A 553683-nucleotide genomic window follows, 5' to 3' on the forward strand; every position below is an offset into this window, starting at 1 on the left:
TTATTTGCATCTTTTAAATATGATGGATCCCCTCAAAAAAAAAAACACTGCACTAACCCACCACTAATAAACATACTAAATATTATACACAATACACACACTGTGCCTGTAATGTTTTACCATTTTGCTATTGTATAGCGAGTACAAAATCAAACCACTGTAACTGGTTTTGTGAAAATGAATACGAAACATTTGTAGTGTATACCTCCTCAGTCAATATGTAATGCAAGTGTACTCGATAGCAATATTAGTTTCAAAGTTAAATATCATAGTTGTACATTATGATGAGACAGTATTTACCATTTCTTCTCAATGAAACAGTTTTATTAGCCAGGATGAGTTGAGAGAAAGTAGAAAAGATACACATTTTCAATAAGTGTCTTGACAGTATACATGGAAGAAGACATGTTGGGCTCTCAACAAACTCACACTTTCTGACTCTTTGACTTTTGACTTCTGCACCTTGAGGATACATCTTGTGCAACATGTGCTTGCTGGCAGGGGCTGAGGATCACAAGGTTGTACCTTCTAAAGACCATACTATTCTTGTATCACTTTGTGGAAGGTTAAAGCGAAATGTATCCCTGAAGATGTTCTTCCCGATGGAAAGCTAAAGCTTAAGCTGAAGGATACCCAATGAGACCAGTGGGAGAGAACCTCGAAGAAAGATTTGTTCACCTCGTTATCTTTATCTCCAACAGGGATGACAAAGAGAGAGTAGAACTTTGAATGCCACATACAGTCTACATAAATGTGTATGGCTATAGTTACCCTAAGGATATTATTGTCAGTGTGAGTGCAGGAGGAGATAGAAGCAGCTAAGGTAATATCTTCCAAAAACAAAATATATTTATTTCTCAAAACAGGTACATGGTGGGAATACTCATATGTAACACGACAAGGAACCCACAAGGATTGACAAGGGGAACACACATATGGGCCGGGTAATCACACATGGACAACAGCTGGGTGATTGGAACAGAGACAGGGGGTGCAGGGAGCCAGAGGAGAGAGAGATAAGACCCGGACCGGAAAACACCCATAGAGACAGACACTAGGGCAGGGAAAACAGGAACTTTGTCTGGGGCTTGGTACAGCCGTTGGTGTCAAGGCACGGCCATAGGCACAATTGTCCTGCCATATGCATGGGTCCATCAGACGCGCGGACATTGAATGAGTAATCCATATGAATATTGCATGTTCAATTACATTACAAAAGTTATTTTGTAATCAATATCTCTCATGTGAATGATAAATGAAATTCAGCTTCAGTCAGTGGGTGTGTATTCATAAAGTATCTACAAGCTTGAAGTAATTATGGCAATTTGATGAACACACTGTGGAGTAATGTTTTTAATTGTTGTGTAAAATCTAATGCAACCATTTATCTTCTGCACGGTTACCAATATGGGGAAATAACCACATCACTGCTGATAAGAAACTGTGTCACTGTAGATCTGTGCTCTGATGACGATGATTCATTTGACTAATTGAGGGAGAACGACAAACGGACATAATTTGCAATTTGCGGCGACCTTCTGAAACTCAACAATACAAATGAAATGGAACACTAATTATCTTTGAAAGACTACACGAGTGCGGCGACAGCTGGCTCCGCAAACATTGTCCTTGCTAACTCTCCATATTTCCCAGGTTAGACCATGACACATTTCTCTCAGTGTGGAGTAAATTTAGTCTGGCAACTCAGGTCAGAGAGATGACATACATTCAAATGGACATTATTAGCTCAATTAGGATGTCACTGCTGTTAGAAACAAAAATCACCTATTGGTTTGATATTGCAGACAGTTTCTTGTTTTAACTGTTCAAAACTGAAACATTTAAATAGTTTGCATAGAAAAGTTGATAATGGTCAGTACACTAACACAAGATATTGGCTTTTATATATGGTGGTGTTGGGTGGCTGTGAGCGGGCTTAGATCTGCAGTCAGGATCTAAGATTCTTTACATAAATACTCCATGGACAACCTTGTTGTAATATGGACTAGACAGGGTTGGATCCAGGCACAGGGACAGGAAGAGGACATTTCACAGGCTAACAGGGCAGTACAGGAATCCAAGTGTTGGTCAAGATACAGGCGCCGGTCGGTATAAACAGGCAGACTAGGAGAGACGAGTGATCCTAAGACAGGAGAGTAAAGACAGACTGAGGATGAGACACAGTTTGGCATTAACTTTAGAGTGGTTGAATAACGCTCTGTGTGAACTTACAAAAGAATGAGCAATGAGTTAAAAACTAAATCAATAAAAAAGACACAGGACCCACCAATTCCCCTAATACTCTGGCGATGCGAAGAGCGGCAGCCAATCAACTGGTGTAGAAGACCTCGGCTTGAAACTTATCAGTATTTGACATTGTCAGGTACTGCAACAAACCTGACGGGTAGTGTCTTTTATATCCAGTGATGATCCAAGCACCTTTGATCAAAAATAACCCAAAATGTACACTTGAATGGAGAAGTTTTATCTGCCATTTGTGATGGTTCATAGCCACATACTTTACAGTATGCACGTTTTGCACCATGCCCTCAAAAAGAATTGCTACCAATAATAGCTATACCATTCCCTTATTTAAACGTTTAATTTTTTGTCTCTTATTTCTGTCTAGCTTACCACCTTCACGAAGTGTACAAAAGTCATAAAATGTAAAATAACCATATCTCAGCTAAGGAGCAGTGAACAAAAATAATGCTACTGTGTACAACATAACTACAACAATGCTTCAATAGTGCAACCCCAGCAACAATATCATCTTCATTACAGCCAACAAGTTGCTGTTATCAACTAGAATGCCAAACTACACATATGATTTGAAGTAAGAACATCCTTTTAAATGCTGATTGTCTTCTTTTTTTGTCTCCAGAGATGCTACTGTATGATACTCCAACAACCGCCTGTGAGTTAATTCACAGTGGGGAACAAGTCTATTACAAATCTAGCAATTACATGATTAATGACCATATCCACCTCCCCTACAAGACAGTTGACAGGAGAGTGTATGTAATCAAATGTGAACTCTATCAAGGCTGACAAATGCATGTCAAAGCCATTAAGCATTGTGATGCATGCTGAGCTCCATAGGAGGGTCCAATGATTTTTTATTGGCTTGGTGTAAAATGTGTTTAATTATTATTATTTATTTTTTACCTTCTATTTTAGACCACCTCAACGCCCAACCCAAACCTTCTAGCATCCAAGCTTAAATAATACAATAATCATCTTACTCCTATCAAACAACACACTTCATTACAGATGTATTTTATGTCATCCTTATTTATACAGTTTATTCTCCTTGACATAAATCTATTTTCAAAGAGACCCTTTCAACCACAGCAGGGGGAACAATTATTTAGACAACACAAATTTACATTCACACAAACTTGAACGAGACAAAACAGCCGCCGTGATGGCAATTACATTCTAGCATAATGTTAACGTTGATCAACTGTTTGAACTTCACAAACGTAACTCTATAATCCAGTAAAAATAATTTCAGAAGAGAATTTCAGGACCATGGAGTTTAGTAATTTAGACTTTTTCTCCCATGAACTGGCATCCCTGGCACAAATGAACACCCAGCCTCTGAAATAACAAGACAAAACCAAAAAGTTGCTTGCAATTATTCCCATCAATACAGTTCAGACACTAAATTCTTTCAGAGGCATTTTTGCATTGCTTATTAAATCAATTGACAAATGAGAATGGAGAAGCAACGTGATTCAATCAGTTGTTATCCAATCAATTGTGATTAGCAAAAATTCATTGCTTACATTATTTACATATTTGTGTTGATAAAAGAGTGGTTTAATTTTTCACATAATGAGAACATCAATAAATCTACATACAAATGTTAAAGTCTTGCAAACAAATTGACCTCAGCCACATTGTGTGCCAGTAAAATGAATTAAAATGAGCAATGTTTTGTTGCTGTGTGCTTCAAGCTTGTTCTTTTTCTGTGAGCACAAACAAAGTCAATATTTACCAGGCTTACAAATTCCAATATTGAGTTGAAGGAAAACAGCTTGAGCACCTTCATAGACACCAGGCATGTACAAAATAACCTACCAGTCTGGGTATCACTGCAGCTAAGGCTTCAATTTCCTCTCCTCTAACTTATAAAAAAACATCCACTACCTTTCATGAACCCTTTCCAGTCCAAGTCTGTTTATGAAGTGAAGAGTACTGTCTGTTTATATCTGATGATAACTGACAGCATACATAAATCCCATCCATCATGATAAGTAAAAACTTGGGCCTCCCACCATCCATTCCATTCAAAAGGACAAACGTAACATAACCTTCAATTGAAACTTTCAACAGCCCAGCTCTTAGACAGTTACAGTTTAGGCCTACTGTACAATTTATTCAAAAACTAAAGCTTTTATCCCCAAAACATTTGGCAGTAAGACTGAACATTGCTGTATTTAAAAGGCGTTACCAATGTTTCGTAAATAGTGGATTTCACATTTCAAAATCAAATGGCTAGTTGTTACATGCTTTAAATACTTAAATAATTGGCCTTGCAGACACTTTCATATTGCATCTTTAAACTATGCTTAAGCTTAAATAAGTATTACTCTCTAGTGGGGGAGTTGGGTTGACATGGTTAGGGTTATGCATCAGAAGGCAATAACACAATAAAAGGGGCTATACGGTTAACGGAATGGAACTCTAAATGTTCAGGTTACAAGCAGTTACATTACTTTAGTCAAGACAATCACGTATTAGATTTGAGCATTTATTGTTACATGACATGGACATGTAGATTTACTTTGGCGGAGTGGATGATCTGAGGAAAGAACTCCCTGCCTCCTCAATGCAACGCATACATACATGACATATGAGGCAGGGAGCATTAGAGATATAATCCCCCTGATGGACAGACATACAGACAGCATGGGGGAGAAGGGGACGGTGGAGGGTGGCAGCAGGACTGATCAAACAACGACCGGGGTGAGTGTGCAAATCCGCGCGTCTTTTAAAGACGCCTTATCGGACGTGGCCCAATGGATATGCGCTGCTAACATGGGTGTGGTAGTGGATGGAGGAAAGGAAGGTGGAGTAAGACGCCTTACGTCCCCGATAAATGAATGACGCGCGCTGCCCAATTGCCCTGCCTAAACTAGCTGCGCTTAGATCTGTCACTCCTACTTTCTCTTCTTTTGAGACATTTCTTGGTCTTGCTACAAGTTCATCACAATTTTTGTAAAAATGACTGTCCACTTACTATTCAAGCAACAGCAAACAGCATGTCACATTTTAACCTTGAATCTATACTTGGCTTGTTTTGCAGTTAATAGTAAACATTTTCTTGTCACAGTATCTAACTTGTGAGTATCATACAATCTTCAAGACTCATGGTATGGTATTTTGACAAGCACAAAGGGTGACTGTGGGTCAAACGAATAAGCACACTGCTGAGTAAGTGAACTGGAGCATTCCATCTGGAAAGGTCATGAGGGCACATGTCCACGCAGTCATCACAATAATGCCTAAGTCAGGGACGTGGACTCTATCAACCCTGGATCAGAATCCTTGAGGGCTCCACGGTACCCATCGAGGGAAATGTGGGTGTGTTGGTCAGCACTAACAATGGGCCACACCATCTGAAGCCGCTTTTGGCTTTTATTCTGGGAGAGGTCTATCAATCTTTGACGAACACTAACAATGCCATTCAATGTAACTGAAAGGCTGTCAGTTGTCTTGGAGACATTGGAAAAATTTGTGAGCATACCATTCTTTTCTTGGACTGGATCCCATTGGCTCGTTGTTTTCCTGGATACGCTGCATGAACATAAATGAGCTACAATGTTGTTCCAGCTCAAACAGATCATAATGAGGAGTATAATGAAGCAAATGGCAAACAATGGAGAGGAATATCAATCAGAGATTCTTCTGACTTTGAACAAGAGGCTTGTGGAGTCTTGGCTACCTTTCCTTCAGATGGAGCTAAACTATAACCTAAAACAATACCGTAACTAAAAACCAAAGAACCACAAAACCTAAAATGTTGAAAATAAACAGAAGGTTCATTTTATATTGAAGCCTTACACAGCTACCCATCCTGTTTTCATGTTTGACCTTTTGTGTCATGTCGATTGTTGTGCTGTTATGTTTTTTTTACATTAATATGTACTGTACTTACTGTACATTATAGGCATGGTTGCTCTTGGTATTCATGCTGTTACTGCTGCTTCACACTCATATTTAAATGAGAATCCATCATTTTGTCTTTAGGGTGAATCAAGAACTTCTGCCTATTTGTAGCCTTTTACACATCATCACTCACAAGATAATGTTTGTAATCATCAGGTGAAATAACACCTCTTTGAAGGTCATTACTCTTATCATGAGACGTCAATGATGATAACAGGATGACTGAACTTTTGTTGGAAAGGAGGTGAGCGATAATTTTATTACGTTAATTAGCAGTCTGATATGTTCCACACTTTGAACTGGATATGGACATTTCTTTTTTTTTACAACAAGCAGCAAAAGAGCTAATGTAAGGAATACATTTTCCTAAAACAGTCTCACACAACATTGCTCACAAAACTTAAATATGTTACTGTTATTACGATGAAGGGTCAGCATATTAAATGTGAAACAGCTGTACGTATTAGAATACCTGGACGATATATTAATGCTGACGTGTACATGTCTTGCTACATTGAATTATTAGCAAACACATTGCATTTGACAGGGTTGTCATGGTACAGCAGTTTAATTTCACGTGTTTAACCACTGTGACAGAATTGTGAAATTGTGACAGGAGAAATGTGATTGAAGGAAGGTATTGCTGATATATTCTAAGCATCGTTAGAAAATGTGTCTTCCAGATTGATACAATGATGCATGTAACACCCAATTACTGTCATAATATACATTTAAGCTTTTGAGAACATTATAATTGAGAGGACTCTATTTCATCCTCGGGTTTCATCCTTCTGTAGATGGAGCCTTCTTCAATAGAACTTGCCGACCATGAAGAAAGGTCTGAGAGAGCAGAGCCTTGCTTTTAGTTATTTGCAACTAAACGTTTTTGCCATTGTTTGGTTTCAACAACCTAATTATCATTCAATGATTTTATTACCTCAATGGTCACTGTCTTGCACAGATACATACACAAGTACACACATAATGTACTGTGATAAACAAAATCTGGTTTTAATTCTTAATATAATAAGAATTTATATCACTGGCCTAGCTTCTTCCTGCATCCAGTGAAACACTTGATATAATACTACTCTATGTTACAAGTTCAATGGCTTTTTATTTTTTATAAAACTTTTTTTAATGTAATATGTATAAAGCATTTGGCAAAGTACTAAGTAAACCCAACAAGGCATGTAACAACAATGATTTAGTCATCTCGGTTTTTTTACCCATGTTATTGAAATTGAGTGTATAAATCATGCCATACACGATCAAACATGTGCATATGTTTAGCTAATAGATAATGAATGGGTTGTAACATCCAAAGTAATGTTTTATATATAATTGCTACTGTCACCACTGTAGCAAGTCATTATGCCTTAAATATTACATTCTCACACTATTACATTATTACAACACATTATTACATCTCTGTGGCAGCCTCTCAACATGCAAGCCACTCAGTAGCTGGTCTTTTCTACTGAGAGAGTACTCAACCCAGCTGCACATCTGGGCCACAGTCCACTCCAGTCTTGTCTACTCTGCCATCCTCCTTGCCGGCCTACTAGAGTGTGCAATAAACCCTCAGCAGATCATCCAGACTACAGCCGCCTGACTAATATTCAAGTGCACCACACTCTCACACACAACTCCCCTGTAGAGGTTGTTCCACTAGCTGCTGATCACCATGAGGACCTGAAAACCCTGACCCTTACTTACGCCGCGACTCACAGGAAATCATTCAGCCATACGCATTTATTCGTGTGCTACATCGGGTCATCTTGTGACCCCACTGCAAAGAAAGTCGGGTCCTTGCACTCTCAGACTGCAGAGCTTCTTCTTCCATGCTCCACCGTTTCAACTACACACCTCTCCGTTTGTACAGTCCCTCCAATGAGGTCTCAAGACGCACCATTTCAAACTTCGCCTCAACTAATTGCTCTTCTCTTGACCTAAGGGCAGCACTTTTTTTATCGCGTCTTTTCTTTTTCGGTTGTATTTGAGATATTTGTATGCCACTGTCTGGCAAGAGACTGAGCAAAGAGAATAGTTTGATGTTGCACTTCGGATATAACATTATGCTGCACTAAGATGTTGTTTTTGCACTGTAGCTGTATATAATATTATCGTTCACAGTGTGACTGTTGAGCTTAAACACACAAACTTGGTTTTGCATGGACACAGTATGTTCATGGAAACAGTATTTGCACAACACTATTCTTTGTGTAGAATGGGGTGAGGGAGAAAAGATTGGACGAGACTTCAGTGTGTCTGTGAAAGGTGTACTGTGCACTGACCTTTTCCAAGAAGGCTTCTCTGTGCCGCTCATCCTGGATGTGCAGTCGTCACCACAGGATACATGTGCCAGTTTTGCCTTCGCTCAAAGAGAAAGGTCAGTGCACCATGGCAAGTTCTTACTGAGACTGATGACCTTGTTCAAGAAATAAATAAACAAGAGAGGGGGCAAGGGGGAAACAGAGAGTTAAACGTTCAACAATCGATTCTTAATGTAAACATGGCTAAGTAAGACCCAAACCAGATCATATTAATACCTAACCCTAACCTTAACGTTTACCTTCCTGAATGGAGTTCAGTAAGTTATTCTTCCATGTGCACAGACACAACAAAACTTTGCTTGAAACTTTTGAAAAAAAGACTTATGTTTCTTTTGAGTATTTCAGAGTTAAGATTTTGTGTAGTGTAGGTAGTTGTTTGATTATTTTTGTATCGTCTTTGAGTGTCAATACAAATGTAGAGATTAAACTCACATGGTTATGGTTCTACAGTTTGTAGCCAGAAAGCATGTCAATTAGCATTGTTGTCTTAATTGTCAAAGTTGAATGTAGGTGAAATAAACATGGCTCCAAGAATCATCCAGAAATTGCCAGCATGCTGCTAGACCATTGTTAGTGATATTAAATGCAGGAAAACATAGATTCTTGGTTGCTTTCTCTGCTTGTCCTACATCTTTTGAAAATTAATAATCCTTGAGTGAAGTATATGTAAGCATGTACAGAGTACGGTAGTACTTTTTTTGTTTCATAAATACACCTTAAATTATTAACTGTCAATGCTACTGTTGGAAAAAATAGAAACAAGCACTACAATATATAGCATTGTGACAATATGAACAACAAGTAAAAGATAGTGAGTGCATTCAATAACACAACAACACAAATTCAAAATATTGTCTAAACAAACCCCTGGAATTAGTCTGTGTACACCATATGTATAATATGCTAAAACCAGATTCTGGTTTTCGACAGCTTAGAGTTTATTGGTTATGGCAAGCAGTTTAACCACATAAAGTACTGAGTAATGGTTTCCATTATCCTACAAAACCGACTGTGTTTCCTTGTGTTTTATTATGCATAATAATGATAACAAATGTAGTGTTAGCCAAGGTCTTTCACTATTCTGTCACATAAACTGAAGCCAATTAATTCAAGTATAAAAACAAATGTGAAGACAAATGACCTGCCATTACTTGCTGGTACACAACTAGCAAATATTTGCCAAGGAATTTGTAGATTGTTTCTCTTGAACCTGATCTACTGGGAAGCTTTTTTTCTTCTTTTTTTATGGACACCGTAGATATGGTTCAAATGTTACTCAAATATTAACTCAGGTTGCATATTGTTGTTTTATGTGAAACACCATGTTTTAAGGGTCTTTCTTATCTGAAACCTGTTTACGTTTTTTCCAAACCGTTTTTATCATGGTCAGTGTTAATTTAAAGCCAGGACTTCTTTTGTATTTTGAACATTGTAATTTCTCTCTTGCTCTCAATAACATGACCTATTAACTTTTGCTGGGATAAAGTAAAATAAGTTTAAAGCATCAGAACTATGGTAGGGCTTGATTTATGTTGTGACATTTGTCTCTCAATATCTTTATCTTTTTGACAGACACTCTCAATGTAAACCACACCTTAGGCAATACAGCATCACCTTGGCAAGCCTAATAAAGGTTTACTGAATCACTTCTGCCCCAAACTAAGAAGAAAAGCAACAGGAACCTTAATCACTGATCTCCACAAACCTACTTAGTAACGTCTATAAAGCATAACCATCTAACTTAGTCAACCAATAAAGGCCAATTCCCAATTGCCCACCCAATGACTCTATAGTGTGCTTTGTAGCGCAAGACATGGCACTAAATGCAGATTTTTATTTTTTTTATTCAACACGCATACCCTGAACAGATAGATGCATGAAAATACAAAGCAACAAATGTCAGAAGGTCTAGTCTGATCTTCTGCCCTGATTCATCAATCATGTATCACTCTTCCGCTGTTCACTCCTTCTGGGAATCTACAAGGTTGAACGGTCGGGAAACCAACTGTTTACACTCTGGAATTGCAAACAAACATCAGGTTCACTCTGTTGTGTTACACTTCATTGGACATGTCTTCATTCATACATTTCTTTGTCTTTGGTGTGAGCCAGCTGGAAACAAACAGAAAAGCATGCTGGCAAATAATGTCCGGACACAATAAATGGCCCATACAGCCCCTTTAGAGGAGCAGCAATTGTGGAAGATTCACTCATTAGGGAAATAATGGTTATGTGACATGAAACTAAGAAAGCACTTCATCTGAGTGTGCTATGTCATTTCTGAGTACGCTCTTTACTCAGTGATGTCTTTCACATCTGTTTCATGAAAGTTCACCTTTCAATTAAAGTTGTTGCTTGTGGCTATCTCAACAAATAACATTGTTTACATTCAAATGGGAGCATTCTCAAAATAATTGTTGGTCTGACTCATTCAATTTGAAATGGTTGAATACATTCCATGACATCAATTCAACTACTAATTTCAGGAACAAGATCAAAAGGTTTTTGATGCATAAAAAGAAACCTGCAGGCATTTTTTTCTACACGAACATACAAAAACATGTACATTATGTACATTACAAGGTTTGATTTCTGTAACTGTGTTTGTTTTATTAAATATACATATGGCGGTAAACCTTTTTACTACTTGCCACACCTAAATGTGGTCAGGCAAGTATAAATTGACAAGACATATCTGGTATGTAACTTTTCTACTAACAATGAAAGTTGATCATTTTTCCGACAAGCCATCCAGAAAGTCTGGGGTGAGAGTTGATGAGGATTGAGGATGCTGATGCTCAAACAGTAGCAGCCTATGTAAAAAAAAAAGAGCCTGTGTCTCTAATTGTAAGGCCTGTCCCCGCCCCTCTCCCGCAACCTTCCCAAAGGACTGGGAAAGGCACCCCCAACACTGGACTTCATGAACGCACAATAATCTCACAGAGTTCATAACCTTAAATATGGGAACCCCTTCAATGCATTGTGTCCCAATAAATGTAAATAAACTGTCAACTAAACGTCTCTTCAAATTGAAGATTAAACCTTGGCATATCGTGATTAGTCACTCTTGTCTTTGGCAAAACACTTACTAGATATTTGTATTGCTTAGAAATAGTGCCATCAAGAGATTATGAAAACCTTCTTTTGCATTAAAACAAAGCTGTTTGTGCCCTGTGGACCAACCACTTGTGCAAGCAGCCAAGACTAATCTTTCAAGTACGTTGGATGCAGAGTGAGGAAGGTGGTGTTGATTAAATCCTCGTCTTTGTGTTGGTGTGAAGCTACATTCGGTGAGAGTTTTGGTGTTGTTGTGTGTCTTTCATCTCTCTGTCAGACATAGAATATGATATCCAGTGGGGCTCAACTTGGTCTTTTCAACAGTGTCTGCTTATGTCGTTACGAGGCGACTTTTTCTCTCTGTTATCTTTTCCCATAGCCAACTGTCATAGGCTGTTTTGGTTTGGGGGGGGGGGGGACCTCAAAAAACATCCAGTCTTTGAAGAATTTGAGACTGCTTATCTTTTTGCCTTTCATCCTTGTCAGTGATCTCCAGCGTAGCTCAAAGGGTCTGGGGATTGGAATATTCAAAAAACAGATGAGTCTGATCATTGTAAACCAGAGGCTAAAGGGCAACTGTACGAGTAATACTCTCATGTTAAATAAATTATGCAAAATATCCAACAAAGGGTTAAAGATATTTTCGTAGATACAGATTCAAATTGATAATTGGATATTTCACTTTTGTTTCACTTTATGCTAATGAAAAAGCCAAAAATCAACCACAGTATTTCTGTTTTTTAGCATTTTTTCTTCTTTTTTGCATTATGATTTGGATAGTATTCCTATTTTAAAATACATTTGAAGTGAATATATTTTACACAAGCTCAAATGGCTTGCCATATCATTTGTGTAGTTGAGTTGTGTTGATATTGCTATTAACTGTGTGTAACTAACAAAAACTAAACTTACTTGGTTTTCTAATTATTTGTTTATCAGAACCTGTACAGAGCTTTACCAAGTTAATGAATGCATGTCAATGCTTGACACAATAAGAAAAAACAACCACAACAAATAATAAAGAGAATAAAATGAGTGGGCTCCACCAAATATCATTGTTCTTGTGTATAGAAACAGAAACAGACTAATGTAAAATACAATTTGGAAGGTGTTCATGGCATATCAGGAACACCATTGTGAGAGCTTGTATTTCTTAGCAAGCTGTCAGATAGCGGCTAGCAGAGGCTGGGCCAGGTGGACTGCTGGCAGCCAGGTGTTTGGCACGAATCTGTGTGTCAGTTGACACATACATACACCTAAAGGAATTCTGGAAAGCTGGCTCTACTTATTCGGCCTGCCACCTGAGACAATGTCCCAAAGATAATGGGAACAGAACCCCCTACAGTACCTGGAACCTGAGACCTATATTTAGCGGCATGCCTGTGCTTGCAGTTTTGTCCCTCTTGGATAATAGCAGAGTCTGTTGCTATCAAATAAGCAAAGGGACCATGTATAAGAGCTAATAATTTAGATTATTTAGCTTAGATTTAATGTATTAAACTACATAACATGTTTTATTGAATTCCTACCACTATATTGTGTACTTCTTGTTTTTGGCTAACCGCAATGCTTTGGGGCAATGTTGTTGTTATTATCAGTGACCTATGCACTTTGTAAAGCTCTCTCTTGGAAGTCGCTTTGGATAAAAACGTCTGCTAAATGAATAAATGTAAATGTATATTACCACTATCAGCAATAACAATACATGAACCCATGTCCAAAGGATGATTAAAAATGAAGCAGACAATAACACATTAAACTAAAATCTTTTATTGACTTTTTATTTAATATATTTAAATTTTTCATGATTCAAATCAAAATATCTTGAATGTAGTTGTCTACTAAAGGAGCTTTCTCTGCATATCACTTTAATGAAATTTGTGTAGGAATGGTTCTGTCTAAATATCCTCTAGTGTTGACAAATTAAGCATTAATGTTGATGATTGATGTTTAAGATTAAACATATAAAGTTATCTACAAATTAAGAAAAGGAAAGTAAAGAAGATTCTAAAGTTATGAGAAAGTATTGCACAGTGCTTTAGGGTCAAACCGTTCCCCTCAAAACGAACTTTGGTACCTCAGTCTCAGTCAAAACCAATCTAACCTAAGATTAAATGGTTCTTGAAGAAGAAGCAGAAGTAGGTGTAGCTTCATGATCACTTGACATCAGGATGGGAAGGATTACCATCCCACTGATTGAAATACTGTTCTCTGATTTGATAGCTCTCTTCCACTGAAGGGCTTCACCCGCTATACAGAAGGGTTCAATCCAGACAGACATACTAAAAAAGTGAATTTCCGCTTGTTTCAGTAGCCTTTATACATAGAGACACTTAGAACTTGTTGGTGATGTGTTGTACACCGTTGCGGAGATAAAGAACACAACTTCTAAGGTGGCTTTGAGGTCTCTCTTTCCCTCTCTTTCTCTTTTTATTTTTCTCTTGCTTTTTCCATCACTACCTCTTAGCAATTGATGATCTAATTTGAAACTCTCAGTATTGATGCTTCTCCCTAGCCTGACGGTGTCATACTCATAATTCTAGTCAGAATTTGAGTCTGATAACTCTCCGTTGGGCTGTGAGTATGGGGCTTTTCAACTGAACTTGTAAAACAAATGCCTCTTTGCTCAATTGGATATACCTACACCAATCAGAGCAACATAATCTGTTGTTTGTTAAAAACAAATTCAACCCGATCACTCTTTGGTGACGTGGTTGATTACGTTACTGTTGATCATCTGTCCATCATTGTATGAAGCCCGTCCTGACAATTTCATTGGTCCGAACAGCTCCTGTTTTGTTTTTCCCCAACCGAGCTACCCCAGACCCAACTTCCCAACCAAATGTTGTTGTGGGCAGGGCAGCCAGGGCAGATTCTCCCCATGTGCCTGACACAACTGTATATAGTCCTAATTGACCCAAAAATGAAAGAATGTGGCTCACTGTTTCACAATGTCTGGAACCTGAGCCAGAAGATGTTCTAACATGGACACCATAGGGAAATTCACATCCTTTGTAATCAACTGTGAGTTTAAATCCAGCAAGGCATGTTTATAAAAGTTTGCTGTGAGATGTCTCTGTATGCAAAACTATTATTTTATGGCAATATGGACTGAAACGCACAAGTTTGGGAAATGGGCAATTCTGCTATTGTTTAAAAGCAGTATTATTGCATTATTGTATAATAGCAGTATGTACTGTTACTGATTCAAATAATTGTTGTAGTGGTTCCACTGCATCTCTGTTTATAATAGCAGTCAGTATTCACATTTAAGATGTTGTTAACATCGTTATTCGGCTTTGTTAGACTATCAAACATGTAGAAAATGTGTTGTGCACTGTGGAGCATTGCATGATTTCTTGTTGTTGTTTTTTTGGGGGGGTATGGGGGTTACAGATTTAATCAATCACACCGTGTGAAAATTTCACAAAGTCTCATAAGATTTCATTAGAGTAAGGATTATTGTCTTCTGATAAACATGTAGGGACAGTAAGGACAACTAGGACGTTAATTGAAACATGGCAGATCACACGCTTTGACTTACAAATGAACTCCAACAGAACCCCCTATCCAAGCCAATGTTCAGTAAACTTAACATATTCAGAGTCACGTTTGCTTAAAATTAAGTATGTCTGTAATGAAACTGCATGGCTGATCCATCTATTATGGGCAGCCTCGGGAGCAGTGATATCTACAATAGTAGAATGCCAGGGTCAAATCTCAAGTTAGAGTGCGCTTTGGCTTCTTAACAGACATGTATTAACCCAGGGAAAACTAGTGTTAGTATGTTTCCCCTGCTCAAAGAGAAAAACCTTTGCTACTACAACTAATTATGTTTATGAAAACACATGGCCAAATGGTTAAGGTTAGAGTGAGGGCGAAGCTTACAAATTAGATTTTTTTTAAGTGATGTCATTTTGCAGAGGCCTCCAAAGGCAAATGCTTGAAATAGTCTACCAGTCCCATCATGCTATACTCCAGTTTCACGATACATTTTCTAAATGTTCAAATAATGCTTTTTCTTTTAAGAGATCATCAATATGTTGGTATTCAACATAGTGGTGTTTTTCCTAACGCTTGAATATTAACATGTCTGATAGACTGGGCTGACATCTGTATTTTTACACAAATATTCAAACATGTTTATCTAGAATCATTCTACATGTTTTCTTTTGTTACAAGTCTGTGAACAAAAAAGTTTGACATAATAAATGACCCACCAAGCCTGCAATTCAGCTCTCACCTCCAGACTTTGTTTTACCCTGTAGGAGTAAAACCTCACTTCCTTGTTGACTAAAACCATAACGAAAAGTTTTCTCAAGGCAATCCAAGATTTGGATGTTCAAGTGTCTTTTTCCCTCCAACTTCTTGTTCTTTTGTTTACATCACCCCTTTCAACCTCCTATCTTACTTTTCCAGCATTCTAGAATAGGATTCCTATATGAGGCTTCCAAGTTTAGCTCAGCCTGATTTAAAAGTCAAATGTTCCCCCTTTGCTTTTTTCCCTACTTCAAGCGGAGCATGGATGCTGAAACACTTAATCAAGCTCTGCCACTGTGTAGCAATCAGAGATAACAGGACAGGAATATGGGTCACCCAATCCTCCATGCCATGCTTAGTAAGTGCCTACCCATCCACACTAATGAGACTTACTGTTAACTTTTGTTGTCACCAAAATGGATTGGTTGAGTTCTTTAATGTTCTAGAGAGGAATAGAAGGTGAGCATATGTGTTAGGGTGTTATGTTGTAAATCAACACCATGCGCATTTCTATACTCAATTTGAAAATTAACTTGTGAACTGAAATCTTTGTAAACATGATGTTTGAGTCCTTTTGATCTATCGCTGTCTAATATATTCCAAAACAAAACATATTATAATGGGAGTTTATAAATAGCCCCCGTTGAGATGTGTCCAAATATTTCCATTGAACCTTTAAAGAAAATCCTCTTTGGTTTTAGAGGTATTTCTTGTGGTTGTTATGCAGGAGGTTGAGCCTTTTCATTCCACATGGGTGTCAGTTGCTCCCTTTTACAAGCTGGCCTCTGTAGTGAGTGAGACGAAAAAGCATGCATTGAGAGAGTTACCATAATTTAAAGACTATGATTGCAAACAAGGAACCCCTAAGGCTCTGGGTTACCAGCCTAGCTCCGGGGAACCAGCTAAGGCAATTATGTTTTGTCTAATTTTATTGCCTTACAATGGAAACTGAAGCAATTGGTATCATGCTCACGCAATAAGGAATGTGGGGGTCAGATGGCTGAGCGGTTAGGGAGTCGGGCTATTAATTAGAAGCTTGTTGGTTCAATTCCCGGCCGTGCAAAATGACGTTGTGTCCTTGGGCAAGGCACTTCACCCTACATGCCTCGGGGAGAATGTCCCTGTACTTACTGTAAGTCGCTCTGGATAAGAGCGTCTGCTAAATGACTAAATGTAAATGTAAATCAATGAGAACGGATCCACCATGTGGGTGGAAACATTGCATAATTGAGTAGGTGGCTCAAATGGGGTTGTGTGAAAATAAGTGATTGCATTGGAGAAAGTCTGAACTGGAGTTTAGTTATCAGGGTAGGATCAAAATATGATGAAGAGACACATGAAAGTCTAAGGGTCTTTTATTGAAACGTGAATACAATTCCACACATAGCTGAGTGTGATGCATTCCCTCGAACAAAAAAGAAATACCTACTTTAAGTCAGTTTCTTAACAAAGGATTGCTATTTTAGAACGGATAATTAAGAGACAGAATAACTGCATGTGTGTCTTGGCACAGCTCTAATGGTGTCATGTTTGAAGCTATTGATTCTCTCTCTCTCTCTCTCTCTCTCTCTCTCTCTATATATATATATATATATATATATATATATATATATATATCTATATCTCTCAAACCCAAGACAGAATGAGTTGCAGCTGAGTACCCACTCATAGTAGGAGATATAGATGATGTAAAAAATAGGCAATACAAACATCCGCGAAACCTTACAACCAATATTTACACTATTAACATCTCCTAAACATGTTATCTAAGTAAGATTTCCTTTGTCTGTCTTTGCAAGAACTTTTCGAGCCTGCACTTTGTTTTGTCCAATTAGGGTTAGGTCAGACACTGCTGGCAGCACAGTCGATAATTGTGGTTTGTGATCACATAATTGCAGTTTAAGCAACAGAGAATGCTGGAAACAGAGCGGCTTGCTGAGACTTTTCTCCTTTATCACCATCATTGTTATCCATGGTTATGTTCTCAAAGATGAACGCAATAATTTGATGTTATCCTTGGTGGGACACAGTTGTATATGAATACAGGTTTGGCAGAATATGTTTGTGGGGTAACTATTCAGTGAGTGTCCAACTTTCACATTGGCGAGGGGGCATTGGCTTTACGGATTTTATTATGTAAAATGATTCATTGGTTGCAGAGAGATGTAACTAGTGTCACAGTTGCCAAAAATCTAAACGTTGTTTCTGGACAGTGCATGTTACATACATTACTTAAAGACTGCAGGCCTCATTTACTTACATTGCCACTGCAGCTTAATCTGCTCCTTTGCCCAGGCGCATAAAGCGCACGGAGTATTTCCGCATTTTGCGTGGTATTTATCAAACCAGATCCTCGTCGGGCAATCAGCGCCTTACTCCTCCCTTTAGTGTTAATTAGCGCGCCATTAAAATACATGAGAAATCGCCTGCATGTTACTGCCACCATGGGTGATTCGAGGAAAAGAAAAAGAAGGTTCAGCAAACAGTGGATAGAAATATTGGTTCACGAAGTTACAGTTAACATTAACATGTTAGGAAGAAATACACCTCCCCTCCCATCTCTTTGCCACTTTCCCTTTTGTCCCTCATGTGCGCTGTCTTTGTAAATACGATTCTATGTCTTTACCCGCTATTTTACGCCTGAAATGGGCGCAATCCTGTTAGTAAATGAGGCCCTGACTAAGAAATAAAGTTAATATTTGATTTAGTAATTATCAGTTAACTTGTAATCTGATCAGAAATTCTACAATGTCAAAACTGTATCATGACTAGATAATGAAAACAATTCTAAGAGACAGAAAGATATGTTGGTCCATGAGCAAACATGATTACCCAGAAGAAAACACAAACACTCTTTGAAATCATGTTCTGCTGCATTGGTCTGATACATTGAGCATACTTTCTGCTACTGTAAAGGTTAACATTTGCATATAAATAGTCCCACTCCTCCCCAGTATGTCTCAAAAGCAACTTCATTTGTCGTCGTGTTGATTAGTTGTTTTCTTCCGCAGACTATGGACTGGCTTCAGCTGACATGGTGTGTGGTATGGACTGGCTTCAGCACACATGGTGTGTGGTATGGACTGGCTTCAGCAAAACCTGGCACAACCACAGGTCAACCACATGCATCCATGGTCATAATGCATAATGCATCCATCATTAGATACAATTGTATTATTCCTTACTTATGTGTCTCTTTATACCTCCTTTCCATTCTCTCTCTCTCTCTCTCTCTCTCTCTCTCTCTCTCTCTCTCTCTCTCTCTCTCTCTCTCTCTCTCTCTCTCTCTCTCTCTCTCTCTCTCTCTCTCTCTCTCTCTCTCTCTCTCTCTCTCTCTCTCTCTCTCTCTCTCTCTCTCTCTGTCTGGAACATGCCAATTACTATTTGTAGGGACTGACAATGTGACATTCAGACGTGCCCACAGCACATTAATTAGATCTGGAAGTGTCTTGGGTTAATGCATACCATGAGCTGAACTGCAAGATTCTAAATGGTAAAGCTGGAATAATTTAAAAGTACTGTAAGTTTGGGATCAGATCTTCAACACTACAACATTACACGCACCAATTTTTGTCTGTCGATAACTCATAAATTTACAAATAAATTCCAGATATGTCTTCTTTCACAAACAATACAAGACATTGTTCAGTTTGAACCTGATGTCAAGTTTGTTTTCTCAGAATAAAGCAGTGTGTATTTCAGGTCACAATGGGTTGTGTCTCCAAATAATTGTTTGAGGTGAACTGTTTGCCACCCCCTGTGTCTGAGTGGTTTCAGAGGAGCAGTGTGGTGGATGCACCATCCGGCATGGGATTTGACAGTGAATCTGTGATACCATCTTTAAAAAATGAGATAGAAATCCACACTCTAATCCTTCTGACTACCCTCGCATTATTTTTTATAATGAGAGTATGTTGCTCTGTCGTCCTTGTTTCTGATTTACAAACTATAGAAGTTTGGAAACAAAACAAAAACATTCAGAAAACAAAAAACTTGTTGACGTTGCACTTCATGTTGAAATTGTCACCCTTAAAATATCTTTCATCAAACAATGAACTATCTGACTGACAGGATTATTTAGGTGCTTTTGAGTCATTCAAATACAAAAGTACTGATTTACTACTGTAGAACTGCAAAAAAATAAATATATTTGTATGTTGAATCATAAAAACATAAAATACAAAGCATTGTATTACATAATCCTATTCATGTTATTGATTTGTTTAACACCCCAGTCGGTCTGACCCCAAAATTGGTCAGAAAATCATTAGGTTATGTTGTGTTGAAGTAAAGGAACCTCATTACAAATGTTGGCCTCTCCGAGGATGATAAAAGTCATTAGGTCACCTGTACTAATTAGAGAGGTTAAAAGGGAATAGACTGCCATCTGTGCTACTTCACAGCATGAGAAAGATCAAGTTAAATGTGACTCTTAACCTTCAACACCTGCTATTAGTGGCCTAGGAATCCACATTGTCATCTTAAGTGATAGTGCTACACTCTAGGCATTTCACAGAGTTTGACTAAAATGAAGTAACCTTTTACTATGAATTACAGAATGACACTTGAAAACATAATTTTGGTTGCCATGCATGTTGGAACGGGTGAAAGAGTGAGTAACATAATTTTTGAGTCTGTCTGATCTAAATCTGTTGCTCTGGTGTGTTTTGTAAAACAAAGAGCATCAAGTTGAAAGGAATGAAGACTTTTAGTTTGTTTTGGTTGCAGTTGTTTGAATTAATAGAGACTGATAACTTCTACTTAAGTATACATCATATTACTGCTTTCTTTGCTGTTTGCTGTTAGGTTGCACATGATGTCACAATAACTTAGCAATGGAAGTAGAGATCAGTCGTGTTTCTTAACCCTGTCATTTAAGCGGTATCAAATATAGTTAAATGGTAAAAAAATAATTTTACACATCATTAGTGTGTATTAACAGTAACAAACTGTATGATTCAGAACATGACATTTCATTCTACTCTCCCACAACTTAGGTGTTCGATGAAACAGATTGCCACACTCTGCACCAACATTTACTTACTGTATTATATCAACCCAAACGTGACCTGAAAAGGGTACATAAGGATGTGCAGATTTACCTTTACCTCCTGCCCTCCCATCCATCTGCCTCACTTTGCCATTAGAGTCAATCTGTATCAGGAGAAAGCACCAGAGAGTTATTCTGCATTCATGACTCATCATGCTCCTTGCTCTTTTCCTTTGGCCACACAAAGAGTAACAAGATAACAAAACGGAGTTGTCTCTGCTCCGGGAACCCTTCTGAAAACAATTACACAACACACTGTCTGTGTAATGGATTATTCATTATTCATATTCAATGTGAACCCCGGCAGCCTTGAATTGAAATTAAAGCCTACGCGACAAGAAAGCGAACAACAGAAAACAAGCACTTTGCAATAACTGTCACAATGTGTCCTGGAAAAAAATCCTGGCCAACCAGAGATAGCTAGCAACATTCAAATAGGGTAAATTAATTATGTTGGACAGTACAGGGAAAATCGGAGAATATCCTAAAATTTAACAAGGGATTCATTAAAGACGTGCCATAATTCATGGGTCCAGGAAGAAAATTATAACACCTTGATATGTTCTTGCTATTGCATTAGTAACCATAATGATCAACAAAAGGACATAACTGAATAAATCATTGATTATATTTAACAGTTTACTTCTTCATAAATGCCCATGAAATTCATACGTACCAATTGTATGTCTAGTGACACACCGAGTAGCTGTATAGTGACTCTTATACTAGTGCTATTAATATGCACCCATTGCAACTCATGAGTGTATATTTGTATCGCTCTGATTAGCATGAAATCGTTAGGTGTGCTTCTCCACAGAGGTAGATCTATAGTAGAATCTTCAATTATAATTTATAATGAGGCAAGCATGCATTTTGAATGGTATGGAAAAGGGACACGAGAGTTGTAGCAGTTGAGAAACAGCTGGAGATGGAGCCACAACCAAAAACTGTCCTTTGTCGGGTTAACTGGAGTGCAGGAGCATAAGCATTCACAAAAATGACCCCCTCTTCCACTCCTTTTCTCTCTCTTTGCCTGTAAGTCTTGTTTTCCTCACACCCTCTGCTGAGCTTCCTGTGCAGAGCAAGCAGCACTCTTGATTGTCAATAAGTTTTAAGTAAAGTGTTCAAGGAGCACAAGATGTGCACAGTGCACTCACAAGTGCCTCTGCACATTTCTGCCCCATTATCAAGGAGACTGGGCTGAGGGAGAGAAATACACAAATGTGACTCGATGTTTTCCACGGCGTGCACTGGCATGTTGATTTGGCTTTTGTCCATTCACCTTATCTGAAGTTTGATTTGCAGGGGCCGTGAACTCAGGTCTGTGTTCCAATTGTTTTTGGAGTGGGGTGGAGACTATGAGATCAAAGTTCTGTTTACATCTCCCTGATATTATTTAGGTCAATGAGGTGTTGATGAGCTGTTAATGAAAATACACTTGATTACACTGCAAAGATAATCAACCTGGGGATGCTCATGACATATATTTCATTTGTACTCTTGCTATGGCTGTGGTTTAGTCTGTTATACTTGTGTTACACCAAGAAAGCATGACCAGAAGCATAAGTGTGGCAGTCAGGATTCCCCATGGATGCCAAATCACGCACCTGCATTCTTTCCTATTTTAAACTCCATTGTCCAATGCCTGAAGCCCAAAACACCTTGTTATGCAAGTTATTATAGTCTAGATAACCTTGTGTGAAATGTTGCTAAGAATCACCTTGTCATGGGTCAAATCACTTTCATATGGCTGTTCATCATGCATTTAATTTGAAATTAATTTCTCTCTTCTTTGCTCCCTTTTAGAATTTCTAATGAGGGGTTTGGTTGTTTGGAACTAATAGATCGATCAACACTCCTGTTTTGAACACCCGTAACATAGGGACAGCCCTATGCCCACAGGGCAGTTTTTGCCCGGTGCCAAAACTCAATGCTAGACTACAGACTTAAGTGTTTTTTTGGATACTGATGTCACTGTTCAGAGTTTTGTCCTTTGTATATATATATATATATATATATATATATATATATATATATATATATATATATATAATATATATTGTCCCATCACTGTTGTTTTCTTTAAGAGATACTGTATATACAGTATCTGTCAAAGAAAACAACAGTGATGGGACAACAAAGTTATTTGATCCAAGCTCTAAACCCTCAGCACACACACGATACAGTTACTCTCCTACAAAACTGCATCATTTGTCACAGAGATGTGTCAAAAGTCTAGGATGTCTAAGGCATGCAACACGGTAGATTGACCTTTTGAAGCAGTGCACCAGCAAAAGTGTAAAAACTCATGTTTTCCAGTAACATCAAAACTGAACCATTAAGAACATGATAGTGCAGAGAGCCGCTGCTCCGTGCACCATCAAGTGCTGTTTGTCAAGTGCTGCATATTTGTTGACCGAGGGACTGGAAAACAGCGCCGATATATAGTTCGAACACAACTTTACTGTTGGATTGATGGTTTACTTATTATTCATGCAGCACAGTGGGACACACATGGAGTGTCATAAAGTGTAGTTATAATTATCACGTGGATAAATTAAACATGCTTTTATACAGGGCAAGTGAATTCAATGGGCTAGTGGTCTCAGGTATACGGAATTTATCATCTTATTTTATAGACAAACAGTTTTATCTGGTGTCTGTGTTGTCTTCACTTTCGGAGTGTCACAACACCCTCACAAGGAGGTGCCATGCATACAGAGCACATAACCTCACCTCACTGAATCACCTTGAAAGGATCAAGCTTTGATCCTGTGATCTTCGCAGACCTTGCTGGCCACCTTACATCCCAACATCCCGGCTAATCTCTCTTTCATCTGAAGTGCTCCTACAAGACCCTGTCACTCTGGCTTTCAACTGATCATCTGAGGAGCAACACGAGACCTAATGCATTTTGATTCACTCAGGCAACCCTTCCAACCCCTCCCCCCATGACCAGACCACAACCTTTCCCAGCTCTAGTCATTACCACCAGCTCTCTGAAATACCTCCAACTCCTTTTTCCATCCATCACCATCAAGAAGAACAAGCGAGTGATAACTCACACAAACCCTCGTGATTAAAGATTGTGATCGAATTAAAGACCCTTTAAGCTCTGATATTACACACCCAATTATACTTTGATCACAGTGTTGTTAGATGGAGATCCTTCTCAAGGGGCGAGTGGTATTTAGTCATGTGAAAATTCCACCTTATCAGGCTTCTCCGTTTTGCAAGCTCTATCAGTTTTCTTGAAAAAGTAAAGCTTATGTGGTTTAGCACCTTTCGTAGAAACAGGTCATTGTCACAGGTATTTCACAAAACATTTAATAAAATAGTTGGAATAATTAAGGCAAAAGTGTGGTTATAGGACACTAACAACCTTGATTGTTACTCTTACTTAAAAAACAGATTGGTGCTCATGCACACATTAGATCAAAATCCCATTCTATGAAAGCTTCTTCTAGCTGTTGGGAACTACGTATTAAAATGTTATGGTTAAAAAAATGGTGGTCATTGGTGGACATAAGTGCTCCTAAGAAATGGTGGCTGCCGGCTCTGTTCGATTCACCTAAAAGCCTGATGGACTGGCAGAGGGGGGACGGGATGGTGGCGAGGGGGGGGGGGGGGGACGAGTGCCAGCTGAAATTGGTCTGGGACTTTAAGCCACGTTCAACATCTTTTGGTCCCTCTGGGATCCCGTCATCATTGCGCCATCATGAACCAATTCCAGAGCCCAGATGAAGTCATTTCAAAACTCCCTTGAGTGAAAGTGCAGGATAAAAATGGAGACGGTTCACAGAAAAATTGTCTCCTTCTCACAACCAAGAAAGGGAAGTCTGTTACATAGGAAGGTATTACATTGATAAATAGACTTTCTTATGTCAACAACATTTGCTTTAGTTGAAGTGCATGTGAATATTGGAGTCCAAAGCTGTCCATGTCACTGACCCCAAGGCCATAATTTACATGGCATCCAACATCCAAATGGTATACTGTACCCTATATACCATAGACTCTATGCATAAATAGAGAGCCAATACAATCTTCCAAAATCAAACACAAATCCCTTTGCTTTGTTTAGAAAGCTTGTCCAAATCCGTTGTTCTTTACACACATCAAGTAATTTGGCTCAGTTGTGTAACAGCATAAGAAAACAATTCTATAGCAAGAAACACAACTTTCCCTTTCAGCATGATCAAAAACTGTTGACTGAGTGGATTTGTAAATAACTGTAAATGTAGTTTTCATTCAATCCCCTATTTTCCATTTAAAAGTTCATGATGGCATTGAATGCAATTACACTTTGCTTTGAATATCCTCACAAGTACCCACATACATAAAGCCTGCATATTGATTACTGCTTAAAAGGAAGCTGATCCACACTTAAAATTGGCAATTAATTGCCTGTTAATTATGTATTGATCAAAAGTTTTTGGATTGTCAACGAGCAGGTATTGAATCGGTATGGATTGTCAGCAAACTTGCGTTGTGCGTCAGTGTGTGTGTGTGAGAGAGAACGTTTCATGCAATTTAGGGATTGGGGTGTATGTGCTTTGTATTTACAGTTTATCTATCTCATATTTATGTTCTGAGATATATACTGATATCTAAGCTTGTCTGAATCAGCAGGGTCTGCTGAAGATGCAACTGAGTTAACTAAGTTGTATGTACAACAAGGAACGTTATAAAACATTGTTAATGGTTTGGAAATACATCTCATATTTGAATTTCTGTTTAATAAAAAAAATGCTGTCAAAAACATTGTGATACGAATCGTATTGTGAACCCAATATAATGATTTGTATTGAATCGTGAATTGAGTGTATCATTACACCCCTGCTAAGCATGAACAGTGATTACATGATTTAATTGTTTCAGTCTAGTAATGGCAACCCAAATGGCCATTTAAAAGTGTCAATTTCAGTCTTTTACTTTTACCACTTTCAGGGCGTCACAAAATTGTGTGAGAATATCTGTGACTTTTTAGGGGAGAACAAGGACAGTGGGCTGAGCTGAATCCTCAGGAGCAATGACTGAAGTGAAGTCCAATAATAATGGACAATATTGATCTGACAGAACACCATCACTGTCCAAAATCCCAAAATATTATCTTAAAGAACTGGCCTCCACAACATGTTCCACAGACAAAATAAATTGAAAAGTATTAAGGATACAATAAAAAATAAATATATACATATATATATATATATATATATATATATATATATATGTATATATATATATATATGTATATATATATATATATATATATATATATATGTATATATATATATATATATATATGTATATATGTATATATATAACATGATAACATTTTAATTTATTTGTAAAAAAAAATTTTTATTTTAATTAGAGGGGTTGGATGGCTGAGCGGTTTTGGAATCGGGCTATTAATCAGAAGGTGGCCGGTTCGATTCCTGGCTGTGAAAATTGACGTTATGTTCTTGGGCAAGGCACTTCACCTTACTTGCCTCGATGCTAATGTTCCTGTACTTACTGTAAGTCGCTCTGGGTAAGAGCGTTTGCAAAATGACTAAATCTAAAAGTAATTTTAAGTTCAAATGTGGCCAGTGCTAAAATCAAACAGTTTGTTTAATTTAAACATGTTTTCCAATGTACCTTATATCATTTGCACTCCTACCAGTGGCCTTTAGTATTATACTCTGTATATATCAAATTTAAAACACTTTCGCCGTCTTATCGGAGAGGCTCATACTGGCAACAATAAAAAATACCCTCTCATCAATTAACTGTTTACTACTCTACAACTCACCCATCAGTGGTTACAAAGTCTTATCGACAACGAAACACAGATGTTCAATGCTCATTACATTTCCTGCATTCCTCAATAACGGCTGTTTGATATCCATGCATATTAAATATTTGTCACCTACGCCCATTGCACAATGTCTATGTCAGCAATGTTTGCCTCCGAACCTGATGAAGCAATTACTGCAGCATGAAGGAAATGAAATTCTTATAAAGTTGACAACATAATCTTGAAAAGCGCCTTCACACCATAGTCTCGTTGGAAATGTGCAAATGTAGACAAAAGAATAACTGACAACTGAAGGATGTATTGTTGAAGGCAGGTATGCAGGTTCTGTGGTAACAACATAACAATAGATTTTAGAAAAATATTTGAGTGCTTCCTGAAGATAACGTATGCCAATTTACAACACATTGTGTTGTAGTTTATGTTTTTGCTTCAATAAGAGAAAATATAAAATTCATGTTTGAATATTGTATATAAAAAATATTGTGACATTGATTGCATTACATGGAAAATGCTTTTTAACCAAAGAATTTACTTTTTTATAACCAATTAAACACAAACCCGTTTATTATCTGGAAATGAGCAGACTTTACAGTCACTGTGCCACAATTGTGAACATGATAAATATAAGGTTGGTCCTTGAAGGACCTTGGTTCATTGGTTGAATGAATTAAACATATACATTTATAGTTTCTATGTTTAATGTTAAAGAAATGTCTGTACAACCCATGCAGGATCTCTCTGAGTGCAGAATATCTCAAGCCCCAGGATATACAGCAGAGTTTTGTCTGTTCGGCAAGTGATGCTAGATGATTCTTGGGGCTCTAAATGCTGATACCACCTCCTGTTTGTGTAGCAACAGGAGGCCCGCTCTTTGCTCAGACAACACGCAGAGATACATGACTTGTATCTTGTAGCATAAAATGTGAAAGGAGTCCTGGTGTATGCCATGTTCAGACTCCAAATAGACGTTGATATTATCCTTAGATTTTCACCTACAGTGACATATTGAGTCCTTAAAATGTCCATATATCAGTTAATCAAAAAGAATATAGCAAATCTATTCCCAGCTCTTCCCATTTGTGTTGATGTAACCTAAAAGAATATCTGTACATTGAACACACAGAAGAACAGACACATTTCACTGGAAATTGTGCACTAAGCAAACAGTGGGTGACAACCTCAATTGATGCAAAGTTGTTTCTTCTTAAGCTGTTAGAAATACACTTTGTCCATCGACTTTGTCACATGAAAGCCGTTCTCTTCATATTGCAATAATCATCCTGCCCTACAACCCCCCTACTCCCTCTCTCTCTCTTTCTGTGTCTTTGTATTGATGAAGAAAGTTTTTTGTCCGTATCTTCATTAATGGAGTGACTAAGTTCAGTTGAGTTCTGGATTTTCAGTATTATTAATCTGCAAATTGGGAGAGAAAACCAGACCTCTAACAAGAAATCACCAGGCTTAGGTCTCAATCATGTCTCTCTCCGCTCTGAAGGCCGGAGGACCATCTTTTATAGGGCACAAGAATGTAAACATAGTGACAGTCAGGCAGAAATGGTCTCACAACACTCACAGAGAAAGAGATTCACAACTCCCAGCCTGTGACCACTCTGGGCAGAGAGAGATCATAGGTGGAGCTCTCCCCGTCGACATCACAAGAGACGTTTACACGGTACTTTCTCCTGAACCCAAACATCTATTAAACCTGACACAGACACAATCTACTCTTACCAATAGCAAACTCACATGAGAACATACTAACTAGTATCCAATGACTAGTTCTATTGATTAGTGAATAATGTAAGTACACAGAAAATCCCAATTTCTTCCACAGTATCTTTGTTTCACTTATGCACATACAAAAACATGCACAGATGCAAACAACGTATGCAGTTGTTTTATTCACAGCTATGAGCGTACTATGTGCAAATAAAGCAGACAAATATAAGTTATATTTACTTACGTAGTGACTATGAGTGCTACTTCTGTCAAACTATTTAGCCCAAATTGTAAGTGTAATACGTTCTTTATCCTCCTTTAAGGCCCTGAAATAATTCCTGTTCACCCCCTTTAAGTCACATCGGCATACTGGAAAACCATTTTTTACCCTGAAGCTTAACTGCTCAGTGGGGGGCAAATAAATCCACTGACATGACAAGACACACATTCTTTACCGATTGTGCTTGATGCTGATTGACTGATTGACCGTCACATGGAACGTGTATACATCATCTGCTGTCAATGGCCAAAATACCAAGGGATAAAAGTTACAAGTATTTGAAGAGCGATGACATAATGGAATTATTCTTAACCATGCTCCATGTTGTAAAAGATCAAGGGAGGCTGAACCTCAATAATAATTTTGGTACAACCAACACCAACCTCATTTCGGTGCTTGTCAAACAGTCAAATTTAACTGAAAGTACTTGGAAAAATTTTATGCTATCTTTCACATCAGATGGACAGTAACTCATCTTAAGAGATAACCGAGAATGATTTGTTCAAATGCACATAAACGTGGGTCATCCCTGAATGTATTTTGGCAGTTCAAATGTCCTGTGTTATTATTTGGTTATGACACTGCCATAGCTGTATATCTACAGGATACACAAGCCTTTTCAAGTGAGATCGTGTTCTGTGACTCACAGTATCCTTGAATCTACTTCATCCATCTAAACATTTGCTTCACTGGTATGGAATCATAAAACACTAACATGTCAGTAATTACTGCAATAAAAGTACAACATTTAATTAAATATTTTCTCAAGTCTTTAGCATGAAATCGCTGGAATTCAATTATAATTTAGCCGTCTCTGTGTTCAATTGGCCTCATGGCCATGCATGCTAATGCTACATTGGAACAAATGATTGTTAATTTGTTGCAATTGGACTGTGCTATTCTACATATACATTTGTCTGTGAAAATCCAGTTGATGGATTCAATATGAAGGCTTGGACCATGAGAACCCAATGTCAAATCAACACCCAAAAAAATGGTGTCCAGTGTAGAGAAAGCAAAACAGTGAAACATTTTGTTACTCTGTAAAACTGACAAGAGGAAAATCTAAGAATGTAATAATTCAACTACAAATAGAGTTGTTCTGCCAGTCACTGACATTGATACGGTTTGACCAGGATGTCACAAAACAGATATAGGTGCAAGATCGATGGTTCCGGAGAGGCAAACGACACCCTAACAACCTTACCTGTGACTGATTGAACACAAAATCACAAACGATTTACACCATATGTCTTCAAGGCACAAGAGTGTCAATAGCACTTTGGGTCACCCTTGAGAAAACCTAGCATAATTGGCCCTGTTGGAAATCTTTACCTGTTCTCTTATAGATTAACTGGGATGGTGGTAACTGGATGACTTTTTCCTTAATGGAATGGATAAAGTGCAAAACAGATCAGCATCCTACATTTTCCCACTTAACTTAACTGTAGTTAATATATTACAATGGTCAACTTCCTGAATAGAAACAGCCAGAATTGTGATGGCTAGACGACTGGGTCAGAGCATCTCCAAAACTGCAGCTCTTGTGGGGTCTTCCCAGTTTGGAAAACCTTGACTGATCCACACAAACCCTTGACTTAAACACCATCAAACACATTTGGGATCAATTCTAACGGCATCTGCAAGCCAGGTGTCCAAACAGCAGTGCCCATACTCCCTAATGCTTTTGTGGCTGAATGGGCACTAAATCCAACAGACCAAAGTCTTGTGGACAGCCTTCCCAGAAGAATGTTGTTATACTCAGCTGTTATAGCAACATGGGGAGGGGCAACTCCATATTATTTTCAGTAGTTTTAGGATGAGACATAAAATAAACTTATATAGGTGTGATGGTTAGGTGTCCCAACAATGTTGTTGATATAGTGTATATATACTGCACAGAGCCTAACTGGTAGAAATTCCAAACAAGCTACCTTCAGAAATGATCTTGTCTGTGCATGATCGGCCTTGAAGATGGTTATCATGTTTCTCATTGGGATATTGTTTGATAGCCCTTCACAAGGATCTTCAGAGTTTATTGTTTTTATGAAACATGAATTCAAATGAGTACTCTATGGAGGTTGTGGAGCTCGACAGACAGGAGGCTAAAAGTCCTTTCTTCCTCTCTTGGTAACCCCAGAATCAGAGCAGGACAGTGTTGTGTGAAATTGAGTTAATATAAGCCACTCCCTACAATGTTGTTAATGTAATTGCACTGTGGCTAAAAGCCTTTTAGAATGTCTTCTATAGCCATGGGGAAAAGGCTGGTGTAAAGGTTTAACAGTGTCTCACCACAGCAATATAATGTATTGCATGTCATACAGTTCACATACACACACATTTTGTAGAAACCTGGCATGTTATGTAAAAGAGAACTTGCTAACAGATGATGGAGGTATCAAAGTGATCATCTTTAAATCTTATTAGGACAATATGTTGCTATTCAACTATACTGTTGATGATTCTAGATTGCCTGACTATTTCTCTGCTGCTTCTTGAATACAAAACCTATATCAACATCCTTAAAATATGAATGTGTATGTATATGAGATGTAGCATGATGCAGACATAGTAATAGCTTACTTTGACTTAACTTGGGTTTCAGTATATACATAGTTTTGGGAAGATCGGTGGTTGCTAGTCAGTGATTGTGATTTTTTTTAAATAATATAATATATCCAGTATTCATAAACTTGATAAAACTGTACAAACACTTATAAACCCTGTTTCTAAACACTTGTTATTGTCACTTCACCCATTGATGAAGTTTCAACATGCATCTTAATGCCCTCTCGTGATAAGACCAAAAGGCATACTGTATGTATCCATACCATAAATAAAAAAACTCTCGACGCTGCTGCTTTTGCAAAGCTACAGTAAACCCCTGGGATGTTTCACAGATTTGCCTTATAAAGGTCCAGTTAAAGTAATTGGAATAATGAGGTGTTTGCTCCCTTGAAAGTTGGTTTAAGTGGATTTTGTTGCGGGATCTAGGAACTAAGATCAATGACACTGTGGGTGAGAGACAAACAGAGGCCTCTTCTCATGTCTCCCACTGTCCACATTGATCATGCACAGGGAAGGAGAGAGAGGGAACCTCTTTGTGAACTCAAACCAAAGATGCAGAGTGAGGACGGGTGCCAATATTACATGTTTTGAACCAAAGTCTTTGTTGTTTTTCATGGAACGTTTCATAGCAATAAAATATAGGAGTCTACAATATGTGTAGCCTACTAATGGTTTGGTGTAATTCCAATTGAGTTGAGAGAGAGGATAGATGAAAAGTTAGTGTCAGGGTTCAAACAGTAATACATGTCAACTCTATATTGCACCAATGCACTTTTCGTTGCTTGTGAATGCTACGTTTTATTGCCAGGATTGAATGTGGATAGGTCTCGTGTGGGTTACGGTACTCTTTTCATTACGGCCTGGGTTAGCGATCTATGCTTCAGGTAGCACGAACCTTTACAAGATAATCCACTTTGTTAAAAGATAATCCTCAATCCGTGCAACCGCTGCAGTGTGAAAACCTCGACAGACTTCACAAACTGGTTTCACGATTAGGCTACTGGCTGTTTACGCCTATATTCGCAAAAATATGCGATTGTGCGTGTGCTATGCTTCTTCTTATATGTATGTGTATCTGTGCTCCACCTATAATGTCCTCGAGAGACATTGTGATAGTTGTGCCATCTAGAGATCTTATTGAGTTAATCGCAGGCGGAGTGTCGAGTGTAAAGAATTTGAGCTACTGTAGGGTATGCTATAAGCTACTGTGCTCCAAACGGTTGGACATCTGCGTCGCTGTACATCCTAGTCGTTATTGTTACATATAACAATTCTCTTTCACCTGCACATTTGACTTCGGATTAGGAAGAGATCGATTCATTTCTCCCAATTATATTTTATTCTTTCTCCCGACTTAAATGTGTCCCGGGCCGAGGAGTCTTGCAGAAACCGCATCGGTTCATTGAATTCAGTGTTGGTGAAAAAAACTTGGGTTCAGGAGTTTGGCTTCAACTAAAATACATTTGGTAGTATCCCGCCTGTCTGAAACAGACTGTGTATCCGCATTTCCAGCTGAGGTCTTTTTTTACAGCGAATTTGACGGAAACTACGAGGTGTGAAGCTTTCATACGGACTTTTTCGGAACAGGTTTACTCTGTAGTAAAAGGAAAACATGCGTACCGTTTGTTCGTTTTGCAGTGTCTCTGCTGGAATAAGAAGGCGATGAGACCGATAAGGGAGTAAACGACATTTCTTCCCAAAGCCTACAATGGATATTCACGTGCTACAATATAGGTAAGTGTTTCGCGTTCGTATTGTTTTCATTTCATTTCATTGTGGTTCTTCAACTCACTAATTAATTTGGTCAGTGGGTAATCAACATTTTCATTAATAGTTTGACATAGGCTACCGTGAGACATTTTCTTACTCTGAGTGAACCATAACCTAAAGATACGATAATTCACAAGCTTGAGCTAACATTACATTTAAAACAGTATTGAAAGGTAGGTTAATTTGGTATAATTGCAGTTTAGTTCCGGATTTTCTTAAGCTTTGCCAATTTTTTTGTGTTTTCAATTAAATGCTATACATTATCATGCGGTATCAACTGTAATAGAGTGATTAAGCAATGAGGACATGATGAAACGTATTCGGAAAATGTGCATAATTGCTATTTGTTATAGCCTGTTGTCCCCGTACCTGAATACCACTGGTTGTGTTATTTTTGTGTGATACTTCATTAGAAAATAGCTGTACTCATCTATGGTCTTATTTAAAGCCTGTTTATGTATAACCTATCCATCATTCGAAAGCTGTGCAGTTACTATACAGTTAAGGCATGTTACTGCAGATAACTTATGAATATTAGGCTACTGTAATCAATCAGAAGTAGAATTGTCAAAATGTTGTGCAGTTTACTGGATGGATTTCGTTTGTTTCATTCAATTGATAGGGTGCTTTCTGTGGACAGCATGTAGACTCCGGAATCTGGAGTCAGGAAAGGTCTGCATGGTCTTTTCTTTTCTTTTTTTACTTGGGTTCAATATAAATCACTCAACATTAAAGAGAAGAGCAAAAGCTTCTGTGTATGTTTGCAAATATTACGCATTCATATTGTAGAAAATAATGTGTGTGAATGTGTGTGTATGTGTGTGTATGTGTGTGTGTGAGAGAGAGAGAGAGAGAGAGAGAGAGAGAGAGAGAGAGAGAGAGAGAGAGAGAGAGAGAGAGAGAGAGAGAGAGAGAGAGAAATTCGTTAATGCAGCCAGAAATGTCTATTAGGGCATAATGACTTTGATTGTGTGGAGGTTGCCTGTTCTTTGAGTCATGCAGTTTTTGAATTAGATACATACAAGTTAAATGACACTGGTTATGCGGATGAGGGGTAAGATTTCTAACGGGATAAAGAGACGTTTAAAAGTGGCATCCATGTATTCGATTTGAAAATAACATTGACATTACCTATTCAAATATATAGCAACTGAGATTCCTGCCAGATATTAGCGCCCCTTGGTTCGTTGTGTCGCGTCGAAATTTCAGTACCATGGAGAGCTCCAATAGCTAACTCGGAATAAGCGTTGACTCGCTTCTCTAGATGCCTAGCACATAACATCCTGAACTATTAAAAATAAAAAAATAAAACCATTAATTAACCAATGCAATGATCATTCATACAACAATACATTTATGTAGCAGACGCTTTTCTCCAAAATTGGTACAGGAGGATAATTGAATCAGGGGCTTGATCTGCATTCAACTGCTCTTCCGTTGAACTTCTTAAGGTTGGTATATGAATGAAAAAAGAGAAAAGCATGATGTAGCCTTATGTTAAAATTTGTTTTATACAGTATTTCACTGCAACAACATTGCATAACTGACACATTCTAATACATTTTAGACATAAAGGCTATCATGCCCATGCACACTCTCCCTCTCTCCCCCCCTTTCTTAATTTACTCCCACTCCCCTCTCTCTTTCACACAAACCCAAGCCCACGTGTTGTATCTTAATGGAGCTGAAGACAAAGGCTCCAGTGTCCATTTAGGATTACCTTGTTAAAAATAACCCTCACAGAATTATCTCATAGACAACAGACATTGATTGTTAAGATCATGCAGAGTTCACTTTCTTCCCCTAGGAAAAGAAAACGATTTACTCCCCATTGTAAATCAAAACATAGCATGTTTACAATTCCATACCAGTATGTGTTTTAAACATTACAGTTAATAAGAAAGTCATCTAATGGTTAATGTAACACTCAGACTGATAGTGTTGATAGGTTTAAAAGGCATGGGTTGACAGACAAGTGTTGAGTAACAGGCAAAAACAATCACCGGGTATGTCAACTGGGAAACTGCTGTACTAAAATATAGGCCAGCGTTACTCCAGGGAACGCCTAGATCCGTGCTGAAGGCTAGACTCTGACAGGATGCTGGAAAGTTTGACTTTATTTCTGGAGGGGGGGATTAAAGAGACACAGAAAGGGAGAAAGTAAAGGAAGAGAGGAAGTTAAGGAGACACAGGAGAGTTTGATTCTGAAACATGATACAGATTGCTCGATACTGCATCCACTTTCATCCTTTATTTAAGTATCTTACTGTAAATAAGTATTTGATCTAGACCTTTTAGACCCTGATATGGTTATTATTAATACAGCATATACTGTGTTAATACTGTCATCAGTTCACTCAGTTTATGTGAACTTTATGTGTAATAAAGTTCACATAAACTGATAGAGTGAATGGATGTTGAGTTCTACATCAAATAAATACTTGTGCTACTCTCCATATAATTGAACCATTATCTGACAACTGGGTTGAAGTAAATCCCAGTACATTTCCTGTGGAGTGGAATGTGCCATGACTTGGCTCCTTTAGAGTATAATTCAATTTCTTGATTGACATAAATGTACTTGGTCCTGATCTTGCTCTCTGTTTTGTGATCTCTACACAAAGCCAATTTAATCTCCGCCTATTAACTTGGGACCAAATATCTCCAGAGGGAGGGTTGAAATGGCATGTGTTTCCAGTGCGTGTGTTTGAGTGTGTTCCTGTGAATTTTTCTCCATGTATTCATGTGCGTGTCTGTGGATAAACTGTATGAGCGTTTGCATGTGTGTCGTGAGGGAGTGTGGGGGATCGAAGGGACATGGACATAGACACGTGACATTTGAAAAGTATTACCTTCAGAAGAATGACCAGGCCGAGGATAAGGGAAACACTGCCAGCGTTCATCTCGTTATCTGCCCCTTGAGGAGGAGCACCTTGCTTCAAGCAAACAGGGATTACAAACAATTACCTAACAAACTTAATCGTTACTCATGTGACCTACTGCAGCCTATTGGTACTTGGTACAGCCATCCAATAGCCCTGCAGCAGAGAGACTTATGAGGATATGCAACTGACTGTGTAGGAATGTTCAAACCTTCTAAATGTGTACGTAGGTATGTTAGTGTTGTTTGAACTCAATTAATTCATGCTGTAGCCTAGTTTAGACTGGATTTAGCACAAATGTGTGCACACGTAAATGCTAACTGTGAGTTAATTACTTTTTCAAATGTCCTGGTGCACTACATTTTGATAAACGGAATCTTGAGATTTTGAGTAGAGCGTACTTTTGTCTTAAATTCCTCCGAAAAGATAACCTTCGTTTCAAACAGTGCGTTTGAAAGCAGGAGAGACCATTGCATGTGGTTACAAAGACTTGCCCATTTTTCTTTTGAAGTTTAAGCTCCCACCCATTTAACCTATCACTAAGCATGTCACTACCTACAATTGTTATCAAACTAGCGGCATTGTATTTGATTCAACAAAATCAATGACACCTCCCAGAGTATGACTTCAAGCAGCCAAGAAGCCCTTTCTGGCACACACACAGTGTCAGCCCTAGAGAAGCGATGGATAAATTATAGTGCAGACTGAAGTCATCATCACTGTCCCCGTTATCAACTCTGTTATGCCAAACCAGTATCTCTGTTAAGTTGTTCTTCACTTCTCTTTTGACGGTTGAGGTATGATGGGGCCCCAAGGTTAGTGGTAGAAACAGTCTCGCTCTAGAGAGCCAAAATGGAGAGCTCCTTGTACCGCTGAGAAGAGATAACACACAGGCTCCGGCGGGGACGCCGCTTCTGTGAAGAAGCTGTAATTTAGAGAGGGTCGAAAAGCTTATCTCCCAGAGACCCCTAAGCAAAAATAAATAAATAAATATAAAATAACTAAAATGAGTCACTTTCACTGGCAAACTGTGCTTAAAACACTGTCCGGATAAACATTTTGAGTCAAACGATGGAGAAGGCATTTGTTATTCATGGACTTTATGTTAGGACCACCAGAACCATACTGGGGACCAAAAGGTCAATTGGCACCACACTTGGGAGGCGTTGCATTTATTTTGTGAAGATGGAAACTGCCTTAAGGTTTTCCTAGTTGGAAATGAGCAAGAGAAACATGAAATGAGATATTCCGCCTGTCTTGACAAAGCTGGTAGACTCTGTATATAGGAAAAGCTGGAACCAGTTTTTGAGTCTGTCCTGCAATATTTGACTCATTTATATAGGTCGTCCTGGATACAACTTACTTCCCAGTAATTCAAGCTACAGAAAAATATTTTAAGGCCTAAATATTAATAGGATGCCAGTCATACTGTTTTCAGGGTACTATGCCTTATTGTACTGTGCCAGTGTAGTATTTGAGTACTGTGCCATAATTTGTTGTTGAAGGCAAAGGTTGAGAGGATAAAAGTGACACAAAAAGGTACATTGCTTATATACCAACTGAACAACCTGCTATAAAAAAAAAAAAAACTTTATAATATGACCCGATCATCTCTGAACACAATCATTTATTATGCTTGGATTAATGTTTGTCATATTGCTAATATGCCTTGTAGATTGAATATTATGGGACTGAGGATTGTGATGTGTCCAAAAAATAATTTAAGTACTCTCTTTATACATTGATAGTGACTCCATACCATATATGGCTTGGTTGGTCCATATATCCCTATAGAAACTGCTGTGCACATCTCTGGCTTCAGTAAATGGCCTTTGATTCTGCTTAGGACAATTAGATTGCTTGCCACTTTTCGCTGACAGGGATTCCGAATAGGCAAACAAAAAGGCATGTCGCTCAGTATTCCACAATCATCTATCATGTGGCTCATTTCAGGGTAGCAATTTTTCGCCTGCATGCTCTATTGTCACCCGTCCACATACTGCGCTGCGCTCGGGGCCACAGGCGCTTCAACCACGCCCCCAAAAGCTTGCAAACAAGCCACCCCGTACGTGAGTGTCACACCAATTCCGGGCTTGTCTAGCGAGAGTCTCATTCAGTGCAGACACTTGTGTCCACAGGCATGAGTCATCGCTCGGCACAAAGTTCTTTTAAGAAAACATGGTGGTGACACTGTTCAAGATTGTTTGAGGTCCATTGCAGCCAGCTACATATTTCCATCCAGTGTGAGATCACTCTTTATCCAGAAGCTGAGAGCTTATTTTCTGGGTCTTGGTCTCAGTTATTCAGTGTGATAAATGGTTGATGTGTTAATGCTGCCCAGAGTTGCCCATGGAAACACAAGTGCCTCAGTAGCCAGGCTTAAAATGTTAGCGGTGCTGCCCTAGCTTTGTTGTATACTGTATGATAAGTAATGGCTATGAGTAACGGTCAATGTTCAGTCATTTTATTGGCAGCCTCCCTTCACTGGCAAGCTTAAGAGCAAAACTGGCTCCCTTAATGCATGTTCCTATTACATTTTATTGTTATGACATCCTTAAATTGAAATGCATCGGAAGGTGTTTTATAGTGGTGCATTTTAAAGCAAGGCAATAGCTAGAGTTTAGTCTTGACCACAGACTTGAACACAGGGGCTTTTTTCATAACACAAGAGTTGAATGAACACTAATACCCCCAGTACTGTGCTTTAATGGCTGTGCAAATGAAAAGCAGACTAATAACCTCTTCAGCTAAACAAGGGAACTGTAAATGGTGCCAAAGAAAAGCAAATCAAAGATTGCCCTAACTACCTAACCAAATACAATCTATAAGAAACACATTGCACCCATTCCTCACCTAATGTTTGTGACTAAGGTACGGCTATGTCATGGAATGTATCCATGCCTATCCCCTTGCCTTTTTGTGAAAAACAAAACCACTAAAACCACATATAGGATGAACTTAAGATGGACAGTAGAATAACAGTAATATAATCAAGCTTTGCCTGAGCCTTGAACAGACTTTCTACAAACATACCGTATAAAGCCCTTATAAAGGAACGTGAAGAAAATAACTTCAAGCCAGCAGCCTGTCTAATTAAACACAGTGGGAGCAGCACACAGGTGTGTTGGTTGTGCTTCAGTGCAAAAGAAAATCAATTTAAACGTTTACTGCATATGGCTATTTACTGTGTAAGGTAATTTCATTAAGTCTCTAATTATTTAGCAGAAGATTGTAATTCAGGCATATTTTCAGTGGGACCCTGTCTCCACTTGCATTTGAATGATGTTAAAGTACAGTGAAAATGTTACCATATTGTAATTCATGACATGTTGGAGAATTAAACCTTAAAGATACTGTAACAATTTGGAGTGGATTGCCGGACATTTTAATGAATCTCTCCAATCTACAGCTTTGTTGAATCGGACCTTTACATGTCAGTCAACCTACTTCCACCTTTTCTGAGGTTGTATTCCAAGGGTGTACGTGAGTGCTGTGTGAAACAGCTTGCTCACTCTGAGGGGAGCGAACATTGATTTTGACTGGGATAACAAGCCTTAACCAACTTTGTGCATGCCCGAGCTTCCTTTCTTGGTCACCAATCCCAATCTCTTGACTTCCACTGAAAATTCTAAAGACCCTTGAGTGGTGTGAGAGAAAGTCAAGTGGGATTCACACTGAATGAGTTGGAAAGTTACACTTAGTAGAATTTATTTCATTTTATTTAGCCTTTATTTAACCAGGCAGAATCATTACGAACAAATTCTTATTTTCAGTGATGGCCTGGCAAAAAGCAGAAGTTTTTTGAGGGAGAGGGGAAGGGGGCTATGAAACTTGTGAGCACTTGTGTCTTATCTTGTATGGAGTATACTGGTCTATGAGTAGACCTTTTGTTTTAAAATGCAGTGTACAGTTCCCCTTTCTTTCAAAGTTTTGAACTGCATCAGCAGACAGAAGACTGAGGCAGTCACAGACTTAAGGACACTGAAGGAGATGCTGGAGGCCAAATGATGTCATTTGGAATGTTATATAGTGTCATTAAGAAGATTGGACAGCAACTGAACTTTGACTACACCAATGTTTATAATGTCACTCTTTCAGATTTGGCTACAAGACGCCTTCAGTTGGATAGACCAGAAGCGGCTTGGTTCATCATAGCTTATCAAGTTCATCACTGTCACTATGGCTTTAGGATTCATCAACAGATCTGATAGGCATGCCTTGATTTGTTTCTTGTGCTATCAAACAATTTAAATACTAATCACAATTTAATGCATGATTGTCAGTAGTTACATTTTACAATGTGCTCAATATATGAAATCAACAAATTTCCTTCTAAAACTTGCCAAAGGATATCCCCTAGACCATTGTCTTCCACAATGATTATTGGCAATCATTATGAAGATTCAGCTGTCTACTTTGTGTTCGGAAGCTTGCTGTTAATTTACTTGTCCAATTGCCTCCTACACACATGTACTGTAAGTGTGTCAAATAATACATTTTAACCTAACTTCTTTAATCTAAACTAAGAGTTAACTTTGACAGCATTGTTTGTTTAATTTCTCTAATTAGTCTGATATCTCCAAAGATAAATAAAAAGTTCCCTATTGTAAGGCGTATTAAGAATGTCCATTGCTACTGTACCTCCTTTTACCATATGATATTATGTGATCCGTTAGGCTTTATGCAGTTATTCCATGCACATTGGGAAGAACAAAAAGTAATAGCATAAAGATGCTTCCAAATGAGGACAAAGAACACCTGAATGCCCTACACAGTGGAGGTGAAGAAAGGGGGTAAGGCCGGGGGAAATTGGCGCTATTATACCTACCTGCTAGTTCCTCCTGTTCAAAGTTAGGAGAGATTGAAAGAAAGTTTAGATATACCTTTCCTGGCCACCTGTTCAGGTGCCAAATCCTGGAGTAAATAAGTCGACGTCTCCCGTTTCCAAGCAGCGGCGAGATCCCAGTGGTTTACTGGTGTTGGTGAGACGCATCCTTTCCCACAACTCAAAGAAAATCCATCTGGCCAAGAAAACGAGCAAGGCATGGGTCACAATTACCTCCAGAGATGTACCTCCAATACTACTGTAGACTTTACTTACAAACACTTCCCAAAGAGCAGAGCAGTCAAAACAAAGTATTTCAAACTTAAGAAGCCTGTCCCAGTATTGCTTTTGTTAAATTTACAGTAACAACCTGCCGTTAAGGCAACAGGCTGTACTCTAGTATCACTGATTTATGAACATTTTTCTCAACGGGCTGCGAGGGATTGTTTGGCACCATCAGGCCAGACTTTTATCTATCCACTTCCCCCGCTTGCTCAGATACCATGCTGGTGTCTACAGGGTTGATGCAACAGTCATAAATAAAACAATGACTTGTGGATTGGGAATACATGTATGAAAAAAACAATAGGACTGCTCCGCACTGTTGGTGATGGCAGCATGGTACAAGCGTCTAGTCATCATACATTAATGGGGCCCTAAGCTCTAAACCTGCTCCCATTCTTTAAAAGTATGTGTTTATTCAACTCTTTCATAAGCATTTGAAACTGTCTCGAGTCTGGTGTATTTTGTGGAAACTTGGACATAAATGGGGGGTCTTTTTAAAGCTACAACCTACAGTACAGCCACTTTCTGACCTGATTCTGAATCAAAACTACTGCACTATATCCATATGAAGTCAAGTTAGGGTGCCGTTTTTGAGGTGCAGTATGCTCCATTTATGTATGAATTATACAGTCCTCAATGCATCTACATAGTGTGTTACAACATCTAACAATGCAGTGCAGTTGTATTGGTACAATCTTACATTGTTAGTCAATGATTGCGTTATAACTGCCCAACAATAGAACAACGTTTTTTAATACACAAATGCACAGAACTTACAGAACAGTAGCTGCTGTAACACTTTCGTGGTTTATCACCAGTCTTTTTAATAGTCTTATTTCCTACTGGCATAGACCCCACCCTGCACCTCATATCATTTTGGAATATTTTCGATCCACAGAGTTTGTTGAAGGACAGAGAGCGCTGTGCAAAACCTAAATATACATTAATGAGATTTCTGTGAGGTAAGTACATTGACATTAAAGCAACCATCAGGAAACTAATTTACAAAACTTTTTGGAAATGTTTCACATCAAATGTCCATCTTCTGTAGCTCAAGATCCAGCAGTTTGTCACATCGTCGCCATTGTCAAGCTCTGTCTGTAATCGGTGACTTATTACACAACTTTGCTACTTGAATCACTTTGTTTTACAGTCAAGTATGGACTAGGGGCATATGACATTAGCATTTTATTGTTTGTGAACTATGGAAGACTGTGTAGGTCATTCAATTGTTAGGGGCTTGTTGTTCTCCTAGCAAGCAGGTGTTGAATTTCATTTACATACATTTTAGATTTATAAATCAAGTCTCAGAGAAACATGCTTTTTGAGAAACTGTGGTGTAAAATTCTTAATTTTTTCTTGTCATTCTGGGAGTACTTGTTAACACATATTATTCAGCAATGGGCTGAGGAACATGATGTTTATGATGTTCATGCTTATTTCTAAAATAGACTTACAATTAAAATATATTGACTGTAAAAGTCCTCACAATCTTTGTAGATCTGTGGAGGCTTTTTTTTCAGAGGATACAATAGTTTGGCGAGAGCAGTCTAACAGACAGATCTAGTGCTGGTATCTACGAGGTGGATGCAACAGTCACAAATCATAAAAATTCTGGCAGATTTGGTTAAAAGCTTGAATGTTTTGTCATTTCATATAAGGCTGTTCCATTCCACCTCTTGTAACCCTTTTCTGTGGATATGTAACCAATGACAAATGGCACTACTTCTTTCCTGCTGCGGTGATTCTCATGAGATTGGACATGTGATTTAGGCCATAACCTCTTTCACGGGATTCAATATCATAGATTGTTAGAGTGCTGGTGCAGTACAGAAGCATTTCATGACTTGTGCCCTTGGGTTTGAGTCCACCCACAATGACACTACTGTGTGCTGAACACTGTTGATGCACTGATGACTTCATTCATATATATATAGCTGCTACTTTGAGAAGTCTGTCCTATCTTTGTCTGTGTGTGGTTTCTAATTTAGGTTGCCACTAGCAATACAAGGCACACTTTTGTGTGCTGTATGTTTTAAGTCGAGTATTGTGCCTCAAGACTTATTGGATGTGGAGTTAACACTAACTTCCAAAAATCGAATCCCCAGTTCAGCTGTCTTAAAACCCCACTGGCAGAATGAAAAATGGCCCAGCATTTCCAATAGACAAAAGTTTGGTTGGTAAATGTCTTCAAGGCAAATACATGTGGACCCAGTGTGATGCAACTTTTTCATGCTGTAGCTATGTGTTTGAAAATACAGTTAGAAATGCTATTTTAAATCAAAAACGTATTCTTGCAGCATGTTTACTAGTGAAGTTCATCTGAGATGACATCACTACTTTTCTCTCAATTACATTTCTTTACAGCCAACTGTAACAAAACTGTGACTTTTGATTTCAATATTTTTGATGAAATATCATAGCAAAAATACACAACAGGGCATCTGGGTCATTTCCCATTACAATAAAAGGGACTTTTATTATCAATCCCTTCTCAGAATTGAGCAACTCTTCATGTGTAGTTCTATCCAAGCACGTATCCACGGCCTTTGCAGTGACAAAGGGTCAATGATGGAGAGGAATAGCCTTCAGACACAATCTCAAAAGAAAGGAGGCTGTCTCGAGTGAATAAAGACAAATATAAGCAACATTCTGAGAAGGCCTGCAGTTTGAATGGGTAAACTTAGGTTGGGGGGGCAAGGGTTAAACAAACCGTAACTTCTGCATGAGTTTACAGATACTGCTATATTTGGAAAATGTTACCTGAATTGATTTAATAATGTATTTGTTGCTTAGTTCTGCCATAATCTTGACCCACATCCATATGTTGAGGGTTTGATTTACAAATATTATTTTTGCAAGGCATCTTGCAAATCTTTCACCAAGAGCATGCCAACTCATCAACATAATACACATAGCCTTCTGTATTTGTGTCCTTTGCGCTTTGCCTAAGACTATGCAAATCTTGCAGATACTGTACACCCTGTAACTGTAGCATAGTGACATACTTTCTATAACAGAATCGGTCCCATGTTCCTAGGGTTGGTACAGAAAGAGCATCAGCAACACTCCAGTTCGAAAACTCAAACTGCCAACTTTCCTTGCCTCTTGCTTTTGATGCTCTATGTAACATAATAAATAGTTCCAATGTGAGAAACAGTACCCCCAATTCTAGTCTCCGGGTCTTGTTTGAATGTAGTGGGATGTCAAAAGACGTCTACATCCAAATTTGTACAATTTAATACATCAAAATATATATTGTCAGACAGAGAAGACTAATTGTCAGATGACTGACACAGGCAAAAATAACTTTTATAAAATTAATTAATTACATGTATCATGTGCAAAATTCATCTGCTGAATGAATCAACATTGTTTCCTTATAGGCTATATCTTTGGAAATAGATAATACCATGCAAATTAAACACAAACAACTGTGCCTGAGGAATTATGAGTGCAGTAGCCTTGACAGGGTTCTTAATGTTTTACGGTATTCATGCTTCACCCCATAAAGGCACTTGAGTGCAGACCCAGAGTGGAGAAGATCAACAACCATTATGACTTTTAGTAATCCACTCTCCTTGGCTTAGCAGTTGTAGTGGAAGTCACCTGAGCTTCTTAGACAGAGTGTAGTAGCCTAGTCAGACGACTGATGGAAGGTTGATAACAAAGGACAAAACCTGTGTTTGAGTGTTTGTGAGTGCGTGAGCGAGTGAGAGTTTGTGCAAGTCTGTTAAGACAGAGAAGTCTACAGGGTGAAACCTTAGCCAATAAACGTACACATTGGCAAGTTAGTGTTGAGAACAAATTGGCTCCCAGTGATACGGACAGATATGGTCATTTTTCAAAACCCGACAAATCATATTTGTCACAACTTGTAGCACTTCTTTACTCGTAAAGTCACACAAATGGAAAATGTAACTTTGATACAATACAGTCAATACAACAAAGTCTGACTATTGAAGCACTTTTTTTACAAAGACTTGTCTGCATAGTCTACTTGTTAAACTTGTTATCACCGCAAAGCACGGTGGCTTTGTCACACTCAAATGGAGTTCCGTAAGCGCTTTATTTGCTGCATATGGTTGCAGCACCGTAGTTCTTAACCGTGGAAGGGAATATCAGATTGCAATTGACTGCGTCTAGGCGGCTCAAAATCCCACTGTCAGTATAAGAGGCTTTACGACAGACTAGGGGTGGGCGATAGGGATAATTTAATGAAACATTATAAGAGCACTCTACAGTCATTTAACAAATTGTTTCTCCTGCTGACTGGTATGGCTCTTTCGTGTCTTTGGGAGGCTGCTGTAGGGTAGCCTACAGACGAAAATCTGCACAAAAAAAGAACATTGTTACTCCCTCACTGCCTGGAAACAAATGTGTAGAAACAGAGGTGAGACTGCAGTGTAGTGGGTTTTGGCTTGATCCGTTTGTGAATGGAGGAGTTTTAGTGTGTATCCCACAGGAACAGAAAGTGAATAGACCGGATTGGCAGATGATTGACTTGCGAACGAGTAGCTGGCAGCATTCAGCAATAGACTACGTAGGTTGGGTGGGTGTTTCCGAGGGAGGCACCAGAAGGTCAGTGATGGTGGGATTGAGTAGGACAACATTTGTGTGGCATCACGAAGCAGATTTTCCCTCCATTACCTTTCTTCCTACGCACTGTGCAGAGCTCTTATTGCCTGGGATTAGTGGCAGGGTAGAGTAAAGCCTAAGGAGTTTAATTAGCACGCTCTGTCTCTCCCTCTCTCTGCCGATCTCTCTCTCTCTGTCTCTTTCTCTCTCTCTCTTTCTCTCTCTCTCTCTCTCTCTCTCTCTCTCTCTGTCTCTCTCACATACACACACACACTAATATAAAGCTTATAAATATATTTTTTACAGTATACTGTTTGGTTACCACTACATCACAGTGTTACTTTTTTCTCTTTATATGTTACCACTCGGCGACATAATCAGAGAACATAACATAGATTTCCATAGCTATGCGGATGACACACAATTATATATATCCACTGAACCCAACGATGCAACGGCCATGAATTCCATTACCAACTGCCTGTTGGCAACAAACAAATAGATGAATGATAACTTTCTTAAATTAAATGAAGACAAAACCAAAGTCCTATTATGTGGCCCCAAATCCAAAAGAGAGATGCTTACTAAGAATCTAGGAGGCTTAACCCCCTGTCTTAAACTAGAGGTGACGAGTCTCGATGTAATCCTGGACTCAGATTTGAATTTCAACTCTCACATAGGTAAAGTGCATAGAAGATTGGTCATTCGGCCTTTGCTAATTACGCCCCAAAACTATGGAACAAATTACCCATAAATATTAGGGAAGCAAACAAGATAGACATTTTTAAAAGACAGCTTAAAACCTACCTTTTTACCGAAGCATTTAAGTAATTTTATCTCAGAAGGGTCATACTCCTTTTATTAATTAGATTATTGTTGCTATTTTAATTATTACTTTTATCACTTGTATCATTGTTTTTATTGATTTTATGTAAAGCACCTTGAGCTACAATTCTTTTATGAAATGTGCTATATAAATAAAGTCTTACTTATTTACTTACTTAAGTGTGACAAAATGAGTCGGTGAGTGTGTATCAGTGGTTGCCTGTGTGTGCATGTGGGAATAGGGGTTCTAGTTGCTCTGTTAGACCCTCAGGAGTGGAGGACAGGGAAGGGATAGCCGGCCTCCTGTTTATGGGCAAACACATTAACACAACATTGTGGGGCTCCTCACTACAGTTCTAGTGACTTCTACTAATAGAAAGGCCTAATTAATGTCACATGTACTGTATCAATGTTCTTTTCTGGCAGTTATAACAGCCTGGCTTAGTACTTGAAAGCGACATATATGTTAATAGTATAATACAGCACATTAATGGACCTGGTATTCTGTTGTATATTGTAAACTGAGTGTATGAGTTTTTACAAATTGTGTGTACTGCAAGTTGTTTGATGTTAGCGAGTCATTAGCTGGCACGTTGTCAAGCGAATTAAGGTATATAGGTAAAGGTGTTTAGGTATGTCTGTTCTATACAATTTAATCTCAACAAAAGTTATTCTGTTCATGTGTGAGCCATTTCATGCCAACTCCATCCATAGAGTAGATTTTTTTTATTGCATACAACGAGTTATAATTTCAATCAAGATCAATTAGATTTCCATTACACTTGAAGTAATAAATAATCAAGAGAGCCATGAATCAATGGCCTTGGATTTGTATGTGCCACTGCGCCAACAAGTATTTCACGTGCACAAGCCTGTGCTCCAGGTGCACCAGCATCGTTGGCATGAGTTATTCCGGAACCTTTGACCTTCCCCGTGAATCGGAGAGGCGAAATATTGCTTGTTGTTTACATCTCTGCCCCATTCAGTATGCCTCCGCCGTGCAGTTGTATGCCTCGCTCTGTGTTTTTCTGCTCTGGGGCGTGACACGGAGGTGACGGGGGAGGTGATATTGTCTCGGCTCTGACAGTTCGTCACATTGTGCGAATGACTGGTAGTGCACCAGCTTGTCATCTCCTAGTCACAGCCGCGACGCCCGCTGTGTTATTCATGCGGCTGATGGAAATGTTAAATTCAATAGTGGGGTGCTGAAGGCCCTGACGATGGTGTCTTTGTGGAAGAGGAGAGAGTGAACACTATACAGGATGCGTTTAGAATGAATATGCTGTCGAAATACAGCTGTGTGTTACAAATATTATACAATTCATATATCAAGACCATGTCAAATGGATTAGGGTATTCTGACGTAAGGAATGGAACAGAATATATAATCAGGCCCTGTAGTTGTGCTAATAACAGAATTCTAGTGGACAGGGAAGTTAAATAAACATGCTTCTGGGCCCATTGTAGCTGATAAACAATTCATGATATAGTATTAAGTGTGTTTCTTGCACATGCTGTCCTTTGATCTAATTAGATTTTTACCATTCCTCAGCACACACACAATCACATACACACACCCATACACTCTTGGACATGCACACGCACACACAGACCTACACATGATCTCAGTCTGTTGCATGCTTGAAATCATCTAAATCTGTGGATAGGCAATGAGTACTATTACTGACAAGCATAGAACAAACATCACATTAATCTCTGTATCATCGGCAAGGTCCTTAACCAAGTGCAGAGGGGTGTGGACATGTGCCTGAAGATGAGAGAGCATTATAGTTCCCTAGCATTCAAACACTGCATCTTTAGTACGTTGCACCTTTGAGCTGGAGCAGGTCTGATGGGGAGGTAAGCAGCATTAACGCATAAGCGGGTGTATACATTACCCATAATCCCTTTTGAGACAAGCAGTCTCAGTCTGAGCATTGGCGCCAGGCCTGTTCATGTGACGTAATCTGACGGGTTGTGACGTGTGGGACCGATCCAGCATTGCCTTCACTCACCTGGACAGGGTTAGGGTTAGGGTTAGTCTTCATGTGTTGGTTGGTAGGGGTGCTATAGATAGTTGAGGATTTTGGTGAATGTTCTGGCACTCTCACTCACACACACACACACACTTTTTTGAAGTTTAATCTTTGTCAGTTTTGCTTCTTCTGTTTGGCAGTCAGTCTCACTACCTTTCTATGGTCTCCTGTGGATTTAGTCTCATGTGTCGCATTAGCTCATAGAAAAGGTGAGGGGGGGGTATTCTCAACGGCCTCATGACATTAACATACACACAGTTATTCTCAATGTATCCCAGACTATCCCGAGAGACAACGAAAACTCATTTTCTCATCCTTTAGTGTTTACTTTGATTGAACGTTTACATTAGGCAGTCGGCAGTAGCAGTTTTACAATTAGACTACACAGTGTCTCCCCAATGCATCCCTTAGAGTAGCATTGGAGAGAGTATGTGGGGTGCCCTAGGGGATAACTAGCATAGCCCCAACTCGCAGACAGATCTTCGGTCAGTACAGTCATGCTAAATTCACACCGTCCATTGCTAATAGAGGCCATGTTATCACTTTGAATAGGGTAGGGAAAGGCACTCAGGTAAATGAGGCAGTAGTAAGTCACAATGGCCCATAAAACATGCAAGTAAAGATATTGGCATGACTGGATTTTTTCATTTGTTGGTGCGTGTGTACGTTTTGTATATACAGTGTGTGCATGACCAAGGATTATGGAAGGCTGGGTGGACGGGATGCATTTGTAGTCTTAACCACACAAAAGAAGCCAGGGGTTGTCTATGAGTCTGGGGTGTCATTTTCCATGGCATACTCTCAAAGGATGGTTGGGAGAAGAGTCTTCCCATTACCTGGCTGCATTTCAGTGGTTTTGTGCTTTAAAACTCAGGTTTGGCTAGCTGGTTGCACAGAAATGTTCTGTCATGGTGTAAGCAAAAACAGCAGCCCTGTGAAGTAGGTCATTCTGACGGCGCACAGTTGGGGCTGAATTAGTCTTCCATAGACTAAACTTGCTAAACAGGCAAAAAATTCTAAAGTTGGGCTTAGATTTGGAAAGTGTACATGTTAGCATTTCTCCAAATAGCAAAGACGTTTCTTATGTTGATAAAACTCCTTTTTGCAGCAGTCATTTTTCAGTGATGGTTATGGTTAGGCAGTTAACTTATATGGTTATAAATAGGTATTAAACTTGTTAAATTAGGGTTAGGTTTCTCCACAATAAAGCAGTAACACAACACAATGAGCTGTACTGGGAGCAAACTCTGGACCTTAGGGTTACAAGCACAGTGCTATACTAACAAGCAAATGTGTTAACAGCAGGATAATGATCCTTATATGACATATACGATATCATGTATTCTGATCCAAATATTCAACCTGTGTTTTGACCATACACTATGACAACATGCCATGGAACGCTGTTCTATTGCCATTTCATCTCTGCATTAGAACTAACAAGTATACTGCCTAATGGCGGCGCATGCTAGTGCAGTGCCCGTCAATAAATGTCTTTGTCACCAACCGCTCAACTTCACAACCTCAAACTCAGCATTGTACGTCCTTGGGTCTTTAGCAACACACTTGAATTTCCACTTCATACAGTGCCCGTTCTCAAGATAATGGAGCCATAGACAGACGCACACGCACAGCAATTAATGCATTTATTGTTATATTTCCTCTACCACATTCAAACGAGGAACGTTTTTTAGGTGACATAAGAGGGACAATTGCATCTCTCTTTGTATGGTTTGAATACAAAGAGATAAGAATACAATTTTCCACACTCCCTCACAGTGTAAAAAAAACACTATTTGTAAGATTCTTCTTAGTTAAATCCAGATAGTTTCATCAAAGCCTTTCATATGCTTACCCAGTCTTTGAAAAACCAATCTCTAAACATGCACCACACAGTCATTGATTTATTACTTTGTCAATAACTGCTGATTATTATTCTCATTAATAAAACCTAGACACTTCCAACTTTCTTGTTAACCTTTTGTTCAGTAGAAGCTCCAAGGTACTTTGGCGAAACCAAGGGCTCCAGACTTTATCTATCCGATTAGTAGAGTTTCAGGGAATGTTTTTACACGTTCATTTAATGTTCTGATGAAATATAATCAAGTATTATTTATTTTTAATATTTTTAAACAGATCTAAGAGTTTTGCTTTGGAACCAATAATGGTGGTAGAGCTGGTGATGTATTCTTTGATCTTTTATCAAGATTATTGCATACTGTGTGTTCACGTCTCAAAGGATCAATTTTTTATTCAATCTCGATGTTGTGGTTGCCTTTAGACTGCATTTTAAGATGTATTTAGTAGACGCTTTTCTCAGAATCAATAGTAAATAATGCATTTTAAAATTACAGCAGAAGATCAAGGACAAGAATTGTATAGTTCTACAGACGTTTGGTTGTCAGAGTTAAGGAATGGCTTGTATGTACCAGCCACTTTACAAAGTAACCACATCTCAGCTACCAGGCAGGGTGAACAAAAAAGTATACTCCAGTAATACCGTTACATCTAACAAGTTCTTAAATGGAGTGCAACAATAACATCTCGATTACAGAAGCTTTTATGGTACAATACTTAATCTGTGCATGGAGTACAAAAACTGTACTACAGTGCAATGATAACATCTCACCTTGTACTTATTAAGTACAGTAGTGCATAGTACACTGCAGCAAAAACAACATATCTTAATTGCAACATGAAACATCCATGGGTGTGGTCTCTTGCCAGATGGTGTAACAACTCAAACTATGGCTTTATTAATCCTAAGAGCTTCCACATGTGATATAGCAGAGTTAATTACACAAGGGTTACAAGAGATGTCCACAAGCGTCAATACCGACAGATTACAGTCATGTTTTATTGGGTTCAGGACACTCAATGGACTCAAATGGATGCATAGAGAAATCAACCGCTCGCCTCATCTCAAAAACACGCCTCAAAACATATTCAACCATAAATACAAAGAGAGGCAGGAGCCAATAAGAAAGTCTGATATTAAAGCCCTTTCGTTTGATGGATCAGACATCAGACATGGCGATTGTCGCCGCTGCACAATAAAATGGATCATGCTGGCTGTTCAAAAACAAGCATCGAATTGAGAAAGTTTCTGTTTTTACCATAAAGCACCTATAGGCGAACACATCTTGAAAGTGTGAGAATAGAAGACGTGTACCATATTTGAAGAAATCTGACTTTAGGGACTGTGACAGCAGCTGCACCATCACCCCCATACCCTGTCAAATAATAACATTGAGGTCCCAAAAGGAGGATCGCGTAGGAAGTGTCATAATGATAAAATTCCACATGAAGAGATATGGATGGAAGTGTCATGTGATTACTAATGCACCACTTGAGTTGATCACCCGGCTAACTGATATGCACATCAGACACCTGACCTGACAATATGTTGTTGAGATGGCCCAATATTATTGGGAGAAAAAAATGTTAATTGTGAAGTATTTCAATCTACTTTTCATTAGTTGACAATATATTACAAATGTGTGGCTAATTCTAACCCTCAACAGTTATTTTAGAAAACAGACATGTACTGCAAACACATCTACTCTACCATATACAGAAATGTTACGTAAGACAAAACATTTTGAGGCTCACCAATACAATTTCTCCTAAACATTCGTGTCTCTTGCCATCTCGCAGGTGAAAGACTGAATCAATGAGGTGGAATAGTGCTTCTTCACCGCACGGGGAGAGAAGTCACCTTGCAGCACTCATTCGAGGGAGGAGAAAGAGAAACTTCTGATCGTTTGATGCTAGCAGGAAGACAGCAAGGTCAGTACACACCAAACAAAGAAAAAGAAGACTAATCTCTTTGCAATTGTGTGAAGTACATAGATTGCTGGGAAGCTTTGTGATGTGTTATCTGTTTTAAAGGAATATAAGGGCTATCAAAGCTCAATTTTGCCGAGTCAGAATCCAGTAAATGGATTAATGTGATAGATTGTCAAAGTCAGAGGGAATTAGATTTTAGGAGTGAAGCACTTCGAGTTTATTGGACCAGAGATATCGTGCTCTCTGAGAGTGATAAGAACAAGAGCTTGCTGTGATTTAAACCAGAGGGATCATACAACTTTGTGCCTATCTGGTGAAGTGTGCTTGAAAAAGTTGGTGTTCTTTCTGTCCTTCCTTCCTTCCTTCCTTCCTTCCTTCCTTCCTTCCTTCCTTCCTTCCTTCCTTCCTTCCTTCCTTCCTTCCTTCCTTCCTTCCTTCCTTCCTTCCTTCCTTCATTCCTGCCTTCCTTCCCTCCTTCCTTCCTTCCACCCTAACTTTCTTCTTAGCTTGGTTCCTTTCAAAGTTCTTTTCTTTTCTACTACCTTTTTCCCTTGCATTTTTCTACCAAACTTTCCTCATACTGAATGGTCAGACAAAGAGAGCAATACGTCATGTCTCATGAAGGAAAGGATGCCCTCTCAAAGACAGCATGCTCAGAGCACTTTCTGTGTCAACAGTCTTGGCAAATTTGAGTTCACACACAGTGGGAAGTATTTGGAATGTAATTGCTTCCCCACAGATTGTTGCCATACTGAGAAAGTAGGTTAATTGCATAAGAAGAGAAAGCCACTTGTGACCTTGATTGAGCACTTGCCAAACTCCGTTGCTGCAGTCTAGAGTCTGCCGTTAATACTGATTTAGCAGGATATAACCAGAATACTGTTAAATTACTTGGCCAAATGTGTGATTCAGGCTTTTTTTTTTACTTTTACAGCTCTTTGCTGTACAAGGCTATCAGCTTCCATATTGGTGAATGACTCACTATTCATCAATTTCTCATGGGACTTGGGAATGTCATTGCCTGCAGAACTGACTGCATATTCCACATATCTCAGTATCATCAGCCCCCAAGTTACACAGTGGATTTTGAAAGAAATAGATAATGAAATACAATCCAGCATATAGCACAGCTGTCACATATGGTTCAGCCATTGACTTGATAAAATTGCATATGTGGATTTTATTTCATGTTAACATTTTAATGCAGATTATTAACACTGGGTCTACTGGATTAAAACAAATTCAGTATCTTGCATTTTAGACCATCCCCTAAAGTCAGGACCAAAAACGAGTTTTTCTTTTATTTATTTCAAAAACCTTTGTCTCAGACATTTTGTCTCTGGTGGTATCTAGAAATTGTAGCTCACAGAATAAATTATTTCTGGAGATTAGGTCAGAGCCAAGACATTTCCCTCAGGACAGACACATGGCCCAGCCTTTGCACAGAATATTTCATCAAATTATATTATTCGCTGAAGAATAATGACACCTGTTTTAGACTGAAATTCCTGGGGCAAAGGGGGGGGGGGGGACAGGCTGACTGTAAATCATCTCTTCCAAAGCCAAGGAACAGCATGACAGTTTTGGATTGAAATCTTTTACATGTATACATGATAATGTTTGGGGATAAATATTCACATCCAACAAGTTTTTTGGTCTTCATTTGTCAGACAGGAAACAACAGCATGATAAGGCCCTAATGGGTCCCTAGACAGCATTAGAACCAACCTGTATCCAATATAAAGTCTACACCAGCCAGTGGTGGACTCAAACATGAGGCAGATGATAAGAGTGCACATATCATTTTCTATGAAAAGAGAGCCACTCTGCTACAAGCATTATCAATCGACGTCAATTATCTTTTTTTTTTGGTGTATAGTTAAGAAAAAGCAAACAACAAAAGAACATAAAGATATGAAATAAACAAAGTCATATTTTCAATATATTTAGTTTGGAAAACAGCTGCAAGTTTTTTGTTGACACAAACTTACTATATTTTCCAGCAGTGCATTTTTATTTTTATTTTTTTCACTTATGGTCCAGATGTCTGTGTCGTGTTATTTATTGTTGTTATGTTATTTATGGTTGGTTTTACAAACAAGAAGCTTCCATTAATTATCTTGGATATAAGAAAGAGGATTCATTTAATATGCTGGTGTTGGATTTTGTTCAATCATTATAATCCACCAAAACAAACATCCCTCTGTAAAGTACAGCAATGTTTTTAACTTAATTTTGATCAGTGTGTTGCTGACACTTGTTTTAGACCTAAATATACTTGGCAGGTTTACACAAGCAAAGGATGTGTATCAAGTGAGTATTCTAGAGCTGAATCACAACTCCCACATTCTGGCTGTCAAGGAGAAAGCTAATTGGATGTATGATAATATCAATGGAAGCTGTGATACAGCATTGAGGCAAAATGTTCAAAAAGCTTTAGCCTCGTGAATAATAGAGATCTTCATCCTGGCTTGCACATATTTGCTTTATCTTCATGTTCCCAGTGAATAATGTGTCTCCAATATCCCTAAACTAAAGCCATGATTAAAGACATTGTTGTTGGTTAAATTCTGCTACAGCTTTACCGTAAGCATAAACGTACCATAACCAGGAAAGGAAATCCATACCGAGAGTAAAAAATAGGATTCACAAAATTAACAGGGGCATGTTTACATTATGTGGAACCTGAATTAAGGTGAAAACACAGAACAGTAAACAAACTGTGCACCAAACCTCTGCTCCTGAGAACACCTGTGATACCTAAAATTCAGTAAGGTAGATTGAGAGTAACAGTGGCCCCTGGGGAAAGAGGAACAAGAGCGGGATCTTGAACAACTACCAATCCTGCCAAAGGATTCAGTTATTAAGCTACACATGTTCGATGTAAGGTCTCAGACCTCAGTGAAGTTGGCCCCCCACTCAACACAAAACGTCTGCAAAATAGTCTCAATCAGGTGTGCTCCGTTTGTGCTGGTTTCCCCAGGGATCCCCACCTGGCACACTTCGATCACCCATGTGTTTGCAGGAACCACCAAGGGGGTTGTTTCATGTATTTGCATCATTAGAGTTACCGGATCCGCACCAACGCTTTGACAAAGCCTAGGGCCCAAGTTGTGCTACAGTACATGCAGGTGCTTGGTGAGATACAGATTAAGAATCTGACACATCTTTCATGCCAAGGACCAAGATTCTGTATCCCTGTTAATTCAAAAGCTATTTTACTCACAGGCAAGGTTCTTAAAATGTTTAATGAGAAGGTCTTCATTTTGTTCAATTAACAATTTATTATGCAATCTCAATTTTGATTTGCTTCTTGTTCACATTGTGTTCTAGATACAATTCATAGCTTGGTAAATGTGTTACAAAACTGATATTTTTGCACAAGGCTGCTTCTGCTAGTGCTCTGTGGTATCATATTCATGTTCAGATGGTGAGTCTTAGCACTTGGCAGCAATTGGAGCAGATATTAAAGGGTAAGGGGTAGGGTTATGTAAAAACCTAATTTAAACCCAGGCAAAGGGTTTATTTAAATATTCCAGTTAAGTAAGTCATATAACAATCACTTTTACAATTATCAAGGAACTTATGATTTTCTTTCTCCAAAAACCTTTACATAACCTTGTGTAAACTCCCAAAAACCTCACCTGGAAGAAGATCTCCAAGCTATTGTATACAGGGTTAATAAGAGAGGCTAAGTTGTTAGGTGGTGACACCATTTTGATGACAACCAAGTACAAAAATCATTGCCAAAGGCAGCTTATAATTGTAAATTCTCAGAGTTGGTCACAGAGGAAATCATCCGTGCCCTGGAGTGGCTAACTCCTATCATAAGTATGAAAGGAGAGAAAAGCAGGTCCCAGAGGTCAGGGTATTTTACCCAACAATAAAGTTCCAAAGTTCACTCAAAATTAGATATTAAAGTTTTCACTTTTTGGCCTATTCTTTTTCATATCTCAAAATGTCCACTTTAATAACCAAATCAAAAATCCCTAGAAAGCTAAAAATCCATTGTACTGTTCAGTATATAGCTTATAAAGTTAACAGTAAGAAACTCTTAAACCCAGATTTTAGTGTCCGGGCAACATTCAATTCAAATAAACAAGCTGGTGACTGTGTTTTTTTTGTCAGTTGGCAACATCACTGTCATATCATACATATCCAATCCTCCTCACCAAAATAAATACAATGTTTGTTTTCCTTCACCACCCCAGACTCCACCCCAGCCTCCACCCCTTGGTTTACGTGTTCTATTCTGTCAGGGGAATTATTAGTTGTAGCTCTCTGCTACAACTAATACAATGACAAGACCAACTCAGTTGGGTTTCTCATTTTCAGAGTTGGGCAGAGAGCTGTCGCAAATAATAACCACACTGATGATGTAAACACTCAGTACAATCATGTTTAATAAAACTTGTCTGAATGACACTACATGGCTAAAAGGATATGGCTGACATCTGCTCAAAATATGGACAGCTACTTTTTGAAGATTTCTTTCCAAAATCATGGTCATTAATACAGAGTGACAAAAACTGCATCCGATATTCTGGAAAGGCTTCTCAACAGATATTGGAACACTGAGCTGATTTGTTTCATTTCAGCCAAGTGGCCATTTGTACACCACTGGTGTAGGCATGGCTTGTATTCCAAAGGTGTTTGATGAGGTCTCGGATCCGTACCGGCTTGTCAAATCAAATGTATTTGTATAGCCCTTTTTACACGCAAGCATGTCACAGAGGGCTTGTCAAGTTCTTACCTACAATACATGTATGTATGGTTCTAGCTTTGTATTGGGGTACTTCATGGAAATATTGCCTCACATACTTTTGGCCAAACTGATGACTCGAACATGGAAAAACTCATATCTTCCTTACATTTGCTCTAGATTACCAATTTAGCTATTAAAAAAATATATATGTATGAATAGGGTTTCTATTAACCTGCAATCACCTTACAAAACATGTGACTACACAACACACAGGTGCACTAATTTCCACTGCAGTAAAGAGATGGAGTGTCTCAATATAATTTAAGAATAACATTCTCTTGACCTTAGAAATCTATGTAAAAGATGGATCTTTGCTGTGACAGATGTCCACACTACAGATACATTGCATCATGATTGTATTTTCTCTGCCATAATCATGCAAAACTGTAGCTGTAGGTGACTTTTACTTTCCTCTTAGAAATGTGATGAGTCATTTTGTGATTCATTATCATTAAGCAGTTATTTTATAAGAAGATTAGACTGCTTTATTGTAAACACTGAAGCATTAAATAGGGATTGTTTTGCCACCTGTAATTAATATTTACCAGAATCATGTTATGTACATGAGGTCCTTCAATTGTACTGTATAAAAATATGAGGTCAAAGATTGTACAGTCTAATATTGAAATTACAAGTTTATAGACTTGGTAGTTGCTACCAGAAAATTGAAACTTACATCATTTTAGATGGTTAATACATTATCATGGTGTGTAATGTATTACAATATCTGTATTTTCATGTAAATGTTATTTGATATGCATATTGTTGAGTGAGCCATAACTCCTATGACTTAAGAAAAGGTTACCATTCATCTTAGGATTTAGTTGTTAGCTGAACATAACCGTGTTATTAAAACAACTACCTACATACTATGGCAACCCTATCCTTTTGGTAGACATCTGTCATATATGAAAGTGCATGTATTAGTGAAATGCCTTTTTCCTATGAAGGTATCAAAGAAAATAGTCACAGAGATATAGTCATGGTTTATTGATCAAAGGAACTGCCTTTTTCTCTCTAATCAGCCATTGGATTTAGCCTGCCAGACAAAACCTAAAGTATATCACAGGCATGAATAAAGAGCAACTTTTATATATATATAGCCAACCTTGTTTATTGGAGATAGCTCCTGGAATTATTTTATATATTTTTTGCATCTACATGTGTTGTGGTGCTTTGTTATTTGTCCTATGTAGACGGTTCTCTACATGGTTGTCATTGGCGGCATTAAAATCAAATTAAGGGCAGTCAAGTAGAAATAATTACTTGACGAGTCTCATTTCTCATGTGAGTTTTTCTGGGAGTTTTTCCTTGTCTTCCTTGAGGGGTTAGGTTGGTTGAGGGGCAGTTCTATGGGCGTATGTGAAGCCCTCTGTGACATTGCTTATAAAAAGGGCTATACAAATACATTTTGATTTGTCTCTAATTAGCATTTAGTAAATCGGAATCACAATGGTTCACTGGTTCACACAATGTGTGTTTCTGTAACTTATGTGTGCTTAATGCAGTTCCTGTATTGGTTTTATGTGGTTCCTGCATTCCACTTTCCATCAATAGATTGAGTTCAGTCAAGACACTCACGTATTAAATTTGACCATTTAACCATGACATGGAAATAGGTTTGACTTTGGCAGAGTGGATGACATATGGGAAGTGCTCCCTGCCTCCTCGATGCGATATAGATACATGACATATGAGGCAGGCAGCAATAGAGATATAATCCCCATGAACGATAGACATACAGACAGCATGGGGGAGAAGGGGATGGTGGAGGGCGGCAACAGCACTGATCATACAGCAACCGGGAGTGAGTGTGTGCGTATCCGAGCGGCTTTTTAATGCCGTCTTATTGGACGTGGCCCAATGGGCATGTGCTGCTAATACAGGTGTAGTAATGAGCGGATGACGCGTGCTGCCCGAGTGCTCTGCCTGAACTAGCATCGCTCATTAGCCATAAGAGAGCACTGTTATGATCAACTAATGTTCTTCCTGTATAACATAGTGAAAAACATATAGTAATACTTTTTCCATGCAATGGCAGCCAAAACGCACCATGAGCAATATTATGGTCCCAGCTTTCAAATGGGTAACACCTTAGGAATGTTAGAGTAGATTCTGCAGAGTTTTGGTAGAATATCAGGGTGCATTTAAAAGGTATTTCTGATCAGGGAGTAAGACAACAGTCAAGAATCCACTGCTTTCTTTGTGGATCGCTGTGTTCATGCATAATGCATGGCACTTGGATATTCCAAAGGAGACGCTGCTGGGTTAAAGGCAACTTGATGGAAAGCTAGATGAGCAACCAAGGACATTTCAAACACAGCACAGGTAAGTATAGACCATTTAGCCCAAATGTTGTTTGTGAATCCCCTCATCATGTCATTATCAGAAAAGCATGTGGAAAAGTTACGTCAACATATTTATTAGCATAAAACAATAATAAGACAATATTCAAATGAGTGTAATTGCCCTCCTGTGGATGCATGAGAAGAGATTGTGGTGCCACAGGATGGAGGCTCGCAGTCGCAGCTCTGTTTGTGCTGGCTGGACTCAAGAGGCCTCATGCGTGACATGCAGATCTGGGCGTGGCGGTTTGAGTGAATACTAGGGGGGCCGTCCATCCATAGGGGTGCCCCAAATTAGGGAAAAATTAGTTTTAACTGTTACTATTTTTTACTAATATAAATGGTATACTATTATTTCAAAAAAGCCCACAACAACATAACTACACAACTACAACCTAACAACGTTACATCATTCCTGGATTTCTTGCAGCACCCCCACTCCCCCTATCTCTTAGTTAGACTTGGCTGATTGTGGGGGATGACCTCCAACCTCATTTTGAGAAATACGTATTTTTTGTGTACATTGTTGTATGAACCATTCACTGTCTGCCTCAAGAAACCAAGGACACATTTATATTGACATATCTGTCTACTTAGCCAACATTTGCCCTGAAATCAATTGAAAATGCTTTTTCGTTTTTAAATCATTTTTGTAATTACTAGATGGCTTTTGCATTTTCATTGTTCATTAGTAGTATAACAAACAGCATGCATCGTTTGAGAGAAGTGCTCATTGAAGCCTTGCTTTTTGTATGAATGCTAGGTACAATTAGTCTTGATATTTGTGTTTAGAATGTCAACACACCATAACGTGGAGTTGCCATTATTGGCTGGGTGACACCATCAGCAGCTTTTTAATAATACAATGAAATATTCAATTGTCACATTGGATCCTTTTTTCAGATGCACTTTGGAAATATTTGAATCCCTCCGCTCCTAATTCTGGGTAGCCTATCTATACATTCTGCACCTTCGCACCTTCCTGCACAGGTTTATTTCCTATCACATTTGGTGCAATCCCTTATTTATATTGTATTTATATGTTTTATGTCCATCTTAGCCTCATGAATTTAGGTGGTCTTAATCTCTGCAGAGTTACTCCTTTTCACATAATTATTGTACCCACTGGGCATCTGATTGGTTATAGGGACCAGCCAAATTATATAAATGATGCAATCATTCCACTTCCACCAACTTCCAGATTATTTGCATAAAATACCAAATTATTTTAATTGTGCAAGCTTTGGAAAACAGCGTTAGACTACACACCAGAGCGGTTAGCTGGTACCCTGGAGCATTAGCTGGTACCCAGGAGCCTTTGCGGTTCCTTGTTCTCAGCCCATATGTTCAACAGCATCTATACAAAGAGAAGTCTTTGTGTGCCATGCACAGAGCTCAACAAAGACAGCATAATTGCCATGCTGTAGGCAAGGCAATTTAGCAAACCCGCCTCAAAGCTTTAATTGTTTCTCTTCAATTATGTACCTGTCGCTCGCATTCCAGTCTACTGGCTCCGATTCCTGTGAAGGTGTTCCAACCAAAGTGCCAAAGGAATGTGCAGAGGCTTCCCCTTTGAATACGCTCTGACAGGGGCCTTTTTGTGTTGCGTCCATTTTATGCTCCTTGGTACATTTGTATGGTACACAAGCATAGCCATGTTTGCAGGCATGCACAATACATGTTTGTGGGTCTGCAAAAGTTCATATGGTATCACACAGGATGCCCCATGACAAGAGACAAGGATTCATTGGATATTGGTTTATCCAGGCCGGACTTACCAATATATCTACTTTATCTATGTTTTAATGCATAGCTGTTAATGCCATGAGCTTAGCTACAACACATTGTCATTGAAAGCTGCATATAAACTTTGGCAGTCTGTAAAACTTAAAGTGGAATTAATGATGCGAACAGGATTGATGAAAACGTGCATTGTTTAGTATTTATAGAAGAATGTGCCTTTGGAAAGCTCCACAAATCAGAACATTGCAAACTGAGGTAGAAAAGTTGCCAAACTTAATTCGGCACACTGTTTCTGTAGCAGTAGCCAACTTCATCATGACTACATGGGGCACTGCCATAAGGACTTTACCCGGAGAGTCTGCCAACCTAGTGAAGATTGAAATAGGTTTTCTACTCAGCCCAAATCAGCCTACAGAGCCTAGAAATACATGGCTCGGTGGGCTATCAGTTTCTGTCCGGTATCTCACAAGACTTGTATGTGTTCAAACCTTAAGTTAGAGCATGGTTGACTTTGGTGCTTTGGATGTACTGTATGTGAATGTTTGGACATTATTTTTGATGATGGAGAATATGATAAGAATTATATTATTGATTTGGTATGGTTTATTTTTGCAAATCTAAAGAAAAGAAAATGATCTAGTGGGAGATCTACATTATTTGTCTACAGTAAATGTATCTAGAGTATACTAAACAAACCTACAATAGAGGTAGAGGCTATTTTTACTTTCAGGGTTTACGTGAGTTTCATGCAGTTTTAAAAATGAACTATCTGCTCAGAACCTATTTGCTCCCAGCTGTGTATTCTATTCTTTAGTTCTTGTTAGTTGCAAGGCTTTTCTACTTAGACCTGAAACTCGAAGGCACATAACTATTGTAGCTTTACAATGACCAAGCTCATTGAACACTCACACAGAGTGGCCTTTTGAAAATGTCATCCTTTGTTATGTCAAGGACCGACCTTCACGTACAGGTGAACAATGTCATTGGTACAGTCATACCACCTACATGTACTTTTTATTTAACTATGGACCAAGCTAGCACCCTTGATTCTACTCTTGTTTCAGTACTTGTGCATACAGTATGTACAAACACAATTTCATTATGCATTACACACAAAGCTTTTCCTGTAAAATCAAATAAATAAAGTACTGGCTGGTATGTACACAGTTCCTACGTTAATTTCTATACATATATGATCTCTATCTATACAAAGTATAGTTCTTTACTGAGGATTGTTAACCTGTTAATTAGTAGCGTCACACATATGTGATCGTTCGAAAGTGGGCCCCACAGAGTACCGTCACACGTGTGATTCTGAACATTCCAACTAACTATTTTCCGATAGACAAAAATGAAATGACAAACTCTATAGTATGGCTTCAAAATTTACAATTAGGAGGCTAACAAGTAACACTAGCCGGTAGTAACATTGCTACGAGTATTATTCTAGGTTGCCAGGTAACGGAAGCTAACGAAAGCTAGCTAGCTTCCGTTTTGAAAAAATAACTTACTCTGGTGGAAGCGTCAGTAATATTTAGAACTCATTCCTCAATAACATGACTTCCGTTGAATGCATGTCATAATAATCTCTGAAACCTGAGAAGTCCAACATCTGGGCTTTTATTTCAAGGCAGCCTCTTTCTAGTTTGGATTCAGGAATTTGTGACTGTAAAACGGCATTTCTGCCATTACTATTTATTTCTGACAGAGATTGTGTGTTTGGAGAAGGCAGGAAATGAAGGAAAGAAAGAGAGGTGGGGGATGATGCAGTAAAGGACTTGGGCCGGATTTGAACCCAAGTGAGGCCTCAACTAACAGGGTGCACACATTGGTCCAGTGAACCGGTGTTTTAGATATCAGATTATGATCAATTAAATATTAAAGGTTTATAGTGGGCTTTATTTTAGGATAGACACTCCCTACTGTTTCCTCACTATTTACCCTCCCTTGCTATCCTGACTACAGACTAAGATTATTTTAATAATCTACTTTCCTATTTTTCCCATCATTATAATTTCCCCAAAACAAACTAGAGAACAATAAGGTGTGGATTTTTTTCTCTCTACGAGATCCCATTATGGTGCTTCAGTGGGATTAGTGTGAAATGTCGAGACTTTCCACATGCAAATGTGCACATTTGGGACTGCAGGGCTCAGCTTCCACAGTAAATTACATGACTTAATAATATTCTTTGCACGCTAGTGAGTCTATAAATACACTGCCTAATTTCTCATATGTATTATTCTAAGTGTTCAATGTGCTCACTGCACCACTCCTCTATTTCACTGTCTCTCTTTAAGCTTCTCACGTAGGCACATGCTCTTTCTCTAGCAATGTCACGTCACATGGTATTGGACTGCTCTTTATTCCACAAATGTGTGCACTCAGTCACTTTCCCAGTCTCCCAATGTTCACAATGACTGGTGTATCGTACCAGAAAAAAAACATCAGGTTACTCTGTTGTAAAATATGAATAATGTTTCAGTGTCCACTTAACCAATGGAATAGCTTTGAGTACTGGTAAACAGTTCACAGCTAACACCCAACCACAGTGTGACATTTCCTGTGGTCCAATGACTATGCTGTGAAAACAGCCATTCGCACAAAAGTCTCTGGGTACATTGTCATGGTGTGATGGGAAATCAGCACTTTTGCAGATGTGCATATGTGTGTGTATGTTTGTGTGTGAAAGATAAAGAGGGAGAGAGAGAGAGTCTTTGAATTTTGGTTCAATCTGATACTTCTATTATGTAACTTTATCATTGTGCATACATATTTTAAGAAAATGTTGTTATAGTGTAAAATTGTGCAAACTCGGTTAGGTTTAGTATATCATGTTGCCATGAAATAAGGGCAACATGGGGACCACTCCTTCCGGTAATAAGTTAAACAAAAAAACGAAAATAGTTTAGGAGGTTAGTTATCCTTTAATCCTAAAACAGAATCACCCAACGCATAAAATGACCAAACAGAACATCACCAAACTGGGCAAAGTGCAAATTATGCATGGTTGTCCAAGTATTTGTGAGAATGTAGTACTTGTAAAAGAAATCTGATCTACTGAGCGATGCTAATGTTTGTGAATGACATAGTGTTGTACATCCACAAGTTAGGCTTTTTTATATTTTGCTCACACATAACGATCCCAGAAGGGCATTGCTTTCATGCCTCCATACACCATACTGTCTGAGTGAAGCTTTTGCTTAGATCTGTCTCGACACCATAAGGTGACTGATGGGAGTGGGCCCCCTTTGAAGACGTCAGCCATTTGCATTCAAAGGGACGCATTTGGGCCAACCGCCCAGCACTCGGATCAAAACTTCACCAACAGCAGGGCGAAAGGACGTGAGTGGCATCCTCACAATCCATAAGTCTTTGAGAAACCTAATTTGCACCCACGATACCACATGCAAATCCTTGCTGATTTAATGTCATAGGATACTCAGCAACCTGTCGTGTCATTATGGCAGTTGTGTTTGCATAAAGAGAAGGGTCTGTTTGACACTTACCTACACTTTGAGGATTGTCATTCACATAATACATCTTGAGTTGGAACAGTGCAAGGACAGGTGAAAGACAACATCAAGTCAACAAAAACTGACGTCTAGTAACTTACTGATTCCAAGCTTTCCCCAAACATGAAGAGTACAGTAGTGAACCTCAACAAAGTCAGAACAAGGACTTGGACAATCCCCCCACTACGGAAAAAAAACATAACAAATATGGTTAACGGATGTTTTACTGATTCCATGTCTATTGTACATGTAACAGAGTTAAAACCGTGAAAGTAGCTCCTTAGGTATGTAACAGGCCACCCGCGTCAACGAAGAGCTAGCTTTTCTTTGGCGTAGCTGGTAGTGGTCACGCTTGGCAAGTTGGAGGTTGTGTGTTCAAGCCCAGTGAGTGGCGAACAAGCGTTGTCATGACGGAGCGTGGCTACAGCTGTTACATACCCGTCACATTGGTGCTGTGACCCAGATTCACGAGGTTAGCGCAGCTAACCGCCGGAGTGAGTTTCAGAGGGGTGAGTGTAACGGAGTTAGAACTGTGAAACTCGCTCCTCAGGTATGTAACAGGCCACCTGCGTCAACGAAGATCTAGCTTTTCTTTGGCGTAGCTGATAGTGGTCATGTTTGGCAAGTGGGAGGTCGTGCGTTTGAGCCCAGTAAGTGGCGATCGAGCCTTGTTGTGACGGAGCGTGGTTACAGCAATTACATACCCATCACATACATGTATATTCAATTGGGTTGAATACATTTTGGTACGTTCAGCATTTCTTTTCTGTATTCAGTGTACTTTTGCTCAAGTACAGTGATGTTTACTTTAGTTTACTGAGTAGGTGTAGTACCCATTGACACCATGAAAGGTGATCAAATGTAGCGACACATTGCAAGAGGCTAATAAATCTGCACGACAGTTGACACCCACTTGTGTTTCTCATATGCCAAGTGCCATATGTCTATATTGTAAAGTTTGACTTTTTAACCATCTGAATTCTAGTTGAACCTTTTGAGGCATTATTCTTTTTTCCCCCTGGACAATGCCAAGCCCTCAGCAAGGCACCATGCTGTAGTGGGCGTAAACTTAAATGGGTAGAAAGAAAGTGAACACTGCTTGGAGGCCAAGGAATCCCTTTAGCTGTATTATGTACAGATCAAAATAGAGGTGTACTTGGCATTGAATACAGAGACAAACAAAAGTGGTCCAGAAATCTCTGAAGCTTAGGTACACCCAACACTGCCAAAAGAAGATTTTTAGTAGAATGCATAATCATTCTGGTGGCTTTTGAATGATGCCTTGATGATGATTGTTTTGCTCTGTCGTCCGTGCGTTGCTATGTATTCATTTATAACATGTGATTTGACATATAATTAGTATTAAGGCTACATGTAAGACACGTTATTTGATTTTGTTGAGGCATGAAATTAAGTGATTGTACTCAGCATTGCACTTCTTTAACAAATGTGCCAGTTTTTTTGGCTCACAAATGAAATTTGAAAATCATACATTCAAATGTAATCACAATAGCAGCACACATCAGTCCGCCTTACCGCAAGCCCAACATCGGCAACCAGAATCACAATGCTTAATATCCAGTAATGCACTGTCACGTTGATTCAGAGAGTTGTCAATCACTCAAGTCTTTAGCCTCTGTTTCTCAGCCAGTATGGTAGGCTGCCATTTATTTCTCTGCTCTCTGTTCTCTAATAGATTGACCTTCCCTGAATAATACAGACTGTGGTCGACAGAGTGGAGGAATGAAATTCACGTGAACCCGTAAACCTAACTAACCCTGCCCCTTCTGCCTATTCTTTTGACATTGTAATGTTTAATGGGAAACTAAATTATATCTTAAGTCATAAACTCCTATGCAAGCCCAAGCATTTGGTATTGGCCAGTAGTCCAGGATTGATCTTTCCTCCTCATAGTATATATGGTGTGGAGTTAAAGCTAGGCTGGACACACATGAGCTGAGCTAACAATTACTTGATATACTCTTAACACATGAGAGGGTTGCTTAGGTCATCACTCAATGCCAATTTAGTACAGATTAGAAAAGAGAGAAGAAATGACTGTGAAACTCTGGGATTGGTGTCTAAAACCTGTTATATGGAGTAAAAAAATACAGCCGCCCACATGGCAGTACTTTATCACAAACTGTTTGGTGATTGGTGTGGGAATTTTAAATGTCTAGTTTATTCAATCTCATTCAAAGCTGCCTTGAGCAACGGCAGCTTGTACTCTGTCCCAAGCGAACATTTGTTGAATTACTGTAATACTGTAGGTTTTGTCTTGCTACACACCTATTCTTTTGATCCTCCCTGTTTTGTCATTTACAAGATTGAAGGTGCCTTGAGGATGGACAGTAGCTCATTGGTATTTCATCCTTTACATATTCAATGGAGAATATTGCTGCATGGATCAAAAGTTATAATGAGGTCATCTCAAAGATGGAGTTCTTTGGTTTGTTTACAGGATACACAAGATCTTGACCCACGGATGACTCATATCACAATGATTGAATCGGGTGGTTTTAGGATTGATGGACCCTGTTGTTAATAGAGGAGTATGAAACTGGATTCCAGACCTAACCAATGTACCATGTAGCCACACCTGCACATTGTGAGTACAAAAACCCTGAAACACTCACCACAAAATAAATATGTACTCTTCGCATGCAATCGCAATGTACTAAAGCTCATTTGAACTTTAGAGATTTGTGCGTAATACAACATTTAGTTAGACATTTAGATTATTTTGTTGCTATGATATAGCCTGATGATAGTATATCATGATTTTGTCCGATGAGTTCTTAAACTGAAAATCACAAAGGTCATACCTTATCTTGCCTTAGCTTCTTTACCAAATAACATTGGCAGAGGGGGTGGAAACATTGTATTACCAGATGGCATTCTGAAAATTATATTTGTTATAATATATAACTATAAAATTATATTTGTTGAGGTTATATTTGGTTTCATTTCCGTTATTCTATTGTGTCCAATTTCCATTTTTGTTGTGTTGTTGGATGACTGAATGATATCCCATTCAACATGAGGATTAACAGTCAGCGAAATCTGAAGTGTTCTTCCTTTCAAAGTTGGATTAGGACCTAAGATATCAATGCAAACTCTCTCTCTTTCGGTCTCTCTGGTAAAGTCTCTTGCATCCTTTAAAGCTGTAGCAGAAAAGCTCATTGTCCCACCATTATGCTGAGGACAAAGCTGGTGTGACATTGAGGTAATCCGTGTTTGTTTCAATTTAGCTTTCGGGGAGAAAACCGATAAGGAGTTCAGGTGAATGATACGGTGGAGATGCCGTACCCCAGGGGGGAAATTGAATATTGTGATTGTGAGATGTTTATGAGAAAGATAAAACAAATTCAGCAGGCCAGATTGAGTTGATTCAATAAATCATAGCAGTGGGGGAGTTTTTAGATGGCTTGCACCCCCCACACCAGAATGGAGGGCACAGTCTTTTGGGGACATTTTATCCCCAAGTTAAGAGGAAGCAATATAATTGTCTTTGAAATCAAACCTGGGAAGCATATTCTGGTACTGAGAACCAACCCATGTGCAACTTTGCAGCCTTTTGGAATGCTTCATAGATTCACAATGTTTGGTGGAAGAGAAGTCCCTTATTTACTTTGCTGAAACAACAACACATTTAAAGATGTATTGCACTCTGTAAGACGTGTGGCAGACAGAGACAATGTATTTAACAAAATAATTTCCATATGAACAAACAATTTCTTCAAAAAAACGAATTACACCTTGAAAAGTAGTTGCATTTGCACTTAATTTGATCAAAATGTAATAAATCACAATAATGTAATAACTTGACCATTAATTAAATAAAAGGTCCTGACTGATATTGTACATACTGATATTGTAACATTACCAATAATGCTATACCTTATTACATTGTGGGTTGTTTATTACATTTGTTCACTGAGCTACAGTGTAGTACAGGTTTACCAAAAGGAATTTTGTCTTTGCATAAAAGTATCAACATTTTGAACTTTTATTTTAAATAGCATCCCCATGAACTATGATGGTGGAATTATTAGGTGCATAGAAAATTGAAACACAGTCTTTAAACTCACCATCTTTGCTAAACCTCTTTTAAAGAATGTAATTATAACCTGCCAAAGTATTTTATTTTTATTTTATTATATTCACAAAGTGTTCTTGGTCCCATTAGAAGCTCAGTAAAAGACTATCTTCTGATCCAAAAATTGTCTCTCATCGATAGTTTTACTTGCAAAGATGAAACCTCTCTCAATTTATGACTAAATCTTTTCAGACGCTGCACTTCATATTATCGTGTCTTCTTAAGCCAGTGATTCTCTTATATTGAATTTGATTTAAATACATGTTAATCTGTTTCAAGCCACTAAAGGACTAATAAAACAAGGAGATCCAGCATCTAACTTTTTAATAACTTTATTCAATCTTGTCTAGTAACATTTTAATTCATGTAAGCTACATGGTAGCTCCCCATATACGTGATTTAATTCAATCAAATTCTGTTATTAAAACATTCATTTATTTAGGAATTGGAGGAAAGGAATAATAAAGGACCTAGCCCTAAACCTATGGAGGACTATATGTGCCAAAATTAAATACATAAATAAATACTTAAATAAATAAATACTTAAATAAATAAATACTTTTTAATCAAAGTCCCGCCTCTTTTCATTTAAAATGAAATGTGCATTTCTTTTCCTTTGAAAAGAGGCGGGATATAAGCAGTTTTATCAAAGTCTGCCAAGGAGCAGACTGAATATGTCTGCTCCTTGATTGCAGCTCAGGTCTGACAGTTTGCTATCAATCACAGTGTCCAATCATAGTGCTCCAAGAGTAACACATTGCAGTCCAATAAGGACAGCTCTGTGCAACTGGTTATGTCCCACCTGTTTGCAAAGGAAAATAAATGCACATTTATTTTTAATGAAAAGAGGCGGGACATAAGCCATTTGATAGAACTGTCCTCATGGAACTGCAGTGTTTTAGGCTTCATAAAACACAGTTTTTTTCCTGAACATGTTTAAATGGCCCTAAAACGTAACCTGTAATGGTTTATGCCTGGTGTGGAGCTGAAGAACGGTGCTGCCAGCCTGGCACAAGCAAGACGCACACACTTCTCTGACCCTCTACCTGATCATGCGCTTGCTTCAATGAACGTGACTGTGAACAGGCCACATGTCAACAATAACATCACTTAAGAAATGTCTATTTATTTAAGTATTTATTTGTTTAAGTATTTATTTATTTAAGTATTTATTTATTTAAGTATTTATTTATTTAAGTATTTATTTATGTATTTCATTTTGGCACATTTAGTCCTCCATATAAACCGCATAAAACATTTGTTTGTCAACATTCGAGACAGTGGCATGAAACACAATAAAACACCCTCACTAGGATGAGCTCGTATTGTAGTACTCTAACAATGCATCGCACATACATCAAGACCTCCTGTCAGCTTTTACAGTTATTTACTATTCTTGGGAAGACATACAATGTAGTACACACTGGTGTTCCCCAATACTCATATTTCATAACTGTATCTCTCTAATTGTCCTTGGACACAACCACACAGTTGTTCAAGGCAGTGGTTTATATGTGTGTGTGGGTGGACAGGATGGGACACGAACATTTGAATTTGGGGGTCCCTATCTGTTGGTGTTACCCATCCACCTTGGGAACCCCTCAAGATCTATGTCACAGTTAGAAGACTTACCACACCTACAGTATCTTCCCTGTGCATTACTCCCACTTGTAATCAGACCCGTCTATGGTTGTTCATGAGAAGCCCTATCAAACGTTGCTAATCCTCTTCATTAAGCTCTGCCCCAAGGCACTCGTTACTGAACTGCACATCCGTTCCCGTCAGCCCAACTGTACCCGGCTTCTTACCTTTATCTCGCACTCTCAATATTATTGATTCCGGAGTAACACCTGTCAGTATCTTGATGTCTTTGTTCACCAAGGTCAGTCCATACCTATCACTGAGGCACATGTGAGAAATGCACCTAACTCGTATGATTTTAGGACCTGATAAATGACAACTTACACTTAGTTGGCATAAAAATGACAGTTCCAAGAATTGATGAGCTTCAATGTTGGTGGTGGTTGCCATGATATGTAAGAATGTACTGATAGGGGTGTCTTTTTAAAGGGCTCATTCAGTTGTCCAATCGGAATGTAGGACTGTCAAGAGAGAAAAAGGAACAGAGGAGGGAGACAGAAAGAGATGAAAAGGAAAGACCATGAGAAGGAACTAAGTGGAAAGAGACGGTGTGTCCTTTTCTGATATGCAGCATATCTGCAACATGTTATACTTCCTGTCAAGATCTTGGCTTTTACTCACCTGGTCATGAGGTGTAGGACTCTTAAGATTCAGTGCAGTTACTCTCTGAAAAGGACTACAATAGTACAGTATAAGTACAAGTACACAATTGTTGTGAAGTACTGTAGAATCTGTTTTTATTTAAATAATTTAATAAAACATTAATTTATGGTTATTTGTTTTATTTATAACTATCTTCAGTACATCATAGTATCCAACGTTAATACGTAATACCTTTCCATCATTGATAATAGACGCCAGCCATGAGGGTTTCTATCCTAACACAGGTAAACATACCGTGATAGGATGAGCTGAGTTTGAAGGATACAAATGATCCGCTGCCACAGTGAATTACAAAGTTGGCGGCTTAGACTCTGTATCGGAAATATGTTTCAAAAGATGAGATGTACTTTTTATAAGCCGCAGAGATAGGCGTTTTTTGGGGGGGTGTCTTATAGAGATGAACTCTGCAACTATAAAGTCTAATGTAATACCCCTGGCTCCTCAAAGGGAATTTTAAAGCGGACGTCTGACAAGGTATTAGTAAACTGCTAAAGCGGGGGAGGGGGTTTAGGTGATAAACTGCTAAACATATCCTGTCAACATACCCAATCCTCCCTCCTGTTCTCCTCACCGTGTGCAGCACATTCAGACACACAGGGTGATGGATAAGCAAGTTTCAAGCCTTGTAGATTAAATATGGAATCTCTATTTTGGGAGAAAATGGAAAGGAATGAGTGAGGAACAAGGTATGCATAAAGGGAGGGACATGCTGTTTGACTGTTTGCTTTCTGTGTGTGTGTGTGTGTTTGTGTGTGTGTGTGTGTGTGTGTGAGAGAGAGAGAGAGAGAGAGAGAGAGAGAGAGAGTGTGTGACTATGTGTGTAACTATACTGCACATCTGTGTGCATGTGCTTGGAAAGTAGGCCCTTACGTCTAAAAACCCAAAGGAGGCCAAAGTGAAAAAAATGATTTATTGCGCCATAGAGACAGCACTCAAATGTGGTGAATGGTGGTTGTATTGCATGTTATGATAAATGCAACATATTCCCATGTAAATATTTCGATCCAAAGATATTTACAGGGATATTTTGAACCTGCAACCTTGATCTGCTGTCAGTTGCTCTACTGCTGGGTTAGACCCATCCCCATGAGCTATGTCTGTTCACGTATAAGATTATGTTCACTGTAAGTGGGGTTCAGTTGTAATGACTGGTTTGTGTATTAAATTATGGGGAATGTTTTTTGAATGTTTAGGACTCTTAATCGCTTGTGCTGTCTGGGATACACATACAACAGTTTTTGGGACTCTTATATTCAATACTGCAATATACTTCACTAACTGTATCATTAAATTGTAATAATATCAGTGTGTCTGTCATGACACGAGCAGTGGCTTAAGGTTGTGTACATTTATTTGGTTTCCGATGTTTCCGATGATTTGTGTTAATATTCATCCAACTTCTTACCTTTTGTTACTCTCAAATTATACTGCTCATGTGCCATATCGAGAGGCACTTTTGGAGAAAGCAGGTTGTGTGTGACTTTTGGAGAGAGGTGCAATGACACAAGACGCTGAAGCAGATAAGAATAGAATTCAGCAAAGTGACATGAAAATACTATTACTCCATATGGCGGGCAGTCCTAAACCGACATATTCACATCAGATCACCAGACATTTATAACAAAAGAGTCTTGAGATGTATCAAAACACAAAAAAACATTGACAGTCCATAACTGTAACTAATGGAGTGTCACAGTGGTGACTTGTCTCCCATGTTGCTCTATACGACAATGACAAGGGTTTCAGCTAGAGGATCATCTTATTTCAGTGGCTGGAGTTATGTTGTAACGAGTCTCAAGACAGTACTGCCCTTTCCCAGTAGCTTTAACATGACATCACTGCTGTGTTCTTCAAGGAAGGCTTTCTAGTTGTTTCAATGCCTCATATGACTTTCCTGAAAAGTACCAAGTTGAAGTTGAGTTACTGTTGAGTAACATTCGTATTGTTTATGGTCATCCTTGTAGATTATATGTTCCATGTTCTTTTTGATCCATGTGAAGATAGTAGGAGAAGAAGAATGAAGGTTTAAGGGACAGATCTGAACCATAAAGGTGACCATAACATTCCATAGATACTGAATAATTACGCAATTTGTGGGCTGCAGGTAAGGACATGACTATGAGACCAGGAAGTTCAGCTCAAGGACTTATTTACACACAGCTGTGTGGAGGCAATCTGTGAACCTATTGGGGCTGTGTTACAGTGTGAGCATTTTCTTTTCTTCTTACCTGTACTTTCTTCTCACAGTGACATTACATTTAATAATAATCATGGAGCAGGCTCCTGTATCCAAAGTGACATACAAAAAGTGCATAGATAAAGTACAGTTGAAGATCAAGGATCAGAAATGCATAGTTCTACAGTGGTTTGGTGGTCTGAGTGAAGGAACAATCTGTATTTACAAGGCACATTGCAAAGTAGCCATATCTCAGCTCCAAGGCACGAAGAACAGAAAATAGATACGTTAAAGAGATATGTTAATACCAATAAACGTCATTGATTTTGATAGATTGATTGTGACTGTGCACAATAAGAAAAGGTGGTTCTGTGGAGCTCGGTAATGACCCTAGCAGCCAGGTGTTAGACCATGGTAACTGAATGTAACTGCTAGTGGTGAAGAAGAATCTGCAGACATGGATGGTTTTACCTCGAAGTAACATAGTCAGCTTCCATTTTGTATCTTTTGTGTTGAGCCGTTAGTAATACAGAAGAATTGAAGTGCAAATGGTAATATAACCAGTGTAATGAAGCAAGTCAGTGGCAATGGGCTGTTAATTGACTGTTTGGGCAGGTGCAATGATCATCTCAAGAAGCTAAAGATAAAATCTGGTGAAGCTTGTATCTTAGGTCATTAACTCTGTCTGACACCCTCTCTCTTTTTTCACATTTCAGCTTTTGTAAGAAAGTTGAATATTCATGGGAAGAAGTGCTTACCCTCAGGTCTGGTCTCCTGGGTGAGATCTGTCTGCTATGATTGACAGCTTAAGCCTTTGGGTGGTGATTCTATAAATGGAGGCTTAGAACGTTGTTCTGTTGGTCCCTTGATCGATAGGCAAAACAGTATAAGAATGTAAAGTGCCCTAGAATTTATAGCACCCATGGGGAGGTTGTGAACGGCCATGTCCTCGTCAACCAATCAGGGAGGTAAAGACAAGAGGGAAATTGAGGACTCTGGGAGTAAAATCAAGATAGAGACAGGAGATGTGTCAAATTCCAGAGTACCAACAGAAGCTGTGGCTTCATAGATCCAGTACTTACCACATTTCAGTTTACCATACACAACTAGAATCTTTAAATACAAGAAGCAATGCCCCACCAATATTTAGTAACAAACTAGAGGAGAAGGAAACAAAAGGTAAGAAACCATACAAGGGACTGTAGAGCACTCACATTTGGAATCAGGTCAAAGACCTGACCTCCAACATATTCCCAGTGGTGAGATGTAAGACACCGCATGTAATTAGGAATCGGTTTGTTGAATATTACAAGATGAAAGTCGTTTCTGTGAGACTATACTGCAATAAAGAAAGGAAATCTAGAGGACTAACACCTACATGGAGATCTAGGTATAAGCCTGTGTTTCCTCATTAAACTGTGTTCCTTCTAATCTTGGAAACTGCAGATTGAACAGAAGAAAACCAGGTTTATTAACCGCGTTCGAGGCATTCAATGATTGCCAAATACTACATCAAGATTCAGTGAACACAACCTATGTATGTAAACATAATCGGATTTTAGTCAGACCGTGTAATCAGACCATGTAATCAGACCCCTATCAATCTACTGTCTGTTTGACAAGCATCTATTTTTCCTTTCTCTCTCTCTCTTTCTCTCTCTCTCTCTCTCTCTCCCTCCCTCTCTCTCTCTCTCTCTCTCTCTTTCTCTGTCTCTGTCTCTGTCTCTGTCTCTCTCTCACACACACACACACACTCAAAGAAAAAAGCACAGACACACTCCCTCCTCATTAAAGTCATTGCATTTACGTAGTGCGACAACCAACTCTAGGAAAATACTTTAATAAGATGCGGGGTGAAAAATAATGGATTTTCAATCATCTTCGGAGATCATCATGTCATTGGGGAACTGTGGCACTGGGCAAATACCCCTGCTGTGTGCTATTTCAATAATTTTCCACAAACCAAACTAATCTGCCCTTGCTTCTACATTGTTCTCTAAGGGGATTGAAGGGTCTTTGTTTGAATAGCTGATGTTGCCTCATGAATCTTAATCATATGAGGTAGTGTGGTACAGATAGCGCAATGCAAGTACAATGCAAGAACGTCAATCTGTAAAGTCTGTGATATTGCATCTTACTGTATAAAGTAGTCAAGAAATTCAGTCATTCCCATAATTATTATGTACACCTATTCCACCTCAATCCAGTTACATAAGAACCCATTCTTGTCATGCACCTGCACTTGCAGTTTTACAGATTACAATAGTAAAACTGTTTTCAAATTATATTTCATTACAGTAATTTCATATACAACCCAATCCATGTCCAATGAGTTGAGTTGACTGTCACTTCAGGTGCTCTCCGGGTTTTATAAAGGTGTCAAATATATCAATAATATTTGGAAATTACTTTGTTGCTTTGGCTAACTTGGCTATTTTCCTTAATTGTATTACTGTGTTAAATTACATGGTGTATCTTAGGCAAATTGTGTTTAATAGTATTTCCACTTTTGTACTATTTCTTTACAGTAATGCTTGCATCAAACATAGCATATTGGCCTTGTAACAATTCACTGATTGACTAGTACAGAAATTATCCTTTGAATGATCAGGATCTTACAAAAGTAAAAATATGTTGACGGTGTGTTCCTGCAAATGTGACCCCATAGTTATGCTTGCGGGTGGAGGGAAAAATTCTTACAGCTTATGAATCCGAGAGGGTTAGCTCAGTTCAAGAGCTCTGTTGTATCATAAAGTATTTTCTTTTGACGTCTTTGTGAGAACTCCAGGTTGAAGTACGAATGATCTGGGATAATATATAACCCTTTACCAGAAAATCCCAAGATATCTGTGCATTTTTTTTACTTCAACATTGTTAAAGTCTAATGAATGCATTTTTTATTAACTGACATTTCTTGTGCAATTTCCTCTTAAAAATCAGTCTAGTCTGGATTAATTGACACACTTAAATGATTTGCTTTTGAATGACCAACCAGTAAAATATTTCCCCTTGATTTGATGTGATTATCTTTGCTGACCAAATTAACACTATAAATTGTTTCATTTTTTATTGTTACGTTTAATATGATGAAGGTCCTATATATATATATATATATATAATATATATATACTATATACAGTATCTATATAAAACAGGTTATGAAAAAAGGTCCCTGAAACATTGTCCTTATAACACTTAAGCTCAACAGGTGGTAACAAGCAAATGTATCTGGGAAAAGCCATCACGATGGTTGGAATTGGTTTCCCTCTCATCTTTGAATTTACAAGGTTGATATTTTAATCAATGCACCTAAAACACAGACATTAATTTTCTAATTAAGGCAGTCATGTTCTGTTATCTATGCAGTGACAGCAGCATCGTAGCATTGTGTTCACTGAGCTTTCCAGTCTAGTTGGCATATGCTCGAGAAAGAGGAGGTAGCAGGGTGAAGGAGGGTGGGGCTGAAACTGGTTAGGAAATCTAATTTATTTTTCATACGCTTCCAAGATAGAATATCATATCATGCCATATAGCAATTTCAAGCTGGTTCCAGACTCGTGAAAGATGAAAGAATAGTGATCAAAGATACAGGAAGAAGTCAGTTGGCAGTAGTGCAGTCAGATCCACTTCCTCCTCAGAGAACAATATGGACAGTGTTAAAATAGTCATTGTGTTCTTTAACAGTTGTTTTTTTTTGCCGGAGAGGAGTGGCAAATAACTGAAGGAGATGGTGGAACAGCAAACTGTTTTTATTTTTTTTTACAGATCTTCAGCAAACTCTATTGCAAGAAAATATAGGATTCTTTCACAAATTGTGCAGGGAGAAAGTTAATATTTTACTTCTCAAGCAATGAAAAGTAAGTCATGGTTCTCTGAAGATATATTTACTGTGGCACACGGTGCAATCTCAACGTGTGGAGTTTACTTCCACAAGATAGAAAATACATTCAAGTTTAAAGGTGAGGGGGAAGACAGGACACACTGGTTTAGTAGGCCACCTCTTCAACACAAGAAGAACCACAAATATTGAAGCATCAACTTAATCAGTGGATCTTGATCTGAATGGATCTTGAATATTGTAGCTAACTTGCATCCATTGTCATGGAGTGAAACCTTTTTCGATGACGTATTGTGTTGATCTGCTAAAAGCAAAACTAGTACCCCACCCCCACCCGTTCTCTTGTAGGACTGTGGGATGATTGTGGTAAGGCAATGACTACATCGGCAGAAAAGAGCCTGCATTCGCGAAGATAAGGAGACACAATAATCAATAGCTTTCACCTCAGTTACTGTGAAGACATTCGTCTTCATTTCTTTCCCGAGGTGATTTCATTTTTCTAGCCTCATGTCCATTTCCCATTTAAGCCTCATACTTTTTTTTCAGCCCTGCAGTCCAAACATGCCTATTGCTTGTCTTCTTACATACCAAAAGGTCATCCAATTACCTACGTCTGACTTGGAGCAGGTTGTCTTGTCCACAGAAGGTTTAAATTACCACACGGAAGAAATAAGCAATGGCTCATACAACCACACCTTTTTTTCTCTCAGAGAGATGTATTTACAATTTTCTTTAAGTATAGTTAGATCTCAGTACTGCAGAACAATTTTTGTCCATCAGGTCATAACCTGTTAATTAGCAGTGTCACACATGTGATCGTTCGAAAGCGGGCCCTACAGATTACCGTTATCACACGTGATTCTGAACATTCCAACCAACTTTTTTCCGATGGACAAAAACTATAGACAAACGTTATAGTATGGCCTCAAAATGTACAATTAGGAGGTTAACAAGTAACACTAGCAGGTAGTAGCATTGCTACGAGTATTATGCTAGTTTGCTAGGTAACGGATAACTAAAGTTAGCTAGCTTCCGTTTTGAAAAAATAACTCACTCTGGTGGAAGCGTGGGTAATATTTAGAACTCACTCCTAATAGATAAGGAGGATTTACTAGTGAACAAACATCAGTTGGATTCCAACATTTCTATAATTTTCCAGAGTAAATATTTATGATGGATTGATTATGTAGGCTACTTAGCCAACTTATCTTCATGTAGTAATAACTACTTACTAACCGAGAGTGAGGTCATGACGGGAAATATCAAACTGAGGCTGGAACGGATCGACCGAGCGATAGCGAGGTTGATACGGCAAAGCCAAGGTTTGATATTTCCCGGCATGACCGAACGGTCGAGGTTAGTAAGTAGTTTATTATATGGCATTTTTAGCTTCTTTTCATTTTGTAAACAAAAATAAATGGTACCTCTAGGCTAATTGTAGCTAGCTCTCAAGTCTTCTCACGCTGTGTTTCATGTGTTGCCTAGCAACTCATTACTTTTGATAGAAAGCGGACAACATGGTTCTGCTAAAATGGCTTTAATTTCAACACAAAATAATGACACAAGTGATTAAAAGAGTCTAGTCTTCATCCTCACTTTTGATGACAAATAATTTCAGCATCATCTGGATAGTAAAACTCAGCAGCTGACTCGTCGCTCATTTTGAAGATGACGTCAGAGGGCAATACGGAGCCGTATTGACCGCTGAGGAGGGCAATACGCGTCTGGCATGACTACCCATTAGCCAATCAGAAAGCTTGTACCGTTGTTGCCATATCATAATGTACATTATTTACTAAAACATCCCTTAATGCTAAATTACATGTTTTGGCACATATGGCGTTCCAAAGTAATGCGAGTTATGTTAACATAAATGTACTGATCTATGAGGTATCCACTTTAGATTGTCTTGCTGTTGGTAAATTTGCCAGATTTTCATCCATGGATCTGGAACAATGAACATAGATTCAGACATGGAGTTGGCCCTTAGATATAAACATAACAGCATTTAGCTTAACTGCAATACAGTAAACAATTGTGGATCTTGTGAGTGGGCATGCAGCAAGAAAACTGAACTGAACCTACACAGTCCATTGTCAGTGTCAAAACAATTAATACAAACACCATACAATAGATTACCTGCAAGAAAACCCATAACTTGCTCAAAATCCTGAGTTAATCTCTCAAAGATAGACATGTATGTCAATAAACATGTCAGTGTCATCAATGTGGTTCCTTGTGTCATTGTTCACAAACAAGATAGTCAAAATGCTTAACCATTAGGTCAGTAGGCCATAACATAGTACTCTGATGTAAAATATGGTTTTGATGACAACGATGGGGTAAGACTAATCAGCAAAAAATTAAAATGTTTACGATTCTATAACGTTCTTGTCATTGTGTTAGTTCATACATCTTGTATGTCATGTTCAGTTCATGTACTGTTTACGCATCGTTTATACCTTATAGAAATTATTTTATTTGTCATGCCTAATCCACTCAAGTCTCATCAAATCTTATGGTAGGAAATACTGCAAGGTAATTGTGGTAACTTAGCCAAAGACATGGACCACGAAGAATGATATATCGAGTTGGAGCTTTATATGAATTAGCAGAGGTTACACACCTTTGCTTTTTTTAACATTAAAACAGTAATGTTTTAGGAATAAAGACCTTTCTCATTATCTGAACTCAGTTTAGTTACTCATACATTGTTCCAAATAACATTCTTCAATTTCAAGAGGCAATTATTAACTTTTGGAGACAATCTACCTCCTTTAAAAGCAGTTAAACAAGCTTCAAGAAAGAACAAGAAAGTAGGCCACCTCTGATGGGTTTCCGTGTTGCATACAATGCAAAATTGGTTTGGAGAGAGCACATTGATCTTTGCTAAAGCGGCGTAAGTTTTATATCCTCCCCCAATTCAGTGTGACAAAACCACTGGAGCAGAACTAATGCTGTAAAAATACTGCAACCACTTCTGTGTGTTTTCTTGGGGGAGGGGGGCTTTTGTTCACCAAATGAGACATTATACCGGAAAAGCTACAGATACTTGCAAGTACATGTAAAGCCAAAAAGTCAAAAGCCGAAGTTCTCCACCTCACCAAAACAAAGTCCTGCTGTTTTGTATTTGTCCTCCAAATGTATTTTTTTTTCTCCTAAGCCTTGCTTCAGCTTGATACTGTCAACTTTTTACATGTAAACACATTTTTCACATTTCTGTCACTAGATTTATATTTGCTAGAAGTGACGGGTAAACCTGTCACAGGCATGTGTCAGTTGAAATGTCCTAGGACTCATCCATTGCATTTGATTTCATCATTTGAACAGTAGAGCTGTTTTGCCTCTTATGAATGTAACATAATCTGTGTGTTAGAGTACTGTGATTGTTAAACTCTCTGACTCAACCCTTAAGTTGAAAAATACACATTTATTGCAAGCTCTCTCTAAACTCTGTAAAGGTTTCAAAGCCAAGATAGCAATTCAGTCAGTCTCTATGTTATATTTGCACATGTTGTGTTGTGAAATGTTACAATCCTGTGTAACTCCACACTGGTTGTGTGGGAAGTTTCAATCAATGGACACTATTGACCCACCTCACCTGTCATAGAAACTGAACGACCTTACAAAGACTGTCATCTTTTGCCTCGCTCACGTATTACTACGCACGTCTGTCACTACCGTCCTTCTGCCAAGGTCTGAAGATGCATCACTTGAACAAATTACTTATTGCTTGACCCAAGGGCACCCAAAGCAATACTTAGTATTACATTATTTCTCGTCGTAGCTGCTAATCCTTTTCTGCAAGTTGTATTTAAGGTCTTGTAAACAGACTACACCTATAAAATTGAGTATGAGTATGATGCATTCATAAGAATGTTTCTTGTTACACTGTACTGTAATGTAATAACTGTAATGTAATGTGTAATACTGTTGTTAAAAGTTGACTGCTGCATTGTACATGGTAAAATATTGACAATGCATTGGCTCTAACCACCAAAATACTGCTCCGATTCTTGATTATCTACTCTAGTTTGTACAGTCTACGCACTATTAACATGTCACTTTGGATAAATATCTGCTATGACAATAAAATGTTAAAATGTAAATATACAGAAAATATGTTTAAATATTGTATGTTAATATACCTGAAACATAAAAGTTGTACACATTACAAACACTCAAAATAGATCATTGTTGTAGCTGGCAAAACTGGATACAGTATGCCCTACAGTACAACTGTCTTCAGAGGGAGATGGTCAGCTTCAAATTGATTACATTTGCCTGCAGTCCATCAATCACAACTCAGCTTGTGTTTTGATTACTTTTGTCAGTTTCTTTATTCTCATGTTAAATTCCACACGTCATTGTGTGTTACAAAATAGTATTATGGCATGGTGGAAAAGATAGCTACTTTCAAAGTTGAAAATGTGACTGTTGATTCTGAATAATAGCAGACAACATTACATACGGCCCTTACAAACTTAAAATCAATTTTTCATGTGAGTAGAGTAAAAAATATAAGATAATTTAAAGTGTTTGATAAGGCAACACATAGACAGATTGGACATGCCAGGTGGACAACGTTGTAAACTTACTGAGAAAAATAGTTCTCTGAAATGGGGTTAAACGTGGATTGTTGTTGGCAACATCTATTTCCTGTAAGAACGTTACATTACAATTAATATTATTGTTGAGTGGTTTGCCTTGTTGACAAAAAAATACTACCCATTTAACTATGTGCAGCATGGTCATATTAAGACTGTCCTCCTGCTCTCAAATACATGTAATTGTAAATATGTTCAGTCAGCTATCTTGTGAATGTGCACCAGCGTACCCCAAACATATGCAAATCAGCTTGTTCCTCATTCTGGAAGCTTAGGCTTTCAACACCTGCAGTATGAATTATATAACAGTCCTCCACATGGGAAGGTTGAACCATAAAACACGTGTCCGTACAAGTACTCGCAGCTCACAAATGGGTGAAGAACGTCTGCCACTCATACTGTATTCCACAGTCATTGTTTACTGAGCATTGTCTCAATTACTGTGGAGAAGGGAGGGTTTTTGTAGAGCTGCAACTGGGAGCCTGTGCCTTGTTTTCAATCTAGCCCCATTGAAGTGTTGTGCTTCAAGTGTTTTGCTCGTGGTGTTGCGCTTATGCTTCATCAGTGTCTCTTTACTACTGTCACTCCATCTTCTTTCTTCAGCTACCTCTCAGTTTCTCTACTGCTTGCTGTGTCTATGTCTTATTATCTCTGAGTTTTTTTATGTTCTGTATGGCTTTCTGCCACCTCGCCACTGAAATTCTGTCCCCTCATGATGTTTGTGAGGGGGCCACTGGTATTGGTAATCAAGTTTTGTTGGCAGCTTGGAGGCTGAAGTCTAAGCGGCAAGCAGCTGGTAAGGGTTTATGTGGGTGCGCATGTAGACATGCACAAGTATCTTGGTGAACTGGTGGTGACGCATGGCAGATTGAGAGTGAAAGACGAAACTGAATTTTCTGGGTGGCGACATCCGCAGGTTCAGTGACTTGTCAAAATAGAATTTTGGACTAGTATACATGGTATCTTACACAGGTGAAAGGCTCGTAGTCCCTCATGTAAAATAGATGAAGTACACGCCTACAAGAAAGACAGCCTCCAGCCTTTTGCAGTCTTTCTGAGTACTTCTGCCAACAGGCTTGCTGTGTTGTTTTAACAAAGTTGATGGATTGAGCTACCGGTACATCTTAGCTTGTCAACACTCTGGCGAGGAACAGTCAGTGCAATAGTCATACTTAAACCTAACAACTTATTCTCTGTTTTCCCCTCTTGTGCTATAGCCTCATGAGCCTGCAGAAAGAGAATTTGGGCGTTGAGGTGCAGATCCACTTTCGAGGTCTCCTATTGCTCAAGATCAGCCCTCCTCCGCTTAGTGCTCCACTTTTCCCCCCCTAAGAATGTTCTCAGGCTAGGGAGCTCTTCTTTTCTCCTCCTGTTCTCTCTCTCTTTCCATCTTCCTCTCTCCTTCTCTTTTTCTCCCTAGCTACATGTATTTTTCTCTGTCTTTCTCTCTCTCTCTCTCTCTCTCTCTCTCTCTCTCTCTCTCTCTCTCTCTCTCCCTCCCTCCCTCTCTCGATCGCCGATTTAAGATGCCTTCATGTCGAGGTGCACCTTTAGGCTCTGTGTGGGATGGCATGGTGGGCCGGTGTCTGGCAGGCTCAGATAAGAGAGGGAGCCGACACTTCTCCGAGACTGTCGTTTGTGTGAGGGCGTCAGGGACACCGCTGGGCAGTGTTGTTTTTTTTTCCATGTAACAGAAAGACCTTGGTAAGAAACACAGGAAAAAGAAGGTAGCTTCTGACAATAGGCTTTGGCCGGATTGAGACTTTTACAGTATGTCCTCTGGGGGTTGTTGTCATTTGAAGAGAGTGGTCGGTCACACTTTTATAGATTACATGGCTCAGGATGCAGATGGCTCAATGGTGGCCTCCTTTTGTAAAAGGAAATAAAATGCACAGTACCTTATCATAGGACAGTCGTTGGCCATTTGAGCTGTGCAAAAGCATGCTTCAGGCAATGAATGGATGGAAGCTTCTAGATTGAACAAGCCTTATATTGTATTCATCATCATAAAAGAATATATTCCCTATTTGTCTTTAATAAATTGTTAGCTTTCTAACAGAGAACCTCTCAAGACTTCTCTAGGAGTCATGTTGAGCATCCTGACATTAATATGACTTAAACCAGACTAAATGAAAGCACCTACCTAATTCCTAATATTACATTTCTGGAATCCATAAAATGTTTTCCATTACCATTACTCAAACAGCCAACATTTTTGACTCAGGGACCATTACTTATGCAGCACTTAATTCCCAATGTCACTCAGTGTATGGCACCGACACGAAAGCCTGCCAGACGGGCCTAATTACCGGTAATCATGCCCACGTTGGGTGCCACATGGGAGAGGCATCAAGGGTCACATATTGGCCTTTGTGTCACAGCTAGTGAGGGTGATTGAGGGGTAACTGTGCTCAGTGGCCGTGTGATCTTGCACGGGCTGCACTTCACCACCAACTGTGGAGGGGCTCTTGGGGTAATTGTCGGAGGTTTCTCCACCCCTGTCTGTGTCATGTGTGGAGTCACTGGCAGGGATGTTCCTGAATGTCTGTGCTCAAGGGAATGCAGGCTGTTTATAGTATTTGCACTCTATATTTGGGGGTTCTTGCACTTGTCTCCATAGACTTAAAGCAATACCTTTTTAGGGCAACAATTAGGGGGAGGGAGGGAGAGAGGGAGGGAGGGAGGGAGGGAGGGAGGGAGGGAGGGAGGGAGGGAGGGAGGGAGGGAGGGAGGGAGGGAGGGAGGGAGGGAGGGAGGGAGGGAGGGAGGGAGGGAGGGAGGGAGGGAGGGAGGGAGGGAGGGAGGGAGGGAGGGACATCTGTCACTACTGTTATCAAAATCTATATGACGTCCATCTGATTGAATCTAAATATTGTAATATGTGCATAATTTGGGGGACATTTAGATACAAGCAAGCACTGAGTGTGTTCATTCACAATATGACATCCTTCATAAGTTCTCAGGTTTGGGCAGAAAAGCACAGTGACGTGATCCAGCGTTTGCATGCAGGGAGGACAAATGGCAGGGAGGACAAATGGTAATATTTAATTTGTACTTATAACAGGAAGTAGAACATAGCACACATGACTCATCAATATCGCATAGCTCATTACAATAAAGTCACTCTTATTGTTTGCCTTGTTCATAAAAAAATCATATTACTTACTAATTATGTGCAGCATGGTCATGTTAAGAATGTCTCATCTTTCTTTCCCTTGTTCTTAAAATAAATCAGTTAGCCATCTTGTGCAAGTGCACAAACATATCCCGGCTCTAATGCAAATCAGCTTGTCTCTAATTCTAGGGGCTTAGGCTCTCATTATCTGCAATATGAATTGTACAACAGTCCTTAACATGGGCAGGCTTAACCCTAACTCAAATTACCTGCCTGAAATAATTTTGCAATGTAGAAATGAAGATTTAGATATAGGATTTAGAAAGTCGGTTAGATCTCTAGGAAAAGGAGCACTCAATAGGAGCAGGACCAATAATTCAAATTGACATGAACACGTTTGGACATGTCACAAATGGCAAATAAACCTCAAACTTGAACTTCTCACCCAATCTACACATTGACATTCAGACTTGTTAACATAAAAAAGGTGATGTACATGTTTTCATTAAATTCGCTGAATAATATCATGTCAGAAAGTTACTACTAAAACAGAAACTCAAGGTGTGAGGCAGGTGTTGTGGAGGCAGCATGATCCGGTTGGGCTTGGGCATGCCCCTGCATGAAGGCACTTACAGTAAAGCAAGCTCCTCAAGAGCTGGGAGAGCTAAGTTGGGGTACCCACACTGTGTCGAAGTGCACATCAGCGGCATATGCTTCCAGCTTCTCGCCGCTGTAAGGCGTCAAGTCTTACAGCACCTGCAGTGCCTTGTCGTAGCACTGTGCCTACAATAGTACAATATCGCAACGTTGATGGCCGTCTGTTGTGGGGGGTTGAGATTGAAGAGCCTTAAACTCCAGGAAGTGAGAGACGCCTGGATGCTAAGGACCACAGCTTATCTTTTTTGTCTGCGGGGATTCTTCAAAGCTAGGAAAGAAGAAAATAACGATGTGGTTCCATTCATTGCATGTAGTCTGCTGTGTAATAGGTTTGCATCTTACACAGTCTTCCAATAGTTCCATCATTACTAATAATGACTGTAGTTGTGTATTTACAAAAGTACATTTCTGGTGGAGGAGTGGGGGAAAAAGAAAAGAAAATCATAGATTAAACAGCTGGATATTGCGGTATTACTACATACTTCCTCTTAAAAAATGCTTTTAAGTATGGAAAGGCGAAAGTCAGATGGTTGAGCTTTTTCCTCCTTTTTTGCTGACTGACCCACAACTGTTCAGTCTGGTTGTCCAGGATTCAACCATGTGTATGTGCTATATGCAGAGCTCTAGTGTGAAACTATCTACCAGCAGGTGTCCTCGGATAAAATCAACACAAAAGAGTTCAACAAACCTGTAAACAATAAATCTCAATGGTTACTTTGTTGCAGAACATATGAGTTTGATTATAATTTGTTTGCATCGTTATTATTATTATTATTATTATTATTATTATTATTATGTCTTTATGGTAAGTTAGTCAGTCTAGTAATTCCCTCATTGTTATCTCTTATCTGACATCCCTGCCAGATGCAATTGATCCTTGTCAAAGTAAGGTTTGTAGGAATGAAGGGCTGAGAGAGATAGATTGTCTGTTTACTTCTCTTGTAGTTATGCATGTGTATAGGTGTATTATGGGGGCATCTGGTTGTGTGGTTTATCTGCAGAGAAATAATAACCAAATCACCATTTGAATGTGGTATAACAAAACAAATACATTACTCTCAGTGGTAACAAGAACAGGTATTTAATGTATGAACATGATTTGCACTCAACATAATATATTTCGATCCAACTCGAGGGTCTGGTGAGCCAAGGGCTGTAAACTAATGTCCATGAAGTCGGATATCATTAGCATCGCTATCATCTCCTACTTCTCTACATTGGCTAACAAAAAGTAATACAACACAAGTAATGCAGCGGATAAATACTTGCTCTGTCATTTGCTCTGTCATATTTTTTTAATCCTCAATCCTTTTTGAGATTTTTTCTTATCAAGCAATAATCTGTGTAGAAATATGTTTATATTCCTATTGCCAATTTGTCACCTGTCTTCATAGCCCACATATGATACCAGAATGAATAATATTGAAGTCAACTATTGCTCCTTTACCCAACAAGATTGTAAAAAAAGCCAGCAGACAATTAGTATGGGAGAAGATATTTGAAAGAAGAAGGATTAGAAGATGCGGGTGGAACTGCCTTAAATGGCAAATCAGGGTACTGTACTACAGTGGAACTGTGTGTATCTGTGCATTTGACTTTGATTGATTCGGATGTGCCAGGGGAGGGGAGGAACTGTCAGGACAATCTTGCTGTTCACTCCCTCAAGGACTACCTGATATGAAGCTCTGCCTAACAGATGGCAATGCAGCTGCACTCAGATGCTTGTTGAAGGTTACCCTCTCTCTCTCTAAAAAAAACTCCTGTACCTTTGACTGTACCACACCCCCACTCTAATCTCTCTACTCTACCTTTTCATCCTTAAACCTCCTTAAACCTAAGTTTCACAATCTTTTGCTTATTTACTTATTAAAGATACTTCTATTTTATGGTAGCCTACATAATACTACGTATCTTATTGAAAGCGCATATGAAGCTAAAAAACATATATTTAGGTGTAGGATGTTTGGCATAGATTGCAATCATTAGTTTATTGCCTCAAAACATAAATGGTTTGACCTGTACATTAATCCTTCTTTTGTATAACCTCTAACCACTCCACAAACATGAGCTGCTCCTCATAGGTCCATAGGTCAGTCCTCCGCAGACTTGGTCATTCATAAAAGACAGAAGATCAAAAAAGCATATCCCACTCACATTTCAGAGCCTGTTATCTTTTTAAAGATGAGATATGTCTAAGGGGGGAGGGGGGAATAAGAATAAGGAAAAAGGTTGACTTTGTATTCAAGAGTACTTTTCCCTTCACATTGAATTCATCCATTTGCTCAGGTTTCAATCAAGGTTTCATGTCTGGCTCTGTCCCCTGGTCAGTTCCAATAGCCTCTTTGCTCTTAATGCCCATTTAGGGGTTGGTATTGGAAGCCGTGGCTCAGGATGGCTACGGGGTAAATGGATTGAATACCAGGGGCCCCAGCTTCATCCTGGCTCACAATGCTCTATGATTGTACCCCCTCCCTCCCTCCATCCTGAAAGGTCATCTTCTCCCTTTTCTCTTCCTCGTTTTCTCTCCCTCCTGCTGTCTCCTCTTCTCGGCAGATGAAGGACACTTTTGTCAGGTGTCCACTTTTGCACATAGCTAGCCAGAGAGCCCAAACTTTTGCCTTCATCTACACTGGTAAAAAAAATAACTTCACATTTAAATCTCCCTCAAACTTCACATTGACTTCCCCCTTCTGTAATAGATGTTCTTCCTGCAATCATTGGCTTCATCATTAGACTTTAAGTTGTATGCTTGCTGTGGGCTGATTTTCCATCATAGTGAACAGTATTCAGATTGCCCGACAGCAATCAATGGGATAGCAGAAAGTGTCCATCTCTGCTGGTGCTCGACGAAGTGCACAGTCTGCATTTTATTAATACCCTCTGAGTTAGCACCATTGATCGCTTGCTTTTACAGTATAACACTGTAAATTGGCTGTCTGTCTTTTATAACATTTTATTAGGGTATCTGAGGTGTCCTTTTAAACTGCTGCAGCAGACCTGAATATCATTTTATATATATCTTCAGGATCCAGTTGCAGTCCCTGATATTCTAGTTGGGCATGTGTACAATCAGATTGTGTCAAATGTTGCACATTTAGCCCCTAGTACATGCTCATGTCAAAACTTAAAGAAATGTGTTATATTTCTTGAATTGACTTTCAGATCAGAAATGTGCTATATGCAGAGCTCTAGTGTGAAACTATCTACCAGCAAAACGTCGTCAGATCAAATCAACACAAAAGACTTTAACAAACCTGAAATAAATAGATCTCAATGGTTACTTTGTTGCAGAGCATATGAGTTAGATTATCATTTGTTAGCATTTTTATTATTATGTCTTTATGGTAAGTTTGTCAGTCTAGTAATTCCCTCATTTTTTATCTCTTATCTGATATCCCTGCCAGATGCAATTGCTCCTTGTCAAAGTAAGGTTTTTTTTTCACTTTATGCCCCATTTGAGGGGAAGATTGCTTGCATCAAAATGAGTCCTTCTGGAATCTGTGCCCAATATTAAATTTGACAGCCCACACCAGGAAGCCTTGGACAGGTGAACTATAGGTTATTCAGAGGGTCACTGATTTGCAAATAGTAAAGTGGCAGCTATCCCACTACTATTTTTCAGGATGAATTGCAAATTCTGAGAGCCTGAAAAGGGTTCAGGAAATCTGATTGACAGCTATGTGCAGTCACAGTAATAGTGCTGTGCGCTGTCACAGTAGTAGTGCTGTGTGCTGTCACAGTAGTAGTGCTGTGTGCTGTCGCAGTAGTAGTGCTGTCTGCTGTCACAGTAATAGTGCTGTGTGCTGTCACAGTAATAGTGCTGTGTGCTGTCACAGTAATAGTGCTGTGTGCTGTCACAGTAGTAGTGCTGTGTGCTGTCACAGTAATAGTGCTGTGTGCTGTCACAGTAATAGTGCTGTGTGCTGTCACAGTAGTAGCGAGTGCCATCAAGGTACTTGTTCCATTTTTCACAGAACCCCCCCCAACCCCCATCGTATACACATGCACACACAAAAGAAAGAGCTCTTATTGAGACCTTAATGTATTTGTTTTGAAACAGTGGGTTTTGATTACATGGGGCTTCAGATGAAAACACTCTTCCCTGCAATACCTTGCCAGCTTTGCCGCTTTCCTTTGGTTTAGACAAATCATAGACGCTCTCATATCCGTAATCTTTTGCCAATAGAATTAGGACCTGGCAGGGTCTCCGTCTTATGCAATTCCAACTGCCTCCTTTTTTACCATGGTGTCTTCCCCTTGGTAAACTGTGCAGTCCCCATAATTCAAATGCTCATTGCTGCCTGCTGTCTCTCTCCATTATCTCCATGCGACACAAGAGTCCAAAATGCGTCGACATTACACAATGTAATTGCAAACTGTTACTGGCAAGGAGTGGAGGATGTCACAAATGAGATCTCTCATAATTATGAGTTATTAAAAGCACAGTTTACACGTTAAGGGGTATTGCATGAAAGTAGCAGATAAAGAGAGGTTTCGTTGCGAGACGCATCTTCAATGTGGGATACAAAGGATGCTCTCTAAATGTAAAAAATATTCACCTCAGTATAGGATCTCTGGGCTTTGTGGCAATGAATGGTACTGTGAGAAAAGAAAACTGATTAAAATTGATTTTTTTAACTTTCGAGACTATTTGGAATTAATGACATAAATGTACAAGGGAATTAAAAAGCTGTCGACGGAGTGTGGCTATCCATTTCTCTGGGCCAACAGGGAGTCCAGGCTTTTTAGATATTCACACGAGTGTGCAGCCGTCTGCAGCCAAGACATTGCAGGCAGCCACCTGTGGCTTTGGAACATATTTCCTACTGTAGCATCCTCACAGACTGAATGTGTGAAATGGTGAGGTGATATAATGAGAGATGAGAGGCATAAAGGGAGAGGGAAGATTTTTGTGTTTGAATAATTCCTCTTAATGTGTCTTGTTGTTATTATTGTGCAGATCTAGCTTGGGATGACCAGCTTGCATTCCCTTTGTATTACTCCTTATATAAAATAATAAACATTTTGTATTTCTGCATAGTATAATATTTTTCATTTATCTGTAACTACGTAGGATCTGTGCAATTTGCATATTATATATATTTTTAAGAATCTATGATTATATACAACTGGGCATGCATATTACACAAACAACATTTCTAATAATTCTTTATTGCAAGGCCCATAACCAGGACTGTTTTTTAATCGTGCCCATTTTCCTTTTGTTTCTGCCAGGTCCCTACGTATGATTTACCATGGACAAAGTGCTCCTCAGCCTCCTAGTTCTGGGAACAGCGGTAATGATGGTCCATGCATGCCCGAAGTACTGTGTCTGCCAAAACTTGTCTGAATCTCTGGGCACCTTGTGCCCCTCCAAAGGCCTGCTCTTTGTCCCTCTGGACATTGACAGACGTACCGTGGAGCTCCGATTGGGTGGCAACTTCATCCTGAAGATCACTCCACAGGACTTTGCCAACATGACGGGTCTGGTGGACCTAACCTTGTCCCGGAACACCATCAGTGCCATCCAGCCTTTCTCCTTCATCGACTTGGAGACCCTCCGGTCTTTGCACATGGACAGCAACCGTTTGACTGAACTGGGACCAGATGACCTGCGTGGGCTCGTCAACCTTCAGCACCTCATCCTCAACAACAACCAGCTCAGTCACATCTCCAAGTCGGCCTTTGAGGACTTGATGCTGACGCTCGAAGACCTGGACTTGTCCTACAATAACCTGCGAGGCTTGCCTTGGCAGGCGATCCGCAAGATGGTCAACCTCCATCAGATGAGTTTGGATCACAACCTCATCTCTTACATCGCAGAAGGGACTTTCACCGATCTGGATAAATTAGCCCGCTTGGATCTCACGTCCAACAGGCTTCAGAAGCTCCCGCCTGACCCCATCTTTGCCCGTTCCCAGAGCAACATTGTGCTCAGCACTCCATACTCTCCCCAGCTCTCTCTAAGCTTCGGTGGAAATCCTTTACACTGTAATTGTGAGGTGCTCTGGCTCCGAAGGCTAGACCGAGAGGATGACATGGAGACTTGTGCTTCCCCGCCGAGCCTCAAAGGCCGCTACTTCTGGTACGTCCGAGAGGAAGAGTTCCTCTGTGAACCTCCACTGATCACACAACACACCCACAAGCTGTTGGTCCTGGAAGGCCAAACGGCTAGCCTGCGATGCAAGGCGGTGGGCGACCCGATGCCCATCATTCACTGGGTGGCTCCCGATGACCGCTTGATTAGCAATTCGTCACGTGCAATAGTCTATGAGAATGGTACTCTGGATATTACCATCACCACATCAAAAGATTATGGCACCTTCACTTGTATCGCAGCCAATGCCGCTGGGGAATCCACGGCCTCCATTGAACTCTCGATTATTCAACTTCCCCACCTCAGTAATGGCACGAACCGCACTGCACAGCCCAAGTCTCGGCTCTCTGACATCACAAGCTCGACCAAGATCAGCAAGGGGGAGCCTAAGCCTCAGCCAGAGAAGGTGGTTTCCGTATCAGAGGTAACCTCTGTCTCTGCTCTGATCAAGTGGACTGTTAACAAAGCAGCACCCAAGGTGAAAATGTACCAGCTTCAGTACAACTGCTCTGAGGATGAAGTGCTGATTTACAGGTAATGATGACTGCATATGTGTATTCCAATGCCCTGTAGACTTGGCAGTTCTGTTTGGAGTGTGATACAAGACTATACACTAACAAGCCCCTTGGGGGTTTAGGCTTTAAAACTATTTAGATGTTAAAATCTTTTAAATCTGGCTTGTGGCCAATTTGTTCGATATGCGTACCTGACACATGACCTTTTTCCAATCAAGTGCATTTTGTTTTTTGACTATTTTACTTCTTAAAGGCTTAAGCTCTTGGCCATTTTGTTTTTGCTGAAAAGAAGCACGAAACAAATTATTCCAGATTGCACTGACAATGCCTGTAATTAACAATCAGGAACGCTGATACTCACAATTGAAAGTCTACCAGTGAACCTTTTTAATCAGTGTTTAACCAGCCACATAACAAATCTAAACCTTTTTTGTTCATTCATTTGCAATCCGGACAACAACAATTGTTTCACTCATCAGTTTTGTGTGTTTCCAGTCTTTTTCATTGTAAATATATGCACAATGGGCATATGAAGTTCCTTCAAAAACACATAATTGTCATCAAACAATATCTCTAACTCATTTTTACACATTTTCAGGAAAAGGTCAAACTTTTGACTTTTAGTCAAATTTGCATTATGGCAATGATCCTTGTCTCGTAGTCAAGTAATTATTATAGAATGTATTTTTTTTACAAGCACTCTCATCATTCCTGACCTTAAAACTGTGCATTTTACTTTGTCTCATGACACAAAATCATCTGTATGCAGAAACATTTAGTCACCTGCAATATCACTCCCCATATATTTCCCTGCCACCTCTGCTTGATGTGGTTAAATATGCTGATAGATTGCCTTTGAGATTTACTGCCTTAAGTATGTTAATGACAGTATCTGCTCCATCCGAATTTTGTTGGAATAGGGTAAAGAGGCTATGGAACTGTTGTGGAATGCAGTTACAGTAAGTTAGGTGTCAGCCATAAACCTTTCCAAACACTTGAAATTGAATACCAAGGAACCCCCTCAGCAATATTTTACCATTTAATGACCATGGTGCCAGAGCCCTCTGCGATTTACATCACACAGGTCTGGGGTTGGGAGTCATTGAATAAAGAATAGCAAGCTCTCTTGAAAGTCAGCAGTTGGTTATTAATCCACAAAGCTCAGTATTATATTGGAATCGGACACAGTGCTGGTGTAAAATATGACTTTGTGTAACCCACTGAATAGAACTCATCATCCCTAAGAATGCAATAATAAGGTATGTTTATCTGATTTTCTCGCCAGGCACATTCAATGCGAATTTTTTTAAACGGCTGTATCAGACCCAACAGGCAATCTAACAATATCGCTATGTGTAGCTGGGAATTTCTCATTTCCACTTGCAGTTTATTAATGATATGTTATCCATGTGTTTACATCTCTGTATTCAGACCATCATGGCATCATGCAGTTTAGTTCCATATTATTCTACATGTTTTACTTATTAGGCTGGATTCATACAGCGTTATCATGCATATCAGTTGGGCAGCTTACTGCTTATTAATTAGCATCAACTAAAGTAATTACCCAGATATGATAAATGAATAATGTTGTGCATTATTAAGAGCTCCATTTAATGACTTTGTTTTGTTAAAAACTGCCAGCCTGAGACATTCATTAACTGATCAACTCAAAATCAGATGGCTTCATGTTGCAGGGCCCAACTGTCTTTGTGAATAATATTGTTGCTTTTAAAGGTTTACTTTCATGTTTTCCTGTGTTGATTAGGATTATTCAGATTTCATATGTGTGTTCATCGAAAGGCATTTCACGTAAAGAGTTCACCGGTCTCAATATGACTGGGATTGTCTATCAGGGTTTCATCTTTGGGATGTCTGGGTGATATACAGTACAGTACCGTGCTCTCTGTATTACACCATTTCCATAGATCTTCCAGAGACCATCCAAAGTACACCGCTTTCTCGAGGAGGCGCGTGATTAAAAATCAATCAGAGCCATGTGGGAGAGAGGGAGTGCTCGTCAGTCTTCGTATAGATGTCACAAGGCATCACAGCATCTCCCTGGTTATGGAAAAGGCAATTAAGAATGAATAATAGAGGGCATTGCAGTTTTGCTTGGTAAAAAATCCCAGGCTTCAACGCAGGGTGGTATCTGCACTACAGGATTAAAAGATATTTATATATAAGTCAGCAGTGAAGAGGTGTTGAGTCTATGGATTGTTTTTTGAATTCCAATTTTAAATAACCATTCGATTTTAAATAACCATACTTTTAAGAAGGATAGTAGTGCTTTTAGACTAAAAACATAGGCTGATTTCTCAAACAGTAGGCAATAGAGCAAGTTCACTTTTGAGTTTCCATTATTTGACATTTATTTGGTTTAGAATGTAATGATTTGTGGCTCTCCAATAGAAGGAGGACAAAGCCTGAAGACGGATGACGGTTATTATACCATTTGTCACAGTCCATGACACACAAGGTTGCCTGGATTCAACAGTAAGGCAGAATGAACAGTCTATCAAAATGTTTGATGCTGATCGTAATTAGAGAGATTTTGCCATAGACTTACACCATACAAAGCCCACAGTGCTGACAGACTTGGTCTATTAAATGGGTAGCATATGCCCTAAGGCATCATGCCAATTTATACTGAGGCTTTTAAATTGTATTCATTTGTGAGATAACATTTCCACAGGATGCAGTTTTTCCTCACTGAATTAGTGGTGGAAGTGATATTGAATTTGGCCACTGTTGCCAGATCAATAAAACCTTTGCATGTGCTCTCACTGTCCAGTGGAAATACTGTGGTCCAGCTTAGCTTTGTCTGGAAAGCATGTTTCTTGCAATATTTAGGATTTCTGTTCTATTACCACACCAACCCTTATATACTGCAAAGTAATGAGTCAGATGTACTACTCTGCATTGGATTTCTTTGTCCTTCCACCTTTTACTCTTACCTGTGATCACTACACCGATGTTACTCACTTAATGTAAGGGTTTTTACTCTGAGAGGATGTGATGCAATGTGTGATTGTTATAGTTACAAATGCATATAGGGGGCAGTAGATGTGAATTTAGTTTTGAGAATTGGTCAGAACTTAACAATGATATTAGAATTGGTGTTCATTGCCCACTCAAAACATGGCTTACAATAATATACAGAGTTTTTACACTGATTTGCGGTCTGGATACTCGACTTTGAGAGAGTAGACATCAGGACAGTCGCTTATAATTCCTCTTTGTTACTAAAAAATATCTGACAAGGTGACCTGGAGACTATCCCCAACTCCAGAGTCCCCCAAGCTCCCTGGATCCCCAGAGCTGTGCAGCTTTCGCCACTACCGCCGACCTCCAGAGCATCTCTGCTTGTTTTCCCCGCCTCCGGGTTGCCCTTCCGACCTGTCCCGTCCTTCTGCCCTATCTCCCGATCGCCCTGCTTTGTGTCCCTGGTGGGACGTCCGGTACTGTCCCTTGGGGGGGTGGCACGCCCACGGCTGCGCCCCAGCGCAAGTTTATGTTTGCCCCTGCCCTAGTGTTTCCGTGCTTCTAGTAATTCCCTGCAACTGTGTCATTCGCCAGTGTCAGGTTTTCAGTTTGCTCGTTTGTTGTGTAGTTTGGTCCTTGTGTGTGTATATGTGATTCATTTATTGGTTAGTCTTTACAAGTGAGTGTTCCCATGGAAAAAGAAATAAATGATGCTTTTTTATTTTTTGGCGATCCTGCCTCTCTCACTCTCCACCCTCCTGCACTCATCCTGTCAGGAACTAACTGTTGTATAATTGAAAAATGAAATTGTGAAACAATTAATCGCTAGCTGTAATTGTAATATCTTATTAAGCAAGAGCGTTGCATCTCAGATTACCACAGTACACTGTTGCTCTTCGCGCTTGCTTGGCACAACACAAGGTCATATTGAATGAAGAATGCTTTTACTGTCATTACAATCTCTGGATAACCTTTGAGATTTAATTAAGAGGAGGAAATATGTTGAAATTGTCAAGCACATTTGAATATCAGTAAGGCTTATTATATTTTCAACAGAGCTGGCAAATTAAATCTGACTGTGTGATCCCTTGTCAAGGATATGTGTTTGCTGGAATACAGCACTGTGTTGACAAAATACGGCAATCTCCGTTTGATTACACTGTGGATAAAATAAAACAAGCATAGATTTTTGGTGTCAGTCAGTGTATTTCATAAAATGTTTTGGGGGAAGTCATCTAACTCACAAAAACACGTTTGAATTCAGTCTTGTTTTGTGAACTACTTGTTCAAGGTTTTATAAAGCATTGTATTTAAATAAAAAAATGAATAGGAAAAAATAATACAATGAATCAAATGTAATCAAAACATAATCAAACCCACTGTTGCTCACTACACCACACTATTGTTCCATGCATATTAAAATATCTCATTTTATGGCTTAAGAAGTCATTTTTCTAAATTGCTCTGTGCATTTAAATAGCTACTCAGCATGCTTCATTTTGACTCTTACTTTGATCTGCCCTGGTAAAAAGAATGAGTCATTGGTATTTGCCACACAAAAGTGCTTTACTCTCATATCTAACTCTCTATCGGGAAGGACCAATTATTAACACTAGACTGTTCTCTCTTGTCTTTTCACAGAATGATCCCAATGGCCAGCAAAGCCTTCTTAGTCAGCAACCTTGTTCAAGGGATGCAGTACGACTTGTGCGTCTTGGCAATCTGGGATGACACTGCCACCACCCTTACTGCCACCAACATTGTAGGCTGTGTACAGTTCATCACCCGCGATGACTATCCACAGTGCCAGTCAATCCACAGTCAGTTCCTGGGTGGTACAATGATCCTGGTGATTGGAGGCATCATTGTAGCAACCCTGCTGGTCTTCATCATCATTCTCATGGTCAGGTATAAGGTGACCAGTGGCATCCAGTCCAGTAAGCTCCCCACTGTTAGCAACACATACTCACAAACCAATGGTGGTTTGAACAGGCTCAATGGCGCACCGCCCCAAGTCAAACCCACCGTGGTCGTGACGAGGAATGAGGTGGTGGAGTTTAAGTGTGGCTCGCTTCAAAGCAGCCTCTCCTCTTCCTCGTCCTCCTCCGAATCGATGGGCGGGCATGGCGCCCAGGGCGATGGCAATCGCTACAGTCTACGAGATGGCGAGAGCAATACGCTCCCCAGCAGGAAGTGGAGACGGCACGGTGGGGGGAAAGGCATCAAAACCAGGCCCAACTTGGACCATTTACTGGGGGCTTTCACTGCTTTGGAACTGCGAGGTCCAGCGAGGGACCACCAGGGGACCTCGTGCTCCTCCACCACCTCCACTGCCATAGTGGCAGTGGCCATGGCACCGCAGTCCGATAAGGAACCCTTGCTGGGCAGGGCAGAGTCCACTACTATGCTCGGCCGTCTCCTGGGACTCCCCCAGGAGGGGAAGCAGCCCAAGAGGAGCCGCTCGTTCGACGTTGGCCACGTCAGCGCCACACAGTGCCTCAGCTACCCGCGCAGGATCAGCAGCATCTGGACTAAGAGGAGCCTCTCGGTCAACGGGATGCTCCTGCAGTACGACGACAGCGAGGACGGGGAGGGCCAGAAGCCCGTGTTTGAGAGCTCGGAGTGGGTCATGGAGAGCACGGTTTGAGGAAGGCTGTTTCACAAACCAGGTCGGAAAGGGCGGAAGCTTATATTGGCAAATACGTAGACCTGAGGAATCTGGCCACGACTGGGAAGGATACCTCTGCGGGCATCCACACTGCAGTACTGCATGAACTTCATCCATGTGAATACTATTGTCCTTCTGTCCATGTGATTCTACGGAGAGAGAAAAAATACGCACTCAGGTTGCTGGTTGGTAAGATGTGATCCACAATGCCAGGGTTGGCCAAGAGCTCAAAGCAGGTTGATGTATTTGAAACATTAAGGTATAAGAAACCCAAAACCCTATGAATTTTGCAGAAGCAGCCTGTATGGACTATTGCCCAAATCTGCAGGGAAAGTGGGAGTATCTCCGAGAAACGGGAAAATAAAGGCAAGCAATTCAAAGTGGATTTACCCTGTCTTCATATATAGGATTCCATGCCAAGAGGATTTACCCTGACTGTCGCACAGTGGATGTGCATCACAATGCATTTGGACTCTCCGCATGAAATGGGACTACTGCTGCAGTAGCATGAAATGAGAGAGCAGATTTATAAAGTAATTAGTTGTCATTTTTTTATTTTTCATCTGGATTTTGTATGATTTTTACTATTTATTGTTAGGGTATTGCATCAACACTGCTGGTTTCACTTATAGAGACAGAGCTATTGACTATGTTCTTGTTTTTGATGAAAAATATGTGCTTACTCCAGTCCTCTCCTAGATATTATAACTGACACAATTCATATTATCATTAGGAAATTCTAAGAACCAATTTGCAGTACAGTTCAAATTGATTACTTGGTACATTTATTGTAACAATGAAGCTCTTAGAGTCCATACCTTCAAGACAGTCCGCTTTCTCTACCTCAGGTTATAAATTATATATGAGGTGACACATATCAGATCAAATTAGGATATACCACCTCCATAAATACTCATGATTGTTTTAGAAAGCATCCAGTATCAATATCCATATGAAGCACATCCAATAGCCAATCCCTCATAGTAAGAATCCAACTTTCGGAAACATGGTATTCTCTTGATTTTTGTCCTCTCAATGAATATTTTGAAATCATCTGGCTAGGATTGCTTACTCTGTGTGACACACCTAAGGGACCAGATAAGGTACAAAAGCACTTGAAGACTTGTTCTCTTATGAGTGTTTGCTTGAATCTCGAGAGCGAGTTGGGCAAGGTTTACAAACTTAAAGACTATCCCTTGGTATTTTTGCAAATAGCACCTTCAATGAAGTTCATGAAAGGACACATTTACCAATTCCAACCAGTTATGATGAACAATCCACTACTGTATTTTTGGTTTGTATTTGTGCCTACAGTAGTTGACAATATTTTCAGTCTTGGAGGGAAGGACATTTCTCATTAAACAAAAAATGTGCCCATTGAAAGTACACTTACGAAGGAAGTAACAATACATCGTTGTGTACACAGAACCATGTTGGTTTGTTAATTCATTTTGATTTCATTTGGAAACATATTTTTATATTTTTATCCTCACTGTTCAGGAGTAAACCTAATGGGAGTAAAACTTACTGAGGGACAGGAAAAAACATTTGGATTGATAATAAAATGTGGAATGAGCTACGTATTATGATATGTGTTTTAATCCAAATTATTGCCTCTGGTAAACTGAACCCAACTATGCGCCCTCTCACATTGACTTCACATTCTGATGCCTTTGTCAGTGTTATGTTTTAACTTTTGTTACTTCTCTTGATGTACTGTTCCGTATATTGATTTTTTTTTGTACAATAACTGGGTGAGAATATAAGGGGGGAATCTGTGCAGTAGTACTTTAATTTTCTTGCAAAGGTCAGAAGGTGCTTAACTGTGGTGTAACAACATGGCTGGACATAGTTGTCACAATGGGAGGGGACTTGGCAGATTCTTGCAGAATATTTGGTTTTAAATGCAATACCATCAAAAGTCCCTACCCATTTTGATAATGAAGAACTAGTCATATGAGTCTGTACTTGACTTGATATGGTCATGATTCTCATCCAAGGTTGTAGAAAAAAATGAAGAAAATAATATTTCTGTGTGAAAACATTTTCCAACAAAACAAGATAAAATATCAAAGAATTCCTATAAAGACAATGGTGTTTTTTTGTGTTTGGCATTTCAAGAGTTTATACAAAAATAGAAAAGTTCCCTCAGTTTCACGACACAAGATTTTAATTGTAAATGTAAGAATAACTGCTTTATTGTTAAGTCATGTCAGTTTCAATTACATGAAAAAAACCCACAAGGAAGATGATTTTGTGGAATAGCCACAATATCTATTACTGTGGTATGTGTATATTTCACATGGTATATTACTATTATAAAGCACTTTTTAAATACATAAAATAAAATTATGTGGTCCATATAAAAATGCTGTCTGTGGCATGTGAAGTCACCAAAAATGCATAGCTAAATATATGTTTTTTTCCCTAAAAGTATTTATTTTGGACAGCTTTATCTCTGAATTTGCACTACCCACTTCCTCAACGATTTGACAGCCTAGTATTAGTGTAAAGGCAAATGCTTTTCAATGTATGGGCACAGGAGACTTGGGAGAGAGATACATGCTAATCGGTGCCTCACAGCACGCATGCTGACCCAACGTGGGAGCCGGTTCTTTTCCCATCATGCCCTGCTGTGTTTACCCTGGGTTATTAGCTGCAAGGATTTCTCTTGGTGTCCAGCGACTGTAACGGAGTCAAGGTCTATTCACCTCAGCACCACCTCGACATCACTGTCCTTATTTGAAATCTAGGGGACACGCAGCTCCTGGGAAGAGCCTAAAATAAGACTTTGATTCATATAATCTCTCAAGAAAGGTGCTTACGGCAGCATGGTGTAAATATAATCTCTGGAAAGAAAGGAGAACGAGCATCAATAGATAAGACAGGGCCTGTGCCCCTGTTCCTAACCCAAAGGGATATGATCCTATCTGGTTTGGACATTGACCAGACCATACTAGTATAATGGCTCTGAATGATATGGCATCTGGGATACAATCCTTGGAAGCAAACAATACATTCATACTGTGCATCTGGTGCTTTGCATTCTGTCTGCTCTTTACCTGAAAGGGAATATGTGTGTGGCACACTGTACGTGTTGGATAAACTTGCAGTTGGTGGATTTGTAGCATGCAGTGGGCTTTCTGATGAAGAAATTAATCATGGCAAGTTTGGGTTATAATTATACATCTATTCAGCATATTCCAGAATAATAGATGGGTGTTGTGATGAGTGTTTTATATTCAGACACAATTCTTGTAATTAAAATGTTTACCTAATTTCTATTTGTCTAGCATGGAATTGGTTAAAATTATAGTTTAGTAACGAGGTGTGGGTATGTGATCAGGTGGTATTCAATCTTTCTCAGAAGAGTAGCCACTGTGTAAGTGGCCTGGCCTTACAGCACAATCAACATGAACTCATCTTACATCCTAAGTGGTTCTAAGTAGAAGGAGTGTTACGTAAAACTGTTTTGTGTCCTATATAGTCCATTGCCAAGTGTGCAGTATTGCATGTACAAAACTCCTGCTACAGTATGTTATGTGGTAAACCACTTTTAAATTGGTGTAATTTCTTTAAAAAAACAAACATTTGAACATATTTCCAACAGGCAAGTGTCACTATTAAAAACTATAACCTGCAATAATGTGCAGTGGTGGTCAAGTTCCATATACAGGGCTCCCAAACACCAAATGAATATAGCCCAATTTGTTTCTAATAACTGTTTGGTGTAAATATTTCAAGAAACCAAACAGAAGAGGTCAGCTGTGAATGTTAGCATTATCATGACAACTTTATCAAATGTGACATGAAAGCCTGTGTTCAAGATGTGTACTGTAAAACACCCCTGCAGCTCAGGCAACCTCAGGTTACTTGTCATAGAACACATGGTAGTCTCACATGCTGAAACCCACAACCTTGAACCATTTTTTTTCTCCCCAAATATGTTGTTTATTTCAGAACGCCCTACACTGTATATCTATGACATCTGGTTGGCTTGGATGATGAATAGTACTATATTTAGACTGTACATTGCACATAGACTGCACAACGGCAAAGTCACAAATCCCTTGCATGAAAATTGCCACTGTAATTGGAGGGGGAAATATTCTCTTTTACCAACAACTATTATGAATATTTCATGGCACATTTTTAAACAACAAATGGTCCAGGAAATAGGTTCCAACCAGATATTGTATCAAGTGAAATGACATTTTCACAAGCCTGTTTGTCAGGTGGGTCGTCGTCGTCTTTCGGTTTCCCTCATTTTTTATACCTTCACTCAGTGAAATGGAAAAGAGCTGGGCAAGAAGATATGCTTCAGATATCCCTATATTCCTAATAGGCTCTAACCGAGATGGAAATTACTGAAGGTGATGGAAGCAGCTAAACAAAACTAAAGTATGCACTAAAACAGATGTGCACTATGTCAGGGTACCTTTGCATTTGGCTTGTTTGAGTTGACTGTGCCGATCCATACATGTTATCATTTGAACATTAAATTAACATTCAGAATTATTTTGGACCGTATAATAATATACACTTAAATTAAAGTATTCTAACTATTTGTTCGCAACATAATAGCACTGCATTGCATACATTACAATATTTGATTCGGGTGGAGACATTCAATTTGAACAGATAGAGTGATTCCATCTTATGGCATCTCATGTTGTTTTTCATCTCAAAGAAACCCTGGTTTATCTTGAAGTTCTCAGGGCAATAAACAAAGATTCTGTTACACACGAGTGCAAATCAACAAACTATTTGGATTTCATGTCTGCCGTCACATCTGCTTCAATGATAATTTGACGAGAAGCATTCGGACAAATGGTCTTAGTAAGGCCAAAATCATTCTAATTTGATGTGAGAATGTTAACTCTTAATGGTGTAGAACGGTCACATATGGTTATTGCATTGAGTTGTTCTTTACCTCATTACACAACGTTCATTTAGGAATTATCCAGCTATACACAAAACATGGCTAAAATGCATTCAACGCATGCCTTTGAAAGGCGCAGTATTGTTCCACAAATGACTCCACAATATGAGTCCACAATTAGCATCTGATACTGGTATGACGATGTGATGTGGTTGACCAGTCCTTTCCAAATGGACATTAGCTGAGGAGCCAAGACCAGGAGGAATGGAATACTTTATTGCAATAGAAGGATATTATGTGGCCGTCTTTCTTAGCTAATCTCTGAAAAGAAGCAAAAAATGATCAGAATCGGAAATTAGAACTGTTCAAGTAGGGGGGATACTGTATGTCATTCAATTAAACTGCACATATGACAACAATCAAAGTATTAGATTTGTTTTGTTCCTGTACATTAAAGGTGTCTGTACATGCATATATCCAGGCTAATCTTAGTGTTACAGTATGGCACAATTGTAAGTCAGCTCAAAGCAGAGATTTCAGTTACAAAAGACTTTGTCGGACTAGCCACTCTAAATCTCAAACTCAGCAGGATCACTAAGAATAGCCTACCTCAGATTCAATGTAAACATGCCTGTCTTACCATCCACTGCCACATTACAGTACTATACATCCCCACACAAAATCCCCCTGGCAGCCAGCTACTGTATCTGTGGCTTGGCACACGGCCAGGTAGTCAGATGTCTATCGCTCGAGATATGAGCTGGAGGAAGGTGGGGAGGTGGGAAGAGATCTGCCAAAGAACAGGATGTTCGCAGGCTGGAAGGAGATTCTTACGCTAGCTGGCAGAGCATGCTCCTGTCATGGATACTCCTGCCGGGATACATCAGGGAAGAGGGCTGGTTAGGATCCCCCATAGACAGCCTGTTGAGACAAGATAGAAGGGTAAAGTAGAGGTGTTGCACTAGCACAGTGCAGGGCTATTTTGGGCAAAGCATTGCTCTGTCAGTCGGAGGATTGGCCTCTAGGTGTGTATATGAGCTTCAAGGGGCCCTCACTTTACACTACGGCCTGAGATGGAGCTTGGTACATCTTATCACCTCCAATTGCAAAGTGGATATTGGAAAATGCTTGCTAGAGTTAGTTTAACAATTAGTTAGAGATAGTTTGGCTTAAATACTCATGATGAACTCACACTTGATTCATTTGCAATTGATGAAACAACAGAATGTATTACGGAAACAAATCACAATTGCAAGACTATCCCTAGATTTTTTCAACACACCTTGAATAAAACCTTGAATAAAGTGACCTTGTCCAATCCTAAACAGCTGAATTATTGTGTTCATGGTTCACATCGGATTGCGCAGCATCTCACTCTCTTTGCATATGTACTGTAGGACACCCACTGGGTAGTAATAGGGAACACTGAAGAGGACTACATTGGGTTGGAACTGTGGGGAACCTTGTGTACCCCCCAGTGACTTGGCTGAGGCACTGCATAAACCATGCATCATCAAAAAAAGCACGCCCTAAACGACCTCGAGATGACCCAAAAGGATATGATTTTCAGAAATCTCACTATACTAAGACAAGCCAAGTCAACTTAGAATGTATTCAGTGCTATGGATGACAACTATCAATATTGCACTCTATAGTAACTGTCGGCTGATAGGGTCTCAAAAATCAGAATCAAGAGATAAGTGCAACGTGGATGGAAGTTTTTTTATTTATGTTATTGTCAGTTTTTTGCATAGTCCTGAATACGTTGTACCAATTACGTGCTGCTGGTTTCACTGTGGCCTCAGCAATCCAAACCTACCTTACCACCAACCTTACACAGCTCCGTGACATTGGAACATCAATTGGCAATTGCTCATTTAAAAATATTCCAACAATAACTCAACTCAATTGGTACACTACTATATTTTAAATAGATCTTGAACATAGATGTGCAATGTACTTTCAAACTGAAAAGGCTCTCAGATATAGCTGGCTGCACTTTATATAACAAGAACATTGAACGGTAAGCCAACAGTGTGTTCCCTTGTATGCCTGAGAAACTAATGGGAATATGGGATGGAATATTGCTTTTTCCATACAGTGAGATCCCCTGGTGTTTTACTTAACTTGCCACCAAAAGGTCAAATCTCATTGGAACAGGAGTTGCAAGAACTGCAAAGAATGAGGTCTTCCAATATAGGTAGCACAAACAATCATGGGAAAAGAGCTTACCACAGCAAACAACAGCAATGCAGCAAAAATATGGTATTAGAATGAAATCGAATTGACACATTTTATCATATTGCATATGGTACATGAAAACAGTGCATTTTCAACCAGAAATGGTGGTGGTAGAAGGGCAGATAAAATATATTCTAGCATTAATTGCAATAATTCATATACAACATGGAACAAAATTATTATTATTTTAATCTAAATAAATCACACTGTAGTTGATTGTAATTATTGATACATATTAATTGTAAATAAACTTGTTATATTAAAGTTTATAATTGATATGAGCTAATTACATTCTCAGAAACATGTAAATAATGAGTGGTGCATGTAAGGTTTAGTGAGTATTTAGACATTAATCTTTTGTCTCATCATTGGTTTACTCTCCTATTACTAAACATGCTTTTCATGTCGATTTCTTTATAGTACATAAGCCATCATCTTAACCCTAATACAAATTATATGTCATTTGTTCACTATAATCCTATCCAAACATTTTTACATTGTGTTAAAAGCACATTTTGATAATGCCGTGCCTGTAACTACCAATGGCACTAAATAAGAATCAATGGCTTTGTTTCAGTGTTCATCTTTGCTCGTGTCAGTAGAGTTGACAGAGGAGTTTGTTTAGAAAGAAAATGGTCCTGTATGTTTCTGCGTTATGCCTGTGGGTAAGCTTTGCCAAAAAGGTAATTACAAATAAGAATCAATGGCTTTGTTTCAGTGTTCATCTTTCCTCGTGTCAGTAGAGTTGACAGAGGAGTTTGTGATGTTATACCTGTGACACATCTCAAGTTGTACTGAGCCTCACATTAACTCAGGCGAGGCAGGTCACGACTGAGCTCCACTGATGAATCCTCTTGGGGGCAGAAGGGGATGGGGAGGGGAGGATCGAGGAGATAAACCCTCATCTCGCCTTGCTCCTTATGCCACCCTGTTTCCCACCTTGACACCCCCCTGCTCTCATTCAGTGCCAGCCTAACACTTTGATCTCCTCTGACTCTTATTTCACACTTCACAGCTAGTGGTCGTTTCCACGCACACTCTGATCTTCGAGGTCAAGGCGAGGGCAAAGTATTTTCCGATCACAACCCAAACAATGGGACAGAACTTTTTTCCCCGGCTTGCATACCTTCATCCAGACTCTGATCCTCTCTCTGTGCTCCCCCAAGGTCAAGGGGCACTGGGCACTTTGCCCAGGTCAAATATTACAGCACATCATCGCAATGGAAAGACAATGGACCAAAGTCAATCACGAAACGTAGGGTGTATCTGTGCAATGCAATCACAAAACCGTACAAGTTGGTTGTATTGTTGGATGTGCGAAAACCACCTTTTCTCAATCCCCAGCGAAACAGCTGGTGTGTGATAGAGCACAACAAAGTCAAAGTGGGAATACAAGATTATCAGAAAGGGACGTGAACAATAAAGTGTGCAAGCTGCACTGTTATAAACTATATATGAGCCACGGGCATGTGATGAAGCCAGCCCTTACGCAGCATACTGCTCCAGATTATAGCATGCTCTCTCTAACCATTTCCCCAATGGCCAGAACTGACTTCACAGCAACATGGCGCATGTGCTTGCCTCAAGCAGCAGCTTTCATAGGCTTTTCAGATATGTTGCAGGTATTTCATCAACAGCAAAGCATTTCATATTTTACGTTTTCCTTTCTTTCTTTCTTTTCTCTCTATTTTCTCTACCACTCTCATTTTCACAAAGCACTTCTTCTGGCTATCTGTCTTGCAACCCTTCATCTTCCTCCACATTTCTCTTTCTTCCTCCCTTTCTCTCTCCCTTCCTCTCTGTTGCTCTCTTTCTCGCCCCATCAAACTTCTAAGCTCATCGTCTGTGACACCTAATCGATATCCGTGGCTCGGCATTCCAACTCTTATTGACTTTGTTTTCAGGAAGACTCCATAAAGAGTCTTTGGGGAAATTCTGTCACAGCCAGTTCTATCCCTCGGCGTTAAAATCTCTGGCGGTAAAGATAGAGACTTGTGGCCCTGCTCTCTCCTCTCACATCCCAGCTGGAATATCAAGCCTGCGGAATTAGGACAGGGATTTTGTTTCTACTGGACAAAAGACATGGTTCACTGAGTGACACTAAAGAAACAAACAACTAAATGTTTTCAAAGATTGAAGCTTCATCGATAACCTTCTTGATGTGATGCATGGAATACCTTGGAGAAATACGTTCCATACTGTAAAATTACTGAACAAAATGTATTCAAGATGCACAGATGTACATTTACATATTAGTCCTTTAGCAGACGCTCTTATCTAGAGCGACTTACAGTAAGTACAGGGACATTCCCCTGAGGCAAGTAGGGTGAAGTGCCTTGCCCAAGGAAACTACTTCATTTTACGGCCGGGAATCGAATGGGCAACCTTCTGATTAATTGCCCTCTTCCCTAACTGTCAGCCATCTGACCCCCTACTATACTATGCTATACTCAATTCTTGTACATAGGGTGAATAGACACAATATTCTACGTACCCCGTACTAGTGCACATAGTAGGTTACAGTTCAAAGCTATCATAATGATGGAGAATCGACCAGGTGATGCAGCTTTACGGATAAAAGAGGATCATGTTAATTCCCTTTAGCATATGCAGCATCAGTTAGTAAGTGACTTAGTAAGCATGAATCTGCATGTTGAAGAATGATTGAACTCATCAGTAGAGGACTGTTGAATGGCCTTTCAGCTGACCAAGCACCAATGTTTGTGTGATTGGGTTTCAACATCATTGTATTACCTTTTGTGCAATTAAATGTGTGTAAATGCTATTGTATGTACAAAATGTCTTCATTTCTTTTAAAATAAATGAATACATTTGTTTTTCAAATATTAATTTAGCCTGAGAGTCAGTACTGTAAACTAACTGCTAATCACACTGTCAGTGAATGACAACCCCTTAATGGTGATGGGCACCACAGGAGATCAATTTTGACTTAATCAATTAATCATCAATGCAACTTTATTTTGCTTCTCTGAGACTGTTACATCTTAATTTTACCCAAGGCATTTGGGTATGATATTCGTGCTGAATGGGTGTTTTTGTGGGAGAACATTTACCCTTGAGAGCAATACTAAGCCGTTGGATGAATACTTGTTTTAATGAGCAAAAACAACTGCAATTACTAGCATGTGATAGAGCTGTTGCCTTGGCACATGTACCAAATGAAGCATGTTCAAATACTGATACATTACAATACTGAAAGAGAATGCTTTCCATTTAGGAACATTTACAGATGAGATTGTACAGAGGACCTTAAGATTTAACCGTTTTTAGCTAATGCACAGAAACTAATTAGTTGTTAATAAAGTTTTGTTTTCTATTTACTTTCTGTTATATTGAGTTGGCTGCCATTTACATGGATTTAATGCCTGCAAAAAAAAATAGAAAAAAAGCACTGTTAGGTTATTTTATTTGAGGTGGAAACAGGTAGCTCTGTAGACAATTGACTCAGGTCTTCACAGTGAACACCTATGGATACTGTAACATGTTTTACTGCAGATTTTTTTTTTCCAACATTGTAGATAGTTTATCATAGTCCTATTGGTATTGTGTAACACTGTGAATTCCTATCTAGTGGGAGTTAAAGTAACAAGATCCACTAAAACGATGTAAAGAATTTGAAGTTCTTGTAAAAATGTAAGTCAGTTTCTCGCAACTATGTTCATAACTTTGCGATGGCTGAGATATTCGCTATAGGCTTGCAGAGTATTTCAATCTTTCACTCTTTATTAGTGATAAAAGATGTAAAATACTTCAGGTGCTGCAGAAATTCACTTGGATGAACATGAGTAAACCTGGCTTCACTAATAGCGATGAACTACTGGTGGGAGTTGAAGCCTCTACACTCAATAATACCACTGCAAGCTGTGTACAGTAGCTTAGTACTGCAGTTCTCATATGAGTCATTCAGTATCTCAGCCTCAAGGCTTTAGAATGAGACCAATGTAGATAATTAAGTTTTTAGGGACATAACATCCTCCCATAATTTCAACTTTTGCTTCAGCACATCAGAGATGGGGTTTGAGAAGTTGTGAGTATCTTGACAGTGTTCAGGAACGTGCAGAGAACTGGACAGTTTGATGCTGCCCTGATTATTGTTCATCATTTATATTGTAAACAGCGAAGAGGTTGCAAATGTTGCCACTGACAAAAGCCAAACAGGAACAGCATCAATACACAAAACCACTATGTCAACTAAAGTCTAACCACAACATTAATACCCACTCATGGTCCAACAAAATAAATTAGAGTGAAGTTTAATTCTGCTAAACCTCCAGACACACTCATTGCTGTTCTGACTGACTTCTAGCCTAACCCTCTGCTTACCCCCCAACCATCCCCAGGGTTTTGTTATTTTGTCTTTGTCTGGTATCACACACTGAGAAAGAAGGAAGGAGGAAGTTAAAAAGTGTCCAAAAATCCCTCAGGTCTTCTGTCCTACTGTAGGTTACCGAGACAGTTGTCAGTGGACACCTTAAAAAGCAAACCATAAGTGTTCTATCAGGAAAGGGCTTTGTGATTAGAACTGCAAACTTTGAAGTTATCTTGAAAAACCAAATAACAGCTCAACTTAAAAGAATAAACAAAAAAACATTGGGTTGTCGCAAAGTTTAATTTGGTTGTTGTTTGTGCAAATTGGCTCAAAGAGCAATTATGGTGTTTCAGAAAGAGTTCTTCCAAAAACAAACAAATTACATATCCAATGTTGAGTATTATAGATAGAGGAGGTAATGGACAATTTATTTTATTTCAAAAAGTCCCATGAAACACATCTAGTTCCTGTGGTGATAATACAACCTTCCATAAGAAAGCTGTCTTTACGTAAATAACATTTTTTCCATGCAGACCACATTCATATCTGTCTTTCACATGCTTATTATACAATTGCTTGCATGTATGGCTAACCATGTTTTTTTCTGCAGTCACTGCACACTGCACAAATTGTGTTCCCAATAAACTGGTTATGGAGTAGAATTTTGATGATCCTATTTGTGCATAAGCTTAAATATATTTTAAGAAAACTTCTAAATGGCATCCAGAAAATAATAGACTGTATCTTTTGTGTTAAACTAAAAACAAATGAACTTACATACATTCTGGTAGCTTTAATCTTGCTGTCGATCAGGGGTGGCGAACCTGTGGCTCTTTGTCTGCTCCTGTGAGGCTCTTACTGAGCGGCTGGGGGAATACAAGGAATGGGGAGGGGGGGGGGGGGTGCCAGGCCCTGCTTATTGACATACACGTGATGCACAAGCAAGAATCACTTTCAACCTGCACGGAGACACCATTTCTGCAAGACGTGCTGACAAATTCATCCAGCAATTCATTTGAGGACGTTTGTTTCTCCCGGCCGTCCTCCTCGCGCTCTCACAGGGCGTCTCGCACACGGCGTTTGCATGTGAGATTGGAAATAAATACAGCACAGAAATAAATGTGGTGTGGAAATAAATGTGGTGCGTAAAAGTCTCAAAAAATAAATAAATGTGGCATAAGGAAATAGAAGCCCAATTGAATAGATAAATGTTGTCTTTACAAAAACGTCATTTTGAAATAAATAGATATATTTATTTATTGATGTCGGTAAATGGATTCAGCTATATAATTATATAATACTATATTTATAGCCATCTTTTTTTTATTTCAGAGTTTATTTCATAGCCATATTTATTTAGGTATGTATTCATTTATTAATTTTCTATTTATTTAATTTTTACTAACATTGTTATGTTGTAACATAGTTAGCCACCCCTGCTGTAGATGATGTTTTGTTTACAATGGTGAGGGTCAAATGAGAACCTTGCAGTAAAACAATTACAAAAAAAATTTAAACAAGAGAATCATATTTTGACATGAAATACATTGCAGTTAAGTGTGTGTTCTTTTATTTTATGTTTGCACTTAGATTTTGAGTGCGGAAGCACAAACTAAAAGGTTGACAATACAGTGACATAATTTCATCTTTTGAAGCCACATCACTTTATCCCCAGCAATGGCTTAAGCAGGATTGATGATTTCAAAAGCACTTTGAAGAAGCTAGAATAATTGGTTTCCTTACGGGTGATCAATCTCTCTGATCTTACAATGTTAAAGACGCCATTAGTTAACCTTTCAGTCTATAAAAGTCTTTGTCACCAAGAACCTGCTCTTTTCTGTTGCCTCCATCTGTATTTCTCTTTCTCTCTTTCCCCCTCTCTCTTCTTCCCACATCCTCTTTGAGAAAGGGAATCACTTTCTTGGGGGGAAATTAGCTTTCTCCTCTCCTAGCCCATGCAACTTTGGGCAGCGAGAAGAGATACCAAACATGTCAATGGGAATCCAATTTTCACCTTCCTCAACAGCTCTCTGAGTAAGCTACCATGCCCTGAGTTAATCTAAATTTCAGCTAAACTGATACAGTAGAATGTAAAAATAGATGGAATATTTAGCTTCTTAAGGTGATTCCCAAAATTGGAGGTTTACAGTTGTACCTAAAAAGAAGGAAATAGGAAGGAAGAAAGGCTGAAAGTTGAAATAATGGCACTCAGAGTAAGATATGGAGTTAGATTAACTGAAGTTTGGGAGAAAGATGGCGCACCAAGACTCCTCCTTCCCTCCAATCAACTCATATGCATCAGCCCAGTTAAAGCACGGAGGAATGCAACCGAACTCCCCGTTTTCAATTACTAGTTCCGTATAAAGTCTCTTCCGTTCCTCTGGTCCTTGTGATAGCATGTTATTGTCACCTTCCCACCCTTCCCCTTCTTTTCTGTTTCTCCCTGTCGTCTATCCAGGCTTCCCGGGGATCTGCTATAGCTGCTTCTTGGCCGGAACCCACTAAGACTCTCCGCCACACCCCAAGTTCAATGCCTCTGGTAAATATGCAAGCAACCTTCACCGTTCCCGTGCATCCCAGCAGTAATCACTCTCTTGTCCCTTCAAGACTCTAGGCCTGACTCTGCTATCAGTCTCCATCAAACTGCATCAGGCTGGTGTGTTACTGAACTTGTGAAACATTGTTTTGTGTTTGATAGGTGGTGTATATGACTGGTTGTGGTTATCCTCCATTATCAAGCTTTATTATATTAAGTGGTGTACGGTTGGAAGTATTATTCACCTCTATTAGATTTGTGCTTCATGCTTTTGGTGTTGAGCTTGTGGCAAGTTATTTGCAAAAGCAAATCCAGTCAACAGTGGAAGGCTTGCAGTCAGCTACAAAACCGTGATGGATGAATTACATGGAAAGCGAACAACCAGTTGAGATGGAGTATCATGTCAACAAAACAATGTTGTTACTTTGTACAATATTTGAACAAGTGCAGTGCCAGTGGTGTCAGACTCTGGCTGGTTTCTATTTCCTCTAGTTAGACAGTGTGTGCTCTATCTTGTATATTTAATTGTTTCCAATCACATTTTTGGGGGTGCTTGCTGGTGTTTCTGATTGGCTGGTAGGTGGCACTGGCATGTAACTCTGTATAACTTTAGACTGCTGTCAACTTGGCAGAAAATGTCCCTCCGTATGCCTGCACCTCGTCCGTAAATTGTATATAGTTCTACAAGTTATCCCTTCTCAGTGTGAGAAATACAAGGTGTGGGGTGCTGACAAGCTACACTGTGATGTTTGTTTACTAAAATGTTAACCCTGTAAGACCCAAATATAGAAACAATGTGTGAAATATTTTTAGGAAATACTGTAAATGGAAGGAATGAGTAAAACTTGCAGTTACCTACCCAGGTGTAGCAACACAACCTGTGGTTCTAGGACTGTTTTACCCAGAACTTGAGTACCGTCTTTCTTGTAGGTATAGAGTACTTGAAAGATAAAGGAGTTTCCATATTTTCACAGAACTTCGATGGCTCTCATAGCTTGTCAACTGAATTTTCGATTAAAAAACAAGGGAGAGGCCTTCTGTTAAGGACAACAACATGTGTGTTGTTGCTCAAATCAGACATTTTATGCCACAGCCTTTTGTGCACTTCAACAATCCAGGAGTTCTATTTGAAGTGAATGCCTTGGGGATGACTGCAAACCAATTAATTTATCCTGTAATAGACTGTAGGCTTGTGGATTATTGTACTGATTGGAAGGTGTAGGCTCCAACAGTTAATTAGGAATCTCTCGACTCCCTCATTTGGTTTAAGTTAGTAATATAATTATCATACACAGACCCTATTATTGATCGACTGCAGGGTATGTCATGACTAATAGAAAAGGGCTCTCTGTATTCGATTCTGACTTTTTCTATTTGAAAGCATACAAAATGCAGTCTCCTGCCACTACAGCGAAGCATGAAGGTTTCAAGAAGACGGAATCCATATTGTGTGAGGAAGGATAGAGCCAGACATTGAGGGATGCTGATTGGAACTGGCACTTGACTGATTGTGTAACATGATTTGGGTCTGAGACAAGCTACTTTTCAGCATGCATTATTAGATATAAATCTTTGAGTTTTTCTCACTAATTGCATGAATACATGGAAGGATGTTCAGTTTAATAAGCACTGTTTTGGTGTTTTCTGGAATGTTTTAGTAAAAAAAAAGTGGGTATTCATTAATATGTGAACATGATTAACGGCATTATAATATTATAATATATATACAGTATATATGTATACCTCTCTTGAAATATTTTTTCTTAGTTTTAAAGAGACAAAAGTGAGCATATACAGTATTATTTATATATATATATATATATATATATATATATATATATATATATATATATATATATATATATATATATATATATATATAAAATACTGTATATGATTACAAGTCACCTGATAAGATATCTCACTTTTGTCTCTTTAAAACTAAGAAAAAAATATTTCAAGAGAGGTTTTAAAGGGGAGAGCAGAAAAAGGCTATATGTAATCCCTGCAAAGTCATTGTGTGGTAAGGTCCTGTTATTAATTCTCCATCTTTCAACTCATCCGTCTCAATCAAACTGCCGACTACGCTCTATTGGATTCCAAGATAAAAATAGACCTGGACACACATGCACACACACACTTGTATACACACATTAGAAGCTAGAATGGCAAGGAAGGAAGACACCAGCACGTGCATGATGATTAACATAACAGGGGAAGCAGATGAAGAGAGCTAGATTGATTTAGAGCACATTGTATTGTTCATCAGTGACAATTGAAGCGTACAAAAAGCTGTCAAAATGTTTGAAACAGTGACAGCATCTTATCAATCAAGGATGAGAGTGAGCTTTAGCCTGCATAGCTTTAATCAGGACTTTCAGGATTGGGACCAATTGTTCTGCTCTGTGTTTTGTGAGGCTTCCATCTAACACAATTATTGGTTTATTATAAGGTTTTCCATTGAAAACAAAACTTAGTCAATGACGTCAGAATCTTTGAGAACATGATTCGACTGCTGAAATCAACCAATTGTGCAATGCTATCCTTTAGCAGCTCCACAGCAATAGATCAATTACGATTTCTATTTGAAGATATTGCCATTTATTATTGCCTTTATTTTGACCAGTGCTGCTGCTGCACAGTGATCTCAATGCAGTTGTTGAGTAAGATGTCAGTGACACACATTTCTGTTATGATTAGAGATTCCAGGGCATCCAAACAATGTCAACCATGGTACGACCCATCCTTGCGTCCTGAGAAGGAAAATATTGGAAACTATTGGCGGTTTTAGGGACACAAAATTACAACTTGGCACAATGCCTGGTTCTCAAGCTAAGTGTTCCACTGAGCTCCCACTGAATTCCCAGAAGAAAACTTGAACACACACACACAGAGACATAGTAGTGGAGAGGCTGTGTCCCAGGTTGTCTTTCACTCAGTCTTCTTGAACTCTTTGGGGGGACTTGTACAATGCAATGAGAGTGACTGTATAAGCGTTAACGGTGTCTGCAGTTTCCATTTTGATTGCTTAATGCAGCAAAGACTCAAGGGAACCAATTAAAAGTGAGTCTGGTGAAATCTTACAATATCTAATTGCTTCCCATGGGGGATGTCTCTTGTGAACTAAAGAGAAAGAGCAGGGGAATGGCGAATGAGGTATACAATGAGTAAAGGAACCAGGTAAGAGCCTCAAGAAAGTCATCATCTTTCTAGGAAAATATGTATGACCAATATTAACTTCCCCATGTGGACTTGAAAAACCAGACATCAAGTTTTCTGCTAGATAATTGTTGGAGACAGAATGGATGGAAGGACTTATGCAGCTTTAACACTTATCTGAAAAGTCTAAACCCTAACTACAAAAGTATCACACCGAACCCAACTAAATTTCCATGAACATTTAGGCAAAATGTAATTTTGTCAATATGAGTCAGATGGCTGAGCGGTTAGGGAATTGGGCTAGTAATCATAATTTTTCCGGTTTGATTCCCAGCTGTGCTAAATGACGTTGTGTCCTTGGGCAAGGCACTTCACCCTACTTGCCTCGGGGGGAATATCCCTGTACTTATCGTAAGTCTCTGGATAAGAGCGTCTGCTAAATAACTAAATGTAAATATCACACAAAAATGTGGATTACTTTACAGAGAATGTAATGCAGTTACTTCTACCACCAGTACAAGCATTTTAATATTTTCATGTATACCATCCAAATATTATGTTTCAATAATAGTAGGTTGGAGCTACAGGTTTTTGAAAAGCAAAAGAATGTGCTTTGAACTCAAATAAGACACTTTACAAGCATATCACCCTTTATGGTTTCCCTTCCTATACAATCTGTGCACCCCTGTCTAACTAAACTCCTATTATTTTCTGTACACTGGATTTTTGGGGGAATTACCAAAGAGAGGTTTTGCCTAAATGCCTAAAAAGCATGTTTTATTTTACTTTTGTGCATGTTTATGGTGTTTATGAATATCAGTGACACTATTTCAACCCTTCAAAGTAGAACTTTGAACAGGTACATGTCTAGACACATTTCTGAAACAAGATACTATGAAATTGCCAGGTAAAAGCAATGAAGGTCTAGTAAGGTCTCTGCAATTTATATGCAATTCCACTTGCTAGGTACTATGCCTAGGACGAGGATATTTCTTAGAACACGGCAATTTTTACCAGTCATTTTACAGTCTCTGAAGTGCACCCTTGAGGCTGAGGTCTTTGATTAAGTTGGAGGCCCACTTTAAAACTCTGCTTCATTGACCTGTGCTGCACCACTGGAAGAATTCTCTTGACTGCGTTGAACTAAGAAAAGGTTTAAGATATACTGTAGTGAGAGAATTAATGTGTGTATGTGTGTGTGTCTGTGTGTTTGCGCGTGAAGTGCAGTGTCACATGTGAAGGTGTTTGGATGAACAGTTCATGTTTACAAAAGAAAATTGCCCTTTAAATATATAAATGTGTTTTCCAGCATGAGGAGCTGCCTTAAGCAGTGGATCCATGTATCTTGCAGAGCACTAATATATAAAGATACTGTAACACCTTACATCCTGGTACTTGTTATAATCCTTTGTTAATTATGTAAGAAACCCTTAGTAAGTTTGTAAGTCTTATTAAGACACATTCATGTTGATAAGCATCTTATAAGGGCCTTGTTACCTATTAACATACACTTATTGCAAGCACCTGGACCTAAAGTGTTACCCAAAATACTAACAACTGTTACAAGTGTAATAACAATGTCAAGCACTGAACTGTAAGAAGTAAAGTGAAAACCCCTCAAAAAGACCCAAAGCCATTATCACTTGGAAACAAATCATTTAGGCCTTCTATACTAAGCCTTGCAGTCACATGACAAAGGAATGAGAGACTTACTCCCTAAAGGTTTCCACTGATACTACTTAGAGGCGATGGAAAGTTGCTCTGCAATGCCAATTGCGTAGTAACCCATACAGCTGGTGACCAACATTGCTCTGTATGAATGAATGAATACAGCTACCATAATAAAAAGTACTCAAATTGTCCTCCAAGCTCTCAAAAAAATGGGGCAAGCTAGCTCTTGATATGTTAAGTGTGAAATGGATAATCTAGGCTTGTTGTTCGCACAGATACAACACATTTAGCTCGCCAGATGTTTGCTTTGATGACTGAGTATGAACTAAATGTATTTAGGCATCCACTATTTTGCTGAAACTGAGGGTGGGGTAGGATGAGAAGTAGTAGCATTGAATTATTTATTTCTGTCTCGTTTTTATTTTTAATCTTTGGTAGTGTTGTTTACCAAGCCACCTGACATAATAACTGCATGGTTTACATTCCTATGGCGTGTAGTGATAGATCTTTATACAGTTGAAAACAGTATATTATCAATACCTCTTTCAAGGGCCGCTCATTTCCAAATGGAGGGGTATTAATGAAATGTCGAAACCTAATGGCCATGAAAAGCAGTCATTGAATGGATCCCAATATAGGTGTAGCTATTAGCTATTCCACGGGCCAGTGACAATTAACCTGTCTCCTCTGATCAAGTCACACGCTTTTAGTTTCTCCTTCATATTCATCTATTTGAGGGGGAATATGTGGAATGAGGACACCAGTGACTATCATTCTTTATCCTCAGCAGTATCAGGGTGAGGACATGGTCATTTGGGAGTAAAGCATTAGAAGGGGTCTGTTTTAAGATGTCCTCTGATTATTAATAATTTAACAGTATTTTAAACTTTGAAAGCACAGACCAAATGTACCTATATGTATAACGTATAAGTTACACAAATGATTTACTATCTCCGCCTCAAGTGAAGTGTTTCTATTCACTTGAAAAGCAGACACCACAAAAATGAAAAGTAGACCATTAGTGCTGCTAGTCAATTTCCTGTTGAGGCTTTCTAGGACACAATGACAATGATGATGGAGATAAAAAGAGGTTATGGAGGTCATTTCAAGTCAAACTGCTCAAAACATTGTTTTTGATCCAGAAAGCAATTCAAATCGCCAGAGGAAATCCTCTTCTGGGAGACCCCCGTGAGCTACTTTGTGCTTGTCTCCTTCAGTAGGTGGCTCATGGACGACACAGAGGTACAGGGAAAACTGCAGTGCTGACCGCTTGGATACCTGCTGTGCTGGATGTCCACGTTTTCCTCTGTCGCAGAGAGGCATCTCAGTTTGGGGGCTGTGTCTTGGAAACACACCGCTACTGAATGCCAATTAAAAGTCTTGCTCTCAGTGTGACCCCCATATACCTCCTCTTTCCCTCTGAAGGAAATGTTTTCTAAGACACCAAGAGCGGATAAAGGTTATCAGAAGAAGCAGAGAGCTTTCTTACTACACTCAAAGGAAGATTACATCAGTTCCCTTTGCCCCAAAAAATCAATGGACTTCAAGTTGATCATGCCAGTCAATGCACAATATATACAGAATGGCATTGATGGATGGAATTCAAGGAAGTTCAGTCGTCACCGTATTGATATGGTGTTAGATGGGAGGAAGAGAACATTATTGCAATACATAAAAGTGTATGTTAAATGTACTTGCCTCTTACCCACCAGCCAATTTTACTGCCTCAATAGCTGCAGGCAATTACCTTCAAAATGGAACCATGCCAGAGCCCTGGAGGTTCTCAGACAACTACAACTAGTTTTAGCATAACATTAACCACAGCCATGGATCTGGGTAACATACTATCTATTGATTTTGTTATTCATGTTTTTGATGGGGGTATTTATGCGATAATAGATGAAAGAACAATCTCATAGAAATACACATAATGTACTGTAGCCGCGCAAACCATAATTTACTGATACAGAAGCGTCATTGGAAAATGAAATATTAAATGGAGAACAAAACAATAAGTCATGGATTTCTAGTTAAAAAAGTTATAAAAAGGTACACATCTTTTATTATATATAATGTGCTCACCAAAGTCAAGATAACATGCATGGATACAGTTCTCTATAACTACTCATGGTTAATATATCTGCAGATAGTGTGCTGTATCAATAAATAAAAAATATATATCTGATATTGATTTCCTGGTTACTGTTGTTGAAGAAAACTTCAAACATTTCCAATAAAAACATTTACAGACAAACTAGCATAAGTGCATCCTTTCATGAATAATGAACATGACACCAATGAATTTCACTGTTTTGATAAATAATTAAGACTTCAGTCAACATCTAAAACAAGCATTGTCGGTCTTGGTATTTAAATGTTTTCTCTCTCCGAAAATGTGAGTTCAGTTGCCCATTATTTACCACTGGCACAGTTTCCATTCATTACAAAACTTGGTGTGAACTCAACTGTTGCCAAACACACACCTATTCTTTGAAGCATATTGTAGACATTTACACTCTTACTGGAAGGCTTGTAAAGTGTTAAGAAGGCATCTTTTTCCAAATAAAAGTAAATGATTGCTTGACACCTCAAACCCCTTGGCCAATAATCTTAGAAATAAAATATTGAATGGATTTTTCCAGATGGTAAACTGCAAAACAGTTACTGTTCCTAGCTCAATATAACCACCCACCATTTGCCCCTACGCTTAAATACACATTATCATTTAAGGATATAATTAGCAAATACAATGTTTACCTCCATTCTACCCCTCACACAATCATCCTGGATCTGAAATATTGGTTCCTAGGCGGTAAATGAATCATGTAAAGACCAAATGAATACAATGTGAACATTTAATTGATGAACAATAAATACCTGCTTATTTTGAACCTAAAGCCATTGAATCTCCTGAGTAAACATCTGGTTGCAGTTAGTAGTGAGTAGCTATCGATCATTAGACCCAAAACCAAATCACTGCCACAAACGACCTAGAAAACTAGATTGGAGAAAGCAGACTGCTGAAAGAATCTTATTCTGGGATCATTCATTGAAAAATGACAGAATCCCTCCATCTGTCAGACACACACACATTTCCATGTGCAACTGGCACCTACAAAACGTCAGAATCATTGCTTATGGACACACCGAAATACATGGAAACTGAGTACATCGACATTCAGTTGCCATTGTGATCCTGAAACTGCACATCAAGTGCCGGTAACAAATCATCGCCCCCTTCCCTCTTCAACCTGACAAGTCCTCAAAGGAAAAGGCATCATAACAGTGACAGGGGGGTATGGAGTGACTGATCCTGTGGCTTGATTAGGGGCTTAGTGGAGAGATGTTGATCGATAGCAGTGAGAAAAGCTAAGGGAGGAAGCCCATTTTAATGAACGGGCCCATTAAATCAGTGCTGATTGCATCGGCACCACAACTACCCACATCACAAAGGATTTAGTAATCAATAGGTAGCTTCTCAACATGGACAGGCATGAGATTGTAGATTCCAAGCAGCACTAAGTAAAACATCTCATAATTAACTTTAAGCTTGGGTATTCTTGAAAGGAGTTTTTCCAGCGGTAGAAAATATGATCGCTTGTGAGAAGGATGTACTCATGGTGTGAGTTGACCAACTCTCTTTGATTTGCTTTGGGAATCAAACACAGCACATCATTTCTTCTATTGATGATGTTTCCATTCCATTTACTGGACACATCTATTATGCACTACTAGTTGTCAGGGTCTTACATTTAAGTCAACATCAATAACATTGTGTAACATGTGAATGGTGACTTGAATTCAAAAGGGTGGCCTGAAGCCTCAAAAGGCATACCATCCATCTACGTGTAGACTGCAATTTTATGCACTGTTGATCTTGTCCTTGTCCTTGACACCCATGGTCTCTCATTCCCAGCCGATGAATGTTCCCATCTTATGTCTTGTTGCTGCTGAAATGCCCTGACAAGATGTTTTGGGGGCCCAGAGTGATGCTTAGCTAGATGTTGTCAGCGGAAATACAACAACAGAATGGCTAGGTACAAATGATTTCATTCATCACTGGGAAGAGAGCCCAGCTGCTCGGCGTTCCAGCAAATACGTGTTATTATGCGTGTGTGAGTGTCATAGGCACGCATGATTATCTCACAGGAGAATACATGTACACTTTAATGAGGACCATGCAGTACTCAGATCAGAGTAGCATTCATAGATGCTTCTTTTGTGCCTGTTTTCTTTCCTGCACACTGCTCACAAGGTAGATCTGTAAAACGTCTGTCAAACATCATAGAGGTCACGCCATAGATCTAGTTTTCCTGTAAACGTCAAATAACCTACTATTAAACTAAAATTACATTCTCAGACGTTTAATATCAATTCCTAAGAAATCTCAGTCGTGCATTATTTACTAAGCAGGTTTGGGAGGTCATGTTGCAAACAACATAAAGCATTTTGACTCCATAATGTACAGGCTTTAAAGGAGGCCTTGTGCTACATACATTAATTGTAAGGTAAAGTGGTGGAAAAGGATTGGATTTCTCCCATTGGAATTGAGAAATCAATCAATAGCATGCATGCATGTGCCTGTCAAGACTCAGTGCCCCCCATTTCCCCTCTGCTAAATTAATTATTCTGTACATCCACTAGCCTCACCTACCCCCAACTCATCTAGCACATCTATGAATAACTACAATGAAGGACTTCTTTTTGACTTTGGGGTAAATTTACTCAGTTAGGGCACTGAGGTTGCACCTAAATCAAAAGTTAGCATCACCCTTGAAAAATTAAAAAAAAACAGTTCTTGGTTTTTTTTTCCTGGGTCAAACCTGTCAGTCATGGACTTTTCTCTTTTAGAACACTGCGTGTTGTGAAAGAGCAATGTGCGCGCGTGCAAGTTGCAGTGTGACAAAGAAGAATCGAACGCTCTCTTTTGCCTCTCTGCTTTCACACCTCTCTGTGTGCCCGCCTCACTGCTCTCTGTCCTCCCACACCCGTCTCCTTCACTCCCTCCACACACACATTCATGCACACACATCAGCACACACCCCATCATATTACAATGATAATAGGATTTGGTAGGGCATCGTTCTTGATGCTGTCAGCTTCCTCTACTGAACCCGGTGATGGCCCTGTTCACACAACTGTTTTACCTCTAGGGCTAGCTTGTTGACCGCTTGATTCATAGGGTAGCTAGAGAAATCCATTCCAAACACATTTGTTGTGAGGAATTTTTATGTAAAAACAATAGAATTTATTCACACAGGATGAATAGGATTATCTTTAGTGGCTACAGAATCATACTGATTCCCTTGTATTGAGTTAGGTTACAAGCCCGGATTGTTGAGAGTAGGGCAAATAATATTGTAGTCACCTGAATAACACATCATGCAATTCGATATGTGTATGATACTGTAACCTTTGCAGTGTTATAGATATAAATTATTTGACATCCGATGCACAGCATTCTGATTGTGATTAACAACATACTTACACTACAATTAAAGAGAAAACACCTCTTACAAGTTTTTTTATATTAGTATTGTTTATATAATAGTAAGATAACAAAAACAATCCCTCCTGCCACGAAACACCAAGATTATCAATTTTGTGTTTACTGTAATATGGTGTTGCGACATGTGTTCCTATTTCATTATGTCTGCCAGGCGGGGTGATTCTGGGGTTTGAAGGCTTTGAGTTGGCACAAGCCAACTAGGGCCTCCTCGACTCCTTTAGGCGAGCCACAGAGTCTCCGTCCATCAGACTGTACAAGGAGAGCCCAGTGTCCTGTGCATATCCACCATCCAGAAAAGGATCTGGTAAGGCCCAAACCACTTCCAGTCACAGATTCAGATACTTTTGCTGCTATAACAAATACAACAAATAGTGGGCATTTCTGCACACCCTTACTGTACATGCAAGCACACACACTAACACACTTGCTCACAGCTCTTTGCCAGTTTCTTCGGTATCACTGTCAAAGGAGGTTATATTTTCCCCTTCCTTTCAGTACCGAACATAACATTTTGACCTCATCTTATGTCAATATGCACTTACCAAAATGTGAGTCGTGGCTCCTGAGTACTGGTCTGCTTCACCTTCGTAGTCTCGTCCTGTCTTTAATACCCAGACATCTTTATCCAGGGTCAAACCACCTAACAGGACTGAGAGGAAAAATGAAAAAACAAGACCTTTGTTGCAGTGAATTAGCTGTTCTATTGCATATAATAGACCAATTAACAGTGCTTTGACCCGGGGATGTTTTAAAAGGTCACTCTCTGAATGACAAGTTGCGACACTAAACTTACTATCATCTTCTCTTTTTTTTTTTACAATTATTCCGGGGGTATTGTTTCCCTCGGTTAGGTGGAGGCCAATTCTTGTGCATTTTTGATCCTCGTAGCCATGGTAACTAAGTGAGGACTATAATTTTGACAATTTGTTCTAACACCAGGTATGACAGACGATGACATTTCAACTTAATTTGCTCACAATGTGTTACAGAAAAAAATAAAGCACATTCTGATTGGTTTGTCCTTACTTTTCCCTTTCAATAGCATGCATGTATAATTGCACTTTAGTCAGACTTTATTCCGTTTTTGACAGTTTTTCATCATTTATACTCTAGGAACATCCAATACAGTATTATGCATATGGTCTTGCCACAAAGGGACCAAAGCTGACTTTATTTCATAAGGAGGCACAGGTCCTTTGTTTCCTCTAGGTTTAGGACAATGTTTTCTACTGACCATGATGGGCAATGTAGCTCACCTCCACGATCTCAGATCAGGCAGAAAAGCACTTTGAGTCCTTCCTGCCAGATGCCAACTTTTCATGTTACAATACCATACTTCCTGTTTCACCACTCTATTTACTCTATTTATATTATCAAGGAACTGAACACTTTTGTGTAATACTTACTTATTTGCTTACTGTATATCTTCTTTTGTTATTGAAATATCCATTGAATTGGTTTTCATGGCTGCTGTATTGTTGCAATTTCCCATTGGTGGTCAACATTCGATATCAACAGAGAACAAAAAGGCTCCTTTAGCAGTACAGTAACATTGTCTTCCTTACTTGTTTTGTTAATTTTTTTGGCCAGCAGTGAACTCCCAACTCCCCACATTTAAGATGCAAAAACCTGGATCTCTACCGTACTGGGGAGCTTCAGCCTCAACCAAAGTAGGAAAACAACAGCTTTAGGCTTCAAGGGGTTTTAGAGAGCATGTACTTTCCCCTAAGCCCAGAGACATCTGTTTCACACCTGTGTATCTATCAATCTCCTAGCCCCCTCAGTGGCTAACCAGCTGCAGAATCTGTGGAGCTACAGTCCAGAGAGCCCAAGGTATTTACTCCACCTTTTGTTGCTGAGCTAACACCACATCTGTGCTCTGTTCCCTCTGACACAGTGGACAATAGAGAAATGTGTTATATGTGTTGGATGGGGATGGAGAAATAAAGAGAAAAAGAAGTTGAGAGTACCATGCATGTTCAGGAGCATGTGTGTCAACTTGAGAGATACACAGAACAGGCACAGATACACACACGTTGGATGTGTACTGAAGGAATGTGCATCCCTCATATATTGTATTGTACTGGTGTGTGTGTTTGTGTGTGTACGGTATGTTTTTTAGCTCACGTGTATGAGAGGGTGAGAGAGACAGGGACATTCCCTCTGTGAGCCCGGGAGGCTTGCCTCAGTCTCTTCACAGGCTCCATGTAACAGCTGTGTGGAGACAAAGAGTAAATTTGGTGCCCGCCTCATGGTTCCCCTCTGGTGACTTCCTCTCCCAACGACGGTCCCGGGGTCACAGAAGTGTTGGTTAATCCCACTGTCTGGAGGGACGCTAGGAGGAGAAGGGAGGGGTGGGCAACAAGGTTTCAGATGCAGTGTGTGTGTTTGTGTGTGTGATATGTGTCTCATGTGGCACCTGGTCTAATGTATCCTGCTGTATCAACACCTGAGGATGTGAGGACTCAACAGTCCCACCAGAGGTTCAAACTCTTCTTCCCTCACAGTCACATTTAATCTCAATTTATCTATTGTCCCTCGACACCCATGTATGTACCCCTGTCTGTGCCTGTTATGTTTTGAACTTGGGTACATTTAATATATATCAACCTGCCCTGTTTAGGGACTGTACGACTATCTACATACAGTAAGCAAACGTGTTCATGTTTTTTTTTGTTGCCGTTTGACAGCATTGTGTTTGTATGCCATTTGTTAGCTACATTAGCTAGCTAGCTCAGTTGCAACCGTGATGTTCATACTAGATAGCTGTGTGTGTGTGTGGGGGGGGGGAGTTAACCATCTATTGCTCCCACCCATTACCAGCCTGTGGTAAGTGTGCAAAAATAAAAAATAATTTGAGGGGATTATGTCTGCTAGTTGATTTAAGGGGAGCCAATATTCAGATGAACACATCTTCAACAAATCTTCAGATATCAATGTGTAACACGCAAGCTTACAAACTGCACTTTCATGATCTGTATTATTATAAATGTATGACCATGATGTACTTATATCTGCAGCATGAAAGGGCCAACAGTACTTCACGATTGAGAAGGAGAGACTCCCATCATATCGGCTATGTACAAGGTATGGTACTACCTAATGAAGATAATAATAAGTGTGCAGAATAACAATTGTGTTTTTTGCTTTCAGCAAACACTGAAAAACACAATTTTCCACATAGGCCTATTTGTCAAAACAACCTCATGCATATGTGACTAATTCCTACTGACGTACAGTCTAAATGAGCTGGACAAACAAAGAGCAACAAAGAGCTGTGGCAAATCAAATTCCACACCTAAATGAAGCAATTTCCCAAACAATCAAGAGAGCACCACGCAACAACATGTCATTTATACTTTGGCGAAGTGCTATAACAAAATAAATGACGGTCACATCACTGTGCGTTTGGCGCTACAGCAGTTCATCTCACCTCAGCAGTGCCTGCATGGCTGAGTGGGTAAACCTCTCCGCCTGTGGAAAACCTCTGTCCTTGAGTATGGCTTCATTGATTCAGCTCTACCTTGTCATCTTTTGATTTCTTACTTCTGGCTTCTTCCTCTCGCATACGTTTCTCTTGATCAGTATTCTCAACAACTTATTGCAAATGTATTTTTAAAAGAACATTTGGGGAGGTCAGTGGGAGGCCTTTCTCCCAGCCATCCACTTTAATGAGAGTAAACAAGCAGCTTTCTGACTGTCCCTCTGCGGCATCCAGACCACACAGAGGTGGCAGAGGCAGTGCTACAGAGTGTACAGTTCAGTAGAAGTGAACTAATTAAATTCAATTACGTGGAGGGCTTTGGTGGTGTGATATGGTAATAGGTTTGCCTGCTAGTTTTCGAGTCTCCAGGGGAACTGAGGTTCAAATCCAATTTAGGCTGGCGTAATCAAACAAATGAACCTGCCGCTAGGTGATTAGCTTACAGGTGGTTACTGGCTCTATGGGGTCCAGAGGGGAAACTCTCTCTCTCTCTCTCTCTCTCTCTCTCTCTCTCTCTCTCTCTCTCTCTCTCTCTCTCTCTCTCTCTCTCTCTCTCTGTATATATATATATATATATATATATATATATATATATATATATATATATATATATATATATATATATATATATATATATATATATATATATATAGCTTCAACAAAATATCTTATATATATATTTAAATATATGTATATATATATATATATTAGATATTTTGTTGAAGCTTTTGAGTAAACACAATTACCACATACTATTCTGATGTCTACTGTATGCATTTAAACATGTTGTCCTATATAAAAAAAAAACATATCTATGCCCTTCTCCCCTGAATGCATGTATTTTTGGTTCTACCAGTTTATTATATTAGCACAGCTGTTAACACTGCAACTATTGGTCAGACCCTTCGATTCACGTTTACTCACCTGCCTGCCCGGTGTCCTGCCTGTCCGGTTCCTCTACCCACTCCCTCACCCTGCCCTCTCATTAAATACCCCCCTGAACCTCGAGCTGATTGGCTTGGCTCTTGTCGCACACTTGATTCAGAATCCCGTTACTGCCAGTTCTCTGTTGATATTAAGAGTACTTAGTTTGAATCAGCTGGTCTGCTTTAAGTAGCAATATATTAATTGGGAATTTAGAGTAAGTTGATTTTCCGTGCCATGTGTAAAATATGTAAAAGAAACAAAGTCTCTTCATCTACATATGATTCCCACACACGTTCAATTTTAGCTCACACAAGCTGCCTGGCACAAGACAGTCACAGAAGCGACCCGAAGTTTGTGCAAAAGTAGGTCATTATCAGCCCACTTGTCCCAATGACAATAAACGAGCAAGGGAGAGAGACACAAAACATTTCGTGACCATCAAAAAAGAGGAATGTCTTGCCACGGGAGAAGAAGACACATGGCTGTGTTACATGTGTGTGTGTGTGTGGTAGGGGGGTGGGGGAGCGGGGGGGGGGGGGGGGGTGGAGAAATGAAGGGTCTATTTTTAAAATGAAGGGTCTATTTTAAAACCTCCAGCAGCTTCACCACAGCAGGGGCGACAGTCATGAGCAGGGAGACTCGCTGGGAGCGTAAAGAGTTCCAAAGCAGACACTCCAGCATCTTAGGATGAAAGAACAGCTTTTTCTTTTGGACTAAGACATGGATACTTACCGAGAGAAGAACGTTGGCACACTGCAACAGTTGTCACGACAGTGTGTTTTGACATGAAACTTTTTTTTTTATTCGAACAAGCCAACATATTTGAATGGTACTGTGACAGGACTGAAAGATCAGTGAGCCAGCTATTCTTGTAGTCATAATTTGATACATTTGGTTACTTGCCGATGGTTTCTCTGTGTTCCACAGCCAACAAGGAGCAAGGTTTGAAGCCAGTGTAGACTGCATGTCAGTTTCAATTCAAATAACACCCATGTATGACAGCTTATGACAACAAGTTTACACAAGTGGTGAATAAGGATAACCATTGTGGTGCTTTACACTTTTACTGCTATGCAACTGTAGCAGGCAAACTCAAAGAATGCTGTCAAAAGCTGTTCTGGCCTGCAAACAGAACACAAAAACAGTGTGTGTTTCTGTAAAATGTGTTTTGTGGTAACAATATACCTGCACCAATGTACTTGGTCTCTGTTTGTGTGTGTACAAAAGCGTGTACAGGTCTGAATGCACATGCAAAACATGTGCAGCTCTGTACTTTAGGGATTTAAACACAAGCTTTTAGTAGTTAAGCAAAAATGTGCCTCTCAGTAGTTTGAGTGTGTGACTCACAGTGTTCTCAAAAACTGAAGGGAGAAAAACCTTCCTGGTGAAACGGCAACCTTGATCATTTCATTACACATATATTAATTTTATAGCATGTTAATGGGCCTGAAACAAACATTCTCTATATCAATTGTTGAAGGCTTTCTGCATGCTGAAATGACGGGAACCTAAAAGACAGACTTCGAAATCTGGGTGGCAATTAAAGCGATAGACTAACTGACAGTCTGGATTCTCACTTTTATCTGTCATTGCTCTCGGCAGAATATTTTCAAAAGATGGGGGGGGCAGCATCACACACAAACACATGCTACACGACATATACAAACATACACCCAAAGTATAAACCATGAAATCTTATGTTATTTGGGTCTAGGCCTATCTGACAGCTAATGTTGTGCTGCATGAAACTATAAACTGTACCTGTAGTTGGGCCATGGTTCTTCCTGCAGAGATTATACTAGAGGAATATAAGAGACAGGGATATACATTAAAGAATGACAGTCTCATAGACACTCCTTTGTTTGATTTTGCTCATCTGCATACCTGAAGTTCACCTATTGATTTTTGAGTACTTTCATGGGAGATTGCTGAAGATTTCCTGTCACCAAGTCTCATGTCAACATATCCAGTTAATGTTTTTATTGTTTTGACAGAGAGCTTGAGATTAAGTCTAAAACTGACACCATGAAACCTCCTAACCATAAGCACTCAAAAGCACTTTTAAGAGTAACTGGATCATTGCTCCTAAGTTTATTGCTACTTGAGTTCAAATAAGTCTAAGTTAACATAATAGGATGTATATGATAATACTTTTTTTAACAGGTCACTGCGAAGGTTTCTAGTGAGACAGTAAGAAGGAATAATGGTCATTGTAACAACAACTTTGTAACTAACAATTGGATTGAATTGCAACTAAACATTCAGGACATTGTAATGCAATTAATCATTTTTAAGAAACGCTTGGTTTACTGTAAAGAAAACAAATCCCCAATTACCTTTGACATGAAAATGGTAGCAGACAAGTGTCCAGCCCTTCATAAAAGCACTGACATCTCACTGGACAATTATAGTGCTCGAACACATGGCTTGATTGTAGCTCACAGTACAATCCGCACTTGAATGGTACTCTCAGCAGGGTCACATCTCTCTCTGCATACTAAAAACAAGCAACCAAGGGCTGGATGAAAAGTCAGAAGTTGCCACTCAATGGCAGTTGTCAAAAAGCCTGCAAAATGTTGCATTGTGCAATCTGTAAGTTTACATTTTCCTGGGCATTTGGAGAAACTAGACCCATGAATTAATTCATTAATTTGAGGGGGTAAGTATCTTGAAATTGCACACATGCACTGGCCCCCAAGGACAAGTCCACATACAGAAGGACAAGTAAGCCCGCAGCCAGAAAGGGACCCCCATGTCTACTCTCGTGCATGCACACACAGAGATGGACACACACACTTGCACACACACACTTCGATCACAAATTTACTGAGGGCAGCTATTTTTTTTTTAAATCATCAACCTTCCCTTGTTCGCACCTTGTGGGAGTGGACACGTTTTACTTTGAACATTTAATGATTTTTCTTGTCAAAGACATTGTAGAAGGTACCGGTACTCTTCTGCTAAGCAACTTGAAGTGCAATGTTTTTGTATCCCTGTTTTTGAACACTTTTAATCACTTTTACAGAGTGAAAAGGGAAACCAAATATGCGGTACACTGTCTTAATAAAAAGGACACGGCCCTACAGACAAGGATCATGTGACTGTAACACAACACAACTGCTCTTGTTTTATTCCGACAGAGCATGTGCATGTTAAGTCAAATTGTGCTTAGGAACTCTCAACTTTATTGAAGTCTGCATACTGTGCTCCTAGGCATTCGCAAAGACTTGTAAGAAAAGCACTGAAGAGGACAGAGAAGAGTCAGTTCCCCAGACTCCAAGTTGATACAGCAAGGGTAGGGACTAACTGACGTGAATTTATTGTCGAGTGGTCTTGGGAATCGAAGAGGAAATTAACACCTTGATTTTAAATTATAACTCTGGTGACCCATGGTGTCTTGTTATCTAGCTCCTGCTGAGCATCAATCAGAAAATGATTAGAGCTACTGCTTGATTTCGGTTGGAATCCCTCCAAGCTAGAATACCTGAAGAAATAACAAACAGCTGAATTATTAGCAAGGTGAAAACAAGGTGAATAATAGCTTATTATGCCCATGAATTTGTTTAGACTATTGACAAAATGTTATTCACATATTAGTACTATGTTAACGCATTAGAGTGTTGTGTGTCTTCTTGTCAGTGGGATATGTTATTTTGCCTTTTGGTGCAGCTGTAACAGAGCAATTTTCCCAATATTACCCACACCCCAATCTTCTCTATGAGGAATTTCCTGCACACTACAGCAGATGTCGTCGAATTGCTTATCCACAGACTTCCAGCGCGTAAACATATCATGCAGAAACTTCATAACTGGAAATACATCCTGCGCTTTGCTGCCCTTAACAATAATACTTAGTTCTATACTTAAAATACCCAGTACATAATGCAAAACACTAATGTACACATTAATGCAGGATTACACCCACAAACTTAAATGAAATCAACTCCCTGGCATGCCTCTTAATGGCAAACAGAGGGCCCATAGATACAACAGTGTTGTGGCTCTCCCAACAGCTGGGCTTTAATTGAATACCCACGGGGGTATTAAGTCATCTGCTGCAGCTGGAATAATTAGTTCATATTAGCGCTGCATATTTACATAGAGAATGACATGTCTACATCATCCATTTAGTTTCCCTCCAATCTCCAGATTGAGGACAGTTAATGAGGCCATACATGTCAGGGTGTCATGTCAGAATCTACAAAGCTTGTCATGCTCCATTTACTGTCGACTAAAATCACAAGATTCACCTCTTACATTGTCTACTTGCCACTGTAGATCATGTTGCTTCATATCTCATTCACTGCATAAATTCAAATGGGACTACATACCTTTTTCTTGAGTTGTGAAGTGGCACACCAAACTAAACCACTAAAGTGCTCGACAAGCCACTGATGAATTAAACCAGGCACATGAGGAAAGGTTCAGCCTCACTTCAATTTCCGATATGCCTGGGCAATGGAAAGAAGCGTTATAGACAATCACTGGTGAATGTAAGTTGCTACTTAAAGTAGCAAACAGATTTTAAAAAAAGATGATATAACTGTTAATATCAGAACAGTAATTCCAAAACATCCAAAGCCTACTGGAGATTTAAGTCATTGTATGTGCACAGTGTGCATGCAGTGTGCACTTTAGTATGTGCATGTGTATGTGCTACATCTACTGATGCTATCTCTAAAGATAGCCTACAGTGGATCATTACAGATCATTTTTTGTTTCGGGCCTTATTTGTCAGGTACTGATTCACCGGTTTAATTGCACTGGTACAGTAAAACAAATCAAGTGCACTCAAGTATTTTGGCAGCCATTGGCCCATGTCTGACCAGAATTTAATAACCCAGGCAAATATTCAGAGCTGCAAGCAATAAAATGATCGAGAATACGAGAGAGGCCACACAGCTGCGGCTCGACGCTGTTTCTAAGGCTACTACATCAGTGTCATGATAGCGCAGGAGATGTAGCTGTCTTACCCCTAAGCCATTGCAGCAGGTAGGCATGAAAAATGGGGGCAGGTGGGTGAAGGAGAGGAGGAGCAACAAGGGAAAACAGGGGGCGATGAAGAGGCAGCGCTCCTTAACGGCAGCAGACCACCCCCTTCAGCCGGTGGTGTCATCCCACCAGATAAGGTCTCCTGTCACTCACGCTGACCCTTGGGATACCATGACATTCAGGCAGTGGAATGGTGTCACCGTCGCTTACTTGACCTTTAAGCAGAAGTTTGCGCAACACTGTCATCGTCCTCTGAAACTGGTGTCACCGTGGACGCGGTCGTCCAAACAAACCCATACCGTGCTTTTGAGCAAAAGGTAGCTCAGTTGAGCCGTTGAGCGGTTGCCTGTTGCTTTTATGGCATATTGGTCAGCTGTGTTAAGTTCTTGTCAGATTCATTTCTATGACTACAGCCTACTGTAATGTATGGACTCCTTAAGTACACATGTACTGTAGGTCTGTAAGGATGGCACAAAGAAAACGCCTGATGAATATAAGCAGAGGGAGTAGCCTCAGAATGGACACCATTTTGTGAATCATCATTTATTAGGTTTATTATTATTATTTTTAATATTTGTATGTAATTCCAAATGGGCCCTATGAGTTACAGATAAGGATATGCTGATATAGCTGATACCCCCTACGCAAGACAGAAATCACTATGCACCAGAGATGGGGTCATCCTATGGTTCAAAGATTCCTTTGGAAACACAGCCACCTAGTGCAGGCGAGAACCATCACACCCTGTCAGATGAGTTTGGCACAAACTAAAGTTGCATTTTTATCGCACTTCCTCATCTAATGACATCTAAAGCTTCAACCATTTGAATTACACTCAAGGACGTAGAATTTAGTAGGGACCATAGGGACGTTTCTACCAAAGCCATGGAAACATGAATTGTCCATATTAAAAACTTTAGAGCGAAAACTGTAGTTATGTAGTATGATCATTTACGACATCACAACATTTTAGTTTTTGAATTATAAAACTTGCGAAACAGAGCATTAGGCTATATATTTTGGTTGACACAGAGCCATGAAGAGAAATGGGGTATGATGAAGGTTAGTCCCTGGATTTTCTCTATTGCTATGGGTTGACAGCTACATCAAAATCAGCAAGCCATCCGCAATATCCAATCAACAACCTCTAGGCCTATTCTTTCCTCTAGTGTGTTTCAGATGTTCACACTGATGGTAATCTTGACATAATGCTTGGAATGAAGATCTTGAAATCCCTGTATAGTAGGGATTATTGGATGTAAAGATTCAATATTGAGACAAAAGAAAGATTGCTTTCCAACTCCTCCCAAAAATCTCCAGTGATTTCAATACCTGGAGAACCCATTCATGCTCAGAACTAATGGGTTTCTGTAGCCTAGATAAACAAACCATTACTCTTGGAGGACGATGGGGGAGAGGGAGGCTGAGAGACCCATTTGCAATGTCCAACTGTTTATTTAATCAAGAGCGAGACCAAGTTTTTTCAAACTTGCTCAGGATTTAAATAGCAATCTTTTTCAGTCCTGCAGTTGATTAGACCAGATTAGTCTGGATATTGATGTTGCTTTTTGTAACAGATGATATAAAAATATACATAAAGCAGATATAACTAGGTGACCTGTCCGTAAACGGTGGGGAAGAAAAGGTCTGACTCTCTCCTCAGGGATAGTTCAGTTGGCTTCTGGGTTTAGAAGTATTAAGATATCTGCAGATTGAAGAAAGTTTAACAACCGACTCGACATAAGAAGGATCAGTTCAGACAATGGTTCCAGCAAAGTCTGTCTGAGGCCTGAAGGTCATAGGATAGGGTTTATAATGAATAGAGAAACACAAAGAGAACATACAACCATTGGCTATTATTATAGGCAGGATACAACATCATAGACCTGTGACTGTCATCAGGACACAGTAGGTAACAATGGGAGCAAATATAGTAAGCTTGATGATAAATATGCTGAAAAGGTATTAGCTGATCTTCTAATAGTGATGAACATGCACATGGTATATCCCATTTCTTCCACAACGGTGATATCCTCCATCTAATATAGACTCACCTGGTACTCGCAGGTCACATCCATAAGGGCCTATGATAGTATCAGCCTGCTGTCATGTCCAGACTGGTTCTGGGCACACAAAGGTCCTGATAACGCACAGATTGGAGTTTACTTTGTCATATCATCAGTTCCCACATGGACTAAAGAGCTCAGTAGACTACAGTATAACCCAACCTAGGAAAGTGATGTGAGGCATGAGTGGAATACGCACACACAATCCACACATGCTCTGAAGTAGCTATTCTGCAGGATACTTGGACTCTCAATCATAAAGATGTTATTTTGAATATTCAGATGAATCTACGTGCATTCCAGCAGAAGATTTGGACAATGCTCAAACATATATATATATATATATATATATATATATATATATATATATATATATATATATATATATGTATATATAAAACTTTTGGACATTAATTCAAACAAAGTGAAGGATATCCATGTTTGTGTGGCTGTTGGCATTCATGTTTTACAGGCATTAACCTATTGCCCTTCTCTAGCACAAAGTTTGAATGAATTCAACACCTGACACTTATAACATTGAATCTATTACTTTCCACTCAATTGTCTATTTACATACATATGCTTCAATTCATTCTGAAAATATTTTAAAATGGATAGAAAGTCAACAACATTATGTTGTTAATTGTATGTCCTGTTTGCATGAATGTATTGTAAAATATAAAGACAATACCACTTAGCATTGCACTTCAGCAGACAAACAAAATAGCTTTTGTATTGAATTGTTTCGACTGAACAGTTTCATATTTTGTCATTGTTTTCTCTTAATCCAAAATAATTTTTGTCCGGGACTCGAGGAGTGTTTAATTAAGGAAAACAATTAAAGGTGCACGCTGAACAACTGCTTTACTCTGATTGCTGCCAAAACATAAGTTGCATTATTTCAACAGTTGAAACACTTTCTCCCCACTCAAGGGTCAGCCTCTTGTCATACCATTGGAGTTTTTCGCACAACCATATTGGCAAATACAAAATGTCCATAAAACTCGTTTCTCTCAATCATTCAAATCTTGAGCTGTGGGGAGAGATGGATATGGAAGAAGACACCCCTCTAGTGGTCAGAATATCGCCTGCTTCTTTCAGCCTTTGTCAACCAATACCTCCCTGGCTTTCTGTAAAATGTTGTGTTCTAACATTGTCCATGACTAGACAAATGACCAATTTTCTGTGAGCAGCCTTTGGAATGTGGGTCTGCTGAGTGCAGCGTACAATACAAATGATTCACCCCTAGAGGGGAGTGTTGCAACAGACCATACTGAGAGGATCTTCTAGAACAACTTGAGGTGATAATATTATTTGGATTCATGTCAGTATGAGTGAGTGAGTGAGTGCATTAGTCTGTGAATGTGGGTGAGGTGGATGGCCCTTGAGGTGAGGGCTCAACATTTCAAAACATTTCGGTGGAATTAAATTCTTAAGTACACTATTTTTCACATAACAAGGCTTCTCTGTGGTACACTAGGCCAGGTACATTGAATCAGATCAAATGACATTTTTCCAGTAAGTAATCCATTTGTGCTTTCTTTCAGACTCACTTGCTTTGTCATGCTCTGCAAGAGAGAAACTGAGGGGTATAATGAGCATGGAATTAAACAAAGGATGAAAAGACGAGAAGGTAGAAGAAAAAAACATTTAAAAAAGTATGGGTCAGAGTACAACACAGAATGCTCAAAACATGACAGGTCCAAAAGTTGTGATGTTGATCAGGTTGGGTATGATCCGATAATGTTGGCCATTTTATTTGCATTTTCATAGTAAATATGGCAATGTATTGTTCAAAATATCTAGTGCCACAATATTCCCCTCTAAACTGTTATTTATTACTACTGTCATTACTATATATATATATATATATATATATATATATATATATATATATATATATATAAATAAAATCTATTAAGAGATCAAAATAGACACTTTTCATTCCTACTCATTCATTTGGGCACACCAGTTCAGGGCATTACCCCGATGTGTCATTCTAACACATCTATACCAAGCCACTGAGATGGTTATTCAGAAGGTGGGAGTACAGTCTGTCCTTCCAATTATCACATTTCTCATGTGCCTGTGTACCTATTTAGTTACCTATTCTCTCCATGTCCCTCGACGCCTCTCCCTCTGGTCCTTTGTTTGTACTCAGGTGTCACCCGGGAAGTGGACGTTTATTGTTATCCTGCCGGCCTGATCTTAATCATAAACACAGCTTCTCACGCTATTTCCATTACTTCTCATGCTCCTTAACACCCTGTCGAGAAATGGTTGTGCGGTTCTCGTAAGTATTCCTGTCTGGCTCACAGCCCCTTTTAAGGGTGTTTATTTTCTATGGAGATTCAATGGAACACCGTTCATCCTGTTACTGCATCCAAAATAGGGCATAATAGCACAGATGTATTTGAGCTCTCGTGACCAGCGCTTCATGATGTCACTGAGAAGCAAAGTAAATTAGTGCTTCAGTTATAGGCCGCTACATTCTGAATGGCAATCAAGCTTTTGTCACAATAATCTTTGTACCACTGCAAAGTCACTTTGATCACACCGGTGTTTCGTGTTCTATTCCGTTCATGCTCAGCAATGTTTGAAATGATTATTTTAGGGAAATGCCAACAGAAATTTCACAGAAACTTCCAGACCCTGTTTGTTGCAAACCTTCTCATCAAGGGTTCCTTGTAGCCTGGTCCTAACCAGACCCTCGTACATTTCATTTGTACAGAGGGTCTGGGATCTCTCCATTGACAAACGTTAACTTCCTTGAAGGCGGGTCCTCTGTTGAAGTTTAAAACTATTGGATCCGTCCAGAGCCACTCTGATTTGCCATAACCAATCGCAAGCGTTCGCCTTAGCCAACTCCTTCACCACTACTGTAACGGAGCTAGCTGCCGTAGCTGGAAAATCAAAATGGTCTCGAACCCCGTGGGGAGGAGGGCCACAACATCATGGCCACCAACAAAACTCAGCAAGGAATGTTCTTGCTCCGGCTTTAACCTATGGATATTCGGCAGCGATGCCACAACTGCAGAATAGTTTCGCTTGCATCTTTCTCCGCCGCCATTACTGAACTACTCAAACTAGTGCACAACATTGACGTCATCGTTCTCTGCTACTCCCTCTGTTTGCTGATTGAACCTACAAAAAATGTGTTTCTGGAATTTGACTTCAGAGCCGAGCTCCCAGACCTAGTACAGGAGCAAAATCCAAATTGAGCGGAAGTACGTAGGATGGCAGAGCCAGGCTAGGTTCCTTGTACCATGGCAAAACCATGCATTTGTCACCAGGACTCTGGTAGGCAATGCATATACATTAGTGTGCTGAAACTTACTATAGAATAATAAATCTGAATGCTTCTGATATTATAAAGTGTATTTGTATTTTTTTAAACGTGCAAAAAGTAACTTTCTGTCTCTCTCTGACTCACTTTATGCTCTCACCAAGTCACTGGCCCCAGTCAGCTGTTGTGGAAATCCAAACTTTCCCTGTTCTCTGAAAGCTGATTGGTCCGCAAAAGAGAATTTATGACACTGCTCAGAATCTGCAGCATGCTACTCAGACAGGCCCTGAGACCAATGTGCAACGCTAAGTGGTGACAAATTACGGGCCATCTTGGCATATTATAAGACAAACAACTGCAGAAAATGTCACAGCTTTGTCCATTGAGAAACAGGGAAACATGCTAAAGAGTCTTGAGAGAGTACATGGGTTGGACTAAACAAAATTGAAGTGCATGCTAAAATTATAAACAACTTTATTGGGAAACAAAAGTACAAAAAGAGGAAATAGTGTTTTTATACATAATTATACTGTATGTACAAAAAAGTAATTCATACTTTGAGTACACTGCATCATATGTAGCTTGTGAACCTTTTTATAACAGTGAATTTGAAAAACTTATTTTTGTAAAATGCTGTCTCACACAGTTATTTAATGCAGTATTATGATAAAAGGCAAATTGTTTTTCAATGCTTTGTTTTCTAGATAAAAATTTTACAATTTTAAAAAGTCAACAATGTGTGATTAAGTAAACTTGTATTTGTAAACATGTGAACTCTTTGTTGTTATCGATATGTTCTGTATGCACGTAGAAGATCACATTGGAGTAGGTTTGGTTACCATACGCAAAGAAGCTTTCTTGTAAGCACCTTCTCTTTTCCCAGTGGAAAATGGTGTTAAATCCTTTTGGAGGCCTGCTAATCCACAATCCCGCCTAGTCTTCATCGGCCCTGTCATTCACGGTGTAAGGCCTGACCTACAATGCACAGGTCAGGGTTCGAGGCAGAGCGTGTGGTTCCCCTCAGATCTGATTGGCTGTGCCACAGTTCAGAATCTCTGGTTGGCTCATCGTCCAGCCTATGGGAATGAGTGAGAGAGGTGGTTACATTGGATTAGAGAAGTGGGCCAGGTGCACTAGATAGCTACATAAGCAGGTGTGAGTCATAAAGATTGTACAGTTTGTGCATGAGGATTAGAGTTGGCCTTAGCTCATGTTAAGTTTGTCAATGCTGTCCAGATTAGATCAGTAAAAGACAAAAACTGGTGATACATTTAAATAATTTATTCTAATTTAAAGTACTTAGAATATTAGTTTATCATATGTGTGGTGTGACAGTAGTCAGAAAATTTTCAGAACACAATTAATGTTGTTATTATGTTGTGTTCCAAATGTTTTCTGCATGTATGCTGTCATAATTGCAAAACCAAAGCATGTATACATAAAGTAACAATTTAAATTAATTCCAACAATGTTACACACATATTTTTTTTTTAATGTTATTGATGTTATGATGTTTCAAAATCCAAGTACTTTTAATAAATCTAAATAAGAACTATACCAGTTTTAAAACATGGTCCATTGTTCAGTCTCATATGTTTTAATCAGGTATTCACTTTATGGTACTGCCATTATCAAATACAAAGCTTCATTGTTGTATATCTCTTCTACCTCCTAATTTCATTCCCCATTGTCCCTCACCACTTTACTCTCAAGACAACCAATATGAGGTAATTCAGTGCTATTTCAGGAGATGATATTGTTTACATGTCTATTACACCTGCCAAGGCAGGAGTACAGACATCCAATTAGATGTTGCTTGGGATTTGTCCAGCTACACACTGTAGCTTTGTGTTTTCACTGAAGGTGTCAGGTAATCAGTTAGTATTCCATTTTTTCTTCAGTTTTTCTGTCAATTTTAGAGAACACTGACCCTACATGCCAAGGCACTCTAATCTATCACACAATTGTTTGATTGATGGTACTGTTGTTGAATGAACTTTCCTTTTGATGATCCTGTAGTTTATTAAATCTTATAAAACTATTCATTTAAATTAAGCACATGGCTTATTGTTATTTGAATCAGATTTAAAAACAAATATCCAAATCAATTTCTCATAAAAAAATATTAAAACATATTTGTCATGCATTGTATTGCTACATTTAATAGCTAAAATAACATATTGAACAAGAGTTTTCAACACCTTACATACAGGTATTGACGAATTTTGACACGTAAATGTTTTGCAAATGACTAAAGTAATCCTTTTAGACACAGTTTACCAGCATAACAAAATTAATTTGCAATGGTGTCAATTCATGTTACATGACAGTGAAGTCAACTTTAGATTTTACATTGATTGCATAGTATGAACTTTACTGTTAAAAGGAACAAAGAGCTCTATTCCAAGAGACACAACAATCAAAACTCACCCCTGTAAACTTAGAGCCGGTTCGCTTCCACAGGTCTGTGCCACGGATGTGGTTGGTGCCCGGGGTGGCATGCTTAGACTGGGCCTCCGGTCCGAATGGCTTCTTTTCACAAAAGGTTTTGGCCCTCGTGCTGACATGGGAAACCTGCCACGGTCCCCCCAAGCACGTGTAAGAACACTGACTCCTGTGGCTGTCCAAGCTTGGGGGGGCTGTGGCACCGGACAAGAATGGGCCTCAAACAGCGATGGGGACGCAGGGCAGAAAACAGAGCGAGCGTTGCTGATCAGTCTGGAGGCAGAGGACGCGCCTGGGTCCTCACTGCTGTTACCTCGGGAGAATCTGTGGAATCTAGGAGAGGCTGGTGGAGATGGGGCCTTGAAAGGGAATGCAGACACAGAGTGTGAGTTTGGGGTCATCTCACGCCGCACTGCAGGGGGGCTTGGTAGTCTCCTCTGAACAGGTGGTGGGGAGGGGAGGTCGCGGACGACAGGAGGGCTGGTTGATGATGGAGGAGTAGGCTGCCTTTTGAACACAGAGGGACTGGGAAGCCTGCGGTGCAAGCTACCAGTGACTGAAGGGGTAGCGGGCAACACCCGAGCTCTCAACACAGGTGGTGTTGCAGGTGGTCGACTATTGATGACTGTAAATGTAGGCACTATTTCAGATTGGCTGCTGCCATCCGGTCCACCTTCATCCTGTTTGTCTCCTGATTCGGATTGATGGAGAGGTGGCTTTACAGGCAGAGACAGTGACAAAGCTTTCTTTTCAGCAGAGTCAAAGGAGTGACGTAGGTGGATGACTTTTCGGGACTGCTTGTATAGTGAAGCAGCCTCCTCTGTCTCAAGGTCTTCACCTGTCTGTATCCCCTCCATTTGGCCAATATTAGTAGAAATGTGTGGTTTCCGTATAGTTCTGGCAGGGGACATGCTTCTGGACCCTCTGGGCATATTGCCTCTACTTGGCAGCACTGTAGCTGACTGCATGGAGGCCCGTAGCCGCTGCGATACAGTTGCCCTCTTGGCCACAGGTGATCGACCTCTGCTCAAAACACCATCATCTAAGTGATTAACCAAGAGACTTTGGGCACCTTCAAAGGAATTGTCCATTAAAACCTCCAGTGGAGGAGGTGGAAGATTGTCCAAATCCAAGTCTTCATTTTTATCTGAACATTCTACCCGACAGCTGGTAAGTCCAGCACTAAGTGCAGCCTCTACATTTCCCAGGCCAGGCAATATGGGAACCCCACACTTCCGCACCCCTTTCAAAGGCCCCAGCACTTTAGAAGACTCTGGTTTGGGCTCTTCCATGCCTTGGCTGAAGGTATCAATCAGCTTTTTGACAGAATTCCTGCCCCTGTAGAGTCCTGAAGGTGGCCGACTTGGCGGAGGGCTGGGAGGTGGGGTGGCTTTCAAGGGACCCTTAGCTGTTTTCTTGTTCTTTGTCTTGTCTTCGGTGTCCTTGCTGAATTCCTGTTCTCCAGTATTGCATTTCATAAGCCCTGACTTGTTCTGTTTTGGAAGATTGTTGCTGTTTTTCTCCACTGAGGGACGGAGACGATTAGATGTTGGAGACTGTGCAGTATTTCCTTGGTTTTGTTTAGTGAGATTTGTCTTGTTCCCTGCGGTTTTTCCTTTGTTCATCTTCGCAAGCCTTTGATTCAAATCCCTCTGGGTCCTCTCTAGTTCAAGGAAAGTAGGATCTTCTGCTTTGCTTCGGAGGGATTCTTCGGACTGAGATCGACGCTCTTTAGCGACCGGGGTCTTCTTCGGTGCCTTTCGGACAGGGGCTGCAGTCTGCGGTCTTTTGGGGGATCTTCCCTCATCCTCTGTCCACTTACTTCTACTGGTCTTCGGGCTTTCTATAGGCTTAGCTTTGCTCGTGGCATGTTGTGATGGAGCAAAACGTATGCGACCACTCAAAGCATCTTTCATTTTCAAGGTCATCTCTACATTTTGAGGATTCTCAATGCGTTTGGGTGGAAGACGGCAAGGTACATGTTCGGGGTCGGGAGGTGAGGAATTTGATCGTTTCCTGCAACGACCCTCAACGTCATCAGCATCTTCCTCACCTCCAGCTTCCTCTTCATCTTCACCATCATCTAAAGAGGCTGATCCAAGCAGGGATTCTGTGTCTTTCTGGAATTTTTCCTTTACGGAACAGCTAGAATCTATCCCCCCCAGGGCCACTCTGGGGCTTTGGTTGGTAAACGTCCTCCAACGTGCTGCTTGTCCCCTTGTAAGGTTGCTATTGACAACAGTTGGACTACAAGGACAGGTTCTAATGGTCCCAGTGGACTCACAACTTTCTCGTCTGAGCCGTCGCTCAGATCCTGTCAGTGACTCATTTTCAGCCCCTATACCACTGTCCTCACTGAATAGTGCAGAGTCATCTGGCCCAGGCTTACGTATTGAGGCGGCTTCAATGCGAGTCAGCAGCTGCATTAGCCTAGCCTCTATTGCATGCTTGGCTTTCAGTTTCTCTTCCAAAAGCACAGAGACCGACGCAAAGTACTCAGCTGCCTCTTCAAGAGCAGAATCCCCAATTCCGCCAACTGATTGGCCCACATTCTGCATCCTTTGAGTGGTGTACTGGAGAAGCTGCTGCAGGAGATCTGGTGGAGGCTCAGCATTGATGGAGCCAGACGTTGAAAGGTTAGAGGACAGGTTTTTCATTAAACTTGGCCAGGCGAGATGTTCCCCATTCTCCTTCAAAAGCTTCTCCCCTTCCTCTGCCATTTCTCTGAGTCCCTGGTTGATTTCCTCATAGCGCATTGCCATAAAGGCTACCATAGGCTGCACAGAGACCTGTGTTTGGGTTGCCTGGTCAAGAAGGCTCAACAAAATCTCATATTTACTTATGCTCGGGTTCAAAAAGCCATACGCAGCCTGGTGAGCTTTCACTAACGGTTCAGGAAAGTCTACTTTCTGGTCTACAATAGAAGCTTTCTGTTCTTTTTCTTTTTTTTTTATTAGCTTGACGGCTTTGCTATTTTTCTTTGGCTTCCTTCCAGACTTTTTGTCAGCCATGTCCTGCTTGTCTCCATGTTTTGCTTTTCCCTGCAACAGCTTGTTGGTCTCAATTTCTTTAGCACAGAGTTTATCCAAAAGCACACACTCTGGGACCACCTCAGAAAGGGAGGCTGTCTTTTTCTGTAGGGTTGAAGTTGCTTCTTTCTGAGTAGAGTCGGTCTGTCCGACTGTTTTCCATTCACTGCTACTCCTTTCCAACGTTTCACCATCTGTGTCTCCTGTTCCTGAAGAGCCTCCACAACTTCCATCATCAGACTGGGACTCACCTGGGATTTCTTGGTGCCCGGGCAATAAGGTTCTACCCTTCTTAAAGGGGCCTTGAGTACCAAAATTATTTCCTTTTGATGGGGAGCAACCCATTTTGGCTCTTCAAAAGATCTTTGTATCCTCAGTAGCACAAACCTGACCCAACTCTGTTGTTCTAGCAAAGACTTACAGGTAGGAAGTTGTTGCAAAGTATAGCCAAGGTCCTTAGCCACCTGCTGTGCCTGTCATTTTCAGATGGCCGTCGTGGTTGAGTGTGGCAAGCATTTATCCATACAAAAACGTCCTTGTCAAAAATAAAGTCATTTCAAATGCTTCCTTTTTTCTTACCTCTCCATGATAGGTTGAAAAAACAGCTTTCATGTTCCGCTGTCAATTCTCTTGTACCTTTCATGATTAGAGAAACATCCCACTCTACCGTGTAGAGGACAAGAGCTGAAAGGATTACAAAGGCTTTGGGTGAACTCTTCAGTGTGCACATGTCATGTTACAGCAAATAAAACTCACACACGTAAGACCTTAAGCTCATTAAGGTAATGAGGGCTACTTTAAGATGTCTTTTAATAGCATGCACAACAATATTGCTCTGTGAGCCCAGCTGCACACTTCAGTGCCAGACAGGGGAAAACAAATGATAAGAGAAACAATTATTCATAGATTATATTCAAATGCTTTCTCAAAAGTAGATAACATAATCTCAGCATTACAAATCCTGAAAAAAGGATTGTTCCTCAACTATACACAATACTGTAATGAATAAATCAGTTGATATAAAATATGTAGCCTGCAATTCACGTTCAATCTGATGTTCAACAGTAATATTACAAATTTGAGGTTAAAATAAGAATTACAAAATTGAATTATTTTCCAACTTAATTTTTTCAGCAGTGTCTCAAAACAATACACAATCCTAATGTTTGGTGCTTCGGTTGCTGGCGCTCCATCACTCCGCACCTGTCATTTGATCATGTTCATGGCATCTTAGTGCCATCTGTTTTTCTTAGCCTTTAAGTTTGACAGAGGAGGTGGAGCAGGTTATGGGAGCAGTACTCTGAGGCATTGGGAGTGTTCCAACTTTTAGTCAACTACCAAGCTTTTAGTCTAAGGAGAATATTAGAATTTCACACTTTAGTAGCAAAGCATGAGGTTTTTATTACCAGTGAATGTGTATGATTCTTTGCATTAACACAGCTTCATAAAAACAACTAAATTAATGCAACTTCTATAATTAAGGCCAGTGCTGTGATAAGTTACTGTAGTGAGGTTTGCAGTAATATTCTGTATGAATACAAAGCTAAACATATTATATTATGGGATTGTGTAGAGAATAAATAATAATACGTAATTACATTTCAGTATTATGTTAAATTCACGGAACTGTAACTTTCATCTTGTGCATGGGCTATGATAAACATGCATTAGGAAAAAAAGCTTGCTCTTTTAGCAAAATCATGACAGGGCAAGGGAATAGCAAGACTTTTCCCTATTCTTGAAAAACTCCAGTGCTAGGTTCTTGAATAAAACTTTAGTATTGTTCAAAATCTTATTAAGTGTAAGTATACATACTGCAAAATATTGACCAAGCAAACTATCAAGGTCCTGTAGAATGCAAGTATAATATGAAAAGTAAAAGATTTATAAAGTTTGGGTTAGGGTTGCAGTTCATTGTGTCACTGTTGCTCAATCAGTGTTGCTCACACATTACTAGCACTTTCCTTGGATTTGAGGATCTTATGAACATCTATGTAAAAAAAAAAATTACATATTTGAAACTCTCATCAAATTCTGTAAACATATGTAGCAACCAGGCAAAAACATATTATATTTAAAGTATACTCAGTTACACACATGCTTTAGAATATATACAGTATTTTAAAGTTGTCAATAAGTATATGCATGTACATTTAGTAGACACTCTTATCCACAGTGACTTACAGTAAGTACAGGTACATTCCCCTGAGGCAAGTAGGGTGAAGTGCCTTGCCCAAGAACACAACGTCATTTTGCACAACCGGGAATCAAACCTGTAACCTATAACTATTATAATGAAAACGTATCAAACGCTCATTTATTACATTTAAGTGTAGTGTTTTTCCAGTTGAGTATGTCAAGAGTAAACTTCAATACTCAAATATGTATCTCATCCACGTACTATTGAGCCTCCATTGTATTCTTTTTTTTTTTTTTGCTAATGCTTTGAATAACTGTTGCTACAAAATTATGATCATGGCTTTAATATATCCATCCTCTTTTTAGACTCAAGAGAGCTCTAATATTAGTGGGGCCAAATAGAGCACATTATTCTGATGTGTCTCCCGAGTCTTTTTTTAAACCTGATTTGGACAAAGAGCTTAAATTTAAGAGCTTGAAATTGACATATGATACCATAGGTACAACCATGGAAATGGGGCCGAGGCCCTTGAGGTTAGAAATGTGGCAATTTACTGATTTTGGTACATAAAAAAACAAATAAATAGATCAGCATTTTTCAATAGAAATTACATGTATTTGACTGGATTTCGATTTATTTTCCTTTAAAGAAATAACAAAAATTTCAGTCCATGTACAATTTAGTTATTTAGAAGATGATTTTACCCAAAGAGATGTAATGAACTGTACATCCCAGTCATTGTACGTATATACCTCCTTTAAGAAGTAACATTTGCTGTGACATCACAATACACTACATACACACACATATATATATAATATATTTACACACTATATGTATACCCTTTAGCTTATGGTACATGATTGTAAGGCTAAATAGTACACAAACTGTTCTTTTTAAATAGACATTAGGAGAGACTCCTATGACCTCCAACCTGGAGGTTAATTAAAATGTAATAAAGAAATAAATAGCAGGCATCTTTTCTCCTATAGTATAATGTGTTGATTTGTACTATGAAACAACTGATTCATCAGTAGCTGTTTCTGCAAGTGATTTAAAAGATAAAATAGTAAGAGTATATTCATTTAGGGATCCAGAAACTTTCCCCATTGGTGAGCATTTAAAAAAATCCTTTAGCATTCACATCTCTATTTGCAATTGCTGTCCAATATCCTTGCAAACCTAAAGCTTTTTTAAATGTACATATGACGTCAAGGGATTAACTGTATTTACCAACAATGGAATTGCTGTGGTCATCTGTTTTGCTTCTACCAGCACATGTCCTTTCATTTTAAACATGGACTCATTTCACTATTTTGCATGACCAAGAAATCCAGCATGTATGTGAATAGAAAACACTGTAATGAATAAACCCAGGTCATGGCTACAGCTACACAACAAACACCACTAAGATGTTTCATTATGAACTTAACATTCCCTTAGACACACTCATTGTTGAGTTAACAAAACCCTGTGTCATGCCATTAGACCTTGGTCTTGCACGTGTCCTCAAATTATTGTGTGCATATAATAAAATGCAGATCCTGACAAATAAATTAATATTTACACTTGGAGAGAACATTTATTAAATTGATTTTGTCCGTAACCTTCTTTTTATGTTGCAAGGTGAGTCCATCGTCTTTAAATCATCAAATTTTTGGATTGTGGTAATTGTGGAAAACACCTTCTTGACAGAGTTTGCCCCCGTTTCCGTTAAATTGGCGGTGGAATTGCTTAGTCTTGCTACAGGTACTAACTCCATGGAGCCTGCTCCTGAATCCATTGACATATGCTCAAACGTGGAGTCAGTTGAGGTGATGGAGAAGATCCGTACTCGTTCAAGGTAAGAATGTTTGGATATGTCTTCCCTTTTCTTGCAGAGAATCATGTAGCACTTTGGTAGGAAGTGGCAGAATATGATGCCTGAATTGGAGACAATAATGGCGAATGCCTGGATGGCAGAACGTTGTTGGTTTTTAGTGACGTATATTGGGATGAAACAGATCCAGACAAACAAGTAGATGACCATGCTGAAGATTATGTAGCCAGTTTCATTGTAGCGATGCGGCACCTTCTTGCCTTTGAGGGCCAGGATAAAACATATGAAGGCTAGCAAAGAGATGTAGCTTAGCATGATTCCAAAGCCCCAATTGGATCCTTCATTGCACTGTAGCTCAATGTACATGGTCTGATCCGAGATACGTTGAACAACTTTAGGTGAGTCAAAAACGAGCCAAAGGACACATATTAATCCTTGAATGGCTGTTCCACAGATAATGATGATAGGGGGCTTGTAGAGTTTTTTAATCTTATGATGTTGTACCGGGTCAGTAAGAAAAGCAAGAAAGGTACGTAAAGCCTTTACTAAGATACAAGAGACAGACAATGTGAAGCCAAGGCCGTACATTGTCTGACGAGATTTGCAGATGTCATTGGTAGGCCTGCCAACAAACAATACCACAGCTCCAAAGCTAACTGCGAGTCCAGCAATCATGACAAAGCAGAGCTTCCCACCGGCCACTTTGAAAACAGTACTGTGTCGACCAACAACTAGAATAATAAGAACTGAAAAAAGTAGCAAAAAGCCTATCCCTGAAATAGTGAGCAGTGCAACAGCGGAAGGATCATTCCATTTAAAATAGTCTTCAGTCCTATGTTCACAATGGTCCCATCCCTTCATCGACCACGTGTTGTTTGGACATGTCTGGCAGTTGTCCTGGTCTGTAAAGGAAATTTGATACAACATCATGTATTATATACATTTTGAATGAAGATATCATTCTAAAACCTATTTATTTTCACACATTAAAGAGTTAAAGCATAAAATCACACACAAAATGACAAGGCCAGAAATGAGGATGTCTGTGTATACTCACTCGTAATATCAGAATAAGTTCCTGGTTCACAATCTGTGCAGTCATAGCAACAGTGTATCTGAACAATTTTCTTTGCTGTTCCAGGGGGGCACGGCTTTGAACATATGGATTCAGGGGTCTGCAAACAATGATAACTTCCTTTAGGCTTCTGCTAATAAAATATGGCTACCTGATGATACTATGTCCTAAAAAAAATTGAAAACATAAAAGATCTCAACAAACAGATGGTTCATTTAGGAAACATGTTTGATGAAGCAAAAGCAGGTAAACTTTGAAGGTATCTGTCACGGTGTGCAGGGAAGACCCAGGTGCAAGGAGACCAACGATAATCAAATAAAAAGGCTTTTAATGAGGAACGTAGACCCAGCCGGGATAGACAACAGGAAACACGCTACATGAAACCAACAACAAATGACAGGGACTTAATACACCGAACAAGACACAGAGGAGTCAGATGGCTGAGCGGGTTAGGGAATCGGGCTATTAATCAGAAGGTTCGATTCGTGCTGGCCAAGCCAAATTACGTTGTGTCCTTGGGCAAGGCACTTCACCCTACTTGCCTCGGGGGGAATGTCCCTGTACTTATTGTAAGTCGCTGTGGATAAGAGTGTCTGCTAAATGACTAAATATAAATGTAGGTGAACGCAACAACTCTAACAACACCACAAAAGACAATCAACGAGACACAGGTGGAACTAATAAACACAGAACACAGGGAAACACTGGGGCAGACAAACTAAGGCTGGGGCATGGCCGTGGGTGTGACAGGATCAGGTAAGAAAGCTGTTCAAAGGTCCATACAACAGTAGAAAACCTGGGGTACAGTAGCAATCTATTACACAAGAACTTGCATCATGTTCATGAACAATAGAATGATGGTGTCTCCAACTGGTGGCCATAGCCTTATGGCTAAAGCACTGCATCCCAGGCACATAAAGGGGGTTAAAAACTAAAAAGAAAGTATTGTTCCTTGTGCAACAGATATAACCAATTGTCTTTCCCATTTTTTTGTGTTTGAGGTAACTTACCGTCTTATTTGACGCTCCCCAGTCTATAGTGTCTTGTTTGACTTCCACAATTCTTTTAATCACATTGTACCCGCCAACAATTTCTAATTTTCTCCCATGTTCATCTCTCACCCAGTTGATCAAGTCATAGCCATTTTCAAAGTTCCCTGACTTGTCAAAAAAAAAACTACGCCCATCCTTAGTGAAATTAATCCTCTTCAGTTCCTGGAGAAGCTATAAGAAAATTCACTGATGAGGTAACATTGAAAATTAGGTTTTGCACAAGTACACAGTAAGACAAAGGGCTTTGTTGTAATTTTAGCTTTACCTTCCAAGGTGGGAAATGTGTATCTCCTGGACAGTCAGACTGATTGCATTTGAGGAGGGACCGCAAAGCATGAGCGATAGACCATGTGGCCAGTGTTTCACGATAAGTCAAGTTCAAATTAACATGATCTACCAAGAAGTCATCATTGGCCTCTTGTGCGTTGGGTAGTGTGCAAGCCAAATCTGACTTGAACTCTAAGGATTTTGGTATGGGACATGTGGATGGAGGTACTTTAGCCAGACAATCCTTATGCTCTTGAGCCTCAGGAGTACATTTAAACCTTAAATCCTTGTATTCCTCAATTAAGCGGTTGACAACTCCTGGGCCTGTTGTGAGATTTTTCAGGTAGTCCTTGAACCCTGGGGTCGGACTTGATGTGATGAAGCTAAACCCCAAAATGCCCCCTACCTTGTTGATGTCATTTATGTTGGTCAAATGCTGTGACATTGACCAGGCATCACTGGCAATCCAGATGCGAGTGATCCCCCTCCTGATTATCTCTTTAAACAGCTGCCCCACAACTTGTTCTTTGAGGATTAGCAAAACAACTGTGGCTTTGGAAGATTGAATTTTGTCCGCTACTTTGAGAATTCTGCTCTGGATATTGGCATTGTTGAGGTATTGAGGGAGAACTTCCTCAAATTCGAGGCAAATATTTAAGTCATCTGCATCTTTCAGAAAACTTTGCAGAGCGGCTTTGCCATAGTCATCATCCCCTGACACAACACCCACCCAGTTCCAGCTGTAGTGGGCCATGAGCTGGGCCAAGGCCTGGGTCTGGTATGTGTCACTAGGGATTGTACGCAAAAAGGAAGGGAAACGTAGTTTGTCATCCAGAGTTGCTGCAGATGAAGTGGTACTGATCTGTAATGGAAATATACTTTGTTGGAACATAGACTGTAAATATACATGGTACAAAATAGTTAAATTTCAATATATTTTCTACATTTGCCTTTTTCAGTTTTCAATATGTGTGATGTTTATGTATATTTTGAACTATTTCACAAACCTAATTTCAACACAAGGTGCAATATAAAGTTTGTACTCACTTGAGGTATCATGTTTATACTCAAAAGCCTGGCTACTGAGATGGAAACCTCAGAATAGCGTTCCCCGATGATGACCTTTACCAGTGGTTGATTAACAATGTCACATTGGACTGGAAGGGTGTCATTAATAGTTAGCATTTCCTGCACCTTCTTTAAGGCATTACTGGAATATGCACAAGAGTCACAGATAACATAGCCAAGACGAATTCCCGGCAAAAAGCCAGAGTCGTTGATTGTTTCAATGGTGTTGATGATGGCCAAGGTTTCAACAAAGGAGAGCAAATGAAAACTGTATGGAATAATAATATTGTTTTTAGCACAATGTCAGCACATTTTCTAAGCTATACGCCATCAGAATTTCACTTTTCTTTCTTTTTTTTCTTTTCTATTTTTGCTTTGGCATTTTGTGTCCTTTTCTTCTACATGTTGTGTCTAAGGACTTGATAATTACTGAATCCATTTAAGCGAGTTCAGATTACTGGTTATAGATTATAAATGTCCCCTCTTGGCTGATAAGAGACAATGATAATGATGAATGAAACCATTTGAAATATACATGGTGTGGATTGAAACAAATAGTTTTTAAAGATGGTAGGTATTTTACTATGTATCAGAAAAGCAGCCTACTGTAATAAATGAATACATATTAAATTATACATTAATATCATACATTCTACTGTATATTTTTCCCGAAGCCATCAAAAATTTGTCAACAACAACAAAAACTTACTCTGTGCAGTTGTACCTCTGAGGCCCAAATCTTTTTTCCAGGTCCACCACCTTTTCATGACAAGGTTTCAGCACCCCAATAAGAACATCGCCTGGAGCCAGAGCTCCACACTGGAAATCTGAGTAGTCACAGCACCTTACCAGACCCAGGAAAACACATAGTATCAGGGGAATCCATGACATGCAGAGAAACATAATGAGTTTAGCAGGATGTGTGTATTGTTCCTGTAAACACAATAGTGAAAGAAATTCTGAGCTTTCCAGGTACAGTCACAGCTTTTATAGAAACAGCCATGCCCCAAATGGGGAGTTGGCTTGCTTGCAACTTTGATATTTCAAATATGCCAGAGAAGAAATGTCACTTCTGCATGTGTGCTTGTCATTTAAGATACTAGATTTCAAAGCATGTGTATAATGTAATTTTGTTTAATTTAATATAATTCAAAGAAAAAGGGCATCGTAGGAAGAAGAATGGAATTCCTTGGAATTAAAACTGTATCATAGCCATTGATGATAGTCAGGTTCTGAGACTCTTGTACTGTATAAGGTAGACTAAATAACGTTTTCTTTTGGATGTGACTACTGTACCAAGTAAGGAGATACATTTTAAAAAGCATAACTGAAATGGGCTTTTGTTGATTTATCTTTCCATCAATTTATTTTTTGATGATTATGTCCATGTCATTTAAATCATGCACTTAACCACTGCTTGACCAAAGTCTAAAGTGCCTTAATTATTTACACAATGTTATGTAGGTACAACAAAAAACGGTGGAGGAAAGAGACATTATGTGGCGTTGTTTTTTCTGTACGTAAGAAGTACTATTGCATGGCTGTGGTAGTGAAATGCATGCACAAAACTGCGCAATATCTATCCTACCCAATTCGTGGACGTGAAGCCGTGTACGCTTTTACGAGTGACGTAATCTGCGGAACCGGATTGTCCTCGGACGGAGCATTTGTATTTTTCTAATCATGTATCACATAATGATGATACGGGCTAGGATACATTTTCCATAGGCAGAGCAGGTAATTAAGATCACACTCTCCAATAAAGTCGTTAATATTTATTGTAATTTCAGACCAAACGTCAACTAGCTCTGTGATACAACTTGGCCTCATCCTTCGTTCGCAATACTGTCTGTACACAGTACAGACGCAATACTGTCTGTACACAAGTGTCTAGACAATTAGATTTCTGGCTGTTAAATTTCTAGAACAGCTCACTGACACAGTCGAGAAACTATTGATGAGAAAATGTTTTGATTAACAAATGTACACGATAAACATATTTTCCATTCATAGATAATCATAGATAGCTTGGTACAGTAAGCTTTTGCTAGGTCTAGCTCACAGTTTGCATTTCTGACTACATGCATTCCCAAGTCAACATACTTTTGACACCAACATTTAAGTGCTTGATCAGTAACTTGTTATTGGCTTGTCATTTTGGAATTAGTGCCATAGTCTGTATGCCTACAGCATGACGGATCAGATTAACCTACTGACAAACTTGTGTATTTGTTGTTTTCTTTTCCACACAAAATACCATATCGAATGTCTATGAGCTCAGGTTTCGTGTTTGATGCTCAAGTGTAGGCCTAAGGGTTTAATAGATGCAGAATGTAGCCAGCTTTACCGTAGTAGCACCTTGTACTTTAGCTGGACCGATACAGAACACTAAACTACACATAAGCCAACCACCCTCTCTTGAATCGCTTGCAAATGTTTGACCAACTATATTCGTTGACAAACCCTAAGCCTAAGCCTTTCAGCCTTGCTGAAATTGCACTTGCATCAGTGCCACTGTTGCTTTACACACTGAGTATTGCCACTCAATAGCTACATAACATTTCCAAGCTTAATGCTGTATAGTTGCTGGGTGAAAGGGGGCAGTGGCCCCCCAAGGAGATTGACATGCTTGAAATGATACCAGTGCTAGCAGTGGGGTGGAGATGGGGTGGTCAGGAAGGAATTTCATACCAATTATAAATAGCAACAGTTAGAAGATCAACAGGGTGGAAGGGTGGGGTACCATTGACCCGTTTAGCTTGTAAGTCAACACCATAGACTGTGGTCAACACTCAACTGTAGAGACGGTGGACCCAACATTCTCTCCTTCAGCTACCTACTTGTACTTAAAGTTCGTATTTGTATTTTCATGTATTGCAACAAGGAAGATCCGAAGGGCAAAGATGAGAGTAAGTGTTTAATGTAGAGAGTTGTGCAAGTCTGTTTGAGTGTGATGTGTTCAGTCGTTTTATCCTTAAACCTTCCCTCTCAACTTATTTTTATTTTGCCTTCTGTCCTTTACCGTCAGCTTTCAGTCTTTTATACTAAAGAGATCTCTCACATTTGTTTTGCCAACGGCATGTGTATCAATTTGTGTTGTGGTTAAGAGTTTCTGAGATTCTATTTGGCCAATTGCATCTTTAGAATTCAAGTCCATAGCTCGTTGAAACCTTGAGGAGAAGAAACCCAAGTACGAGATTTCATGTGACTTAGGTGGTTTTTAATTAGTTCACCATGTGGTTCCAGAGCAATTAGGAAAAATAAGACTGAAAGGGGAGTTAGTGTGTTGTTTAAAAGGTCAAACTTGAATTTTAAGCAGTTTTTGTGTGGCCCATTTCCTTGTAACTCTTGTCAGGGTTTGAAATAATTTTTCAGTATGTTTGTTTACACAATCTCTCAAAGCTCCAGAGTAAACATATCGAGCTACAGCATCAGACATTTTACTGTGGACTTTACAAGCTTGAGGGGTGGGCAGGGGCGATTGTTGAACTGTTTCCCCCTCTCCTTGAAGTAAGCTTTCACCTAGCAGTTTGCTTTTGTTTAATGTTGTTTCTCATTCTAATTTCACATTGCATTTCTGTTGCCGTGCATTTTTGTTTTGTTCCCCTGTCATGCCTAATAAAGTCCCTAGTATGTTTTGTCTAACTGACATCGTTTTCCTATTCTGTGCAGGCCCTGTCAGGGAGATGACCAAAGAGGATGTCCCAGAGTACTCGGAGGGCCACACACACCTGAGCAGGCTCCATGGGCTCTCGCATGGTGTAGAACATCCTGTCGTCCACCAGGTGGCATCGGCCCCTATGCCCTCCGACTGTGGTAAGGATAAACACATCAAAGGGGGCCGTCTCCACAGTCTTAAGCAGGACTGTAGGTTCTTTTCGCTCCGGCCCTGATTCAGCACACCTGATTGTGATAGCCTGATCAGCTGTTGGATAATCAGAAGCAGGTTAGATAGGGGTTGACGTCAGAGCAGCACCCAGCTTCCTCACATTCTCTCCTGCCGTTAGGGACTCCTAAAAGAAAAAGGGGCAGGTGCGCCATCTCCGAGCCTAAAGTCCAGTTTCTCCCGATCACAGATTGTGTGGCGGTTTGATTCACCCTCTGACAGAATGCGCTGCCCTTTCTATTCTGTCCTTCGTCGCTCTGTGTTTTCCATTTGTTCAGCCACGTTAAATGTTGGCCTGACACAGTTTTCTAGCCTGACGTTGTCATACTCATAATTCCAGTCAGAATATGAGTATGAAACCGCTCCGTTGGGCTGTGAGTATGGGGCGTGTTTGAACCGAACGAGGAAAAAAATGCCTCTTCGCTCAATTGGATAGACCCACAACCAATCAGAGCAACGTAATATGTTGTTTGTTGAAAACAAATTCAACCCAAGTGCTCTTTGGTGACGTGGTTGATTACGTTACTGTTGATCATCTGTCCATCATCGTATGAAGCCCGCCCTGACAATTTGATTGGTCCGTACAGCTCCTGTTCGGCCATACTTTTCCCCAAAACTAGCGATCCCAGACCCAACGTCCACACCAAATGTTTGTGTGGGCGGGGTAAGTTGGGCTGGCAGCCAGGCTAACAGTTTTCATAAGGAACCTTTAAATATGTGTTGAACTTGGGGTGGCTCATGGGGGGGAGCGTGTGCACGGGCGCCACGCAAGGTGTTATGCGTCCCTCGCGTCATTAGATTCGAGGGTCTGCATCTCTGCGGGTAGCTCTGCGGTGGCCCAGCCTGCCTCCATAGTGAATATAGCCTGTCCTGTCGGCTAGTATGAATCGGCCACTATTGTTTCTTTCCGCGGTCCCCACTGGCCTGCTCTCCTCATGTGCAGACCAAAGGACGAGAGTTCCGGCCAACGTGGCCACTGGACGTGTACAACGTACTTATCCACACACACACACAGGAAAGACACACACACACACACACACTGCAATTGTTAGAAAGCACAGATGCCCACCACGTCCTTCCACACATGTTTACAGTAAAGACACACACACACATGCACTGGGTTAGCAGGGCGGCTGATTCACAGAAGCGTAGCAGGGAGGTTCATTCACAGAAGCATATGGGGAATGATAGATCAACACCGCATGGCTCACACGTCATGTCATCCTTCTGCTCTCTCTGTCCCTCACACACGCTCTCAGACTCGATTTGTTTGCGCCTTCATACAGCTCACTAGAACTTCTGTGAAAACGACACTCTTTCCACAAGCTGACCTTAAGTTGTCATTGTAACCCTTGTGAAGAATGGCACTCATCTAAGTCAAGAAAGAAGCCATATGCAAACACAGTGTCCTGTTGTGCTGTAATTGGATAGCTACAAAAAAATGCTCATTAAAGTGAGGTATGGAAGACACACTCTGTTGAAAATTCCGCTCATTTTCTCTGCATCGATTTGTCCTAATCTTAGCTCCAGACACCTTCGTGCTTCAGTTTCGCCTAATTTCCCCCAAAAGTTATGTTGCTGGGCATAAATTGATCTTGATTCAGGTTGATCAGAGCAGGATCGTTCCTTTTTTGGTCAAAAGAAAATTGAGGGTTAGACATGACTACTATTGTAATTAAAATCCCAAATGATACTCCAACAAAGCCCCATGACATGCCACACTTTGAACAGGCAACTACATTGAGTGTTTTCCTGTATTTGTCATGATAAATAAATGTGGATATTAGCAACACGCTGTATTGAAATTGTTTGAGATTCTGCACCACTTAGGTTATATTCCTTGTTTCAGAGTTCTCATTCTTTGACCCCAGCGAACCCCAGTGCAGAGAGGTTCTGCTGGACCCGAGCACCTCTGTGCCGGAGCTGTTTGCTGTGCTCAGGCAGTGGGTGCCTCAGGTCCAGAAAAACATCGACCTCATCGGAAATGAGGTGACCCCTCCATCTCCAATTATGTTTGAGTTGGCTGTCTAGCTCTCGAGTTTAAAACGAACATGTAACATTTTGCCCATTAAAAGCTGTTTGTATGAAACTCACTAAACAGCTGGATGGAACCTTTTGGAACAGACTGTGTTTAAGGCCTACATTCAACACACACGCAAAAACATTTGTGGGGGCTTTTAATCCCAGGTTTTAACTGCTCACATGCTGTCAACACAAAACAACAATTAATGTCATTAGAGACAAATGGGAAATCCCCGAAACTTTGTAAAACAGCTTTAAATTCCTCACAGGAGAACTCAGCAGACAGACTGGTTTAGAACTTCCAAAGAGTATCTGTTAACATATATTTTTGGCATATGCTGTAACATGCACTTCCAGTAATTTTCACTAATACAGTTGTATCACTGAATACAATTGGGCTATTTTCTCATGGAGATTCATTCAATATAATAGCAGATCCCTGTCTGGTCCCCTGCTTGCAATTGATCTTGCTGATTGTCGGGTACTATGTGCTTCATGACTGATAGTTTTGAATTGTTTTGAACTTTGAAAGACTAATTAACAACTAACATACTGTAAATTACAGTTATAACTTACCTCTTGTGAACCTCTCTAACCTAATTGTTCCCCCGTGTAGATTCTGAAGAGAGGGTGTGGCGTGAACGACCGCGATGGCCTGACAGACATGAGCCTGCTGCACTACTGCTGCAAGGCTGGGGCACCCGGGATTGGTGAGTAGAGGTGTGTGTGCGCACAGAGAAAGAGAGAGAGAGAATGTAACACATCGCTTTACACATTTTTGCACGTCTTTTGCTCATTGAAATCATTCCGGTTGCCTCTGATGCAGGTGACGCGCACACGGCGGCCTCCTTCGCTCGCCAGCTGCTGTCCCGGGGGGCGGAGCCCGGGCTGCGGTCGCGCTGGACCAACATGAGCGCCCTGCACTACGCCGCCTACTTTGACGTCCCCCAGCTCATCAGGGTGGTGCTGCAGGCCTCACAACCGGGTGGTGAGGAGAGGGAGTGGGGGAGCCGGAGGGAGGAGAGGGGGGATTCAGGGAGAGCTACAAGCTTTTTTTTTCCAGAAAGAGGAGGAGGGGGGAAGGTGAATAGATGGGGGGGGGGGGGGGGGGAGTAAAGATGGAGAGGGAGCAAGTTGAAGTGATTTGTGTGGGAAGAGAAATGCATTCTGGGGAAGGCAGATATGGGAGCAATGATGGGTAGATAGGACCCCAGAGAAAGTAGTGACATTGGGAGTAGACAAGGACTGAGATAAGGGAACAGAACCCCCCCCCCCCCCCTAATTTTAGCCTGTCACCTGGACTTTAAACCAACTACATATATAATACCCATGGAATTGTCCAACTATCTTTGTCCAACTTTCTCTCTTTTTTTTGGTGTTGCCTGGAATCTTTTCAGAGGTGGATGCAACCTGCAGTGACTTTGACTTTGGCACCGCCCTGCATATCGCCGCGTCCAACCTCTGCGTCTCCGCCGTCAAGTGCCTCCTAGAGTCGGGGGCCAACCCTGCTTTCAGGGTATGTGTCCCCACATGCCTCCAACACCCTCCTCCTACAACCCTCACTCTTCTGCAAAGAAAATCACTCAAACCAGAAACCTTGTGGAAACATGTTGCAGAAGCATTGTCATTGTCAGACCAGAGCCAAGTTATTATCCTCATTGCATATCTAGGCACAAAGAGTGTACCACACAGTAGTAGTATTACACAGCGCAGCTATACCCTGAAATAAATCCTGTTAACTTATTCCCACCGCCCCCCCCCCCCAAGCGTAGAGCCAACCTTTTCCTAGAGGTCTTCACTGTGACGTGTGACATGCGACGTGTCGAGAACCTGTCGTACTTTGATGGGCATGAAGCCGTAAAGCACTCGAGCGTCCCAGAAATGTCCGGAATGTGCCGCCTGTGAGGTGGTCCGTCATCGCCCGGTCGTGCCGAATGACACACCGCGAGGGCAAGGGGAGGAGAAAGCAGGACAGTGACAAAGTAGGCCGGGCAAAGAACGTGCCGCCGCAATCAGATTTATAGTTGCGTCCTGTTGAGCATGCTCAACACAACCCACATGCTCCTCCACTTGATTTACTTCTGCACAGACGCATGCTCGCGCACACACACACAATCAGTTCAATCCTCATATAGGGGTCTACACCCCCCTCCTTTACTTTCTCTCTGTTCATACTTGCAGATGCAAGTATGCGTGACACAATGCGACACTCATGTGTGCACACCCTCCCACCGCCTCTCCCCTCTGAAAGATTTTGCCCCCCCGCAGAGCATGCATCTCACTAGATCTACGCCCTGGGGTTTTGTACAAGTATGATGTAAAGGGACCCTCTGTCAAGCCAAAGCTCGTTCTTCAGCGATGGAGTCACACGCCCCTAACACGACTGCCACGCTTTTGTATTCCCTCTGTCCCATGGACCTCTCTCTCTCTCTCTCCCTCTCCCTCTCTCTCTCTCTCTCTCTCTCTCTCTCTCTCTCTCTCTCAGCAAATGAACCGTGTTCATTTATCTCTCTAAACTCATTTCACACACCCACAGGGCGCACAAAGAAAGAATTGGATGCCTCGAGGTTGTAAAATGAGCAAGCGGGCAGATGGTGCTGAGTACTGGGCTTATTGACGTTGTTAGCCCTCTTAAGTCGGTTGGGTATTGACCACGATGTTGACAGCCGCTTACGTGTTCCAGACTTGTTACGGGCAACCACAATGACTCCTGGATCCTCACAGCTTAGCTATCAAGATTTATCACATCATATCTCAATGAATGTGCTTGATATAGTATAGAATAGGTGCATAGACCTTCACGAATGACTATTCAGCGACACTACATTACGGTTACATTAGCTACCATGTAACCTCAATGCAGTACCTATAGTCAAGAACAACTATGTAGTTGTACACCTTGTAAGAGTTTAGCGATACAAGTTATTACCCAAATGAAACTTGATTTGGAGGAGGTTGGGCTTGAGTGGACGTTAACATTTATCTTGTTTTGGTAACACAACCTACCTCTTACACCCCTCCCCCTTACTGTGCTTTCTTATACTTAAAAAATAACCTTTACCACTAACACTTCATATAGTACCATTTAAGTGTATTGCAGTTTCTATGTACTTAAAATGTTTTTATCTATTTCTTATGAGGTACATAGTAGTAATGTAACCTTCATGTCAAGTGTTGCCCGACTTGTCTCTAGAACACTCTGAGTGAACGTTGATGGTGATCATCATAAGCCTTGGGTTGGCTGAGCAATGTTATGATGCTGCAGTGACTCCATAATGATTGACAGCTGTCCTTGATGTTGGAGGATATCTTGATGTGACAGCCAATAGCCTCTAAGAACTTCAGCAGCACTGTGTAGGAGAGTCAGACATTGTACAACTACTTTCAAGGGGTTAGTGGGTTTTGTAGTTTAAAATATAGATTTTCCCTAAAAGCGAATTAAGAACTGATTCTCAACTGCAGCACACCTAAGGTTACCCAATTTCAGTGGTTTTGTTTTTCCTAGGCGGTTTGAAAAACCTCAGACTAACCCTGTCATGAAGTTCTTTACTTGATCCAGTAACATAAAAAATCGAATGAGGTGACATTACATTGATTTGGCCGAGACCTGTGTGAACAGCAGCACTTGAAACGAAAAGAAATGTAATCGTTCAGGCATTTTAGACTCGTCTGAAGTCTTTTTAGATTCACTTTTTCTCTTTTTTTTTCTCCTGCACATCACATTTCCCATTTGTGTATTTTCCGACTCAGTTGGCACAGAACACCATAAACGGGCATTTGTCTGGAATACCAATAACCCCGACGTGAGTTGAATGGCCTTCCGGTGTCAGCTGTAGTCCTCGCTTCACACTGTGGCCTTGGGAGTTTTCTTCCACCCACATACACATCAGACCCAATGCAAAACCGCTCTCTTATTCATTTTCTTGACTTTTACCTTGAAAATTTGTCATTTTCACTTGGTGAACGTGCCAGAGCTCTTTCTTATACAATATTTGCATCAGTTTAACAATTCCTCTCTCCTCTGTGTAGGTTCTTTAATTAACCAACCACTTGAGGGCAGCATTGCTCTATCACTATATGTACTGAGCAACTGTCACACCTAATCTCCAAGACAACAGAGATGTTATTTTGCTGCCTCTTTCGAGACACCTGTATTCAAGGACCTAGAATCTGACTCTGTAGTAGATGGCCTATCCATCACCAAGGCTGTGATTTGAGACCAAGATTCGGAAAGCACATGCAATGCATGTAAATTATTTTCCTCTTCTTTCTGAGCCAACACTGCTATAATCTTCCTGTTCCAACAGCCTGTGTAGTGTTGTTTTGCAGGGTAATTGCTACAGTTTTGCACTGTCAGTAATCAAGTTGAGAGAACCTTTTTCTCAAAAGATCCCTTTAGGCTCCAACCATAAGCCAGCAACTCAGGAGCGATTGAAGGTTTGGCTGGCTCACAGGATGAGGACCTGTAAGCTAACGTGTGTGTGTGTGTGTGTGTGTGTGTGGGTGGGTGTGTGTGTGTGTGTGTGTGTGCAAATATCAGTTTGCACTTTCCATCAAATGCTCAGCGTTTGAAGGAGGAAAAAAAAGCACGCTATAAAAGAAATGCACACAAATATATTTTTTTCAACGATGCTTCAGGAACGTATCCAACAGGGGGCTTTTGGCAACTCTTTTGACAAAGGGCTGCCGCCTCACCATTTTTACAGTGTTGTTTAGGGACTCTGCGTCAAAGGGCATCCATATCAGCATCCTTGGTCAGCACTTCCCTCTGTCATCGTGGGGCCAGGGCCTTCCATCATCCGGAAGCTTCCGTAGGACGACCGTGGCGTCCCTCTCCGTCCTCCGTCGACATCATCCACGCCGTGAAAAGTGATGAGATCTCTCTCAAGCCCTCTTGACGAGGCTTGCTCCAGAGCAGTTTGCTCCTCTTTCCTCCTGATTCATTTGGCTCCACGGTCTCACTTGTGACTTCAGTGTGTCTTTGCGTTATTTACGGCGTAGGTTTACCCGTTTCGTGTGGGTCGTGATGAGATGGATGAACAGCTTCATGCAGGCGGTCGCTAGTTACTCAGCTCATCATGAGAGAAATGCTTTGATAGGAAAAAGAAAATTGTATTTTCAATCTACATATTTCTTCTATTTTGGGTTCATATGCTTTTCTAAGTTTTCTAAATGTCAACCCATAGGGCATAGATACATGTGCCGGCAAGTCTGCTTAGCAACAGACTGCTTTCTTTTGCACAGGTTCGCTTTAGCAGTGCAATAACATTCAACACTTTTCGAACCAAACTGGAGCAGTTTTTTTGCCACTTCTATTTCCAATCAAGTACAGAAGCTACTGTGGTATTTGCCAAGCAGTCAGTGTTTGAATGAAACAGGGCCAAGTTAGCTCTTAGCATTGTAGGATAGATGGAGACAACATAATTGCAATACCATGACTCATTACTATTTGCTATTGACATGAGGTTGCCTGCCATTGGCAAGTTCCTGCTATGAAAGGTTTGCGTTTGGTCGTGCGATTCGCCGCCCCAGCTAATGCAATCTGCTGCCCACCTACACTGCGGCCTTGAGCCCACTGCAAATCGTATGATGTGAAATCATCTCTGTGCTTTCAAATGGAAGTTCTCCGGCAACTGACTACCTCACCTCCCCTGCCCCTCGACGCAGCTCTTGATCATTCAGCTTGTCAAAGACACTTGCACACTCCGGTCATCGGGCATTCTCTCAGTGTTTGGCGGAGCTTGCTGCTCGCACAGCCGACGCTGCACCTTTGACTGTCCCTCTGCAGGTGGTATAAACATGCTTTAATGAGGTTTCTTGCCCAGTATATGGTGCCTGGCAGTGATCAAGGGCTGTTTATTTGGCTGAAACCAAATCTTGCCTCTCAAGGACAGCTCCAAAAAACACCTGTCGGCTGTGAATAACAGTAATGCAACTAGGTGTCTTGAAGCCTGGGAAAGCGCTAGAACTTTAAAAGTGGTTCCGTGGAAATTTTAAGGGCGATAAATCAACGTTTGGAATAGTTTCCTGGTCACCCAGGTGTTCCTCCTAGAGCCAATAAACGTGGTCTTGGAAAAGGGTTGCTTTCACATAGCTTGGATTGCCACGGCGCTAATACCCCGCTCCTAGAAAGGATCTGTATTAACACACACACTTATGTTCTGTTATCATCTGGAAGGGATCTATCACTGTGAATAGGGATAGCACATGTATTGCTGTTCTATTGACAAATGCTCACACACACACATGCAGTCTCTGAAGCAAAGTCACACTGTCTCCTGTCAGCAGAATGGCAGTGTGTCCATTAGTGCCGCAATACGTGTGCACTAGGGCAGAGCCAGTCTGGCAAGACAGACCCTTTTGACAATTCATCGAGAGCCGCTCGTTCGCCCCCCCTGCAGCCGGGAGTGGGCCCCAATTACTCCCAGCGCCCCTTCTAAACGAGTTCCACTCGTCCATCACGCCTCCGCAGCCATCTCCCCCTCTTGTCTCTCTCTTTCCCTCTCTCACTTCTACTTTCTCTCCTCCTTCTCTCACCTCCTTCTCTCTCTCTCTCTCTCTCTCTCTCTCTCTCTCTCTCTCTCTCTCTCTCTCTCTCTCTCTCTCTCTCTCTCTCTCTCTCTCTCTCTCTCTCTCTCTCTCTCTCTCTCTCTCTCTCTCTCATTCTCTCTCCCCTCCTCCCCTGACACTTCCATCCCTCTGACTGCTCTCGTCTCTCCCAGACAGCATCGACTGTGAGCTACTCCACCACACTCCCAGTGTGCCTTTCACTGATGAAGCTGCTCGGGATAACATTGATGGGGTTTTGTCTCGAGGGGGGCGGATCAGACCAGCTCAGCGGGCCGAGAAACAACGGCCTTCCGCTAAAGCGACAGCAATCAAGTTTCCTTTTTTTTGGCACGGCATATTGTAAAGAGCGGGTGGAGACACTCGGCAGGTTATCTCGACTTCCGAACCATTTTCCCGGTTCTCTTTCCAGAATGAGAGGGGGCAGTGCCCGGCCGACGCCGTCCCCGAGCCCCTCGATATGCCCCTGGAGATGGCCGACGCCGCCGCCCTCGCCAAGGAGCTCCGCACCCTGCTGAGAGAAGCTCTGCCCAGGCCCTGGGCCCCCCTGCCCCTCACCCTGCCGGCGCCAGGCCCCGGCAGTATCTCGGACAAGGCGAAGGCCCAGCTGGCCACGATGGGCCTCTGGCTGGGGGACCGCGTGGTCATCGCCGGCCAGAAGGTACTGTATGTTTTGGGGAAACGGGAACAGCGCGCTTTGCATAGGCAGAATATTTGTTACGGGATTTAACCGGGTGCAGAATACGTGCACTTTGGTTGCATGTCCACAGCAGCCCCCCCCCGGTCTGGTTCAAGTACAGCCTCACAGACACATTTTCAAAAGGTTTATCCTTCCTAGTTTACTCCTCTCTTAACTTCTGTGTTCCATTTTACAAAAGAAATACTGGCTCAGTAGCCTTCCACTCTTTTTCAAGAAAGTAAATACAGTATACCCATAAAGTAATGGTTTTGGAGAGCAGGTTTTAGATTGGGAAATATATTGTCGATACTCACCCCATTACATTATATTGTGAATTAACTCAACTAACTGATCTTTCTTTCGTGGATCTCATACAGGTTGAAGTGCACAGAGTGAGTCAAGTGGAACATGATGCTTCGACATAACCATTCAATTGGGATTCTGTTTTATGAGTGTGTAGACGAAAGGGCAGATATTAAGTTGCAAATAGATCATATCCTAGGAAGCATAATTAGAAGTTGACATTCTTCGAGATATGTCCCCTGAGGATCAAGCCGCACGGCTCTCATAATTGTGAATTTCTGTCCAGTCTCCGGCTGACTAAGATGTCTGGTGCTCAGATATCAGCAAGGGTACACAGTCAGGAACAGATGTGTGAAAATGTGACATTTGTGCTCTGTAAAGCCTCCCAGTTTACCAGTTACCTTCACACATACTAACGTCGATGCAGATACAGACCTAACCCACCCGCTTACATGCGCACACACATGCACGGGGACAGGGGCGGCCAAAATAAGTCTGAAATAAATTCTTGGTCCTCGCTGGGCCTGAAATAACCGAGGTGTGGAACGCCGCAGACAAACAAATCAAAACCCCGATAATCTCCTCCAGGGTTCTGGCTCAGGTCTAAGCCTTAATCTCGTAATTTTCCTTTCAAATATTTTATATTGGTTACTTGCTTCTTCCTTTTTCTCTCGTTTGTGAATTGATTTTAAGATACAGGAAGAGTTTTTGCTCGAGGTTCTGATGGCTGGGTGGGGGGATGGTCTTTGTTGTCGTAGATGGGAAAACACCGCACATGTTATCGCTAATGAAGGCATAATCACTTTGGCAGTGAACGGGGAGATAAGGAAACGATGAGGCGTGCATGTCGAGGGCATACTGTCTCCTTAGGAGAGCCGCAGGACCATGAGTCTATCAGCCTCCAGGCTGCTTTCTACTGTCTTGTTTTGCTTCTGTTTCACTCTCAGGTTTCAGTTTGTGCTGTTGCAACTGAGTTCCCCTGCTAATCAACGACGTGCGTAACAGATTTTGTGTGCATCCCAGGTGGGTACGTTACGGTTCTGCGGCAGCACAGAGTTCTCCGGCGGCCTCTGGGCCGGCGTGGAACTCGACCAGGCAGACGGGAAGAACGATGGCTCCGTCGCAGGAGTCCAGTACTTTACCTGCCGCCTCAAGCATGGTATGTCCCAAAATCACCCCCTCCCTCAAGCATGGTATGTCCCAGAATCACCCCCTCCCTCAAGCATGGTATGTCCCAGAATCCCCCCCTCCCTCAAGCATGGTATGTCCCAGAATCACCCCCTCCCTCAAGCATGGTATGTCCCAGAATCACCCCCCCTCCTCCTCCACCAGCAGAACCACCACCATCCAAAATCAGTCCCACTTAACTTAATTCAATCCAAACACTCCAACCACCACAGACTCGATCCACCCTTCCCCCACCCCGTCTCTCCCATCCACCTTGATTAGGACATTATCGAATAAGGCAAGGTGCTCAGTGGTGTATGACGAGCTGCTGGCAACCTCCGTTCACCTTGCGAGAGTTGTGAGTGGGTTCGACGTTTCTAATGGCGGCCAAATCTAGTGCTTGGCCCTCATTGACCCCTAAGCTCCCCGGCCTTTTGAGCCTAAACGACTGTAAGCACTCTCCTCCTTCTATGGCCCTACATTCTCTATTTTTATCCTTTTTCTTTCTTTTTTTTTCTTTTTGTTTATCTTTCTCTCCCACACTCTAGCGGTCTCTCTCACTTTATTCTGTCTGTTATATCTATCTCCCCTTCTTTGTTGCTAGCTCGCTCCCTCATTTGACCGCCTCAATTCCCTCTCTTTCTCCTCGCACGCGTTGTTTCGCCTCCGCAGGGATTTTCGCTCCCCTGTCCAAGATCAGCAAACCCCTGGAGCGACGCAAAACGAACCCCCCGAAGAACCCCATGCCGGCCCCTCGCCGCATTGACCCGCCGCGTCTCCCCTCCAAGACGAACACAGGTAAGACCTCACCCCCCGCAACAAAAGACCAAACAAATGCGTTGCGGTGGCAATGAGCAAAATGGCTTTGCATTCATTTGCGTGGATGGAGCATTAATATGTATGGCTAGCTTATTGGGATCATGGATTCCCCGCCCAAGGGAACAGAAATGAATGAACCTGTCCCTGTTACATATCTGGTAGGGATGAAAAACGTCCGTCTTTGAGTTCACGAAGTAGACCCTCAGCCCTCGGGGCCTCGTAGGTCGAGGGAGGAAGTGAGTTAGTGCCGAAAAAAAGATGGAGGGCGGCTTTGAGGGAGAGAAGGAACAGGGGGGACCCATTTTCCATGTGTCATAGCTTATTTCATTACGCACACCCCTCTAGGACCTGTTTTCCGGAGACCAGCGCACATTAATGCATTATTAGAGACCACATATCACTTCGGAAGAGTACAACAACAGCATATAAACCCCTCCCCTTCCCCCCAATCCTTGCACAAACACACAGTAGTAATGACATTAGGTTTTGATGCTATGTCTGAAACTCCTTAATGTGCTTCTGCCAGGGGAGACACAGTACCGTTATGTGTTCACTCAGATGTGTCCGGGGGCCATGACTGACGGTATCGTTAATGACGAAGCCCTGCTTCTCCATTTCCCCACTGCTCTAGGCCTGCCAGGGCGGGCGAACCGCAGGTAAGAGGGTACCAGCCGTATTAATACCCCGCCCCGCACGTCTTAAGGCCACTGTGTTCCCCCTGCTGTTTGGACTCCTGAGGGAACTGCCAGGAAATGATTTAACCGTGTGTTATCAAAATGGGAGACGGCGCACATATCCGATTGCTGAAACATGGTTAGTGAGAGCAGCTGATGGTGATGATAGTGACGAGGCTCCACAGAGCGATGACTCTGCTGCAGGTGTCGGCAGCCCCCACTACACACACACACACACACACACACACACGCTGTTGTTCCAATTCCTTTCCGTCAGCCTTAATATCCAAGGGAAAATCACCACACAAGGACTACTTTGAAACTTTTACAGTCCGCCAACTTGTAACATGAGTCATCGACACACTAATGCCAACCCGGACGTGACCTATCGAGTGGTGTTGGTGGTTTGGGTGACTAAGCACAAATCTCACGAGACAAACACAGAGAGGAATTAACACCCCACCTTCTGGGCTCATTGTTTGGTGAAGGAAGTGAAATTAACTTCCCGCTACCAGGGCAAAAGCTTTCCTTTCGAGTCTAGAAGTAGGGCTATCCTTCTGTGCCCTTGGGAGGCCACTTGATTCAGACGTGACAAGAATAGTTGACCCCCGGAATGCCCCGTCGAATTCCGTCAGCCGCCTTGATTGATCGTACAATTAAGCAGGTTTAATAACCGTCCCGTGGACGACCTGCATAGCTCGGCAGCATCCATTCATCACAAAGTGTGTGCATGCGTCTCTACACATGTGGCCTCCGTGCATGTTGCGTGTCTGCTAGGAGCAATTCATTTTGGGCGGGGATGGAACTGAGACGACCATAGACCTCAGCTTTCCAGCGCCGTCTCCTTTGGTCTTCCCTGATTTGGACACAGCCCTACCTCAGGTTCATATGCAAGTTGCACTGTTTTTGTTTTAGTTTTTTCGCTGCTGCAAAAAACCACCTGTCTCTCTAAACCAGGAGAGACGGATTCCAGAGACCGCAAAGGCTGGCCCCTATTAGAGTCATGTCACCCCCAGCTTAAGGCCTCAAAGGGCAGGTGGTCGCAATGAAGGCAGTCACAAAGCGACGGCGCTCGATCCCGAAGGCCGCGGTCTTTACCGGAGCCTGTCACTTTGAGTCCTCGTCAGCTGGTGCAGCAGGTAGATAGGGCCAGGAGGTCCAACACAAAGCGAAAGGTCAGGCAACAAGAAGCAGTTGGCATTCAGGGTTCTCCAAAGCTGCTGTGCTTTTTTTCTTCCGAGTTCAAAAGCAAGGAAAATTATTTACCCCTGAGTCATCTAAAGGGGAAATAAAACGGCAATCAATAATCAACCCAATTTGACTTCAGAATTTTAAATGGGTCAGCTCTTCTTTGGAGTGTTATATGATAATGTTCTTAATGGCATATAAATTAGGCTACTGTAATTTTCTTGCTGCTTGTCTGGCAGATTAGTTTTACTGCTGTTTCGAGTTTATTGTCTGACTGTCTGAGCTTTGGTTAGACACAGTAAGTTCTGCCACATTGCTCATAAAACATATCTTGGTAGAACCCAATGCTGATTAACACTGATATATGTCAAACATTGCAAGTATTAATCTGTTGTCCCTTGAATATTTGAGAAATTCTGGGGGATAGTAAAAAAAACGAATTGGACAGTGTTTTCTTTGTTATTACCTTTTTGTGATAAAAAGTAAATTATATATTTTAAATATTTATGGTAATGTTAATATTGTATAACATTTGAATATCCTTTACAAAAAATTAATGCTGGTAACACTTTAGTTGAAAAGGGTCTTCATAACAAGTTATAAGCACATTATAAACCCTTTGTCCATGACAAAAAGGGTCAGTGCATGTTAAGACATGTGTCAATGGCAGTTGTCATGACATGGTTATGACCAAAATATTTTCTTCCGATTACCTATATATTTTCTGTGTTACAATGTGCCATAATGTAATGACACAGTCATTAACTCAATTTTGGTCTTAAGATTGGGGGTCCTAATGCTTTATGTTCATGTCATAAACTCCAAATGTGTTCAGTCAAATAAAGTGACACAATCATGATTATAAACATTTAAGTTGCCTAAACAAAGTTTAAAATGCAATTAAATAAATGGTGCGTTATTTGTCAAATCTTATCAAGGCCAGTACGTTGTATGATTTAGTCATTTACTTCAAAAGGTATTGATTTAGCGATTGCCTGTGTGCCAGAATAATGACAAAAGTTCTGCATGAATAGTTACCTGGTCACAGAGGCCTCTTTTGCTGTGCAGAGAATTGTGGACCAAGACCGATTAATTTATTTAATCAATTAGTTTTCCAGAAAAACGTACGCTTTTCTGCCTCCCTTTGATTGCTAGGCCTGTGACGCCAGTTGAGACCAGCGAGGCTATGCGGTTTATTTGTTTCTGTGTGTCAGTTAATAACGATCCGCCGCCGCCATCAGCCCTGGGAGGCTCTGGGGTTCCAGCGTGGGAGCAGCCTTTTTGTCCGCACCTTGATTGGACCTCCACAAGGCCATTGTGACTCAGAGCAGACTCGCACTGACAGTCCAGACAGTACACTGCTCTCACTCCCTCCCCACCTCCCCCCAATTGAGCTGCGATGTCACGGCATCCTTTCGTTTGACCTCCTCTCCATCTCTGAATGGTTTTCTCCAACGTCATTCTCCCCTATCGCCTCCCACTTGTTGGCGTTTCTTTCATTTGAGTTTTGGTTTCGGCTTTTCTCTTGTCTGCATTGACCTCCTTTCTTTCAATGTTATATATTTGTTCATTTCCATTCAAAATAATAATTGCTGTGCAGTTTTGGTGGACAACATTTACAACCCCCCTGAGGCCGCGACAGGAACTGCAGTTATGGCTAAACTGTGTTTCAATCCAATTTGAATGCTGACAGTGGTGATGGGATGAGGTGCTCCAGGAACCAACGTCTGGACTAAGCTTGTGTGAGCTACCTGCACCTTATAATGTTGACATGTTCCATTTAAAGGCATGTTTGGACAATGGGATTTGGTGTACTGGTTTACCTATGTTGGTTACCTGTGTTCCTATGTTTTGAGAGGAAAGCTAGCAAAGTAACTTCGTAATGGCATTACTGTAAGTGTCGCCGCAGCTTTCAGTTAGTACTTTAATAAAATCGGATCCATTTCACTTAATTTAGAATCAGAATCAACAGCTGCCACCCAATACACCCAAAACATCTGCTGGTCTCCCATTATAATTATGATACTTATTAAGGGGGAGTCCAGATCCATATAGCTACTGCATGTGTGTTTAACTCAAAACCCTCCACTCATGAAATCATTTTGGCTCGAATTTTAATCAATTACCCTCTCTTAGTCAAGCAATTATGGAACTTCTGGACTTTGAAGGTCTGAAAGTCAAAGCCTAATGAGGTCTCGTCTTCAAATAGACGTCTTCAAATAGACTCTTTAAGATCCAAACCGATAAACCAGCACGCCCCCCCCCCCCCCCCCCAGCAAGTCAGTAAAAAAGGAGAAGGGGTTCAGACGAGCCGCGTTGGGGACAGCAGTGTGCCGTAGCAGTCCACTCCCTCTCCTGAGTGCGCACCAGCCACCATGAGTGTCAGCACGAGTCTGCTGAAGGACTGAGCTCATGGGGGTGTTTGGAAGAGTGTCCCGATGGCGAGCGCATGCTGCAGTCTGCTCCTGTGTCTGGGCCTGAGAGGTCCACTGCTGTGGAAAACAGAAAATGCCCCCCCTCCGTCTCCACTTCCAAAGGTGGCTGCAGTGTGTGATCCATAGTTTGTGTCTGACGGATTTCAGACACAGCCCCTCGAGGTCTTGATCCGTACTTCGAGATTTTATTGAATTTTTTCCCTCCGATTGTGAAGTGATGTATTGGCTGATGTTTTTGACTCCCCCCAACAAAACGTTTTTTTTTTTCCCTCAGGTGCTCTCTCCCGCTCCCTGTCCTCCTCCTCCTCCTCGCTTGACTCGCGGCACGGCCACGGCACGCGACCTTGTCCGGCGCCGCGGCAAAGACCCCCCGCAAGGCAGCGGAGGGAACGGCTCCCACCCAGCTCCAGGGTCACCCCTCCTCCGCCTCCCCTGGCCCCTGGCACCACCTTCCTAGGTACGACGGCTGCGTCCCAATCACTTAGCTGCTTTCAGTCACACGCCTGTTTCATGGTAAGCATGTCAAATTAATCGGCAATCGGCTCATCTATTCCGCTTTCTCTTCTGCCTCCGCTGCACAGCAACTGTCATAATTCAAAGGCAAGACCACCTACGTAGTCTGCAGTTGCTAACAGTGTTGGAAAAGAAAATAATTAACTTCAACAAGCCACATTAAACCGCAGCAATATCGACCAGTGACATTTACATGCTAAACGATACACTGTAGATAATAAGGAACCAGTGTAGGTGGAAAAGGTAATCTGATTGAATGGCACGTTCGGCTCTATAAAAGTTTTATGGAGCTTAAAAGAGTAAAACCCCTGCTTGCCTCTTCCCTGTCCCAGTGTCGCGGAGCCGGACCCCCCCGGCCGGCAGCTCGGTGTGCGAGGGTCCCGAGGTGCGTCTGGGGGAGCGCGTGCTGGTGGTGGGCCAGAGGACCGGCGTGGTTCGATTCTACGGCAAGACCAGCTTCGCTCCAGGTGAGCGAAGCCCCTGGCACAAAGGGACCTAAACAGGAACCCTAACCCTTCTTACGACATGTCCAAAGCCTCATTCATTATAACATGCTGTGTTCAGTGTGTCATTGTTAGTACGTAGTGTAGGGACAGATGGTGCAATGTTACGAAAGGTACAATGTTTCTTTTTATGTGTGTTATGAAGTTATTCTTCACATAGACACAAAATACTAACCATTGTTATCAAGTGTGGTGTATATACGTTCGGCGGGTCAGACTGAGCTTGCACACTCGCATGTATAGTCAAAATCAAACAGTTCACATCTAAACACCAAACACTTCATTGAAGCTAAAGGCTTTACCCAATGATGTTGCACTTAAAAGGTTCACGAGTCACGTTCAATGTGTTTAACTGGACAAAGGTCCAACACAAGTACATTATGGCCCCTTCAGGTTAAGCAAACTTGGCAGCAGGGTTTGAGAGATTAAAGGTTGGACTTGAATGCTCCAGGGTATTGACCCTGAGACATTCGGTTCGATGTGCATGCTCAATATGCTCCTTCATCTGAAGCACAGACCCATGAACGTGTGTATAGTGTTAGTGTTCATAAATGAGCAACCCATTGGGAATCATTCACCACTTTTTTCCCATGCTTCCAATGAGCTTTGTCCCCTTGTTATACTCTGGGCACTATCGATGAGTAATCCCAGTCAAAGCAGGGCTCGAGTGATTTGAGTACTAATGCATTCTGGACTTCTTGTGTGCCCTTTGAGTCGTGTGTGTCTTCCAGTCAGGGGGGAAGGGTATTGCACTTGTGATTAGAGCATTTGGACTGCAGGTCAAGAGGTTGTAGGGTCAAATATTCCCTGTGGTGTATGTCACTTTGGATGGAAGCATCTGCTAAACGAATACATCATTCTTAATATTCAGCGCGTGCACTTTGCTCACCATGGGAGAGAGAGAGCGACACCGTGCATTTCATTTTGTGTCTTTGAGAATATCACATCTTATATTCAGTGGAAGGCATGGATTTCTTTAATTTGTAGGTTTATGTTGTGTATATAACTGGCTGTAGTTGTATAGCAGCCATACAGTTCCATACAGACAGCTGGTAAGATGGTACAAGAAGTGTAACTGAATGGAAATGTTGTATGTGACAGGTCCAAAGCGCTCCAAACCACAAGCACTTATTTTGCTTCAACGTGTTGAAAGTAGTTTTAATTACTTTGTTCGTTGAAAATAACCCAAAGACATTTCTTCATACAAGCTACTTCTCAGTTACAGTTACAACTGTCTACATGGGAGAGACTGGGTTGCATGTGAGCTTTTGAAGTAGGCTGGAGCAGAATGAGGCAGTGTTTACATGTCCTAAAATGCGCTCCGATGACATTATGAATGTTTTCCCTCGCTCTGTTCACACACGCATGCACTTGTAAACCACAATGCTGAAATTAATTGGACGGAGTGAGGCAAACTTGAAATGTATTGAACAGCTTGTTTGATCATTTGACACTTACAATTAAAAACTAGCTTGCATGGGTACATTTCTTTTTTCAATAAAGTCGCTAGGACAACTCATTATCTTGTTCAAACAAAACGTTCAAACCCTCAGTCCAAATGTGAAACATCATCAGAACGACACATTTGAACGACATACAGATCACTTTTGTTTTCGCTCTTCAATATTCAATATGCCCTTCAGGTCTTCCATAGAAATGTAGAAGAGCAACTGAAAACAGATTTTAGCAGATTTGAGGCGACCCATGGCCTCCCATCCACACTGCACTCCCGGCCAGATATATTTATTTTGCACTCCGGCCAGATTTTGACTGTCTGTCCATCCTCCCATCTGTCCATCTCTCCATCCTCCCAACCCTCAGGGTTCTGGCTGGGGGTCGAGCTGGACAAGCCCAGCGGGAAGAATGACGGCTCAGTTGGAGGCGTGAGCTACTTCAGCTGCCCGCCCAAGCACGGCGTCTTCGCTCCTCCCTCACGTGTACAGAGGTGGGTATGGGCTTCCCAAGGGAAGCTAGCAATCATGCAGATTTTTCTTTTGAACTGGCAGTATAAAAAAGAAAAAATCCCAAAACGTGCATAGTATGTCACTTGCCACTGGAGAGAGAATATGCTGACAGGATGGAGCCATGTTTTGAAATGAAGTGCACATGGCGGTTTCCACCACTTTTCCCTGTGTCACGTCTGGGGTAGGAGGGGGAAGGAGTGGCAGATGGAACAGACCACCGGAAAGGCAGCCTTGCAGGGACACAAAATGAAACCAAACCTTTTATTTTGAAAAGCGGAACAAAAAAAAGAAGGTAATTAAGAAAAAAGCTTTCCAGGTCTGAGGGGGTGGTGGTAGAGGGGAGAGATAGGGGAGAGAGACAGACGGAGAGAGGATTAAACATGGTCCGTGTGCTCCAGTACCTCCGTTCCGGAGGCTGGCTTTCTCTGGTTTTCTCTTCAGTGCAGGTTTCCTCCTTTTCAACAACCTCTGCCATCCAATCTTCCTCCTAGCTCCCTCTCCCCAGAAGAATGAGCTGTTGATCCTTATGGGGAGTTCCATTACCTTCTGATGGGCTGTAGCTGGGCAGTGACCATGTGGCAAGGGTCAGCAGGTGGAAATACTCGCTGTTGATTACCTCACCCAGGCTCCTCCTCCACCACCTCCTGCTCTGGGCCCTTCCTCCTACACTGGGGTACCCCAACCCCCACAGACTCATTCTAAACTGTGTTAAACAGTCAGAGAGTTGCAAGGTTACAAGGTTATAAAAATGTGCACCAATTCACGTGTTGCAATATGTCATTTTCCCCGTGTCAGAAAAGGCAGTTGGTTTTGTGGTGCACCTGTGCATCATAAACAGTGTCTTTTAAACTGAAAAGATACAATGGTTGGATGTGCTTCCAGCCTGCCCACGTGCTGTTATTGGTCTATTCTACAAAACACATTTTCTTATTCCGATATATCAGAGGGGTTCATTCCTCATGGCATCACGTGAACAAAGTGTTGACTCGACAGTGGTGCAAAGCTGCGGAAAGGCTTATTAGTAGATAGCTCTTAATCCTTGAGATATGGGAAAGTAGATGGTAGCATTCACATTCACCAGCTAGCGAGGAAGAACAGGAGTCAAGGCGGATGGCGGAGAGAGTTTTGTTGTTGTGATGTTATTCACCATTTACATCAAGCAGAGGCTGGGAGTACTGGGAGTAGCGAGGGTCTATAACACAACCCTCCACCTTAGGAATTTCAAAAGCATGCTTGACTCCTGGTTAAGAGTAAGGCCAGTGACAAGCCAGTAGCATATTTATTTATGATAATGTCGAAACATCCTAGAACAACGTAAGCTCACCAAACTGCCCTGTCCTTCCATCTTTTGTCTCCCCCCCCCCCCCTTTGCTCTGTGATAAGAGGAGACAGATGAAGGACTGGCCTTCATTTTTCTTTCTCCCATCCCTCTTGCTTTTTTCTAATTAACCCAGGGGCCAAGAAGTAGGCTGTGCCAAGCAGTCCTCTCCCTAATGAATGAATGCTCTCTCTCTCTATCTCTCTTTCACACACACGCACACCACTTTCTATGAAGCAGAGAGGCTTTTTCCAGCCATATATTCTCCCTCTTCTCTGCAGTTGTCAACAGCTATCAGGACCCATCAAGTAACAAACAGCTTGGGACATTGTATTATATTTTTCAGTTTGGGGGGTTTTGTCCCTCTGCTGCCTCCTCCAGCACCCACCCACCACTTTTGGTTTTACTCCCCCCAACGCCACCCCCTTCTTGCAAACAAGATATGTTTTTTTTTATCCTCATTTCTCTAAATTCGCCTGCCTCCATCTTAATGGCTTTCGAAGCTCAAACCATTATCACAGGCACACAGCAGCTTAGACAAACATCCATGTTGGACAGGTACTTTAAGCAGGGCCATTGGAGTTTTATTTGACTTCACTCTTTCCCTTTTGTATTTATTAATTAATTTTTATTTAATTAATTGAATACCCTTTTTCACCCACAGAAAGTTCACGGGAAAGGAAGGAGTGCCTTTCAGTTCTGGGTAATACATTGCCAATCAGTCAGTTAATTGGAGGAGAAAATGTCTTCTTAAATGAGACCCTCCTCTCTCTATTTCAAAAGCGACATTTTTATTCATTTGGAATGATGAACAATCTGCAGGTGAAATTGGATTAACCCAAACTTTTGACTCTTGACCATGTCTCTGGGCTTTTCCACGGGCCGTTTTCATATTTTTGTGAGGGAGTGTTGCTGCAGACACCGTGTCATGTCGGCTAAAAGACTTTGATGTGCTGTAACGTTATCTTTTCTCATGTCTCACACACAGAATCCATGGTTCTGTTGACTGCCTGTCTGAGCTTTCTTCTTCTCGGCTCAACAAGCCCTTCACCGGTGAGTTGAAGTAGAAGAAAAAACAACCCATGGGACAGGGTATAAGTCGTCGCCTGAAACCGTGTGAAAGGACTCAGTTCTAGGTGTCTGTTATGTGTTTCTTGCGTTTCAACACCCCTCATTGGTGGGTTTGTTTTGGATTTTACATCAACATTTGTCTTCCTGTCTCTCAGGGATCCGTCGCAGTTTCAGCACGTCGTCAGCAATTGCCACACAGAAGGAGCCGCACAGGAAGAACCCTGTAAACAGGTGCTCACCCCTCCCCTCCTTTCCCTTTTTCCCCCTCATTATTATTCCTCACATTCCTCCTCGCACATCTCCTACCCAATACTTTTCAGCTTTGTCCTAATCCCTAGGCTGGAGGTAAAATCAATACTGATAAGAACCAGTGGTATTAGTCAGCAAAATAATCATTTTGGAGAGTTGCCAACACATGATAGTGGTTATAATGAGGATGAAAGGAGTCCAAGATAGGTACCCCCTTCCCCAAGACCCCCCCCCCACTCTTTTCCTGTGCTTGTTCAGTCTCATTTTCTCTCTCATTCAAAACATTTTCTGCCACCCGTATCTCTCGGTCCTCGCTCTCTCTCGCTTCACAAACCCCACATACATTCTTGTGACTTTTTTTCTTCACGTTTCTCCTGCCCACTGCCATTTTTTTCCACAAATCTAGTCGGCTTCAATTGTACTTTTACGTTCCAGTCTTTGTATCTTGTACACAGATTTTCCTTGTCTCTCTCATTCTCTAGCTCACCGTGTGTTCCCCCCTCCCCCCCTCCCAGGACATTGTCCAAACCCCACCGTCGGCGTTGGAGCACCCTGAGCGGTGGCGGCTGGGGCGCTGTGGGGAGCATCAAGGGCTCCGGCAGTGCCGCCTTCGCCACCACCGGCTCTTCCACAGGCTCCGATAGCGGCGTCCGCCTCCACCTCGGTATGCAGGTCCTGCTGACCAGCGCCAACGAGATGGCACTCATCCGTTACCTGGGCGCAGCCGACTTTGCCCCGGGCCTGTGGCTGGGCCTGGAGCTGCGGAGCTCCAAGGGGAAGAACGACGGCTCGGTGGGAGGGCGACGCTACTTCAGCTGCCGGCCCGGGCACGGGGTCCTGGTGCGGCCCAGCCGGGTGACCTACCGCGGCATCAACGGGGCACGTCTGGTGGACGAGAACAGCTGAGAGCCGCGGCCCTTCAGGCAGATCGGATACAGGGTGGATGGAAAGTTGTTGGAAAGCAGGGTTTTTTTTTGCATTTCTGTAATGTCCTAATAGATACTTTCCCATCTAGAGACTGGATAGACTTGAGAGATGTGACTTGACAATACGATTCAGTTAAGTTGATGTGCTTACAGCCTACACTAACCACACATCAACTCTTTTTCACTCCTTTTTTTCTAGTTTTAACTGTTCTCATTGACGTGTGCACTTAAATGAATTATTTAGGCCTCTAGATTTGGCATCGATCATAGTTTTGAAGCAGAAGAAGCACTTTGATGGTTCGCTGACAATATCTTGTTTTGGCAGGGCAGGAACAAAACTATTTTTATCAAGTCTTTGTAAGACACTAAATAAACTGCACTACTGTACAAAGTGTGCTCTGATTTTGGTCAGATGCACTGTATTTTCCTAGAGATGGAGAAGTGGAGGAGATGATGAAGGCAAACTGATACACATCTGCTATTCTCACAGTTCCCTGAGCTTATTAGGTCTTACTTTCTCACTGAACCAAGATTACTTACCCAGTGAGCACTTTAGTTCAGATGATTGAAGTCGATTTGCTTTTATGAGGCGAGTTCATGGTCACTGATGAAGCACTTTGGTGCCTCAGCAAAAATACATGCTTTGGCTCATCATACTTGTACATTTAGTGACTTCCAAAAATAAATAAATAAACATGCTGGTGCTATACTGTAAAATTGTGCCCTGATGCATGTTTGTCAGAATTCTTTACAGGGGCGTAGGTAGATTGAGTAACGCCTGCTGTGCCATGGTACCCGAGATGTAATACAACATGATAGCGATTAGTTATATCAAGACATCAATTATCGTTTAAATATGCTCGCAATACTGGCTAACCACATTGTCTATTTACTCTCGTTTACAATGGTCTATTAAAAACTTTATGGAAGTGTGTTTAAGAAAGCGCATGGCAGGCCGCCTAAACAGTACAAGTTTTCTTTTAACTTCTGTCTGGGCAAGTCACTGAAAAACAAGGAGTTGATCAAATATGTGTGGGGGGGTATGTGTAACACCCTATTCAACAAAACCTGCATATGCCAGCCAATTAGAGGGGATAGACCACAACAGTCGTCCAGAAACTCAAGCTGAATAGCCAATCCTATGTACCATTGATCAATCATGTTCAGACTGCAATTGAAAGGCAGGTAGCCAGGCCCAAGGTTGTTTGAATTATCCGCCCAGAGGTGTTGATGAAAAACCGAAGGTTCTAAACGTAAAATCGATCACTTTCTGTGGAGCATCTCAGAAACTAATTTCTGTAGCAGTCAGTGCCGTGACAGTGCCGTTATGGTCACTCCTGTGACAGGTATTTCTAAGATGGCCATACATGTGATGTCATCATGAGCAGTCTCCATATTTGATATGATACATATCCAATAGCTGATCTCTTGTGCAGTACAAGTGATCCCAAATTGGACTGGAAAGCAATGGGTAAAGCAACTGGACGGGTAAGACAAGTTGTTTGCCCCTGGTACTATACCTGGGTTCCTGCATCTCACAGGACCACAATGTAACTTTTAAGTTAAAATAAACGATTTAAAATGTGGATTTAAACCTTGGCTGTTGCGGTACTGTCCCAGCATGTCTGAAAGAGCATGCACACTAACCCAGTGAGCAAACAGGGGAGCCCTGCTTTCTTCTGTTTTTTTCACAGGTTTGGCAGTAGACTTGATGATACCCACTGAGCCACAGAGGTTTCCTGCAACGTTACATTCTACAAGACGGTGTAATTTCCCTTATGACTTACTGAAACCAGCAGGAACCCTGAGTACATTTCAGTGTTGAGTTTGGATATGTTCATTTGGAATTGTGTGTAAAATAAGAGGGTGTCAGTATGGAATGCTTGCGCGTAGTTCAAATAGTATTTATAAACTACATAATGAATAAAGAGTCTATTCTAATTTCTTTAATGTTTTTCTCTTTGTTTTTGTGTGCCTCAACCTTGTGTGGGTGTTCAACATCCCTTTACTATTGTTCAGTATCATGGTTGTTTTTGAGTTGATTTCTTAGGGGACAAAAACAAGCCAGTATAGAGTTGTTTGAAATTGTTGCACTTCACTGTTCAAATACAAATGACGCCTTGGGACCAAATTCAATCTAAAGGGTACTAGTATTGTTGAGGAATATTGAGCAATGTTAAGACTACTTATGTCTTATTTTGAACGGAAACTGGAAGCCCAGATTGCAGAGTAAAGTATCAAAATGTCCCGGCCTGTCCAATGCAACACATGTTCATTCTTAAGGAGGGCCATTTGTAGCCCAAATCCTTCCAGTGTGATAAACACGCAAACGTTATTATATAGCAATTTATTCATTTTGGCAAATGTCATCTGAAGGGCAAATTTACAGCTTTTACCAGAGTCATAGTACAATACTTCATAATTACAACATTTTACAGGTGCAGGTATTTCTTTTAAATTGTTTACTCAAGGACAGTGAGCTAAAAAAAAAACACATAATTTGCCAACACAGCGATGCAGGCAAGGACAGTAGCATGTCACTCTCTGGAACCCACAGTTGAAGTGACATCTCACATCAGATCTTAAGAATTAAAATGTTACTTCATAAGTTATGGCCTATTACTGCTTTAGGTTCAAGTTGAGTAGAGAAAATGGACAAATACATTTACTAGAAACACTTTCTTTTTTGTCTGGTCAGTTTTAGGCCATTGTGAACAACTTGTTAAGTTTGCAACTTAATTTACTCAAAACCACATATGCCCTTAAATAAAAGCAGACATTGACCACAGACATGTATAGATGCTGTGCACATAAATGTGTGAAAATGGTTCATGACAGCTGTATTAAGAACCTCACAAAATAGTTCTTAGTTTCATTTGTGGACCACAAGCAATTTGTATTCAAATGTTTCACTCAAGAATACTTAATATTCTACAACAGTCTCTCTCAAATAGAAAAGATAAAATTTTAAAATGTATTAACATTGAGTATTTTAAAATAGCAGTTTGGGGTAAAGACCTATTCACCGATGTCCAATAAAGGAGATGGATCAGGGGGAGGGACATGAAATTGGATTACATTTTTACAAGTAAGGAATTAAGAAAGAGTTACTGAAAAAAGCCCCACAGCCGAAATGCCCAAACTTCTTAAGGTAAAAGAGCGCTTTCAATTGTCTAAGAGTCCATGAAATAATCGTTTCTAAAAAGGGCATTGAATTACAGTATATGTTTGGTTTGCAGTATTCTCCAAATGTGCCTCACAGTAACTCCCCATCTATCCATTCATGAAAAACACACAGTAGCGCCTCCTTCTAACACTACTGGATACTGTACCTCCTGCAGAAGGTGCAGATCTCAACTCCCAAACCCGTAGGCTTCACATTTGTGCAGTTCATTATCATAACGGTTAACAGTGGATGTTTCATGTATCGACACGGCGGTGCTTCTTGACTGAAGTGCAGTGTTACTATATATATTCTTTTTTTTAAGTTTGAGTTATTTTGTCACAATAAAAGGACACAACTTCATTTTGATACGGCCGCGAATCGAACCGGCAACCTTATGATTAATAGCTAAATTCCCTAACCGCTCAACTTAAGCATAAATTATTAAAACAATTTCAGCCATCATGATTACCACCCAGTCTAACCTGTTGTTGATTGTTCATCAAGTTTAATTTAGGTTGACAAGACGGGGGGGAACAGTTTCAGAGACAAAAAATGCTCACATATTTGCAAAATGAACATTTGGTTGGTTTTAAAAGCACATCTATTATTAATTTACAAAGCCTCTTTCAAATAATAAATAAACAAATGAATAAATAAATGAACAAGCAGGCAAGCACACATCAATAAACACTTTTTTTTCCTTGAATCACATTTCCGATTTAAAAGTTTACTTACAAAATTGATTCTGATAGTCCTTTACCAAGGCTTTGATTCACAAAAAAAGAACAGAAGCATTTTGTGATGCAAAATATGTAAACAAAGTCAGTAAAACGTCAGCAAAGCTATAGTCATACTGGTGTCCAAAGAATGTCTGAAAACTGCTGTTTTATGCAAAATGTTCCATACGTGCCTCCGAATGACTGCTTTGACAAGTAAAGCCACACTATAGCTAATCCGCAAATAAACACTGCTGCTACTAAATGGAATGTTTTCAACCAGTCGTTCTGAACTACTTGAAGAAATTCCCAAGCCCCATAATTCAGTCTCTTGGTTACATCGAGCGTAGAAAAAAATACATATTTTCCGTTAAACAACAATTAGCCAGCCAATGTATTATAAACTTTGCTTCCAGTATCCATTAGTAGATTACAGTTTTTTTGCCAAGCTTTTCATTGGGTTCTACAGGACTTACAATATCCCTTTGGCCAGGTAACAAATGGTTTGCTTCAATCTGTGGAAGAAACAATGCAACTTGGTACTCGAGATAGTAGGGGAGTCCAAATGTTTAGAACTCTTCTCACACAGTGTTAACATATTTTTCCTCAAGTGTTTCTCAACACAGTCTCAGAGTGGATACGTGTGGATCCGGAACAGCTAAAGCACAGTGGCGTTGTGCCCTTCCATTCTTGGTAGCCTGGAATCCTGCACTGTTCCCATGGTAACCAGCAGCGGGCGGTTGTCCTCAGAAACAACCGATCGGCTTAAAGAAACAGAGGTGGGCAGCACCCCTCTCTGGGCAGAGCCAAAGGAGGAGGAGGTGGCAGGGGCTGGCGGGGGAGGGGGAGGAGGGGGGTTGGGGCCACTGTGGGAAGGCTCCAGGGGCAGGCCTTGCTCCTGGTATCCATAGCCTATGTTCCCACATGGGAATCGGCGTAGTCTGTAGAGAGGGACCGGTGGTAGGGCGGCTGAATCGAGAACCAGCGGGGAGGGGTCAGTGTTGGAGGCGACTGAAGGGGGCGGGGGTGGAGGTAAGAGCGGACGGCAGAGACCCTGCTGCTGCTGGTGGAGCAACTGCTGCTGAAGCTGATGGTGCTGCTGCTGGAATTGGTGCTGGAACTGCTTGTGCTGGTGCTGGAGCCCCAGGGCCCCCGCTGCCTCTGCCACCGTCCTCCCCACGTACTCCTGCCCCTCTCCGGGAACCCTGCCACCGCTGTGCCCTCCCACCGCTGGTACTCCTCCTCCACCAACCCCACTCTGCCTCTGCTGCTGCTGCTTCCTCTGCTGCTGCTGGAGGAACCAGGAGCCGTAGGTGGGGTTCCACAGGTTGGTGGGCTTCCCGTTGTGGTTCTCCTTCTCTGGGGGTTGACCCTGGGTGCTGAAGGCCAGGTTGACGTGGCCTCCCTCTGGGCCAGGCTGGCTGGGGATCTTTGAAGCTGCCGTGGAGGTTACCGTGGCAGTGGTGGATGTTTGTGGGTGTGGGTGTGGGTGAGAGTAGGACTGGGGTTGGGCCAAGACTGGGGGCTTGGGTTCTGCCAGCTGGCTGGGCTGGAGGACAGGTTCGCCAGGCCTCTGTGTGTCCTCGGAGGGGTAGGAGGGGAGAGGCGTGGGTCCATCCCTATCGGGCATTTGCGCGGACACTAAAAGTGAGGGGGCTGTGGGGTCCTCAGGCCGCATGGGCACACGCTCATCCTCCTCAGGTACAGGGCCATACTCCACAGGCAATGGGACATTTACCACATCAGGATCCTGTTCAGAACATAATATATCTCCAGTCATTTCAACTTGAAATTTCCAAGATAGGCTTAACACTCTATTAAAGTAATTTGGCAAAAGATGCCTTAAATATTAATTTTATTCCTAATATAAATTAATTTATAATATAATAAGAATATGTTCTTCTTGACAGTAGTTTTTATTTCATATTTGACCCATATAGCTAGTATAAATGATGTGTTTCTATATAATGTGTATACTGACAATGGCTATTGCACCCAGTGAGTGAATATAGACACAGAGGGCCTCATGTACTAACGCTTTTGCATCCACTTCAGGCGTATGTGTTTCGCAATTTGAGCGTAAAAGCATGGCGAGGTATATCCAAACATGGCGCACTCTACCTGTAAGCAGTAGTCAATCCTCTCCAAGATGGTGGAGAAGTTGGGCCTGTCTTCAGGTTGATGCTGCCAACTCTGAGTCATTATTCGGTATCTGGGAGACAAACATACAAGGACAAATAATTAAAATATCCCTCCCTTTACCCCTTGCACAAATGCAAACAGGATATTTCTCATAAGGCCTGGCCAGACACAGACCCACTCAAGCACTTCATCAAAAAGCTGTCTACGTCTTTTAATATTTATTCTACATCCATCGGTGACTGATTTAAATGCCACATGAACCGCCAGTTTGAGTGATTACCTTTGAGAGGTTGCTTTGCTATAGTATTAAATCTGGAGACAACCCATTGAGACGTTATCAAATCAAGCTTGTTCTTAATTGCTTGGCTGAATTGTTGGGCTTGTAGCTTTCTGCTTGACTAATACAACACTCCTGTTGCGAAGCTGTTGTTCAGCCTGATGGAACTGCATGGGGGCTGTATTTGTTGTTTTTATTCCTTTCATATGAAAATGTGATCACAAAAGGAAAACTGAACTGGGGGTCGATATTTAAGAATGACCTGGCTGCGTTAGAAGACATAGGGACAAGTAGATTATTAGAGCACAGAGTTAAATGTGTGTGCTATTCATGGGTTGAAGCTAAAGGTTGTAAGTGTGTTTGTGTATGCACCATAGCATCCTATATGCTTCATTATTTTTGTCTGCATAACAACAGCAATGTGTTCTGCATACAAACAACATATTTACCCAATCTATAGGGGAAATGCATGGGCGTTCCTCTTTGACGGAACACATAGCACTGTACAGGGATTTCATTCACAAGCTTAAAAACAGCAGTGGCAATGTCATACCTTGCCAGTCTTTTTTAAGCTAAAAAACAAAGCTTAAAAAAAAGCTTAATAAATTAATAAATTACACACAATTTAATACATTATTAAACAGACAAATGCGCCTGAAGAATGTAGAATATAGAATGCATTATACAGTCTAATGTCTAAACACATTTGGCTAAAAGCAAATGTTATATTTAACTTACACAGGTCCAGGGCAGTTTTTGGGAGGATCCATCCTACCACCATTGGTGACAAACTCCAACACTTCCTGGTTGCTGCGGCTGGGGTAGGGCATATAACCCAGCGAGAAGATCTCCCACAACAGAACACCAAATGACCTGGGAGAAAGAGAGGGACTTTAGTTTCCAGAGATGTATGAGGGAGGGAGAGCTCACTACGCAGCAGACCACTCACCACGTGTCCGTTTTTGATGTGAAGATGCCTTCCATAAAAGCTTCAGGTGGCATCCACTTCACGGGCAGCATGGCACGTCCACCCTTCCTGTAGTAGCTGGCTCTGCAACCACACACACACACCCACACACACACATATTATGTGTTATGTGCTTTTTGGCATTCTTTAAATTCATCAGGTTTGCATAGTGTGTAGACCAAACTCTCTCACCATTGTACAGTATTAGCTCAGTGCAAAGCTCTGAGAGGTGGCAAGTTAACGCTTGAAGACAGTATACTGATATCATGGCAGATTGCAACTGCAGTATATACTCCTTTTTATCAGGCACCGTGAGCGACAGAGAACGGAAGATTAAGAGATACAGCGAGCAGAGACGATGCGATGAGTTGATAAAATGGCAAAGAGAATGAAATGAGGAGAGAGACAGCACAAATAATTGAGGATACCCCCACCTCAAGCCCTCCACACACGCACATACATACAAATATGAATGAATGAAAGGCCGGAGTTCACAGCAGCATTGCCATGGAAACAGCCCTCAAACCCATGGCTCCATCAGTCCCATTCATCAATTTAAACTGCGGGTCAATCTAAAACTGTTATTGGACGATTAGAATGCCGATCCTGTCAAAGTAGACCAAAACATCGGCTTTCTGAAAAAAATATCCTTATCTTGAAGAGAAAAGAAAGGGATTCCTCTCTGGACAGAGTTTGAACTACTGGTTCTTTGACTGGTTTAAACTAGTCATACTCTCATGCTAGGCTTGTAATCTGATGTGCGACGCGCTGTCAGACAGCCTGCTGATAACTGCCTCTGCCTGATTCATCATCTTTCTCCTGGTCAATCCACACCAAGGAGACAACCATGGAGACAGACAACCCTGGATGACCAGGGTGGTACGTGTAATGCTCAAAGCACGGAATGACACTTTTAAGTCTGGCGACAAGGTAGTGGTAGAGCCAACCTGAAGCGTGCCATAAGAGTTACAAAGCGTGTCCATGGTCAGAAAGTGCAGGGCTTCTTCCATGAGCCCACGAACACCAGACAAATGTGGCAGGGTATTCAAGTCATTACAGACTATAAAGCTACCCTGTGATAACAACATCCACTTCCTCAACAAACTAAATAACCACTTTGGAAGGTTTAAAGCACTCAACAACACTCCTGCGAGAACATCTATACCTCGCCCCAATGAGCAGCCACTGTCCGGAGAACCCTGAGGAGAGTGAACGTTCGGAAATCAGCGGGCCCCAACAACATACGAGGACGGTTGCTCAAGGAATGTGCCGACCAACTGTCCGGTTTTCTCATGGACATCTTCAACACCTCGCTGATCCAGGCTGTGGTACCATCATGTTTCAAGACTGCTACAATCATACCAGTGCCTAAAAAAACTCAAATCTCCTCCCTCAATGATTACCGCTCAGTAGCACCCCCATATGATGAAGTGCTTTGAGAGGCTGGTAAAGGACCACATTGTCTCCAGACTCCGCCCCCCCCCCCCCACACACACACACACACATTTGACCTGTACCAGTTTCCTTAGCAGCCTAACCGCTCTTCAGAGGATGCCATAGCCTCAGCACTCCACCTGAGCTTAGAACACCTGGAAGGGATAACTCACATGTGCGTATGTTGTTCCTGGCCACCCTTGGTTTCAGCACCCCACTATGTAACTGGCTGATTGACTTCCTCAACAACAGACCCCAGTCTGTGCGGGTGATGACCACGACAAGGCCTACAAAGAGGAGGTCAGACATCTGGTGGTCTGGTGTGAAACCAACAATCTGGTCCCTGAACGTTGACAAAACTAAAGAGATCATCGTAGACTTCAGGAGGAGCCAGCCCAGTCATACACCACACCTCGTCAACGACACGGCAGTAGAGAGAGTCAGAAGCACCAAGTTCCTGGGAGTACAGATAACAGACACTCTGACCTGGTCCCATCACACCTGAGCTCTTGTAAAGAGAGTTCAGCAGCGCATGCATTTTCTGCGACCAATGAAGAAAGCACTCCTCCCCTCTCCAATTCGCACCATTTTCTACAGAGGTACTATGGAGAGCATACTGCATCTCTGTTTGGTTCGCTGTGCCTCTGACTGGAAGTCCCTGCAGAGGGTGGTGAGGACAGCAGAGAAAATCATCGGGTCCTCACTTCCTCCCATCCAGGATATTGCAAAGAAACGCTGTCTGACCAGGGCTCACAAAATCAACAAGGACACCTCCCATCCGCACCATGGACTCTTCTCACTGCTGAACTCTGGAAAGACATTCCGCAGCCTTCGATGCAGAACAGCCAAGTTCCTCAACAGCTTTATCCCACAAGCCATACGACTGCTGAACTTAAAATAATAATCCCCCCTCACACACCCTTACAGGACTACTTCACTGGACTGTATAATATAAATATAATTACTTATCATTTTGATGATATGATTCATCTTACTGCAAAGTGAAATTGAATGAAAATAAAGGTGACTGAACTGAACTGACCTGATGAGCCCCATGGATCAGCAAGACATGCACATACAATACACACACACACACACACACACACACCCCTCTATGAGCCACTCTGGGGACACAAAAGGTGAGCCTCTGGATTGGCACACACATAATCAGACAATCACACAGCACACATAAACTGTTTAACAGACTGTGATGAGATCTGTCTGAAGACAAAAGGCCTATAAAAAGGACACATTTTACATTACAGCTTTTACTGGCAAGCCCAGAATTTTTACGACAGTTGATTCGACGTGGCTGTGAGATATTCTGAGACACGGCCTTTGGAGACTGCTAATATACTGAAGCATGTGGTAATATTGTCCTAACAGTTCATGTGTTCATAACATAAGAACTCATTTTGTGGTAATGGCAGCTGGCAGGAGCTGTGGTCAGACGGTTACTGATGCCTGTCGCCACGGCAACCCAAGGACCCGCCGGTGGATACTGGCGGTGGAGGAAGCTGTCAAGCTGAAGGAGGCCTTCTGGACTTGGTTGGCCCCGCAGATCTCCGTCAGGCCAGAAGGGTGTAGTGAGGTCAGCAAGACCACACAGATCCAACATCTTGCCACACCCGAAGAGTGACTCAATCACATCAGACAAACCTAATCAGCCCTTGTGACACTCTCAGTATGCTGATTATCCACCAAACGTGGATGCAAAGGAACCATAGAATTGGGGGGTGACCTCCCCAATCTCAGCCCTCCTGCTAGCTTGCAAGCTTCAAAGGGCCTCCTTGAGACAACACGTCTCCAGCAACCATTTGCTATCCGTTTTGGCGGCAGTTGAACAAAGAACATATCTTAATCCGAACTTTTGAGGAAAGTTCTTCAGACTTCACCTTTACCACGAGAGTACAAGGTGGAGAATTATGAGAGGGATATTTGTGTCATGTGTGTTACTTTGTTTTAATGTTGCGTTCACTGAAATCTTGACTCTAGTAACTGCTCCTTTTTCCTGAAAAATACCCTTGTCATTCTTGGTATCTACACAAAGCTCTCATAATAAAACAATCATTCAACTATATTTTGTAACTGTACTAAGATGTCCAGAACAATATTTGAATGATCCTTTGAACCAGCCAGAGACCAGATCACACCTTTGGTAGGTGTGAAGGAAGGAGGGGGGAGTTGACAACCCAGCTTCCCCCAATCAATGTCTGACCCCAGACAGGTCCTTTCTCGAACTCTGAACTGTATAAATATCTGAGATGACCATCAATCTCAGACTCCAGCGAAAGCAACCATGGCATGAACGCCATCGGGATTGGCGTTCCAAACGATGTCCCCAAGCTTCTCCTGAGATTCAACTTTATAGTGATCGCGACACTATCTGCACGTTTATCGAAGAACCAAAACGCAATTATCATTGCGACTTGACTGAGGTCCCGCAGACTCAGCCACATGACCCGGCAGCGCAGCCGCGCTTTCACTTCCAATTCTTCAAATGGACCTTTGGCGCAAACCGCCCTCAACCTCATTGATCAACTCATGATCCAATGTAACTATGGCTAACACTCTTTCCTCCCCGACTTGGCATTGGCGGGAGCTCTGTTCATGATTTGTAAGGATGTAATCACTGACTTACCATTTCTGTATTTCTTTAAGTTAGACCATTTCATTCTGTTCATTGAAACCAATAACTCATATCAAACTCATAATCTAAGTTGTTCATAAGGTCTGTTTACCTTACTTGAATAAATTCATTGTAAAGATATTTTGACGTGCGTGTTCAATGATGTTACGATTGGCTCTACACACAAATTCATTCCTAAAGATGAGACTGATTATTACATGTTAAATATAGGTAATGTCCTATTATACCTACATTCCCTAATGTCCTAAACCAATATTAGGGTGGTGCCCCAAACTTTATGATAAATTAAGTATTTCAATTTTAACACGACGAGACCTCGCTACAAGGGCTACAGCGGCAGATTTTATGTACTTGGAGAAGGCTTATGATTGTATCCCACGGACACTGAAGTACCAGGCGCCGTTACTACAGCCATCGTACCATTCGCAAGGTTTTTTAAGGTAATGCACCTTGGTATGCTAACTTGCATAACTTAAGGTGGGTACAGGAATGCCAAATCATTCATTCTGAAGTGTGAAAGTGTGTGGGTGAGACCAAGAGACTGAAGTTGTCCGTTTTAGGGAGTGAGTTAGAGAAGCATGGGTGATGAGGACAGAAAGGAAAGAGATAGGAGGAGGAATAAGACGCCAACAACAGGAGATGGAAATAAAGAGGTCGAAGGTGACGTAAAATAACCTATGAAGACAGAAAGTACGTGAGTCAAGTACTGTGTGTGTGTCATCGCTCACGTATCAATGAAAGTGACCTCCAAGGGTGTCAGGGGCTGTCTTACAGTCAAGAATACACTGCTTGTAAATGCTAAATGGACTGCTTTCATACAGCGTGTTTTCTACTTGAGCGGCACTCAAAGCGCTTTACAATTTTGCCTCTCATTCACCTATTCATACTCACTCTCACACATACTGACGGCAGCGGAGCTGCCATGCAAGGCGCCGGCCTGCCCATCGGGAGCACCTTGGGGTTCAGAGTCTTGCTCAAGGATACTTCGGCACATGGCCTAGGAAGAGTCAGGGATCAAACCGCCAACCTAGCGATTAACAGACGACCCTCTCTACCCTCTTTACCCCCTGAGCCACAGCCGCCCCGGCTTTTGGGCTTGTGTATTAGTGTGTGTCTGAATGACAAGTGTACGTTTATCATAAATACACCTGCTTGTTTTCCAGCTTACGTAATTGCGTGTGTGTGTTGTCCCTTGCTTCTACGGGTAAGATTCAGACACTGAGCTTGTCGTCTCCCTACCTTGTCACTCAACTCCCCAGTGACCAAACTCAAACTGACATCTCCCAGGAAAAAAATTACTGAAATTCCTGCTAGTGCACGTCAGATTACAAGATCCCCCTAATAAACAAATTCTAGGCACCAAGAACACTCAGCGGTGCACCTGATAAATCTTCAGCTGCAATTAAAGCCAGCTATCCTAAAAGTCATCCCTAAGGAGTTGCATGGCAACCAACTTTCCTTTCCTCCCACCAGTGATTATCTTGCCAGGATTAACTGCCACCATGTTAATATGGCTGAAAGTTGTCTGAAACAGTTTTGTTTTTAAACGTTTTAGACGTTTTGCTGTTGGGCCTGTGGGCCAGGAGATGATATAAAAAGGAGTGTGCATCTCAAAACATACAAGAAAGAATATCTGATATTGCATGGCAACCTGACTCGCCAGATGGTTTGTTACACATAACCATCTGGGAAATCGTCCATAGAAACAGTTTGAAAAAGGGCAGGGTCTTTTAAAAGATATTGGGGGTGATTGGATGAACCATCTGTGTATCAAGGTCTAACTTCAACAATGCTTGTAGCTGCCAATAGTTCCTCATTGGGTGCTGATTGGTCCGAAGCACTGTTTCGTGCACTCATGGATAACTTGGAGCTTGGCATGATGGATCCTTGCCACATCCTTAACTGTATGGTGCATACAACTAAAATGGAGGCCCTTCAGAAACTTGGGTTAGGAGACATTTGACTGACTCTAGACTAGTACTGTAAGTACAAGTTATACACTTGTAGATTTTTTGTTGTTGTGGTGAGACCTTACCTGTAAATGTCCCTGGCCATCCCAAAGTCTCCAATCTTGGCCACTCTCCCAGGTCCTTTGCAGGTCAAGAGGCAGTTTCGAGCTGCAATGTCCCTGGAGAAAAGCAGAGCCATTATGTTGTTGATTCAGTAGTAGTAGAGTGGATTATTCACATCCTTGAGCATACAGTAAATGTTTCACATAAACCAAAGATAAATTACACTCTGGCGAGTACTCAATAAATCAGGCCATAGTTTTCTTTATAAAGTTCAGTGTCCTTTAGAAAACAATTTTCCATAGAGTTAACTCCCTATCATTTGTACCAGGAGCATTATTTTAAAGTTGAATTTGTTTATTGTTGATCTATATTGGAAAAAGCTACTAGATTGAATCCACTGTTAGTCTCATAGACTCTATGGCCCAGTTTCCCGGACATGGATTAAGCCTAGTTCTAAGGTAAGAGAACAACTTAATGAAGATCTCCATTGAAAATATTTGTAAAAATAGTAAAATAATTCACCTTTTTGGGAAGTAGCTTCATTTCATGTTCATTTCATGAGAACAATCCTATCTTTAATTTAAGTAAATGCATTATCGCTCATTAAGCATTATTGGCACCCTAACAATTTATTATGAACAGATGACTTTTTCAAAGTTGATCAGTGTTCAGGAACTTTCAAGCAGTAATCCAGAACTTCCTGTTTCACAGGGGTATAAATATGAGGTGACACAGAGGCCATATTCTCTTAATCACACTGTATATCATGATATATGTATGGGTATTGCTATTTTCTGAAAGGTTTAATAATTGTGTGTCAACAAAAAAGCTGCAAAGTCACTAAGTATCTCAACAGAGAAAAACAAACAGCTGATAGCTTCAACATATCCCAGCATGAGTGCATTTGTCCCCCACTTTTACAAAATTGAGCACACCTCTAAGGATTAAAGGCTTACTGTTATAAGCGCAGGCAAACAATAAATGGTCTCTCCAGCGTCTTAATCACTTCTTATGAAAATATAAGAAACCAACAATGCCTCTAGTGGGATGTTCACTGCAGTGTGCCATAAAAATGTGTGCTGTATGCATCCTACACTCCAAAAGAATGTGAGGCTGAGCTAAAAATTGCTTGTTCGGGTGCTGGTCACAGCAATATTATACTTGCTGATCACTGTCAAATACAGTGGAATAACTACATTACTGTAACAGAATGGTGCCCCCCTGAAAATGTCTCAAGTGGTAGTGGGGGACAGGGGGTGACATACAGTAGCAGGAATGTACAGAACACTGGTAAAGGTGGCACAGTGCTTAGCACTGTAACCTCACAGCAAGAAGGTCCAGGGTGGAGTTCTCGTTTGGGGCAGTGTTTGGTGCTCAGGTGGGCTATCTCTCTGGCCTTTCGGTGTGGAGTTGGTATGATCTTCCAGTGCCCACAAGGATTTCCTCCACAATGAACCCCAATATGAAAATATGCAGAAAAGATAGCTCTCCTGCCCCCAAGTTCCTGGCCAGGCATGGGGTGAGTACTTGGACTTGGCCCCCAGCTGCCTTGATAAGGCCGATCACCGCTCCTGGCTTCCCCCAGGAGGGGAGCAACAGGAACCACCCATGACATTTTCCCTCTGCATTTTGAATTCAAATATTTTTGGGAAAAACATATTTTTCAATGTTTTCATTGACCTGTCTGTGAGGTTTGGTGCGGGGTGTGCATGTGTGTGTCTGTGACAGTGCAGGTATATGTGTGTTTTTACTTGAACACAATTAGGAAGATTGATTTTTTTTTTGTTGCAGATGTTGAGTAAATGCTTTAATTGGGCTAGTTTGTCACTGTGCTATTCCCAGGCTGGAGGTTGGGGCAGACATGATTAGGGAGGTATGGACAAACATTCTATCTCAGGTGAAGTGAAGACAGCAAATGCCAAAGTAACTGGCAGAGGATAACAGGTTAGCTGTCGGTTCCATCTGCTCCTTATTTGCTCTCCTTTTTTCAGTCCTCTGGATAAGAGATTTGGACCCCCATCTGTTGATTTAGGATGCTGTCTCTACACATGCCTGTGTGTGTACACAATGTACAATGTACACACAGAGCAGTGTGTGTGTGTGTGTGTGTGGGGGGGGGGGATTACCTGTGTATGAACTGGTTTTCCTCCAGGTACTGGCAGCCCCTAGCTATGTCTCTGGCCACATTAAGAAGGTCCACCATGGAGAGACTGGATGGGTGCTCCTGAGAGAGAGACAGAGAGAGAGAGAGAGAGAGAGAGAGAGAGAGAGAGAGAGAGAGAGAGAGAGAGAGAGAGAGAGAGAGAGAGAGAGAGAGAGAGAGAGAGAGAGAGAGAGAGAGAGAGAGAGAGAGAGAGAGACAGGAAAAAGTGAGTGACCAAGACCAACCAACATGTTAGTGGGCATGCAGTTGCATGGAAGACAGTAACACCCTATTCACACCGGATGTGTTACAGCTGCAACCGCAACGCAACCAGGTTTAGCTGTCTTCACAGCATTTCAGATGAATCTCTCGTCATCCATGATGTGAAATCTTAATATAACCGAAATACAACCGTCAGTCTGCACACAGTGTTTTAACAGAATCAGAATTGAATTGAATCACCGAGTAAGTGTACACAAACAAGGAATTTACTGTGGTGGGCAGGTGCATACACTAAACGCATAATAACCATTCAGAATCTTAGCGTTAGTTTGGAAAGCGCCACGGTGCGTCTGGTGTGCGTCTGGTGTGCACTGCACCATTGACTAAAGGGGCCGCAATCAGCCGCGATCAGCTCCGACATCCGCGTCGTAGCGCACCCTCACAGACGCCCTCCAGTGTGAAGCACAGACTGACTTGGAAGCCAGACGCACAGAAAGGCAGTACTGCAAAAAGACATTCCAAATTGGCCTAACTGTAGGCAGCTCAACTCAATTAGCTTCTAACGACCAAAAGATTCCTCTGACTGCCCACCCCGAGAAAGAGCTTCTTTTGGTGCTTACCAGTCTGGGCCTGGTCTCTCTCAGGAAACTTTTGAGATCTCCTCCAGCCATGAGCTCCAGGAGGATGAAACGAGGCAGGGCCTGCAGACTCACACCTATACAGCATACTATGTTCTGGTGGCTGAACTTACTAGAGAGTGTTAGATGAAGTATGGATGAAGAAAAGAGGACAAAATGGAAAAGAAGAATGAGAAGATGTATATTTTTCATTTCTCTCTAAATGCATGAGCTCGTGCATCATGTGTGTTTGTGTGGAAATGAGTATGTTTCCACTGCCCATGGACGTCTATGTTAGTTTGTGTGGCTCTTACCTAATTATGAGAGCCTCCATTAGGAAGTCTAGTTCATCCTGCTCTGAGCACACTTCAGGAAGAGTCTATAACATGGATAAGCAGGATAGAACATAGGCACATATGAGAGATCCAGAGTACATACACTTCCATCTGATCAGTCTGACAGATGCCTAATCGGCCTGTACAACACAGTATATTTGTCCCATTCACCTTGACGGCTACTTGCATGGGACTGGGCTCTCCAGGAATCCCAACTGCCAACCCTTCGTATACCTCTCCAAATGCCCCATGCCCCAGGCCCCTGTGCAATGTAAGCGCACACACACATTTTTAACACTTTTACACAGCACACAAACAGCATTAAACTACTTTTTGTGGGAATATGACCTCCATTTTTGGAGGTTTCTTCAGTGTTTCTGCTGTAGTTTTGCCTGCAGCATACATCACACCTTTAGTCATCGCCCACCTCTTTTCTCCAACTGTACTCAGGGATTCAACCACCTTTAGGCTTTTGTACCCCAAAACAAACACTACCAAAGCCAGACACCAACGCAGTTTTCCCTTTCAGACACACACACAAACACGCACACACATTTCCCATTACCTGGTGAGAGAGATATTGCGCCGTGGCACCTCCTTCAGGTCATTGACTGAGGCAGTCTTGCCAGCAAAGCAGTAGTTGGGGTTGTAGTCGGTCATGATGGTTGAGGCCCTTAGCTTGCTCAGTTTACAGTCTGGGCTTTGCAGCTCCAGCTGAATAGACTGCAACTCCGTGTGTTTGCGTCTGTACACTGAAAAGACGAGTAGAAAATAGATACCTTTATTTCTTTTTTGTTCAGTAGTTCAGTAGTTGAGAGACGTTCAGTAGTTGCAGAATTGAAACCTTACCTAAGATTGTTTTATCTTTCAAACAAACATGAATAACTCTTACTTAACACCATTTGTTTGCAAACGATATAGGGTAACTGACCGGTGAGAGTATGTTTTCAATTTTTGGATGAAGTTAGATTATGTTCTGTCAGAATGTTCTTATTGTTGGATGCAAGTGTTGTAAACAGCATACAGAACCATTTGCTGCTACTGCCATATTATGTAACCTAATGTGCAGTAATAATGTAAGGCTGGCCCACTGTTGTGTTGCAGAGCTGCTCTGAAGAGTGCTTTGCATTAAAACTGATGGGGCAACAAACACGTACATTTCAAAGCTGTTTTTTATGTTGGTAGGTAACTGACCAAACGCCATGAAAAATCAAAAAGGTTCTAAGCTTCTATTTTAGTTAATGTTTTAGTTAATGATAGTCATAAAAACATATTATACTTGTGCTTGAATTGTTCATAAATCTCTTTATCTAGAGTTAGAAGTCAAGTAGTCATGAGTCCATGTTGGCTTGCAACTTAACTTGGGTCCATGTCTCAGGCTTGTTGCTGTGTCTGTACTGAACATAAGCACACTCTCCATCTCCATGTCTGACACAAACATGATGCACACAAAACGCAAAAAGCACACACGCATGCACATAAGAGAGGCCCTGGCTCATTCTGTACACACACTACTTGAGGAGGGGAGTGTTTATGTGTACAGTGCGTGTTTGCGTATAAGCAGCAATTCATTGCTGAATGTGCCAGCAAATTGATGAGCTCTGTCACCCTAAGCTTAACCAGCAATCCATCATTAGCACTGTTTGGTCATCACGGCGACACTGGTATAGATTCCATCGCTAGTAAATCATGTGATGATGGAGCGTGCGGCTTGATGGCTCAATGAGTGCATCCGTCTGGTGGTGATAGCGTTCAGTCATGCCCTCTCATGCGCACACGCACGCACATCACAAACATCCGCTGGCGAATGGTTTTTTGAGGCTGTGTTGTACAGCATGTGCGCATGCTGATTTTGTATGCCTGGGCATATGCACGGATGTGTGTTGAGGTATGGTAGCCCTTAGTCACACAATCTGTGGTACTTTACACACAAACATTCCACTGATGGAGGCTGCCATCTGTGTTCACATTTGTGTGTGTGTGTGAGTGTGTGTGTGTTAGAAGTGCATGTGTCTGGGCATAATGGCTCTCAGTCCGGCACTGTCTCAAACAGAAGCCACACATCCGCAGGCCAATTGCAATTAAGCATCAGTCTGTCTTTAGCCACAGTATCATCAACCTCCCCAGTGTTTCATTACAGTACACACAGTTGTACTGCTTCATTTTAAGAGTGTTTTTTGAGCTTGTTATGGCTGTGCGTAGACATCCTGTCAGCCTGCGTTTGATGCCTAGGATGGGGATCAAAGTCATTGTATTAAGAGTGTTTGGGTTTGTGTCTGCGTGTGCATTCTGTGTGTCGCAACTCACTAATCATCACCCCGGACACAGCCAGCAGCAGGGCGGCGATGAGGGCTGAGGTACCGACGGACAACCCCAGAGCCAGGTGGGACAGCGAGGGCTGTGGTGACAGGACAGACACCTCTGTAAAAGAGGGGGTTGATTACACAACCTGGCAACCCAGAGTACCAGAAATTCCTTGTGGCAGTGACCTTTGTTTTAATCAATGCGATTGATTTGACACCAGGACAACAACAGAGAGATGGAGACAGCGGTTGCATCTTGATAGACTTCTGCAGGCTTCCTTTTCTGTTACCTTCTCTGACCTGATCTAAAGATGTTGGATGATTGAGACAAACAGTCTCAATAATGTCCCCTATGTGTGACAAAAATGTAGTTGCAGAAAAGGGACAAACAGACCATTTGAATTATTAAGACATGCTCGTATATTATTTGCCCTCAGCTCAGGACACCCATTGTTACCGGTTTTCCTGAAGATGGATCATAATTACACTTCATTAACAATCTCTTTGAAACAAGATAATTCAATATATTACATCGGCTTTACAGCTTAATTACTTGAGAAATAATTAATTACCACTTCATTAACAATTCAAATATATTACAGACACTGGCTAATTCATCCAAATTAATATACATATCTAATGAGCTAAAGCCTATAAACTGAGCTTCCAGTGTGTAAGGTCAAATGCAAACATTGGTGGATAGGTGTGTTTCTGTGCGTGTTACATGTTTGTGCAGTTATTTTCTTTGTCATTGTTTGTGTGTTTCTACGCATGCCTGTCTGTCTCCGTGTGTGAGTATCTGCATCTATCAGCGTGTGTATAAGTGTGAATGGGTGTATGTGTGTATGAGGTTTCTTCTAACCGGTGTGGTTGATACACGACACTCCGTCGGAGTCCAAGACGAGGTCCTCGTCACAGTAGCACACAGTCCCCTCCTGTGTGCGATGACACTCGTTCATCTCACAGTGGCTGCAGTTCTGCACCTGGCTGATGATCACTTCACCATTACCTTCCATACCTGAAATCGACACACGCACATACATGCTCACACAATTAGGAGTGGTTGAGTAAGTGAGTGTGAATGAATGAGTGAAAGATGAGAGAGTAGCAAAGAGGCATCTGCATTATTATTGACGGAATGACGGTCTTCTGTCTCTCTGTGAGGATAGTATCAGAAATCCACAGCACAGACTGAACCACTAATGTAAAGCATTAAAACCATGTGTCTGGGGTAATGCCAGCAAACAGGAACACTCCCTGGCTTTCTCCACTGTGTGGCTCAACTACCTTTGAGGGGATCCATAAACATCTCCCCGTCTGGGCTGATGAAGGACGAGCCGTCCTCCCCATCCTGTTTTGGATTATTGGCTTCACTGGTGTTGCCCCCTGGACATGAGAACCAATAGATTAAACATCATTACGTTGAGAAGATTTTTTGAAAAGCTCCCCTAGAATGATTGATACTGGATACCATTGGCCACATAGTAGAGATACAAATAAGTAGTCTGCAAGACTTCACAATAAGGTCACATTAACCACCATGTAACTACATAGCAATACCCATAGTGACAACATTATACTGTTGTGACATAGGAACTGCCTATGCATAGTGAAACTTGGCTTGGTGGAGGTTGGGCTTTCCAGGAGTAAGTGTATTTTAACGTTGATTTTGTTTTGATTGAAATCCCATACTTAGTATGGGAATGTATTTGTAATTGCTAATAATGCTTAACACTGCACAGTTTGCATATTAATTCCTTTGTACCTACAATGCTTTTTCTAAAGGTATTACAATGCAGATAAATGGTAGTTGTATGTAACATTGATGTAAAGTGTTGCCAAGTCGTCTTATTCTGTATGTCTGAATGGAGATGGAAGAAATACATGGCCTCGTTGACTGCCTTTTAAACATCCACTGCTGGCCATTAGATCAAATCAAGCACACAGACATGCATATTCCGTAAATAAACTCTGCCAGTAGTGTACTATACTGAAATTCTCAGTGACTTTCAATGTGGTACGTCAAATTGGATGACACTTTTTCATCAAGACAGTTTCTACCCTGGTACACAAGTCACCGGTATGTTTGCTTTTGTGCAGGGAAATAGTCTTAAGCGCAACAAAAGCTCAGCATGTAAACACAGTCTGTCCTCAGTTGCAAACACTGAGTTCCAGTGTGCCTCTGAAAGCGAGGTCTGAAAAAGTAAATGCTCTTTAGCAACATGGGTTTCCATGGCCAAGCAGGTGCACCCAAGCCAAGTGTCGGCTGTAGTGCATCACATTGTTAGACTTTGCAGCAGAGAGAACATTTTCTTTTGGAGTGACGATCAGACTGTAAACAAATCTGGGTTTGACTGATGTCAAAGGAACCCTTCCTACCTGACTGAATTGTGCGGATGCCAAAGTTTGGTGGAAGAGTAATTACATGTGCAGGTAGGGTTTACTTTTCCCAATAATATGTAATCTCAAAGGCACAGCCTCTGAAAGCCATTCTGGAAGGTTCCATGCTTCTAACTTTGAGTCAACAGTTTGCAGACGTTTCTTTATTGTTTCACCATGATGATTCCCCCAATGAAGTCCTTACCTACAGACATGGTTTGTGGAAATCAATTTTGAATTATTTCGAGCTTTCGAACTGCTTCAAGCCCTAATCTCATGAATTTGGACACCCACTGTGAGTCTGGCTTAATAGCTTGACATAACAAACGCTCTTGACTGAATCGAAACAAATCTTGAGTGTAACAACATCCTTTCCGGAAGAAAAGTGGAAGACAATAAAGCAGCAAAAGGGCAAAAGAATGACCTGTAAATTAATGCCCCTAATTTTTGAATGAAACATCCTCCAAAACAGTCCACACAGTTTCGGCCATGTATTGAGCATAAATCCACAAATGAGCTAATAAGCTAATTAGCTAATAGTAATTAGTAGTACTTTTACAAATTGTGATAATTATAACTAATTACTTGGTAGTCATGTTATGGATCATAATGAATCCTTGACGCACCTCTGTATCCACCCCCGCCTCCACCAGACATGCAGGCCCCGCCGCCACCTCCAAAACCACCCCTGGTTTGCCAGCTGAACGTCTGACACGGCTGCCCTCCCTGGCCGCCCAGCACCAGGGGCCTCCCGCCTGGGCTCCCAGGGGTGCTGTCGTTCCAGCCTCCACCTCCACCTAAGAGAGACACACACACTTACACTTACTTAGGCTCTTCCCATTCCACATTATGGGCACATGGCAGACATCCTTACGTGGGAGATGGAATATGCTTCACTATACGTGATCCATAATGAATGTAAAGTCTACTGACTGCAATAACAAAACAAGGACCAAAATAACAGATGCAGTCACACACACACGTACAAATCACCAAAGAGGACAAAACGGAGTGAGAAAGTGTTGCGCAACTGCTCCATGCCTCACTGTTTACACCAGTTAAAAAGAGACTCCAAGTTGCACCTTCCTTTCCACTCATGCCCTTTGTTGTCTCCCAAAGCCACCCACCCCAGACACACACAAACAAGTAAATCCACTCTGGTTCCAATCACACCAGACATACTTCATTTTTCATACTTGCCAGGTTCCCCTTTAAGTAAATGTAGGGCACTCTAAAGCTAGCTCATGTTCAGCAGGACTGCATCATCTCCAAACAATTGAATAATAAATGCTGTTCTCTGGCAGAAATAAATAACAACACACCCTACACATCAGACAACTCCTTGTTTAGACAACGGAGTCAAACAGATATCCTGTATGTAGTGCAAATAGTTGTGCATCTGTTCATATTGATACTAAATGATCTTGAGCTGGTAAAAGGAGGATAAACACATGCATAGCGAGCTCTGGCTCTTACTCAAAACTTCAAGGACACATGAAATGTTTACAAGTAAGAAGAGTCGTCTCCCTTGGAACACCAGCTGAATACTAAAAAGCCTGGATTTGCATGGAACTCCATTATTGGGTTTACTTATTAAAAAAATATTATTGGAGCGCCTACTTCCTCAAGATATACATGTACCCTTCTTGACGTACAAAGTTGATGCCATACTTACTGGGTGCAGAGTCAGCACCTTCTACCCCACATACTGTATCTTCACCAAAGTATATTTTGTCCATAGTTATCTCCATCAATGCATATCTAGTCTGTAATTACAAGATGGTTCTGGTTTTTCAACCCTGAGAGGAGTCATTAACTTTCCCGTTGCAGTGATAGCAGAGAGTGGGAGAGCTTGCCCTTTCAGCCAGAAGGATCTTAGGCTTCAACCAGAAAGCACTAGGAACACATGTATTTGTGTGTATGTAGACATGCAATGCCCAAAAGACATATACTCACTCGCACACACTAAACGAATACCCGTTAATGCTAAACATGCTGGTATACAGTATGTATTCATGCAGTATGAAAACCAAACACACCTGATGCACCAGACTTTCCATTCCGCCCTTGCACAGAAGGGTCAGTGTCTATGAGCTCCTCCTGGCTACCCGATTGGCTACTGTACCCGCGGCCCCCACCTCCTGCTGCAATGATCAGAGGGATATGGACTCCCTTCTCCACCTGTAATAATGGTGATGTTTTGTGTTGAGTGAAATGTGCCCTTGAATACATTGTTGGGTCTCACGGGTTGAGGCCGTTTCTTCTCCTCAGAACTGCCCAGTTTTGACTGCCCACGATGACTCTCTTAGCAGGAATAAAAAACATTCTAATATCCTGTTAAAATTGGGATTTAACTTTTTTTCTACCTTTTGGCTAATCACTTGGCTGCATGAAGTCGTTTTAATTAGAGTCCTTTTGAGAATACCAGTGCTACGTCTGCTACTGGAGCCTATTGTTACGCAGAATGGAAGACATACATTGAGATGAACCAATGGTTATTACACAGCTGATAAAGACTGGTACTGATATCTCGTTTAAGGCACATTTTTGTGTGGCGTTGCTTTTCCAGATTGTGTGATAGAAGATCAGAGTGGGGCAAAGAGTCTACCACAGCGTCAAATAACAAAGCTTCCTTTCATGCATCACATCATACATTTCTAATCAACCAACCCTTTTTCTTTCAGTCCAACAAATGAAAACAATCCAAACACGAGCGGTTCACAACGAGAAGACCCAGCCAACCCCTCCCCTTTCTTACCTTGAAGACGTAGGTGGCTCCGCCCCCTCCGCCCCCGCCCCCTTTCACTTGAGTCTTGTTGTCCGTCGGGCCACTCTGCTCCGTGCAGATCTTGTTGAGCATCCCGTTAGACTGCCAACGGAAACAGTGAGAGTCACCGAGTCAAGCTGACCACACCCAAAGACCTGAACCCTTCAGACTGTGCATTTCTGCACCCTCCATATCTGGCGTCGACGGGGCCATTATTGACATTGAGATATTGAAACTAAGAGCCGAGGAAACGACTCGGTGGATGACAGGTAAGCTGTCATGAGTCAAGTCCGCTCCCTCAAGTGTCTCCTCTTTTTAAATCAGTTGGCCCTGCACCCCAGCAACCAGCTGGAAGAGGGGGAGGCACTATGGTAATTTGATTGACAGATGGTGAAGAGAGGGCAGTGGACTTTAACCTTGGCATGAACCCCGGGGGGGATTTGAATTGCCTGAGCTCAATTTCACACAGAATTACGCAGCCTTCACTCCCTCCCTCTCTTTTCCCTGTCATCTCACTGGGGTGCCACTCAGGGGTACACAGTGAAGACAATATGCTACAATGTGTGTGGAAGTGCTGTGGGAGCAGGTTTGGGCCATCGCCACTAGAACAGTGTGACTTTAGATTCTTCGATTTTCTGGGTTTATAAGTATTAGACAACCAGCTGATTGGAAAGAGAGAGATTAGCAAACACCTTGACGTGAAAAGGACCAGTTCAGATACACAGTGGTCTTCACAAAGTCTCAAGGCATGAAGGTCAGAGGATGGTGTATGCAGTGAATACACAAACAAACATAACATACATCCAACAGGTGTTCATTATTATAGGCTGGCAGAGAAGGAGATAATTACAGTAAGAATACAATACATGAATGATTAATAGCATAGCATACATGACCAAATAATATTGCGGTAGCTGATATACTGTTTGTGATTTTGACATAAGCACATAAGCAATCCTTGATTTCTGCTCTAGTCTACACACACATTAGATATACAGGAGATTGTGTAAGTGTGTGGGTGAGTGAGTGAAAGGGAGATTGAATTTCTTTGCGGGTGTGTGTGTCAGTGCGAAAGGGCATGCACTCTCGTGTTTGCCCGCACACATTTAAGAAGCTATTATTTCTCATTACTAAAGAACAGGCGAGAAACACAGCCCCCTCCAGAACAAATCACTTTCCAAGGCTTTGAAGAGTTTGTGGCTCACTATTATCCACGCTGATGTGAAATGAGGTGAGACCCTAAATGACCTCAGTTCCACTTGAAACATGTCGTTCTCCTCTCTCTGCCATCCTTACTGTGTATTCTTGATGGCTCACACTTTCGTTTAGAACAAGATTTCTATCACAGGACGTGATTTGAAATGCTTCCAAGAACAACAAAAACCTTTTGCGTTTAGTCTTCCGGATAATACACCCTCAAGGTCGAATTGTGATTCGACTCCCAAGTCAGTCCGTTCAAGACAGCAAGAATGAGACATTCACACATACATCTTTTGTGAAGAAGATGTGAGCTGAGATAGCTACAGTGTAATGTTTTTGGTCTTCTCAGACTGAATGTTTTGGTGCTCCGATATTTAAAACAAACGTTGTTTTCTCCAGTGCTTTGAATGAGTCAGAGATGCAAATGGAATCCGTGCATGTTCTCAGCATGAACCTGTTACTGTGAATGCCTGCATTGCCATACCATACTGAATGTTAGCTTTGATTTGTGCTAATACCAAAAGAAAAAGAAGTGAAAAAGCAACAGTGCGTCCTGTAGGCTCATAAAGTTATCCAAAAGTAAATATTGCACAATATTCTTGATGGTCTATATGGTCTATTTATTAGATAAAAGGACTCGAAAAGACAAGATTAAATTAGATAAGGCAAAGTGACACGTACAAAAGACTAAGTAGGCTAATTCTATATGTATTCTAGTAATTCTACGCTGAACCACAAGGTAACAAAATGTTATTCAGAGAACTGGGTCAATGACACATCAATTACTTGAATGTATTGAAAAGTATTGGAGGTGTGTTTGATGAGCCAAACAGTTGGCACATTTCGTATTGATCTAGTGTTTTTTTTTTGTTGCAATGGGTGAGATAAATCAAGTGTACCTAAGTATTTGACAGTGTTATCAAATGACCCAGATCTGTACACTTTAAAGGGAAAAGAACCAATAGCCATCAACTCACGTTGGGACATGCGTCTTCCCCGTGTTGGCCGACCAGGATATGAAGCAGCTCACCCTTCTGAAACAGGAAGTCCCCTATGATGTACACACCATGTGACCTGGTCACAGCCATCACACTGCGCCCGCCTGCGGCACCATAGGCTGTGATCCTATTAGTAAATGTAAAAATGCATACAAACACACACAGAAACAAATACTACACATTTAAATACAGAAGTTGACATTTACACACACACACACACCGTGCGGCTAAAGTCATGAGAGCACTCAAGTCAAATGGACGATCCGTTCAATCTGTGTCAAAGGTTTTTAGTTTCAGTAGACTAACATGACGCTAACAGTATTATTCATTTTGTATACCTTCACAATTTACATTTCCAAAAGATTACCCACCTGAAAATGTAATCAATAAAATAAGGTATTATGGTTACAACATTATTACAATATAAGTGAGGCAATTGGATTAGATAATTGGTCACGTTTTTACATTAGCAGTATTAGTCACATTATAGACACCTAAGAAAAATGCTAATTCTATTTTAAATTAAAATAATTTGAACGAATATATTGGATAATAAAATATATTTCCTTGCTTATCTTTGTCAACTTATTCAACTATGTGTCTGGTCAGGATGCATTGGTGCACCTTCGTGTCTGTTTGGATCCATCCATTGACGGACTGCTGGACTGGGGGTTCTGTGCTTTGAAATTACTCACTAACTCACTCACTCACCACTCTATTCACTCACTTACTCAATCGCCATTTCACTAGCTTACGACTCCACACTGTGCATGTGTTCATGTGCATCTGTCCGTGGACTATCTACTGGCAGACTCCTTGTAATTACTGTGTTGCTGTATGAGAGTGTTGTTAGCATCTTTCACTTCAGATGAAGGGATGGTAAGGGAGATGCACATGCACACACAGGATCTAGTCATGTTTATGGACATGTAGTGTACACTGTGTACAATCTGAATATATAATATACAATTAGCAGATGAATATGTATGACTTTCTATCCCCATGCCAAACGAGTCTAAATAAATACATATCAATAATCCTTGATGTGAATCTTGCTAGGCAACACTATTTCCAGCAACGACACATATGGTGTTGTGCAGTTCCATATGAAGATAATTTGCAGATGGCTTGATTAAAGGTCCTATGATTGACAATCCATTTCAACAACACCAAATATGTCAAGGTGCATCTGCATGTGCACCATATTTCAAAGCACTGAGATTCAGACTAAAATTCAAAATGATCAAAGGATGTTGATGTTGCCACAGTCCAGTACCAAATAGATATGATGATTTCACTCCAAGACAACCATCCATCAACACCTGAATTTGACAAGAGTAATATAGTTCTTGATCTTGTGGTTTTTACCTGTATGTGCTTGTTTCTGGTACCCTCCAAACCTGGATGCCTTTGAAAGGCCCCCTGGTTCCCACGCTGACATTGACGTTGCTGTTTCTATATGAGCTATTGCACTGGGTTGGAGTTGGCCCCTCTGGTCCTGCAGCGCCGCAAGTGTGGAATGTCCATTTGGTGGCTGTACCAACAAAGCAAAAAACAAGACAAATTGATAAAGCAAATAACACGCTTATTCCATTCCTATTCATTTCACATACATTGTTATAAAGTTAACTCTATCTAAACGATGAAGATGAAAATATACATGTCGTACATGTTTTCTGTCTCATGAACCACTAAAATACACTCCTCAAAGTATGTTCATTGTTAAGCACAGGGACTCTTTTCTAGAATGTGAGCTAGTTGGCTCGAAACAAGCACCTCCATCAGCAACGGATATCCAGGTGACAAACATGTCTCCTCAATTGACATGTCATCCCATGTGAGTGCTAATACGAGTTATTTGAGGTGTGATTAGCATGATTGGTTGTGTCAGAAGTACTTGGCTGGAATTACATTTACATTTAGTCATTTAGCAGACACTCTTATCAGAGCAACTTACAGTAAGTATAGGGACGTTACCCCAAGGCAAGTAGGGTGAAGTGCTTTGCCCAAGGACACAACGTCATTTTGCACAACCGGAAATCAAACCAGCAACCTTCTGATTACTAGCCCAAATCCCTGACTGCTCAGCCTCTTGTCAACCCGAGGGTCTCTTGATTTCGAGATCCAAGGGGCCCAGAGAGAAGACAAGGTGTCAAATGCCTCCATCCTTCTGTCATTTATAAAACTCTAATCATCGTTGGAATGATTTTCTATTCCCTGGTCGTATTTCGGGTTCCAAACCTGTTTATTTTCTGTGGACCAATCTGACTTAAAGTCAAGTCATGAGTTTTATCCCAACGTAACTATAATGATATACTGTTGGGCCAGACTTGTCGGTGGCAGACCCTGTAAAGGTTGTTGGGAATAAACAGTCAAATGGATCTCTAGAAAGTAGAGCAGGGAAAATAGTATCTGTATTGATCTGTTTGGACTTTTGTTGGACAATGGACAACGACCAACCCTCTCTCTTTCTCTCTCATCTAACTATAAAGGCAGGAATCAGTGTGTGTGTGTGTGTCTGGCACTATTGTCTTGAGTGCATTGAAATGTACCATGTGTATTCCAAGACCCAGGAACGTGCAGTGTTGCCTGTGAAGTTGTTTGCATGCCATTTGCAACAAATACATGTAAAAGTATTCAATGCGTCAACCCTTCTGTTTACCACAATTAGTAAATCTGTTATTGCCTTATTATCTGTTCATGTATTCCATCTTTTTATCCATTTGCATATAGTATGCTTTCCTACTGTGACCTATATCATGTTCTGATGACAGTCACAGGTCTATAATGTAGTATAACTCAACAGTCGCACTGTTCCTGAAGAGACGGACTAAACTTTTGGGCCATGCGATGCTGCTACGATGGAGCTCATGAGCTGCACAAGGGCACTGCAATCGTTTCTATAAAAACACACAACAGTCCACCTTGTTTAATGGGCCTCAACTTTGTTACTGGCAAAAACAGACCAAACAATGTCGGTCCGGCAAGCCACTAGCAATCTTTTTTCTTCTTAAAAAGTGCTTTCCGTGGGTGCAGTTGTGGCGTTATTGGACGGAGCAGACACACAAATCAGCATCCCTTAGTTGAACGTGCACACATAAACACACCTTGAAATACAAAATACATCCCTTTAGAAGTCAATTGAGATACCAAAAACTAATTGAGTTTCCTGACAGAAAAAAAAAGAAGTGAGATTTAATTATACAATTATGTTTGACAGCTAATAAATCCCTAAAGCTTTGAGATGATACTTAAATATCTCTGAAATGTGTCACATTTGAATGAAAACCTATCCCATCAATGCCATTAAGAATACATTATTTAATTATGAACTGTTACTTTGTTATGGCTAAGTAGTTTTGGACATTTCAAAATTCACAACAAAAACACATTTAATTTAAATACAACTTGAGTTGATAGAATTTGTTTACTGAGGGGAGTCTGCATATCTGCCAAGGGATGGCTGTCCCAATTACAATATATTGCCTATGGCAATAAATCAAGGTATAGATTGTTTTTTAATTATTATTTTACATATTTAATAAAAGCTACCACAGTCCAATTACTACAGTAATCAAATGCATATTTCCCCTTCAGTAGATACTGAAAGAGAAATATGCTGGACATCTGTTGTAATGAATAATCTCTCCTCGGAAACATAGACAAACACATGACCAACATGTAAACAGAGATGCATGGGGCTGCATTTGCAAAGAGTGGCTAATTGGTCATAATGACTGAAATCAAATAAACAAATGACAACCGGCAAGGGGGAGGATGTTTGAAATCAATGTCCATCCTTTTTCAATCTGCTACTTTGCTCAAATCCTTCATTACATTTTCATGTGAATCAGTTATGAGTCCATACTTAAGTTCAGACAATTAAAGAAAAAGAGGTAAGATTGTCCTCACTCTGGGTTAGAGTAAAACATGCTGAGAATTGTGTGGCAAGGCAAACAAACTTCCAAGACCGCATGTTTGAGAAATGCTACTAGGAAGTCTAAGCCAAAGAAAGAAAATACAAATCTTGTTCCTCACTACTTCCTACAATGTCCTCTTCCTCAATTCTCCAATAAACTTGGCTGATTTTGAGGTTAGCGATGAGTCCCTTTCCCATTAGGAGAAGTAATGATGGCATGAAAGTGAAGTGGACTTTCAACAAAGTGCCACTGATTCCCTCCTCAAAGAAAAGATGACTTAGCACCAAGAGGAAAAGAATGCCCCCCCACTCCCTCCACCAACCCCATTATTGATGGGCTGTCGAATCTGGGGGAGAAACAGGGGAAAACGATTGGGAAGTAGAGCAAAGAGAAAGAGAGTTGGAAGGACAGAAAAAGAGAGAGGTGGACAAGGTGTGACAGTATCAGGTTGAGAGAGGAAAGTGGACAAAATGGAAGGATGTGATAGAATTAAAAGGTGAGAGACTCGAGTGTGACGGACACTATTCCAGGTGGAAGAGAAGAGAAAGGCGAAAGCTTGAATTGACGGATTCCTGGGCAGTAGAAGGGTAGATTGTGGGGGGCGGTGAGTGTGTGTAGGGAAGGTAGCTCTGTCATTGGGGGGTGAAGACAAGGATAGGGAAAGGGCAAGAGAGTTGATGTTCCGAGAGGCCAACCATTGAGCATGTTGAAAAATAGGAAGACTGGCCTCAGAGTGACAAACCCACTGAACTGAAACCCTTATCCAATCAAACTCTCGGCCCGGCCCTGCAGTCAAACCATCACTTCGGCACAGGAGCCAGGGGTGCAGTGGGGGTGAGGTGGTGATGAGGGTAGTGGTGAAGGTAAGGCTGGTGGTGGGGGTGAAGGTGAGAGTGAGGGTTAGTGGTGAGGGTGGTGGTAGTGTTGGGGTTGGGGGTGAGGGTAGTGGTGAGGGTGGTGGTAGTGTTGGGGTGGTGGTGGTGAGGGTGAAGGTTAGTGGTGAGGGTGGTGGTGGGGTTGGGGGTGAGGGTAGTGGTGGTGGTAGTGTTGGTGGTGAGGGTGAAGGTTAGTGGTGAGGGTGGTGGTGGGGTTGGGGGTGAGGGTAGTGGTGGTGGTAGTGTTGGGGTGAGGGTAGTGGTGGGGGTAGTGTTGGTGGTGAGGGTTAGTGGTGAGGGTGGTGGTGGGGTTGGGGGTGAGGGTAGTGGTGGTGGTAGTGTTGGGGTGAGGGTAGTGGTGGGGGTAGTGTTGGTGGTGAGGGTTAGTGGTGAGGGTGGTGGTAGTGTTGGGGTTGGGGTGGGGGTGGAGGGGATGACGCAGAGCAAATGTCAACTACTGTGGATTTTTTTCTCTCAGAGGGTTCCGTTTAATTTCACTTTGTGTGTAGTGAAGCTTTGTCTATGGAGTAACTGTGGGTTTGAAAAATGGCAGGGGGAGACAAATCGGCACAGAAAAGAGCTAGCTGGGAGAGAAATATCCATAAGGGAACTTCTTTCTCGACCTGTTTTTCATAGCTATAAAAGTGGCTGTTTTTGAAATAAAGAGGGACCCCTTGTGGGTTACACTCTGAGTTGCTTGATCTCGCTTGAGTTGTCATGGTGTTCTGGGAAACTCTGGAATTTCTGGGTTGATCTAAAAATCAAAAATGTGTATTTAAAAATCCTGTCACAGAGACAACTCAGCGTGGGGATGAAAACAACGGTAAGATTATTTCTCAGAATGAAGGAGTTGTGGTTAACCAGTCACAATTGAAAGGCACACCCCACGTCTTTCTAAATAGATTTGCTCTGCCATAATAGAGGACAAGTGTCATAAATGCTGCTGGCTGGCAGGTCAGAGACTAAATAACATACTGATGGAATTACTCAGCAATTCAGAGTGTGGGAACACTGGTTGGATGGTTGAAAAGATGCATCTTGGAAATATATTATTTATCTGCGCATAGCAATTGAAATTTTCAATTGAATTGAATTTGAAGCATTGTTTAGTGTTTGCTTGCGCCTACCTGGTGTGTCCTTTAATGCCTTAAAATCCCTAGTATCGGCACCAAAAATGATGTTTGCACAAAGTAAAGTATATAATCTAACCCTCTTAATGTCCTAGGGTCAAAAGCATCTTAAATTATATTCAAACCTAAGAAAAATGTATAAAACATTATTCTAAGTAAATGGGTTCCTAAAATGCCCAAACCCTCCAAAAAATGTATTTGAGGATGTTCACTATAGCTGTCACAAACACCTATGGTCTTATGACCCGAGATAATGATTGGGGCGAATCAATACATGTGAGGAGAGATTGGACTAAGACCAGCTCCTTTTTGTCAAATTTTCTTTTGAATCAGTCCACCGGTAAGTTTGGATTGTATGGATGTTGGAAAGAGAAGACTTGACACAGATTTGTCTTTGTTGAATAAAATAATAGTATATATTCACACATTTCTATTGGTAGGTGTAGATGTGTTCATGGTAATATTACAGAACCACTACCTCCTTCGTACTTAGTTATCAAATAGGCTCATTGGCATTCATAGGTTTATAGCTTATCTTTGGGGGACGCTCAAGAGTAAAAAAAAAAACTAAACAGATGTTGTTTATGACTATTTGGTTGTTTTCTACACTTATAGCTGTAACATTGTGCCAAATTCACATTTGTATTCAAAGATGTTTTTGAGTTTAGATAAATTTGACCCCGAACTAAAGGTGATGGGTGTTAGCATATAAGGCAAAAAGATAGTTACTTCACACAGGTATGCCAGTTCAGACTAGCATACACAACATGAATAAGAGACACTGTGATTTTATATTTTGACAGTCCAAGCTTGTGATTTGATCACAGAGCACAGACTCAGAGCTATCCTCCTCGGTTTCCACCGCAGCTCTAAGATCAGGGAGCCTAAGGTGGAAAATGTCAACTCTGTGAAACTGGCTTCAGTGACATTCTCTCGAGACAAATTCAAGTGTTTAAGACTTCAAAACTGCCTGTGCTGCTTCATTTACCTCAGAATCAGATCAGCCTTCGGTGGATGGAAATCACCAGTAGGGGGCACACTGACTTTGTTAGTGGAGGCTACACAAGCACGTTTCTCAAAGCATGTGCGGACGAAGTGTGAATCATGAATGTGTCGGTGTACAGTGTGCCTTGGGGTGCATGTGTATGCCTATCAAGTATGGATGGGAGAGCATCCACTGGTGTGAATGTGTATTTTTGTGGGTAAGAGAGGCAGAGACCCGTGTTTGTGTCTGTGGGTATGCTCTGAGTGTACGGTGTGTGTGAGAATATGTAAGAGATAGGTAAGATCGTGTGTGTCCGTGTGTGTGTCCATACTGTGAAAGAGCACGAAAGAAAGATACTCAAGAAGAACACAGACAAAAGTCATTTTTTAGCAAACCAATGGCAATCAATTCATTATTGACACAGACAAGGTTGGATTCAACTTACAGTCGTCTTTTGGGAGATGTGAATTTCTAATGGATGGGGTGGTCGTCTTGATGTTCTGATTGGTTGGTTTGTGTTGTAATGTGGTGCTGCTGGTTACAGTCGGTGGAGATTCACCATTTGCTGAGGGAAGAAAAAGAGAAAACTGAGACATTCAGAGATATTCAGTTTTTACCCTCAGCCCTTTCATGCAGTTGAAGGTTATCTGGGATGAGCTTATTGAAGGTTTGAATCGACCCCTTCTGAGGACGCATTACAGTCGCCCAGTTGGGGGCACTCTTTCCTCAAGTCCAATTGAGTTAGATGACGGAAAATCCACCACCTCCACTACATCCCTAGGTAGGTAAGCACATTGGATCTGGGGCTTTTAGGCCATAGCTGAGCCCAATCACGCCTTTGGACAAATCACCTCACCCTACCCCGAGGTCTAAGATCATAAGCTTGCAAGTCCCTTGATCTTTTCACTATCAACTTCCAACTCCAAATTAAATCTCCCAGGTAAAAGTACGGTTGATTGGGTATTACTGAACTGGATTGTAGGAAGCTTGGCACAGGTTGTGCAATATGATTTAGAAGAGTCTGTGTATGATGATAAGGAACTATAAGACAGTTGTTTAAGAGCCATTTAGAAGCATGTGCAAGCACACATTGATGTATGAAACAAAGTCTGAAGGAACAATACATTAAAGAAGATGAAAAACAAGTAATTAAACACCATCCAACAGCACAATTATTTTCAGAGTATGAGTGAATTGATGGTTTTCACATGCGCTTTATAAAGTAAAATATATTCTGCATACCAAAACATGACCTTCCATCCCCAAAGTGCGTACTACTAATTCAAAGAATTGGTGTCAGTGTTTGTTCGTTTGCATCTTATTTATTATGCCAGTCATCACAACAATTCACATTTGAGGACAAAGTGTAGAACATGGGTTCAACGTATTTGCTGTCCAGGACTGGTTGTCCTTCTTCTTGGTTGAAAAATAAATCACAGCCTTTGATTGGCCAGTGTTAGGCAATCAACAGTGACAAGTCTGGCAAGAGCAACGTTGAAACTGTCATAATCACTACAGCTGATTATGGCTTGTGGAAGAACCTGGAAAGTCACACCAGGAAACCCTGTATTGGAGAAAAATGCTGATTTGGTCTTCAAGACACTGCTTTACTGGTTCCAGGTTTACAAAAACTCAAAAGGCATCAGGAGCTGTATTCACAAAAACGTTTTAAGGCTAATAGTAGATCCTAACTTGCTGATTTAGGAGAAACTTTAAAATAATGGGCATGTCAGTCCTAGTACTCTGAGCATTTCACAAAGTGTTTTAGTGATAAAAAACATGTTTTCTTACCACTTAAGAGTGCTTCCAAAAAGCAGTTAAAGTTCTTAGCTAAGTGTTTTCTCCCAAAGCCAATTCACAAAGCTGCTGAGACCAACTTTTACTAAAGAATGGGGAGAAGCTTAAGCTAAGAGAAAGGTTGACCTTGTTGCTATGTCAAAAAGCTTACTAACTATGCCAACAGTGATTGGTTGTTAGGGCATGAGTCACTGATTCCATCATAGAAATATGGTAGAACAAGGTTGTGTGTTGCCATATTCAAATAAAGCATGTTCAAATAAATATTAAAAATTGTAGGCTAAATGTCACTAATAGTCAGCCTCTCTGCATCACGTAAACGTTTAGCAGATATGCATAAAGGAAGGTGTATGAATTGTCGATGTGATCATGTTCCGTCTAATGTCATCAAAACCTCCAAATGCCACATTGTGTATAATATCAAATTTGCTTACGGAAACAATTTAGCATAGCTCAAAAGGTAACAATTAAAGTTTTTGATTTCACAGTGAACTATAGATTACAAATTATGTTTTGTTTGGAGACATTCTATATATTTGAGAAGGCTAAAGTATAGAGACCAAATGAAAAATCACAGTGTCACTAGATGCATCTAAAGTCTTTTGAAAATACAATACAGAACTATTTCTGAACGTCCATTTCTCCAGATACCTTAACTATTCATTTCGAAGAGCAATGGGGCCTGTTCTCCGGAATTGCGCATCCTAAAATTCAAGTTGTGCGCTGACTACATGTTTCTTAATTATGATGACAGACCACATGAGGACCTGCCTGGTGTCACTTGCCAGCTCGCTGAAGAGACAGATCATCCAGTTCCCCCTCGTGCCTCATTCCAAAGTGATTGTGGGACGCTGAAAAAAGGCTGCCTTTCATCTTCGTCTATTTAATCATCTTCCTAAAAACACACTCTCCTTCCCCCACCCCCAAGGCTGAAGTGTTGCCGTCCATTACAACATGGCAGTGGATTTCTCGGACTATGAACGGTGTAAAGCTTCAAGCTCTTTTAGGCCTGAGAAATGTACCACGGCAAGAATCAAGCCTCGAGTTGTGGCATCCATTTTGTCTGTCTAGCTGACTTACTGCCAGCTTAACAGTGCAAAGATCACTTTTGAAAGTGTTCTCAATGCCTTTTGGGAAAGGTCTCGTAAAAAGCAATTGCTGGAGCATGATTTAGACCCTGAGTCAAGAAAGAATGAGTTATTGTTCTACTTAAAATGTGGGCATGCATGAGTGGGCAAGAGTAAACTTTTTGGGGGACAAAATCTTTTTTTTTTTTTTACCTATTGTACCTTTAAAAAAAAAGTTTTAACTATGAAGTGAGGCAAAGGTCAGGCCACAGAATACATCGGCATTAGAGTTTGTATGTCTAAACGTTGATGGAAACTAAAATCTATAGATCATCCTCTAGCCTAAAACTCTTCCCAAAAATATGATAAACCTCCCCACAACTTGAGATCCTTGATATATTGTCTCCGCCAAAATGAAGATTTACAGAAGGCAGTTTGTATTCATTGATATATATTTTTTTGAAGGTGCTTTTATATGTAATGTATGAAAAGGGTGTCAAATGAATAATTGATTTGAAGGTACTGCATGAATCAGTACCTAAAAATAATACCTGTTGAATAGCAGCGGAGCTACCGCAGGGGCAAACTGCCCCAGGCCCCACGCTAAGCAGGGGCCCGCCGAGCAACTTTAAATAATTTATGCGAAATACTCAGACTATTATGATGACTCCGGACCGTTGTGGTGAAGAGGGAGCAGAGCCGAAAGACGAAGCTTTCGATTACCAGTCGATCTACGATACCGCCCTCCCCTATGGTCAAGAGCTTCTGGGACTAACCGAAAGAGCGAGGTTGTGGATACAAGCAGCCGAAATGAGATTCCTCCGTAGGTTGGCTGGGTTCAGGCCTAGAGACAGGGTGAGGAGCTCAGACATGTGGAGGGAGCTCGGAGGAGAGTCTCTGCTCCTCTGCATCGAAAGGAGCGAGTTGAGGTGGTTCAGGCATCTGACAAGGATGCCTCTAGGGCGCCTTCCTCCGGGAAGTTTTATGGGAAGTTTTACTCATCTGGCCTTACTGTGGAGAGGGAAGGTCTGGAATACCCTGCTTAGCCTGCCGAAGTTGATGGATGGATCGATGGATGAATTGTATCTACATGTTAATTAATCCAAGTATTTACTGACAATTCTTGTGTAGGCCTATGCACAATTAAACGTTTTGTATTTTAGAATGACCTGACCAGAAGAGCCCATTGAGGATGCCCCCTGTGTGGTGAGAGTCTAGCTTTGCCCCTGATGTTGAACCATCATATCGTAGATTTGTACAGCTCGATGGATATATACCTTATATATTTTATAATACATAACATACAATGTAAAAATTGTAATATAATAGTATTTGCATAATAATAACAATATCATATAGTATTATATTCACTTGGCCCACCAGCACATCCAGTTCTATGCAGTTATTGCCAATCAGGGCAACATTCACAGAAAAAAAAAAAAGTACTGACTTTCAAAAACACAAACAAACTCACTCATGAGCTACTGAATCCCTGCACAGGGGCATTAGAAAAGGTGAACTTGGACAGAGACATTGGTATTCCACAGCAGCAAGTGAGGATCTCAGTTGGCTTACTCTGGAGTAGAGGGAGCAGCAGTCTAGGACAATGGCCAGCTCTGTTGTTAGTGTTAGTTAGAGGCCGGTCGACCTGGATCAAACCCACCAGAGGCTGCTTGGGCTTTGGCTTGTTTCCCAACACTCTGAGTCCCTATCATAACCCTCTTGGCCTAACAACCCCTCACTCATCATGCAAACACGTGTGTGTACAAAACTCTGAAGAATGTTATTACATCACATCAAGTGTTTTATTTAATATACTGATTCTTCCAAATGTTTGACCAGTTTGGATTTTAGAGCACACATTTATCTAATAATCGGAATATTCAAACTGGCTACCATTGTTTAATATTGTTACAACGCAGCCAAATACCAAAGTGCAGGTAAAAGGAAAATATATCATTTAAATCATTACAGCAGACCAACGTACAGTACCGTAACATACCGTACTTCAATGTAACAAAAGGTACCGTGCTGCAAATGGCCCGCAATTTCAATGTGAAAAATCTGTCTGCATTCAAACAGTTGTAAGTCCCAATCTAGTCCTTTTTTGTATCTGGAAGCTTGAATGTGTACAGGTTAGGTACACAAAGATTCCGTTGTGTCGAGTTAAACTCTATTGCATGACAAGATGCCGGTCATGCTGTGAGTAAGCTAACATCCAGTCATGAATACTTTGACACAGTAATGCACCAGGGAGGGCTTAGTCTCAAGGGACTTGTTCAAACTCAATTCATTCAGGCTGAAAATAAAGGTCAAACTATTAAACTTTTGATGACCCACCTCCTGTCTGTATAACATACAGACACAGTGGATTTTACAGAGGTGAAAGGGTGGCATGTATCAAAACAAATGCAAATAAACACCTTTGGTTGTGCTCTTTGGAGCAATCAGTTTTTTATATTGCCTTTCAGCCTGCCGAATCCAATTATTCCCCTCCAAATGGCATCTTTGGCACTAGCTATCCTTCCGAGAGACATTGCACCGATGATCAAGTCATGTTATCCAGTGGCTACAGTGGAGCCATGATCTGAGTGTTTTATCTACAGAGGCCTGTGGCAGCTGGTACTGTACTGCCATAAAACTTGGCTGTTCGAGGCATCATTCGCATCGCAGTTCCCTGAATAGGCTGGACAGGAAGAGAAAACGCTCACTAAGATCTTATAAAGTCACCCACATGATTTCATGCTCTCACAACACTGGCCGAGAGTAAAAGGAAGGACAAATACACAGCCAGTCATCTCCAAGAACACAGCTCCAGTAGAAGGACAATATGAGTGTCATGGACCCAGTACAAAAAGACCAGCCCCTCGTTGAACAGTACAACAAGCAGAATGGAGATGCAGTTGGACAAGGGGAAAGACATTTACGATGATAAAGCAGGGTGGGGGGGGGGGCATGATACGCTATGTAATGTGCTTGGGGCAGGCTATGTTGGCCCGCTTATGGGTCGCATCATAATGTTGAGGGATCCATCATGCTAATCACACATGCTGATCACTCTTAAAAGTGTTACCAAGTCCTAAAATTAGCATTCCCCTGCTAACCCTCTGCCTGATTGATATCCAGTAACATGTGAATGCATCAACTGTAGGTTTTGTAACGAATAGCTAGACAGATTAAAAAGACATGCTATCTGGAGGGAATGTCCAGGATTTACTGCACCACACTGCTATATTGATGCAGAACTCCGGGGTACATTATATACAAATTGGAGGACAAATATTTCCTCGAAAATTACATAAATTGAAAAAACGATAGCTGTGTTGCCACAGGATGATTGCAACGGTGTCAGAGCCTGTATGCACAGCTTTTATTAATTTTGTAGTTGGCTAGAACCATGTTATAGCGATTTACGGTGAGAGAAAATTGTGAGTGGGGTCATTTCTACCACTGACATTATAGAAGGTGCATTACTTGAAACATCCCAGCATGCATCTTAAGCTGTGAGTGTACATTTTAATAAAGGCATGTTAATATACTCAATTGTGAGTTGGAAATGAACTGTAGGTCTGCATTAAAACAAAAGTAATAATCCTACACCATCAAATGATCATCCAAGTCTGATCTCTGATGCTACATCAGAGACCAGTTTAATATTTCACCCACCGCTAATCTCACAGAGTGCTGAATCAAATGAGGGAAGTCAATGGGGAAAGAAAATCAGTCGTACTTGAGGACGAGACTTGGCTTTCAAAGAGCATTTTGATTCCACCAGTAAAAGGTTTGAATCTGCTCAATCCCAGCAATTTGCTTTAATGACTAAAACTCCTGTCCATCCTTAAGAAACAATGGTTACAGGCCTCTCGAGGCCTCGCCATTCCAATCCCACAGACCATGCTGCTCCATCAGAGAGGGAGCAATACAGCACCTCTGCCATTACAGATGTTAGACCACCATTTATCATTTACCATGACGGAAAATTAATGTCATGTCAAAGGTCATGTTTTACAACAAGAAACTGTACAGTAAATTATGGAAGCGTAAACGAACAATTTGACCAAATCACATGCTGTATATGGAGATATTCTTCTCAGGGCTGACAAGGAGATATTCCGTATTTACTTTGAATCAGAGCCGTGTTTGTGGGGAAGACACGTACATATCATTATAACAGAAAACTCCGATAATGATATAGTCTTTCCTTGCATAAAACCATTTTGTTTGGTTTGATATTCAATACCATAGGAACAAATCCATGTTGAACTGAAAAATACACACAAAGCCTACAAGGAAAAATAAAGCGAGGTCAAGTGCATTGCTGGTGGGAGTGTTGATGCAATACTTACAGGCTAGAAAACAGTCCATACTGAAAGAGATGTTGTCCACAGAGATAGATGATCCTTGACCTGGCCCATCAATGCTGAACTGGAGCCAGAACCTGTGGATGGACAGAACATAATGTCCATGACCAATCTCCATCTGACTATGGATCAGTATGTTATCACACAAACTGTAAATGAAGAGATATTCTGTACATGATATATAACAGTAGCTGTAGTAAGGCCGTCTGTGTCAAGACCTAGATGACACACTTGTTACAATAAAAAAAAAAGACTGTATTCATATTTCTCAACCGTTCAAGACCCGCGCTTTCCAGGGTGGACAACAGGGTGTACATGGCTCCTCCTAGTTCAAATCTCAACAATTCAGTACAGTGAATGAGGACAAGTGAGAAGAAGCAACATCCTTTAACGGAATGTACCTCTGGGTTCCCTCTTTATCCACGAAGCTCACTTCCCCTCTGACTTGGCCTACATTTCCGAGGCCTGACAAAGGTTAGACTTTGAGGTTAGACTTTTCATTACAAGTCAATCATAGGCATAAAGGAAGTGGCTTTTTAATTAGCGTGAGGAGAAGGACCGACTCCATAAACCTCGGAATAAAAATGGAATCGCACTCAGGGGAGCCTGATTATCAAGGCTTCAACAATAAAGCAGGCAGCTCAATCAGGCAAACAGAGATGAAACAAGATATCCTTTTACATTTTTTCTTTACTTTTTGAGCTTCATCTGGCAACACAGAAAAATCAACTGCCATGACTAATTGCTAGGAAAAGCAGGAGTGGATTGATTTTCTACCCTTCCTCAAGAAACAAGAAAAGGCCATTTTATATATTTTTTCACTATAGAACATGGCCTAAACCCCTACGGGATTCATTAAGAGTGCAGCGTAGAATGCTCTGAGTTAGTTTGCAATGGAATATACAGCATACTTGAAAGGTTTATATCTGGACAACAAGTTGGGAACAAAAAAGTTGTCTGTCCATAACCTGTGGACCTGAGTATTCAAGTGTTTTTCTGAAGGAGCACATTTAAATTCAAATGAGCTCGCTCAATTTTATTTTGCTGTGAAGCAGCCTCCAAAAAAAGAAAAGTGGCCTTAAGCATCAGCCTGCCATTGTTACAGGATCAGAACAAGGTCAAGATTGGGTGTAATTGACAGCCTGTCAGTTGGTAAACATGGGATTTGGCTTGTCATTTACCAGTCTGCAAGTCCATAGAGAGGGACAGTGACGAGTCTCCAGCCTCTTTCCATTTTGGGCTCGCTGAACAACGGCCACAGCCTGCACTGCTCCTCGGGACCTGTGCTGTTCTTTACAAGCCAAAGAGACAGCGCCCCTTTTGGGGGCCCTCCAAAACACACTGAGAACTGCACCTGTTGGGGATATCACACAGTTTTACAGTATTTTTGAAATGATAAAACTTGATTTCAACTTGATTTGAATTGATCAAGCAAATAGATTATTACCATAAGTACAGTATGGTAAGCAATACACACCCAATGGCAGATGCATCTTGTTTTTACTTACATGAACAAAACCGTGAAACTTCAAATCATGAACTGACTTTAAATATGTTCACACTATGGCATATTGCAGGGCTACAATGTTCCACAGTGAATGCTAAGAATAACATCCAACAGAGCAGGACCTGCTGCTAACACCCAAGTTGATTCTGTCCTCGGGCAGATTAGCTTGATTGGACAACTCAGGGTTGCTGTTAGGAGAAGTGCTAATCTGGAATTATGGTTAATCTTTGGACCCATGCCAGAACACTGCCAGGTCTAGACTTCTGGACTACAGCGGTGCCCAGAGCAATACTTTTCAAGTTGCAGTTTAAACCTAAAAGGGGTCTCTGCTCAGACTATTTCAGCTTGTCAAGCAGTGACAGTGGTCCTCACCTTTCCCCCCTCTCCTTGTCTCTCTCTTTTTTTCCAACACTTTTTCTCTCACTCCCCACCTCTGGCTAAGACCTGCTTTTTTCTTTCAGAAGTTCAAGTTGAACAGGTTGGTTGGAGGGCACAGTGTCAAGTGATACGTAGAGGCAACACTGTCAAACTTGCCCTTTGGCCATAGCTTACAAATCAAGTGATTGCTGTTAATATTCTAGTTTTTACTCAATTCACACGAACCCCACATACATAGATCCCCGACTAGAGAACCGTGAATAATTAATATGTCAGCCATATTGTCAATATTGGTTTGACAGATGCCAGCCTCTTGCTTCAGGAGATATCGTCTGTGAGAACAGGAGTTGAAAACTTGGAGCTTTGCTCCAGTTGGAGTTAAACCAGAGTGAGACATTAACCAATTCTTGCAAGGTTAAAGGCAGTTTTTGAAGTCATTTGGTCTGCGTGCCTGCGTGTGTTTTAAATGCTCTCACCTTACATGGGGAGTTCCTGAGGGGAGGGGGGAAAAGAGGGCTTCGCAGCAACGCCACCCCCTGCTGCCCTCCATCAACACTAAACGTAGCACCTGTTTCAAGGACAAGCCCACATACCACTGTTCAGTTACAGACTTATATTCTATGATGTCCCTTCTTAGATTTACACGAAATATTGTTTCAATATGTCTGAAAATGCTTTCCATGGCCATGCTAGTTTGTCCGGATGGAGTCTCATCAATCCTTAATAGAGCAAATAGTCAAGGGGTACTACCCTTTTTCTCTACTGTATATCGATTACGTTTACATCCTATGATGGTAAAATGGATTTATCACAAAAAAGTCCCGGAAAATTCCCAATCTACCGAGCACTGAATGGGTTACCTGACGATGTACAGCTGGGCCTGGCTGCCTTGGGCAGGTTTCGGAGCCGTCTCCAGTGGGGACCTTTGGCTGTCACCGCCTGCCAGCCACACTCGCCGTCTTCGAAAGAGCAGTGGGTGCCATTGAGAAATTGACCTGAGAATTGGCAGAGAAAAAATACAAGTTGGAGACAAAGATTTATGCCAACGTACAAGCATGCAAGCAAGTATGCATTTGGTGTAAGAGAAGAGGTGAAAAACAGACAGAACCTTAACAGGTGACAGCCTAAAAGGAAGAGAGGAACAGTGAGTGAGGGAGGGAGGGAGGGAGGGAGGGAGGGAGGGAGGGAGGGAGGGAGGGAGGGAGGGAGGGAGGGAGGGAGGGAGGGAGGGAGGGAGGGAGGGAGGGAGGGAGGGAGGGAGGGAGGGAGGGAGGGAGGGAGGGAGGGAGGGAGGGAGGGAGGGAGGGAGGGAGGGAGGGAGGGAGGGAGGGTAGTGGACGGGGGACCTGAATACAGAGGGGGACCATGAAAGAAGATGACATGATGAGCAGAGAGTCATAGCAAAAGAACGGTCAGATGACGGGAGGAAAAAGCAAACTATTTAATGGTCGGCGGAAAATGGAGAGAAATGCTTTATCCAATAGGATACAGGTGAATGAAGAAAGGAAGGGAGCGGAGAGGAAGAGCAAGAGATGGAAGCAGCTGTGTTTTTGTCTGGCTTCATTCTTCGAGAGATGAAGAAAAAGGGAAAACCTTTGGCCTGAAATGACAGAGAAAAAGACAAGAGACTAAAGAGCAAGAAAGAGGGAACATGAGACGAGAAATGGAGAGAAGAGGGAGGTACAGCTGTGGATAAGGGGCTCTAACTGAGTTAAAGCTGCATCATACCTATACAGCTTGACCAAGACATCTTTCTGTGTCCACTGCAACCCAAACAGGGCGCTAAGAAAGCTCACAACAACACTGGGGGCACATTATTGTGGCCTTGTGCTGCTGCATGACTGTGTGCAGCTCGGAGAACGATGCATATTTTCGTGTTCTCTCTCCCTGACAATTAGTGGTCAATGGTCTCAAATGGTATTTGATGTTTACCTTGGCTTTCTATTGATCCATGTGGCCTTTCCAGACTTTAAATTGGTACCATAGAGCACTGCACTGTGTGTGATTGCATGTGGCTGCATGTGTGTACTATATGTTTGTGTGTGGTAGAGATTAAAAGGGGGGGTAATCCTGACAATCATTAGCCCTGCTGTAAGGAGTGTAAAAGGAATGTCATAAGGAAACTCAGAGGCTCTACACTAATACACTCAACATGGGGGTATTGAGGGTGATGGAAAATGAGGAATCGAGGGATGTGGAAAACCCATCGACCCCACTTACTGTCAGACTTTTGATTGACACACGCTGAACTAGATTCTTGTTTATTCAGTTGTTTAGTTCATAGTGTTCCTTTATGCTTAACAATGCTGATACGGTACCTGAATAGATTTGAGAGACAGATGAATCATGTTGGGATCATACAGCATGGGGTCGTACCGAGAGTAAGCAATGTGCTTTGGGAGGAAGGGGGTCTGAACACGCCCCAGGGTAGGGATGGCTGGGACACTATCGAACGAACACAACAAGCATGGGTTGTAGCGACTTGAAAAGTAACAGTGGGATGAGGTGAAGAAGGAGAGAAGGAAAGAGAGAGGTAGGAAAAGAGAGTCTGGAGGAATGTTAAGAACATGGATTAATGGTACGTGTGATTGAAAGGGATAAAGGTAATCCATTTGTGCTAAAACTAAGATTACAGATTGAGGAGGAGCCCCTCATCATCATCCAATCGATGATGAAATGAATGTTCAGTAGAAGAACGGGACATCGCATGTTTTAATGTTTCCCTCAGAAGCGTCATGAAAATACAAGTAATGTGACAGATATAAGTGAAAGAGTTGAATCCAACCCGACAATATTTAACAGAGGTAATAATCCAAAATGTTTTGATGTTTATGAAGTGGATGGAAAACAAGTTTTTAAAATACAAACCTCAAGTATATTGATGTGATAGTGTATCACAGACCAATCAGATGACAGAGTCTATCTTTATTGGGGGTAAAAAGCTTTACAGGGAATTTTTTGGGGGAATTACTTTCTTATCCTATGCTTTAGATCAACTTTAAAACTTTAATTACAGTTACAGATTGCACAGTATGTGCAACAAAAGACAAAGCAACCCCAGGTGATCCTGTATATACTTGTGTTCTATCATGTTGAAGTGGTTATAAATCCTGATCCAGAATTACTGCCATGACATTGTTTCTCTCTTAGGTACCTGCGCATTTACATCTAGCATTCCACCGGCGGATATTCTCCTGGGTTACAGGGGGGGGGGGGCAATTAGCATTGATACCTTTTCCCGCAAAAAGTAATTGTGCTGGGATTTTCACCCTCTTGTTAGCTACTCGCTTGAACCCTGTGGTTAACAAACCGACAGTAGAAACACAATAGAGAAGCCATAATTTTAGTAAGTGGCCTACAGTAGGAAAAACTGAATAACAGGTATAACATTGTCCTCTTTTGTTGTCATTGTTCTCTGCTTTACATGCACACATGGATGAATGTCACAGTCGTGTCTGGAATTAATTTAAATAGTATTGTGAGCTGGCAGACAGAAATCTCAGAAGGACAGACAGGCAGGCACACATACAGGCACACAGACAGACAGACAGGCACACAGACAGGCACACAGACAGGCACATAGACAGACAGACAGACAGACAGACAGACAGACAGACAGACAGACAGACAGACAGACAGACAGACAGGCACACAGACACACAGACAGACAGACAGACAGACAGACAGACAGACACACAGACACACAGACAGACAGACAGGAACACAGAAAGACAGGCAGGAACACAGACAGACAGCCACAGACAGACAGGCACACAGACAGGCACACAGAAAGGCACACAGACTTAAGGGTTGCAAAATAAGATGTGTAATACACTTCATATTTGGTTCCTGCAGCCTCTACAAAATATATGTGCACTGACACAGAGAGAGAGAGAAACACAGAAAGCAGTGCAATAGAGAGAAAAATAACAACCACAGGAGTTTGTCAAGGGTGAGAAATGTTAGCCGAGCATTGTGGCGTGGAATGTGGGATGTGCTCCGTGGTGCTTCCAGAGTGGCTCTGTAAAGAAAGTTCAGGCAGCATGATGTCACGCACGACTGGGCGACGGTACAACTGCTTCATTAAGGAAGAACTACGGTTGACATATTTGATGTTTGCCTGCTGTCTGAGGCCCTACACTCTGTCTGTCTGTCTGTCTGTCTGTCTGTCTGAGGCCCTACACTCGGGACTCCAGCCCAAAGCTTGAGTTTGGAATCTAGTGGGGAGGTGTACTCACGACACACGTCCCCCTCATCATCGCCATGTGGGCAGTCCGTCCTGAAGTCGCACAGTCGGCCCAGGGGGATCTCCTGTCCCTGATGACATCGGTACTGGCCCTGCAGCGCGATGGTTGTATTTGGGGAGGAATCTGCAGAGAGGGAGAGGGTGAGAGAGATGGAGAAAAAAAGAGAGATAAAAAGAAAGAGAGATCGACACTTAGAGGACTGCGGTGACTGAAATCACAAATCCCATGGTGGTCCGTTCACCTAAAGAAAACAATTAATTTTGATCACGAGCCTATAACCTAATCCAAAACTATGGCCTGTCATCACAAATTTGAGACACGACTATTGATATTAATCAGAGCCACCAAATCATCACATTTCGTTAAACATATGATAACCAAATGCTTACCACAAGAGAGCACCAAATATGATGTCCAAGCACAGTATATAAATAGACAGTAGCACATTGGTGTGTTAATATAAATAGTAGGAGTTGTCCATTTTTCAAAACAGCCCCTGACAAAGGATAACACAAGAATAATCTCTAATCGTGTCCCGCCTACTCCAACTCATCATAAATCAACTGAGCCACAACGACATAATTGGCCTGGTTTTGCATATGGCACATAACACGATAGTTGTACAAGGAACATGAGGTGGCGAACAATGGCCTAGATTCAGGTGGCACAGTGGAATCAGATTGGTGATAAAACTCATGATGTCACCCGATATCATTGGCTCGGAGGAGCATTGAGATCTACCAAGGGAAATGTGAATATCTATGCAAATCACAGAAGACCGGGAATGTTGAAAAAAAAATATGAATTACACTTGCTGCAAGTTTGTTATTCAAAATGATTGTGATAAAGAGAAAAAAACCCAGTTCAACAGATGGAGATCATATTCTTCCTATTTCCTAAAACAAGAGGAGCGAAAAAGTTGATGCTACCACTGAGAAGTACGTGTCCTGTTGTTTGCACTTGATTTGTATTAGGCGGCTTGTCTGTTGAGTTATTGGTTTTGGGAGTTTGATTCTGTGGTGTTTTGAGCTTGTTAGATAGAAGACTTTCTGTGTACAAAATGCCCCCTTGTGGAAACCAAATACCCGCCCATCCGATTCCTTCTGGAGTCTAGCCTGAGTAGAATCACTGTCTCAACAAAATATGTATCGCATTGCTCAATAAAAAAATATTTAATAAAGAACTACCTTCTGCCTGACTGAATTAATGTTGAGCAACAACAGCATCCATATTGGTTTCATTTTATTTAAGATATATTATTTTGGCCTTTCTTTATTTGACAAAGATAGTGAGAGTAACAAGAATGGCAGAGAGAGAGAGAGAGAGAGAGAGAGAGAGAGAGAGAGAGAGGGAGAGAGAGAGAGAGAGAGAGAGAGAGAGAGAGAGAGAGAGAGAGACAGAGAGAGACAGAGAGAGACAGAGAGAGACAGAGAGAGAGAGAGATGCAGTAAAAGGCCCAGGCCAGAATTGAATCAGGTCACCCCCAGCCACAATGTTTCATGAAGCCTATAATGTATACATCATTGTATCCTTGTATCTATTATAGCCTAAACAACAAAGTATAAATACATGTACAGTACACTCCAAGGGTTTAAACATGTAGCTTGTTTTTGCACATCGTGGGAGTGTAGGATGCAAATAACTATTGGACTTTAGCTTGGACTGCTAAGCATTAGCTAATTTGCTAGAGGAAAGTATGGTAGATTATAGCCATTGCATTCAAAACTACCCAGCTGATGAACATTTTACCGTGAATGGAAATGTATAGCAAATTGATAGCTCTCATTAGATGGGATGTATTCAGGAAATATGGTGGGCTACATGTGCACTGCAAAGTTCCATATGCAGTTTAAATAGGAAATAGGCCCCATACTTCTCACTAGAAATGCTAATGCTAAAGGGAGTTTAATTTTCACACCAACAAGTAGGCCAAGGCCTATTGTATACCATTTATCAGCACAATACAACTACATATGAGTGACTTGTGCCAGAAGCATTTATGATGTAATGTTTTTATATTTGTATATTCATAGTTGGCCTGCACATTTTGCCACCACACTTTACATATTATAGTGAAAAATGTAAACAAGGGACTCTTCGCATGTTGAGGACTAACATCATTATTTCATCAATCTTTTGTAGATGCATTCATTTTTCATACATTCACAGTCACCAGACCCATGCAATGACTGACAGGATTAGAACGTGCTTCCATAGAGTAAAACGCATTAGATCAAGAAATCATCACCATGGTGATCAATGCTCCCCATTTCCCAGCCTTGTTAGATAGAGTAGAGTAAAAATACATCTCTAACAAATTTGCGTGACAGGTCATGCTAAGTGCTCCTTCTTTGTACAGTTTTGCAGAGATTAAGACTGGTTATTGTGTAGAAAACAAAAGTGTTAATGGATGGAGTCAGAGTTTGTTATCCACTGTGGCCAGGCAAAATTTGGTTTAACAGGGATTGATGTATATTACGTCAGGAGAAAGAGGATGGACAAGGTCCACAGTGCTGTGGCTGAGAGGCCTTCCTGAAAAATGGTCAAATGGCCACCCCTGGCAAGTATACTTGTTACTAATTCTGCCTAAATTACTGTAATACCTACAATGGCCTCCAGGAAAGGCCAACATAATTGTAAGGGATTGTTGTGATGGATGATAGAGGGGAGGGTAAGAGGTTGTTGTAGCATTGATTTAACCTCATGGTGCATTTGAGTGTGTGTAAATGTATTGGTTATGCAGCATTTATTTATTATTGCTATACAAAACACTTTAAATTAAGGGTTAATACTCAACGAGGTTTCCATTATCATAAAATAATGGACGATGCAGGGGTGTGAACCGTCCGACACGCAGCAGAGGCAGTTAGTATTGTGTTAGTGTGAGCACACAGCAGTTATTGTTCTTTGGGATGAGTCAAAATACAACATAGTGGTAATTCAAGCCAATTGTGATTCCTGTTTCCGCTCTGACATTTTTTCCCTTTCAGACTAAACACAAATCCCTTTTCCCCAAAAACATAAGCCTAAAAGCTTGCTACTGGAATCATTATAGTATGCTTACCAATGCATCAAACAAAATATGGTTTTATACAAATACAGCGCTAGAACAACAATGAGTGTGTTCATTTTGACAGAGATGCTCAGATTACTTGATGTACTAGTTGTGGGAACACAATGTGCTTCGACCCCAATGATCTGGAACCTTTTCCTCTTGTCTTATTTAGTTTTCCTTTCGGAGATTCCATTATTGCTTCTCCACACTACACAATAATACCAAAAAACAATGTTTATAACAGAACTAGCAACCCATTGATTAAACATCATGAAATTAATTGACATACAACTGTACTTCCTACTCATTGATTTGAATACAGAGCAACAGATCGCTCTTTGTTGCAGTTTAGGTTGACACTGCAAACAGTCTGAGGCCATAGACATCTTGTTGTCTAGCTAGCACAACAGTCACCTGAGTGTCATGAGACTGTAACAGTTGAAGTCTAAGGCAATCAATGGATTTGTGTTTATTGTACATAAATAATATTCCAAAACTGTATATAAATGTATCAACTTCCGTCAACCTTCTTCCAGACAAACTGAGCCTGAATCCTCTGTAAATGTAACTGATGAAGTATTTGCTGATAGATTCCCCAATCACTCTAATTCTCTTTTATCTTTCCAGAATTTACCTAAGAATAAGGGACCCGCCAGTGAGATATCTATCACCTATCCTATTCAAGCAAATATATTTTCTGAAATAACCATCATTCTTTATTATGACTGTAATAATATTGAAAGATCACTTATACAGAGATGTATGTAGATTATATATTGTACACGTACTGTATGTAGATTTGTTTACACTGAACCATTCATCCATACATCCGTCTTATTGCAGATGCAAAATCTTTGTGTTACCCACAGCATGTGTCTCCATTCTGATTGCTTGCACCTGGTTTGTCTTCAGCTTCCATCATACGGGACAGGACTATTCCACATAGAGAATGTGGGGGTGGTGGAAAGGGGTCATCTCACAGAGTCACAAGGGTGTGAGGCGCTATCTGGCAAGCAAGGCTGCGGCCGAATGGGGAGATATGCACAGAGATTTACTGACAGCAAGATCCCTGAAATGGATGCTGCCTTGGTTCCCTCAGGACACTCAACAGGACAGGAGGCGTTCGCTCAAGAATTCAATTAACTGTGCTGAGCCACGCTCGATTGGTCAGAGTGGTGCCCAATCACTATCAGTCTCTGTCAGGCTCTTCCGTTGGAGAGGGCGGTGCAGGCGCAAGATTGGTGTGTTATGGAAAAAAATATATATATTTTCTGCAACACTGTTATACATTGCATGAAATGATGCGTTGCTGATTGTTATAACAATTAATTGTGTGAAAAAAAAGTAAAGAAGGCTAATTTACACCATTGAATAACAGTGCAAATTGATCACGTAGTATGCACAAAAACTTCTGTTATCTCAGTTTTGCCCACACTTTTTCAATCTCATTGTGTCCACCATATGTCCTGTTTATAAAATAAACATAATGCTCACATGCATAATGCATGTCTGGATTCATACACTGGTCAGTGTACACGTTGAGAGAAATATAAAGCACATCTAACGATATGGGACCATACCAAGGGCAGTGGCGCTGTGAACAACCACTTTTCTCACTTTAGAAAGTGTTATTGCCCAAAACATCCTGCTGTAGCTGACGACTGCCTTTTGGGCAGCAAATATTTCAAACTTCCTTCATAATGTGTGTGTGTGTGTGTGTGTGTGTGTGTGTAAGTGTGTGTGTGCATATACAGACTTGAGAGGCTGAACACAATCCTTGTTCTGTAATGTTGAGTGTGTATGACAGTAGTAAGAGGATGAAGTTGGGAGATGGTAGCTACCAAATTGTTCGAAATGGCTCAACATCAAAGTGGTCCCAGAGTGGTGGAAGTGTGAAGGGTGGGCTGTGTGTCTTTGTAAAATCCTTTGCGCTACAAAGAGTTGCTTTGATTCCTCCGCCCAACCCACTTCCTTGATGTAGCATCTTCTTTGGTTGGGTTGCGGAGGAGCTGTGTTTCAAATGAAATCATCAGACTGCAAGATTCTGCAAGATTTCCCGCAAAAAAATGGGTTGTTATCAAAATAAATAAAAATCATGTGCTGGAGGTGATGGAAGCACATGCCAAAACGGTTACATTTGGAAAGTAATGGATTTCTATTTTAATTTAAGATAACTTTGACATGATGTGCTCGTATCCTTGTGTCTGACTGTAATAAAACATTATGACAAATTTGGTAAGAAAAGGACTCACTAGGAGCAGTTACACTATTTTAAGTGGAATGGGAATATACTAAATTCTTGATTTAGAATTTAGAGCATATTGTGATTAATATAAAATATTAACTATAAATAAATAAAAGCATAGACACCATGACATTTTCAAACCATACCATGTGTACATAAAAACCAGGGGCGCCGTATAGGGGGGAAAAGTTAAAACAATTTTAAGGGCCCCTGAGTGACAGGGGCCCCCAAAAATTTAAAAACTAATAGGAATTATCAACTTTTTTTTTCATGGGGCCCAAAATTCCTGGCAGCACCCCTGTTATAAACTAAACATGCAAGACTTACATCATTTTTGCTATTACCGTAATGTGTCCAATTAGTCTAAGTGGTGATGAATAAGAAAAGCCAAAAATATTAGAACGTAGATGCAAAGAAACAGTTTCAGATGTAGTACCTCAGTACCTGTAGTACTTCATTGAAAAAACACTGAGCTCAAGGTTAAGGCTTGGAGTCAGTTTTCCTTCTATCGACGCTCCAGTTAGTTCATAAATCACACCTCTCCCCAACACTGTGTTAAACTACACATCTGCTCTATTTGGCTTCGCCGTCTGGTATGAATGCTCACTCTCCCCATCTCTGCCCAAGGCCATTTAAGATTTCCTCAGTATCATCAAATAAAATGACTGCTTGCATCCCTTCAAATGGGTAACTTGTTTGTACTGGTAAAAGAAGGCAACTGTTTCATTGGGCTATTTGGATGAACCCCTAAGAGCCAAAATCTAAGAGATATTAGAAAACGAAGCTAAGGGAAGTTGAATATACTGCATGAGGGGGGAGTGTTTTATACAGTTACAATTGTTGTGCTTACTATAGTCAGGGCTGGTTTGTGCTTCCAGTTTTTCTCTCTCAAACTAGTCCTTGGACTAAACAGAAAGAACATAACACTTTAGACGTGAGACCAATAAAGAATGTTGTAAAGCGGCAGAATTTTGTAGATGTTTAAAAACATTACCCAGTGAAGCAGTGTGATCAGTATCTCTATTTTACTGATTTGTGTTATGTGATTCATTTATTTATGTATGTTTTAAGTGTGGGGGTATAGCCAATGGACCTACAGTAGCATTCAGAGGGCCCATGACAGAGAATAGTGATACATTCCTGACCATAAATCATAGTTAGATCTTTTATTGGTCACTAGATTCTACAAATGCCATGCCTGTCACCCCTAGTTACAATTTTATACTTCACTTGATCTCAAAGTGTCGCAATCCATTATTTGGCAGATGAACACTCTTAGACAGTCAATTTCTGCTTGTGAAATAATAAACAAAGACAAATTGTGTGTGTGTGTGTGTGTGTGTACTCACTGTTCATGGCAGTGTAGTAAATAATTATGTTTACCATCAAAATAACAATGTACCATGACAAAATCAACATTTACATGTGTAGACAGAGGTCTGTGAGTGTAGAACGAGGTCTGTGAGTGTCCATTCTAATCCAGCGGCTGATGTATTGTACCTCCTACAATTTTAGCCAATGCAGACCAACATACAGTCGGCAACAAAGTTTGGCAAATCACACCTTCATGGCCAAACATATGCCCCATAGCCCCTACCTGTGTCAACAATGCACTGTATGTCAGGATTTCTTAACCGCAGTCGCTTCCACCCATCCCCATATAACTGCTTCCCTGTCCACTCCACCAACCCTCTCTCCAAACTCATTTCACATCCAGGCACTCTGGAGTGTGGCATGATTGATGGGCCCAGCGACACCCTCACGCCACTGTGTACCTAATCACTGACTATAGACTTGCAGTTACGCCCCATTAGGGACTCATGCTAGCATGGCGTAATGGTTAGGGAAATGGGCCAGGGAACCGAAAGTCATGGAATAAATTCCCACCAGAGGCCTCTCCTGCTTCCTCGTCAGTGTTGAGGCCTGCTGCTAAAAGTACAGAGCAACATGAGGAAAACTCGAAGGACTCACAATACAACTCCAAGGAAGTTATAAATTTGAGCATACCAACAGTGGAAAAGCTGTCTCTATTTTTTCTGTGTTAAAGGCGTAGGAATACTCTGCTCCTACCCATTATAGTCTAAACATTTTATATACAATCAATTTCCCCTTGAGATTGTGACTGATTTGTCACCAAGCTCATTCGAGTTGGGTACTATGCAACAGGGTGGTAATAAAGTGGGAAAATGTTTGAAGATATTAAGCAATACTGTGTCTTGGTCTGCACATTCCAGTGATGTTTTTCTACAGTAGTGTTTGAGTTAGATAATTGAGATTTGATGCTCTTGTTACAGTAGTATGTGAACACTTTTTGGGGCACATTTTGGCAAAAGGACCTGATTTTGGTGATTAGAAAGATGAAAACCACAACATTCAAAGTTGTCAAAGAGACATTGATTTGAAGGCAGATACACTGCCCTGCAACTTTTTTGGGGAATTAATAAGATTGCTTGTTGGCCCCTTGACAGATAAGTAAATTAGTGGAAAAGTATAGTCAAATGTATAAAATGCAGGGGCATTCTCCTCGATTTGTTCCAACCAGCAGTCACCGAGTTGGACCATATGCCTCTCCATTCAACTCACTGACTTAAGTAATAAGTGTTCTGGAAAGCAAGGAAGCACCACAACAACAAAAAACAGAAAGACCTTTGCACGCAAAGTATTGACTGTGTCAAACTTAAACAGGCCCAGCAGATTGCCAGCGGGGAACATCTTTTTTTTTTCATTTTGAGTATAGTTGATCAGGAATGAATTTCGCCGGAGGCCCTCAAAACGTTTGGATCGAATAAAGATAAAATATGATCACTTTCCCATTGGCGTGTTAACATGCCGGAAGAGCTTCAAAAATCATTAAGTTATACTCAACACAGCAGGTTATTTGGCTAAAACCTAAAAGACTATTGGGTGGATAAGATCAGATGAGAAATGTTCTTCCTCTTGTTTTCTCTCATTATAGTGGATATGTTCCCTAATAATTCCCTACAATACAAGCAACAGGCAAAATACTTATAATACGTAACAAATGTCACATGCATACATCGTTGAAGTTCTAAAATCAGGGGCGTAGGTTTATTTTCAAATGTGAGTGGGGCAGATTTCTTAAAATAACTGAGGATCTGGTCTTTAAAGATCGTAATTTCTTCATAAAAATGTGTGTGTGTGTCTGGGAGACGGGGGGACGGGATATATTTGTCGTTTTCAAAAAGTGGATGGGACATGTCCCACCTATGTATAATGAAATCTACGTGCCTGCCTAAAACATCAATATTTCATCAAGTCAATAAACGTAATGTGAGGGGTATCTTTGTGATGTAACCAATGAAATAAAAAATACATTGGACCCAAATCAAACACATATACAACGATGAGCTGAAACCTCTCTTAGTTTGGAAATAAGGATTATTAATGCCACTAATTAACTCATTACCAGAGCAGAGACTGGAACAAATAAGGCAAACAAACAATCTCTCTGAGTGATTGAGTTTGAGAGTCCATTGCCTTATCGAACAACACAGCTTTGCTGCAGGTAACGTGAGCCCCTCCTTGTGACAGGTGCTCTAGGGACAGAAGTGTGTGTGTGTGTGTATCTTTATATGCATGTCTGAAGGAAAGACACTGTGAACCATTGCCTTTTCTGAAAATCTGCATGTGCAAGGAGAATGTTTGTAGAGACAGGTTGGCATTAAATCTGTGTGTTTGTCTGAGGTTGGGTACTCAGTGTACTAGATGGTGCTTCAGAATAGAACAGTACATGTGTGTCCGTTTCCTCAACCAACAAGTGATTGGTTGGCCTTGGGGGCAGGAACATCTAGTCAGATGACATTAGAACAATTCAAGTCTGTCTCATCCTGTATTTGCATGAGCAACAGCAGTCAGGTCTGTTCTTAGCCTTATAATAGGTACTGTTATATAAAGTCGTTGGGGTGGGTATTTGTGTGTGCGTGTGTTTATAAAAAGTGCAGGGGGTGAGTGTGAGTGGTATAACTTTAGTCTCAATTTGTCAGCACATCAGTATTAGAGTGTGTTTGTGTCCATGCGTGTATATTGTATATATGTGAGAGAGTGAGAGAAACAGAGAGATAGGGACCAAGAGGTGGTTTATATTTCTGGTGTATGCAGTTGTGTCTGTGATTGAAGTTGCATGTCTGTACTGTTAGGTCGAAGGCACTCTACCATTGCAGTTGAATTCTGTGACCCATAATAAAGAAATGAAACAGAAGATACCGCTCTGACTTTCCCTCACATCAGTGACTGTGTTTACATGTTTGCATGCCTGATCATTCAATTATGCTAACCCAATGAATTCAGTTAGGTGTAGTTGATTGCAAGGCACTTTGACCATTCTCTGATCTGAACCCAAATCAAAACAAGAAACACCTCTGGTATCCAATTGAATAATCAGAGCCTCAAGATTTTTGTTTTCAGAGGCAAAGGGTGTTCCTTGTTAACCTGAACTGAACGTTGTACTTGAACATTCTGCTGCTGTAAAAGCAGCGTGTGTCTGTGTGTGGTGGGGGGAGGGGTTCTCAATAATGTACTTTACTGTGCTATCTTCCTTTCTTTTGCTTCAAAAAGAAACCTTCAGGAGCAATTACATTCTTTGGAAAGGGAGACATTTCATATTGAGCAACAAAACAACAAAGTGAAACCAGATAAAAGGTGATGGTATTCATCTATGACTTATAAAAGCAAAGAGTCTCCATGGCAACGTTGTCTCTCTATCTGTATGACACTCAAACTACTTTGTCTTTTTTTGTCCTCTGGCATTTTGTAGTTTCTTTGGGGATATTGATGGTACTGGGTTCAGTGTATAGAAGAAATAATTGTACCTACAATAACTTCTCAGTAAATATCTCAATCTTTCACCATGTTAGGGTGATAAACAGCAGCTCAGTACTTTAGCCTTTGTTTATCATCCTAACATTTGATATTTGTATGATTTCCGCATCCAAAAGAGCAGCTGCTGCTCTTTATTATTAAATAAAAACTACTCTTGCTTTAAAAAAATATTGTTTGTTTATTGAGTTGCTTGTAACAAACATTTTGACATAGACTGAACTGAAGTCTAGTCATGGCTCCAAATTTAGACATTGGTTTAATGTAGGATATTTGGTTTCATTGTTCTTAAAGTTGAAAACTTATTATGGAAACTAATGTATAATAAATAAGTGAATGTACATTTTCCAATCAGTGGTACAACAATATTCTCAAGATAACTATAATGGATCTCATGCTTCTGCACAAAATATTATTCTGATCTGACTATCGAGTAATGATCACACCTCTGGGTCTATCACTTCATGAAATAAGTTTGATCTACGTTCTTTTTTATGTCCTCAACATGTCTTGGAAATGATTCCCTACAGTTCTACCACCACAAATCAGACGAAATTGAATCAGAGGTATTAATTCAATTTCTGCTCGGATCTTGAGCTTCAGACGGATACTATCTTGGTGGCACGCAATCCAAGTATTTCATTTCAACAGACGGTTTCAAGTTTAAATCGTAAAATGCTGTTGTACATTTTTCAGTTTAGTAACATTTCTGCGTACAAAATCCTCTGAACCTTTTAATAGAGTTTTTCCACAATTGCTACCAACTTTCCTCAGATTTTTCATGTGTGAAGTAGGAAAACAACCTACTTGACCCAATGATACTGTTAGACATTCAAAAACGTACGGTTTGTTCCACTATCAAATGTTGGAAAAATATATAGTTCTTTCTCCAAAATCAGCCTTTTAGATGTGACTCAACTGAAAACGTGTACAAAAATGAAATAAATTCCTTTCCATGAATTCAACACAGTTGGCGAAGTCACATGAAATTCACAACAATCCCAACTTCAAACCCTCACTCTCTCTTTCTCTCACACACACCCACACACACAGACAAACAACACAAGAGTCACCATCAGATTGAGTGCTCACTTACCCACAGTGCAGTTTGTGGTGAAGCTTGGTTCGATGGTAGCGGTCCTAGTGGCATCTGCATTCTGGTCATTGTGCTGGTCGTAGCTGGCCGAGATTCGGAACGGCGTTCCGCCGTGGATCCCCAGGGTCAGGTGGACCACTGCCCAGCTGCCAAGGAGACACAGGAGCAGCATGATCAGAGCTAGAATGAGACGCCCAGAGTGGCACAGTCCCTCACTGTACGGATAGGGGGTCAGAGCCGGAAGGCCTTCTTCCTCCTCTTGGTGCTCCATCCTTTGTGAAGCAGAGGCAAGCGGAGGTCCCTCAGTGCTCTCATGGGGACCTCTGTCCAACTCCTCTTCCTGCATTTTACATTGGTTCCCTACTGCTTGCTTTGTCTCGTGCTGCATTCCCGCTCCTTGTATTTGCTCTTCCCTTGATCGTGATAGGGTCTCGCAGGCCGTGTCTCTCTAGAATTAGCCGACAGGTGGTGTGGACTGTACTCTAAGCTTAGCGTGAGAGGTGCAAATTGAGCCAGCAGTGTACGTGTGTGTGTGTGTGTGGTCAAGGAAGGTGTGAGCACCCCCTCTACACATCAGGTCCAGCTCCTATGTGGAAGTGACTGACTAAGGACTGGCTGGCTAGTCCGTAGACGAATGCCTTCCCCTTGACGACCTCCTGCCTTTGTGGACCATAATCCCTAATTTTATTAAGCAAATCATGCTGATTTCAGTTTGGCTCCGGGCAACCGACCAATGGATGCTCTCTCTCACTCTTTCTCACTCTCTCTCTCTCTCTCTTGCTCACTGTCTCGCTCCCTTTCACTTCCTCCTCCTCCCTTGCCCTCCAGGCCCCACCCATTTATCCCATCCACTCATGTAAGTCTGAATGTTGTGTATTTATATGTTTACTTCATTATATAATACATTTGTGGTCTTTTCTCAACCTAGTATATCAGATAGGAACAACAAGCTACTTTAATGTTTGCCCAATATTCTACTAGATGCATCCCATTAAGCCAACACAGCTATTTCTCAGTATAACCATCTGCTGTTGCGCAACAAACACTTGTTTTAAAATACCATACTGTCGTTTGCATAAAACATGATTACTCTTTTTCAACAAATTAACTTCTTGGAATTCAAACACATTTGAACCCCTCCTATGAATAGTCATACCAAATTATTGAAATGCTAATCAAACCAAGCCAAACAGCAGTGCTTTTGCTTATTTGTACCACCTGTATAATCAAATAAATGATATGGATATACTAATACTGATTTTGAAGTGCATCTCTCATGTGACTTGTATTTAATCCCAGTTTTTTTTATCGAAAGAAGTTGTTTACAACAAATGTACTTTTGAAGTTGAACCAACTGAAGTCTAGCCTTACGCAGTAGCACCATTATAATTTAGGAAGAGAGTTTTAGTTAGTCTAATAATTTTACTGAACCAATCCACATACATCATATCATGTCCTTGTAATATTGTAAGAAGTGTGAGAAATTGTTGAGAAAAATTGAATATGAGTGCATTGATTTAAACCTAAATAAACTTAGCCAAGCTGTTTCCATAGCAATACAAATTGAAGAAAAAATCCCAACATCCCCAGCTCTATATTATATCCATTAAATACATAATGACAAAATAATGATTCCTTGAAATACCATGAAAAGAATATATTTGTATATATTCTAATAACATCCTATGGATTGTTTTTAGTTCTCACAAATGCTATAAATGCATATTTCTTTATGTTTGTGTGTGTGTGCGTGCATGCACTGTCATGCATGCATGTGTGCACGCGGATGGAAACACAGCCGACGTGATCCATTTCAGTTTCACATGCTGATTTGTATCGAGTTTGAAGGAACATCTGATGTAAATCAGATAGGGGGAAAAGGTGAGTGGGGTCTTTTGAAGAGGCCGTCACGGATATTATTGCACCCTCTGCAGTGCTGATGAACCATTAAAAGATCAGGAAGAGGAAACAGAAAGGAGCTGTGGCTTCAAGATGGTTATCTGGTTACCCCAAGATAAAGTCAAAAGTAACTCCTTGGTAAAAAAAAAAAAAGAAAAGAAAAAAGAGACAAATGCACACATGCCAATATCTGCTGCATCCACATAGGTACTACACTGTACCGTGTGGATGAAGTCCTGGTAGGCTCCATATACACACACCATTCCTCCCCCTCTACACCTGCGCAGGACACGCCCCTTTTCCTTCTGACAGGCACACACAACCAGAAAAGTCTGATGGTTATATTTTTGATTCATTCCAGTCTTCACTGTATCTCCACTGTCCTCCTCTTCTCTAACCAGCGCTACTGCAGCTTAGGAAGGCTTATTTGTACAGACCAACAAACTTTCAAGAGCACATTTTTACACAGTACTTGTATTGACACATAAACAAATATAATTCTGCCATTCATTGGTATTCTTAACCAATACAGTGAGTGCCGGAAATTGAGAGCACATTTTTCTTCTCCTTGTTGTTCTTCTCTGATCACTAATTCACCCTCCAAACTCCAAAATGTGATTTGTTTTTGAAGCCACAGACAACCAAATGGCACATTGTAATGAATGTAGTGTGTGACAGTGAGTAATGTACAGTACCATACAATTGCATATATCTTGCACAATATCTCATTGGATGTGAGGAAAGTCTGACAAGGTCAAAATAAATGTGTAAAATGTTCACTATCAAAAGTATTGTGTGGCCTTTCACAGGCACAAGTTCATTGAATAGTACATAAATGTAATCCTTTGCAATTAACACAATCAATATACAATTCCATTAAAAGAACATTGTCCATTCACAAACTACATCTTCATCTAGCAACATAGGATTTATTTAATGATTTGAATGTCCTCTTTAAACTAATGCCAACAGAACAGCAGGAGTAGATGAATCAAACTAAATCTGATAATCATTGTGTCATGCAAGGCCCTTGATATAAATTAATAAACCACAAGGAAATACAAATAAGCAAGTGAAATGAACTTTTTTATACATTAAAAAAATTAGATCACAGATGATATTTCTTGTTAAAACTTCTCCTATAAGCCCTATAATTGTCAATGGGTTGTTGGTTGGCTGTTAATGTATAGTTAATCAATTGAGCCACAATGTAGTCTTTTTCTTAAGCATCGCATTATTTGACAAACAAAACAACAACAGGAAGCAACAACAAGAGAGCACTGGATCCAGTTAAAATAGTTCAGTATATTCAGATAATTAAATAATAAATAATAAAAGACATCACAGTTTATAAATGTCAAAAAAAAAAGATATGATTGTACCTTTCAAACACTGACCAGCACAAAAACATTGTACTGTGTACTGTACACTCACCGCTACAAAACACAAACTGACAGCAGGCCTGAAACTAATGTCACTGTCAATTAATCACAAGTTTTTCATTATTCTATTAATTGATGCTTATGTGTGCTGTGTCTCGGCTAATGCAGGCCCATTCCTGGTCATTATTTGGTTGTTGGGGTCATAACCATACTGGGATTATTTGTTTTGCAGGCTCTGGTTTCCATTATCCAATGACCCATCCCTTGGATGGTTAAAGGCTTAAATAACTAGATTATGCTGTTTTTGTGTAATTAAAATGTTTCCAAATACTGGGTCTTCATCATTCTATGAGGTTTGTACACCACTTACATCTATGGTCTATCTATTAATGGTATTAATCATTCATATTATTATTCCTTATTATTGTAATTTAGGAGCCTCCACGACTTAGATGCACGTAGTTCTAGATACTGAGGGCATGACCATGCAAGAAAATGTGTGCACACAGAATGGTTGCACAGACATTTACTCGTATTCACAGATAAACATCTACACATTCACCCAAACACACAATTACACAGCATGATGGTGTAGCATGACAGACTGAGCCTGTGGAGCCCTCTTGGCGACTGCCTACTAAGATAGTCATGTTTCATTCGTCAACAAACCATAATGATGGACCTGTCATCGAGCACTCTTCCTCTATGTTTCCACTCAGTTTGTATGCTTGTGTGCTTGTGCTTATGGAGTGTGTGTGTGTTTACATGTATGGGAGTGAATGACACTTTTCCCTGGTTTGTCCCCTCGCAGTCATACGCCACTGTTAATAAGTGAACTTTGTCCTCTGTGAGAAACGTATTCCCTCGGCTAAATTAAGTGACAGCAAGATTTATTTATTTACAAACAATTGCTCCCCATCCAAGTCGTATCAGCATTTGCAAGAAAATAATGAACAGTTTCGCAAACCTTTTCTTAATGTGTCTTGTTAGGGTTATCTGAACCAAATATGAACAACTAATGTATAATTGTAGCTGTATCTGTACTGGCTAAGACATGAGATGAGATAAAATGTAACTGTCATATCTAGTTGGTGACAATACGTTTAATCACACATCAGGAGAATAAAATACATACAAACGTATTTGTTTATCTTAAGGCATACTTAACTTCAATAAGTCAATAAGCCTTTCTACCACTTAATACCATTCCCGTCTGAATGGACTGCAGGTAGCTTTATATTTGTATTTGAGTCCAGATCATGTTTAAAATCCCATGGCTGTAACAAAACCACAGCAAACTTCTCACTCAACAACATCAACTTAAGGGTAGGCTTTACAAGCAAACCAGGAGTTCACCACATGAGTAGAATTGAACATCAATAAAGCAGAAGATAGGGAAGGGAACCAACGGGTATAGAGAAACAGTTTTACATGGTAATGGCATTTTTTGCCCTTAGAGAAGTCAAGCGGGCTTCGATCATAGGAACTTGGTAGGTGGTTAACATCGAAGGGACTTTTTTTTATACGGGGGAGATGAAATTGATTGAAAATGAGGCTGTGGGGATGATAGTGGTATGTGTGTTTGGTGAGAGAGAGATTGTGGCTTTGGAGATTGCAGGATCAGGGTATCTATTTAAGCCACATTGATTTTGACAGTCAAATTGCGCACTGCACAACAAGTGGGGCCCGATATGCGAAGAAATCGGTTGATAAGATCAACTGATGTGACATGAACAGCCGAATGAAAACTACTTCCTCAAAACGAAGTGGGGCACATTTGAATGTTATATGTTGGAGGTGGGGGAGGTCTGTTGTTCTACACCTCATCGCTGTTTTTTAAACACACTCAGGGATATGTGTTTGTTTGGATTATGTTAGGGTCAAAGTTAGGGCACGGTTGTACATCTTAGATCTTGATGAGACAACTACATTTAACATTTTCATAACTGTACACCCACAAAATCTGGACTTTGGCAAATAAATAAGAGTTACAAAATACAGTTTGGTTAAAACCAAATTTAGTATGTTAAAACTGATAGTTATTTTGTACAATGGTTTTTCCTTTTGGTTTATTAAGATATCGACATTGGCTGATTTCAAAATCTTTTTCTAAAGAAAAATTGTGAATAGTGAAGGAAGTGTGTTGAACAAAAGTTTAGGATAATTATGGGGAGAAGGGAGGAAACCAAACTAAACATAACCCCACAGATATCTCATTGTGTAATTTGGCAGAAATGAAAGGGAGCCACAAAGAACCATCAAACTAACTGAAAGAAAGAGTGGAAATGAGGGAAAGAAAGAAGAAATAAACAGAGAGAAAAGAAAGAGCAAAGCAGGACATGTGTGCAATTTTAATTTTCTTCACAAGTCTACGCTACCAGTAAATCTCAGTTGGTGAGACAATTTTAGATGTCCTTAAAACATTAAAAGCTACCCCTACAACTTCACTTCCACCGCAGTGTTAGAAAGAAACACGCTCCCATGTGCTTGTCCCTCTCAAACCTTGAGCACCTGCTTTTCAATTTCAATCACGGCGGTGAAGCTTTGTCACAAAACTGTGGCTCAAAATGAAAGCGAGAGTTAAGTCCTGGTGAGATAAGGGGTCTCAAACCTTTTACAAACTTAACACTTCATGCGCAGCCTCTCAAACTAAAAAACAAAACCTCAAAAATGAGGTTAGCTATGACACACAATTCACACTCATATGTTAGTTCTGTGGATAGAGAAAGCGGATGAAAAAGGGGTAAGGTCTCCCAGCATGCGCAACCCGCCCTCTTCAGAGGATCCAGAATGCAGCGGCCCTTCTGGTCTACAATCTACCCAGACGCTCCCATGTTACCCTGCTCCTCATCTCCCTCCACTGGCGTCCCATCATGGCCCGCATCAGATTCAAGACCCTGGTACTGACCTTCCGAGCAGTGAACGGTTCTGCACCCGACCACATCAAGTCTCTCTTGCAGCCTTACACCCCCACCCGCCACCTACGGTCTTCTTCAGACAACCGCCTGGTGGTCCCTCTTCTCCTGTCTGGCCCCCCAGTGGTGGAATCAACTCCCCTCAGAGACACTGACTGTCTCTCTACCTTCAAGAAAAGGCTCAAAATGCACTTGTTCCGGGAGTACAACGGTACTTATGAATGGTTTGCTGGACCCAATGCTAGTTTCCTCAAGGATCACAATGCCTCTTGCTTAGAGACTTGTTGCTCTGATTGGTAGTCGTAACTGATTTAAACTGTTGTACTCGCTGCAAAATATTTTATTTTATCTTATTTTTTACTGTTGCTTGCTTTTCTACAGGTACACTTGCACTTATAGCGATTCATTTTGTCTAATTGTAACTTGCTTAACTGCATGCTCTTATGGTTCTTCCCTTTGGCACTTATTTTTGGTTGTTCACAATATGTGCTTCATGTTTTGGCTACCCACAATGTTTTGGGGCTATCTTGTTGTTATCATCAGTGACCTATGCACTTTGTAAAGCTCTCTCTTGGAAGTCGATTTGGATAAAAGCATCTGCTAAATGAAAGCATCTACTAAATAAATAAATGTAAATGTAAGGTGCACTGTGCATGCAAATATCAGATCACCAAAATCTGAACAACCGATTAACAGAAAATCATGTGACTCTTTTACTGTTGATGTGTTGAACATCAATGCATGGCTTAGTTCCTTCTGATTTATGCATTAACTTTTATTATTCATGCATTAGTACTATTTTGACATAGGTCACCTGTCTGTGTATGTTAACACAACGGTGGTGATTGTGGTGTATGTGTACAATTATCTTTCGAACCAACAGTTCTCAATGCGTCTGCCTAGAATTCCAAATTGAGCGATGTCTAAGTTGATAAATATAAGATGCAAAAAGTTTTCACAAATTGAATCTATGGCTGCAAACAACGGAGCCGTCGGATGTGAAAAACTAAAACACTGGTGACACTAATAAACTGTCAGCTGTCATGAACTGAATGTGTCTCCCAAGGAGAGATGTCTCTCTGCAGAGGAAGATAAGTAAAGGCTGGGCTCTAGAGTGCGGGCGTCGTCATTGCGCCTTTATCTGTGTGTCCTTGCATGTGTGCCTGTCTTATTCAGTTGGGCTTCCTAAGTGAGTACAATTCATCAGCTCCTTGTGCAGGCTATCTGCGGCCACCTGCCAAATGTTAAGGAAAGTGAAAGCTGACAGGGTACAGTGGTGACGCTCCGGGCTGCCTTGCTGAAACAAAGGTGGTGATATCTTGAGTCTGCGACTCTGGGCTAATTGGCCAGCATTACAATGGCAAGTGCTAATAACGTTAGAGCTGTAATTACTTTGCAGTTTGACAGTTCAGTAACCCCAATGTCGAACAGCCAGTCTGTGATGGGATGTGGGGTGAAGAGGGAACCCTGGTTGTTTATAGGGTCTCGGGATTTCCATGGACATCCTTCAGATATGCATGTCCACAGGGTGTAGAACACATTAGGTCACACCATTAAAAATACACAATGAACACATACTCACACTTGATATGCAAAGGATTACAAACACACACCATTTGTTTGAATCAGGTACACAATTTGTCTACAACGCTTCCCAGATTTATTTGATTTTATACTGTACACACAAAATAACTAGCCAGCAGATCAATCATCCAAACAGTTCATATCATTGGGTGTAGAAACCTGGTCACTGTCAGTGCACTGACCCAGTGCATGGAAGTAACAATGACAAAGGTCCACCAGATCTTAAGCATCAGAATAGTGTAACCTGGCAGTACTGGCTACATGCCTTTCGGCAACCTGGGTTTCGATCTGGAGTGATCAGACCAGTTGAACAGCATCCAATCACTAAACATCAACTAAATCACATACATAATAATTCTAATGTGTAAATAAACATATACAATATGAGTGTATGAGCGTGTTGTGGAAACATATAGCAGGACTGAAAGGGAAAGCTGTAACCTGTCCAACTATTTTTACTGCCATCCAGGGTCTTAACAGAGGGCACAGATAGACAGGAACAATTGTCAATTTGTTACCGGATGTCTATTTCCTCTCCTCGATCATTTGCCATCCTATTCCACAATAAATGTTGTGATCAGAGCCAAAATTGAACCAATTTTCAGGTTGGGTGTGCTTACCATGCTCTTTTCCATTCATTGGTGTTTACAGTGCACTGAAATACTTTTTTGTTCTTTCAATCAGGCTTTCTCTTTGCTTTGTGATGCACACAATTATTTGGCAGCTGTTGACCAAACACTCTTACTACATTCCGAAAGCCAAACTCCCCTGACTTGTCTACTGGATAAAATCAAATGACTTTCATTATGTAACATCTGATCAACAGATATGCTGTGACATAGCTGGTTTAAAGTGTACTTTGGATGTCAGTAACACTTTTCAGATGTAAATCCCCTAAATTGGAATATACTAGGGGTTAGTAAGCTCGCTAATCTGATTCGAGGAGCAACACTATCATTCCTCGTAAGTACTGGCCAATTTAGCACTTTGGAAAATGTTCGTATTTTAACACTTTCTGCTAACCCTACACTTCCATAGAAATGCACCTTTTTTTCTAATTGTTCATTTCAGTGCCAGGGAAACCTATTCATTTGGCTGGTAAGTTTACAGTCATGGGCTCTACAGTACTGGTATTGTTACAGTTTGACATTTCACATGTGTTGTTGAGGCAAGTTTTAGTATTATGTGTAGAACAACAAAAAGGATTGCAATTTGCTAAGATCTCATCAACGTAGGATATTTACATTACAAGCACATCACTTTTACACCCTTCCCCTATCCCCCAAATTGTCTCTTTTGAAGCACAAGCACATTCCCAATTGAAATGTCAGCAAACCGTTATGTAACAAAACACATTACATAATGATGTGCTAAGTTAAAGCCTGACAGCATTGCGCAGCCTTTTCTCAACCCAAAAACGTAGGGACATTGAAAAGCAGAATTGACAAGGAGGAAACTCATGGCTCCACAAAAAAATCAATAGTCTTAAAAGATATATCATTTTCCAGATGGCTGAGTGGTTAGGGAGTCGGCCTATTAATCAGAAGGTTGCCGATTCGATTCCCGGCCGTGACAAATGACGTTGTGTCCTTGGGCAAGGCACTTCACCCTTTTGCCTCGGGGAGAATGTCCCTGTACTTACTTACTGTAAGTCGCTCTGGATAATAGCGTCTGCTAAATGACTAAAATGTCAAACATTTTAAAATATTATTGCACATAGTTCAGACCAGAAACACCAGTGCTTTGACAAATAAAGGGTTTGTATGACAAAAGTTAGTGAAACTGTGGTGATGTAAAGGCTGAATTGAAAGGCAGTGCAATACTTGAGATAATCACTGTGCTAACGGTTCCTGTAACCTACATTGTCTGTCCATGGCTATGACTCAATCCTTCCCCTAATACATCACTCCATCTCCACACTCATTTCTGTGTTGCTCTCTCATCCACCCTTTTCGGTCAGTCATCCCCCCACCCCCGTTATCTCTAGCTACCCTTTCATTTTTTCACTCCCTCCTCCCCTCTTACCCTTAGTCTTTATATCTCCCTCTATTTCAGTCTGGATCGCTTCTTTTCTCGTGAGTTCTCCACAGGTTCTCTTCATTTCTCACTCACTGTTTTCTCCATCACTGTTCCCCTTCATGTTATCCCTTGACGGGGTTTGATCTCATTTCCCCCCCTCCATGCTTACGTGCGGCCCTTTGTATTATTCAGTGATTAGCATTCTGCAATCAGACTCTTTTAATCCAATAATGGTTTCGTGAGGATGAAAAACCACTTTAATCACAATGGGAAATGGCATAAACCATGCATGTGATGTGGCCTGTAGAAATCTGAATATGTGTGTGTGTGTCTGCAAGGAGGAAATCAAATAGGCAGTCTTTTCTTTTGAAAACAAACTGTGACTTGGGTCGATGCGTTAATACAGTTTTTCGTAATAGCTGCTTTGCTTCCCAAATTGTATTCTTGTGGGTGAAATTTGACAAAACGACCAACAGGGGGATCTTGGAGCAGATACTGTTGCTTACAATTACAGTGAGTCTGATTCACTGAGTCAGAACAGGGAGTACTGATGCTATTGTCTACAATTATACCGTGGTTTTACACAAAACTGCTGAACCTGTGTATTAACGTGGAATCTCCAGTCTCCTGTCCCATTAAGTCATTATTCCCATGCCAAGGTACTGATGACTTGAATATGAGCTAGAGTGAGATAGATCCTCAGTTTATAGTTTTGACTTGACTTTATCCAAGTTTCCTAAATATGTTTTCTTTCATAAATTTGTAAAATGATTCACGAGCCCCAAAAAAGAGGATTGGACTATGATAGACTCGGTCAGTTTATTCCTCTATTTCCCTGCTGACATTCTGTCTTGTGTTGTAGCAACAATTCCATTATGTTTTTTTGAATTATCTTTACGGAAATCCCAAAGGCCAAACCAAAAAAGACAAATAAAACATTTAATACGTCTGAACAAGATTCTCGTCCAAAGTACTTAATTGATTTACTGAAGATCACCAGGGAAATTCACCACTGCCAGCTAGCTTTGTAATTGCCTTGCTGAAATATAGATACATGCATTTTGACGCTAACATTTGAAAGTAAGCTTGGATGTCTGAATTGAAATTAGGTTGAGGGTAGAGGGTTAGAGGGTTAGGGTTGCAATATCATGCAGTCATGATACAATTGAGATTACACCAATAAACCTTTTAATATCCTTTCCAAAAACTTTGAGAAAGAACATTTTGAGTTAGGAGCAGAAAGGTTCAATGAGGCCACTGCAAGTTGAACCCTTACTCAAAACATTCCTTATTTAATTATTTGGAAAGGAAAGAAAAAGGTGCAGTGGGATGTTATTTTTTTCCCAGAGCTGAAATATATGTGTAAACTTACAAAAACATTTTACAAATACAAAATGGCACAACTAGCTGGTGGAAGGATAGATGAAGGCCTCCCGTAACATTTATTTGATAGAGGAAGAATTTCAGTTGCTCTTCTTTATATTTATGTTAAGCCTATTTTCGCCAAATAAATCATTCCACTGGTTTGCGTTCCATCTCATTAACTGTGTGCGGTTCACCCTGGTACACTCAGTGCTTATCACAACATACACAGAGTTATGCATCCAGAGTTCAAATGCCTTCCGACCATGAACCATCCTTCATTGTGTTCTCCTCTCACAATGGCAATTTTTATTGCAAAGACAAATTAAACAAGGCTTTTGATTTATTTTACATGGCATATGATGAAAATATGATACTTAGAACCTCTGATGTCTCATTTCAGTGATGAAAACCTTGTTACTGTGTCCTAGAGTGCAATGAAATTACAAAGATGAAAGGCAAAGGGGATGGGGTGGAAGTTGTGGGGGGGGGGGGGGGCTGTTCACATGACAACTGCTTGCACTTTTTAAAACTTGAATTACCCTTCAAATTCAATTACTTTGCAACCTCATGCTTGAGACCGCCAAAAGGAAATTGTTCAGCCAAATGACAGCTTTAGTGATTAGTGGGAGTTGAGGTTGACTGTTGCAATAACACTCCATCCTCTCCAAGATATGCTTTATTTTTTATCTGAAGCCAGAAATATGTTTGCATTTCCCCATTTATTAATTTATATGTATATTTTATCCTAATTATTAAGGAAATAGTTATAAAGTATTTATTTGGAGAGCTCATGAAAGAAATTATTTTTGCATGTGTAAATAGTAACACTTAAACACAAGGGAGCTGGATGTCTGGTAGAAAAGTTTGAATTGAATAATACATGATGGCACAGAATGGTGATACCTGAATGTGAAGCTGTGAAGCTCAATAGGGTTTACGGCTAAGATGTACAACATTGCTATCTGATGATATAGTCACACAGTGGTTGATGTTGGTTGAGGTACTGGAAGCTACCTGGACCAATGCACAAGGTGAATGCCGTTCAGAGGTCTTCAACCCTGGTCCTCAGGGACCCCCCTGTCCTGCACGTTTTACACACCTAATTCAAATGAATGGGTCCTTATCTAGTTATGCAGAAGCCTGTTAACAACCATTCATTTGAATCAGGTGTGTTGGAGCAGGGAAACGTCTAAAACGTGCAGGACAGGGGGGTCCCTGAGGACCAGGGTTGAAGACCTCTACTGTAGCTAGTACTGTGTTAGAGTATGTGCCACTTACAAGCTGCAGTGCTCTTGACCATATATTTGCATTATGTCAGAAGGTCAAAGGCAACCTTGGACTTTTCTGAACTTTCCAGGGGCATATTGAAGTTCCCTGTGTGTACTATATTCACACATTTGTAAAACAGCCAAAAGACTGCCTTGGGTTTTATCATATTATCATCCTCCACATGGATTTTAATCTCTCCTTTTCCTCACACAAGTGTGGCTGTAATGTCCCCAGAAGACACATTTGGTATTTACAAAAAACCTTGCCCAAAAGCAATTCTTAATTAGTCTCACTCAGACTTCCCATATTTGACTATGAGAGGGAATTGATAGATTCTATGTTTTTAAGCATACATTTTTTTATATTACCAACTTGCCCTTCATACACAAAACCTAGTAGGCTGTGTGTGTGTGTGTTTGCATGTGATTTAACTAGAGTATGTTTATATTTTGGTAGCACTTGAGAGTCATCTTCAGTAGGAGTTAAGACCTTTATGAAACCATTAATAACAATTCATCGTGCGTTGGAGGCGATTTAGGAATCTCCTTCTTGGTACTAAAGGCAGGATAGGTAATGTAAATTGAGACACATTTTTGTCATATTTTCTGACAAACTTCACATCCTGATAATAAAACAATAAATATAATTGTTTGACAGTAGAATGAAATAAATCCGATAGCTTTGTGTGTCACAGGACCATAATAAACACGACTAATCATTAAGTTCAGACCAACCTTAACGATCGGACAGCATTCAAACCAAATTAAATAATTGGACGGGCTGCTTGTCTAAATAGTTAAAGGCATATGTTTTAGTACATAATGGTTTTTTGCATTAATAATCGAAGAATATAAAACAAACTAAAGGAAGGCATAATCATAACTCCAAGATTCTGAGTGTGGGGGCGGGGTACAAACAAAAAGTACACAAGCCTAGACTAGATTAAGGAGCACAGTTCCAGCCATGTCTGACATGAAATGCTTCCAAAATAGCCAAACATGTATAACTCCTCAACTGGATACATCAAGCACCGTGCCTTTCTGCCTTTATCGCTCTTTGAAATGTAATGACAGCAGTTTCATTCTAACTCAATAAAACTGGGCCAGAGTGACTGACACGTCTGACATGTAGTGTAGCACTGCAGAGAAACGTGGCCTCAATCTGAGTGTTAACAAGCAGTAGGAATCTTTTGCAGACCAAAACCTGTTGTTCCACAACCAGAAAAAGATGAGTCAATTGATTCAATGCTTCCTTATGTTTTGTAGAAAAGGTTATTGTATATGAGATAATTTGTTTTGTAGCATAACGTCCCTTTATGGTTACTTTTTAATTAATTACAAGACAATACATAGAGTAAGTTTTAGTTACATATGAAATGCTGTAGTTATACTTCAGAATTGTAAAGCGGTTAAGGCATTACACATATTAAACATGATATGGGGAGGATGGTCTTTCCAGGGGTAAGTAGTTAATAGTAAGTTAATATTTACATTTACACTTTAATTATTAAGCATTCAATTATAGCAATCCTGTGTACCTGTATAGTTTTAGCTGTCCAAATTCCTGTGTAGTTAAACGGTAGTTGACATCACCTTCATGTAAAGTGTTTTTTCTCCTTTTTTTCATTTAATTCATTCAGCAGACTCTTTTATCCAAAGCAACATACAAATAGTGCATATAGAAAGTACAGCAGCAACATTTTTTTTGCAGAAATACAGTTCTTACAGTGTTTGGGTTTTCAGAATCAAGGAATTGTCTGTATTACCATACATACTGCAATATAACCATATCATACGGCACAGTGCACACAGACATTAACATTCACGCGGCTGTGGGTCTCTGACTCCCAGGCACTCGTATGCAGGTCACATGTCACGATACTATTTTTTGTGTGTGTGCCGCAGTATACTATATGTGCAAGACAGTTCATCATGATACTGAGTGGACGTATTGATCGAAACTGCATACAATAGTGTGCAACACAGGCAGTCCCCTTACTTAGCAAGGTCCCCACTGGGAAAGAGTGCATCCCTCATTCCCCTTTTCACATGTTGCTCTCCACTCCAACCCTTAAAGGTTATTTATTGTACATTCTGTTTCCACCTTAACCTTAAAACTTTCTCACCTGTTCAACTGCCTTTCTCTGGCCAGCTTCCAACTGCATTATTGTTCTAAATCCCCCTTTGTGATCCTGTGATGCAGTCAGTCCAGGCCTTAAGATGTGCAGCGTGTACTACTGAACGTTCTGTGTTGTAAGATCAGACAACTGCAAGGTCCTGCAACCATCTCCTCCTTGGGAAGTTGCAGAAAGTTTCAGCACAGGTTTGTTTCGTAAAATGACTCAAGACAACCAATATTGGCCAAGGGATTTTAAGAGGACAAACAATGAATCTTCAGGTATGTTACAGTATGGAGTGTATGCAGGGTTTACCATCGGCATTGGTCATGGTGTCAACACGGGTGCCCTGTCTTAGCTCATTCTCCCTTCCGAGGCTTAAAAATAAAATGATCAAGTTAGGAGATGCACACAAAAGCCTCCATGTATTTTCCTTAGAGACTATGGCCGTGCATCTTGAGTACCATGCTTTCATTGTATCTGGTTTTACTATCCAATCAAACAAGTAGGAGCAGAGCAGGAGCCACCCAGGCATATTTTTGGTGTCCAACTGAAACCTATAAAACACTCTTGGCCCCAGAGAAGATTTATAATGGGCTCTTTCTACTCTGCTGTAGGCTCTAGATTACATGTCAAAAGTGGACCAGTGAGCAGATATTTCAGCGAGTTAGACTGGGGGTTGGTATGGTGGGAGCCAGCATGCACCTGTCTGTGTGAATGCATGTATGTGCCAACCTTTGTGTGTGCACGCATAGTTCTGTAAACACAGTGTGTGCACTTCCATGTGCACGTGTGTCTGCACTAGATATTGGCCCAGCCAATAAGAAAGGCTCTTGTCACAGTTGATCCTACTGTTCAAGTGAATGATGTATCCCCTCAACATCATAAACCAGATTATCTCCAGTTATTTAGAAGCTAGTCTATATTATTTGCTAAATGTATTCATTGCCATATGGCATATACTTGAGGTCAATGTTTTTCAAGTATTAAATACATTATTTCTGACAGTAATTTGTTTAAAAGAAGACAATAATGTTGTTTTTTTTTCCTTTCTGAAGAAAATAATCAAATTGTACATTGTTATTATCCCAATCGGATTAACATTAGGTCTGGCTCACTAATGTAAAAAAACTACACTGACATACATTTTCCCACAATTATAAGATATCAATCAACCCAGGTTTAACGTACACAGAACACACAAAACGCATCCAACCATGTTCAAAAAGTAATTCAATCTTCATTTTGGACAGGAACTTGATGAAAATAACCCCCAGTCTAGTCATATTACAATCAAAACATATCCTTTTCTTTCTTATTTGTTGTGTGAAATTTACCTCAGCAATAATTCTGTACTGTCTGGTAACACAAAGCTTAGTCCAGCCACATGTTCAAGTAAATGAACAGGTTTTTGGGAAAGATCTTTTTCTATGAAATAATTTTCATGTAACATCACATCATGATGCGTGAAATTACCTACAGCACCCTCCTTTTTTAATTACTAGCCAATAGCTTGTGAAAGGTTAGCACCCAAAGCTAAATCATCAATTCTACTTAATGATATAAGACATAGCGTAAGATGCCAGGAACATTGCTTGAAGGTCCAAACACTCTTCCAATAATGCCTGTAAACATCAACCAACAATCTTCAAGTATGGATTACTATTGAAGCCAAAAAATAATCTGTACAAAACGTAATCTTTTTGGGGTCTAAATCCATTCCCTGGCAAGGGACCAAATTGTCCCACTCAATAGTAACTCTGTCTTTCCATGTGTGATACATATTTGAGTCACTACAAATATAATACCTTGGTGAGATTCATTTAAAGGGATTAATATCATGAAATTTGTGGAAATGTGTACTAATCTCAATATTTATTTACAGCATGTGGAATTTTAGGAGTAAGAATGATGATAAATAAAGCCTTAACCAAAAATGAACATTTATGATGTCATGACCGTCATGAAATTTAACACCTAACAACAACTACCTTATCGAAGTTAAATGTAAATGTTAGCACTTTTGTCCAAATGGGACTAGGGACATTCCTCACCTCCCGAATTCTCCACATACTTATGGTTTTGTATGACTCTACATTTACTCTTCCACTAAACAGTGCTGTAAGCCACTGCAATCATGCCTATCATGTTCTCCACTCAGTGTAAAACAGTCCACCTCTGAGTTTCTTCTGTGAACCCCAGAACACGCACACACCCGTTCTACGTCCTTTATCTGATGCTCGCATCACCCCTCTTACTCCCCTCTCCCCTCCCTCTACATCTCTCTCTGGCTGTTATTACGTTCGCCAAGATTCAATGCGGTGGCAGCAGTAGTTGTAATCCAGTCGCCAGCTACATCAGCCTTGCAATCAATCAACACCCACAACTTCCACTCCCCTTCCTCATTCCCCCTATCCCCCATGACAATCCTCCCTCTCTAGGGCCAAGATTGGTAAGAGAGCCTGTCACCCCGCTGGCAGCCCCTTCTTGCCACACGTCACTCGGGGTCTTGAGAGGTGCACAGGCTAGGGTTGGTGAGTCAACAACGGAGTTGATCTCACCAAACGTTACTCGTCCACATAGAGGACATTTGAGCTTGAAAGGTGATGCGGCGGGTGAAGCTATATCACCCGCCTGCACTTCAACTGGCATATCAGAAAGAGGCTTTAGGCAGAGGGTACCTGGAACATCAAGATGAGCTTGAATGTTATGAATGGCAATTGGTATAATCTCAGCAAATGGCGGGCAGGTCTCACTACAGACGGAGGTAGGTAAACCGACATGAATCGATGTTTAAATTCCAAAATGGCAGCCTGACATTTACTGCATCTCGAATACCTCCAGGTTTGCCCAATTACTATGGAAAGTGAACCCCTGTGCCATATAATATAGGGTCTGACAGGTTAATGAACAATTGTCAGATAGCTGAATAAACCAAAGTTCTTATTTCTGAATTCCGTTACAGCATTATTGATCGGTCGCAAACCGTGATCCCATCCTCAGACATGTAGAAAGACAGCTGCCTCCATCAAAGTCAAACCACTGCATCCTGCAATCCACATTTTATAGGGCAACACAGGATGTCTGGATTTTCCATTTCTAATGAATGCCAACTTCATCTTTGCAAATTTGAAAAGACTACAGATGTGTTGCTGATCATTCATTAGACAATTGTATACAACAATGGTTAAATTGAGGCCTAGCATTTCACAAAGTAGTTTTTCCCCCAAAAATCAACGTTTGGGTGCAAGTGTAAGTACAGTATGATAGCTTTAGTACATTTTGTCTCTTAATCCTTTTCAGATGATGACGTTCCTGGTATTTTCTCAATTCACACAAATTTCACGATGATAAAAGCAGCAAATTAAATCCCTTAGATGACACCACACTTTACAAAAAGCTCATAACTGTTGTGTAATAATTTTGGGACCACTGACCTGCCTTTTAGTGTGTGTCATAGTGGCAACTATTAAATGGACTGGAAATTGTGGGAAAACAAGCAAATGTGATAAAAGTATCTAAAAAAGATCTCAAAGGGAACAAGACGAAACCCTCAACTAAAGTTGAATGGAATTTAGTAACAGGTTAAATATAAAAATGGCATCTTCATTTGGGGTGATAATCCTCTCCATTGATTGGGTCACTCATTTTTGCCAGACCATGTTTGAAATCCCTTACTGTTGTTGGATGAGGGCCAAACATAAGTTATCAAACGGAAGACAGTGTCATCTGCATTTTGCAATGCCTAAGCTCTTAGCTTCCCAATTGTGTTAATTGCTTTCTCAAGAGCTGCGTTCTAGCCTCTCTTTGAGCCTTTTAATGGTCTAGTCATTTCAATAGAGATGGGCTGCAGCATGTTAAATCACAAAGAAAAACATCATCAAGGAAGAACAAAAGTATCTTTTAAGAATGCCTGTCAAAGTAGAGATCCACCTGATATTGGTTTCCTAGGTTTATCTAGGGAATATAGCTTTTTACCTCATTCTGCCACAGAGCTGTTTTCATTCATAAGTAAGAAACTCCACGAATAAGTAAATAAATAAGTAGACAGTAATGATTTAGATGGAAAGGACAGAATGGACAGAAAATTCAATATATACTCTAGGAATGATACTAATAAAATAATGTATGAAATAATGTTTTAAAACACTATTATTCTTCCCTATTGTGAAATATCTAATATTACCAATGTGCAGTGTGCTGAAGTAACTGGATTTAAATATAACATGTAGACAGCCATTACATACTGCAATGAATCCATTGCTGATGGTGGAGATGTTTGTGGAGAGTTGTACTGTTTATGAACAAAGCAGATTTCAAACAAACCAGGTTTGATTTAGGTTTTGTACTTACAGAGTAGCGACCGGCTCAGGAAGCTGCACGGCATGACCAAATTCAAGAACTAAAAAGTAAATTCAGGAAGATTTGGAACCAACTCTGGGATAAGCTAATTAGTGTGTCTATGACAACGAGCTAGAATTTGAATTTGACGGTCGGAAGTTAATTGTGTTTTGTGGACGGTGGCTAAATATTGTTTTTTCATCGTCCTTTACATTACTAAACCTCCAACTGTGATGGGGGACTGGATATTTACCTAATTAGCGGTATAATTAAAGTATGCTTCTAAGACAGCTTAGAACCCAGATGGTAGGGAGTGACGAGAGACCAGATCCTCACCTCACCCCCATCGTGGCTTGGATTACATGGACCCAATACCACCTTAATGTGCAGAAAATTAAAGGTAATCCCTGGAACTTCAATTCCACATCGTTCACACTGTCTGCCATAATATTTTACGGTCAAAACACGTCTACAAGCGAAGAGCCCAATCTGGCTGGTAGGTGTAGGAAAACATGACCAGCATAGAAATTACCAGAAAGAGGGTTGAGGACAAGAAAGTCAATAAGTCAACAGATCAAAGTCTCCCTTGAAAGTATAATTTCCACGCGTACTTGTTCTTGCTCCTACCCACATGTTTAAAGGAGGCAAACTCCTCCAAAAAGACTAAGCTGCTCGGGAAACAATGTCTGACTATCCAAACTCAGACAGCCCTTCAGTTGCATCTAACTTACATTCTCTTTTCACCAAAAAAAAAAAGTACAGAACATGAAGTGTGTGTACAGAACTTGGAAAACTACAGTAGATACTACAGTCGTGGCCATAAGATTTGGCAGTGACAAATGTTGTGTAAGTTTTCTGGTTCAGCATTTGAGGAAAATGTTTTCATGTGTCTATAGAATACTGGAATACAATAAGGAACATTTCATATTTTTTATAGCTTTTTGGGGGCAACATTTTTCAATTATGCAAATGGTCCCTTATTTTACAGCAGTCAATCTGCTCTTAAAATCCAATCAGAATGATAGAGTGATTTCACCTGGCTATAACTAGTTCACACTTTCCCCTGTGCTGATGATATGACTTACTGAAATTATGTTAGCAGTCATTTTATGCCAAGGCCCAGCAAGCTTTGCAAACACAAAATGTATCTCGCTTCCAATACTTTTTGGCCACAGCTGTACTGAAGTGGAAGAATGTGTACTAAGTTTTTTGGTCACTTTCTCAAAGTTTGAAACAGCACTGGAACTTCAGCAGTGTTTGATGCCAAGTGTTTTTTAGAATCCAAGGCAACAAACGTGAGCAGATCCTGGGATCAGACTAAAATATTTTCCGGACATTCCTCTTCTATATCAAAACCTTATCACTTCTGTAATTTTTCTATTGGTAAAATATTGTTTGTCACAGATGCATTATGCATTTCCCACACTATGCATAGAAGATTCTTCTATTTTTTTTTAGACCTGCTCCGACCTTGACGGCCAGCCGCATTAGGTTCCTGGGCATCGGGCCGTACATATGCCTCATTACAGCTGGGCCTTGTAGTTTTCTATGGAAGGAGCCTACACACATAGCCTTCTCTTGCACCCAGCCCCTAATTACCCAGATTTGCACTTTGGGTTTAATATCTTCTACATATTAGCGGCAATACTAATCAGTTAACAGCTTTGCATCTGATTTTCAGTAGTATAACATATAAAAGTAAAAAAGGAGATTCAAAGGTTCATTTTCAATCATTAAATCCATAATCATTACCCATCCTCATAATTACAACCGTGTGTTTTTCCACAACAGTACATATGTACATGCGTGTTTGAAGGTGGAAAACATCAAAGTCAGTTTAATGCCATCACCATTAAAATACAAATTTTTGTCAGGCTTTTTCCTAACTTTATTCTAATACTGTATGGATTTGTGTTTCCAAGGATTTGAATACATGCTTTACATATTGACATACCAATTATGGGTTATTTTTGGTAGGAACTGGCATGAGTAAGGCCAGAAACTCTGCAATTAACTGTCAAATTCTGCAACAGAGATCAGATGAAGAGATAGGATACACAAACGTTGAAGCAACAGATAAATGGCAAATGAGGATGAGTCCTTGCTTTGGTATACGGACTACATTATGACCTAGTTTATGAAATATCTCGTTTAGACGCATGTCTTGTTTTTCTGAAACAGGAGCCAAAGATAAAATGCAACCCCTATGATAAAAAAAACAAAAAAAACTGTAAAACACCACGAAAAATGTTCACACTCACTAAGTTGGGAGGTAATTACAAAAACATTTATGGACAAGAAGAGGAGTGCTCTGATCACTTATGAATATGCATATTGGATATTCGGAAGGGTCAATTGAATCAGACGTAGTACTGACTCACAGCTGACAGATTGGGGATCTTAAGTCCGATTTGCACTAGACTATGCTTATAACCTGTATGTTTACATGACAGTTAGGGATGAGTGCCAGTGGGCACATACACACACGTTCCAACCTGCTGCGGAATGTGTAAAACGCAATCAATGAGAGGATCTGAGGGATTGGGGCATAAGATGGGCAAACAGACAGCTCTGTTTAGGTTTGCACCGGGGGACTGGAGCCCCAAAGCTTTCAATTGCCTCCATGAAGAGGGGCAGCAGGCACTTCCTGATTATCACTCTAAAATAGCTGTGTCGAAAGTCATAGGAGTTTAGTCATTCATCAACTTGGTCCTGGAATGTGCCTTGGAGGTTTCTACTGAAAGTGTCCTCCTTTTTGTACCCCATGAACAGATAGTGCTTGACTGAACTGATAAGAGAAGCCATGCGGGAAGTAAGGGTTGGTTTGAAGGTATTTAGTAAGTGTAACAGTTTCTGGCAGAGTGACCTTTTTGATTTTGACTTTTTGAAGTCTTGAACTGCCTTCACCTCGGGGGAACCCATCAAGGCTGAGTCGCCTGAATGCTGAGTGAGCCTCACAAAAGTGTTTGACGAGTGCCCCATACCAGTCGCCAAGGGAACCCTCCAGATGCTCGGTGTCGTGCTGAGGACAGGCGCAGCTGGTTGGTGGTACCACTGAATAAACACACAGGGCAAAGACAAAGAGAAGGGGCAGGGGAAGAAAACACATGAAGCCCTCCAGGGCATCTCTGGGTAGCGGGGGAGGATAGAAGGCAACAACTCCTGTAAACCCAGCCTGTACGTCCTAAGACTAGAGAACAACAGACAGGAAAGGAGAGGTCAGAGTTGATTTCAGGATGGCTGGAACGTGTGGGCCTGGATGGTCCTCGCAGGCAGGCAGGTTGGGGAACGGTCGTTAGGATCTCACCCATCAATGGCTTCCAATGTGGTCATTTCATCAGGCCTGACATAAGACTTAAGGGTCTCGGTAGCGTAGACATGCGAGTGTTGCTAGATGATGAGAGGAGGAAGCGCGCACAGACGCAGGATGAGTCAAGACAGCAGAGTCCCGGGATGCTGGAGGAGCTTGTGATTGGATTACAAGAGGTAAGGGAATGATTCACCCACAAAGGATCCCAGGGCTCTAGCTGATGAGGGGAAACAGACACGACATCTGGACGAGCTAAACAAGTGGCAAAAGGTAACTCAGTTCATCGGGTTGGTGCTAAAAAGGGATGTTGGAGGACAAGAGGAGGGGGTTAGTCCTTGTGCCAGAAGCTTTGGTTGAGGCGTTTGCGTATTGGCTTCTGCCAACTCCTAATGAGGAGAAAGGTGCCAGGTGTGTTGGCAGATTGCTGATGATGGGGCCCCTTCTCTAGAAAAAGGTCTCAGTCAGAGGAATTACACAGGCCAGCTAATCTAATCTGGCCTGCCAAAAAAGATAGGCTTGACAAAAAACAGCATTTACGGCAATAGTCATCTCACGTCAGATGCTCCCGAAAGGTTAATTTATTTTATGTGAGAGCCGGCACCTTTCTGTGATTTGTAAACTCCTGCTGCTTTCAATCAACATAATCCTGTCCAGACCCCATGGTCGAAACAAAGCCGTATTTTCAGATCTGTTTATTCCAGTGTGCCAGACAGAAAGCGAAAGGAGCACGCCATGAACGGCCCAGACAGACTATATTGATTTATACCCGGATGGTGTTAACAGAACAGGGGTTATGTACTTGTTATGAAACTCTCTCTTTTGAAGAATATATGCTGTTTGCCAAAGGAGCTGGCTCAGCACTAAACACCAAACCCACACAGCGCTCTGTTGAACCAAATTTGCTGAAGCGCAATGAGTGGAGTTGTGATAAATAATTGTCACATTATTTATACCATCACAACAGTGATAAAGTAGAAAGCGCTTGAAATTAAGTTGGAATTCTAAATGAGACCTATACATTGTTTCATTATTTGCATGGCCTAGCCTACTTCATTAGCAATCCATCCATTTTACATTTACAAAACAACATATTCAGAATATTTGGTTCTTTTGGTTCCAGTTTGACCAATTTAGCATTTAAAGTCAGGCATACTTGGTTACAGAATCACATTATGAGACCAAAGCATTGCTGGAGTGTATCTTATTTCACTTTTGAGGTTCTGAATCAGAAAGATTACAACCTCTTATGCTCTCACTTCAACTTGAGTCCAGTAATATAGCCATCCATTGATCTTTCAACAGTAGGCCTATATAAAACCTTTCAAACTCTCTCTCACTAATTTCTTAAGGCCTTTCACTCTTATTCTATAAAAAAAAAACTGTTACTGATAAAATAAACTTCAATATTGTCATCTATGATTGTGTCAATAAACCTAACTTTCTGAGTTTCCAGTAATCTGCTGTACTTCTCTGTATCACCGTCAATGTAACAGTGCCCGCACAAACCAAGCACACGCACACACAGAACACGTACAGACGCCATCATTATTCTCACCTTCTAGCATCTTTTTAGGCTCTACTGTCCACTGTAGGGGGTGACTCATCATATAGGATTGTTACATTTACAGGACTAAAATATGTACGTCATACACGCAAGCGTGTATCATTATTCTGCACCTTCCTTTTCATACGTATGAAAGGCTTAATTTACTTTCATCAAAATGTCCCTCCACTTTTTTTTCTTTTTTTACTGCAGCCCCTTTCTTTTATTCATAAATTCCTTATGTTTCATCTCCCCTTACATAATGCGATTCATCTAATTTGGCAGAGCTGGTAAAAGCAGATGTTTCCCAGAAAGAAAAAAAAAGATTAAGCGAGAATGACAAAGTAATGTAAACATCAAAAAGAGCTGAACTGTGTTGCACAGGATGTAATGAGAGTGGGTTGGATGAAGCAGAAGGAATATAGAATAAAGAATAGAAATGAGACGAAAGACGCAGAGAAATATAGATGTGGTGGAGGGGCGGCAGGGTGTTTGAGAGGAGATGTTAGTAGGATTTGGAGGGGAACAGAGAACCAAAGGAATAAGGGACACATGATTCCACCTCACTACTCATATTATCATGGGCGGGAACAATTTTGCAGAGAAGGAACGCACGCAGAGAATATAAAAAGGTACAAATGCAAATCTGAATGTCCTTTTAGTTGCTCTGTTCCCTTTGTGAAAGGAAAAAAGGCGCTCCACTATTTTCAAAAGCAGAACAAGATATAAGAAGTCAAGTTTGATGATGTTCGCCATTCACTGTGTTACTTACGAGACAGCAGCGTTTGTGGTAATTACAAAGTTAAGTTGGGGAGGACAGCAGTCAGAATATAAAGTTAAATTCATCTGAAGATCAACAATTGAAATATTTTAGATTACAGTCTTGCCGGTTTTAGGTAAAGATAGGTCAAATTGTTCCTCCCAAGGTTTCTTTAATTTTTTATCCTCTAGTGAATTTTTCGGGGAATTTTTGCTTGTCTTCCTTGAGGGTTTAGGTCGGTTGAGGGACAGTTCTAGGGGCATATGTGAAGCCCACTGTGACACCAGAAGATCTTCATAAAAGTATGGCATGAGGCACACATGTCCCTTTGGCAACCCCAAAACATCCTGGAAAAGGTTCACAAAAAACCTGAAACAGGAATTTTAGAAAATCAAAATGGCCACCTAAACAGATGGCAATTTACTCTAAGTTAACTAAAGGACTTCACAAAAGCATGCAATTTGGCACATATGTCCAGTGGTGATCCTAAAACACCCTACAAGGGGAGCCTACATTTCTTTTCTTTTTTTTATCTAAATGGTCACCTAAACAGCTGGCAGTTCACTCGAGAAGTGTCCACTTAAATGTGATTGGCCCTTCCACATGCCTGTGTGTGTTCCCAGTGTCGACACTTCCTGAATGTGTGCCATTTCTGAATGATTTTTCTTCTTCTATGATGCACCCAAGTGGACTCTCTTTGAATCTCAAGGTTTATAATAATTGTCACCAGGTAATAACATTAAAAACTTCTAACATGCCGTATGAGATCCCATTTGAGGGACATAATCTTGTACTGACATAATGGCATAATGGTGTGCAAGGTAACACAGCTTCCTGGCATTAACACTTTTGGTGAAAACTTTTGTCGATGGACAATCCTTTATAAAATTGCTGTGGACATGGAAGATTCCATGTTAAGATTTGCTTGTACTGGACATCAGCAACAAATATAGATTTTGCCATCTGTACATGTCGAGAAGTTGTACACAGCCCATTTGCCCAAATAAGTGAGGGAGTCATTGTTGATCGGAAAGCCTCCATTTATCAGAGTATTATGAGAAATAACCTTCCTCTTTTCATGAATGAAAAGGAAATGAGAGTTTTTGAGGGCACCCATTCTAATACATTCTGAGATCACTCAATGTACGTACCAAATTACATGATGAGGTGCTTCGGTGCCTTGTGTCATTAGAGTGTTGCAGGGAAGATGTATTTTTGTAGGCCAATCCGTGAATTATCATTGCCCTGATTCTCTCGACAAAAAGCCTTTTCGAAGCCAATTTTTTTTTTCCATTGAATTTTGGCTTAATACAGAAAAAAGGCCTGTTGCAAACAAAAATGTATGATACACGTTTTGTTCAGCAGGATAATATTCACAAATGAACACCACTTTTATGATTTTCGAAACGTAAATGTAATCGCCGTAAAAGGCTAACGTCAAGCTATCCTAAACGAACAACACGGCGGTCACATGACTTTGATGTCCCAGTGTTTCCAACTTCTGATTTTGCACTCTTACCTCTTCTACAAGAGTTGGTACTAAGTATAAGGTTACTTTTCTAAAATATACTAATGGCATTGTACTGTATAATGCCATAAGTAGATTTGACTAATTCAACCTCAATCAAATCTCTGTTCTTTCTTTGTGCCGAGCTTTGTAAGACGGCCCAATGCTGCAGAGGGAAGTCAGTACATAGAGCTGGATGATGTCCTGGAAGCATGAGGGGCCGTCCTATTGGCGGCAGGAAAAAAACAAGTGACAGAGCTTTGTGTCTGGTCCTTGTGGCACCCAGCACCCAGTGAAGCGATCTCAGCAGGGTAGTTGTGTGTGAGTCCTTGAATAGCGTGTAGATTAGGTGGGCGGCTGCATTCCAGACAATCTACAGTGGGCGTATGTGTCAGTGGGCCGGCAAGGAGGGAGTTGCAGTGATAAATATGGGAGAGTACTGTGACCTGGACGAGCAGATGGACGTACAGATTACGTACAGAACACCAGTTCTGCAACACGTGAGCAATATGTTTATCGAAATCCAGGTTGTCATCAAGGAGCAGGGCGAGAGGCCCCCCAAAGATGCCGTCAATACCAATGGCCAGACCCTCCCTGTTGTTTTAAATTATTAAATGTATGTTTCCATTACAGAAGAGCTTGATCTTCAGGTTCACCCTGTGGTCCTTCTGATGCAATTCAACGCATGTGTACACAGCTATCTCCTTGATAGCAGACATTCGCTAAAACGAACAATCATACGAGCACCATTTTATTTTTTATATTGAAGCAGTGGAGTCATCAAAGCCCACATGATGTGATGGTATGGCACTAGGTTGCATCATGTCCTTTGGTACTTCCTTTGAACGGCTTCACCCGCCAAATAGACTTGTGTCTCCTCACAACCCCTTTAGTCCATTATCAGCACTGACACCCACACTGGGGCTGGGGGACAGCAGGGTTGTACTGAATGTGTGTGTGACTCGAAAGTGAAATGTTGAATACAGCTTCTCAAGGAATTTCGCTGACAGGTGACAGTTCTGGCGTGTAACGACTGGTATAATGTGATGTCATATATGTCAGGGCTGCACTGAAGTATTTAAAAGTGGAGGCATACCTTCAGCTTGCACTGCTAGTACTGCAGCAGGTGGTCATGAGTTTAGCAATGAAAATAACATATGAAATATATGATATATATATGAAATATATAAAATGTATGTATGTAATGGTACATTAATGTGAGTACAGTGTGTACTGCACTGTTTGTACACAAAGTGTACGTATTCCTGAACATATACAGGTGAGGATTTGTTCATGTGCAACATGATGAAGAAGGAGGGCTGGAGAAAACTGGGCCATGTTTGCTTATGAAACTGCAGATTCAACACAAAATCCAGCTAATTCAAAGACCGCAATGCCAGCGTGACAGCATTTGTAATACTGCATTCCCTCATGCCATCCAATATTATTTGCCCGGGGAATTTCATTGCAAAACAGAATCCACTTGCTGTAATAAGTAACAAACTGAAAAATATGTATCTTTTCGTAGTAATTTCAACCTGTTTCATTTACGCTAATAAAATATTCAAGCATCACATTCTAGCCTACGGTTGTTATAAAAGCATAACATACTTCCTGGAAAGCTTTCAAAACAAGGAGTCCCTATCAATTACCATTTCTAATTAAACACATGTAGTATATCAAGAGAGAATAATTCATTTTAAATTGGACTCCTCGAGTAATTTGTGTCCTATTGCATCCTTCCGGTGATGGCAAACAGTAAAACAAATTAAAGTAAGCATGAGCCACCACCACATTAACAAAAGAGCGACCTTATTTGCCTGTTAAGGTGGCATGGCTGATAGAAACCAGAGAAAAAAGAAAGAGAGGTGGAGAGAGAGAGAGACATAGAGAGAGAGAGGTAGAGAGAGAGAGAGAGGTAGAGAGAGAGGTAGAGAGAGAGGTAGAGAGAGAGAGACATAGAGAGAGAGAGGTAGAGAGAGAGAGGTAGAGAGAGAGAGAGAGAGAGGTAGAGAGAGAGAGACATAGAGAGAGAGAGGTAGAGAGAGAGGTAGAGAGAGAGAGAGAGAGAGAGAGAGGTAGAGAGAGAGGTAGAGAGAGAGAGGTAGAGAGAGAGAGAGGTAGAGAGGTAGAGAGAGAGAGAAAAACAGAAAGTATTATTATTATGTAACATTATTAAGAGTGAAGCAAAATGCTGTATCAAGTATTCAGAAATGCATGCACAAATGCCTGGATGATGACGAGAGGTGGAGAGATAAAAACAAGTGAAGGAAGAAATTGTAGATAATGGCTGTCAGAGAAAGAGAGTGAGGAAAATACATGTGGAGCGATACGTTTCTTTGGGCCTAGTTTTTGAAGGATAGCTTCAATGCTGATACTCTACAGCCATGCAAAGAAGGTCTGCCAGCACTGCAGCATACAGGTTGGAATGCAATCAATATTCCAAGTGTGACTCATAGTCAGAGGCAGGACAAAAGATAGTGAGAGAGAAGCAACTCAAAATACTACAGTATTGACTGTGTATTACAAATGGTGCAATAAATGGATGGTAACAAGACGACCGTTAGTCTACACCTAAAACTTTTAGTTGACCGTGTGAAGATTTTTTTTTTTTTAAGATTTTGTCAAATCAAGATTAATAAATCACAGCGTGTTTCACAAGCTCCACAGCAATGCCATTTTACTTTAGAGCATCTTGTTTCCCCATTTCATGAAAGTTATAATACAACAAAAAGGGATTGTACACGGGCAGGGCATTGTCCAAAAAAATTATACTTCCTTTGATTTTTTTTACCCCATCATCTCTACTGCAGTGTTTTATGATAATAATTCCCTTTGACTTTTCAGCGTGAAACATAAAAGAGGAATGTTTCTGTAAGTAGGACTCAGTAATCTATGTTTTCTAAGGAGCACAGGAGAAGGTCCAAGAGAGCGACAGTGTGCATGTGTGTAACAATCAATGTGCGTATGCATCAGTGAAAGTTTGTGTGCATTTGGGAGCCTTTGTGAGAGTGTATGTATGTGTGCATTGTGTGTGTTCCCGAAGCATCAAGAAAGCAATTGTCAAGACATGTTCAAATAAGAAACCGAAACGGTGCAGAAGACTGCTCAACTACTCAAGTAGACATGAAATATTCGATCTAAGCCATCAGAAACAAGATGCTGAACTTTGAAGGTTCTCTTTAAAGCAGTTCTTAATCAAATAGAATTATTTACTCCAAAAAAGGGGAATGGGGAACAGACTTCTTTTCGTCCTCTGATCTCCCACATAATTTGCATCATTTCCATGAGTTCATCTGTCAGCGGCTGTGGGATTCAAATTTAATAATATTCGCTCACATTCATCTGCACACTCACAGCAGACCGATAGGCCGCCCAGTGCAGTTACATTTAATAAATAAATAAAAAGCACTGTGGTCAAATTGTCTTACTGAATAACTCCCATAACTTCCTTAAAGGATACATAGCTACTGTATGTAAACACTCTGGATAAGAGCGTCTGCTAAATGACTAAATGTATAGTAAAAAGCTTGAGAGACAGTCTCACAAGTTTGTATTTTTGTTTATATAGCGTTTAACGAGTAAACTGGTCACAGAAAGCTTTAATGTCCAGGAATCATGGGTCAATCATGGGTTGGGTCAAAACCAGTCCAAAAACATGTTTCAGATTGTATCTTTAACAAAAGAGACCTCAACTGTAAGGATGTGCCAAACTACTGAAATTGAGCCAGGCACATCATTCCAAGAGGGGTATTCTACAGTGTGATGAATCAATATCAATTTATCTCAAGTCAGGTTTGAGGAAAAAAGTGTATCTGAAAGCAAAATAAATATACAAATACAAAATTGTCAGGCTGAGATGATAATCATTGTCATCATATAAATATTTCCTGGTGGTGGAGGGTTGCTAAAAGTATCTTAATTGATCCATGTTCACTGCTAGTACTTGGAAAGAGATTTGGTTTCAATAAAATAACCCAATCTGAATGGAGTATGGGACATTCAGTACTATTGGCAAGACCATGATGTTTAGTCAGATGTGACTGAGGAGAAACCAGCTGTAGCTGTAATAGTGAATTAGCATTTTTCATGCACAGCAACATTTCAGTTTACAAGTCTGAGCTTTAGTCCTCTACTTCGAAAATACAGATTTTTACGCAACCAAGCCACGCACCACGTGGGCCAGGCACGTCCGATAAAGACGGTCGCTCCCAAAAGGACATGAACCTGTCGCTTTTGATCAGGACTGCAGCTGCCTACAGACCGGCATGGTTCCATTGTCTCGATGCATCTTCTCGATCGGAGATGATGTGAGATCTGATGTAATTTGCCCGGCAAGCCTCTTGAGATGACGGAGCAGTAAAAAACATTGCTTCGTTAAGAAGGAAGCCTGGTGAAAGGGTGGGAGCAAAAGCTTCACTGAAGATAACAACATTTGACAGTTCTCGGCAACTCTCCAACTCTTATCTGAGGCAGAAGACACTGTAACCAAATTAGTTTTAATGCAATCTGCCCCTATTTTTCCTCTCTCTCGCTCAAGTCTTTTCCTGTCTCCTCCTCCTTCTTCTTCTTGCTCAGACAGATAGCGGACCATAATAACCTCAGAGGGATTCCCACACTTCAAGGCTTTGGTTACTGGGGCCTTTTCATTAGTGAGAGTTTTTAGCCTCATGACATACTGGAGGGAGTTCTGTCATGCCCATATGTGCTCTCTTTGTGTGCCTGCGAAGACACTGGCGCAGAAGGGGAGCAGCTAATACAGAGTTGGCTGTCACACCATCCAACAAAAGCAGCTCATCATTTCTGCACCAAACAGTAACATCTGAAGCATCATGGTACAAGGGGTGGAGATACACAGATTTAATGTATTTAACTTTCATCTAACCAGGTAAAATCCAACTGTTATTGCCTATTTTTGAAGGGAGACTTGGGCAAGAAAGGCATTATAAAGTTACATTGACAAACAATGTTTACGACCATACAGACTTTAAAAACATCAGGATCAGTTTGTCCATGAAGCATCTTCCGAGCCACCTACATATACACCCTAACATCTACAGAACGCTCTTGCTGAAAGATGACCATCAGTGCCAGTTCTTTTTGTGAGTTTGAAATGCTGCCCACTACTTATTGAGTTCAGCCTCATTGCTCACAAGTCCATAACATCCAGCACAAAGCCATGACATCTCCATGGACAAATATCATTAGTACCGTAGGTCGCACTGGAGAGCTCAGTGACTTTAAATGTGGAACCGTCATAGGATGCCACCTTTGCCACAAGTCCGTTTGGAAAATTTCTGCCCGACTAGATCTGCCCCAGGCAAATGTAAGTGCTTTATTGTGAAGAAAAAGCAAAAATAGGACAACAGTCCGGTGAATAACTACCACCGAGTTCCAGACTGTGGAAAAATGCTCTTTGGAGTGATGAATACATTTTCTCTATCTGGCTGTCAGATGGACGAATCTGGGTGTGGCAGATCTCCGGAGAGTGCTACCCAATGCATAGGATATCCACCAAACTTATATGGGTGTGATGGTCAGGTTTCCACATACTTCTGGACATAAAGTGTACATGAGAGACTGAACATAAAAAATAAAAAAACACGGCAAACTTTTGAAACTTTTGTATTCATCACCAAAGAAATCCACGTGAACCTCAATAGTCTAAACAACTTTGCACTCAAAGAAAAGTATATTAGTAAGTCAATTCTCAACTGTAAGTCAATTGTTTCTGAAATGGCAGTGATGGAGAGGAAGACACTACCTGAGGCCTGGGGAACATGTGTGAGTGCATCGTGAGTAGCAGATACATATGGAAAAGTAAGCCTTGAAGGAAAAAGTACAACCCGCCATCTGTTTCCCTTCCAGCAAAAAAGTAGACCTAGAGAATAACAATGAAAATGTTGCCAAATCTTTTTTTCTTTCATTTTTTTTTTTTTTACACAAACACAGTTGGCGAACAAGACAGAGCACATTGTATCAATTGATCTCCACAGGGAATCATTAAGGACGCTCTTGGAAGACTGAGGATATGAATACAAACTACAAATGGGCTATTTTTCTAGACTTTATCAAACAAACTTCTGGCATTTATTTAAAAAAAGACTTTGCTGTCTTGGCAGTATATCAGTAAAACTCAGATAAACAAAAATATTGGACAATTTTGCAGTCAAGAAGAGACTTACGCAATCGTGTTCTGGTAATATTTGAACACTAATTAACACATTAATTTGTGAAAGTTTAAGTGCAGTTAAAGTCAGGGTCAGTAGTATCGAGATGTACTTTTAGTAAAGTTTTCTGAAAAACTTTAATTTAAGGTTTGACAGAAGAATTCCGATATATGTGGGCACCGCAGGAGTGTAATAAACAAGACCTACTTGCCTGTATACCTACCTACCTTCCGGTAATAGTCAGACAGCGCAATCAAAAGTTTCCCCTTATTGCAAGGCTCACTAATTAAGGAATATACATTACTTGAGATTAACTATAATTACGAATTATATAGCCAAAAAAAACAAAACAAACTTATTTTGTGATGAAAGGTCATCAGTAGTATTAAAACTATCTGTCTTTTCCCCCTTATTATTAGGCTTGTAATAGTAGAAGTATTAGTTGTAGTAGCAGCAGTAATAGTAGCATTACTGAAGTGCAAACACACACAATAGGAAATTAGCAACAAAAACACTAACATGGATTAACTATTTTCTTAATCTGCTAAATAAGACTCAACCGTAAACCTCCAAGAACCAACAGCGTGATAGAATGTTTAATGAGCACAACTATATTTGCCTGGGCAGACGTCACATAATGTGCGTACATAATGAGCAGTGTGATGACAGGGGTCTGTCCAAAGGATGGGGATTTGCCTGTAGATAACTCATGGTTTGAAGAGTGGCCTCTTGCCTCAGGAAGACCCAGAAGTACGACCCGTAACGACAGCCCTCTGTGGGCCCCAAGTGATCCAGGTGCCATTCCACCAGATGGTAACATTGATTAGAGAGCGGCTGAGAGAAGTTAATTACAGATCTGGAGTACGCCAACAAACATGGGACGAGTAGTCCACCTAGACAGCTGCAAGAAAGAGGTGTTTGCCAAGCAGCAGTGGAGGGAAGGGGGGGGGACCTGGTCAGTCAAACATCCCCTGGAGCCTCTCTCCTCCTCAGCCGAGGAGGACTCTAGGATTGGAGCACCAGACTTGCTTGAAGTGGATTAATGTAATTTGAAAAGTCAAGAGGTATGGGGAATTGGGGCGTGGGGGGTGGGGAGGGAGAGAAAACAGCAGAAATGTCCCCATCCTCGTCACAGGTTGTAGTGTGCAATATGTTTGATCAGGCTGAGGGGCTTACATATTCGCAGGATGGTGCTTAGGACATCTGTGCTGTGGCAACCCGCCAGCAGTGACTATGTGTGTGTGCGTGTGTGTGCGTTTGCACTTGCATGTGTGTGCACTTGGAGACAGTGTGTGAATGGTAGCCTAAATGATCGTGATATTAGGCCAATTGATTCATTGACAATACATCTCAGATGTGTACTTCACGGTAGAGAGTAAAAGTGGACTGAAACCAACAACTCCAACAATTGAGGAGTGGATGCACATTAATGTCTGCACATTATCTGATATGTGAACAAACATCATTTTCTTTTGGCATATTGGCAACTCCTTTACTCAACACTAAGAAGTACTGCGTCTGACTAACCCAGTGTTGTGACAATGAAGCACAACAGAAAACCGCTGAAAAGAAAACTGAATGTAACATTAGAGAGAAGGTTAAAGGTGTTCTGTGTCTTGATTGCTTGCCGCTTGATGCTGTCACACACAAACAAGACATTTGCCAAACATAGCTGACCATGGAAATCTCATCTTAACATCAGATAGGAGGGGGAACGATTGAAAAACTAAAATAGAGATGGTAAGATGAGAGAGATAAGACCTACAAATATATAAGGAAGGGAGGGGGGTGCTTGCATAACAGTGTGGGAACAAGAAGGAAGTCCATCTAGCAGACCTTCTTTATTATTCAGTCTGGCTTAGAGGAAAAAGGCAGACTGTTGTATGCTATGCTGTGAAGTTGCCGAGAGATATGCAGTCAACGAGATAGTTTTTTTTTTTCATGTGTGTGTGTTTGTGTGTATGTGTGTTTGTGTTTTTGAGGCATGGGTCGTGTCTGTTCCTCTCTCTCTCTCGCTTGGTTCCCGGCTCCCCAAACACACCTGCTCCTTGTCTCCAACCAGCTCACCTGCCTTCCATCATCTACCCAACAGCAGAAGAATACGAGTCAGATTGTTGCTTCTACTACAGCAGAATTTACTAACCATAACCAACAATATTGTGTATACTGCGTAAGTGTCTAGTGTTCCATGTACTTTCCAGAATTTCCCTCATGTCTGTTTATTCTTATTGTTGTTTCCTTTGTCTCAGGATTACTATGCCTATCTGCTGGCTTATCTTTCATTGCTCCAGTGTTTAAGGCTTCCTTGCCACACCCTAACCATGTCCTGCCACACCGTAACCATGGCCCTCCTACTCCGTAACCATAGCCCTGCCACACCGTAACCATGGACCTGCCACACCGTAACCATGGCCCTGCCACACCATAACAGTTAGATTATATTCTTTCGGAGGATGGGCCAAGGAACGCACCACAATGAAAAAGAGTTGACTTCGTTTATTAGCTATTGAGCTCGGATCACACCATCAGTCCACAACAGAGTGATAGGCATGAGTGAGAGACATGTTCAGGACCATACAAATATAGTCACCACCAAAACATGTCCTTAAACGGTACACATTCCACAACTTAATGCACAGGAAAAACAACACACAGGTGGTTCAGTCATCACTCATCATTGTAACACTTCTACATTTTACAAATCACCCAGCCAAATACATAAACTGAAAACCCGATAGCTGGTATAGTTGCTTTGATTATTATATATTTTTTATACAAAATATATATTGTGTCCACACAAAATTTCTGCTTCATTGCAAACACACATGTATGATAGAGGCAGATGAGCAGAGAAGAAAGGTATGTCCATGCTGCATTGTGTGATGTAGCCTACCCCGAAAGCAAATGATGGCTGCAGCGTTCGCTATGGGGGATGGTATGTAAATCCAATTTCCATATGAAACAACTAAACAAAATGGGAGCCAGTCTTGGCAGCCGGGGGTAGAGTTGTCATGGCGGTTGGCGATGTAAAACTTCAAACACATTTCACATAATAAATGCAAGAAGCCTGACCAAACCCCCACAATGCAATATTTGTTTGTTTGACAGGGCTGACTCCCGTAAACTGCATACACAGCTTATTTTTGATGAGTTCATCAAATATGGGAATTAAATCTCAAGACTTTTTCAGCTTCCTTGACTCCTTGTCTTCTCCGTTCGCTGGATCAGCAGGTCTGATGGGATGCTATCAGGTTTTTGTGATGGACATGACAACTGACTAAAACCTTAGTTTTTTATAGGCAAAAACAACTTGGCATTAATTCAGTTGTACACTGGCACACTGAGGCCATTTAAATTGCGGCAAACAAGCACTGTCCTCAGAGTAGAATGTGTGGCCAAAGGCAAAGCAAAAGGGATATATCTGAAAGTCTCCTTCGTCCCTTCCAAATATGCCAGGCAAAGAGAGCTGACGGTTCCTGGCCGACATCCCAGATCCTGCCGTCCAGGGCTCCGGACACCGCATCAGTCTCACTTCGTTGGTCCTGGGTTTGAGAGCTGGAGGTCAGCTCTGGCACCGACTAAATGGGGAAACGGAGGATCCTTGTGGGCAGGCCAAGGATGAATGAACTGCTCTGACACTCCTTTGGAGCCGCTAGCTTTCATACAAAGAAAGGGGGACTAGGCTAAGAGGAGTAGCCTTCTGTAGCCTAATGTAGAGGCTATGATTCCACATAAAAAGTCAAATATAATACCTACCGTAAACCACAGCACACGTAACTAAAACCAAATTGAAGGAAATGCAAACTTCCATAAATGTTATCCAACAGTGACATTTTCATTCAGGAGCTGAACTGAAAAGAAAGCTCTGAAAGTGGGACTAAGTACAAGATGCCTCATGAATAACTAGCCAATGTATTCTGTTTGTCTCTCTGTCTAACTTGTCCACATGGGTGTCATGATATCATGACATTAGCATAATAGTGAAACATCGGGATTGTACAATTGCATAGTGGATTTGATCCTATAGTACAACCTTGCTAAAAATGCAGTTACATGAATTAATGTATTCCCAGATGATATAAAACATTATTATTTGAGTACAAAGGAGATAATGGTTACATGTATATGAAGCATCTGCTTAATGTTTATTAATATTTGGTAACACTTTATATTAAGAAGGTACACCCTTTATTCACCCTTCACTAGTTGCTTATTAGCATGCATATTAGTAGCAACTTGACACTTTATTTAGCCTGACGTTGTCATGCACATAATTCTAGTCAGAATATGAGTCTGATAATTCTCCGTTGGGCTGTGACTATGGGGCGCGTTTCAACCGCCCCATCACCACACACACAAAGCCCTATTGCCCGAGACATGTTAGGATATAATAAATTGCGGTCCTACCTTTGACCCTTAAAATTAGTCATTTAGTCCCTCTTGAGACACATAAAATAGGTGTAAAAAGGGAAAGAACAATTGAGAAAAGAGTCATTTTATCAAGCAAGGATGCATTACCTGGGTCATGTCTGGGATTTTTGTTTCCACCATTACAAGGCATAACTCATTCTGTTCAGTCCTGTTGACACACCCTGTGGTGTACTGTGAGATTCCCATTACACACATATACAAAGAATGGTGTACTGTAGTTGGATAACACCCATCCTGGGCACACACACACACACACTTTCCCGTCTATTTAAAACCACTACAATGGTACAATTCCCTCCAGCAGTTAGGTATTGTAAAATCACACACACACACACACACACACACACACACACACACACACACACACACACACACTAACCTTTCCATTACCATTACAGAACCACTGCAGTGCCATCTCCCAGAAGACTTGGTATCCTTGTTTCTCTATGTCTCTTTCAATGTCTTCTCCCTGCTCTTCCCTCCTTTCCCTCTACCTTTCTCAACCCTGACTGTGACTCTTATCATGCCGACATGAACAGTATGACCTGGAGGTGCTTTGAAAGAGAGGACTACCCTAGCCCCTCAATGCCAGCTATCAGCTTGGCACCAAAAACTACCGCCAGAGCATTAGGGTGCTGGAAAAAGATGATTTTGAAAGAAATCTCTCCATATTCCCTAATGTGATGAATGGATTTCCAATAACAGGTCTAGAGATATTATCTCAAGCAGAGTGCGAATTATACAATGACAATCGGGGGGGGGGGGGGGGGGGGGTCAACTTCTTCTCCAGGGCGCAAAATATTATTTACAATTACAGGTAAGCACGATACTAACTACCTACTAACCGAGAGTGAGGTCATGCCAGGAAATATCCAACTGAGGCTGGAACGTATCGACCAAGCGATACTGAATCAACCTAAAATAGCTTTAATTTCAACACAAAATAACGACACAAGTTTTTCAAAGAGTCTAGTCTTCATCCTCACTTTTGATGACAAATCTTTTCAGCATCATCTGGATAGTAAAACTCAGCAGCTGACTAGTCATTATCGCTCATTTTGAAGACGACGTCAGAGGGCAATAAGAATACATCAGACTGCGGTCAATACGTGGCTGGCATGACTACCCATTAGCCAATCACAAAGCTCGTACCGTCGTTGCCATATAATAAATGTATATATTGTGCTTACCTGTAATCGTAAATATTACTTTGACCCCCCCGACCTTATGGGGGGGTCCAAGTGTTTATTAGGGGGTCAAACCTCCATTCATTTGCACACTGATCTCAAGGGCTGATTTATGGGGTGTTTGATTCAAAATATCAGAGAAGAGTAAACTCAATTCAGGCTGTGGAGCTTATATTAAAGTAATACAATATCAGCTCAACCCCATATCAATCAAAAAAGAATAGAAATAGAAGCATACACATACACGTGGCATGATTGCGTGTTGAAGACGCTAGTATATCATAAACCAGTTCTAAAAGATTATCAGCATTTCAGTGTTTGGTTTCGGTATCCCAACAAAAGAAAAGGACACAGGAAAAATAATCAGTTGTCCGTCTGGTTTTGACCATCTGATGTCCACGGGTAGATTACTTTTTTTTCTCCAATATTTTCATGATCAGTTTTACCCAGAGAGAGGAAGACTGGAAATGGCTGGCTTGGTGCTGGCTCAGAGGAGTGATATTGCGTGGGCGGATGGCTACCACGGACTACAAATGAGAGTGTGAATGTGCACTCTAATCCGTCACACATGTTACAGCCTTGTCTCTGGGGTGCATCTGGACACACAAAACAGTAGAGTAGTGAATCTTACACAGCGGCGCAAACACACAGACCTGCATGCCTGCGCACACGCCTGCACGCGCACACAAAGACAGAAAAAATAAGCTGCACAAAGCTTGACATTCACAGGTTGCCAGGGTCTTAGGAGACTGTGCATAAAAGCAAGATGAAACGTGTCTGTATTGTACACAAAGGAATGCTCCTCACTTTATTTATGACCTTGAACACAAGTCTGCGACCTACAGCAAAGATAATGGGTACATATAATACTGTATACCATAATTCAGTTCAAAATTGATGCAGACACAGCAGCGAGACGCATAACATACTCCTAAACAATTGAATAGTCCGCATATTGTATGTCTCTGTCATTAACACGATTATGATGGAATCTGCGTTCAGAGTTAGTTGAAACTCACTATGATCATCACAACGTTTGTCTTTTATCCAGTGATTTCTCTTGATGACAGATTTGGAGTGCTATGAGACCAAGTTTTCCTAGTTTAATCCAAGCGTTAATTGGGTCGTGCAGCAAGACAAGCCCAACCCAACATTTGCCTTAGTTGTCAACAATGCGCAGGAAAGTAAAATGTATTCAGTTTGTTCAGTCAATGTTATGATGTGCCTTCCTGGCCTGCCAGCATACAAGGCTGAACACACACACACACACAGCTTCACCTCAACAATCTGTAGTGATGCATAAAGAAGTAAAGAAGTCAGAAATGTAGCATTCAAGAAAGGTTTGAGTAGCACTGTGTAGCATGTGACAGTCTATATTGACCTTGTTATTTGTCTCGCTGTGCTTTCCCATGTTTATTCCACCTTTCGGGACATCTTGAATTGCATGAGATCATCTTGGTAGCTGTTGTAAAACGCATTCAACTTGACAGGATTGTGTCAACAAGTAGTCACACCATTGCCACACGCAGCTAATGCAGCATCACTTGAGAGCCCAGTAACAGTTCAGAAAAGGAAGATTACTCACCCGGTGATACGTGGAAGGGTATCAGTGGAGAGGAGGGCCAGTGGAGGTTTGTCCCTCTCAATGAGCCACACAGTATAGCGGCCACTCTGACGAGGGTGGAGGAACACAGCCAGGTCCAGGCCACAGGGGCCCCGTCCATCCCCCCACAGCCAGGGACTCAGCACCCAGGGGCCCCCGAACGCAGAGCCATTCACCCACAGGAATTGACCTGTGAGAGCGAGAAAAAAGCAAGGAAGACAATGTGATCCGCTTTCTCGTTTTTTCCATTTTTACTTGGTTAAAACAGAGGTGCATCAATGCATCCGTTTTGGGTGTCTCACGGGGATTAGGCATTGTTCCTGCGCATTGTGCACACTACATTGTGGGTTTGAATCCTGCTTAGCCCAAGGAGGTGGAGTTTCATTCGACCTAACACCTAACTCCTACATAAGTACTACACCCCCTGCATATATTCCTCTCACATATCATAAGCTTTACCTTTTAAGATTCGTCCTCATATCTTACAGAGACCATTGACATTGTTTAAACAGAAAGTTTCCTGTAAACATGGTCAAAGAAAATCTATAAAGACTGTGTTCAATGAGTAAACTTATTTCAATGCACTCCAACAGGCTAAAGAAAGAAAACTGTGAGAGAAAAAAAAGAAGAAAAAAAGCTCCAGGGAAGATATCATCCTGTTGTGGTGTTTTTCATTATTGTGTGAGGATATCCAACAAGGATTTAATATGACATCACTGTTTGTTTATGTGCCGCTGAGGTGACGATGAAGCAAGGTACTTCCTCTGCTCCTGCTTTCATAGATCTGATAAAGCTGTCATGAATTTATGACTTTTTGTTTTTACAAAAAGGGTTGCTTATTCTTTTTCTTTTTTCTTTCCCAGGGAACATTTGAGACTTCTTAAAGATTTCTTGTTCTCATAATGCATCAAACTACTTCTGTAACAAGCAAAACATCACTCCAAAACTATGGTACTGTACTTCACAACCAGCTACCAGACTAGGTTAATGCTAACCTAAAAAAGAGTGGAACAGGGGGTAAAACAAGATTCCAGAGCACCTATGGGAAAAAAATCTATGAATGTAGATGTAACAGGCTTGATCTTTAGACCCACAGACAGACAGACACAAGATATTGCTGGATTTATAGTTTGCAATTAATTTGCCTGAATAAGTAATATACTTTAGATCAAATGAAATGTATTTAATAATAGATAGTAATGTCCCATAGGCTCTACGGTCTCGGCTGGAGTAGTTCAGCCAGCTGGGTTTGACACATGCCATATGTGCCATATACACAGCCTTTGGCCAGCACTAATATCTCCTGTGATGCATCCGGGGAGGAATGAATCTTAAAATCCATTTTAAGATTGTCTTTTAATGCTAAGACATTTTTTTCTCATCATTTGCATAACAGCTATTATGCAAATGACTTCTATTAGCATTCATTTAACGCATTGGAAACAGCATTTTGGCCAAAATGGTTCTCATTTTCCTGTGTTGTGGGTGAAATGACCCAGTCATTTGCCACCACATCATCCAACTGTCCATCACATTGCATACAGTTCTGCAACGTCTCCTTTGTACAAGCCAAGTGGCATTCATTGCTCATGGCAATACAATGCATTCCACAAAAGAAGCACAGGATTATTGATAACTGTATTGTAGTTCTCTGTCCCACCACCCTTCCGTCTAAAGACAGAAAGCTGAGAATTCTATCAAATAAAAGTATCATGTGCTGAGCCCGGGTACATGAGTACAGCAGACATGAGCGACATTTTATCCAAAGCGACTTCCAAGAGAGAGTTGGCGACACTGCCAACAATATGAGCGCTTGCACAATTCTGACCCTTACAATATACATATATGTAATTGTGCTCTATATATGAATATGCTGCATATCTAAATGCTTAATTGATGATTCAAACTACTTGATTGATGATCTTTATTCGAATTGTGGTTTAAGGAAAACAATTGTTGATGAAAAGGCCATTTGGGAAGAAGAGCAGCACTATTCTAATGCACCACTCTCCCATAACCTGTGTGTTCTACTCAGTGGCAGACTGCGGAATCCACGCAAACACACCAGAGGGGGCTCCAAAAAATATGAAATGCCCGGCGTTCTACCCATTAGACGGCTACGTGACCCAAGAATGGCAGCTTGATCACACACCAAGGGTGACAAGCATTTTGACAAGTGCTTTTGCTTAATTCACAAAGTGCTTCGATACAATTAGATCAAGCACACAAAATGTAATTTCTCCAGTCTCTCCGACTTCTCGCCTGACTACTTACTATGAAGAGTCCAACTGAGAACAAAATACGATGTTCCTTCTTAGCTGTAAGCATCAGAGGTAATCGATGAAGAATGGTGTTTTTTCCGTCTCTTCATAAAAGGAGTGACTAAGTTCAGTTGAGTTCTGGATTTTAATAAGTATTTATCAATCTGCAGATTGGGAGAGAAAACCAGACCTCTGATAATAAAATGACAACACAACACCAGGCTTAGGTCTCAATCGTGTCTCTCTCCGCTCTGAAGGCCGGAGGACCATCTTTTATAGGGCACAAGAATGTAAACATATATAGTGACAGTCAGGCAGTAATGACGTTACAACAGTCTCAGAGAAAGAGATTCACAGCTCCCAACACATTACCACTCAGACTAGAGAGATCATAGTTGGCGCTCTCCTTGTAGTCATGACAAAGGACCTTTACCCAGTACTTTCTTCTGATCCCGAACATCTATTAACCCTGACACATAGACACATAGACAATCTACTCTTATTAATAGCAAGCTTACCTAAGAACATACTAACTAGTATCCAATGACTAGTTCTATTGATTAGTGAATAATGTAAGCACACAGGAAATCGCAATTTCTTCCACACATTCAATTATAATCCTCTGCAAATGGAACACACAATCACTTTCCTGCAACTTTTTAAGAAAACTTCCATTAATCTTTCCCCAAGGTGTCTCTAGCTCCCAGAAGGCCACGAGATGACATTGACTTTGGAGGTCTTCTTTGTAGGAACCGCAACATTCCAGTTAAGCCTCGTTTAGGTACTCCTTCCCATCTCATGTGGTCCATAATGCACAGAAACTCCAGACAATTTGGCAAAGAGAGCCTCAAAAGGCTTCCAAAAGGTTTCAAGGCTTTGCTTGCCCACACCCTTTCTCTACAAGTAGAAGGGATTTGATACAAAGCTTTCAAATGAAGCTCCCCAAAAAAGGTCTAAAACCAAAGAGAAAACGTATTATTCGGTGTTCTCCTTTGTGCAGAGCTGCAGAAATACCTGCACTCTACAATTATCGGCAGGTCACAGATTTGACAGTCGAACAACAAAGTCTACACCAGAATTCCGTTAGTGAATTTCTCCCTTGATCCTCGTGGCAAAGAACTTGACATTGGCATACAATCAGCTATTTTGGATAATAGTATTCCACCCCTAAGCCTTACATCAGAAAAGATGTTTCCGTTCATTTCAAACTAACTGCATTGGTTGAACAGATTTGATTGTGCACAGGGAATAAGGACAACTTATGTTCTTAGTGAAAGTATTTTTTTATTAAGTAGTTGGAAAGTATTTCTGTGGCTCAAAAAACTGCTTTCACTCACATGCTTTTGTGTTACTCTAAATGCAGCTTTGTTCCGTAACACACAGTGTACAGATTTGCTTTTAACAGATGTCAGATTCAATCATAGGCAGGGCACAATTATCTTTAAATAGTTAACATCGTTTGTACGCCATCATGTTGAAACGTGTCTTTTCTAGCTGCTATATTTTTCTCAGATAAAGAATGACAGATTTAGTCTCACAACACTTACCTTCAAACATGTACCTTTTAGCTTTAGACTGTATTTCTGAATCTAATCCTTGCTTAACATACAAGCACTTGTAAGTCTATGCGCTGATACATTTAATACAGCAGACTTTGTTGAGAGAAATTTCCCAGTTAGCTCGGAAGCTTAATCAGAGGTAGTTAGCATACTAGTGATAGGGATTCAGCCCCTCCCAAAAAGTGCATTTGTGTTGTCACATTCCAAAAGTATCACAACAAGATACTGTGTAAACATTTCCACAGTTTTCTCAACACAGATTCAACAGATTCAAATCGACTAAAGCTCTCATTGACAGCATACCAAATCAGTCCAACTGTTGGAGTCTATGGCATTATAGAAATGCATAATCCCACTTCAAGGCTCCTGGGGAAGAAGAAACAATCTTGGCCTAAATGTATTCTCCCCAATCCTCTTACAAGAGACAATGCTTTTTCCCAAAGAATGAGCAGGGTTTTATTCATGACTTCAGACATTTCTGAAGTTGCAGATTATTGTATATTATCAGCGTGCAGTAAATCTCTTTACGAGACCTCCAAAAGCTTTATGAACCCTGAAAGCAAAGATGATGACTCCAAATCTCGGTGACATTTTATGGACACGAGGCTGTGACATACAGTAGTTTTCTGGTTTTCTGTTGTGTTAATCGTGTCCTTGCATTGTACATAAGACAATGACAATCCATCTGTAGTATCGAAAAGCTTCAATTTGTTAGTGAGACTGCAGGGCCAGCACCAGAGACAGAGGCCCTGGATATGGATCACTTCTTTTAGTCTGGGAAGCATTATAGAACTTTCCAAAACCATCCCTTATTTTAAAGAATTGCCATGCCTACTGGAAGCTGCTAAGGAATAAACCATCAGTTTACACCAAATGTGGAGGCAAAGCATCGGTAGACCAAGTGAATGTCCCAGGGAGTTTACCTAAATCACGCCATATTAATTTGTCTATCTTTCCTCCTGTAGCTCTCCTAATTTGGCAACGATATTACATTAACTGAAAAGCCCCCTGCCAGTCATGCTAATTTGGCAATGGCGCAGCACATCTTGTTATTCAGAGTCACTCAGCCGAATGAGGAGCACCTGTTTGTTTGATTTGGTCTGTATTTGAGTTTCTTTGACTGACAGCTGGGTGCTTTGATCATCCTCAATCCTTGTGGAGCAAAGACAAAAGCCACGTCTACAACAACAAAGTGCTACAGAGCTGGAGTGAGGGCATCGGGGCTGCGTCGAGGCGAGGGCCCAGCCAAAACAGAAAAGTCATCCCGCCTGACTCTCCATATGTTGGGTCAGATATCTGTAATCATCGCAAGAAGAGGATGGGGATGGGCTGGAAATCTATCTCTGCAGATCGTATTTAATCTGAGCTGGAGTTTGGACTACATTTGCTTTGCACATCTAATGTTTCCCACTTTCTTACCACTTTCTTTTAAGGCATTTACTCCACGGTAGATTTGAAATTTCCTTTTTTTGGAGTGCAAAATAGGGGTTGGATTTCATAACCCTGTAAATTGCTAGGTGGGGCCTCCATTGATCGGACTTGCTTGTCCAGCACATTCCACAGACGCTCGACTGGATAGACATCTGGGGAATTTGGAAAATAAGTCAACACCTTGAACTTGTTGTGTTCCTCAAACCGTTCCTGAGACATTTTTGCTTTGAGGCAGGGCGCATTATCTGGCTTGCTGTCTGCTGCCCTGGGGACCACCAAATGATAGTCTCTTGTCTGTTTTGATTTTCACCACTGAATAAGGCGGGCCAGTCAAACATGTGTACGTGAGATTATACTTTGTTAATATGCAAAAGAGTGATAAGAGAAGTAAGTGTATTGATAAAAAGTGCAGTGCTTGTCATCCAGTAACTGAGCCCCAAAAAACTGGTGAGCCCATTTCCAAGAGGAAATCCTGTTTTAAAGATATCAAAATGTTTAACATTCAGATTCTGAGCCTTTCTTGGAAATGTATGTTTTGGAACAGCTAATTTGTGAATCTCATTGCAATGCTTTCAGGTAATAACCATTGATTCTACTCTAACCCTCTCTTGTAATTCAAGATCCCTTTGTTTATTATTCATCAAGTGGAATGATCTACATTGCCTAGCTTAAGGTTATTTCACAGTTTCAGATTCCTGAGGGAAAAAGTAGGTGATAGAACTTATTCATATACAAATTACAGTCCATGTTTAGCACAGGTAATACTCTGACCTTAAATAGGTCAAATATTTAGTTTTGATCTAAACCTCAGGAGTACAGAACATGTTAACATGTCACAGTACACTGTTTCATAAGCTATGGAAAAAAACATCTACAGGAACACACATTTTTGCGTTACAGTGTTACATTCCTCACAATGACAGCGACTCTTCACAACAACAACAAAATCATGAAAGGAGGCATAAACTTCCAAAGATTCCAATTTGCGAGCCATCATTTTGAAGATGACCTACAAAATGATAAGGTCTCCAAGGATGTTGTTGTTGTTGCATATGGCCTTGCATCTTGCGTTCTTTCTGCTCCTCAGTAGTTTTCCAGTATGTCCATTCACACCAGAGAGAGCGGGCACGGCTGTGTGTGAGTAGTAGGGGTGTGAAAGAAGAGGTCTGTAGGAGGTGAGAGGGACTATTAGCACGTGTACAGCTGCCAAGAAAAGTCAACAGCAAGCCAACCGAGAGAGTCTTTAGCATAGATTTAAAAAAGGTAGGGCGGCAGCAGGGGCATTAGCCTGAGGGCTGGCCAATGTGATTTAGAGACTTACTCTATCGCTCCTGCTGATTGAGATGCTGTTAATGTCTTAAAAGATACCACAGGCCATCGACTGGTTTCAGGCTGCCTCCAACAGGTCAACAAAGTGTGAGTTGGCAGTAGTCAACAAAGATGGTTTAAAGCCCATTTTCTTTTAACTCCGCCGATATTTTCTTTCGCACAGTTGGATTGCCGCAAAAAAACGACATATTGGAACTACTTGGAAGTGCTTTGGAAGTGGTGGGGATTAAAAGTATGGGTCCCAAAAGCAGTTGCTGTTTCATTTGTGCATTTATGCCACATAAGCATAAGTCATTCTAAAGGGGGGGGGGGGGGGGGGGGGGGGTTGAGATGAAGTGAGAAGGCACACTTTAAAGCAGTATGGATTCTTGTATCGTAGAATACAGTAATAGCATAAGACATGTACAACATCCCATAGCAATCATTGGTGAGGGAATCGCGGATGTGTGTGTTAGAGTGGCACCAGCCAGTGGGATTGAGATTCCACACCACCAAGGCAGGGTAGAGGTACACCAGCACCTTTGCAGTTGAGACAAATAAGGGATAAATTCATAAATTACTGGAGCCCAAGAAAGTGTTTTGGCTGTATCAATTTCTATGAATGTTTGTCTTGTGTCACTTGTGTGTATATGTACATTTCTGTGTGCGTGTTTGTGTCAGGACAGGGAGCCATGAGAGATTGTGCAGAGGAAGCCAGCTGTTAGGTAAGGGTTTGATGGATCACTCTCCACTATGGATGTCAGCACAGGTCTCTCCCTGCCAACAGGCAGCCAGAAGGGAGGGTTCACATTGCTGCCTTAAAACCTGTGCCCAAAGGCAAGGTACCAGGGATGGAAGTGTGTGTGTGTGTGTGTGTGTGTGTATGTGTGTAGCCTTCATACAAGAATAACCCTCCTGTTGCTAACCGACACCTTTAACCCAATTCTAAATGTTTATAACGACATTGTTTAGACCAACAGTGGCAACTTCTGGTGTATGCTTTTCAAGAGCTTCTTGAGTTTAAGGCTAATCAGCCTAATTACGCTGATGCTGTGCTTCATTATTTAGATAGACAGAATGTGCGTTCTCTTGTACATTTTCCTATTTCTAATCAATTAACAATTTGCTAAATTTAACTTTGTATTGCACCCTGTAAGTTAACCATAATAAGCTAGCTACATAACACGTTAGTCATGTGGGTAGCTGTGGTGATGAATATCAATCTAACCAATGGTTTTAATTCTGGTGACGGCCTCCTCATTTGACAGTATACCTATCCTCTGGCCCCCATGTTGTCCTCATTTCATGGAAATAAAGTGTGAAGTGACAACGCGTAGCCTGTTTACCTTGATACAGTCTGCTGTCACTGCAAGTCATTGATTAACACGTTTCCTTGTCTTTATAATTCTGCCATTTAGAGCTGGCAAATTAAAACAAGCTAACTAATCAATTTGCCCACTGCATACCCCTCATCCCCAGATCACACGTACACACTAGCACGCAGAAAGACAGTGGGAGACTTTGTAATCTCGAGGTGCGTGCCACCACTGATTAGAAATGATTCCCTGCCACTCAGCCATGCTCAACAGGTTTCTTTGTCCATTATCAGATGGCAGACTTCACTTTCTTCATTGGTTGATAACACCTTGCAAACAATGTCTTCTGCACGGACACAGCTGCGAGCACACTCATGCAAACACAGGCACACACACACACTCTCTTTCTTATGCTCACATGCATGCGTAAGCGCGTGCCCTAACCTGCGCGTAAACAAAGGCTGTGTAAACACTCATCGTTGGCAGGACATGCTGTCACACAGCTGACAGACAGTTGCATTTTTCTCCAATGTCCAATTCCTAGGAGGCTCCGAGGATGACACTGAATGGTTAGATTGTTCGATGTTTCCATCAAAGCAAACAATGGGATTCATTAAGGGATGGAGCTTTGTTGTAAATTTACAAAAGGAAAAAACTAAACACATCCGTGAAATTATGAAATCCAAAATGAATTCTAAACTGAAATTACATACAGTATAAATACCCACACAGACAGCCATGCACACATACACACAAGCGTGTTTGTGTGTGTGGACACCGCTTAAAGATTTGCAGAGTACATAACAGCACACCAGGCAATAGTTTTTAATTATTTACTCCTTTGGCTGGCAAAATATCTTATGGTTCAGAGAATGGGAAACTCATCAGGCATCCTCCACCTAATGGCGGGAATTTATGCACCGTAGATTGTAGTCAAGAATCATTGATTCTCACCATAAGGTTCTGAATCCAATCACATACAGTAATTACCATTGCAGAGAGTCCTCTACCCCAAAAAGTATGATTAGTGGAAGAAAGCTGCTTTCAATAGGAAATAGCAGCTGTTTGACAGCCTGCACATCCGGTAAAATTCAGTCACCTGTTTGGATAGGACGTGAATCTGAGAGACGAGAAAACGTTGTGAAATAGAAAGCTGAAGGAAAGCTTCATCCATCTTATGCTACCAGCATTCTTGTCAGCTTTGGCCTTTTTCCACTACACCCTACTGACAACCCGATTCCTTCTGCCTAATTTAGTTTTCTATCAGCTTATAGGTGCCTACCCAGGACTGTTTTTAGGACTGTTGGAAGCAGCACTGTAGGGGTTCCCAACATTTTGAAAGAGCTAAGATAATTTACAGCAGCAGCTGTCTATAGCGTCCCCAATTTTTGTATTCACTGCCGACAAAAGGGTTCAGTAAAGAGTAGTGTGTGTCGCGTTGAAGACGTCATGGCAAACAAAACACAGCGCATGGAGTTTAGCCAGTACCGGATAGTGGAAATGCAGCTTTTTCAATCCCACAGTAGAAATCCCTTCCCCCGCTGCTTCCCCCCTCCCATGTGATCTATCAAGGTAGAGGACAATTACCCCGTCCACTGTTCCCTGTGATGGTTGTGCTCATGTAGAGCTCCAATCGATTGTTTTCCTCAGTCTGAAGTGTCAACCACTGAGCTTAGTATTGTCAAACTGCAGGGGCTGTCCTACCTACACATTTAAAGAGTGCTTGGGTGTACAGTTTGAACATACAGTCATTCTTCATACATTAGTCTGACAATTTTCACAATCAATGTCTCTGCAACCAAAGGCATTGGTCACTTTACTGGTGAAAAATGTCTGTGAGATGTCAGCTTTCGAGAAAAATGACATGAAGGTAATGAGGACGATACGAATACCAATCAATGTTGCTTTGTTTTCCATGTCCTGACATTGACCCAAAATTATATGGGTCCTATTCCCACTTCAAACTTAAACATTTCAGCCTCATACAGTGTCGTGTAACTATTGAATAACTCACCTCCTTGAAGCAAACCTAGACTGCTAATTAATCACACAGTAGGCCTAGTTTGAACAGTACACAATTGTGTATAGTGTGAAGAATCGTATACAAAAGCAAGTTCTTCAGCACAGTTTTCTTATAGTGAGCTGTTTTCTGAGCTAGTAGTAAATAGCCAATCCACATTGTCTGCTCAGAGGCCAAAACCCTCCAGTAGCCATATATATATATAGATATATTTATATTATATATTAATATATATTTTCCCATATTGCTCCTCACTCTCTCCCTCTATATTCTCCTTCATCTCAAAATGCCTGGTTTGTAAAGAATGCCATCGTCATGGTAACAATGTCCAACTCCCTGACACAAAGGCACAGGGGGCGGAGCCTGCGTGAGGTGCATCAGACACGCGGGCAGTGGAGCACCTAGGTCATGTTGTTTGGGGTCAAAGGTTTGCCAGCAGAAGTGAACTGGCAGACCATCCCTCTATGTTAGCGAGATTCAGCTTTGACCACAGGGCATTTTATTGCAGTGCAAACCATGTCCTTTCATTTCAACCATCAATGATGTATAACAACATAAAAGTCATGGTCTATGCACGGAGCGCAGGAGGTAATGTGCATCGCAGGGAGATTTATTTTTCTATATTTTTTGTTGGTAAAATGCCAGGTGGAAAGAGCAGTTATGAAAAATCCAGACGATAAATATCAGGATATGAAAAAAAAAGTATTTTCTCGTATCGGTGTGAATATCTGGCAGCGTTTGATCAGTGGGCTACTCTCACTGGCAGAGCATCTATAGACCGCGTGGAGGAATTCATCACCCAAGTAGTTTCAGAGCAAATGGGTGAAGATGTTCACTCGTTTTTTTATCACCATCAAAGCAGTAAATAGGAGTCAGATAGCTCACGTTGACGGTATGAGCAGAAACTACACTGGTCCACAGCAGAAGGCAATGTTTCCAGGTATGTAGCACTGAGAGACATCAATTCAGATGAACTCTCACTGGGCCAGATATTGACAATAAACAATAAACAAAACATACCACACGAGCGATTGGAGGGTTTTTTTGGGAGGGGGGTGGTGGGGAGAAAGGGCAGAAAATGTGTTTACTGTAGCAGGAACAGCTCAATACAAGGATGCTATTTTTCCACTTCACACCATTTGTTGACCTACTCACCAAGCATGTCATCAAGTGTAAACATACCTCTGAAGATGACTTCAGCAGTAACCAAACAAACCAATTCTACGCATTGTGAACAGTTTGCCATGTATACTTAAGTCAAACTGGAGAGAGTGTAAGCGTGTACAGAATGCCGTTACCCATTGATCAGGAGGGCAATCCTTAACGTAAATACACTACAGTGTTTTTGTGAAGTAAGCATAAGGTTATGCTTAACCCAAACCCATACCCTAAACGCACCTGCATTGAGCTGTGCAAATTGGGTTTTGGGGTGTAACCGTGTTAAGGGTTCATGCTATAGGTCACCTTTGAGAAACTGAAGTGACAAGAGAAGGCAATGAAGGACCAACTGAGAAGATCTAAAGATTTTGCCTAGATCCCATGGCCACCCCTCATCTCCCCTGCCTGCTCCCTCTCTTTAGTAATGTCACTCTCGTTTGTGAGGAGCAATTACAGCATACCTTGGGCTGATGGCTGCAGTGGAGGTCCCGCTCTGAAGCCATAAAGATGGTGACGGCGGGCTGGGGGCACTGAGGCAAAGGAGCAAATCTTCCCCCTCTGCTCCCTTCACCCCCAAGCCCTTGATATTCCCAAGCAGTCAGTCCTGCCCGCTGGCATTTAGCACAGAGGCTGATAGACACTAATAAGGGCTCTGGGTGCAACCTTATCAGTCCAGAAAAGCCTTGAGTCAGTGGAGATGTGAGTGGACACCACAATGTGGGTGTCCATCTATTTGCCTGACTGAAAGGTCTCATGCAGAATGGTAATGTCAAGGATTTTGTTCTACTTGCTATATTTTTCTAACATCATGACATTGGCAGGTGTAGGTAATGGCTTGCACAACTTCAACGGTGTCAGCCTAAAGCTTGGGTGTTCTCGCTCAGCTGACAGGACTCACATCAGAGACAATCTGGGACGCAGTATTAATGCACCAAAAGTGCATGCTCCTCCATTTTCTGGAACAGCACAGGGCTACACTAACAGCAGTTTTAATACATGTGCTAACTACCTAGCTAGAAGCTAATTAGCGTGCTTTGGCCGGAAAAGAAACAGCATCAGCAAACCCTATTGTGTGTCACAACAAGGCTAAACCTAAGAATTTTGGCGTGAACATGAAATGCTGTATAATTAGGTCCTCGAGGGTTGAGGTACAACATGTAATTCAAATATTGTGGCACGGAAGTTAATTAAAGCATTTGTATTACTATTGGGAATTACGTGATGCAAGTGTTTTACCTCATAGTCTATTATCCCGTCAATGTGCAAACTGATTGTTAAGTTTGGATGTTTGTTAGGGGCTACCATGACTAAAGTATTTATCCACTTTTCCTTCATCGGGAATTGACTACCATCGAGTGCATCTACTGCACCTGGGCAAGCAAATACTAATATCCGTTACAGGACACTCTACTCTCGATCATTCTCTCATATTTTTCCATTTCCCCCTTGTGCTTTGCATCCATCTCTCTTTCTCATATTATCTTTCCATCTCCCCTCTTATCTATTTGTGTCTCACTGTGTCAATGGCAATTTCTCCTCTCTCTCTCTCTCTCTCTCTCTCTCTCTCTCTCTCTCTCTCTCTCTCTCTCTTTCTTCCATTTTCTCTCTCTAAACCCTCCCTATCATTATCCATCCACTGCCATTTGTCATTTGTCCATTTCTGTGCCTCCTCAAAATCTGTGTTGGTGTCTCTGCTTCTCCCCTCTCTTTGTCTCTCTTCCTTCTGCTATCCACTAGTCCTCCCGTTCCCTCCTGTTAACCAACCCAGCATTCAGAGGGCCCTCACTGTGACTCTGCCTTTGAAGGGGCGGAAAAAAGGCAGCCCTCAATGATATCTCAGAGATTTCTTTCTTCTCCCCGTCAAGAGTGGCACCACACGCCGCAGGCACTTCATATATTATTTCAAAGACTAAAGCAACACAATCATAAGCAGCACAAGAAAGTAGTGCAGCAGACATGGGCACATGACCTCTTGCAGAAGGGTGAGATGAAAACATTTGGAGGAAAAAGGAAACGAGGGAGATGGAGAGATAGAGAAGCTCGCAAAGCAACTACAGTTTCTGCTGTTTTGGCACAGCTAACATTAAGACAGTTTGATAAAACTTTCAAACAAGACCTTAACATAGATTTAGGGTGGTTTTCAGTTTGTAAACCGCTACGGTTTGCAGGTTCCCTGTGTATTTTGTAAAAACGGGTTCAATTGTGGCTGTTTTTGCATATACACAAAGTGAATTCCTGTATACAGGAATCTTTTGATGGCCGATTGATTTGTTTAGTATTTGTAAGAATGGAATGAATGAATCATGAATACTGAATGCCATCCATTTTCAGTTTTCTCGGGCTCAGAAGGGTAGCCTTACCTTCAGGTTGGTCTTCTTTGGCTTACAAGGCTATTACATATAATATAATGATAGTCTAGCTCCATGGGCTGGTGGGATACTTAATTGATACAATAAATCAATAACAATATTTTGGGCGCACCCGTGCAATTTCTACTGCGAGACTTCAGGGTGGCAGGGTGAGAAAAGTCTTAGGCACTTTTCATTGCAGTAAAAACATTGGGATAAAGCAGTGCTTGCAAGATTGGTAAAGTATGAGATGGACGTAGGGTACATGCCCCTAGGGTGAACAACAGCGGCCTATTCTTCCTTCTCGAGCATGTACACCTCTCCCAACAGTGTGTGCTGCTCTAACCATGCAACCTTTAAACCATTGACATGACCTTTTACCAGTTTGCATGATACCACCCTCTGAGTGAAACTCACTGGTGTGGCCACAAACTGGCCTCAACCTTTTCAACTCTCCCCATCCGAGTCTAACTCTATCATCATCCTCAAACATTATCCTCCCGACCCCCACCCCCCACCCTCCAGCAGTCTGGTAACATTAAGGTGAGGAGACTTCACCTGCCCTGGATCTAATTAGTGTCAGGGCTCATTTTTTCTTCTCTATGACTGCCAACATCTTCCCACCCACCATCAAAGCTTTTGACTCAATTAAATATGTAAAATGGAGAGAATGAGAAGAGAAGTGGGAGGAAAAAAATCAGAGGGGGAAAGCAATGTGCAAAGCGAAACGCGACAGGAAGGAAGGTTCATGCGGGGACGATGTGTTGGCCTGTAAACAATAATTCCTGGTTTCTCACAGTCCAAGCTCCAAGCACAACCTGTACATCTAGAAAGTAGGGATGACTATGGGGGGAGGCTCCAGAGCACAGTTGTGTACGCTCAGTGGCCGATAGTGTGTCCTCTGGCTACATCCAATGACACTGGGACCTGTGGCAATTTATCAGTCCACTGCAGGCCTGTCTTGTATTTGAGCACTCTCTGCAGATAACATGTAGATACCCACTATGTCATGATTTTATACAGGAACAATACGAGTGTCTCTTGGTATTGTACACTTCTCGTTGTCGCTTTGGGGATGGGAGGGACGATACACAGATGTATTCAAAACAACGCAGGGTTCTACCCTTATTATGCAAATGTATTCTTTGAGCTATGAAATATGAATGGCCTGTTTATTGACCAATCAGACTCAACAGCTCGGGTGTTCTTGTCTGTATATCAGATGACAGCCACTGAACTGAACACCACACAAGTCAACTCCACCTGCTGCTTAACGGTGTCCGTCCTCCCTCCCTCTTTCTCTCAAGCCCTCTCTCACCTCAACGGAAGACTCGGTCGGCCTGTCACCTCTGCCGGCCATGTTTATTTATGTGCACAACACTGAAGAAAAGGGCATTGGTGGAGGAGGGGAGGGAAGAAGGCAAGGAGAGAGAGATAGAGAGAGAGAGAGAGAGAGAGAGAGAGAGAGAGAGAGAGAGAGAGAGAAAGAGAGAGAGAGAGATAGAGAGAGAGAGCCCAGGGGTAGTGACACTTGATCAATGAGGACGACTCAAGTCAAGGCTCTGATTCTGCAGGCCTGTCTGAGAGGCCTGTCATCAGCCGGAGAAGGAAGGAGGGATGGAGTACAAGGGCAAGAAAGGAGGACTGGAAAGAGGAGAAAAAAGTGTGTTCAAACTGTCTCAGAAAGTAAGGTTCACACCACTATCTAGAAAAAACCTCACAGTCCACAGCAAAGCATTCATGCAAACGTATAAGGACCGATGCCTCTGGGAATATATTTCTTAAAGAAAAGAGGAGGAAGAGGCTTGAAAAGATGTAAAGTGGAAGATGTAAACAGCAAAAGCGACAGCAGGATGGGCCAAGATAAAAGGTATCCTGCAATCACCAGGGATTGGCACAGAGGGCAGTGTTTAAGTTTCCACTGGCCCTGGAATTCGAGGTGCCAGCACTCTCAAGTCCCTGGGGAAGTTATTAATTATACCACGTACATAATAGTGACAGCAAGAAGTATAGCATAATTGACTTTTGGGTTTTCCAGGAAATATCAACTTTCTCTTTGTTTACCAATTGGGTCTAAGTGTTTGAGTGTGTTCACACATTATGTGTTTGCCCATGTGTGTAATTGCACATTTGTGTTTGTCATGTTGGAAACGTTTTACTGTGTGAGTGTGTTTTGCCCACCAGTGGGAGAAGCTCCCAGAGAGATTAGTCAGGAGATGGTTTCTGAGAGGACACAAAGCCACACAAAGATACTTTGTAAAGAGGGAGAGAGGCAGGGTGGTTGTATCACAACTGCACAGCCTGCCCTGTACTTCCATCTCTGTCTTTCTCTCATCATTCTATTTTTCCAGCACCCCACCCACACACACACACGCAGGGGGCTTTGTAAAAAGGGAAGGGGGTGGAGGAGACATCATTTGACATCTCCGAACGACATGCCCTTTGCTGTGTTCCCTTCTCTTCTACGCTCTCTACATCACTCCTTCCAGCTAGGCACGACTATCATCCTTTGCATGGTCTCCAATTTCTCTTTATTCTTCAACCATTTTTCACCAATTTCCAGCAGCACCTAGGCTGCTGGTCTTTCTAACATTCAATACTCAATTTAAAAACTTTTTTTAAATCTCACCTCAATTGAACCGTCTTTCATTTGCTGGCCTTTTTGCCTACACAAGATATGCACAAGTGAAATGTGGGTGGCAGTGTATGTGCGTGTGTGTGTGTGTGTGTGTGTGCGTGCGTGTGTGTGTTTGTTGGTGATGGCTGTGATCACAGTACTGGAACTAATGGAATGATATGACCCTGTGAGCTTTCACTGAGGATCTGCAGAGGGACGTATTGAACATGTGGGACTTCAGATATGGCAATGAGGAGGAGAAAAAGTAGAGCAAGAGAAGACTGAAAAGTAATGGAAAAGGATGAGATCAAGTGACAGAATAACAGATAGAGAGTGGAAATTAACGTGACAGAGACGGAGCAGGGAAAAATTGTGGCCTTAACTTTTAAGTAACTTTAACCTGTATTTTTACAAGTATGTACATTTAATTAGAAAGGGTTCACAAAGGACTAAATTGAAATTTTGAATTAAATACTACCAGTAGTTCCACCAATTTCATTGCAGTGTTATTATTTGTTATTTCTGCCTCAATTGTTAGTGTTTTGATAGTGTCTGGCAAAACTATAGACAGCCAAGGCTCTGTAAAAACAGTACACTTTTCATGCCGCTTAATACAAAATGGTAGATTATCCTTGTTAGTGGGGTACGCTATCTACAGACACACAATGCACAAGCCCCGTACGTAGAACAAAGGGAGGAATGGTATTGTAGTTGCAGTGGGTTCAGAAATGGGTGCGAGATGCACAGTTCAAAAAGAGGGTAATTAAAGAGGGAAAATTAGCAACCGTACAGCTCTACTCTCAACTTGACATTAGCAGTTCCCTAGCGTTGTGGTAGCTTACCACAACAAAGGCAAATTCTCTCAGAATCTCTCAGAAAATCGAGACTATTTTTCCATTCCGTGTCGCCGTCAACTTGTCACTCTCGTCTGGGGACCTTGAACTGAGCTTGGACAACACTACTCTCATCCTCTGCAGAGAGGCAGTGAATTATATGTCTGCAAACACAAGTTTGGGAAAGATAGATTTAACATTTGTAGATATATAGATTGAGCAAATGTTTCAAATATGTAAGAAAAAACTTTTATATTTGTATTTTTCAACTAGACTAGGTCAGCTAGACTACTATAAAGCAGGATCAGGCAAGGCAATGTGAATGTAATCAAGCCTGACCAAAACAGCAGCATTTTTTTTTTTTTTTTTTTATCAAATGTTCATGTTACGAAGTGCTAAAGCTGCTAATAGCTTAGAAAGTGAGCTAAATCCCCTAATTGATGCTAATGTGGGGCTTCTGTATAATGAACAAAGAGCTCACTAATTGGCTTTAATGTACAAAAACGCACAAACAGGTAAACTTGCAAACACAACCAAGCTCCTCTTTCCCTCCCATTTTCATCTTACTTCCTCCACTCCCTAACACACAAACACTTCTCTCCTTTACACTGTCCCTCAAACACACACACACACACACACACACACCATCCCCTAGGGGTGCAGCTCGACCCAAGCATTTTGTCAGCCTGTTTGCCAAATTACTGGGAAACAAGCCACCCAGCTGGGATCCTGCACCAACGTCTGAGTTGTACAAATGGCTTCAATTAGAACTCATTTTTACTTTTAATCCAATAATAATAGTTAAAATTAGACACTGGTCTTCTATCCTCCATCACTCACCAGAAGGACATTTGGGTCAGCAAGCCTGCTGCTTTGCTTTCAATGATATGTGGTGCATGTGGACTGCCTCTCTGTGTGACCAAGAGAATGAGGGCAAACAAATCTAAGTCTGTTTAAAAATAAACTGTACCTTTAAAAATCTCTATAAGACAGGGAGCTTCAGGCTAAATACTAACAGATGGTGCCACAACAGGTACAAACAAAAATTAAACCAAGGCCTATGACCTCTGTTAACAGGTTGGCAAAAAGGACATTATTTTTGTTCGGAATGTTGGTAAATGGAAAGGTGTAGATCTTGCAGTCAAAGGGTACGCCAACATTTGAAACCTTCAGGTGATTTTTTTGCACTGCTTAAGAATGTTGCAAAAGCTTGCAGACGTATGTGTTTTCTGTTCTAGGTGTGTGCTGAATGCTTTGCAATAATCCAAGTTAGCCTTGCTGGTGGACAGTGCAAAAAAAAATCTAAATGTTCCAAACTGTAGCATGCTTCTACAAGACCACAGCAAAGCATTTTTACTATAATCCCACATCTGCCGTCTCCTGTGATGTCCCCGCTCTGACGTTCTCCATCTGTGTTAAAATGCCAACTGCTTAAAAAAAAAAAAAGGGCCACATTTTATCAAAATGTAACAGCCAAAGTTTAAATCTGGTAATATTTTCTTTGTGACAAGGCTAGCAGTGCAACAAAAGAATAAAGTATTTTTTCATTCTACATCGTTCAAAACGACCTCAAAGAGTTTAAAGCTCCAAGGATTAAACTAAAGTTGAAGTTTCCTCCATTCTCCCTTTCTCTCTCCCTCCATTACCCATTCCAGTCAATCTCTATGTGGATTCCCCAAGGTCTTCCCACTACCTGGGAATGAGTGATAGGTAGTTTGCACTAATCAACTCAGAGGCAAACCCATCTTTATCATGCCTTCTGACACGGACACTATTAGGGTGAGATGCATAGCAATGCCAGTTCATGAGATTACGTGCACCTGGCCGGGCAGGGTATGAGCTTGCACAGACGCTAGCAGGCCCCATCCAAATTCAGTGGAATCTGATTAGCATGCTGCGCTAGGCGCTGACAGGACTCATCAGTACACATCAGGAGCAGCAGGAAGGGCCTGCTGTGAGACTCACCAGGTTAATGTGTGTGTGTGTATGTGTGTGTGTGTGTGTAGGTGGGGCGGTCTGTCTGTCTGTCTCTGTGAGTTTTCTGATGCACGTCACTGTGCCTTTTTGTCAAAGTTCTTATGCATTGTGCTGTAGTGTAAAGTATTTGTTGTCCTGCGTTTACATATGCAGTGTTCATGTTTCCCTTATTAGGTATTTGTTTATTATTAATGCTGATTGTTGAGGCACAGTTGCTCACACTCCTAGACCAACAGATGGAGGGTGTGTTTGTGTGCCCGTGTGCACGTTTGTGTCAGATGATGTGTTTCTGCATGTGTGTACATACACAAGTGGGTTCACACACACAGACGAGTGTGTAAACAGATAAAAGGGTATCTTTACTCAATCATGGCTCTGGTTTACCATTAATGCCAAACCTGTTCAAAATTCAGCCAAACACTCACAGATTCATGAAAACCAAGTCTACCTTGATTGGCCGGTTGATGGCTACAATCTCACAACGACAAGCGGCCAGAGGGCTCTGTATTACTGATTACAGTCATGGGCATGGATCTCAGTGTGTGATGTTCACATGGATTGTGCTGGCGAGGCCAATAGCAGCAAATCTGGGACTGATGCAGACATGGTGCAACTCTACAACAAATCAGGGGCATACAGCAGTGAATCAAGATAGAGGTGATTGAATTGTGTAACATTGACTGAGCAGCTGCCCCTGCAGACTACACTGACTGCCTCAGTGCACTACTGTGAGTGGGTTGGAGCGACGAAGTTGTCTGCCCAACGGTGATCATGCACATTAAAAAGTAAAATATATATATATATAATAACACAACAAACAGAAAGACAAGCAAACATGGGCAAGTTCCCACAAAATAATTAAGTATGAAAGTCTGAACAAGTTTCCTCACCAATGGATCTATTGTGTTGGATCCGTGTCAAAGCACAAACAAACGTAAACACATTCAAGTGTAGATACTCATAATGCACAGGCATACGCAAACCAACACACACAAATGGGAAAGGGTCAGGTGGCTGAGCGGTTTGGGAGTCGGGCTATTAATCAGAAGGTTGTTGGTTAGATTCCTGACCATGCCAAATGACGTTGTGTCCTTGGGCAAGGCACTTCACCCTACTTGTCTCTGGGAGAATGTCCCACCATGTACTTACTGTAAGTCGCTCTGGATAAGAGCGTCTGCTAAATGACTAAAAAAATTAATAAATGTAAATAAATTGACTTTTGAGAAGGGTGAGCTATTACAAAGGACTGCAAAAAGCTATAAGAAAAGCATGTGTATTCTCCCACCTCACCCCTTGTATCCTTCCTTTTGGATGTCTTCCAGATATAAGAGAAATGCAGAGGCCAAACAGCAAGATAATTTAATCTGACAAACTGGCACTGCTGGCTGCCAGTGCATTTAGATTCATACGTTTGAAATCAGGTGTTTATTAACTCTAAATTATTTCCGCAGGCAGTGCCCATGATGGAAGTCCATTGGATACGCATTTGTCTTGACGGGAGACAAAATGACTTTCTGAAGAGGCAAGTTCAAACAGAGGCCAGGAGTGACTCTTTACTTTACAAACACTCACAAAAGCCTCTTTAACCACCTCCAGTGGCATTTGTCCATGTTGAGGGCTTTGTCATAACTCCTCCTGGACACAGAAGGTCGATGGGATTGTTAACCAGTTGGCCAGGAACCCAGGAGCAATTGAAGATTAGAGATTAGCACGGCCAATGACTGACACTGTGAAATGCGGTTAATGCGTTGTGGACACTGGCAATTAACTGGACAGAGCAATAGTTAAGTCCAGACGTAATGAGTGAGGATATTAATCCATTTAGACCACATTTGATTGATTGGGACAAAATAGGATAAATTATGCTTACATGAGGATAAAGATAAAATCAAGAACTGGAGTGTGGAGGAAGCTAAATTTTTAATCAAGTTTAAGAAAACAGTAGGTTTTGAAGATGAAAGGGAAATGTCTGATAAAACCATCTACTGAAACCAAGGCATTTGCATGTTTTCATTAACATTATAAAGGAATCGTTGTACTGTACACAAGCAAATCTTTCTGTCAGGCTTCTTGAATAGGAGATTATTTAAATAGTAAGAACACTTGCTCAAGGTAAAAGTGAGCGCAGTCTCCTTTGTTTCTGTCAATTAAGAATTTCAGTGTTCAGACTAACAAGTATATAATACATATGTCTGTTCTTGCTACTCAAGCCAAAACATTAGCATTTTCAGAAGGGATTTGTCTTGCAATAATGTAGACAGGGGAACTTGGCCTTTTTGATGCATTCATGTGATTATTTCCCTTATTCAATAATCATCACTAGTATTTCGCTCAACCATCACCAAAGGCTTCCTGGGGCTTCATATATCTTTAAACTACAGCAGACCATCATAAATTCACATCAATTCTAGGTACGGGAAACAAAAAACCATTAAGCATTCCCCGGAAGCTAGCTATAAAAGAACCCAGCATCATCCATCTCCCTCAAAACTAGCCACTGCAACACACAAAAATGTAGGATTATACATTTCCTCTGTATGCAGAATGCTTAGGAATAATATTTTACAGACCAAATAATGAGCTTGCCTCATTGTAGCAATGTAACCTGGTGCTACGGACTTCCTGATTCCGAAAAACAAATTTATTTTCTGTATACAGGATACTTACAGGCTATAGAGTGTGACATGCAGATGGATTTTATAAGCTCGGGTTGTGGGGAGCCTGATGTGAATGATGTTTTGATCCACTTATTTTGGCACACCGGTGTTTTTCTGTGGCTCAAGCGTAGACCACGCCTTGCTAAGCTGGCACAAGGGTCTTGTATCAGACCAGCTGTTAACACCTGTGAGACAGGAAGCGGTTGGTCGATAAGCCATCCTTCCCACTCACACCGTCAAACACTTTATTAAATCACGGCAGACAGAAATGGGACAAATAAAAATCCCAGAGGCAGTTGTTCAGGTTGTCTATCACTGCTGGATCCTCCATCCCTTGCTTTCATCTTTCCATCTTGACTCTATTCCTTCCTGTGTTGTGTGTTATGTCTAACTCTCTTCAGTTCTCAGGCTGATGACTACCTTCACCCCCCCCCCCCCTCCCCCCATTCTACTTCACTGCTTTCTTCTAGACATCTTTATTCCCTCTGCAGTTTCCCTACATGGCATCTCACATGGTATCTTGGTCCCGTACTCAATCCCCTGCCCTTTTCCTTTTTATGCCTCCCATCATGAATACTGAAAAACAACAAGGGGAGGAAGGCGGAATTGATGTGCCAAGTCAGCAATGCTTTTTTTATTGTTTCCTTGGGGTATTGTGAAATTCATAAGAAAACTTGGGATGTACATCCCAGTAGTTCTTTCATGTTCAAAAATGGGTTCTTATAGAGAGAAGGTAAACAATAACATGAGAACTCAAACAGCCCTAATAGTTCCGCAAATGCATCGATGTGTCTGTGCATGTATGTTGACACTTGACAAGTTTGTACTCAAGTAAATTTACACCTTTAATCCTCCCAGATTACCTTGGATTTCCTCAGATCTAAATCAGCACATGTGCAGTGCAGCACCAGTCCATGACCACACAGAAATTCCTTCTTCAAAATCCATTCAAAGCATGGCACTGCCCTAGTTTATGGAATGCAAAGTAAATGTATGTGGACAATAATATTTACGATGCAATCGCGGCAATAGCGAAAGGTTTGTGTCAACTTTGCCCTTGTGCAGTGCATTGAGTTTTGTAGTTTGCTAGAATTACCTATGACCTGAAAATAAAGCAAAGGCCAACCTGTATATTTGAGCGAAGTTGCACTTCTAGGTAGTGACCATATGGTATATATTAAAAGTTTACCTGTATATTCAACAGTACTTAATCTAATCAAAGTACCGGAAATCAAGTAATTGGCAGGACAAAACCATCTCAAATGAATGGAACAGCTGTATAGAATTTTCATCTAGTTTCATTCCTGGAGTTTAGTTAACTTTGCTGCCTGGAATCAAACTTCCTACTGTGCTTTGTAAAAGTGAACATCCTGGTTTATTGATCAGTTTACCTTAAAAAATATGTTTTGCAAATAAACAATCCATGTTTACTCACAGAACAGTTCAACATACTGCAGAACTAAAACAATGCCAGCTCTTTAAGATTCTCTATTTTCAAGGTCATTTGGTATGCATTTGCCAGGAGGCAGCGGAAGCTCAACTATTCAATTAGTACAACCTCCCTGCATTGGGACTAAATAAACATACTCAAACAGAGTAGAGAAAACTATAAACACCAGCTTTCCCTGTGGATGAGTGCTTTACCCTGGTAAGAATTATGATGAAAGTAACAGCCCGGGAGAGAGAAAGAGAGAGGGAAGGAGAGAATTGGAGAAAGGTGGAAAGGAGAAAGGCGGGCATGCCCCAAGTTGTATTTTTTCAGAGGGAAAGGGATCCACTTTTCTTTCTATTCTTAAAGTAAGCATTTATTAAATGCTGATGATTGTTAATGTAATGGAAACTATTCTCAATTGTAAAATAAAGCCCTAGGCAGGGAAATGCATATTAAAGCAACAAAAAATACTTATCTTTATTAAGTTTACTCCCTGCATATTTGAAAACAATAAAAATGACAAATAGTTGTCTCTCAGAATTCCCAATAGCTATAGATAGTACTAACAAATTCTAACTCAACTAACAAAATCTCATGGCATGACTTGGGGTAACTTGTGAGAATATTAAATGATAATGAACTACAAACCTTTGCGGATACAGTGTTGTTTACACTGTCTGAATGACACCTTGACCTGAGGAAAAAATGTTTTGTGTGTCAGAGGCCAAAGCTTCCATAGATAAAGGCTTAAAAACCAGCTGTCCTCATGCCATGCATAACTAATATTGCACTTTGCTGCTCTGAGCTGTCTCTGTGCACCATACTTCTGATGGAACATGAGTTAAACAGGCAGACAAACTAGAATAAACAAGACAAAAACATACTTAAATGTTTAGTTAATTAAAACAAAAGACTGCAAAGGTGGCCAATAGGAAAATAGGATTTTAGATTATTTATGTTTTCATGCAGAAGTTGCTGACAGAGTGAATAACAAACCACCCAAGAGTGACAAATGAGTCGAGTGTTGCATTATGGTGTTGTATGGACACGTGCAAATGTGCAGGCACACATGCACATATGCACACAGACTTTAATAAGATTTAATAGAAACAATTATTATTAAAAAGAAGCATAATTCCTTAGTGGTAACAGTTGGCCACTTGATATTTTATTGCCACAACACCACATAATTCTCTTGAAACTAAGGACTTGGTCTTCCATGACCTTTAAGTTGGTTGTCTGACTACTTAGTCACATAATTGCTGTAACCTCAAACTACTGTACTACCACATAATTACTCCTTTGCCAACTTTGTCAGACGTTACTGCATCGGTTGTAAAATAATTTTCACTGAACTCTTTGTCATTTTGTGAACTCTGAATGAAGCATTTTCAACCCCTTTCTAACCCTGGCAAAAAAACAAAGCCTCATTAGCTTTTATCGGCCGAGACATCAGTAATTGGTTTTCATTTTCAATTTTGTGATACTGATTACCGTCTGTGCCGATGCTGATCATGCCGAATGTCACGCTGGCACGCTAATTAATTGACTTATCTCTGGGTCACTTCAACAATATCAATATTTCTTTTGTCTAACCTTAGCCATTAGATATGATAAAACTGTAACACTGAGCAATAAGTCGCACCATCTCCAGGCCTCGACTTATTTGGTTATCTGGATTTAATCATGCGCTTAATCATTTTATTAGTCGGCTTTGTTATATTTACTACCTATTGTAGGATCGACATTAGTCAAAGCTGCTGCCTCTTTCATTAGAATAGCACTCAATCCCCCAACCTCTTTGCAGTCCATCCCCATCTGAATCCTCTAAATGTGATCTTCAGGTCAGGGTACTGATGACCAACGCACGGTCTTACACATTGATGGTGAGCCAGAGTTTTGGGCAGGTTGGTTTTATATTATTGTCTGGTCTCATCCATTCTCACACCTTGCCTTTCTCTCTCCCACTTGAACCCCTTCTTCTGCCTCTCTTCACCATCAATCTGCACAGCCCTCGATCAATTCCACAGACAAACTTTAAAAACACCCGGCACAGTAAAATAACATAACATATGTAGGCAAACTTACAAGCTGTTTTCAAAGACGCCCCAAAGTAACCTCAAAGTATAAACTTTGACTTCTCAAAAGGTAAGAATAAGGAGGGAAGGAGCAGTGGGAAAACAAATAGAGCTTTTTCCTTTACAAAATGCTTTTCATGTAGTTCTTTGAATAGCAACTTCATTCCCTATGTAAAGGTAGGCTGAACCTGGCAAGTGAGTGGTGGGCTTAAGGGCACGAGTTGGTGCTGAGCTGATGTCTGAATCTTTGATTCAACTGACATGCGAGGAAGAACAAAAAAAAGGGGTGACGTGAGCAAAGGGTGAGAACTCTGAGTAGGTTTAAAAAAATTTTTTTTTTTAAATCCACAATTCTCCTTTGATGAGCGTGGCTTCAAAGCTTAAAAGGAAAGATCCGGCACAAGATGGCGCATTAACAGGCTCTCTGCTCACTTTCATGAAATCCCAGGAGGAGCCACCCCCCCGCCACCCCCCCCGAGTCGGTGATCACAGCACAAGCATCCCACCGCCACACACAGCGGGAAGTACAGGTATCCTTATGTGTGTCAGTGAGAGGATTTTGAGGACCTGTTCTGTTTTTGTGTTTGGTTGTGTGTGTCTGTGCCTGCATGCCTACATGTGGACGTGGGGTCTCTCCACGAGTGTGTTATCCACAAAAGGAGCCCACCATTTAAAACCAAATAAATCAAGTGTGTCGGGGGTGGGGTGGGGGGTTGGAACACTGACATTACCACACAGAGGAATACTGGATATCCGCGCCTTTGAGTTTCAACTCTGCCATCGGCTCTGCATAGACTAGAGATTTACTACAGGGATATTAATGAAGTGAGCACCGGTGCATCATCTAGACATAGATGATGCAATGGATGGATGGTCTCCCAAGTCTTTACCTTGCCATTAAAGGTACACCACCTCATTGGTCGGTGTTTAGGTCAGATCAATACACGGATTGATTTAGGTGAGGATGGATATCTTTCCAGCACAAACTGGACTGAATTGGTATTAGATTAAATATGGGGGACACTGGCCCCTCAAGAAACTGAATCGATCCGAGGCTGGAGATCAATAGGCACCCAGGCCTAAAGGATGACAGGTGGCAAAATTAAGCCACCTAATAACCTTATATATACACACACATGCTTTTTTTCAGTATTGAAAGTCTATGTGTATAGGAACACATCGATTGAATAACTGATTGTGCTGGGCCCAGGTACTAGATGGGGCCTACTGCACACTGAAGACAATCGTGATAGTGCTTAAACAATAGATGTGCTTCAAACAGACATATCTAACATTAATGGGAAAACAAGGGAGGAAGATGATCAAACAGAAGTTCTCAGACTTGTATATTCTTCAAGTGAAATATACAGAAGCATGTCATTAAGCTACCATAAAAGAGCGGTGCCAACTTGTGTAACTAATCATATTCTTGATTGGTTGATATGTATGGTGTATGATTTGAACATCACGGAGGAAGTGACTCTAGGTGGCAGTTGGGGTCACCATGGGTGGACTCTTTGCTGTATGTTTACGTTAAGTGGTGTAACCAATGGAAGAATTCCCATTTCTGAAATGGTAGTGCAGCCTGCTAAACCTCAAAACAACACAATTATAACTGCTTCTAATACACATCCATGTACACACACATCTCTGGAAGACATCACAAATGTGGCATGAGCAAGCTAATTGGACATAACACAGACAGGATTCTAATTACATTCAAAGAAGGAACATTAGGGATAATGAGCTTTTTTCCTAAATATTTTGAAAGATATGTTGTTCTGGTAATGACTTTTCCTTGTTTTGTCTTTCCAACTGTATTTCATTAAGGGGCATGCGTGCGTATGTATGTGTGTGCACAGATGCTGGCTTGTGTGTCCATGCTTTACACAGGTAATTACTCAGGAAAGGGTAAAGGCATGATAAGGAGAGAGCGCCACCATTTGTTGAGATTAAGTACTGCAAAATGTGCGTCTGATTCTCTCAGCCGTCAAACCCTTAGGCATGGGGATCCCCATCACAAACATGGGATCTGGGGACTCATGGATGGCTTTTAAACTTGTACCAGTAAAATGAAATGTTCGACAAGGACAAAAATGTTAATACAATGAGTTCATCTAAGTGCTAGAAGTCAACATGTACTATATGACTTACTGTGAATAACAATAAATGCATTGCCATGCTATACAGTGAACTTGCAGTAGGTAAAACACAAAAATATATTTTTTTTTTCTTCTCAAGACTAAAGGTTTTTATATGTACGGATGAATCTATTTTGGCAGATTAGCAAAGGATTACTTAAACTTCATGTGTCTTGTTATCAATAAGGGGTCTCCGCAGTGAGTACCCCCCGCTTAGAGGACACAGGAGTCGGAGCTAAGGTGTGAAATGAACCTCAAGGTCGCATTGTGGATCAGGATCCTATAGCTTTCACCAAGGGATCTGCTCCTGTGATGCACAAAAGCCTAAGAAATCCCCTATGGTTTCACAAATTGATGAAAAACCAGTGCCAACCTCCAACTAATCCATATTGGCTCATTAGCACCCATTTGCAAAGAAGTTTCTTATAAATTAGGTCCTTAGAATCTCATGGTGGTGCCATAGCAACCATCAAATTAATATTTATCCATAAGAAATCTAAGAAGCCTCTACTCATTCCACGACAATAAAGCTTCACATTTTCTGCAGTGTGTATCGGAACCAAGAGGAAAAGTATTAGTATTAGTATAGTACATTTGAGTTTGTTCTCTTGAAATGCTCTTAACACTGACAGTGGTTGTCCTTTTGTAGTGCTTTGTGATTTTTTCTATATTAAATGATGGATGGCAGATAATTTCTTGCAATACAATGAAAGCAAAAGTGAACATTTTATTGAAGGCAAGGAATTTGATTCAATTTCCTCCAGCGTTTAATCACAAATGAGAAATATTGGGGTTATTTTCGATTTGTTATTAGGTTTCAAATCATTTAGTGATTTCATTTAAGATCTGTTTCCCAATTAAAAAAATGTTTTTCTCTCTGAAAGATTTGTATTCTGCCTCCTCCATGATTAAACACAATTTAATATAACAATAATTATTATTGAATATTGAACCTCATTGCTTAAAGGAATGTTATTAATTTTCTTTATTCACATTTGACATATTATCATCAATCCTCCACCAAATTTCACAGTACATGTGACACAAGCTTCTTAGGCCTCTCCAGGTCTGCATCCAACCATAAAATGTCCAGGTGTTGGGCAGAGCTGAAAATTTGACTGTATTCTGCTTGGACCCCGGTTAAATGCTGCTTGATTTAATTCTAACTGTTGTTTGTCACCTTGTTTCTCATCAAAGCCAAAGACATCTTGGGGTCCTTACATTTTCTCAAACCAAGAAACACTAAGCTTAAGAGTGGTCTGCTTTCAGAGCCCTACTGTACCTGAGTGTGTTGCCATGGAGATTAGAACCAGCAGCAGAGTTCTGCTCTTTGTATTTGTTCAGTTTCTATCTGCTTCAGCAGGCCAGGCTAGAGGCTCTCTAGTGGTCTATTTCCCCCAACTGCCAGAATTTGAAAAGTTGATCTTAAAAGAAAAAAAAAACATACAAACTCATTTCTTGTAATTACTTGCCCACATAGGAAAAGTTCTTGGTAAAAATAAGTGGGTGGGTGGCAGGTCATTCACTGTCAGTGTTGCAGTAGCTTTATTGAACTACCCAGACATGATTTCATAGAAGAAAAAAGAAGCTCTGAATGTGCTCTGAAAAAGCAACTTAATCACAATGTGAAAAACTTGTATTACCGGACTTTGCACATGAAACATACTGTAGAAGTTGCAAAAACAATGTATGCTTTACTCTTTTTGTAGGTTTAATATTATATTTGGTTGCTTTTAAGAATGTTTAGTTCACATATAAGTTAAATGTATTAATTTAGATTAATTATTAAACTGTTGAGAGGAGCAGGACCAAGAATTCCAACATACCTGTACTTCTACTTGTAACAAAAGGCAAATTAACTTAGAAAACACATTTACAGTATGCTATAGAATTTTCTCACCAGTTCCTGAGTGTCCAACAATTTGTGTACATTTGCAATGTGCTGGCAGTTTTGACATTAGTAAACACGTTAATTTATGTAACAAAATTCACTGATCTATACTGAAAGTATATCCACTTGATATTGTCGTTCTGTTTGCTAGCCAGCCCTTTGAAAGCAGCTGATCTTCGGTTGTAAAAGCAAATTTGCTTCTAAATAACTAAACAGAATATCCCTATTTTCCTTACTATGCTTAGTTTTATTTAATTGCGAATGCCTTTGTCATGCGTAATGTGTCGGTCTGATGGACCAAGCATAATTGGGGTTTTAAAACAATACAGCCTTAACACTTTCTGTCAACCAACCCCTATTGTACACCAGGCTGGAGTAGTGGGTGGGAAAATAGTAAATGAACAGGATTGACAAATTCATACATCATAATCTTGGACAGTGAAAGTACTTAAACGAAAGCACGAAAAAAGAACACCAAAGGATTTATTGCCACAAAATACACAATAAAAGGAACAAGTCAGACATGGGTGACAAAAGCACCCGTCTTTCTCCCACTCTACCTAGGCTCTGGTATTTCTATCTCATCCCAGTGATGAGATAGCTAGTGAGTCAGCAAACACCAATGTGCTACTTCACAGGTGGTTGACATAGCAGCTGATGAAGAAGAATTCCCTGCCAGTCACAATGATGAGCCAAGACCCCAAAACAGCAATCCCAGTGCCAGGAGCCACCTACATACAACAATGATTGCTATCTCTTTCTTGCCAGCCATACTGCACTTTTGCTTGCTTGTTAAAAACGTGAAGCTGCTTGTGTGTGAGTGCTTGTGTTGGGGTCATAGCTCCTTGGCAGCGGCATTTGAAATGTTAATACCTGTGTGAGTTTGTAGTTACACATTTTCATTCTCCTTTGTCTTTCTCTCTTAGATCGACGGTGTTCATTATTTCATTTGAATTTAAAAGGTGACCACAGAATAGCTGATTGTCTTTTTGATACAGATTTCCTTGGTCTGCAATTGTACTTGTTAGGTTTGCAATCTTTTTACCATATGTAAAACATACAAGAGCATGAACAAAACAACAAAAGTACGTGTTTTAAAGATAATTACCTCCACATACTTTCTCTTATTCTAAGCTCTGTGAAAAGCTCAGTGTTTTGCCTTTGAAGACATTTGCTTTGCTAAACAATTTCCTATTTCCCTTTGTTTCAAAACCCTTGTCTGCCTACTGCACAACAACTATTCTGTCTAACAGAGGTGGGGAGTGCCCAACATTTGTTTGTGGCCAATGCGGTTGACAACTAAAGTTACTATAAATATAAATCCTAATTCATTCTAATTCAAAATGTCACAATGGTGACATTTTGCAGGGAAGGTGATACAAAACACCTAAGGGATTCAAAAACCCACCTGCTCAGGGTAGCCCACTCTAATGTTTTGTACAGCCCATAAGAGGACAATATATTATTCTGACCAGGGAATTTAATGTATGGACCTAGGCATAGAACCCTATGGTGAGACGTTAACATATACAGGTTTATAATTATGAGTATGTTGGATTTTTTCATGCAAACTGCTCTGCTTTTTAATGCTCATCCAGCCTTTACACATGCCAAAATAATGAGATACTGCCTGAGGACAGTTGTAGGTTTCTATAGACCTGGTTACTAGCCTGAAGTTATGATAGATCCACCACTCAGAGTGCAACATCAGGTTGAGAAAAATATCCATGAGCCGATTCTAAATGGTTTAGCAGAACGTCTATACCTCGTCCTTCTCTCCTCCCTCTCCTTTTGTCCCCTTTGCCAGTGTAAATATTGAGTACCATTTTTTTTTTTTACGGTTTAAATCTCAAAACAAGCCAACAGGCTTTGGAAGTACCACTCCATCTCAAACAAACAAATCAATGGATGTGGCATACCTACCTACCTTCCTACTGGATATCTCTCCCTGCCAGTCCCTGCTAAACTTCCTCCGATGCCTCCGAGCTCAATGGGGTAATCATATTCGCACTAATCCTAAGTGAAGGCAAGGGGGCCAGATATGTGGAATTGAGACAAACCCACTTGAGTGTAGGGTCATCGAAGAACACAAATACAACTTTGTACTTCAGAATAATCTTCTTTTGTGTCCAGACTGTTGTTCAGACAGAGTGTCTTTGAGTCTGAGCAACAGGATCTTGGGAGTGTTCCCAATCAGAGGTGATTAATGTGTAATCAGGTCTGTGTCCACATTCGCCAAAACAGCCCCATAACGGGAATGCAGGAACTACCACTTGATATTTCTTGCGAACTATTGCTATTGTTACTATTTGCCACAGGTTTGCAGACCACTGTGAGAGGACTGTTCCCCCATATCACATTCTGCTTTGGGCCCTATAAAAGCCTTGGGCCGGTCCTGGGAAAACTGACTAAACTCATCAATTCCCATCCCAAACAAGGTCATAGTGACTTTACCGAACAGTTTCCAACACTGTCCCAGACATACATGAACTCAACAAAGCCCAGAACTTGAACACCAAATTTCAGCACAAATTACACCAACACAAACAAGACATAAACATTAGTGGTCCCTTACTGTACAATAGTTTAACTAACAACCAGACTACTATACTAGCCGACTATCATTGTTATATATTATCAATTTGCAGGGGGTCAGAAGTATGAAATGAAAATATATTTAAATTGGTAAATAAAGGTGGATGGTGGTTTTCAAGTGGGGGCTGACTGGTTTCGACCAAGACAAAACAGATATATAGTAAATTCAATTAGTTATCTACTTCACACTATCACAGCGATCTATGACTATTTTGATGTAAGTTGCTATATGTACCCGCATTTGTTTAAAGGCAGCTTTTTTAAATAGTGTACTGCTTTGCATGATTGGTGTCATGTTTCTGCAACAAACCAGAGTCTAAGATTCACCAGTATCTCACCTACAGCAGACACTGAATGAAAAATGTATTTTGTGGCAGCTTCAAGGTTTTACATTAATAAGGTGGGGAAATTATCGGTGGCATTTTCATGCTACATAATCATTGAGCACGTTAGACCTTTTTTTCCATCACATACGAATTGCAAATGCATAAGCAGATTCCTTTAATTATTCAATGCACGTCTATGTGTATGTATGCGGGAAAAAGGATTGGAATGATTATGCACATACATTTCCTTTGAACCGTGCTTCTTTTATGCATTGTTCATTCCTTTTCGCAGAGTTGTGCGCAGTGGCATGACTTTGATTCCTCCTGTATGGGAGAACAACAGAGGGTGTACCCTCACAAAGGGACTGATGTGGTTTTAAAGTAGATCACTTTTGAGAACATCCTGTCCAGTTAACCGTTGTCCTTGAATGTATCAATGTATCAATGTATGCCTCCAATTCTGCAGGCTCATCTGGTCCCATGTTCTACTCTCTCTGAAAATCGATAGGTCAAGATGGGTATGTACAACCTATGAATATTTCAAATTCTGTTAAACTAAGCTTTACCAATAATCATCTTAGAGTTGCCATGAATATTCAATGCTATGTCCAGACAGAAATGTGAATGCTATGACTCAAATTTGGATTCTATAACTGATTAGACACTGAAATCACAGAGCAACTGAAATGACAATGCTATTTCCAGACCCCTACTAGAAACAAAGGAGCAAACACATTGGCCCTTTAAATATGCAGCAGAAACCCTCTTTGATCATTGGACTGCAGTGTTTTGGGCTCTTGTCATTGTAATTATCATTAACTTGCCATTTTCAAAGCTTTTCCTGTGACCTGATGCACACAAGAGTGTTTGTTGAAGTAAAAGAGGGGGTCGTGATTTAAAAAGAGTAGATTTCTCTTTGAAGTGAAATAGTTGTGTCTGTAGAGAATATGATTTTCACAGTTTTAGTTGGAAACTGACTCCCACCACACACACACACACACACACCCCAAACACAAGCAGAACAGCCTCAAAGAACAGCCAGACTTCTGCTCACTCTTTTGTTTTTAAAGTGTTCCCATTTGGTTCAGGCCTTCGGGTAATCTCTACCTTTAAAACAATATTGAAATTCATACGCATAGGAACCGATTAAGTTCCCATGCCGAGTACATAAATTCTTATTACACTTTTTAAAATGTTTTCATATCTTGATCTTAAACCACCTGTTCTTTGGGAGTTATTTTTTATTTTTTCCTCTCCATTTCACCCTTATCTTAGACGATCAGATATACAGGTTGGATACAAAATGAACAAAACTCTGGGAAACGGTTGATTGGGCAGCCCAATCACATATAGTGTACATGTTTCAGACGAGTGGAGCTGCAAATTATTCACAATATTTTACCTGAAATAACCCCTTGATGAAGAGATAGCTCTTCACATTCATCTTGCAGTGCCTATAGAGAGCTGTATCCACAACTCCTGAATTTTAATGATGTTTACTTTAGTAAACATAAATCTGTCAAGTGTAGTGTGTATCGTTTTGTAAAGCATATGCATTAAATATGCATAAATTAAACATGTCTCCAGTATCGTGGGATCACATTGGGCAAGGGGATGAGTTTGCGCTACAATTGTAGAATGTACATCCCCTGCAAAGGAGGGAAGGTGATACCTTCATTCTTACCTTCCTCCCAGCCCTGGGGACTTCCTCCCTTTTCCATTCTCTCACTCCCGTCTTCCCGAGGGTCGTCAGCTGCCACAATGCTCCAAGTGAATCCTGGGTTATCCCCTGGGTTTCTCTCGCATGACTTCGAGTTGCCGAGGCACCGCTCCACTGAAGACAGGAGAGACATTAGAACATTAGTCTGGCACAGACTGACTTCCTTGGGGTCCGAGCAGACCAGTTCCGGTGGATAGATTCCAGTGTGGCAGTAGGAAAACACGTGTTTCGCCTTTTAGTCATTTAACAGTGTTTGGAACTTCACAATCCACAAGCAGACAAATGACACTGCTTTAGTTCATGGATTGGTCAAATCATTTCCAAGATGCATGGCGCCAAGCTTTCTTTATCCTTTTTATTATTACACCATTAATCAAACTGGTTTACTTGTCTTGTGGAGTAAATGCTTGCATCCATCCGATCGCATTAAATCAGCAGAGGACGCTTCCAGATTTGTGTAAACTGTTTCCGAAAAGTTAACCACGTCATCTTTGCTTTGATAGCTCCATCGTAACCTTAATTATGCAGTTAACATGAAGTACAATGATTTGGTTTGTGAAGAGAAACATTGTGTGGGAAGTCTCAGAAATTGAGAATGTTTCTGACCTTGTATAAACTAAACTTGATTAGCTCTAAGACAAGCCCTCATCAGCTTCAAATCATGGTCACAGTGATATACAACGCGGAATCCATAAGCAAACAGTTTGAGAAGTACTCCCAATGTCTGTGGAATTGTAAATCTCATGCTTTTGGTGAAATTGTTGTTTTCAACTGGAGTCATAACCACTGCTTCTGCAGTGATAACAAATCTTTTTTTTTTTAAGTAGCTGAGAGAAATATATATTTTTTTAATCCGTTCAGCCCTCTCATTCTCCATCCCTCCGCCTCCCTCTCGAGGACGACCACCAGCAGAGTTGTCCCAGTGGTTCGGTAACTGGCAATCTATTTGATGGAGCAGCAGGACCGCTCTATCAGTTTTTGATGGCTTATCACACTGTGGCCTGTATGACACTAGCCCACACAGTGCCATGGACTCTACCCATCATTCAGCTCTGCCTCCTCACTCACTAAACTATTTATTCAGTGACATGGTGTACAAGTACCTTTGGCATGACTTCCTACCTACCTGGGTTGGTATTAAGTTGTTTGGTATTTTAGTAAGGGAATTCTGTTAAACTGTAGTTGAAACTTTTTTTTAAATTGATTAGAAAGGAATGAAATGATGGTGGTTACATAAACTTTTTGAAATACAAAGGTTTACTGTTCCAAAACAATCCTGACGTTTGCTCATATTCTTGACCAGTTTTGGTTTAGCAGATTTCACAGTGATTAAAGGGTTACACATGGCAAGCAACGAGACAGACGTAAAAAAAAAACATTGCATCCCTCAGTTCTGAACCAGTAAAGACAAACAAAACAAAACAGTCGACCCAGTTTAAAGTTTAAAGGAGGAATTTACACCCCTGTGATGACTAGAAAACATTAAGTATACAATCAGGCCAGGAAGAATGATATTATTTTGTAGGTTGACCTTTGAAACACAGCTTGCAGCCGTAACTGCTCTCAGTTTGCTCATATTTTGTTTCAGAAATCCAATAGTTCAGTGTATCGTTTGTTTTACAGTGTAGCCTTCGTATGGTTAGCTCAGAAAAACCTCAATATAAAACTAAAATGAACCCATGACCTATTGTGTAACTTAACTCCCATAAAAAAATTGCAATGCCACACAAATGAATCAATTTATTCTGCCTCTGAACCACTGGAACTGAAAGCTAATTAGGGCCCAATACATGTATAAAGCATGCAACACCTCGCCTCAAACAAAATGAATAATGGCTTGATTTCAGTTGGACTTACTGTCCTTTGAAATTCTGCTAGACTTCCAAAATTACAGAAGACTGAAGCTTAATGAGGTGTCAAGGAAGTACTGCTACATTAGGTCCGCTTCAAATTGCAGGGGTACTCAATTAAGCCATTCCTGCTTTTAAATGGTATTAGGAATAATCATTCACCAACCACTTAGTGACAGTAAAGATATTGGTTTTAATGACAAGAATGTGTTGTTTTTAGACACACTGATTACCACAGCCAAGAGCCATTCAGAACCTTAAAGATGAAGCCCACAAAGGGGAACCTTGAGGATTGGTTGTAGAGGAAGCTAATCGCAGAGCATGGTGAGGCAGGTGAAACTGTGGTGTTGTTGGAATTTTGTTTCGTCGGGTTGGTCCTATTTACTTGACATATTGTAGACCCAATATACATGGAAGTCAAATATGAAAATATGTTTTTGTTGACCTTTAGAATAGCAACATTGGATATGCATACTTATTTTAATCAGAAGCATCCAGAAGCTGACACCTTTATATTTTCATAAACTTGTAAATATACACATATTAATTCACTTAATATTTTACCATATAGATATATATACTTGCCTCACAGAGCTTAACCATAAAACATTTCACAGCACACACAAGAACTTAAACTACCTGTCTCTATACATATTTTACATGGAGACAGATGAAAACCAGCAAAACGGCTCTTGGCACACCAGCGCTGACACAATTTGCACTTCCGTGCTTTACCAAATGAGGCTGAGATGTATGACTCAACATGGCTTTTCAACAAGAACCGGATGTGTCATCTGATTTTCCCACCTACTACATGAGAAAAGTGGGTAAGAATTGATGACTTACCAAATGACCAGGGACATAGCTCTTATTGGCCATTCATCCTCATTTGGAGTCCTCATTTATTTTACATCTTAATGTCCCTTGAATACATAATCATATCTTTTTTGACATCGCTCAGTGAGCTGTTCTTATCGTAACTGTTCAGCCAGACTATAATTCTAATTTCTACTGTCAACCCACTAGCAGTACATAATCATTTAAACCTATTTAATTCTTATTACGGTATCTAGGTTTCTGCCAAAAGGGGTATATTTTTGCAAACTTCTATTTAGTAGGCCTGTAAAGACATAATTTCCCTCTGCTTTTTAACCCTTGATGAAGCTAAATGTAATAACTGGCATAATTGATAAAGTTGTTGATGCATGTATAGGATACTTGAGGATAAAAATATGTTCTCAATGTAAAGTAGACTTAAACTTAAACTTAATTTATTTTATACTATATGTCACACAAGGACGTTACATCTGCGAGATTGGAGCAGTTTGTGCTTGGGACTTCTGTAGTCAAATCGAAATTTAAAAAAACACTTGGGAATTAATAGACTTTAACTTTTGTAGCCATACCACTGAGAAAGCTAGCCTATATGTGTTTCAGTTTACTAAGTAAAGTCTTCAGGATGCATTGTCAAAGTGAGTCATGGCCGCAAATCAAAATATGCCACAAATATGTTCTTGCAATTAATGAAATATGCCACCCTTTTATAGTGGAATACGTTTGCAGATGAAACCAACACGGAAATGATTAATGTCCAACTGTTGAACTTGACTGTTGACTGTTGAAGTGAGATTTTCCTAGGTCTGCTTTATGTCTTCTCCATCAGTGATTCTAAGGCACAATATTAGCCTTGGTGATTTAATCAACGTCATCACCATTATGTCTCATATAGTCTTTAAAAGCCTAAACTGAATAACTATGGACTATTCCACCCCATTAAATTACTTCTTCTGAATCTACGTCTTTCCATGGATTTGGTTAGACCTCCGAATAAGCTCTAGGCAGAACAGACACTGTGGTAATTAAACGCTATCTATGAATACTAATGCCCCAGTGACAGCGGAGCTGCTAGGCTCTGTGGCGCTTTGGACATAAGGTTAGGGAGTCATAAAGCACCTAGAGGCCTCGAAACACATGATGCCAATACCATTTAGAAGGCTGTAAAATTGCACGCCTCAAAATAGCCAATTATCAATTTTTTCCTTTTTATGTTGTATCGCAGTAGACCTCAATCCTCAATGCCCATTGGTCTACAGGGCTAACAGAGCAGAGACCCTGTTGTACAAAATCGAAGGCCTAGGCACAGCGTTGGTGGGTGCCGGATCACTAATGAGAGCCCGACATTGTGTGCATGTAGAAGAACTCACAACAAGTTTAGAGCAGACATTTGCGGCTACAATATTATGGGATGTTTAAATGTTACACATCAGTGAGGTCAGTTCGGATCAGATTAGACTTTGTCATTGTGCAATCAAACCATACAACGAAATGTACTTGTGTAGCCTCTAAAACAAAACTCACTTTCATATACATACTCACATAATAAAAAAAAAAATATATATATAAAGAACATTATCAAGGCATCCAATATTGCACCCATTGAGTCCCATTGCATAGATTCCCTATCTAGAAAGTGCAAATACATTGGCTGGGGGGTGGGGGTGGGGCATGATTGTTCATTCTGTAAGTGTATTTGTAATGATCAATAAATTAAGTGCTTGCATTACAGATTGGTTGTTTATGGAAAGTATTCCTGAGTTGCATTCCATGAAGCAAATTGCTACAAATGTAGAGAAAACGTGTTAACACCAAGCTCTACAGTAAATGTAGACATTTGAATACCTAACAAAACCTGCCACACAATTGGATTTAACTGTGTCAACAAGTTTTTCATTAGTTAAGAAGTGTGTCGTGACAGAATGACTTGACCCCTTTCATCAAGGGCAGAGGTTGAATTCCTTGACGCTCTGACAGCATTGAAGACAGCAGTTTATACTCAAACAGACATCAGTTGTCTTGCTATAAAACACAAATGATCTTACTTATTTTTTCAGCCGTAAAGTACAGCAAAATGAAGACTTGCATACTTGCACAAGTGGTTTTGACATTCTGTAAATTAGTCTGAAAAAATGTATGTCTGTATGCAGATAGATTTCAAAGAATGGTTTGACAAATCCCTGGGCATCCCTTTACATAGCTTATGAATACGTTTGTGTCATGAAGGTCCACAAACGTATTTGTGACTTGAGCTTATTTATGCATTTCATTCACTTGTTTTGCGACTCTAGGCATTCTATGGTGACTCCATTCAATCCTTACATGGGATGAAACCACACTGTCAAATGCATACAGCAGACAGACAGACGGATAAATGAGTATTGAGTCAGTTTTGACGGATGAATGAGATGAAAGGCGACATCAATGGGATAAATGATATACGCAGAGATCAGATGATGCAGGCGACACATATTAATGGGCAATCCCCAACCCCTCCTCTTTTCTACTTGATTTTCTTCCCGAACATCCCATTTGAGGGAAATCAATCTTGTTTTATCACTCGACAACCTGAAACTGGGCTTCAGGAGTGGTTGAAGGGGAATGTGGGAGGTGGGGTGGGGTGAGGGGTTGAAGGACAGGAGAGAAGGAAGAAGGGTTGTGTCGCGAAAGGTTGAAAGATCGGAATGAGAAAGGAGGAGGAGGGCGGTTGTTGTGGTGATGGTGGGGGGAAGCATAAAATGTTGTTTATGCAACCGCTGCTTGACAGGTTTCCATAGAAAGGTACGGGAGAAATCCTACCAAAGTGTTTCCAGTTCCTCAAGCGCATAGCCCCTTTCACCTTAAATCCTCTCACCCACTGATATCAACAATTCAGGTAACCTACCTGGTTGAGAGTCAGGGGGTGGCTGGAATTGGCGCAAAGAACTCCCAGTCAAGACCTAACCATATTCTCGCCTTAGGGTGAAAAGACTCTCAAATAAAATAAACATGAACAGGAGATATCCTTATTTAATAATAGTGCCAGTATCCACAGATATAGAACATAGGTCCAGGTCCAGGTCCAGGATGTATCTGTTTTTGAATACAAGAACCAGACAAGAGCTTACTTAGTAGATCAGCACCCTCAGTGTAGAAAACACTTCTCTATTTGGTCTGTATCCTTTTAGTATCTAGCGTCTCAGAGTCAAAACACCGAGAAAATAAATACCTTTTGTTGGAAATTGTGTGTGTAAAGAAATACTTTCCCCTACTACTTGTGCCCAGAAGGAAGACATGTGAGAGCAAAGGAGGGTGAAAGATAGAGGTATAACATTTCCATGGCACTGTTGGTCAGTCGAGAGAGAGAGATGAAGGATGAGATTAGTGTTACCTTGAAGGTGGTGGCGAAGATGAAGAGTTAGATAGGGACATAGACACTCATAAAGTGCATACGGATTTAAGGGATGGAATAATTTCTAAGGGATTTATCCTGAAACAAAAATGAAAACAAGAATGAGTTGGCTGTTCCTCAGTGGCTTCTCAGGTCCTAGATGATTAACCACCCACTGAAGAATGCAGCACGAGCCTACAGCGTACATACACGTAATCTCATGCCCTCCACCACTCACACTAGAAATGCAATAATTTTAAATAGTCTGTGTGCCACATGCGCACTGGCAGGAAGGGAGTGAATTAGTGAATTAGTGATTGAATGACCAAGAGCATGCGTTTTCGTGTGTGTCTGTGCCTGCATGATTGAGGGATGAGGGAGGCATTAGTGGTGGTAGTAAACATTGGTGGTAGGTAGGTAGGTAGGTAGGTAGGTAGGTAGGTAGGTAGCAAAAGACGGGGTGAGAGAAAGAGGGAAGAAGGGTGACTGGCTGGTGGTTGTGGAACATGGAGATGGGCGAGGTAGGCCAGGACAGGACAGGGAGATGAAGAGAGAGGTGTCTGTTGCTGGTGGCAGTAGAGGCTGCCATGGCGAGATGCCAGGCCGCCTTGTGCTGAGGGTAATAAATGCCAGCATGCAGCAGATGCTGTGGGGACAGCTCAGATCTATCACCAGACCCTGCAGGAGTAGCGCGCACCCTAAACCACCGGCTCCTTTCCTCTATCCCTTCACCTCCATTCACCTCCCTATATCTTGAATGGCAGCTGAGGTAATACGGGTCTAAACAAACACTCAAGAGCAAGCAGGTGCACACAAGCATGCCCCCTTTCTCAAAAACACACACATACTCTATGTCACGACCCTCTCCACCTCTGACACCCTCTGTTCCTATCAGTCCTATCAGTGCTGAGCCCTATCCACAGCCAATCAGGCTGCCATTGTTCCATGTCAGCTCCTCCTTTGAGGTATTTGCTTTACACACACGTGGAAGTGCACACGTATAGAAGCACTAAAGCACACACACACACAAAAACATTATCGCATACGAGTTGATCTATGTTTGTTGCTGTTAAGATTTTATTTCCATGGTTCTTGAGGGCTCTCTTGGAGTTTCAGTATTATTTTGAGCAGTCGTGATCATCTGCACTCTAATTGTCCAGATGCGTTTCCTATCACACCAGCCAAGTCGCTTGTTATTTCAGCCCCAGAGGGCAAAGTTGTTGTTAACTGATTTTTTCTCATCTGTTCACACTTCTAAACATTTAGTAGTGTTCATTCCGGAACGCAGTGGTGTAGGCTGAGCTCGGTGACTCAACCCCCCCCATCCCCCCACCCTTTGTGAAAATGGTCAAAACTGTGGATGGAGTATGGATGAGAATCTGATGGTCCCCAAAAATCTAACCCAGGTCTCTAGTTGGATTTTCGCCAAAACGATATGGCCCCAGTACCATTCATTCACCACCCCTCCACTTATCTTCCTTTTTTTATGGACCACAATAAGGGGAGGTGACTTTCCTGTCGGAGTGGAGCAGAGGCGGACGTGGGCATAGCTGTCTGCTTGATGGACCAGCTCACTCTAAATCAGTGCGGGGGTTCCCATCAATGGACTGACACCAATTACCGAGCCTGCGAGGCTGGCTGTCACATGAGGCCAAGCCGTGGTCCCTCGGCGCCGGCCAATGGGAAGTGTTTCATAAACAGTCGGGTGACAGTTTTGTGCCAGTAAGGCTCAGAATTATCCTTTACAGAGCAACCTTTGACCCCTTGGTGGAGAGGCCCCTGGTCTTGAGGGACATCTGGGCTAGTTCCAGAGCTGTCGTTCACAAAAGATCTTGGAGAGGCTGAGGTGAGATGACAATATGGACATGCACACACACTCATGTTCCAGAGCTGTGGGTTGTCTGGACAGGTATACACACACACACACACACACACAAACACATACTCTACAGACACACGTACACAAACATACTGTACACACTCAACCTCATACAGATACACAAACAACAATGAATTACCTCAATCCCATTTCATGGACAGTGGTCTTATGGGTAATTATTGATTGGGTAGTATTTTGGAATTTTCTATAACTGCTATTCCAGTTCACTAGTGGTTATGTCCCCGGGTGCTTTAAAACTACAATATGTCGTGTCAAATAAGCATGTGTGAAGTAGTTGTACACTGATTAAATATGTCTTTGTCAGTCACAGGGGCAATACAAACATGTCTCTCAAAGATTTTCAGATATTAGTCTGGGCCGTCAGGGGGTCGTCAGACCGGCAGGTATTTGTTTTGAACATCCCTTCCAAAATGTGGTCCAATAAACTCAAGCTGTGACATTAGGACCACTGAACAATGGCCATGAGGACACAACAGGCTTCCCTGTTGGGCAACACAAACGGTACCAGAAATACAACTGTTTTCAACAGTTCATGATCAATTCATGATTTGTATTTAATTTGCATCGTTATTGTGTGTTCATCTTTTTAAACCATTTTATAAAGAAACCTAATTAATGTTTCTCGCAAAACAAAACAAGTGTGCTGTGCCTGAATAATACGTCAGAGTTGAAGCAAAAGTTGAAGAAATTAAATGTAGGGAACTTCAAGGAGTTTTAGAACAGTTGGAACTATTTTTCTTTAAGAATTAAGCCAGCAACATCATCAGGATTTCCAGTAGGTTCTGAGGGCACACACAAAAATACACAAAACAAAACACATGGATATCGTAGGACCAACCAGCTGGAGCAGTCTAGGGGTCACATGACTAGCTTTCAGAGACAGACTGATGCAGAGAAACAAGCATGTGACCAGTAACCAGATTTCAGCCCAGATTCTAACCGTGACTCTTACCCTACAACTTCCCTCCTTATCATCGAAGGTTACAATAATCTAAATGTGTTAGCACTATAATCACGTTGCATCTACGACTACGTTTAAAGGAAATATAGACCTATATAATGTACCACACATCTTTATTGAGAAATGAGACAGCGTAAAGTTCTTGTTCCGTTAGATGAGAGTGCAGTTCTCTGTTTGTGTAAAATACGTTTGTCTAGGCCTAAATGTTATGTTGTCCCCCTCAAAATGTACGCTTTTGTTGGCTTAAGTCTTAATTAAATATGCAATCTCTCCTTCTGTCTTTGTTTTACCTTGGAGCTACAGCGGACTGGGAGACTTACGTATTTAGAAATAATGCGAGCCCTCTGAAGATTAGTTTGTTATGCATGGATAATTTGAAATAAGATTTTAAGAACATTTAATGAACTTTCAGTGTTGTGGTATAGCTTTGTAATCTCAATATTAGGCAAGTTTCCATAAAAGAGCAGCTTGGTTCCTTTGCTCAAATGAAAATAATATAATAAAATAAAATATATTCAGCAAATCGTAAGAGCACCAAAAGCACTCAAGGCCCTCTTTAGACTCAATGGCTCAGATGTCGCTTTCATGCTCAGGAAACATTTCCGTTTCCCTTGTTATACCTTTTGAGTTCAATGTTCAGTCAGCTCATTTATCGTTTTGTCTGCCGCCATTCTTTATGCATTCTTTCAGCGCCCTCTGTGCAGCTAACTCTGGTGTTTCCTGAGTTCGACCGAAGCCGATGTGAAAGTTTCATGTATACAACGTGCTGGGGGTGGCGAATAGCCAGCAAAGGACGAACAAGACAGAGACGTTTATGCATTTTGATGGAGACCTGAAGCAACACATCACACCCAATAAAGTATTGTCTGTCTCCGTCCGGAGGTGCTAGAGGCCTGTCTGTTTGGCTGAGGGGCTCTGACAAGCAGGGGCTCACCTGACTTATGTGCCTTGTCCTTGGGGAAGCTCTGCACTTCCTCAGCCAGCCAGGAGAAGTTCCAGTAGCCTCTGGGAACGCCTGCATCTGTCCTTCCAGCCAATGGCTCACCTGTGACAAAGAAAAATACATGTCAAGAGTTTGTCTACAAGGCATCATTAAAAAGCATTGGACGTTAATGTCTATAAACAGCGGAGTTGATCAACGTGTCAAAGTATGGTGGAGGTCAGTGTTGTTGTCAAGTCACCATCCAAACCAAGACCAAGTTATGACCAAGACTACAGCGTATCAAGATCGAGACCAAGACTTTGAGGGGTTGAGACAGTCAAGAATAAGACCAGTTAATTTCTTACAAAACTGAAATAACAATCTTAGAATGTAATCGTTAATAATAAGTCGGAGCGGTGTGTAGATGACTAACGTTTAACTAACGTTGGTTGCACACCCCATCTACTAGCTTTTGTTGATCATCTGCCTAGCATGACACATATGTTCACTCATCTTAATGTCTTTGAATAGTCAAATTAAGAATTGCTTCCTTCATCACCGAATTAAATTGGCACAAACCTCCATCTAATCCCATTATTGTGACGGTTGTGGTGGGTTATTTGCATAGCATACCTGTTGTGTGGTCTCCTCAGACAAAGTTCAAAGCCGCATACCCCCCAGACAAAATCTGACAAAGTCACTACCAAAGGATTTATGATGCAGAGCACGAGAGCAAAGCAAATCCGTTTGTACCCATACAAAGTGGGTATAGGATATCAATAGCTAGGATAATTATCTGGTTTCTCTGATTCTGCTTGTGTTTCTCCTCCTCACCAAATCGAGTCATGGACTAATTAATTTGGCACCTTAGTATGGGCCTCCAGTCTTGTGGACTGAAGATTATGAACTACTTATGACCTGACCTCATCATCACCCAACCACACGTCCATATCCTTCCCCCTCCCAATTTCTCTTTTTCTCTTATTATTACATATTTATAATGTTTCCTTTGTTGTCTTCTGTCCTCAAAGTAATTAGCATGGCACACTATCCGATAAACTGTCTCCTTTGGAGCTGTCTTGGTGAACAACATGAGTAAATCCTTTAATCCTTTCAAATGAGCCCTATAAAGAGATTGATCGTAAACACTGGGACTCCATTCACCTCTCGTGGAGAACTTGATGTCTCCTTCAAGTTCTCCTTCCTTCAATTCATTTGTTTTTGTGTTTTTTCTCTCCCCAAAACAGAATAGTCAAATAAGGCACCATCAATCCATCTGTGTCGAAGAATCAAATATTCTCTGAGAGTATTCTATGCTAGTCCATGTCAGTGTGGATATTTGACTAATGTCTCTGTAGTTACCTTCTTTTCCTCCTCAGGCCATGTCATTCATCTCCATTTTGTATCTGTCTCTCCAAAAAATAACAGCTTTCACATTAACACAAGGTTCTTCTCCATTGTCACCCCATCCATACACCTCACGTCATCCAGTCTTAAGGTTCCCTCCCTCTCTATAATATTTTTCAATATAATTGCTGAAGAAAAGGCCTCAACACACCCCTACACACCACTCTGACAGGATCCCCCCCCCCAACGTTTTTTGTACATTGGTAGAATGATGTCCCATCTCTCTTTAAATCCCCCTATCTGTGCTGTCGTTTCAAAGACCATGCCTACCTATGCTTTTCAGTTTTACAGAAAGGTAGAAGAAGCGTGAATGAATACATGAATGTGAAATGAAGGAGTGAATGAGTCAGCGAAAGGGAGGTGCCTCGCTAGTAGATGGGGAGCTTGAGAGGCGAGCGATGCAAAAGAAGAGACAGGAGTTCATGGTATATTGTATAGAAATATTGCATGTAGGTTATTTGCTACTGACTAGCTTTAGTGATAGCGATAGTGATTGGATTAGCTGATGAATATCAGTTGTGTAGTCGAAGTCGAAGGAGGGAGTTGTGGTGTGGTCTTCCTATCCAGAACCTCCATTTCATCCAACTGAATATATAGATTAGTAAGCCTTACGCCGACATATATAACACCAACATTATACACACAAAAGTCTCACACACAAATCATGATTGGGAAAACTTGGGTTGCCATTAAATGTGGAGGAGAAAGGAAGCACCCTGAAGGTAGATGACGCATTTGGTGCTTGTAGGCCTTTTGTTCACCATGGAGCAGCGGTGCAGAAATGAAGCCAATTACCCACAGACACAGAGTCAGGGGAGAGGTGCACAGAGAGAGTGCCTGTTACCGAACTCCCACAGCAAACCACCAAACTGGGAGACTTAAGTGAGGCGTTTTTGGGGGGATTGCCTGCACACACATTATGAATGGGCGAGAAGGTGTAGGCTTTCTTACAAGCAATATCACAGAGAGCACATATTCCCATATAGCTGCTCCTAAACCAATCTAAAGCCATAAAGAAAGACAAGGGAAATCTTAGGGAAAACCCAAGGAGAAAAATGGAAGAAACCATTACTTCTTTTTCTTCTTGGGAGGAAACCACCACGCATGGCAGAAGCGCTTCCACCTGGCTGAATAGTATTTCATTGAGTTCTAATATTGTCTGTTTGGTTGATTTGACCATATGGCCATAATAAACAGCTTATTACAGTATTATACACTGCATCTCAAGTGTGTCAGTAGAGCTCATGTACACTAAAATACATGCTCTCATATTCTATTTGAACAGAGGTCATTTTCATAAGTAAGCTACCATGTCAGTTCACAACACTGATTGAGACAACAAAAAAACTACGGCGCACTCCGTACAAGAAATGCAGAGTCCCATCTACTGCAAGGACGAGGTACGAGAGGCATCCCACAGCTTATCTGTGTACGTTTTAAAACCGAGAGAATCGAGTCACAATCACCCTTTTTCTAATTAAAGATTTTCCAAGGGATACATACATTACTGCCTTAATAAATTGATTACCTGTCCGGACTCTGACAGGGCATTAAACGCTCATCAAAGTCCAATGGCAAAACGGTCTGACTAGTGGGTTTGGTATGGCACCTCTGTTCCACCATGAAAGAGAGCATCGATTTCAGTCAGGCTGTTCTGACATCCGCTTAGAGCTCTGACTTTTGTTGAAAGAATACCTTTCTCCCAGCTCCACACCAATTCTACACCCGTCTCATGACACACCTGCATGCTTTCAGACTCATTTCTGTCTGCATACCTGCACACACACACACACACAAATACACTGCCTTGTGCATACATTGCATACATTGTCAAGAATACCCTTCACACTCTACACTGATTAATATACGCTGCAGACACATGTAGTTAACATGTCACATTGAGATGAGTTCTTCCATCCAATCAATTTAGTGTCACTTCCAGTACCAAATGATTCATGTGTAGGATGCTGTTACTCAAAGCTAAGGTTAACACAAGAACGTTATTTTTAAATCAAGTTTGTCAGTTATTGTTACAAGTAAATAACAAGTGCAGTACTTAATGCCTGTATAAAAAAGGGGGGTATGGGGGGGGGGCTGTGTTGCCATGAGGATCACTGCATTTATTGAGTCATTAAAACCATGTGCACAAACCCAAGTCTATAATGTATCCTGTAAATGCTTGTTGACAAGACGGTAGTCAGTACAGAACAAAAACACACCTGTCAGACAAGTGCCCATCATGCAGTTTCAGGGCCGTTCGTATTCCTCACAACTGTAGATGAAACCTGCTTTTCACAGAGCACAATGGTTTATAAAGAAAATGTACTGATCGCGGCATAAGCAAAAAAAAATTGGGAGTGACAAACTAAAAAACCTTACTATACTTAAAACAAAGGCTATGCCAAATACCTTTGTTGTTACATTCCAATAATAATAATGTCTCAATTAGCATGTGTGCAGTTTCCAAAATAAAGAAAAGGCTGCAAAATCTCACCTGCCAAATAATCCAAATGAGTTTGTAGGAATATAGGACACCTAAGTCAGCAACCAAACCCCACGCTCAGCCATTCCCAAAAGCATTTACCATCTCTGTGAAGACAACCACCTCTCAAATATTCCCTGTGATGAAATATTTAGCAGTCATTTGTTGCGTGCGCGCCGTACGTCTGGGATTCCCCCTGGACAGCAGTGTGAGTTGACATGTGTTCAAACTTTCAAAGCCACGAGGTGATGTTTACATGCTCGGTGTTACACGCTTTGTTTGCCTTATTCCCCAGTCAAGCAGAGCAGTGGGAATGAAATGCATGTGTGATAGTAACAGAAATGTCAACACTGTGTCTCTTTGGGATGACATTTTTCTTCCAGCTGTTGCTACTTGCTCTTCAAGAAAGCCTCGTATGAATTTGCCATCCAAAACGCAGGTTCTCTGACTGTACCCTAATGGAGGCACGATCCTTTGTATCACAGAGGTACTACGCAGAGGTACACTTCAGGAAACTAAAACACATCAACACATCATATGTAACTGACACATATTTCATTTGTCTGCTAGATTAATAATCACTCCAGATATGCAGTGCAATCTTTCAAACTTCCATTCCATATACCGTGGTACTGTATGTCAGACAAGGGTTTCACGTGTCCTCCCGTTACAGTGTCTCACACTGTATGGGGTACACTACATCAGTTTGTGTCCCGTTGAACAATATCTAAACTAGCATGTTCTTCTGGCTAATCTGTCTGCACAATCATCTGCACAATGAGAGAGAGATGTCAACATTGGATGACATTTCATCACAGTAGACTAGCACATTTGGTTCTGAATTCCATAGACTGACTAAATTGATTTCTCACATATGTATTAATCATTCATCAAAGCACTTGATTCAAAGCATTTCCTGGTACTGTAGGCACACAGGGTGGGGTGAAGCGTAATTAAAGGTGAAAAAATGTATTTCATACTGGCAATACGCATAGCACACAAGATCAGAAGAATGTCTGTGATAGGTGCATAACAGCAGTAGCGCACAACACAGGCTGCTGATTAGAGCAGATATTACTTTCACACTCCAAAGTCCCCTGTTACAGCAAGGCCACATGGAATCTTTGTAGAAAACTATGAGTAAAAAAAATCATGGAAAAAATGCATTCTGCATCCTGGCGATTTTTGCAGAATGCAAGCCTGCGTGCGAGGACCTGCCCTTGCCATATAATTGCTTTTTGTTGGCTGAAGTGCTGGTTAAAGGAAAGGGAAAACTGTGTTTGCTGATTGCAGTGATTATAAGTTAGGAAATGGACCAGGTCAGGAAATATGACAGGTCTGGAACTGGAAAAGTACTGTCAACAAGCTAACTGACACTGTCCATTGTAATAAAAAAAATAAAAAAATAATAATTATATGTATTTAGCCAGACACTGTGAAAAAGATTGAGGTGCTTTTGGGTCAGGGAATGAACCACAATAACATCCGTTTACAGGCACGTGTATAACATGTCATCTAATTTTTAAAAGGTTTTGACTCAAATCAGTCAACTTCCCAACAGAGACAAATAAATAACTTAATGAAGTACTTGAGGCTGTCTATTTCTGTGAGTGGTCTATTTCTATGTGAAGTGTAGGGAGGGTGTAACAGCTGCTTACACAAGCCTGTATGTTTGTAAAAATGGCTGGGAATATGTCCTTCCCTAAAGTCCACCCACTAGCATGAAGAAGATTGATTCTTGCCATTTTGTTTTTTTCTAGAATGTTAATAGGTGAGTTGATAATGAGTTGACGTGGAGGAAGGAACTCAGAACACATTACTGATTTACAATTGCAATTTTAATTACTTGCGAGAGAAAGGCAAGTTCCTTTTTAATCGATTAAGGTAGCATTTATTCCGCATACAAAGTTCAGAGTGAATTGCCATAAACACACAATACCGCTGGTTATTGACAAAACAGTCAGAGCATTTTCGACCTTTGCCTCAGGTGCTCACAAACAGCACATTAGAAACAAAAACCTACTCCAACTCACTTCTCCCTACAATATGTTGTCACACTGGAATAGGATTGTCCTTTAATTTGACATTTAGTGTGTTTGGGGGTGTGTGAGCTTGTGGGTGTGTGTGTGTGTGTGTGTGTGTGTGTGTGTGTGTGTGTGTGTGTGTGTGTTTGCATGCAAATGGCTAAACAATCGAGCAATCACTATTCATCAATAAAGCACAGTGGCGCAGTATGCAAGTGAAAGTGATTTACCATGACGCATCCTGACACATACACACACACATACAGCCCCCACCTCGCCCCGCCCTGTAATTGCAAAGTTAATGTAATGCGAGCATGCTTTTAAAAAGTGAACAGCCACTCCATAAATCTGAGCCCCTGTAGCTTGACCTGCCATCTCTGGTTCTCTCTCTCATTCTCTTTGTCTCACCCACACATATGCACACGTACACAAACTCTTTCTCTCCCTGGCTCACGTACTCACCCTTTGTCTGTTTCCAGCACTCTTCCTTTCCCTCTCTCCGTTCCTCCCTCTCTCCTCTCTCCCTCCAACTCACTCTTTCTCTCCCTTTGCATGGGAAAACCTCAAGCAGACCACTACCTTTGTTGCCGCCTGTCGTGATGTCAACCACTCTAACACAGCCTTCCATAAAGAGGACGCTCCCTATTTCTTAAGCTTTGTCCCACAAGGACGTTTTTTCTAGAGAGGGCTCTCAAAACCTGAACCAAAAAGTGACAGATTTGTGAAAGGTGGACTTTCTGTGTAGGAAGAAAAACAGCACAGAGAGGGGAAGTGGAAGAGGTTTATGCATTCCTGTGGATAAATACGAGGACGGATATATACATGGAAGTTACCTGCATCCAGACACACCAAAACAAAGCCACACAAGGAGGGGGGTGTCTGTGTACCTGATACCTGATACCTGTATGTGTGCTTGCATGAGTGCTCTCCCTTGGTCTCGTTTCCCACAGTGTGCACTCGCTGTGTGTTTGTGTACATGTGCTAAGAGAGTCATTAAACAGAGACAGTGTGTATGTAAAATGGGGCCCTCAAACGAGCACATTTATGGAGTAAAGGTTCTGTGTTTATGTCTATTGCTGGAGTATATGTATGCACGCCTCCCCTCCACTGGCTGACGGAGTGAGTTTGTTTGCACGTCCCTCAACCGTTTATCGATCAGGCCCGGGGAGTTGCCAGGCTGTGCTTTGCCTCTCTGATTAACGCTGACTGAATATGCATCCTAATCGATGGTTTGAAAGCCTGTCGGGCTATCCAGGCCCCCCACCCTCCTCCTCAGAGCGCCCCCCTCTTGGCAGTGAAGCAACACTTTCTGAATATGCGAGGCAATCCAATTGGAATGACGGTGTCATTGTGGGGGCCTGGCGTGGCCAGAGAAGGAACTTAATCCAACAATAATTACAAGACACTTACCAGCTATCATTGTGAAATGACAGTGTGAAATGACAGTGTCTAAATCTTCTAAAGCTGACTTGGGGATTTTGGAGGGTTAGTTTAAACAAGATCTAGAGAAGGATTTACGGATTTGGAGGGCAACAATTGTTAGCAGCAGAGCTGCCAACTGTCACGGTTTGCCGTGTGACACACGCATTTAAAAAAAAATTCACGCTCTCACGCCACACCTTGTGTATCTCACGCTGGAAAGGCAACGCCAAACAAGTAGCCAAGCTAACGTTGTAAACAGTAACGGATGACACGCAGGTTAACGGAGTGAAGCAACATTGACTTGCAAACAGCCGTTTAAACTCGCCTCGGGAGGGGGAGGAGGGGTTGAACCTCGCGAAATCTCGCCTCGGGATTATTTGTCAGTATTACCTCCGCCCGCCTCTGCCGACTCACTAGGTTCAATCTTATGTCCACCGACAAACACACATGCATGACCACTGTCTCAAAACAGCACCTCATATCTTATTTAATGTGTTCATTTAGTAGACGCTTTTATCCAAAGCAACGTACTAATCAAACAGTGTAATACATAACAATGTATTTATCCAATTGGGTCTAATGCCTTGCTTTTAATTCATTTTGTTCACAGCTAAATCAGAAAAGATCTGACAAGCATGTTGTAGTTCAGTCACAAACACAACCCTTATAAAAATCACTTATTCAGGATTGGCTGACCACATTGTCGTTCACGCTCTCCAATTTCAGTAATGAACAAACACAAGCTGTGAAGTTTAAATGACACAATCACACTTTGAGTCACACACGTACACACAGAGACGCACAGACTGAATCAAGCACTCAATCATGCTCGCCACAAAGACCACCGTCCCAGTCTCTCCTGTGGCCTGGTCTCTGGCCAGCTGACGGGCGGCGTGATGTGCTGGAGAGAGCGTTAGGCACGGACGCAAATCACCTTCCCAGCATTTGTATGTGTGCATTCCTGCTGCGGTGCGGCTACACACACACACACACAGACGGACACATACACACATGCATATCACCGTGCCACCTTCCCAGCACACACCCCCCACACCTCCTCCAGAAAACACGCCTGCACAGACTCCCTCCCGATGCTCCCGACAGCCATCATCGTCAAGGCGACCCCAGTGAAAGCAATCCATGACCCCAGGGTCTATTTAAGCAGCTTTGTTAACACCATCAACACAACAGAGCAAATCCCAGCGCCTGAAGGCTAAGGCCTTGTGGGATGATACTGTGGCATTACACACACGTGCTCGTTGCGAGCCGGAGCCTTCTTTGTATGGATTCCTGGAGGGGGTTATTTATCTTTGTCTTCTATCTATTGAACCATATAAACTAATACCTAATAAACAGGTACATTTAGTCATTTAGCAAACGGGTAGGATTAGATGGTTTTGTAAACATAGGCATCATTGGTGGGGTCGAAACAGTGCTGTCAATAAGGGGCCTCGGTCCTGCGATTACAATATACACATTCTGTAAAAGAAGGGTGTCAAGTGCAGCCATTGATTTAGCTATGGTGCTCATGATTAATGTGAGTTTGAGGACTATGAGTTACAGAAAATGATAAATAAAAAAGAGAATTAGAGGTGAAATAGCAGTGAAAGGAAAGGAGGGAATGCGCAAGGGGAGAAAAAGCGAGAGTGAGTGATTGAGTGAGTGAGTGAGAGAGAGAGAGAAAGATACTTCCAGTGTACCTCTTCAGCTTCAGCGATGAGTGGAATCTGATTCAGTGAAATCTAAGATCCTCTCATCCAGGTAAACGCAGCCACTAGTATGTGGTTGTTTGTGTGTCCCTGTGGAGAGGTGGTTTGAAATCACCTTGCCCAAGGGTACAGCACGGCTGATCAATAGCCTGGAGAATTGGTGCCAAAGAGTGGTAAGGGGTCAGACGACTGTATGTCTGCAGTGGCAGAGTTACACCTTCCACAATAATGCGCTAGGAAGTAACAGTGCCCCCTTTTGAAATCCTGGTCAAAAATACTTTCATTTCTATGACGTACTTGGATAAAAAAAAATGCCACCTTAACTGTCTTGATTCAGTGATTGGGGACATGGAGTAACACACAAAGTCAACGTCCTCTCATGCCAAGTGTGCAGAATACAAAAAATGCTGTTTTTTGGGGCTTGTGCTGGTGGCTCTCGACCACAGTGCGGGGCAGTCATGTTATAAGGAAAGTTGCTCTGCAACCTGGTGAGAAGTTGCTGAGTCCGCCCGCAAGTCGTCATCCCACCCCTCCACCCTCACACACTGGCACCCCTATCCCACTCCATCCACACGAGACCCCTCTCACACACACACACATTACCCACCCCTACCAACCCCCACTCCCATATCTGTTAGACATTTATGCTCTCTCTCGGAGTCATAAAACTGCCAGCCTGTCCTTGCACACCTTGGATCCGCTGATGCGTTTGATAGGCACCGCCTTCAGTCTGACATTATTTGGCTCATTTTTCATCTTTCCTGCTTACTTGCCAGGAACACACCGTGTATGTGTGAGTGTCGCTGTGTGTGTCTGTGTGTCCATGTGCTTAGGTGGTAGGGCAGGGAAGACAACATGTGTGTTGTGTGTACATGTAGATGCGTGTGTGTGTGTGTGTGAGTACATGTGGGCTTGTGATAGACTATTGTGTTGTCTTCCCATAACTCTATAGCCCTACACATCATAAGACTTTCTGCTAATTCTCTGAAGAGATGTTCCTATTTTTTCCTGCTACATTTGATTGTGAGACACAAAACAACCTAGCTAGCTGTGCACACCTTAAATATTGTAGGGAAGGTTTGGAAAATAAACTTGGAGCCTTTTTGAATGGAGCTAAACAATAGAGAATGTCTCATGCAATTATCTGTCGCAGGCAAGCCCTTATACCAGGTGGCAATTTCCGCAGGGTCAGACTCACAAAGGGGGAGGTGGACTCCAATCCTTTTTGTGTATGTTTGACTGATAGGCCATAGCAGGCATACCACAAGGGGATGAGGAGAGTGTATTGAAAGCAGGTAATCATGGTCATTGGTAGTTCATTCTGTGCTGTTTAGCTGTCTACTGAGACAAAAACGCAGCAGAAAACAGACGCAGAGAAAATGATCAGTTTTACGCCTGCTTGTGAACTCAAATAGTGATGGACTGGTTTATCTGGTGAAAAGGAGTTGGCAGGAGTGAAATAGGGGGATGATTCAGGGTGATTGGGCCATATTTATAAATTGTTTCTTTCAATTCAACTTCAATCAATATTTGGTCTTTTTGTTAGGTTCCTCCATTCATTCTCTTCTGATCTCTCTTTCTGGGTCTCTATGTCAGTTTATGTCTCTCTTCTCTCACTCTCTCTTTGGTGGTACTCTGAAACCTCTTTTCATCCAATTTGTCTTTTTTCTCTCTTATTGCAGAATAGATATTTCTGCGTGTGCATGTGTGTTATGTTGTTATGCTGTATTGAGTGAGCTTCAATATGTGCTGGGGAGGCCTGTTTGGTTTGTTTCATTTGGGGTCTTAACGGCACAGCAATGGCATTGTGAGTTTTCATGTGTCCGTGAGGCAAAAGTCTCCACCGTCTCACTGGACTCTTGCTCTTTCTCTCACCTCTGCTCTTCACCACTGTGTCGGTTCTTGTCTTGACAATCCCCTCCACTAACACTACATCACCCATGATGCAGCAGGAAGTGCTTGCTCCCCAGTTTATTTGTCATTTCAGCGCAGCAGGAAGAAAAATGCCGCCTGAGTACCGGCACTTCAGTGATTAAGGTGATATTGACGACTAAATTAATTCCTGATTGGTTCTCTGCTGGAGGGTGGGTGTTGGTGGGAGGGGGTTGCCCTGCCTCTCAAACTGAAGCAATTCCCTCACTAAAGATTGTTCAACGATTACTTTCCCTACCCCCACACTATCTTCCATCAATTTTCTACCTTCGCTCTCTGGAATGGGGAGAACATTTGCCTGAAAGCGTGTAATTATTCTCAAACTTCTTAACCTTGAAAGTGGCTGGGTATAATTTTACCTTTATTTTACAGCGAAAGAGAGAGAGAGAAATTGATTAATTAATCCTTCTCCCTCTCTCTCCCCCTCTCTCCCCCTCTGCCCCTCTCCCTCTCTCCCTCTCTCCCTCCAGTGTACAGCCATAGCCAAAAGCAGTGAAAAATCTATATTTTGTAAGGTTTGCTGCTTATTTTTTCTATGGTGTACTGGAAAACAAGCATTTCATAAATTGTAAACCCTTTTAGTGGCAAAAACTATAAATATAACAATGAATTTATGCAAAGAGCACCTCCTTTTATAACTGTGTGCTTTTAAATTCCATGATAGTGATTTCTCCTGACTAGTACTCGAGTACTAGTTCACACTTTCCTATGTGCTGATAATATAAAAATGTGGGGGGTTTTTGGCCAATGAAGCTTTTATCTCAAATGCATCGGATCACTGCACAATAATCCAGTAACAACGTGCATCAACACCACAATGACTGAAGCAGCTAATTTTGCAAAACGCAAATACCTTGGTTATGACTGTATCCGTCTCTACCGCTCTCTATCTCGTTCTCTTCTCTCGTTCTTTCTCTCTCTCGCTCTCGCTCTCTGTCACCAGCATGACATGTCAGCCGGTATCAGTCAACCTCTGTAAGTAAAAAAAGATGCCAAATGCCAGCGTGTTCACTATCGTGTGGCGCTCACCCCTTCACTCTGAGGACTGTGGCTGAGAGGCAGCATACAATCTCTGTAATAATGCCTTTAAGGCACAATGTCAATGCTTTGCACCAAGGGATACAGAGGAGAAAGGTGTCATTGGTGGGGGCTTGTCACTGAGTAGGCGATGACTGCCTAAGCATACGGGGCTGGAACACAAACAACAGGACAGGCACTGAGAGTGTTCGCAAACTGAGATGTGAAAAATACAGTTTGACATCCAGATCATCAGTTTACTACGTAAAAGATGCTGGTAAACACATCTAAATACAGATTTGGCCTATAGAAGTTAGTCTCTCTTTCTCTAATGCCAACTGACAACCCCCCCCCCCCCCCCCCCCGCCTCCATCTTACCCTGTCACACACACTCACAAACAGAGAAGTTGTTCGTAAAATGTGTATTACTCAGAGAGGTTCCTGTCATAACTGAGCTGGTCGCAATTTACTTGACATACAAAACGGTGGCCCGTTGACTTTGTAATTCTGCTTTCATGTTGAGAGTAAAATTGAGAGTTGGTCCTGAAAGGCTTTGTAGATTAATTATTTTAACAGCCTTTTCTTAAATCGGTTTTAAAGCCTACCAAATGTATATTGATCTAAGATACAAGGAACATCCTTAAATAATAAGAAATAGTGAGCATAATTAATCAATGAATTCAAGCACTTGTTTTGTTTACTGTTAAGTTTGTTGGTAGCTTCACACAGATACACTCCACCCCACCTCCATAAAGGTTGCCAAGTCTTGAGTTTTCACTTTGAGTATTTTCATACCCTGTGCAAATATAATATCTAACAAAAAAACTAAGTTGACACTTCTTGCAACTTCAAGTTCAAATATTTTATTTGTAAACCCTTCTCCCCTCAACTTTCTGCTTTCCTTTGCGTCTCTGACTGCAGGGAAATGCCTCAGTCCAAGACTCATCACATGCCAAGCTGGCAAAGTCAGCATGAATGTTGTATATGGAAGAGAGTATTGTATTGCATCTGCAGATTTATAGACTCCACACAGAGCCAAGACAGTCTTTCCCGACTCACCTTCATAAGCATGCAGAGGAGACAGAGGCGAGAACAGGGCATAGGATCTGGAATGTTCTGTTGCAATGTGTTTCAACTACTGCAGCAGCCCAGACATCAGCTGAAACATTTATACTTATTTATGTTCTTTAATTTGCAGTGATCACTGCTCTTAATGATTTTATTTTTTATAATGTGCCAAACCAAGATTTTGGCCAAATAAAATGAATTATATAGTTTGGTCAGGTCATTGATTTGCAGGTTATAAGTGTCTAAGAGTCCTTCTTTCCAGAGCTTTAAATTTAAAGTATGACACCCATGGTCCAAAAGTGCTGATGAGAAAGATTTAGAAATCCAGTCCTAAAATTAAAGAAATTAATCATCCAATGTTCTGAAATGCCGTGAAACTCAAAAGATGTATAGGCTTAGAGAGTTTTTGGGAGGGAATGGTAAATGAATAAGAAATAAATTACACTGAAACTTAAGTGAGGAAAGTTCAAGTTGCATTATTCAAACATTACAAGGTCATCATAATTTGGAATATAAAATGGAGTCATGAAAATGATAAGGACTGTGAACAATATTGCCTAATATGATTTCCAGCTCTGACTAATTTATATCTACCCTTGGCTGCCACTCTGCCCAGGCGTTCTCAGCCTGTAAGTGGACACGCTTCAACCCCTGAGTTACCAGGCTATGTCCCTGACGGACACGGTCCTGCCATCTCAAACTGACTGCCATCTGACCAGTTATTTTGCGCCAAAGAAGTGACAGTTCCCTGGGAAGCGTAGCCCTCTTTGTGAATCGCTGAGGCTAAAGGGGGCCACCGACGCCCCTCTCGCGAGTCTTAACCCTCTGACTTGTTCAACAAATCGCTTGTAGCAGCTGTTCTCAGATCTGCCTGCTGGGCAGAATGACACACAAATCAGAAGCACACAAAGAGACAGACATTCACACACCAATTCACTTCAGTCAGACACCAAGAGCCACACTAAAGCTGAATAACTCAAACCAGAACAGTCATTCTACATTCTATTTTTACATGGAAGGTGAGGACTACTTTGGAGTCACAATATTCCAGCCAAGTTATATATTCATTCATTATTTATACACAGGACCACAAGGAGACTTGAGCTCTGTAATTTCTGAAATGTTACAAATGTCCTTTATTCCTGTCGGGGGTGGGGGGGGGTGGGGGGGGGTGGGGGGGGGTGGGGGGGGGGGGGGGGGGTGGGAGCTGTGTGGGAGCTGATCCAGCACATCCAACTCACCAGGCCCCTCCCCCTTAAGGGAGAGGGCCGCCACATGTGGGTGCCTATGAAGCCAGAGCTGAATTTTTTAACAGTTTTTTTGAATGTGTGTGTGTGCAATGGAGGGGGAAACATAACTAGGATGATCAGACACTGGGGGGGTTGGGGGTTGAGAGACTGGGAATGGTGAGTGATGATGCGTTAAAGATTTCCTGGCAAGGTGATTGACCTGGCAGCGCCCTGATTTGTCAATAGTACACCACCTCTTCCCCTGAAAGAGAGCACTCCTGCTCTCTTTCAGGGGAAGAGGTGGTGTCTGTTGTGGGGCGTCGGGAGTTCATTTGTAGTGTGTTAAGTCAGTTTAGTTCTGAGGAGGCTACTATAACTATAAATTCAACATTAAACTTTTGAGGGATATTGAAATTAACTGCTTTAAAAATTTATTTGGAATAAAAATTGTGATAATTCAACAAAAGCATCGATGGTTAAGGAATGTATGTTACCTGACCTATTGAACAAAGGTCTAGTTCATTTGTCTGTTCAAACCCTATTTATGCAGGTGTTACGGTAGTGGCAACACTATTTATAGAGTTATTGTATATTAGCTGCTGGCAATTTTCGTAATAGTAGCAAACTTTAGGCTGCAATATGTCTTTTGAGATTAATTTAAACTTTCGTTTTTTACGTCTACAACAGTAGAGTTGTAGTGCCAAGCTCAAGGTTATCGAATTGATTTTCATTTCAACAGAAATTGAACCTACAATTTTATGAGCACAGAGGAAGGCTGGTAGAAACAAGTCATTATCACAATCTTCTCTGAGGCGTAAAGAGGTTGGTGTCTACTTTCCACCCATGACCTCTGCTAATTGTGCATAAGCTATTGCAGACTTGCTAACAGGGCTAAAGCACTTACACTTCTGTCCACAGAGGTATGGATCCTACAGCAGGCTTTTTAAATGTCTTTTGTATAAAAAGGTGTTTGAAAAGGTTCTGACAAAGTACCCAAAGTACTGTGCTTTTAAAGAGTTGTTGTTTTTCTCAAAAATAACCTCTCAACAGGATGAAATCAATGGCTACAATCATCCAAAGCCACATTTTTAATTTAATAGCCTTCTATACACTGTAGTGACATGTTGAGACAGCAATCTTATGGGAACATTAGGGCAAACATATTTGTTTTACAAAATCAGTGTCAGTAGCAAGGTTTAGTTATTTTATAAAACAATGGGATCCATACTATACTAAACAAATAAATGGAACTTGGGTATTGGAAAACAATGGGTATTACTGTGTTGAGACTTAGCGGTAGATGTGCAAAAAGCTGTAGAATACATTTGGAGAGCGAAAACTGCCACCCTCAATACTTTCGTCAGTAGATCTACAGTAAATGTTTTTGACAGTCAGCAAGTAGCCCCTGACATGTTTTTGCCTGTTTTCTAGAAGTGAAAAATAGTATTTTTTTTGCTTCCTAACACAGATAGTTGAAATGATGAGAAGTGGCAAGTGTTCACGCCAAGTCGAAACCCATTTAGCCTTTCACGAAAGCAGATCCAGGCCCATTTTTAAGAGGTACTTGTCATTTTATTCAATTCCTTTTCTATTTACTGAAATTCTAGGGTGCAAACTCAATGCGACGCCATTGTCTGCTTGCTATTTTAAAATTATATGTTTGGATTGCTTTTGTTATCCCTCTCTGTATAAAGCAAAACCACAAGTTAGTATTGGAAACTAGAAGGAAGAGGAAAAAGGGATGTGTTCGACAAAGCTGTTTTCAAGGCTAAAGCCCATGTCTTGAATGAGACACAAGTCTGCTTTGAGACATCCCACTGAAAGAGTATTTACATTGTGGAACTATAGCTTGTGGTTCAATGGAGTTAAAGTGGGGTTTCTATTTAGTTCCCTCACTATTGCTGATACTTTATTAAACATTTCCACAGGATGCATTCTCATCCTGCCAACTTTCCAATTGATTTCTAATGTCTGACACTGGTGAGGGTTGAATGTATCCTATCCAACCACAGGCGTTCTTCACAATGATCACATGATTCAGCCCATGTGAGCCCTTGTGTGGCTCTGCTTGTCTAGCAGGACCAAATGTGTTGGTGAAGGGCACAAAGAAAACAGCAAGCTGCACAGTAGAGTACCTCAACAGATTGCTCCCATGCTGTATTGCACATGCTTGGTTAGTCACGGAGGGGGACCACTCCCTGGGACATTCTTGAAGAGAAAATGGTGTGTGCTTTTATGTGTCAGGAACCGAGCAAATGTACTTTGACCTCGCCAAGCTCTGATTGTCACACTTGTACGAAGGCCGTGGCAGGGAGGGGTCACAATAGGTTACCGTAATTTTCAGACTATAAACCGCGCCTTTTGTCGCATTTCTCAACCCTGCAGCTGCATAACGGTACGGCTAATCTATGGATTTTTACAGCTAACGGCTAACGGTTAATACATGGGAGCTTCCTCAAGCAGCCATCTCTTTCCCGACAACTAATTACATATGGTAATTAAACATTAAAACACCTGCGGTTTATAGTCCAGTGCGGCTTATATATGTACACATCATTCAATTTAGCTGCTGCGGCTTATATAACGTTGTGCCTTATAGTCCGAAAATTACGGTAATTACAAAACAGAATGACACTGCTTGTCACCAAGGTCTTTGTTGAGGTTCAGATGCAAAACAACGGTATGTGCTGTGTTCAGAGGTAATTGCGGTGATCTCTGTGGAATGGTGTCCAACACCGACACATCCATATTTAGTTGTAGTCTATAGTATATATTCTTAAGATTGTCATTGTGTATGAATAAGAGTAAACCATGAAAGTGCTTACCAGTACCCATCTTGACTTTTTTTTTTTTCTTAAATGCATTACTTTTACATTCACATTTATTTATTTGTATAGCTTTTATCCAAATTAACATTCAGAGAATATAGAATGCTCAGAAAATAATCAAGGATCAGAGGTACAGTTCTCACAGTATTTTAGTCAAGGAACAGTCAGCATAATAGGCACAGTGCAGCCCCATCTCAGCAACCATTTTTAATAATTTCAGTACGATAATATCATCTCTACTACAATAATACATTGTCCACTGCTGCATGCTGTATAAACGTATTTAAGTGGACACTAATGTCAAATGGTGACAATAGGTAAGTGGTATTCAACAGGCAAAAAGCTGTTAAGCTACGGATTTCATAAACATGGATACTGCAAATTTACAAAGTATTCCATTAGGTCTTTATATAGAATTATGTAAGCTTGTGTAAGCTTGGCACTACACATTACGTTTTGTAAAACATGGTGTAAATCTAGCATTTTGCTAAAAAGTGTATAAACTTTCCTAATGGTGACCCTATGAAAATGCTAATGTTAATGTGGGGACATTCCAGTTTTACACCGCTGCTGCTGTCCGTAAAGAGAAAAAAAACTAACTAATAGTATCTCTCTTTGTATCCAATGACACCTCATATTGCTGATAATACACCAAACCATTTCCTTTACCATCATCTGATAGCTAGCACTAATAAATCGTCTCAGACCATGTGCCCCCACCTCACTCCAACACTCCCCCATCCCTCAGTCTCCATCCTTTCATTTTTCTGGCACTCCATAAGGTTTGTCTGTCCCATCCTCTCTTTCTCTCATCCCTCAATCCTCACATCCTGCCTCCCTTCTTTTCATCCTCCCTGTCCCCATTTTATCTTCTTCCTTCCTTTTAATTCATCTCTTCTCTCTACTTCCATGCCCTCCCTCACACCTCCCACCATTTCTTCAACGCTATGTTCCTCCCTCTCCCATCCTTTCCTATTTTTCTCCCACCCCCCTTTTTTCCTTCCTGCCAAGCATCCTGCATGGCAGACACTGTCTTGGACTGTTCAAAAGATTGCCTTGAGTTTGTTTTGTCAGCAGAGAATTAGCCTACCACTTCCTTTCAGTTCAACAGGACAGGTCCTCCGCCATTTGTCACAGTTCCCTTATCTATGCCCATTCAGTGTTCCTGGGGACCTTACAACATCGCTGATTATCCTGGAGGGTGAAAGCCAACCATTACCTCTCCACACACACACACACACACACCAGCTTGAACTACCACATTTCATACACACACAAACCAACAGACATTCACTCAGAAAAACTTTCTGATAGATTGCAATTTCACGTCACCTGTTTCTTCCAATCTACCCATCTAAATGTGTTTTTCTTCTCTTTTTTTGCAAGTGAACATCGTTAGTGTCTAGCTGACTCTACAAGGTCAAAGAGATATACCTGGGTTGTTTGTCTGAGACGCTTAGCTGCTAGGGGAAGGCTCTTTATCTGATACTTCTGTCTCCACGAGAACCTTCCTTTCCAGACAAAGTACATGCTCGATACTCAATACGTGTAACTAGTGTCAACATGTGATGCATTTCAAGTGTAATCATTATTTGAGAACACAATTCAGCCATCCTGAGGATTACCCTCTTCATCTGAGTTAGTAGGATCGAGCAAGTGCTTGGTTGATATGTTAACCTGCGTTGCAGCACCTGGATTTGCTCTCCAGTGTTTTGTATAGTGAGAAATACATTCAAGAAGTAAATACACTTCCTCTCACTATTATTTTCCCAGTCATTTATAGGCAGGACATCTACAATATGGGGTTTACACATCAAAATATCAATGTAGGGCATTCAGACAAAATGTATTGAAAAGGATTACACTAATGACAAAAAAAAAATGACTAAATGTAATTCAGATAGGAAAGATGGTATTTGCTTTGCTGCCAGTCACCCAGCACTGTCAATGTAACTGCTCAACATGCATGGCCATAAAACATTGCAAAACCCTGCGCAGCCCCAGCTGTTTAAACAGACCTGCACTCCCTCTTCCCCTTCTCTCAATAATTCATGCCCTCTGACTAGGGGCCTGGGTAACATAGAGGCAGGCATTTAAGGTAACCACCTGCAGGGTTGCCACACTATGAAAAGGAGCAAAGCAGAGCGAGACAGAGGGGGGAAACGAGAGAATGGGAGACATGTGGATTCGAAAGTGACAGAGGAAAGGAGAGAGAAGAGACAAGTGAGAGACAGTAGGAGGAAAAGAGAGAAAGACATGCGGAGATGATTTTGGAAGCGCATTCAGAACCATGGACAGCTCCGCTCACAGCAAAGCTAGTTTTGGCAAAGTACCAACTCTTAGAACTACAGAAAGCTTTATTCTTTTCAAGACTACTTTCAGGTGTTGCCTTTGACGTGTGTTGTTGTTTGTGTGTGAATGCGTGCACATCTGCGTTATTCCTATTTATGTAATTTGTCTGTAGGCCCCAGCACGGTAACCAATCATTTGACCTATTTCGACATTTCTAAACTGACTCTCAGACTCCTGAGTGAAACTGTTTAAAGGGCATTGACTTTTGTGCAATGCCCTGGCAATTTCCTGTTTTCACCTGGCTGCTCTCTGATCCACAGAGTGCTAGGGCTGCAGCTTTGAGGGGCACAGCTTTAAGGCTTGAATGCAGTCTATGCAGGTACACACAGACCTGAGAGACCTGGGCACTGCCCATCGATCCAGGGAACAGACACAGCGGCCTGAGAACGTGAGGAATGTGTTGAGCAGCAGGATAAGGGATACAAAAAAAGGTACAATCATGTGGCTGCCTGTTCAAGGGAGTGCACTTGTGTGTGTGTGTGAGTGTGAGTGTGAGTGTGACTGTGAGAGTGAGTGAGAGAGAGAGAGAGAGAGAGAGAGAGAGAGAGAGAGAGAGAGTTAATGTGTCTGTGTGACCTCTGTCCCTAAAGCAGGGCTGCACTTAACTGAAAAAACACTGTACCACGCCCACTATCTCCTCATGTGAACTGTACAACCCTATTTCTGGGATGACGATACATTACCTATAATGACATTTAGTACGTCACGCTTCATAAAAATCAGTAAAATAAACTTCTGCCATACGTTCAGCGGTGCTCAGCACTGCACTTGCAACCACTTAAGGTTTAATCGTAGGTTAACGGCACTAAGAGCTAAGAAAGGGGAAAGAGGGAATAACAACCGCAGAACAAAAGCTGTCTGCAGTGCCCAACTGGGCACACAGACAGTTGAGTCCCAACAAAGGTTCTTTGATTCGTTGTCGTTTTCTTGACTTTTCAGCTTGCCACCGGATGCCGCCTCAAAGGACAACTTTGAGAGGTTAAAGGTCAACTTGGCTATGAAAGGAATAATAGATTGGATTCTTGGCACACAAAGTATGAAACTTTGTTACAACTCAATATGCACCCAGGGTTATTGAGTGGTTATCTGAGATTGTACACTTACCCATTCATGACTTCAAGACCTCTCCTCTGGAAAAGAATAGAGAGGGGTCATGCATTGTTCTGTCATTGTAATGTCGAAAGACAGTATTGCATGAACCAAACACCCTCTATTTAATTGATTTGTCACCTCAACTTAATTTTTATTGACAGATAGGATTGACAGAAATAATTTATTGGATTTAGGTTCACAAAGAAAAATGTATAAATTATATACAATTGCAGCCTGACCAGTGACATAGGCATTGCTACTCCCCTGGGCAAATTGTCCTTTCAATTAAAACTCTCAATGTCAAATACAATGTTTCTGTCTCTTCTTAACATCTGAAAATTGTCTCTCCTTTTTATCTCTATCGATTTCTGCAAGTATTTTTATAATAATTCCTCTGCAAAACCTTATGAGAAACTCAAACTCTTGAATGCTTGACCCTTAAACCATTGGGAAAAGCTTCATCCCATGCCACACTACCAGTTTTACCCCAAACCAACCACCGGCTTGTTTACATCTGTCAAACTGTGTCCTCAGAAAAATAAACCATGCATGCATATTGAGGCCTCATCAGAAGCTGTTTGAAGGATTGACGAGCCATCAGCCATCTAGGGAGAAGACGTCTCTTTGATTGATCTGTTAATTTCTTCCACTGCACGCTCTGAATGTACGCTGACCTACTTTGATTTACTCCTACTATATAGCGAAGGGGATATTTATGCGGAAAGGATGCCCGCCAAAAAGGTGTCCTGTCTTCTGCTGTGAGAATCAAGCTTTGGATTTCATAACAGATCGATGAGGATGCCTAATACTGCCGACACGAAGATATCTCAGAGCGCCAAGGGAACCAGCAGGGGATCACAAGAAGTGTACTTTCAGTGTGTTTTTCCTCGAGCCCCCGGTCTTGGAACCTCAGAGTCAAACTGTTGATGTGGAGGTTATGAAGATTCAGTCACACCTGTATCCAGCAGAAATGCAAGTCATGTGTTTCTTCCCTGTTCTTACACCTATGGGGATTGAGACATACTCCAATCTTTCGTTGTGAGAAGGTAGATTTATGGGTTTTAGAACATGACGTTTCCTCAGAGCAACCTAGCCAATATTCAGAGCAATGCTTTTGAGAGGTCTGTCTTTGGGGTACATATTTGGAATAGTGGATGGCAACGAAAGAAAGGGAAAAAAGGAGTAGGAGAAAAACAGGTATGATCTAGATGGGCCTTTGAGGTAGGCCCATTCCTAGATCAAACACAAATCTTTATTTATTTTGTATACATAGAAAATGCAACAGCTCTGAATTATGTTACTACGCATTGTCGGAGCACGACAGTGACTGACCTGGTGTGCAATAACTCAGAGATACCTGGCTTCAAATGTAATAATGGACATGGACAATTTATTCGTTGTGAGAAGGTAGATTTATGGGTTTTAGAACATGACGTTTCCTCAGAGCAACCTAGCCAATATTCAGAGCAATGCTTTTGAGATGTCTGTCTTTGGGGTACATATTTGGAATAGTGGATGGCAACGAAAGAAAGGGAAAAAAGGAGTAGGAGAAAAACAGGTATGATCTAGATGGGCCTTTGAGGTAGGCCCATTCCTAGATCAAACACAAATCTTTATTTATTTTGTATACATAGAAAATGCAACAGCTCTGAATTATGTTACTACGCATTGTCGGAGCACGACAGTGACTGACCTGGTGTGCAATAACTCAGAGATACCTGGCTTCAAATGTAATAATGGACATGGACAATTTATTCCAACTTGGTCTGCAAAGGCCTAAAATTGTATTTTCCTCCGTAAAAAATAAGCTCTACAAGTTCAATATTTATACTAGATAGAAGAGGGAGCTTTCAACACTTGTTAAAAAAGATTGTCTTCGGCAAAAAGTGACAATTTGCGTGCAAGATCTGATTTCAAAGTCGCATATTTTAGGGTCAACTCTGACAGCTTCAGCCAGAGGTTGCCTGTCGTCCCAAAATATTGGAAAATGGTCTGAAATTATCCCATTAACCACAATACTACTTAGCTTTGGGGGACCTATACAATGATTTTATTGAATCGACAAGCTGACCATAAAAACCACCATTTTCGAAAAGGTCTATAGAGATAAGGCTATTCTAATCATTCATAAGCCTTTTTAGCATCTAGGGAGAGTGCAATGCTGGGTATGTTCTTTTCCTGTGCAAAATAGATTATATATATTTGTTAAATGTATTATTGTATGAAAGGAAAGCCTGTGTATTATGAACCCAGTTTGGTCAGGGTTGACAAGATGGGGAATAAACTTACGGACCAACCTACACTTACTTATGAAAATATATTTGTTTCCATCCATTTGGAAACAATTTTGGTTTTACTTCATAATCAGTATTCAAAAGAGAAATTGGCCTATAGGTGGCACTTTTAAATGGGTCTTTCAATGTGAATGACTGATATAATGGGCAGATAAAATTATTCAGTATATAGTTTTTAGTAAATGGTAAATATCAATCCCTCCTCCTAGAAAGATTTATTTGAGGGTACCAATTTAATAGCTTCCGTTAATTCTGATATTGAAAATAGGCTACACGTGAATTCTGTCTTCATCAGATTAACATAGAAGATTGAGTAGGAAAAGGAAATGATCTATTTTGAATCCGTCACCACTTGGCTGCACAGTATACAAGTCACTCTAATATATTTTTTAAACGTCATTACTTTCAGTGGGGTTATTAGATATTTTGTCAGTGATTACGTCAATTCCTTTAACTGCCTCTTACTTCGGTTTTTAACTGCCATGCCAGGACTTAATTAGCTTTTTATCCCTGTATCTTTGTTTAGACTTTATTAGATTATATATATGTCTCTGCTTGGTATGTATTCAAGTACATTTTATTTGTTTATTTATTTTTTCTAAGTTCTATGAGTGGTTTTCTCTGCTGTTTTCTTAAGCACTTGAATTTGAAACCTAAGTGAGTCGAGTTCAGCACAAAAAGTATTTTTCAATCCTTTTGTGTAGGAGATCATTTGCTCCCTAAATAATGCCTCGCGCTCATCTCTGTTGCTTTTTGCGGATAGCTTGCTGCCAACGGAGCCCTTGAGGATGGTGTCGTCTGTCCTGTCATGTGTTTTTATTTAGAGGTGCTCAATTCTTTTTTGATGTTAATACTTAAGCTGTTGGGGTTTTGGTTTACTACATGTAGTAGTTATCAGTGTCAAACAGGAGAACCTTCTACTGGTGTATCTCTCTTACGTTGCCATAATCAAAGTCACAATTAACATCCTTACCAGACATTTTTCATTTAACTTCTCCCAAGCTGTGTTTACTTATTTTGAAGGACAAATTATTTGGTTTCCATCCTTCCAGTTAGTACTTTTCCCAGTGAGAACTTCCTATTCATCAAGTCTTAACACAGCGAGTTCACGGAAGATACAAAATTTGTCATTAAAACAAGCCTTTTTCAACACTCAAAAATATAACATGCCCAATTGACAAGCGTGCCTCTCATGACATCTAACTGTTAAATAAAACTACTTTTGGCACTAACAAGAGTTTCAAGTGCGCACAAGAATCTTAACTTATTTTTACTATACACTAAGTACACTCATAACTCAAGACATTGTAACCTTAAGATACACCATTCACAGCCAAGAAGCGAAGCCAAAAACAAATGTGGGCACAGTCAGCGCAGACCATAGAAATAGAAAGGTACATTTGTGATTTGACCTGCATCTGCGTGTCTTCTCAACAAAAACCTAATGTAACACGCTTGATTCTGAACCAATTTATGACATTTGTTTTATTATAAATGTGAGAATATTGCTCACGATGATAACGATCATATACAGTCAATCAAACAAGTAACAATATAGTTTCATTATCTCTGCAGAAGTCTGCATCTCTTGATACACATTGTGTGTCTGCTAGCACATATTGACCTCTCCAATACAGACAAGGACAGGCAGACTCGTAGCGGCGACCTACAGCAACAGCCATTGTGGTTATCTACGTATCTATATCCATGACACAGACAGGCCTGTTACATTTGGATCAGTCTCACACTGACTTCATGGTGGAGGTAGCCAGACAGGGTAAAGCACACTAGGAAAAGAAAAAAAGAAAGAAAAGAGAGACAGCCTGAGGTAGAGACCTTGCCCGAGGTGAATACAGACAGTACATCTTACTCCGCACCCATCACGGTGTGAAAGTGCGATAAGCCAAAAGTGCTCATGAGCAATTGCGTAGGCCCTGGTGGAAACATCGCCTCATCCGGTCTGGAGACAAGTCTGTGGCAGCCCCATGTGGCCCTTGTTTCACGGCGCTGTACCAGATAACATCTGTGCTCGTTCCCCAAGCCCAGACAGATGGCAAACGGAGGTTACTGTGGGCAGACGGTGAGAGAGAGAGAGAGAGAGAGAGAGAGAGAGAGAGAGAGATATCTGGGGGACTTGGCTCACAAGGTTGCTGCTGTCTTTCCTTGCCTTCTACACATACCTCCTGATGGTGGTAAGCAAGTATTGAAAATGAGAGTCCTGAACCCATCAAGAGCTTGTTGGATGTCATCATCCTGCAGAGCGAGTCGGTGATGGCTTGATCCGAGAAGAGGTAAACAAGAAATACAACCAAATAAACAATTTAGAAGTAGTCATTATTGTGTGAGGCTTTTTCTTGCATCTTATCTTATGAGGTCACACTCTCCATTGATTTTGAAAGCATAAGACAAAAAAGGATCAGTGAAATATGGAGGCCCCCAATCTTTACATAATTTTCCCTTATAAAACACTTTAGTAACATTTGCGTAGACAAGCGTATTCTGCATTCAGAAGAGGCACATCCTTGACACCAATATGGTACCATGTTGGGCCTTCAGCAGCTAGAAATTTGTGGTCAATGTCTGATAGCTATTCAATTTCAACGTGTTTCTACAGCAAATGGATATTTCTATGTCATATATTTCAAACTTAAGTTTTAATGATCTATTTGTTGTTATCCTTGTTCTGCCAGCCATCTAGCACTGGAAATCATTAGAAAATGCTGAATTTTAGATAGTGGAAAGCTGAGAAATGCATGCAGGATTCAGGTGACACCTATAAACCTTTGACCCTTTTTAAATCATCCATTCAAATCAACTGCACCCTTTAGACCAACCAGTTTCCCTGAATTTTGCTTTACTGCCTCTTCCGTTGTCCTCATCATAACAGATGCCTGTACCGCTATGAGATAATTGTTTGTCTGTGTTTTCCCAAGTCAATTTAGCAAACTCGGAGTTAACTGATTAAGATGTTAGAGTTAACTGATTAAGATGGCACATTTGGTTGACAGATGTCAGTTTGATAGAGCATCCCGTTTTTGTTTGCTTTTGTTTTTTTGTTTCAGGTTTGGAGCCATCAGTTGGCAAAGAGTGTCCACGTGCTCCAATGCCACAGCTTGTCGAGCCAGAGCATTGCCATGCTAATTAGTGACAACTTCCTTTACTCTGAGAGAGAACATGCTTAAGTCACTCTCCATCTCTCTCTTTCACTCCATTGACCCCCTGCTACTGCCATTCTGATGCAGCTGATCAAATGAATGCAAGAGATTTGCGCACATCGCCCTAGTCCTCCTTATACTAGAAATTAGCTATTCCCTGGCCGCATATTTCTCTGTCTTCTACTTAATGTCATGTGTTTCCTAAATTGTTTTTCTTTTTTCTATGTCAATAAGGTGTCACAGGATAAATGTATCCTATATTTTCCCATAGTATCCATATAAGAACGACAAGGTTGTTATTTTCAGGGTTTGCATGACAACCTTGAAGACATCATACCTACTTATACGCAACAATGTTGCATATATATATATATATATATATATATATATATATATATATATATATATATATATATATATATATATATATATATATATATATATATATATATATATATATATATATATATATATATATATATATGGGATGTGCTGTTGTTGATCCATCTCACCACCACTAAGAATGTTCTCTTACCGGTGAGGCATCCTCCTCAATATCACGGTATGAAGCATCTAAGAAAACTTGAGGAAGAACTTGTCACTAATATAGTCAGTTTTTGAGCAGAGCTTAGGCAGAGCTGAGTCTGGCTACGTTTTCACGGTAGAGTGCTTGAGCTAGCGCCTTGCACCCTCTCTAACAAGTGACAAGGTTCAGTGTGAATGATAATGAGAAGGTGCATAGATTGTTTTTCTCCTGTAACTGCCCAGATATAGAGTCAGACAGGTTGCAAAACCCTTTTACTGCACATGCTCTGACACAGCCTGAATGCAGTCTGTGTGTGTGTGGGGGGGGGGGGGAGAGAGAGAGACACGTTTGAGACAGGCATTCATGATACACATTTTTGTATTGTTTATTTTTCTTCTAAATACCAATGCTCTTATATGTGAAATATGAAGACACAAATTGATTCTGACAGGTGAACAGGCATAGGCAAATAGTCTGGATCAGTTTCTCAGTGAAGGTAGGTAATATGTGAAAAAACAACTGTCTGTCTGTACATTTCTCGCTACACTCTGGGTAAACAAATTAAGCGAGCAAAGCAGTCTTGCCATTTATGCATCGCTCAAGAAAGATTAGTTTCTTTCTGTTTCTTGATAAGAATAGCTTCTGGCCGCTGCATTTTCTCTCCAGTTGGCTGTCAAGAAAACCGATTCTGTTTAAAAATGTAATATTTTTAACACCTAAACTACAATTTGTAAAATAGTGCATAGGATCTCAAGCCTCTAAGGGGCTTATAGACCAATACATCTCTGAATGTGAAAGCCTTTTATGAATCATGCGTCTTGTGTTCTTCAGGGAGAGGTAAAGAAATATGTTTAAATGGGTAAAAGCAAGACTTACAATACATCTTAATGCTATTGCTGTATGGTGCAACATTTCAACAAAAAATTTAAAACCCACTTCCATTAAATATTTCATGTTCATGTAATCCTCACATCACATTGCTATAAAAGTATCACATCAGTAGATGACATGGGGCTGCATTACATGAACAGCTAGTTATCTTAGCTCTGTAGGTTTCATTCAGAACAGAATCTTTAATCATGTTGCCTAGCAGCGCACACTCAGCTTGCTCTTGTGTCAGAAGTACATTTTCCACAACTTTATTAGAACATGTTTATGCTCATCGTGCCGCCTTTCCTAGTCCAAGACAAAATCTTGTCCTTAGAATCATCATCTCCTGAAGCTAAAAACGTACCCAAACATGTGATGAGGGTTTGGACTTGGCCTACAGTTGTTGTGCAGTTTAGCCAGTTTTAGGGTCAACACATACTCTTAGTCAAAATACCTAACCAAATACTGGAAGAAGGGTGATTAGGCTAATGTTGTGAAATGGCCCATGCTTCCCTTGGGCCAGTGCAAATCCTGATTTTGACTGACAGTACAACTTCAAAAAATTGGACTTAGTACAGTGCAATAAGGCATACGCTGATGTTATTTACATGCTACTTGCTATACATTTTGGTACAAATAATTTCTGTCAGAATTTCATGATTATTAAGAAATAAATTCAAATACCAGTCATTTGCGACTGTATTCCATGTCTTTCTGTTCTCTCCTATGTATTTTCTGTCCTCCCTACACAACATGTCATAGAATAAAGTGCTGTGTTTACCCCACTTTAATGAATGTGGTTGTCTAGGTAACATTTTTGCTGCTGGTAACCCAAAAGAAAACGGAAAAAAAGAAATACACCTGGCTTTCAGAATGGCATCTAATGATAGCTACACAGCTACAGTGCTCTCAGTGGGAAAATGGCCCCATCTATTTTATATGCATATGGAAATCGACCTGTTAGAGTGCAGATAGTACAGGTTGTTAGCTTGTAATGAGAGGCGGTAAAGCATAAATATTCACCTGGCAACTCCTAAGAGAAGACTTTTTCACTAAGACTTCCTGGCATTATTTTGTCAAGGCAAACAGTCAAAGCCTCCCAGTGCAAACATAATTAGACAGAGATCAAATGTGGCTCCATTGCTGTCTTTAATCAAGAAACGAGTGGAAACCAGAACTATGGCTCTTCAATTACGTTCCAAATGAGATAGCATCCCTTCTGCTAAGTGCTTGGGCATGACGGTCTATAATTAGTTAACTTTTAACTGTGTGTTTGCTAATTAGCGCAACCGTGGCTAATTACAGCATTGCCATCAGCTTGTCCTTAGATCTGTGTAATCTTCGATGGTTTACATTCCCAGCTTGTTTACTTTGTCTTGTGGCATTGGAGATGGAGTCCCAAAAATATGAAGTTTGAGTATAATTATATTTCAATTTAATGTAAAGAATACTCCACAGTCACCATTTAATGGGGCTAGATACATTCCTAACCCCAGATCACATTAAAAGGAGGAATGGGTAAAAAATTACCTGAGAGACTAGAATGGCCAATCAAATACCACAATATAATTTGGAACCTTTTGAAGAGCCCTTCGTGATATCTTGGACCTCCCTGGTCAGGCCTGCATGATGAGCAAACTTTTTCGGACACTGGGGCAGAGAAGCTGGGTTAATCTCTATTGGCTATGGGCAACAGTAGACAGTGTCTGCTTCTGTGCCAGGTTGGAGCTATCTAGGGAAATCATTTAGTCAGGAACTTGAAGGCTTACATGTCTCAGTGACTGCATCTGTTCCCAGCTGATAATGGGTCTTTGTTAGCTTTCCTTTAGTCTCTCTTGCACACACACATCCAGTTTCCATGTCTATGACCCATCCCAATGACCCAATGTGATCTGCTATTTTTTTTATTTTTTTTACAAATACTATAAGCTTGTCACTGTGAAAGAGGGAGGGGGGGTGGGGGAGGATATTTTTCATTAAATCATGCATGGTGACAACCACTCTTGTAAGAATATCTTGTAAAATCTCACTGCTCAACATTTATTTATAATTGTCCTTTTGGCCCTTCATGAACTTTGACCTCTGACCTGAATTTAGTAAGCAGTACTATGCACACGGACACAATAGGTGCGTTCGACATGACCCAACTCCATGCGGCGCTGCAGCCGGCTGCAGGCGGCTGACTTGAAACAGTGAATTCTGGTTAGACTTTTTGTCCGACTTGAGACGGCGCCGAGGATACGTCACTGTGAAGTAAGGTAAGCAAACAACGCTTAATCGGCCGTGACTGACGTCAACGCAGCAAACCACGAGAAGCTGAAATGTCTGACTTCACATAGCCGTTTTCAACTCCTCCCCGACTGCAAGCGGCTACTCTCGCCCATCGTTTCATGCAGCCGCAGTCCATGTCGAACACAACTATTGCAAACTTGAGTAGATGATGAGCTCATCTCAACATAAAAGGTAATCTAAGATATCGGCCCATATGAAGTACAGTAACAGTACCTTGCACTCAATGTTCCTCTGCCAATTTTTCATACATCACATTTGCTGTCTTGTTTCAGTAGCAAACAATGCTGTCATCTATCAGGTACACCAGTCAAAAGGGAAAATGAGTCTAAACGTTTGACTGGTACAGACTGGTACTGTATATAGATAATGTGGTCTGCAGTATGACATCTTAGACAACACAATATCATCCCATTCTCTTTGTAGTTTAATGTACAACATGTATTGACAAATTTGGCTTTGCACAGCACCAAACTAAATCCCATCATTACTTTGTCATTAAGATTGTGATTAAGAAGAGCTTGGAGCTTGATTGAAAATGTAAGATTGACAAGTGTACAATCCGAACCCCTCTCTCATCATCTGTGCAAGCATTGGATGTTAAACTGCGGAGCAACACTTTACAATTCGTTGAACTTGACAGGACAAGTAATGAGCTGCTCGGTATGCAGTGTGTGACGTCTGCTAATAGTACTCTCGGCACAGTCCCCAAAAGACACTAATGATTTCCGCCCGGCAATTAGAATTGCAGAAATAATACAGGGTCGGCAACGCGAGGGAAACAAAAAAGACAGCAACAATTGTGTCCGGTGGTGTGACATTACCCCAAACGCTTTCGCAGAAGAGGCGGTTTTCAATGGCGGCCTCAGCCACAAAGTAGGTGACATTTTCAATGTTCTAACGGCAGTAAGGAGGAGGATGTAGGCTATTGGTTTTGTTTAATGGCCTGATTTCCCAAAGGTGTCAGTGTGGATGGATGCAAACGCAGACACGCAACCAATTAATATGACGTTTAACCTTTGTGCAGTGAGATGGGTTAAATTTATAAGGGTTTGAGGTGGGGAGATAAGTAGGCAATGCATTGTTTCACCATTGGTCCTTCATTCTGCACGAGTTGTCTTAATTCATTGGTGACAGCAACACAAAGAACCACAAGACTTTTGAACATTCCATGTCACCCTTACAAAGTGAATGGATGAAACATGTTACAACGTTGATTGGTTTAGTCCTACCGGTGTGTGTTGCAAAGAGTTAGTTCAGACTGTAAAAACCAGCAAGCATTGGGGGAAGTGATCCGGTGTTGGCTTAGCCGGTGTTGTTGGCATTCCTCAGATGTTCCTGTAACACTGAGTCAATGGGAAAACAATGATTTACCACTGACTTTCTGGCATGATGCCATATTTTACTTTAATAACCTCCATCAGTCCAAAAATGTACGTTTACAGGAAACATACTACATTTTAATCATATGCCAGTTTGTCTAATCGAACGTTTCGGCAGATGCTACATAAAATATGTGTCGATCGAAATTAGCCTACCCCAACAGAATGAAGTAGGCCTAAAGGTCTATAATAAAGGACCTCAACCTATGTATCATTCATGTCAATCATTCTGTGTGTTTTTATTGATGAGGTGGTGGATGAGGGAGCTTTCATACTGACTACACAGCTGCAAGAGAACATACTTTCAGGTCGTGGTCACATGGCCATGAACATTGCTTTTGCAATGGTGGATCGATGTAATAAATGTTCCACCGCTCGGGCTGCTTAAGAATAGCGTGCACTCCCAATGATCTTAATGATTTGAACCAGTCTTGAATAAATCTGATTACATGAACTTGGATTGGCCTATATGGCACTGCTTTAGCCCCGACTGATTTGTTAGGTTCATTCAAGGTTTGGGACTTTAATCCCAGCCTTTTTTTAGTGGGCCCATCACTGTTAGTATTCTGTTTGGAGGTTAACATGATTGAAAGCAGGCCATGATTTATGACTCTCAGACTCATACCACCTACACCACAAACCACCTACATCACATGCATGACTTATCTGTTGTAATTATGAAGCTTTGTCCTCCCTGAACGCAGCACTCGGGATCACTGCAGAGGGTAATACACAGGATGAGTTGGTTCTCTGCTGATATAGTCATGGCAGCTAAGGTTGTACTTTGTAGTCTTTCTAACCTAAGAAAAAAAGTCAAACAGCAAAATAAACAGGAACAAAAAATGGGGGACCCTCCCAGGGAGTTTATTAGAAGGTTTGAATAGGTGTGACTTTTTGGTGTTTTCAACACCAAGAACAATTTTTTTTGGTGTGTTTTCTGATGTTATTTTAAATTGTTTATGATCTGATAATAAGATTTCAGTTCATGATTCAAAAACGTGTCCATTGAGCGAATAATAATCATCACGTCACGGTTCGGTTATTCGAAAAGCTACAAAAGTGCTGACTCAGAAAAGCAGACAGCGCCGGCTTCACTCTGTGCGTTGAGTGCGCCAAGAAACCCAACCTTGTAAGAAGAGTTGAAAACAGGTGTGTGATTATTCCCAGTCACAATGGGGGCACGAGAGTGTCGAACTCCACAGGGCCATGCCTGGCAGCGGTTTTCTTGTCAACCCAAGTGCGGTGCGTGTTTGTGAAGGCTGGTCTAATAGGTTGCTGGTTCTCCTTTTCTTTTTTTCGCTCGATAAAACCAGAAAAACGTGGTCCATGTGTTATTGTCTGTTTTTTGAGCTATGGGGGTAGGGAGGGGGTTGGTGAGTTTGCTCAATTCAAAATTTTTAATGATTAGCGTTCTGAGATAAATAATGAAAAACTTGCTCGCCTTCTTCTCCAGCAGTCCCTCGTCTCCCTCTTCCTCTCTCAATCTCTCTCTCAAATACACACAGGCATGCATGCACCAACACAGTCAACTACAGAGAAGAACGGAGCAAAGGTACATACAGACAAAGCTCTTTCACCAGGGGGTCCATATGCTAAGTGCGGTGGCCATGCGTGGTAAGTAGCTACATGCGGAGCAATATATCTTGATAAAGGGATCAGATGACACAAGGATATGAAAATAAATTATGCCCTCTCAATGGGGCAGTTTGTTTAATTAACATTTAACATTCTGTTCTGTTATTTTTAGATTTATGGACGTCTTTCTGATCAATTCATCTAAGCATGGCTATCCAGAGAAAATATCGGGAGAACTTGGAATGTACTTGAGGTTGCTAATTGGACTTACCACCAATCATGACCTAGGCCAAAGTCTCATGAAAGTGAAACAAGTTTCAGTTGAAGGTTTTTCTTCACTGTTCATAAAACCTTGTTGAATGTAATACATACACACCGCCGAATATTGATTGGAGTTTGAGGTAAATTTAATTTTCATTAAGGTCAGCCAAAGAGGTAAGTAGTCATAGTAATCAAATAGAAAAAATCTTGTTAAATGTACAATGAATGTGTTTTAGGAGAAGTTTACAGTTGGCTAAAAAGCTTGATACAATGTATGTTGATTCAACTCATTTGGTAGAGATGCCACCTGTAGTTTTAGAACACCTAACTAGGAGACGTGAAGTCTAAGAGACGGGAAGTCTGGGTGACCTGAAAGAGTTCTTGTTCTGAAGACAATGTGGATTCAACTGTATTGTTCTTAGGATTTAACCAATGACAGAAGAGATTTGGTCTAGCTGCATGTCTGTAGGATGGACCAACGACTTTTGAGAACTGTCGTATCTATAAAATGGTCTGTTGAAGAATGTTCTGGGGGGTTCAGGGCCATCAGCTGGGTAGTGCTGGTGGGCTGGATTCTCCCGGTTCCATTCTAGAATGCTGGATGGAGCTGTATGGAATTGTCTTTGTGTTATTATCTTATGTTTGTGTGCTGATGATGTTATGTTGGTAACGTTATTATGTTTAAATCTACGTCAAATAAACATTAACTCTATACTTCACCCGACTTCCGCTTAAACGATTGATTCTCTTACCAAATCTGCCATGTTCAACATCTGGATTGATAATTAAAGATGACAACCCAGAAAATCATAATCATAAAAGAGCCTTGACAGATGTCATTTAAATACTGTAAAACCTACAGTACATTACTAATATTCAAATAAATTGGGCCTCATCAGTTTTCTACTAGAATCAAATAATTCTGCCAGCCATTTACTTTCGGGTCATATCCTTGGATATAACCCTGTAAAATGTATCTAACCACAGTCAGCTGAACTAGGAAGGAGCATACAGCAGAAATCTCCATACAACCAATCACTTACATGAGGAGATGACCCAAGTACAAAAACTGAGTAATTGGCATGATGGATTGATAATACTCAAATATTAATGAATCCCTTTCCATGTGTTCTCACTTTCTTTCTCAGTCTCTCTTCTTCAATTTCTTACGTGCCTGATCACCTTTGTGGATGGGCACATGCGCACACACACAAAAACACCCATCTTAAGCCTGTTAATAGCACTGAATCATATTTTGATCCCTATCATGAAGTCACGTTTAAAGGAATAAACACCACACATCTTAAACGTAGTGTTCTGTCGCCAGTCACAGGATATTGTGCATGATGGACAACCCTTCAACCTGGAGAGTCCCATGCCCCCCCCCCCCCCCCAAAAAAAAAGATCCTAACAGGTCCTAACAGGTAATATTCAGTTTATGGCCCACTCGCACATCCTAGGGGCTCACCTTGGTTTGGACAAGATTACTATATGGAAAGGCTTGAGGCAAGGTTTCATTGGCCAGGACTAAAACGAGCTGTGGTTGATTACTGTTCTGCCTGTCCCTTGTGCCAGAGGACAGCAGCAAGACTTACAGCCCCCAACAAACTAATCTCCCTGCCCATCATAGAACAGCCTTTTGAGAGGCTAGTCATGAACATGGCAGGGTCTCTCCCCAAAATGAGCCAAGGCCACAGGTATAGTATATTCTGGTAATCATACACGACACCACCCCTCATCTGGAAGCCCCAACCAGCAACAAGATCTCCGTGACCTTGTGTTGCAGCACGCTGACGCGTTCTCAGACATGGGGCCAAACCAAGGTTGTGCAGTATGATATCAAGACTGAGACCTGAGTAAAGGTACGAGTAAAACACTACCGTGTTCCCAAAGCCAAGAAAGAGGTTACCAGAGCCTAGGTGAGTCAAATTCTCCAACCGCCGGTGATTGCAGAGTCCTAACCTCATCCATTCCAGTGGTACTAGAACCTAAGCTGGACACTCATACAGGTTCTGTAATGACTTCCAGAAATGTGTGACTTGCCCCAGTTTGATGCATATCCCATGCCCAGGGTCAAGGAGCTGATTGACTGCCTGGGGGCATGCACACTTCATTTCAACCCTCAACCTCACCAAAGGGTACTGGCAGGGGCCCCTGACTGCCTGAGCTAATGAGAAGACAGCCTTTGTTACCTTTGACGGCCTCTAACAGTATACTTAACAGTTTCTAAAACTGGTTGTTTCCATCCTTGATTGTGATTGGCTATATCGCGTTCCATGCCGTTGTAAAATCCAGCATAACCTCACAGGTTGTCCTCATAACATTCTTAACATTCCATATTACTGCGCATCGAATATTTCAAATTGAAAAAGACGGCAAATATGTCCATCTGGCTGTTGCGTGGCAACGATTTATGTAGGAACTATACTTTGTAGTAGCGGAAAAATGACGGTTTATTATGAAACTATTTTGTTTCTAATTGTTTTTATTAATGAAACTATATCAACAGTTTTAGAATAGCAATAAGCGAGTCCGTGGTTTACGCTGATTTTAGAACTCCGCTTCGCGTCGTGCCTAACAACTCCCCTTACCTGTTCTAAAATCAGCGTAAACCACGGCCTCTTGGGGCTTATTGCTTAAATATACCACACCAAGTATATGTATGTGTCAACTCGCCATAAAGTGGCTCTTTACAAACTCAGGTAACTGTTGGTGCATTGTTACACCCTAGTGACTGACCGTGACCTCCTAAAATGGATGGCCAAGGCTTAAGACTCTAAACGCCAGGATAACAAGGTGGTTCTTTGGCCCCTTGAAGATTTTAGCTTTTGCTAGCCAGCAAATCTAACGTGTCATGACTCCTGCTGTGCTGTGTCTTGTCAGAGATAGCAGAGCCCGAGCCTGGTGAGACGAAAGTGGACACCTATCGTCGGCCGAGGAGACTTATTTAGCGTTTTTTTCTATTTTTGATAAGACCATTTTTTTAATAATCGTGCAGGCTCAAACTTACCTTTTGCGTGAGACTGTTCAATGCTGTTGTTTCTGTTTTGTTTTCTTAAACAGGAAGGTGGGAAGCAAATATCTTTGCAATGCGGCAGAATGCTGTTGAGGCAGACTGAAGAGGAGCTCAGGTCCCAAATCTACTCTGACAGGTATTCCTCACTGCTTCTCCAAAGTGTCCTGCATATCTATGCAGCACGCGGCTAGCTGTGCTCTCATGCTTCAGTGACACAGTTAATGGGAGCTTTAGCCTCGCTGATGAGAGCTGAAGTACAAGGAGTGCCTGGCCATGCTAATGTGAAAAAGAACCCTCAGTCATTGGTAAACTTGCTGCCATGGATTTCCTTTGCCGATTGATTTCAATATGCGAGTCCTTCAGGAAACAAAACACTCGTCTGGTCACACTCAATGCGTGTCTGCTGTATGTTGCTCTGCAGACTTTCTATCTCATGTTAAAGAGCCTGCAATCCAGTTTGTCAAGGAATTTGGAACAAACCTTGGATTTTTTGTGTTACTCAAAGTCGTTTTTTTGATACACACTTGTTGAGCAACTTCACTATGAGTTAAGTATCAAGACTATATATAAGATCTAGTGGTATCATGACTGTATATAAGATCATCCTGATGCATGATGGCCCACCATACTGTAGCTGGGTGAAAGAGGAGAACATTAGGAGCTAAGGATAGAAAAGAGAAAGAGAAAATGAGATGGCTACAGGCTTTGCAGGGGCCCAGTTTCACGGAACCTCTGGCACTTGTAACTCACTCAGCTTGGAGAATCTCACCTCAAATGAGATCTCCAGGGAGGCGTGAGAAAGAGTCCGCTCTGGAAAAAAAACCTTCCCCATCCCCACTGGGATATGTTTCGAACACCCCTCGCTTCATTCACAGAACTTTCTGGACAGTGCACACTGTAGAGCTCTCATGAGATGTGGAAGAAGAAATATGTGAGACTGAGTGAGAGACTGAAATAGTGTGTGTGAGAGAGAGAGGGTGGAAGCAGAAGAAGAGTGGAGATGTGCAATGTACCATATACTGTATAACGAGCCATCTTTCATTGGAGAAGGTAAAAATAGTTTAAAAAAAATGATTGGCAGATTAAGGGAAAACTTTGTGGCAAATTTACTGTAAACACAAAAAAAAGCTAATAATGTAGTATTTTTCTATAGAATTTATCCGGACTATTTAATCGGGACAGTCCTTTTAACAAGAGCTGGCCAAGCTTTCATAGAAGCAAGACAGCCAGGGAGAGAAAACTGCCAGGAGAGAACTGTAAACAATGTAGCCTATGGAAATCATATTAGAAGACAGAATAAATGCATGAACTGGAGTCAATTTTTGGATGCTTGAGAGAAGAGAGTCGTGTTCGTGAGAGTTTGTGTGCACAAAATGTATGTGCACAAACATTTCAGTATTGTTAGAGTTCGGTGTGTTTACTGTTTGTGCTCCAAGTGTATTTCTGCCCAGAGGCCCTTTAGCCACAGTGAAAAAGCAGGAGCTCACAAATGAGCATCCCTAACAAGACCAACATCCAATCCTGTGTGTGCCGTTAACCTTGATAGAAGCCTCCGCAATAGAGTGGTAGTGTCCGAAATCCTCCCACGGAAAACGTACAAGCATGTTGGCCTTAGCATTATCTAAGTATTCAAAACTTTCTGGCTTTATGCACACAGTACTCCGTTCATTAAAAGCATTAATTTTAGCGAAAGTGAGTGACAGTTGGCCACCCACGAGGCTAAGACCACACCGACAAGTCACTGGAGCATGAGGCAAAGCCCACAAGTGTGGCAGAGTAAATAGATGTACCTGCAGGGTCATTGAGACAATGGCCTGTCTACGACAGACGACGACAGACGACGATAGACAGGAGAGACAGTTGGAGGTTGGAATGATATCTAAGAGAAAACCCTTGGAATCTTTTAATCTGGGCCTCGCTTTAGTGAGCTTTCAGCTTGCCATCCATTTTGAAGGATTCAGTTTCATGATTGATTTGTGCCATGGAGAGTTTACCACTGGTGGGATGTGGCAGTCAGTTCTCCTAATTAGAGCCGCCAGAAGACATTTAAAGGAGATAACATGACACGAGGCTGACTGAGGTGAAGCTGGTTTACTAGACAAAGGTTTGACACTGTCATTCGGGTTGAACTAGCTTGTAGCTCTGGTGGTAACATTGACCTTGAGCTTCACAAACATCGAACCCATTTCACTGCATGCTGCAAAATACCTTTTCATTTCATTCACATCCACAGCAGACATTATTCACAGCCGACAATAGGGGAACTGAATTGTAATTCCCTTTTTATTCTATGTCTATCAACAGTCCTATTATATGCCGGTCTAATACTGCAGAAATGCACAACTGTCAGTATAGTTTTACTGGGATGTTTCCATACTTTTGGCAATCTTTTGGCACAGATCCATGCATCAGAGGTTAATGCAGATAGGATGACATTCTTCAGATTCAAGTTGTGATATCTGCTAAGAAATCGGCCTGTTTTACTGCATCTGGAGTTCTTGAAAAGTCTGTGTTGTTTGTGTCCATCTTTGTAATATGTATGTTAATTGGGTTATTTGACCAAGGCCTGACACCTACTGTATTGAAAGTGTCCTGGTTCTCTCTGGGAAGAACAGCTGACTCGATTATCTATTTTTTTTCACTTCACATTTCTTTTGTCCTGAGCACTGCCAATCAGAGGTTTTTTTATGAGCATATTAACGGGCACTGATTTGAACCCAATTACGTTACCGTCAACTACGTCAATCATTATACCAAAAGCCTGTCAATGTCAAATGATGATCCTCATTGTGTCTGTTTGCTAGCATGAAGGAGAGGGGGAAAGAAAGAAAATAAAAGAATGGGCCATTCAGCATTAAACATATTTATATAGGGCAGATTGTAGTTGGTACATTATTTCTTTTAATGTGTTATTTTCTCATCAAAACAACCCAGTTTATGTGCATGTAGGTTCATCAACTCACTGAATGAACCAGTAGGTTCTTCTTGAGATGAGGATTTGACATGGTCCTTTATCTCATATATTCAGTACTTTATTTTTATTTATTTTTTGTCATTCAGTTCACATTCTTTCATTTCTTCATTTGTCCATTAATTCATTCTTTTATCATTTATCCTTTATCAACTCCACAATGAGCCAAATTGAAAGAGGCTCTTTTATTGTGCGTCCCCCAAGATCTGACCAGTCAAAACACACAAATGTAACCACTAACCACAGACTGGATGTGCAGACATGACTTTATATCGGTGACAGACCTGTGTCAGCATTCGAAGCATCAAAACCTTTCAAACGCCCTAAAGCATTGTGGGTGTATCCATTTCATCCCATGTTATGTTTTGCTACCTTAAGACCTTCAAAGCAGAGAAGCAGAATGAAATAATGCCACTCTCCACAACCCGTGGCATATTAAATCAACAGATACCAACAAGACAAATGCAAGTCCAGAGGCTAGAAATTGCAAGGTGGGAAGAAATGTGAATGTGAGGATGGGGTCGGGGCAGAGAACACAAGAGTCCCCTGGAACCTCATCATTAAAAACATGGTGGGCATCTTTGCAACCTTGTTATGTAAAGCCAGAAACAGAACCGTGCATTGTGAGATGGATTGGAAATGTGGAGAGAGAAGTGAGAGAAAGAGAGGTTGCTATTGCGAAAGGAACAGGGGAAGGCCGGCTCCGTTAGTAATTGGCCCTTTGTTATATCATCACTCCCAGCAGAACTATAATTTATGAGTTTGATATTTTGGAGGTTGCTGGAAACTAACAAGGCTGCCTTATGAAATGTGATCACAAAATACACACAGTTTTCTTGAGTTCTTTGCAATGTAATTTTGATCAAGCATTCAAACGAGTTGTGGTGACATAGACGAAGGGCCAAACACCATTGGATTTATTGATACTTGCACTTCATCCTTGGCCACATTATTGTTGTGTCAACTTGTTCGTTATGATGCACAGTTAAGGAACATAGACCTAACATCACTATAGTAACTACAACACAGCGATAATTCAGCAATTCAGACACAGCTTTAGAGTTTAAAAGGCCATTATTCCATCGTATTCTGATCGCAATCTCAGGATGCATGTATACACGGCACACATGCAGCCAATCAGGGGTCTGTTTTGTCTGTGATGCCACTGCCTGTCATTGTGGGCCAGATTCATATTTATGCATATGCAGATTTTTTTAAATCCAAAGCGACTTCCAAGAGAGAGCTTTACAAAAGAGCATAGGTCACTGATCATAACAAAGAGGTAGTCCCAAACACTGCAAGCAGCCAAAACATGAAGCATACATTGTGAAAAACTAAACAAGTGCCAAAGGGAAGACCCAGAGATTAGTTTAGTCCTGGAAAATCTGTAAAATGTCATTGTTATTATGGGATTTTGGGTGTTGTCCATAGAAATGGGTTATGAAAACATTGTTTTCTGGGGGGGAGTTGGACACCCCTTCATTTGGGGGCTGGCAAGTCCAAAGATGGTATAGGCTGATGCTGCTGCCTATTTAAGGAGTCTTGAAAAGGACATTGGAATGTTGGTACCATAAGGATTCTCTACCCTGATGCTTGTGTCAAGGTGAAGTAGTTACTAGGTTGAGGCTGTGGTAGAGTAGAGTCACTCCTGGGTCTACACTGGGGAAAACCATAGTAACAGAACAACGGGTAAGGTAGCTGTGATTAGGCATGGCAACATACAGTCGTGGCCACAAGTTTTGGCAATGACAAATGTTGTGTTTTGCAAAAATTTGCTGGTTCAGTATTTGAGGAAAATGTTGTCACCTGTTTCTAATAGAATACTGGAATACAATAAGGCACATTTCATATATCTTTAAGCTGTTTGGGGTGAACATCTTTCAATATATGCAAATAGTCCCCTCTTTTACAGCAGTCAATCTGCTCTTAAAATCCAATCAGAATAATAGTGATTTCACCTGGCTAGAATTAGTTCACACTTTCCCCTGTGCTGATTATATTAGTTACTGAAATTAATAAGCAGTCATTTTATGCCAAGGCCCAGCAAGCTTTGCAAACACAAAATATATGTCGCTCCCAACTTTTGGCCACGGCTGTAGATGTCTAGGCAGAGGCAACTGGTGACATGGCAGAGGTCAAAAGCTAGATATTTAGTGTCTGATTATGGTTGAGGATACAGCCAAACCACAGCTAACAAATATAAAAGGTAATATAGCAGAGACACCATCATTTGCATTGATCTAGATAATGAGCGACAGGGGGCAATGTGAAAAGAGGCTGAAATACAAACCAAACCAAATGAGGGGAATCAGATCAACATATGCAAGTTGGCAACTTGCATAATTGAAGAGCCGGAGAGATAAGCCAGGCTGTAGAATATTGATGATATTTGACCTTTTTTTGCCTGTGGTTGAAAAAGCTGACCTTGGATTGGACAGAATGCAAGGTATTGTCTGTCTCAGCTTCCTACACAATTGATACCTCTCCATGTCTCATCTACCTGAATGAAGGTGTGTGTGTGTGTGTGTATACACAATATGTATATCATTTATTTATTCATACAGAAAGCTACCACAAAAAGTAAATAATGGATCCTCACGAAAACAATGATGGTGAAATATTGAAACAATTTCAATGCATCTATTATTTATACCAATGCCCATCCTTTAGAAAATGTATTTGTACAGAACAGGCTAAGCTGGTTCAGGCATGAGACTACCTCTCATTTACAAAATTAAAACAGAATATTCATATTCCAAGTTCATTAGATTGTCTCAAGTACAATAAGTGAATGTGTTACACAATACACATTTCTTTCTTCCTGCCTCTGCCATCTGTCCGAGGTAAATGATGGACGTTGTGGTTCCGTACTGCTATTGTCCAGACTACACCTCAAGTTGGGGTTCTCGGACAGAGTCGTCGTGAAGTAGAGCAACACCGCCAAGGATGAAGCTTTTGTACTTTTTGTACTGAAGCTTTTCCTACACAACTGCAAGTTGTGAGGAATTTACTTTCAGATGGCGCTCTGCTTCAAGTTACTTTTTCCAAGTTTAGATTATGCGAGACACAAAGCCACAAACTGCTTTCTATGATCTGTGGACCTTTCAAAAAGTTTTGACATTTCACTTATTTAACAGTAGTACAAGGAACAACCTTTAGCAAGCAGAAGAAACGGATTGTCTAGAGTTAAAGACACACACATACACTACAGTGGGCATTTTTATACACTGTTGTGGACCCTCTGCTTTTGGTTAGCAGTATAGACTTGCCAATAACTTGCAATGCGACAACACTGCTTTTTACCTGATTATGTCATTAAATGAAAACAAACTGGCACCAAGGGATTTAGACACAATTTGGCGATCTCACTGCTGCGAAAGTAAAGAATCCCACTCATTCATTCAGAGTACGCAAAAGGTTGATTTCACCTGGTATTGTTTCATATATACCCACATACATCCACACACTCACCAGGGCCAGTGTCTTTAAGTACAAACCCACAAACTCAGTGCCATATGCACGCACAGCCACATCATCAAGCGCACACCCTCCAGCTAGGCAGGTAATCCTGCAGGGGTAAGCTTTGATGAAGTGAGAACTGTTGTTCATGCTGTCCCTCCCCCTTTGAAAGAGGCCCTTGATGACGGCCAGAGGGGAAGCTGGGACACGGTGGTGTGCCACCAAGTTAGTCTAGTGTGCTCGCTCTCAGTCACAGCAAAACAGGCCTGTCCTCGGGGCAGCTTACCTCAAGGCCTCTCTCCTACTCATGCATAGCATGCCTCAAGCAAACAGTGCCACATCACCAACAGTGCTTTACTGAAAAAGTAGGGTTTGTCTCCAGGTAGGAATGGCTCAAACTAAAAGTTAACACTACTAAAAGAGGTCAGGGCATAAAGTGGTATGAATCCTTAAATTATACAAAGAAAGTTTGATTCCAAGTCCCCTTAGGTATAGAATACAATTTTACCAGAAGAATTAAGTGTGTGTGTGACATGAACAAGTGAAATCTTCCTATAAAACTGACAAATAATAAAAAGTTTCTTCAGAAACATTTAAACTGTTCTTTGCTTGTTTTTTGATAGATCATATTAGTCTATAGGAGATTCAGTTGTCTACAGTCTCATTCCAGCAGTTACAAGTGGGATTGGATACAATGACAGTGTTAAACTACCATGTAACTGCAGTGTACTAAACAATAGTAGTCAAGTATCACAGTATTTACTCAGGTTGGTTAAAAGTCTGTGTTGAGAAATGTTGGAAAATCACTGTATTTTCTTTGATGTATTCTGTATTTATTCAAATACAATTGTTTCAGATGCAGTGAAAAGGATTATGACATAAGTTTAAAATGTACAGAAACTCAATTTTGAAAGAAATGTTTGAAAACTCCTCAATCTGAGAATCTGTCAAGACAAAGAATATGAATTTTAGACAAATCTTCTAAAACCTAAAAGTTGAACAGACTGTTCGTACGTACATGTTCATCTAAATCGAAACAAATCGAAACGAAGGAAAGCAGGCAAACTGTTAATCTATCGTACTTCAGTCGACCCTGGAAACTCGGTGTACAAACAACTCAGAGGCTCGTTGGAGGCTCGACGCGGTCACCAGTTGAAGCAGAGCTCGCCTGGCCCTGGGAAGTGACGGGGCAGCTACCGTCTGCTCTTGATCGACAATGATCACACAACACCAGCCTCTATCGCCGGCCTGGCGGCCATACGAGAGGAGGGTGGGGAGGGACGAGCAAGGGGGAGAGAGACTCACACTGAGACTTCTGTGTCTGCGGCACCAGCTAAGCGGCTTTGGACTTGGGGCTTTGCACTATTTCAAAGAAAAGCCAGCTCCACGCCCATGGATGCTAAGCCTGGTGCCTCTCAGGCCAGCGGGCAGGCCAGGGATGTTAAGAGGAGGGATGAAGGGAAAGAGAGAGAGAGACAGAGAGAGAAGGAGAAAAAAAGAGAGAGAAAAGATCACAACACCACCTCTATAAGCCAAGGGGCATCCGTGAACCGATGAAATGCACAACATTGAGCCACTTTCACACACACACACACCTCCATTAACACTAACCCCTGTACAAAAAGTTCTGAAAAAGGTGTGCGTAATTTGATTTGAGTATGTGTTCATTTTCACTGTGCATATGGCCAAAGAAAAACAAGTGGCCTTCGCCTCACTGCACTCTCACTGCTCACTCTCTTTTATCCGTTTCGCTCCTGTATGTTTTTTACTCTTTCTCTCTCATATACCTTATCTGTGTTTACTGACTTCAAAGTAAAGACGTGTCCTTTTCTAGCCTGTATATCTGTAGGTTGTCCATCTCGCAGTCTGTCTTTTTCACTCCACCGGAATATAACAAACAACCACTCTCTCCATCTATCATTCACAATTTAATTTAATGTGCTTTATTGTCAGGAATGTCTAAGCTCAACTCTGTTTCCTAGAAGTATGTCTTGTGATATTCGTTTGTTATTCCGTCATTCTCTCTTTCTCTCTGAAAGGTTAGAATGGTGATGGTATTTCTTTTTTTCTCCATCTCTCGCTCTCTCTAAAAGGTTAGAAAGGTTATGGTCAATGGTCAAAGGTGAAAAATTGGTAGGAATAAAAAGTATGACGTCATTTGGACCTTTTTGCTGACTTTTAATGCCATTTCATTTAGTCCTTGACCCCTTTAAAATTTCACTTTTGCCTAATGGAAAAGCAAACGACAGTCAGGCCACATGGCAAGCAGTAAAGAAGCAGCGCTCAGTAAATCGCTGATACGTAACACTTAATTTGTTGGAGGTACCCATATAAAAATCTATTTCAGAGGTAGGGACATTCATGCTGTGGATTCTGCCTCCTTTGATTAAAATTCATTGTTTCAAAATTCATTAAGTGATTATGAAAAGAGATTCAGTCAAATCAAATCAAATCAAATGTATTTGTATAGCCCTTTTTTCACGCAAGCATGTCACAGAGGGCTTCACATACGCCCATAGAACTGCCCTTCAACCAACCTAAACCCTCAAGGAAGACAAGGAAAAACTCCCAGAAAAACTCTCAATGGGAGAAAAAATGGAATAACCTTGGGAGGAGCAATTCAGAGAGGGATCCCCTCCTCCAGAGACGGTTGGTAAGAGAGAGGAGCAGAACACAAGCTAAACATAGTCATACAATGTCAATGGGTTTTGAAACACCAAAAATCCATTGTTCGGCTTTAAGTAACAAACAACTTTATCTGAGAGGAATCCATAACAGGTTGGCTACATTGAAAAGGCCCCTTTAAAACGATAGCTGTCATTCTAAATGCAGTTGGAGAATATTCATTGATTTAATGTCGGTAATTGAAACCTTTCTGAGTTTGCTTGTGATTCAGTAAATCAAACAGCGAGTCAAATGTGTTCTAAAACGGTTTCATGAACTTCAGCTAATGTGGGAACTAACAAACCTTGTCGGCCTTTGAGTCATCTAATATGACAAAGCATTCACAGTCAATGCCAATAATGTTTTTTTTTTCTTCTAACCCTTACTAATACGCCAGAATTCTCATCAATTCCCAGGCTTCCTATAACAAGCCTAATAGTCCTAATTAAGCTTTAGCTGTGGGTCAGAATGAGAGAAGTCAAGTAATTAAAGATACTCAGAACATATTGAGCCTTACAGGAGCTAAAACTCTCCTACCCAAAAATATGTCCTCTGGAATTTGTCAACTACTGCCAACTCCACTTGACTTTCTCATCCCTCTCATTCCCTCTCTCTATATCACTTTGTCTCTCTGTCTGTCTCCTGCAAATTCTCACAGAGAAATTAAGAGACCAAATGCCAGTGCTTGTACAAACTCCCTATGGAATCTCAACAATATTATAATATACAATAAAAATAATAATATAGTTTCAAGGTTCAAGATAAAATGATGTATAGACTATTATTTAGTTGTTGTTCTTTATACATGCTGTATATGTAGGTATAAGGTGAATACAATGAGAATAAGAAGAGGAAAGACATTTCCCAAGATTAGAAAATATTTGTGTGCTCCATAGGCTACTGATCACCTCAGGTACAACACGTGCTCCACCTGAATGTTCACATCCTGTCGTTTTGACACATAACGCTCAATACCATCCGCATCAGCTCTGACTGCTGAAAGATGATGCTGGAATGGAGTCAGTGGGTATTGATTTAAATCTAAGGGTTTGAAACTCTGGAAGAACCCTTCTACCCCACCACCACCTCCTAATCAACTGAGATGCAGAGCTGCAGGAAACATCCGCCCCTGAGAGGTAAACAGGATCTTCGCGAAGCTACCACGTGCTTCGACGCAACGGTACCTACCGACTAAGGCTTGTTGATGTTTTTTACACAGTTGCTTGAACTCTTGAAAGGATAATGTAGATGAAAGGAAGTGTGTGGATGTTAGTGTTAATCCCAGCTCTGCTGAGGTAGCATAATTGCCTAGGCTGTATTCACGGTAAGAAATATGTTCAACCTCACTATGTTCTCTTTCTACACACTGCTCCATTTGATGGAAAATATGGACACACTACATAAAACAAGGAAACTAAGTTCAGTTTGTTGAAAAGTACCACTTCCATTCAAGCATGTCATTTATCTATGATATGTTATGTACTCTGTACCTAATTATTTTAATCGGGTTCTGATTTAAATCATAGAAAATAACAGTGGTGCATCAACAGACATTGGCCAACACTTAAATGATTTGACATTATGCCTCTCATCTTATCCCACTTCAAGGGACAATAAGGCTAGATGTTTTAGATCACCCAAAGAACACATTCTGTTTTCTGATATTTCTTGTCACTGTTGCCTGTTTTATGTTGGGACTTCAAAATATCCATATTAATCTCTCCCACTGTGGGATGAAAAAACTAAGCAGAGTCGCAAGAAGAAAAGAATAATTCAATGTTGAAATTCACAAACGTAAAAATCGACCGCAGAGGGTTTGTTTATGAAGAAAACTGTCAACTTGTTTGGCCATTGCTTGGGACAGGAAATTCATGCAGAAGCTGAAAGCTCTTGTGTTTACCTTAATTCCTTCACAGATGTTGTTTAGCACCTATTAAAATCCTATATAAGACGTTTCATCGAAATACTAAGTCATTGATTTGAATAATTAAGCGTCAATTACTTTTGGCAGGGAACACAGCGGTAGCCGGAACGACATTAATAAAGTCTCCACGCAACACTGGTCAATGACGACACAGCGTCGGCTGTTACGCTTCAAATTAACAGTAGAAGGGATGTTATACATTTCTATATAAATGATATGATACAATACGTTTATATACACGGTTATGTGCACACAGGAGAATGTGAAACAAACTGGAATACAGCAAAGCTACCCATTCAAACACAAAGAAATGCCAAGGCATTTCACTGTTCAAGGATAGGAATCACAACAAAAAAAATGTGTATGATGATTACTTTGAAGGAAATGTCCCAACTCAGTTTTCAGCTGACTCACTTCATATGGTTGGTGGTGTCATTAGTTAATGCACACTTAATAGCGGTTAAAGAATACATTCTTGCTTTTTTACCGATGACTGGAAAAAAGATCAATTCAAAACAATGAGTTTTCTGAACTGAACAACCCAGGGGTGGTAAGCTATTCATTCTAGCCTTTGCTTTAGTAAAATAAGGTCTGTTCTAAAAGGCACATGTGCATCCTGGGTGGTAGGCATATTCTACAAGCTAACCGAGCAGTTTGAACAAAAACACTTAATAATCTGATGACAAATGCAGCAAAAGTGGTTCCTGTACACCTCAGTGCCAAATACAGCTTCATTGTTGAATAGAGTGATGATTCAAGCAAGGCAGTTGTCTGATTTCACACATAAACTTCCTGTCCATATTTACTGTGAGAGTTGGTAGTCTGGTTTCTCATCAGAAGACAACCAGAGACTCTCTATATAGTGTGTGATGCAGTCATTAGGAAAGTGTGCTGTGGCAAAAGTCATCACACACATTTCTTTCTTTCCTTGAACAGTGAAATGGCATTTCTTTGTATTTGAATGGACAGCCTTGGTGTACTCTCCTCTCTCAATTCTATTATTTAACATTCTCATAAATGAATGAGTAATACATATAATACACAAACAGATAATAAGGCAGTAGCTAATCTAGTGATTGTGATTAACACAAACACATCCGAAATCCCAGATTTCTCCCACAACCTCATAACCATTTCCCATAAGTACTGTGCTATATGCTGGGATTGATAGAGAGACAAACATTGAATGGACAAAGATGAAATGATGAACAATGGTCTCTTTCTGTGACTTTCAATCTCTGACTGAAATTTGAACACTCCCAGTCTACATTGTATGTGGGGGTCACAGGAAAGTCAAGTTGAGATCATTAGCGCAAAGAAAGAGGGTTATAATTGTGTGATGATGAACCATAGTTGACTGTAACACAAAATCAGATACAGCACGATTTTTGGAGGCAAGAGTGCTCATGGGAACATAGACACCGCCCCTTTAAACAAAGACAAAGCTCTCATTGTCGGTTTGCCCTCTGGACAGGAAATTAGACTAAGCATCAAAATCTGCATGCTAGTTTGTTAATTGTCTCTTCCAACCCAGAATAAAAACAGATTTGGAGTGGATTAACAACCTTGTTACAGATCACATAGCCAACCTATTATTAAATGAAGATTGGCCACTATGGCAGAGTTCCCAGCACTGTTATATACTGAACCAGACTGCCGGGCACAATGCCAGCTAGATAATATTGTTTGGTGTGAGAACACAGAGAGGCGTATATTACCTGAAACACATTCAATTAAATCTTTGCCCCAGATTTCTATTGTGTTTGTGATGTTTGTGTTGTGCTTGCTTACACCTTTATTGTGGAGATAAGTCAAAACGAGGATGCTTGTTTCCAGATATTCCCTCAAGGTGCACATATCCTTCTTTATTGCGAAGTACAGTCTGTTCCCTATGTGTCGGAAAGTTAGCTGGCAAAGCTACTCAAGGACATATTTAGTTACCGATGAAGTGAACACTGGGGAGATTCCAATGTTTCTTTTAATCTGTGTAATTTCAAAGAAAATATTGGCAGCTGTAAATCTTCATTGACTTAAGTGTGAGAGACAAGCACAAATGTTCCAAACTTGCATATCTTTGCCCAGAACGGTACTGAGGGAAAAAGTATTTTTGAAAGTGCCATGGCTCTTCCTCTAAACCAACATGCGCTTCATGTAGGGAAGGAGGAGGGGAGAGTTGGGGGTTGAATCATTCCCAGAAGGAGTCTTTGGGAGGAAGTGCTTCCCAAAGCTACAAGATGGAGAAATGGAGTGCACAGCATGGGCTGCAACTACCCATGTTACTCAAGAGGGATCTGTAGCAACATCTGAAGTTAAATCAACTTCCCAATGATAACTTGCCAAGTATTAAGTTTGCACCCTAGTTACCAGTAGTTTTAAAATGCTCATAGTGTACGTTTTGTAGAGAATGCATATGTACATTGTATGTATATTATATTTTCATACACAAATAAAGTTTGGGGTCAAATGTTTTCTGTGGAGTCCAAGCCATGCGTTTCATTTGTTGTGTTTCACATGATCCAAAGGAGTAAAGGATTCGTAGGTGTCTTCCACTTTGATGTCCTCCCAATTTGACTGAGTAGCATTTAACATATGGCCCCAGACCACGCATCAGACTGCCATCATAGCTAGCCTCTGCTCAAGCGCCACTACTCAGCAGACATGAAGAATAAAATCCTTTGCTGAGAAGGATATTTTTGCCATGTGTGTTTAAACCACTGGATGACTCTCGCCTTTAAAAAATTGTATTCTAACCAGTCAAATCAATCTAAGATTGCTGTGCCAAAGTGTTGGTTTACAAATGACACAAGCATAAATCTTGCCAACATAACCAGACTGATCGTGATGACTCCCCGATGGACTTGTCTTCCAACGGTCACTCTTAAGCAAGAGAAGGGCCTTCTTTTACAAACCAGTTGAGTTTTGCCACACACCTCTTTTGAAATTACTCTTAATCCACCCTGTTTTACAGAGAATCTGATGGATTTCTTGAATCCACTGGATTACCTCACAAGCCGTGTGGACAAACGGTAACCCAGATACTGAGGTGTACATCAACATGCATTACAAATTTACAAAAGATTCTCTGGACCAGTACGGTGTACCACAAGCTCCTAGCTTGAGGCATCACACTGCTTATTCCCCCTAGCTTCAGTGGCTGTAACTCAAACATTGTTGTCTGGGACTGCACAGAAGTTGGGGCCTTGATTTCTCAGACACCACAAAGAAGCGTACAGTAATATAATGATGTGTCATACAATGCTGTTTAAGCTATCAGGCTATGTTGATGTGTTGTTGACTGACATTGGCACGTATTGATCATTCAACCTGTCTCAAAAGCACAGTCAGTGATTGCTCAGAAATTCCCCCCACTCTCCCACGACACACATAGCTTTCCTAATTTCCTAATTAAGAGGCAGATAAGTGAGCTCCATCAATGCAGCGGTATTCAAGAAGCACCTGCCTATCGCCGCATCTCCAGACGGCCATTTCACAATGGCTGCTTAAATGGTTGTTTAACTCTGCAATCGAAGCACGCCAATAAAAGAAGTCATGTTAGCGTTTGAGACAACTGAAATTGTTTCGTTTGAACGAGCAAGGACAAGGAAGTCAGTGTGAATTACACTTCAGAGGAAAACATTTGAGGATAGTTATCGCATCCAATTTCGTCATAAGGGCAAGATTCCCATCTGCCTTCAGTGGAATGCTTCCCAAATACTAATTTGTCATTAAAAACTAAAAAGGTTTCTTATTTAGATTCTCTTTCTTTCAATGATGGATGTCATAGACAGTTTTGAAGTGTCCGTCGTTGAGGGTTTGGGTAGTAAGAGTTGAGGTCTCTATCAAATCATTTGATTCTGTTTCTGGTAGAGAGGGAGACTAGCTGACTTCTAAGAACACTGATTGGCTGGGTGCTTACTAACCCTTGTAATCACTTGTGACTCATCCACTTTCTGTAAAACACACACGCTCCCAGGTTAGGATTTAAATATCCTTATTCCCTCACTTACTACATGTAGGATCAAGCGGTGCAAATTTACATAATTCACACACACTTAAGAACTCAATCATTTATTTTTATTGGATAATACACTATTGGTCATGTGCATGTGTCATTTAAACACAAATTCGTTTTTTTAATATGGACTTGTGGATTTAGCCACTTAATTTTCAACTGCATTTGCAGCTGTGCAGATACCCTAATACCTTCTTTGATTTGCTTGCTACCGAATTATTCAGTAACAAGTTATTCACTGACACATTAACATATCAAGTTATTGCTTGTTTGCTGATATCTCTGCAAATGCCAGTATGTCACAAATAAACACATAGGTCTCTATGACTTTTTTTTGAAGGCGATGTAACAGAAATTCTGCGTTTCTGTAATATTCCATATGAATGATCTAGCACTTCCTTACAAAACATCAAAATGTACACAACCATTTGCTAAACCAGAAGTCTGGAACACAAGGATGCTCAAATGGAAGGACAAAAACACAGATGGTGTTTGGTGACACAGATACTGCAGGTCACACAAACAAATAGAATACTACTGATTTCTTTCTTACTTCCTTTACCCAGTGAAGGGGATTTAATATCTCTCGCCTCGAGGTCCATTTATCGCAAAGGTTGGGACCGGGATCAGCCCGTGTCCACAGGGGAGGTTATAGGACACATTGATGTTACAAACCCACCCTATCCCACCCTCTGCCTTCACACATAATCCATTTTTCTGTTATCATGAGACATGTACACAAGTGCTCATGCACACACAGACATAGCCAAACCGCACAGTTTGTTATAGCCATAGGGAGTGTTCATGGAGACATTGTGAAGTCATCAAAACTATTTGAGGACAGAAAGTCACTGACTGACCAGTATCCAGTGTCGACAGCAGACAGCTTCCACTATAAAGACATCACCTCAACAGATGTCCTGGATTCTTGATGTGATGATGAGAGCACTGTTTTCAGATAAGCTTCTTAAATTATGACTATGCTTTGGTCTTTTCTTTTGGCAAGTTAAATAAAGATGGGGGGAAAGGTGGTGGTTTTTGCGTGTTTCATTTTTATTTATTTTTTCTGAGCAGTGAGAAAGGATAGAATGTCACTGGGCAGTGAAAGGGCACTAGGTTTAAATGATATTTAATGTGTGGTTTTAGAGCTTCTATGTGAAATTACACATCGTAACGTTGCAGTATCAAGAGTGAAGATTTTGAGTAACGGTGCAAAATGTTGCCAGGGCCTTGATGGTTACTGATCATCAACATGAATCAACCATGGCAGATTCCTGCACCCTCATCGCACAGCGCTGATTCTATGTTTTCATGTTTAGATTTTAATAAATGCAGTTGTTTGATTGACATGACAGCAGTGATCATCAATTGTAAGTGAACACTCTCTTTTTACTATGAGCTGTGCCGATATTTAACCAGTTAGTATTCACATCCTTCACAGGTTTTAAACTCCTCTTAATGTGCAGTGCTGTATACCCTACCATATGGCCTATGTGCTGGCGTCATCATTGACATTTAGGAAAATGTAGCAACATGCAGTGACATTAATACTTCAAAATATGTTGAGTATGCAATTGCAACGCCATTGGTCACTCATGAAATATGGATAATTTTACGGTGTTTTAAGCCCATTTCCAACAACCGCCCCTTCTCTAATTAAATCCAGAGATCTGTTTATCCCTCATCTGCACACATACACACATTCCTCCTGTTCCAGTGTGTTTAGAGTGAGCTGGAATGAAGGCAACAGAGCTAATTGCATTAGCATCAATTTCCTGGTGGCGGCAGACGACAGCACTGCCAGTGATGTATGGCCCAAAACCGTTGAGTGCGAGAGTAAAGCTTGCTTGTGTTTTTGAGTGAGTGTGTATGTGTGTGCTTGTGTTTGCGAGTGAGTGTGTATATGTGTGCTTGCCCTGATATTTCCCAACCTCAGTAGAGGCTGAGAAGTGGCCTCATGACTTAAGAGGCCCTAAAACACATTAAAAACTCCCACTCCCTTGGAGACCTCTTCTTTCTATGGTGTGAGAGATGATGAATCATCCTTGTGGCCTTGTGTCTTGGCTGCCCTGGCATTAAGGACCCCACAGGAGTGGATTCAAATACCAAGGCAGGGCCTTTTACTGTCTTTGATGCACACTGGGCATATGTTTCCAAACCTCCTCAATGTTACGCGAACACAGTGCAGCAAGGACAATTTTCTTTCCCAGAATACATATGCATGCGTGCGTGTGTGTGAGAGAGAGAGAGAGAGAGAGAGCGAGAGAGTATGTTACAGTGTCAACTACTTCAAGTGTGTGCAAATGGATAGGTTGTGTTTGTGTGTGTGTGTGTGTGTGTGTGTGTGTGTGTGTGTGCCATCTGGAAAAGGCCCCTCAAATGTTACATCTCCCAGGGTTCCCAGCAGCATCCCAGAGCATTGAGGGAGAGCGTCAGGCAAATTGTCATGTTCTTGCCCCCAGCCAAGATGCAAACAGGAGGAAAAACAGCTATAGAGTGTTCCCAGTAGACTGATAATAATATGCTGTTACTATACTGGAAGAATTCATAGGAAATATCATATACATAAACTATTTAAAGTACGTAGAGTATCAGTTACCCCAGTAAGAATACATTTATATCATTTTATACCAAAATACTTCTAAGTCTAAACAAATTAAAATGTCAAAACCTACTTACTGTCATCAGTGTGTAAGTGGAGGATGTTTTAAGAATAAAAATGATCTTCTAGATGCACAATGATAATCCTTAAAAGTCTTATCTGTTTTCCACATTGTGCGTGAAAACAAATCTTCTATTAAAACATTGCACATGGCACAGGTATTGTACATGCAGCTTTACATGTGCGCTGATATTTTGGGAATACTTTTCTTATATCCCTTTGCATTTCCCTCCATAGCTCCATTGCTTATATAGTGACTGAGGATAAAGGAGGACCAGCAGAAACAAACGTTTTATTTTTGTTTGTTTCAACCTTAGTGCTACGCCAAACACCGTGCGCCGTGCGCCGTGCGCCGTGCGCCAGTTATACATGTCTCTCTGACGCCATACTTCAGGGGCTCACTTTGTATCTCTCAAGGGGAACTTTCTCTGGGAGTAAAAGTTGGAAGTTCTCCTTGTGCTGTTCACATAACGGGGGTTCTCACACAGCTTGATCCTGAGACCCATATTATGTTCTATTTTTAATGCTCCCTCTTGGCCATGTTGTCAAAAAAAAAAAAAAAATCTCACCCCTTGTTATGCAAATGACACCCAGTTATATTTACCTCTTCCGTACAAGTATCAAACTGATCAAGTGGTCGAGCGAGCTTAACCGAATGTCGAGAAGATGTTCAGCGCTTGAATTCACAAGGTTGTCAATAGTTAAATGGTAAATGAACTGCATTTATAAAAGCGCCTTTAACAGCACCTCATGGCTCACCCAAAGCACTTTACATTTTGCCCATCGTTCACCCATTCACACACCAACGGCGACATGGAAGGTGCTGGCCTGCACATCAGGAGCAACGTGGGGCTTACTGTCTTGCTCAAGGACACCATCAACACACGAGGGACATCGGGGATTTATCCACCAACGTCCGCAGAGTACATAGTTGAATTTCATGAAAAGAATAACTGTCCAGCTTGGGGGGGATCTCTAGAGAGCCGAGATGTAGGTTTTGCCATGGACCTCATAGTCCTCCGGCCTAAACATAATCAGAAATCCATAGATAGACCTAAAAAGAGCCGTGCAAGCAAGATGGCCCAATAATCTCACAGAACTACAAGCCTTTTGCAAGGAAGAAAGGGCAAAAATCCCCCAAACAAGAATAGTTTTACTGACTTAGCTGTCTACAAAAAGCGTTAACAAGCTGTGATACTTGCCAAAGGGGGTGTTACTAAGTACTGACCATGCAGGGTGCCCAGACCTTTTGTTAATTTGACATTTTAATTATTCAAGAAATGTGTCATCTTTAACTTTATGCCTTTTGGAAATCAGGTCGGGGAGTCAGATGGCTGAGCGGATAGGGAATCGGGCTCGTAATCAAAAGGTCACTGGTTTGACGATGTGTCCCTGGGCAAGGCACTTCACCCTACTTGCCTTGGGGGAATGTCCCTGTACTTACTGTAAGTCGCTCTGGATAAGAGCGTCTGCTAAATGACCATATGTAATGTAGTTCATCTTTTACTTGCTTAGTTATTCACAGTAATCACAGTCAGATTTTTACCAGGGGTGGCCAAACTTTTGCCTAAAACTGATGTAGTTCTACATCTCATATGACTAAGAAAAGATACAGGAGCTATATTCTATTAAACAGGGTGATAGAGATCCCCAATCCTATAAGATTGAGTTAATTCAATGTAAATATATTGTCTGTGGCTGAAATCCCACATGTGCACTGGAGACAACGGGTATCAATGCCTCTTTGTCATGCAACATGCACAACTTTACGCTTCTGGGCAGGAAGAGATCTATGAACGTCTAGAGCTTGCATACTGCAGCTTGTTTGACCTTTAGGGCATCTTTAACTACCCTCCAGGCAAGTAGAAACCAACACCGGCCCACATGTACACAAACAAAGCCATGCACACACACACACACACATGCACTCTCTCACGCACACGAGAAAACACCAGATGTGGATGCAAACAAACACCAACACACAGCCTTTTTACTCAGTATGGGTCCAAATCGATACCCACACTTCACACACAGTCTATTTGCATGGCTTTGATGTCCCTCTCAGACCCTCTGGAGGGTAAAATGATTCTCTTTACACCCTAATGCCAGGATTCTGTCCCAAATCCTCTCGCTGTCTCTTTCTCTCTCACATACACACACACACAAGCTGTGTGGAATTGCTGCTGTTGTTCCAGAAAGGGACCTTTCCTCTAAGAGCCACGGCCTCGGATATTTATACTTCAAAATCTGTGCGTTTATATTTTTGTTTCTAATTGTGTGTGTGTGTGTGTGTGTGTGCGCATACTGTCCTCTACCAGAGCATTCTAATTCTAAATATATTTCCCAGTTTTGAGGGCTTTTGTTTGCTGTTAATTAACATTTGACAAGTAGTCAAATTCCAATGACGGCAAATTTGGAATTCATAGTAGCCTTTTTCTCTTTCACACTGTAAATTAAATCATAACAATAGCTCTTGGTGAGTCAATAGACCCCACAGAGACAGTGGTACATGTTTAGATTCCCCACCAGCTCATTGGAACTGCTGAGAGGGTGATTGGCTACAACCTGCGATCCCTCTAGGACCTGCATGCCTCTTGGGCCCTGAGACGGGCAAGTTGTGATTGTTGCTGACCCCTCCCATCCTAGACACAATCTCTTTGAACCACTCTAAGGTCCACTAGAACCGAAACCTCAAGCCACAACAAACAGTTTCTTCCAGACTGCAGCTGACCTCATCAAGAAGGCCTGGGACCCCCACTGATGCGCTTATCTCGCTTATTCGAAGGACACTTTCTCATATCCTCCATTGTTAAATTGTCACTGATGCCACATTATTTGGCACTTTTACACATTTTGTACTTGCCTGTTCATGTCCTCGCACAATACATCACATTTGGATTGTGGAAATTCAAAAAGGGCATTTTCTTGCATCATGGTTTATTGCATCCTAAATGGATGAATGCACATGTTAGCACAAAGGCAGTCTAATGTACACTACTAACATCACATGACCGGAGTTTCTCAAGGAAGAGCAGATGACAGAAAACAGACAAAGGCCTCAGAATGACTGGAATGATATGGTGCCTAATTAATTCAATGTCTTCAGGGAGACTGAGGCATGTTGATGTGGAACACAAGCTTTTGACACCATTCTAATATGCTTGACTGGGGTGTATTGATTTCCCGGTATATTGGTCAGTGATTTTTGGTGTTATTGTGAAAAGACTACGTTATACAGGACAAATGTGTTTTGAAGATCAATGAGGTCGTTGTTTTCTTTGCTAATGTTGAAATGAAATGAAAGGAATCTATGAACAGAGGCTCACTGTTCTCTACCACAGGGTCTGAAGAACCTGAACAAGGGGAAGATAAATTGAACAAGTGGCAAGCTAATCATGTTCATTACTCCACCCACTGTCATTGGCTCCTCCATAATATCTATATCTCCATTGCCTCTTTATTTCATGTCTTAATTACCTTTCTAAAATAATTGTGGATTTTGTACCAAACTAACATGATGACTGTGTTAACAACGTGTCTTTGGATATAAGCTTGTGTGTAGAGTTATTTTCATCTTTCCATTTTGTGTTTTGACTGTTTCCTATCGCTCACTGTCAAGATGTAACTCTTCATTAGACACACCACACTCGCTATTTCTCAAATGCAATTGGACCGCCTGCAGAGTTGAAAGGTCTGTGTGTGTGTGTGTGCGTTTGGAACAGCAAGATCATGCTTTGTAGCAGCATCAAGCAAGCATCTGTCAGATGTTTCTCAGAAACCGTCTCTCCGATCAAATTGAGCAGACTCATGCAATGAAACCTTTATCATTCCACTTGACATGCAGGTGAAACGATCCAACAAACCAGGCAAAGATGCAGTTTCAAGACATGGCATCCAATGTCTTGTCCATTTTCATCATTAATGTTCAAGCAAGTAAATGGTTCTGCTATGAAATTATAGGTCAAATTATAGATTAAATTATGCAAAAAGAGAAATGTATTTGGTTGGATTATTTCTACAAATAAAAAGCTTAAAGAAAGGGGAAATATAACTTCAGAATTTATTGTATATATACAATTTGCCATGTTACTGATAATCACATGCATTTAAGATAAGACATTTAGGATATTCTAGTCATGTTACTGTATAACAAGTACAATTATGAAAGTCTTAAAATGCATTGGTTTACCAGAGCTGGAAAGGTATGACGTAGGACCAGTTTCCCAGACATGGATTAAGCCTAGTCCTAAAGTAAGAGAACAATTCAATGAAGATCTCCATTGAAAAGGTTTTTAGTCCAGGACTAGGCTTTATCCATGTCGGGGAAACTGGGCCTTAAAGTTTAAGAAAGTTTTTGCTATAGGCCTGATAGCTCTTTTCTGAGGTTATTATTACATAGGAACTAAAAATCATGTCCATTGCTGTTTTACGACAAAAAAGACCTGACCATCGATGAAACGGCAGCAGTTTAAACTGTCATCCATTAGTAACCCTGTCAGATGGGAGATAATGCTGGGGAAATGTAAGTCATCATTGAGTTCCCGCAGAGTCAAGATTTGAGGAGGAATGGATTTGTTCTTTTTAAAACTCTGGCATACATCTTTTGCATACATTGAACGTGAGGCAATAACTCACTTTAACAAGTCTGCTAAATGGTTTACTTTTCGACACTGATTCCTAAATAATGGTAGTTACTGTAGCAGTGTTGATTTGACCAAACGCCAATAGTTATTATATTGTTTTCTTGGAATACATAGTGAATTAGAAAAATTATTTGTTTTTTTGTGCGGTTCATAAGCACATTTCTACAAGACATTTCTAGGGAAACAGCTACTACGGTATTTTCTTCTTCTTTTTTGAGGGGTTGGGGGGGGGTTCTCTGATGTGTTGGCACAGCCAGGGAAGATCAGCATGAAGAGTGAGAGGACAGGCTTAACAGCCCCCTTGAGCAAGTTTATGACCTTTTAGTGATAAGAGCCTTGTCTTGGTCTACAGCGAATTTATGGCAAAGTGACAGAGAAAGTGCTCTCTAATGTTACCTGAACTGTATTTTAACTGGCGAAAAAACACTAAAGTCAGACATTGGATAGAGGGCTTCTGTACCTCGCAGAACTTGTCCTCAGTTTTAGGCCAAATCAAACACATAGTATGAAGAAAGATGCTGTGGGGTTCAGAGTCAATGTAAAGCCCTGGAAACATCTCTATAGGCAAACATTTTGTACTAAATAAGGCATTTTATTTCTGGCAGGATATTAAATATATCCGAGACTTGTTATTAGCTGAAATGATTCATGTACAACCCAAGCATGTAGCCTTATTATCCATTCCACCAGTTATGTCGTTCCTGCTCCTTTACTTATAATGGTCCTTTATTGGAATTACACTAAAAAGGTATAAGATAAAACTCTATCCAACTTATTCTCTTTGGCTTCCTCTGATGGACTACGCCACCATATGTTCCTGCCTTTATCGCTAATCTTACACCCCCTAATCTTGACCACTTGCATAACTTTCATTTGTCATTCAGATGGGTTTCTTCGTCCTTCTGCTGTCCCCTGTGGTTCTTGATCCTCGTCTATATTCCCTGTGGAGATGTCTTTGACCCCTTTGATGGGTCTGTACTGCAGTTCAAAATACCACGTCTTTATTCAAATGAGCTCTGCCTTTAGAGGAGCTGGTGCTAGTGCTCGGATCAATGCACAAATCTCCGCAATCTCTCCCAACTTCACATATGTCAAATACCAAGTCCCCAGTGGACGTCACACTTCAACTGTCTTCTGTATTCTCTCTCCAGGGGGTTGACAGGAGGAGCACGTTGGCAAATAAAAGGTTTCCATGGTGAATGGTGACTTCAAGACTTACGTGTGCCAGGTGCCATCTAACCAGGGGGCAAACCTCGGTGGAACTATACAGATGTTGGCTTAGGTTAGGACTATGCACGACTGGATTATGTATAAGATTGCAGTAATATTATCATTATTGCTACAATACTGATTATGATTATAGTTCATATAATTAAAGGTTGCCATTAAATAGTGTTTACTCTTCAGCCACGGTAGGCCTCAGATCCTTGTGAAATGTACATATGGAGACATTTATGTTTCCCGATTTATGAAAACAATGGAAAAAAAGTGTGTTCCTATAGTCATTTGAACAGCAACCCCACAAACGTTCTTTGGGTACAATACCGAAGAACCAACTTGTCTTTGTCACTCAGTGGAGACCATTTCTCGCCACAATCAAAGCCCTCACTCAACTTAAATTGGCACATAGCTACATTTTTGGTAAAGAAAAGAAGGAAATCTCCCCCCTTGTCCACAGCCATGTCTTTCTCCAAGGGGGAACTGCTATATAGCGAATACAATCAATCTCTAATGGCCTCTTCCCCTCTGATGGCCTATGTTTAATCAGAGTAAAAGCCAGGGCTAGCCTCCCGGATGGTCACGGCCATTAATTTGGCCGCTTCTGTTCATTTGTTTGTTTTTTATTGTGGCTCCAGCAGCCGACTGGCATTCATCAGAAGCCTGATAGAGCCCTGCTCAATACTAAAGCAGTAAACGGGAGGAGATGAATGATCCGTAGCAGACCAGCCAATTCATATCCCTGAACCCATGAACGACCCCCTCCAAGCTGTGATGCTAGTACATTGAAATAAGCGCACTCCGACATCGTATGAACATTTTCAGGATTACAGTGATTATGTTCATCGTCGTTCTACGATCACGCCAGTGACAATGGATGTAAAATGTAGACATCTGTGACTTGATATGCGGTGTGAGAGCATTTGTCGACTTGGGGATCCCACAAAAGGTCTGTATCAGATCCGGTGCACCTTCAGTTGAAGATAAGGACCATGTGACTTCTGGATCAGTGAACAGCTTGGGCCAAAGCATTCCAAAGGAAAGTGGTATGAGAAATGATTGGATTTACAGCTGCCTCTCAGACAGAGACACCCCTCCATCCTTTGAGGTCATTAGCTCTAGTTGCTCTTGCCTGCCCACTTTGGAAGGGGCCAGTGCCCCGGCCACAGGGTACTACTCGTTGGTCATGTCACAGCAGTCGCTCCACATAAACTCAGGCTGTGACTACTAAGGTTGAGGGACCAAGGCTATTCTTTTTCAAGCTGTACTGGTGCATGTTCTCAAATGAACCTCCAACAACAGCATAGTAACTTAATATTTCCTGTTTTGGAATCCCCCAAAAGTTACTTAATTGGCCAGGTACACCAAGGCCAAGGGCTCACACTGACTTTAATCACAACCTGCACAATGACACCTTGACACATTGCAATTTGCTCTATTTGCATCTCTTGTACCATTTTTATCTCTTGTACTATTTGTATTGTAAATTATTTGGCTACTTTATATTTTATTTATATTTTTTATTCTAAATCCCCTTAGTATTAGTTAGACTTTGTTCCTTTAGTATAGTTGGACCACATATCTAAGTTTCCTTTATGTTTATTATATGCACCTTCCTGCCAAAGTAAATTCCTTGTCTGAGCAAACTTTCATGGCGAATAAAACCCCTTTCTGATTGCCACTGATATAGGTTGTGAAAATTGTATTTTACTATTATTCTAAGCATACTTTCTTGAGCCAAGAGTGCTTAATTGAGTGTTCCATTAGCTCTGTATTTATAGGAGGGGACCCCTCACTGAACAGCTCCCCTCTAAAGTGTTAAAAAAGGCACATTTTATGGCAGCATGGGTGTGTCATGAAAGTTTTGAAGAGAATCAATCGTTAAGCTGAAGTTGGGTAAAGTATAAACATGTTTATGTTTATTTGAAGTATGACGTATCCATAATAACGTTACCAACGTAACCATCAGACACACAAACACAAGACAATAACACAAAGACAATTCCATCCAGCTCCATCCAGCATTCTAAAATGGAACCGGAGAATCCAGCCCACCAGCACTACCCAGCTGATGGCCCTGGACCCCCAAGAACATCCTTCAACAGACTATTTTATAGCACACAGTTCTCAGCAGTCATTGGTCCATCCACAATCACCATACAGACATGCAGTTGTTCCATGTCTCTTCTGTCATTGGCTCACTCCCTAAGAATACAATTTATCAATATAAACATCACATACTATTAACACATTACATCCCAGTTGATAAGGCACTCAGACCTGACATCTCCAGACTTCACGTGTCCAACTCAGGCAGACATAAAGCTCCAAGAGGCATCTACCCCAAATGGGCAACTGTCCCTTTTGGAAGGGTCCTTCTATTCAAGAGTTAATTCAACCTAAATTGACCACAAACAAACCCCCAAGTCATCAGCAACACCTTACGATCCTTTGAACTCAACTTAACGATCTCCCCTTCCTGTAAAAGCAAGAGCTGTCAAAGCAAATGTGTCTTACCAACGAACATAGAGGTTTACAATTCAAACCTTATTTAAGACACATTTAATTTTACATACATAAGCCCAACATTTCTTTCACAGGTGTCGGAAAATATCTTTTGAAAAACTGAATAGTACGGTCAGATTTAAAAAATACATCACTTAACTATAATGAATTTATATTACTGTAATTTTACCAGAAATCTCCCTATAATTCCATGAACTCTTACTTTTAACATATTTAGTTATTAGAATAGAGTCATACACTTCAAGAAACTGAACACACGGACACCGAGCCATGGTTTCTTCCAGTTTTTCCTAGCCTTCTCAAAGAGCCTAGGTTCAAAGCTAATTTAAAACCTCTCTCATCTCTGTCAGCTTAAACTCTACATATAAGAACAGAAAGTATGTTAGACTTCTTTGACATGCACTGGTTGTGCCTGTTCATTCTGACTACAGCAGATGCTATCACAGCAAGACACATAGACATCCTTTTCGTCATATGGTGGTCAACAAATTGCGTATTGGCAAAAAGCTAAATCCTATCACGGACAACGCTTTTTACTGGATGACTGTTTCTCTGCCCTGTCACTGCCAGAATTCTATTCTCTCTCTCTTTCTCTCTCTCTCTCTTTTTCTTTCTCACTACCCCTCTTTTCCCATTTAGTGCAAGAGGAAAAACAGGCAAGGCTGGGCTATATGGTTGGGAGGGGGGTGGAAGGTTGGAGTGGCTGGGACCAGTACTGGAGCTGATTCCATGGACTTGGTGCAAGCAAGCAAGGTCACCCCCGGAGTCGTCCAGCTGGCAATGGGCAAAACAGCAGTGCTGTTGAGTTTTCCCATGTTGCAGTGCTGATGCGGATGCCAGTTCCAGTTCTCTGGTTCCAGCACGGCCAGTGACAGGAAGTCCAGGTGCTTAAAAGCACCCCAGTGCGCCCTGGTGGACACTGACACAGGGACCTTCTTTATTTCTCAATTAGTCATTTAAATCTGGTGAAATAATTTGATGGAATTTATAGAGTAGTTAAGTCCAGTAATGGGTAACTGGGTTAATAGGTGTGCTGCAGAGGACACAATTGTAGTACACAATTTGGTAGACATATCACTTCATTGATATGGACTACATTGTGTAGCATGCAATGTATTGCTGCACCTGGCAGATACAGACTATTACTTGAGACTGACCACCAAAATACTATAGAAGTGCAGTTCTAATCTTCTATTGTACTTTCTATTTTGAAATATTTGTATATCACTTTGGATAAATGGTTCTGCTAAATTAATAAAATGTCAAATGAGAATTGTAGCTTTACAGGGGAAGGACTAAAAAATCCTCTTCAAACTTCTCAAATGTATTTCTTTAGGGGATAGTAAACAAAGAAATTGCATAAACAACTATCAATCTAAAACTATTTCCCAGGGACCAAATAGTGAAAGACAACAAATAAACAGGAGGAGGCAGTGATTGATGATGCATTGTTTATCCAAACAAGCAAACAATGAATGTCATGCAGACCATCTTCATTTATTTACTTCCGTAATTCTGTAGAAATAATCTGCGCTGTCATGAGTGAGGAGAGAGCCTAATGACTTTGGAATCATGCTTTGCAACAGTAAAGAAAAAAAAAAAAACTGAATACACAGTAAAAGTTAAGACTTCTCCACGCTGAGTACACTCTCTGGCACTCCAACCGAGAAGATAAGCCGACTGTCTAGAGTTCCAAAACAACCGCAGAGTCCCACTGTCTTCAGACCTCACAAGCCCAGCGGAAGGGGTTCCACCTCAACATACTCTGAACCTCACCGCGTCAATGAGCACATGGGGGCATGCACCCCACCGTCCCCTTCTGCTCAGCTTAGCCCAAATAGGGTCCTCCAGTTCCACAACTCGCCTCTTTCGGGCATTCCTATTCTCCGTCTCAAACCCCTTACCCATCCAAAGTTCCCAAAAGACGAGCTGCCTGGTTGAAGAGGTGCCCTCTCGTCGACTCCTTTACCCTTTTCATAATGGACCGGATCCCTGTAAGTGGGTTTTGTCCGGTGATGATGACGCTCCGCTCCCGCTTCTCAACAATCCTATTACAGATCATAAAAGGAGCCGAGGAGGTGGCCTTGAAGCACTCAGGCTCCTTTCTTCAAGTAAGGGCAGATGTATGTGGGTAGAGTAGGGAGTATAAATGGGGGGTACAGTCATTGAACAGCCTTTTTTCTATTCCCTCGTGCTCATGCTTAATGACGGTTATCACAGGCGGTAGTGCTCTTGTACGCTAAAGATGTGAAATACTCAATTACTTAACTTGTATAATTGGATCCCATTATATACTTCTAAATCAGTGTGCACATGTTGGCTTGTATGTGTGAAGTGCTTGTTGTACTGCATCTTACTATTGCAGCAAAGGTGAACTAGACTGTTGCTATATAGGTTAGTTTTCAATCTAATTCACTGACTTCTTTCCTTGCATACCAGGGTTTTTCCTGCGTGGAAAAGGATTAGGTGGGCCACCTAAGCCTTTTCTCACCCCGCCTAAGCCTTCTAGCAGAAATTGCGCACAAAAAAACAAATGTATTGATGCAATTCGGTCATCCAATCAACCAGCGTTGCAGACTATCGTTACATTATGCGTGATATGCGTTTAATGTACGCGACTGTTCATGTTGTTGACAGATCATGGACAAAAGAAAATTGATGATTTTGCATGCCCCTGTACTTTAGAACAGCATAGAAACACTAGGTCTTTGCTTGTGTGATGACATTCCAAATTGACCCCCCACACACACACACACACTCTCTCTCTCTCTCTCTCTCTCTCTCTCTCTCTCTCTCTCTCTCTCTCTCTCTCTCTCTCTCTCTCTCTCTCTCTCTCTCTCTCTCTCAAACCCACATTCTGACACAATATATTCCCCGAGCATCGCAGAAGTGGAGCATCTATGAAAAAAACAGCATTTCCAACTGATATATGCCCCTCTTATAACTACTGTAGCTTTAAGCTAAACTCTGCCACCCCAGCCTCATACGCACATCACCATTAATCAAAAAGCCTTGGAGTTTCACAAACAAGTGACATAAATAACTAAAACATCAGGGAACTGAGGGAAAGGAGACAACGCAGGCCACAAACTCAGTGGAAAAGCTGCAATGTCACCTTGAATGTGGGTATCAAGCAGCAGCGTGTGCATGAAGCACCAATAGGGTGATTTAGCATAATTATGAGTATTAACTGCTGTTTGGATGAAGGTGTTTATCCATTCTCTCTATTTGAGAGGCTTCACAACATTGTATATCCCTGCGAGGTTAGATGTAGGAGTCGATACTGCATGCATTTGCATACTTTTCAAACTAGACTTTCCAATATTTCCTGAGCTGTTGAACCACATCCACTGAATATAAGTAATAAATGGAGAAACTGTAGTGTTGTTTTTTGGATCAAGACCAAAGAGTTTAATGGTTTGGTTTCTCCTCAGTTTTTATCGAGAAAAGTGGTCCATTTAATTGCACAGACAGGGTGGCTGCCTGTTTGAATCACAAACAATTGAGCTAGGATCAAGGGGTATCTCATTAAAATGCATTGATTTCCATCAATCTCAGTCAATGACAAGGCAACCCTGTATATGGCAGATTGTTGTATGTGGGTTAACACTGTAATTGCACCAACTGACTGATTTGTTATGGTTAATTACGTAAGTCATGCAGCAGAGAAGTACCAAGAACACAAAAGCTGTCAAGATGTTGCTACTGCAAGGCGTTTAAGCTAGTGCAAAGTCACTGAGCATACTCAATATCTATAGAAACATGAGTTGGTAGATGTTCTGACTGAGATGTATTTGACCACATTCGAAAGCAAGTAACATACCGCATATTTCTGAAGTGGAGTCCTCAAACATCCATTCAACACTTTCCATAAAACAATTGTCAATCTAAAGAAGGAGGTAGTAGGCTTAGCATGTAATTGGTCACCTTTCAATTAAAGTTTCAAAGTTCTTGGTCCAACCATTAAAATCATAATGTCAACATGGCACCAATTGTCCTTTCAGACATCAACAAGCAAAGGCCAAAAATCTCAATTAAAGGTTTTTCTTGGTTTTGCCTTATGTAAAATATTGATTGGTGACAGTGAACTCCTTGGGGACACCAGTGGGGATATCCTGTCACTTGTCACTGTGTCATTGCTTGACATCGTGGATCCATCGATCAAAGAAATACATAATGAACTGGTGTGTCATTTTGACTCGTCATTGATTTCCATATTAGTTGCTGATTGATACAAGCTTTAAATGTCAAGTAGACATTGATCAGGCCAAGGGGCCAGCAGTGCCCTGGGATACTGTGTGACTCCACATCTATGTGACTTTGCAGGCTTCCATCTTGCTCTGTCCATTCATCTTGAGTGTAGAAAAAAAACACAAAATACCAGCATGTGCCTATGTAGTACAATTCACATTTATTAAGATTTGTCAAGGTCTGCAATTTTCGAAATATTGTTTTAAGGGCCCTCAATTACTGTTGCTGTACATCAGTGAATACTGCCATTCTAATATTACAGGTGTCACATTGTTTTTTATTGTGTCCGAGTATCAAATATCATGTGCTTTATCATGCCAGCCTTTATTATTAGTATGTTATGTGCACAGTATGTGCCTATTAAGACAATTGGGCAAACCCAATTAATATGTTATATTATTTTTTTGTTTGATAAAGGTTTCAAGATAATAAATCAGTGTTTCCTAGTGGAATTGTGCTATGCTGGACCAAGCTGGGAATAATAAACCTAAACTGTAGCTCTGATCAATATAAACTGCTTTGTCATCTTGCACTGTGTGTTGCTATGACTCCATGCATGTCCATATCGCCAAGCATCCATCCATTCTTTCATATTTGTTTCATAAATACTGAAAATTAATTTGAGTTCTTGACTTAAGCTAAATTTAATATAAAATTAAAATCTAGCTAAAAAAACTTACATCTATACCAGAAGAAAATGTGTACATTTTCAAACAGGTCAAGTAACAGGATGAAAACAACAGTTTCACAATCCTCAAACATAATCTTTTGAAATAAAGCATTGTTTGGCTGTGATGTATGTTTAGGATTATGTCTTAATCCTTTCCATCGACTTCTGTCACTTAAATATCAAAACACAATGAACAGAGAACATATGAAGCCATTAATAAAAAACTACTATTGTAAAGACTATTGAGGTTAAATCTCAGCTTCAACTTATACCCATATATCTACCATTTACACTTCCAAAGGCAGATGACACTGTTTAGACTAGGCCAGGGCAGGACTGTTACACCTTGTACTAATAGAACACCAAGAATAAAGAGCTCTACAAGAGCATGTACTCGGAGAGACAAGGTTAATGAGGCAGGATTCAACGTTTTACTAACACCTCCTCCAGACAGTACCACTGAAACTTTATAATAAGTCTCACTTAAATAGGGATGACGGTGCTCAGTGAAAAAAAACATGTAATTAAGTATGGTTGGATTTACTTTCAAGAGTTAAGCACTTGTTAGCTTCAGGCAGGTAGACTTGTAGTAGTTAAGATTTGATAATGATTTTTGGAGTACAGACTTGGTATCTATGGCGCTTTGGTTCTGCTTCACAAAAGTGTTCTGCCTCAGTAGGCCTACACCCAATCTAATGCTACGTTTACCCTATAGCATGAATGTGCTTATGTTTTCAATGCAATCCCTGTAGAAAAGCTCAACTTTTGAGAAAAGCTCAACTTTTGGGTTTGTAAAGTATGTACTTCTGGTGTGTATAACCAACCAGAACACTGATTTTGTAAAACTCAGGCATAGTGGCCTATCAGTAGGCAATGTAGTACAAAAATGTGGAGCACGCCCACGCTTTTCGGACAGATCATTAAATATATAAAGTAATGGCAAACAGGTGTGAGATTGTGGTTGTTCGAGATCCGCTTTGCCTAGCCTTGAATGTAGACGAGAGAAGGCGGTAGCAGGGGGAGAGAAGTGAAAAACTTAAAGTCGGACAGTCAGTAATCAACAAGTCGTTTCCAATCATAAAGTTGGCTTGGGTTGGCGGTGGAGAGCAACTGCAGCGCCTGACTCGGCCGCTCTCGTGAGATTGTTGTGGTTCGCATCACCGTGACAATCGGTGACATCTCAACGCGTCAGACCACATTTCTACCTGGCGTGCAACTAAGCCAAGCGGTGATTGGTGCTACATCCACCTGGCTGATCTCAAACAAGCCTAACGTGTTCCAAATTTCTACAAGCTTCAGAGCAGACCTCACTTAAGAATTAAATGAAACGACCTGCACACGGAAAGTCACGTAACAGCCAACCAACAAAAGACATAATGTAATTTGGATGTTAGGCACTGATCAATCCAATGGCTTCAAATAATTGAGATGTGGTTTTGAATGGTTTCCATAAAAAAGGGCCATTCAATATTCAAGTGAGCAAGCTGAAATTGCGTCGAATAAAACAATGTAGGAGGGTAGTGTGCTATCAGTGTTAGCTGAAGTCAGTTCGCCTTGCTTATCTGACAGGTTTCCATTGCATTTTATAGGCCAACCTCCTTCATCAAAGCGATTAAGCAATTACGCTGATTATGCTGCGCTAAAGAAATGGGGAAGCGCCCTTGAGTATTAAGTACTAAGCATTCTGCGAGATAACAGTTGATTTTGTGCTGGATGAGAATGAAGCTTGTTTTCTTTCATCCCTGACCTATTGGTACAGGTTGTCAATTTAGTTTTCCTTGCGAGCAAAAGGGGGAGTCTAGGTGTTTTGGCAATGACACCGTTTAATTTGGGTCTTTTATCATTTTGATGGGCTATAGGCCTATTGTTTACACTCTTTACTGAGGCATTGCCTTATTAGACACCACTCCACAGAGAATCCAACTTTCAAGATCAGATGCCAGCTTAGTTTTTCTAGGGGGAAGATGAGATAGCCTATGATTTTGTCTTACTAATTAGATGTAAGTCCCATGTAAGTATATGAAGAACTGCAAAGTGAACCTTTATGTCAAAATAATCCCTTGACCTGTGTTCTATCTATTTATATGTCAACTGTTGAATAATCGAATTAAATCGGAATGCCTTGGCGCTGTAGGAATCGCTAAGCTTTTCCTCACCAATCGAAACCCGATACCACAGTGCCACCAATCTGCGCAAATCATGTAGTTACTATTGTGATTTGTTTGAAAAATAAAGACTGTCACGTTTTGTCTAAAATATACCGTGAAACTTTTTATGACAAACAGCAAAGTACGCCTGAATTGGTGCAGTAAGAAGCCAACTTTTTCCAACTGTTAATGACCGTCGAAGATGTCCTTATCCTCAACAAGACGTTTATATGCGCGGGCGTATCTGTCCACCCGTGTGGAGACAGAAGAAAGAACATGATTGTTAGAGGATGAGAGATGAAGGTACTGAAATTTTACCTCGGGAGGATATCTCAAGGAAGAGACGGGGGTCAGCTGCTCGTATTGCGGCGGTGTACTTGTCTTCTGTTCCGGGAACCTGAGCCTTCTTTTCGGGCATGAGTCGGACTCTGAGTCGCCCTCCTTCAGCACCTAACCACCATTCCAAAATACGTGTAAGGTCCATTTCCAAGAAAAATGCAGGGGTTTCCTCGTAGACAGCTAGTCCCCCGCATCCTGTTCTGACTATTTCCTCCCCAATTTCCACGACGACTTGATTCGATTTTCGACTGGCTTTTGTCAAGCCTAAATTCAGAACTTTGGACAGCGGCCGTTTGAAGCGAGAGGGGAGCTGTCCAGCATTAGATGAATTCCCTTTGTTCACCACTGTACTATCGATTTCTGCCAACTTTGGGTCAACAAAAGTTGAAATTGTTTTTTGTAAGGGTATGCAGTGCATTCTTAAGTTAGCACGCACCGTGTAGCAACCGTTAACAGTCAGACATTCACCGTTGAGTGGCCGTTTAATAAACTCTGCCAAGTAATACCTCAAAAGAGAAGGGACAGCAAAATCCACGGCGAGATTTTTCCTCTTAAGTCTCGAGTTGTATGTTTGGTTGGAGTCCTTTTTACCTATAGCATCAGCGCTGCTGTTGAGGAGACCAGCGGTGGAAAGCGCAAGCCCTGCGGTGGTCCTTTGCGAGGCGCACTGCAGCTCAAATAAAAATGCCGCAGACCAAATAAACAAGTAAAATATCCTGGTCGTCATGCTTAAATAAAATAATTTCCCTATTGAGGCTGCTTCTCCGCTTTCTTAGGTTTCACAGACACAGCACAAAATCAAAGACTGAATCGATGATCATGCGGCTTCTGAGGCTCTCGCTTGTGCTCACCCACGGCAAAAGGAGGGGGGACTATTGCCTCACATTGGTGATAGTGTTGGCTGATACTATCCTTCGTGAAATCGGGAAAGTGGCATCCTTTTCCCAAAAATTATGTAATTTGTTAAGGGGTTGTTCCAAACGACTCGCACTTTCGGCCTCTGATTGATATGCCAGTCGGGTCTGCTGCAAAGGTTCTAAAAGCCTCCTTACACAGTTGTGGTGGTACAAGTAGCCGTTTTATCAGCAAAGAGATTTCGTGACGTTTTCTTTTTTCAAGCTCTAACTATCCACTGGCCGGTATACAATTTCTTACTCCTTTGGAAGTGGGCTAGACAATGTGGTCTGTCCACCGCTGAAGCTTTGATTCACATTCGGAGTTTTAAAGATGTCCAGCATAACGTGGAACTTTAAAATGCAACGATAGATTCACTTCGGTTATCGATCATCGTCTTTCCATCATCTGTGCAGGCAGTGAAGTTGTACTGCCATTCCACAATTCAACGTATCCATCCGACAGATGTGGTTTTAGATGGGTTTTTACCGCGCGTTTTTGTGCGTCATCTCGTTCCTTGCAAACTCACTTATAGCGTTGCAGTGACGTCAATAAAGCAGTTATTCCAAAGATACACGTGTGCACGATTAAACGGTGAACGAAGGAGTCTTCTGTCGTTGAACGCCTTATGGGTACACGACAGGGAGCAATAGACCAAACCCTGGGCACACTCGTTGTCGAGCGTAATTGTTATGGCACCTGCGGCTCTGCACAGTGTTCCGGAATTAGTTTCTTAATGAATTTCGATGAATCATCAACCCTTTGCCCGGAAATAATTAGGCCTAAATTACCGTTCTCCAACACCCTAGTTGTTTGTCTTCTAATTGTTGAGTTTGTTAAGCCAAGTGTTTGGGAATATCACCTCAATATGTCGTTATAGTCTAGTAGCCAATGTGATCTCTCAGAAGGATAACTTCTTGTTGCAAAAACTGATGCCAGCTCTACAGTTGCTAGCTCAAGCGTGTATTTTTTCTCTCGCTCTCTATTGCTCTATCTCGCTCTCTCTCGCTTTCCCTCTCCCTCTCTCTCTTTCTCTCTCTCTTACACACACACACACGCACACGCCATCTCTCCCTCTCCAGATTGATTTACCATTTGTCAGTAGTAGCATGTAGCCAAAAATTTTAATCAAATGTAAACTGAATCTGTTGAGTACGCACTATAATTTCAACATGTAAAGCTTTTTTTTAAATAAATTCTGATAAAATGACCATCGAAATTAATCGTTGATCCTCATCCATGAACGCTAGATGGCACTGTTATACACAAAAAAGTATTTACATGATCTGTCTCTATGACCAATTAATTTAAGCTCTTATAGTTTATAGCTTTGAACTTTTTAACCATAAAACATAATCACTCTTACAAAATGAAAACCTATTTGATAACTGTATTAATTTTTGTATTTAATGACAAGTGACAGTCTAGCTAAATGTAAATTAATCTTATTAATTAAGTGACATTGTGGCATCCGGCTTGCGTCTTGATCTCAGCAACATCAGACTTTATCAACAATTAATTTGACAATAGCCAAAGTTACACAGTCAAGAAGCCTTTCGGTATCTCCAGTTATTCAGTAAGTACACACACAGTATTGAAATGCAAAGACTTAAACTCGCCACTGCCAATTTTGTTCCAATACTGTAATATCTATACTTTATTATCTACTTTTAATACAATTACTTTGATGCCAACAGTCAGTACATAGGCAGTATGTGACAGAGGAGCATTTAATGTGGTTAATGACAATCATGAATTCAAGAGATGAAATTATGTAGGTCCTTCGCACACTTCTGAGCCTTAGTAAAGAATTAAGTGATCCCTCCACTACCTTTAATTAGAAAAAATCAATGGCACTATAAATAGAGCATTATATCATTAATCCATTCGAGCTAATATCCAACCAGCATTCTCTTTCATTAGAGTATCTAATTTGTACATTTCCCCCACAACAGGTCATGGAGAAGTTGGTATCCATATGGCTCTTCTGGGTTTGGGATTATCATCCACAAACCCATGCATTACCCAGAGGGGCTTTAGGTGGGATTGTGGGAAATGTATTTGTCTTCCTTTGTAGGCTGTAGGCTACATGGGCTCCACCTCTGTCTTTATCTGACTTTGCTCTACAATCCAATCTTTTTGTACTGGTTTTAAAGGGGAAAGGGCAATGTTGCTCATGTTTGTTTGTGTGTGTGTGTTTGCATGTGCTTGCGTGAGTGTGCGTCTGGCATGCACACACACACAGGCACCCCACACATGAACACACAAACACACATAGAATCCCATCAGAACACATCTGCCTCTTCGGTCTCTGTAGCTGTCTGTACTGTTGCAGATATAAGGAAACAAAATCTGTAGCTCACGTTCACTACAAGCATAGTCTCTTTAGCCCTGCATACACCCCACCAACTCTGAATATTGACTATGACCAGAGTCAAGTTATTTTACTCAGAGACTATGGAATCACAAGGAAGGATGAGGGGGTGTGTGTGTAAGAGTGATGGGGTGGGGGGGCGGGTTGGGGGTGGACATGGATACACTGAACTTCATTTATCATCTATATGTACACCTAGCCACATTCACACCCACAGGAGGACCAGGGGAATGTGTTTCCCCCCTTGAACCCCATTTTAATCTATTGTGCATTAATACCTGGATATCTGATGCCGTATCAACACAACTTAGACTGCTTATCAAGGTATGCCCATGGTAGGCTAAGTAGCATTAACATACCCTTATATAAGCCCTGTAGAATCAGTCATCATCTAGGATTGTTAAGAAGAGATTAAAGTTTAAACCAGAAGTAAATGAAATTGATTTTTAAGTGTTGCTACACCAACTCAGGCATGTAACCACTAAAAACGTCCATTCTTAAATGGAATAATTGTTCTTAAAGGGAACCTTACTTTATGTGCATGTTTGTAATGCAAATTAATGTCTATGAATGCTTCATTGATTGTTGCTGTTTTGTAATGTACCTTGGGGATGTTCTCTTAGGATCTGACCACACTGCCAACAGCTTGGCCTATCAGTACACTTGCTGCTTATGTGTAGGTGCTTTGAAACCTATTCTAGACTGTTTAAAAAATAATGAACACAGGCCGTTTGATTGGACCGTGCCATCTCCTGAGCTCTAAGTCCCCTAGCATCCATTTTCAATAAATAATTTGGTTTCAGAAGAATGGAGTGCATTTCCTGCTATGATTTGGGGTCTGTTCGACTCTCAAGCACCTTTAGAGCTCCTTGCACCTTGTACATGGTTCCAAGAAGGACAAAAGAGATGGATGGAGGAGATGCCGTATGAGGTTGATAAATGAGAGGTGTGTATGTTCTCAGAAACAAATCATCACCCACCCCACCACATCAATGACACGTGGTGAAGCATATAAATCAGCCCTCCACTTCCTCACCATCATCACCAAGAGCAACCCCAACCCACCTCCCCGTGCCAGTCGTACTCTTCCAGTTTCCAAATCTAGTCACTTCTCCAACGTGTCATACCACTAGACCTGGAGGGGAGTGTTTGATTGCAGAAGTTTTCCCCTGAGCGTCAGTCCGCCCCTCTCATCCTCCAGCCCCCTTTTTTACGTGCGACATGTGCAGTGTGTGATTGAGGAGGGGGCATGTGAGTCTTGCAAGCTCACCCCATGCATTTTACATTGGCCAGGGGACCACCCTGCCTCACCTTAGCATTCATGCCTCACACTCTTTTTTCTGTTTGTTCCATGAATCAAATGCCAGCCAACCAAACTCTAATGTGTGTGTGTTTGTCTGTGTGTCTCTGTGCGTGTGTCTGTGTCTATGTCTGTGCCAGTGTGCATGTGTGTGTTCGTGTACATGCATGGGAAAGAAGTACAAAAGATCTCCCATGCAGAGAGAGGGGCGTTCCACTGCTTTCTATTGACAGCTGTAATAAGCATACAGAGCGGTCATTGAATACCATGGGCTCATGTGTAGGGGTGTGAACTAAGATAAGTGCAGATTCCCTGGGTAGGCAACTTGAAAAGTGACAGTCTGTAAATTCACTCCACTGAGTCCTCTGCAAAGCCAATTTAATATAATGCATTGTGTGCCTGGATGGGAATCCAACTTTCTGTGTCCTTGGTCACACTACAAGCAATCTGTGGGGAATGAGTCACACATTAGAACATAATTGTCATCATCGTTAGCGTACTCTTAGGTATCACTGTCAACCATAAACGGGATACCATTTCTAAATCAAATGCTACTGGTTGTGATTGCGTAAAGTAAAAGCTGCAACCTATGTCTACAGTGTGAACATAAATATAGGAAAAGTTGAAATGTCAATGGTTGAACTAGAGAGAGGGAATTTCTCTCAAAGCACCAATGAGTTGCTAATTAGCAATGATGGAAAGGGGGAGGGAGAAGTGCGTGTGGGAGGGGTGTGTGTGTGTGTTGGGGCGGGGGGGGTTGTAGGAACGTGGTCAAAGGAGGAGATGGCAAAGTTTGAGGATTTTGTGACCTATATTTGGGCCTTTCCCCCCTTCCCTTTTGTTTTGTGTTGTTTGTTCATTTGCTGGTTAATTGGCAACAAGGGGAAACTATTGAGGACTGTGAGGAGGCTGGCCGGTAACGGTGACTGCAGACTGGAGTGAGCCAACCTACATTACGCTTGAGGGACTGTAACAAGGTCAAAACAAGTAGGCGCTACCTGTCAGTCAGGATCGTGGTCAGTGGGGCAAACCCTGTGCAAAAGACTGGAAAAACGCCCATTCATTTGTATCTATCTAATAAAGTATTTTGTATAATGACCCTTCCTGGTTTTCTGTGTGGGACGACAAACCTATAGTTATTTATTAGAAACGACAATGTAGTTTCACATCATTACTGTTTAACACGTTTTACAAGTTATCAAACAGAAGAAGCATGGTAAAAGTTGGGCTTTCCACTGGAAGTAGACATCTGAAATCAGATGTGATTACCTTACCTTCACCTTCTGGTTGAATATTTTAAAAGGAATCAATTGTCTCCTGTCGTTTCCCCCTTGTGTTTGGTTTAAATATATATATAATCAAATGGATGAGCTGACCACTTCCTAAGAATTTCATTCCAACTTGAAAATGATATTTTGCAACCCCGACCCACTATCTAAAGAAAAATAATTTGAGGGTTAAATGAGGAAACAGAAACTTGGTACACCTCAGTTCCACACCAAAGTTTTCAAACTCACAAATATCTCCTTGTACGCTCATTGATTAAACACCCCCATCTCGCGTGCTGCTACAAGATGAGGTCTCACCGGTTTCAAAGCTTGTGAACGTAGCTCTCTCTTTCCTGTATATAGACTCAACTCATTGTGGAAAAAGGATGCTCTTCGAAAGCCAGCTCACAATTCCTATATGACTGTTGAGCCGCAGAGTAGTAAGAGTACTAGACATACACTGCGCATGTACTAACCTTTAGGAATCTCCTGCACACATTCTCAACACTTTATAGGTGGGGCTCAGACGGCTGAACAGTTAGGGAGTCGGACTATTAATCAGAAGGTTGTTCGATTCCCGGTCGCCAAAATGACGTTGTGTCCTTGGGCAAGGCACTTCACCCTACTTGCCTCGGAGGGAATGTCCCTGTACTTACTGTAAGTCGCTCTGGATAAGAGCGTCTGCTAAATGTAAATGTAATATTTGGAGGACTGAGCACCCTGCCATATTGTGAAAGCACAATACCTGACTTAAGCTTTGCTGCAATGATACAACTGATATCCTCCTATGTTATGCGCAGATGGTAGCTGGGAATAACAACTAGTTTGTGAACTTGTATTCCTTGTATTACATCAATATCAGATTCAAATATTAATCATCTGGAAACCATTAGTCAGCTCTCTCCATCAAGTTTGTTTTGATTGGACAGAAGGGACAAACTGATATCATCAAATTGGCCCTCAATTAGTTAAGATTCAACCTGCCAGTAAGTAATGGGCCACTGGGTTTAGACGTTTAATGCAACAATTGATGGATTTCCAATCTAGGAGCAGAGCAATTCGGCAGTAAGCAAGCGCCGATTCAATTTACTTCACGGACCAGGCTTCTCCAAGGGAAAGAGAAATGGATGGGCGAGGTAGAACGCAGAGTCATGGGCACAAGATGATTTTTCACAGCTTGGTTGTCAATATGACCCCTTCCTCCAACAGGACACTGGAGTTGTAAATGACACAAGGGGGAGAGTCGGAGATGATACAGAGCAAGACTCACATTTAGTTCTCTGACATACTTCATGAGGTGGGAACCACAGTAAATTTTCTCTGTTTGGTAAATGGTCTACACAGGCCGTGCAGTGCATGAAATGATATATGAACGCACATGGGAGCAATAATTCTAAACATAGAGTTGAAACTTGTATTCTAATTTCAAACCAGATATGTGCTATCAAATAGAAAGGAATTTGAAGTATTGTTTCTACATCCCACAAATGTAATGACAAGCAATAACAACTTGAACAAAAATTTGATATCCAGATAATTACAATTTCTTACTCAAGGTTTCATAAATATTGGCACCCCTTTTAGTACTGTATAATGGTCAATGGTCAATAATGGAGAAAATATGATCAACATAATTTTAACATATCCTAACATCTACTCATTGCAACAAATACAAGCATGGATTTGTTGACTCTTTGACAACATTTTTGTCTCAATAAGTTTAAAATTGAATGCCATTTTAGATGTTCTGGTAGTATCTTACTGAAAACCTAATTTTTAGCAGAACCTAATGAATTAATTTTCACATTTCATAGTGTTTACTGTATTTTTCACCTGGTCTCTCTCTCTCTTTCTGTCTCTTCCTCTTTCTCTCCCTCCCTCCCCTTTTCTCCTCATCTTCCTCACTCTGTCTCTCTCTCTCATTATTTCTGTCATTCTCTCTCCTCTCCATTCTGTCTCTCTTTCTTACAGCAAGTTGCAGTTTGACTATTCAGTTTGTGCAAAGGAATATATATTGCGGTTTATTTTCATTTTCCTATATTCCTTACTACAACAGCAACAACAACAACCGCTGCACAGACATGCAGCACATTGCAAATATAAATCCTAGCGTCTGTCGCACGCAGAAATGAAAAGAAATCCTGAATGAATATGTGAAGCCATGGATAAATGTTTTTTGAATTTGACCTTCATGCCTGTATCTTGTTCTATCCAAATATATGAGACAACCAAACCAGACAAACACACCTTAACAGTTCTTGTAAAACAATCTGTCTGCAGCCATACACTTACGTAACCAAGTCGATTTCTACCTCTGCCCTTCTCTCAGTCTCTGTGTTTGTCCCCCAACTTGATATGTTATGCTTAGAAAAGCCAAAAGTCGGTCCATGTCCATGTTTCATGTTTATTTCCTATGCAACAGTGCATACTATTGTATGGAAGAATTCTAATTAGACAGCACTTGCTTGCAGTCTTGCCCCAACAGACTACCATTCTGACAACAACCTTTTCCCCCAGCTTCGCCCAAAGCTGGCCACCTGGATGATATTTGGCATTGCAGAACCGTCCTGCTTATTATTTGCTACAAACAGACACCATGAGAAACAAACACATGCAAACAGATGTGCATGCACGCACTCCCAACACTTTCATGAAGGGGTTGGATATCTCTCACAGATATTACAGTAACTGTCCATGTTGTCCCTGCCAGAAATTTCCTTCAAAATATATGAATCAAAAAAGAACAATGAGAAATGTATGATATCGTTGGGTTAATTGTTGCCTCCAATGGTTCCTTAAAGAAAAGTTTGTGGCGTATGGGTGGCGTATGTTTGTGTGTCGTGTCTCTGGAATTTAGCATTGTCAGAGAGCCACACCTACTGGTCCAATGCTAATTGCCCTCCCCCTTCCTCCCCCTTCCTCCCCCTTCTCCTGTCCTCGTCAGCAAGCTTTGAAGATATCCCAGGAGGCGGTGGTAGTTTTAACCAGAGCCCCTTGTTAGCATTCGCGATAGCAGACAGCCAGACATCAACAGCAGTGCAGGAGGAAGCTCTGCCTGTATCTCTCCCTGGCTCTTTCTTTGACTCTCTCTCTCTCTCTTTCTTTCTCGCTCTGTGCACTGCGGTTGTGCATGTCAAACAGTCCTAGAGGCCCAAAAAGGGAGGAGCAGGCCAGAGGAATTAAACGACAGGATTAATCCTTGTCCTTTAAAGATCGCTCTGTTAGAAAAAGGAACCACATTTGACTGAGACAACCAAAAAAAAGGAATGTGATGTGTTACAATCTCTTGCTTATTACTGATAGTTTAACTAAGAGAGATAGACAAAAGTAATGTTTTTTCAAAGTGGGCTGGGGTTGTTGGGGAGATGCTGTGAGGACAGTTTCCCAATAGTGTTGAATCATCTTTGAGCAAGTGATAGTTCTCAAAGATATTCATTTGCCTGCAGGGGCAGTTTCATAATCCTATTTCCTTCTGTGCTGGCACCTCATCTTTCTCCCTCTAATGTGAGTCATATGGTTTTATTACTCTCTCTCTCTCCATCTCTCTCCCCATCTCTCAGTTTCTCCATCTCTCAGTTTCTCATACACACACACCATTTCTGGCCCTCACTGCTCTGTCTCTCGACTTTGTGTATTTTCATTGGAGCATACACACAGAGACACACCACACACATACAGAAATGAACACCTGCTGTGTTTCAACCCCATGACTGGCTTTGCACTGATAGGCTTTGTAATTGAATATTCCAAACCTCTGGTACTTACATTTGTCTAATTATTTTTTAACCAAAATTAATTTTACTGAAACGTTTCTCAGTCTGTTTTGTGGCCTTTCTGCCAGGGGCGCTGTAACGGGAGGGAAGATTAGGATGATTTTAAGGGTCACTGGTCAGACAGGGGGCCTGGCAGAACCCCATATTTTCCTAAATAGATTTTGGGGGCTGGAGTACAAATTAGCCAGGGGGCCCTGAACCACTAGCGGCGCCCCTGCTTGCTGCACTGACTTCTTTGGACAGTTTTTTTTTTTCCCAAAGCGGTTGGAAAAAAAGTTTCTGCCAAGAACTGAAAGCAATTTGAAAGTCCATTAACCATTGTTACTTAATTTAATTTAGTTATATCACCCTTTGATCATATTTACATGGTACTTTATGCATTGACAGCCAGCAGTTTGGCAACATCTCTGCCTGTCATTCTTGATGAAAATCTTGGGGATGTGGAAAGATGAAGTTCCAAGTAGTGATGGACCACACTTGTAATATTACAGGGTTCCTCTGTCAAAATGACAAATGTTTAAAATTGGGATATCCAAGCAGAACAAAGAGTGTGATGGCTAAGGGGTTACATGAATGTGATAATAACATGTATTTGGACGTGTATATTAAATCCCAATACATAGTGATTACTTGTTAATTGGAACCTTCTAGTTTTGCTTTTGTAACTGTGATTCAAGCCTTGGTGCCAGAGAGAAAAATTGAGGTAATTCAGCAAACTGTCAGAAAGCCTAAATCTTAAAACACAGAGAAAGTAGGTTTGCCTGAGCCCAGGAGTCATCCTCCTCCCTAGCTAATTTGTCAACACGAAATGCGAGAGTGAATAGACTTAATGAAGCACGATGTACACTCGTTGTACATTAGCCTACCTGTCCCCAAAGGTAGGAGCAATTAAACCATCTGCAAACAAGAAGCTATGAACTCCAGTTGGGACGAGAAGCAGTGAGAATTACGCCTGTCTGTGGGCCGTCCCATCAGCAATTAACCAGTCACCTTCCCAAGGTAGTCATTTGGGGGGTTTTTATGTAGAGAAAGGCAATTTTCTGACAAGCTGTATATTACAAAGTTTGTCGGTTTCATTTGTTGTACTGTGTGTTTGTTTCTGAACATTCTTACTTTTGTGAGTGACATTCTTCTGGTTTTGTCATATTGTGTCAAATTAAATGAGAAAGAAAAGAAAATACAATAAAAGAAAAGTCCACTGTGTAATGTGTACTTTTCTGGTACAAACTTTAATGACAGTGGTAACAGATTGTACAGACATGTTCAAGAGGATATCGATGGTTGTCGTTTGTATTTATTGGGCCATTGTGAAATCACAGATTGAAAAATCTTCTCATCAAAAGTTGTATGTTTTGATGACGGTGGTCAATTGGTGTGGTCAAATTGTGTTTTTGTTTTGCTTGTGATAAAGAAGAAGGCTCTAGGAAATACAAAAAGACAGTCAGACAGACCATTATGTCCTCCAAGAGCCCCTTCACTCCTTTCCATCTTAAAGCTTCATAGTGCATAGCTCCTCTCTACTGTGCAAATGATTCTTGCTTTTGGAGGCCACTTATGTTTTCAAATCAATTATTCGTGTTGGTATAACCTTCAATTCATTTTCTTGAACGTGTCATCCGCCAACCAACAGAAGGTCTATTGTGGTAGGAAACCTATACTCTGACGTTTAAAACCATTGAATGTCAATTGAAGGCTTCAGAAATGCTACATGAGATTCTACTGGGGGATGTGAGGGTTTAACGTTGGCTGGCAGAGGGGCAGGCAGACGCATTTCAGCATGATCCCTGCTTAGCCTTGCTAGCAGCCGAGCCATCGTATCAGTCACATCGCATCTCCCCCCCCAGGAGCAGCAGTAAACATAACTGGGCTTTGGCAGTGCTCAACATTCCCTCTGACAGGGAAGAAGAGAGGAGGCAGCCGGGTTCCTCTCTGTTGGGCTATCACTGGGATGTTCACTGCAAGGGCATGATTTGAGGTTTCTAGACTGTGGTTTTTGGACAAGGATTTGCGAAGGTTTGACGTGTCTTTTTTCAAACATCTTATTTGAAATAGCCCAAGTAAACATTAAAGAGCAGCATTATAAAGCGGTAGTTGGTTTTCTTAGATGTCCAAGTAAATTACGCAAATTTCTGAAAAGACAGGAAGAGATATCAGGACAGAATGAGATAATGGGAATTTTTATCTATTTGTCTATATGTCATTTTCTGAATATATTTATCATTTATTATTTCAATCCATCAGTGATCAACATTTTAGTTTAGTTTTTGCATTAAAAAGATATCGCATTTTACATTTCACAGAAAGCAGTAAAGTTTTTGTCAGTTGAATTGGAAATAAATCAAATTTAAACATTTTCACTACCAAAAATAAAATGATTCAGTCTTAAAATGTTCACATTACAAGCCTCCTGTCAAGCAAGCTGTCTCTGAGTAATGCTGACGTTTTTGCTAAACATGACATTTTGTTACACTGTTGTTTACATTGAATGCCAGTAAAATGGAAACAGTTTTTACACGTATGTACAATAACCATGTAAAATAACAATAGGTAGCAAATCAATGCTGGCCTGGCTTAGTGAAACTATTACAATATTGCACACTGACAATCTCTTCTCCTACATAGATGGTCCTTCCATGAATTATTTTCTGCTGTTTACCCATTAATTGTCAACCATATCGTGGGGCATATTCACGTAACAGCAACTTTTAGTGGTACTCAGTCATACACACAGTCATAGAGCAGCAAGGCATCATGTGTGGATGCAATGTGTTGAAGGTTAATTCAGTCACCTGCTAGATAAATTTGTTTAATGTCAATTGGCAACACCCTTAGTGTTCTATCTAGAACTTTGGAAGGTCCTGAATATTTTTCAAGGCTATGTCTGACCAGTAGCATATTTCAGAATCAACAAATACATAAATGAAAACTAACCCTAAAAACTAAACACTAATACGTTGACAACCTGAGACAGTTATATTTGGTAGTAGACAGCAGCACCACATTCAATAATTACCAGGCACAGAGAAAATCTCATGCTAATTTATACTAATCCAGGCTGGAATTTTTTTTAGATTTTGTTCAGTTAAGCCACTGTATCTCTAGAGCAGTCAGGCTTTACATTCAAAGCTAGTCAAGACAACTTGAGACTGTGGACGAAAAATTAAAAAGCCGTGTAGGCTTTAAAACTTTGTATGTTTTGAATATGTAAAGTGGGAATTAAATTAAGTTAAAACGGATACCCAGTGACCTTAACTGAGAATGGAGGATTTGTTTAATTTTACAGTCGTGTTTAGGCTTAAAGATCATGTAGAGACACTGAGATGTCTTCAATTTGTTAACGCAGGTCAAAGCACAACTCAAGAACTTCTACACGCTAAGCTATCAGAGGTGATCCAAGTTTAGCCCTAACCAATCTGCTCTCTGCACCTATAATTGTTTTTCGCTTCCCACTTTCATGTATTGATTTGGCCATCTTGAAACGGGTGACATGCCCACATACACACCATTCCTGTCCGCATATCACCATCTCTCTGTAGTACATCAGAGGGCATGAAAATTTCATTAGCTCCCTGAACACCTGGACAAACAAAGCCTGGCTACATGACTACTCGAAACCTTACAGAAGAGAGAAAGAGAGAAAGAGAGAGAGAGAGAGAGAGAGAGAGAGAGAGAGAGAGAGAGAGAGAGAGAGAGAGAGAGAGAATGTTAGTCTGACTAACAACATAGATTGGATGAGGAAGGGGGGGAGCACGATCCAGATTAGCAGAGATGTTGGCAGACATAGATTAAAAGCGTAATTATTTTATTAACCTCTAGCCCTTATCATGCCAACATTGAAATCAACTGAGACTGTTAAGGTTGAATGTTGGTGTGAGTTGATGGAAAGAGTAGAGTTGTGGGGATTGGTGTATAGATATTACTCAGTATACCCATTTAAGTTTTCAATCATCTATTATCTTCCATTTGCCAATTACTTGTGTCACTCTTACTAGGAAATTCATGACATCCTGGCTCTTCTGTGACTGATGGATTTGTTTATCTTCATTGCACTTTAGTCAACATCACTGTCATCTAATCCACCAAAATGTTCAAGTACATGACAATGTCCACAATAAAACTTTTCAAGATAGAACTTTTGGCATAGTTCTAATACAAAACAAATGCATTTTAGTGAAAATAAATCACATAAATAATCCACATTACCAGTCCACATACTGACACTGATTCTGTGTACCCTTGCAAATGTATTATTTTAGCTGTTTAGGAAGTTTTTAATATCCAATAAATTGTACAGGGATGACATTCAACCCTGACCCCCAAGAAATAATGTATTCATTTGAAGGACCATCCAAGTGGAGACCTTATTTGAGAGTAACTACAGTGGGGGAGATGTAGTGATTTGTATTGTGGTTTCATATAATTCACATTAAATTCAATTCATATTCATGGGCCATCTATATCAATATAATCTGTAAAGAACTGATGTCCATTCAATAAGTAGTTTAAAAGTGCAAAGTTGTCTATTGAACAAAAGTGGAAGTAGGCCTAACACAGGCAGGTAATCAAACTTTTCACTTTAGCATTAGCGTCAGACTCCCGTATATAGGGTGATCTCATTTCCGGTAACATCACTCGTAAGGTCACATTTACATGTACACATTACATGACATTTTCTATTACATTTTGACTACATTGAACATGTGTTGGTAAAATTGTCATATGGGTTGTTTTGAATTCAGAATGTTTTCAATATCATAAATTACATCAGAATCATCATATATATGTTGAGAAATGTATTCTTATAGCTGTCCAAATAAGAAGGTCTTACTAAAACTAATGAGTACTTTCTACAGTAGGTAAAAGGTTTGACTGACATGTTCCACTGCCATTTTCGAAACCTTTTAATGGTGCACAAATTAAAATATGTGCTTCACATGTACATGTGTACCACAATGGAACGAAAGTACAGTGTAGATTTGAACCAAAGGCATTTTTGTAGTTGGATAGGACATCTGGTTGTTCCACTATTCTTGAAAAGTCTTAATGTTTGATGAGAAGCAGTCCCATTAGGCTTTCATATTTTCAGATATTGAACATCAAATAATATCAAACTGAATTTCACAGAAAAAGGGTGAATGTGTGGGTGTTTGTGTGTAAGTCTGTGTGTCAAAGAGAGGAAGAAAGAACATACAGTACACAGGCATGCATGGTTTGTTTGAAATAATGAATTCTAAACAGCAGCTATTCATCCAACCACACTAGATCAAAGCCCTGCAGTTGAGGCAAAGGTTTTAGGTGCCTAAGAGGAATAATCAGTGCCCCAGTAAAGTCCGAAATGGTACCCAGCACTTCCAATACTCCAAAACTGGTCCAAAATTGTATTAAATTATGAAAAAAAGGTTAGAAGTTTAAAATCAGTCAATATGTTCAACTGATTCCTGTTTATTGCCTTGATACTGCCATGCTCATTTTATAAACAATGTGATTCACTGGAAACACTGGAAATCTCAACAAACAACGTCCTCGCCAATAACAACATACAGTACAGTGCTGTGCAAATCAATACGTATTTTTGTGTGTAAATATTGTTTGTCAATAATGTTGGTCCCTAAAACATATTTTTGGTTTAGCTTTACATTTCTTTATTTCTGAAGGCATTTTTGCTGTACTTTTCTTCTGTAGTTTAGCACAGGACTGTATGTTGGAGTAAGATACTTTCACTTCTCAAAACCTGCAATTTTACTTGGTTAATGTTATTTTAATATAGATACAGTAGCTATATAAAGGTTTATATTGTCTCATTGAAGCATCATAAAAGAAAATCCATTGACATTGCCACTTATGCATCCACCAAAAACTCTGAACCCCCATCTCACACTTTTAGAGATTTAATGTTTCACTCCAGAGCACAAGTTTTATTAACCCGGAGACCTATGAGTGCAACTAAGGACAACAATGAGTCAACAATGAGTCAACAATGAGTCAACAATGAGCCCTGTGATATAGACTTATTTACGTCACCACATAACTATCCATGACTCTTTGAGTCTACTTAATCTCTGAACAATTGTGTTCTCTATACCCACTCCTCTCTGAGCTATCATTACGTAAATTGTTTCCTGTTAATATCTTACCAAGAGTTTCTTTCGACCGGTATTGTCTCATATTTTTGTTTTGTAGTTGCTTGGGACCTATGCGTGTCACATTGAACGTTGAATGCAAATTAAATTGTATATTCTATATTTATTAGCTCCCTCATTGCCCCTATTTTGCCATTCATTTTCTGTTCTTAAAAAACGTTTAAAGCAGGCACTGTGAGGCTGAATTTTTTAGGTCTCGAGAGTGGGTCTGGCAGTGTCGAGGGGGCTCTGACACTGACAGCCCCAGCCAAAGAGAAACTGACGGAAACGAAGAGCTATGTTTCCCCTGTTGTTATATATTGCAATATCTTGGTATCTTTGATGTTCCTTTCGCAGAGAGGCAAGGGGGGAGAGAGAAAATGGAGGGGATAGATTTTCCAACAAGGCAACCAGAGCACTGTCCAATTACCTTTGAGGTACCTGCCTGGGTTATTTATAGTGTGATAGGAAGTGGGAGAAAGAAAACACAGTATCGAAAATTTGTTTTTGTTTTTTTTATGGCACACCGCCGACTCATCACCACAGAAAAGAGAGGGTATGCCTTTCCCCTGGATGCCATGTTCGAGTGAGAGCATTACTGTTCATTACCAGGGACACGAGGAACCCAGAGTTTGCCCCTTCTCAATCCTGAGAGGGCCTTCATACATCTGCCAGTTTGTTCCTACCACCCCCTTTCTCCCCACTCCACACTATTGCCTATCAACCTACTCCGGAGTGATACTTTTTATGAAAGCTAACATGGGGAGCTTAAATTGGTTTAATCATACAGATAATTCAATCAGATCAGTGGGCAGCCTCTGGAAATCACTGCTGTTAGAGCTCTAAGTAAGCTCATTTTAGTAATTAGATAGTATGGACTTATATACCTGTCACCTATTTTGGAGTCCTCACTGGCTGTGAAAGCATAGTAAAAGTATGTAGCTCGCTTGGACAACAATAGTCAATTGCAAGGAGGTGACAATGACAATAACATGATCTGTAGGTAGACTTTGAATTTGACTGTGATTTTGAACTGTAGAGGGTGCATTTGTCATTTGTTTCAATGACGTTTGAAACATGGTCCAAGAGGGAATGTACACCCTCCTTGACTGCAGAAGACAGACAGCCAATGTGAAAGATGGCTGATGAGTATGGGTGTGCATGGTGGCTGCGTGGGTAGTGTAGGGTTGATGAAACGCTCTGTTTATTAGAGAGAACAGGCATTAATCACTCCTAGCGTGGGCCCGGGGGCCAATAACCCAAGGAGGCACCTGAGGTGCTCTGGCTCTGATTAGGTGTGTGTATATGTGGTGTGTGTGTGTATGTGGTGTGTGTATATGTGGTGTGTGTGTCGCTGTGTGATGTTGCCAGGGTAATTAGCATGCCAGCAATTTTTATCAATTCATTTAAAGTATAAACACACGTCGAGTGACATCCTCTTTAGTGACTAACTCTGGTAGGGCTGAAGGTCTAAAAAGAATGTTTTGCAACAGTTGGAACATAAAGGACGCTGTGTCAACGAACCCCAGGAAATCTATTTCCTTAGTGTCAAACTACTCCATATTAACACACTTGAATGATAGTTACCACTGATGGGTCATATTTGGCAGAACGCCCAGAAGTCTAACTTTCTACAATGTTTCAACCATGCTCTCTATTATCTCCTCAAAGATATGACCCTAACTACCCCTACCTTGCCTACCTACCTGAAGTTAGATTTGATTAACTTAAATTAATTAGGGGACAGGTGTAGTAATCCAAACATATTTTAATAAATAAGGAAGTTTGCTTTGTAAACCTACTATTAGACTCTTGTCCCCTGGAGGGTATAGTTCCTTATTCTGACAGCAGCTAAGAAATTTGATCAACACCATGACTGGTGGATATATCATTGTCCTGGAGGCAAGTCGTCATCATGAATAGAGAAAAAAACCAAGTGTCTTGCCAGCATGCCAAGTCTCCTGGCCCGGGAATCAAAAGGTGCTATCTGCCAGAATGTTTGGTGTCAGCAGTTTTTCTGTATAACACCAGTCTCACAGATCACCCCAGATCAAGACATGGCTCTAACTGAAAGGTTTATATCGGATGAAGGCGATTGGGGAGAAAACAGTGGGTGGAGAGTTGCTATCTCAGCACGCCAGACCTCTGTGAAGGTGTGTGTTTCAAAGAAAACAGACACAGTAATGATAGCTTCACTGTTGTTGCTGTTGTTTGTATCCTTTGGTTCAGTCCAGTCCCAAGCCATTGAATTTCACACTTTTCAAGATTTATTTTCAACACATGCAAGTTGACAGTTAGTTGCTGAACAAGGGCTCGCTTTAACAGGCAGGGGGAATAAAATGTGTGAGTTTCTGAGAAAACACTTCAGTCAGAGGGATGGCTGTTGGAACGTACAGCTGTCTGTCAGGGTGCAATGTTTTCAGATTTATATCGATATCCCTATTGCAATCATGATTAGCCTGAATGCTTTATATGACTCAAGTGTTGATAGTGTATTGGTTTGTATGACAGAGTTTTGTGGGTGGCTGGTGTGCGTTGCCAGGAGCGCCGCCAGGAATTTTGGGCCCCATAAAAAAAAAGAAAATTTCTATACGTGTATACGCTTCTATACGTAATTTTTGGGGCCCTTGTCAGTCAGGGGCCCTTGGAATTGTCCTAACTTTTCCCCCCTATACGGCGCCCCTGTGCTTTGCTGTCATGATTTTCAGAGTGTTACATACAAAATAATTTCCAATACAAATTGAAAAAAACTACATTAACAAAAACAAAATGTTGATATTTGGAAGTCAACACAACAGAATTCAATGAAAGATAGAAATGTAAATCATAATAGTGTCTGGAGACATACTGGCAACACAAGGAATTTCATTACTCTTCAGATCACCGCCTCTGACAAAGATAGACCCAGTCCCACAACACACCACTGAAGCAAAATATAGCCACTGTCAAACACAATCAGTCTTGAATTTGCAGTGTTTGATTGTTCTCAATCTCACAAACCTCGGCAATTATGGCACAGATACAAGAAGGGAGGGAAGAGTTCCAGTGTGGAGCTCCCCAGGGAAAACCTTAAACTGTAGCGGTTAATCCTGTCAGAGTCATCCCGGATAAGCACATTATAATTCAGTTAAATCCATGAAAGAGATGCCACACTCCCTTCACATCTTCATATCATTTTCAGCTCCAGTATGAGCTGTGTCGTAATGGCATCTTTGTGGGAGGGTTCCTTTGAGTCAGAGAAGGTGGAAATTATTTGTCAGTATTTTTGGAGTATGATGTGATTACCAGCCGAAGAACAAGTGGTCATAAAGTGCAGCGCTTCCTCCTCATCATCGTCCATTAGTCCCGTTGGCCTTGAGGCTTGAGACTTCCTGGGAAGTCTCAAGTATCTATCAATTCCTCTTTTTCTCTGCTCACACACATTTCAGTCCCCTACTGAAAGCTAGCTTTTATCCTTCTTTGATTTCCTCACCGTACTTCTTTACCTGCCTCCTCTTCATGTCTGCTGCAATGAAACTAACCTAGAAACAAATTTCTGTCATTTTAGGAAACTGAATGCACTTCTGTGTTACATCCTTTAACTCTTAAAATGTTAGATAATGAGTTTGTTCTTCAACTCCCCCAAGACCTACATCTGAGAATCCAGTAGTGATATGTGGTCAAGATTTCTTGCCCACATATGTGGTGTCTCATCAAGTGAAATATTTTAAAATAAATATCGATGTTAATTATCGGATCATTTAGCAATCATTCCATTTAGTTCAATCAGTATGGCAAACCAGTGAAAGATGAACACGAAGAGTGTAGTGTTGTTGTGTGTATTCCATATTCACCTGTTCTTATCATAGGAAATGTCTGACACCTTTTGAGACCATCTTTTTTACAACTATTGTATTTGTTAGTGAACTGGAACACTTCACAGACCTGATGACTTTACACTGCATGAAAGTGAAGGTCTACTCCTTCATTTGACATTGCTCTGTTCGCAATTCCCAAGTTATTTGTTCAAAAGCTTTGAAAAGTTTGTTCTTGAAGTACATTCAATGCTATGAGGACCAGGTCATGTTCTCACTGACAAGGTAAAAGTAACTGATTCAACTAATTCAAAGAAAAACAGAGTCAAATGGATATATATTAATTTCATATGATGCACTTGAACTAGTCTACCCAATGCAACAAAACAAAAGAAACATGTCGTAACATTCAGACATTGACAGCGCAATCACACCTGAAATAATTTCAAGTACTGATCATATTAGTCCCACCCATGTTTGATACACTTTACAAACAAGATAAAATCTTTTGCAAAGGTTTGCCTACAGGTTTAACTTTCGATGGATTGGCAACCCTCACCAGCTCAAATTTCTGTGGAATTCAGACATTTCTGGCAGCAGAGAGCGGACACATCCCTGTGTAGTATCGTCTGAATGAGACCTGTCAAACTTAGTTTGTGTGCAGTGCCGTCTTGCCTACAGCCAAGAATCTGTCCAGGAAAAAGTACTCATGAATGTTTGATATACTCTCTCTATATCACTCTGGGCTGACCATAGTGCGGTTTTGTCTGAATGGGAACTTTTCAATTTTTGGGGGATAGAGTTTTCTTGGAGGAAGGGGTATATATTATAATAATAGCTACAAGTAAGTACGTTTTTGACTGTATTCCTATTTTGTTCCCTGACTAGGTTTCTGTAAGGAAAGTACACTGTCTTCAGTTGATATGCTGAATACAGTTTTCAAAAAGAAATATTTAATTAAAGGGAGGATGAAAGGCAGCAGTAAACATTTAGGTTCTCATGGTCAACTTTAACCCCTGTACTGGTGGCCTGGCTCCATCCCTTTAGTTTTACAGAGTAAAAAAAAAGTTGTAGCCAGTGGTTGTTTTCTAACAAGGCTTATGTAAGAAGCAGCACTGACTGCAATTTTTTTCACTTCCTCTTGAAGTGACGCATGATGTCCGCTATTCTCAAAAGTAATTTTGTTTGAACTAATGAGCAGCCAGAGGAGTGGTTCCACGGTTGGTTTTTAAACAGCTTTGATGAATGACTCCTGTCCCAATGGCTCACGTTGTCATTAGCTTGACATCAGATAGAAGTGAAGTCCTAAAGAAAATGGAAAATTGATTTACCACAATTTTTACCCGGAGCATATAGTTCATCCCTGTAATCCAATGCGACATTGCACAGAGCTAGTAAGAAAATGCCAACTGTGTATTCTGCCTGACAGCCGTGTGGAAAGACACCATTTTAATCAGTGATTATGCTCACATTTCACCATGGCGCATTGGACGTAATAGAATCTGAAAGACATAAACACAGTCTCGAATCTCAATTACATTTTATTGGGATTAGCTGAAAGGCCAATGTTGTTCGGTTCATAAAGAGAATCCCATTCCGCTCCCACATTAACTAATTACAACATTTTGGGTCTTGATGAAGGCTTTATAAATCTTTGATAAGGTTACACACAGATTATTCATAAACCATCAAGTGATGAGTGTCACATACGAGCATCTACTGTCTCCCAGATTATCAGCATCCTTTATAGAAAATCCTATTGTGACACCTATGCAGCCTTTATCAGTAGGCTTTTAATTAATGGTTTATTAAGCCTTTAAAATGGTTGCACCCCCAAAGTGTGTTTTAACACAAAGAGTTACAGCCAAATTTGCACTTAGGCCAAACAATGACAGCCTAATAACTAAATATTCCCCTTTGTTGTTTCACATTTCAGAGGCTACACACTATATCTAGTTTTTGTGAAAGGCATTTTCTGCTTATTCAAAGCTTTAACAACAGTGACATCTTGTGGCATTTCAAAGAAAAGAAAACAAGTTTGCAGGGCACCTACATTAAAAGACAAGCACATCCATAACAAAGGATTACTCATCAAGCAGGCTACTGAGTGAGAGAAGCTGATTCAAGATTCAATGAGCAATCAAAGTCTCCATTCAGCGCGAAGGGCCAATATTCTCAAGTCTAGTCAGATCGCAGTTGAAATTCTTCAAACGCAAAATGTTCACAATGTGAAGTGAACACACACAAGTAGAGAGAATAAAACACATGTAGCACATGCCAAGATCAACATATAAAGTGGTCCCAATATTAAAACCCATTCACATCATTTTAAGCTTTTACTTGTCTTACATATTGTCTTTATATTTTGCATGTTAAAATAAATGGCTTGCACTAAATAGTCTATGTTGTTCTTATTCTCCACTTGGTTTAGTAGAATACAATGTGGAGCAAAACTGGAACAGCCACTATCTTATTTGCATTCATAATATTACCGGCGTCTCCTGGGTCTAGCTGAACCACAATTTTAAATGTCTATCAATCCAGCATTTGCTTCTCTTTGGGGTTCTTGACACTATCCATCTAGTAAGTTCCTCAGTAACACTTTAAATAGTAGTAGCCACCAAAACCATGACCTCCATTTCAATCAACCATCTACTGTAGAATATAGAAGTTAAAATGTTGCTTTTTCACAAATATTCATAAGATGGTCAACATAAAAAGGCTGTAACCCTTTCTGTCAAGTGTGTGTGAAAGAGCTTGCGTGCTATCATAGAAAGTATATCCTTTCAGTGTTACACTGCCAAGAGGTGATCCATTGACAAGTCAAGTGACAGTGTAAGAACACTGAGAATGTTCCTTACTCAGGGTCTATTTAGCAGTATAACCACTTTCAAAAGGTGCCCCTGTCCACTTGTCATTATTTTTAACAGAACTTTTGGAAAGTCACCAACAGGAATGTGCATGGTCACAATGAACTAGGTTAATCAACTATCCTTTGCCTTTAACCATAGGTCTCCTCAGTGAGGCTAGGCCACCTCCAAAGAAGGAAAAGTTCAAAAAGGATGTTGAGTCATGCCTCATACTACTGAAGCAGGATCACATTATTCAGGGTTCTTGACTCCAAAATTAAATGATTGGCTGTTTCAATAGGGTTTAAGTGACTGAAAGTTGTTTAATTAGTTTGCATCTACCAAAACACAAACTCTGGGGTTTTCATTTCATGTAGGACAACTGGGCCTCTTGCATAAGTATCTCCAAATGTCAGTTTATGTTCTAGGTTATATTTCTGTAAAATAATTATAATGGCTTAACCAAAAACCATATCTGGTCCAAGCAGATGTAAATGATCGGAAATCCCAAAAGTAAAATGGTCGAACTACTAAGGATAATTTAAGGAGTCCTTAAAAAAGAGCTTGGCCTATGTTGCCCCAGTATTTATATTGTTAAGACACAGACCATTTGGTACACCCATTTATTGACCTTACTCAGCAAAGTCGGTATTTCGTAAATAGCCCCTTTGGCTATGAGATTGAGGCAGCAGATTGGGTGACGGACCACATAATAATGCATGAGGGAGAGAAGAGGACAATAAAGGAACAGAGGGAGAGGACAAACAATATCCAGGTTCAGGTGGGAGGATAGACTGAATTTCCTTTAATCCAGAGGCTTCTGGGAGATGCCGTATGGGGAAGGGGGAGAAGCTCATACAAACACTGCACTGTACATACAGATTTACATTGCGCATGGACATGATCTACAGTCATGCCAGGCCAGCCCACCTCAAGAACAAGCAGTGAGGGGGATATTCTGTACACTACAGTCAACGGTACAGAAATCAACCCAACCATCCCAATTCTCCAAACCCTTGTTCTAAAGTGTGCACTTGTGAAGTCCTCCCTCATTCACGTTCAAAGCTATGGAGTCAGACTTAGATTCACAATTACTTACACCTGGCTTTCCCACTGGAGTTTAAGAGAAGAGCAGTAGTACACTTTCAGATAAAGGGGTGTAGAAACTGGGAACCAAAACAGATGGAAAAATCAGGAAGAAGTTGCATGGATTTGAGCCCAAGACGCAGCTTTTCAAAATGGCGGGTTCTCTGGATGTTTTGGGTTTGAAGTGTGTCCACCAAGTCAACGGCCATAAAGCCCTGCAACCACAAGTATGCTGTCCTTTGCTTGCGTTTTCCTAAAACAATTTTTTTGTTGTTTGTTCTGATACAATAAAATCAAAAGCATGAAAATAAAATGAAAGTATATATATAATAATCTTTCAGGTCCATTTCTGTCTCCACATTATTTGTGTTTTGATTGGCTTCTTTAAATCTTATTCCTCTTCGCTCTCGTTCTCTGGTTCCATGTCCGAATCACCATTTTCTTTCAATTCCGTCCTTCCGTCTTCGTCCACGTCTTTTCCCGCCTTGTCCTCCTCCATAGCCTCCTCGTCTTCCCAGTTCTGGATGACATGAGAATAATGTTCATAACAACCCAACTATAACATATAGTTTTTTCATGAAGTGGCAGCAAGGCTCTGTAAATTGAGGTTTTTAACTATAAAGCAGAGCATCCAATTACTCAGCAAGTCCATTATTGTCATGAACACGCAGTAGTCTGACTTACATCAGAGTCCTCGTCAGGAAGACCCTCATCACCAGAGGCCTCTTCATCGGATGATTCTATAAAGTGGGAGGAAAAATCTAATTAGTGAGGAGCACCAGACACTTATTCCACCACAAGTTCTACCACAAACCACATACAGGGATAGAAATAAAAAAGGGCAGGACAACGTGAGGAGGAAGCCCCCTCCCACAGAGGTGTGGTCACTGCACCTGATTGATTGACCGGAGTGAGGTGGCTGAGCGGTTAGGGCATGGGGCTAGTAATCTGAAGGTTCCTAGTTCGATTCCCGGCTGGGGCATTGACGTTGTGTCCTTGGGCAAGGCACGTCACCCTACTTGCCTCGGGGAGAATGTCCCTGTACTTACTGCAAGTCGCTCTGGATCAGAGCGTCTACTTAATGACTAAAATGTAAAATAAGTAACAGGCATTAAACCCCAGTGACAGTTACTGCCCTTCATCTGGTGAAAACACAGAGCACGTGTCTGCTGCCTTCCAGCCTCCTCCCCATGCCACTGTGGTCATGTTTGGCAAACTCTACATCAGACACCTTTTGTAGAAAGGTCCTTCCGGGTTGCCAGCCAGCAGGAACCCAACACTCTGGAAGCTCTACAACACCTCTTTTATGAACTACCCTTTATGAACACGCGTCAACAGAACCCTTGGCAAGCCAAGAACCTTTTGGAAATCGCTGCCGAGCCTAACCATTTCATAATGACCAATTTTCTATACAGTTCAATAAAAGCGATTTATAGTGCAGGGTCTTGTTGTTCCCCCAAAAGGGGAGGATACTTAATGACTGAACGCTGCCTGTTCAGTTGCCAAGCAACAGGGAGTCGCGTTTGCGTGAAGTGCATCAGCAAGTCTGACTGTGGGAAATGCAAATTTGCCTATGTATCTATCCAGGTTAACACACATTTAAGAAGGCAGAGATTTGTTTCAACAAATTTAACTTTTCTTTAGATACATATAGGAGGCATTTTGGTAACCTTACAGTTGAATTGTAATGCTCAAACACCACTATCACCCTAACATGAACAGTGAATGTGTATACACACCATCGACAAGTAGGGATGGTCATAATGATCAATAACCGATCGTCGATCAATTAAGAATTTCATCGATGACATTATTTGTTCATCGATAAAACTAATGAGTGTTCCGTTGCGTAGTGTGCAAGTCTTAAAGGAATGCAATGGATTTCGCCATGTGGCAGGATTTAAACATTTTACCAAACAAAGTCAATGTTTGGAGAAAAAAAACGCCACAAGCCTACTCAGTAACCAGCGAGTTTCCATGTATTTCAAAAGTAAACATGAAGAGGTCATGGCAAAGTGTAGCGTGAGACCATTTTGAATTAAAAATTACTTTGTTCACTGCCAACACTACAAAGCTAAGTATAAATACAACTCCTCCACGACTCAAATGATGTACCACTTGAAGAACGTACATCATTGATAAGGTAACGAGGAGAGGGAAAGGTCAATGGCACTTACCCTCCTCATATACCAGCTTGGCAGTGTGGTCCACATCTGTGACTGTGTTGCTACTGTCAGTTGTCGCCACCTGGTGGAGAATCAAGAGAGTTAAGCGGTTGTTCCAAGTGAGCTTTTAAATGATAGATTTTAGTATTCATTTCGAGGATTATTCAAACAGAAGGTAACCTTATGAATGGAAACGGAAAAATGCTTAACAAAATACAACGAAAGATGAATGATGCAAAAACACAAAGTGGTGATGTTTTATTCCCAGTTCTTCACATTTTACCAACTTATAAAAGTATTTAATACAAATTCCCAATCCTCCATTTTTGGAGAAGCCATAGTATATAAGCAGCAGTGAGTCAGCCAACCCTCAACACTGCACTCTTTAAATCCTTCTGAACATTCAGATGACAGCTTGTTTCAACAAAAAGTTGACATTTTGCATGCTTGACTCATTGATCTTTTAACCATATTTTCATGGGTGTGTAAAAAAACAATTGTGACTTGATCATCCCAATGCTTTGGCACTGCATGCTGACAGGGGCAGACATACCTGTGTTGTAAACAAGAACAGTTTGCCGTGTAGCTTGGTCAGCTTGTGGAACATCTTCACTCTGCACTCGATCATGTGGTACAGCACGCCCAACTGGGACACCAAATCTGGCAACTGTTTTAGAAAAACATGGATCAGTAAAATCAAGTATAATAGGAAGCTGCCCAGCTCCACGCCCTTAGTAGGCAGCGGTGCATCATGTCAAAGCCCTGTCTTGAGCTCAACTGTGTGTCGACCGTTCAGCTAGCTGTGTGAATGCCAAATGAAGGTCACTTTAGGATCATTTTCTACCATTGTTGTATGACATGGGAATTTCAAAAACAGTGGGTGGGATAGTTCTTGCATGCATTCTCCCAGCCTTAACATCAATCACATCAAACTAAAAAAGTCCTGGTTTGAATCGGACCATAACCATTTCAATAAAGCTGTCTGATCAGAAGGCCCATCACTTTGACCAGACCCAAAAACTGGTGAGACAGAATATGGCCTTTATTGGAGTGAAAACTAAAAACTGAGGATAAAAAACCACATGGACTGCTGTTCCCACAACTCACCGAGGCCAAGTAGGAGGTGTGGTGTATGAGAACAGCCTTCAGCCACCGTACCATGAGCACTGCCCTGTAAAGCAAGACAAATCAGATGCAAGCATGAGAAATATTTCCAATGTACAGTGGAATTACAGTACAATTCTGTTTCAATTCCAGTATCTGGGGTTTAAGCTTTAGGAGCCAATCATGGCAAAAAAAGTAAACTGCAACTTACATGTATGGATGTCCTTGCAGTCTTTTGGTGATCTTAGGAAGGAATGGACAGAGGAGGTTTAGAAACATTGTAATGATGTCTAGCTGTTTTTTCCAAATTCAAAAGCATAAGTCACCAAAATATGCATTTCTCTGGTTTTCATTGCGTGTCCTCAGAAAACTCACCTCCTCGACCAATGGCAAGACAGCGGGTAGGGGTAACCGAGAAACCGTTTTCTTTATAAACAGCTCCTTCCGAGTCTGGAACACTTTCTGTAGGAGGAGAAGAGACATGCACAACAAACAATTGGTATCTGTGCAGACGTCCTTCCACTTCCGAAATAACCAGGTTAGTTATGTCAAGATAGTGTCCCCATGTCGCACTCACGTTAAGGATTTGAATATCCTTGCTTTCTAGCCCCTGCACGAGCAACACGGCAAAGTTGTCAGTTTGTAGAGAAGAGGTCCCCTTGGTAGTACCGGATACAGACAGGTCGATCTCTCCCAGTCGCTCTTCTATGGACATCTGGGGGAGTTCCAAGTTTGAGAAGGGTTTAGTGCTAGGACTAATGTCTAGTGCCCTCGACTGACATTGAGAACCATAGTAACAGTAAGTATGGTGACAGGTGGCCAGGGCTATGCCTTTGTTTTAACTTGTGTGGATGTGCATGGTTCAATGTAGGGAATAAAATTGCAAAGTCAGCAGGCCACACCGTTTCTGCTGTCACAACTTTGGACAAGCTGAAAAGAGCGTGCACAGTTCATACTGCTCAACTCCTCCCTTTTGATGCAGCAGTTCACCACTGTTACCTCTCTGGTGTCGCTGCCCTTTTTCCTCTTCTCTGATGCCACTGGAGCAACTTTTAAAGGTGCCTTATGACCAGGAAGTCCAGGGACAAGAAGTTTGCTCTTTGCGTTGACAATAGGAGTTTTAACCTGAAAGAGAAGAACTTTAATGGACCAAGCTTTCTTTGAGAACAGGCAGACAAGGACATGCAAGGACATGCTTGTTGCTGGGTGTTACCTTGGATATGCTGGTTTCCACAGAGAGGGATATGGTGGTCTTGACATCTCGAGTCAGGCAGATGTGTCTCTCTTCTGTGTCAATCTCCTACAGGCCAGAGTAAAGAAATAGTCAGGGGCAACATCATTACCATGAAATATGTTTCTTCACTACACACCTAGGGAATTATCAATGCCTAATGGCCGTAATGTAATCAAGACGACCTAAACCGAGAGCAAGACTAGACTGTATGAGACCTAGACTAGCAATTTGATGGGTCCAGTCCAAGGCGAGACAAAGACCAGATCATTTTCTGACTCCCAACACTGAATTAACAATAAGGTAACTTATTGTTAATATTTAGAAAGTCAGGACCGGTATACATAATACAGCTAACATTGATGTAACGTAACAGCATTACCCATCTACTGCATTAACTTTCTTGGGGTGTGGCTAAGGGTGGTCGGTGATAATGACAGGCCTTAAGTTTTAAATTAGAAATAGGTCAATCACTGTTTGCATTTGAAGATTACATTTTTACAACCAATCACAGTTAACAAAAGAATTGGACAATGCAATTTAGTGATATCCCTGCAAGACTGTTGTGGTCTTGAATTAAAATCTAGACCGAGAACGAGTCAGCGGTCAATTCCGAGACCAGACCTTCAAAAAGCAGTCTCAAGACGGGTAGTGTTGCAGTACTCAACCGAAGGCAAAGCAGAGTACTGAACCCAAAGTCAACCAAGACAAGTCTAGAGAACAATACAACGTGAACACCCTGCTTGCGAAAAAACAGGACTCTGACTCGTCTCTCATCTCCCGCCGTTTGGCAGGCAGGCACACACCACGCCGTCTCCTCACCGTCCTCTCCATGACAGGCTGCAGGTGGCTTCCGTAGGCCAGGAGCAGACTCCGAGTGCCTACGCCTAGGGCGGCTGCCAGCAGGGGGACAGGCACCGGGGAGTCCTCCACTCCAGAGATCTGAACCGTGCAGGAGGGAGAAAGGGGCTTCTTGCAGGGTCTGAAAGGAGATGGAAAGAGAATTAGAACAATTTTGAAAACAGTCATTCTATTCATTGAAAACACAGCTTCTATGCTCATAAGCCATTTCAGATCGTCAATATGAGCTTCTTTCTGGGCACAATGACTGCACCTGTGCACCAAGGGCCACTTGTCTGAAGCCACTTTTTTCAACAGACAAAATGTCTGCATTGAAGGCAATGTACAGGACACCTGGTGATGGGAGAAGATTCCAGAAAGTACTCACCCATTAAGAAAGTGCTCGAACAGATGCAGCTGCCCATCTTTACACACCACCGCCAGTCTCACTGCCTGGAAACGGGAAACAAAAGAAACAGGGAGAAGAAGGATGAGAGAAATGTTCTGGTGTTGCTCCTCAGGCTCAGCATTGTCTAGCCAAAGGACATTGCTGCTACTACCAGACTCATACCTCTTCCTTGTTGTTGGAGGTGAAGAGATCAATGTGTTGAGGCTCGTCGGTCAGCGTAAAGGACACCACTGAGTTCTTGTCCTTACCGTCATCGCGGACTTGCCTGGTGGGGGCAGAAACGGACAACTGTGAAAAAGTAGCCATCATCATGTCCACAATCCCCAGATGTCGACTAACAGGACAAACACGTTTGTATTGCTGTCGCTATTCAGACGTTTGACAAGTTCATACTGGCCAAATGTCAGTCAACCTTTTAAAAGAATCTCGAAAAGACTCAAAATAGCTAAACTTTCTGGTCTATTATCTATAATAGGAAATGTTGATCTGATAAAATGGTGTCAAGAATGTAGATTGTAATAGTATTTAGTAAGAAGCATCGTCTTAACATTTGGAACTTTGTACTTGAAATGCTTAACTGTGGCGTAGCCTGCATTGTTTAAGGGGTGCAAAGAATAAAAACACTTATCAAACCACAGGCCTTGAACAAGAAACAGGAGGATGGAGGCCAGATCAACTCAAAACCAACGGGAGAAATTATTCATGCAAAGATTTCTTTGTTACCGTTTTAAAAGTATCGATTTGGCACTGGTATCATAAAAACCCAAACGATACTCAACCCTACACATGGCACAACCACTTTTAGGTTTGTAGTTGATCAATTAAAACTAGAGGTTAGTAATTAAGCATGAGCAAGAATGCACTGAAAGAGCTTTTGAGCCCAATCTATTCCCAATAACATTAGACTTAGGACTGTATTATCTGAGCCAAGATTTGTTTGCTGCCCACACTCACCAAACACTGAGGAGTCTGTCATGGGCCGCTCCAGACAGGAAGTAGAGACTGTTGCTCTCGGGAGGCCTCGTGGTAGCAAAGCGCAGGGTCGTCACAGCGGTGGAGTGACCAGTGAATTTCTGAAGAGGCGCACAGAGGTGGTAACCGGTTAGAGGAAAGAGGACATTGTGGACCCTTGGTATGAACTCATTTCAAGGGCTGCTTGAAATGCCTATATGCCTACACAAAACGATGACAACTTCACTGAAATAATGCATGTTCTTCCGAAATAAAATGCTTGTCCCAGGTTTCTAAAGGACAAAAGACCGTTTCATGACATGCAAGTGCCCGACAAAGGCTTAATGACCATTATCTTGCGTCATACCCTACATTCACTCTTAGTAGGCCCCCCCACTCACCCGGTACAACTCCTTGGTCTCTAGGTCCCACATCTTGATGATGTGTCCAGCTGAGAGCAGCAGCTTGCCATCTGGGCTCACACACAGACTGGTTACCGATGCACGGTCTGCCTTCCACTTACTGTGGACAAACACAGACATGAGCCTCAACAAATAAGCTGTTATCTGGGGTTATAATATCACTTTATAGAAATTACTTTACCATTTTAACATTTGCCTTCCCCTGTCCTTAACAATAAGCAGAGAGTCTCAAAATAACATGCAAATGCTTAAGATATAGGCAAACTTTTTTGATGATTAGTAAGTAACTTAGTGTGCATGTCTACTTGCAGCAAAAAACTGACAGAGGTACGTAGTAGCAAGACCATCTCTGTATAGCCAGACTTCTCATGGATATGCATGTTTATTTAGCTTTCAGGCCTCAATATCTGCCATTTAACCATTAGTGAGTCTGTGCAACATCATTGCTATATTCTTCTACACTTTAAGGCAAACAATGTTCCCCTCACACCACACACAAACTCACCAACGCGTCTTGCCCGTCTGCAGGTCCCACTCTACAATGTGCGTGTCATCTGAGCCGCTGTACAACAGACTACCCTCAGGTTGCCACTGCACACAGTTGACGCCTCCACTGTGACCGCCATCCTTGGGAAGAACAACGTTTTGAACTCAGAATTAATGAAATTACTAGAAGCAATAACTGGACAGCAAAATAACTAGATAATACCAGATAAAAATCATCAATAAAAAAGGCGAGCACAGCGTTTGTTCAATTGTATGGACAGAATGAGCATCTCTTCGTTACAAATCAATTTCACAAGAGATGTAGCTATAGCAGTATGGACTTATGATGTGTCAATCCAATTGTGACATCAATCTTACCAGTGTGCAATGCAGAGCACCTTTCAATGTGCTGTAGATGATAACAGTGCCCGCTGCCGTACCCAGTGCCAACAGGTCTGCTTTTTCTTCCACCTGACCTGCCTCAGATTTCCTCTTCTTTCTCTGAGGTCCCTCCTGCAACATTACAGTTAATATGCCATTGACAAAATGTATACTACATGTTCAGTGAATGCAAACTGTGAAAATAGGATTAAGTTGAATGAATACTCAAGACATGCCAGACTAAATGCATTCATAGCTGTTGTCTTAAGGTGGATGTTGAAGGTCTAATACATGTCCACTAATGAGTAAACTAACGCACCAAGGCCAAATCTGACATTTAATTTTTAGTAGGCTCATGTACAGGGAACCTTAAGTAATCCATAACTAGCAAATGAAGCAAACAAACGTTAAAGTACATAGCAAGCTGCCATGTTGGCCACATTTATCGGCTGTGGTAATTCCTTATCTCCTCTTCGCAATTATTTAAAAATGTATATTAAATATGTTTATTATTTCCGAATATATTAACATGAATCGAGTACTAGAAAACATCTAATAAACTTAGATGTGCTGGTATCATCTGTAACTTAATTTAGTTGCTATTTGCAAAATCAAGTGCACAATGAATTAATAGGAATTTGTGTGTAAGTGAGGTAATGACTAGTAGTACTTTGTAGGTACTTTTAGAGCATTATTCATCTGAAATTCTATTAAACATACGCGTGTGCGTCACTCTCTAGCGTGGCTAACATTAGCTAGCTAGCTGACTGGGCAGCTCGCGAAGTTGTCAATTTACTTTGGAGGTTTGTTTTATTTCCTTATGAATCGATAGGTTCGATACGTTTTTACAGTCACAGTATTAAGAATCACTTAAATGAACACCACGCAATTTGTTTCGTGGCATGCATAGTGAAAGAGTCCTCATGGTGGGGTATTTTCCGACCATGTGCGACAAACATGTGCGTCCAGGAAGATAGATGTCGCTTGCGCTAGGGCCCAGATACGCAGCTATCACATACACAACCAGACACAAAGGACAACTATAGAAGATTTGATAGTGTCAGTGTTATTACTGTATATCTATATCCAAATGTTTTGCACACTTATCGGTGTTATTTTGCAGCATGATTTGTAAGGCCTAAGTAATTCCATTGCTCCACCAACATTACCTTGGCCGTTCGGCATGGTCCCCAAGCTATGCAGGTACAAGTGGCACTCAAATGGGCTGAAGGCACGTATTCTTGGTGAAATGTTTTACTCTCTGTGTTCCAAATACGAAGTCTGCCATCCTGGGCACACAACGCCAAATATTGTCGTGATTTTGGTGAGAAAGCGCAGGGTAGCCCCAAAGACGAACTACCACTATCGGCCGCCATTACTGAAACACTACTTGCCTCTGCGTGATTAGTGAAGAACCACGTGTTATCGTCCACGAAGCAGGCGCGTTGGCACTTCGGCTCCATCTCCTCATTGGCTAGTATCAATAAATGTGGGCGTGATTAGGTGCGTTCATCTGGGTAAAACTGGGCGGAATTGCAAATGAATAGATGTTTTAGTTTGAGGAAAATGACTGAACTTACAATATATCTAATTTGATCAATAAAATAGTATTTGAAATAATATGCAGTTTATCCTACGCGGCATTTTATATTCCCAGCCCATTTGTTGCTTGCTCAATGCGTTCATACCCATGCAACCTGAGGAGGGCAGCATTACGCAGCTGTAACCAGCCTACTGCACATTTTAAAGGAAGAAGATATGTTTGTCGCTCAGAAAAAAACGTCACAGAACATGTGTTTGTTTCTAGCATGGCGACCTTCGTATCCAATGCTGTGGATGTAGCTGAATTGTGTGTCTAGTACCGGGCTGTATTAAGATATGAACTGTACTGCACTCACGGACGTGGTGTAATTCTTTAAGGGATGCATCATTTCTGTCTATGCATTTATCTGTAGATTATCGTAAAGTAGTTTTTTTCCAAGTCAGCTTATGGACTACAGTGTCAGGACTTGTTGTGCAAGGAACCATTGAACAGGCTCATCACCCGTTACCACTTTACGTTGCGTAAACTAGTAAACTACCATTACACCTTGCACTCATGTCTGTAAACGTGCCGATGGGAGCGTCCCTCTTAATGCAAAGAGTGGTGCGGACATGCACAACCAATATAGCCCAGCAGAGATACAGACCACTACATTCCAAAGTCAAACTCTCTAATTGGACGTTGAATACAAGAACATTTGGGACGAGTCCTGTGTGGGCGAATAACAATGGGAGCAACAAAAACACCTCTGATCCGTCTTCGCCAAACCTTATGCAGACTTCCAGACCAGGGTCACAGTTCGGGAGGAGGCGACCTCTATCGCCACTTGAGAGGATAAGCCAGCTGTTGCCCCAAGATGCATTGAGCTCCGAAGTTGCACAGCTAAGAGAGCACAAACAGGATGAAGATGAGAAACCCACTGAAATGTATCCTCAGGAAGATTGTAACATATTGGACGTCTTTGTTACAGATGCCCAGCGGGCACAGGGCGGGGATGGAAGTACAGAGACCCAAATCGAAGACAGATTAGGAATGAAACAGGAACCGCCCACCAAGTACAATGTAGCAGAACCGAGTAGTTTGGAGCTTCCAGAAAATGAGGCGTGTTCAGGTGATTTGGGATTATCAGCATCCACCCTGCCTGGGGAGCGTTCAATGTCTTTTGGTGAGGCGCTTATAGCCGAGTATCGTAAGAAGGGGCGGGTGGAGTTCAGGAAGATGTTCCAGCTTCAGAACGGTGTGCGTCTGCAGAGCAGCTGGGGCACCATTTCCCACAATGAGCTCATGGGTTGCCCCCCCGGATTGTACAAACGCACCACGCTTGGGATACCTATCCTCATACGCCGGCCCAGTCTGGAGGAATTTGTGCTGAACATGCGGAGAGGACCTGCTATTGCCTACCCAAAGGTATGATTTGCTTAATTACAATCTATGAAAGACTAGTCAAATTCACCCAGATCAAGAGTTAGCAGAAAGAGTGTGGTTTAAGAGCCCACCATCAGTTGACCACTGTCACTGCAGGGTTCAAAATGACCTATGACTCATTGGGGTGGGGGGGGGGGGGGGGTTGCTATCTTAATCGTATCTTCTCTCCTTTTTAATGTTATGACCCCCCCCCCCCCCCCCCTCCCAGAACCATTTAGAATCCTGTGTCATTGGATTGGTTTCCTCAACAAGACTGTTTACTGCTAAAGCCCATATACTCTCAATCCTAGTCCCTTCTAGTAATATTGTTTCCAAATACCAGCAATCTTCTTTTTAACTTTTCTTGCACATCTCTCTCCAGGATGCTAGCGAAATGCTGATGATGATGGATGTCACAGAGGGAGACTGTGTGTTGGAGTCAGGCTCTGGGTCTGGGGCCATGTCTCTCTTCCTGTCGAGAGCCGGTATGCACAGCATCCATGTTTCATCATGAATGATAGTTTATGAAAGTGGATTTGTTTGGCAACGTTATATGGCTGATATATCTTTGCAATGTCTCTCCAGCAATGCATTTTCTAGCATTTTCACACAAAAACACATTGTGAAACTTGTAAAAACAGGTCTAAAACACATTATAGGCCTATGCCATTTGGTAAAGGGACAGTCAGGACTTCAGTCTGTGCAATAGGTACGGCCCCATGGATAGCTTATGTGTCTTTCACAGCTGTGTCTCAATGTACCCCTCTCTCTTCAGTGGGGTCCAAGGGTAGTGTGGTGAGTGTTGAGATCAGGGAGGACCACCATAAAAGAGCCGTCCTTAACTACAAGCGCTGGCGAGCGTCCTGGATGCAGAGGAGGGGGGAGGAGTGGCCGGATAACGTCCACTTCTACAACACTGACCTCCAGACGGCCTCTTCTCTTCTTGCTGGACGGGGATTTCACTCTGTAAGGCCGGGTTTTCTTTTTTAAGTCATGTTTCATGTCGTTCAGGAATACATGTCGTGCTGTGTATTTCTGTGCTGTTTTATGTAGCACCATGGCCCTGTAGGAACGTTTTTTCATTCCAGTCATTTGTTTGCACCTGCACACAAGTTTGAAAAACTGCACAGAATAAAATGACCACCATCTTAGCATTTGCCGGGACAAGTTTAAAACTTGCCAGGCTTTAACAGTTGAGTTATTATCTTTCAGATTGCTCTGGATATAATAAGTCCACAAATAGTTTTACCCACTGTGACTCCCCACCTCCATTCTGGGGCTGTGTGCGCTGTGTACCTTGCCAAGTAAGTAACTAAATGTACTCAAATCTTTCTTTCAAAATACAGACTAGCTGTATTTTGAGTCTAAATGATTGTGATTTTTTTTATATTGCATCTTTTTATGTTGGGACTCAGTATAACACAGGTTATCGATTTGCTGGAGGGTGTAAGATGCTCAGCTCTCCCCCTCCTGTGTGAGCGCATCATCGAGGTACAGGTCAGAGATTGGATTTTGGCCCCAGCCATCCAGAAAGACGGACAGTTTTGCACCAGGAAAGCTCCTCCTCCACTTGCAGGACAGGAGATAAAGGGAGAGAGGTCGGATGAAGAAAATGAAGGTGACTCTTCAGTGTCTAATATATTTGATTCTTTGTTTTACATTTGTAAGAGATTTGCCTAATAAACTATTTGGCAAAATGATTATATCTTACCATATGCATGTTTCCTCACCTTTCAGAGATGAGTGATACAAAAAATCCACCATTTGGAAGTATCCCCTACATTGCCCGACCACACCCAGAACAAACTAGCCACACAGGTCAGTGAATGTGTCCAATATCACGTCCTCCATGCACTTATTTACCAGGGGTTAACATTGTTTTACAACAATCTTTTATGCTTTCAGCATTCCTCGTGAAACTCAGGAAGTGTGAGTAGGTGTTCTACCTGTGAGGCCTGTCACTGAAGAATTTTATTGCAAATTAATTGTATGTATACTAGTCTACTAGTAAATTATTTTGACTTTCTATATTAAAATGTATATTTACCGTCTAAAGTGTCATGATGTTTGCTTTGTACTGTATATACTATGTCAATACACAAACACATTACATGGATAATGTAGGAAGATTTTTTATCCAGCCTTTAATAGAACTCTTTACTTACATGAACAAGGATGTAAAAAAACATCAACCCTAGTAGTATGGCATTACTGTTGTAGGGTTACCATTTATGCACAGTTGATTTTCAATCAACAGTTAATTCTTACACAATCTCCAGTGCTTTTTTGGTAAAAAAAAAGGTGCTCAAAACAGTAAATAAATACAAATACAGTATTAAACGTGTACTAAAAACAATGTGCACCTAACATAAGATGTTCCTTTTTCAGAACAATCCATGTGTTTTTAGACAATTCACTATATTAACAGCCAATGAAGGAATGGCTTCATACAGCTTCATGAAGATTTTTTATAGTCGTACTGGTGTTGTAAAAATATGAATGTACACAGAATAAGAGAAAGTAATACAATGCTCCTGAGATTCTTAGGAATTTTCTTTAGAAATAAATTACACACACAAACCTTTTTGAACCTGAGGAGTGTGCTGGTTACATATCAAATCTAACTGTACACACACTTCTGAATATGTACACAATCATGTACTTTAGAACTGACCAGACTGGGAAATTTAGGTTTTACAGCAAATTTGACTTTCTACTCCTCATTGATCCAGTCCATGGAAGCGTCATTTCCAGCCCCACAGTCAGACTCATACCCTGAGGGACAGAGGACTGGTGTTATAGCTGAGGTGACGTGAAACAAACAAGCTCAAGAACATTTTGCTTGAGTCATTAGTCAACTTCACAACTAGTTTTCTGGAATTCTCTTCACATTTACAACTCAAATAGTGGAATAAGAAAGGCAAGTTACATGTTTGACACTAGGTGTCACCAGTGCTTAAACCAATCCAGAGAGCAGATCATTCTGTAGAGCTGTGATTTTTCAGTGTACACATTCACTTGATACATTAAGCATGGTATATATAATGTATTAGAGAAGTTCTGTATATATACTGTATTTCTTAAACAGGAATATTTCAAATTCCAGAAGCACAGAAAAAAAAATAATAATATGAATACCGGACACTAAAAGGCTAAACGTGCTAAAAAAAAGGAGGCCTCTCTGAGCACAGCAACACTTACTCGGGGCTTCCTCAGCACAGCAGCAGGGGCGCTGGGACTGGGTTTTGGTCTTGGGGCCAGCCCTGCAGGAAACAGCCTGGACCCTAGGAGGAGTTGTCTCCAGGGAGAAAGCAAGGGCAAAGGGAAGCGGGGAGGACATGGAGGGGGAAGAGGGTGTCCCTGAGGTAGATGAGGACAGGCCCAGGCTGGAGGTATGGGCACAGAGGGCACAGGGGGCTGGGGAGGCAGAAGGTCCGCGGGGCATGTGGACTGGTGCCCGTTCTCCGTACTGTCTCCTGGCACCACTGTGGTGCTCTGCTCGTTCTCGCTGCCAGATGAAATGAGTGGGTACAATGCCCATGACCTTGAGTGACACACACAAACAGTCATCACAACTCATTTCAGGCAAGTCGCGAATATTCCTCACTTCTTAAAGACCAACTTCCAAAAAAAGACCATCTTTCTTTATACACGTTACCAGGATGCAAACTAGTGATGTACCTATCGTGATGCAGGCTCATGGTGCATCAATGGCGAGCTAGTTTTGGAGGCCTGTGGTACTGTGAGACTGCTGGCAGAGACTTAGTCATAGCCTACCTCCTCACAGCAGCGATGACTGACAGCAGCCCTGTACTCAATGCGTGCCCATAGTTTGTCTCTTTGCTTGAGGAAACGGGGGAAGTGCTTCCTCCAGCTCTTCCCCAGTGCCCAGGGAAAGATCTCGTACTTGCTTTCCTCTTCATCCTCCTCCATGGTGTTCGCGAGGTAACTGGAGAGTAGTCATGACAAGATCTGTTTGGTTAACCCATGTGTTGCAATTATGATGCAGTATGTGTAGGTTACTTAGCAACTTTTAAGACATGAAAAACTTCTTATTGACTTACAGTGCAATAAAAAAGTTCATTCGGTTGTGCTCACTGATGCTGAAGCGAGCTCGTTTAAAGTAGACAAAAGTCATGGCCAGTAGGTACTGAAAAATGTGAGCACCGAAATGTTAAAAGTGAGAAATAATGTAATGTATTGTTAAACAGTGGTGCATTTTACAGAACATATTTAACCCAAGAGATTCACCTTATCCGTGATTTTACAACAGCAGTCCATCCACAGAAAGTCTTGTATCAAATCGTCTTCTGTGTGTTAAAAAGCAAGTAAATGTGTTTTACTTGAGATTAAGGTGTGTGTAATGATGCAAGTGACAACTTAATTTCATTAGCTATTTTGACCAACCAAAAACTCTGAAGAAAGCTGCCATCTCTTCTCGCTGTATCACAAGTGTTGGGCCCCAGGATAGCTTGGTCAAAGAGACCTCTTCTTGTCGCCGACTAGGTTGACTCTTGCCAGGCGGCCCCTGGGCTTCTTCGACGTTGGATCTCTTCAGTCGAAGCCCTCTCTTGATCTGGAGGGTGTGTGCAGTGTTGGCTTTGATTCGGACAGTGACAGAAGGGGGAGTCTGACACCACCTATGTTTGTGTTTCATCATGCTTCTTCAGCTGTGATATCTAGCTGAATTTTCTATAAGTGACAAAAACATACACTGTTATCCATCCTGATGGCTTAAGTTCAAGAGACTAAGAAAGCTGCTTACATACTGTACACCAACTCTGGGTACAATAATAGTCGGTCTAACTAGTTATGCCAGAAAATGTGGACAATCCATACGCCATGCTGCTTGATAATCTACGTACAAAACAGTTATACCAGCTGACCAGTATAATCGAAACAGTTTTCTTACCCAAAATTGCTTGATAGCTGGCTAACTAGCACTGGCTAGCTAGCACTGTGGTAAAAGTTTCCTCACACACAGATCATCAAAATCAATAACGTCGACAGCAGGCACTAACTACCTACTTTGTAATTAGCTAGAGGTACTTTGTAATTAGAACTAGAAGAAGTAATGAAGGAGAAAGTTTCGCTGTTAAAAGCTATCTCAACACATTTTTTAACCATTGGTAAAATGTTAAATCAATGTGTACAAAGCCCTCGTGCCCACACAAGACAAAACACAACCGCTCAGCCTCAGACTGATTAATGAAAGGGAGCGCGCTTCATGACAATGGGTGTAGTTAAGTGCTCGTTTTCTGACGCCTAATGACGATGTCGCTAATTAAAAACAAAAAGTACTTTATATGAGTTATGGTTTGTGAAGAAAAAAAACAAATAAAGGCAATTCTAATACACAACCCTGCACTTTTGCTGGTTTTCTGTGATTATGTGAGTGGACCTTACCTCTCAATAGTGGGATTTGAACAGTTTTGGATATTAATATTGATATGGTAGCCTACAACAATAGGCAGTGAGAGTAAAGCAGGTTCATTTGTCGGTTACGTTGGTGGTCAAGTTACAACTAACTACTTGTCTGTAAGTGCCACTCAACAGTCCATTGCATTTATTGTATGTTGACAATAAGTTTGTAAACAGCATATTTAGCTAATACATTTAGAAGGTGCCTTCGTGATCTTACACAGGCAAGAACAACAACGACTTCAATCGTTTCCAATGAGAGTAGAACCCATCCAACTGCACGTCCTTTCGTGGAACACATGGAACACAACTCATCAGAAGTATTGAACAACTGTGCAAAAATATTGCTTTGAAGAACTATGGATGTGACTGAAAAGTAATAATTTGATCAAATAAACAGCACTTTGTGAAAATATTAACAGAAAATATGTTTGATTATAACAGTTTTCTGATCATTCTGTTTGTTAGCAAACAGTTTCTATAATTGTTTCAATCCATTTATGTACTTACAATTAAATAGATTATGGAATGGTCAGATAGCAAGGTTGTACAATTAGTAATTTCTCAAAATACAAATGTCAGGCATTGACAACTAGTCATGATGGAGCATGGCCATAAGTGCTTGTCTTCAATATTAAATGATTTAGAGGTCAGCTGACCTAGAAGGATACAGCTTATTGGAGCGACTTAATTTTAATGAGGTGTGATGGTGGTGTGCACAGTGCACAATAGCTGGTCAAATTCCAAACTCTGCACCTGTGTCACCAGTTTACATTCTTTAATCATTGACAACACCCAACGACCTGCACACAGTTGTATACTCAGAGATAGCCTATAGGGCCTATATTTTTTCGCCATATATTTTTGCCTTTTAGATTAGGGTTAGTAGTAGTGAACAGTAGTTTTCATACACAGATTGCTTTACTAAAGTGGGTTTGATTTAGAGTGATGTTGGCAGCAACCTAGGCTTTGGACTCCAGTTTGAATGTATAAAGACAACATCCATTTATGTTTCCCAGAGTTCATGTGTTCAGTTGTTTTCAGTTGGCAAAAACTGTCAGGGATGGGTAATATTTTTCTTGTCTTTGGGCAAGAACTTTGATGCCTTTTTCTATGTTTAGAGTTAATAAATGGTTCCAAACATTGAAAGCATCATCCACGGATCTCTGCGGTAACAGAAAAGAAAGTGTCAATTAGGGATTTGTAATCTCAGTTGTAAAGATATCAATTTTCAAATGTGGATGGGACTGATTGTGCGGTCAATGGCCATTCAATTAAAATGTAGGCCTATTAATAACAAAATGGGGGGCAGTTTAGTCGTTTTCATGTAGGTAGGTTATAATGAAACCTACGCCCTGAATGTACATAATAACCCATCACGAAGATAAAACCTGCTGTAATTGTAATGCTTTACTTTGAGGTCAAAGTTCCACACGCGTCTATTAATCGTAACCTACACTAGGCTACTATACTACACTACCCAGACGGCAGCGTTGTCACAGTTGCACACGATTGGCTGACCCACCCACTCCCCTTATGCGTGCTTCCTGAAACATTTAAGGCGTAATGCGTTGCCATTATTCACTGCAAGTGTTTTCAAGTGACACTTCTAGGACAGCAAATACAAAGACAGACTCGGTAAAAGTACGCCATGGTATTTAATCAAAGCAGGTGCTTCCGCCTCATTGAAGGATCTGGAAATGTCGTGGCCTTGTCATCGCAGCTTGGGAAACTATTCGCACAAGGCACAAAAACGAGGATGCAGCGATGGTATTCCAGTGCTACGCAAAAGGAGAACGAACTTGTCTCTCTGACTGATCCAAGCACAGCCAACTTCAGTGTCGCAACAAACAAAAGCGACACAGAGGTAAATCATTTCAAGATTAGTTGAAATTGAGAACATTTAAATAAGCCTACTCAGTCTATGTTTCAAGTTAAGAGAGAATTGTTGACCACTGACGGTCACTGCGAAGCTTAACCCTGAGTCGAGCCAATCGTTTTTGACAAATAGGCTAGCCTAGTAGGCTATAGCCTGAACCTTGCACATGCCTTGTTTTGACAGCAGATCATTGTTGAGACTGCAAGGTTGAGTCCAATGTAAAGATGAAGAGAGTTCGTGCTATAAAAACTCTTGAAATATGAAGTTGTCAGCAAATGTATCGGGGTTTATATGTTTGTTTTTTTTGGCTTTCAGTTTAAAGCCGGGGGGTCTAACCAATTTAGGCTATGACATGTCACCGTAAGATATCCAAGACTTTTAGGGCCATATTTTCCGAGATACGGCAAGGTGGACGGATTCGCGGAATTTGCATAATCATCAACTGTAAAACCTGAAATAGGGTATTGCAGGTCCCATAATTTAACGGAAATTTATGAAAATAATCTAAACTGGGACCAAGTGTAACCTAGCCTAATCGAAATAATTCCGTAGTCTTAATTGTAAAAGTCAGGCTGGTAGCCTAGGCCTAGAGAAAATTATACTGTTTTCAATTGGGGCGATTTGAGAGGGGTCGGTCGTGCGTGGGACCCTTACGTCACCTCACAATAGGCTGCACTTTTTGAAACACTAGTGCAGTGCCCGTGCCATGTACGTGATGTTCGTGTCTGTGTTGCAGCCGTTGATTACAATGTCGGTTTAAATTTAATTGAAGTTTGTGCCCACCGGCAAAATCTTTCCACAGTTCGATTAAATGCATTGACAACTATTTCAGGTTTTGTAGGCTACAACAGCAATAGGCTATCGATGGCGACAGAGGTATTGTTAATGTGTAGTCCTATAAGACCATATAGGCCTACTATATGTGTGTGCGCGCGTGCCTAAGTCTTAAAGGCACAAATGACAATGTTAAAAAGTAAAGCAAAATTCTTTGAGAAATAATTAAATGAAGCCTTCTCGCTTTACTGTTTACATCCAGGACTTGACTATCCGAGGAGGGCGAAGGAGACGCATAAGTGAGGATGTCTTGCCCTTCTCCGCGTTTCTTACCGACAGTTTTGATCGAAGGCACAGCTACCTGCGCATCTCACTGACGGAGAAATGCAACCTTCGCTGTAAGTTCTGATGCTCAGGGGCTGTAAAGGGGAAAATAAAAAAAGCTGTAAAAGGTTTATAGTTAAAGGGAATTAGGCTTAATTAGTGAAAAAATAATTTAGAAGAATCATTTCTAGTGTTTTACCAGATAAAGTCTATCTATTAAGTTAAGTAGAAACCTTCATTTTTGTTATTGTATTTTTGTATTTAACTTGGGATTATAGCACCATCACATTCTTCCAACCCTGAACTGTTTAAACCTCCTATATAGTTTGTCAGTTGAGTCATGATTCCACTACTTCATTGGACAAACTCCACAACTAATTTGTTTGTTAACTGTCTGGATATGTGCCTATTTCCCCTCACTCATTAGGTCAGTACTGCATGCCAGAGGAGGGGGTCAAACTCACCCCACGGGCCAAACTCCTGTCCACCTCGGAGGTGTTGACCTTGGCCCGCCTGTTTGTACGGGAGGGGGTCGAGAAGATTCGCCTCACCGGAGGGGAACCCCTCATCCGACCTGATGTCCTGGACATCATCGGTAAGATGGGGTAAGGAAGTTGGGAATAATGGAGAAAAGGGAGCACATGGTTGGGAGGGTGGGGTGGGGATTTTTGGTCTGTTGGTCAGGTGGTGTGTTAGGGTTACGGTTAGGGTTCCCATAATGAATTACACCATTCCCCAATGTTGTTGAGAAGCACTTTTTATCATATATGCTAGAAGAAGTCCTGATAGCAACCAACAGTAAAACTAAATCAATTGATGTCTGTGGGCATCACAGGATTGTGATAAACACAACCAATCATTAAGGTCTGACCGGCACTAATGATTGGACGGCATTCGGACCGAATGCAATGCAGTGTTTCCTGCAGAAAATGTGTTTGTCAAGGTGGAATGGTGAGATTTACTGATGGACAGGGGGTGGGGGGAATGGTGGTTCTCCTCCAAAAACGAAGTTCTCTGGAGAAGTGAGACTGCCGTTGGAATGAAAGGGAGAAAACTGGCGGAAACACGGCAAATATCGCTAATAAAAAGAAACAACATAGTCAAGGCGGTAGGCGTGGGTTGTTAAGGCGGCCGCCTTAACTGCAAAGTGCTGGGGGAAACCCTGCAATGATTGGTTGGACGGTCTACTTGACTGTACCTCTCGGCAGTAGTCAGGCAGCACGTTCATGTGTTTCGGAGGAGTAACTTTCAAGGGAGGGGCTGGGATATTTTGCTGATTATTTTACAATGAATGGTTTATGAGAAGGTTATGTTGCTGCATGGGTTCCTATGGATTTGTTGGGGGCTAGTTTAAGTCATGTTTTATTTCTTGCTTCCCTAAGTGATGACTTGTGTGGCAGGACAGCTGAATCTGTCTTTTCTTTATACTGTGTTATCATTCTCTGATATATTTTACTCTAGCTGGAATAAATCATTATGTACAGAGCCAAATTCAAACCCTTAGGCTTGTACAAACTCCCCGATAATGGACTCTGACTCCTACCGAGAAATTGAAATGTTATGGAAGCCTAGCATGTTGCATTTTCCGTAGACAAATGATCCATATCACTGTCTCACCCTCCATGCATTCCCCCAATTTGATGTACTTTGTGTGAGGGGTGAATGGATTCTCAATGCTGCAACGGCATGGTTGATCCTGATACACAGTGTTCCGCCATGTCTTTCTCTTTGGCATGTAACTGCACCGATTGAATAGTTAGAGTGGGTAAACATGGGCATGTCATCAGTGGAAAGAGGGAAATGGTTCTTGATGTTACCAGATCCAATCCAAGTCAAGGCACATCATTGGTCATGGCTCAAAAGCATATCCTCTGTGTGTAAAAGCCAATGTTCTGACAGGAAGGAGGTATCTGAGAACAGCCTCGCCACTGGTCATGTGCAGATCACCAGTATCCCTCCCTCCTACCTCACAGTCACAAATACCATTCAAAGTAGATCCTTAAAGTGGTGATTAGTGTGAAGTGGTACTAATAAAGTGTACCACGTTCAGTGTTCTTTTAGTTGTTTCTAGCTTAGAAATAGATTACAAAGTTTCTTGAGGCTCCTACTTCCTCTTAATAAACACAACGGTTTGGAGTCAACACTTACTGAAAACACTGGAGCACGCGTCCTCTTGCACTTTGCTTGTATCTTACGTCTTCCATTCCCTGCTTGTCTCTTCAAATGGTTCAATCATCTGTCTTTGTCTAACTGTACAGCTGAGATGAGGAGGTTGCCTGGTCTGAAGACCATTGCTGTGACCACCAATGGTATGAACTTGGCCAAGCAACTTCCCAAACTGAAGGACGCTGGGCTCGACCTGCTTAACATCAGCCTGGACACTCTGGTGCCAGCGAAGTTTGAGTTTATCGTCAGAAGGAAAGGTAGGCACACTGTTGGATGGGATAGAGACCTGCCAAAGCTGTATTTGGGATGTATTAACACATATTTATCTTTAGGTAAGAGGTTTACAAATGATTTAAAATATAATAGTTTAGGAAGGATAGTGATTGCGCTGTCCCCTATGAGCCGAAATGAATGGCTTGCAGAGGACATTTTGTGTCAAAGGGAAAGGAGGGGGGTTCAGGGAAGCACGTGCATGAGAGTAAAGGACAGATGGACTGAGACGGCTTATAAGGAGAGAAGCCGCAGCAGTGCAGGAAATGGTGTTGGAGCCGGATCTCTTACACTAGGCTTTCACTGTTTGGTTCAGCAATCTTACCGTCAAGAAGGACCTATAGGGTTTATCAAATGGGCCACTTGCTCACAACTATTGATATATCAATAGTAATATTAATTATAATAACTTTATTTTGTAATGGGTTTTAGCAGATGTGATTTTGCATTTTTTACATAGTCACAACATACTCAATCCTTAAATTGACACCTTTCAAACACCGAGGGATCTTTACATAACTGAAAGTGGACACTTTGTATTATCTGCTAAATATTAATGGCTTTAAGTGTTAATAAGTAGATTGGAGCTGTTAAAAATGAATAACATGCATAAAAGCTGTTCAAGATTATTACAGATTAGGCTCTCAAGCTATCTTATGACATAAAAGACTACCTTTACATCAAGTAATCAGAATCAGAAAGGGTTTCATTTGCCATGAAAGTTTGCACAGACAAGGAATTTACTTTGGCAGGAATTTCACACACCACCCATATTAAACACCAGCAACAGTGACTCAGCAGTTTTGAATTACTCTGAGCTCAGTTCAGACCTTTTTTCTCTATTTTAATTTACTTTTATCACTTGCATTGCACATTGTTGCCCCCTGTTCAAGTCTGAACGTTGTCAAGTCATTGTTGGGTTCCTTTCACACGACAGGGTTCCACAAGGTCATGGAGGGCATCGACAAAGCCATTGAGATGGGATACAACCCTGTGAAGGTAACAACCCATTTTTGCAATTATCCTATTTCTGGGATCATTTTATTGGATTGAGGATCAGTGGCTACCTATTTAAAGTCCTGTAGGGAAGGGTGATACAGATGGGAAATAAGCTGTACTCTAATGGTTCACATTTGAAAGCCTTTCAGGAGAGGTGTGTGAATACCCAAGTTATGTTTGGGACCATGCTCCAATGTTCCTTTCTCTATGTTGCAAAACACAATTTGTCTAAACCCTCTTTGGTTGCTGCTTTTCATTGCCCTCTGCAGGTCAACTGTGTTGTAATGCGGGGTCTCAATGATGATGAGCTGCTAGACTTTGTGTCCCTCACAGAGAAAAAACCTCTTGAAGTACGCTTCATTGAGTACATGCCTTTTGATGGTAAGGACACCATCTCTTAAAGCTGCAATAGGTAACACAAATTACCAGTAATTAAAATAAGAAACAGCAAAACTTCCATGCTAGCCTTCCGGGTTTGATTGACGATGGTTTCACAAAATACGACAAGACATGTGTCTGAACAATATTCTCAGGCCTCATATAGTTCTTGAGAGCGTGGACATGCTCTCAGTTCAGAACATGAACATTGAAACGAGGTGGGCGAGCAGTCAGAGATACAATATGTTACAATTATTTCTAATTTGCCTATCACTTCTGCCTTTTCATTTTATGAAGTGTTCTTTATTCCCTGTAAGTGAAAATGCAGCACAGTAGGCCATAAATGGGACAAAACCTTTAATGTAATTCTTCAATTACACTTTAATAGTGGAATCCTTTTTTCAAATGCATGCACACACTGATCTGTGCCTTTTGATAAAGTACACATTAAATGTACTTAAATTAACTATTGATTATGCTCAAACAGGTAACAAATGGAATTTCAAGAAGATGGTGAGCTACCAAGAGATGCTGGACCACATAAGGCAGCAGTGGCCCTCCCTGAAACAGCTTCCCGTTGGACACACAGAAACAGCCAAGGTTAGACCCCCGTTCCCCCACCCCTATCATATATTGTTTCATAGACAATCTGAATTATTAATCCACACGTATCTAATACCTTCATGGCACCCAAATGTAGTATTCTAAATGCATAGTCCTCCCAAGAACCAATTACACTGACAGGCCATGCATTTTGGTGGGCTTACAGTGCTGCCAAGCTAATTGGTTTCCCCCCTTCTTTTCGTTTGATTGACTCTTTATTTCTTTTTCATCTCCATTTTTCTTTTCTCATACAGACATTCAAAGTTCCAGGCTTCCAAGGCCACATAGGCTTCATCACCTCCATGTCGGACCACTTCTGTGGCTCCTGCAATCGGCTACGCATCACTGCTGACGGAAACCTAAAGGTGAATGCAACACAGACAACGTTTATATGCACACTCAAAGATAGGATGCATGTCCTTCATTTGTCGCCAGGGCAAGGTCCAAGGAGTGCAGAAATGAAAGACATTTCTGTAAATGTAACTGTTGTTGCGACAGGTTACATTTTAGACATTCTAATTGTTGGGAGGCATGACAGGTGATGGAGTATAAGCCAAACAGAAGTCAGTCTTAGTCATTTGCAAAAATCACACAAAGTAACTCTGGAAATTGACATTCTTGAGGTAGGCCCAGCTACATATACAAGACTTATCAAAGAGGACACAGATAACAACACCGAACATGTTGTTAACTTGTAACAGAAGCAAACATTACACTTATGTCCCTTTTCCCAACTCCATTCAGTAGGCTGGACAGGCTACCAAGTAAACGAGTAACCCCTCCCAAAGAGCTGGGTTTGCATTTGAAGCGGAGAGTTATTTGAAGACGTAGTAGATAGTACCCAATTGCTGTGAAAGTACCAAGTCAATGAAGTGAATCGCCAAGCACAAGTTCAAGACAAAATGTACGTATTTATTATAGATCTATAAGGTGCAGTTGTCTGATACACTCAAGTTGAGCATCTCAGAAGACTGGACAAAGAATACAGGAACAAAGGGCATTTAAATAGTATCACAATATGGGAGGGGTTTACTCTCATAAGAAACATCAGGGAGATGACAATCAACATAGCCTTTGCAAGCACAGAAAGAGGACGCTGCATGCTAGATAGCCTTTGTTTCGCCTTTAGAATAGGGCTCCTAGAAATGGCCCTGACGTTCCATGTTCTCCTGAGCTAATATAGCAGGGTATAGTTCAAACATTGTTTATTATATTCAGAGCATTCCAAACAGTATAAAGTAATCATTAGTTGTAATCTTCAATTATTGTTAACTGATCAGTGGTTAAGGACAGATCTCTTCATATTTGACTGAAGTCGAGAACAATAGGGACATATTAGCATTTTCCTATTGTAAATAAAGTCATGTCATGATATGAGAATGGAGCTTACCATATTCTACACATAAACGGCCATGTATATGAACAAAACTTGCCTGAAGGTCTGAATGACAGAACTTGTTCAAGGGAGCCCCTGCGACATCTGAGCAATATCACAAATCTTATACCTGCGTGATTTTGAAAATCTGGATACTAATTGATAAAACGCTCCTCTAAGAAAAGTCATGAAAGGTGTCCTGGGATTTCATCAAGTGCAAAGATTTTATTCCATTCTTTTTTTTAACACATTGTATAATTCCGCACATGAAGTTGAAATATGGACTTATAAAAGTTAGATATCACAATATATACCTCTCCTCTTTCGACAGGTATGTTTATTTGGGAACTCTGAGGTGTCTCTGCGGGACTGTCTGCGTTCCGGGGCATCTGAAGACGAACTGCTGGAGATCATTGGTGCTGCTGTGGGCAGGAAGAAGAAGCAACATGCAGGTGCAGCCCCTTGCTTTTTATCATGGCTGGCTATGGAGGCCTACAGAGCTATTAAAATACCACTTGTGCCACCCGACTTTATTATTTATAGTGAAGTAGTACAAATGGTGGGATTCAAAAAAGAATTATTCAAAGGGACCAGGGTCATTTTTATCCATTTGTCCAGCATTCACTTTTCTGTTAAATGTGCTGATTTGATGGACAAAGGAAAAGTTACTACATTGGTTCTATAGCACACTATTTCAGTCAAGATTAATTATTTGCATTTGGTGCTTGTTTACACTGAATATCCAGAATGAACAAAACTGATAATGAAATAAAAATGTAATAAAATGGCAGTACAGTGGCAAAATCCATGAAAGCTTTCCCACTCTGCATCAGTTTGCGTCAAATGCAAAGGTAGTCAGCCGCTACAATGTTTCCTTTAAATAGTTCTCTCTCTTTTACTGTCCGCAGGCATGTTCAGTATCTCCCAGATGAAGAACAGACCCATGATCCTCATCGGTGGGTGATGTGGCTGTACGTAACACATTAACGCCAATCTTTCCCCTTTTTTTTGTGTTGACAATTTCCCAAAACAAATGACAATGTTATTGGATGGAATTCATTAAAATGCCAAACCCCAATTTAGTCTTCTTGCTTGTATATGTTAGTGATCCTTGCAGGCTCCACAAATCTTTGCACTTACCATTTTTATAAATGTTCTTCCCATCTTGCAGGCACATCATGCCAAAAAACCCTGACCCTACCCGTGAGCCAAGAAACCCAGGGGGACACTATCCCCATCTCCTATCTCCGTGATATAGCAGTCCTCACTTCACCCATGGCTGCTGAACTGTCCCAGTCCTTTGGGATGGGTGTTCAACACAGTGGGAACACACTGTGCCTTTCAGACTGTCCTGTTTCAACAGGAGTGCCTGATGTCAGCTGCTCAGGATCCCACAAGAGGTCCTTTGTTGTAAAGAAAAACCTTTTTGAGGAAGTCAAGGAATATACAAGAGCCCCCTTTTGTGAGAACAAGATTGACAACAAACCACACATCCCTTTTTCTCAAATGAAGACCCCTGACCACAACACACACACATATGTATTAAGTCAAAATCACAGTGAGTTCCACAAGTACACACTAGCCAAACGTCCTACCAAAATAAAGAATCGCGTCACAAGAATGGCTGGAATTTTATCCCTTTGCACACTACGGACCAATGCCAAAATAGATACCACTCAGGCCAATAGCATTAGGCTGTGTCACAAGGATGCCTCCATAGATCCCAAAGGCAAAGGAACACAGGAACGCTGGAAGGAGGACAGCCTCCAGACAAACGGTACTTCCACAGCCCAGCTAAGTCATACTGATTCTGAAGGCCGAGCCTCCATGGTAGATGTGGGCATGAAGACTCCCACCCGGCGCATGGCCACAGCCCATGCCACTATCCATCTGGGCCCTACTGCTTTTTGCTTGCTTCGCGACAATCAACTAACCAAAGGCGACGCATTAGCAGTTGCACAGCTAGCCGGCATCATGGGAGCCAAGCAGACCGCAACACTCATCCCGCTCTGTCACTCAGTCCCCTTGGATCACGCCTCTGTCACGTTTAACCTTGATGAGGCGCAGGACAGTGTTGTCATCACAGCAACTTGCCACACCTCGAGCCGCACAGGCATCGAGATGGAGGCGCTCACGGCCGTGTCCGTGGCCGCACTGACCCTCTATGACATGTGCAAAGCAGTGAGTCACAATATAACAATTACAGACATCCAGCTGCTAACCAAGACAGGTGGTAAGAGGGACTTCCACCGGTATCCCCTGAAGTGATGTGTAGTAACTTTTCTCACCAGTAACATTGGGTTCATTTTCAGCCCATGTTGAAGTGAGCTTCTGTTATTCAATTCAGAATAGCTGCATTCATCAATTACTTTAATGACTGCTTCTTGGAATGTTTTGGGCTGTAATGCACTAAAAAAATCCAGCTTGCGGTTTGCTCAAATTCAAAGCCTCATGAATACTTCTCCAATGCAAAAACTTATGCTATGCTGTTTTGGCTTTTTCTAGAACTCTGAATGAACCAACATGCTGCTTGCACAATCTAGTTGATAGTAGGTGGTGCCTTGTACTAAACATTACTCTGCATTACTCATTCATTTACTTTCAAACAAGGATTTTTTAATAAGCTAACATTACACAGTCCTTCGTTTTTCAGTCAGTGTCTACTGTATTGGTTGAGTAGGCAGGCTCCATATATCCTGTATTGTAAGTCCAAGGTGGGAAGGTATACATGTGGATTATGCATTGTTAACCTTTTGATTTCAACCCCTACTGTAAAGTGTGCGACAACAAACTAGATTAATTTCTCTGTGATTGCTTTGACTGATACTCTAAATTCTCATATTGTTCTCCACACATCATCAACCATTTAACTGTGATAATTATAATAGTACTAATAATAGTATTTGTATATATAATTGTAATAGAATATTTTCCTTCATTTATGATTGAAGACAATGAAGAGCAAATTTGCATCTAATTTATATTGAACTAGTTCACCTGGATGCATTTTTTTTATGAAGCAGCACAATCACACAATGGTTACTGTCAATACTTGTGAATTCAAGTCTGTCTGAGAGTGAACGGAATGCGTGTTCGTTTTTTAGATTGACATATTGGCCACTCATCCATCTGACATTGATAGTGATTTCCTCCTTCTGTAAAATGTAATTTTATGCCGCTATATAGGTATGTAGAAATGTAGGCTAATAAACATATTTCCCTACTGCATGTCTTTACTTTATGGCAGACAATTCAAGCGTTCTGATTGGCTAATGGGCAATCATGCCAGCCGCGTATAGACCTTTTTCACAACTTCCGTATTTGTTACCGGAAATACGCAATCGTCGTAATAGCTCTTATTCCTCTGTCCAGGGCAACAGCGGTAAACAAATGGCGTAAGCAACGAGCAAGAGTTATTGTAGCGTACCGGGCTGTTTTTGTTATTCCCCAAAACAGCCATATCTGTCGTTTCATTCCTTCCCTGTTGATGGTGAAGTTCGACGAATATTTATTCAGGCTATCCGGCGGGATGAAGGACCAAACTTTACGATTATAAAGGGGAGCACTTAGCGTAAGGGGTCCCATTATCGTCCACCTACAGTACAGTAGCTCTCGACGCTCGTTAGAAATGTTTCCAAGATGTCGTTTTAATACAAATTAAAAACGTTATGTCACAGCATTGTACTTTAATATGTAGATACCTATATTATAACATTCCAGTTTTGAAATCCAATAAAGATATGCCTAGAAATGTTACTTTAATATTAGCCAGGGGTCCCATTATCGTCCACCCAATCACTTTCAATGGAGAAATGTCAGTTTGACGCTGCGGAAGGCACAGTAGCGGTTAGAACCGAAACTGTACTGTTCTGTAGCTAGTGGTACGTGTCAGTGCCTCCGCAGGCACATGACAGCAGCTAGTGGTAGGTGATAGTGCCTCTACTGACACCTAGTGGTACGTGACAGTAGCTAGTGGTACATGCCAGTGCGTCTCGCTGGCACATGACAGTAGCTAGTGGTACGTGCCAGGGATGCCCACCTTTACGGACAGTACTGCAACTAAATCTGTGGAGGTCTTTCGTAGCCTAAACACAAAGTAGGATGCGGATTTCCTCCGTCAGCTTTTTGTCCACAAAATGAAATGATAGTGTATGTGAAATACGTCTGCGCCTCCTCAGAGTTTGTTAAAATTCGGCTACGTGTGGAAAATGGGAAAGTGTACTTTCAACGAGACATGAGTTGCGTTCGACATGGACTGACTTCATGCAGCGCCGCAGCCGGCTGCAGACGTCTATGTCTAGATCACAGCGATTTCCGCTGTTGGTTACAAGCAGTACCCAGCTCTCCATCATTTCCCCCCAGCCCCCCAGTGGGGAGGTAGCGGGACCCAGCAAGGGGGCCCGACCCCCCCTGGAAGAGATGCTGAGTGAGGAAGATCTGGCCTTCCTCAGAGAAGCCAGCCCCCCGACACACACACTCTCCCTGACAACAGCGGGCCAGAGCACCAGTGGGGGGAGGTTCTGATCCTCCTCCTGATCTCACTCTCCTGACTCCTTCAACTTCTCTTGACTCTCATACTTTTTTAAACCTTTCATGTTCTGATCCTCCTCATCCCCCTCCACCCCTCCCTCCTCCCATCCTCTCCTCCACCCATCCTCTCCTCCTCCCATCCCCTCCTCCTCCACGGTGTGTGAACTGTGCCGTAATGAGGAGGAACAGAACCTGGTGGCGTTTCAGCACCGAGGAGCCACCCTGTACCGCTGCTGCAGACTGCTGGCCTAGGGGGAGGAGCTGCTGGTCTGGTACAGAGAGGAGTATGCCAAAGACCTGGGCATCTCCTTTGACTACCTCTGGGACAACAAGAGCTCCACCAGGGGTACCTCCTCTTAGTGTCCTCCACTCCTTATCTCCTCATTCCTCTTCTGACATATCTCTTATCTTCTTACGTCTCCACCTCTCTCGTCTTCCCCCTCCGCTTCTCTCTCCTCCCTAATTTCTCTCCTTCCTCCTCTTCTCCATTTCCCTCTCTCTATAGGAAGATTGGAGGGACTTGTAACATTGAGCTACCCAAATCACTAATTGGAGATGTTTTTATCTTACAATATTATTGAACTTAACTGCATTTGTGTAGTAGAAGACAGATATACAAGACCATTGATTTTACTGTCAATAGTACATTTGTCTCTCTTCCATTACTACCTCTAACAACAATTAAACCAACAGACCAGGATTGCAACTTGTTAATCCACTCCCTTACCAAAGGTTGTCATTTTGAAACAATGCTTTTTGTATTTAATTGTATTTAATTAATTATTTTGCTCTCTTTTCCAGGAGTCGTCCCAGACTAAGGTGTTCTCCTGCTCCCAGTGTCCTCTCTCATTCACTGCTCAGATCTACCTCCACAAGCACATCAAGAGGTGCCACCATGACCTGTGCGTCTCTGCTGAGGAGTGGAGAGATCAGACCAGAGACTCTGTCCTCCTCTCGACCACGCCCCAACACCACTTCCTCTGTCCTCCCCCTGAGCCCCGCCCAGGGAAGCATGGACACGGAAAAGGCCAAACATCATCAACGTGACCAGGTTGATAAGAGCTTTAGTCATTCAGGAAACTTACAGAGACACCAGCGTGTTCACTCAGGAGAGAAGCCGTACCACTGTGGGAAGAGCTTTAGTCATTCAGGAACCTTAAAGAGACACCAGGGTGTTTACTCAGGAGAGAAGCTGTACCACTGTGACCAGTGTGGGAAGAGCTTCAGTCGTTCAGGAACTTTAGAGAGACACCAGCGTGTTCACTCAGGAGAGAAGCCGTACCAGTGTGGGAAGAGCTTCAGTCGTTCAGGAACCTTAAAGAGACACCAGGTTGTTTACTCAGGAGAGAAGCTGTACCACTGTGACCAGTGTGGGAAGAGCTTCAGTCATTCAGGAACTTTAAAGAAACACCAGTGTGTTCACTCAGGAGAGAAGCCATACCACTGTGACCAGTGTGGGAAGAGCTTCAGTCAGTCAGCACATTTAGAGACACACCAGCGTGTTCACTCAGGAGAGAAGCTGTACCACTGTGACCAGTGTGGGAAGAGCTTCAGTCGCTCGGGAACCTTTGAGAGACACCTGCGTGTTCACTCAGGAGAGAAGCTGTACCACTGTGACCAGTGTGGGAAGAGCTTCAGGAACCTTCAAGAGACACTTTTGTTCTTGGAAGACAAGAGATCCTGAACTCTAGACCTCACTTAATAATTCAATTTATATGAACATAGGAAATGTATGTATTTGTATTCACCATTTAAAGTATAATTGTACATAAGATATTTGATTTATACAGAAAATTAATATTGTATATATATGTAAACATAAAATACAGGCTATGTACAATTGTTTCATTGTTTATTATACAAGTATATAATAATAGTTAATTCTGTATGACTTAATACATATTTCACTTATAAACATAAACTTAAATAACATACAATGTTATGTGATGTAGACAATAATATATAAAATGATTACAAATATTGAATGCTATTGTCTTAAATGTTTCCATATTCATGTTGTGTGTTTATGTGACTGTGTTACATCAGGATGGGAGAAATTATGATCAGAAGCACCAGGTCAATATTCATGTTTTAATTAAAAACTGTTCATTACGTTATGAGAACAATCCCACTTCCCTCCACAATTAAACACAGTAATAATTATTCCTGCTGTCTCTCTGCCACTTCCCACAAATGCTGTTATGCTTGAATACTATAATAATCTAAAGTGTCGTCATTTGAATAAAGTTATTCGTGAATTTTCTTGTGGCGGTTGCATAGGCTCAGTAGAGAAAACAGAAACTATTTGTTCACCACTCGACTGGATCTTTGGTTTGGAGTCTTGCTTTTATTTGTCACGTGACAGTTGCATAAGCTCAGGATAGGAAACTGAAATGATTAATTCACCTCAACTGTGTTCTTGGGTATGATTCTTTCACCCTTTTTTCCATTATCGCCAGGCTTAGCTAAGAATATATGAATGATTCGTTCTCCACTCAACTGCGTCTTTGGCTATGAGTCTTTCGTTACTTTTCATGTGACTGCTACTGTAATCTGACTCGCCAGATTGTTTGTTCCTTATATCAGACAGATAGTTCATCCAATTAACTGCCAAGTATTTTTTTAAGTGAGTGCCCTTTTCCAAACTGTTTTACAAGGACTACTTTCAAGATTGATATTTGGAGCAAACGATTTGGCGAATGAAGTCACATTTTCTTTCATAGTCAGCTGTCTTTACATTATAGTCATTCTCTCATGTTTTGTATTTTTTCTATCACTTGTTTTTGTTTGTTTGTTCCCTCCCTCCAAGTCAACTATTGCAAAGGACTGCACCTCCCCCTTGTGTCATGTGATATCTGTCCACTGCACTTCAGTGTTTATATTTGTCTACTGCACTAAAGGCTCAACAAGTGCTTCGGGTTCAGGTTTCAAAGCTGCTTTGGAACTGGAAGTACTGACTACATATATTATTCTAGAGAGAACAGATTCAACATATTTTTCCACACATATACATCGATATATTTAACCAGAGCAGAGCCCAAAGTTACATTAATATCGCCTTGTCTGCCTGTTCTTCCATTTATTGTTCTGTGTCCAGAACCTTCGCTAAAGAATCACAAGAGAATTGGCATTGGGGTGGTGGAGGAAATATCTGTCATGGGGGTTTGTAGTGATCAGCACACCACATCACTGGAGAAGCAAGAGTGTGTTATCTTTTTTAGTTTATATTTAAGTTGAGAGTGACTAGAGAGTGTATATTCCTCTTACACTAATTAAGAGTACAACAGTGATTTTAGAACATGTTGAGACACTACCAAGGAATGTCAGTTTGGTTGGGAATGTCTTATATCTCACATCTTCTCCTGAACAGTGAACGGGTAATACACTGAGTTCCAACAGCAGAGGGGGAACAATACATTTTTGAGAAACCAATTAAACCCAATTACAAAAATTGCATTCCAATTTGTCTTCAAATATAAGCCTGAGAGACAGGTTGTACACAGTAGCCTATCTACTGTCAACATGATTTCTTTTCTGTAAAAAAAACAGTCTAAGAGAATAGGGGAAACTGAGTACTAATCAATAATTGTTTGTAGACTAGTCCCTTCCTCTCTCTCACTCCGTCACTCTGACTGTTGTATTTTGTGATCTCATTTCTCCTTTCCTTCTTTTCTCCAGAGTGTTGGTGATGCCGGTAAATTCAGACCTAACATGGCCGCTAGCTTTGGCTAATCCATTTAAAGTTGTCTGGCTTGTATAGATTGACTTACTCAGGCTTGTCAAAGTCCATCTCATTCAGTTTGAAGTGGTAATGAATTTTAAACTGAATTATTCATTTATGAAATACTTGAATGTCTTGAAGTAAACTTGCTAGCCATTACTATGTTAATTATAACATGTGTAAATTTTGTGGAATTTTTGCTTGCCCCATGGTCACTTGAACTGACCACTTCACAATGACCTGACCATGATTCCACAGCGCACAATTAGATGTTAGACATTAAAATTGACAATTCTGAAAATAACATTAAACACAGTTGTTTTTCACCAAGTAAAGTTTTTGTACTTTACCTTATACTTTAGCTGACATAAGCACAAACAAGTTAAAACTATATACGTTTGAACTATACAGCAACAACACTCTACAAAAATTAAAACAGACATTCCACCTGCACTGAGCAGTCTTTGTTGCTAAGCAACTTTAAGAGGGCAAACAATTCTTTCTCTACTGAAAAAACATACTTAATGGACATTCAAATCAAATGTCCTAATGATGATCTATATTGCCAATATTGTCTGCAGGTCTTCCAGCTGTGATCTGTTTTCCTGTCTCCAGCCACTAGATGGTAGAATACGTCCAAAAACCGTGGGAGCTCAACCAGGTTCCCCTGTCTCCATCCAGAATGGCAGAACAACCTCTGCAGAGGTTTGGGGAACCAGTATGTAAGAATACCAATTAAGAACCCTAAGAATACATGGCTGTATTCAAAAGTATGTCAAATAATGTCAGGCAGCAAGCTCTCTTCTTATAGAGGAACTCTGTCTAAGTTTGGCAGATGCTTACCTTCTGAAACCTCCACCACCCTTTCAGAGCTAGCAGGTGTTCTTGGTTCCTGTCCATCCAATACATACCTTTATTCATGTTGGTTTATATATACACACACACACACACACACACATTAAAACAAATATTAAGTTCTCTGGATAGTGCTAGATCTTCCATTCAATAGGATGTTTGTCAAATATGTGACCTGCTCGTCTTTGTCTACGTCCATCTTTGTTGCAACATCAGTCGCCTCTGGTGTACTTACGTCAGCATGGTGTTGACTTATCGGAACTGTGTCTGGCTCCTTGCCGGCACACCTGCATGGAACTAGAACTAGACCAGGGCTGTACGGTCGAATAACAGGAGAATTTGACTTGTAAAATAAATTGAAGAATAGTAATCATTTGGAAATTGCTGTAGAATACTGTTGTAATGTGACAATTACACTGTGGAGTTACCCGCTGGTTGAATCTGGACAGCAGTCATTGATGAGTCTGAAACCTGTTGGATGAGGGAGTAGAGAAGGAGGGAAATAATCAAGGAGTAGGGTTTGGAGAATAGAATGATAAGGGTAGTAGTAAAAAAGTCAAGAGGGGAGGAAAAGGGGTGGAATAGAAGAGATGGATTAGGGGGGACGAGGGCAAGGGAGAGACTGAGGAGACGGCAAAGGAAGAAAACAGGAGGTATGGAAGAGAGGGCTAGTGAGGTGAAGAAGTATGGAGCTCAGGTTGGCTCAGAGAGTTAGAGAGTGGAGATGGTAGAAGGAGGGCTCTTACTCACTACTTAAACCCCAACGATAGGGAGGATGACTCACATGGCAATCGCATGACGCATGCAGTGCAAACACACGCATACACATTCACACACACACACAGAGAGAAACTCACAGTCTTATTTTTTCTCTCTTTCGTTCTCCCTCTCTTGCACACACACACACACACACACACATACACACACACACATACACACAAACAGAAAACTGTGTGTGCCCATGCACAACCACACACATGCTCTTTCTCTCATGCTAAACAAAGCTGGCTGGCTGTGATTCACAACCCATGGAAACAGATTTGCTTCAATGTGTTCATTGTCTCCCGAGGGGAGCACACAGGGAGCCAGAGAGCAAGGTTTGAATGGAGCCTCAAAACTCACAGAAATACAAGAATTAGAAGGAACGGCAATGGTTCTGCAAGTGACAGGAGATGTGCAGTGGTGCACAGCTATCTAGTCCTTTCAGATGTGGTTGTAGGGAGAAGGAGGTGTGGTATATAAGAGGGGGGTGGTGGTGGTGGTGGGGGGTTAGTGTCCAGAGGCTGTTATGTTACTGAGCCTTAATGTGCAGCTAGGTGACCTTGGGAAGTGATGACCTCATCAACATCCCTGCCTGCAAAGCTAATCTGTTATATTTTGAAGGATGCTCGTACATATGGAGCCACCCATGAAGGTGACATTTGTCTGCTGGTGAACATACAGACACAGACAGATACAGAAATTCTTGGCTATCCATGCAGAAAACATGAAAATACACACAGCGTCACATCAAGTATATTGGTGTGCCCAAGTTGAATCCACAGATGACATATAACAGATTCTCTGGGATGCAGTGTTTTGCTCGCACTCACATTTTAGCATCCAGTCATTTTACCTGTGCCAGGTGTATTAGCCCTAGCAACTCAAAGAGAGGTTGTGCATCACAAACTCAGGTACATCCACCTCTTGGTCTATGTAGGACCCTTCTCGATGTGTGAAGGTTGTAGGCTCTGTACATGCTTGATGCTAAACTAGCCCTGAGTTGTTTCAACGGATTGATTTATTGGTAAATGAGCAAATGTAAACAACGTCATTCTCACTCTAATTCGCTATATTTACCTCACACACATTCCCTTATCTTCTTCTACATGTTTTATCTATCTCTCTGAAATGCACATGCACACACTAACATACGCGCGCAGAGGTATGAATAACTGTCTAAGATACACTTCCACCTGATCAGGCGCATGAAAGATGGGCGCAACATATCGGCGTACAACTAAATTGTTTTCTTTAGTTCGTGTCTGCTTGTACTATGAAGATGATCCACATTGGATAACTAAACACTACCTTTATCAAACCTATGTTTTTCAATTGTACTCTTCAAAACTTGTGAATTCACAAATAATTCGTAATTTATAATTTATTCTAAAATAATAGAGAATAACAAGGTAAAAATGCACCCCAACATGTTGTGCTGCGAGATAGCCAGTGTGTTCAGTTCGACTCTGTTTCCCTCAAACTCGGAGGAAAGCATGAGTGGACCGTTTCAAGCTCCCCTTTCGCTGAATTGATTCTACTATGGGTCCGCTAGAAACTCGACTGTAGTGCACAGGGGTTGACTAGTATACTTTTCTATATATTTGAGCTCTTTATGTAGAAATATGCTCAAAATACATAACACTTAGGATTTCAAACATTAAGTGTTACCCTTAAAGTTTATTTAAGCAAGTAAATAGGTGAAATGTGTTTGTGTATACGACGCTTCAGTGAAGACTGTAACCCCTGTACCTAAAGATGGTATATTCCACAATTTATTCCAGGGAAAGACTGACAGTTTTTTGGGTCATGAAGCAGCTGTTCAAGTCACCATCTTACCCTCCCTCCGCAAGAATAAGGAATTAGTACATTTCAAATTAGATAACGAAAACGTTGGTGTGGGGAGAGAAAAGTACTGCCAGAACGTTTGACTGCACAAAAAATAAGGGATTGGTATTATCAAGTATTTTTTAAATGAATATTAAATATTTGTTTTTAGTTTTTCTTTACATGAATTGGTCGTTTTGTAAATACTTTTAACCACATGACATACATTAAATATACGTTTAAGATATAGGCCTACTGCAATTCCAAATATTTATTCCAAAATTATCAGTAGGGAATATTCATAGACTAAATCATATTTACAGAATGTAGTGTTAATTATTATGTATACATGTAGATATTCCATATTAAGTAAACACATACATTAAAGATTATTAGTCTGTGTTGGGTATGTTTCATAGTGTTGTAAAGTCATCACCTGCAGAAAGTTAGTGTCCTGCCATTCGACAATGTAGACAAGTGTACTTAAGGCTGTAAGTCTGACCAAGGAAAGGGTCGACTGACTTTGATCTCTTGGTTTTATGCCTGCGGGGGTCATGTGGTCTTCATACTGCTTGATGACATGTCAAACACTGGCATGCAGATTACACGTGTGTGTGTGTGTGTGTTTCGTGTTCACTTGAAGTCTGTCACCAAAGTATTAGCTAAAGGATTATGAGACGATAGCAAAGTCAGTCTCTATTTCTTTGTCTATATCTCTCTCTCACTATCTCTCACTATCTCTCCCTCTCTCCCCCCCCCCCACCCCTCTCTTTATCTCTCTTTCGGTGTGCATGTTTATGTGTGTATATGTGTGACCATCATGTATGCACGGATGTCATAGGATGTGTGTATGCATCCAGTGTGTAGGTGTGTGTCAATGCACTATGCCTACATGTGTGTTCGACGTGTGTGCGCTCGTGTGTATGTGACTGTGTGTACATGTGTGTTCCCCGCGCCTGTGTGTGTGCGTGTGTTTTCACGGCCTGGGTCAAGCCCCTCAGAAACAGCAGCAGAGCCCCCTCTCCTCTTAAGTGGATTAGAGCTACAGTAAAATCCCCTGGGCCAGCAGGCGTGGACCAGAATGGGTGCAGTTTAGATGAGGACTTAGACCTGATTATCTCTCCTGCTGCCTTCATTGTTGTTGTTTATTTTGCTACAGCGTGGGGAAATACTAGATATGAAGGGGGCCTGCTCTGAAAGTTGTTTTATGAAAATTATTACAAATGATTACAAATGATTAACAATTGGAGTGTCATTTAACAGTACAGAGACGTAACATTACTACTTTATTGTAAGAGGCAGAAAAATATGATTGCAGAATGTCTTCACGAGGATTCTTTTTAAAATATATATATGGACCAGTGTTGATAAACATTGACAAATACTGTAGTTTTTTAAATTTATGCAGCCATTTTAAAAAACTTTGACAGGTTTGAAACCAAACAAACTCATGTGATCCTGATCAACTCAATGACGGTTTATAGCAGATATTAGAAGTTCAAGTGAAGTGGCAGTACTGTTGTTGAAGTTACAGTTTTGCTGCGGCTTAAGTTGTTTTTCTCCTTTCATGACCCTTCATAATCTTGATAACCTTCGTGATTGTCTCAGGATTGTACTGTATGGCTCTGAACCAATACACCAGTTTAACTCTTTCATTTTTTCATAGAAATGCAAAGACTGGTCACCATCCATTGAGTTATAGTTGTTGAACTGTTTTGTCTTTCTTCGTCCTCCAGATGTTTGTTAACGTCAAATTGAGAAGAAATTTGGAGAGGAAGAATGTGAATGTTTGCGCTTGCATGTGTGTAATACAGATACAGCGGATCTTTCTAGTCATTTAGACTGGCTCCCCATTAAGATCTATCCCCGTCCATGTATGCATTTACATCCAACGAATGTTCATTCATTCATGTACTTTAATTTGTGTGTGTTTGTGTGTGCATGTGCACGTGTAAGAGAGTGTGTGTGCTGGTCATGCTCCCACCAACCTCTAATGGGGATCATGTGTGGAGTCAGCAGCTCAGAGACACAAAGTGCCCCCCCCCCCCCCGCCACACACACACACACTCTCACACCACACTGCATCACCTTTCACTCAATAGACACAGATACACACCATCAAGCCTTCATACCACCATGCCATGTTGTGAACACAAATACACACACAAACACGTACGCTGCAGTACCAGTTGGCTGGTGTGTGTCCATGTGTGTGTGTTTATACCTCGTCTGAGAAAAGATGGGGAGGGTTGGGGGGTGGGTGGGTGGGGGAAGGTAGACAACGAAAGGGAGAAGAAGGGGGTAGAGGGAGCAAGGGGGAAGATCTGGTGAAGGAAGCAGAAGGAAGGAGGGAGGAGAGGAGAAGGCCGAGGGAAAGGGAGAGGGGCAGGGAGAGTGGTGTGCTGAGAGGGCGGAAGAAAGCTGAGAGTGAAGGAAGGAGAAAGAGGGAAAGAGCAAAAAGAAAGAGGGTGAAGAGAGATCAAGAAGGAGCGTGTGTGTGCGTGTGTTTGAGAGAGAGAGAGAGAGAGAGAGAGAGAGAGAGAGAGAGAGAGAGAGAGAGAGAGAGAGAGAGAGAGAGAGAGAGAGAGAGAGAGAGAGAGAGAAAAAGGTTGAGGGGGCCCAATAAAGGGGGAAAGAGGCCCTGTAGTTCTGGCTGAGGGGCAAGACTCTTAACAACACACACACATCAGAATCCCCTGACAAACTATTGCATCCAGGCCAGAGCAGTGTAGCAGCAGTGGTGTTGTTTGTGGCCCTCACACAGCACTGTGTTCCTGTGCGTGGTCCTCCAGTGGAGCTCCAGTCCTGCCTGTTTACATGCATCAAGTAATGAGATGGATGGACATGAATTGACAAACTAAAATAGGTGCTACCTATCTTCAGTTGTTAATTACTCTTTAAATGATTCTTTGGTTGCTTATTCCGTTATGGAACCCTCTTCTTCTGTGAGAGAACTTTACATCCTAGAATGCCTCAAGTTCTGCAACAGCAAAATACCACTGCTGGGTTCTAGAATCAGAAGTGAGAACACTCTTAAGTGTGGTGACCGGCGATGACATTGATGGGAAATCAAAAAAAGGTTCCAGGGTACAAGGGAACAACATCTGCATGCTGTCTGTGGAGACACATCACACAGTTTGTTTTTTTGAGTGAACACACAATCTGGATTCAATTTGACACCCAGGCAACGTGTTCCTCAGCCTGGCTCACAGGTTAAATGTATATGCAAGACTTTGTATAAAGTTTACAATTATCCATGCACGGTATGTACGAACTTTGTGTTTTACTTACTGATATAGAATCAATATTAGAACTTTAGGTACGGTATGTTACATAGATTAGATTGGCTTTCTGATATATCCCCTTGTGAAGAAACACTCAGTTAAGACAGTCACAAACTAGCACAAACTGAATCAATGACTCTCAAAGAATGTCTGTTTACTTGACTTCAGCAAAGCTTTCACTGAAAATATAACACTTATAGATCAACTACAGATTTACTGTTAATGCTTAGGGTTGTGTACATGTCTGCTTGTGCAATGCTTGGGGTGTTGGTGTGTGTTTTTGTCAGAAAAGCCACCTCCCTTCTGACTCCAGGGCTTGTGGGTTTGATGTGAGGTCCAGAATTCTGTTCTGTCAGAAATAGGCCAGGTTAGGTCAGAGAATGTTTCATAAGCTTAGCCTGACCTCTTTACACATACACACATACACACACGCTCACACAAACACACACAGCGCACACACACATGCACACATTGTCTCTCGCTGTCTCTCTCTCTCTCGCTGTCTCTCTCTCTCGTTCTCTGCCCCTCTACCCTGCCCTCTCCATATCATGCCCCACACACTCTCCCCCAGCTTTCTCTCTCACATTTAATCTTTCAGAATACTGGGACGCCTTTTTCTCTTCCACCCTAAGCTTCCGTCTCCATTGCACCAGGGCCCCCCCCCCCCCCCCCCCATTTCTGTCTCTTTCTGCCGTGAGATTTACTTTTCTCTAATACAATCTGCTCCCTGTACATCTCAGAAAAAGGCACACCTATTTGTTGGCACAGCATCAAGGATTTACAAAGACGTAAAACTTTGTAAACATAGTGGTGGTCTCAGCCATACTGAGGAGTCTGATCTCCTTCCGTTTCTCCACGGAGCAGAGAATCGCACATGCACACAACACAGTATGTTCAGTGTAGGGCGAGGCAGACACAGAAGGAGAGGTGGGTAGAGCGAAGAGGCAGAGAGAGAGGGGAAGAAGAGGAAGCTGAGGGGAGGTGAGGAGGGGGAGAGAGAGAACGGCACAGAGGCAGAGCGAGGCATCAGCATACAGAGGCAGTCTGTGGTCGTCGAGCAGAGAAAATAGGGGCGCGGGAAAACAAGGAGTGCGATGGCTCGAAAGATTACATTCCTGTTGAGATGGGAAGTCGTCTGAGAAGGAGCAGAAAAGGACAGAGATGGGAGAGATGACCGTGGGGGCTGCATAACAGGATCTGAGGTGGATATAGGTCTCAATGAAAGTCCCTCCATGAATAGAGATGGAGTATATAGCATGCTGCGTGTGCTTAACAACATGCAATGTCCATGAGGGTGACTGTTTCAACACGACTGTAGTGATGTAACAGTCATACAATAAGAACGGCCTATGAAATCTTTAAGTGGATTGGTGAATACCATTGGACAGTATGCCTGCTCTCCCCAGGGGTGACCCATATATTGTAGGGGGATTGCCATATGAAAGGGAAGTAAGGAGAGAAACATGGATAGATCTTGGGTATTGGGACAGGTTTCCACACGAACTGCTGTGAATACTGATACAGAAACCCAACAAATACACTGATTGGCATTACAGATGATTCCATTCAATTAGCAATAAAAATGTAAATGGTATGCTTGGGGCACGAGTGATCATGAGTGATGAAAAATACATGTTTGGAATGTTTGAATAAAACCTGTTTTGAGATGTTGTTTATGTGTATATTTGTGTGCGCGTGTGTGTGCACTCTTGTAGGATAGGGGCTCGATCATGTTGTTTGTTTAGGTAATTATAGCTTGGATATGCAAATCAGTCCATCAGAGAAGAGAGACACACCCACTTCCTTTTCACTTCTAATTAACCTAACTCCTCCCCTGAATTTCAGACGTAATCATACCCCCCACCTTAACATACACTGTACACACACTTCAAAAAAAACCCAGATGAGCAAACTTGGATGATGATTGGGCAGTGCATGTCCCTCCCCCTCCAGCCCCTGTAGGTGATATCTGTATGCAAGAGAAGGGCCTTTAGTCTAACTAGATGGTGGAGACTTAGTGAGCAGCATCTATCATCTCTGTGATGCGTGTCTGTCCTAAGAGGCTCTGTAGCACAGCGGACAAAATTACTCATGATATAGAGAGTGTGTGTGTGTGAGAGAGAGAGAGAGAGAGAGAGAGAGAGAGAGAGAGAGAGAGAGAGAGAGAGAGAGAGAGAGAGAGAGAGAGAGAGAGAGAGAGAGAGAGAGAGGAAAGAGGCAAGGAGGAGAAAGGGAGGCTAGTTGGAGAAAGACGTGGATATTGAGAGGAAGGATGGAGGGGGAGGATGAGTGGGATTGAGTTCATAGACACTAGACATGTATATGCAGGCTACCAGCTGTACTGTTCCTTATTTATATTGTTAGGTCCAACAGGTCCAACTGCCTTATCTGCGTTTGATAAGGCAGAAAATCCCACACACGTACGCGCACACAAACCCAGTCAGAGGCTCGTCGATGCGTGTGTATGTGTGATAGTTCTCTGCAGAGGACTAAGCGGTGTGCCTCCGAGGTCTTGGGGTTCAGGGATCAATACTGCTGCTATGATGAGACAATGATAGAGACTGTGGTTCAGAGCTTAATAGATACCTCTCTCTCTCTTTCTTACTCCATCTCTCGCTTTTCTATCCACCCCTCTCTTTCTATCTGTGTGTGTGTGTCAGTGGATATTGTAGGTGAGACCTACACTGCAGAGGCGAAAGGAGGAGGCAGACAGACCTAGCCCTGTGCAATCTCTTTTTTTCTATGTCTGGTAAGTACCCCCCCACACATACACCCCCCTCCTCGGTGTGTGGTTCCTTGGTTTCCTGTCCCCTTCCTTCTTCTCTCGTCCTTCAATATCTCGACATCCTAAAGTCAGTGTATAATGTAGCCATATTTAAAGTCAACTGTGACGGCACACGTGAAAACACACAAACACACACACACTCACAGTCAGCTGTGCCCTTCCCACAGCCGAGCAGCATGAAAACACAACACGCTGCCTTTGCCTCACACACACATACACGCGCGCGCACACACACAAACTCCCTGCCACTGTCCCTGCACACACACACACACCATACTCTTAAAGGAACATGACACACACACACACACAGACTACACTGTTACAGTCATGTAGCAATGACAGTCACGAGGTTACACTGTAATACAACTACACCCAACTCAGTTCAATATCATAAAAAAACAAGCTTGTGAGATTACACTACACCGAAACAGACTACTTACAATACTAGAAACTGTACTGCACTAGAAATCATCCTTGGATTTAGATAAAATATATGATTGCTTAATGTCAAACAATCTTATGTTATACTGTTTGTGGCCATTTGATTATGTCTGAAAACTCACTTAGACTGTGGAGAAAGTAACTAGCAGTCATTCCTGACAAAAAAAACACATACCGGAACCAATGTTAAAACGTTACTTGCAGTCTTTTGGCTACCTGGTGGAATCACATCTCGTAGAATGCTATTTATGAAGTCAATCCTATTTATATGATATTACTTGTCTTAGAGCGTTTAACCACTATTAGTGGCTGTAAGAATGCCAGTGTAGTCTTACTGCATAGATGTTCACATGTGGCTAGGCCTTATTCTGTACTCCGTCATTCACCGTCAACTAATACAGGACTACTGCGCCTTTAAGAAGCCCCCACCATTTCACAACAGGGGGGGCGTGAGCAGAATCCAGGAACAGCGATTGAAAAAAAAAAAGATCCACCAGTGGACCGTTTCAAGTTCCCCCTCGGCTGAAACCCTGCCTGATTTGTGGGCAATGTTGGGGATGTAGAAAAAAGGAAACCGGAGCAAAGAACACTAACTGGGTAGCTATGGAGATAGTAGGTTTTCCTTGTAGCTTTCTTTGACAGGTGTCGGACTGTGGGATAAACAAAAGTAACGAAACAGCCTGCAGTATGTACGCCAAGGGGAAAGGAGCAGTGGTCCCTTCCGATAGCCAAGCAAGGGAGAAGTAAGTAAAATATTGCACTGTCACAACACTAAAGACCAGGTTAGCCAGTTTGCCAAATCTCAATGAGTTAGCTAGCTAGCTATGGAGCTAGCTGACTGGGTAGGCTACATCAACACTTGCTTTTTGCCACAATGTCAAAAGTGTTATGTTATTATATGTGTTCTTATCAATGTTTGATGGTTGTTTTGTAAAGTTGACCTCAGATTCTGTAGCATCCTGCAATAGCGAACAGTTGCTAGGGACGACCACCCCAAGCTACATGGCTAGTTTTACCTAGTAGTTCCTTTTACTACAAGCTTAAACTACCATGAACTACGAATGTAGATAGTTTTTAGTTTTTTAGTCGAAATAATAAATTGTTGCAAAGTCTGTGTTGCAAGGTACCTTTGCACAATGGGCTCCACTTGATATGCTTTGGTGGGGATCAGAATCCCTCATCATACCTATCCGATTGTTAGGAACAATGCATGAGCATAGGCTTATGCCTTGGCCATGTAGCTGAAAACGTGTGACCAATATGCCCAGCAGTCGCAGGTGCTTCAGATATGATACCAAACTTTTGGCGTTGTTACAAAGTATCAAATACCTGTAATGACTTTCCAAAAAACTAATTAATGGAAAATGTTTCGTTACATTGTGTCTTTAGTCGTAAGCGAGCGCCAGCAATGCTAGCCAGCCAGCTAGATAGCCCGCGAGACGCCTGGGAACTTTGGTCCATAGTTTTTGGTACTGTTCGTTCCTGTGTCGGACTATAAGTTATAACACAGATTTATAAGCAGCACGTTTAGACTGAGCTGTTTAGTTTTCCCAACGGTCATGTTTTGGTCGTTTTGCTTTGAAACACACGTAGGCAGTGGTAGCTGTACAGCGGCAGCCCACCTATCCCTTTGTCTACCGAACAGCGACCGATGCCTGTTGTTCAAGTATCTGAGTGATTGTCGCCGCACTTTACTTCTTTTGTTGTCAAACTGCAAATCATAACTAGGATAGTTGTTTCTTCTCGCCTAAACCACTTTCTGTTAAACATTTTACGAAGTATTTCGAGTAAAAGTTTTGGTCACTTTGCTCACATTTTGTTAGAAACACACGTTATGATTAGTCGCCACATACACTGGCAATGCAAAAGCGCTTTAATTTATCGAACTGATTCGGGGCCAGTGTTAGAAGAGACGATTCGAAGTATAACTTTCATTGAAATAGGGGTCCATTGGTCCTCGTCGGTTTTGAATGAAAAACAAACGGAAGGTAGTCAGTGTTCATATGAATGTGTAGGCAATGCTTGGTGAACATGGTCTAAGGTAGACAAATGAAGAACATGTAAGAGGGAGTGATGGACCCTGAACGAAACAGAGAGGTGCTCTGTCTCAACATTTTGACTGAAGTTGCCGATCTAAACATCTGATAGGCTTACTACTGAGGCACCAACTCCTGAACCTTTCAACTACGGCTCACTAGTTCAAACTGAAAAGACTTAGCTGTTCGAGCCCTCATCACTGACTCTTCTTTTTCCTCCACTTTCCTTCCATATCTCTCCGTTCATCTTGTCCTCCCTCCTCCTCCCTTTATCTCCCCTGTCCCTAACCCCATGTCTTCGTTTTCTCTGCTCGCTTGTCTTATCTCCTCATGTCCTTCCCACCTCTTCTCCTCCTCTTTACTCCTGTTCACCATACCCTCCTCTTCTCTTGGTCACCATCCATTGCTTTAGTGTTGAATTATTGAGTCAGACTGAAGCAGTCGCTCTCAGCTCGGTGCAGCTTCTAGCACAGGGTGTGTGTGTGTGTGTGTGTGTGTGTCGGTGGGCCGACTCATCCATGTTTAAAGAGGGGTTTTGTCGGCTGCCTCGGGCGGGCTGTCAGGTGTGCTGGTGCTGTACATCAGGGAGATTCCTCTCATCTCACCTCACCCTGTGGGGTCCGACGGCAGCCCGCAGGTCTGAGGCGTGTGTGTGTGTGTGTGCGCGCGCTGTGTCATTGCAGACGCTGGGTGTGTGTGTGTGTGTGTGTCCTGTCCCATTGCAAGCGTGCCATCGCTGTCCCATTGCCATGTGTAGCGTAAGTGGTGGTTACGTTAAGACTGCAGGAGAAAGGGTGTCCGTGTGAGTTATTTGAAGAGAGTTACAGTGTGTCTTCAGAGAGAGAGAGAGAGAGAGAGAGAGAGAGAGAGAGAGAGACTGGGTCTATCTAGCCTTTTTATATGTTGTCCTGTCAGACTGGAAGAGAACAGGGTACAGAGACAAGTTTAGGCTAGTTGTCTGTTCGTATGCATGTTCCAGTCTTCCCCAGTAACATGGGAACAAGCGGGTGTAACCCTGGCCAGGTTACACTCTGTTGGACACGCAGTGGTAGTTGACTATCCTGTCCGTCCTCCTTTTCCCTCTCCTCCCCCCACCTTCTCCTCCTTCCTCTTCTCTATGAGCCTGAGAGTTTTAATAATGCAGCAGGCCAGGTGCACGCAGCCCCCTCACAACACGCACACCCACACACACAAACACACACACACAAACACACACACACACACGCACATAAAGATAAAAATTTCATCAGTGTCCTTGTGGGGGAAGAGGGGTTGGGGGTAGGGTGGTCGAATCTGCAGTTTGATCCTGCAAACCTCAGACACGACCTGATCTGCAGCCCCCACTCCATTCCTAACTCCTCAGTCTGGACATTCAGTCACTGCAGCCGTCCAGAAGGCCCTTGTGTGGTGCCTGGCATGGAAGGTGTCGACGCAAAGCCCCGTTTGTGTGTCCTCTCGCATACCTATGGAGAGACTGGCCTGTGCTACCACCAGAGGCTAGAGGGAGCTCCGTGACCTCCAAATTGCTGGGCGCCCTGTAAAGTGGTCCAATTGCCCTGGATAGAGTGGTCAAGCAGGAGTCGGCGCGTGTCCCTGACTGACCGACGGGCTGGCGAGGAGTGGAGTGGAGCGGAGCAGCAGTTCTTCCTGCCTTCTTGAGCTGTGGTCGTTTTGGGAGGTTTCTTCTCCTCCAGCCGGTTCCGCTGGCCACAGTTGTAGCTTCCTATTAAGTAGGCTGGTCGTTTTGTTCTGGTCTGTCTTTGTGTCTCTGTGTGTGAGAGAGACACGCTCTGGGCTGCCTGTCTCTGAAATGTAGCTAGGTTGGGTCACGTCTTGTGTTTTTCTGGTCAAAAGTGTTTTGTGTGTGTGTGCGTGTGCTGAAGGGGCGTGTGGATGTATCAGCTCTTATCAGTGATGGACTGCTGGATAAGGGGGAACACCCCTCAACTATTTCTTTCACTCCTTGGTGGGACGACACACTGCCCTGTCACACTCCACACAGTGCAGTCTGCAGCTGGGCAGAGTTTCCACTGCACTGGTGAGGATGTTAGTTGTGTGTGTGTGTGTCTTGAACCAAATCCTCATCAAAGTGCTTCAAACTCTTTTTTTATTCTTGTCCCGTCATTCACCTCTCATCTAGTGACATGCAGTAGCCGATGTATGAGTTTGTGTGTGTGTGTGTACGCATGAAGTGAACCACCTAGCAGGGTTGTCCCAGCCACTTGTTCCATTGATCAGTCTAATTGATGATGACAGGGTGGCACAGAACCAGCGTCCCCAATGTGAAGTGCCGGGGCTTTTCCGAGGACAGTCTTTTATGCACTATCGCTCAGTTCATAGACCATCAGCGGCTATCAGACAGTGCCCGTCAAGGGACGAGGTCTGACCTGTTGACAGCATGATGCATGTTATTTACACGACGATATGTCCACCACGAGAATCGCTACCAGTGTGTGTCCCTACAGTTTAGCGCAAGTCCTTCGTCATGACTGCAGGTCAGCCGATCAGACGGTCACATGACGCGATGGGAGCGAGCTGCGGCTGATGCCTTGTGGTCTTGTGCTCCGTCTCCAGGTTAGCGCTGTACGTCTACGAGTACCTGCTCCACGTGGGAGCGCAGAAGTCTGCACAGACCTTCCTGTCCGAGGTGAGTCACTTTCCCCGGGGAGGAGCAAAACAAAACATGGGACAGAGGAGGAGGGGGAGGAGGAGGGGAGAGGAGGAGGAGGGGGAGGAGGAGGGGAGAGGAGGAGGAGGGGGAGGAGGAGGGGAGAGGAGGAGGAGGAGGAGGGGGAGGAGGAGGGGAGAGGAGGAGGAGGGGGAGGAGGAGGGGAGAGGAGGAGGAGGGGAGAGGAGGAGGAGGAGGAGGGGGAGGGGAGAGGAGGAGGAGGGGAGAGGAGGAGGGGGAGGAAGAGGGGGAGGAGGAGGGGAGAGGAGGAGGAGGAGGAGGGGAGAGGAGGAGGAGGAGGGGGAGGAGGAGGAGGGAGAGGGGAGAGAGGAGGGAGATGGCTAGCAGAGGTCCACGAGATGTGTATCTGTGCCTCAGAGGGCCTGGACAGTAGAGAGAGGGACTGATTATGTGTTCTTAACCTCCGGACCCGCAGACATAATCCTCTCTCTTTCGGCGGGCACTGGAACTCTCCTCTCCAACACTTTAGCTCTTTGCTCTCCTCGTCCTCTCCCCCTCCGTTAGGTATTGAGATGTGGGGGAAAAGCAAGCCCTCCAATTAAAAGGCAGAACAACCGCAGATTTAAAGTATTTGATTTTGGGTGCTTGCAGGATATTAAGTAAAAAAAAATATTGATCAAAAATCAGCTTTTTAATTTAAATTTTTTCCCAATCTTAGATTCGATGGGAGAAGAACATTACATTAGGGGAGCCCCCTGGATTCCTACACTCATGGTGGTGGTAAGTAAATAATTCTTGTTGTCATGTTGTGTCGTTTCCATGTGGGCCTATGTAGAATGTTGGGTCGTCTGTGGCCTCGTTCTGACCAGGGCTTCAGTCAGAACAGTCTGACTGCAGGCACAGAGCCCTGTGTTCCACTGGGTACAGCATCCCTCCCATACCCGCTACTGTGTGACCAAGACTTCGGGGTCGACTAGCCTCGCTCCGAGGGCACGACCCCCCTCCCTCTTCTCCACCCCCCCTTCCCCCCCTTCTCCAGCCCCCAGCCCCTCTCCTCCCCCCCATCATCCCCTCCCCTGAAACAATAGATCCAGATGGTTAGGGAAAGGCCTCTCCCCCATCCCCCCATCCCTCACCCTTTCGTCACCCTTTGTCCTCCCCCCCCTTTCCCCTTTGTTCGTGCGCGAGACTCCTCGCAGATTAACCCGTTGCATTCCAGGTTCCTTTGTGCTCCTACCGCCCCCCTCCCGCCCCCCTCCCCTGCTGCTTTAGACAGTATGGAGATGGAGCCTGCAGGGCCTGCTGCCTCGCTAATCACTGGGCTCCCCGCTCAGCACCCCCACTTCACTTAACCGGGTCTGACCCTCGCGTTTTGGCTTTGACCATCGTGGTTATGATGCCTCAGCCCCAGCTATCGATCACAAGGATCAGCTGTGTGTGTGTGTGTGTGTGTGTGTGTGTGTGTATCAGCGTTTGTCGGGGCCTTTTAAAATGCCTCTGATAGCCGATTAGGCCTCTCGTTAGCTGTGGCCTTATTTCACAGGGCTTTATAGCACTTTCATTAAATCAATACACAAAGACCTTTCGCTGATTCAATTACGGCCTCTCAGACAGGTACCACTGCCCGCCGAGGCAATTAGTAAGTTCTGTCTTTTTGGTGCATGTGCGTGTGTTAAGTTGACGCACTTGTCTGTTAGCACTCGCCATGTGTCTGCCTTACCGTGCCCCCCCCCCCCCCCCCCCCGCCAATAAGTCAATTACATGAAGTCATAGATTGTGTCCAAACATTGCTTCTGTGCCGTCTCTGACTCTGAAGGGTGCGCGAGAGTCTAGTTGGGGATTGTGGCTGACCAGGCCACAATCCTGGCGGAGCAGGAGTGTGTGTGTGCGCGAATGACGTTCAAGTGGCAGACGCTGTTGCTGTGCTGTACGATATCCAACATTGTGGCTACCTCTCTTCTCTTGCAGTGTATTCTGGGATTTGTATTGTGCTGCCCCGGACCGAAGGGAAACCTGCGAGCACTCCAGCGAGGCCAAGGCCTTCCATGATTATGTAAGTAACAGGCCTCGCAGCCAATGGTGCATCTGGATGGTGGGGATGGGTGGGACAGTGTTTTCTTGGCTTCCAATCAGTATTCTATTCACACAAGGATGTGTGTCTGTCTGTGTGTTGTGTTGTTTTGGGATTTTGTGTGTCCATGTCTGCAACTGTGTTTGTGTGAGTCTGTCCATGTGTAGCACTTTTTGGACTCCTGGCCTAAGACTGTGTGTGCGTTGTGTGTAGTGTGGAGAGATAATGGAATAGAGTTCTAATCCGCTAATCCCGGCACTGGGCCGGGGCTAAGCCAGGGATTTTGAGTGGGAGGGGAAGCGGGGGGGTGGGGGGGGGGGGGTGGGGGGGGGGGGGGTGGGGGGGGGCGACGACGTTGCGTGTGTGTGTGTGTTTGTGCGTGCGTGGATTTTGGGGATACCAGTTCTGGCAGTCAGCCCAGAGAGAGGGCCTTTCACACCCTCTGTGCCAGAGCACTAGGTGTGTGTGTGTGTGTGTGTGTGTGTGTGTGTGTGTGTGTGTGTGTGTGTGTGTGTGTGTGTGTGTGTGTGTGTGTGTGTGTGTGTGTGTGTGTGTTATGATGTTTCCTTGCTACCCCCTCATGGTACTGGGATGGTGTGAAGGGTGGAAGCAGCGATAAGGGAGGGGGGGGGGGGGTAGGGGGTTGGGCCGACTGTCCCGTTCTGTGTAGCACTCTAGATCCTACTGGCGTCTGCCAATAAAAAGAACCTGATTTGATGAAAGGGCTAACCCGTCTTTCACGGACTTTGTGGCTGCGTTCGGTCTCTTACAAGGTTGATTAGTCTTTTAGTCGGCCTGATCTTTTAGCCTTTTCTCTCACTTCTTTTACTTCCATTCTTTACCATGCATCACTCGCTTTCCCCTCCTCTGTTCACCACCTCCTCCTCCCCAATTCCCTCAACTTTGTATTTTCCCCGTCCCATGTCTCCTCTCTCCTCCCTGTCTTCTCCCACCTATGCCCCCTGGAGAAGATTGATGGGCCAATGTGGTTCTTTACCCACGGTGCTTTCTGGTAAGGAGTGTGGAGGGAGGGAGCAGTGTGGAGGGAGGGAGCAGAGTGGAGGGAGGGAGGGAGCAGAGTGGAGGGAGGGAGCAGTGTGGAGGGAGCAGAGTGGAGGGAGGGAGCAGTGTGGAGGGAGGGAGGGAGCAGTGTGGAGGGAGGGAGGGAGCAGTGTGGAGGGAGGGAGGGAGCAGTGTGGAGGGAGGGAGGGAGCAGTGTGGAGGGAGGGAGCAGAGTGGAGGGAGGGAGGGAGCAGTGTGGAGGGAGGGAGGGAGCAGTGTGGAGGGAGGGAGGGAGCAGTGTGGAGGGAGGGAGGGAGCAGTGTGGAGGGAGGGAGGGAGCAGAGTGGAGGGAGGGAGAGAGCAGAGTGGAGGGAGGGAGGGAGCAGAGTGGAGGGAGGGAGGGAGCAGTGTGGAGGGAGGGAGCAGTGTGGAGGGAGGGAGCAGTGTGGAGGGAGGGAGCAGTGTGGAGGGAGGGAGGGAGGGAGCAGTGTGGAGGGAGGGAGCAGTGTGGAGGGAGGGAGCAGAGTGGAGGGAGGGAGGGAGGGAGCAGAGTGGAGGGAGGGAGGGAGCAGTGTGGAGGGAGGGAGGGAGGGAGCAGTGTGGAGGGAGGGAGGGAGCAGAGTGGAGGGAGGGAGGGAGCAGAGCAGAGTGGAGGGAGGGAGGGAGCAGAGTGAAGGGAGGGAGGGAGCAGAGTGGAGGGAGGGAGGGAGCAGAGTGAAGGGAGGGAGGGAGCAGAGTGGAGGGAGGGAGCAGTGTGGAGGGAGGGAGCAGTGTGGAGGGAGGAGTGTGGATGGCACGATGGCCCAGGATGGTCACATGTGGGGTATACCCTGTACTAACAAGTGATTTCTCTCTCTTTCTTTGCCTGTTCTTGTCCTCCCTCGTTTGTCCTTTCTTTCCTCTGTAGACTATTGGTTGAAGTATGCGTTCTGTCTGCAGCGTGTTGGTCATGTCCTCGACTGGCAGAGTGTGTGTGTGTGTGTGTGTGTGTGTCTGTCTGGTTCATTGGTCTTGTCTTGGCTGCCGTTCTAGAGGGGAGAGCTAGTCTCAAGTACCAGCTGTGTGTGGATGTGCCTCAAACATGACGACAAGAGAGGCAGTTGCGTCCTGTTGCTCTGGACCCAAACCATGTTGTTGGGGACTTCTCAAGGATCAGAGAATTTCCCCTCCACCATCCTAGTCTCCTTCTGTTTCCATAGTCTCTCTCCCTCCCTCTCTCCTCTTGTTCTGCCTCCTCCGTCTGCAGGTCAAGGAGACAGAGAGGAGGTACACATCACTGAGAAACACAATGGAAAAGAGGACGCTGTCCAACCCAACACACACACTACAACACACACACACAAAATCGCAAAGACTCCTGTCCTCCTCTCTTCCCTGCATCTCTGTCTCTCTCTGTCTTTCTCTGACTCTCTCTGACTCTCTCTGACTCTCTCTGTCCCTCTCTGTCCCTCTCTGTCCCTCTCTGTCCCTCTCTGTCCCTCTCTGACTCTCTCTGTCCCTCTCTGACTCTCTCTGTCCCTCTCTGTCCCTCTCTGTCCCTCTCTGTCCCTCTCTGTCCCTCTCTGACTCTCTCTGACTCTCTCTGACTCTCTCTGTCTCTCTCTGTCCCTCTCTGTCCCTCTCTGTCTCTCTCTGTCTCTGTCTCTCTCTCTGTCTCTCTCTGTCTCTCTCTGTCTCTCTCTGTCTCTCTCTGACTCTCTCTGTCCCTCTCTGTCCCTCTCTGACTCTCTCTGACTCTCTGTCTCTCTCTGTCTCTCTCTGTCTCTCTCTGTCTCTCTCTGTCTCTCTCTGTCTCTCTCTGTCCCTCTCTGTCTCTCTCTGACTCTCTCTGACTCTCTCTGTCCCTCTCTGTCCCTCTCTGTCTCTCTCTGTTTCTCTCTGTCTCACTCTGTCTCACTCTGTCTCTTTCTCTCCTCCGTCCAGTGTTTATGCTCCTGTCTTTTTTCCCTGTGAAGGGTACCAGGCGGAGGTCAATAATGTGTTGAGCACCATTGATCAGCTTGGGCGTCGCGCTGGGGGAGGAGGGAGGGAGCAAAGAGATTGCCGAGGTGTGTCAGAACCAGAGAGAGCGAGCGAGAGAGCAGGCGATCAATGCCATTTAGGCCCGGCCTTTGCGTGGCACCGGCCAATCAACATGTTCACCGGTTGTTTTTCTGCTAAATTATGAATGGCTGTGGATTCTAATGGAGCTGCCAGGTAGTTGGGGAACGCTCATCCCAGTCTGCCGTGTTCCTCAACTGCGACGAGGGGCGCTCTTCATTCCACAACTCTGGAGTGTTACGGAGCTAGCCCTAGATCCCCCACCCCCTCCTTAACACACACACACAGACAGACACACGCTCGTGTGCACACACACGTACGTAGCCGAGGAGATCAGGTGGGTTTGAGGACCATGCGAAGCGTGCTGGAGGATTTTCCTGTTCTGGGCTCGATTCCTCCTGCTCTGGGTTCATCTCCATATTCTCCTCCTTGTCTTTTGCTGCGGTTCTTGAAGACAAACTAACATTCCAAATGGTTCAATCAGCACACTGGCAAATGTGCTTTTTTCAATGGTTGGATGTACATTTTCCCTTTTAATATTATGACAGAACCAGATTTAGCCTGTTGTACACGTCATTCCCTGTGGTGGCATCTTATTGTCTCTTCTGTTTCCGTCCTCTCCTCCATCTCTTTCTCTCAAGTTCTTTAACACTCTGTCTCTGTCTGTCTCTTACTCAGTACAGATCCTAACACACACTCACGCGCACGCTCTCTTATCCCTTCAGCTCTTTTCCTGTTCTCTGTCTCACTCTTGGGTATGATCTAGGCTGAGTTTCTCTCTCGCTTGCTATCCTTCTCGCTCTCCCTTTCCCTCCCTCTCTCCTCCTCCCTCTCGCACTCGCTCTCTCTCTCGCCCTCTCTCTCGCCTCCTCTCTCTCTCTCTCTCTCTCCTGGAGCGGGGGATGCCAGGGGGACAGAGTGCAGATAGGACCTGTCTCCATAGCAACAGCTTCTGCAAGCTGCTGACACCCTACTGGGGGGAGAGAGAGGGATAGGGGGGGGGGGAGGAGGAAGAGGAGGAGGAGGAGGAGGAGAGGGTGAGGAGCAGAAAGTATGAGGGTGGTGGGGGGGGGGGGACCGGGAAGGTGTTTGTGTGTCTGTGTGTGGGGGGAAGGAAAAGGGATTCAGAGACGAGAGAGATGGAACTGAGGGATGGAGAGAGGAGACCAGTAAGAGGGGTTAAGGAGCAGTGTGTGTGGGGAGGGGAGGGGGCGGCGGCGAACGCGAGTATGGAGAGACAGGAGGAGGGAGGGCGAGAGAGAGAGAGAGAGAGAGAGGCAGCCGACCCTGCTTCTTCCCTAGGGACTCAGTGGCCTGCTCATGTTCACTAGAAGAATTTGCATAAAGACTGGGGGAGGTGTGCGCGCGTGTTTTTTAGAGAAAAGGGGGGAAGGGCAGGGATCGTATAGTCAGGGGGGAGGGATGTGTGTGTTAACTGTGTACGTATGTTTTTAGGTGTGGGTGTGTGGGTGTGTGCGCGCGTGCTTGAGGAGGTCGACCTTTGTTTTCCCCTGGGTCCTACACCCCCTCATTCCGGCCTCGTAGCCTGTAGGTCTCTCACTACCTCCACCTTTATCTTGCGCTCTCTCTCTCTTTATGTCGCTCTCTCTTTGTCTCTCTGTGTGTGTGCCTGTTTTGATTTGTAAGGCTACTGTTTTCTCTGAGAGTATGTTTGTTTTTTTTATCTGTGTACTCTCCGCTCCTTTTCGACTCAGCCCCTTTGGGCCGCCCCTTCCAACCCCTCAGATTAGATAGGAGAGACTTGTAGAAGACACATTGAGCAGTGTCTCCCCAAGATACTTGGGATACAGAGATGGGCTCTTGTAGGTGCATTCATTTGCCAACAGCCACCTGTGTACACTCCATGGTCGATGGAATATTTGCACTTCCGGTTAGTGGGTGACATAAATCCAGTGGACCTCAAATATTTGACAGCATCGAACCAAAGTCAAACGTCTCCTTGTGTTTTGTGTGTGCTTTCAGAGTGCCGCTGCGGCGCCCAGCCCAGTGATGGGCAACATGCCTCCCAACGACGGCATGCCTGGTGGCCCCATGCCCCCCGGGTTCTTCCAGGTAAGGACAACCACCTCCCTCAGACCTACCCCCCCCTCTCTTTCTCTCTGTCTCTCTCTCCCTCTCTCTCTCTTTCTCTCTCTGTCTGTCTCTCTCTCTCTCTCTCTCTGTCTCTCTCTGTCTGTCTCTCTCTCCCTCTCTGTCTCTGTCTCTGTCTCTCTCTTTCTCTCTCTCACCAGAGAGCGAGGCAGCTGCAGGTTTCTTTTCTCCGTCTGGAAGGTTCGTCCTCTTTCTCACGACTCCCTTACCCGTCTCGCCCCCTTCCTCACCCCTCCGCTCCTTCCGGATGAGTGACGGCTGCCCCTGCACATTTCGTCTGCAGTCCCCTCGCTTCCTCCTTTTACCTGGCACCCTCCCTCCCTCTCTACCTTCTCTCCGGGCGAGGGCCGTTTCTCGCCGGGCTCTCTCACGCCGTCCGTCATCCCCCCCCCCCGCTCGCTCGCTCTCCCTCCCTCACCCCCTCTCATGTGTTCATCCACCTTTTCCCAACCACCTGCATCCTCCCCTCCTCTGCCCGGGTCGTGTGAGCGAGAGGCAAGGCTTCAGTGTGGGAGGTCATTGTCTGAAGAGTTAGTCTGCAATGGAGAGAGACGTCGGCACACCCACACACGCGCGCACACACACACACGCGCGCCCGCGGTGAGCCAGACGGCGTGAGGCGCAGTTCTGTGATGGACAGCTCTGGCATTTGGCAGGAGAGATGATAAGGTGGAACATGGAGGAGTGGGAGAGAGAGCGAGAGCGAGCGAGGGAGGGAGGGAGGACGAGGAGGAGGAGGTGGGGCAAAGAGAGGGATCAGTGTGGCCGTGATTGTGGCCTGCGTGTGTTTGTTTCTGTGGCTAGCACTGCATTGTTTGCTTGGTTAGAGAGAGAGAGTTGGAGGGAGGGAGGGAGGGAGGGAGTATGGAGTGTGACAGAGATAGTGAGCTATGGGAGAGCGACATAGGAAGCGAGTGAGTGTGACTGTAGGAGAGGGGCGAGAGAGCAGAGAGGGGATGAGGGGAGAGAGAGAGGGAGGGAGGGAGAGAGAGAGAGAGAGAGAGAGGGAGAGAGAGAGGGAGGGAGGGAGGGAGGGAGAGAGGCAAAGCAAGAAAGAAATGGTGAAGGGAGACACACGGAAGTGCTATTTATATCACTGGTGGGGGAGAGAGATTGGGTGGAGGTGTGTGTGTGTGTGTACATGTTTGTTTATTGCTCTACGTTCTCTACAGTTTCCACGTATATTGTTATTGTTCAGCTCCACGTTTTGCGGTTTCCTCCTCATGGCCCGTCTTATCCTTCAGCGTGTTTCTACCATGACAGCGGGGGGGGGCGGGAGAGGTGAGGGTGAACATGCACCATTGACTGAGCCCTGGCAGCAGTGAGGCGTCAGAGAGAGGGACGTGTGCGGATGAGAAAGGGACCTGGGTCTGAGACGACAAACGCAGCCCAACACACTCGACTCCGTGCTCTACACCATGTCTGTAGCAAGAGTCACCAAGAAGCAGTGACGTTCCCAATCTGACATGTAAACACACACACACGGGCACGCGTGCGCGCGCTACACCAAAAAAAGCGTCCGGCCTCAAGTGCTTAGACTAGACTCACCACACGCACATGCACTTCTCTGTGCAGAGACAGGGCACCGCTGTGTCCCGCCCCTCTGCTGGCTAACATGGACTGATGCAGTGTTTGCCAACACTGCCCCCATGTGGTACCATTTAGAACCACATGTCTTTTTGAGCCCCAGAGTTTTTCTCAAAGTTTTTCTCTCAACCCCCCCCCACCCCCTATCGCTACATTGGACCAAACAAATCCATGGTCCCTCCACCTGTGGCCCCCACTTTGTCCTGGTTAGGTCACATATGTTTAGCATGTTTGTGCTCTGGAGGGAAGCTGCAGGCGAACCCTGACCCATCACTCCCCTCAAACCAATCGACCGGTCAGTCGGTCAGTCGGGGTCGACTGCCTCATCAAGCATCGTCTCCTTCTTCCTCTGGCCTCATTGGCTAGTTCCTCTTGTCCCTCCCCCCTTCCTATGTTTCAATTGGCTGCTTCCTCCAGGTGTAACCCCCACCCCCATTGGCCCCTCTCTCTCTGATGTCACTCTTCTCTCCTAAAGGGACCTCCTGGCTCTCAGCAGTCCCCTCACGCACAGCCCCCCCCTCACAACCCCAGCAACCCCATGATGGGACCCCACGGCCAGGTAAGACACCCACACACACACACACACACACACACCTTGTCTCATCCTCCTTCTCATCTGTCCCACTAACTCACTCACTCTCCAGCTCCCCCCCCCTCTCTGTCTCCCTCCGTCTCCCTGTCTCTCACACCCATGCACACACTCACCAACACGCGCCGTAATCCCCGGGCAAGTCTTTGACTCCCAGCCCTGATGACGAGCACCCTCCCCCTTTGATATATCCCTGTCTCCAGACCTGCTCCTTCAGATGTTGCTCGTCTAACCAGAGGGAGCAGGATGTGCTCTAACTCACCGGCCCAGACACGGCTCTCCCTGTGTGGGATAAATAATTCACTCCCTCCCCCCCCTCTCCCCGGGAGCAGCTTCAGGGGGGTTGAAGCTTCGGCCTCCAATCTGCCACTCCTACACACACTCACAACACGCACACACAAACAGTAACACAAACACTCTGCCTCCCCCGCTGTCTACCCCACCAACGCTTCATCAATAAAACAAGGGACTGTGGATGAACAAATGCGATACACACACACACACACACACACGCACACACATTCTCACAAAGCATACACTACTAGAGCAGGCCACATTGCACTGCAGAGAGAAAAGAGTTTGGATAGTGAGCAGCTCTGTAGACGGTAGGAAGACGACGCAAGGCACACCTTTCTCTGTTAAAGCCGTGAAATCCGCACGCGCGCACGCACACACCGGCTCAACACACAGCGGAAGGAAACCCTCCACCTATTAGTCGGGAGAGGCTGCCTCGACATTATCGCGATCTCGGGTTACCCGTCGGGCGCGCGTGTGCGTGTGTGATGGCGAGAGAGGGAGATGGACAGAGAGGAAACGAATGCCACCGGACGGTTTGGAACGCAAGCGCAGCTGGACACGCCTCCTGGTGGCAGGCATCAGGCCGCAGGTAGAGTGTTCTTACACCACAGTGAGAGCAGGCCGGCCAGTCGCATACGCACGCCGTCTGCCCATGTGGGCGGAACAACTAAGTGTGTGTGTGTGTGTGTGTGTGTGTGTGTTAGGATCGGACAGAACGTTTACAGGAGGGTAGAGTAGAGGTTCCCCCCCCTTATCTCGTCCTTCATTTCTCATTCACGCTCATCGCCATCCACGGGTGTTCACCGTTTGTGCTTTGTGAGAATTCAATATAATGATTTAGATTCCTAACTCTCAAATGGAATTAAGGCATTAATGAAGACTCTTTACTTGTCCCCTCACCCTATATTTCTGTGTCTCTCTGTCTCTCGTGCAGCCTTTCATGTCGCCACGGTATCCAGGTGGACCCCGCCCCTCACTCCGAATGCCAAATCAGGTACAGACGGGCGAAGCCCGATGTGCTTCACATCTACAACGTAGTCCTCACGATTCCCGCGTTTCAACCTCTGGAGCTCCCTTTCACTCACAGCCTCTCCCTCCCTGTGTCTCGTTCTGTCTCGCAGCCTCCGGGGGGCATCCCTGGCTCCCAGCCTCTCCTGCCAAACAGTCTGGATCCCACCAGACCCCAAGGTGAGGCATGGGATGCAGAGAGGGTTGGGGGGGGGGGGGGGGGGAACACCTGGGACAGATCAGGGGACTGGGGCTGAGCCAAGGCCTCGGACACAGGGAGATTCATTTAGGTTGATAGGGGGTGGATGAGGAGAGGGGGGGGGGGGGGTGTAGGGGTTCTAGTACAGACTGCAAATGAAAACAGGGAGTTCAGATAATGGGATTACATTAAACTGTTGTCTGTCTCTCGCCCTAAATCCTGACTTTAGTTTGAGACTGGCCATATGCAGATGATAAGACCGTGCGTGTGTGTGTGTGTGTGTGTGTGGTAGCATCAATGCGTGTTCTAATCTCCCTCATGTCAGGACATCCCAACATGGGCGGCCCTATGAGGATGAACCCCCCCAGAGGAATGGCCATGGGACCACAGGTTGGTGACACGCACACGCTCATACCAGCCCACACACACACACACAGAGAAATTACCAGAAAAAAGTATTTCCTCACTGTCTTTCTCTATCTGCAGAACTATGGAGGCATGCGGCCCCCTCCCAACTCCATGGGGGGTCCCATGCCAGGAATGAACATGTAAGTCTGACCCCACTCTCTGTCTGCTGGCCATGCTGCTCTGTGTGGAAGCAGTAGGCTGGCCCTCACACACTATGTGCTATGTCACCTGTTTGAATTGTTCTGGTCTCCGTTTCTTCTCCTTTTCCTCCGTCTCTGTCTTCTTGCTTAGTTTTTTCCCTCCTCTTTGTCTGTGTCTCTCTCTCTATTTCTCTCTCTGTCTCTGTCTCGTGTTAACCCTCCATCCCTATGCTTCTCTCTCTCAGGGGACCTGGAGGAAGAGGGCCGTGGCCAGGACCCAATGCTAACTCAGTAAGTCCCCTTGTTCTGGTCGGTTCCTCAGCGGTAGTTCCACCGTGATCCACCTTTGCTAATCCCCCTTTTTGTCTCTCCATCTCCCCCCTTTAGATAGCATACTCTTCCTCCTCTCCCGGCAATTATGTGGTAAGGAGTCATCTCTAACTCGTCGGTTAACCAAAACCACACATGCTACTCGGAAATGTTGGTGTCCTTAAATGTTGCCTGACCTTTTGTGTGCCTCCATTTCCCAGGGTCCTCCTGGCGGAGGAGGTCCACCAGGAACTCCCATCATGCCCAGCCCAGGTGGTGCGTCACTTATCTATGTCCTCATACATTAACAAAGGCATTTATAGTTCCCCCATTGACTATCAAAGCATGAATCACCTGTTCTTTGTCTCTTAGAATGACTGCATGAGTATTAGTATCCATGAGTATTATTACTAGTCATTCATTCAATGAAACCTCTTTGCAACCACATTGTAGTTCTAGTATGTAGCCAATGAACACAATCTGCTGGCCAGGTGCTATGGGCTGTATTTGGTTTTTAACAGCACCCCTCCCTCCCCTCCAGACTCGACTAACTCCAGTGAAAACATATATACTATGATGAACCCCATCGGACCCGGTGGCAACCGGCCCAACGTGAGTCTCGTTAAACGCCAAACCATATGACATCAGCATTCCTGTTCATGACATCATCACCCCGAGACCGCAAAGTGTTTGTAACCGAGGGTGTTGTGACTTGTTACCACTCCTAGTTCCCTATGGGCCCAGGGCCGGATGGACCAATGGGAGCCATGGGAGCCATGGAGCCACACCACATGAATGGGTCACTAGGTGGGTGGAGTCTCGCGACCTCTGACACACGTTATTGGAGAAAGAATGGCCATTCGTTTAAATCCCACTTAAGGCACTTTATCTCTCTTAACATCTTTTTTTTTTTTTTTTGATCTCTCTCTCTCTGTCTCTCTCCCCCACTCTCCCTCTCACCCCCACTCCTAGGTTCTGGGGATATGGACGGGTTGCCAAAGGTGAATACCAAATGTCATCCCCTGTTCGTGTTGATCAAACTTGACCCCAATCCCTGTTCAAACTGAAAAGGATTTCAACTGACTGACTTTTTGTGGAGCCTGTTATTGATCCGTTAGACTTGAATCACTTAATGATCCCTCTCTTCCCTCCATCTGTCTCTGTCCCTCCCCGTCGCTCCCTCCAGAACTCTCCCAACAACATGGCGGGAATGAACAACCCGCCCGGCACGCCACGAGACGACGGCGAGATGGGCGGTAACTTCCTGAACCCATTCCAAAGTGAAAGTGTAAGTAGAGGTCGCCAACGCTAGCTCTCACCCTCGACAACCTGCCCCCTAACCTCTGGCCTGTGTACAGACGCAGAGTGAAAGAAGAGCTTCTGGCTCCATTCCAAAACCCAGTCTCATAACATTGTGATGATGCCTCCTACTTACCCCTACGGTATTGATTGAGATCTCAGTTGGTGTCCTGAACTGTCTGTGGTTGAGAGGCTAAATTTGGAGTTGGAATTGGGCCAATGTCTCTTTGTTTCCCTTCCTGCAGTCTGGTCACATCCCAGTAGTGTTCCTAACATCTTCCCTCATCTCCTTGACCTCTGATGGGGGTGTCTACAAAACCACTTCCTTCCACTCATCAGTGGTTGTGTGCGGAGAGAATCTCTTTCGGATTTCATATATTCCCTGAGCTTGATTCTATGAGACACGCGCAGACGACTAGGGTTGTGTTGCATTAGTCTCAGGTTTCTACTACTCGCGTTGCTGCACAGGCAGAAAACATCCTTCAGGGAAGAGGAGGGCTGGCATTGAGTACAGTATAACAGCAGGCTTTATCCCAAGCTCTGGAGGGCTGCAGGCTTTACCTCTAACCCAGCCCTAACAGCATGTTTAGCCAAGTGGAGGTTACCTGGGTCAGGTATGCTGGAAGCAGGCTTCTCCATCCCTGGTCCTGAAGCGCTGCCCCTCCTGTAACCAGTTGTAACTAGCCAGGTAAAGAATATCAACGAGCCAGTTATTGAGTGAAGAAGACCTGCTGGACAGCAGCTGTCCACAAGCAAGTTTGGGGAGGCTTCGGGGTGAGGGAGAAGTTTTGACTTGGAGCGGGGCAGCTCAGCATGGCCAGGGTTTGGAACGAAGCTGTTGTGTATGATGTCACTGGCATATCCACTCATCTTTGCCCCCCCCCTTCCCCTCTTTTCCCTTTTCTCTCTTTTCAGTATTCACCCAACATGACGATGAGTGTGTGATTTTTTTTCTTTTTTTTTTTCCTTCTATTTTTCTATTTTCTTTTTTTGGTTTAATTTTCCTTTTATTTTTGAACCCCTTCCACCTGATTTTCCCTCTCCCTCTGCTTCACCTGGGATTGGACTCATTCTGCCCCCTCCCCCTTACCCCCCACTCCCCCGCTCTCACCTTTTGGACCCCCACCACCACCACCTTTGGAACTGGCTCCTCTGCACAGCCTTCTGGGACACCCCTCGAGCATGCTGGGACTCTAGTAAAGGCAGGGCGTCCCGGGACGTACAAGATGGCCACCGCCGTAAACAGGAAACAGTTACAGAGCCATAGGAAGAACCTCCTCTCTGACAACACCTCCTGCCTCCCTGGCTTCCTGTCAGGATCTGGACAATAAGATGACGAGGAAGAGGGAGTGAGACGGGAGGAGACACGCGATAAGTCCCCCTTTCACCCCCTCCCCCCCCTTCCCCCCCAGGACTTGATAGTGGGGGTGGTGGTGGGAGATTGGCAGCAGCTACCTGGAAGCTTCTCAACCATGATGGATTTCGTTTTGCTTTTTCGTTTATGGTTTCATTGTTTTTATTTTATTCCTAAAGGATCCGGTGCTGGGACAGGGGAAACAACCTATCTTGCCCCACGGGTCCTCTCTCTGTGTGTACATTTAAAACAGAGGTCTCGTGATTAATTGATTTATGGAACATTCTTCCTTTTATCTCTGTATGTATTGTATCATTGCTATTTTTATTATTGTGCTATGAGTATTGGTATGATGATCAAGATCGCTTTAAAATTAAGTTTTAATTAGAGTTGTTTTGTTAAAGGGCACATTACCATCGTGTTGCTAGGATAAGCGCACACACAGATACACACACACACACACATACCAACACTATATGTATTCACATGCAGAATGCACAGCACTGCTTCTGTTCTGACCTCTGTAGTCACTATAGAGCACTGCCCAGTCTCTATTTGATTAGCCGCACATCGAACATCTAAAGATTGGACACATCAGATCACATAGAGTACGTATTTCATAGGACTGCGTATATCCTGCCTATGGACATAGTGACCCCTTTAGCCCTATCATGGTACTGTTGACTTAGATGGCCATCCTGGTGTCCTCATGTGTTTGACCTGATTTTAGAGTTTGTGGTGTTTTTTTTAATTCATGGGCTTGTTTGATCATCTGAATGAGAGAAAAAGTCTCCTGGACTTTTTGCTCCGACGCAGTCAACATGCTAACGTTCTATTTATTTGTTTTTGTTTTATTCTTTTTCTTTTTTTTTCTTTTTATCGAATTTAGTTTTCCTCATGAGTTCTTGTCCTTTTACTGTCTGGCATCACTGTTCACCGACTCCAGGGTGTGTAGCAAAATACAAATGTGTACTTATACATACTCTGAAGTACCTCCTCAAGTCTCGTTTGAATACACGCAACAGGTACGCGCCATGGGTGAGAAGTACACGACCTGGAAACCCCCAAAGACATCTGGTTGACCTCGGAGCAGCACGCAGATCCAGGTCGCTGTACACAGGCTCAGCCGCTGTTGGCGTGTAGTAGGAACCAGACTTCAGAATCATCAGGGTCCCGTACAGCTCTGTCACAGCCTGTTCTCACCGGCTGTGTTCTCATTTCCTCCCTCATCTATTTTCTCCTCCTGTGTCTTTTCTTTGAATCGCCACCCGTCCTTGGCGACCTGAGGGGGGGGGTAGGGGAGGTTTAGTAGGGAGTGTGAAGTGTTTCCCAGCTCTGCCGAAGACTAGCACCCGGGTTGTTTCCGGTTTGACGTGGACGTACTCTTGACACTTGAGGTGGACACCTCACCTGCTGAGCAAGCTGCACGCTGGTGGACTGAGTCCAGAATCACCAGGTGGACATGTTGGGGGGGGGGGGGGAATGGCTGTTTGGTTTAACCAAGGGGGCCATGCTCCCTCTTCTTTCTGTCAGGCGCCAAGACTTGTCACCCCTGAGAGGGGGGGGGGGAGACTTTCTCTCTTGTGGCGCTGATCACTATGGTGACTGCAAAGACCTTCCTTCCTGATCCTGAAAACCCCATCTCCGTCCTTATCCATCTCTCCCAATTAGCCCCAGTCTACACAACCACACACTCTCTCTCTCTCTCTCTTGCTCTCTGATTTTATAACTTCTCCATATGTTTTGGGTTGAATTTGATTTGTATTTTTATTTTATTTTTGTAAATACTGTAAAATGCATTTTGATATCATTGACATGTTTTGATATTTCAATCACAACAAACTAACTTGATCAGAGATGTAATGATTCAGGCAACTGCGTTACTGTTCATAGAGACTCACGGTGTCTTCACTGCATTGCTGTTGAACTCGGTCATGACAACAGGAATGGTGAGGAAACCTGTTGTTCACAGCTGCTCAGGTACCCTGGGCCTCACGGCACTAGAGTACAGGAGGCCACACATGTTTTCATAGGTTTGATGAGGATGCTATCTGAAATACCTTCAGCTCACTCCCTGTCCCACACTGAAAGTCACTGCAGACGAAGCGGGTTCCTTTTACGAAGACGAGGGTGTTTTTTCCTTTCTTCGTCCTCGATCTCCCGTTGTCGGAGGTCCAGAGTGAGGGAGAACGACTCCTCCTGTTCTGGAAGAAGAAGCCGTGAGGGGGTGTGGGGTTAACAATCAGCCCCTTTGGTGGTTAGCGGTCGTGCTGCGGCTGCCTTCCAACTGCTCCTCTTGTCCATTGGATCACCAGAACTGTAAGGCAGGCCACACGTGTACACATGCCCACCAGGGACCACCCCCGATGCAGTCTTTACTATGAAGGATTTTTATCTATTTAAAGCGGGGGTATAAAAAAAAAGAAAAGAAAAAAAAAGTTTAAAGGAAGAAAAAAAAAAGTCAAAAAACAAACAAAACAAGAAGTGTAACATTGGCTGTTCTTATTGATAGAGAAGGGCGGAGCTCTGGTTCTCCCGTCCTGTACTTTGACATGCTGTTGTATAGAATACAGTCCTTCCGCTTTGGCGCTCTCTCTTTCTTTCTCTCTATCTCTCTCTCTCTCTCTTCCTGTTCTGTAAGTAAATCTGTCACACCGTTGATCATTTCTGTATTTCTATCGTGCTGATGTATAATACTGTAACATTCAGGGGGATGGCCAGAGAGAGGGTTGAGGGGAGGGGGAAGGGCGGGGTGAGGAAAGATTCTTTCTGTTCTGTTCCTCGTTTTTCCTCTGACGACAAAGCAGTATTGAATATGAGGCAGGCTGTCCTGGGGGGTGCTTTGTATCTCATGTTAGGGTAGTTTCAGATCCTAAATGTCTTGTGTAGTAAAATAAGAGGTTCCTCTTTGTATGTTCCTTTATATTGTAAAGTTTCTTTAGACAGAAAATGTTGCTTATTGAAAAAAGGTGGGGAAAAAATGCATCGATAATAAATGTAATTCTTTTTTTTCTCCATATTTTTTATTTTATTTTTCCCATGAAGTCGTCAGTCGTTTTTGCCTGTGTCCCCCTTGTTGTAGATACATATTAAAAACAAATAAAAATGACTTCACTCCTTTTAGCCACGACATGTTTCTTTTAGTGCCCTAAACGCTGCTTCCCTCCATAAGTATAAATGCAGTGTTACATTTTAAGGCTAACCTTTTGTCATTTGCTGTGCATATTATAAAAAGATACTCCAATGACCAGAATAAAGCTCTAATTTCTCACACAAGAAACATTTTATTCAAAGAAAACAGAAACAGACCCACTCGCGGGGAAAGACCCTGTGCATGTGTAAAGCTTTGTGTGTACAGATGGCCACGTGACGTGGCAGAGGCCTTCTGTTCAGCTCCGGTCCCATGAGGTCCTCTTCCTCCTCCCCTCCCTACTGCTCCAGCTGGACCGAGTGGCGGCAGGGAGACCTCCTGCCTCGTTCACCAGAGAGGGGTAGGGGGGGGCCAAGCATGGGGGGGGTGAGGGGAAGGGGGGGAAGAAAGGATGGTCTTGGAGGTTTTGTACAAGGAGAGGGAGGGTGAGCAGGATGCGTCAGCCCTCTGCATGGGGCCACCGGGGTGGGAATCTGCAGGTGAGAGTCTGAGCCTGAGGTCCATGAGGCCTGGTGGATGAGGGGAGGTAGGTGGAGGGCGGGTGGGATGACCGTCAGCGAGGGGAGGGTGTTCCTTCGGCCGTGGCTGCGAGAGGAGGGGCATGGTGGCAGCTTGTCCACGGAGCTCTTCCAAGTGTGTGCTTTGTCTGAGGTCAAAGCTCCAGGGTTTAACTTCCTCTCGGGGGTCAGTTTGCCCTCCGCTGCCTGGGTTAGGCACTCCTCCGTGGGGGAGAAGAGAGGACGGGAAGCCCCTGAAGAACGGTCCTTGAGGTGCTTATGTCGGTTCTGTCCTCCATCCCTTTCTCCCTCTTTTACGCAACTTTCCCTCCTACCCTCTCGGTGGTGATGAACATATTTCCTCCACTCCTCCTCGATCCCCTTCTCCCCGTCGTCCCCTCCTCCTTCTTGACCTACGTCTCCCTCCTCCAGAACGCTCCTCTCTCTCTGCCCCTCCTCATAAGCCTTGTTCAGGCGGGCCAGATTGTGAATGGCCAGCCAGGGTTCGGACAACATTCTCTGTCTGGGTTGGAGGGCACCGGGCCGTTCCTCTGGACTGGGGTCAGCGCTAAACATACTAGTGCTGGTGCTCCCTCTCTTACCTGGTGAAAAGAAAGATCAGGATGTTTACTTAAACCGCTTGTCTTTGAGGTAACTATTTCAGGGGCTAATTCGCCCCAAAATGTCAAAAGGCCGTCGCCCGCTCTCACAAATACTGTTGGCGGACACAAAGAAGGTGATGACATCCCCCCTAAGCCTGACCTGTTCCTCTGAAGTTGAAGATGTTCTCCGACTCTGCTGAGTTGGGCGACCCCGTCTTGAGGATGATATCCGAGGGAGACATGCAGCTGACGGGGGACGTGTTGGGCGACGTGTTGGGGGACGGGGGGACGTTGAGGTATTGCCGGGTCACGGGCCCGCCGCTCACTCCCATCTCCGTGGCGATGATGATGATGTCACGGCCACTGGCGCGGCAAGAGTCCAACAACACCTTCATGTTTGGAGTGGAGGTCACACAAACCATCAGTCCCCTCCAGGACACAGTCACAGACTCACATACACGCACACACAGACTAACAGACCTTCAGTGTCGCCTGCTTCTGGGCATTGATGGCGTAGACCAGGGCTGAGGCCCCAGAGTAGTCCTCCATGCTGGGGTCAGCCCCGGCTGAGAGGAGGGTGGAGGCTACCTGAGCCCCCGCTCGCTCCATGCAGGCGTACATCAGAGGGGTGCGACCCATGCGGTCCTGTGCGTTAGGGTCCGCCTGAACAGGAGAGCGATCGTCAGTCCATGGATGGATGAAACGGGTTTAGGGAAGGAGGGGTGGATGAGTGGACTGAGGGAGGGAGGGACAAACGCATAGACAAGCCATTCATCTTTCCGCAAACCAGCACCTACTGCCGACATATGAACCCAAAGTAGGACTGAGAAGGAAAAAAAAGATTGAATGGTGGTGGGAGGGGGGGGGGGGGGAGGAAGGCCAGGAGGAGGAGGGCAGGAGGAGGACTCACCTGGTTCTGTAGGAGGTAGCTGAGGAGCTTCACTGTCCCAGGCCCAGTGGGCTCCCCTCTCAACGCCTTACAGACAGCCAGGAGAGGGGTCTCCCCTCTGGGGCTTCGCTCGTTGACCTGGGCCCCCCCCTCCAGAAGCAGGCGGACCAGACGCAGCTTCCCCAGCATGGCTGCGCCGATCAGGGGGCTGCAGTCAGAGAGAGGGTCCCCCATGGTCAGAATGGTTTCAGGATGCCTGTCCTCCAGAGCTAGTATATCTATCCAGCCATTCGCCTAACACGTCCTTAGGTTCTTTTCAAGACCAATGCCAGGTTGTTGGAGAGCTGGCAGTAAAAAACAGGAGAAAAAAAACAGGAAAGATACCACACTCAGGTATTGTCTGAATGGAGAATTTCTGAAATCTGTTGAAGCTCCTCTTTCAACTGCTGCCCACAGCACAGTACATCAATAGTAAATACTGGATTATCTCTGTCTTGTCTCTCTATGTCTCTCTCTCCCTCTCTCTTTATCTGTCTATCCACCAACCCCACTCTCACCTTCACTAGCTATTTCCCACTGCCTGCTGTCTACTGAATCTGATGTCTGGTTAAGGGCAGGCGTGGGATGCGGTGGATGTTCAAAGTTCTGAATGTCGCTGGTCGCAGAGGCCCCTCTACAAAGGACTAGGCTCCGTTTGATAGAAGTCCGCTTTGAACAGGCTTTACTGAACCAAGACCACCACCTGTGTTCAAATACCAATAGAGAGAAAGTGGGTGAGAGTGAGTGTGTGTGAGAGACAGAGGCAGAGATCTTCACTTCAACTTATTGTAAAAAAAATGGTATAGATCTTATCAAATAGTGGTCCACCCTGGTTACCCAGGCTTTTACTCATTACGTTATTGTGTGTGTGCTAGAGAGAGAGCGAGCCAGCGAAATAACGTGTGAGTTATGTGAGTAAGGGGGGGGGGGGGGGGTTAAGACACCTATAATGAAGGCGAATGCATTTATACGTTACTCGACCAATAGAAATGGCTACTCTCGATCAACCCACTGACGTAATGAATTGTGAAACGTTACGGAACAAGATTCTTTCTCTCAATGATCTGACGCTGCTCGTGCCCGCTCTGCCTTTGCTATTTTTTATACAGCATTTTGCTCTCTCTACTTTTGAGACATATTGGTTATTTTCACTGGAAAATGGCGGACACATTGGAGGAAGACCAATGTTATGGCTTGTCATCTCGCAGACTGAACCATGGCGCTAACGTCTCTATTTTTCATGTCAAACTCACTGACAGCGCAGCAAGAGCTTTAGACAACTATGAAGACAACAAGGTAGGTCCAGTTTGAGACTGTCCGTAATGATTTCTGTCCCATGGTGTAGGCTACATCTAATTGTCCTAGTTATGCAAGAAACAGAAAAGACCAACTGTAGGTTACTGGTAGCCTGGTTGTGTTTTTTATGAAGCTTCTAAAAGTTAATATATGATCATATTTCCCCGCGTAAGACAGCACGATCAAGTATCTGAAATTAATTTGCTCTTTGTGTATCTTACATGAATCTGTAGATTTTTGTAGAATGTAACGTTTGTAGTCAATAAAAGAAGCATCAGTAGATCATCAAGTAGCTAAAATATCACCATTGGGATCTGTGTTTACAAACATACCCAGAAGGTTAATAGACAAGCTGGATCCTGTACATTTACCTCGAGGAATGCGAGGTTATATTGAGAGGACGTCGTGTTCTTGTAAAATAATTTTGGCCTTAACTATTGCAGCTTTGGCGATATGCCAAGACCAGGTGGCGCCAGAGTAGGCAACCCTCCCCCACACCTGGCAGAGTTGTCAGTGATATGTTTACTGCCATGAATCATATCTGTTGGCTGTACCCTATGTGTTTGTTCAGACTACTAGAACAGGATAAGAGAAGATGACCAATCGAAATTCATCAACTTTATAAACGCTTGAAAAGCGTCCTGCAGGCAGAGGAAAAGAGAATGAGATCGAGACGTTCAGGAGTAAAATACACAGATGATCAGATGTATATCAAAAACGTAATCATTAGCCTACTTAAGAGATCAACATAAGGACATCGCATAGCAGGAAGTGCAATATGAGCAAAGTCAGCACAAGAAACGACCACTTCCACTTCCTCTACTTAATAATTCCTAGTAATCGAAACAGAAGAAGGTTAGGGCTCAGTTTCTGTCCAGGGCAGCCATGAAAATACACATCCAGTTCACTTCCTGACAAGCAGGACAGCTCACCCTGTTCAGTTTCATATTGTTAAGGGAAGGGAGAGAGATATGAAGTTATGGTTTACACAGAAATACAGAAATACTCACATATGCACACACACACACACACACACGGCTGACTCAACATAAGCTAGCTAGCACATACCTAGTGTCTAAACTTGTCCCACAGAATCCTAATAACAGCTATAAATAGGCAAACACCACCTGACTCCTAGTCACACCCCTACCCTGCTTGAGGGCACAGGCTTCAGTTCCAGCAGGCATCATGAAGGTCAGGGTCAGGGTCAGGGTCAGCTGCTTCCTACTGGTTGCCCAGGTCAGGCCAGCGTAGCTCACTGAAGGTGTCATTCTGTCTTCCGTGTGTCAGCCTGTCCCTCCTTCTGTTTGCCAGTCGTTTGGTTTGCTTGTCCGACTGACTGTTTGTCCGCCTGTCTGTGTGCTGATCTGTCTCAGTCTGTTTCCACCTGACTCTACCTATGCCGAGTCTTCTTCCTCTCTCTTAATGGTTCTTCTCTCTTTATCCTCCAGGGCCTGCCTGTGCAGCCTTCTATCTGTTTCACAGGCAACCAAGGGGTAAGCAGGTTTCACTGAACTCGGTTTATTGAACAATAGCTTGTTAATACAATGTTGTTGTAACCATCAGTTCTGTTTTTCTCTCTCTTGCTATATGTAGAAAATCACCCTCCCTTCTACAGACACAGAGAGCGCCGTTGAACTGAGGACGTTCACCTTCTATCTGACTAACATTGCCCGGGACAATCCACAGTGCAGCTTTGACCTCATCCACAAGCATAGCACATGGTGGGTGGTTGACACACACGCACGCACCCACACACACATGCACACTCAAGAAATTCATGGAATCTCTCCCCTCTCAGCGATGACGAGGCGCAGTTGTCGTGTGTGGGAGTCATCCAGAGGAAGCTGACAGTGAACGCTACGGACGAGTCATACTGCAAAGCACTGCAGAGCCTGGCCCAGGCCGAGGAGGAGACTCGCAGCAAGGGGGCCATCGTCATCAAGCCTGGGGGACGCTACCTGGGTACCACCTCACACACACACACACACACAACTTCAGACATTGAACACAAACACAAACCAGTGACTTAGCATTTTAGGTTGCACCGTTGAACACAAACACAAACCAGTGACTTTGCATTTTTCGGTTGCACCATTGCGCCCGACCGCAAAACCACTTCCTGCTCATGCGACTCAACTCTCCTGGCAGCAACGTACTACACAGCTGTTTTCAAAGCAGGCTGTCAGACAGGGACTCCAGCTAATACACGAAACCAAACCATCCAGTCAGTCCTCTGCCGTCACCACCCTTCCATTTCCCCTCAGCCTCGACTCATCTCTGGCATGTGAGGTGTCAACAGACAGAGATGTAGAAAGTTCCCCATCCACCTACCATTTCTCATAGTAAGCAAAACCAGGAAGTGACACTAAGAATCCTTCTTACTCACGTCAATGTGAGTTGTGGCTAGCTTCCAATGTAGTTCACTCAGAAGTAAGACAGCCGAATGACCGTATATGGTCATTTTCTTCCTGAAATCAGAATGTTATTTCCCCTGCATGGAATAAGTGACTCATTAAGGTTCTGCATGATGTGCTTTATGACTCTCTCAGGAAAGAAGGGGAAGATCCGAGCCCCGCCCTCTGCTTTGACAGACATCGCCACGTCTCGCCTCTCGTCCCGGCCCGTCCTGGTCACCAGCTCCAGGAGGAAGGGTGTGAGCGTGTCCAAACCCAAGAGTTTGTCCGAGGGCACCGGGGGGGTGGTGTCTGTCCAGCGGCCCCTGAGGGAGCGGCTCACACACCTGCTGGGGCTGAGGCCGTACCGGAGACCGGAGCTGCTGCTCAGGCTGCAGAAGGATGGACTGACCGAGAGGGACAAGGACATGCTGGACACACTGCTGCTGCAGGTGGGCAGGCTGGGGGGTTGGTTAATTGATTCATTGATTGGTTGGTTGGTTAATTGATTCATTGATTGGTTGGTTGGTTAATTGATTCATTGATTTGTTGGTTGGTGGGTTAATTGATTGCTTGGTTGGTTGGCTGCACTTCACTGCATTTGAATGGAACATACTGGAAGATAAATGGAATGAAGTCGACAATTGTCTTAAATGAGTTGATGAATGTTTGATTGATTAATGCGTTACATTATTATATAAATGTGTAGGTGGGCCAGCTTAACAGCAGAGACAACACGTACACCCTGAAGGAGGATCTTTATAAGGAGCTCCAGAAAGACTGGGGTGGCTACACCACAGGAGACCAGCAGCTCCTCAAGAGGATCCTGGTCAAGTAAAACAAACAAACACACACACATATATATTGGTAATTGGTTGGACAAACTAAACAAGTTTGAACGATAGTAACTTTACATGTGTATACTTTCATGTCTTTTGCTGTGTCCAGACGGCTATTTCAGCCCCAGCACCTCTTGTCAGTCCCTGAGACCCAGGTCAGCCCCCTCCGGGACACACCCAACTCCTCACCTGCACAGGTAAGGCTGCCCCTCCCCCTTCCTGCCCCCTCATCTCCACAGTAGACAGCTGGATGTACTGCAGCCACCAGGCCTCACAGCCTGACTGAGATGCTTGGCTTGATTCTATGCATGTATTTGGACTTCTTTCTGTTTCCTTGTGTTATCACTGCTCTATTAGGTTGTGATGAGTTTATGATAGACTAACCCACGACATGCGCTGTCCCCCTCAGAAATATTCTATCGCAGAAGAATATACAGATCCCCTGGCCAATAAGAAGCCAAGGATTTCTCACCTGTCCAGTAAGGCAACCAACGGCAAGCAGGGTACAAGCCTGTCCAATCGGAGAGAAGCAGGTCATGGAGTCCAGGTTACTATAGCAACAAAGGTCGCCAGCAGTGTGACCTCGTCTGACTCAAAACTCCCCTTTGACCCACCATCAAGGGTCATGACCCAGGAAGAACAGGCACCCTCCGGGGAGTTGGGTTCAGGAGGCTCCGCCCCCCGGCTGCCTCCACATCGAGGCGGCAGCAGGCCCAGTAGGAAGAGCCGACACAGGGAAGGAGAAGAGAGGCTGGGGGGCCGAGACAAGGGAAGAGGAGGGGTCAAAACACTCAGTCTGAAGCACAAAGGTGGGTACTGAAAGGAGATAAAGGACAGTTCAGATGCTTTGGCAGGCGTGTGCCGTAAAAGAGAACTGTGGATCACAGCAATGTATGTTCACAAGATGACCAGCGTCTGAAACTCGTTTAATTGACCCTCGTTCACCTGCATAGCTCACTGGACACAGGAGGATACATTCACACAGAGTTTAGGTTTGTTTAAAAGGGTAACCAGACTAAAACCATAGAAGAAAAAGTAGATGGTAAAGTAGTAATACTGAAGCAAAGTAATGTTGCAACAGATTTGCAATATAGGCAAGACATGTGAAGTCATAAAAAATATTTTTCTGCCATAGTTTCTACTTGGCTTTGAGTTTACTTCTTGAATCTTTAAAATTGCTATATGTGGTAGATTAATTAATGGTGTGTATTACAGTTTTTCACAATTCCTAAAACGCTAAACCACATTCTCTGAACAAAATGTGTTGAATCAGTCACTCTTTTTGCAAAACTCTAAACACATTCTCACTCACTAAAAACATTTTGCACTGTGATGCACTTGTGTTGCAAAATGGTAAACACAGGCGGCAAACAGTAAACACAACTACAACACAGTTGTCATTTGTAAAACACAATGACTCCAAATTGTTCACACTTGTTTCTAATGCTGGTTTGGGACAATATCAGCTTTCACAGTGGTGTCCGTATACGAGAATGGTTCAACATCAACCAGCCATTTTTACTGTAAATGTTAAACTTCCACATACTGCCTTTTTCTCAAACCAATTGAGTTTTTCTCTGTGTGGCGGTGAAAGGTCTATGACCTAAACCCACATACCAGGGTAAATCTCCTCCAGGCAGTGGAATTGGCCTGTGGAGACATAGGTGTTGAGTGTTTTCATGGCTTGATCCGGCACACCAGAGGGGTTTTACCCCGTTTTTTCTTTGTTGACAGTACTAAGTTGTGATGGTTACTGTAATATCATCTTTATTCCTAAATGCATATACTGTGTATACATAAACACATGTTTCTTTACATGTAACTCCATGCCCTGGATGCTGTGTTCTCCATTTTTTTGTGTTGTGTCTAATGATTGCTCCATTTTGTTATATATTTATTTGCGGTGTTTACGAGCTGACATTGTTTGATTTTGAGCACAGGTTGAATGGTTTATGGGCGAGTGTTTGATTTTTGCCTGAAGAGTCGGAGGTTTCATAAATATAGTTTGGAAGATTTAGTTTGGGGTTTACAGTTTTGAGAAAATGGGTGACAGTTCCAAGAAATGTGTTTTAGCAATTGTGGAAAAACTGTATGCAATAGTGACCTCTAGGGCTCAGACGGTGTACTAATCAACGGCTTCACTCTGTCACTCTCTGTCTTTATAGAGCATAATGGAATGTTCTTCAACCCAAGTGTTCTTCCGGCCAATGACATGACAGACTACTTATTGTAAGAATGCCATCTCTATATTTAGATACACACGCACTCACACTCGGTTATACAATAACAGTCCTGGGTGCACAGGCACATGCTGATGAGAACATTCATGATGTCTCTCTCCCTGTAGGAAGTACACAGCCATATGTAACCAGGACCAGAGACAGAGATACAAGCAGGACTTTAACAAAGAGTACAAAGATTACCTGGATTTACACTCGCGTATCGACTGTGTGACACGGCAGTTTACAGAGCTGGATACACAGCTCAAACAGCTGCGCCACGGAACACACAAATACCAGGTGATACACAGGCACACACGCACATACGTACACACGAGGAGTAGAACTAAATCAACAACAGAAAGTGCCATCATGGTATGGTACATTAATATCATGTTTATTCCTTTTTAGACCCTCCATAACCAGATTTTACAAGAATACCGCAAAATAAAAAAGGTAAACATGACCCACTATTTTCTCTAATATATCCATGTACATACTTCAATTTCAAAACAATATACATGTTGTATTATATATTCCTCCCCATATCCCTGCAGTCAAACCCTAACTACAAACAAGACAGGCGTCGCTGTGAGTACCTACACAACAAGCTGGCTCACATTAAGAGGCTTATCTCAAAACACGACCAAAGACAACTCAAGAACTGATTCTGGACCTGCACGGATGGCGGTCACCAAAGTCAACATCAAAGAGAGTGAGAACAATTGAACTGAAGAGCCACTTACATGTAGACATGATGGGACATCGTCACACCTTGCCTCCTTCATAGTCGTATAAAGGAGATCTCATGAGTTGAACATATACAGTATTGGTTGACATCAGTTTTATTATTCCCCAGGACTGCACTTGCTATGTATCCTATATTTATATCAAGGTATCAGCTAAATCCCTTTAACTAATATTTATCAATTTTTACTGTAAATGAGACTGTTATGTTTTTGAAGTGATGGTATTGAATCTCTGCATGATAGGACTTATCTACTGTACCTTCAGTGTTTTGTCCATAACATTGGCATCTAGCCTTTGGATGTCTCTTAAAAATGTTCGTCAACACAACAATGGTATTAAAATGTTATAAAATACCCCTTGTGTTAGTGTTTGTCCACCTAATTGTCCTACTTATTTTAGGAAACTTTAACTGGAAATTGATTTAAATTAGGTAAATAACTTCTACGGAGAGACTTCAACATTAAATAGTGTGAGCTATATAATAAACGGAGAGCGGCTCAACCGTTATATTAACTATGGGCTCAACTTAACACGATTCCGCAAGAAGGCGGTTCGATTCGCGACCTCAGTACTGATTGGTTAAATAAATGACATCTGATTGGACAGACTCAGAATTACTGACCTCCCATAATGCTTTGCAGTAGTCAAGATGTAAACAATTGACCATAACTTGCTGGAAGTGAAAAGACACGACTAGTACCCTTGAACTTTGTAGAAGATTACTCTCCTTGCAACATTATGATCTGAATAAACAGACTCAGTCCTTACGACGTGGCTTGCTTGGTATGTACTGTAGCTAACCTCGCTAACTTTCAGTTTTGTTTGCATACAGTTACAATTTGTGATCCCAGCTGATATAAATATAGGACCAGATATACCTTGCTAGCTTGATTAGGTAAGCATGTCATGCGAATTTGGTAGCTAAATGTTGTCACGTTAGAAGAAGCCAGGTCTATCAAACTGAAAATCGTTCATGTTTAATTACGACTGAGGTGAGTTTGAGCATTCTGTCTACTATATAGTGACATCTGATGAATGAGTGCAGTTTACCAAAACGGTATTCTAATGTATTAATCCTGATGATTGTGCAAACGTTCAGTTCTGCGATATGTATCCCTGTGTGTATTCGTGTTGGATAAACAGATTAGAAACAACTTGTCACTCTTACCCTTTCTTCACCTCTAGTAATGGCAGGAATCTTCAACAGTCAGGTGGCTGGAAGGACTTTTTTGAGGTGTCTGAGTCCTCACAGCGCTCGGTATTCTGCAGTCACTGGCAGAACTTTAGTCCCAGGCCTCAGCTGTCCAGTCCTCAGACCAAAACACTTAAAGTGCAGTGTCTGGGCCCGTGAGCACCATGCAGGGGCAGACAGAGCCCAGCCTTCCCCCACTGCAGCTCCGGAGAGGCTACCTTTCTCCAAGGTAACTCCAGAGGATGTGGCCTTCTTCAGAGAGATACTACAAGGCAGGACCATCACTGACCCAGACCTCCTGGTTGCCAGCAATATGGACTGGCTGAAGTCAGTGAGAGGTAAATGGAAGAAACTCTCACGCAAGTTCAGGCGTCAATTGGACCCCTTGAAAGTTTTGTTATCCAATTTTGTTTTTGTTTATACAAGTAGGACACAGTTACAGTCATACTCCATTTTAACGTCACCTTAACAATTGTATTGATGGAGTAAGTCCAACCTCTCATCTGCGATTCCCCGCAGGTCACAGTGAGTTGCTGTTAAGACCTCAAACCACAGAAGAAGTGTCCCAAATCCTCAAGTAAAAGACACACACAAATGTACACATGCACACACACTTATGCACATGCACACACATGCGCAGATCAGTCAACGGTAAGGTCCCCCCCCCCTCCCCCCACCCCCATCTTCACTCAATAGGCACTGCACTAACCGTAACCTGGCAGTGAACACCCAGGGGGGAAACACTGGCCTGGTGGGGGGCAGCGTTCCTGTCTACGATGAGATCATTCTCTCCACAGCGCTCATGAACAGCATACAGGACTTTGATGCCGTCTCTGGTAGGTCAGCCTGATCAGACGCCAGGTAACCCATGTACTCTAAGGCATGACAAAGTATGATGACTTCCTTGAGAAATATTGTTAGTTTTGTCATTTTGTGGGATATTTTCGTTCATCAGAAGGGTTTTTGGTCATGGTAGCTTGATGATTTATTCAACAAAGTAGCAGTAGTTACAGGAATACAAAATAATCTAGACTTGGAAGATCGAGCATGTATATGTATGTGTCAACATGAGGACATTCCCCCCTCCCTCCATACAACTATTTCCCAATATGATCCCACAATCTTTCCACGGTTCATTCCCCTTTACATGATTTGTCATGTGTACGAGCTCCTTATCTCTCTCTGAGGCAGCTCGACCTGCTCCCTCTGTTCCCTTTTCTCCTCCACTGGAGGTCACGGACACTGAAAAAAGGAGAACCAGCTCCTTTCCCCGGCTTCTGTTCTGAGGTTTCTCCTTCTAAACTCTGGCCATACCCCTCTTTTCCCCTCCGCTCTGTAACATAGGAATGTGTTGCTTCTTACTTGTGGCTCTACTCGCCGGGTCTGTTTGAGGAAAACCAACAGACTGTCAGACCATGAAGCCCAGAAGTCAATCCATTTTCGCCACAACACATCCAACCCTGTTGAGCCCGACCTCTCTGCGTCTGTCAGGTATTCTGACGTGCCAGGCTGGCTGTGTCCTGGAGAGCCTGTCTCAGTACCTCGAGGAGAGGGACTACATCATGCCTCTGGACCTGGGCGCCAAGGGCAGCTGCCACATCGGGGGCAACGTGGCCACCAACGCTGGGGGCCTTCGCCTGCTCCGCTACGGCTCCCTGAGGGGGACGGTCCTGGGTCTGGAAGTGGTGAGTGGAGGACGGAGGAATGAGGAGAAGAGCGAGGGGGGGGGGGAGAGAGAGAGGAGGGAAGGAAAATAAACGGTGTGCCCATAGGTGCTGGCAGACGGGCGAGTGCTGGACTGCTTGGCCGCTCTGAGGAAGGACAACACGGGGTATGACCTGAAGCAGCTGTTCATCGGCTCAGAGGGCACGCTGGGGGTCATCACCGCCGTGTCCATCCTGTGTCCACGGAAACCCAAAGCCGTTAACGTGGCCTTTCTCGGCAAGTCTCGCCTCTGAACTCACAGCATCACTCAACCAGACAGGTCAAAGTAACAGACACACTGTTTATTTCTATGGAGGGATGTGTGCATGTTGGCTGATTGGAACCGTAGGACATGTTGTTACGGATTTGTAACGTGCCATTTTTTTTTTTTGTCCGTCAGGCTGTGAGAGCTTTGAACAGCTGCTGAAAACGTTCCAGCTGTGCAGAGGCATGCTGGGAGAAATACTGTCTGCCTACGAGTTCCTGGATAGAGACTGCATGAGGCTGCTGAACACTCACCTGAAACTACCCAACCCCATCACAGGTACACACACACACACACATACATAAACGCCTGATGTTGGGTATCAGATCAGGTATTCGTGTCTTGTAGATTGCCCGTTCTACATCGTCATAGAAACTGCAGGGTCTAACCCCACCCATGACGAAGAGAAGCTACATAACTTCCTGGAAGAGGCGATGACATCATCACTGGTCAGCGATGGAACGGTGGCAACCGAGGATGCAAAAATCAAGGTGATTGACAACCGATTCAAAACACTACTATCAATTGCTTTAAATAATACTCTGAAATGGAAAACAAAAGCAGGATTCATGTGGGCATCCTCTGCCTCCACCCCCCCCCCCCCCCCCAAGGCTCTGTGGTCGATGCGTGAGAGGATCACTGAGGCGCTGACTCACGACGGCTTCACGTATAAATACGACATCTCCCTCCCCGTGGAGCGCATCTACCAGCTGGTGGAGGACATGAGGCGGCGGCTGGCGGGCAAGGCCAAGAGCGTGGTGGGCTACGGCCACGTGGGTGAGAGGAGCCGGCCACCAACACCAGAGATCGTCCAGGATGGGCTGCTCATGTGGCTGCTCTGATGGGCTGCTCGTGTGGCTGCTCTGATGGGCTGCTCGTGTGGCTGCTCTGATGGGCTGCTCGTGTGGCTGCTCTGATGGGCTGCTCGTGTGGCTGCTCTGATGGGCTGCTCGTGTGGCTGCTCTGATGGGCTGCTCGTGTGGCTGCTCTGATGGGCTGCTCGTGTGGCTGCTCTGATGGGCTGCTCGTGTGGCTGCTCTGATGGGCTGCTCGTGTGGCTGCTCTGATGATTTATCCCTTGTCTTGTCAGGTGATGGAAACCTTCACCTGAACATCACCTCCCCTTCCAAAGACCCCGCCCTCCTCGCCGCCATCGAGCCTTTTGTCTACGAGTGGACCGCCGGTTGCCATGGCAGCGTCAGTGCCGAGCACGGCCTGGGGCTGAAGAAGAGGAACTACATTTACTACAGTAAGAGCAGCCAGGCTGTGGAGCTCATGGGCAGTATCAAGACCATGCTGGACCCCAAGGGCATTCTCAACCCTTACAAAGTCCTGCCTGATGACCTCCGCTGACCCCAGCTGCTGCTACTGGGGAAATCTTACTTCTGCTCCTGCCCATGAGGGCTGCAGTTGTGTGTGTGTGTGTGTGCGTGCGTAGCCAACAACGTTACTTTCATAACATGGATCGTTTGTAAATACAGCACGGTTTTATATCTGTGGTTTTGTTATGTACATTCAAAGAATAGAAACGTGACAATTGACAACACAGGATACTTTCGGTGACAGTGCACTAAGTGTTTTATTACATGTACAAAAAAAAAAGCAACAATATTTCAAAAACGATCAGCCCACTTGGCAAACAAACAATTGGATCCCTTGAATTAGGTTCTGAAATTCATGAATAAAATAATAAAAGACTTTCCTAATGCATCCTAGTGTCTCCCCTCTTCTTTTAAAGCCACTTGTTAAAGTATCATTAACCTTTAGTGTTCCTATTTTACTGAAAGTATTTATGCATTAAGCACACAAAGTTGTGGAAGTAACTTTCTTTTCTCTATATCAACATACATGTCCTACTAGTCTTACAGGTAAAGAAAATGTACATATCCCTACAATCACACCAGCCTATAACATTGTACTCCAGCAACACACGTCCTTAGTATCATAATTGTTTATATATTATAAATATTTGCTATAAGTTCATTTGATTCTATTGGCTCTTTTCCTCTTGGAGCGTGTGTGTGTGTGTGTGTGTGTGTGTGTTAGAATGGCAAGTTTGTCTTAACAAAGCGCCAGTGGAACACATCTTGATTGTCTGTTAAGTCGAACACATGAACTACAAATGTAACTGGCTACTGACTGAGACCAACAAACAACTTGTGTGGGTACGTGATGGACTGTGTGTTAAACCACAGCAGTCCTTTTGAGGGCTTTGAAGCAGGGTACGGTACAGAATGTAACACAGTTACAGTCCAGCGCGGTGACCATGACGACATCAACAGGTTCCTGTCCAGTAGTAGCAGCAGCAGGAGCAGCGGTCAGGTCCTGGTGGTGGGAAAGGGGGGCGGGGGGCGAGGGGGGAGGCATGTTAACCCCCCCTCCTACTCGCTCTTCAAGACTCCTTGCCCTTCTCCAGGGAGCTGTGGATCTTGTCCAGGGTCTTCTTGATGCGCAGCGCCGTGAGGCGCGCCGACGGGTTTTGGTACCAGCACTCCTTCATCAGCTTCACCAGAGCTGACAGCGTCTAGGGAGGAGGGAGGAGGGAGAGGAGGCAGAAGGGGAGAGAAGGAGGGAATGACAGGGAAGGGGAGCGAAGAGAGAGAGTGTTTGATGAGAGAATCCTGCAGGTCCACCAACGTGAAGGGCCGCTGTGACCTTTCGACCGGCAGAGGGGGGATCCCTCCCATACGTACCGGGTCTGAGAACCAGCGGTTGGGGATGAAAGGCCTCTGCTGCTCCACACACACCACCTTCCTCATGTCCTCAAAGCTGGGGTCGTTCGGCACCTGGTCGTAGAACGGAGGCTTGTACTCCTCCACGATGCCTGGGTGAAGACAGGGGTCAGAGGTCAACCCGTTTGCCAACAAGGAAAGAAACTGCAGCTCGTCAATCCCGTCAATCGCATGGATTGACAGAGCACATTTCAAACAAGCACTAGAAGTGCTTCACAGCAAAAGCCTATCAAGTCCCTCTCTCTTCGTTCACCCTGGATGGGAGCGGAGCTGAAACCAAGTGCTTAAAACGGCTCGACCTCAGACCACCGGGATTTCCCCCGGGGATTCTCTCAAAGTGAATCGAACCGACCCTCACCGTTGCTATACGTGCGCCTGGCGATCTCCCACAGCACCAGGCCAAAGGCCCAGATGTCCACCCTCTTGTAGGCGTCGAAGCAGTCCGTCTGGATGGACTCGTCCAGCACCTCCGGAGCCATGTAGCGCTTGGTGCCCACCTTGGGGTTGTTGCCCACATCCAGCAGGTTGTCTGACTGGGAGTGGGTCACTGCCAGGCCTGGAGAGGAGGGGAGGGGGACAGGGGGAGAGAGGGAGGGAGTCAAGAGTCAATTCAATTCCAAGTATACGGAGGACAAATTGAAAGGATGTGCTGAGGGACAGTTGGCTGGGGAAACACACGACACAATTCAACGGACAGACGGATGAATGGACCCCCCCCCCCAGAGGGAGCCCCCTGTGTGGTCGACGGGAAGACTGACCCAGGTCAGCGATGCAGCAGCGCAGCTCCTTGGTGACCAGGACGTTCTTGCTCTTCAGGTCGCGGTGGGCGATGGCCGGCTTGCCCTCCGTGCCGAAGATCTCCGTGTGCAGGTGCACCAGGCCGCAAGCCACCGACGCCGCCATGGCCAGGCCCTCCGCCGTCTCCACGGCGACGCGCTGCAGGTAGTCGTACAGCGAGCCGTTGTCGTGGTAGTGGGTGATGAGCCACAGCTGAGTGCTGGAGTTGCGGGACGTCATGTCGGACGCCATGAAACCTGAGGAGGAGCGAGGGGGGAAGGGGACAGGGAAAGGAGACGGAAAATAAGTGCAAGAAAAGGAGGGAAATCTACTTTACGGATAGACTGACAGACTCAATTCTCCAACAACCGTTTCCTCCAGTTATTACCGCTGAGTCATAGGCCAGGGTCGCCTCCGGCAGCTCAGTCTGGTAGCCATGTTCTAGATGGACAGAGGAAGAACAGGGAAGTATGTTTCTCACCCAGTATGTTTTCGTGCCGGAGGAGGACGGTGTTATAGATCTCCGTCTCTCTGAACCACGACCTCTCATCTCTGGAGGAGAAGATCTTCACGGCGACGTTCTCTCCCTGCCACTGCCCCCGCCACACCTCTCCGTACCGCCCCTTACCTGGGGAGGAAACAGGAACGGGCAGCGTTACCCACTGCACATCGTTGAGGGTTTAAATCCTGTTTACATTGTTTATCTCCTGTTTGCAATTACAGCTGCTGGTGAAGTCCATCATCCGGCTGATGCTAACAGGCTCTGTTGAAAGCGTTAGCTAACCATGAGCCCTTGCCGATGCCACTCTGAGGCATCAGTGGTCAGGTTTCAAGATGTTGCGTCGCTACATACCCACACACTCCACAAGGCTGATCTGTCTGGCCACGGTTCTCTGGACCAGGAAGGGCAGGCCGGACCCGCTGCCTGACGTACAGGAGTGGTCAAACAGGTCCTGGACAAATAGAGACAGGTCATCACTCCAGACCCCTGCAGGCCCAGGCCCAGGGCCAGGCTTACAAGGCTCAGCAGAATGGGACCTTCTAAATCTTATGACGACAAGCAAAAGTGGTAACCCCTCCACCATCTATCTCCCCACCCAACCCACGCTCCCTCTCCGTATCCCATCGCTCTCTCTCTGTACCGCCAGGGTGCTGTCCCCCACGTTGGAGGTGATGAGGCCGTCGATGGCGCTCTGCTCGGGGTCAAACTCCTGCAGCCTCTGGAGGCGTCCGTGGTGCAGCCTCCTGCAGGCCAGCACGGACAGCACGGACAGCAGGGCCAGGATCACCACGGGGCCCAGCACGAACAGAGCCAGGGTCTCCATACGGTACTGCACTGGCTCGCCCTCAGGGGCTGGGGGGGGGGGTCGGGAGCAGACAAAAAGAGGAGGGGAGAGGTAAGGAAGAAGGTCGGGGAGAGTGAGGGTGGCCGGAGAAAGACAGAGGGGGAAGGAGAACATCTAACCAAATGACATGGATGTTTTCTGTGTTACAAAGGCACCAGAACCCCCCCCCCACACACACACACACCAAAAACAGCAGTTCTTACCGGACAGCAGCAGGGGCAGCAGCGAGTCGGCGGTGGCGTTGCCGTTGCACATGTGCTGGGAGCAGCAGTGCATGGCGTGCCTGAGAGAGGGCGCCGTGGAGCAGATGAGGCGGCTCTGCTCCAGGCCCTGCAGGCAGCCACGGCTGAACACGGCCCCGTCGCTGCTCACCGTCACAGACGAGTAGCACTGGGACCCCCGGCACTGGGGGGTCTGGAGACAGCTCCGGCCCTCACACACACACTCCAGCTGCCCATCTAGGGGTGGAGGGGGGGGGGGAGATATGAGAAGGAGGGCAGAAACCCAAAACAGCCCGACCTAATACCAGACAGTCAGACACAAACACTGCCAGACATAGACCAAAAACACAAACGAGACGAAAGAAACAAACACAAAGACAGACAGACGAACACAGACAGACAAACACAGACAGAGAGTGAGACAAACACAGACAGACAGACCAACAGAGACAGACAGACAAACACAGACAGTCAGTCAGACAAACATACAGTCAGACCAACACAGAGTTGAAAGACAGACAGAGCAGTACCCTCAGCATATCTCTGCGGGATCTGTAGCAGCAGGAGAAGCAGGACATGGACGGCGCAATGACCCATTTGGTTCACTGCACTGTTGAGAGGAGAGGTGGGGCGGGGGGTGTCAGCACTGCAGACAGAGGATGTCACGGTATAATCACATTTCCCCTCATGCACCAGGGACACCAGTTCTATCATCGCGAATAAGTGCAGTCAGTCGGTGTTTTGGAGTGTACATTAAAACCGGGCTCGTCGGGATGACCAAAAGCAAACCAATGTAACAGTAAAACAATGCGCGTCTTACTTGTAGTGATGAGGATGGGTTGGTGCTATGCTTTGCCAGTAGACTCAAACATCGCCCGTCCGATTTCTCTGAATAACCTGAAAGCACAACGAAGGGAATAATAATGTAACTTACTAACTAACGTTACCTCGGAAAATACAAGATCATGCGAACGTGATTAAATATGTAAATGGTTGACAAGGAAGCTAAATAAGCTGGATATAGTTGATCAGTGTAAGCCACTGCAGCATCTTGTTTTGAATGTAAGCTAGCATTGAAAAAAAATAAGATATAGTAATACTAGCTAGCAGTAGAACCCTGTGTTTATAGCTACAGTAGTATGACATGAAAACACGTTGACTAAAAACTACTGTAGATGCCAAATGTAAAATAAAAGGGTTGCAGTGCGCAATTTGCTGTGTCTGTTGATAACTATCTGGCTAGCTAGCAAGCAAGCAGGCCAATAAACGGTTTTATTGCCTATTTACTGCCGCCTCCCAGGCGCCAGGGTCGGACATGTCTGTTCTGTTGAGTCTTGGCAACCTAGTTCTAGCTAGCTAGCTACTGTAGCTAGATAAATAGCAATCAGGAATCGTCCACAAATACTGAATGTCTGACAGCTTCTTACCTGGAAAATACGAATATGAATATCTAACACATGATATGATACAAATGTGTTAGAATGTATTAATTTTTAGAATTAGCAGGTTTGGTTGCTTTGTAGATGAGAGCCAAGAGGACCACAATCCGCCCACAATCACTTCTTCGTGGTGCTATGGGGGAAGAGCATCGGGCAGCAACAACATGACGTCACTAGAGCGTTGTCGATCCAGGAATGCATTGTGGGGCACTGCAAGTCCTCCAACAACCTTCCGCTGTATGCAGGTGTTCGTTGAGCGTCAAATTGTTATCCATTTTCATCAAATTATTTGGTGACCATCACAGAAGTCAGCAGACAATCCATTGCTTAGATATATGAGATGATATGAGGTTATGAGATATATTGTGCCAGTTTCTCAGATTCCTCTCCTCTTTGTGATCATAATATGATTCACAGAGCTTCTTCTCAATGTCTGCTTGGTGATCTTAGCTGAGGGGTCAGAGACAGGGGTATGTTGAAAGGTCCTATTACCCTCCTCACCGAGAGGAGCAAGTCTGTCAGTGTCACCAACAACCCTACTGTCATGTCACAAGAAAAAGATTTGTAAACATAGCTGGACCCAAATTGGTGGTTTATATTTAGTTAAAGCCACCCTTCTGAATAGACAGTAGATGGTACCATGATAGATGGTAGGCCTGTGTGTGTGCGTGCGACAGAGAGAAAGTGTAGAGTAATGTGCATGCATGCCTGTCTGTGTGTGTTTGTGCACACATCCATGCATGCGTGTGTGTACGTGAGAGAGCTAAAGCGGTTACATGATATGATTTCCTTGACTAGGTACCATGCAGGTGAACAAAAGACAGGGCTGTTTGTCCTGCCTGCCTGCCTGCAAGCTTTAATCTGAGCCAGGCCCGGACAGGAGTCTGTGGGTATCCATTCTCACCGAACACAACTCCGACACAGAGACATATTGTTCTGGGCTTTTTAATTAAAAACCTCAGCTCCATGCCACTCTGTTTGCCAGGTGAACCCAGAGGGCTCTGAACCCATGTGTCTCTCTACGGCTATGTCTGTCTGTCTGTCTGTCTGTCTCTCTCTCTCTCTCTCTCTCTCTCTCTCTCTCTCTCTCTCTCTCTCTCTCTCTCTCTCTCTCTCTCTCTGTCTCTCTCTCTCTGTCTCTTTCTCTCTCTGTTTCTCTCTGTCTCTTTCTCTCTCTCTGTTTCTCTCTCTCTCTGTCTCTCTCAATCCATCTCTTTCTCTGACTACCCCCCCCCCCCCCTCCCCTCCCCACCTCCACCACCAACTCACTGCTCTCCTTCTCAGTCTCTGGGGATAATTATGAGAGAAACATCAGACAGCTTTCAGGAGATGGAGAGGATAATCTACTGCTGGCTAAAGTGAGCAGGGTGGGAAGGGTTGAATAATGAAATGTTTTCTTCCTGCCAGACCCCCACCTCTTCACCTTCCCTCTTTCCCTCTCTCCCTCTCTCTCTCCCTCTCTCCCTCTGTTGTCTTGCCAGTACCGGGGTATCTCAGGGTATCAGTCGGGGTTATAAGAGGGGGATTATGTGAAAGAGTGTTTTTTTCTCGACCAGCCTTGGTTCCTACAGCGTGTTGTATAGAGTGCATGTACCAGAGTCAGAGAGATCTCCCTCAGAGTGGACATGGAGCATCCAGGCAGACGGCTGGCTGCGGCTCTTCTCCTCCTCACCCTCGCCCATGTCTCCACACAGAAAAACACGGGTACAAATCTCTGGGAGGTTTTGTGTACTAAGTTGGAGTGCTGACTTGGTTTTACTGCTTTGGAAGTATTGTAGGCACATACAGAACATGTGGATGGATTCTGTTTTCGATTAGGGAACAACTTTTTGGCACTTTCCAGAGTCACTTATTCTTACTTTGACTTCACTTTGACTTATTGTTTCATATAAAAACTGAATTGAATCATGAATTGTTATTTCAAGAATTCCAGGAGGCAGCACTGTAATGGATTTCAGTACACCTTTCCCTACTCACAAATACACTGAGAGACACCTCAACCCGCCATTTTTTCTCCTTACACCCTTTTTTTCTTCCCATCCCCAGTCTCCTGGTGTGTGGTCTCGGATGCCGAGGAGCAGAAGTGTTTGGATTTAGCCGGGAACGCCACAGCGCAGAACATCCGAGGAAAGCTGCTGTGCGTCCGTGCTAACAGCCCCAACGACTGCATGCTGAGAATCAAGGTAAGAGATGGGAGACACGGAGGCCTGGGAGGGAGTGCCGGTATGGGGTAGAAAATAGTGTGAAGATGATGTTGCCATACTTGAAGGAAACCATTCAACTCTTGTCCCCTGTACTGCTGGTTTTTAGTAAACCCCCTGTTGATCAGTTGATTGATTTGGAGTTTTACATGACACAGTGACTAGTGCGCTAGCAGCATCGGGAACATTGACTAGCTCCAGTTATAGATGCAGTAAATGTAAATACACAGTTGTTACTGTACTGCACAAGCTACAGTTGTTATGCTATCTGGCATGTGCAAAACAATATCTTATAAGAAGAACTATGACCATAAGAGTAACGTATTTCCTGTGTTCTCTCAGAACGGCACAGCGGACGCCGCCTCCATGTTTGCCGACGACGTCTACACAGCCGGCTTCTGCCACAGCCTGGAGGTAGCCGCAGGCGAGTCCGATGACGGAGAGGGTGAGTAGGGCCCGGACTGGGATCTCCTCTGTCCCTCCTCTCCCTCTCTTCTCATTCTCCCTGGCCCCCCCCCATCCCCCCATCCCCCCAACCCCCCTATCCCCCCAACCCCCCATCCCCCCAACCCCCCTATCCCCCCATCCCCCCAACCCCCCCCCCCCCCCAGATGGGATCAGTTACTACGTGGTGGCGTTGGCGCGGCGCTCCTCCAGCGACCTGTCCCTGCTGGAGATGCACGAGCGCAGCTCCTGTCACCCGGGGATACGCACCACGGTGGGCTGGACCGTGCCCATCGGCTTCCTGGTCAACACCTCCCAGATCAGCGTGGGGGAGCAGTGCAACTTCCCCAGAGGTGAGCAGGTTGGGTGGCTACGGTGGGGTGGGGGTGAAGTCGGTGGAAGGAGGAGGGGGACATGAATTAAACAGGTGGAATGAGAGAAAGAATCATGGACATCCTTCGACCCACCCACCCCTCTAACCCCCCCCCAACCCCCCCCCCCCCCCCACCCACAGCGGTGGGAGATTTCTTTGGCTACAGCTGTGTGCCGGGGGTGAAGGATCGAGAGCATGACCCGAGGGGCAACAACCCGAAGAACCTGTGTGAGGCCTGCATAGGAGACGAGAACGACCGGCACATCTGTGTCAACAACCACCGGGAGAGACACTACGGAGAGGCTGGAGCACTCAGGTGGGCCGACTCCTTCTCTCTCTTTATCCCTCTTTTCTCTCTCTGTTCTCTCGCCCCTCCTCTCTCGCTCTGTCATGCTCTCTATGTATGTCTCTCTGTGCCTCTCGATCCCTCCATTCTCTTTCTTTCACACAAAAACTCTTCTTTTTTCTCTAATCCCTCTCTCCACTGCTCTTTCTCCCCCTATCTCATGTCTGTCTCTTCCTGACCCCCCCCATCCTCTTTCTTTGTTGTTTTCTCCCTCTTCCAGAAATCATTAACTTTAGGTTTTGATGTTTTTCTCAAAGGTGCGTGGCTGAGAATCTGGGAGATGTGGCCTTTGTGAAAGAGACAACAGTGTTTGACAACATGGATGGTACGTGACTGCTCCCTGCATAACACCTTACAAGATGATGTTGTTCGATTAATCTGATTTATCTTGGTCTTAAAAGCCATGCTGTTGAAATAATCCTCTGAAACCCGCTGGTAACCCCGCTGTTCCTCCTGGAGACACTGGGGGTCAGTAGTGAACTTTCTGTTCAACAATTCCAATAACATCCTTTGGGTGTGGGTGAGCGTGGGTTGGGGGGGGGGGGGGGGGTTGTGGTAGTGCAAGTGTGAGAAGGAGAGCACTTCACAGACCGAATGTCCTAATCCCATTGTTTTGTGCATCTGTTATTTTGCCTCAGGCAACATCCAAAATTAATGGTGATCATTATCAAGGTCACGCTAGAGAAACTGCTGTGCTGCAGTTGAGAGAGAGAGCAGCCTTATTGAGGCAGGAACTCAGAGAGAAAGCAGCAGGCCTGGTTGTGGAGCTCAGAGAGAGAGCAGCAGGCCTGGTTGTGGAGCTCAGAGAGAGAGCAGCAGGCCTGGTTGTGGAGCTCAGAGAGAGAGCAGCAGGCCTGGTTGTGGAGCTCAGAGAGAGAGCAGCAGGCCTGGTTGTGGAGCTCAGAGAGAGAGCAGCAGGCCTGGTTGTGGAGCTCAGAGAGAGAGCAGCAGGCCTGGGGGATGGAGCTGATAGAGCATGAGATCTGGGTCCAGGCCCTACAACCATGCCAGACCACAACAAGATCCAGACCCCAGGCCTCAGATTTGGTCCAATCCTGTAGTCCCCACCAGACCCAAGCAGCTTAATGTAGTTAGATGTATCACAACAGTCTCCTAAACACTAAGAGTCGCATGTGATACAGATTAGACTTAAAGGTCATTATTGTCGTGCTTAAAGAAGCTAAACCCACATGAATCATGATAGTATTTGTTGTGGCCATTTTTTGTGGTAACCCTGGTTTCCTCTTACTACTTGACTTTGTCTCTTTCTTCTTCTACTGTTTTCTATGCAGGTAAAAACCTGGAATCATGGGCCATGGACCTGGAGCTGGAGGACCTGAAGCTGCTGTGTCCAGACGGCGGGGAGGCGGGGCTTCACGAGCACGAGAAATGTCACCTGGCCGCGGTGCCTGGCAACGGTGTTGTGGTCCGCATGGAGGACAAGTGTCGGATCTGGAAGTTTCTGGAGCGCCTACAGGTAGGGGCGATGTGTCTGGGAAAGAGAGAAAACGACGAGCAGGGAGACAGGAAGTGAGGAAGAACGAGTGAGACAGAGGAGAGCGAGAGAAAGAAAGAAAGTGCATCCATATATGGTTGTGTGTGTGTGTTCTTCTGCGAGCGATGCACTCATCCCATCGATCAACGCCGTGCGTCAGTAAAAGGATTGCCGAACACACACATTTCAAGTGAACTACTCCACAATGCCCGAAAAGCTATCGATCTTGCTTAGCGAGGCTCTGACTGACTGTGTGGCATACGTCAGAGTGACTGATGGGTCCCGCTGGCTTCACCTGCACGTGTAATGAACACTCAACACCAATCCCTGGCTCCCGGCAGCACACACACACACACACACGTACACAATATCTCTCTATCTCCCTTGCTCACTCTGTTCTTTCAATCTCCCTTTCTCTTTCCTTCTCCCACTCAATCGTTTTCTTGTTTTCCTCTCTCTCTCTCTCTCTCTCTCTCTCTCTCTCTCTCTCTCTCTCTCTCTCTCTCTCTCTCTCTCTCTCTCTCTCTCTCTCTCTCTCTGTGCCTCCCCCTCTCCCTCTGTATTTGTCTCCATCCTGTAGGATGCATTTGGGAATACCACTGAGGGTTTCAACCTGTTCAGTTCAGTCGGCTACGGCCAATCAGATGTTCTCTTCAGCGATTCCACCAAGCACCTTCTGAGGGTTCTGGGAAGCTACACAACATGGCTGGGCCCCACCTACACCACGGTGCTGCAAGCTTTTGAGTGCGAGGGTAAGTGTGTGTGTATGTGTGTGTGTGTGTGTGTGTGTGTATGTGTGTGTGTCTGCTGGGGTGTTCGTTTTTTGGGGGGGATCCTAATAACACTCTGTTTCATCCAACAGGTTTGTGCTGATCCTACTGGAGGAGTACGAGGAAAGTCCGTCTCTGCCTCTTCCCTCCCAGTCTACCTTCCCTCTCCACTGTCTTCATCCCCCCCTCATCCTTTCGTCCTCTTGATCCCTCTGTCATCCGTCTGTTCTCTTTCTGTAGCTCTCCATCACTTCTTTTATCGTTCTTCTCTCCCTCCTTCTGTCTATGTAATGGTGGCTTGTTGAGTTCATGTCTTTTTCCCCAGGCTAGTTACAGTTGTCTGTGTTTTCTTACATCCCGTGTTATTTCTCATGCCTCTGCCCAATATAGGCCAGACGAGCAGAGTGGCATATTCAGTTTGTTTTGTGTGTGTATGTGTGTGTGTGTGTGTGATAGTTTCTCTGTGTTCTCACGGTTGGTATAGGGCACACTGTGCCAGCCCAAACAGTCACTCCATACAGTAGAGAGGGGGAGTTGGGGAAGGATAAGGTCTGCGGTTCTCCCTTACCACTAACTGGGTACCAGTCTACCATTTTACCCTCCCCCTCTGAAGATAGGATTAAGGAAGGGTAAACCAGACTGGAGCTGATCCAAAATGCACATACTGATCTAAAATGCAAAACTTGTATTTACATTTAAGACATTTTACACCCCCATTTTTAATCCTTGTAAATGTAAAATGTAAAGAGCAGGAGAACCAGGAGTGCTGTTCTCCATGTTGCAGGCGAAGACTGTGACTCTCTAACTATGTTTAAAACATCGATTAAGAAGGTGCTCATTTGGATTACAATATATTTACTTGACGTCTGAAATGTTGTACTATAATGCTTAGTTTCTTATTTCATTTATTTTTTCCCCCAACAATTGTCCAACTTTTGTTGTTCCTGTCCAAAAACAAGAATGTCTGTAAAATGTCAATTTTTCCTTGTGGTAGTGCACTTTGAAGAACAGGGGAATATTCTAGATCCAACTGAAGTCTCAGACATCAGCTGGGATTTCATTCCTCTCAGAGAGGAAGTTGCTGGGCATCAGACAAGCAAAACGATCCGAAACAAAGGATGTATAGCTTTAAAGTCAAAATAATTTTCCATCCATCCGTCAAGCCTATTGTGTAAAAACAATCAATTTATTATGGACTAGAACATGATAGATAGAGGCTATTTCCCCCTCAAATTAAAGCAATTACAACTGTTGTGTTCAGTAATTGCACTCAAACAGTTGGAGAAACAGCAGCATCTATCAAGTTTCTGTCCACCAAATATTGACATACGTGTTTTACAGATATGTTCGTATCGATGGAAAACACATTTTGTTTTATCTTATTACATCAACAACAATCATTGTGACTCAGAGCACAGGCATTATCATGGTCTGAGGAAAGGTTGGGTAATCTGGATCTAAATCTAAAACTAAATTTAATTCAACCTTTCAATCTTAACCTGTAAATCTGAATTGAACTTAATTAAGATGAATTTGAATTTGAATGTGTCTGCTCTGCACATCTTGGGTGGTTTAGTGGTGCCATTGGTGCTTTGGAGGAACTGACTGTTAACAAGGGTGAAATACTGTTCTAAAAGCCTGTGTGTAAATATTCTTCACCTGCTTGAGTTTGTAGTGCCACCTACACTCTTTCCAACCAATTAAACACATGATGATAAAATGCCCAAAGTCTGTTGCATGACTCATAACAGCTGCTAGGTCAGCTTTCCATCACCCAATGGGAAATACTGAAGCATCATCTGGAAGGACATAGAAACCTACTTTCTTTTTTCTCCTTCTCGCCATCGCCCTCTCTCTTGTCATCTCCCTATATTTCTATTTACCTCTCACCCTCTCTCTCTTTCTCTCCCTCTTTCTCTTTTTTTCTCTGTCTCTCTCTTTCTCTCCGTCTCTCCCTCTCCCTGTCTATCTGACACACTGTCTGTCTATCTACACACAGCACCTGCTTCCCCCTACCCGTACATATCAGGTTCCATACACAGTTGTGATGGCATGGTAGAAAGTTGGATGGGAGGAGAAACAGGAGGGATTGAAGTGAGGACAATGGAGGTATAGAGAGGCTGTGTTCATTCAGGTGGGGAGGAGAAGGGGGGATTCCAGGACAGAAAGCTAGGTGGTCCCAGTCATGCTGAAGGGGGAAAGAGAATGTCTGGAGAGGCAGCGAGACAGGCAGCAAGACAGGCAGCGAGACAGGCAGCCAGACAGACAGACAGACAGACACAGATACACACAGACAAGCATTGAGACTGAAGAGGTCTGTCTTTAACCACTGATCAATTAACAACAACTAATGATTACTTTATTACTTGTATACTGTTTGGAATGCTCTGAACATAATAAACAATGTTGGAACTATACCCTGCTATATTAGCTCATTAGAACATGGAACGTCAGGGCCATGCGGCGTCTGTGCTTGCAAAGGCTATGTTGATTGTCATCTCCCTGATGTTTCTTGTGAGAGTAAACCCCTCCCATATTGTGATACTATTTAACTGACCTTCGTTCCTGTATTCTTTGTCCAGTCTTCTGAGATGCTTAACTTGAGTGTATCAGACAACTGCACCTTATAGATCTATAATAAATACGTTGATTTTGTCTTGAACTTGTGCTTGGCGATTCATTTCATTGACTTGGTACTTTCACAGCAATTGGGTACTATCTAATACGTCTTCCAGGGAGACAGAAATATCAGAAGATATACAGACAGACTGACAGGAAAGAGAAAGACAGACAGGAAGACAGAGTCAGACTGACAGGTAGACCTTCTGAAACCGATGCAAACAACAAGCCCTGAACATGGGCCATTTCCATATTGCAACCTTGAGGGGTTTGTGTGTGAGACTGTGTGAGACTGTGTGTGCGTGCCTCCCCAGTTGACTGGCAGTGGTAATGGCTGAATGAGGGACAATTTGACCAGGAGTTGTATAGCACGGAAGAAAGAAAAAGAGGAGGATGACAATGATGGAAGAACAGGGGACAGGGGAGTGACAGGTAATCCATCAGATGCTAAACTGTCATTATTCAATTACCACCCATCCTTAGCACTCCCTGTCACCCTGAAACACACACACGCACACACACACTGTGGTAAGCTGACTTGCCTGATTCTTGAACACAAGGTGGGTTTTCATGGTGCAAATGGGTAGCAAGTCTAGGGTTGGCACTGATGTCCCATACGCTTTTAGTGCAATGGACCCTTAAATCTCTCTCTTTATCCTTCCCCTTATGCTCTCCATCCCTTTTTCCACTCCTTTTCGCCTCAGTGCCCCACCTCTCTCTTGGTCTCTCTCTATCTCAATTTCTCTCTCTCTCTCTCTCTCTCTCTCTCTCTCTCTCTCTCTCTCTCTCTCTCTCTCTCTCTCTCTCTCTCTCTCTCTCTCTCTCTCTCTCTCTCTCTCTCTCTCTCTCTCTCTCTCTCTCTCTCTCTCTCTCTCTCTCTCTCTCTCTCTCTCTCTCTCTCTCTCTCTCTCTCTCTCTCTCTCTCTCTCTCTCTCTTGGTCTCTCTCCCTCTGTCGCTCTCTCTCCTCTGAAGCGTATTCCATTCCCAGGCCCAGAACCTGATAAGGAGCTGATAAGGGACATGAGTATGATTAGACGCCAGTGACACGAGGCTTATCACACACACTCCCTGAGACGCTCCCTGGATCCCTTACACACACACACACACACACACACACACACAAACACACACACACACAAACACACTAGCAAAACCACACAAACCCTCACAATCCCACCAGCTTTACATGCTACATCTAGACTGAAGAGTGAGGGAGTGGTAAATGGCCCCGATAACAGTGTGTTTGGCTAAAGACCATGTGTAGCAGGTTGGATGTGTGGCGTGTAGCGTGTCGTCACTCCAGTACATAACACGTGTGTGTCCTGTTTCCGCAGGCTATTTGCTCATCTCTTTGTGTGTGTTCCTGAACACTAGATGGCACTGTCACGATAAAGCTGAAGCTACCCATACGTTGTGGCATTATCTATAATCGTAAAATAGGATGTAACTATGTACTTGCATTATGAAGACCTGTTGTCACTTACAGTAGCTATACAGATAATGGTCTCTGTTCCTCATCTTTTCTCTCCCATCTCCTCTCTTCTCTTCTCAACTCTCCTCTCAGCAATTAAGTATCTGTACACAAAATCCGACAAATATGTTTACACACCTACACATGACTCCTTTACTTGTCATCCATCTTGCTCCTCCATCACTCTCATCAGAGTAAAACAGAAAGATTGCTGGTGAAGCTTCAATCAGCCACACAGAACACAAGGCCAACATCTATACACAGAGAGGCCCAGGCCCAGGCCCAGGCCCAGGCCCAGGCCCAGGCCCAGGCCCAGGCCCAGGCCCAGGCCCAGGCCCAGGCCCAGGCCCAGGCCCAGGCCCAGGCCCAGGCCCAGGCCCAGGCCCAGGCCCAGGCGGATGAACGGACTCTGTCTGTTCATGTGTGTATGTCTGTGTGCCTGTTTGCATGTCTGTAGGTGTGTGTGTGTCAGTTTTCAGTTTGACCCAATTTAGAGACCTTACTGGAGGGGATCCATTAGACAGGATTGTCACTACTGTAGGCTTGGCATTCATACACACACACACACACACACACACACACACATCTACATATCTACAGTAAAAACACAAAGGAGTTTACCCCAGAACCATTGACAGGGACACCCACCTCTATTCACAGGTACACTCGAAGAAATGTCTGACAGGTTGTTTTCAGAGTCTCTAACTTATGGTGTGCGGGGCGTTCCATGTGTGTGTGTGTGTGTGCGTTCGTGCAAGAGATTTATGCTTTATCTAGTGCCTCTATCTGTCTCTGTGCACAGTAACGAGCAGACAAGTGGACAAGCCAGCAGGCTGCACACTGACTAATGCAGTGCTAATGTGCACAAACTCACGTACGCACGCACACACACACACACTTGGTGATAAATGCATTGTAAACTGCTGCTGTTTATCTCTGCAGCAGACTTTGCTTCGGCAGAGAGACACAGAGTAGAGGTTGCAGCCAGACAGCCAGACAGCCAGACAGCCAGACAGCCAGACAGCCAGACAGCCAGACAGCCAGACAGCCAGCCAGACAGCCAGCCAGCCAGCCAGCCAGACAGACAGCCAGCCAGACAGACTGAAAAGCAAACACGGGGGTACTCTGGGTAGAGTGGTTGGTGATCAAATGGTCCAGTCTATACTCCCTTGGAAGTCACTTTGGAAAGAAGCGTCTGCTAAAATGAATATATGTAAATGTTGACTGTGGTTGAGAACATTGGAGCCACACCATCAGAAAATCTCTCTCTCTCTCTCTCTCTCTCTCTCTCTCTCTCTCTCTCTCTCTCTCTCTATATATATATATATATATATATATATATCTATCTTGTGACAACACAAACATACAGACAAAACCACAAATCAGCATGAATGAGTCATCGATTTTAAAATCTCCCTAGGTTTCACTCCCTGAACTATTACACACACATACTATATACAAGCACACACACACATACAAGCGCTGGCGGATTAATTCTCCATCAATTAGCCATCCTGTCATGACACTGAGCTGGGCTCATTAAAACCTCCTCCGACTCTCTCCAAATCTCCAAGAGATGGACATAACCCGGGTTTACTGCCCTTTTTACTGCAGGAAAAGGAGGAGAGGGGGAGGGTGGCGGGCGATGAGAGAAAGGAAGAGTGCAGGAAAAAACTGTGGGGGAAAAGGAGAAACGAAGCAATTGCACAGCGCCCTTTCTACATTTGCATAACGCTCGACGACTCTCCAATGCTAGCATTATTGTTACTGCCATCCCACGTCATCACTGTTTGCTTTTAATCATCTCCTTGCTGCATTTTTATTAGGAGGGAAATCATTCGAATTCACACTTCATCACCAAGACTATTAGGATTTATGTGCTGTAATCAGCCCCCATATTAACACAATCACTTAGGAGGTGCAGATAATAACTCCTGGTTGTTGTGATTTAGCTTCCTCTCTCACACAGCTGTATCGGTCTCTGTGCACCATCAGGTAGAGAAGAGGAGGAGAGGAGGAGAGGAGGAGAGGAGGAGAGGAGGAGAGGAGGAGAGGAGGAGAGGAGGAGGAGGAGAGGAGGAGAGGAGGAGAGGAGGAGGAGGAGGAGAGGAAGAGGAGGAAGAGAGGAGGAGAGGAGGAGGAGGAGGAGGAGGAGAGGAGGAGAGGAGGAGAGGAGGAGAGGAGGAGGAGGAGAGGAGGAGAGGAGGAGGGGGAAGAGAGGATGAGAGGAGGAGGAGGAGAGAAGGAGGAGAGGAGGAGAGGAGGAGAGGAGGAGGAAGAGAGGAGGAGGAGGAGAGGAGAGGAGAGGAGAGGAGAGGAGAGGAGAGGAGAGGAGGAGAGGAGAAGAGGAGGAGAGGAGGAGGAGGAGAGGAGGAGGAGAGGAGGAGAGGAGGAGGGGAGGAGGAGAGGAGGAGAGGAGGAGAGGAGGAGAGGAGGAGGAGAGGAGGAGAGGAGGAGAGGAGGAGAGGAGGAGAGGAGGAGGAGAGGAGGAGGAGAGGAAGAGGGGGGAGGAGGAGTGGAGTGAACGGGGAGCAAAAGAAAAGATGGAGGACCAAGGGAGGGAGGGTTGGAGAGAGAAGGCGGGGAAACAGTTAAATTGTGACCTTTTCCTGTACTACAGCCGGAAGATCCCAAGCTGCGCAGAACCTCTTTCTGGAGAGCTGCTCTGTCATCCTTATGGTTTCTCTTTCTAAATCAATCCAGCAGATGCACCCTTAAATGATTAGCTTGTTGACAAAACAAAGGATACATGTTACAACTAGGGTTGGAGTGTAAACCCACGGAAGGATAGCTCTCCAGGAGTAGGGCTGGACAGGCCTGATGTAGAGAATTGTTAAATGTCTCGTGCAGTAGGATGGGTTGTTACTGTGTTTATCTGTTACTGTAAACCAGGTCATATTGAATGAGTTAGTTCCACCTTAGATGTTGATCTGCTTCGGTGCTGTGCTTGAAACTCACACTTCCCATGAATATGAATGATATACGGTATGAAAAGGATGTGATGGAGAAATGGGTTGGAATACTCCGATGACAGGACTGATCTTTGTCTGTTTCCGTGAATATGAAATCCCAGCCTGCATTGCTGCTGCGAAGCCTTACACACGCAGCTGCCTCGCAACGAATGGGCTCCTTATGAATTTCAGACACGTCTGAGCAACTTAGCGTTAAAGCTTTGCTGTGTGCCATGTGTCTTCTCTGTGTGTGTGTGTGTGTGTGTGTGTGTACGTGTGTGTGTGTGTGTGTATGTGTGTGTGTGCAGTTCTCCTCTTGGCGTGTCTTGTCATCTGTGGTGGGCTTTAAAAGGACCAGAAGGATATCCGAGTACAGGAGAACAGATGTGCCTGTGTGTGCGCGCGTGGTTGTGTGTGTGTGTGTATATGTGTGTATGTGTGCGTGTGTGACAAAGAGAAAAGGCCATCTTGAGAAACAGGCAAAGGGAAACATTAATGTTGACCGTGTTCGTGCAACCACGTTGAAGCCAGCAGTGCATGTCACGCATGATGTTTGTGTGTTGGAGGTGTGTGGAGAGAACATGCTGGATTGTGTGTTGGAAGGGTGAGTGGCGGTGAGGTTGTTGAAGTGGGAACAAGGAACAACAGTCCTCCCCATAAACCGTGTAGATGGAAACACAACCACACACACACACACACACACTGCTCTTCTGAAACTGAAGATCAATGTCTTGCACTTTAAAATATCCTGTAACTGTGTGTGTGTGTGTGTGGTCTTAATCTCACCCTTCTCTCCTTGTGGCCTCGGAATAAAGGACACTGAGTACTGAATACTACATAACCACAATGGTCACAGCATTGCCTCCGTATTTTAGCATGTAACAACATTAGAAAACGAAACACCCAGTATTCACATTAGAACTGGAACGTTAATATAAACTTGAGCAGCATTGCAATTTGCCCTGCTCACAAATATAATATTTACAAATGAAAGTGTCATGTTGAACATCACAGGGGAGTATTTTATAGAGCACTCCCCTTAGCAATCATGAACCTTTAATCTCTCTCTCTCTCTCTCTCTCTCTCTCTCTCTCTCTCTCTCTCTCTCTCTCTCTCTCTCTCTCTCTCTCTCTCTCTCTCTCTCTCTCCTCTCTCTTTGTCTCTTTCTGTCTTTTTCTAACAGTCTCTCTGTGTTGATGTCCACACAGGAAGGTTAGCCAGTGCCTGAGAGTAGAAGTGACAACGCATTAGGCTTGCCGATCAGACTGAGGGTACATCCCAGCCCTCGGCAGCACTTAATGTGTCAGGTTACATCAATTCCCCGTCTTAATTGACAGAAATTAATCCTTAATTAGTCCTTTGAGACAAATAATGCGTGATGGCTTGGAGGCTGAACCATTTCTGTCAGGTCTGACAAAGCGACGTCTTCGGTCTTTAATGGAACAACGGACTTTCCAGAGAAGAGAGAAGCGTGCCACACGAGCAGTTGACTGCTGGTCTTTGTTCAGTTTCAGAAGAGCACACATCTTGACGGGGCAACGTAGCTGTGAGCTCTGCTATAAAGATGCCATCCGAGAACTGTGTCCTCAGGCGTTGAGGCACACATGCACGCACGCGCACGCACACACACACACACAGACACGCACACTCTTTCACACACACACACACTCACACACACAAAAGTGTGCACAAACTCATAGACAAACACAGTCTCTCCCGTGGTCTTAACAGGTGGACGTCAGTGTGTATTTCCCCCACAGTTGAACATGAGATAACTTTAACAGTATCGACAGAAGGACAGCCCAGAGTAAAGTAGGCTAACACCTCATCAGGCATCGCTGTGTGTGAGTGTGTGTGTGTGAGTGTGTGTGGGTGGGTGTGTGAGTGTGTGTGTGGGTGTGTGAGTGTGTGTGTGTGTGTGCATGAGAGAGGGAGAGGACACTCCACAGAGAGACAGGAAATCTATAAATATAGAATGAAAGATATCGCCATTCAGCGCATACGGTAGTCCATTCTCTGGACGCTCAAACCACCATGTGGAAAGGCACTCTTGTGCACACACACAAAATAAACAGGCACACACACACACACACACACACAAACACACAAACTTTGAAGCTCGATTATTAATATCCCTCTCCTTGTGGTGTTTGAGCCTGACCTTCCCTGTCTGTCCCCAGGTGCCATGGAGGGCTAAACTAGCCAGGGGGCGCTCTTGCTTTCACTCTGGCCTACTGAGACCACATGATGGATGGAGCCTGCACACTTAGACATGAGTGTGTGAGTGTGAAAGAGAGGGAGGGAGAGACAGAGCAGGATGAAGAGTTAGAGAGAGAGAGAGACCCCTAACCTTGACCTCTGCTAAGTAATGGACAAGCTGGCAGAAGATTTTGAAAAGGGCACAAAGATAGGTTGCAGAAACAAGGTTGGACTCAGGCCTCATCCTAACCTTAATTCCTAATCCTCCACCCCCTTACCAGACACAGGCTTTATGACCTCTCTTGATATGATATTTCATCACCATCAATTGAAAGAAGATCAGTGAAATATGTTGCCTTTGCATTTTGCAAATGCACTGCGTCTCTCTGCCTAGAGAGGGCAGTATTGAGTCACATCTCTACCGTGGTAGTCACTCTCTGATCTTTGGCAGGAGAGGGGGTCAACAAGCAATCCTTTACTGACCTAGACCCCACTCCACCCCCATTCACACAACACTCTGTTCCACCAAGGTTCTTAGATGACCACGTCCTTTAAAACATCAACAAAATGACCAAACACGAGCCATACTCTGTTTGGAGCCCGTGGAGAAACACTTCCTCCTTGCTGTCGTGAACCATAAACAATGCTGTACACGAGGTGCACAACTGTGTGCGATATAGGCAGAACCTTGTGTCTGCAGGCCAATCACAGCTTTTGGGGCGAGGGCGGGGGTGGGAGGTGGGGAGGATATTGGGATATTGATGCAATCTATATTCACGTCTCCATAGAACGGAATGACACAATGAAATGACAAATAGGAGGAGGAGAGAAGCCAGGATAATATATCTGGTAGCTTCCGTCTTCAGGAGAGTAATGTGTATAGTACGTGTCAAGCTGCGAGTCTGGCTGCATTTCTTGCCTGTACGCTGACCCTGACAAACCAGACTGTCTAATTATTCAAAATTATGCTGGATTGCGTGTCAGAATAAATGTTTTGCCGGGTGTAATTATATAGAAACGGGCTGTTTGTGCGTGTGTGCCCTAGAAAGAGAGAATGAGAGTGAAAGAAATTGTGTGGGAGAGAGAGAGAAAGGGAGAGAGGGAGAGGGTAAAAGAAATGGAGAGAGTTGGAGAAAGAAGAAGAGAAACAGAGGGAGATAAAGAAAGACAGATAGAGAAAGGGAGAGTGGTAAAGACAGAGCGAAAAATATGTTTCTTTATGAATTATTGATATTTCCATATCAGAGAGCTCTGTTGGGGTAACTGCTCAGACTGTATTACTGTGAAAACAACTTGATCTGACGTAACGTCGTGCTTGACATGACAGCGGACAGTACATACCTCCTCAAGGTCAAAGTTAAAACTGCTCTTTCTCCCTGTGAAAAGGACTTTCTGAGAATGTTAGTTCCAGCTGGACCTAACAATGGGATCCAAGCGATCAGTCCACAGACTGGTCCACAGGCCTAACCCAACCCTGTTGTGTTCATGTCCAGTCCACACCGAGGAAGGACTATCTACAAGGACATTTGAAATGTGTTTCTTAATCACTCACAAAGTCAGCCAGGGTATTCCTATATTTAGAGCGTCTCCCACCAGGATGGATGGTAGGTTCTGGAAAATATACATGAACACACACACACACCTCCATATCAGAGGCCGATTATTTTGTCCTCCCGGCTCCAGAATGTTCTCCCACTAGGAGATAACTGCATCACGCTATCAGACGACAACGTATTTGAGTTGCCTTGGTAACCCCACGGCACTCTGAGAGCGTGTTACAAACCCTGGAGAGTCACATCAAAAAGTTATCCTCCAAAAAATCCCATTTAACCTTTACGATACCTCCCTCTCCCTCCATCTCCTTCCTCCTCGACACCCCTGTCTCTTCCCCACCCATCTCCATCGGTCATCCCCTCTATTTCTCATCTCCATTCTCTCATCACCCCCCAGATTCTTCTTTATGCTCCATCCCTAACGACTTCACTGAATCCCTTCATCCTTTCCTCTCCATGATTCCCTTCCCCCTCCATCATCCTGCGCTCCTTCCCTCAATCCTGCCGTTCCATCTTGCCTTAATCCCCGTCGATCCTCCCTCCGTCTGTGGCACCCCTTCTGTCAGGCCTTGGTTGGGCTGGTGTGCTCATTTCCCCTGTTCTTCCTCACCTCTCTCTGCCTTTCTGTCTCCTTTTCTCTGCATCTCGATTCCTAAAATCGTATCCGCATGTCCTCTGGCGCTTCGTCCCTCCCTCTGTATGGTTCCAGGTCAGGTTGATTAGATATAGTACAGCTGCAGGACCAGTGCCAGGTCAGTAGGTCTGCGGAGGACCCAGAACAGCCCCAACCCAGGACGTAGGAGCTGAGGTTAGGGGTTGTGTGGTCAGAGGGGGGTATCCCGATCACAGTACTATGTCGACTTTATGAACACAGTTAAAGGAGAGATTAATGATTGTGTCTTTGCACTGCAAACAACTTACTAAAGGTTGTTGATGTACAGTGATGTGTGTGTATGTGTGTTATGTTGTTTTTATGAAAAATCGGTCCCAGTGAAAGGCAAGGTAAGGAGTGTCATGCATGACCACGTGTTTTTCCAAACCCATTTGTGTTTGTGTGTGTGTATGTATGTGTGTGTGTGCGTATACTGTATACATGCTAAAAAAGAGAAAGAGAGGACGTGTACTTGGGGGGGTGGGGGGGTGTTCTGTAAAAATATGTGTGTGTGTGTGTGTGTCTGCCTGTGTGTGTGTGTGTGTGTGTCCTCTTCTCTGTAGGTTGTCGGTGATATTGAGTGTGCTGCCTTGCTGAACACATTTATTGCTGTGTTCCCACAATCATTATCTCTCCTGCTGAGGAACACTGTAGGAGGCTATTGGTTTGGACAATGGGTAACGCTGCTAACAGAACCAGGAAGGAGACACGACAAGGGCAGATGAGAAAAACTGAAATGAAGAAGAGAAAGGTTGATGGACGACTGGTGCGAGAGAGAAAAGGTGAGAGAAAATGAGAGAAGGGGAGAAAAAGAGACAAAAAGAGATAGAGAAACTGAAAGAATGAACTACGTTGTGTCGTAGAGAACGAGACGGAGGACAGAAAGATCCCTCTAAAAGTGTGCTGTAGGGAGAGAGAAACTGAGAGATGGAGAAAGAGAGAGGAAGAGAGAGATTATCTACAGGTAAAGGTGGAGGTGTATAAAGAGAGATACTAGTTCCCTTCTTCATTTATTTTGTGTCTTCCTTGAGGTGAAGTTTTAGATGCCATCATGGCAGACATGGGTCAAATGGTCTCCTCTAATTGAGGACATCGTGGATCTGTTCAGATCTGTGTTTGCAGAGAAGAAGGAAAGTCCTTGGTGTCACTCTCCTCTTTTCCACTCCCTCCCTCTCCATTGTTCTCCTGCTCCCTCTCTCTCTCTCTCTCTCTCTCTCTCTCTCTCTCTCTCTCTCTCTCTCTCTCTCTCTCTCTCTCTCTCTCTCTCTCTTTATCTGTCTCTCTCTCTCTCTCTCTCTCTCTCTCTCTCTCTCTCTCTCTCTCTCTCTCTCTTTATCTGTCTCTCTCTCTCTCTCTCTTTATCTGTCTCTTTTTATCTCTCTCTCTCATTCTCCCATTTCCTTACTTGCTCTTGCAGGATAAAGTGGAGTTTGCAATTGCTCAGGGACTACCTGTGCATGGTGTGTTTGTCTGTTTGTGTGTGTGTGTGTGTGTGTGTGTTTGCTTTCTCCAATGCACCGCTATCATATTGATTTTCTTTGACAGTCCAAAAGGCTTAGATTTGAGCTCCCAAATTGCTGTAGATTCCGTCAAATTACTGTCATTACCCAGAGACAACATCATTACCAAAACGTAGTGTGTCCTAACTACACCAACACAAAATAATCTGTACTCTGATGAAAAACAGATTCAAACATTTACCAAAAACAGATTTAGACATTCATTTGAAAACCAATAAACTGCCTAGTTACATATCGGAATAGATCTTCGCCATGATGGCTGTGTTTTATCTCTGTGTTTCTGAGTACCTCAGACTGTATGCTGCTGTTCTCGGCAGTATAGAGTCCTGATCTCTCAGTAGGGCCATCTTTCTGTTTCTCTGTTTTCCGTCTCTCTCTCTCTCTCTCTCTCTCTCTCTCTCTCTCTCTCTCTCTCTCTCTCTCTCTCTCTCTCTCTCTCTCTGTCTCTCTCTCTCGCTCACCTCCTCCTATGGTGGTGTTCTGGTGTGGTGGACACAGGTTCAGAATACCAATGGGACAGGAAACTCCCAAAGGTATGGGGTTATTAGTCCATGGTTGGCGCTCACAAATCAACTCAGACAGGCGAGTGAATATATAGGTGTACACACACGTTCATGCTCACACACACAATAATGCACACACACACTTAAATGCATACACGCTGAAACACACTCTCTCTCTCTCTCTCTCTTTCTCTCTCTCTCTCTCTCTCTCTCCCTTTCTCTCACATAAACACAAATAAATAAACAAACACACACATACATATGGTCCCCACGCCCATTCTCACATTGTCTCTCTCATGCAGCCCCCCCCCCCTCCACACACACACACCACACTAACTAACTGATGTGTGTGCTATACCAACAGCTGTAAAGTTAGGGAGGTGGAGCCGGTCAAAGTGAGTGGCAGGTCACAGAGACACATGCAATGCATGCTGGGACAAGATGAAACCCCCGACACGGCAGCCTTATTAAAAACTCAACAGGTGGCAGGTGTCTGGAGGACCAGTCAGAGCACACACACACACACATTCGAATGCACACACACACACACACACACACACACACTAAAACACACACATACACAGAGCTCGCTACATTACCTTTCCATCAATATTTCTCTGGCATAGCTCACCTAGGAGTGATAACTCACCTTGCCGTCACCTCTACCCCCTCTCCCACCCTCCCCGTTCTCTCTCTTCGATGGACTCATCTGACCGTCCGTCCTCTTTAGCTTCCCTCATCATCTTCTGCTCTCTCTTTTCCTTTCTTCCTGTTAGGAAATTCTCTCTCTCCCTCTTTCCGTTTGCCCTGCTTCGTTCATCTCTTGTCTTCCTCCACTGCGTTTCCTCCTCCTTGCTTTTTTGGAGCCCAACCTCCTGTCCAGTGGTGATTTTAGACCCTTTTTAGGGGTGCTCAAGCACATGCATATATATATATATATATATATAATTGTTTATTATCATTTGATGCTGGGAGTGCATAAAAAAGGGACTAGTGAAATTAAGGATTTATTACAGGCATGCAAACTCCTCACCTTTAGGTGAGACTCACCTAACCAAAATGGGTAACCTATGTGACTCGTGCAGATCCGATGAGATCAGAGGCAGAGTGGGGAGAGGTTTACAGACCCATCTTACATCTAGCCTGGCTCTGCCCTCCTACGTACTTCTGCACAATTTTCATTTTGTTTCTGTACTGCATCTGGGCTTTAGATATATTTGTCAGATGTCTCCGGTAAACTGTTTACTGGTCCAATCAGCAAACAAAGGGAGAGGCTGAGAACGATGACGTTGATGTTGTGCGCTAGTTTGAGTTGTAGTTCTGTAATGACGGAGGAGAAAGATGCGAGCAAAGCCATTCGGTCTGTTGAAGCAACGCTGCCAAATATCCAGAAGTTACAGTTTTTTACAATTGTTAACACACGTTCCTCAAAACAATAATGGCTTTCTAAAAACTGCATACACAAAACTGAAAACCTCACACACAAAATGTTAAACCTGACACTCCCTTTGCAAGATGACTCTTTGCCATCATATCTCTTACTGTAATTACAATTTTGAAAACAGGGCTCCCTTTGTCAAAACACAACACACAATTCACACAACCAGACACACAAGTAGCAGAACACCTCCAATCTTTTGCAAAATGAAACGCTTCATTCAAAACTACACAACCATTTATAAAACCCCAATTCTGTCACTCTGTGCCACACACATGGTTCACCAAATTGCACTCTGTTTGAACCAGTTACACACTGTTGTGCACAATTTAAAACACTTTGTAGTCCTTGAAAATATGTTTGTAAATCCACAAAAGAAAGTTCTTCCTTATAACTCCTTTGTCTGATACTGAGGCCATGTGGCCTTCGTTCCTGACCCCATGCTGGGCCAGAAGCGTTGAAGCTTCTCCTGATAAGGATGGGGAAAAAAACACATTCCTTGTCAGGGGTAGGAGAAAGGTGTGGATGGTACCTTGCTTTGTCCGTTGACTCTCTGTTACAACTTTTACAGTAACTATTATTTTCTAAGGATATGACCTGCAAACAGCCAAATTGCAACAGTAAATCTGCTGAGTTTGGGCTGAACTCTCTGTCCAGCCTCTGTCAATGTTGCCCCATGGTTCACAACATGGTCCAACCATGAACCAATGTTGTTCGAATTTCATTAGCTACTGTAAATTTGGCCCTATTCTTTCACGGCCTCCAGGTCTACCTCTCCCTCTCCCTACCACTCGTCCTCCACAGGCTCCCCCTCCCATCCTCCCTCTCCCTATCCCTCTTCCTGCAATATTGCCTTCCATTTTTGATGAGGACACAGGTACTCTGACCTGTTGCCTTTCTATAGTGCTTACACCTCATTGGTATGTTTACAATCCAGCCCTTGTACACCTGATGTCCGTGTTTGATTCATTCATTCACATGTGAGGCATTTTACAAGGCAGTGTCTTGAAAAGGCAATTACAGTAAGTGAAATATCTTATATTTGTGTTTACTGTAATGTACAAAAGTGTGTTGAGTGATTTGCAAAACACTGTGTGTAGTATTTTGCAAATAGTGTGAGGCTGAGGATGTGCTTATGGTTGTGCAGATCTGGGCTGCTGTTTTGCTCCTTAAGTGTTAGATTTCACTAACTGTGTGTTATTTGACATTTTTGTGTATAAGCAATCGGAAAGAACTGTACGTATTCCAAAGGAATGGCGTGTGTGTGCCATGAACTGTAGCATACAGTAATATATACTATTTTCTACAATATTGTCAGAATGTCTTCTTTTACAGTCACTGTACTGTGCACAGTATGATACAGTAATCCACCAAACTGGGACCAGTCATGCAGTGCACTGCAGTCAATGGATGCATGGGTGCTAAAATATATGTATTTGTACAGTATACCATGTGTTGTGCTGAAACAGCTATCAAGTTTACATTAGAACATGTGTACATTACAGTAGACTGTTACATACCTGATATCATAGAAATAACAGGTATATAACAATCTACTGTAATTGGTATAATTTGAACCTTACAGTAAGTGTAACAGTAAAGGTTCAAATATACCCACCACTGTAAATCGACTCCAGTGAGACTATTTATAGGCCATGATTGGTTGGTGTTGAGTAAAACAATAAGTGTTTGCACATGTGAGGAGTAAGTGCGAGGCACTGATGAATTAGTGTGGCATTTTGATTGGTTGTGTTTGAAAAAGGAAATCAAGATGCTTCTTGTTAGACCTCTCTCCCTCGCCAACCCCTCTCTTCACCTTCGTCTTTCCTCCGTCTCCCTGTCTACTCTTCTCTCCGCTTGGCCCCCACCTCCCTCACCTCCTCGCTCTCCTTTATTCATTCCCTTCTCCCCTCCTACCCTTCTCCTCCGCCCCCCCCTCTCTCTCTCTCTCTCTCTCTCTCTCTCTCTCTCTCTCTCTCTCTCTCTCTCTCTCTCTCTCTCTCTCTCTGTGTTTCAGTAAAGGTCAGGTTTGCTTCATGAATAAGCTGTAGATTTATGATCCTGCCATCTCCCAGGAATCACTTTGACCGGGCCAAACAAAAACAACACCGCCATGGACCGCAGGAGCCCTACACAACAACACAGGGTTATTAATGAGGCCAAGGGCTGCTGCACACAGACACACACACGCACACACACGCACACACACACACGCACATACACATGCATGCATACATACATACATATATACATAAACTCTCTCTCTCTTTCTCTCTCTTTCTCTCTTACAGACACACATGCAAACTATCTCTCTTTCTCTCTCTCTCACGCACTTTCTCTCTGTCTCTCTCTCATGCTCTCTCACCCCCATAATCCCATGCACACAAACGATCTCGCTCTCTCTTTTCTCTCTCACTTTTTCTTTATCTCTCTCTAACACACACACACATATATATCCAGTAACCACTATGTAAATGAACGAGAGTGTGAAAGGAAATGAGTTCAGAGCAGAGCAGACGTACATCATCACGACAGACAAGCTATCAGTACTCGTCAAACCTTTCATTAGCAGCTGTTGGAGCCTCTGAACACATCCCCAATATCTCCCTCGTCACCACTGCTGCTCAAACCCACTAGAAGTGTGTATGTGGGTGTGTGTGTCTGGTACAGTCACCCAGCCTACCAACTGCTGTTGTCGCTGTGTGACTAATGACACTCAAACACTCAAATAGCATCATCGTTCCCAGACCCCTCTCCCAGCTCCGCGCTGTGCCCCCCTCAGACTCTTGACTTTCCCCTCCTCCCTGCCCCCAAGTGGGGATGTTTTTTACTCCCAGACGTGTGGGGTCATGGTTGGGTCAACCTCGAGTCAAATCGTCTGGATTAAAATTTCACGAGAGCCCTAATGCATATTTCATATGACGCTGTCTTCTTGTGACATACTTTCGCTCGCACTCCCCTGCCCTCTTCCCCGTCTCCGGGCCGCCTGTGACGTCTCCTTGACAATATCACCGCCGAAGCCAGCTGATGTTCTGATAACTACAAACCAAACCGTCTGTCTGAAGGTCAAAGTTACTGATGGTCCAAGAGCAGAGCCAAGAGCAATCGAAATTTCGTAAGATGTTTTGACCTGGAAGAGGGATGAAACGATCAAAGCCACAGAGGACAATCTAGTTTCTCCTCAGAGTGGATTGACTGAATCCTAAAGTTCCCACATGCTTTCTCTCTATGTGTCTGCTTGTTGTGTTTCTTTGATTGTTTCTTTTGTAGATGTCGGATGTAGAAAGTTTCTCTCTCTCTAACACAGCGAGAGGGAGAGAGAGAGAGGGAGAGAGAAAGAGAGCGAAAGAGAGCGAAAGAGAGAGGCAGAGAGGGAGAGAGAGAGTCTTGTACCCCAGTGGTCTTGTTTGTCTGAACCACAGCATCTTTACCTAAGCTGTGTTTGTCTGCTGCTTTCCAGCTCGGTCCCTGAACTCTATCTGACCTGGTGGAAACTGGTTTGACCCAGCTACGCCCCCACATCTGCCTGACTCAGCCTCGGAGAAAACCATTCACACACGAGCCCCCCCTCCAACCCCCCCCCCCCCACGCACACACATAGACACACACACAGGCACACACACACACACCTTGAGCTCCCTGTGCTGAGTGCTCCCATCACAGTTGACTGGCAGAGTAAATTGCATCACAGCAGATAGAACGAGTTTTCATCCATTTTTGATCAAAGATGTGAAAATGTGAAAAGAGAGGAAAAGCCACACAGGACACACACACACACACACACACACACACACACATACATACACACATCCACATACATACACACACCATACCAACAAAAGGTTCAGAGGTAGGGTGTCAGCACTCCAATCCATCCCTCTCATCCCCTTTTGTGTTCTGAAGTCAGCTGACTTTCTATAATTAAGGATTGGGTGTGACGAAACACCTGTAGCCCCCACCCCCCCCACCCCAGCCACCTGCAGGAAAGAAACAAAGAACACAAAACACAAGGAAGCACATATGTGAAATTAGTATTAGTTCTAACAGGCCTGAGGGCCATAGTCACTGAAAAGACGCATGCCCGTATGCATGTCCAGGCAAGCATGCAAGTGTGCCTTTGTGTGTGGCTATAAGGCTCCTGGTGGTGGCTTGTGTTGTCAGTGCAATAAGACTGATTATCGCCTTCTAAAGTAAACTGGCCAATTACACACCACGTCCAAACATGTCACAGCCACCAATCACCACGCAGGTCAATTCCCGGCCAACCTCACTTCTCTGTGATTCCCTCAGTTCCTTCTCTGACTGACACTTTTCTTTGTATATGGCTGTTCCACTCCTAATCCCTCCAGTGGTGATGGTATAGGGAGTGGAGGGGAATGCACAGCCTTGTCTACACCCGATTAGAACAAGGCTGCAAAACAGAAATGCAGCAATGATATTTGAAAGCTACTCAAACCGGGGTATTTATTTGAGACGTTCATTTATTAATAACATAAAAATAATAACAATAATAGATCAGATGATAGAAAAGCTCAACCATATGGATGTGTGTGACCAATTCAAACACATATTTTACTCCAGCACTGTAACATCTCAGCATGTAGCACAATCATTTGGAGCACACCCTCCCTCTGCAGACACATTACAGTAACACACGCAACAATGGACATCAGGCAGCCTGCCTACAGTCAAAACTACTCACATCTAACCAGCCTAGCACACAATAAGGGGCGACCCCGGCCTGCTTCAAACTTGTAGACCTATTATTAAGAAAACCAAGCATAACAGATGTTACGTAAAGAAGGCCTTCTGTTAGTTTCTATCATTGCAGAGTACTACGCTCAGTAGAGTGACTCACTGGGCTCTTGGCTTAATGATAGGTTTACGCTTCCCTTGACGTCAATGGGGTGCTAATTTCCTCATTTCTGATTAGTTTAAAACCAATTGATCTTCAGCAAAAAACGTTTCTATGAAAAAAACAATTATTTTGAACCTGGTTTGAGAACAAAAAAAATGATAAGGAAAGAGATTTTGAGATATTTAGACTGAGAGTAGATAAAAAAAGTCTCTCTGCGACTCTTCCCCGTGCCCGGCGCAGTGTGATATGTACAGTGCATGAAGTCAAGTCCCTGACCAATTCAATTAGAAATGGTAAGATGACATTTCATTGTACGATGACATTCATTCTGTTTAACATTTTACTTCAAAACACTGAAACTCAATTTACTGTGGTAAGGTGTCATAGGTCTGATATTCGGAAGTATTTTTATAAGAAAACTGAAATATATTGCTGACTGTATTTCAGAATTTGATCCCCATACATTTATATTTGGTAGAGCCATCATTAGCTGCAAAACATGTTTTGGTGTGTGTACTGTCGTTGCACACAATGTTTACTCTAGATGGTCGGGTTGGTTGGACAATGCTTGTGGTCCCCACATGTTCATATGATGCTACAAACTCTCAATGGGACTGAAATCCGGACTTTGACCAGTCCACTGTAAACCATTAATCTTTCTGGTCTTGAGCCACACCAGCTTTGCTTTGATATTTACCTTGGGATTACTGTTTTTACTGTTATTGTATAGATCCTTCCATGGTTGGTATGTCATTCTTCAAATAAAGAAAAGGGGAGAAGACGATCGACGGGAGAAGACGATCGACGGGAGAAGACGATCGACGGGAGAAGACGATCGACGGGAAGACACAGGAAACATTCCCAGACAGACAAGAAAAGAAACACACACAATGACAGGGGTGTGATATTCCCCAACCACACACTGTACTTCTCAAATGTGTGACTTTTTACGTAGATGTATACTTGATATATATATATATATATATATATATATATATCATAAAAGGTTTCAGTTCTGCTGAACAGGTCTGTTTCTTAGACCTGCTATGTGTATCCCTCAGGATACTTTCTGTTGGGTAATGAGGAGGAACATTTCAGTGTCTGTGTTTATGTTTGTGTATTTCAGTGTGTCCATTATGAGTGTGTTCCTGTGTGTGTGTTCCTGTCTGTGTGTGTTCCTGTCTGTGTGTGTGTGTGTGTTTATGTATGTGTATGTGTTTGTACATATGTTTGGGAAATATTGAATACAATATACTCTATGTATGTGTGTTCATATCTGTGTATGTATATTTGTGTGGGTTGGGGATGAGGGGGGATTGTGTTGTACAGTAGATTGTTGTAGAATGAGTGAAAGCATTACATGGGTGAACGCTCTGCTGGTTCCCTGCAGAGCTCTGAGGCTGTCCAGAGTGCAATCTGCTCAGACACTGTCACACTCTTTCACACTGGGGTGGGTCACAGGGAGGGCAGCAATATGTGTGTGTGTGTGTGAGTGTGTGTGTGTGTGAGTGTGTGTGTATGATTAACAGCATGCCCTTTACTGCCCTTGCGCAGCGGAGGCCAAACATTCAAAGTTCAATCCCCTCTACACACACATACACACACACACACACACACACATACGCACACACAGACACTACAGACAGGAAGTCACACTGGCACGTCATGGTGACATTAAAGAGTCTGCCCTGCACGCTTTGAGGGAGCGCCCCCGTGCTCATCCTTGTCAAGTTGGCGTGAATCAAAGAGCCGTGGTGAGATGTACTCCACTAACAGGCCAAGTGTTGCTTGTAACACTTAAATGAAACACTTTTAAATGAAAATTCTAAACTCCCCTGCAGCCAGTGGAGCGTCTCTCACTGTTGGGTAGACTTCTTGGAACTTAAGGGATTCATGTCCTCATGAGGTCATTCCTTAACTCCACTTGGTCTAGGTTCTTGATTGTAGCTGTATGTCATATTTAATGTAATGTCATAACACGTCATAATTATGATCAAACAAACTATATTGATTCCACGTTCCATGTCTTCCCAATACACTACCCACCCAGCACATTCATAGAGTAAACCTTTCTAAGTTATCCAGCTTAAACATTGATTTAGTTGTATCACAAGAAATCTTAAGTTACAGTTTTTCTCACATTTCTTGAATGTGTACTGTGTTTTCTCCAAACTCTAAACACACATCTTCAAACTTATACTGTTTTGGCCAAACCCTTGACTTTCGACCCAAAATCAAACACTGTAGTCAAAACCATATTATCTGTCGTATAAACCTAACTTTGCATTCAAAATACACACCAAGCCCTCAACTAAATTCAACCTTCAAAATACCCTTTAGACACTGCTGGGAGGAATTGAAAACACAATTATAAAAAGGTTTTAAAGAACCATTGACTATAAGGTGTCCCTGAATTTTAGATATGTTCCACCTCATGAGTTTGACATGATGTAAATCATAAAACTCACAATTACTGCAATTGTCCTTCTTACAGGCTGTTTATTTTCTCTTTACATTATGCAGCCAATGCATTTTGACCTATTGTTACTGTAGTGGTCACAGTATACAAATAGTAGTACTGTTAGTCAACAACACAAATGTATTGCTGTAAATTGTAATTTGGGAAACAAAGGCTAAGAAAACAAGTAAATACAGTAAACAAATAATTTTTACCTGGGTAACAGAGCTTGAGTACGCAACAGCACTGTTCATTGTGGGTCAGCATCCTATCTCTGACCAGGGTCAAGCCAGAGATGTTCCCCAACATCACAGGCAATGTTTTCTCAAGCCAAACAGCAGGGAAAATGCCCTTGAATGCCTGAACCATCCCTGACAAGACTCAAGAGCAATGTCCCCAAAAGCTTCTTCCATGGCTTGGAAAAGGTTTTTCTGTCATCATAGGGATTTCTGTCATAGTGTGGCATGGATCTCATTTGAGATTGTTGTTCTTCTTCCTCTGCCTCTTCCTCTCCCTTGTCCACTTCCTCTCAATTTGACAATTCTGCCTTTTCCTCTGATATTTGCATCCATGATTTCAAAGTACAGATGAGCTTACCTTTGTATTCATTCCAAACCACTGATTGCTTGTTGAGTATATTTGCTTGTTAGTGCTTACACATGGATAACTGGTTGTTAAGGATGTTTGAATTGCGCTGGTTGGGGTTTACTTATCGAATGGCAGTGTTTTTTCTCAATGCCATAATGGTGATAATTGTGTCTTCAAGTGAGAGGTGTGTTTAGACTTTTGCAAAGAAGTGTGAATGAACCTGAGAAATGTGTCAAAAAGGGTAAATTGTGTTTAAAGACTGGGGTACATGGTCTTTCTGCTGGCAAAATGGTTATGTGGGGATGGCTTACGCTTACCATTTTTGTGTGTTAGCAATCGAGAAAAACTGTATTATGATTATTTATCCATTATACCTATACAAGTTTGCATCATTTAATCATTGACACAAAATAAACAGAATTTCAATTTTCCTGGCAAACAGCAGAATAATGATGACAGACACACAAAAAGTGAATTTAATTTGTAAATGTAAAATATATTGGTCCACAATAGGGTTCACAATCTATTGGTTCAAAGTCTTTTTTTTTCAAAATAATGTAAGGATACAAAAATTGTGCTAACCTAAAAATCATTACTCTGACAGAGAGGGAATGATAAGACAAATATATTTATTTAGCAGTTATTTTAAATGGTAACTGAAATATCTATTTATTATTACTGACATGTTTTATTCGTAATATTTTGGCCTCTTTCTCTCTGCCCCATAGCCCTGAACATTCCGGTGACTCCGACTTTTTCCACAAATATAAACAAACACCCAAGAAACATGACAGAGAGAAACAAACTCACAGAGGAAAGTTGATAGTGCAACCAAATATATTATATTTTAAAGTGGAGGTTAGGGAGTATGTTTGTGTATTAGACATACATATTATTAGACGAAAACACCTGTTAAAATATGAATAGCTTGAGAAAATATCAATCATAGAGTCTGATATCTCATGTTTGGGTCTCTGTTTATTTCTCATTGTTTATTCAGCCAAGGCAGATTGAATATTCTCTTGACACTCTTGGCTATGTCAACCACGCTATAAAATATATATTTCTCAATCTAAGGGCAAATAAAGCAGCAGACACAATCTGATTTATAGTGAGAGCACATAACTCTAAACAGCACACAATGTTGTCTCTCATGAGACAACAGTCATTTCTCACTATAGCCAAGCCTGAGTAAAGGATGAAGCAGGCGCCAGCATGCAAACAAACACACTTGTCCATGTTGCCATGGAGATGAATCTGTAAATGGTAGACTTAATTGGATCTCCGAAACTCACTCGACTCTGGACTGTACTAGTTCACAAGTTTCTGACTGGACTTGGGGACATTGAAGTCACTTATAAAAACGAGAGAGAGAGAGAAGTGGGGGAGACCATAAAAAACTGAGATAGTGAGAGGGAGATAAGCGAGAAAAGACAGAGGAAGGAAAAGTTTGGGAAACAAAGAGGAAAAAAGAGTGTGAGCAATTCAGCGTGTGACGGTTATCTGTTTTCATTTGACCCCTTGACCCCTGAATGACTTCCTGTTGGCAGAAGCATTGAGTCAGCTCTGTGTGCGTCTGAGTGTCTGCGCTGACATCAGCAGTTAGAGACCCCTCATTTCACCGCCTCAGCACCCCTCAGCATTGCACCCCATTCCCCCTCCACATCCCCACACCCACCGCCCTCCCCCACCCGGCAACGTCCCCCCCACCTCCCCCCGAATGTGTCAACAGGACGGCAATTCGCTCATCTTTCGAGACTGAAATATTGAACTCTCGCTCAAGCCAGCCCATCTGTCTGGGTGTATCTGAGCGCAATTATGGACCGTAGTGCACACACATGATAGAGAGAACTTCTCTGTATGAGACCATCGATCTCTCGCTTTCTCTCTCTTTTATCACCACTATCACCAGGTCAGTGAGTTTACAGGCTTCTATATTCCAACACAGGTCTATGGGTATTTATGAGCTAACTAACAGCATCGAAACTGCACAATGAGCATCATCAATTACACTGTAGCAGGAGGTACTTCAGGACCAGAAACCATACATCTCCATTCTGGGGAATTAACAAGCTGTCTGCCGTGTGTGTGTTTGTGCATGCCCCGTGTGCATACATGTATCATTCATGTGTACGTGCCTGTGTATGAATACTTTCATTTGTATGCATGTCCAAGTGTGTGTGTGTGTGTGTGTGTGCGTGGGCCCCCTTGCAAGACTGTCCTCACCATCCGGATCCCATGCATCCTGATTGGGGGCGTTATAATTAACGAGCCCACTTCGCACATGCTACTCTGTGACAAATAAGGCGCTTGTCTTCGGTGACCTAACCAAGGTCTGCTGTCTGTTCTAATGCGCTGGGGGAGGAGAGGCTGAAAAATAGCTGTGTAGATGGGTCACCCTAATCTCGTGTGCGGAGGGAGAGAGTCATACTGACCTGTGAGTCAGGCCGACTCTTCCTCTTATACGCCCTGTCTGTAGGGAGGAAGTGTTGGAACTGGTCCAGGGCCAAGGGTCAAGAGTGGGAAATAGTTGGCATTGGTCCAGACTCACAGTGCCTTCCTGTACAAACTGCACACAGGAATGCTTAAGGTTCAGCTTATTCTGATGCATCGTATGTGAGAGAGCAAGAGAATGGCCGGTGAGATTGGTCTGCCACCACTAGCACATCTATCGTAAAAGGCGTTGTTTGATTGAAAACAAACCATCCAGCAAGGCGTCGAAGGTATTTGTCTTCTTCTCCCCTCCGTTCTCGAAACATTCATTTGCGGTAATGGTAATGGTGTTGACGGTGAAATGCAGCCAATGGAGTTGAGGGAGCTGAGAGAGAGATAGAGAGAGAGAGATGGAAGGAAATTACAGAGAAAGCGTAACTGATGGTTACAACAACATGGTATTAACAAGCTATTGTTCAATCAACCAAGTTCAGTGAAACCTGTTTACCCCTTGGAGAGAGAGAGAAAGAAAGAGAGAGAGAGAGAGAGAAAGAGAGAGAGCCGGAGGTGAAGGTGTACAGCTCCAGCTGTGCTCCGCATTGAGACGCATAATAACACTTCTTGTAGCAAGGAATGAAAGGTTATCATTAACATGACTCAATCATTCCTGCTTTACACCCCAAATAACAGCGAAAGGAGGGAAGAGAGGAAGAGAGGATGAGGGGCGTGGTGGAGAAGGAGGACGAGGAGGAGAAGTAGAGCCTAACGAACAGAGGGAGAAGGAAGCGAGGACATTGATAGCGGTTCAATTTGTACTAAATATAGTTTGCCTTGCACTCGCTCCGTGCAATTCTTGAATGGACGTGGTAATTTGGCCAACATCATTTATTTCAAAAGAATTGGTACAATTTGAAAGATGATAACTTATATTATTCACTTTTATTCAAAGCGAGTGTATGCGGGGGAGGATGGTTGGGTGCAGTGACTAATTATACCAGTATAACAATGTAGATATAGACCTGTCTTCAAGGAGCTCAAGAACAAATTGAAACAATCACAAGTGATTGGCTCTCCTACAGAGCCAGAGGCGGCCACATGCCAACTCAGTCACAGGCTCTGAAACGGACATGGCTTAATGTTCCTGACAGGAAGGACTGAAAGAAGGAGGGTGAGGTGGGGGTTGGGTGGTGCGGCGGGGAGGGCATTTTGGTCTGAAGCTATTTTACACCCCCCGCCCTCCCCCACATCACCGCCGTCAACCCTACGCATGTCATTCTCTATTACGCTGAACATGTTACACACGCGCACCGTCCTTTGATCAAAAAAGGCACTATATTTATCTCCAGAGGATGAACTTGGACAAAACTGCTCCACGTGACAAGACTGGAGGCTGAAGACATGACTTCCTCACGTCTCCAGTCACTCTGCATCCCACCATGGAGAGAGATGTGAGGAGGTGCAACACACAACGCCTCACCGTGATCTGGCCTTCTTTCCGTTTATGTAACCCTTAGCAACAAGATTAGGGGTGGGAGGGGAAGGAGGGGGGGCAAGGAAGGAAACTTCAGGAAGGGAGAATAGTACGATGTGGTTTATGGAACTGGATCTTACTTCAGTCATTGACCCAGCTCTGAGTATTCTGAGGAAGCCCTAACTGTCATTCAGCATGCTAAAATGTATGGTGTGTGTGTGTCTGTGTATGCACTGTAACATGTGTACCTACTGTACAAATGTCAAAGCTTTTGCTTCGCCAGAGTAGGATGTATCAAGCTGTATCAAGTAAGATGTATACTATCTTCTGATACTCCTGGAGTCTGAAAAACGATGCATCATCTGCATCTAATTGTGTGTGTGTGTGTGTGAGTGTGTGCGTGTTTACATGTGTGTGTGTTTACTTGTGTGTGTGTGTCATCCACCTACCCTGTTGCTGGTCGTACACTGGTCTCAGCTTTGGTTGGTAACTTCTGCAATGCATCTTGCGTTGCAATTCCACTGTTGCCATGACAAACATACTCTTATCATTCTGTTGGCAGTCCTCTGTTCCTATGGTAAACCACACACAAACACACACACACACACACACACTCTCAGGGCTGGGCGATATGCCACCGTTGAGCACTTTAACCCAACTGGCTTTACACCAATTCTAACTAGCAGTACACACACACACACACACACATACACACACACAAACACTACACAGTTTTGGAACTTTCATATGAATGCTGCCGCCAATCAAATCCCATCAAAGATGTGTGCATGCCAAGCCTGGAGGAGTGGGACGAGTGGTCCTGTGCTGAGTGGGGGCTGTGACGTGTGGCCTTCTGGGAGAGAGGGATGAGGGATGAGGGCAGGGGATGAGAGGAGCAGATAAGGGTGATTGTAGCTGCCTTATGTTTCTCGGTCTCATGCTAACACACCGGGACAGGAAGAGGAAAAAAATGAAACTAGGCTATCTGCGTGCAGTGTCTCTGTCGCATGCATTACGAGGTCAGAAAAAACGAGAGAGAGAGAGAGAAAGATAGAGAGAGAGAGAGAGAGAGAGAGAGAGAGAGAGAGAGAGAGAGAGAGAGAGAGAGAGAGAGAGAGAGAGAGAGAGAGAGAGAGGTGAAGTACGGGAAAGGCAGGGAGGGGCAGAGAACCAAAAAAATGAATCAGCGCAGAGGAGGAGAGCAAGGAGAATGGAGGGAAGATTAATGAGTGGAGGAGAAACAGTGAGAGATCAGGAGATAGAGGGAGAGGTCGAGGAGAGAAAGGCAGGGGCGGGAGGAAGGTTGAGGAGAGAAACGAGGTTGAGAGCCGACAGGACAGATTAAGGGATAGAGATAGAGGGAGAGGGGGATGACAGAGAGAGAGAGAGAGAGAGAGAGAGAGAGAGAGAGAGAGAGAGAGAGAGAGAGAAGGACGGAGGGCCAATAATAAAGGTCAAGTACAGTGCAATCATAACGTGTTCTACAGTACAGTGCAATCATACGCATCTACTCTTGTGCCTTCAACTAGGTATCTAGTTCCGTGGCGGCTTCACCATCTTGGATACTGTCATCCAATTTTCCAAGATCCAGTCAAAGTAAACTGTCTTTTTCTTGGTCTCTCTCTATTTCTCTCTAGCTCTCTCTCATTTTCTCCACCATCATGCTTGCCATGAACCGAATAATCTGTCCTTCAGAATTTAAGGCTTTTAAAGAAACACTTTAAAAAAGCAAAGGAGCAAACATGCCTTCTCACAAAACAAACACGCACAAACACGCCGGCATCGTCGCCTTACTTCAACTAATAACTCAGGATGCATCGCATTTGAATAATTTCAGCTGAATGGGCGCATCATGTCCGGAAGGCAAAACAATGTGTGCGAGTGCTGACTGATGAGCCTGTGCCGTGTATTTCTAGAGAATGCCAGCCCACGCTGGGATATGTGGAGACTTTCTCTGTGACCAGCGAGCAGTTCAGCTGTGACAGACACAAACACAAGCCTGCAGGATGACTCAAGCTCAATATTAATACATGAAACCAAGATTTTTGTGGAATTCTGCTGTCAGAATACTCAGTTGTTTTATGGCTGTGTGTGTGTGTGTGGGGGGGGGGGCTGGAGGGGCTGGAGGGGTGTGGGGGGCGTGGGGTAGAATGAGTATAGGCATGCCCTCGTTTTTCGTTGATTGTCATATTGATTGGTTGAAAGCACGTAATCAATATGTGTAACTTGTAGCTAGCTGGATTTACGTTCTATACAATGACAGAACAAGGAACTGGCAGTAAATATAGTCTCTTGCCTAGCTCATGAATAACCTGATCATTACCACATGCATGCAAACACATGCACACACACTCAAAGACACACACAGTCATGATCATTTCTCGTCTAGAGGACATGAGCATTATTGAGTGGACTTAACTCCTCAGCTTTGACAGTGAAGGCCTATGTGTGTGTATGTGTTTGTGTGAGTACGTGTGTGTGTTTGTGTGTATGTGTGTTTGTGTGAGAGTGTGTGTGCGTGGCAAAAAAGCTGTTCTCATTCTCAAGGTCAGAAATGTCAGCAGTAGTCATTAACTTAACCACTGATTGGAAATCCAGCAGGAATTCAGATTATGTGAATAAAAATGAAGAGGGGATCAAATTGACCTATATGCAGAAATCAAGAAAGGAAGAGAAAAAGGAAAAGGGAAAGGGAAAAAGAAAGAAAGAAAGAACAAACTTCTCTGTTCTGGCACTACACACACTGAGCGCTGCTTGGTCCAATGTATTAAAGTGAGAGATGCTATCTCATTTTCCTTCTCCTAATTTTTTTCTGTTTTCTGGGTTCAAATGCCTTTGATACACACACACACGTGCATGCACACACACACTGGGCTGTAGATAACTTGGCACTGCAAAAAAGAGTTCTGATGAGAAATAAAAGAACATTGTTGTTGTTCATGCTGCCCTTGAAGTTAGGTTAGTTGTGCTTGGAGCTTGTAATAGGGTTGGGGCTGAGGCTGGGGCTGGGGCTGGGGCTGGGGCTGGGGCTGGGGCTGGGGCTGGGGCTGGGGCTGGGGCTGGGGCTGGGGCTGGGGCTGGGGCTGGGGCTGGGGCTGGGGCTGGGGCTGAGGCAGGGGCTTGGGCAAGGGCTGGGTTTTGACCAGGGACCTGCAATGGCTGGGGCTGGGGCTGGGGCTGTGGCGGATGCTGGTCGTATTTTCAGGTTTAATCCACTCCCTGCCCTTCAGAAGTCCAGCTGTGACGCGTCAAAGTCACAAAATGTCACATGGTCGTAAAGCCTGCTGGCCAAACCGGCATTTCATCACTGGAAATAATGAATCCGAGTTTGGTTAATGAAAAATCCTAATCTCCGTGTTAAAAATACCAGCTAAAAACCACAGCTAATAATCCAACACTAATTAATCCATTACGGTAGTCGGTTTTATTCTGTCTTAAATCTCCATCCCTTCTATTCCCATGGCATGACAACTATTTCCCACACTGAAAGGAGCTGCATACTTCTGCTTTAGCGTCAATGAGCTGTTTCTCTTTTATCAGCTGCCTACGCGTCTATGCCGTCTCTCTGCTCTGAAAGCCACATGCTGTTCTCTTCCAGAACAGAGAAAGACAGAAAGAGTGAGAGAGAGAGAGAGAGAGAGAGAGAGAGAGAGAGAGAGAGAGAGAGAGAGAGAGAGAGAGAGAGAGAGAGAGAGAGAGAATGAAGGGGGTGGGGTGTGTTCCCAGGCCCTCTGTGCCCAGCCTCAGCTCTCTGCCCTGGGGGGTTGCGGGGTCCAACCCTGCCAGTCCACCCCTGGATCCTCCCGGGCTCCAGCACCCAGACCTCTCAACAACGCCACCAAACAACCACCTAAAGAATGGGCCCTTTTGTGTGACGGCTCTGGATCAAAAGGAGCCTGAATCAAACAAAATATCTTTCAAGCTGGAAAGAAATTGCGGTTTTGTTGTGGTCCCTCAAATGGAGAGATCTTCAGAGAGATGAGATGAGAAGAGTTGGCCTTCTGATGATGAGAGCGAAGAACCAAGCTGATTGGTCGATTGTGTGATCAGGGATCTGTCTGAGATGTCTTTCATTTGCCCGTTCAGAAAAACAACAGAATTTAATTATTAGGCAACTTTCCAGACCTCCCGAGACTTCTAAAACTCATTTAGAGGAACAGAGCACAACAAAACCAGCAGCCTCAAAGTGTTGTGGAAGTCTGTCAGCAGAAGTAGATCATCACTGCAGCTTGAGCACTGTAAGCCTGTGACGATCTATAACAGACCACTCCAAATAACATGGGAGCGAAAGAGTGAGAGATAACAAAAGAAAGAGTAGAAGAGGCAGGGGAGACAGTGGGGGAGACGGAGTGAGAGAGATGGGGAGGGAGAGAAGGAGATGGATGGGAATGAGAAGGGAGAAAGAGAACTGGTCAAGAGAGAGAGAGAGACGAGGAGAGCTTGCCAGAGATTCCATCAGTAAGGTAACATTACAGGCCATGTCACAGAGCTCAGAAGATAGTGTTTGAAATCCACACTGGTGCTACTGCCCTTCCCGTATGCTGTTTACAGTTCTGGATCGGTTACCTTGGCGGTAACTTACTTCTTCAAATTACATACATGAACACACACACACACAAATACACTAAGGAAACAAAACTCACAAAACAGGCACACAGACACACAAACACACACACTTAACAGTCACGTGCAGGCTCCCCCTCTGCCTTCGAAAATGTGTCTCATGAGAGGACCTCGAACACAACATGTGGTAAAAGGACCGAGGAGCACGCATCACCAGAAGTGCATCTCAGTGAGTTAAGTTCTGTATTGGCGTCGACAGACACACATGCGATGCTTCCTGTTGCTGTAAACACACTTACATTACATTTACATGACGCCAGAGCGTCATGTACAGTAAGTACATTCTCCCCGAGGCAAGTAGGGTGAAGTGCCTTGCCCAAGGACACAATGTCATGCGCACCTGCCGGGAATCAAACTGGCAACCTTCAGATTACTAGCCCGATGCTCTACCCGCTCAGCCACCTGACTCAAACACTGATTTGAGCACAAGACAGTCAGGATGTGTTTGGGGTCAAGGCCCAAGCAGAGCAGAGCAGAAGCATTGTATGGTCTAACCACCTTCACCTCATTCACAGCTCCAATGTCAGATAAAACACTCAATAAGCATTTATCACACACACACACTCTCTTTTTCTCCTTAACCGCAGGCAGAAGGACAAAGAGAGAAGCAGATAAACAAGACATTTATTGAGCTTCCTTTGAATGTGTATGTGTGCATGTGTGCATGTGTGTTGGTGTGTGCATGTGTGTGTTGATGAGCATGTGTTGGTGTATGTGTGCGTGTATGCGTATACATTTTTGTTTGTGCCAAGTGTCTGAGTGGGCGCATGCCTGTTTGCATGTGTGATTTGCAGGGGGCCGGACTACATTTCACACAAGGCAGACACAATCATGGGATAATAGTAGGAATTAGGACTGGGCCGACCATTGATCCTTAATGGACCGCTAACGCCAGTGAAAAAGCCCATCAATGTATCCAAGGGAAACAGAATGGCGGCACACAAACTCACATACGCGTGCCCGTGGGGGGAAACGCTGGAGTGGGCCTTAGGTTACACGGGCTGAGCGTCCCCAGAATCAATGCAGAGGGCTTAATTACCAGAGACGAGTGGAGACAATACTGATCAGTGTGTATGTGTGTGTGTGTGTGTGTTTGTCTATTCTGGTCCCAGTATTTCCTCTCCACAACACAGAGAGAGGGAGACACAGAGAGAGGGAGAGAGAGACCGATACAGAGGCTTGAGAGAGAGACAGGAAGACAGAGGGAGACAGAAAGAGTGGGCGTGATAAAGGGAGGGGAGAGAATGAGGGGAGAGGAATGAGGGAGGGAGAGATAGTGTTTCATGGCTGAAAGCTTAAGTGAAACTGGAAGGTCAGTAGACTAAATTGCTTCGTCCCCATCCTGAGACACAGGAGGGGGGGACACAGAAATCAAATTACTTATTTTCACACACACTCAAATACACACACACACAAAAATGACGGTGAAAGATGGTTTTCCAAACGTCCCCATATTGTCTCCTTTGTTTTTCATCATGGATTATATGAATGTATCTCTCTCTCTCTCTCTCCCTCTCTCTCTCTCTCTCTCCCTCTCTCTCTCTCTCCCTCTCTCTCTCTCTCTCTCTCTCTCTCTCTCTCTCTCTCATTCCTCCCTCTTGTTTTTGGCCTGCTGGGGCACCAAGATTACCCCTCTGATGAATGACCCCGAGCATCATATCTGTGGTCAGATTCATTCTACAGACTCTCAGTCATACACACCGTTGGTAACCTTCAGGTTATTGGATCCACTTTAACACTAGATTCCTCATTTCCTCAGGGTCTCATTAAAACAGTACTGCTGCTGTGGATTCCCTATTGTCCCACTCCCTCCCATTCAAACAAGACCAAAGACGTTCATTAATAAAGAGCCTTACCTGATCTCCTGGGGGTTGTTCATATAGTCTGTCTTGTAGCTTGGTTTGAAATTGTCCAAGGACATACAGTACAACGGTAATAGAAGACGTTTAACAGTGAGACATGCAGAAAGGAAAAAAAATAACTTTTGCTGCTTTTACACAGGTCTTTGGAGGTGTCACTCAAAAACAGAAGTTGTTTTTGTGACACATTTCGAAAATGTTCTTTTCTTACGTAACAAGGCCTCCCACCCTCTCCATGACACAGTTTGGGGTCAAATGGAGCACCCTTATTTGCCAAACGGATCACCCCTCTGTAGCACAAAGAGGGTTATCGAGTCCTTCCTGCCTGCGGCCGTCAGACTCTATATCGGCCCACAGTGACCCAGCACAGTCACGGCTGGTAAGACCTCTGCAGATCACCAGCACCTCAACTCTACCTCAGCTGGTACCACAGCACCACTCAGGGCGCTTCTCTTAAAACGCTGTTTGCACTGTCAGCACAGTTCTGTACTTCACTTTTGCTGAATATTTGTAACTGTTCTTCAATTATTGTGTGCTACTGTTGTACAGTATGGCCTGTGTATAAACTGGGTGTGAACTGTTTTCAGCATGTCGATAAATTGTGCTAAACCTATCTTCGGCATATTTTTTGATCTGTCTGTTGGTCAGTGAATGACGTTAGCCTTCATTGTGAAATCGTGCAAATAGGGCTCTTGATTTCCACTCACATACACACACACATGTACACAGACACTCACATACACGCACACAACACAGATATAAACACTTAAACACACAATCTCACAAACATGAAACACACACACACAGATAAACACACACATGTACACACAGACACTCAAACACACACTCAGACATGTACTATAGACAGTGATTGAGTTTCATGTACAGTATCGTGTCCAGAACTCCTTTTACAGGGTCATCCTGACACACTTTGTTCTCAGGTACAACTCAATGACAACACGAGTGACATGTGAGCAATGTGAAACATCCACATGATTGATGTAAACAAAGAACGTGTTCTGTCTGTAGCGAAAACAGCCCACATTCTTCCTACTCCCGCCTCCACAGGAAAGTAAAGGGACTCAAACAGGAAGTGACTCAACAGGCACACTTACCCTTGCTGATAATGATGATAGCTGTCACTTTCCCTCCCGCCTCTCCTCCCTCCTCCATCTACTCATCGTTTTTTCCCCTCCCCTCTTTCTCTCCATCTGTGGCTGTTTTAATTGAACGAGGCGGTTGTCTCCTTTTAATTTCCGAGCTTGCTAATGTCATTAATAATGTATGGATATTCTAATTAAAATCTGCCCTGGCCGTTTTACAGTGTAAACACTATTGATCATCTGTTAATTAAGTTCTAAACACCATTGGAGAAATGCAGAATCAGGAACGAATATGAAAATACTCATCAAGTCTTCCAGAAGCAATTCGGTACACAAAATGTTACACTAATTAAAATATTGCTCCCTCTCTCCACTCTCCGCTCTCATCAGTCTCACAGTGGCGTTTTCCTGGCATGAGACATGAGACACACGCACACACTCGGTGGGATGCATCAAGGAAGAAACATATACAACCTATTCCCATGGCAACTGAACACACACACACTCTCACACACACACACACACACACACACACAACCTCAGACCACTTGAGGCAACCAGGCTCTCATCCATAGCAGGCTGTTTCACCACACACAGAGAGATTAGACTGATGCCACCCCGGAGTCACAGTGGCACACCACAATCTAACATGCACACACGCGCGCACACACAAGCGTGCATTTCACACTGTAAACAGCTGAGAGGGTCGCAGGCTTGGCTGGGATTGAGGGCTAAGCTCAATGAATACCAAACAGGCAGGTACAGATGGCAACCTTAGGGCTAAAAACACCCTGAGGACCAGAGTCTGTGTGATGGGTGCATGTGCCAGTGTGTGTGGGGGGGGGACCAGCTTGTGGAAGGAAACAGAAATGTCAAAAGCTTGTCCAACTGAGTCCCCCTGCCCCTGCCCCCTGCCCCTGCCCCTCTCTCCACAACATGAGTAAAATCAAGCTGTCCTTCAGTTTTCATCCATGGTCACTCAACCTCTGGGCAGATCATAAGGTGCACTGTATTATTACCACTATTTGCATACCCCTTACAGGGCATAATTAGCCAGGAAATTGGTGCTTAAATCAACAAATTGTTCCTTAATCATGATTCATTCATGAACACTGGCACTTTGCAGTACAATTAAGACCTGAGAGACCATTCCCCCTGCACACACCTCCCTGGTTTTTGCTGAACAGAAATTTCTGCAGCAAATATATCTGGAAAACATATTACAAATGAACATAGCGCTTCAAGAAAATAAATTGAAGACATTTAGACAACACACATTTAGTTCTGTATATTTTTTTTGTCCGTTTCAGCTGTTTCTGGTCGGTCAGCTCCCAGGTCTATTGGAGGGGCATGCACTACACCTCCCCACCAGCAGGAGATGCTGTTGCAGTTTCATTTTATATGTGATACATGGTCACTGTTCCTGGTAGAAGGGATACATTAAGCTTTGCCTTTTCATCCTGTCCACCAAACTCCCCTCAGTTTTATAGCACAAATCTCTTCTTGCCACATTCTGACCCCCAGATCACCACCCGCTTTTTACTTTTTCTCCCTGTCTGGGTGCCCCCAACCCTCTCCTTTCTCCTTAACCTTCCCTCCATCATACTGAGGTTAATGAGATTACCCCCCCACTCCCCAAACCTGCATCCCCCATCTGTAACCTCACCTTCTCATAACCCAGATCTCTCTCTCTCTCTCTCTCTCTCTCTCTCTCTCTCTCTCTCTCTCTCTCTCTCTCTCTCTCTCTCTCTCTCTCTCTCTCTCTCTCTCTCTCTCTCTCTCTCTCTGTCTCTGTCTCTCTCTCTCTCTCTCTCTCTCTCTCTCTCTCTCTCTGTACCTCTAACTGTCTTAACCAATCACAACAATCCCTGGGCCCAGGGTGGATCGCCGTGGAGTGTGTTGAAACGGAAAATCTGCTTCGCTTGCGTGTTCTAGTATGTGTGTGTGTGTGTGTGTGTTAGTTGGTGTTATCCTTTGTGTAAACAAGGCCCTGAGCAGGACTGGGAGTGCGTAACGGGACAATGTGCTGAGTTCATGGGAATGGCGGTGGCGTGCGGTGTGTGTTTGTAGACAGCGGCAGACAAGCAGAGGGCACAGAGGGCTGGACAGAGAACATCACAGACGGCCAAACAACAAGATTGAGGTCCTGGCCTCCGCCCGAACCCGCCTGCCCATCTCCCCTGCCTGACCCCTGCCTCCCTCCAACTGCACCGACCTGTACCCCGTGTCTCTCCTGTTTCCCCCACAGCCTATACCCTGCCACCCTTGTCTGCCCTCCGCCTCCCCCCCTGTCTCCGCCCCCTGTAGCTAGCTCCAGTCTGGCCTGGCGTCAGCCTCACTCATACCCAGTTAGACATATGCTTTATTAGACATTCCACCCTGTAGCTGGTTTTAGCTGGGATTAATCCCACCACTTAGAAGCAATTAGAAAAACGTACCGAAAGCAGCACAGTGCACAGATAATACCTATTGGTTGGTTTGATACTGACACACCAATCCAGGGCAGTGCTACACACATAAACAAACAATGTTCACACACTCCAATGACCTTAGACAGACAAATGGATCCAATTTCCCCCTGTGACAAGAAAGAAGAGAAGATGAAAGTGAGAGGAATGAGAAGATGAAAAGCTTCAAGAGAATGACAAAAGGATGAAGGAAGGACTGGGTGGAGAGAAGGATTGAACAGCAAGGATAGTGGTCAAGTAGGTAGGTAGGACAGACCACAGACATCTAGTCAGGTAGACGAGACCACAAATAGAAAGACAGGTTGAAGAGACCACAGACAGGTAGGGTAGACAGGAGACAGTGGTTGTTTTCTGCCAACAAAACATCCACGAACGAAAGTAACTTTTAGATGTGTACAACCAGTAGTACATCTGGCCTGAAAAATCCAATTTTGGAGTTGCCAGATTCACTGTCCTTTCGGAGAGAATTCTAAATGAGGCATTCGTACGTTTGGGAAAAAAATGCAGATACTTGAGCTCCTCTTCTGGAAGACCAGGAAGGATTGGTGAAGATTCTGGTTCTATGCAGCTGTCTTATGCCTGCATGTGTTCCTGTGTCAGCTTGTTTGGACTTTTCACTCAATAAAGTGTTCAGTCATCGTTTCCAATGACCTTGTAAAGTCATTCCCATTCCTTCTCCTCGATGTGTGTGTGTGCGTGACAGTGTCTTTACCTGTTCCCTCCTGTGGTATAACCAATTCAGGTGCCAGTACATTTTAATTGTTCTTCTCCTGTCTCCTCTAATGATATGACACTTTGATTCATTTCCCCACAGCAGAGTGTGGCTACAAAACGCGCCAAGCCCACAGTTTTTCACTCGGTTCCACCTCATGTTTTATTCAGAGAAACTTCAGATCCATTTGTTTTTACACCAGAGGAATCCGTGTGGAAAGAAGCTGTCTGAAACCGAGGCAGGCGTTCGCTCCTCAAGACCACGGCAGAGACAGGACGGGGAAATCCACGGTCGTTTGGAGCGTCAATAAAAATGCAAATGGCGGGCGGCCCGTTCCCGTTCCTTCCTCGCCGGCGGAGGCGTTCCCCGGAGCAGAGGGAATGGAGCAGTCACAATCTGGGGACGCTGAACGCAGGAAAAGTCTCCTCTTTAATCTTCAAACCGCTGCCCGAAAGAAGAGAAACAAACAAAAGACGAGAGAGACGAAAGTTTGCTGGGTGCATGTAGGTAAAGTTTTATGAGCTGGTGGGGATTGCAATCATCTCAGAAGGACGTGTGTGTGTGTGTTTGGGGATGGGGGCGGCTCTGCTCTCCTGCAACAGTCTGGGCAGACCAGTCAAGGTCAGGACAAGGTCTGACAATCAATCAATCAACAAAAACAATCAACAGCACAGCCAATTAGGTCTTAAAGAGGCTACAATGTGCTGGAAAGCCTGGAATCAAGATGTCGAGAGCGAGAGCGAAAAAGAGAGCGAAAATACCTTTTGCTTTACATTGGATGTGAATGAAGTCATCTATGCAGAGTGATTATACTGCTACAGTCTCTATCAGCTTCTGACAGTTAGACCCATTGAGTCTATTTGAGGCTTGAAGTGGAAGCATTTGAAAAGCATGTGAAGGCAGTGAGTGGGGGATTTTTTCCCCCTTGAGTAGGCAGTTCTGAGCCTCCCTGATTCTCTCATCCAGGGTAATGCACAGGTAAGCGGTGAGTTTATTGGCCTGGACGGAGATGGAACAAGTCCCTGATTGGTCCTGACACGCAGCCAATAGGTTTCACACACTTGTGCGACTACCGGCGCACACACACAGACGTGCGCATACAAACGGTGCGCAAACTCACTCACAGACACACACTTCCTCCAACACCCACCACACACACACACATAATGCATCCACAATTCCCTTCAGTCTTTGCCCCGGTAACGCAAACGTGTTTTCTGTGAATACAGGCATGTGCTTAATGTCGTCCGAACCTTCGGCCACCACAGGGCTATAGCTACTGTCCCTCTGTAGGCTCCTCTTGTGAAAAACAGAGAAATATATACCTCCATATACTGGCTTTTATTTCCCTCTTGTTATGCACCTGGGAAGTAGATAGGAATTACAGAATGGTTGAATACATTTTGGAATGGCATTATTTGATGTTTTTGGGAGCACCTTGGACAGAGGGCTGCCATGGTTCCTGTCAATGACGACAGTCTGTGTTGGATCGCTGCTTCCTCATCGTTTGACTTTCACTTTAGTTTGATTGTAGGTGTGCAAGGACACACTTGCAAAAAAGCTTCCATCCACTGATGGATTTTTGTGGTTCAAATGAAAAATAAATGATTTAGTCAAAGGTAGACCTAAGTACCTTCCATGTTCCAAGCCTCCAAGCCCATCCTCCCCTCCTCTTCAATCATCTGGGCTCATCTCCTCTTCTCATACCCCTCTTTCCCAATCTTATTCTTCCTAGATCATCTGTGGGTGTTTGTTTGTGTGTGTGTGTGTGTTCTGTATCTGCCAGTAATGTGGTGTTGTATAGGGAGAGTGAATGATCATTCTGTTGATGGGAATTTGATTGCATCCCAGAAAAGCAGGCCTGCATTCTGAGTCTGTCAGCTGCCAGCGAGCTGGAGTCAACATTCACCCACAGAAACCCTCGCTTTCCTTCTCCTCATTTGCTTCTCCTTCATCTCTCTTTCTCTTTATCTCTCTTCCCCCTCTGTGTGTCTCTCTCTCTCTCCCTTTCTCTCACTACTTCTCTCTCTCTCTCTCTCTCTCTCTCTCTCTCTCTCTCTCTCTCTCTCTCTCTCTCTCTCTCTCTCTCTCTCTCTCTCACGCTCTCTCTCTTCTCTCTCTCTCTCTCTCTCTCTCTCTCTCTCTCTCTCTCACGCTCTCTCTCTCTCTCTCTCTCTCTCTCTCTCTCTCTCTCTCTCTCTCTCTCTCTCTCTCACATCACCCTCCTGCTCTTAGTTTATTTGTTTGTTTGTCTTTCTCAGTCTCTGCTTTGATTTCCCTGGGAGCTCTGGGAAGTCTTGCGGCGGCAGACGTCTGTCTTCTCGCAGTAGAGCCCCCACGCACATGCACACACACATACACACACACACACACACGTACACACACACATATAAACCCGCATACAAACATGCATGTCTGCAAACACATGCACATTCACATACACAATCTCTCATGCACACACACACACACACACAGATGCGCCCCCTCCACGGTGCTTCTATGTGGATTACCTAGGGATGATGATGTCTGGATGTGATCATTTAAATATTTGTTTACTCCCTGCTCCCAGCCCCCTGTATCACATAACAGGAGTTTATGAAACCAAATTAATTATCTGTGCTAGTTCCCACAGGAGCAGAAACCTTCCGCTCACCACAAATTTGTTGAGAAGATTGGAATGTTACTCCCTCAACCTTTGCAAACATTTGAGTGTGTGCTTGTATCTGTATGGACATGCACACGTGCTTGTGTGAGCGTGTGCGCATGTGTTGGTCTGTGTGCAGTCGCTTTGTGAAGCTCTCCGCAGTACCCTCTACCTAGACTGTGCGTAGCTCCAAAAAAAACCCTGACTGATTAAACATCTGCAAAGTTCAATGGCATTACAGAGTTTCACCCCGGCAAAGATAAGCCCTTAGGACAGTATCTGCTTCAGAAGGACAGGAATAATCTATCAGCCTCATCATCATCATCATCTGTGACATCTGTGGCTTTTACAAATTGTTCCACAAATATCAGATTTTCCCATAATAGCTCAATTCTCTATTCTTTGTTTTATTCTTTCTTTCTTCGGACCAGACTCTGTATCTCACACCCTGGAAGGTTGGTTGGATGGACTGCAGCGTGCATGGGAGTCAGAGGAGGGACAGGAGGGGATGTCCAGTCCAGTTCCTCTGACTCATGGAACCCCTAGGAATGGGGGGGGGGGGGAGTCAGACCTTGAGTCGGAGACACTGGATTAACTATAGAGCTGAAGGATACCGAAACTGCCCCCCCCCCCCCATCCTCACTCCCACCACCCAGGTATAATGAGCCCTTGTAGCTCGTTACATGATCTCCCTGTCCCTGTATTGTACTAAAGCACCCTCTCCAATCAGCGCCCATTCAGCTGTGGTCTACCACTGTCACATACTGCAGACATGGCCTCCTACGGGGTTTTTTTAAATCTCCGGGCTTTGTCTGTTCCCTGTACAGTCTGTCCTCCCACCTCCAGCCCAGCCCAGCCCTCCTTCACAGACCAGGTACACGGACAGATAACGCGGCCGAGAAGATGGGTGCACAGGGAGGTCGACTGGCAAGCGTCCCCCTGCTCATGGAGGTGTGAGCTAAACTGGGGAGAAAGGTAATTTCACGCTCCGGGGCCCCTGACTCCTACTCCAGTGATGTCGTCCCCCCCACCCCCACCCCATCACCATCACCACCCCCAGCCCCACAAACACCTGATTAATTAGGCTTTTTAAAGGAACAAAAACCCAGCAGTCAGTAAAAGATGTTTGTTTTCAGCCCTGTATGGAGATGACTTTAGCTTTGGCTGGGGGTAGCTCTCTCGCACAGACACACGCACAACACAAACACACACGCATGGACGAGCAAACGTGCACAGACACACACACAAACACAGAGGCACACACACGGAAACTGTTTCGACTTGAGTACCCAGCAGGATGCGCCATCCCAGAAGGAAAATCCGACCGAAGACTTTGGAGAACAGGCAGTCAGAACGGACCTGTCTGGAGCCACAAACACAGCCAAACCAAACACTCATATCGTGTCATATACTCATTGATCACTTTCATACTGTACGGCCATAATGCCTGTAAATGTGTAGCATCAGTATCCCAGCTGTGTCTTGTCGGAGCCTGTGTGTCTGGTGTCTGGATCAGTCTGGGGTCTGGGCCAGTCTGGAGTCTCAGTGTGAGAGCTGACACCAGGCAGACGTCACATGCCGGCCCATGGTGACAGGCGAGTGTATTAGCGAGTCTGTATAGGATGCTGAGATGTGTTCTGAGTGCTCCGGTAGGTGGGAGTTATGACTCAAGGGAGAGTGGCAGGACACTGCAGGCGACTTGTCCACGTTGTGCGCCCAACCTCCTCAAGTCATACGTGCCCTCTCCACAACCCTGTCTCTAGCTCTGCTGGAACTTTGTTATTTTCTTTCACTTTCAGAATCCCTCGCTCCCTTTCCCGTCTCTCTCTCTCTCTCTCTCTCTCTCTCTCTCTCTCTCTCTCTCCCACCCTCTCACTCAGGGTGCATTACTGCTTCCTCCCTGTTACCACGGTAACTCCAGTCCTCATCTCTCCATCGTGAGACCGTCCCCTGGGGCGAGGGGGGGGGGGGGGGGTGGGGGGGCATAGCGCTCTCGCCGACAAAGCAAAGATATTACCAATTATGTGCTTGTTAGGAGTGGGCTGGAGATAAAAAAGATGTGTTTTGGGTCTGATTACTTTCTCTCTCTGTTCCTGGAGAAGAGCAGTCGCCCAAGGGATGGCATGCAACCCCTCCGTTAATGCTGGTCTGGCCCCACTGGAGAAATGGCCCTTTTGCTCACATTAGGCTGTATTTGATTATTTATGCATGGCACATTGTGTAAACGGTAAATGGAAAGAGCAGGAGAGCTCTTACATGTGTTAATGGCGGGAAACAGAACCCACCCAGGGTCTTTTTATCCTCTCCAAGCGCTCTCCTCCTCTACTCCACGTCGTGTTCCCAAGCCGACGTGCGCAAATTCCTTCTTCTAAAGCGCTCGGCTGTAAACACTCGATACGTTTGCTGTTTCCCATGCAAATCACCGGGGTTAATGTTTCCGAGCTGAGAAATAATGCATGAACGAAAGAAATCTTCTGTAGGGTATACTCAGACACACACACACACACTCACTCACAGTGACATACATTGATGAGACTGAGGCACCAGGCCTGTATGTGCAATGCTAATGTAATTTCCGGCTCACCAGATGGCCTGGGCTTTTTCAGTAAACTGCTGTTCCTCTCCCTGTTTCTCCACCCCACTTCTGCCTCCTCCTCACGCCACCCCCTGCACTCCGTGCGCACTCTATTTTCTCCCTCCTCCACCCCTCCGTGCCTCTCTTTTGCCCCCCCCTCCTTTCCCTCATTTCCTCCACGTCCGTCCGCTCCCTCTCTCCCTCCCCGCTCTCTTCGCCTCGGCTCGTCATGTGATCTTAAACAGGCCTCGTTAGCATTGATCAATGGCGGGAGTTCTGACACAGCAACTCTTCCCTCCTCGCCGCTCTCTAACTGTCTCTCTCTCTCTTTCTCGCTCTCGCTCTCCCCCCCTAACACCTCCACCTCCACCTCCAGCTCCACCCTCTCATCTCTAAGCTCAGAGTGCAGAGGCAGACATCAGGCGGACGTGTTGCCTGTGCTAGGGGATATCTCCCCGGGGGCTGTGTGTGATCAGAAAAAGCCTGTTTGATCGGATTAAACCTGGGAGCAGGGTGTGTGTGTGGGGGGGGGTGCTGACTGAGTGACGGCTGCACTGATTATGAAGCACACTGGCACGCCGAGCCCCGCCACACCAGCTGACTCTGAGGCTCAGTTCCAAACCGGAGAGATCCACCTCCTCTCCCTCTGCCCTTGGCAAATGTCAGCCGCCCCCTCCCCCCCCCCAACGCCATCCTAGGGGTTTTAAAGTCAGCCGGTGAACGCAGGGAAGCTGCTGTTTCCTTGATAACTTGCACATATCCCGGTGTGTCAGTGCATGTTTTCCGTCCGGACCGGTTCATATGGCCTCCTTTGGAGACCCCTGTAGAGTTGACTGAGTTGATTATGATCGAAATTTGATACAAGACCAGTCTCTCTCCCTGTCTCTCTCGCTTTATCTACCACTCTCTCTCTTTATCTATCTCTCTCCCCAGTCCCTCCCTCCCTCTCTTGTGGCAGTAATAGGATAATCGTGTCAGTGACCTCGACTGTAAAAAACCCTCTGGTGATTATAAAGTTATGGAGATGAGACAGAGCAGTTTACATAACTCTGTTAGCCTGTGTGTGTGTGTGCTTGTGTGTGCTTGCGAGGGTGTACGTGTGTATTTTGTTGTGCGTTTCATACGGTATAATACTTGACTTGGTAGATAATACCTGACCTTGTGTCAAGGAGTTACAAGCATTTTCCCTGTCGTGCAAACGAACGTGAATACCAAGCAGGTTTGCTGTAAATATGTAGGAAGGGGAATACAAAGCACTCACTCACTCGCTCCCCGCTTGCACACACACCAACAAACACACACACACGTCAGAAAAGCCGTGAAACAGGCGGAGGGGGTGGGCAGTCATGGTATATCATGAATATTGGCACAGCTAAGAGACCCAGAGTCACTGCAGAGACCTTCTCTGTCCCAGCCCAGCCTGTGGCCATGACAAATGTTACAGTATCTGCACACACACACACACACACACACAGCGTATAGCACTGAAAGGAGGTTTGCTCTGTAGTTCATAGCCTGCTATATCAGAAGAGTTGGCAGAATGTTAGACAGAGTACAGCACAGAGGGTTAGGTGAGAGTTTAATGGTGTTACTTGGTAATGATAAATGATAATGATGCGCGGTGATGCTGGTAGCACTTTATCTCTTCATCTCTCTTCATCTCTTGCCACTTGTCTCTGGGAAGTGGAATTGACAACTAATAAGTGGCCGAGAGCACTCTCTCTCTCACGCACACATGCGCACGTGCACACACTGTGTATTGGCCCAGCTCTGAAGGTATAATTCATCATGAACATGACAAATGACTGTAGGTTGTGTTTTGAAGTGAAGATTGGTTTGGAGTGTGGGCTGTTGGTGGGGGGGGCTGGGGGGGGGGGGGGGGGGGGGGCAGGGAGGGGGGGGGGGTACAGCACGGTGTTTACAAAATGATATGCAGCATCTTGAACCTGAAATGCTGAGCAGGAAACAAAATGATTTGTGTGTGTCTGTTTGCATGCATGTGTGTGTATGTGTATGTGGGGGTTTAGTGAGTGAGTGTTTGGTACTTTGTACTTTACATAGTACCTGCTTGGTACCAGGACGTTATTCTTTTGTTCATCAAGGCTGACCCCGACCCAAACCACTGTCCAAATTGTGTGTTTATTCCCTCTCCCTAAACACAGTTGCTTGCATAGCTCTATCACTATCACTATCACTAGCACTAGCACTAGCTCTAGCTCTATCACTATCACTATCACTAGCACTAGCACTAGCTCTAGCTCTAGCTCTAGCTCTAGCTCTATCACTAGCACTATCACTAGCACTAGCACTAGCACTAGCTCTATCACTAGCTCTATCACTAGCACTAGCACTAGCACTAGCTCTATCACTAGCTCTATCACTAGCACTAGCACTAGCACTAGCACTTCACTAGCACTAAAAGCTCTTATTAGCTTTTCCAAGCCAACATATTTCCCTCTGGCAGTGTTCAAAAAAAAACTCCTCAATGGACACGTTACAATACATTGCCTAAGAACAAACAAAGTCCATTTTGACTTTACATCATTTGATTGACACCATTCTACTACTGCTCTTAAGCTCATTGACAGGTAACATGGCATGAGAGGAAGATGACTGGTGTGACCTAAGCTGTTGTGTTGCTGTGTTTGGCGCTATCAACCTCTGTTCACCTATATCTCTTTCAATCTGAACGTGTGCACACATGTGTCTGCACTCACCTCTTGCAGGCGTGTGTTTATTCTGTTGAGCTCATCAAGCGACGGCCTTTCCACCCTGAGTGAATATTTTCCATGCAGGTGTATTATTATGGTGCATTCACAGTATGTACAGCATGTAGCTCTGCACTGAGACACACACACACACACACAGATGCACACACCGGTACACACATCCACGAGTAAGTGTAGACATAAAAAACACACACAAAAACGCACACAGCCATCCACAAAACAAGTGTATGGAACAAGGACTCATCAGTAGAACCACTGACAGATAAGCGGGAAAAACTCCAACAGCAGGAGGAGAGGAGAATCGATATTCCAATATTCCCCTGTCTGCCTGGCTGCCCCTCGACATCATCACACATCACCACTCCAGACGTGCACAAGACGAATGGCTCTCATGCTCAGAACGTAGAGGGGGAGCACGAGTGTCTGTGTGGATGGATGCGTGCGTATGTGTGTGTGTGTGAGTGTGGATGAACCTTTGAGACATTGATGTCTCCGGATTTTGAAGACCCACCAAGGAAACCATGAATTGTCAAATTGTTCAAAACACCCCTGCTTTTCAGGGTGGAGCAGGAGAAAGCCAATAAGAAGACATCTTATTTCTGGTTGATTTTTTCCCCGAAAAGGTCCCCCAAAGTATTTTAAATATTTGAATGTGGAAGATTGACTAAGAGGAATGAGAATATTTAAGAACATACGTTTGTTTATCGTCTACATGGGTATGGGAGGAATTTCACTTTAGCCTCCACTCATTGCAACCACTGCAGGTGTCACTGAACCTTCAACTAGTGAGGCTTGAAATCTTTGAACTGGGACTAAAGATGTCCTCAGACATTCTGCTGTCACTGAAAGTAATAGCCGGGCGCCTGGAGAATCATTATAGAGAAAAATGTCTTAACCACTATGAATTTAACAGGACATGGAAGACAGAAACAACAAACTGGATATGGAAATTGAAGACAAAAATACTTTTGGTACAAAATATACTTTTTGGATTGAATACGAATACACATACACATACATGCTGTACACAGACACAGGCAGAAATGCACACACACGTGCATTCACATGCACACGCACACAAATTCAAGCACACGCACGCACACACGTTCTCTCGATGTATTACGGACACAAGCCCTGGGGTTGGTGACCATGTGTCTGTGTGATGTGTGACAGTTACCAGAATCACAGACTAGTTTGGTTAAAAAATACAAAAGAGCGCAGGAGCAGGAGGGATGATGGATGGAGGGGGGGGGGCGACACTCCCTTTGTTCTCACAAAGGCCCCTCTGTTGTTTTTGATGTGTGTCACTTCAAACAGCAACAGTCTGCTTTATGAACTTTACCATGCCTTTGTTTTCACCTTATCACACATCGAATGCACCGGGTTCGGCTAACACTCGGAGGAGAGATGAGTGACTTGTTACACAGGGGTCTGACAAATGAGATCTGATGGATTGCTTCTGGATGCATGTATACTGCCGAAAAAGAAAGAATGAAAAAAAAATACTTTCCTTCTTCTTTTGTTTGCAACACCGGGTCTGGGATTGAAAGGCCTGTATGATTGGAACCTGCAATTAGGGATATGGTGTGTGTGTGTGTGTGTGTGTGTAATTAGATGTTATTGAAATCTGCCAACTCTGTCTAACTATAACAGCTAAATCAATATTAATCAGAAACACAACTACTCCTGCAGGAGTAGGAGAAAGGCGAGGAGGAAAGAGTGGAGAGGGGTGGGGTGGAGAGGGGTGGAGAGGAGTGGGGTGGGGAGGAGAGAAGAGGAAAGGAAGAGTAATATAGCACTTGCAGCAGATATTTGGGGACTCTACAGATGCACAGTTTGAACACGGCTACAAAGGGTAGTGCCACAAAACTGTGCAACAGAAGGATTGTCTCAATCATAATATTTCACATTCTCAAGTCTCTTCTTCTCTCTACCTTTTCTCCCCCTGTATCTACTGTACCTACAAGCCATCCCTTTTCACTAATGCATAGCTTTATATGATTTCACTTTGTCACCATAAGGGCTTTGTGACCTTTGACCTGACATGGAACTACAGTTGTCAGGCGGTCAAGAAAAGGCCGGAGTGTGTGTGTGTTCTTTTTGTCTGTGTATGCAAGAAAGAGAGAGTGTGTGTGTGGGTGTGATGGTGTGTGTGTGTGATGGTATGGGTGTGTGTGTGTGATTGTGTGTGATGGTGTGAGTGTGTGTGTGTGATGGTATGTATGTGTGTATGTGTCAGATCTGGCATTATGGGCTTCTTTATGGGTGCTTTCTTGCCAAGGTCAAACTGACAAGCTGACAGAGAGCATTATGGGAATGTAATTCATGAGTTTACAATGGAGTGCTCCTAATATACAGGCTCCCACACAGCACAGCACTGACAGACACCCCCTTAACTGCTGATGTTTCTAACATCATACACATTAAATGATACTAGCTTCACGGTTGACATATACTGGTTGTACAAAACTCCCAAGTGTGTGTGTGTGTGTATGACATTTCAGCAATGTCTGATTAATTATCTTGCAGTGCTTGGAGAGGTTGTGACAGGTGTTTAGTCATTTCTTGGATTAGGATTGTGGGAGTAAGAGATAGAAGCGAGAGAGAGAGGAGAGAGAGAGAGAGAGAGAGAGAGAGAGAGAGAGCGAGAAAGAGAGAGAGCGAGAGCGAGAAAGAGAGAGAGAGAGAGAGAGAGAGAGAGAGAGAGAGAGCGAGAAAGAGAGAGAGAGAGAGAAGAGAGAGCGAGAGAGAGAGAGAGAGAGAGAGAGAGAGAGAGAGAGAGAGAGAGAGAGAGAGAGAGAGAGAGAGAGAAAGGGGTAGAGATGTAAGGACAGACGGATGCAAATGAATGTGACTGTGTCAAAGTAACTCACACATGAGTGTGTGTCCGTCTGTGTCTGAGTGAGGGCGTGTGTGAGACAGTGCGGTGGGCAGCTGCACGTATCCCAGAGAATTGTTTTAAACCAATTATCGTTCTATTCCAATCAGAGCTGATGTCTGAATACAATCAGTAAACAGCGAGAAGGTCCTTGGCTCGTGAATGAGACTGCCACACACACGCACGCACACACACACATACACACACACAGCATCCATTAATAATGCCTGACAGCAGTTAGCAGTCAGTCCCCACCTCCTCTCTCCACGGCGCCTCCCCTCCTTCATGTTGGGAAGGAGAATGACAGAATTGAAACACAACTCAACTTCTGGGGTGTAGATTTGATTTCAAATGTGGGTGTGGATTCTTTTCATGAAAGGCATAGCAACAGCAGCCCCAGTGTTTGAGGATTCCGGTCCTTGTTTTGTGTCTCTCCCGTGGTTGCCGGTTCCCCTACACACCTGTGTCATGTTCTAATCAGGGCGGGGTGTTGTGTATTTCGATCATCGTGCCCTTTGTCAGCTTGTTTTTCTGTTTTGGTTCAGTGCGTGAACCAAAAAAAATGTTTTCCCTTCTGATCCTGCCTACCTGTCTACCTGTGATGCAGCTGGTGATTAGGATGGTGGTTATTGTAGTTGGTGACTCCAGTCAACAGTATTGTGGATTGTTCAGTGGGGCAAACCCTGTGGAGAAAAGACTGGAAACACGCTCATGAATTTGTCTGATAAAGTATTTTGTGTTTGGGCCCTTCCTGATTTTCTATGTGGGATTCTGCTGGGATTCAAACCCTGCATGGTTTTAGTAAGGGGTTCACTACAACTGTAACATACTTGATGTAAGGCATATTTACTGACTGATACAGACATAGACTGACCAGCTGTATTCCATCAATTAAGAAATACTGAAGATGAATGCAAAAACTTGCATTTTAAACTTTAAAAAAGTTTAAAGAAGAGTTTTGCATCGATTGGATGAATTTAGAAGTCGATGGAGTCAAAAAAGTTTAATGTTGCTGTAAGGAGACAAGTCCCTGGCGGTCCAGAGTCTTTGGAAGTAGAAATGTTCTTTTCATCCTAGAGTTTCTGCGCAAGTGGTTTTGATGATATGGAGTGGAAAACGACCTGATCAGTTTGGAACCGGTTCCAACGCAATATGGAGTTTGACACTGTTTATTTTAACATGCTGCGTAAAGATAGCGGTCAGCATGTTTAAGCAAGCTTACGGTTGATCCTATGAGTGGTTCCTCTGTCTGCACGCAAGGATATGTAGCACAGCAGTATTCTTTTCAGCCTACATAGTACGTACTTAGAAACAGTGACAAACAACTAACCCTGGTTAGATAAGGATCTGCTTAGTGACGCAATCTCCACTTTCATCTGCTAATTATGCAGAGTCACCACCACTCAATCTTCTCATCTTTCTCTCTGTGTCTGTGTGTGTTGCCAGTTGCTGATTCAGTTTTCCTACTGTATGTTTACTGATGCTTCAACAAACCAAGATCCCTGATTCTTCTAAATTCCACCCTCATTATCCCCCACCTTTCTCGTGCTGACCTCTAACGCTCGTCTCACTGTGTGTGTGTTGGTACGTGTGTGTGTGTGTGTGTGTGAGAGTGAGTGTAGTAAGTGCGATGTGTTAAAGTGTTGAATATTACACAGCCACGAGGCACAGAAACTCATTTAGGCTCGAGCTTGAGAAGAATGCCCGGGGCAGAGATTCCTCCAGGCTAGAGAAAGGGAGTTCTGACTTTTTCTCCCTGTTATCAGAGCTTCACTCTGGGCTGAGCCTGCCGGGAGGCCTGGGTGTACTGGCCCATTCCTCCAGGCAAGGCATATAGCAACCAATCATCATCTCCAAAGTGGCTCCCCTTGGGCTCCTGCTGCAGGCACACATTAGTTATTAGTGTGTGTGTGTGTGTGTGTGTGTGCACCTAAAGTTTGAGTCATTGGCCAGAGAGCTCTCTGTAATAGAAAACACACACACATCTGCACTAACAGCCCATATTTACGGAGTAACCTTTTTCGTTTGTCTGCTAGCGTGATTCATGCGAGTATTATCCCCCCTGTGCAGGAACAGGCACACATACCAAGACGTGAATAACACAACCACACACATGCAGAAACACATGTTAACTCTGGAAGAGACGCACACACACGCACATGTACACACACACGCACGTAGGCAGAGACACACCCCAGTAGACACACACGCGAGCATCCGCACACACACTCACTTCCTCTCATTGTATTTATGACAGCACGCTGCCATTCCCGGGGAGATATCGGACTTTCGTCGTCCGTTATCCATGTTTCCATTTTTGATTGATGACCTTTATTGTAATTATTTATTGAAAGGCGGTAGCAGTGTGATTAGACCAGGTCCAGAGGGGAGGATTTGCTGATCTGGTGGGAATTCTGAGGAGGGAACCGAAATGCTGAAGGTGATAAAGTTCACGGATCTTTTAAGAATTCCGCGTCAGCGAACAGGAGAGATGGTCAGCGGGGATCAATGATCAGAGCTAATGGCATACTAATGATACAACTACTCATCCTTACAGGGGGGTGGAGGGAGTGGAGGGGGCGGAGGGGGTGGGGCGAAGGGGGGCAGTCACAGACAGAATAGGGGATGAGGGGGAGAAGCAGTAAAAGTGCTAATGTTACATTTAACACTCGAGCTCGTATCACTTACATGTGTGTTGAATTACAGGCATATACATTTAATACTAGGTACGTCTATCATTGTAATGAATATATATTATAACTTTAATATTCATATTAATTATATAGTTATTGTTAGTCGTACGTCTCATATCATGTTATGTCTTGGTTAACACCTGTAAGACAACAACTGAAATGAGAAAAAAAACCTTTCCTCCATTTCTTCATCCTAACCTTTCCCTTTTCTTTCATCTAATTGTGTTCCAGAGAATCTGCTGCCTTCATCTTCTGACATTTCAACAACTTCAGCAGCCTGCCTGTGGGATGCAGCCACAGCCCTCTGTGTGTGTGTGTATGTGTGTGTGTTTGTGTGTGTGCGCGTGGTTTAAAATGCAGTGTGCAGTCTGTCTCACTGTGAGGTGACACATTGTTCTGGTAGAAACAGACAGACAAACAAACACACACACACATCAGGTTTGTAATTGGGATAACTAGCTGCACTTTAGATGTCTGTGTGGTGCAATCTGTTCCATAGTCAGAAGGCTATGGGAGTTGTGTGATATAGCTGTTGTCCAGTTTGTCTGGATAAGTAGACCTGAGCCCCCAGCCAGACCAACTCTCACTCTCTCACTCACTTGGTTCTATCCATTCTTCTCTCTCTCCATCCTTTTTTTCTCTTCCCCCCTCTCTTTGCTTCCCTCCTTGTCGATGGCTCGATGGCTCAAAACGTTTTGCGACGCTCGGTCGGGCGGGAGACTCGGCCCATCTGTGGCGCTCAGCCGCCCCGAGGCGCATCATCCCCCGTCCCGCTTCAGGTACCGCAGGCCGCGCCTGTACGCCGCCGTGCGTGAAGACAAGCCGCCCGCTGCCACGCTGGTACGTCGATATATACAGTACGGTTGTGCCGCTTTTGGCTTCACTCCTCTCCCCCCCCCCCCCCGGTCCTCTGGTCTGTGTGTGTAGTTCTTGCGTGAGGAGGGGTGTGGGATGTGTGTTTATTCAGACCTTGTGTGTGCAGTGCATCTGCTAGCCTGAACCCCCCCACCACCACTCTCCCCCTCAGCATAGAATCACGCTGCCAAAGACAAATTGAAAAGAGAAAGAAGGCGAAGGCCAGGGCTTTGGTGAGAGTGGGAAGCCACACATCTGACACCTCACACAGTAAAAAGGTTCAATGAAAGGGGGGGAGAGATGGAGAAAGAGCCAGCAGGAAGAAAAGAGAGAGAGCGAGTGAAAAGGAGAGAAAGGATGAAAGGCGTTCCAGGGATTTGGAAATAAAAAGATAGATGTTTCTATATTTTGAAAAGACTGCTTTTATGTCCTTTTGACTTCCCTGGAATAAATACATCTGACAATTCTCGTGAATGTTTCAGCTCTTTAACACAACTGTCATCCTAGCTAGCAGCAACTGATGTGGAAGCTTCTCTATGACTTGTGGGACACCATGCAGGTTGACTGAGCAGATGCAGAGCTACCTTGAAGCCCTCTGTTGGCAAAGTGTGCAAGTGTGAGGTGTTCTATGCTATTCTTATGTTTTTCCATCAAACAGACCTGGTTGGCCGGGTACAGTCACAGTGATTTCAGATCTAAGTAAGATAATGGAATAACCTCTTAATGCTAAGATGATTACATATCTAATTCCCTTAAGGCAACTGAATGTAATCAGCTTATCGCTTATGGTTTATGGTGGTGATGGCCAGTGAACCCCGGCATCTGTTTGTATCCACCAGAAGTTTTTTGTGTCTCTTCTTCATCCATCCCAGAAAGAAAAACTGCTTTTACAATATCTGACTCAAGATGCATCACTATACTATTATGTCAGACGTCTCTGTGTCTGAGACTCAATTATATCACGACCAGGCACTGTACGGAGTAAATATTTGGCAGGTGTATGAATCGGGAACCAAGGATGCGCAGCAAGCGGGGGAGTTGTTTGGAAGCCTCAAAAACAATAAAGGTATATTGGAGTTTTGAATTGAAAGTCAATGAAGGAAAATGACGAGGATTTATATGAAGTGGAGCAGATAATAAAAGCAACGCCGTGTTAGTAAGTGGAGCATATGACACGGCACTCGACTAACTTGCTAGCTAGCAGGCTGAAAGAAAGTGAATATTAATGCGTTAGTTTCGCTACTTTTGAATAACAATTCAACTTGTGTTAGCCCTGTACTGTAGGCTACCGAAAGAACGTTGTCTCGGCCATTCCTGGAGTGGGACTTTCATATTGAGCATTTTTGACCAGGTTATTCAGCGAATTAGGCTATTTGATTAGAAGGGAAATGTACAAGAGATCGGAGTCTAACGGCGAATGCATGATACTTGAAAGCCCTGGTAATACATTATTTTCAATAATATGTAGGCAGCAAACTGTACAAAATACTGCAACAGTGTTTTGTAGTGCTGCAGTGGTGGCTGACTAGTTCACAGTCTACTGTGTAGATGTGCTTCCATAAAAGATAGGAAGACAGAGAACAAGAGAGTGTGAGAGAGAGAGAGAGAGAGAGAGAGAGAGAGAGAGAGAGAGAGAGAGAGAGAGAGAGAGAGAGAGAGAGAGAGAGAGAGAGAGAGAGAGAGAGAGAGAGAGAGAGAGAGAGAGAGAGAGAGAGAGAGAGAGAGAGAGAGAGAAAGAGAGATATGATAGACAGGATCAGCTGATCACTTTGACATCTGTCAGTCTCTGGCTAGCCTGAGCTGACATTGAGCTGAGCCAAATATGTTTACACTGGTTTAAAACCAGAAAGGAATGTAAAGATGTCTAAGGAACTTGAAAACGAGGGAGAAGAGAGTTGTTTC

General features: G+C 42.3%; 16 protein-coding genes and 3 long non-coding RNA genes across 35 annotated transcripts; 9 read left to right on the forward strand and 10 right to left on the reverse strand.

Moving 5' to 3' along the window:
- The first annotated feature begins 90659 nt into the window (after positions 1–90659).
- On the forward strand, positions 90660–97648 carry LOC146299632 (leucine-rich repeat and fibronectin type-III domain-containing protein 2). The gene is made up of 2 exons (XM_084683224.1): positions 90660–92035; positions 96643–97648. Exons 1-2 carry the CDS (start codon positions 90660–90662, stop codon positions 97646–97648), a joined length of 2382 nt encoding a protein of 793 aa, XP_084539350.1.
- Positions 97649–102739: 5091 nt separating this feature from the next.
- On the reverse strand, positions 102740–128882 carry LOC146299633 (uncharacterized). 3 transcript variants are annotated; one of them, XR_014734241.1, is made up of 7 exons: positions 128745–128882; positions 128170–128206; positions 124125–124211; positions 123404–123467; positions 122540–122646; positions 103386–103472; positions 102740–102872 (listed from the first exon to the last, which is right to left on the reverse strand). It is a non-coding gene; the product is annotated as an uncharacterized LOC146299633 (long non-coding RNA). The 3 variants fall into 3 exon arrangements; XR_014734243.1 differs by lacking the exons at positions 123404–123467; positions 128170–128206; positions 128745–128882 and having other exon boundaries at positions 124125–124325; XR_014734244.1 differs by lacking the exons at positions 102740–102872; positions 103386–103472; positions 123404–123467; positions 128170–128206; positions 128745–128882 and adding an exon at positions 121835–122269 and having other exon boundaries at positions 124125–124325.
- Positions 128883–137704: 8822 nt separating this feature from the next.
- pcare1 (photoreceptor cilium actin regulator 1) lies at positions 137705–142571 on the reverse strand. The gene is made up of 2 exons (XM_084684508.1): positions 139183–142571; positions 137705–137828 (listed from the first exon to the last, which is right to left on the reverse strand). Exons 1-2 carry the CDS (start codon positions 142569–142571, stop codon positions 137705–137707), a joined length of 3513 nt encoding a protein of 1170 aa, XP_084540634.1.
- A 2438-nt stretch (positions 142572–145009) lies between these two features.
- Positions 145010–150577, reverse strand: olfcb1 (olfactory receptor C family, b1). The gene is made up of 6 exons (XM_084683382.1): positions 150357–150577; positions 149627–149915; positions 148578–149441; positions 148271–148483; positions 147243–147360; positions 145010–147087 (listed from the first exon to the last, which is right to left on the reverse strand). Exons 1-6 carry the CDS (start codon positions 150548–150550, stop codon positions 145952–145954), a joined length of 2814 nt encoding a protein of 937 aa, XP_084539508.1. The 5' UTR covers positions 150551–150577; the 3' UTR covers positions 145010–145951.
- Positions 150578–151299: 722 nt separating this feature from the next.
- Positions 151300–177876, forward strand: LOC146299636 (CAP-Gly domain-containing linker protein 4). 4 transcript variants are annotated; one of them, XM_084675088.1, is made up of 16 exons: positions 151368–151384; positions 152532–152556; positions 153320–153463; positions 155383–155522; positions 156172–156265; positions 156382–156543; positions 156953–157071; positions 162535–162783; positions 164128–164263; positions 164944–165069; positions 169662–169844; positions 170233–170367; positions 172225–172348; positions 174674–174738; positions 174912–174987; positions 175521–177876. In XM_084675088.1, the coding sequence occupies exons 3-16, from the start codon at positions 153334–153336 to the stop codon at positions 175909–175911; spliced, it is 2130 nt and encodes a 709-aa protein (XP_084531214.1). In that variant the 5' UTR covers positions 151368–151384; positions 152532–152556; positions 153320–153333; the 3' UTR covers positions 175912–177876. The 4 variants fall into 4 exon arrangements, with proteins under 4 accessions (XP_084531231.1, XP_084531214.1, XP_084531205.1 ...); XM_084675105.1 differs by lacking the exon at positions 152532–152556 and having other exon boundaries at positions 151300–151384; XM_084675079.1 differs by lacking the exon at positions 151368–151384 and having other exon boundaries at positions 152406–152556.
- A 437-nt stretch (positions 177877–178313) lies between these two features.
- alk (ALK receptor tyrosine kinase) lies at positions 178314–386807 on the reverse strand. The gene is made up of 30 exons (XM_084683172.1): positions 386060–386807; positions 316677–316787; positions 306780–306941; positions 273142–273349; positions 233759–233904; positions 222518–222649; positions 219140–219274; positions 218756–218847; positions 217576–217748; positions 216380–216471; positions 209596–209734; positions 206978–207048; positions 203628–203793; positions 202239–202386; positions 200053–200163; positions 199334–199475; positions 197921–198091; positions 196203–196301; positions 195778–195933; positions 194920–195033; positions 193178–193364; positions 192784–192874; positions 192592–192656; positions 192281–192410; positions 191422–191519; positions 189319–189411; positions 183182–183283; positions 182971–183105; positions 181935–182025; positions 178314–181563 (listed from the first exon to the last, which is right to left on the reverse strand). Exons 1-30 carry the CDS (start codon positions 386805–386807, stop codon positions 180472–180474), a joined length of 5400 nt encoding a protein of 1799 aa, XP_084539298.1. The 3' UTR covers positions 178314–180471.
- A 22414-nt stretch (positions 386808–409221) lies between these two features.
- wdr43 (WD repeat domain 43) lies at positions 409222–418944 on the reverse strand. The gene is made up of 18 exons (XM_084675117.1): positions 418696–418944; positions 417524–417658; positions 417165–417286; positions 416639–416759; positions 416241–416359; positions 415449–415551; positions 415266–415330; positions 414860–415019; positions 414020–414106; positions 413806–413931; positions 413384–413521; positions 413182–413268; positions 413018–413049; positions 412810–412873; positions 412256–412369; positions 411715–411784; positions 410222–410277; positions 409222–410057 (listed from the first exon to the last, which is right to left on the reverse strand). Exons 1-18 carry the CDS (start codon positions 418900–418902, stop codon positions 409929–409931), a joined length of 1935 nt encoding a protein of 644 aa, XP_084531243.1. The 5' UTR covers positions 418903–418944; the 3' UTR covers positions 409222–409928.
- A 363-nt stretch (positions 418945–419307) lies between these two features.
- trmt61b (tRNA methyltransferase 61B) lies at positions 419308–422518 on the forward strand. Its single transcript, XM_084675130.1, has 7 exons — positions 419308–420476; positions 420856–420958; positions 421249–421439; positions 421686–421777; positions 421889–422091; positions 422211–422291; positions 422379–422518. The coding sequence occupies exons 1-7, from the start codon at positions 419625–419627 to the stop codon at positions 422408–422410; spliced, it is 1554 nt and encodes a 517-aa protein (XP_084531256.1). The 5' UTR covers positions 419308–419624; the 3' UTR covers positions 422411–422518.
- An 80-nt stretch (positions 422519–422598) lies between these two features.
- spdya (speedy/RINGO cell cycle regulator family member A) lies at positions 422599–425699 on the reverse strand. The gene is made up of 7 exons (XM_084675143.1): positions 425386–425699; positions 424881–425165; positions 424725–424783; positions 424538–424623; positions 424251–424422; positions 423675–424017; positions 422599–423248 (listed from the first exon to the last, which is right to left on the reverse strand). Exons 2-7 carry the CDS (start codon positions 425131–425133, stop codon positions 423187–423189), a joined length of 975 nt encoding a protein of 324 aa, XP_084531269.1. The 5' UTR covers positions 425134–425165; positions 425386–425699; the 3' UTR covers positions 422599–423186.
- A 1750-nt stretch (positions 425700–427449) lies between these two features.
- mocs1 (molybdenum cofactor synthesis 1) lies at positions 427450–437888 on the forward strand. 4 transcript variants are annotated; one of them, XM_084675154.1, is made up of 11 exons: positions 427450–427761; positions 428810–428945; positions 429299–429466; positions 431130–431294; positions 432245–432306; positions 432576–432687; positions 433172–433284; positions 433542–433652; positions 434994–435114; positions 435571–435618; positions 435834–437888. In XM_084675154.1, exons 1-11 carry the CDS (start codon positions 427546–427548, stop codon positions 436928–436930), a joined length of 2349 nt encoding a protein of 782 aa, XP_084531280.1. In that variant the 5' UTR covers positions 427450–427545; the 3' UTR covers positions 436931–437888. The 4 variants fall into 4 exon arrangements, with proteins under 4 accessions (XP_084531280.1, XP_084531296.1, XP_084531302.1 ...); XM_084675170.1 differs by having other exon boundaries at positions 435571–435633; positions 435834–435973; XM_084675176.1 differs by lacking the exons at positions 434994–435114; positions 435571–435618; positions 435834–437888 and adding an exon at positions 434035–434764.
- Positions 434605–435979, reverse strand: LOC146299642 (uncharacterized). The gene is made up of 3 exons (XR_014730010.1): positions 435803–435979; positions 434977–435084; positions 434605–434767 (listed from the first exon to the last, which is right to left on the reverse strand). It is a non-coding gene; the product is annotated as an uncharacterized LOC146299642 (long non-coding RNA).
- Positions 437889–437967: 79 nt separating the features above from the next.
- On the forward strand, positions 437968–441390 carry LOC146299643 (uncharacterized). The gene is made up of 2 exons (XM_084675184.1): positions 437968–439538; positions 439994–441390. Exon 2 carries the CDS (start codon positions 440088–440090, stop codon positions 440874–440876), a length of 789 nt encoding a protein of 262 aa, XP_084531310.1. The 5' UTR covers positions 437968–439538; positions 439994–440087; the 3' UTR covers positions 440877–441390.
- LOC146299644 (uncharacterized) lies at positions 441265–446857 on the reverse strand. Of its 3 annotated transcripts, none has more exons than XR_014730009.1 (5): positions 446791–446857; positions 444197–444239; positions 444004–444082; positions 443757–443824; positions 441265–443610 (listed from the first exon to the last, which is right to left on the reverse strand). It is a non-coding gene; the product is annotated as an uncharacterized LOC146299644 (long non-coding RNA). The 3 variants fall into 3 exon arrangements; XR_014730005.1 differs by having other exon boundaries at positions 444184–444239; XR_014730004.1 differs by lacking the exon at positions 446791–446857 and having other exon boundaries at positions 444197–444975.
- Positions 446858–453291: 6434 nt separating this feature from the next.
- On the forward strand, positions 453292–475067 carry LOC146299645 (single-stranded DNA-binding protein 3). Of its 3 annotated transcripts, none has more exons than XM_084675255.1 (18): positions 453292–453607; positions 457475–457547; positions 458248–458309; positions 459498–459582; positions 464626–464715; positions 466817–466900; positions 468162–468221; positions 468349–468415; positions 468760–468824; positions 468921–468982; positions 469228–469273; positions 469370–469405; positions 469513–469567; positions 469833–469903; positions 470020–470098; positions 470264–470292; positions 470478–470579; positions 471751–475067. In XM_084675255.1, the coding sequence occupies exons 1-18, from the start codon at positions 453552–453554 to the stop codon at positions 471919–471921; spliced, it is 1293 nt and encodes a 430-aa protein (XP_084531381.1). In that variant the 5' UTR covers positions 453292–453551; the 3' UTR covers positions 471922–475067. The 3 variants fall into 3 exon arrangements, with proteins under 3 accessions (XP_084531381.1, XP_084531380.1, XP_084531379.1); XM_084675253.1 differs by lacking the exon at positions 471751–475067 and adding an exon at positions 471506–471661 and having other exon boundaries at positions 453295–453607; XM_084675254.1 differs by lacking the exons at positions 466817–466900; positions 471751–475067 and adding an exon at positions 471506–471661 and having other exon boundaries at positions 453293–453607.
- A 141-nt stretch (positions 475068–475208) lies between these two features.
- On the reverse strand, positions 475209–478933 carry LOC146299646 (ankyrin repeat domain-containing protein 34B). 3 transcript variants are annotated; one of them, XM_084675250.1, is made up of 5 exons: positions 478751–478933; positions 477105–477825; positions 476675–476857; positions 476355–476583; positions 475209–476194 (listed from the first exon to the last, which is right to left on the reverse strand). In XM_084675250.1, exons 2-5 carry the CDS (start codon positions 477315–477317, stop codon positions 475374–475376), a joined length of 1446 nt encoding a protein of 481 aa, XP_084531376.1. In that variant the 5' UTR covers positions 477318–477825; positions 478751–478933; the 3' UTR covers positions 475209–475373. The 3 variants fall into 3 exon arrangements, with proteins under 3 accessions (XP_084531376.1, XP_084531377.1, XP_084531378.1); XM_084675251.1 differs by lacking the exon at positions 478751–478933 and having other exon boundaries at positions 477105–477427; positions 477641–478001; XM_084675252.1 differs by lacking the exon at positions 478751–478933 and having other exon boundaries at positions 476675–476929; positions 477105–477227.
- On the forward strand, positions 478060–484975 carry LOC146299647 (RNA polymerase II elongation factor ELL-like). The gene is made up of 12 exons (XM_084675216.1): positions 478060–478418; positions 479870–479914; positions 480015–480142; positions 480220–480383; positions 480971–481266; positions 481524–481648; positions 481763–481850; positions 482063–482462; positions 483819–483882; positions 484001–484172; positions 484284–484328; positions 484430–484975. Exons 1-12 carry the CDS (start codon positions 478281–478283, stop codon positions 484538–484540), a joined length of 1776 nt encoding a protein of 591 aa, XP_084531342.1. The 5' UTR covers positions 478060–478280; the 3' UTR covers positions 484541–484975.
- Positions 484976–485247: 272 nt separating this feature from the next.
- Positions 485248–489493, forward strand: d2hgdh (D-2-hydroxyglutarate dehydrogenase). Of its 2 annotated transcripts, none has more exons than XM_084675230.1 (10): positions 485248–485405; positions 485808–486152; positions 486334–486391; positions 486511–486650; positions 487306–487499; positions 487587–487755; positions 487919–488062; positions 488132–488274; positions 488395–488560; positions 488874–489493. In XM_084675230.1, exons 2-10 carry the CDS (start codon positions 485810–485812, stop codon positions 489134–489136), a joined length of 1620 nt encoding a protein of 539 aa, XP_084531356.1. In that variant the 5' UTR covers positions 485248–485405; positions 485808–485809; the 3' UTR covers positions 489137–489493. The 2 variants fall into 2 exon arrangements, with proteins under 2 accessions (XP_084531356.1, XP_084531365.1); XM_084675239.1 differs by having other exon boundaries at positions 488156–488274.
- Positions 489335–494442, reverse strand: acvr1l (activin A receptor, type 1 like). Of its 2 annotated transcripts, none has more exons than XM_084675249.1 (11): positions 494287–494442; positions 493680–493756; positions 493390–493469; positions 492842–493096; positions 492435–492646; positions 492146–492245; positions 491774–491920; positions 491274–491549; positions 490874–491071; positions 490477–490607; positions 489335–490307 (listed from the first exon to the last, which is right to left on the reverse strand). In XM_084675249.1, exons 3-11 carry the CDS (start codon positions 493454–493456, stop codon positions 490176–490178), a joined length of 1518 nt encoding a protein of 505 aa, XP_084531375.1. In that variant the 5' UTR covers positions 493457–493469; positions 493680–493756; positions 494287–494442; the 3' UTR covers positions 489335–490175. The 2 variants fall into 2 exon arrangements, with proteins under 2 accessions (XP_084531375.1, XP_084531373.1); XM_084675247.1 differs by having other exon boundaries at positions 493390–493505.
- A 1481-nt stretch (positions 494443–495923) lies between these two features.
- otomp (otolith matrix protein) lies at positions 495924–501703 on the forward strand. Its single transcript, XM_084683272.1, has 9 exons — positions 495924–496002; positions 496345–496481; positions 496842–496944; positions 497111–497296; positions 497458–497632; positions 497920–497987; positions 498955–499139; positions 499738–499909; positions 500020–501703. Exons 1-9 carry the CDS (start codon positions 495924–495926, stop codon positions 500028–500030), a joined length of 1116 nt encoding a protein of 371 aa, XP_084539398.1. The 3' UTR covers positions 500031–501703.
- The last annotated feature ends 51980 nt before the right edge of the window (positions 501704–553683 follow it).

Source organism: Hypomesus nipponensis, chromosome 3 (assembly GCF_054491055.1).
Source record: "Hypomesus nipponensis isolate SF chromosome 3, ASM5449105v1, whole genome shotgun sequence".
Classification (NCBI taxonomy): Eukaryota; Metazoa; Chordata; class Actinopteri; order Osmeriformes; family Osmeridae; genus Hypomesus; species Hypomesus nipponensis.

What these genes read in the sequence shown, in the direction of transcription:
- alk (XM_084683172.1), bottom strand. Translation starts at nt 386,807, where the DNA reads ATGACGACCAGGATATTTTACTTGTTTATTTGGTCTGCGGCATTTTTA. An exon ending in CTCTATGGACTTGCAGACTG is followed by an intron (nt 216,472 to 217,575) that starts GTAAATGACAAG and finishes GTCCATCCACAG; the next exon opens with GTTCTGGCTCCAGTTCAGCA. An exon ending in CGCAATATCTCTCTCACCAG is followed by an intron (nt 192,875 to 193,177) that starts GTAATGGGAAAT and finishes TACATTGCACAG; the next exon opens with GGGCCTGGGGCATGGGGCAT.
- spdya (XM_084675143.1), bottom strand. Translation starts at nt 425,133, where the DNA reads ATGATGAAACACAAACATAGGTGGTGTCAGACTCCCCCTTCTGTCACT. An exon ending in AGCTTTCTTCAGAGTTTTTG is followed by an intron (nt 424,784 to 424,880) that starts GTTGGTCAAAAT and finishes TTTAACACACAG; the next exon opens with AAGACGATTTGATACAAGAC. An exon ending in CTGTGCTGAGGAAGCCCCGA is followed by an intron (nt 423,249 to 423,674) that starts GTAAGTGTTGCT and finishes TCTGTCCCTCAG; the next exon opens with GGTATGAGTCTGACTGTGGG.
- olfcb1 (XM_084683382.1), bottom strand. Translation starts at nt 150,550, where the DNA reads ATGTTTCTCTGCATGTCATGGATTCCCCTGATACTATGTGTTTTCCTG. An exon ending in CACATTTCCCACCTTGGAAG is followed by an intron (nt 148,484 to 148,577) that starts GTAAAGCTAAAA and finishes ATTTTCTTATAG; the next exon opens with CTTCTCCAGGAACTGAAGAG. An exon ending in AACTTATTCTGATATTACGA is followed by an intron (nt 147,088 to 147,242) that starts GTGAGTATACAC and finishes TTTCCTTTACAG; the next exon opens with ACCAGGACAACTGCCAGACA.
- mocs1 (XM_084675154.1), top strand. Translation starts at nt 427,546, where the DNA reads ATGGTATTTAATCAAAGCAGGTGCTTCCGCCTCATTGAAGGATCTGGA. An exon ending in CAAACAAAAGCGACACAGAG is followed by an intron (nt 427,762 to 428,809) that starts GTAAATCATTTC and finishes GTTTACATCCAG; the next exon opens with GACTTGACTATCCGAGGAGG. An exon ending in GTTTATCGTCAGAAGGAAAG is followed by an intron (nt 431,295 to 432,244) that starts GTAGGCACACTG and finishes TTCACACGACAG; the next exon opens with GGTTCCACAAGGTCATGGAG.
- LOC146299645 (XM_084675255.1), top strand. Translation starts at nt 453,552, where the DNA reads ATGTACGCCAAGGGGAAAGGAGCAGTGGTCCCTTCCGATAGCCAAGCA. An exon ending in CCAAGGCCTTCCATGATTAT is followed by an intron (nt 459,583 to 464,625) that starts GTAAGTAACAGG and finishes GTGTGCTTTCAG; the next exon opens with AGTGCCGCTGCGGCGCCCAG. An exon ending in CAGGACCCAATGCTAACTCA is followed by an intron (nt 469,274 to 469,369) that starts GTAAGTCCCCTT and finishes TCCCCCCTTTAG; the next exon opens with ATAGCATACTCTTCCTCCTC.
- trmt61b (XM_084675130.1), top strand. Translation starts at nt 419,625, where the DNA reads ATGTCTGTAAACGTGCCGATGGGAGCGTCCCTCTTAATGCAAAGAGTG. An exon ending in CTGCTATTGCCTACCCAAAG is followed by an intron (nt 420,477 to 420,855) that starts GTATGATTTGCT and finishes ATCTCTCTCCAG; the next exon opens with GATGCTAGCGAAATGCTGAT. An exon ending in GTCGGATGAAGAAAATGAAG is followed by an intron (nt 422,092 to 422,210) that starts GTGACTCTTCAG and finishes CTCACCTTTCAG; the next exon opens with AGATGAGTGATACAAAAAAT.
- LOC146299647 (XM_084675216.1), top strand. Translation starts at nt 478,281, where the DNA reads ATGGCGGACACATTGGAGGAAGACCAATGTTATGGCTTGTCATCTCGC. An exon ending in GTTTCACAGGCAACCAAGGG is followed by an intron (nt 479,915 to 480,014) that starts GTAAGCAGGTTT and finishes TGCTATATGTAG; the next exon opens with AAAATCACCCTCCCTTCTAC. An exon ending in ATCCACAAGCATAGCACATG is followed by an intron (nt 480,143 to 480,219) that starts GTGGGTGGTTGA and finishes CTCCCCTCTCAG; the next exon opens with CGATGACGAGGCGCAGTTGT.
- acvr1l (XM_084675249.1), bottom strand. Translation starts at nt 493,456, where the DNA reads ATGGGTCATTGCGCCGTCCATGTCCTGCTTCTCCTGCTGCTACAGATC. An exon ending in CCCGCAGAGATATGCTGAGG is followed by an intron (nt 493,097 to 493,389) that starts GTACTGCTCTGT and finishes CTCCACCCCTAG; the next exon opens with ATGGGCAGCTGGAGTGTGTG. An exon ending in GCTGCCCCTGCTGCTGTCCG is followed by an intron (nt 492,647 to 492,841) that starts GTAAGAACTGCT and finishes CCCCCCCCCCAG; the next exon opens with CCCCTGAGGGCGAGCCAGTG.
- LOC146299646 (XM_084675250.1), bottom strand. Translation starts at nt 477,317, where the DNA reads ATGGGGGACCCTCTCTCTGACTGCAGCCCCCTGATCGGCGCAGCCATG. An exon ending in GCTACCTCCTACAGAACCAG is followed by an intron (nt 476,858 to 477,104) that starts GTGAGTCCTCCT and finishes TCTCCTGTTCAG; the next exon opens with GCGGACCCTAACGCACAGGA. An exon ending in CTTCAACTTCAGAGGAACAG is followed by an intron (nt 476,195 to 476,354) that starts GTCAGGCTTAGG and finishes TCTTTTCACCAG; the next exon opens with GTAAGAGAGGGAGCACCAGC.
- wdr43 (XM_084675117.1), bottom strand. Translation starts at nt 418,902, where the DNA reads ATGGCGGCCGATAGTGGTAGTTCGTCTTTGGGGCTACCCTGCGCTTTC. An exon ending in GACCATGCCGAACGGCCAAG is followed by an intron (nt 417,659 to 418,695) that starts GTAATGTTGGTG and finishes GTAATGTTGCAG; the next exon opens with GAGGGACCTCAGAGAAAGAA. An exon ending in TTCCTGACGAGGACTCTGAT is followed by an intron (nt 410,058 to 410,221) that starts GTAAGTCAGACT and finishes CATGTCATCCAG; the next exon opens with AACTGGGAAGACGAGGAGGC.
- LOC146299643 (XM_084675184.1), top strand. Translation starts at nt 440,088, where the DNA reads ATGACCTGTGCGTCTCTGCTGAGGAGTGGAGAGATCAGACCAGAGACT.
- pcare1 (XM_084684508.1), bottom strand. Translation starts at nt 142,571, where the DNA reads ATGGGTTGCTCCCCATCAAAAGGAAATAATTTTGGTACTCAAGGCCCC. An exon ending in CCGGCTCTAAGTTTACAGGG is followed by an intron (nt 137,829 to 139,182) that starts GTGAGTTTTGAT and finishes TCATTCCCATAG; the next exon opens with GCTGGACGATGAGCCAACCA.
- otomp (XM_084683272.1), top strand. Translation starts at nt 495,924, where the DNA reads ATGGAGCATCCAGGCAGACGGCTGGCTGCGGCTCTTCTCCTCCTCACC. An exon ending in AGTGTTTGACAACATGGATG is followed by an intron (nt 497,988 to 498,954) that starts GTACGTGACTGC and finishes TTTTCTATGCAG; the next exon opens with GTAAAAACCTGGAATCATGG. An exon ending in AGTTTCTGGAGCGCCTACAG is followed by an intron (nt 499,140 to 499,737) that starts GTAGGGGCGATG and finishes TCCATCCTGTAG; the next exon opens with GATGCATTTGGGAATACCAC.
- d2hgdh (XM_084675230.1), top strand. Translation starts at nt 485,810, where the DNA reads ATGGCAGGAATCTTCAACAGTCAGGTGGCTGGAAGGACTTTTTTGAGG. An exon ending in CGTTAACGTGGCCTTTCTCG is followed by an intron (nt 487,756 to 487,918) that starts GCAAGTCTCGCC and finishes TTTGTCCGTCAG; the next exon opens with GCTGTGAGAGCTTTGAACAG. An exon ending in ACTACCCAACCCCATCACAG is followed by an intron (nt 488,063 to 488,131) that starts GTACACACACAC and finishes CGTGTCTTGTAG; the next exon opens with ATTGCCCGTTCTACATCGTC.
- LOC146299636 (XM_084675079.1), top strand. Translation starts at nt 152,517, where the DNA reads ATGTATTGCAACAAGGAAGATCCGAAGGGCAAAGATGAGA. An exon ending in TGGTCATCGCCGGCCAGAAG is followed by an intron (nt 162,784 to 164,127) that starts GTACTGTATGTT and finishes TGTGCATCCCAG; the next exon opens with GTGGGTACGTTACGGTTCTG. An exon ending in AGGAAGAACCCTGTAAACAG is followed by an intron (nt 174,988 to 175,520) that starts GTGCTCACCCCT and finishes CCCCCCTCCCAG; the next exon opens with GACATTGTCCAAACCCCACC.
- LOC146299632 (XM_084683224.1), top strand. Translation starts at nt 90,660, where the DNA reads ATGGACAAAGTGCTCCTCAGCCTCCTAGTTCTGGGAACAGCGGTAATG. An exon ending in GATGAAGTGCTGATTTACAG is followed by an intron (nt 92,036 to 96,642) that starts GTAATGATGACT and finishes GTCTTTTCACAG; the next exon opens with AATGATCCCAATGGCCAGCA.